The 539881-nt window shown below is 41.5% G+C and overlaps 2 protein-coding genes and 1 pseudogene across 3 annotated transcripts; all 3 read left to right on the top strand.

Annotated features, from left to right (window-relative positions):
- Positions 1 to 1748: 1748 nt before the first annotated feature.
- Positions 1749 to 71094, top strand: LOC308513884 (annotated as a pseudogene). Its single transcript has 3 exons — positions 1749 to 2086; positions 67524 to 68289; positions 71081 to 71094. The product of its transcript is annotated as an uncharacterized misc_RNA (transcript).
- A 61244-nt stretch (positions 71095 to 132338) lies between these two features.
- On the top strand, positions 132339 to 406866 carry PTPRR (protein tyrosine phosphatase receptor type R). The gene is made up of 13 exons (XM_081083294.1): positions 132339 to 132622; positions 274090 to 274203; positions 287461 to 287616; positions 294575 to 294685; positions 305726 to 305988; positions 360998 to 361184; positions 363632 to 363716; positions 372736 to 372815; positions 373243 to 373380; positions 384224 to 384334; positions 386208 to 386365; positions 390231 to 390344; positions 405675 to 406866. The coding sequence occupies exons 2-13, from the start codon at positions 274099 to 274101 to the stop codon at positions 405766 to 405768; spliced, it is 1602 nt and encodes a 533-aa protein (XP_080939420.1). The 5' UTR covers positions 132339 to 132622; positions 274090 to 274098; the 3' UTR covers positions 405769 to 406866.
- A 25292-nt stretch (positions 406867 to 432158) lies between these two features.
- PTPRB (protein tyrosine phosphatase receptor type B) lies at positions 432159 to 516308 on the top strand. Its single transcript, XM_081083295.1, has 32 exons — positions 432159 to 432471; positions 432851 to 433124; positions 444306 to 444581; positions 445449 to 445706; positions 447788 to 448051; positions 449735 to 450004; positions 452998 to 453258; positions 458371 to 458637; positions 460235 to 460498; positions 464993 to 465253; positions 465803 to 466066; positions 468217 to 468480; positions 472083 to 472352; positions 476811 to 477074; positions 478788 to 479051; positions 480056 to 480337; positions 484111 to 484389; positions 484848 to 484997; positions 487044 to 487287; positions 495085 to 495191; positions 498129 to 498228; positions 499094 to 499177; positions 499281 to 499298; positions 499410 to 499491; positions 500083 to 500173; positions 501066 to 501142; positions 502788 to 502922; positions 503949 to 504071; positions 504261 to 504424; positions 506374 to 506509; positions 513952 to 514072; positions 515947 to 516308. Exons 1-32 carry the CDS (start codon positions 432418 to 432420, stop codon positions 515967 to 515969), a joined length of 5991 nt encoding a protein of 1996 aa, XP_080939421.1. The 5' UTR covers positions 432159 to 432417; the 3' UTR covers positions 515970 to 516308.
- Positions 516309 to 539881: the final 23573 nt, after the last annotated feature.

Below are 539881 nucleotides of genomic sequence, written 5' to 3' on the forward strand. Positions count from 1 at the left end.
TGTTAGAAGCAAACAACATCACCAAACTGGCCAACTTTAGTTTTGCAAAAGAAGCGAAGGGCCAAAATCTGAGCACCTTCTGTGGCACCATAGACTGCATGGACCCCGATATATTCAAACAACAAGACTATGATGGCTGCAGAGAGGACGTTTGTAGTTTGGGAGTGACCTTGTACAAAACGGTGATGGGAAAGTTGCCATTCCGAGGGGCCAAAATTGTGAGGCAGAAGTAGAAGATCCTGGCGGGGAAGTTCGAAGTGCAGCACTTCCTCAGCAGGCAATGGCAAAGTTTTTTTAAAATATTACTTACTGCCAAAACCGGTTTGGCTCAGTGGATAGAGCGTCGGCCTGCGGACTGAAAGGTCCCAGGTTCGATTCTGGTCAAGGGCATGTACCTGGGTTGCGGGCACATCCCCAGTAGGAGATGTGCAGGAGGCAGCTGATCGATGTTTCTCTCTCATCAATGTTTCTGACTCTCTATCTCTCTCCCTTCCTCTCTGTAAAAAATCAATAAAATATATTTTAAAAAAAAAAGATTACTTACTGTGGACCCCAACCAGAGGCCGACCATGGAAGAGGTCATGGAGGACCCCTGCCTCAAAATGGGCCAGGAGGAGGAGCTGCTGCGGCCCTACATCGAGCCGCCCCAGGAGGACTTTGACCCCCGCGTCACAGCAATGATGCTGCACATGGGCTTCAGCAGGAAGAGATCCAGCATTCCTTGACGCCGTGGACATTTAATAAAGTAATGGGGACATAAAGGATCCTGAGAGTGACCCAGACCAAGAGGCTTGGCCGCCCCATCCGGGTAAGGCCCTACCCCTTCCAGGAGCATTTTCTCCAGGCAGGCGGTGAGTCATTTGATGGGAAGAGTGAACAACCTTCCAATCTCTTAGATGGCTCGGGGTCGAAGGTGACCACTCCCCCACCCAACCTGGTGGAAAACATATCCACCACTCCCCCAGCCGACCCCATTGAGTTCAGGACAGCTACCCCCAGCCCTGTTCCGAAGCGCAGCTCTGGGGTCTCCCCCGCCATGCACAACAGCCTCAGCAGCAGCACTATCAGCAGCCGGGGAGCCCCAGGGGGAGCTCCCCATGAACTGGGCCTCCACACTGGGCGGGCTGAGGAGGAGACCAAAGACCTAGACTGCCAGGGGTCGAAAGCGACCACTCCCCCACCCAGCCTTGTGGGAACCATATCCACCACTCCCCCAGCCGACCCCCTGGGGTCAGGACAGCTACCCCCAGCGCAGTCATGAAGAGCAGCCTGAGAACTCCCCCACCATGGGCAACAGTAGCCACAGGAGCACCTTCATCAGGGTTGGAGCACCAGGGGGAGCCGCACTGAATGCGGCCTCCACACTGGGCAGGCTGATGGGGGCAACACAGTCTCTCCCTCTGGCTCAGCCTGGGCCGGCCCGCGTGGGTTAGAATGGCTTTGAGATTCATCTTAAAATTCACATGCTGTGCGTCACCCACCAACAAGAAGGTTTTCATAAAGACGAATATCAAACCCATGTAATTTTTAAAAATTGTGGGCGGTCAATGCGGGGCCACAGTTAACTCCAAGGTCCTGTTGCAGAGCTCCAGGAAGGCGGGGCACTTGGTATGGGAGCTGAGCCAGAGGTTGGATGCAACCAGCTGCGGGGACAGCGGTGCCAGAAATAAACGCTGGGTATGCCAAGTGAGAGCACTTTGTGCAGCCAATGATGGAAGTGCGAAAATGGCTGAAAGGAAGTGCCCAAGATGATCATGAACTTGGCTCACTATCACCGCCAACTCCAGGCAGAAGGTTCGCTGAAGAATGCTGTCCATCAGGCCAATCCATGGAACTTCTCCGCTGCAGTGCAGGTGGCTGCACTCCAGGCGTCCTCCGACAAAGTTTGGGAGACCACGACCCAGCGATCACCCGACAGGGTCCAAGAGAAGGCGACCCAGCAGTGCCCCGACGCTGTTCAAGAGAAGACGACCCAGCGGTCCCCCAATGCTGTTCAAGAGAAGCCGACCCAGTGGTCCCCCGATGCTGACCAAGAGAAGACGACCCAGCGATCCCCCGATGCTGTCCAAGCGAATGCGACCCAGGGGTCCCCCGATGCAACAGAGACTATCATGTTTAAGAGCTGAGCATCACTGCAGTAAGATAAAAATGAACAAACTAAAGTGTTGCAGTGGGAGAAACTCAAAGGCTGATAATCCCTCTAAAGATTCCCTTTATACAAAGCTGAGACTTTAGGAGGGAAGTGTTAAAGGAAAATGATTACTAGAATAACATACATGTGATTAAAACACTCAAAGTATGGAAGTAAGGATTTTTCTTAGAAGATGAGTTTGAAATAGAATGTGCCAGAGGCTCCTCCAGTGTCCTCAAGCCTGCCTGCTCCCTCTCTGCCTCCATAAAGGGTAGAATTTGCCCCAACATATTAGCCCACCATTTGTACGCTGCAGACATCCTTTCATCCAGAGAAGTCTTTTGTGTCATCTGGAAATGGATATTCCCCCAGCCGACCCCCCTGAGTTCAGGACAGCTACCCCCAGCCAGGTCCTGAAGCGCAGCCCTGGGGGCTCCCCCACCATGTGCAATAGTAGCCGTAGCAGCAGCACTATTAGCAGTGGGGGAGCCCCAGGGGGAGCCGCCCATGAAACCGGCCTCCACACTTGGCAGGCTGAGGAGGAGACCGAAGACCTAGTCTGCCCGGGGTCGAACGTGACCACTCCCCCACCCAGGTTGGTGGAAACCATTTTTTTTTATTGTTTTATAATTTTGGAGTTGTCTTCTGACTTGGCAACTTCCTCATCTCACTTTTCAACCCTTCCCATGATCCAGGTGATCTCCATTGGTGATTATGTGCTTGGTCGAACCCTCGGCAAGGGAGCCTGGGCCACGGTGAGCTTGGCCCCTCCTGTGCCAACTGTTACCGAGGTGGTTATAAAACCATCAGTAGGAAGGGCTGTCCTGAGTTCCGTCAAGAAGCCCATTGTCTTCAGAGCTTAAACCACCCAAACATCACGAAAGTATTGGAGATGACTGCCACCAAGGACAAGTTTTACCTGGTGATGGAGCACGTGAGGGGAGGGGACCTAGGAGAGCACCTGGAGCCCTAAGGCCGCCTGACAGAGTGAAAAGCCCGTGCTGCATTCCAGCAGTTGGTGTCTGTGCTCCAGCACTGCCACCAGTATGGGCACTGCTCACCGAGGCCTCAAGCCCGCCAACATCCTGTTAGATGCCAACAGGAGCATCAAACTGGCCGACATTGGTTTCGGCACGGAAACGAAGGGCCCAAAACCTAGCACCTTCTGGGGCACCATCTACCGCATGGCTGATTGGAACTGAGTGAGACAGGCTGGACATGCCCTGGATCCCTCCTGTGGTCCCTCTCTAGCTGGCCAACGTCCCACATCCCTCCTTGGCCCCAATCGTGCACCGGTGAGGTCCCTCAGCCTGGCCTGCACCCTCTCCCATTCCGGGACCCCTCGGGGGGATGTCAGAGAACCAGTTTTGGCCCGATCCCACAGGCCAGGCCGAGGGACCCCACTGGTGCACAAATTCGTGCACTGGGCCTCTAGTAGATAATAATCAATAATCAGGGTTAGGAATTTTGGATCTATTCCTTAGTATATAGATATCTAATTACATACCTTCCTATACTTTATCTAATTGTTTAATCTCCTACAAATAAGAGCATTTATCTCATTTACATCCTGAAATAATAGTAGAAAATCATATAGGAATATCTCTCTGTCTAGGAGGAGTTCAACACACAATTCCACTACAACTAGCATTGCGCCCATGGAACACAAATTTATCTTAGAGACTATGTCCAAATGGAAGTTTTCTGTCCCATTCCCACTTCTTTGTAACCGGCAAATGTAAGTTGGATCAAAAGAGCAGCAGTAAAGTTAATTTTACTTTTTATAATCATGAAAATGAGATATAATCCCTTTATCAATTTAAAATAATCTACATATATAAAAGCTTAATATACAAAAGTGTCCCCTTGGGAGTTTGACCAACCAGGAGTTCGACACTCACTATGACGTGTGCTGACCACCAGAGGGGGGGTGTGGAATGAAGGAAGGCCCTGGCCGGCAGCTGGCAGCTGGGAAAGGGAGGCCCTGGCCAGCGGCTGGCAGCAGGGGGAGGGAGGCCCCTGCCGGCAGCCGGCAGCCACTAGAGACCCTACCCATGCACAATTTCGTGCACTGGACCTCTAGTTTATTATAATTTATTTTGCCAACTACATCTTGAATACATTTATTCATTCATTGAACATTTTTGGATGGTGGTCTAGGTAACAAGAATAATTCTAGGGAATGGGTATATGGAGATAAAAGCTACAATTCTGTTATTGCCTTCAAAATGTTTCAATATTCAGGTTAAACACATTAATAGAGGAATATGAAGGGCCCCAAAGGAAAAACCTAGGAAAGATACTTGAATGAGGTGGGTGTCAAAGGAAGGGTTCTTATAGTAGGCAATGCCTGGCCAAGATTTGAAATTGGAAAAAGAATTACCTTGAAAAAGAAGTAGAATATGGGTATTTAATATAGCTGGATCAGTATGTGACAAGGATGAGAGGCATGGCAAATCTAAAGAAATTTGATCTCAGATGATAATAGTGTGCAAAGGAGGGCATGATGACAAGAAATAAGATGGAGTTAGGGAAGATGTGATGGTGAAAGACTTTGCCATGAAAATGAGTTTGGGCATCATTCTATGAGAAAAGGAAATAGCTGTATTAAAAATTTTTACAAAGAGAGAATATGATATTAAAAAGTATGCTTTTTAGAGCTTCACCTCAGATATTATGATGAAGGATGGATTTCATAGTAGGTTATAGTAAGATACTATATGAGAAAAAAGGACCCATCCTAAGGCAGTAATGTGGGCATGAGAACGGATTAGACTTGATGAGAAGACTGGGTGATCTTTTGAATGAAAGGAGCAAAGGAAGAGTACAGAATTAGTTACTTTGGGGGATTCTGGTGTTACAATGATAGAAAACATGGAAATAAGAGCAATTGTGATGGGAAGTGCTGAGTATTAACAATTGGATATAAGATGCTTGTGGGATATTCCACGACTCCTGTGTAGCTGTAATTATAGAACTGGAGTTCAGGAGAATATCTCAGATGGAAATATAGTTTAGGAATCTTTGGTCTCTAGGTCTGAATGTAATTATCCAGGGAGACTGTATAGAGAAAAAAGAAGAAAATACCAAGGATTCGTAAATTCTAGCGTGCACTGACCATTAAATAATACTTTGAGGCGAGGCCCACCTAAAAGTAGGAACTGAGGAGTTGGGTGTGGCTAGTGAGTAATGCTGGAAATGCTAGGAAGCAGTGGCTATGCATGGAAATCAGAGAGGAGGATTTTCAAAACTCAGAAAGTGATCAAATTAGATAAATGCCATAAATATTTATTTGTAAGAAGAAGATAATAGCTGGTCATCTTACTTATGTTCAAAAGTTGGATGACAGGATAAAGACTAGAGTTGGTAAAGAACCAGATGAGAAACAAAGAAAAGATACTGATATGGATGATGCATCCCAAAGTTTTTATAAGATGCTTGTCAGAGTGTGACCTCCAACAGAATATGAAACTCCATTGTGCTAGGAATGTGTGATCTCCAATGTACAAATACCGTATGCCTTAAGTGCCAAAGACAGACATCTTTGCCCCAGGGCCTGCAATCCTCCTTGTCAGTTATCTACATGAATACTTTCATGTTGCTATAGACATTCCTATACTATAAGGCATTTTCCTGAGAAGTGAAAATGTAACCAACCAGCCAGGCATTTGGGCTGTGCATCTGGCAATCAGTTCGAAGGGCTTTGCCACTGAGTTGATGAGTATTTGTGGTCTCTTGCAAGTCCCTCCCTGTTGCCCTTGAGTTCACAATCACAGCAAAGTCTGTTGGAGATATTATGTCCCTGGGCATGCAAGGCTCCTGGGGAACAACTTGAGTTTGGGATAAATAAGTCACGTGGAAGTTCATTCTGGAAGTGGCTTAAGTGTCTTGCATAGGTGCCAAGAAGTATTTAAATGCAAAAAGAATAGACCAGAAATATCCCTGTGTTGTCTTTATGTATTCAATATATTTATTTAATCTTTAGTAGCTTTTACACTAGCTCTGCTACCAGATGGTAGCCTGGGCAGAATATGCAATACAGTAGTACATGAAATAGACAAATACCTGTGCCTTCAGGAGCTTATATTTTCATGGGTAGAAGGGGAACCACAATAACCAAAACAAATAAGTAAATATTGGGTGTTGTGGTTCCCCTTCTACCCATTAAAATATAAGCTCCTGAAGGCACAGGTATTTGTCTATTTCATGTACTACTGTATTGCATATTCTGGTGGTAAAAGACATCTGGGGGAAAAAGAAAAGTATGGAAGGGATTTTGGAATTTTGGGGAGGGGAGAGTGTGAAATTTTAAATAGGAGAGTCCGTGAGGGCCTCACTTTGAGTAAAGACTTAAATTGAAGGATTAAGCAAACAGAAAAAAACCTGGAGGAAAAGTGTTTCAGGCAAAGTAGAAGCAAAACATACGAAGTAGGCAACAAAAAAAATGCAGGAGAGTAACAAAAAAGAGGAGAGTAGTGAGAGATAATATCAGAGAGATAATGGGGAGAGAGAACACAGTAGGACCTGGGCCATTATAAGGAATATATTGAGTAATTTAGAACAGGAAAAGCTGATTCTGTAATTTTAAGGGACTCTTCATTGAGAAAAGACATCTTAATCTTAAAGAATAACATACAATTTTCCTATCAGTCCACCCGTTTTTTTGAAGGTGATGCTTCTACAAATGACCTCCCCAGTCTGCCTGGTTCCATCATAGAAACCGTCCTTCTCAAAGAAGAGAGAAACTGACTATGCATTTCTCTAAGAATGAAGGGGCATCTTCAGAAAATACACTGAAGGTCATCTTTGTGCCTTCCAGAAAGGCTGATATTGAGAACAATGTGGAAATTTGAAACAACTTTTTCTAGAACCAGAAGAGGAGTAAAATAATGAAATCAGTTCCGTAACTGTGGTGTTTTTTTTAAGTGAAATATTCACTAAACAAATAAATAAATAAAGCTTTCACATGGGAATTTTTAAGATATCACAAGACCTTAACTCCTTTGCAACTAAAATACTACCAAATAAATGTCTCCTGAAACAGAACATGGTTCTTTGGGCAAAGGCAGAGAACAAGCCCTGAAGAAAATAAGCTCCCTGTGGATCTAGTGTATTGGGGTAGCTTTAGTTGCCTTCTTGAATGCTCTTGAAGAGGCCTTTTCCGCTGGAGTTAATGTATCACTACGTTGGTTCACAGAAGGAGGAAAGAATGAGGAGAGTTAGGTACCAGTAATTTGTCTCCGGGAACTCACTGTCGGTCTCCCCTATCAGAACCAGTGTATGATGTTATAAGGACGCAGTCACAGCCCGTGACACCTGGGTTTTCATCCCCATCCTGCTGGCAAATAGCATTTTACTGTTTAAACTAAATACTGTCGACCACTGACTGGGTCTCAGTTTTCTCACCTGCATATTAAGCAGTTGGCAGGACAGTAGCTGCAACTTTTCTTGTTAAGGCCATCTGTGAAAACCAGGGCCATGGTAGGGTTGACTCCATGCTCCCAGTAATTTGTTAGGATCATCTTATCCGGAGATGATAACTCCACAGCATTGTAGTCAACATCCTCTTTCTGGGCCCTAAGACCAGCGGTTCTCAACCTGTGGGTCGCAACCCCTTTGGGGGGTCGAACGACCCTTTCACAGGGGTCGCCGAAGACCATCGGAAAACACATATGTGATAGTAATAAGTTTAGTTAGTATAAGATAGCATAATCAAATTTCATTTCTTTATTAGAGTGAATTTTAAACTTAGAAGTGGAACTTAATTTGTGTGTGTGTGTGTGTGTGAGAGACCCTGATAAGTAACTTGTAATGCCCTGCATGTTAACTCCTGACAAATAACTTGTAACTCCTGATCAACAACTCCCTGCATGTTAACTCCTGATAAGTACCTTGTAACCCCGCTGCGTAAGCTCAGAAGGCCAACGGAGCACAATGACATGAGACACTGAAGAAGCCTGTTATAAGTAATAAGTTTAGTTAGCATAAGTAGACTCCATTTTTGTATTAGCGTAAGTTAGCATAAGTACACCCCATTTTATTCTTAAACCAAAACTTGTAAACAACTCCAAAAGTAAGATGTGTGTGTGTGATTGATAAGCTTTGGACATGTACACAATTACCCCACCGGAGTGTATACCTAGATAGCAGGGCGGCACCCGGGTATGGCACCCGATAGGAGACACTGAAGACGCCCAGCTTCAAGGATTTAAGGAGAGCAAATCTGCTGCAGTTCAGAAGCCTGTCTGCACCTCCACAGCCAGAGGTTCTCCTCCCCTCTGGAAACTGCCAACTGCCATTCCTGCTCTGCCTTTGAGCCCAGACTGTTAGAGGCCTCTCTTCCAGTCAAGAGACCGAGCTCCTTGCCGCGGCGTATTGGACGACCTCCCTGTGTCTCTGTCAGTGAGTGTCTCTGGGTGGCCTGCCAAGGACTGAAACCCATCAGCTCTCTGGTAATTAAACCTGTGTGATTTCTTGCATTGTTTGTTTCCTATGTCTTCTCTCTTCTTAGTTTTTGGTTAAGATCGGCCATATTAATTAATAGTAAGTTCCCCTTGACGTCTGTATTGGTATATCCAAATGAGGCGCTTTGGGACACCTGTGCGTAAGTTCCGAAGAATTGGAACAACGTATATAATTACATATTGTTTTTGTGATTAATCACTATCCTTTAATTATGTTCAATTTGTAACAATGAAATTGGGGGTCACCACAACATGAGGAACTGTATTAAAGGGTCGCGGCATTAGGAAGGTTCTGAACCACTGCCTTAGACATTACAAACAGTCCCAATACTTAGCCCCATTGAGACAATCAGAACTCAGGGAGGGTCAGGATCTTTGTAAAAATTTATTTTTGCATAGTGACTGAGACAATCATGACATAATAGAGTTGGCGCTCAAGTTGAAAACAACTTGCAACCTTATCATTACGAGAAGGACTATATCAAAGTCAACAATTTCTGGTGTAGCTAAGAAGAGCATTTGCATCCTGTCAGCCAATTTCTCCCATCCCTAAAGCGTTCTAACATGTCATCAGTTCTGCCAACATGAAGTAGTTTCTGGTATCCTGGGCAGAACCAAAATGGATCCATTAGCTTTTCAGTTAAAGAGTCCTGAATACATAGCACTCATTTCCCTTCTAGAGAAAGCCCACTTGTATCCTGAGAAGAGAGCCTTCTGTAAAAGAAACAAACTCACACATTCAACAAATAGAGAAATCAGGGACTTCTTGATCTTTGAAGCTGCCACCCACTCACTTTCTTATGATCCACATACACAGGAGCTTAGATCAAGAAATCTGTGTCTGTTTGAGTTCTATGAAAAGTCCTAACAATGTTATTAGATAAATGTGATGAATTTTAATCTGGTGACAGCTTGTGACCCAAAAATTGCTGTTCAAAATTAAAATGCATTCAAAATGAATCTGGCAAGCCAACTACAATATTAAACTTGCCATCTGCTGTGAAAATCACCTATTGAAAGAACTATATGAAACATGAATATAATTAATTTCTATATAGCATCTTGCAACTGAAATATAAAAATAGCTCTTTAATTCATTACTTTTATTAAATTCAAATTGGTTGAATAATCTTTTTTGTTGCAAATTACGAAGTCAAAGTATAGATGGATTGGTTTGTCATTAGTAATACATCCCCTTTAGCTGAGCTCCAGGTGGTACAGAACCTAGTAGTATAGACTTCCAGATTACTCTTTTGATGAATAAAAGTCCTCTATTTACCTCATCCAGAATGTTTATCTATTATAAATGTAGAAATGTTTCCCACCTGCTTACTTTTAAGTTTATTTATTACTGTTATGGTATAAATTACCCAAAATATATTAAATGTGACCTTTAGAACTGTTTATACATTAGTTTTAAAAGTAACTACACTGATATTTTTGATAGATCAGCTAAATCATTTCTAAACTTGGTAAAAATTGAGGTGCTTTTTTATGGTAGAGAATGTTTGTATTACTGCTATCACTAAACATGAATACAATAGTAACAGCCCAATGTGTATATTTTCATCTCATATTTTAACATTAAAGAATTGTATGTGGTAATAAAAGGATTCATTACAGTTGTTTGCAAATAATTTAATGACCAAGTTGTAGCTATTTCTAGTTTCCAAAAGGTACCAAAGAACGATGTAGGTTTCCACAACATCACATCATAATTATAACAATTAACATGTGTACTTAATTATAGACTGAATGTTCCTATACATTCCTTGATCAAGAGATTCACAGTAGCTAGAAATAGGAAAGTACCATATTTCACCCTCATTAGTGTAAATATAGAAAAAGACTCACCCACTCTTTTTAAAAGACACCACAAGAGCTATCATTTCACAACCATTATCCATTACCCCTGGAACACAGTGCATACTCAATAAATGTCAGTTGAAGGAATGAATGAATATGCGTGATTGGATGACAAGCAAACTCAGGGACAACACCTAGTCTTTGGCTGCTACAGAACTACTGCAGGGAGCACTGCTGCCACAGTAGGGCTCCTAAAACCTCTAGTCTGACCATGATGCTGAAAGAGACAACAGGGTCCTGTTTCAAACCTTTCCTTCCTCTTATTGGTTTAGAAAATGAGAGTGACAAGGGCCAGGGCCAAAGGCGCCTGGGGCGGCATCCTTCCTGTGAACCATGTATTTCCATCTTTGGGGCTACACTGTGGTCCCTCAGGTTACAGCCAATGCATCCCTCTGAGCTCTCAGCTAAACCAAGAGACCTTAGGGATGTAACCGCTGCAGTAGAAAAGGTGACTCCTGCAGGATAGCTTGTCTGTCTCCTGAAACAATTGGCAGGCAAGTGCATAGCCTAGAAATAGGACCAGGAGGTCTAGATGGAGGGGAGGGAGGCAAACCTGTATTCAGAGGGCACAGGTTCCCTATTACTCGTACGGGGTAACGAAAAATCAAGGGCGGAGTTCACCTTCAGTTTTCGGCCCCGGCTTCCAACAGGTGCATGCCTCCCTCCCTCACCCCTTCCCCGCCAGCAGGGTCCCGCCTGGCCTTCCTAAGGCTTCCTTTGCCGGGCAGGCTGCTCCTAGAGTCCCTGAGCCTGTGCCTTTCCTCCCGCCTCCTCCCCAGCTCTGCCCGGCAGCCCCTCACCTGCAGCCTTGAGACCGAGGAGCAGGCACAGCGCCGGGACGCCCAGGGCTCTCCGCATGGCGTTTGCACGGAGAGGCGGAGGAGGAACTCCGCCAGGGCCCCTTCAGGAAAAAAGTGAGCAGCAAGGGCCCGCGCCAGAGCGGCTCCGGGCTCCGGCTTCACTCGCAGGTCCGGGCTGGGGATGGCAGAGCGGGTGAGGCGCCTGCAGACAGCCGCCCAGCAGCGCCGCCTTCCGCGCAGGCAGAGGACGGGGAGTGGGAGGCGGTTGCTGAGCGGGGCGGGGCGGGGCGGGGCCCGGTGCTCAGAGGCGGCTGGCGCTGGGCCTTCTGGAAGCCCCGCAGCCGTTGGCGGTGAGGGCGGGGGACTCCCGCGCCAGCCCCGAGCCCGCAACAAGGCCTTTGCGGCCCGAGCAGCAGGAGATGCTTCGGCTACTGAGCATGCCCGGCGCTGCCCTGGCCCGCGGTTTCCAAATGCAATTCCACCTCTCCGGGTCTTAGAGGCCAATGCAAGAGGGCAGGCGGGGCCGGGGGTGAAGGGGGAGGGGGGGGAAGGTTGTGCTTTTGGGAGCCCTGGGTAGGAAGGGTCTGTCCAAAGCCTGGGGGTGAGTTGGGGTGGGATGGGGTGAGTCTAGATGAGGGCATGATGACCTGGGGGACCAGAGGTAAGACCCCAAGACTGTCAACCCCAAGACCCACCCCACTCCTTCCCAATTCTCGGTTTACTCCTGCATTGTGCTCCCTGCAGGGAGTTGACCTTCCCTGATCCAGACTGACCAGCTTCTGGAGTTGCCTGCAGGAAAGGGGGGTAGGCGGCTCCCCTGCTGAGCACCCCAGGGCCTGCGGATTGGTAAAGGGGTATCCTGCGGTAGCCTTGTTCTGGCAGCTTTGCGTTTTTTGTTTCTATTTCCCTTCCAGGCAAATCCCTGGTATTTAAATTTGTCCCTGACTGGAGTCCAAAGTCCATGATTATAATAACAACAAAGTGAAGCCATACTTTTTGACTGGTAGGACTTGCCCATGCCATTGAAGAAAGGAAGGCGCCTTTCTGTTTTTGGAGATGTTACCTTTAGTCTCCATTTTCCTTCCTTAGGCGATAGGCAAGAGAATCACTTCTGTAACTGGGCTCCTCCAGTCCAGCTCTAGGTCTTGCTGCAACCATCTGTCTCACTGGGTGCCCACCCCCACGCCCCCATCTAAGACTGGAGTGTGGATATACTTAAATTAGTCTATTGGCTAATCGCTCTTCATCCTGAAGTCCCGGACAGACTTCTCTGCTTTAACTATCCCAGGAGCCTCCTTGTCTTCATGGAATGCTGTTGTCTCTTCTCCAATGGCCTCCACTGGCATTCTCACCACACTCAAGCTGACAAAGGTCTAACCTTGGCCTCACTTTTCCAGAAAGGTCAGGCATGGGTCCAGGGCACAGTGATATTTCCCTTTCACACGTGAGTCTGTACACAACATTGGTGCAGCATCACCTTACATGCTTGTACAGATATTCATGGGCCTGTGGTTTGTCTTCCAGCACAGCTGAAGGCTTCCTAAGAACTTCTGCATCTTGCTCTCACTTAAACTGAGTAAAGCTGTTCTAGGCAAATAAAAGGTACTAATAAGTGCTTATTGAACTGAACTGCATATCACACTCGAGGCTTTCTTCCTCCAGCCGCTGTGGATTGGGGCAGCTAATGGGAAATATACTGTCCCCAGGAGCTTAAATTAGGCAGGATCTTATAGGATCTGAAAGCCTGGACAGTATCTTTGTATAATTTATTTCACCTCCAACACTGAGAGAAGAGGCCGGGAATTGCCCTCCTATGTTGGCAGAAGGGGAGAATAAGATGTTTTTTTTTTCTTTTCGTTATTGATTAAGGTATTACATATGTATCCTTATTCCTCCGTTGCCCCCCCCCCTCATGCCCTCACTGCCCCCCCCCCTCGTGTTTGTGTGCATTGGTTAGACTTATATGCATGCATAGAAGTCCTTTGGTTGATCTCTCCCCCTTCCCCCACCCTCCCCTACCTTCGCTCTGAGGTTTGAAGGTCTGAGGTCAGATCGATGCTTCTCTGTCTCTGGAGAATAAGATGTATTTTTAATAACTAGACAGTTCTTCCATGCTGAAAACAGAGCTATAGAGCTTCACTCTCCCCACTCCTCCACCTCCCCTCATGGGCATGTCATGCACCATTTCTACAGCATTGCCATTTTACCCTAAACCATCCTAAACTGTACCCTCTTCCCCTACTCTGGACTCACTTTTTCTCAATCTCCTTTTCCCAAAAAACATATCACTTTCTAACATACCAAGATAACTACTTATTAAATTATCATATTGACCCGGCCGGCCTGGTTCAGTGGTTGAGTGCCGACCCATGAACCAGGAGGTCACGGTTTGATCCAGGGTCAGGGCACATGCCCAGGTTGCAGGCTGGATCCCCAGTGGGAGGCGAGCAGGAGGCCACTGATCCATGAGTCTCTCTCATCATTGATGTTTCTTTCCCTCCCTCTCCCTTCTTCTCTGAAATCAATAAGAATATTTTTAAGCAAATTTATCACATTGTCTGTTTCCCTGCCCTTCTCCCTCCCCATTCCTGCAGTGGAATCCCATTTTCAAGGGCAAAATCTGTAACAGTTATATTCACTGTGTATCCAACTAATTAGAACAGTGCCTCTCACAAAATAGATGCTCAAAAAAGTAAACAAAAGAAATTAGTGGGTAAAGTTGAATACTGACCATTAACTGACTGGTTCTTTGGAATTCCTACTAAAGAGATATTTGAGGTAATTTGTTTAGTTGTGCTTAAAGCTTACAGCAGAATTCCTTCTCATCTAATATCTGGTATTAGAATTCCTGCAGGGTTTGGATCTGAAGGGAAATAACCATAGTAATGGGTGTGCTTCCTTTATTTTCTTCCTTCTTAAAAATACACTAATTACCAAATTTCAAGAAGCAAATGCATGATAAGTAAAGAAATAATGCTGTAGCAGTTCCCTGCTTTCCTACAGATAATTCCAACATTTTTTTTTTTTGGGGGGGGGGGAGGGAGAAGCGGGTACATTTAAAGTTTCAAATAATATAATTGGCAGTGACTTTTCCAACAAGCAGTCGGCAAGCTATTTATTTTGCACAAGTGTGCAGGTAGCGGAATTATTAACTGTGCCTGAAAATCCCCTTAACCGCAACATTTTCTGATTTCCAATTTAACTAGAGGTACTGCTAAAATAGTTCAGCATGGTAAATATAACCTCAAGTGAGCTGTAATTTTGGTAACTGGACATTCATTTTTAACTTACATCAAAAAGATAAAGGACCAGGAAAAGTTCACATTCTTTGGAAAGGTCACATTCAATCTAATACACTTCCAATGGGTTTGATCCCATGACATGTGAAGTCAAAGGACAAAATATGAATTAGCCAATTAGTGAAAAGACAACCCCTTAAGGTTGGAGAAATATTCCCTCTGGGTCCATAGATGCTGTAGAGAAGCTTGGTTAAAACACTGCACCAAGGTTTAGAAGAGTTCAAACCCCGAGAAGCAAGGAAATCAATATGAGAGAGAGATGCAAATTGGTATTGGCCTACAGAGCTGTGTCTCAAAGGAAATTATTTACCTTCGAAAGATAAAGAGAAAATCCATATTATATGGACTTTTCCTCCCCAGCAGATGCATAATCTCTTTCTTATAAGGTGAGATTAAGGTAGAATATCTACAGGAGAGAAACCTTTTAGAGCCAGTTCTCAAACCAAATTTAATTAGAATGAAACAGGAATTTTGGGAGGTGAAAAAGGAAAATCGAGGAAATTAAGAGGACCATGGAGGAAGCACAGGATTGCAATGCAGGAGAAGATATATTTCCATAGAATAGGGAAGCTGAAAAGCTGCAGCAGGTACATGTCCATAGAATGAGGGAGCTGGGAATAGCAAAAGGTCTATATTTACAAAATAACGAGAAGGAAGCCCCTCATCCACGGGAAGAAAAAGAAATCCCAAAGGGAATAGGAAAACAATAAGGAAGGGGGGTTCCACCTCTGAGCACAGGAGTTACTATAGTATCCAATCTAAAGGAATAGTGACCAATCAGAGGGGATTGCAGCCTTTAGAAGCCATAGGGAAAGGGACTCAGTGGGACCCCTTTCCCCTCTCCATGTGGGAGTCCATTCTGTGAACTCTTTCCCTCTCCCCATGGAGGAGTTTGTACTTGTTCTTCAATAAATCTCCACCTTTGCTATACCACCCTCTGTCCGTGGATTTATTCTTTGACTCCAATGGATAAAGAATCTGGGTTCCAGTCCAGGGGAACACCGCGTGTTCCAGTCCAAAAATTCCCTATCAATAATAAAACTCCCCATTAACTTGTTTATAAATAGAGAAATGTCATTCATGTTGGCCAGCCTTCCTTAGGACACTTTAAATAAAGAAATTGGATCTATTGACTGTTAGAGTTTTCTGTTTGTTTTTATTATTATTTAAATACAATGAGAGCTAATAATGATAGAGTGCTTCCTATGTGCCAGGTTTTGCTCTAAGCACATGGATATCTAACTTAAACTTTATAATAGCCTTACAAGGAGGCTTAGATGATCTCATTTCAGAAATGAGACAATTGAGGCACAGAGAAACAACTTGCTCAAAATCAGGTAGTAAGTAATAATCAAAAGGCAAGTTGGTAAAGTTAGGGTGCACATTCAGGTATTTGACACCAAATCTTTATGGTATTCTGCTTCACATGTAGTAAACACACACATTGTTCATTGCAGCTGACGCCCTGGAATTAGATGAGGACCAGGACAGGAGAAGCTGACCCTCGATCTGGCAGTGAAGCTCTGTGGTGGGAAACATGCAGCGGAGATTGACTCCTAGAGGATGAGACCCTGCTTGTGGCAGTGGACGCTGGGATCTGGAATCTTGGGAACAAAGACAGCAGGTAAAGTCATGCTTGGAAGAATCATGTTAGTAGGATGCTTAAAATAAGTTTAGCAGAATAGAGGAAATGATCTCTTGAATAGAGTGTGGGGGTAGAGGTGGGGACGATAGCAGGCAAGAAGCTATTGGTGGAGAACAGTAAATGAGCTGAGTTAGCTGGGTAAGTAGCTTTGAACAGCGCTACAGGAAGAGAGAGGCCATGGGATGGTGTGAGCCAGTGGAAGAGACATGAAACAGTGAAATGGACTCAAGGAACTTCCAAACGTGTGCAGAAGCGACAGGTGACAGGGACCAACACCTTACTGAGATTTGTGTAGTGCTTACCCTGTGCCATCCTTCCTGGAGCCACTTTATCAATCACAAAGTTGGTTTCCTTTTATCGCAGCAATATTTATGTATTCAATATGCAGTCCTAGCCAAATACAAAATACCAAAGGGGAGGGGGAAGAGTAATAATATTTTACAAAGTGAAAAAAAATGAAGTGCATTAAGCCATTCAGAGTGGGATGCTTCAGAATAAAAAAGGAGTCAATTGCAAATTCATAGGTGAAGATATCATGTATAGGTGTGTGGATTTCCCATTACTTTTTTAGTATTTTCCCAGCCATAGCAATGAAGAACCATCTACTCTTACTTTGGTATGAGCGTAGAGGGAAGAACACAGCGAAATGACAAAGGATACTAAGAATGGAGAGGAAAAACACTAAACTTTCTAAAATATATATTATCACCTGAACCTTCACAAGAGCTCTGTGAAGTATTCTCCCTTTGTGATGGAGGAGGAGTGACAATGAGGCTAGTAATGTGCCATGGTCACGCAGCTGGAAAGTGGTGAAGCTAGCTCTCAAACAGCAGACAGCTGACTCCACTTAACCCTATGCTGTTAACAACTATGTTGTACTGCCTCTCTGCTCAGTGGAAGGACTTACTTCAAAGGCTTAAAAAGAAAATGTGTTTTTACCCCAAGAAATAGACCTCAAGATGGTTAATGATAATTACATTGTACAACTTAACGCAGCTCTACTTTTGTTAAGATATATTTATTTAAAGTATTTGATACATGCACACATACACAAATACAGAAATATGTATTCTTTTTAAATTTTTAATTAATTGATTGATTTTAGACAGAGAGAGAGTGAGAGTGGGTGGGAGAGAGAGAGAGAGAGAGAGAGAGAGAGAGAAGAGAGAAAAACATTGATTTGCTGTTCCACTTATTTATGCATTCATTGGTTGTTTCTTATATGTGCCCTGCCCAGATATTGAACCCACAACCTTGTGTTTCAGGATGATGGTCTAACCAACTGAGCTACCTAACCAGGGACAGCAATATGTGTTTGGAGAAAAAAAAATTGGGTACCCAAATAATATATATTTTTTCTATACATCTGTGAAATATGCAGTCCTAGCCAAATACAAAACATCAAAGACAGAAAAGCTATGTATGGATACTTAAAGATTCTGCTATTGGTTCATCATTAAAAATTTATTCAAACTGAAGTACAAACTTTCCTTGGAGCTATGTATTGTACTGTCATCTACACTGGCTCTGCAAAAGTCAGATTCATCCAAGATGTGGGTAATAGGTTTACAAACCGATGACTCTCCTGCATTAGCTCCCTGTCCATCCCAAGACACTAATCAGGCTGCACTTACACACCATCCGTCATCCTGAGCAGCACTCAGATGGGAGAGCCTTCTATTATGGCTTAGACTAGCTAGCTGGAGCCAGCCAAATACATGTTCTGCAATGCTGGGTCATTCTTTGAGATTTTCTTGAATGACAGCCACTTTGACACAACTCATTCACTCAGCCGCTTGAGATAGTAGGAATACCCTGTGAAGGATCTCTGGCTTGATTAGATCTTTTATTCTCACTCCATTTCTGTTGCATTAATTTCTCACATAAGTGTAAGATGCTGTAAAAGAACATCTTCAAATAGGGGCCTTCATGCCTCTCTGGTTTCTAACTTTTTGAAATAAAAAGTCATGACTGTGTTATAGTTCCTTCTTTCCCTCATTCTTGCAGCTATATATCTACAGTAGTGAGGGCATAACTTATCAGGCTATGTGTTGGAGTTGAGAAGCACGTTTAGGTTAAAATATTCCTTTGTAAAAACCTGTGTCTCTACAGCAAAGAAGGAAATCTTGCTAAAAATGACCACTGACTGTAATATGACCACTGATATATTCAGATGCCTAAGCAGTAACCTATCCATGACAGAATCCATGTGTGCTGGGGTAACGGTAGTGTCATTGTTCAGTGAATATATCAGGAAATATTATTTGAAGTCGAGTTACTGTAGCGTATGCTATATTACATAATTTCCTAAAACAATAAAATCATCTGTCATATCATTGAAATATCATTTTATTTTAAAAAATAATATATATACTAGAGGCCCGATGCATGAAAATTGTGCATGGGTAGGGTCCCTAGGCCTGGCCAGCAATCAGGACTGATCTGTGAGGTGACTGGTGGGGTGATCTTGGTGGGGGCCCACTGGAACCTACCTTGGCCCACCTGGCACCGCCTGCCCACTAGCCATGTCCCCCCACGGGGTGATTGGGGGGGCCTGCTAGCACTTACCGTGGCTGGCCTGGGGCCTGTGATTTGGGGGCAGCTCCTGTGTTGAGTGTCTGCCCCCTGTTGGTCAGTGCATGTCATAGTGACTGGCCATTCCAAGAGTCATTCTGCAATTTGGTTGATTTGCATAGTAGGCTTTTATTATATAGGACTGGAGCCCCGGTGCACAAAAATTTGTGCACTCGGGGTGGGGAGGGGTCCCTCAGCCCGGCCTGTGCCCTCTCGCAGTCTGGGACCCCTCGGGAGATAACGATCTGCTGGCGTAGGCCTGCTCCCGGGTGGCAGAGGGCAGGCCCAATCGCTAGGTGCAGCCCCTGGTTGGGCTCAGAGCAGGGCTGATTAGGGAGTTGGGGCGCCGCCACCTGTCATGCACAGAGCAGGGTGGATCGGGAGGTTGTGATGCCACCCTCAGTCACGCTAAGGGTAGGGCCGATTGGGGGGTTGGGGCCCCGCCTCTGTCACACTCAAGGTAGGGTCGATGGGGAGGTTGCGGCGCCACCCTCCGTCACGCACAGAGCAATGCCTATCAGGGGGTTGGGGCTGCGTACCCTGTCACGCACAGAGCAGGGTCGATCGGGGGTTGGGGAGCTCCCACCTGTCATGCACAGAGCAGGGTGGATCAGGGGGTTGGGGCGCCGCACCCTGTAACACTCAGGGCAGGGCCGATGGGGAGGTTATGGCTCTACCCCGTCACACACAGAGCAGGGCCCTTGGGGGGCGGTTGGGGCACCACTCTCTATCACCCACAGAGCAGGGTCGATCAAGGGGTTGAGGAGCTCCCCCCTGTCATGCACAGAGCAGGGCCAATCAGGGGGTTGGGGCGCTGCCCCCTGTAACTCACAGAGCAGGGCCCATAAGGGGGGTTGGGGCTCCATACCCTTTCACGCACAGAGCAGGGCCCATCAGGGGGTTGACGTGCTGCCCCCTGTCACTCACAGAACAGGGCCCATCAGGGGGGTTGGTGCTCCGTACCCTGTCATGCAAAGAGCAGGGCCGATCAGGTGGTTGAGGAGCTCCCCCCTGTCACTCACAGAGCAGGGCCCATCAGGGGGGTTGGGGCTCCGTACCCTGTCAAGCACAGAGCAGGGCCTATCAGGGGGTTGGGGCGCTGCCCCCTGTCATGCACAGAGCAGGGCCAATCAAGGGGTTGGGGCGCTGCCCCCTGTCACTCACAGAGCAGGGCCCATTAGGGGGGTTGGGGCTCCGTACCCTGTCACGCACAGAGCAGGGCCTATCAGGGGGTTGGGGTGCTGACCCCTGTCATGCACAGAGCAGGGCCCATCAGGGCGGTTGGGGCTCCGTACCCTGTCACACACAGAGCAGTGTCAATCAGGGGGTTGGGGAGCTCACCCCTGTCACGCACAGAGCAGGGCCGAACAGGGGTTTGAGGAGCTCCCCCCTATCACTCCCAGAGTAGGGCCTATAGGGGAGTTGGGACACTGCCCCCTGTCACACACAGAGCAGGGCGGATCAGTGGGTTGGGGCACCGCCCTCTATCACCCACTGAGCAGGGCCGATAAGGGGTTGGGGAACCGCACCCTGTCACACACAGAGCTGCAGAGCAATCAGGGGTTTGGGGAGCTCCCCCCTATCGGGCACAGAGCAGGGCTGATCAGGGGGTTGGGGTGCCTTCCCCTGTCACGAACAGAGCAGGGCGGATAGGGAGGTTGTGGCCCCGCCCCCTGTCAGACACAGAGCCACAGGGCGATCAGGGGGTTTGGGCGCTGCCCCCTGTCACGCTGATCCCAGTGCCACGAGGCTTCCCGGCTCCTCTAATCCTGGTGCTGGGAGGCATATTACCCTTTTACTATATAGGATAGAGGCCTGGTGCACGGGTGGGGACCAGCTCGTTTGCCCTGAAGGGTGTCCTGGATCAGGGTGGGGGTCCCCACTGGGGTGCCTGACCAGTCTGGGTGAGGGGCTGAGGGCTGTTTTCAGGCTGGCGGGTGACTGAAGCTCCCAACTACTCCTTTTTTTCTTTTTTCTTTTTTTATTCTGGGCCAGCTTTAGCTCTGCCTACAGCTCTGAGGGCTCTGCTGCTGAAAGCAGGTATCTGGTTTGTTTGGGTTCTATAATCGTAACTCTGTATCAACTCCAGCTCTGAGATCCCGGTGAGCTGAAAGCAGGTTTCTGGGGTTTTGTTTACCTTCTACATTGGTTACAATGTTTCAAACTGCAAGCTCAGAGGCCACAGCGGCAGGCAGGGAACGTTGGAGTCCTCCGTCACTGAAGCAAGCAAGCCTCATGTTACTTTCAATCTGCCTGGCTGCCGGCTGCCATCTTGGCTGACAGTTAATTTGCATATCTCGCTGATTAGCCAATGAAAAGGGTAGCGGTCGTACGCCAATTACCATGTTTCTCTTTTATTTGTGTAGATGTGCCAGGAAGCATTTTCAGTACTTGAGATTCATTATTGAACAAGTTAGACAAAGATTCTTGCTCTTAAGGTCTTGCATTCTAAGAGGAAGAAATATACATTTGACAGAAAATATAAGAAATAAGTAAATTATATAGTTTGGTAGAAGTTGATAACTGCTATGGGAATAGGAAAACATAGATGAAAATAAGGGAAATTAGGAGAATGACACTGGGGAGAAAATGTTGGTATAGGGAGTTTGCAGAATTAATTAAGGTCTCTAAGAAAAGCCATATGGAGAAGGTAAACATTGAGCAAAGACTTGAACCTGGTGAAGAAGTTATCAAAGCAGATACCTGGATGAAGAACTATCCAGAAAAAGGGAACAGCTACAGCACAGGCTCTCATGATTCCATAAGTATATTAACCAATCTGGGAAACTCCAGTCAAAAAAAAAAATCCAGCACACCTTTAAATAAACAAAATGTGTACAGAGAAATAGAGTTGAAAAAATGTCAAATTAGACTAACTGAATAATTCTTCACCAGACCTTTTTATTAACTCAAGTTGTACTGTTTTCAAGTCATAATAACACAACTGTGTGAATCACAGAGACTCAGAGATTGTAACTACCCATGTCCAAATGACATACTACTCAGAATTCCATATTTTTGGTGCATATTTTTGGTGTAAGATAAACACCTTATTTATATAGAAACATGGGTGCATAGTTTGACACTTTATTCATTTTTAGAAACTTAGAAAAAAACTCTGTGAACTGCCCTTCTATGAAAGTACCAAAAAAAGTCAATCCAATGTATAAGAGATGAGAAAGCTAAGCAGGAAATGAATGAGAAAAATACCATAGTAGCAAGCATATTTGTGTTCTCAGTCTCCTGCATGGCAAATGGCATCAAAATACTTGAGTTAAGTATTCCCCAAATGCTGAAGAATAAATATTTTACAAATTCCCTGTTTCTTAAGCAAATACTTTTGATTATTTGTTACTTGGGGACAGAGTGGTAGGTAAGTTCTCTTTATATTGTAATAAAATGTTTTCCTTTTTTAATTCCATGTGATTAGTACCCACAAAAATACTACTTTGTTGATATTACAAATAAAGTATAATCATTCCTCTTGCAAAGAAGTCATCTGGATCCTCTAATCTTAGAAATACTCTAGAAAATAAAAGAAGCACTCTAGCCTAGATTTTGACTGCAGAACTAAAACTGAAATAAAATTTTAGATTATGTTTGTACTAAAAGTGGTGATCACAAAGGCTGGAAAATGCATTCCTTTCAAAATCAAATTCAGTTATAAATTTGGAAATAAAATTAAATTGAACTATTTTTGAATCAGCCATAAACGTAATGAGATTGCACTTCAACTTTCCCTCACATTTTCTAGAAAGTGGGCACTTAAAAAAACTATTTCTGATGTTTTATTTTATCTAAATTAATTGCCTTCAGTCTGAAGCTGAACATTATAAATTACAAAAGTAAAAACATTTATTGCACAAAAGACAATACAGAAAGGAGAATAAAATGTTCCCATGGATTCCATTAACTGGTTATAAACACCATTAACATTTTGATAAACCTTGTTTTCTTCTACTCCTACCCTGGAGAAATAAGTGTCTATACATGCATGTACTTAAAATTATTGTTAACTTTAACATAATTTTATGTCACTGGGATGATCCTACGGATTTGAAAACTCTTTCTTTACCTAGTAGTATTTGGGAACATATTTCCATTTGGGAAAATAATTTCCATTATTTTCAATTGTTGCCTAGCATTGCACTGTAACATTCTATTTTTGACTGCTTGTTTTATAGAGCTCTTCCACAATTAATGTGAACTGCTTTAGAAGAGCAAGAAAAGGCATTCTAATGATGCTCACTTTTGCCCTAAAATGTTTGAAAACTTGCATGGGAGAATGAAAGTTATAACATCTCTAACATGGCAGTTCTAGCCTTGGTGAAGCCATTGTCCCATTAAAAGAAGAAATTTTAGGATTCTTTATGGTTTAATGACTTACATTTAATTATTTATCCATTTTGAGTTTATTTTAGTGTATGGTGTAAGGGGTGGGGAGTGGCAATGGGGACATCTGTAATAGTATCAACACCAAAAATAAAATTAAAGAATAAAATGAAATGAATTGTGATAATGGTTGCAAAAAATAAAATAAAATAAAATAATTTGTTTTTTTTAAAGATAGAGTGACATTTCAAACCTAGAAAATGTACCAAAACTCTTGCTCTCTCTTTTGGTAATTTGGGACATGCTTCACTGATGCCCTCCACTCCGAGTCTGCACTGGCCAGTTTGTTTCTTTCTGCTCTATCACCACAAACACATCACTTACCTAGGTCACCTTTTTAAAATATATATATATATTTTATTGATTTTTTACAGAGAGGAAGGGAGAGGTATAGAGAGTTAGAAACATTGATCAGTTGCCTCCTGCACACCCCCTGCTGGGGATGTGCCTGCAACCAAGGTACATGCCCTTGACTGGAATGGAACCTGGGACCCTTCAGTCCACAGGCCAATGCTCTAGCCACTGAGCCAAACACAGCAGGGCTCAGTCAGCCTTTTTATAAACATGTGTGCCATTTGTTCCTGGGGGGCCAAATAAGCAAGAAGACATAATTCAACAACAATGTGGCTTTACTCTCAGACAAGAAGAACTTTTCAAAGCAGTGTAATCCTCCTACATTGAATGTAGCATTAACGTTGCTCTCAAGGTTATGTACCTAACCAGTGGGAGCCACCGGCGATCTGAGTTTTGGTTAAATAATTTCTAAGTGAGCAAAAGGGCCATTTCCATTTTGATATTTAGATTAATGCTTTTTGGTTCAATTTCCAAAATCATTGAAACTGGAGATCCTCAATGCTTATTAATTTCATAGAAATTAAACTACTATTCTCACTGATTAGATGGAAGATGACCTAATGTCATATGATACTTTGATATTTTGTTATGTAAAATATTATTAACTTTTAGGGAACCAGAACCCAGTAAAAGTCTAACTGAGAAGTGGAAACACAATTGAATGTTGATAGTGTATCATTAATGTGTGCGGTGCTATCTTTCTCTTCTTATCCTATTCAAGTTATTGTCAGTGGGGGAGTATTGCTTTCTGAAACAATGGTAAATAAGAGAAATTGCAGCATAAATTTTCTCAGAAAGAAGTCAGTGTTTGCCAATAATGAATTGTTTATATTGCTTCAACTACTCTTTTAATATCGTGCATAATTTTCATAGATAAACTTCACTTATGAAACTTGACTGTGAATGAAAGGAAAGAACTAGTTAAAATAGCTAGAGCAACAAAAAATTTACGTTTTTTCCTTCTCTTTTAGATAAAGGAACGGAAATAAAAATATGTACTGTGATTTAATTACAATTATATTTTATCTATCCTAAGCGAGTTTTATTTTGTCTTGATGAGTCTACCATAGCCCATTTCACTTCAATGTCAAACTCCCTATCCTGCATGAAATCTTTGTCCACTTCTCAACTTAAACTCATTTCTACCTTCTCTGATTCTTTTGGCCTGAACTGGATGCTCCATCCATTGTGATAGTTCTGTGTGAGCTGCACAAGGAAAGGAGCACTCTCATTCATGTGTACTCCTGGTGCCCAGCACAGAGCCTGACACATAAAGCATTCATCACACTGCACTGTACATTTCTGGTTGCTCCTCAGTTCACTCCCAAACTAGACTGCAAACTCCTTGAGGGGAAGGATCATGTCTTACTAGTTTTCAAATACTCAGTGTCTATCATAATACCTGGTATACCATTGGTAATCTTAAGCATCTTTGAATGTATATACAATACTAATGCATACAAATTCATAAATTATGTATGTGTATTTATGAAACATGCAATATGTGTAATTAACTAATGACTATCAAATATTTTACATCCTGATTACACTTGTAAATTCCTTCAGATTGAGACATGTCTTATTCTCCTCCTTACCCTTACCCGGTAAGCCTCAGAAATGAATTAACCAAACACTTGTAAAATTATTAATAAGGTGCAATTATGAGAAACCTCAAAATTTAAGTCATGCCCCATGAAAGTAATGTTCACAACACCTCTCAATTTATATCAGGAAACACTTTCTAAGCACCTACTACATGTCAGGCACTAAACTAGACATTAGACATAAAAAAATAGAATAAGATAAAATAGAGACACTTAAATAGTGGCTAAGACTGACACATAATTTATTGTCATAAGTAGTAAGGACAATATGGTTATACATTTGCTATTTTGTGAGCATGGAGAAACATTTAGTCCAACATTAGGTTAATGTATGACTCTCAGAAGAAAACAACACCTTGAAGAATGAATAAGGGTTAGCCAAGAAAAGAAAGATGGGTGGGATCAAGGTGGAAGAAGGCACAAAATGCTAAAGGAATATTATTATAGTTACTAGAGGCCCGATGCACGAAATTTGTGCAAGAGTAGGCCTTCCTTCCCCTGGCTGCCAGCACCGGCTTCCTTCTGGTACCCAGGACCCGAGCTTCCCTCTGGCTGCCAGCAGGCACCCAGGTCTCGAGATTCCCTCACAGCCCCGGTTTCATTCGAAGGTCATCTGCAAGGACGCCTAGAAGGACGTCTGGTCTAATTAGCATATTACACTTTTATTATTATAGATTAGAGTATAAAATATGAGGTTGAGAGTGAAGAGAAGTTAGATGTAGAAGAAGAGATCTTACAGGGACCAAGGTGAATAAAGGCACAAAATGCTGAAGGAATATAATGTATATTTATTAGAGTAAAAGATGTGCCTGAGAATGAAGAGAAATTAGATATGAAGGAAGACTGTATCAGACAGAAAGGTATTTATATGCCACTCTAAGGAACTTAAACTTTATCCAGTAATCAATGGAAATTCTTTAAGTGTCTTAGGGACAACAGTGATCTGACCAAGTATACATTGTAGAGAGACACTAGTTGTGCAGAGAATTAGTTATGGAGTTGGAGCAAGACTGGAGTTAAAGAAAAAAAGTTGGGAAGCTACTGAAATTGCTTAGGCAAGAGATGGTGAGGGCCTCAGCTTGTTCAGAAGTAGGTATACAGAAGAACAGAGGGGAGTACATCCTGGAAACATTCTGAAGATATAATTGGCGTGGCTTGGTGATGGGTTGCATGAGGGGTATGTAGGGGAGAGAGGAGTCGAGTCACTTCCTTGTTCGTGGAGAAGATTGGACCATGAACTAGGAGAGTCACAGTAGAGAGTGCAGAGATAGTGAGTCCTGTATTTTTTTTTAATATACCAGTTTTGTCAAGTGAAGGTGTACAGCCTATATTGCGATTTATATGACCGAATCACAGGGTAAAAGCTAGAACTGAAGGCAAAAGCATATTTATGTAGGTGGAAGATAAAAACATCAAACTGAACCAGTATGTGAAGAGAAAAGGGCAATGGGGTGAGATAGTGAAGCCCAGTTACCTCAATATTAAAGAGAGGGGAGCAGAGGAGGGAGACTACCTGTCACAAAGGTAAGAGAAGTGTCAAGTCTTAGGTACCATCAAAAGGTTTGAGAGATCAACATTAGCCAACACCAACAGGCAGGCGTTTCTTTAATCTTCAATACTAGCGTTTTGGTCACGTTCCTCTGTGTTATACCTTGCCATCACACAGTACCTGTGTCTCTTAAATAGCTTTTTAAAAATGGCATGAGACTGTCCTTAAGTCACTACAGGTGCACTAAGTCATAATGCATCACGGAACGGAGACCAGGTAGGAGCATTTGTTCACAACTGTGACCTTCCCAGTCAGGCTTGGCAAGCAGAGAGCAGGCCTGTGGAGGTTCACTTACCAAAGGGCTTGTGCCAGCTCAGAGTTAATGGAAAGCCACAGATGGTGAGCTGTGTGTGTGGCAGGGGCACCCTCCCTGAGACACATTTTCAGCAAATGGATGCTCTTGTGGACAGATTTTTGGATTTAGCCCGGAGTACTCAAGTATGTGTTTTGATGTATATTTGATGTGGGGTTTTTTTTGTTTTTTTTTTTTAAACTTGGACAAAACTTTAATAAAGATAATGCAATAAAATGCCACCACAAATAATATATTTTATATTAGAAATTCCAAACACACACACACACACAATGTTTAAAAATACTACATTATTTATGAGGTTTCCAGAAGCCATAATTTACAGCCATGTTCTTATTCCATTTGACCCAATCATTTACTTTTTTATAGGAAAAATTATTATTGAATACTTTTTTTTAAATTTATTGCTTAAAGTATTCCAAAGGGTATTACATATGTGTCCATTTTATCCCCCCGCCCTAGACAGTCCCCTAGCCTCCCCTATCCCCCAATGTCTTATGTCCACTGGTTATGCTTATATGCATGCATACAAGTCCTTTGGTTGATCTCTTGACCCCCTACCTCCTGCCCCCCAACCCTCCCCGGCCTTCCCGCTGCAGTTTGACAATCTGTGTGAGGCAGCTCTGACTCTGTATCTATTATTGTTCAAAAGATTTATAATGGTCCCTATTATCCATGAATTAGTGAGATAATGTGGTATTTTTCGTTCATTGATTGGCTTATTTCACTTAGCATAATGCTCTCCAGTTCCATCCATGACGTTGCAAATGGTAAGAGTTCCTTCCTTTTTAGAGCAGCATAGTATTCCATCGTGTAGATGTACCACGGTTTTCTAATCCATTCATCTACTGATGGGCACTTAGGCTGTTTCCAGATCTTAGCTATGGTGAATTGTGCTGCTATGAACATAGGGGTGCATATATCCTTTCTGATTGGTGTTTCTGGTTTCTTGGGATATATTCCTAGGAGTGGGATCACAGGGTCAAATGGGAGTTCCATTTTCAGTTTTTTAAGGAAACTCCATACTGTCTTCCATAGTGGCTGCACCAGTCTGCATTCCCACCAGCAGTGCACAAGTGTTCCTTTTTCTCCACATCCTCTCCAGCACTTGTCGTTTGTTGATTTGTTGATGAAAGCCAGTCTGGCAGGTGTGAGATGGTACCTCATTGTTGTTTTGATTTGCATCTCTCGGATGATTAGTGACTTTGAGCATGTTTTCATATGTCTCTTGGCTTTCTGAATGTCCTCTTTTGAAAGGTGTCTATTTAGGTCCTTTGCCCATTCTTTGATTGGATTGTTTATCTTCCCTTTGTTGAGTTGTATGAGTTCCCTATAAATTTTGGAGATTAGGCCCTTATCAGATATGACATTGGCAAATATGTTTTCCCACACAGTGGGTTTTCTCGTTGTTTTGTTGATGGTTTCTTTTGCTGTGCAGAAGCTTTTTATTTTGATGTAGTCCCATTTGTTCATTTTCTCTTTAGTTTCAAGTGCCCTAGGAGCTGTATCAGTGAAGAAATTGCTTCAGCATATGTCTGAGATTTTGTTGCCTTTGAATTCTTCTAGAATTTTTATGGTTTCCTGTCGTACATTTAAGTCCTTTATCCATTTTGAGTTTATTTTTGTGTATGGTGTAAGTTGGTGTTCTAGTTTCATTTTCTTGCATATATCTGTCTAATTTTCCCAACACCATTTATTGAAGAGACTATCTTGGCTCCATTCTATGTTCTTGCCTCCTTTGTCAAACATTAATTGAGCATATTGGTTCGGGCTGATTTCTGGGCTCTCTACTCTATTCCATTGATCTATATGCCTATTCTTGTGCCAGTACCAGGCAGTTTTGAGAACAGTGGCTTTGTAATACAACTTGATATCTGGTATTGAGATCCCACCTACTTTGGTCTTTTCCAGGATTGCTGTAGATATTCGGAGTCTTTTTTTATTCCAGATGAATTTTTGGAGAGTTCGTTCTAGATCTCTGAAGTATGCCGTTGGTATTTTAATGGGAAGTGCGTTGAATTTATAGATTGCTTTGGGTAGTATGGACATTTTAATGATGTTGATTCTACCAATCCATGAACACGGTATGTTCTTCCATCTGTTTATGTCTTCCTCTATATCTTTTTTCAACATCCTGTAGTTTTCTGAGTAGAGGTCTTTTACCTCTTTAGTTAAGTTTATTCCTAGGTAGCTTAATTTTTTTGGTGCGATGGTAAACGGGATTGTTTTGATAATCTCTCTTTCTGAAAGTTCACTATTGGTGTATAGAAATGCCTCAGATTTCTTGGGGTTAATTTTGTATCCTGCTACATTGCCAAATTCATGTATTAAGTCTAGTAGCTTTTTGATGGAGTCTCTAGGGTTTTGTATGTATAATATCATGTCGTCTGCAAATAAGGACAGTTTTACTTCCTCTTTTCCATTTTGGATGCCTTTTATTTCTTCTTCTTGCCGAATTGCAATGGATAACACTTCCAGTACTATGTTGAACAGGAGTGGTGAGAGGGGGCATCCCTGTCTTGTTCCTGTTCTTAGGGGAAATGCTGTTAAGTTTTGTCCATTGAGTATGATGCTGGCTGTGGGCCTGTCATATATGGCTTTTATTATGTTGAGGTATGATCCTTCTACTCCCACCTTGCTGAGAGCTTTTATCAAAATTGGGTGTTGAATTTTGTCAAATGCTTTTTCTGCATCAATTGATATGACCATGTGGTTTTTTTCTTTCAATTTGGTTATGTGATGTATCACGTTTATTGATTTGCGGATATTGTACCATCCTTGCATCCCTGGGATAAATCCTACTTGGTCATGGTGTATGATCTTTCTGATGTACTGCTGGATCCGATTTGCTAAGATTTTGTTGAGGATTTTGGCATCTATGTTCATGAGGGATATTGGCCTGTAATTCTCTTTCATTGTGTTGTCTTTACCGGGTTTTGGTATTAGGGTGATACTGGCTTCATAGAATGAGCTTGGAAGTGTTCCTTCCTCTTGAATTTTTTGTAGTAGTCTGAGGAGGATATGTTTTAGTTCTTCCTTGAATGTTTGGTAAACCTCCCCTGTGAAGCCGTCTGGTCCTGGGCTTTGGTTTGCTGGAAGCTTTTTGATGACTGCTTCAATTTCTTCCATAGTTATTGGCCTGTTGAGATTTTTAGATTCTTCCTGATTGAGTTTTGGAATGTTGTATTTTTCTAGGAATTTGTCCATGTCCTCCAGGTTGTCTAGTTTGTTGGAGTAGAGCTGTCCATAGTATTTTTTAACAATCATTTGTATTTCTGTGGGGTCTGCTGTTATTTCGCCTCTATCGTTTCTGATTTTGTTTATTTGGGTCCTCTCTCTTTGCTTCTTGGTGAGTCTGGCTAGAGGTTTGTCAATCTTGTTTATCCTTTCAAAGAACCAGCTCTTGGTTTCATTGATTTTCTGTAGTGTTTTTTTGGTCTCTATGTCATTTATTTCTGCTCTAATTTTATTATCTCCTTCCTTCTGCTCACTCTGTGGTTTTCTTGTTGCTCTCTTTCTAATTCTTTGAGTTGTAGAGTTAGCTGATTTACTACCATTTTTTCTTGTTTTTTGAGATAGGTCTGTAGAGCTATAAACTTCCCTCTCAGGACTGCTTTCATTGTGTCCCATAGGTTTTGGATTTTTGTGTTTCCATTGTCATTAGTTTCCAGGATGTTTTTAATTTCTTCTTTGATTTCATTGGTAACCCAATCAATATTTAATAGCATGCTATTCAGCTTCCAGGTGTTTGAGTATTTTGGGTTGTTTTTATTGTAGTTTATTTCTAATATTATGCCATCATGATCTGCGAAGACGCTTTTTTATGATTTCAATCTTCTTGAATTTGTGGATACTTTGCTTGTGACCCAATATATGGTCTATTTTTGAATATGTCTTATGAGCATTTCAGTAGAATGTATATTCCCTGGCTTTGGGGTGAAGTGTTCTGAAGATGTCTATTAAGTCCATCTGATCTAGTGAGTCATTTAGGATTGCTGTATCTTTGCTGATGGTTTGTCTAGAGGGCTTATCCAGTGTTGTCAGTGGTGTATTAAAGTCCCCTACTATGATTGTATTGTTGTCGATCTCTCCTTTGATATCTTCCAGGAGTTTTTTTATGAATTTGGGTGCTCCTGCATTGGGTGCATATATGTTTACCAGAGTTATATCTTCTTGTTGTATTGATCCCTTTAGTATTATGAAGTGGCCTTCCTTATCTCTTGTTATGGCCTTCAGTTTGAGGTCTATTTTTTCCGATATAAGTATTGCTACCCCAGCTTTCTTTTCCTTTCCATTTGCCTGAAAGATATTTTTCCATCCTTTCACTTTCAGTCTGTGTGAGTCCCTTCTAATGAGGTGGGTTTCTTGTAGACAGCAGATGTATGGGTCATGTTTTTTTTTTTTATCCATTCAGCCACTCGATGTCTTTTGTTTGGAGCATTTAGTCCGTTTACGTTTAAAGTTATTATTGAAAGGTACTTGTTTGTAGCCATTTCTGTTTTTGTGTGGCTGTTTTCTTTCTGAGCTTTTTATTTCTTATTTTTATACCAGTCCCTTTAGCATTCCTTGCATTGCTGGCTTGGGGGTGATAAACTCCCTTAGCCTTTTTTTGTCTGTGAAGCTTCTTATTTCCCCTTCAAGTTTGAACGATAGCCTTGCTGGATAGAGTATTCTTGGATTCAGAACTTTGCTTTGCATCACTTTTTAAATTTCTGTCCATTCTTTTCTGGCCTGATGTGTTTTTGTTGAGAAATCATTTGACAATCTAATGGGAGATCCCTTGTATGTAACTTTCTGTCTTTCTCTTGCAGCCTGTTAGATTCTCTCTTTGTCCTGAACATTTGCCATGGTAATTATGATGTGTCTTGGTGTGGGTCTTTTTGGGTTCACCTTGTTTGGGACTCTCTGGGCTTGTGTGACTTTTTTCTTCCCCACCTCAGGGAAGTTTTCTGATATTATTTCTTCTAATAGGTTTTCTAATCCTTGTTCATCCTTCTGTTGTTCTGGTACCCCTATTATTCGTATGTTGTTTCGTTTCATGTTGTCCCAAAGCTCCCTTAGGCTCTCCTCCTGTCTTTTAATTTTTTTCTCCAATTGCAGTACAATTTGGGTGTGTTTTGCTTCCTTGTCTTCTAATTCACTAATTCGGTCGTCCGCTTCTCCTAGTCTACTGTTGATACTTTCAATGGAGTTTTTCATTGCAGCTATATCACTCTTCATTTCTTCTTGGGTCTTACTTAAGTTGTTGATTTTTTCATCTGTTTCTTCTAGCTTCTTGCAGAGGTTGTCGATTTTTCCTCCATCCGGTTTATGCACTCTAGGACCCTTATTCTGAATTCTTTTTCTGTCATGTTGCATGCCTCTGTATTACTTAGCTGCTTTTCTGGAGAGTCCTCCTTCTCTTTCCTTTGGTGGTTTCTTTGTCTACCTATGTTTGATCTCACTGACATATCTAGACGTTGAGTCGTTCAGTGGCTGCTCCCTGGGTGGCAGTGACTCCTTGGTCTGTGGTTGCTCTTCGGGCGGTTGCAGTAGCAGCTGCTGTTCAGTTGGCAGCAGCTCCTCTGGTGGGTGCTGTTCACAGCTGTGGTGGCTCTTCTGGCTGGTGGGGGGAGGTTTCATGTACAGCTGCTGTTCCTCAGCAGACGGTGTTGGTGCTCAGGAGGTTGCTGTTGCTTGGATCTGCTGCGTTGATTTAAAGGCACAAAATACAACACAACAAGGCACCACGTACCAGGCACTATACACAAATATATTCACGATATTAATAACCCCAAATAAAGGTGACCACCTGAATTAAGAGAATTAGGGGATAAGGAAGAAGGAAGAGAAAAAGATAAAAGAGAAAAAAGAAAAGAAAAGTAGGGACCAAAAAAAGGAGTTCAAAAATGAAATTGGGAAAAAGGAGGGGGGAAAATAAAAGAGAGAAAAGAAAAGAAAAGAAAAGAAAAGAAAAGAAAAAAAAAAAGTGCGAAAAGAGAGAATGAAGTGGAAGAGGGGAGGAGACTTATTTTATATGAGGAGAATACTCCTATAGAACAGCCATTAATCCCAACAAATTCCAGCAACAGCTCCCTGGAGATGAATGCAAACTAGAAACAACCAATAATATAACGATGAAAATAGAATGGAGAACACTAATCCCAAAATAAAATAAAGAGAAAATAAAATGGCACTTTAAAAAAAATGGTAAAATGGTAGCAGTAATAATACTGGTTAAAAATAAGAAGGTAGTAATTAAAAGGGTAAAATCAGGTGATGGAAAAAAGAAGAAAGAGAAAAAAAAAGAAAAAAAGAAAGAAAAAAAATTGGTTTCTTAGTTAAAAGGTGAAAAAAGAAAAAAAAATTGCAGTAGTGAAGGTCCTTCGGTTCTTCTATTCTTCAGTGTGGCTCGCCTTAGACCTGCCAGGTATTTAGGAGAGTGTTGAGTTTCCCTGCGATACACTGTTCCTCTGTGTTGTAAACCACAGTCCTTATTTTAAAGCAGGCCGCATTTGTTTCCCAGACTGCCTTATTTTGTGTTTAGCAAAGAGTCAGTTTGTGGGTCAGCCTCTGGGTGGCAGGGTTCTGGGGTTGGCCTCTGAGGCTATAGGGCCTCTCTGTCCAGTCGAGGTTCACTGCCCAGAGCTGGCTGCGTAATAGTTAGTTACCTGGGCTGTGTTGTTGCTGGGATTGAAAATCCCTCTATAGGCCAGACCCTGTTAACTCCCAGGGACTGATCAGGTTATTTTAATCCTTGATCTCCTACAGGGTGGAATCTGGGTGTGGCTGTGCTCGTTGCCTGGGGGCTGAGGGGAGGAGTCTCACTCTCTGGAGAGAATGTCTGCCCCAGACCTGGGCTCGGGGGTGTCTCAGCACTCAATTCGCTGCCACCTCTCTCGGCCCCCCTTCTCTCCTCAGTCTCTCCCCAGATTCCACTCCTCCGCACACTCTCCCTCTCTTCAGCACAGGTGAGTGTCTGTATCTGAAATGTCCCATGAACAGGATTCAGTAAAAACAAACAAACAAACGCTGGCCGCGGAAACAGGAAAGGCTTGGTTTCTGTAAGCTTCTTCTCTTACCGGGACTGCATGGTCTGGTCAGCTCTTCAGGCTGCCCCCTTTAGGCTCAGTCCTCTGTGATCACAGAACCCAGCTCTCAATTCCCCCGGCGGTGCCAGGAATCCCGCGGTTCTCCTTTCCACTGTCAGGGGCTGTGCCTGTCCCAAGGGACGCGGCTGTCTGCCATGTGGTCTCCCTCTGACTCTCTGGATTCAGAGGTCTGGCAAACTTTCCTGCCCAAATCCCTGGTTTTTTTTTTACCTTTCCAGGGGAGTTCTGCTCTTCCCGGCTGCAAACCGTCTCACCAGCTGAGCAATTTCGCCAATTCGGGGTGGATGTTACTAGTTTCAGCTGCTCACTCCATTTGCTCCAGGACACGACCTGGGACGCTTCTGCCTATACCGCCGCAATCTTGCTCCTCCTTCTGATGTGGGTTTTTAATGTATCTTAAACTCTCTGCACAGCTGTATTCTTTCCTATGCCCCAGAGGGATGTTATTTCTGAATCTTATTAAAAATTAACACGAATCTATTTCCCATACTCTGTCTGTCATAGATGAAGAATGGCGCATGTTGATAAGCACAAGCCATTCTTTAATTTCTAGACCCAGAGGCACTGGGAAGCATCACAAATCATGGGATGGGACTAGGAAAAACCCAATGATTTATCTAAATAATATTCAGAATTTCCATAAAGCTCCGTGGTGGCTATAAATCCAGAGAACTCTATTTCTCTTTGTACGGGGGAAATATATTATTCCACGTACTGGGTTTAAATGCATATGCTCCTGATTGCACCTGCTTTTCACCCAGGCCTTGTGTGTTAGAGCAAAGCCACTCAAGTCAGTACCCCACTGGTAATGGATATGGAACTTGAAAGAGGGCAGCTCCACTGAGACTTAAATGAGAAAACCTTGTTAATATTTCAGAGTCCTTATTGCAACAGACAGTTGTTAGAGGTAACCAAGTGCAATTTTTATCTTGCTACTTTGCAAAAATGAAAAGACCCACCCTCTCCACACCAAAACTAGAAACAAAATAACAGCTTTATAGGGCACAGTCTGAAAAGTTCTGGGTTAATCTTTTCCATCATACAAACATCACAAAGAGATTTAATTAGAATATCCTCCTCTGTCCACTTCAATACACATCCCAGAGAATACCTGAAACTCTGGGCAGGAGAAGCAGAAACTTCAAGAGACAAGTTATTTATCCTCTGTAACCTCAGTTTCCTCATCTGTAAAGTGGAAATAGAATTCTCTATTGTTAATGGAAGAACTATATCACATAATGAAAATAAATAAAACTCTAAACATGATGCTTAGTACATATAGAAAGTGGTTGTTATTATTATAATTATTACTATTTCCATTATGCGGTTTGCTACCTATAGAACTCATTAGCTACCTTGAAATTCATGTTGTCATCTAATAGCAGGTATCATAGAACAAATCAAAGACTGAAGAAAAATCACCAGAGGAAAACACAATTTGGATTAAATTATATTCATTACATTTATCTATAAACTAGAGGTCTGGTGCACGGATTCATGCACTGGTGGGGTCCCTCAGCCTGGCCTGTGCCCTCTCACAATCCAGGACCCCATGGGGGATGTCAAACTGCCAGTCTCAGCCCCATCCCTGCCTGGCCTGAGGGGATCTGCCAAGACTGGCAGTCTGACATCCCCCGAGGGACATATGCAGCAGGCAGCCAGGGAGGAGCCCGAGCCCAGGATGGGCCCATGCTGCAACCATTCAATACGGCCCCACTGTGCCTGCTCCCAAAGCTGCTTGGTAGCTGCAGAGGCGGGTGAGGCTGCAGCTGCACTCACTGGGCTCTGGTTTCTGGTACCTGTCAGTCAGCTAAGCAGCGCTCCCGCTGTGGGAGCCCTCTGACCACCAGGGGGCAACTCCTCTGTTGAGCGTCTGCAACTGGTCAACCAATGGAGCAGTCAGCCAATCATAATGATCACTTAGGCTTTTATGTATATAGATTAAAACAGACTGACATATTTTGGTGGGGGGTGGGGAGGGAGAGATTAGAGGAGATAAACCAAAGAATTGCCAGAATAATTGATATGGAATATTTCCATTCAATTTTTTCCATAACAAATAGAAATAAGAAATGAATGACTGCGATAATTATGTCTGGTTCACCAACTTGCTTCTTTTCCAAGGTATGTACATTTTGGTGTCATAATTGTTATATTGTGAGCATATAACGCAGCCATGTTTTCTGTAATTCAAATTGCTTCTCCTTTAAATGTGAGTTCAATACATCAGTATGGATTATTATTCCAGGTATTTTGGCAACCTGAACAAATGTGAGAAATCCCAAGCTAATGTATGAGGATGGCTAATTTCAGGAGTACACTGTACTCCAGCCATAGAGGATTATGCTGAGTCTGAGAACGCTGATGGAAGATATGGTGAAGTAAGTTGGTAGAAAGAAGCTATTGTTATAATAAAAGGGAAGTTAATCATGATTCAGGACTCGGGTACTTTGTAAGTACTTACAACACATAAAAATGTGTTGACTGAGTAAAGGCTGGTATCCCATCAGAAGAGACAAATGCCAAGACAAGTGTTTATAACAAAGAAACATCCCCAAGCACCATAGGGAAAACATTCAAATATTCACTGTCTATTCGGAATGAAAACCTGGAAAGGCAGGCAGCAGCAGAACACAATCCTATATAATAAAAGCCTAATATGCAAATTGACCAAATGGTGGAACAACCGGTCACTATGATGCACACTGACTACCAGGGGGCAGGCACTCAATGCAGGAGCTGCCCCCAGCCTGCATGCCTCAGGCCGGCCAAGGTGGGTGCCAGTGGGGGGCCCCCAATCACTCTGCCAGTTGCCCCACTGATCGGCCCTAATTTCCAGTCAGGCCTAAGGACCCTAACCGTGCATGAATTTTATTTACCGGCCTCTAGTGTAATTATACATGGAAAAGCTAAAACTATTTCTTAACTAACACTAACCCATGAACTGTTCCAAGAATGTGATGTTTTAGCAGCTATGGAGCCAGTGCTGTGAATGCATTTACATACCCAATCCTCACATAACAAAGCCTGTGCTTCATTCCAGACTCTATCCTGGCAGCAGGGATTCAGAGTTCAACAAGATGCTACCTAAGACTCTCTAGAACTTTGAGTATATTTGGAAAACAGATGAGAAAGTGAAACAATTATTAAACAGTGGATCAACTGATGCGAGGTCTCTGATAAGGATCCCTGCTCGTAGTGTGAGGAGGCCAGAATGCTCCCAAGAGGAAATGTCACTTGAGCTAATTTGAAGGACGTGTAGGAATCCCTGGAATGAAAAGAAAGTATAGAAATCCTTCCCTTCTATATAGAGGCTCAGAAGTTCAAGAGCACGTGAGGTATTTAAGGAATGACATGTCGTGTTTTCATTCGGGAACACATTGTGTTGAGTAGGAGAATGTCTGTAGGAAGGTGATGGAGATCCAGTCATGAAGGAAAGAACAAAAAGATGAGTCAAATATGACTGATGCCTAGCTTCTTCCAGAGGGTTGGTTCTGACCCTCTGTGTGTTTCTGATGCCACAGTGGGTACCACTAATGTCACTTATCCATGGCTCACAACACTTGGGTCTCACAGGCAAATACCCGAATCCTCTCTGAAAGGAAATGACCAGGAAATTTTGAGCTAGAAAATTTTGTCTGAAAGCAGCTAAGGATCTTGAGCCAAGCATTAGAAGCCAAGCTCTAATGCCAAATGGGAATCTGAGAACTAGACAAAGAGTCGGTGGACAGAACAGGTAAATTAGTACCAGTCTGAGTAAATTCTGGAAGCAGCTGAAAAACCCATGATGCAATATTTCAGCACTCTTGGGAGTTTGTTTATGTGGGTGGGTGGTCTGAGGATCTACAATGAGCACTCACCTGTCATACAGTAGGATCTCAACAGGATGTGTGGTTGTGTTATATGATTTGTCTACTTGCACATGTGTCCATGTAAATGATTAACCTTTGGGCCAAGAATCTCTCCAGTGCAGATCATCTTTCAGTAATACGTACTAGTGACAGGGGTATTTTCTCCTTTCAAAATATTACCTCCCTATTCATCACTGAACACCAAAGTCTATTGTGGTGCCCAGAGTAGATGTTATCTGAATTGAAATGAAATCAAAGAGCCCTCCAATGCAGCCCCCACCCCCATTGGAAACCAGATTGAAATTATGGCAGATTAGTGACTTCCACACCTTTCACCGTTTTAATTTTAAAATTGATAAATTGTTTAAAAGTGATAATAATACAAGCTTTACATAAAATTAAAAATAATTATATATAAAACGGTTAACTGAAATTTAAAATTATAAGAATATAAACATCAGACTTCATAACAAGATATTGTGAAATGCGTTACAAAGAATTATCTTAATGGCATTGAAAAAGAGAAAGCCATTTTTTATCATTAACAAATGAGAACAAATAACTTTTATGATTTAAAATGAATTTACAGGTTTACAGGTCATTTGTAGGTATATAACAAAACCATTGTCTTCTGAGAGCAAAAGGCAAAAAAAAAATCATTTGATTTAATGCCTTTCTATTATGGATAAATAGAGCCCCCAAAATGATTTACTCCAAAGGTTTTTTGTACAACTCCTTTTTCAATACTTAGGTGATACATTAATATCAGGTATATCAGAGTCTTTATTTTCCCCAGCTGTATGTTCTTAAGCACAGTATAGGCATTGTGCAAAGGTAAGTATCTTTGCATCTCCTTAATGCAACATGAAGCGAGGCATTTGATAAAAAGTCAATGAATATTTGTTGGAGGAACAAATGAATGAATGAATGAATGCTACTCTGCGTTCTCAGATTTTGTCTTTAGGGTTGTATATACCCAAGGTTATCTAGGTTTTGCTATACCCAAGGTTACCTAGGTTTTCTTCCAGGAGTTTTTTTAGTTTTGCACTTTACATTTAGGCCTGTGCTACATTTTGGGTTAATTTTTTTGAGAAGTGTAAAGTCTGTGTCTAGATTCATTTTTTCCCATGAGTAGTTGTGTCAGCACCATTTGGTGAAAAGACTATCTTCATTGTATTGCCTTTGCTACTTTAACAAATATCAGTAAACTATATTTATGTGGGCCAATTTCTGGGCTTTCTCTTCTTTTCCATTGATTTATTTGTCGTTTCTCTCACCAATACCACAATGTTTTGATGACTATTGCTCTATAGTAAGTCTTGAAGTCTTTTTTACCCATTAAGATAAAAAACAAGGAAAGGATGTTTCCTATCATCACCACTTTTCAACATTGTTCTGGAAATTTTAGCTAATGCAATAAGACAAGAAAAGGAAACAAAAGGTATACAAATTGGGAAGGAAGAAATAAAGCTGTCTTTGTTCAAAGATGACATTATAGTCTATGTAGAAAATGTGAAATTTCGACAGGTATGTCCTCCGTGCAAAAAAAAAAAATAACACTTTATTTTTGTTTCATTTTTAATTTTATTTAAAAAAATATTTTTATTGATTTCAGAGAGGGAGGGAGAGGGAGAGATAGAAAAATTAATGAGGAGAGAGAATCATAGATTGGCTGCCTCCTGCATGCCCACTACTGCGGATCGAGCCTGCAACCTGGGCATGTGCTCTGAACGGGAATTGAACCCTGACCTCCTGGTTCACAGATTGACACTCAACCACTGAGCCACACCGGCCAGGCTCATTTTCTTAAATTACAGTTTACATTCAATATTATTTTGTATTAGTTTTAGGTACACTGTTTATTGTTTTAAATAGCAAGATAATTCAGATGTTGTATGAAAAACAACTGGAAAATAAAACGCAGTTTACAGATGTATACTGTCAGTAATCTTGATAAGGTTTTACCTATTTTGAGAGCATCACCTCTAGCAGAGGTTTCTTAATGATCCTAAATTGGGACTTAAAGTCTGGTTCTTTGCTAAAATAGTAACTTCGCTGGACATCTAGTTGCCTGAGCCGGTGTGTATAGGACCTTTTCTTTTGGGCTGAAGAGAAGTGAAGAAGTTTAATGTTCCTCATTGGCTAAAGGTGAGATAGTATAGGAATGATGGAAAGAGAATGGCTGCTCTTCTAGGGGGTACTAGGATAGGGTGAGCCTACACATGGTTGGAGACAGAAACTAACCTCTTTCATGAAAGACTTTGGCACAAGCAGTACTGCTCTGGGGTCCTCAGTAGTGAGTGAAACATGCTCACTTCCACAGTACATTGTTGGTTCCCAGCGGATAGCAAGGAGGCAGTCCCAGCAGACTCATGCTGTGTGCAGTGTAGTAATGGCAGTGCCCAAGGACTTCCCTCAGACAGTCTGCAGGCAACCAACTATGAACATGTCAGAATGGAAGGCCATGACTGGCCTTCATGTGGGACATTTCTGGACCCAACTGGGGAAAAATTGGAGGTTGAAGAGAAGGGATTAAGCTTATCAGACAGTAGGTGGGGCCAGTAAACCAGAATTTTCATATTGGTTATTTTCCCTGCAGGCTGGCACTGCTAGGCAATCAGCTACTCCTCTTTTACAAAGGTTCATTTTTATTACAGGTAATGGAATCTGGGGATATGTTTCAGTCAATAACAAACTTTTCTGCTTGATCCTGAATTGTGATTTAAAGTCTGATACTTTATATAAGGGTGCTAATTATTTAATACCCACCATGTATAATAATACACAATTAAGCTGCCACGTATCTAATCAAATTATTTATTTTAGCAAGTTCAGGGTCAATATCGACTACTGCAGCCAAATATTTATATCAGAATCCATGTCAGCTATTGAGGCTGACCAAACAATTTGCCACCCTGGACATTTATTTTTGGAGTTCGGCTCTACCCAATATGTCTTGATCTGAAGAATGGACAATGGTTTATTTTGCTAAGATGACTCATGGGAGGGGTGTGATCACTTTGGATAGGCAGGGAAATGTACTGCTCCTTACCAGAGAATATTAATAAGGGGTAATATTAACTTGTGTTTGCCTAGGGAGATTTTCAAAGACATTTTTATTATTTCATATTATTCTCATGATCACTCTTTTATTTGGAGAGCGCAGTTATTTCTCTCTCCATTATGCGAATGATGAGACTAAACACACAGAAGTTACACTAAAAACAGCCAACAAGAAAGCGCACTTCCTTTACTCGGGACCCTAGCCCACTCCAGTGCCCAGAATGCTTTCCTTCAGCCCTTTGTGGGACTGCAGTTCTCTGAGGGCCATGGGGTCAGCAAGTGTACTATGGACTGTATCAAGGTGCATACAAAGATATTCACATTTTTGTTCTCTTTTTCTTCTTTAGGTACTTTACCTGACTTAGAGGGGAAATAATAAACCTCCAAAATTGGGCTTGAATTGCATGTAATGGGAAATGATTCCGTTGTTTCTAAGATATAATATGAAACGTCTACTAGAATGGTTGGTTACTACTAGCTATACAGCTCTTTTATCCTTTGTATTTTTACTCATCATTCAATGTGACTTAAGTATTTTCTTAACTAGATTATAAGCTCCTTTATGGAAGAAACTACAACTTATACTTTGTATTTTTAGCACCTATGCTTAAACATAGGTAGTCACAAAAATATGAACTCTTGTTGATGATATTTATGCAGAAAAGGGCTTACTATATGCCTCCAACAGTTTCCAAATGAATTAAAATTCCTGAATGAACAGCTTCTTTCAGGCGATTAAATGTACCATGCAACCTAGGCATGGCTCAACATCCGTTATATTTGGGCTTTTTATACTATATCACATTTAATATAGGAAATAACACTATAAGACTGACTTTATGATGTTTCCCCCCATCGCTGTAGAGCATATTTTAATCTATGTGAAGTTCATTCGTCCAAAAAATACTTTCTAATCTCCTTTTATATGCCAGACAGTAGATATGAGCTTGGAGCATAGGATATTCATAAAACTGGCCTCGACTTTAAGAAACTTCACATTTTGTAGTTAATTTAAAACATGTGCATTCCTCTATTTCTTCTATTTCCCCTATTGCTTCACTTCCCATGCCTCCTCAACATTTCTCAGGTTTGTTTATCTAGTCAGAAGCAGCTGGGTAATAGCAGGAAGGCTCCCATTTATTGAGTACTCACTGAATAGCTGTGCTCCTCACACACTGCCAGCTAACATTCATTTCCTCCTTTGAGCAAACCCACTAGGTGCCTTAATTACTTGTTATTAGTGTCACTCCCATTTTACAACTGAGAAGAGAAAGGTTTAAAGTGTTTGGCTGATTTGCATAGCACTGAAGGCTCATGTAGGGGAACCAGAATTGAACCCAGATTTCCTCCTTCTGATTTCACTGGCTTACCCACTACATTATTGCAGCCATTTAACGAAGGGGGAGGCCAGCCATTGACCTCATGAGAGACGTTTTGTGATAGGAATGCTTTTATTTTTCTAATAGAAAAGAACACAGGTAGAGAATAGGAAAGATATAAAGAGGGGGGCTTGAAATAATACCCAGAAAGTCTGAAGAAATGGAAAGTCTTTAATGGAAAAAGAAGATTCCGATGGAATATGACGTCACTCTGTCTCTAGGGCTGTCACGTGCAAAAGGAATTTTACTTGTTGAGTACTATTCCATGGATAGAGCTAAGAGAAAGTTACAAATTAGAAATAAGTTTGAGCTTCCAAGGGAGAAAGACTTTCTAGTGGAATTGTTGTAGAATAGAACTAATTCAGAGAGAGAGAATCCAGTTTGTGCAGAGGCTCAGACATGATAGTGCTGTGGAGGGGCCTCAGAGGGGTGGAGAGGAGGAAGCGATGGTGAATGTGGGCCTGCCTCTGGCTCTGAAGGCAGGAGAGTGAAGTAGGGATTATTCTACTGTTAGAACATCCCCCAGGATTAACCCCACTGAGCAGTAGATGTCACTGTTTCATAGAAAGAGGAGTAAAGAGGCACTTCTGATTCTAAGTAGGATACTTTAAAAGATGTATTCAGATCTATTCTAGATGGATATAAGTTTCTAAATATACTTAAGATTAAGGTTACATCTAAGTTACATACAATGACAAATCCTACGTTTTTACAGCTTTTGTTTTACTTAAGAACTCTGGCCTTATTTGTATTGTGTAGCCCAAAACTGTAATGGAAGATTATAGTTCCAAAGGGTCTCCATGCATAAGATAATACAGAATCTAATAAAAGCAAAAATTCCTGTTGCTGCTGGTATTGTGAGTGATATACATATATGTGTGAGCATACACATATTTTGAACCAATGCTTATTTTGTCCTCCCTTCTGGCCCTCTCTTCTTTCTGTGCTTAACTCAAGATTATCAAGAAGAAGGGCATGGCATGCACTTGATTAGCATTTTTATTTCTCAATTTGGTGGCTACTCAAGCTGAGATCACCATGAATTAAGTTCCAGGCAGAGGGAGCCATTCTTTTTTTTTTTTTTTTAATATATTTTATTGAGTTTTTACAGAGAGGAAAGGAGAGAGATAGTGAGTTAGAAACATCGATGAGAGAGAAACATCAACCAGCTGCCTCCTGCACACTCCCCACTGGGGATGTGCCCACAACCAAGGTACATGCCCTTGACCGGAATCGAACCTGGGACCTTTCAGTCTGCAGGTCGACGCTCTATCCACTGAGCCAAACCGGTTTTGGCGAGGGAGCCATTCTTGACAAAGTTGTAATCTGCAAATCCCGAAGTTTGGGGTTGAAGAGACTTCTCAGCCCCAGAGAAAGTTACAGGGTCATTGACACTGTTGAGCAATAAGAGACAGCAAAGCCCTTGGAACCACATTTCAGGAGTTCTCTTCCCTCTGTTTTGTCTCTTCCATTCCAGAGATTCTGAAGGACACAGGACCTGGTCCTCATTTGCCCTTTCTCCCTGGGGAACTTCTATCTGGGTAGAGGTTACTTTAACTTAAAAGAGAGTTCAAAGACATAGAGAGGGAAAAGAGCGGAGGGGGTCCTCTAGACCTGCCCTCTCTATTGGCTTCCTCAGATTCCATAAGGGTATGCACCTCTTGCTTGCAATTTTTTAAGGAGGTTATATTCTCAGAGGAGTGGTGAGATGTAGATAAATGATATAATAAAGAATAGAGACACATATGTTTTTTAAAAATATATATTTTTTTGATTTTTTTACAGAGAGGCAGGGAGAGGGGTAGAGAGTTAGAAACATCTATCAGCTGCCTCCTGCACACCCCCAACTGGGGATGTGCCCACAACCAAGGTACATGCCCTTGACCAGAATAGAACCTGGGACCTTTCAGTCCGCAGGCCAACGCTCTATCCACTGAGCCAAACCAGTTAGGGCAAGATACACATGTTTTAAAATGGGAAGGAATCTGGAATAGTCACAGAGGATATTCTGGAATATATGAAATTTTAATTAGGAGGCTGACGGATGGCAGCATGTTGGTACCTAATAAATGCAGGGCAATGGCATTCTAAAAACAGAAATGGTCATAGGATAGGTGCAAAGTTGGCATTGGAAGGGATTGGTTGAAATGTAGGGTTCACAAGGGGGAATATATCTAAACTAAATCATGATCATAATCTTGTTTGCATGTGAGGATAGACACTGAATGGACTTCAAGAGGGAAATGATAGTTGCAACAGGAATGCTCTAGTGAGATTATTACAATATTTATTATGTTGCAGTGGACTTTTCAATCCAGCGGTGATCTTCCTAGAGACAGGAAGCTAGGTCTTCTGTTGGGAGTTAGGAAGGTGGTTTGGCTCAGTGCATAGAGCATCAGTCTGCAGACTGAAGGGCCCTGGGTTCGATTCTGGTCAAGGGCACATGCCCAGGTTCAAGCTTGATCCCCAGTAGGGAGTGTGCCAATCAATGGTTCTCTCTCATCATTGATATTTCTATCTCTCTCTCTCCCTCTCTAAAATCAATAAAAAAATATTTTTTTAAAAAATGTAAGGAAATTTTGAGAAGCTGCTACTGGAATTTCCATTTGGCAGGAGAGAAATAAAGCACTGCAGTGAGGATCAAGCAGGCTGAGGTCAGAGAACACAGATTCTATAAATCAGTTCCTTCCAGCAAAATGTGTGATTAGCAGTGTTGGAGTGGGAACAGGGGAAGCAGATGGTGGCAGCCACTCAGTCCTCGGAATGTGTGAGTAGGACTGAGAGTGACGCGGGCTGGGGACTCTCAGGCACAGAGAGGGCAGGGCAAGCATGGAGGAATACCAGCTTCTGTTCCGGTGGAAGGTAAATGAAGCTTCTGTGTGTATCTACCATTCCAAGCAACCTGTGTGCAATGTGCTAAACAATGTTTGCAAACTACAAATTAGACTTTGATGTATTCACTTCATGGACAAGGAAATGGAGCGTTGTTAAGGGACTGGATTGATCGGTATGAGACAACATTTGGATTCTAACCCAGGCCTGTGTGAGTGAGGAGAAGCAAGCGGTTGGTGTTTCCTTGTGGACAGCAGGGCGAAGGTGATGGGAGAAGCTGTCTCTTTTGGAGAAGCTTGGATCACGCCATGTTAAGACAAGGCACGCCAGGTGGCTGTTAGGCTATAGGAAGAAGGCCAGGAGGAGCTCAACTATTGTTTTGATAAATATTTCATATCTTAGATGTTATGATCATGGGGTTCTCTAAAATGAATATAATGTGTTAAGATTGGCCCAGCAGTAGTAAAAATACCAATAATAATAATAAATCAGAGTGGCTTTCAGGCAGATCATGAGCTAATATCCCAGTGTATTGTTAGAATTTCTTGGATCCTGTGGAAGAAATACTAATCAGGCCAGCAGAAATACTAATCAGCCTGAAAACTAGGAGACTGAAGCACATGGACCAGGACTAAGGAGGGGCATCTGCCTGGTGACACTGCCTGCTGGGCCCATGCCAGCCAATAGAGAGACATTTCCAAGCAAGGGCTGAGGGGTTGGGAGAAGGAGGGCTGAGCCTTGAACCCTTCTCCATCCCCATGGTTGCCCTGCTGTACTAGTAAGTGCAGAACTGCTTATAACAGACACTTTAGTGTTGATGAGCATGTGAACAGTAACTGGTCCATTGCCTAAATTAATAAATGGTAGCTATGATGGGCTGAAAGCAGGTCACGGCAAAAAGAAAAGAAACTAACTAAAAATAAGTTTGCTTGAAGAATTAAGACTATTTTTTATAAAGCCACTAAATAGTACTCATGGTAGGATCTCATTTTTGTAAAAGAAAAGGAGAGTTCGGATAAAGTCGCAAACAGTGTGGGGGTGAGTTATTGATTGTTCTTTTTGCTTTTTTGTGTATATCTTTTGTAAGTAATGTGTTGCATTCATAATAAAAATAAAGTCTAGAAATTGGATTGAAGGGGTTTGTATTGAGAAAGCGAAAGCTTAGCTAAAAGAAACATTTTAGGTTTATGTTTCTCATTATTCTCTGTCTCAAATTTAAAATGCTCCAAAGTTTACAATATAATAATTTTTATATTGTTAGTGTTTTAACTACATTACAATCCCATACCTAATGATTTCAAAAGAGATACATTTGCTCATATATATTTTATGACTCTTAATCTATCTTACCCCCAAATTTCTTTAAACACAACTGTTTTTATTTCTTCGTTTCATTTCTTGTTCATATGTGTAAACTTATGCCACATATAGAAGTCATAGAGAATATGGAGATTTTATATGCCTTTTTCACTTAACAAGAATGTATTTTGCATTGCTACATTGTCTCCATATTTATGACTTTTCATGCTTGCTCAGTAATATTATATCAAACACTATGATTATTTTGCCCAGTCCTCTGAGGTTTAACATTTCAGATACTTTCACATTTTTACAAGCATGAACCAACCCCGCTGTCATAAACTTACTTGCAAAAATAAGCTTTTTCTTCTTGTGAACTGGTTCCTTAGGATAAAATTTTTTAGAGCAAGTTGGGTAATATTTTCTGGTTCTTAAAATTTCTAGTCAGATTGTTTTTCAAAATGATGCTACAGATATGATGCCATCTCCTGGCAACTTCTGCAGCTGTTTGCGATTCAGGCCCAATCTCACGGGATGCCTATTATATTTGAATTTACATTTTTCGGATTACTAGCCATTTTAAGCATTCTCACTTAGTGTTTACTTTTTATTTTTTCACACGAAGCTCTGATATTTCTGTAAATAAAATGTAATCTTTTGCAGTGTGGTCGGAGCAAATAAAGTCTCTCTGTTGTCTTTTGTCTACCTGTTTTAAATCCAACAAGAATTATTCATTCGACTTTGAAAGTGCCCCCAGAACTCCAAATGCCAGAACTAGAAATAAAATCTATAAACAATCTGTGATTGTTGTGCTTTTGTGCCATTCCCCACTCAGGAAATAAGCGGAGGACCGCAACATGTCCTTCCTCAACATTCTGAGGCCTGGTGGCATCAACGCAGTGACCTCCTGGTGGAATTAGTTTTGGGGACAGTCAGAACACTCATACTCTGAACCACAGATTGGATTACTGACCAGAATCAACCCTTAATGGGCCAGTCAGTTTGGTTGGTATAGCAACAAAACTGATTTGACGTCCAGTTATTTATCAGTGGCTCAGCAATTGACCTGCAAACAGTGCATCCTGTTGAGACAGAAGGCTGTCTTTTCCCCCTCGATAAACTCATGACAAGCCCATGCGAAAGATTTCAGAGCTTAATATTTCAAGTTTAAAATGTGTGCCCCAGTCCCCAGCCCCGTGGAAAGGGATCCAGCCCTCCCTCTGGATAGATGTGTCAACTTAAGTCAGGATCATACGGTGCACACGGTGGCACAGCTGGATAGAAGGCTTTGTCACTCATGACATCTGCAGCTGGGGAAACAGAGGCCTTTTGCTTTGCTTTACTCACTTTTAAAGGAAAATCAGAGAAGATGGCTACCTTGGAGGTTTGAGCAATTTCTCTTTTTTTGAAGCTTCCTGAGTTCTACCCTGTTTTCATTCATCATTCTGAATGTGACTTTTCCTCATGGCCCATTGAACTCAATGGGATCAATCACAACATTTTCAAAGTGCTGCGATTTCACACCTATTTCAACACAGATCTAAGAGTTTCCATATGCTTTCACCATTTGGGGTAAATGCTTCATAGACTGGTAACCCAATGTGCTTAGTAATCCCTTAGTAACTTCCTCAGGGAAGCGAAAGTGGCAGTTAACTGTAGCTCTAAAAGTAAAACTGTACCTGGATATCTGTTTTTCCACTTATAAGACGTTTTGCATTCCATCTTCAGTGAAATGTTACTTATTCAATTACACAAAAAAAGTACGACATTTTCTTCCAAAAACCTATTTTGAATTCAAATTAAAACTGTATATGTATGCATTTATGAAGTCTTAGAGTTAAGAAACGACTTTTAAGGGTGGGAGTGATGCTTAATTGAAGCCAACTTATGAGGCTCTACCACCAGTAGAAAAGCTATAAATGTTATCTTCGGTTGCTCATGTGGTAACATTAAAAAATGTGTTGAACTGAATCTGAGGTATCTTCCGGTGAGTTCTTCCACATGCTATGATACACATAATCTGGATTTATGTTTTATTTAAGAAAACAGTGATCTAGATTCATTTTTATATCCATTTATGAGATTTTTTGATAAGTCATTTTATTTTTGCTAATATTTGTACAAGACAATCCTACCAACCAGCCTTCAACCAGTGTGGATTATACGTCTTGAGGACATTTATATTTGCTTTTCCAGTAGTAGACAGGGATTTGACTTTTTACATATTATTCCTCTGTCTCCATCCGACGGTATACCAGGGGGAGATCATTAGTCAACTGAGAGCACAACGAAGCTATCTGACCCACAAACTGATGGAACCCACAAGGCTGTCCTGTTCAGCTTGCCAAGTCAGTTTTCTGTTACATGGCAGCCTTATCAGTAGAGAACATGGCAAGCTGGGGTTGTTATTCAACCTTATTACTTTACATCAAGGAAGATCAAAGAGCCTTTTGTAAGCTGTGTTGCTTCTTTCTATTTGTTTTGTTATGAACTATATGCCTGAACAATTTTCCAAACTTAATGCAGCAGTTTATGACAAGAGCATTATTTTAGCCTGAGAGGTTGTGTGATAGTTTGACTTTGTTTTAATAACGCCATTACATTATTAAACTCTCTGGCATGAACTTTATAGCTTGCTCCAGCCCAGAATACCTAACCATGAAAAATTCCTGGACAGAGAAGTTTTCTAAATATGTGTCCCTCTGTTTTGAAAGAACACATTACTTCTATTTTTATAAACTATTTTCAAACCAGAGTCACAGACAGTTTCAAGAGTCAAGGTCATCTGCTTTGGGATTTTAATTTGTGAGGTTGACAAACTCCATAGAATGATATTGATCTCTCTCTCTCTCCTCTTTCTTCTCTCTCTCTCTCTCTCTCTCTCTCTCTCTCTCTTTCTCTCTCTCTCCCTCTCTGTCTCTCTCTCTGTCTCTCTCTTCTTTTAAAATGTTTTTAATTTATGAGAAAGAGAGAGAGGAGAGAGACATCAATTCCACTTATTTATTCATTCATTGGTTCCACTTATTTATGCATTCATTGGTTGTTTCTTGTACGTGCCCTGACTGGGGATCAAACCCATAGCTTTGGCATAATGGAATAATGTGCTAACCAACTGAGAGCTATACAGCCAGAGCTCGCTCTCTCTCTCTCTCTCTCTCTCTCTCTCTCTCTCCCTCCCTCCCTCCCTCCCTCCCTTTCTCTCTCTCTGTTGTTAAAATTGCAGAGCTCACTCTCTCTCTTTCTCTCTCTGTCTCTCTTTCTCTTTCTCTCTCTCTGTTCTTGAAATTGTTTTCAGTATCAGATTTTTCTTTGGACATATTGGGAATGAAGTGAAGCTAACCCCATGCTGGCCTTAGGACTACCTATGGGGATTCACATAGGATTGGGCAAATGCCCCACCATGATGATTAAGCCCCTCTACCAGGATGGGTCTCCTGGGCACCCATCCTTTAAACTCCATCAAAGTACAAAATACTTTATTCTCTTCTAGAAGTTACCTGCTTCTGTCCATCTCTTTCTGCTCTGGGGTAGGGAGTAAAAATCTAATCTAATAAAAGAGAAACATGCCAATTGACCGCACCTCTGATATGCCCCTAGCCATGCCCACCAGCCAATAAGAGCGACTATATGCAAATTAACCCAACCAAGATGGCGGCTGGCAGCCACGGAGCTGGAGCAAGCAGGAGGCCAGGTTGCTCCGGCAATGGAGGAAGCCAAGCTTCCCACCTGGCCTGGCCAGCTGTGGCCTCCGCTAAAGGCAACAAAGTTTCAATTATAGAAGATAAATAAATCCCAGATACCTGCTTCCTGCCAGTCTCCACTGGGAGCGTGGGTGCCTGGGGGCGGTGGCCAACCTGCAAACAACCTTCAGGGAAAACCAGGCGGCACCCACCCATGCACCAGGCCTCTGTCCTATATAATAAAATGGTAATATGCAAACTGACCCTAACAGCAGAATGACTGGGAATGACTGGTCACTATGACACATACTGACCACCAGGAGGCAGACGTTCAATGCAGGAGCTGCCCCCAAGGTGGTCAGTGCGCTCCCACAGGGGGACCTCTGCTCAGCCACAAGCCAGGCTGACAGCTGCCAGTACAACGGTGGTGGTGGGAGCCTCTCCCACCTCCTCAGCAGGGCTAAGGATGACCGACTGCAGCTTAGGCCTGCCTCCCTGGCAAGTGGACATCCCCCGTGGGCTCCTGGGCTGCCAGAGGGATGTCTGACTGCCAGCTTAGGCCCAATCCCCCGGAGAGCTGTCCTATGCCAGCAGGTGGTCATCCCTCGAGGGGTCCCAGACTGCAAGAGGGCACAGGCTAGGCTGAGGGACCCCCCTGAGTGCACAAAATTTTGTGCACTGGGCCTCTGGTGTATTTATGTTTAAACAGTCTCATTCTTTTCATCCTCTATTCCAGTATATATAAAAGCCTAAGCAACTGTTACGACATAACAACCAGAATGACTGGAACAACAGGTCACTATGATGCACACTGACCACAAGGGGGCAGCTGGTCAACGCAGAGCTGCTCCCAGCCCACAGGTCCTGATCGCCAATGGGGCCTACTGGCCAGCCTTCTGGTCCCCCTGGCCAGCAAGCCCTGATTGTGGCTGGGTCCTGGGGCTCGGATGGGGAACCAGAGGATAGTGGCGGCAGATGCAGCCCCTTTCCCAGGGGGGCCGAGGGCCAGCTCCCTCCTTGGGGCTGGAAGCCAACCTCCTGGGTCCCTCCCCTTGTTCTTCCCCTGGCTGGCAGGCCCTGATCAGCCCACTGCCCACCCGCCTTGGTGGTGGTTGTCCCCTCCCCCAGGCTGCCAGGTCCCGATTGCCCGATCGGGGCCAAGCCTGGGCTGGGACAGGGAACAGGTGGCAGACGCTGGAAGGAGGAGGGGGAAGGTGGGGAACCATGAAGTGGTGACAAGGGAAGGAAGAGGCAGGGAGGCGGGGAACCTGATTGGCTCTGATCACAGGCCAGGCCTAGGGACCTCACCTGTGCACGAATTTCATACACTGGGCCTCTAGTTAAATATAATGTTAGCTGTGGATCTGTCATATATGACCTTTATTATGCTGAGGTTTGTTCCCTCTAAACCCTCTTTGTTGAGTTTTTCATAAATGTTGAATTTTGTCAAATGCTTTTTCTACACTTATTGATATGACATATGATTTTTATCCTTAATTTTGTTAATGTGGTATATAACATTGACTGATTTGCAGATGTTGAACCATGTTTGCAACTCTGTAATAAGTCCCACTTGATCATGGCGTAACATGTTTTTTATTATCCTCAGCTGAATATAAAGCTTTATTGATTTTTAGAGAGAGAGGAAGGGGGAGAGAGAGGAAGAGAGAGAGACAAGGAAACATCAATTGGTTGCCTGCTGTAAACTTCCTGACTTGGGATTGAACCCAAAACCTAGGTATGTGCCCTGACCAGGAAATGAACCTGCAACCTTGTGGTATATGGGACAATGCTCCAACCAACTGAACAACTGACCAGGGATGGTATAACATCCTTTTAATGTATTGTTGAATTTAGTTTGCTAATATTTTTTGTTGAGGATTTTTGCATCTATGTTCATCCGGGATAGTGACCTGTAATTTTCTTTTCTGGTGACATCCTTGTCTGGTTTTATATCAGGGTAATGCTGGCTTCATAAAGTGAGTTTAGAAGAATTCCCTACTCTTCTCTTTATTGTAAGAATTTGAAAAAGATTAGTATTAACTCTGTTTTTGAATGTTTGGTAGAATTCACCAAGGAAGCCATCTGGTCCTGGACTTTGTTTATTAGGAGGTTTTTGATTATTGATTCAATCTCCTTACTATGAATCAATCTGGTCAGACTTTCTATTTCTTCATAATTCACTTACGGTAAATTGTATGTTTCTAGGAATTTATCCGTTATTTATAGGTTGTCCAATTTGTTGACATATAATTGTTCCTACTAGTCTCTTATAATCCTTTATGTTTTTGTGGTATCAATTGTAATAGCTCCTTGCTTATTTTTTATCTTTTAATAATGCAGTTATAAATCTTTATGCATTTATTATATGTGTATAGTGCTTAATTCATAAACTGGATCATAGTAGGTTATCAATAACTGTTGGATGGCTGCAGCATCATTTTTTCTATAAATTTAGGCACACTTCTATGTATACACTTCTCTGATGGGGAGATTGGCTTACAAGTGTAAAGTACTCTCGTATAAGAACTTTTACAAGGGCTTTCTCCCAATTAGATCTAAAAGGAGAATGATACTGCTTCAAGATTTTATTATCTTCTTAGGAAACAATACATTTTCTATCCATAAAGTTGGTACAAAATAAGTGACTGGAAACTGGACCAAATGCTTAATGCTACAAGAATCAGAGGGAGCTGGGGAGGTCAGAAGAGGGCTAGTGCTTACAGTAGACATGGTGGACCCGACTGAAGCTCCAGAGTGCCCTGTGCCGTAGGATCTTCTCATGCTTCCATGGGGAAGGGATCATAGGGTTTGGTCATGTTAGAGCTGAAAATGGGCTGCGTGGGAAAATTTGCATTCCAGAAAAGGGCACACCACTCAAAAACTCTACCTGACTGCCCAAGTAAGAGATACGCTTTGCTTCTGGAGAGAGGGGGAAAGAATCCTGTTGGGAATCGGTAGAAAAGCTACTTCAAAAGCAACACTACCAGTGACACATTTTCTAATAAATAAAAACTATCTAATAGCTGAAGCCACTTTGGCTCAGGGGATAGAGCGCCAGCCTACAGATTGAAGAATCAGGGGTTCGATTCAGGCCAAGGGCACATGCCCAGGTTGCGAGCTTAATTCCCAGTGGGGGGGCATGCAGGAGGCAGCCGATCAATGATTCCCATTGATGTTTCCATCTCTCTCTTCCTCTCTTAAATAAATTATATATTTACATATGACACTATCTAATAGTACACAATGGTTTGCTATATTATTATCTGTATTTTTGTACTTGTCTATAGTCTAACGATGTTCCCAATAGCAACATAATTTAATACAGAAAATAAGATGAGCTCAACCCTGAAGGGTAAGTGGGATTTGGAAATGCAGTGATGAGAAAAACACTATGCTTTTAAGCATGCTTTATGCATCCACCTGGAAAACCCAAGAGATTAGAAAAATTCAGCCCACCTGGTAGCTCTGAGAAACAGAAGCTCCTTTTATCCAACAGCTGACTTTCAGCTCCGCAAGGTTGCAGAAGCTGCACTAGATCTGGGACATTGTACTTGAGACTGTTTACTCTCCTTCTTGTGCAAGGCAAAGAGGGTTACATGGAGTTCTCATTAAAATTAATAATAGTACTAAAAGAATGATTGACTTACTCATAAAATAGAAGCAACACCAGCTTAAAAAAGCTGTCTTTACAAATATAATTTGTTAACACAACTTCATAAAGAGTAATATTTTCACAGATGTCCTTTCATGATTCATAAACTTCTGCTTCATTTACTCGTTTTAGGCAATGGTGAGCAAATTATATTGAGAAGATCTGTGTAGAAGTCTTATTTTGTGAGATTTTAATTGACGTATAGTTATAGGAATTAGATATATGATGCAATGGTTAAAATGGCTTTGTATATTAATGGCAATGATGGGGCAATAATTGCTAATTACTTCCAAGATACTATTATACTTTTTGCAAATATCTGTTAGTTAATCATTTAGAAACAAGGCATATTAAAGCAATGGGATATTACAGTTCATGTTTTCCTATCTCTCTCAATATAAACATGATTTGCCAAACTCAGAGCAGGACAGCTTCTCATCTGAGGTCACACAGCTACTGGGATACCTGCATTTAGACCCAGGTTTTCAGATTTCCATACCAGGAATCCTTTCTCTTTGCTTGCAACATATATAATTAGTGTCTATATTTTGAAATACAGCTTTTCAGTATATGATTCTGTGAGATCATAATGAAGTACTACAACTGCTTTCAGCACAAAACAAAATTTCTTCCAATATGGTTTCTTAAAAATTCCTTATTTAAAAAAACATTAGGCCTGAAATTGCAATATGAATGTAACTTTTGGTCTACATATGTCAGAACGACCTACTTCAACTCATAAGAATGATTGCGTGTTTGGGTGAATTATCATGCAAAGACATTTGGTTTAAATTACATTTCTTCAGAGAGTAAAAGCCAAAATTAACAGCCCAAACTGTTAATTTTGTCTTCAAAACCAAAATTTAAAAGGGATATTATATCTTAGATTTTGAGGTGGGGTCATGCTTTTTTGTCACTGAAGCAATTGCTTCTGGCCAATGTGCCAAAGACAACCGTCATGTTGATTGCTGTCTCATCCTCAGAATTCCTACAGCACCTCCTTCTGGCTAGTCGAGTCCAACGGCCAACTCTGGGCATGGAGAGGTAGCACTTTCAGATCATAGAAATGAGAACAGCTGGGCAATAACTGCAGGAAGCACCCTTGGAGGGTGCCAGGTCAATAGCAAGTTCAAATGCCAGAGTTTGATACTAGATCTAAGTGGAAACACCAAGAAGCAATCAATTGAAGTAGACAGGGCCCAACGGGTACTCCACAAATACGTGAGGCTTGAAGTTTGTGGTAAGAAGATACTGGGAAGATTTCACTGGACCACTGGATAGGAACTTTCTATCCGGATCCTGTGGGCTCTAATGTGGAAGGCTGGGGTGATGCTAAGACAACACTCTCCATGAAGAAACAAATGAAGTCACGTAGAAGTGAAATCAGGAAAAGATCGTGTGTGCGTAAAGAGCGATTTGCTATTATTCTCAAACACCTATCAGAAGGCAGAGCAGTTTCTTCTTTCTACGTGCAAGCAGGTCATTTCCACATATTCGATAAGGAAACATTATCGCCTTGACAACCCCTCTAGAGAGCTATCTGCCGTCCCTCTTCCTCGCTGCTGCCAAACTGTGCGTGCGTGTGCGCACACTCATGTGCGTGCCAGGGGCTGGGGAAGAGGCGTGTAGCGTGTAAACTAGAAGGGGGCACTCACTCAGGGTTGAGTTAAAATGAAGTATTTGGCATTTGGGGGATTAGAAATGGGATTGGAAATGACATTAAAATCAGATAGTCTACTTGCATGGCCCTGAGAGTGAATGCCTCCTACATTTTGTGCCCTTGGCGTCTTTCTTGCCTCCCTCTAGTCTTGGTTGTGTGCGCACACACGTGTGTGTGTGGGGGGGGGGGAGGGGGGTTGGGCAGGTTGGACATGCATAACTATGGGCATTTCATTCTTGTTAAGCTCTTTATACTTAGGTTGGTTAGGGCTATTTGTTTTAGCATTTGAAGACCCCTGATCTAGTCACTTAACCTACCCATATTTGAGAGCAATATTGATATGAATATCCATACGGCTCTTTACAATTGCAGCAAGTTTGCCCAAGGCCACACAGGAAGTTAACAACAGAAATGGGATCAAAACCAGCCTGCTTCTTAGTACCCTGCTTCCACAATACCCCCCACTGCCGACACACCCAGGGACAGACTGTTGACAGCCTTGACGGATGTGTGAACCAGCTGGAAACACAGGCCTGTGCACTAGTGTTTGTAAAAGCTGAAGTTTCAAGATGATTGCTCTTTCAAAATGAAAACTCACTTTTTTGTTTTTCAGTCATTGTGAAATTTTTTTTAAAAAATATGAAGATTGTTCACCTTTTCATTAAAAGGTGACCAGCAATATTTTATGTATCTCTCTCCAGGCTTATTTTCTAACATACAAACAAGATGTTATATATTCTTTTTTTTATATATATATATATTTTATTGATTTTTTACAGAGAGGAAGAGAGAGAGATAGAGAGTTAGAAACATCGATGAGAGAGAAACATCGATCAGCTGCCTCCTGCACATCTCCCACTGGGGATATGCCCGCAACCCAGGTACATGCCCTTGACCGGAATCGAACCTGGGACCTTTCAGTCCGCAGGCCGACGCTCTATCCACTGAGCCAAACCGGTTTCGGCAATGTTATATATTCTTATTCTTATTATTTTTTAGAAGAAATAGGTTTATAACGCTGTACAATGTTATCCTTTTGTTTTCACTTAATGTATGATGCCATTTTCTCTGTTAAAATATGAGTTTATCTTATTATAATATAAATTTTTTATTATAATTTAATTAATCTTTATCATGGAGATTTACATTGTTTCCATTTTATCCTGTAACATTCTTTGTGTCACTTTCTTAGCATTTATGGAATTAGAATTATTGGGTCCAAATCCATGATTTTTCAAAGTACTTTTGATAATTTTGTCAAATTGCCCTCCAGGGAGGTTGTAAAATATGTGTTTCCACCCCAGTGTTGTGGAGCTGGCTGCCTTTTCATGGGATGAATGCTTTTCTGTTTGAGATGAGCCCACTCATTATAAATTTCTACTGCTGCCCTGTGTCATTGGTTGCTTTTATTTCTAGAGCCATGAAACACTGAAATCAATGATAAATAAATTCATTTATTTTTCAAGTATTTATTGTGCACATAGCAAGTTTTAAAGATGATAGCGGAAAACATGAGTGATACAGTCTTTGCCCTAAAAGATCTACATTTGACAAACAACATTAAGTAATCTGAGACACTGGCTTTAATTCTCACAACAAACCAAGGAGAATGGATACTTTGAATGTTCCCATTGTATAGATGAGGAAACTGAGGTGCATTACTTCAAGATCACATAACTTGTGGTGGAGTCGAGATTTAAATTCTGGGGGTCTGACTCCAGAACCTATGCTGTTAACCACTATGTTACAATGTCTAAAATATATACATAAATTTTCAAAAATTTGAAAAAAAAAATGTGGTAAGATTGTATCTGTAGATCTTGGTCAGAAATAAAAAATGGAATCCTATCTAATAATAGAGAAACATGGTAATTAACCGTAACTTCGCTACCCTTCCCATCGGCAAATCAGGGTGATATGCAAAATAACTGCCAACCAAGATGGCGGCCTGCAGCCAGGCAGCTGAAGCGAACAGGAGGCTTGCTTGCTCCAGTGACAGAGGAAGCCAAGGTTCCCCGCCTGCAGCTCTGAGCTGCAGTCTAAGAAACAATATTGCAATTATAGAAGCTAAATAAAGCCCAGAAACCTGCTTTCAGCCAGCTGGGCCTCAAAGCTGGAGTCGCAACAAAGTTTCAAATATAGAAGGTAAACAAAGTCCAGAAACCCGCTTTCAGCAGCCGAGGTCTCAGAGCTGGAGCCAAGCTTCAGAGCTAAAGCTGGCTCTCAGTTCCAGTGACAGCCATAGAAGGTAAATAAATCCCAGAATTAAAAAAAAAGAAAAAAAAGAAGAGGTTGGGAGCTTCAGTCACCCACCAGCCAGAAAACGGCCCTCAGCCCCTCATCCAGACTGGCCAGGCACCCCAGTGGGGACCCCCACCCTGAAGGGGGAGTGATCAGCTGCAAACAGCCATCATCCCCTCATCCAGGCTGGCCAGGCACACAAGCGGAACTCCCACCCTGATCCAGGACACCCTTCAGGGCAAACCAGCTGGCTCCCACCCATGTACCAGGCCTCTATCCTATATAGTCAAAGGGTAATATGCCTCCCAGCACTGAGTTCAGCGGAGCCGCAAGACCTCCCGAACCCGGGATCAGCAGAGCTGCAAGGCCTCCTGCCCCGGGATCAGCGGAACCTCCCAGCACCGGGATCAGCGAAGCAGCGAGGCCTCCCAGCAGCAGGATCAGCGGACCAGCGAGGCCTCCTGGCCCCTGGAGCAGTGTGATAGGGGTCAGCACACAAAATTCCTGATCGCCCTGCAGCTCTGTGTGTGACAGGGGTCGGTGCCCCAACTCCGCTATCAGCCCTGCTCTGTGCATGATAGGGGGAAGCTCCCCAACCCTCTGATCAGCCCTGCTCTGTGTGTGACAGGGTACGGAGCCCCATCCCCCCTGATGGGTCCTGCTCTGTGCGTGACAGGGGCTGGCGCCGCAACCTCCCCACCGACCCTGCCTTGACTGTGACAGGAGGCGGCGCCCCAATCCCCCAATCAGCCCTAACCTGAGCGTGACTGGGGGTGGCATCACAACCTCCTGATCCGCCCTGTTCTGTGCATGACAGGGGGCGGTGCCCCAACTCCCCAATCGGCCCTGCTCTGAGCCCAACCAGGGGCTGCACCTAGGGATTGGGCCTGCCCTCTGCCACCCAGGAACAGGCCTAAGCCAGCAGGTCGTTATCTCCCGAGGGGTCCCAGACTGTGAGAGGGCACAAGTGGGGCTGAGGGATACCCCCGACCCTGCCAGTGCACAAATTTGTGCACCAGGCCTCTAGTGTAATTTTACTGAAGCAAGAAATTCTTTACATGGTAATAGACAAACCCTGAATTGGCTATGTTGTCCATACTCTCGCCCAGTGTAGTCACTGAACCCGTGGCTGTGGCCTCCTCAGATTTGCTAAGATTTCATACCCCATGGCATGAGTTGACCACCAATTACTAAAATGACTTCATGAGGGACAAGAGAGAAATTGGGAACTATGTCCACTCACTTGCCTCCTAACCCTGTGTACATCCTGGCACTGCTTGAATGCTTGTTTGGGAGTCATCTGAGAAGAAAGACACCTAGAACTGAGACCGAGTCATTGGTCTTTCCAGGCTTTGAATCTGGAGTAGGAGTTTGCTTTGTCTCCATTCACCCTTCCCGACAACGGACAATCATAGTTAAAATACTATAATAATTCAAATTACTATAATAGTTCAAATGAGAGGTGAGGTGATCAGAGATGATTCCACTCCACCTCCATTGGGAAGGGCCTTGATGTACAGAACCTCAGTTTGGAAAGTATGAGGAGAACACTGCAGGAACCATAACAGGAGGCATTGTACATAAAAACTGTGTGTGTGTGTGTGTGTGTGTGTGTGTGTGTGTGTGTGTGTTGTGGGTGTGTGTATGATAAAAAAATCCAGTTTGGCCAAAGGTACTGAAATATATATGGGGGTCAGTGATATAAAAGGATGAACAAGCAATTCAGGCTAGGTGCATTTATATTTCTCCAGAGCCTCAATTGCCAGGCTATGGAGTTTGATTTTGATTCCAGTGGTTGGGAAACCATGGAAAGTTAAGCTATTTAGCACAGCAATAAAAGTCCTCAATAAATGAATCTTAAAATTCCTATGTAAGTTCTCAGCACACAGGTTCCCTACCAGCACATTTATACAATTCTCTGATATGTAAACATACCATACTACTATTTGCTCATTCTCCAACATGCCATGTCATTTTATACCCCCTTGTCTTTCCTTTGCTTATTATGTTCTAGATGGTTCTGTAGGCCCCAACTCGTCTATTAAATCTTGTTTATGCTTAAAATCCCAGCCTAAGTAACTACTTCCATAGTGTCCTTATCCCAAATCAGAAACTGCCCTTTTCCTCTCCCACAGCTGATTTGCTTCTGCCTTGCTTGGTTGATGTACGTGGAGCTATTATTGGGAAACTGACAACAGCAATTGCCAACTCCCTTTTTTCTTCCTTGCCCCTTCCCACACAGGGGTTAGAAAAACGAAGTACTCATTCCTGAAGCCTTCCTTCCAGGTAGGTGTGGTCACATGGTACAATTCCGACATGTATGTAGGGCATTTATAGGGAAGTTTATGCTTTCTTATCGAAGATACAGGCACCAGAGAGTAGCTGTCTGCCTCTTCCTTGTGAGAAATGCTCACCTGTCTGAATTCAAATAACGGACTCAGAGACAGAAGTATGGCGACAGTGAGACTTGTAATGTGGTCTTGCAAAAGCGGGTGTCCGGTTGGACAGGCTTACATGGAGCAGTGATCACAGGCTATTTATTCCTAGTGTGCAAGAATCCCTCCCCCGGTTCCTCATGGGCTGAGTACTATGGGGTTAACAGTTTCCCCATACCCTGCCCAGGTCTTATTTTCTCCGATTGGGTTGTTTTAAAAAATGGGAGGAGGCCTTTGCTAGTTGTCTTTCCCTCCCTTTGTCTAGTTGTGGTGGGTGGATCTTCCTGGAAAACCTGTTATTGGTCTTTGTTTTTATACCCTCTCCCCTCCTCCCTACATCCTCTTTGCCCTGGGCAAATTCAGTAACCAACTGGCCTCATACTGTCAGTTTTCTCTCAAACTTGTCTATGCTGAAGGTGGATCACAGAGGCCTCTTTCCTACATTTCTCATTTCTGCTCTGAACATGGACATGATGCTCAGAGATGTGGCAGCTACTTTGTAGCCGCAAGGTGGGAAGCACAAAGCCAGAAGGCACAAGCCAAGGGTGGCATAGCCAAGGGATGAAATGCTGTGAAATACTGCATCTGACTGAGATTGCTCATAGACAGACTTCTTCCATGTGAGAAGTTAAAATTATTTATTGCATGAGCCTCTGTTAATGGAATTTTCTGTTTCTTGCTGATGAAGGCATTCATAATGGATACAGCTTACTTGCTTATCTTTACCAGCAGATTATTAATGTTTGGTTCAACATACTTTAAATTCTTGGATGGAATATTTTAAATATCTTCATCTTCATATTTACTTTTTTTATTGCCTGAACTTTTAATAAATTCTGAATTGACTGAGTATGGTCTCATCCATCAGTGTGATCAACTAAGAGGGAGAACAACATGTAAGCACTACTCAATGCTGTATTTTCTTTAAAGATATTCTGTGAAACCTGTTTTTAGGTTTTAAACTTTTTCCTTGTTATAGTATCTAATCTGGACAAAGCCGAATGCAATGTTAGTGAGCCAATTTCCACATTACTTGGATGAACTTTGGAAGAGAAGGCGTATTAGTCATTTGTTTTTATAAGATATCACACAAGGAAGAGATAAACAACTGGCAGCAGTCAGGCAAATACAGCTGGACTTCTCATCATGTTTCATTATCACTCTTGCTTGGGCTGTTCCCCTGTAAATACAGCCAGATAAGCATCTGCTTAAAGATCCACCCTGAAGTTATTTTCAGTAGTTCTGTCCCAATAAAGACTTCATCTACAATCCTATCTAATAATAGACGAACACAGTAATTGACCGTACCTTTGACAAGCTTCCCATTGGCTAATCAGGGTGATATGCAAACTAACTGCCAACCAAGATGGCGGCCTGCAGCCAGGTAGCTGAAGCGAACAGGAGGCTTGCTTGCTCCAGTGCAGGAGAAAGCCAAGGTTCCCCACCTGCCACTGCTGGGGTCTGAGCTTGCACTCTAAGCAACTATGTTGCAATTATAGAAGCCAAACAAACCAAGGTCTCAGAGCTGGAGCCGAGCCTCAGAGCTAAAGCTGGCTCTCAGCTCCAGTGACAGCCATAGAAGGTAAATAAAATCCAAAATAAAAAAAAGAAAAAGAAAAATGGAGAGGTTGGGAGCTTCAGTCGCCCGCCAGCCTGAAAACGGCCCTCAGCCCCTCACCCAGGCTGGCCAGGCACCCCAGTGGGGACCTCCACCCTGAAGGGGGTGTGACCAGCTGCAAACAGCCATCATCCCCTCATCCAGGCTGGCCAGGCACCCAAGCAGGACCCCCACCCTAATCTAGGACACCCTTCAGGGCAAACCAGCCAGCCCCCACTCATGCACCAGGCCTCTATCCTAAATAGTAAAAGGGTAATATGCCTCCCAGCACCAGGATCAGCGGAGCTGCGAGGCCTCCCAACACCAGGATCAGCTGAGCAGTGTGGCTTCACTGCCCTTGTGTCAAGTGGAGCCTCGAGGCCTCCCAGCACTGGGATCAGCAGAGCCGCGAGGCCTCCAGGCGCAGTGCCCAAAACCCCTGATTGCACTGTGGCTCTGTGTGTGACAGGGGGCAGGGCCACAACCTCCCTATCTGCCCTGCTCTCTTCCTGACAAGGGAAGGCGCCCCAACCCCCTGATTGGCCCTGCTCTGTCTGTGACAGGGTGGAGTTGCAACCTCCCCATCAGCCCTGCCCTGAGTGTGACGGGGGGGAGTGCCCCAACCCCCTGATCGGCCCTGCTCTGTGTGTTGCAGGGTACAGAGCCCCAACCCCTTGATGGGCCCTGCTCTGTGCGTGACAGGGAGCAAAGCCCCAACCCCATGATCGGCCATGCTCGGTGTGTGACAGGGGGTGGTGCCACAATCTCCCATTCGACACTAACCTGAACATAACTGGTGGTGGCATCGCAACCTGGCGATCCGCCCTGCTCTGTACATGACAGGGGGCGGCGCCCCGACTCTACAATCGGCCCTGCTCTGAGCCCGACCAGGGGCTGCACCTAGGGATTGGGCCTGCCCTCTGCCACCCAGTAGTGGGCCTAAGCCAGCAGGTCGTTATCTCCCATGGGACCCACACTATGAGAGGGCACAAGTGGGGCTGAGGGACACCTCCCCTGCCAGTGCACAAATTTTTATGCACCAGGCCTCTAGTTAGTAAATAATTGCTTTGGCTGAATGGGAGGATTCAAAGCACTTACAGCCTCTGGAATTTATTTTGTAGAAGTCAGTGATCAAATATCAAATGGTGGAACTGTCCAATATATTTTCTAACTTTGAGTAGTAGTATTAAAAATAGCTAGTCTTGCCCGACCAATGCGCTCAGTGGTTGAGGATCGTCCCATGCACCAAAAGGTCATCTCAGTTCCTGGTCAGAGCACATGCCTGAGTTGTGGACTCGATCCCCAGTGGGGGGCATGCAGTAGGAAGCTGATCAATGTTTCTCGTTGCAGTTTCTATCTCTCCTTTTCTCGTCCTCTCTCAAAAATCAATAAAACATATGTTTGAAAATATACAGTCTTTAAGAATGTAGACATAACATTATTTCCACAGAGGTTTCCCCCTTTATTTTGTAGGTATATGCAAAAATCAATGGTATAAGGTCAGTCAGTATGCATTAATCTCCTTAGAAGGACCATCTAATTTTGTAACAATTCCTGAAGTATAGGATTTAAAGCAACACTTGCTTGAATATTGAATTAATGCAATGCTGCTTCTCTTATATATAATAAGTATAAAATCTATACCAAAAACTAATGTTGCCTAGAAATGTTTACTGAGAAAACATTTCTCTGATAAATGTGTTTGGAACTTAAGTAGTTTCTCAACTAGAATGAGAATGCCCTGGGGGGAATGTATCTAACATTTTTTTTCCAACTTTTTTTATTTTTAACACTTTATTTTATTTTTTAATATATTTTTTATTGATTAAGATATTACATATGTGTCCTTATCTCCACTTTACCCCCTACCGCCCCCCCCCATGGTCTCACCCCCCCCCCCCCGTTGTCCATGTCCATTGATTAGGCCTATATGCTTGCATATAAGTCCTTTGGTTGATCTTACCCCTTACCGCCACCCTCCCCTACCTTCCTGCCAAGGCCCGACAGTCCAATCAATGCCTCTCCATCTCTGGATCAGTCCTTGTTCATCAGTTTATGTTGTTCATTATATTCCACAAATGAGTGAGATCATGTGGTATTTATCCGCTCTCCAGTTCCATCCATGCTGTGGCAAATGGTAAGAGTTCCTTTTTCTTCTTCCTCTTCTTAAAGAATACCTGTCAGCATTTCATATAATGCTGGTTTGGTGGTGATGAACTCCTTTAGCTTTTTCTTATCTGTGAAGCTCTTTATCTGACCTTCTATTCTGAATGATAGCTTTGCTGGGTAAAGTAGTCTTGGTTGTAGGTTCTTGCTATTCATCACTTTGAATATTTCTTGCCACTCTCTTCTGGCTTGCATGGTTTCTGTTGAGAAATCAGCTGACAGTCGTATGGGTACTCCCTTGTAGGTAACTGACTGTCTTTCTCTTGATGCTTTTAAGATTCTCTCTTTGTCTTTTGCTCTTGGCATTTTAATTATGATGTGTCTTGGTGTGGTCCTCTGTGGATTCCTTTTGTTTGGGGTTCTCTGGCTTCCTGGACTTGTAAGTCTATTTCTTTCACCAGGTGGGTGAAGTTTTCTGTCATTATTTCTTCAAATAGGTTTTCAATATCTTGCCCTCTCTCTTCTTCTGGTACCCCTATAATTCTGATGTTGGTACGCTTGACATTGTCCCAGAGGCTCCTCACACTATCTTCATATTTTTGGAATCTTTTTTCTTTTTTCTTTTTCGGTTGGGTATTTTTTGTTTCCTTGTATTTCAAATCTTTGACTTGATTCTTGAGTTCCTCTGGTCTGCTGTTGGATCTCTGTATATTATTCTTTATTTCAGTCAGTGTATGCTTAATTTCTAGTTGGTCTTTTGTCCTATCCTCCAGGTCTCACTAAATTTATCGGCAGTTTCCATAAAATTCTTGAAAAACCTTAAAACCATGGTTTTGAACTCTATATCCATTCGTTTGCTTTCCTCCATTTCTGTCATTTGTGACCTGTTTCTTTGTCTCTGCATTTTTTATGCTTCCCTGTGTTGATAGAGTGTCTTTCTGTGCTAGGTGTCCTGTAGGGTCCAGTGGCTCAGCCTCCCCATTTACCTGAGGTGGACACTCTTGGTGCACCCCCTTGTGGGCTTTGTGCACAGTCTTGTTGTAGTTATGCCTTGATTGTTGTAGGATCACTGGGAGGAATTGACCTCCAGGACAATTGGCAGTGAGAATCAGCTGTGTCTGCAGTGGAAGAACTTCTGTGCTGAAGACACCCTTCTGGGGCAAGACTTGCTTCAGTGGGGCTTTGGTGCTCACTGAGCCTGCCCCCTGAGTGTGTCCTTATGGATCTGAGGAGTTGTAATCTGGATGGTCCCCCTCTGACAACTGGGTACACTGGCTCTTGGATCTAAGGAGGTGCTAATTTAGCCTCAGCCTGAGGTTACCCGGCAGGAGGTACGAAGAGAACTGCAGATTCCCCTTCCTTTTTTGGAGTTTGGAGGTGCCCTGATGAGGCCCAGCTATGAAGCAATGCAAGCTGCTGTGGGGCCTTGGGCCTTCTCTTGGAAGTTCTGGGTCTGTCTAGGCCAACTTCAGCTTTTTAGGTAATTTTCTGGTTGCAAAGGGGCTGGGCATTCATATGCAAAAGCCTCTGCCTCACCCTGGGTGGGGCGGGGTCTCAGGGAATCAAAGGGCGGAGCAAGCAGCTATGGCGGATTCTCTGCCCTGCCCTAAGGGGCTGTGTGTCTCAGTGTCCTGATAATTGCTGCAAGCGCCTCTGAGGGAAAGCCGCCCTCAAGTTCCGAGTTCTGCTTGCTGCCAGACAGTCGAGTTTCTCCCCGTATGAGTCGTGGGTCCCCAGAGACTTCCCGGAACCAGAGTTCAGAGCAGTTGGGAGCTTTTGACTCCCTCCCGATTCAAAAAGACAGCCGTGTCCTCAGGTGCCAGCCCCTTTCCTCGCAGGCTAACCTCCGTACCTCTGCACTTTACTTCCGCAGCTCCTCTGGCTCTCAGTGTGCTTTTCTTTCATTCTAGTTGTAGAATTTCCACTCAGCCAGCCTTCCTGTAGTTCTGGGTGATGTCCGTTTTGTCTTTTCGTTGTATTTTGAAGTTGTTGTGGGAGGCAGCAATTTCCTGGTATTTACCTATGCCGCCATCTTAGTTTCTCCATATCTAGCATTTTAAATGACAATGAAAATCTCAGTGCCAGGCATATTTCTCTTTGCTTAACAAATAGCATACTTATGTGTCTATCTTTCACAGGAAGACAAAAGCTCTCTGAGTCAATTAGCTTTAAGACCTCACAGGTAAGAAAATCAAACCTAATTGAATTGCATTGTGGCAATTCCATGACTGCTTCTCTTGTCAGCATTAACTAGGATCTAACTGCTTGTTCTTCTAAAGGGCAGTGCATATTCCTGAATATGCAATGAAGCATCTACTAAAAAATCAGTGTGTCCTTGGGCATCACTGCGATTTCTCAGTGACAGTGAGGACAGGAAGATGAAGATTCACTATAGTAACACTTCATAACAATAAAACACAGATGAAAAGGGTATCTTCAGCATTGATGTTAGATCCTTACATCTGATAGACACAACCAGTTTCTGAGCCAATACAATATTGACAAGAGGCTCTTCTGAAATAATATTTTTATGAGACATTATTATGAATTGATAGGTGCCTCCAAACTATGATACACTCATCTTCATTTTGTTTGGCTTTCATGTCAGAAGTTCAGTAACCATGTTCCAAAATGTGAAATTTTTCAGGTCAATGGGGGAAAAAAGGAGACATATGTACTACTAAAGGGTGTCCCAAAATTCACACAAGAAGTAATTTTTACAGAAAACACAGGTTTATAATTAAAAATTGTAAGTTTTTTATTTATTCCTAAAGTATACAGAGTAGGGTTATGTGTGGAATAGCATATCAGGTAAATGGCCTCCACGGCACAAAAAAACTGGATTATCATGTCGCAATAGCGAGCACCATTAACTGTTATTCCCTGAGCAGCCGCATTTTGGTCATGGCTAATTTCAACAAAAGAGTGCGTATGTGCCAGCAAAGCTGCGGAGGCCATTTACCTGATATGCTATTTCATACATAACCCTATACTGCACATTTTCTGAATCAATAAAAAATTTACAATTTTTAATTATAAACATGTGTTTTCTATCAAAAGTACTTCTTGTGTGAATTTTGGGACACCCTTTATTTGTAATACTTTAAACAATAAAATAAAATTTAAGAAAATAAAAAAAAGGGAAAATGAATATAGAGATTATATTCATAGTCTGAAAGATTAAGTTGAAGTATTCATTTTCTAATAAACTTCGGTGGTTTTGGGGGGAGGAAAACACCCCGCCTACAAAATTCTCAAAAATAAATGCTCCGAGTGGCCAAGAGTCAGCGATACCCCGACCAAGTCCAGGAGGCCGTGACCCAGTGGTCACCCGACGCTGTCCAAGAGAGGGGACCAAACTGTCCCCCTTACGCTGTTCAAGAGAAGGCGATCCAGAGGTCTCCCGACACTGTTCAAGAGAAGGCAATCCAGAGGTCTCCCGACACTGATCAAGAGAAGGCGATCCAGAGGTCCCCCGATGCTGTCCAAAGAAGAAGACCCAGTGGCCCCCGACGCTTTCCAAGAGAAGGCAATCCAGAGGTCCCCTGACGCTGTCTAAGAGAAGACCACCCAACAGCCCCCGAAGCTGTCCAAAGACAACCTAGCGGTCCCCAGATGCTGGCCAAGAGAAGGGCACCCAGAGGTCCCCCGACGCTGTCCAAGAAAAGGGGGCACAGTGGTCCCCTGATGCTGGCCAAGAGAAGGGCACCCAGAGGTCCCCCGACGCTGTCCAAGAAAAGGGGACCCAGCGGTCCCCCAGCGCTGTTCAACAGAAGGCGATCCAGATGTCCCCTGACGCTGTTCAACAGAAGGCGATCCAGAGGTCCCCCGACGCTGTTCAAGAGAAGACGATCCAGAGGTCCCCCGACGCTGTTCAAGAGAAGGCGATCCAGAGGTCCCCCGACGCTGTTCATGAGTTGGCGATCCAGAGGTCCCCGACGCTGTTCATGAGAAGGAGATCCAGAGGTGCCCCGACGCTGTTCATCAGAAGGAGATCCAGAGGTCCGCCGACGCTGTTCATGAGAAGGAGATCCAGAGGTCCCCCGACGCTGTTCATGAGAAGGAGATCCAGAGGTCCCCCGAAGCTGTTCATGCGAAGGCGATCCAGAGGTCCCCCGACGCTGTTCATGAGAAGGCGATCCAGAGGTCCCCTGACGCTGCCCAAGAGAAGGCGATCCGGAGGGCCCCGGACGCTGCCCAAGAGAAGGGGACCATGAGGTCCCCCGATGCTGTTCAAGAGAAAGCGATCCAGAGCTCCCCCAATGCTACCCAGAGCCCAGTTCCTAGGTAATGACTGCATTTCCGCACCTTGGAGTGCAAACCAGGCAAGTTTCAAATGAAAACCCCTCTCTAGAGCCCTATTCTAGGTCCTGCTTCTGCAGCAGAAGCTGGGGAAAGTAAAGGGTGGTGTGGGTGGTTAAATAAAAAAAAAAAAAAAGGGGGTATCCAGGTGGTGTCTTGGGAAGCATCATTTCAAGAATGGCTGCTGAGCTTGGAAGACTGCTTGGCGTCCCCTGGCGGTCAAGAGGAGAGGCTGCCCTCTCTGAGAGTCCACTTCTCAGCCCCCACTGAAACTTCAGAGACTGGACTTTTTCATGGGTCTCTTTCCTCCCCTGCTCCTTGGCTCCCACGTTTGTGGGGCTTCTTATTAAAGTATTTGGTTCTCCCAAACTTTCTAATAAACTTGATGATCCGGAAAAAAAAAAATTATCAATCTTCTTTTCAGAAACTGTTTCTCTACCTTAATGGATGTTAAACATTTGTGGTGTGGGACTTTCTGAAGTGCTGGGTGGGCTTCTACTAGAAAAAGAGTTGGGAGAGAGGAGGGTAAAGAAGGGGAAGAAACAGGGGGGGGAAGGAATGGGGGAAAGGAAGGGGTAGGAGAGAGAAATACCAGTGTTACCCACATCCTGGGTTACTACTGAGAAGAAAGATGAAATTTGGGTAACACCTTTCCTCAACTGTAATAGCGTGCTAATAGGGTGTGAAAGAGAAAGAGTGAGATGCAAAGGCACAGTGATAATGGAGAAGGTGAGAGGAGTGGGAAGGGGTGAACTCTCAACCCATTGCTTCACAATGGTGGCAACACTGATAAAAACGTGTTTATGAGCCCTGCTGTGTCATCTGCTCCTAACTCCTTTGGTAACTCCTTCAAATTCCTATTTAATAACACTTAAGAAACACCTCTAAATCAGACAGACCAAAGAATCCAGGCTTTTTATTCCCCATGACAAGATGAAGAAGGCTAAGCATAATCAGAGACAGGGTGAACATTCATCCTAGGTTTGCTCCAAACATTTCTGACTTGAGATATTCTGTCCTATTGATCCCATAAGCACACATAAGCCTTTTCAGTTCATGTGCCCAGACTGTTGGTTAGACAATAAACTGGTGATAGGAATGCTCACGGATATGAATGATTCCAAAAACTTTTAGTGCATTGGTCCTTTGCTCCAAATCATGTCAATCCTCTTCCTGGAACTTTCCAGGGAATTGCATTGGGTCCAGAAGAAAATCTAAAATCCTTGCCATACTCCTCAAGCCCCTATAGAATCCGATCCTTACCTCCTCTCCCCTTGATTCACCACCTTCCAGTCCCATTGGCCCGCTTTCTTTTCTGTGAACATGCTGAGTTTATTCCTGCATCAGAGCCTTGGCCTTTGTTCTTACCCTGTCGAGAATGTGTTTTACATCTAGTTTTCATGGGCTTCTTCTCCTGGTTCAGATCTTGACTAAAACTCCCATCTTCTCGGGATGTCACCCCTAACAATGCTGCCTAAACTAGCACTACGCCCAACCCCAATACGTTCTTGGGCATGGCCCTTTGAAATCACCTTCATGGCATTTACTATCCTATATAATAAAAGCCTAATATGCTAAGTGGCCGGTCATCCGGTAATTTGTTCTACCAATCAAAATGTAATGTGTTAGCCGAAACCGGTTTGGCTCAGTGGACAGAGCGTTGGCCTGTAGACTAAAAGGTCCCAGGTTCGATTCCAGTCAAGGGCATGTACCTGGGTTGCGGGCACATCCCCAGTGGGAGATGTGCAGGAGGCAGCTGATCGATGTTTCTCTCTCATCGATGTTTCTAACTATCTCTCTCCCTTCCTCTCTGTAAAATATCAATAAAATATATATTTTTTAAAAAAGTAATATGTTAATGATATGCTAAGGCCACTCAACCACTCACTATGACACGCACTGACCACCCAGGGGAGAAAGTTGACCTGTCAACTGGTCTCTATGACATGCACTGACCATCAGGGGGCAGATGCTCAGACCAGTAGGTGAACTTGCTGTGGGGGTCTGGCCGATTGGGACTGAGCGAGACAGGCCAGACATGCCCTGGAGTCCTCCTGCAGTCCCTCTCCAGCTGGTCAACCTCCCGTGTCCTCTCCAGCCCCAATCATGAATCGGTGGGGTCCCTTGGCCTAGCCTGCGCCCTCTTGCAATCCAGAACCCCTCAGGGGACGTTGAAGAGCTGGTTTTGGCCAGATCCCACAGGCATAAAAGGCTAATATGCAAATAGACTATGCAGTGGAACAACTGGTCATTATAATGTTCGCTGACTACCAGGGGGCAGACGCTCAACACAGGAGCTGCCCTGTGGTGGTCAGTGTGCTCCCACAGGGGGAGCGCCTCTCAGCCAAAAGCCGGGCTCACAGCTGGAGAGCGCAGCGGCAGTGGCTGGAGCCTCTCCCACCTCCACGGCAGCACTAAGGATTGCCAGCTTAGACACGCTCCCCATGGGTCCCTCTGCAGGCAGTTAGCCACCCCCCAAGAGCTCCTGGATTGCAAGAGGGCGCCGGCCAGGCTGAGGGACACCCCCCCCACACACAAGAGTGCACGACTTTTGTGCACCAGACCTCTAGCGATCTATAAGCATCTTATTTATGTATTTGATTATCTTTTTTCCCCATTAGAGTATAAGCTACAGGAGGCTGAGTCTGTCTCTGCCTCACTCCTACAAAAGCATCGAGCACAAATAGATTCCCAACAAGCAGTAGGTATCCAATAAACATTTACATGATAAATGACTAAATAAAGGTATGTCTCATCTCCTTTGTAGTTAAACACAGTGTACGGCACACCACAGGCCTTAGAAATGGGGAGGAGTACCAGTCACTGGACCCGGGAAGATCACTAGCAAGCCTGGCCGGCCCTGTCTCCACACCCTGACCCCTTCTCTTATCCTTTCAGCTCCCAACCTCTGAACTAAAGTGTCTTTGGGGAAAACATTTCTCACTCCACATATAGTTTACTATACAAACTGCTGCAAAATTCAACGATTAGGTCTAAGTGGCCCTTCTCTTGGAAATGGGATGAGTAGAAGAAAATGTCTTCAAAGGGAGAATTATATGCACTTTGGTTTCATCTTCTCTCTGCTCATTGCAGTTTCCCCTGTGAACACTTTCCTCTACACAACACATAGACTACAGGCTGTTCCTGAAGCAGACAGGTTGCCCACACAGCCACATTCCCACGCTCAGCCTTGACCATGTTGGGATTATTTCTTAGTATGCAGTGCTCCCTAACACATACTCTGTGCCAAGCACTTCCCAGCAGTTTTATATTAGCTGGAAGAACGCAGTTACTTTTCTGCACTTATTCAAACACTGATCATCTTTAAGTCTGTCTACAACTGCAGCGCAGCACCTATGTAAAGCCGCATTAGTCTGGTTATAAGTGTTCACAAAATGAATCAATTAATAGCTGTTGTCGGTAGTGAGGTGTGACTAATCCTTTCTTTTTCACATTTTTTTTTTTGGGGGGGGGACATTGAATATGAAAGCCAGCTCTTCTAATTCCTGGCATTTATTCATTTGAAAGAAACATTTATTGAACACCTTCTGTATTCCAGTCACCAAGCAAGGCACTGAGGATACAAAGTCTAATGGGATACGTTTCTTCAAATCTTCCCGGATCTTGTAGTCTCACCCTATGAATGTTGTACCCTGAGGCTAGGATGGAGATATGTGCAGGGACCTGTGAAAACACAGACCATCATGGAAGCTCCATGCGGGCAGTGACTTATCTATTCTGTATCACACTGTCTAGAACACATAATAGTCACTTGATAAAGGAATGAATGAATAAGTGAATACATCTAAATCAGACTGTGCTGCCAAGTAAGATTTCCTGGAAGGAAGACTGAGGAGGGTACTCGAGAAAGAATGACAGGGAAGGACATTCTAACTACCCCTGCCCTTATGTGGTTCTCAGACTTCCAGGGCTAGGGGAACCCTCAGGCTATTAGTAACCATTTTGTGTGATGATGAAGCATGTGTAAGAGCAATTTGGGATAAACACAGTTATTTCTGTGTTCTTTCCATTAGAACTCTGTGTGTATTGATGGTTGGGCCTAAGCTTTTGTCCCGGAGACACTAATATTATTTGGCATAAGAAAATGTGGCCATTGAAAAATAAAATAAAAATGTTGTCAAGTCTCTTCCTTCTGATTGGCACTTTGGTCAGAGAAGTGTTTCTCGAGTATAGATTACCAGATAAAGACCTTGACCTCCCCCTACACAAACCAACATGAGGAGCACTGAGTCTTGAGGTCATATCTATTAGTCAGAGCCAAGAGTTTCACAGGTTTAGGCTCAGCCTAAACTGCCTATGAGAGTTCTTAAGAACTCATATTTTCTACATTAGTATTAAACTTCATAAAGTGCACTTAAGAACAAAGTTGGGGTACATTGAGCAGATTTTATGATATTAGTCTTATTTTCGCAAACTAAATAAATAAATAAATAAATAAATAAATAAATAAATAAAATCAAGGCTCAGATTGATAAATTGATTTGATGAAGTTCACACAGTTAGATAGTGCGGGCGCGGGGGGCAGGGGGCCGGGTGGGGCGGGTGGCGGGGGGTGGGCAGGACCTTGATCTCAGGGTTTGGCTCCAGGTCTGTGCTCATTCTCCTGCTCTGCTTTCCTTTCCAAGGGACAGCAAGACTGGAAGCATCAATGGAACCACCAGAGACTAATTAAACAAACAAAAAATGTGGGGGTAGCATCATGTCCTGAGGTTGAAAGATGGATGCAGCAGGGTTTGCTGGCCATTGCAGCAACCAGACAAAGGGCCCCACACTCGCAGTGGCTTTAACAATCAAGAACTACTGTCACCCATGCACTCTGTGTGCAAAGCACGTCCTGCTCATTGCAGTCCCTCAGGGACCCAGGCTGCAGGGGGCTTCACCTTGACATGCTCCCATCACCTCGGAGGCAGGGAAAAGAGTTGACTGTATCCTGGCTTTTAAAGCTTCTGCCTAGAGGTGACAATGCCACCCTGCTCCCATTTTATTGATTGAAGCAAGTCACCTGGCCAAGTGTGCCATCAATACTCTCCCAGGGAAAGGCAATGCACCTCCACAGCCTGCCACTGCTGCTCAAGCAGCTTTTATCTTCTAAAGCTGTAACAGCTATGGCAGCGCCATTGTCAAAACAGCAGCTCTGAGCCTAAAGGGCAATCACTGATCTCTCACCTGATCAGACTGTCACACTTTGTGCTTCTGCCAGAGGATACCTTTGTGCAGGGATCTGATCTCTCAGCCACCGGGGACTCTAAGTTCTCTGTGTATCCAAATGCGCTGACTGGAACGGCTGGAATCCAAGTAGCTGTGAAATAGTTTACGTTTTCATCGCCAGCCACCAGTCTAAGCTCTGTGAAAGCTCTAGTTTGTTCAGTACCGTGCACAGTGTCTGACATACACAGTGTGACAATAACTCACACATGTGCTAGCGACTCTTTAACTCTTCACAACCCCAAGAAGAAGGTACTGTTACTATGCTCATTTCACAGATGAGAAAAATGTGGCACTGTGGTTCAAGGACTGTGGTAATTGGTGTACGTCCGCTACCCTTCCCATTGGCTAATCAGCGAGATATGCAAATTAACTGACAACCAAGATGGCGGCCGGCAGCCAGGCAGCTTGAAACTAACATGAGGCTTGCTTGCCTCAGTGACAGAGGAAACCAACGTTCCCCGCCTGCCACTGCAGACCTCCTAGCCTGCAGTTTAAGAAACTCTGTAACAAATACCGCCAGCCTTCAGCCAGCTGGATCGCAACATTGTATGCAAAGGCCAGAAACCTACTTTCAGCAGCGGAGGCCTAAGAGCTGGAGCCAAGCCTCAAGCTAAAGCTGGCCCAGAATTAAAAAAAAAAAAGGAAAAAGGAGCGATTGGGAGCTTCAGTCACCCCCAGCCTGAAAACAGCCCTCAGCCCCTCACCCAGACTGGCCCGGCACCCCAGTGGGGACCCCCACCCTGAAGGGTGTGTGACCAGCTGCAAACAGCCATCATTCCCTCACCCAGGCTGGCCAGGGATGCCAGTGGGGACCCCCACCATGATCCGGGACACCCTTCACGGAAAACCAGCCGGCACCCACCCTTGCACCAGGCCTATACCCTATATAGTAAAAGCATAATATGCCTCCCTCCACCGGGATCAGCCGAGCCGTGAGGTCTCCCAGCACCAGGATCAGCGTGAGGACTGTTTTCAGGCTGGGGGTGACTGAAGCTCCCAATTGCTCCTTTTTTTCTTTTTTCTTTTTTTTTATTCTGGGCCAGCTTTAGCTCAAGGCTTGGCTCCAGCTCATAGGCCTCCGCTGCTGAAAGTAGGTTTCTGGCCTTTGCTTACAATGTTGCAATCCAGCTGGCTGAAGTCCGGTGGTATTTGTTGCAGAGTTTCTTAAACTGCAGTCTAGGAGGTCTGCAGCGGCAGGCAGGGACCGTTGGTTTCCTCCATCACTGAAGCAAAAAAGCCTCATGTTAGTTTCAAGCTGCCTGGCTGCCGGCCGCCATCTTGGCTGACACTTAATTTGCACATCTGGCTGATTAGCCAATGAAAAGGGTAGCGGTCGTACGCCAATTACCATGTTTCTCTTTTATTAGTGTAGATCACTCACAATAACAGCAGCAACTGGAATTTTTGTCTTTTATCAGATCCTTTATTATCTTATGCATGGAGACCCTTTGGAACTATAATCTTCCATCACAGTTTTGGGATACACAATACAAATAAGGCCAGAGTTCTCAAGAAAAAAAAGCTCTAAAAACGTAGGATTTGTCATTGCATGTCTCTTAGATGTAACATTAATCTTAAGTATATTTAGAAACTTATATCCATCTAGAATAGATCTGAATACATCTTTTAAAGTATCCTACTTAGAATCAGAAGTGCCTCTTTACTCCTCTTTTTATGAAACAGTGACATCTACTGCTCAGTGGGGTTAATCCTGGGGGATGTTCTAACAGTAGAATAATCCCTACTTCACTCTCCGGCCTTCAGAGCCAGAGGCAGGCCCACAGTCACCATCGCTTCCCCCTCTCCACCCCTCTGAGGCCCCTCCACAGCACTATCATGTCTGAGCCTCTGCACAAACTGGATTCTCTCTCTCTGAATTAGTTCTATTCTACAACAATTCCACTAGAAAGTCTTTCTTCCTTGGAAGCTCAAACTTATTTCTAAATTGTAACTTTCTCTTAGCTCTATCCATGGAATAGTACTCAACAAGTAAAATTCCTTTTCCACGTGACAGCCCAGGAGACAGAGAGATGTCATGTTCCATCAGAATCTTCTTTTTCCATTAAAGACTTTCAATTTCTTCAGACTTTCTGGGTATTATTTCAAGCCCCTCTCTATATCTTTCCTATTCTCTACCTGTGTTCTTTTCTATTAGAAAAATAAAAGCATTCCTATCACAAAAGGTCTCTCATGAGGTCAATGGCTGGCCTCCCCCTTCGTTAAATGGCTGCAATAATGTAGTGGGTAAGCCAGTGAAATCAGAAGGAGGAAATCTGGGTTCAATTCTGGTTCCCCTACATGAGCCTTCAGTGCTATGCAAATCAGCCAAACCCTTTAAACCTTTCTCTTCTCACTTGTAAAATGAAAGTGACAATAATAACAAATAATTAAGACACCTAGTGGGTTTGCTCGAAGGAGGAAATGAATGTTAGCTGGGCAGTGTGTAAGGAGCACAGCTATTCAGTGAGTACTCAATAAATGGGAGCCTTCCTGCTATTACCCAGCTGCTTCTGGACTAGATAAACAAACCTGAGAAATGTTGAGGAGGCATGGGAAGTGAAGCAATAGGGGAAATAGAGGAATGCACATGTTTTAAATTAACTACAAAATGTGAAGTTTCTTAAAGTTGAGGCCAGTTTTATGAATATCCTATGCTCCAAACTCATATCTACTGTCTGGCATATAAAAGGAGATTAGAAAGTATTTTTTGGACGAATGCACTTCACATAGATCAAAATATGCTCTACAGCGATGGGGGGAAACATCATAAAGTCAGTATTAGAGTGCTATTTCCTATATGAAATGTGATATAGTATAAAAAGCCCAAATATAATGGATGTTGAGCCATGCCTAGGTTGCATGGTACATTTAATCGCCTGAAAGAAGCTGTTCATTCAGGAATTTTAATTCATTTGGAAACTGTTGGAGCCATATAGTAAGCCCTTTTCTGCATAAATATCATCAACAAGACTTCATTTTTTGTGACAACCTATGTTTAAGCATAGGTGCTAAAAATACAAAGTATAAGTTGTAGTTTCTTCCATAAAGGAGCTTATAATCTAGTTAAGAAAATACTTAAGTCACATTGAATGATGAGTAAAAATACAAAGGATAAAAGAGCTGTATAGCTAGTAGTAACCAACCATTCTAGTAGACATTTCATATTATATCTTAGAAACAACGGAATCATTTCCCATTACATGCGATTCAAGCCCAATTTTGGAGGTTTATTATTTCCCCTCTAAGTCAGGTAAAGTACCTAAAGAAGAAAAAGAGAACAAAAATGTGAATATCTCTGTATGCACCTTGACACAGTCCATAGTACACTTGCTGACCCCATGGCCCTCAGAGAACTGCAGTCCCACAAAGGGCTGAAGGAAAGCATTCTGGGCACTGGAGTGGGCTAGGGTCCCGAGTAAAGGAAGTCCGCTTTCTTGTTGGCTGTTTTCAGTGTAACTTCTGTGTGTTTAGTCTCATCATTCGCATAATGGAGAGAGAAATAACTGTGCTCTCCAAATAAAAGAGTGATCATGAGAATAATATGAAATAATAAAAATGTCTTTGAAAATCTCCCTAGGCAAACACAAGTTAATATTACCCCTTATTAATATTCTCTGGTAAGGAGCAGTACATTTCCCTGCCTATCCAAAGTGATCACACCCCTCCCATGAGCCATCTTAGCAAAATAAACCATTGTCCATTCTTCAGATCAAGACATATTGGGTAGAGCCGAACTCCAAAAATAAATGTCCAGGGTGGCAAATTGTTTGGTCAGCCTCAATAGCTGACATGGATTCTGATATAAATATTTGGCTGCAGTAGTCAATATTGACCCTGAACTTGCTAAAATAAATAATTTGGTTAGATACATGGCAACTTAATTGTGTATTATTATACACGGTGGATATTAAATAATTAGCACACTTATATAAAGAATCAGACTTTAAATCTCAATTTAGGATCAAGCAGAAAAGTTTGTTATTGACTGAAACATATCCCCAGATTCCATTACCTGTAATAAAAATGAACCTTTGTAAAAGAGGAGTAGCTGATTGCCTAGCAGTGCCAGCCTGCAGGGAAAATAACCAATATGAAAATTCTGGTTTACTGCCCCCACCTACTGTCTGATAAGCTTAATCCCTTCTCTTCAACCTCCAATTTTTCCCCAGGTGGGTCCAGAAATGTCCAACATGAAGGCCAATCATGGCCTTCCATTCTGACATGTTCATAGTTAGTTGACTGCAGACTGTCTGAGGGAAGTCCTTGGGCACTGCCATTACTACACTGCACGCAGCATGAATCTGCTGGGACTGCCTCCTTGCTATCCGCTGGGAACCAACAATGTACTGTGGAAGTGAGCATGTTTCACTCACTATTGAGGACCCCATAGCAGTACTGCTTGTGCCAAAGTCTTTCATGAAAGAGGTTAGTTTCTGTCTCCAACCATGTGTAGGCTCACCGTAGCCTAGTACACCCTAGAAGAGCAGCCATTCTCTTTCCATCATTCCTATACTATCTCACCTTTAGCCAATGAGGAACATTAAACTTCTTCACTTCTCTTCAGCCCAAAAGAAAAGGTCCTATACACACCGGCTCAGGCAACTAGATGTCCAGCGAAGTTACTATTTTAGCAAAGAACCAGACTTTAAATCCCAATTTGGGATCATTAAGAAACCTCTGCTAGAGGTGATGCTCTCAAAATAGGTAAAACCTTATCAAGATTACTGACAGTATACATCTGTAAACTGCGTTTTATTTTCCAGTTGTTTTTCATACAACATCTGAATTATCTTGCTATTTAAAACAATAAACAGTGTACCTAAAACTAATACAAAATAATATTGAATGTAAACTGTAATTTAAGAAAATGAGCCTGGCCGGTGTGGCTCAGTGGTTGAGTGTCAATCTGTGAACCAGGAGGTCAGGGTTCAATTCCCGTTCAGAGCACATGCCCAGGTTGCAGGCTCGATCCCCAGTAGAGGGCATGCAGGAGGCAGCCAATCTATGATTCTCTCTCCTCATTAATTTTTCTATCTCTCCCTCTCCCTCCCTCTCTGAAATCAATAAAAATATTTTTTTAAATAAAATTAAAAATGAAACAAAAATAAAGTGTTACATTTTTGTTTTTGCACGGAGGACATACCTGTGATTTCACATTTTCTACATAGACTATAATTTCATCTTTGAACAAAGACGGCTTTATTTCTTCCTTCCCAATTTGTATACCTTTTGTTTCCTTTTCTTGTCTTATTGCATTAGCTAAAATTTCCAGAACAATGTTGAAAAGTGGTGATGATAGGAAACATCCTTTCCTTGTTTTTTATCTTAATGGGTAAAAAAGACTTCAAGACTTACTATAGAGCAATAGTCATCAAAACATTGTGGTATTGGTGAGAGAAACGACAAATAAATCAATGGAAAAGAAGAGAAAGCCCAGAAATTGGCCCACATAAATATAGTTTACTGATATTTGTTAAAGTAGCAAAGGCAATACAATGAAGATAGTCTTTTCACCAAATGGTGCTGACACAACTACTCATAGGAAAAAATGAATCTAGACACAGACTTTACACTTCTCAAAAAAATTAACCCAAAATGTAGCACAGGCCTAAATGTAAAGTGCAAAACTAAAAAAACTCCTGGAAGATAACACAGGAGAAAACCAAGGTAACCTTGGGTATAGCAAAACCTAGATAACCTTGGGTATATACAACCCTAAAGACAAAATCTGAGAACGCAGAGTAGCATTCATTCATTCATTAATTTATTCCTCCAACAAATATTCATTGACTTTTTATCAAATGCCTCGCTTCATGTTGCATTAAGGAGATGCAAAGATACTTACCTTTGCACAATGCCTGTACTGTGTTTAAGAACATACAGTTGGGCAAAATAAAGACTCTGATATACCTGATTTTAGAGTATCACCTAAGTATTGAAAAAGGAGATGTACAAAAAGACCGTTGGAGTAAATTATTTTGGGGCTCTATTTATCCATAATAGAAAGGCATTAAATCAGATAATCTTTTTTTTTTCTTTTTGCTCTCAGAAGTCAACGGTTTTGTTATATACCTACAAATGACCTATAAAACTGTAAATTCATTTTAAATCATAGAAGTTATTTGTTCTCATTTGTTAATGATAAAAAATGGCTTTCTCTTTTTCAATGCCATTAAGATAATTCTTTGTAACGCATTTCACAATATCTTGTTATGAAGTCTGATGTTTATATTCTTATAATTTTAAATTTCAGTTAACTGTTTTATATATAATTATTTTCAATTTTATATAAAGCTTGCATTATTATCTCTTTTAAACTAATTTTTCAATTTTAAAATTAAAACGGTGAAAGGTGTGGAAGTCACTAATCTGCCATAATTTCAATCTGGTTTCCACTGGGGGTGGGGGCTGCATTGGAAGGCTCTTTGATTTCATTTCAATTCAGATAACATCTACTCTGGGCCCCACAATAGACTTTGGTGTTCAGTGATGAATAGGGAGGTAATATTTTGAAAGGATAAAATACCCCTGTCACTAGTAAGTATTATTGAAAGATGATCTGCACTGGAGAGATTCTTGGCCCCAAGGTTAATCATTTACATGGACACATTTATAAATAGACAAACTATATAACACAACCACACATCCTGTTGAGATCCTACTGTATGACAGATGAGTGCTCATTGTAGATCCTCAGAACACCCACCCACATAATCAAACTCCCAAGAAGTGCTGAAATATTGTATCATGGGTTTTTCAGCTGCTTCCAGAATTTACTCAGACTGGTACTAATTTACCTGTTCTGTCCACTGACTCTTTGTCTAGTTCTCAGATTCCCATTTGGCATTAGAGCTTGGCTTCTAATGCTTGGCTCAAGATCCCTAGCTGCTTTCAGACAACATTTTCTGGCTTAAAATTTCCTGGTCATTTCCTTTCAGAGAGGATTCTGGTATTTGCCTGTGAGACCCAAGTGTTGTGAGCCATGGATAAGTGACATTAGTGGTACCCACTGTGGCATCAGAAACACACAGAGGGTCAGAACCAACCCTCTGGAAGAAGCTAGGCATCAGTCATATTTGACTCATCTTTTTGTTCTTTCCTTCATGACTGGATCTCCATCACCTTCCTACAGACATTCTCCTACTCAACACAATGTGTTCCCGAATGAAAACACGACTTGTCATTCCCTAAATACCTCATGTGCTCTTGAACTTCTGAGCCTCTATATAGAAGGGAAGGATTTCTATACTTTCTTTCATTCCAGGGATTCCTACACGTCCTTCAAATTAGCTCAAGTGACATTTCCTCTTGGGAGCATTCTGGCCTCCTCACACTACGAGCAGGGATCCTTATCAGAGACCTCGCATCAGTTGATCCACTGTTTAATAATTGTTTCACTTTCTCATCTGTTTTCCAAATATACTCAAAGTTCTAGAGAGTCTTAGGTAGCGTCTTGTTGAACTCTGAATCCCTGGTGCCAGGACAGAGTCTGGAATGAAGCACAGGCCTTGTTACGTGAGGATTGGGTATGTAAATGCATTTACAGCAATGGCTCCTTAGCTGCTAAAACATCACATTCTTGGAACTGTTCATGGATTAGTGTCAGTTAAGAAATAGTTTTATCTTTTCCATGTATAGTTCAGAAATAGTTTTATCTTTTCATGTACACTAGAGGCCCGGTACATAAAATTCATGCACGATTAGGGTCCTTAGGCCAGGCTGGAAATTAGGGTCCACCTGTGGGACAACTGGCAGAGTGATTGGGGGCCGCCGCTGGCACCCACCTTGGCCGGACTGAGGCATGCAGGCTGGGGGCAGCTCCTGCATTGAGCGCCTGCCCCCTGGTAGTCAGTGTGCATCATAGTGACCGGTTGTTCCACCATTCGGTCAATTTGCATATTAGGCTTTTATTATATAGGATTGTGTTCTGCTGCTGCCTGCCTTTCCAGGTTTTCATTATGAATAGATAGTGAATATTTAAATGTTTTCCCTCTGGTGCTTGGGGATGTTTCTTTGTTATAAACACTTGTCTTGGCATTTGTCTCTTCTGATGGGATACCAGCCTTTACTCAGTCAACACATTTTTATGTGTTGTAAGTACTTACAAAGTACCCGAGTCCTACATCATGATTAACTTCCCATTTATTATAACAATAGCTTCTTTCTACCAACTTACTTCACCATATCTTCCATCAGCGTTCTCAGACTCAGCATAATCCTCTATGGCTGGAGTACAGTGTACTCCTGAAATTAGCCATTCTCATACATTAGCTTGGGATTTCTCACATTTGTTCAGGTTGCCAAAATGCCTGGAATAATAATCCATACTGATGTATTGAACTCACATTTAAAGGAGAAGCAATTTTAATTACAGAACACATGGCTGTGTTATATGCACACAATATAACAGTTATGACACTAAAATGTACATACCTTGGAAAAGAAGCAAATTGGTGAACCAGACATAATTATTGCAGTCATTCATTTCTTATTTCTATTTGTTATGGAAAAAACTGAATAGAAATATTCCATATCAATGATTCTGGCAATTCTTTGCTTTATCTCCTCTCATCTCTCCCTCCCCAACCCCCAACCAAAATATGTCAGTCTGTTCTAATCTATATATATAAAAGCCTAAGTGATCATTATGATTGTTTGACTGCTCCATTGGTTGACCAGTTGCAGACGCTCAACACAGGAGCTGGCTCCCACAGCGGGAGCGCTGCTTAGCTGACTGACAGGTACCAGAAACCAGAGCCCAGTGAGTGCAGCTGCAGCCTCTCCTGCCTCTGCAGCTACCAAGCAGCTTCGGGAGCAGGCACAGTGGGGCCGTATTGAACAGGAGCTGCACGCGCCCATCCTGGGCTCAGGCTCCTCCCTGGCTGCCTGCTGCTTATATCCCTCGGGGGATGTCAGACTGCCAGTTTTGGCAGATCCCCTCAGGCCAGGCAGGTATGGGGCTGAAACTGGCTGTTTGACATCCCCCATGGGGTTCTGCATTGTGAGAGGGCACAGACCAGGCTGAGGGACCCCACCAGTGCACGAATCCATGCACCAGACCTCTAGTTTATAGATAAATGTAATGAATATAATAATTTAATCCATATTGTGTTTTTCTCTGGTGATTTTTCTTCACTCTTTGATTTGTTCTATGATACCTGCTATTAGATGACAACATGAATTTCAAGGTAGCTAATGAGTTCTATAGGGAGCAAACCGCATAATGGAAATAGTAATAATTATAATAATAACAACCACTTTCTATATGTACTAAGCATCGTGTTAAGAGTTTTATTTATTTTCATTATGTGATATAGTTCTTCCATTAACAATAGAGAATTCTATTTCCACTTTACAGATGAGGAAACTGAGGTTACAGAGGATAAATAACTTGTCTCTTGAAGTTTCTGCTTCTCCTGCCCAGAGTTTCAGGTATTCTCTGGGATGTGTATTGAAGTGGACAGAGGAGGATATTCTAATTAAATCTCTTTGTGATGTTTGTATGATGGAAAAGATTAACCAAGAACTTTTCAGACTGTGCCCTATAAAGCTGTTATTTTGTTTCTAGTTTTGGTGTGGAGAGGGTGGGTCTTTTCATTTTTGCAAAGTAGCAAGATAAAAATTGCACTTGGTTACCTCTAACAACTGTCTGTTGCAATAAGGACTCTGAAATATTAGCAAGGTTTTCTCATTTAAGTCTCAGTGGAGCTGCCCTCTTTCAAGTTCCGTATCCATTACCAGTGGGGTACTGACTTGAGTGGTTTTGCTCTAACACACAAGGTAGGGGTGAAAAGCAGGTGCAATCAGGAGCATATGCATTTAAACCCAGTTCGTGGAATAAAATATTTCCCCCGTACAAAGAGAAATAGAGTTCCCTAGATTTATAGCCACCACGGAGCTTTATGGAAATTCTGAATATTATTTAGATAAATCATTGGGTTTTTCCTAGTCCCATCCCATGATTTGTGATGCTTTCCAGTGCCTCTGGGTCTAGAAATTAAAGAATGGCTTGTGCTTATCAACATGCGCCATTCTTCATCTATGACAGACAGAGTATGGGAAATAGATTCGTGTTAATTTTTAATAAGATTCAGAAATAACATCCCTCTGGGGCATGGGAAAGAATATAGCTGTGCAGAGAGTTTATGATACATTAAAAACCCACATCAAATATACATCAAAACACATACTTGAGTACTCCGGGCTAAATCCAAATAGCCGTCCACAAGAGCATCCATTTGCTGAAAATACCTGCCACCCACACAGCTCACCATCTGTGGCTTTCCATTACCTCTGAGCTGGCACAAGCCCTTTGGTAAGTGAACCTCCACAGGCCTGCTCTCTGCTTGCCCAGCATGACTGGGAAGGTCACACTTGTGAACAAATGCTCCTACCCGGTCTCCGTTCCGTGATGCATTATGACTTAGTGCACCTGTAGTGATTTAAGGACAGTCTCATGCCATTTTTAAAAAGCTATTTAAGAGACACAGGTACTGTGTGATGGCAAGGTATAACACAGAGGAACGTGACCAAAACGCTAGTATTGAAGATTAAAGAAACGCCTGCCTGTTGGTGTTGGCTAATGTTGATCTCTCAAGCCTTTTGATGGTACCTAAGACTTGACACTTCTCTTACCTTTGTGACAGGTAGTCTCCCTCCTCTGCTCCCCTCTCTTTAATATTGAGGTAACTGGGCTTCACTATCTCACCCCATTGCCCTTTTCTCTTCACATACTGGTTCAGTTTGATGTTTTTATCTTCCACCTACATAAATATGCTTTTGCCTTCAGTTCTGGCTTTTACCCTGTGATTCAGTCATATAAATCGCAATATAGGCTGTACACCTGCACTTGACAAAACTGCTATAATAAAAAAAAAAACAAAACAAAAACAGGACTCATTATCTCTGCACTCTCCACTGTGACTCTTCTAGTTCATGGTCCGATCTTCTCCACGAACAAGGAAGTCACTCGACTCCTCTCTCCCCTACATACCCCTCATGCAACCCATCACCAAGCCACACCAATTATATCTTCAAAATGTTTCCAGGATGCACTCCCCTCTGTTCTTCTGTATACCTACTTCTGAACAAGCTGAGGCCCTCACCATCTCTTGCCTAAACAATTTCAGTAGCTTCCCAACTTTTTTCTTTAACTCCAGTCTTGCTCCAACTCCATAACTAATTCTCTGCACAACTAGTATCTCTCTACAATGTATACTTGGTCAGATCACTGTTGTCCCTAAGACACTTAAAGAATTTCCATTGATTACTGGATAAAGTTTAAGTTCCTTAGAGTGGCATATAAATACCTTTCTGTCTGATACAGTCTTCCTTCATATCTAATTTCTCTTCATTCTCAGGCACATCTTTTACTCTAATAAATATACATTATATTCCTTCAGTATTTTGTGCCTTTATTCACCTTGGTCCCTGTAAGATCTCTTCTTCTACATCTAACTTCTCTTCACTCTCAACCTCATATTTTATACTCTAATCTATAATAATAAAAGTGTAATATGCTAATTAAACCAGACGTCCTTCTAGGAGTCCTTTCAGATGACCTTCCAAGGAAACTTGGGCTGTGAGGGAAGCCCGAGTCCTAGGTGCCTCCTGGCAGCAAGAGGGAAGCCCGGGTCCCGGGTGCCAGAAGGAAGCAGGTGCCGGCAGCCAGGGGAAGTAAGGCCTATTCTTTCACAAATTTCGTGCTTCGAGCCTCTAGTAAGTATAATAATATTCCTTTAGCATTTTGTGCCTTCTTCCACCTTGATCCCACCCATCTTTCTTTTCTTGGCTAACCCTTATTCCTTCTTCAAGGTGTTATTTTCTTCTGAGAGTCATACATTAACCTAATGTTGGACTAAATGTTTCTCCATGCTCACAAAATACCAAATGTATAACCATATTGCCCTTACTACTTATGACAATACATTATGTGTCAGTCTTAGCCACTATTTAAGTGTCTTTATTTTATCATATTCTATTTTTTTATGTTTAATGTCTAGTTTAGTGCCTGACATGTAGTAGGTGCTTAGAAAGTGTTTCCTGATATAAATTGAGAGGTGTTGTGAACATTACTTTCATGGGGCATGACTTAAATTTTGAGGCTTCTCATAATTACACCTTATTCATAATTTTACAAGTGTTTGGTGAATTCATTTCTGAGACTTACCGGGTAAGGTTAAGGAGCAGAATAAGATACGTCTCAATCTGAAGGAATTTACAAGTGTAATCAGGATGTAAAATATTTGATAGTCATTAGTTAATTACACATATTGCGTGTTTCATAAATATACATACTTAATTTATGAATTTGTATGCATTAGTATTGTATATACATTCAAAGATGCTTAAGATTACCAATAGTATACCAGGTATTATGATAGACACTGAGTATTTGAAAACTAGTAAGACATGATCCTTCCCCTCAAGGAGTTTGCAGTCTAGTTTGGGAGTGAACTGAGGAGCAACCAGAAATGTACAGTGCAGTGTGATGAATGCGTTATGTGTCAGGCTCTGTGCTGGGCACCAGGAGTACACATGAATGAGAGGGTGCTCCTTTCCTTGTGCAGCTCACACAGAACTATCACAATGGATGGAGCATCCAGTTCAGGCCAAAAGAATCAGAGAAGGTAGAAATGAGTTTAAGTTGAGAAGTGGACAAAGATTTCATGCAGGATATGGACTTTGACATTAAAGTGAAATGGGCTATGGTAGACTCATCAAGACCAAATAAAAATCGCTTAGGATAGATAAAATATAATTGTAATTAAATCACAGTACATATTTTTATTTCCGTTCCTTTATCTAAAAGAGAAGGAAAAAACGTAAATTTTTTGTTGCTCTAGCTATTTTAACTAGTTCTTTCCTTTCATTCACAGTCAAGTTTCATAAGTGAAGTTTATCTATGAAAATTATGCACGATATTAAAAGAGTAGTTGAAGCAATATAAACAATTCATTATTGGCAAACACTGACTTCTTTCTGAGAAAATTTATGCTGCAATTTCTCTTATTTACCATTGTTTCAGAAAGCAATTTCCTTTATGCTCCCCCACTGACAATAACTTGAATAGGATAAGAAGAGAAAGATAGCACTCCACACATTAATGATACACTGTCAACATTCAATTGTGTTTCCACTTCTCAGTTAGACTTTCACTGGGTTCTGGTTCCCTAAAAGTTAATAATATTTTACATAACAAAATATCAAAGTATCATATGACATTAGGTCATCTTCCATCTAATCAGTGAGAATAGTATTTTAATTTCTATGAAATTAATAAGCATTGAGGTTCTCCAGTTTCAATGATTTTGAAAATTGAATCAATAAGCATTAATCTAAATATCAAAATGTAAAATGGCCCTTTTGCTCACTTAGAAATTATTTAACCATAACTCAGATTGCCAGTGGCTCCCAATGGTTAGGTACATAACTTTGAGAGCAACGTTAATGCTACATTCAATGTAGGAGGATTACACTGCTTTGAAAAGTTCTTCTTTTCTGAGAGTAAAGCCACATTGTTGTTGAATTATGTCTTCTTGCTTATTTGGTCCCCCAGGAACAAATGGCACACATGTTTATAAAATGGCTGACTGAGCCCTGGTGTGTTTGGCTCAGTGGAAAGAGCGTTGGTCTGCGGACTGAAGGGTCCCAGGTTCCATTCCAGTCAAGGGCATGTACCTTGGTTGCAGGCACATCCCCAGCAGGGGGTGTGCAGGAGGCAGCTGATCAATGTTTCTCTTTCATCAGTGTTTCTAACTATCCCTCTCCCTTCCTCTCTGTAAAAAATCAATAAAATATATTTTTTTAAAAAAAAAAAAGCTGACCGAGGTAAGTGATGTGTTTGTGGTGATAGAGCAGAGAGAAACAAACTGGCCAGCACAGACTCTGAGTGGAGGGCATCAATGAAGAATGTCCCAATTTACCAAAAGAGAGAACAACACTTTTGGTACATTTTCTAGGTTTGAAATGTCACTCTATCTTAAAAAAAAATTATTTTATTTATTTTTTATTTTTTTCAAGCATTATCACAATTTATTTCATTTTATTTTTTAGTTTTATCTTTGGTGTTGACACTATTACAGATGTCCCCATTGCCACTCCCCACTCCTTCCCCTTCCCTCTGCCCCCCCTTTGCCCATCTCCACCCAGCCCCCACTCCCTTCCCTCTGGCCATCACCTCACTGTTGTCTGTGTCCATGGGCTATGCAAATATGTTCTGTGACTAATCCTTTCACCCTCTTTTATCCAATCCACCTCCCCCCTCCCTTCTGACAGCTGTCAGACTGTTCCATGTATCTATGCCTCTGTTTCTATTTTGTTCATCAGTTTATTTTGTTCATTAGATTCCACATATAAGTGTGATCATATCTTTTTTTAATAAAATAGAACGGTGAAATTATCAAGGAAATACAGTTTATTGTTGGCCTTCTCCATCTCGCAAAAACATTCACAGGTATTTGCTCTAGAAGATTTTGAAAAGGCTTGGGCCACTTTCAGCCTAGCAGACATACTATGATTGCAATTATGACTAATTTTAAGAAGCTATTTCAGACCTATTAAGCAAGCAGAAGGCAATGATTAACTGGCTTCACTTCCCTAGATCTGTTCAATAAATGTAAAGAGCTTCTGAGGACAATTCAAAAGGAAAACCATGCTCCGATTCAGCTTCTTAGTACTGAGTGAACTGTACCTGATTTCATGCTGGGACTTATGTAACAATGTCCTGCTGATCATATGAGCTAGCGGCAAACTACGGTATCTCACTGAGCTGCACCTTATACAGTGACATCTTATAAAACAGAATATCAACAGAGGAAAAGAAATCTTCCCAATTTTTGTGATTATAGGGATTTTTAAGTAAAAATCATAATCACCACCATCATTATTATTGCTTCTACCAAGTGAAAATCACTATTATAGCAAGTATATGTCATGCCACTGCTTCGGTGTACCAAAATGAAGAACAATATAATAAAGAGGCAACAATAGTGCTCCCATTCTGACAAATGGTGCACTAGCACAACATCTTCTTAAGCCTTCCATCGGAAAGTACCTAGAAGTGCCAAATAAATTATGACAAATTTTAGGTATAGCTAAGTTTTAAAATAAAAACAAGGAGTCTCCAGTGACAAAATCAATGGGGAAATGCAAGTCAGGACAACAAGCGCAACCTGACACTGAGACAGGGAGAAGAGGCTTAAAATAGTGGTGGACGTCGTGGTATAGAATAGGAGGAACTTAAAGAGGTTATCATAGTTCATAACAGCTAGTACACTGGGTTTGAATTCCCAATATAGATAAATCATAACCCAAGTAAGGCAGAGAGTTGTACAATGAGAGCCCTCTACATATACTTGGAATTAGTATGGGGCTGTCATAAACGAGGAGCATAACATTGATGAGTTCAGCTTCTGGTTTGGGAAAGATGGTACTGAAGCAGTGCTCTCACAGATACCTACCAACACGGAATGAGTCACACTAAAGAGGTGAACTTAGGGCATTGGAGAGAACATAAAAGTTGGTAGATTGTAGCCGAAACCGGTTTGGCTCAGTGGATAGAGCGTCGGCCTGCAGACTGAAGGGTCCCAGGTTCGATTCCAGTCAAGGGCATGTACCTGGGTTGCGGGCACATCCCCAGTGGGAGGTGTGCAGGAGGCAGCTAGTCGATGTTTCTCTCTCACCGATGTTTCTAACTCTCTATCTCTCTCCCTTCCTCTCTGTAAAAAATCAACAAAACATATTAAAAAAAAAAAAGTTGGTAGATTGTAGAGGAGAGGTGAAATTTTGGAGAGAATGATATCAAGTGAGTTACTTATTCTTGTAGTATTTAGTGGGGCAGCTAGAACACCATTAAAAAGCTTTCAGTTTTTCTGGGACAAAGAACTAAGGGATGAGTTTGGGGCAACTTCCTCTGCTGGAAAACCAGGAAAGAACCCCATAAGAGAGAGAACAAGAAAGAGGGAGCCCCAAATCTGTGTATAAATTCTGCTCCCAAATCTGGGTAACGTTCAAATCACAGATGGGTAGGAACAGACTCCAGCAAAGGAGAACGTTATGAACCTGCAAAAGGCTCAGGATGGCCCTTGAGGTGATACACATTGAACAGGCTAGAAAAAGCATAGCAACGCTGATCAGAACTGAACTAGAATTTAGACCCCACCCTCCCCGCCCAATCACAGACAATTCCTTGAGTAGCAAATACATGGGACAGATACCAAGCAGCTTAGCAATGACTTAAACAACCGAACTAACATTGGAACCACCACTAACACCAAAAGGCAAGGCAGTACTTGTAGTCGTAACTGAATCTAACATTAACCTTACATTGCCCAGAGCATTTTAACAGAACTCAGAAGCATAGCATTCAAAATGTCCAGGGTAAGATATGAAATTACTCAATCTATCAAGAGCCAGAAAAATGTCTGAGACTCAAATGTGGTGAAGCTATAGGAACATCTCTACGCGCGTATGTTTCTTTTGAGAATGCAAATTGTTATCAACACTGCATGGATTAATCTGGTGATTTGAGATTAAGGTTAAATATGGCTATAACCTATGAATGAGCAATTTAACTTTTATGTGTGTGCCTTGGAGAAACTAGAGGAAATGGGATTAGAAAGCATGTGCAAGTATGTATTAAAATAAAATAATTGTAATGGATGAAAAAGTGGAAACAATTTAGCTTCATGGGATATAATGACAGGGAATTTTAAAATACAAAATGACTGCATATTGTTAATGGTTACCTACAAAATAGTTTAAAGATGTGATTAGAAATGGTAAACTATAAATCATGATAGTAATTGCATTGAAGGAGGAGGGAATAGAGTAAGAGTATAACTGTTGCTAAAGTTTTTTGTTTGTTTGTTTGGTTGTTTTTAAATAAGTAGACCAGAAGCAAAGAAAAATTAATTTTTAAAAAGAAAAGAAATACCACAGTTTCTTATAACTCCTATTTAGACATTTTTATACTCCTTTTTACCCTGTGGTGTTTGTGGTAGTTAACTGAGTTATCTATGGATAATGAAACAAAGGGAACAAAAACTCTCTCACACATATCCCCTACTTTTAGCCATCATTCTTAGGCTAGGCTAGAACCTGATTGGAATGTATATACTTAGGTTCTTCCTAATTTTCTATGACTTGTTGTATGACTCAGAATCTCTGCTTTCCAGTTTCTGACACCTGATTTCAACACTAAGATTTCTCCTTATTTTTAAATGTTTATTGCTGAAAGTATTCCATATGCTCCCTATTCTTCCCTATTGACCCCTTCTTTCCCATCCCTGTACCCCACCCCAGGCCTCCACCATCCTACTGTCTGTGTCCATGGGTTATGCATATATGCATACAAGTTCTTTGGTTGATCTCTTCCCACCCACCTCAGTCTTCCCTCTGAGTTTCCACAGTCTCTGACTGGCTTATTTCCCTTAGCATAATACTCTCCAGGTCCCTTCATTCTGCCACAAAGGGTAAGAGATCTTTCTTTTTTATGGCTGTATAGTATTCCATGGTGTAAACATACCACAGCTTTTTTATCCACTCATCTACTGATGGGTTCTTGGGCTGTTTCCAGATTTTAGCTATTGTAAATTGAGCTGCTATGAAAATAGGGGTGCATACATTCTTCTGATTGGTGTTTTGGGTCTCCTAGGATATATTCCTAGAAGTGGGATCACTGGGTCAAATGGGAGTTCCATTTTTAATTTTTTGAGGAAACTCTGTACTACTGTCCATAGTGGCTACACCAGTCTACATCCACACCAGCAGTGTACTGGGATTCCCTTTTCTCCACATGCTCACCAACACTTGTCATTTGTTGATTTGTTGATGATAGTCATTCTGATAGGTGTGAAGTGGTACCTCATTGCCATTTTATTTTATTTTATTTTATTTTTTAATAATTAAATCTTTATTGTTCAGATTATTACATTAGTTCCTCCTTTTTCCCCCCCATAACTCCTCTCCTTCCAGTTCCCACCCCACCCAACGCCCTCACTCCCCACCCACTGTCCTCATCCATAGGTGCACGATTTTTGTACAGTCTCTTCCCGCATCTCCCACACCCCTTACCCCCCAAGAATAATCAGTCCATTCCCTTTCTATGCCCCTGATTCTATTATGATCACCAGTTCATTCTGTTCATCAGATTATTCATTCACTTGATTCTTAGATACACTTGTTGATAGATGCATATTTGTTTTTCATAATTTGTATCTTTACCTTTTTCTTCTTCTTCCTCTTCTTAAAGGATACCTTTCAGCATTTCATGTAATACTGGCTTGGTGGTGATGAACTACTTTAGCTTTTCCTTATCTGTGAAGCTCTTTATCTGACCTTCAATTCTGAATGATAGCTTTGCTGGATAAAGTAATCTTGGTTGTGAGGTGGAGAAGAAAAAGTCACACAAGCCCAGAGAGTCCAAAACAAGGTGAACCCGAAAAGACCCACACGAAGACACATCATAATTACCATGGCAAATGTTCAGGACAAAGAGAAAATCTTGCAGGCTGCAAGAGAGACACAGAAAGTAACATACAAGGGATCTCCCATTAGATTGTCAAATGATTTCTCAACAGAAACACATCAGGCCAGAAAAGAATGGACGGAAATTTACAAAGTGATGCAAAGCAAAGGACTTAATCCAAGAATACTCTATCCAGCAAGGCTATCATTCAAACTTGAAGGGGAAATAAGAAGCTTCCCAGACAAAAAAAGGCTAAGGGAGTTTATCACCACCAAGCCAGCAATGCAAGGAATGCTAAAGGGTCTGGTATAAAAAGAAGAAATAAAAAGCTCAGAAAGAAAACAGCCACACAAAAAAAGAAATGGCTACAAACAAGTACCTTTCAATAATAACTTTAAACGTAAACGGACTAAATGCTCCAAACAAAAGACATAGAGTGGCTGAATGGATAAAAAAACATGACCCATACATCTGCTGTCTACAAGAAACCCACCTCATTAGAAGGGACTCACACAGACTGAAAGTGAAAGGATGGAAAAATATCTTTCAGGCAAATGGAAAGGAAAAGAAAGCTGGGGTAGCAATACTTATATTGGACAAAATAGACCTCAAAGTGAAGGCCATAACAAGAGATAAGGAAGGCCACTTCATAATACTAAAGGGATCAATAAAACAAGAAGATATAACCCTGGTAAACATATATGCACCCAATGCAGGAGCACCCAAATTCATAAAAAACTCCTGGAAGATATCAAAGGAGAGATCGACAACAATACAATCATAGTAGGGGACTTTAATACACCACTGACAGCACTGGATAAGTCCTATAGACAAACAATCAGCAAAGATACAGCAATCCTAAATGACTTACTAGATCAGATGGACTTAATAGACATCTTCAGAACACTTCAGCCAAAGCCAGGGAATATATGTTCTTCTCAAGTGCTCATGGGACATCTTCAAAAATAGACCACATATTGGGTCACAAGCAAAGTATCCCCAAATTCAAGAAGATTGAAATCATAAAAAGCATCTTCAAAGACCACGATGGCATAATATTAGAAATAAACTACAATAAAAACAACCCAAAATACTCAAACACCTGGAAGCTGAATAGCATGCTATTAAATATTGATTGGGTTACCAATGAGGTCAAAGAAGAAATTAAAAACATCCTGGAAACTAATGACAATGAAAACACAACAATCCAAAACCTATGGGACACAATGAAAGCAGTCCTGAGAGGGAAGGTTATAGCTCTACAGGCCTATCTCAAAAAAACAAGAAAAAATGGTAGTAAACCATCTAAATCTACAGCTCAAAGAATTAGAAAGAGAGCAACAAGAAAAGCCCAGAGTGAGCAGAAGGAAGGAGATAATAAAGATTAGAGCAGAAATAAATGACATAGAAACCAAAAAAACAATACAGAAAATCAATGAAACCAAGAGCTGGTTCTTTGAAAGGATAAACAAGATTGACAAAACTCTAGCCAGACTCACCAAGAAGCAAAGAGAGAGGACCCAAATAAACAAAATCACAAACGATAGAGGCGAAATAACAGCAGACCCCACAGAAATACAAATGATTGTTAAAAAATACTATGGACAGCTCTACTCCAACAAACTAGACAACCTGGAGGAAATGGACAAATTCCTAGAAAAATACAACATTCCAAAACTCAATCAGGAAGAATCTAAAAATCTCAACAGGCCAATAACTATGGAAGAAATTGAAGCAGTCATCAAAAAGCTTCCATCAAACAAAAGCCCAGGACCAGATGGCTTCACAGGGGAGTTTTACCAAACATTCAAGGAAGAACTAAAACCTATCCTGCCGAAAGTGGTTTGGCTCAGTGGATAGAGCGTCGGCCTGCGGACTGAAAGGTCCCAGGTGCGATTCTGGTCGGGGGCAAGTACCTGGGTTGCGGGCACATCCCCAGTGGGAGATGTGCAGGAGGCAGCTGATCGATGTTTCTCTCTCATCGATATTTGTAACTATCTCTCTCCCTTTCTCTCTGTAAAAAATCAATAAAATATATTTTAAAAAAATAAATAAAACCTATCCTCCTCAGACTACTACAAAAAATTCAAGAGGAAAGAACACTTCCAAGCTCATTCTATGAAGCCAGCATCACCCTAATACCAAAACCAGGTAAAGACAACACAATGAAAGAGAATTACAGGCCAATATCCCTCATGAATATAGATGCCAAAATCCTCAACAAAATCTTAGCAAATCGGATCCAGCAGTACATCAGAAAGATCATACACCATGACCAAGTAGGATTTATCCCAGGTTAGCAAGGATAGTACAATATCCGCAAATCAATAAACGTGATACATCACATAACCAAATTGAAAGAAAAAAAACACATGGTCATATGAATTGATGCAGAAAAAGGATTTGACAAAATCCAACACCCATTTTTGATAAAAACTCTCAGTAAGGAGGGAGTAGAAGGATCATACCTCAACATAATAAAAGCCATTTATGTCAGGCCCACAGCCAGCATCATACTCAATGGACAAAAACTAACACCATTTCCCCTAAGAACAGGAACAAGACAGGGATGCCCCCTCTCACCACTCCTGTTCAACATAGTACTAGAAGTGTTAGCCATTGCAATTAGGCAAGAAGAAGAAATACAAGGCATCCAAATTGGAAAAGAGGAAGTAAAACTGTCCTTATTTGCAGACGACATGATATTATACATACAAAACCCTAGAGACTCCATCAAAAAGCTACTAGACTTAATACATGAATTTGGCAATGTAGCAGGATACAAAATTAACCCCAAGAAATATGAGGCATTTCTATACACCAATAGTGAACTTTCAGAAAAAGAGATTATAAAAACAATCCCATTCACCATCGCACCAAAAAAATTAAGCTACCTAGGAATAAACTTAACTAAAGAGGTAAAAGACCTCTACTCAGAAAACTACAGGATGTTGAAAAAAGATATAGAGGAAGACATAAACAGATGGAAGAACATACCGTGTTCATGGATTGGTAGAATCAACATCATTAAAATGTCCATACTACCCAAAGCAATCTATAAATTCACCGCACTTCCCATTAAAATACCAACAGCATACTTCATAGATCTAGAAAAAACTCTCCAAAAATTCAACTGCAATAAAAAAGACCCCGAATAGCTGCAGCAATCCTGAAAAAGAACAAAGTAGGTGGGATCTCAATACCAGATATCAAGATGTATTACAAAGCCACTGTTCTCAAAACTGCCTGGTACTGGCACAAGAATAGGAATATAGATCAATGGAATAGAATAGACAGCCCAGAAATCGGCCCGAACCTATATGCTCAATTAATGTTTGACAAAGGAGTCAAGAACATACAATGAAGCCAAGATAGTCTCTTCAATAAATGGTGTTGGGAAAATTGGACAGATATATGCAAGAAAATGAAACTAGACCACCAACTTACACCATACACAAAAATAAACTCAAAATGGATAAAGGACTTAAATGTACGACAGGAAACCATAAAAATTCTAGAAGAATCCAAAGGCAACAAAATCTCAGACATATGCCCAAGCAATTTCTTCACTGATACAGCTCCTAGGACACTTGAAACTAAAGAGAAAATGAACAAATGGGACTACATCAAAATAAAAAGCTTCTGCACAGCAAAAGAAACCATCAACAAAACAAGGAGAAAACCCACTGCGTGGGAAAACATATTTGCCAATGTCATATCTGATAAGGGCCTAAACTCCAAAATTTATAGGGAACTCATACAACTTAACAAAAGGAAGATAAACAATCCAATCAAAAAATGGGCAAAGGACCTAAATAGACACCTTTCAAAAGAGGACATTCAGAAAGCCAACAGACATATGAAAACATGCTCAAAGTCACTAATCATCCGAGAGATGCAAATCAAAACAACAATGAGGTACCATCTCACACCTGTCAGACTGGCTATCATCAACAAATCAACAAACGACAAGTGCTGGAGAGGATGTGGAGAAAAAGGAACACTTGTGCACTGCTGGTGGGAATGCAGACTGGTGCAGCCACTATGGAAGACAGTATGGAGTTTCCTCAAAAAACTGAAAATGGAACTCCCATTTGACCCTGTGATCCCACTTCTAGGAATATATCCCAAGAAACCAGAAACACCAATCAGAAAGGATATATGCGCCCATATGTTCATAGCAGCACAATTCACCATAGCTAAGATCTGGAAACAGCCTAAGTGCCCATCAGTAGATGAATGGATTAGAAAGCTGTGGTACATCTACACGATGGAATACTATGCTGCTCTAAAAAGGAAGGAACTCTTACCATTTGCAATGGCATGGATGGAACTGGAGAGCATTATGCTAAGTGAAATAAGCCAGTCAATGAAGGAAAAATACTACATGATCTCACTCATTCATGGATAATAGAGACCATTATAAACTTTTGAACAATAATAGATACAGAGTCAGAGCTGCCTCAAACAGATTGTCAAACTGCAGCGGGAAGGCCGGGGAGGGTTGGGGGGGCAGGAGGTAGGGGGTCAAGAGATCAACCAAAGGACTTGTATGCATGCATATAAGCATAACCAATGGAGATAAGACACTGGGGGATAGGGGAGGCTAGGGGACTGTCTAGGGCGGGGGGGAAAAATGGACACATATGTAATACCCTTTGTAATACTTTAAGCAATAAAAAAAAAGTAATCTTGGTTGTAGGTTCTTGGCATTCATCACTTTGAATATTTCTTGCCACTCCCTTCTGGCCTGCAAAGTTTCTGTTGAGAAATCCTCCGACAGACGTATGGGTATTCCCTTGTAGGTAACCGAGTTTCTTTCTCTTGCTGCTTTTAAGATTCTCTCTTTGTCTTTTGCTCTTGGCATTTTAATTATGATGTGTCTTGGTGTGGTCCTCTTTGAATTCCTTTTGTTTGGGGTTCTCTGCGCTTCCTGGACTTGGAAGTCTATTTCTTTCACCAGGTAGGGGAAGTTTTCTGTCATTATTTCTTCAAGTAGGTTTTCAATATCTTGCTCTCTCTCTCTTCTTCTGGCACCCCTATAATTCGGATGTTGGTACACTTGAAGCTGTCCCAGAGGCTCCTTACACTATCTTCGTATTTTCGGGTTCTGTTTTCATTTTGCTTTTCCGGTTGGGTGTTTTTTGCTTCTTCACAATTCAAATCTTTGACTTGATTCTTGTGCTCCTCTGGTCTGCTGTTGGGAGTCTGTATAATATTCTTTATTTCAGTCGGTGTATACTTAGTTTCTAGTTGGTTCTTTATCATAGCATCGAGGGTCTCATTAGATTTCTTGTAGATCTCATTAAGTTTATCGGCGGCTTCTAGACAGTTTTTGAGAGCCCTTAAAAGTGTGGTTCTGAACTCTATATCCTCCATGGACAATTTTGTCCTGTTTCTTTGTCTCCGCATCTTTTATGCTTTCTTGGCGCACCCCTTAGTGGTCTTTGTGCACAGTCTTGTTGTAGTTAAGCCTTGATTGTTGTAGTTGATACTGGGGGGATTTGACCTCCAGGCCAACTGGCTGTGAAAATCAGCTGTGTCTGCAGTGGGAAAACTTCTCTCATTGCTATTTTAATTTGCATCTCTGATGATCAGTGACTTCGAGCATTTTTTTCAAATGTCTCTTTACCATCTGTATGTACTCTTTGGAGAAGTGTTTATTTAGGTCCTTTCACCATTTTTTAATTGGATTGTTTGTCTTCCTTTTGTTAAGTTGTATGAGTTCTTTGTGTATTTTGGATAATAAACCTTTATCAGATGTATCATTGCCAAAAATATGCTCCCATACAATGGGCTTCCTTTTCATTTTGTTGATGGTTTTTTGCTCTGCAGAAGCTTTTTATTTTGATGTAGTCCCATTTGTGTATTTTGTCCTTAGTTTCCTTTGCCATAGGAGATGTATCCATAAACATATTGCTATGAGAGAGATGTCTGAGATTTTGTTGCCTGTTCAATATAATCCTTATTAAAATACACATGGCTTACTTCACAGATCGTGAACAAATACTCCAAAAATTTATATGGAACCAAAAAAGACCCCCATGAGCCCTAGCAATATTGAGAAAGAAAAACAAAGTTGGAGGGATCAAAATATCTGATATCAAGTTATATTACAAAGCCACTGTAATCAAAACAGCCTGGTACTGGCACAAGAACAAGCATATAGATCAATGGAACAGAAAAGAGACCCTAGAAATTGACCCAAGCAATTACACTCAGTTAATACTTAACAAAGGAGGCAAGAGCATACAATGGAGTCAAGACATTCTCTTCAATAAATGGTGATGGGAATATTGGACAGATACATGCCAAAAAAATGAAACTAGACCACCAACTTACACCATACACAAAAATAAACTCAAAATGGATACAATAATTAAATGTAAGTCATTAAACCATAAAAAATCCTAAAATTTCTTCTTTTAATGGGACAATGGCTTCACCAGGGCTAGAACTGCCATGTTAGAGATGTTATAACTTTCAATCTCCCATGCACGTTTTCAAACATTTTAGGGCAAAAGTGAGCATCATTAGAGTGCCTTTTCTTGCTCTTCTAAAGCAGTTCACGATAATTGTGGAAGAGCTCTATAAACTAAGTAGTCAAAAATAGAATGTTACAGTGCAATGCTAGGCAACAATTGAAAATAATGACATGGAAATATGTTCCCAAGTACTACTAGGTAAAGAAAGAGTTTTCAAATCTGTAGGATCATCCCAGTGACAGAAAATTATGTTAAAGTTAACAATAATTTTAAGTACATGCATGTATAGACACTTATTTCTCCAGGGTAGGAGTAGAAGAAAACTAGGTTTATCAAAAAGTTAACGGTGTTTATAACCAGTAAATGGAATCCATGGGCACATTTTTTTCTCCTTTCTGTATTGTCTGTTGTGCAATGGATGTTTTTACTTTTGTAATTTATAATGTTCAGCTTCAGACTGAAGGCAATTAATTTAGATAAAATAAAACATCAGAAATAGTTTTTTTAAGTGCCCACTTTCTAGAAAATGTGAGGGAAAGTTGAAGTGTAATCTCATTATGATTATGGCTGATTCAAAAATAGTTCAATTTAATTTTATTTCCAAATTTGTAACTGAATTTGATTTTGAAAGGAATGCATTTTCCAGCCTTTGTGATCATCACTTTTAGTACAAACATAATCTAAAATTTTATTTCAGTTTTAGTTCTGCAGTCAAAATCTAGGCTAGAGTGCTTCTTTTATTTTCTAGAGTATTTCTAAGAATAGAGGATCCAGATGACCTCTTTGCAAGAGAAATGATTATACTTTCCTCTATTTGTAATATCAACATAGTAGTATTTTTGTGAGTACTAACCACATGGAATTAAAAAAGGAAAACATTTTATTACAATATAAAGAGAACTTACCTACCACTCTGTCCCCAAGTAACAAATAATCAAAAGTATTTGCTTAAGAAACAGGGAATTTGTAAAATATTTATTCTTCAGCATTTGGGGAATACTTAACTCAAGTATTTTGATGCCATTTGCCATGCAGGAGACTGAGAACACAAATATGCTTGCTACTATGGTATTTTTCTCATTCATTTCCTGCTTAGCTTTCTCATCTCTTATACATTGGATTGACTTTTTTTGGTACTTTCATAGAAGGGCAGTTCACAGAGTTTTTTTCTAAGTTTCTAAAAATGAATAAAGTGTCAAACTATGCACCCATGTTTCTATATAAATAAGGTGTTTATCTTACACCAAAAATATGCACCAAAAATATGGAATTCTGAGTAGCATGTCATTTGGACATGGGTAGTTACAATCTCTGAGTCTCTGTGATTCACACAGTTGTGTTATTATGACTTGAAAACAGTACAACTTGAGTTAATAAAAAGGTCTGGTGAAGAATTATTCAGTTAGTCTATTTTGGCATTTTTTCAACTCTATTTCTCTATACACATTTTGTACATTTAAAGATGTGCTGGAATTTTTTTTCTGATTGCAGTTTCCCAGATTGGTTAAGATACTTATGGAATCATGAGAGCCTGTGCTGTAGCTGTTCCCTTTTTCTGGATAGTTCTACACCCAGGTATCTGCTTTGATAACTTCTTCACCAAGTTCAAGTCTTTGCTCAATGTTTACCTTCTCCATTTGGCTTTTCTTAAAGACCTTGATTAATTCTGCAATCTCCCTATACTAACATTTTCTCCCCATTCTCATTCTCCTAATTTCCCACATTTTCATCTATGTTTTCCTATTCCCATAGCAGTTATCAACTTCTACCAAACTATATAATTTACTTATTTCTTATATTTGCTGTCAAATGTATATTTCTTCCTCTTAGAATGCAAGATCCTTAAGGGCAAGAATCTTTGTGTAACTTGTTCAATAATGAATCTCAAGTACTGAAAATGCTTCCTGGCACATCTACACTAATAAAAGAGAAACATGGTAATTGGCGTACGACCGCTACCTTTTTCATTGGCTAATCAGCGAGATATGCAAATTAACTGTCAGCCAAGATGGCAGCCGGCAGCCAGGCAGCTTGAAACTTACATGAGGCTTGCTTGCCTCAGTGACGGAGGACTCCAACGTTTCCTGCCTGCTACTGACGGCCTTTGAGCCTGCAGTTTGAAACATTTTAACAAATACTGCCGGACTTCAGCCAGCAGATTCTCAACATTGTATGCAAAGGCCAGAAACCTACTTTTAGCAGCGGAGGCCTAAGAGCTGGAGCCAAGCCTCAAAGCTAAAGTTGGCCAAGAATAAAAATTAAAAAAAAAAAGAAAAAAAGGAGCAGTTGGGAGCTTCAGTCACCCCCAGCCTGAAAACAGCCCTCAGCCCCTCACCCAGACTGGCCAGGCACCCCAGTGGTGACCCCCACCCTGAATGGTGTGTGACCAGCCTGAAAACAGCTCTCAGCCCCTCACCCAGACTGGTCAGGCACCCCAGTGGGGACCCCTACCCTGAATGGTGTGTGACCAATTGCAAACAGCCATCATCCCCTCACCCAGGCTGGCCAGGCACCCCAGTGGGGACCCCTACCCTGAATGGTGTGTGACTAGCTGCAAACAGCCATCATCCCCTCACCCAGGCTGGCCAGGCATCCCAGTGGGGACCCCCACCCTGATCCAGGACACCCTTCAGGGCTAACCAGCCAGCCCCACCCATGCACCAGGCCTCTACCCTATATAGTAAAAGGGTAATATGCCTCCCAGCACCGGGATCAGTGGAGCCATGATACCTCCCGGCACTGGGATCAGCGTGACAGGGGGCAGCACCCAAACCCCGTGATCGCCCTGCGGCTCTGTGTGCGACAGGGGCGGGGCCACAACCTCCCTATCCAACCTGCTCTGTTCATGACAGGGGAAGGCGCCCCAACCCCCTGATCAGCCCTGCTCTGTGCCTGATAGGGGGGAGCTCCCCAACCCACCTCCCACCCCCCAAGGGCCCTGCCCTGTGTGTGACGGGGTAGAGCCATAACTTCCCCATTGGCCCTGCCCTGAGTGTGATAATGGCGTCGCCCCAACCCCCTGATGGGCCCTGCTCTGTGAGTGACAGGGGGCAGTGCCCCAACCCCCTGATTGGCCCTGCTCTGTCCATGACAGGGGGTGGCGCTGCAACCTCCCCATCGACCCTGCCTTGAGTGTGACAGGGGACGGTGCCCCAACCCCCTAATCGGCCCTACCCTGAGCATGACTGAGGGTGGCATCACAACCTCCCAATCTCCCTGCTCTGTGCATGACAGGGATCGGCGCCCCAACTCCCCAATCGGCCCTGCTCTGAGCCCAACCAGGGGCTGCACAGAGGGATTGGGCCTGCCCTCTGCCACCCGGGAGCAGGCCTAAGCCAGCAGGGCATTATCTCCCAAGGGGTCCCAGACTGCGAGATGGCACAGGCCGGGCTGAGGGACCCCCCTGCCCCCCGAGAGCACAAAAATTTGTGCACCGGGCCTCTAGTCTTATATAATAAAAGGCTACTATGCAAATCAACCAAATTGCAGAATGACTCTTAGAATGACCAGTCACTTTGACATGCACTGACCAACAGGGGGCAGACACTCAACACAGGAGCTGCCCCCAGACCACAGGCCCCAGGCCAGCCATGGTGGGTGCCAGCAGGCCCCCCCTAATCACACCGTGGGGGGACGGGACTAGTGGGCAGGTGGTGCCAGGTGGGCCAAGGTGGGTGCCAGTGGGCCCCCACCAAGATCGCCCCACCGGTCACCTCACAGATCAGCCCTGATTGCTGGACAGGCCTAGGGACCCTACCCATGTACGAATTTCATGCATCAGGCCTCTAGTATATATATTATTTTTTTAAATAAAATGATATTTCAATGAAATGTCAGATGATTTTATTGTTTTAGGAGATTATGTAATATAGCATACCCTACAGTAACTCACTTCAAATAATATTTCCTGATATATTCACTGAACAAGACACTACTGTTAATGATGAACCAATAGCAAAATCTATAAGTATCCATACATAGCTTTTCTGTCTTTGATGTTTTGTATTTGGCTAAGACTGCATATTTCACAGATGTATAGACAAAAATGTATATATTATTTGGGTACCCAATTTTTTTTTCTTCGAATACATATTGCTGTCCCCGGATAGGTAGCTCAGGTGGTTAGAGCATCATCCTGAAACACAAGGCTGTAGATTCAATATCTGGGCAGCACACATGGATTCTGTCATGGACAGGTTACTGCTTAGGCATCTGAATATATCAGTGGTCACATTACAGTCAATGGTCATTTTTAGCAAGATATCCTTCTACGCTGTAGAGACACAGGTCTTTTACAAAGGAATATTTTAACCTAAACATGATTCTCAACTCCAATACATAGCCTGATAAGTTATGCCCTCTCTACTGTAGATATATAGCTGCAAGAATGAGGGAAAGAAGGAACTATAACACAGTCATGACTTTTTATTTCAAAAAGTTAGAAACCAGAGAGGCATGAAGGCCCCTATTTGAAGATGTTCTTTTACAGCATCTTACACTTATGTGAGAAATTAATGCAACCGAAATGGAGTGAGATTAAAAGACCTAATCAAGCCAGAGATCCTTCACAGGGTATTCCTACTATCTCAAGCGGCTGAGTGAATGAGTTGTGCCAAAGTGGCCGTCATTCCAGAAAATCTCAAAGAATGACCCAGCATTGCAGAACATGTATTTGACTGGCCCCAACAAGCGAGTCTAAGCCATAATAGAAGGCTCTCCCATCTGAGTGCTGCTCAGGATGACGGATGGTGTGTAAGTGCAGCCTGATTAGTGTCTGGGGATGAACAAGGAGCTAATGCTGGAGAGCCAGCGGTTTGTAAACCTATTACCCACATCTTGGATGAATCTGACCTTTGCAGAGCCAGTATAGATGACAGTACAATACATAGCTCCAAGGAAAGTTTGTACTTCAGTTTGAATAAAATTTTAATGATGAACCAATAGCAGAATCTATAAGTATCCATACATAGCTTCTCTGTCTTTGATGTTTTGTATTTGGCTAGGACTGCATATTTTACAGATGTATAGAAAAAATATATATATTATTTGGGTACCCAATTTTTTTTTCTTTGAATACATATTGCTGTCCCTGGCTAGGTAGCTCAGATGGTTAGAGCATCATCCTGAAACACAAGGTTGTGGATTCAATATCTGGGCAGGGCACATATAAGAAACAACCAATGAATGCATAAATAAGTGGAACAGCAAATCAATGCTTCTCTCTCTTTTCTCTCTCTCTCTCTCTCTCTCATACACACACACACACACACACACACACATCAGTCAATTAAAAAATTTAAAAAGAATACATATTTCTGTATTTGTGTATGTGTGCATGTATCAAATACTTAAAATAAATAAATCTTAACAAAAGTAGAGCTGTGTTAAGTTGTACAATTTAATTATCATTAACCATCTTGAAGTCTATTTCTTGGGGTAAAAACACATTTTCTTTTTAAGCCTTTGAAGTTAAGTCCTTCCACTGAGCAGAGAGGCAGTGCAACATAGTTGTTAATAGCATAGTGTTAAGTGGAGTCAGCAGTCTGCTGATCTGAAGCTGCTTGACCACTTTTCAGCTGCGTGACCATGGCACATTACTAGCCTCATTGTCACTCCTCCTCCATCACAAAGGGAGAATACTTCACAAAGCTCTTGTGAAGGTTCAGGTGATAATATATATTTTAGAAAGTTTAGTGTTTTTCCTCCCCATTCTTAGTATCCTTTGTCATTTCGCTGTATTCTTCCCTCTACGCTCATACCAAAGTAAGAGTAGATGATTCTTCATTGCTATGGTTGGAAAAATACTAAAAAAGTAATGGTAAATCCACACACCTATACATGATATCTTCACCTATGAATTTGCAATTGACTCCTTTTATATTCTGAAGCATCCCACTCTGAAATGGCTTAATTCACTTCATTTTTTTTCACTTTGTAAAATATTATTACTCTTCCCCCTCCCCTTTGGTATTTTGTATTTGGCTAGGACTGCATATTGAATACATAAATATTGCTGCGATAAAAGGAAACCAACTTTGGAATTGATAAAGTGGCTCCAGGAAGGATGGCACAGGGTAAGCACTACACAAATCTCAGTAAGGTGTTGGTCCCTGTCACCTGTCGCTTCTGCACACGTTTGGAAGTTCCTTGAGTCCATTTCACTGTTTCATGTCTCTTCCACTGGCTCACACCATCCCATGGCCTCTCTCTTCCTGTAGCGCTGTTCAAAGCTACTTACCCAGCTAACTCAGCTCATTTACTGTTCTCCACCAATAGCTTCTTGCCTGCTATCGTCCCCACCTCTACCCCCACACTCTATTCAAGAGATCACTTCCTCTATTCTGCTAAACTTATTTTAAGCATCCTTCTAACATGATTCTTCCAAGCATGACGTTACCTGCTGTCTTTGTTCCCAAGATGCCAGATCCCAGCGTCCACTGCCACAAGCAGGGTCTCATCCTCTAGGAGTCAATCTCCGCTGCATGTTTCCCACCACAGAGCTTCACTGCCAGACCGAGGGTCAGCTTCTCCTGTCCTGGTCCTCATCTAATTCCAGGGAGTCAGCTGCAATGAACAATGTGTGTGTTTACTACATGTGAAGCAGAATACCATAAAGATTTGGTGTCAAATACCTGAATGTGCACCCTAACTTTACCAACTTGCCTTTTGATTATTACTTACTACCTGATTTTGAGCAAGTTGTTTCTCTGTGCCTCAATTGTCTCATGTCTGAAATGAGATCATCTTGTTACAGGAAAACCGGACAAGAACCGAACAGTGCTCAGAGAGTTTGGAGTTACACTTTATTCACCACGGCGGGCCTAGGGAAATGAATCCAAATTCTAAGCAAAACTATAAGCAGAACTTCCCTTCTTATAGAAGAGCCAGCCCTTTGTGTGCTTGCTGGCAGCAACCTTGAAAACTATACAGTTCTATCCAATTAAAAAATGCACGTCGCATGGCATTGGGTGTATCTAGTCTCTGGCCTACAAGGTCAGATAGCTAAATTTATCTCCCCCACTATTCAAGCAGGCTAGAAAGCAAAGTTACTTTTTCAGAATAAGAGGCCATCCAGAGAATAGCAGAGAATTCCAAACAGTAGTTTTACAGAATACGGGTTTTCCTTCACATCCCCCGCCCCCCTTGTCCCACAAGCTTTCCAGCCTTGTGGTACAACAACCACGGAATGTTAAGGTGAAAAGGGGTGTTGACCGATCTTTTACTACTTCCTGCTGAAAAAGGGAGATGTCCAAGGGGTTAACATCCCGTTTCTTCCTCTTGGAGAGGTTTGTAGGGAATTCTTCTGGCTTGTAAGACCATTTGAAGTTTAAAGGCATCTAGAAGGGATGGGATAAAGCGAGTTAACAGAATTAGAAGACATGGTCCTAGGATTATGGCCATGAGTAGCATTAACAGTGGTCCTGTCAATGGAAGGAGTTGTTTCCAGATCCCCCCCATGCAGCCCAGGTCTCAGATAACTCCTGTTTTATTCATCTTGTTTCCTTTTTTATGTAGGAAGCAGTAATTTTATGGTGCTTCTGTATTCCAGCAAGGGCAGAAGAGTTCTCCTCCTGGGACTAGCCTCAGGTTCCTGCGGCACTCATAAAAAGACAAAATGAGAATTACTAGAAAGATAAAAACAATGATTATCCAGAAATACCAGAGCATTTTGCCTTTAAGAGGAGATAAGAAACAAAGTGTAAGGAAGAATTCAGCAGGGTGTTCTCTGAATCCTTTGGAGCAGGTTGATTGGCCAGGTCCGTTGTCTTCTTTAGGGTGATCTTCAGCGGGTTTGTCTGGTCAGAGGTCACCTTCCAGTCAGGCTCCTTGCTGTCCTGGGCGCAGAAGGAGCTGGGCTTGTGACCTGGCAGAGACAAACTACAGCAAATGGTCCGGTGGAAGGGAAAGAAAACATTTCAGTTATAACAACCTCTATTAAAATAGGATTTTCTCCTTAAAACTCCTCTATGGTTATCAAAAAGCCAAATCAAGACTAATTTATCTACTGTATTCAATTTGGCCTGATGTTTGCATAAACACAACAAGAATGGTAACTGACTACCTTTGGCAGAACTTTATGATTGAATCTTAATGTGCCCCGTAGGGCCAGGAAGCTAAGCCATCCAGCTGGCTGCCTGCAGTATCTGCTGAGTTAGGTGAATCCCTCACCTATAGCAACTCCACCTGGGCCCACGCCCTAGGCTTTAAGGCCCATCTCAGTAGCCCTCCTACTTGTTGTGGCCCATAGTGAGTGGGGGTTCCGCAGGGACGCAGAGGCGTCCTTACTGCTACCCTTTACTCTGACCAACTGCCAGTGATGGTAGGGCATGGGCCTGACACTCCAGCGCCAGCCATCTTCAGGGCTCCCAAGAAGAATACCAGACTTTTCCCGTGGCACTCTTATTGGCTTCAAGTCTTCAGAGTCCAGACAGGTCTCTTTAAATCATGATACTCCAGTCAAAGTTTTCCATTAATAAAACCACTATTAGGAACCAGTCTTATTGAATCTATGCAAAGAAATGTATTACCATGATTTATTAAGCATTGCCAAATTTCAGAGGAATTATATAAGGAGAAAAACATACTGACCTGATCTGCTCCAAGATTTCCTGATTTTCCTTGCCAGTCCCTTTTCATGGACTCTTTAGAGTAATATAACTGTCTTCAAATGGAAAGAAGAAATTTACAATATATTTATATTTAAATAGACAGTTACAGCTGTCCCTGTAGTGAGGCTCCCCTTACTTGACTTGTTCTCTCAGAATGGACTAAAGGAGCTTTATTTCCTTACAGGGTCTCACCTGTCATAGGACCTCAAAGGATCTGTAATTCCTGTAACAGAGGGCTAGTATTTACCACTATACTACTTCCTTCTGTTCCAAACAGGCCTTCCCCAGTTTCCTACAGTTGAGGTTTGTACCACCCCTGACATGGGCATGTTCACACAGGCCTGCAAGACAGTATACAGGCTGCCAACTGTTAACTATCTCTTAATAGAGACCAAAACCTGATGGGTATTCTTCTTTGCCCAGTTGGGCACCTGCCCTCTCGGCAGCTACAGCTATATTCAAACCTGTAAGAGAATCAAAAGTTAATATAACATATTAATACTTAAGGAGGTGACTAAAGTCTACTCTTGACCTTCCTTTATAAGGAAAAATTGTCCTTGTCTCTTTGGAGCCATGTCCATGAAGATGCAGGCGTCACCTAAGTTTATTATACAATTTTCTGCAGGCCACTGTCAGAGCTGTGCATTGCGGCCAGTTCTTTCTTTTTAGCTATAAACACAGGCTATCCAATTTTTTTAAATGTATTCTGGCACAGGAGAAAGTTTTTTTGCTGTATACAGGTAGCTTAACCCCTATACAACTGGGCTTGGACCTTTGCCTAGCAAACTCCAGTCTATAAGTTCAATATATAGCCTCCGGTCCTCCTAACCCAACGCGGTTTCGGCCAGTCTCTGAGTCAGACTCCTCCCCTCTTGGAGAATTTCAAAGTCCTGATGGCTCCCAGGTCCAAGGATAGTGCTCTTTTCTTTGCCCTTTTGTTAATCCTGTTTATTAGTTACTAGGGCCCTGCTATCTTTCACTTCCCACCAGTCCCCTTTGTGGCAAAGCAACAACCAGGCCTCTTCTAAGGGAGTGCACTGGAAGGGGATATTAGCCCCTCCCCTTCCAGCAGCAACAGGTACTAAACCCTTTTAGTACATTTGCAAACAGGAAGCTTTCGCTAGCTCTATCCGCAGCTTTCCCTACTTCCCTCGCTGATGCTTCTTCTTTCAGGGCAGCTGGCAGCTCAGACATCCAGCCCCCCTTCTTTGACCTGGCTCTCAGGGGCTGAGTCTGCCTAGCAAACAGTTCTAAATCACCAGGGCAGCTGCAGACTTCAGCTCTGTTTCTACTCCGCTTTTCTCCTGGGAGTTTAGTTGTTTTTAACGTATTAGAATTCTTTTATTCCTAGAAATGTTAATCTTTTAATGATTACCATAAGTGAACAGTCAGCAATTTTAGATTAATATTTATGAACACATTTTAAAGTACTTTTACTTTTTATATCTAGACCTTGAAGTTAGTTGAAAATACACCTGCTAGCAGTCTGCAGCCAGTAACATAACTGCTAACACCCCCCAAAATTCCTGTTTCATTATAATTAAATTTGGTTTGAGAACTGGCTCTAAAAGGCTTCTCTCCTGTAGTAATTCTACCTGAATCTCACCTTATAAGAAAGAGATGATGCACCTGCTGGGGAGGAAAAGTCCATATGATATGGACTTTCTATTTATCTTTCAAAAGGTACATAATTTCTTGAGACACAGCTCTGTAGGCCAATACCAATTTGCATCTCCCTCTCATATTAATTTCCTTGCTTCTCGGGGTTTGAACTCTTCTAAACCTTGGTGCAGTGTTTTAACCAAGCTTCTCTACAACACAAATTGCCTTCACTGCTATTTGATCATAGAGTCAAGGAAAAGCAGCATCGATGGACCCAGAGGGAATATTTCTCCAACCTTAAGGGGTTGACTTTTCACTAATTGGCTAATTCATTTTTTGTCCTTTGACTTCACATGTCATGGGATCAAATCCATTGGAAGTATATTAGAGTGACTCACCAAAGAATGTGAACTTTTCTTGCTCCTTTATCTTTTTCATGTCAATTAAAAATGAATGTCCAGTTACCAAAATTACAGCTCACTCGAGGTTATTTTTACCATGCTGAACTATTTTAGCAGTACCTCTAGTTAAATTGGAAATTGGAAAATGTTGCTGTTAAGGGGATTTTCAGGCACAGTTAATAATTCAGCTACCTGCACACCTGGGCAAAATAATTAGCTTGCCGACTGCTTGTTGGAAAAGTCACTGCCGATTATATTATTTGAAACTTTAAATGTAGCCGTTCCCTCCCTCCCCCACCAAAATGTGGGAATTATCTGTAGGAAAGCAGGGAACTGCTACAGCATTATTTCATTACTTATCATGCATTTGCTTCTTAAAGTTTGGTAATTAGTGTATTTGTAAGAAGGAAGAAAATAAAGGAAGTACACCCATTACTATGGTTATTTCCCTTCAGTTCCAAACCCTGCAGGAATTCTAATACCAGGTATTAGATAAGAAGGAATTCTGCTCTAAGCTTTAAGCACAACTAAACAAATTACCTCAAATATCTCTTTAGTAGGAATTCCAAAGAACCAGGTTAATGGTCAGCATTGAAGTTTACCCACTAATTTCTTTTGTTTACTTTTTTGAGCACCTAGTTTGTGAGAGGCACTGTTCTAATCAGTTGGATACACAGTGAATATAACTGTTACAGATTTTGCCCTTGAAAATGGGATTCCACTGCAGGAATGGGCAGGGGAAGGGCAGGGAAACAGACAATGTGATAAATTTGCTTAAAAATATTTTTATTGATTTCAGAGAAGAAGGGAGAGGGAGGGAAAGAAACATCAATGATGAGAGAGATTCATGGATCAGCTGCCTCCTGCACGCCTCCCACTGGGGATCCAGCCTGCAACCTGGGCATGTGCCCTGACCCTGGATCAAACCGTGACCTCCTGGTTCATGGGTCGGCACTCAACCACTGAACCACGCCGGCCGGGTCAATATGATAAATTTAATAAGTAGTTATCTTGGTATGTTAGAAAGTGATATATTCTATGGGAAAAGGAGATTGAGAAAAAGTGAGTCCAGAGTAGGGGAAGAGGGTACAGTTTAGGATGGTTAGGGTGAAATGGCAATGCTGTAGAAATGGTGCATGACATGCCCACGAGGGGAGGTGGAGGAGTGGGGAGAGTGAAGCTATATAGCTCTGTTTTCAGCATGGAAGAACTGTCTAGTTATTAAAAATACATCTTATTCTCCAGAGACAGAGAAGCATCGATCAGACCGTCCTCAGAGGGAAGGTGGGGGAGGGTGGAGGAAGGGGGAGAGATCAACCAAAGGATTTGTATGCATGCATATAAGTCTAACCAATGGACACAAACACGGGGGGGGGGGCAGTGAGGGCATGAGTGGGGGGAGTGTGTGGGAGGCAATGGGGAAATAAGGACACATATATAATACCTTAATCAATAAAGAAAAAAAAAATCTTATTCTCCCCTTCTCCCAACATCCAAGGGCAATTCCCGGCCTCTTCTCTCAGTGTTGGAGGTGAAATAAATTATACAAAGATACTGTCCAGGCTTTCAGATCCTATAAGATCCTGCCTAATTTAAGCTCCTGGGGATAGTATATTTCCCATTAGCTGCCCCAATCCACAGCGGCTGGAGGAAGAAAGCATCGAGTGTGATATGCAGTTCAGTTCAATAAGCACTTATTAGTACCTTTTATTTGCCTAGAGCAGCTTTACTCAGTTTACGTGAGAGCAAGATGCAGAAGTTCTTAGGAAGCCTTCAGCTGTGCTGGAAGACAAACCACAGGCCCATGAATATCTGTACAAGCATGTAAGGTGATGCTGCACCAATGTTGTGTACAGACTCACGTGTGAAAGGGAAATATCACTGTGCCCTGGACCCATGCCTGACCTTTCTGGAAAAGTGAGGCCAAGGTTAGACCCTTGTAAGCTTGAGTGTGGTGAGAATGCCAGTGGAGGCCATTGGAGAAGAGACAACAGCATTCCATGAAGACAAGGAGGCTCCTGGGATAGTTAAAGCAGAGAAGTCTGTCCGGGACTTCAGGATGAAGAGCCATTAGCCAATAGACTAAGTTAAGGTTCTCCACACTCCAGTCTTAGATGGGGGCGTGGGAGTGGTGGGTGGGCACCCAGTAAGACAGATGGTTGCAGCAAGACCTAGAGCTGGACTGGAGGAGCCCAGTTACAGAAGTGATTCTCTTGCCTATCGCCTAAGGAAGGAAAATGGAGACTAAAGGTAACATCTCCAAAAACAGAAAGGCGCCTTCCTTTCTTCAATGGCATGGGCAGGTACTACCAGTCAAAAAGTATGGCTTCACTTTGTTGTTATTATAATCATGGACTTTAAATACCAGGGGTTCCTCTGGAAGGGAAATAGAAACAAAAAACGCAAGGCTGCCAGAACAAGACTACCACAGGATACCCCTTTACCAGTCCGCAGGCCCCGGGGTGCTCAGCAGGGGAGCCGCCTACCCCCCTTTCCTGCAGGCAACTCCAGAAGCTGGTCAGTCTGGATCAGGGAAGGTCAACTCCCTGCAGCGAGCACAATGCAGGAGTAAACCGAGAATTGGGGAAGGAGTGGGGTGGGTCTTGGGGTTGACAGTCTTGGGCTCTTTCCTCTGGTCCCCCAGGTCATCATGCCCTCATCTAGACTCACCCCATCCCACCCCAACTCACCCCCAGGCTTTGGACAGACCCTTCCTACCCAGGGCTCCCAAAAGCACAACCTTCCCCGCCCCCCCCCTTCACCCCTGGCCCCGCCTGCCCTCTTGCATTGGCCTCTAAGACCCGGAGAGGTGGAATTGCGTTTGGAAACCGCGGGCCAGGGCAGCGCCGGGCATGCTCAGTAGCCGAAGCATCTCCTGCTGCTCGGGCTGCAAAGGCCTTGCCGCGGGGTCGGGGCTGGCGCGGGAGTCCCCCGCCCTCACCGCCAACGGCTGCGGGGCTTCCAGAAGGCCCAGCGCCAACCGCCTCTGAGCACCGGGCCCCGCCCCGCCCCGCCCCGCTCAGCAACCGCCTCCCACTCCCCGTCCTCTGCCTGCGCGGAAGGCGGCGCTGCTGGGCGGCTGTCTGCAGGCGCCTCACCCGCTCTGCCATCCCCAGCCCGGACCTGCGAGTGAAGCCGGAGCCGGAGCCGCTCTGGCGCGGGCCCTTGCTGCTCACTTTTTTCCTGAAGGGGGCCCTGGCGGAGTTCCTCCTCCGCCTCTCCGTGCAAACGCCATGCGGAGAGCCCTGGGCGTCCCTGCGCTGTGCCTGCTCCTCGGTCTCAAGGCTGCAGGTGAGGGGCTGCCGGGCAGAGCTGGGGAGGAGGCGGGAGGAAAGGCACAGGCTCAGGGACTCTAGGAGCAGCCTGCCCGGCAAAGGAAGCCTTAGGAAGGCCAGGCGGGACCCTGCTGGCGGGGAAGGGGTGAGGGAGGGAGGCATGCACCTGTTGGAAGCCGGGGGCCGAAAACTGAAGGTGAACTCCGCCCTTGATTTTTCGTTACCCCGTACGAGTAATAGGGAACATGTGCCCTCTGAATACAGGTTTGCCTCCCTCCCCTCCATCTAGACCTCCTGGTCCTATTTCTAGGCTATGCACTTGCCTGCCAATTGTTTCAGGAGGCAGACAAGCCATCCTGCAGGAGTCACCTTTCCTTCTGCAGCGGTTACATCCCTAAGGTCTCTTGGTTTAGCTGAGAGCTCAGAGGGATGCATTGGCTGTAACCTGAGGGACCACAGTGTAGCCCCAAAGATGGAAATACATGGTTCACAGGAAGGATGCCGCCCCAGGCTCCTTTGGCCCTGGCCCTTGTCACTCGCATTTTCTAAACCAATAAGAGGAAGGAAAGGTTTGAAACAGGACCCTGTTGTCTCTTTCAGCATCATGGTCAGACTAGAGGTTTTAGGAGCCCTACTGCGGTGGCAGCGGTCCCTGCAGTAGTTCTGTAGCAGCCAAAGACTAGGTGTTGTCCCTGAGTTTGCTTGTCATCCAATCACGCATATTCATTCATTCCTTCAACTGACATTTATTGAGTATGCACTGTGTTCCAGGGGTAAGGGATAATGGTTGTGAAATGATAGCTCTTGTGGTGTCTTTTAAAAAGAGTGGGTGAGTCTTTTTCTATATTTACACTAATGAGGGTGAAATATGGTACTTTCCTATTTCTAGCCACTGTGAATCTCTTGATCAAGGAATGTATAGGAACATTCAGTCTATAATTAAGTACACATGTTAATTGTTATAATTATGATGTGGTGTTGTGGAAACTTACATCATTCTTGGGTACCTTTTGAAAACTACAAATAGCTACGACTTGGTCATTAAATTATTTGCAAACAATTGTAATGAATCTTTTTACTACCACATACAATTCTTTAATGTTAAAATATGAGATGAAAATATACACATTGGGCTGTTACTATTGTATTCATGTTTAGTGATAGCACTAATACAAACATTCTCTACCATAAAATAGCACCTCAATTTTTACCAAGTTTAGAAATGATTTAGCTGATCTATCAAAAATATCAGTGTGGTTACTTTTAAAACTAATGTATAAACAATTCTAAAGATCACATGTAATATATTTTGAGTAATTCATACCATAAAAGTTATAAATAAACTTAAAAGTAAGCAGGTGGGAAACATTTCTACATTTATTAGAGATGAACATTCTAGATGAGGTAAATAGAGGACTTTTATTCATCAAAAGAGTAATCTGGAAGTCTATACTACCTGATACTGTACCACCTGGAGCTCAGCTAAAGGGGATGTATTACTAATGACAAACCAATCCATCTATACTTTGACTTCGTAATTTGCAACAAAAAAAAGATTATTCAACCAATTTGAATTTAATAAAAGTAATGAATTAAAGAGCTATTTTTATATTTCTGTTGCAAGATGCTATATAGAAATTAATTATATTCATATTTAATGTAGTTCTTTCAACTGGTGTTTTTCACAGCAGATGGCAAGTTTAATATTGTAGTTGGCTTGCCAGATTCATTTTGAATGCATTTTAATTTTGAACAGCAATTTTTGGGTCACAAGCTGTCACCAGATTAACATTCATCACATTTATCTAATAACATTGTTAGGACTTTTCATAGAACTCAAACAGACACAGATTTCTTGATCTAAGCTCCTGTGTATGTGGATCATAAGAAAGTGAGTGGGTGGCAGCTTCACAGATCAAGAAGTCCCTGATTTCTCTATTTGTTGAATGTGTGAGTTTGTTTCTTTTACAGAAGGCTCTCTTCTCAGGATACAAGTGGGCTTTCTCTAGAAGGGAAATGAGTGCTATGTATTCAGGACTCTTTAACTGAAAAGCTAATGGATCCATTTTGGTTCTGCCCAGGATACCAGAAACTACTTCATGTTGGCAGAACTGATGACACGTTAGAACGCTTTAGGGATGAGAGAAACTGGCTGACAGGATGCAAATGCTCTTCTTAGCTACACCAGGAACTGTTGACTTTGATATAGTCCTTCTCCTAATGATAAGGTGGCAAGTTGTTTTCAACCTGAGCGCCAACTCTATTAGGTCATGATTGTCTGAGTCACTATGCAAAAATAAATTTTTACAAAGATCCTGACCCTCCCTGAGTTCTGATTGTCTCAATGGGGCTAAGTATTGGGACTGTTTGTAATGTCTAAGGCAGTGGTTCAGAACCTTCCTAATGCCGTGACCCTTTAATACAGTTCCTCATGTTGTGGTGACCCCCAATTTCATTGTTACAAATTGAACATAATTAAAGGATAGTGATTAATCACAAAACAATATGTAATTAGATATGTGTTTTCCGATGGTCTTCGGCGACCCCTGTGAAAGGGTCGTTCGACCCCGCAAAGGGGTTGCGACCCACAGGTTGAGAACCGCTGGTCTAAGGGCCCAGAAAGAGGATGTTGACTACAATGCTGTGGAGTTATCATCTCCGGATAAGATGATCCTAACAAATTACTGGGAGCATGGAGTCAACTCTACCCTGGCCCTGGTTTTCACAGATGGCCTTAACAAGAAAAGTTGCAGCTACTGTCCTGCCAACTGCTTAATATGCAGGTGAGAAAACTGAGACCCAGTCAGTGGCCGACAGTATTTAGTTTTAACAGTAAAATGCTATTTGCCAGCAGGATGAGGATGAAAACCCAGGTGTCACGGGCTGTGACTGCGTCCTTATAACATCATACACTGGTTCTGATAGGGGAGACCGACAGTGAGTTCCCGGAGACAAATTACTGGTACCTAACTCTCCTCATTCTTTCCTCCTTCTGTGAACCAACGTAGTGATACATTAACTCCAGCGGAAAAGGCCTCTTCAAGAGCATTCAAGAAGGCAACTAAAGCTACCCCAATACACTAGATCCACAGGGAGCTTATTTTCTTCAGGGCTTGTTCTCTGCCTTTGCCCAAAGAACCATGTTCTGTTTCAGGAGACATTTATTTGGTAGTATTTTAGTTGCAAAGGAGTTAAGGTCTTGCGATATCTTAAAAATTCCCATGTGAAAGCTTTATTTATTTAGTGAATATTTCACTTAAAAAAAACCACAGATACAGAACTGATTTCATTGTTTTACTCCTCTTCTGGTTCTAGAAAAGGTTGTTTCAAATTTCCACATTGTTCTCAATATCAGCCTTTCTGGAAGGCACAAAGATGACCTTCAGTGTATTTTCTGAAGATGCCCCTTCATTCTCAGAGAAATGCATAGTCAGTTTCTCTCTTCTTTGAGAAGGACGGTTTCTATGATGGAACCAGGCAGACTGGGGAGGTCATTTGTAGAAGCATCACCTTCAAAAGAAAGGGTGGAGTGATAGGAAAATTGTATGTTATTCTTTAAGATTAAGATGTCTTTTCTCAATGAAGAGTCCCTTAAAATTACAGAATCAGTTTTTCCTGTTCAAAATAACTCAATACAGTCCTTATAATGGCTCAGGTCCTACTGTGTTCTCTCTCCCCATTATCTCTCTGATATTATCTCTCACTACTCTCCTCTTTTTTGTTACTCTCCTGCATTTTTTTGTTGCCTACCTCATATGTTTTGCTTCTTCTTTGCTTGAAACACTTTTCCTCCAGGTTTTTTTCTGTTGGCTTAATCCTTCAATTTCAGTCTTTACTCAAAGTGAGACCCTCACTCACTCTCCTATTAATATTTCACATTTCCCCCTCCCCAAAATTCCAATATCCCTTCCATACTTTTCTTTTTCCCCCTGATGTCTTTCACCACCTACAACACCCAATATTTACTTATTTGTTTTTATTGTGGCTCCCGTTCTACCCATTAAAATATAAGCTCCTGAAGGCACAGGTATTTGTCTATTTCATGTACTACTGTATTGCATATTCTGCCCAGCCTACCATCTGGCAGCAGAGCTAGTGTAAAAGCTACCAAAGATTAAATAAATACATTGAATACATGAAGACAGCACAGGGATATTTCTGGTCTCTTCTTTTTGCATTTAAATACTTCTTGGCACCTATGCAAGACACTTAAGCCATTTCCAGAATGAATTTCCTCGTGACTTATTTATCCCAAACTCAAGTTGTTCCACAGGAGCCTTGCAAGCCCAGGGACATAATATCTCCAACAGACTTTGCTGTGATTGTGAACTGAAGGGCAACAGGGAGGGACTTGCAAGAGACCACAAATACTCATCAACTCAGTGGCAAAGCCCTTCGAACTGATTGCCCGATGCACAGCCCAAATGCCTGGCTGGTTGGTTACATTTTCACTTCTCAGGAAAATGCCTTATAGTATAGGAATGTCTATAGCAACATGAAAGTGTTCATGTAGCTAACTGACAAGGAGGATTTCAGGCACTAGGGCAGACATGTCTGTCTTTGGCACTTAAGGCATACGGTATTTGTACATTGGAGATCACACATTCCTAGCACAATGGAGTTGCATATTCTGTTGGAGGTCACACTCTGACAAGCATCTTATAAAAACTTTGGGATGCATCATCCATATCAGTATCTTTTCTTTGTTTCTCATCTGGTTCTTTACCAACTCTAGTCTTTATCCTGTCATCCAACTTTTGAACATAAGTAAGATGACCAGCTATTATCTTCTTCTTACAAATAAATACTTATGGCATTTATCTAATTTGATCACTTTCTGAGTTTTGAAAATCCTCCTCTCTGATTTCCATGCATAGCCACTGCTTCCTTGCATTTCCAGCATTACTCACTAGCCACACCCAACTCCTCAGTTCCGACTTTTAGGTCGGCCTCGCCTCAAAGCATTATTTAATGGTTAGTGCTCTCTAGAATTTATGTATCTTTGGTATTTTCTTCTTTTATCTCTATACAGTCTCCCTGGATAATTACATTCAGACCTACAGACCAAAGATTCCTAAACTATATTTCCATCTGAGATATTCTCCTGAACTCCAGTTCTATAATTACAGCTACACAGGAGTCGTGGAATATCCCACAAGCATCTTATATCCAATTGTTAATACTCAGCACTTCCCATCACAATTGCTCTTATTTCCATGTTTTCTATCATTGTAACACCAGAATCCCCCAAAGTAACTAATTCTGTACGCTTCCTTTGCTCCTTTCATTCAAAAGATCACCAAGTCTTCTCACCAAGTCTAATCCGTTCTCATGCCCACATTACTGCCTTAGGATGGGTCCTTTTTTCTCTTTTTTTTTTTTTTTTAAATATATTTTATTGATTTTTTACAGAGAGGAAGGGAGAGAGATAGAGAGTTAGAAACATCGATGAGAGAGAAACATCGATCAGCTGCCTCCTGCACATCTCCTACTGGGGATGTGCACGCAACCAAGGTACATGCCCTTGACCGGAATCGAACCTGGGACCTTTCAGTCTGCAGGCTGATGCTCTATCCACTGAGCCAAACCGGTTTCGGCCCTTTTTTCTCTTATAATATCTTACTATAACCTACTATGAAATCCATCCTTCCTCATAATATCTGAGGTGAAGCTCTAAAAAGCATACTTTTTAATATCATATTCTCTCTTTGTAAAAATTTTTAATACAGCTATTTCCTTTTCTCATAGAATGAATCCCAAACTCATTTTCATGGCAAAGTCTTTCACCATCACATCTTCCCTATCTCCATCCTTATTTCTTGTCATCATGTCCTCCTTTGCACACTGTTATCATCTGAGATCAAATTTCTTTAGATTTGCCATGCCTCTCATCCTTGTCACATACTGATCCATCTATATTAAATACCCATATTCCACTTCTTTTTCAAGGTAACTCTTTTTCCAATTTCAAATCTTGGCCAGGCATTGCCTACTATAAGAACCTTTCCTTTTTTTAAAAAAAAAATATATTTTATTGATTTTTTATAGAGAGGAAGGGAGAGGGATAGAGAGTCAGAAACATCGATGAGAGAGAAACATCGATCAGCCGCCTCCTGCACACCCCCTACTGGGGATGTGCCCGCAACCAAGGTACATGCCCTTGACCGGAATCAAACCCGGAACCCTTCAGTCCGCAGGCCGACGCTCTATCCACTGAGCCAAACCGGTTTCGGCAAGAACCCTTCCTTTGACACCCACCTCATGCAAGTATCTTTCCTAGGTTTTTTCTTTGGGGCCCTTCATATTCCTCTATTAATGTATTTAACCTGAATATTAAAACTTTTTGAAGGCAATAACAGAATTGTAGCTTTTATCTCCATATACCCATTCCCTAGAATTATTCTTGTTACCTAGAAAACCATCCAAAAATGTTCAATGAATGAATAAATGTATTCAAGATGTAGTTGGCAAAATAAATTATAATAAACTAGAGGTCCAGTGCACGAAATTGTGCATGGGTAGGGTCTCTAGTGGCTGCTGGCTGCCGGCAGGGGCCTCCCTTCCCCAGCTGCCAGCTACCAGCTGCCGGCCAGGGCCTTCCTTCATTCCACACCACCCCCTGGTGGTCAGCACACGTCATAGTGAGTGTCGAACTCCTGGTTGGTCAATCTCCCAAGGGGACACTTTTGTATATTAGGCTTTTATATATATAGGTTAATTTACATTGATAAAAGGATTATATCTCATTTTCATGATTATAAAAAGTAAAATTAACTTTACTGCTGCTCTTTCCATCCAACTTACATTTGCTGATTACAAAGACGTGTGAATGGGACAGAAAACTTCCATTTGGACATAATTTCTAAGATAAATTTGTGTTCCATGGGCACAATGCTAGTTGTAGTGGAGTTGTGTGTTGAACTTCTACTAGACAGAGCGATATTCTTATATGATTTTCTACTTTTATTTCAGGATGGAAATGAGGTAAATGCTCTTATTTTAAAGAGATTAAACAATCAGATAAAGTATAGGAAGGTATGTAATTCGATATCTATATACGAAGTAATAGATCCCAAAGTCCTAACCCTGATTATTGATTATTATCTACTAGAGGCCCAGTGCACGAATTTGTGCACCAGTGGGGTCCCTCGGCCTGGCCTGTGGGATTGGGCAAAAACTGGTTCTCTGACATTCCCCCCAAGGGGTCCCGGTTTGCGAGAGGGTGCAGGCCAGGCTGAGGGACCTCACTGGTGCACGACTGGGGCCGAGGAGGGATGCGGGAGGTTGGCCAATAAGAGAGGGAGCACAGGAGGGATCCAGGGCATGTCCAACCTGTCTCACTCAGTTCCAATCAGCCGGACCCCAGCAGCAAGCTAACCTACCAGTCAGAGCGTCTGTCCCCTGGTGGTCAATACACGTCATAGCAAGCAGTTGAGTGGCCTTAGCATATCATTAGCATATTACGCTTTGATTTGTTGAACGGACAACCAGATGCTTAGCATATTAGGCTTTTATTATATAGGATACGTTAATAACAAACATGAGCCCCTTACACATTCATAATCAGGTGGGGGTGTGAGATAGTGGGTTTAATAAATCAAGATGATAAAAATCTAACCCTGCCTTGCTCCCCCAAATTTATAGAAAATTTCTGAGTATTTGAATGGTTGTATAGTTTCTTTCTCTTTTTTATGTATAGACAAAGTTTTTATAGAACCATTAAGTTTTTGGATCCCACACATTTTTCTTATGGGAGACATGCTTATACCTGAAGAATGGAGACTGGTTTATGAATTATAAAAAGCCACTTTTATGAGATTATGGGATCACACATCAAAAGCCCATTTATTGCCATTGGTATTAATGATAACATGGGTGTTATGTTTTATGGTAAGTTTATTGCTAAACCTTTTAAAAGCTATTTGTAAAGTCAAAAGATAGAAAAACATTTTTTTTCCTTTAAAAGGGGATTTTGGCCTAGAAGTGCATTCCTCATCTTCAAAGAACTTACAAACGCTGACACACTTAGTGTAGAAGATTTTAATAGCTTTGAAGAAAACTATTTAATGGTAAAATATGATTTTATGATCAAGTTTCCTAATGTTTATTCACAAAATAATGTGACTATGAGTGTCATTATTGTAATAGTATTTGCCACAGAATGACAATTAGCAAATTTATAATGAATATTAGCACTTTCCATTTAAATCATTTTTACTCATAATGACTATTCTAGATTTTCCTCATAATCAAATCTCACTCCATTTCAATTCATTAAGATGTTTATGTCCAGTAAAATTGCAGCAGAATGGACCAACAACAAAGCAAAACTATCTTTTTACATGAAGCAACAGTCTAGACAATATTTTTTAATTGCACTGAAATAAATACCACATTCAGTGTTCCTCAAATCCTTTTCCCAATGCCTTAGTTAAAAGCTCCATTTAAACATGATGTTAATAGATCCAGAGACATGGAAGCATGGAACAGACTGTTGAATCTCAGAGGGAAAATGGGGAGGGTGAATGGGCAGGAAGAGATCAATCAAAGAACTTATATGCATTTATGCCTCACCCCTGGACAGAGACAATAGGGTGGTGAAGGCCTGGGTAGGGGGTGGAGTTGGCTAGGTGAAGTCAATGGGGGAAGCAGGGAGACATATGTAATATTTTCAACAATAAAGATTTTAAAAACAAACAAATAAACATGGTGTCTAGCATCTTATCTTTAGCAAATCCCTATTTAAATGAATGTGCAATACGATGTCTCCTGGTGTTTACCTGATGGTCAGTGAAAATGTGCACATAAGTACATTTACATAAATCTGAATGATCTAGTTCCTATGGTACTTTGTGGCTTAGCAAGTAGTCCAGACTTGTCTGAGGAACCACCTCCCTAATTAGTCTCTCTAGGGACCCACACAGTGTGAGCGGTTCCTGCATGTGGCGGGCCTGCAGTGCAGATGCCCAGGCCTCCTGTGGGCTCACCGCTCTGGCAGTGCTTCTCCTCTGCTGACCAGCTGACTTTCTCCTGCTCACTCTGTGCAGCCCATGGAGCTTCCGGACCACTGGGCTCCAGGTTCACCTGGGAGGCTGCATGTGGTTCTGTGAACACTGACGAACCAGGGCCGTTTGAATGTAAAGGGAGGGGCATGGAGACGGGAAGACCCTATATTGGGGATGGTCAAACACAGCTTCAACCTGTCCGTGCAACTACTAATCCCTCCCCAATATCCTGGCCAGCTACCCAGCTGCACCTGATTGGCCAAGACTCTTCTGGAATTCTGAGTTTATCTCAGGCGGCCTATGTAGGGCCCCAATCTGACTCTGGTGGAGACTCGAGTCCATCAGAAAACTCATAATTCAATTGTGGAAACTTTTCCATGCTGCTGCCCTCCTCTATGCAAATCCAAGTTCACAGTCAGGCAGCTCTTTCAGTGCCTCTAAATCGGTGGTTCTCAACCTGTGGGTCACGACCCCTTTGGGGGTCAAATGACCCTTTCACAGGGGTCACGTAAATACATCCTGCATATCATGTATTTACATTACGATCCATAACAGTAGCAAAATTGCAGTTATGAAGTAGCAACAAACATAATTTTATGGTTGGGGGTTACCGCAACATGAGGAACTGTATTAAAGGGTCACGGCATTAGGAAGGTTGAGAACCACTGCTCTAAATAGTCCCCAGCAGTTAAGAAGCTATGGAATTCTCAGGGCCATGGCTCTCCCTGGATACCTCCAGAGCATCAGGATTTCCCATCAGATGTCCACTGGTTAGTTCTGAGTGATTTGCTTCCACAAACGGGAAATGCCTGATATTTAGAGTGTTTAAATTATAAATATTACCATGCTGCTTGTTACTCTAAACCTGAGCACTAAATGAAGCTATGAAAATATAAGAACAGGATCTCCTTTCAAGATAAACATTGGATTTAGCATGGTGACAAATAGATTTCATTAAAGGAAATGAAGGGAAATATAAATGGGTATTTCCTAAATCCCTATGATGTTTTAAACTCTACCAGGTGCTTCTATAAGATAATCATTTCACAAGTTAGGATAGAAAGTATGTTTTGAAATGACATGCTTGTACTTTAGAAACAGCAAAAATATGCTCTCACTCATGTAGCATAGTAAAAAAACAATCAATCAAAAACAACAACAATGACAATTTAGGCTCTATAATCTGACTACCTGGGTTTGAATCCCAACTCTGCTATTTACTGCTTAAATTCTCCCTTTCCTTAACTTAAGAAGAAGTAACTTTAAAGCCTTCTTTTGTAAAGAGTTCCTGCTACTAAAATGAAATTGGCATGCGCTCATTTTTCACTAGTAGAACCTTCGCCTTATAAATTACAAATGTTCAGGCATAATTAGCAAGTTTTTGTTGGAGAGGATAAATTCTGTCTTCCAAACTGAGGTATATCCTTCCTATATAATAAAAGGGTAATATGCAAATCGACTGAATGGAGGAACGACCGGTTGCTATGATGTGTACTGACCACTAGGTGGCAGACGCTCAACACAGGAGTTGCCCGCTGGTGGTCAGTGCACTCCCAAAGGGGAAGCACCTCTCAGCCACAAGCCTGGCTGATGGCTGGTGAGCACAGCAGCCTGCCTCTGCGGCAGCAATAAGGATGTCCTACTACTGGCTTAGGCCCGCTCCCCGCCATCTGTTGGACATCCCTTGAGGGCTCCTGGACTGCAAAAGGGCACAGGCCAGGCTGAGGGGACTGCCCCCCCAAGTGTACAAATATAGTGCACTGGGCCTCTAGTAAGAGAATAAAATACTCTAACACTTAAGAGGCCCTGCAGTCATGCTCAGCCCTTCATCTCTCAGTCTCAGGGCTCAGGTAGGATTTGCTGTTTCAATATAATTCCTAATCTTATGAGAATTATTCATAAAGCCAACACTTCTTTTTCTTTGTCTTTCAACTAGAGCCCACTCTACAAACTATCTGAATTGACAGCATCCAATGGGCCACAATGTCCCACTTCGGATCCTGGATTCTCTCCATGTCCACAGACACCTTGAAAACAGTGTGTTGCTTGGTTTGTGGACTCCAGTGTGAAGACCATGCCCACATACCTTGTGTGTGTGTGTGTGTGTGTGTGTGTGTGTATGTGTGGCAGGGAGGGCTGTGCTTCATGAAATCAGGTGTGCATTCTGGGAATCAGGCATCCTGTGCTAGCTTCAGTTAAGTTCTGCTGAGTCAGCATAAATTCCCAATGGATGCAGGGTCCATGCCTCTAGTCTAGGCCTGTCCTGTGTGTACCTGAAGCAAAAGTGCCCCTGGTCCCCTATACTTCTCCCTGCAGCATCAGCTCCCCCTGCTGGAAGCCCCTCCCAACCCCCTCCCCCACCCCAGCCCGCCCTCCCAGACTCTGGTCTTAAAGGTTGCCCTCTGGAACTATGTGCTCAGGCTGATCCTCCATTTCCAACTTTCTCCTTCCTCTCCACCCCAGTGAAACAGTGTAGTTCTTGCTTCCCATTGCAGAGCAGTCTCTTTTCAACTGGCTACATTTTAGAAAAGATGTGATAAACTGATCTACTCCAGAGAAGTGGCTGCTAATTGCATGGTCCTTCCCTAGCAATGTTGTTCATTTTGCCAGAGAATTATGAGTGTAGAAGTGTTGACCTGAAGGGCCTACCAAGTACCCCTCCGGTTTCTCAATGCAGGCAAAGGAGAACAAGGCAGGGACCTCTTCAAGTGGCCTCTGGGACCGCCTTCCTCACCCTCCTCCTGCTCTGATATCTGGGAGTTTATGTTTCTGTAGTATCATTACTGTGGCAATATTTTCATTCTTTCTATGTTGTAATGTTCATTATGCTTTGTGTTAATATAATTCCTCATCTATTTATGAGAATTATTCGTAAAGCCAACACTTCTTTTTCTTTGTCTTGCCCAGCCACTATAAAAAAAAGAAATGATTTAAATCTCTATAGCTATTTGTAAATAATACCATCTCAGCTGTTTGCATAATAATAACTGATGTGTAGAAATTCAGTTGTACACATGTACAGCTTTACTACTCAGTAAGTGCACGGAGAACTCAATTCTATGATTTCTGCAGAGGTTAGCATTTCTCCGCTTTCTTGCCATAGGATCATTTTTCTCCACTTCCCCAGAGGGCATATCTTGATGGAGGTCTTCTATTAATGGCCGCGTAGAGTTTAGGAGACAGTAGCATTTACTCCTGTCAACTTCTCCTCGAGCATCCTTAGACTCAGTGCTTCAGGAACTGGGGGCAGCTGACAGCTTCAGTCTGCACCGACCTATCTCACTTCCTTCAGCAATCTGGGGCCACTGGTCTTAACCCCACTTCCTTTTCTTGGCTATGTCTAGTCACATTGTCCCACAGGATGCTGTCCTAACTGTATTATGTTCCATACTGGAACATATATCTACCAAATGAAAAATAACTCAATTAAAGCCGGGTAAAAATCAGGAAACGTGAAACACTTTCATTGTAATTTTACCCCAGCACAGAGCACACAGCGGAGTTTTCTTGTCAATTCTGTGACTCCCAGATAGTTTTCCACTGCACTGCTCAGCTTTCAATCGGTGGGATAAATAGGAAGGAATAAGGGATGCCTAGAGTAGCAGGCGTAGGAGCCACAGTTTCTAACGGAATATTTAGAAAATGGGGCCTATAAATATCAAAGAATATGCAGGAAATTTTACAAGATGCCTTAATTATAATCATTCTTTATTGCTGCAGGACTCAGGTCCTCGCCTAGATAGAGGAAAATGGAGCTAGTTCTATAAAAATAGACTAATGACTTTGGTGTTGATTTATCTTTATTGTAAATATACTAGACACATCACTGGCCAAACATGTGCAGCATTTAAATAGTACTAGAGAATGACACAGCACCTCCTCATGGGATTGTGTTTTCACATCTTGTGACCAGTGCATCAATTAGATTTTAGGAAAAACACTCCTCGAAGAAGCTGTTCTTTCAATACAAGCTTCTCCAAGTCTTTTGGGGGGAGGGCCATGATTACAATTTTTGTAAATTCAATCATTGTTATCTTGTAAAGACCCTCATTTTATTTTAATGTTTTTTAACTTCTTTATGACAATAAATGGTTTGAAGATGATTTTTTTGTGTGTCATATTGCTTGTTTGGTGTCAGGATATAAAACAAAACGAATGTGTGTACATACAAGTACAGACATATACGTTGGAACATAATTCAGGCACACAAACTGAATTTTATAAAACTGGTTTTTTATAGAGAGAATCATAATGGAATTTTTCCAAACACTGATGTGGGTTACTATTAAGATCAGTAGGAATGAGCAAGTTCTACCTGGGAGGTTATGCTAACAGACCTCATTTGCACATCTTAGGAAGGCTGGAGTGTTTATCTGGAAGATTCCCTGTAATTTCTGTGGGTACTTTTAACTGGAGATTAGTACTGATGACCTCTTAGGTTACTGATACCAAAAGATACAGAAAAACTGGAAGAATCTATACTAATAAAAGCCTAGGTGGCCCTCGGGCCCTTGCAGCCTTACACCATCACAAGATGGCTGGCAGGGAGGACAGTTGTGGGCTCTCAGGTTGGCAAGGGAGGGCAGTTGGGGGTGAACAGGCGAGCAGGGTAGGGCAGCTGGGAGCAAACAGGCTGGAAGGGGAGGACAGTTGGGTGTGATCAGGCAGGCAGGCAGGCAAGCGGTTAGAAGCCAGCAGTCCCGGATTGTGAGAGGGATGTCTGACTGCCAGTTTAGGCCCAATCCTGGTCCCAGATTGGAGAGGGTGCAGGCTGGGCTGAGGGACACCCTCTCCTTTCCCCGCCCCAGTGCATGAATTTCAAGCACCAGGTCTCTAGTAGTATTAATATTAGCCCCCTTACATCCAAGGATATCACTGCTGGAGATCCCTGCTCCTGGGAGTCCCCAAAGGGTCTTTCCTTGTACTTAAGGAAAAACTTACCTTTTCAGGAAAAAAATCAGCACCATGTGCAGCCTAAGTGAATCGGGGCTTCTTTTTTACTGAAGTGCATTTCTAATCTAGTGATATGTAAGAGTAACCTTCATTTTCTGATGAAAAAATAGCTAAGGCTCAACGATGAAGAAGAGAATTGCTCAAGTTCACCTCCACAAGAGAAGCATGGTGGGGAGGCAATTTAAATGATCTATGTCCCTTACCTCTTAATTCATTGCTTTTTTCAAAAGTATGTTTCTTTTGTTTGGCAATACTATTAATAAGCATGTTTTATATAAACTTTCACTGGTGCTTCTCCGTGTATGTTTAACTTTTCCTGAGAGGCATTTACAGATCAAATGAGAGTCTCATCATTTCTGATATAAAAATTTCCAAGGGTTATTACCCACTTATGTCTCCTTTCTAGAGAAGAAATTGTTGGTAATTTCATACACTTCTCTTTCCTTTGTTAAAGATCTCTTCAGAGATTATCAAGGTCATATCCAGATTGAAATTTCAGTTGTGGAATTTTCTGAGCACCCTAATGGATTATTCTTGTATGAACGTTGCTTCTATGATAAAAAGTACTTTTATTTTAAATGCAGATGAGTATATTTGACAAGCTACTTATTAAACATTTTGAGAGACACTTTATCCCCTCCAGGTGGAGAAAATTGTCATTGAGCTCTTAATGGAATTGACAAATTCTACTACACATCTTATATCAACTTTATCCCTCAATCTTTACAAAAACTGTTTCAATGTTTCTGTTCTCCTGACCCCACCCCCATCTTTCTTCCCTTGTCCTCACTCTCTTATGAAGTGACTTCATCCCCTCCTACCCAGAGAAAATAGAAAACATCAGAAGATAACTTGTTCAGCTTCTACCTTCAAAACCATTAACATCCCAGATCTCCTCCGTTCCCCATAGTGATGCGGGTGCTCCAGGGATCCCAGACCCCAAGGTCTGCAACTCACTGTTGGTCTGAGCTTCACGCAGGAAGTTAAGAATTTAAAGGAGAACCAGTGTAAACTTTAAAGTGAAAGTGCATTTATTAAGTGCGAAAAGTAGTCTAATTCACAGACCCACCTAATGGTATTTACTTCTTTCATTGAGGCTCTTTTAATCCAGGTGTAGGGCATTTAATCAGGGTGATGAATATCCAGGACTTTGCTAGTAGGGAGGAGAGGGGAGACTTCTCAGAAGAGCTGGTGCGCCCTTTTGTGGCCTTTTATGGACTTTCTGTCTCTATACTGAGACTAGGGGTCACAGTAAGGTGAAATTAGTTGCTTGTTGGATCTAGCTGGTCTCTGCAGGTTCTAAGCCATAAATTTGTTGGGTGTGATCTTACTATCTCCTTGTTACTCCCTGTAACCCTTATAGGTTACAGCCATTTCACCACATACCCTATCTGAATCTATAATAATAAAAGTGTAATGCTAATTAGACTGAACGTCCTTCCAGAGGACCTTCTGGACGACCTTCTGTATGACCTTCTGGACAAAGTTGGGGCTGCAAGGAAGCTGGGTCCCGGGTGCCTGCCAGTGGCCCGGAGGGAAGCCTGGGTCCTGCGTGCCAGAGGGATACTGGTGCCGGCAGCCGGGGGAAAGGAAGGCCTACCCTTGTATGAATTTCATGCATTGGGCTTTAGTATTATAATAGAAGAAATACCTCCCTTTAATTTCCCATTCAAAGCTCATCCTCCTGCCTGTACTCTGGATCCCACTCCTCTGATCTTCTGGGGGAACTCAGTCTAATGATTATTCCTCTTGCTTTCTCCGAAGTTTTCAACCACTCCTTCTCAGCTGGCTCCTTCCTTTCATTTATTAAATGTACTCAAATCTCTCCTATCTCAAAAAAAGAACCAAATCCCTTAACCCTACCTTCCCTTCCAGTTAACACACTGTCATCTCTTATCATAACCAACTTGTTGCAATGGTCATTCATATGTTTTCTCCTTTATCTCCCACTCACTCCTCAATCCAATTAATTCTAGCTTTCTTCCCGCCCCGCACTCCACACACACACTAAAACTATTTTCTGTAAGTTTATCAATAATTTTTAATGATTTATATTTACATTTAGTGATAACAGAGGATGCTTTGATACAGTTTTGAGTGAAAAAAAAAGTAGCTTACAAAATATGGTATATAGTATGCATAATATAGTATAATCTATTGACTTTTTTTGGTGTATAAGCCTATGAATTTTAGATTCATGTAAGTACTACCACAATACAGAAAAGTTTGATCACTAGAAAAAACTCATTCACACTATCTCCTAATCTCCCAACACTTAAGCTCTAATAACTATTGTCCTTCATCACGATAGGTGTTTTTTTTTTTTCTTTTTGAGAATGTTACATAGATGGAATCATATAGTATGTGACTTTTTGACTGTCTTCTTTCACTCAGCCTAGTGCCTTTGAGTTTCATCGAAGTTGTGTGGACCAATAGTTCATTCCTCTTTATTGATGAGTAATATTGTATTGTATAGATGTACCACAGTTTGTTTATCTATTCACTTACTGAAGAACACTTGAGTTGTTTCCTTTTGGGGGCAATTAGAGCAGCCATTGAAATTAGCTTATAGGTTTTTGTGTGAGCATAAGTTTTTTATTTCTCTAAGGTAAGTACACAGATATGAAATTGCTGGGTTATATGGTAAGTATACACTGAGTGGCCAGATTATTATGACCACCTGACGTTTGAAGGCAAATTAGCAATAATTTCATGCTGAAGTTGCTAGAGGGCCAGACCATTATAAATAGGGGCGCAGGTTGTTTACTACGACAGTAGAAGTGATTTTGGGATTTAACAGCCTCTGAATGTGGGAGATTATATATATATATATATATATATATATATATATATATATACACACACATATATATATATGATGTTTAACTTTATAAGGAACTGCCAAACTATTTTCCATAGTGCCTTTGCCATTTTGCATGCCCATCAGCAAGGTATAAAACTTTCTGTTGTTCTGAATCTTCTCCAGCACTGCATACTGTTAGTATTTTTTATTTTAGCGAACCCAAGAGGTGTATAGTAGTATCATATCACAATTTTAATATGCATTTCTTTACTGGATAATAGAATTGGGAAAATTTTATGTGATTATTTGCCATATATGTTTTATCTTTGATAGTGTTTGTTCAAATCTTAAGCCCATTTTAAAATTGTCTTGTTCTCTTCTTACTATTGAGTTTTGTGAGGTTCTTTATGTTTCCTGATTGCAAGTAATTTGGTAGGTAAGTGATTTGCAGTTATTTTCTCCCAATATGTAGCTTTCTTTTTATTTTTTAAAAATTGAATTTATTGGGGTGACATTGGTTAATAACATTATATAGGTTTCTGGTATGCAAGTCTATAATATATCATCTGTGTTCACTACCTCAAGTCAAGTCTTCTTCATCACCATTTACTACCCCCCTAACCACCCCCCCGCCCCCCGGCCCCCTTTACACATTTCTACCTCCTCCCACCCATATTTCCCTCCGGTAATCACCATAACATTATCTGTGTCTATTTGTTTTGTTTTCTTGCTCCATCTTGACACCGTTTTCACCCAGCCCCAAACACCCCAACCCTCTGACAGCTGCCAGTCAGTTCTTTGTATCTATGAGTCTGTTTCTGTTTTTTTTTTATTTTGTTCATTAGATTCCAGATATTAGTGAAATTCATATGATACTTGTCTGTCTCTGACTGGCTTATTTCATTCAGAATAATACTCTCCATATCCATCCATGCTGTCACAAAGGATACGATTTCCTTCTTTTTTACAACAAAGTAGTATTCCCTTGTGCAAATGTACCACAGCGGTTTTGTGTGTGTGTGTGTGTGTGTGTTTTTTACCCACTTAACTACTGATGGGCACTTAAGCTACTCCCAAATCTTGGCTATTGTAAGCAAAGCTGCAATGAACATAGGGGTGCATATATTCTTTCAAATTAGTGCTTTAGGTTTCCTCAGATATATTCCCAGAAGTGGGATCACTGGGTCACAATGTAGTTCCACTTTTAATTTTTTGAGGTTACTCCATACTGCTTTCCACAGTGGCTACACCAGTCTGCATTCCCACCAAGAGTGCACAAGGGTTCCCTTTTCTCCACATTCTCACCTACACTTGTTTGTTGATTTATTAATGAGAGCCATTCTGATAGGTTTGAGGTGCTATCTCATTATGGTTTTTATTTTCATTTCTCTGGTGATTAGTGATTCGGAACATCTTTTCATATGTCTATTGGCTATTTGTATGTCCTCTTCAAAGAAGTGCTTATTCAAGTCCTTTGCCATTTTTAAATAGGATTGCTTGTTTTCTTGGTGTTGAGTTTGCTAAGTTCTTTATAAATTTTGGATATTAACCATTTATCAGCTATATCATTGGCAAATATGTTCTTCCATTCAGTGGGTTCTCTTTACTTTTTGTTGATGGTTACTTTCCTTGCACAAACTTCTTACTTTAATGTAGTCCCTTGTATTTATTTTTTCTTTTGTTTCCCTGAACCATGGAGATATGTCAGAAAAAATATTGCTATGAAAGTGTTCGAGATTTTACTGCCTATATTTTCTTCTAGGATTTTTATGGTTTTGAGTCTAACATTTAAGTGTTTAATTTATTTTGAGTTTATTCTTGTGTATCTTATAAGAAGGTGGTCTAGTGTCATTTCTTTGCGTGTATCTGTCCAATTTTCCCAACACTAGTTTATAATAGACTTATCTTTAGCCCATTGTATGTTCTTGCCTCTCTTGTCACATATTAATTGACCATAAAGGCATGGCTTTATTTCTGGGCTCTTTATTCTGTTCTATCGATCTATACATGCACAAGGCCCTCTTACCAGTGCTGGGCTGGGAGGCAGGTCAGCAAAAGTATGAAGGCACTCTGAGATCCACCTCCATTTGCCTCTGCCAGCGGACTGCCTTTTAGGTGAAGTCACTGAAAGAGCCTCTGGTAGTACTTGAGTTGCATGACGTAGGTTCACAGTGGGTCACCAGGTAGGGGCAAGTGGTGTTCACCAGATTGATTCAGTTTCAGACTCGGTGCCAGTGCTGGGTCTGAGCCACTCAGCAAGTATCCCCAGGTATACCAGTCTAGCTGCCACCCACTGGCTGTTTGCACATTGTAGAGTTGAGACAGGGTCTCAGGAAGTCATGAGGGTGAGGCCAGAGAGCTTATCAGGCCAAACAGACCAATGTTTGACCTTGTGAAGAGAGGGCTGTGCTTCAGTCAGGCATGTGAGGTGAAGATGGTCCCTGCCCCGGAGCAATACAACTCAGTCCACCCCAGATTCTGCTGGGAGAGTAATTTTCTATGAACAATATTGGTACAACTTCGTGTTGCCATAAGCATATCTGAGGTATCTGTGTTTGCTAGGTACTATGTTCGGGGCATTAATATGTGGGATCTGCTCACCCTGGTTATTATTTTATGTAAAAGATCTAATTTTTTTCTAATTGATATTTGAATTAGTGATACTCTTTTGATTAACATGTATATGTTTTCTCTTTCCTTCTGTGACCAATGACAAGTAAAAGAAAGAATTATTCAATTTAATGAATACTTACCTAACAGAAGAAATAAGGGTGAATGTATTACTTGATCTGGATGGCCATATTGCTCAGTAAGAAGGAAAGGATGGGTATTGTTGCATAACTGGATGTTGCTACAACAATGAATGTACCCAGATACCTGCTTTCAGTGATTTTAAAATACCCTATAAATATTCATATATACTCATGAATATTAAAGAAGGAAAGCTTTAATATGAAACAAATTGTTGTCATTTGAGGAACAGGTAGGACAGACATCCTGGAATAGAAGTACAACAGGGTGTAGGAACTGTGGGTTTAAATAAAGGAGGAAATTCCTGCTTAAAAGAGGTATTAAAATATCTGATAAATTGGACTTTTTCAAACTACTCCCACTTCTGCCCACCCAGAGTTTCTGAGATGCCTCCATACCACCAAGTATGTTCTATTTGCTGGGAATAACAAAGCAGTGGAAAAAGGAGACTAATCTAAATCACAAGTCTTAAAGCTGCTTAGAACAAGCAACTCTGGATATCAGATCTTTCTACTGATCTTACTAAATAAGGTCTTTGAATTTTGTTTCTGTTTCTTCCCCCTTTCAGGGTGCCTTTCAGGAAACAATGATCACATTTTGGCAATTCATCATAAGAGGAGTGGGAAGCCAGCATTCCTTTATCACCATTCACAAGACATTGAGAAGAGCCTGGATATAGCTCCACAGAAGATATATAAACATTCTTCTTCTGAAACTCAAATAAACAAAAACCACCAAATTGTTAAGTCAGCATTTCTTAGGCCTGCGTATGATCCATCTCTCAATCTGTTGGCCGTGGCCGGTCAAGATCTTGAAGTTGAAAACCTTCCAATCCCTGCAGCAAATGTAATTGTGGTGGTAAGTATTGCACTCAACTGATGTTTATGCTGGTGCTTTTCTCTGTGGCTGATGCTGAAAAAAAAGAAGAAGAAAACTAATGATGAATAGTTTATCTTTGGATTGTATTGACTTTTTTTTTTTTTTTTTACCACAAGACTTCTCATTCTCTAATATTTCTTTTTTGTTACTTTATTGTTGTTTCTTGGCTTCCTCTTAAATATGATGAGCCCAATAGGAAGCTTTGTCTGCATCCTCTGTGCATTGCACAGTGCATAGTGCATAGTAGGTGCTTAATAAATATTTGAAATAAAAATTGCTCTAGGCAGGTCTTACAAGTATAGCAGATCACATCCTACACTGAGCCCCCTGCCTTCTGTGATAATCCCTTCTAAGCAGATATGCCTTAATCTCTCTATACAGGTAAGCAATTCTTATGGAAAGTCTCTGGTCACTTTACTCACATTGTAAAAAATGAAGAGTCCCCTGAAAGGGAAGAAGTATCATAGGTGGAGGGTGGTTTTCTGTCACTGGAATAAATAAGATGGTTTGGGGGTAGTTGATGGATAAAATTCCTAACATCACTGAACAAACATTGCTTTTTATTAGTCAAGATGGTGCAATGGTCCCATTGCTTATATTCTTAGGGTATGCAACCCAGGCCTGAGGTTCCCAATTTGTGGAGGTATCATGGCTTAAATAATACTGAGGTTGATACACTGTTTAGATGATAGTCCCTCTCAAGTTTAAAATTACTATAGGAGGCTCCACATTAAAACTACAGATCAGTAGCTAACTGATATTTCATATGTTGATATGCAATATAAGTATGTTGATTATATTTTGGAGCAGATAATTCAATGAAGCCATGTTTGCATTTTGGTAACCTCTCTCAGGACAAAATGTAATGAAACTTAACAAGCTTTTTTCCTTCTTAAAAATTTTTTATCTGCTATATACAGGACACTTTACTTAGCATTAAGAATAAAAGACCCATTTATTGATGTTTTCAAATAGCCTACATTGAATATTTAGTATATTCCAGTCTTTATTTGGGGTATCTAGAAATAGAGACAATTAATATGGAGCCTCTGATTTTATTTGAGAAATGCATGGAGAGAAATGCCAGTAATTCAATAAAAATCATAAATTGAGACGCAAGATGAGCTCTTGTTAAGAGAAAATCTGTGAGTCATTTGCCTCTTGAAGTACTTGAACAAATTTTCTGCATTTACATGAGTAACAGATGTTTTGAAGGTGCAATCCATGTATTTGGTAAAGGTAAATGATGTTAATGATGTCGCTGTATTTGCATATGCCTGTGATAATGCTAGAGCTCATGGGAAATAGTTTCTCTAGTAGCCATCATATACCCATAGTTGTGAACTCTTAAAGTCACTGTGAATTATAGTTCAAGAGGTTTGTTCTATCTTGTAATGTCATATACTGTCTAGTGAATTTAATATCATGCAGGATAAAAAGCATCAATGAGGAATTCTGGCATGTAATTTCACTTTTAGTTTATTTGTGGTTTGGAAAGTCATGAAAAAGATGTGCTTTTTTGGGGGGGCGGGGAGGAGTGATGAAAACAAAGATGCAATAGGCTATTTCACTGCATTATCCTTCCCTAACTACTCTTAAACTATTTCTAACCATTCTGTGGCTTTGATAGTTTACAACAATTGCTAGTGCCAATGTTTCCTATAATCCACTTACATTACTTGTGCACATAGTGATTCAGTAGAAAAACCTGGGAAGTGGAATTATTTTAAAATAAATCAATAATGTTCAGCTTACTAAAAAACAGAGGGTCAACATTCAATCAAGTATCGGTTGGTTTGAAGGTTCATCTATCCAGAAAATAACTTTAGGAATGGAGTGTAGATGATGAAAGGGAGATATTCTGGTGACTAAAATGACCTTGATGAAATAAATGATAAGACTTTGTGTGGCAAGGGTGTTCATATATTATATTTATACTAGAGGCCCGGTGCAAAAAAATTTGTGCACTTGGGGGTGGGGGTCCCTCAGTCAAGCCTGTGCCCTCTCACAGTCTGGGAACCCTTGGGGGATGTCCACCTGTTGGCTTAGGCCTGCTCCCCGGGGGATTGGGCCGAAGCTGGCAGTGATACATCCCTTGGGGGATGTCCACTTGCCAGTGGGCCTAAGCTGTAGTTGAACATCCTTAGCACTGCTGAGGAGGCAGGAGAGGCTCCCACCATCACCGCAGTGATGCCATCAGCCTGGCTTGTGGCTGAGCAGAGCTCCCCCTGTGGGAGTTCACTGACCACCAGGGGGCAGGTCCTGCTTTGAGCATCTGCCCCCCGGTGGTCAGTGTGTGTCATAGTGACTAGTCATTCCCAGTCGTTCTGCTGTTAGGGTCAATTTGCACATTACCCTTTTATTATATAGGATAGAAGCCTGGTGCACAGGTGGGGGCCGCTGGTTTGCCCTGAAGCGTGTCCTGGATCAGGATCCTGCCAGCGTGCCTGGCCAGCCTGGGTGAGGGGTTGAGGGCTGTTTTCAGGCTGGCCATGGCTGTGGGCTGGAAGCAGGTATCTGGGATTTATTTATCTTCTATAACTGAAACTTTGTAGCCTTGAGTGGAGCTCAGGACCTGGCAGGGCATGCGGGAAACTTGGCTTCCTCCATTGCCGGGAGCAACTCCAGCTCCATGGCCGCTGCTATCTTAGATGGGTTAATTTGCATATTTGCTCTTGATTGGTTGGTGGGCGTGGCTTGTGGGTATAGTAGAGTTACAGTCAATTTGCATGTTTCTATTTTTATTAGATTGCTAGTAGCTCGGTGAATGAAATTCATGCACTGGGTGGGGGGGGGGGGAAGGGGCCCCTCAGTCTGGTCTTCACCCTTTCCAATCTGAGACCCCTCAGGGAATGTCCAACTACCGGTTTATGCCCACACTTTTAACAGATAACAGCTCCATTGTTGTTTCTTTCTTATGCTTAAATCCATTGGAATTAGTAGTTATTCAAAGTGTGTATACATTTTGGGGAGACCCCCTATATATCTCTAGTCAGCGGTGAAAGAAACCAATAGCAGATTTGGAACCCCCAGACAGGGAACCTTGCTCTCTCCTCACATGTCTCCCCACTTCACTTTCCACCTTCATGGGCAGCAGGATAATCAATGTTTTCTCTCATCAATTCGGAAAAGCACGTCCTGTCACCTGCTGCCCGGCAGGAGTGCGCTAGGTCCCAAGCAAGCGAGGCTCAGTCAGGGAAGCCTTCGCTCATGGGTGCTGGCACCCAAAGTGCACATTCCTCCTCTACAGTCGCCCCGACTATCCCACTGTTTCACTGAGAGGACGGAATTCCTCTCCGCCTCTGGGTTCTTGATCTTGAATGCTGACAGAAGGCACCTCAGTGAGGTCCGCCTGTGGCCACCAGGTGTGTCTGTCTGCACCTGCTCCTGCCTCAGCACCTGCATTAACCCCCCCAGAGGTGATCTCGTAGCTGTACTGGCCTCTGTGGGAAAAGGGCATCACCACTCAGCCCTCTCACTGTCATCTCACAGGCGCCCACCCTCAGCACCCAGAACACCTAGACACTCTCCAAAGGACGTGAGCGCATCAGACGGGATGTGTGCACATCCTGTGGGGGGTTTAGGCATGCTGGGTTGATGGAAGTGCAGTGGAGAGGTGGGGGAAACTTGTGCACGCTGCGGTTTGCAACTGTTGTAGGCATGGGAGGGTGACAGTGTGCTGAGGGATGTTCGCACGCCGAGGGGGGGTGGGGATGTGCAACACCAGAGCCCTCTGGCTTTGCAGATCCACACACCCCCATGGCGCGGCCAAGAGGACGTCAGTCTGGCCCGCCACAGTGGTTATCCCTGCGATCCTGCACCTTCTGGGCCAGGAGGCGGATCTTGCGCAGCCACTCCTGGGTGCTGATGGCCTGCAGGCGCTACTTCAGCTCACCCTGCAGGCTCTGCTTGGCGTGCTCACAGCTGTCACCACCGCCGTGTGGGGAGCACAGGCCGCCCTCCGCCGGCCTGCCTCCCCTGTCCAGAGGCTCTCTGCACTGCTCACCTACCCAGAGTGACTGGGGCTGGGCGGAAGCCAGGCATCCTGCCTTGCCCAACCCCGGCCGATCTGTCCCTGTGTGAGCTGATGCCCTGCCGGAAGGGTCACGGATCTGGGTCCCAGGACCGTGGACAGCCTCAAACGCTGCCCGCCGCCTGGCAGGTCACAGATCCGGGTCCCGGGACCGCGGACAGCCTCAAGCACTGCCCCCCACCTGGCAGGGTCACAGATCCATGTTTTGGTCCTGTGGACAGCCTCCCTCGGTGCTCCCCGCCCACCAGGTCATGGATCTGGGTCCCATACTGCGGACAGCCTCAAGCACTGCCCCCCGCCTGGCAGGGTCACAGATCCGGGTCCCGGACCGCAGACAGCCTTGCTCACTATCGCCTACCTTGAGTATGCAAATTAGCCTCCATCTTGTTGCTTCAGGGTGGGGGTCCCCACTGGGGTGCCTGGCCAGCCTGGGTAAGGGGATGATGGCTGTTTGCAGCTGGTTGCACCCCCTTCAGGGTGGGAGTCCCCACTGGAGTGCCTGGCTATCCTGGGTGAGGGGCTGAGGGCTATTTTCAGACTGGCGGGGGACTGAAGCTCCCAACCTCTCCTTTTTTTCTTTATTTTTTATTCTGGGATTTATTTACCTTCTATGGCTGTCACTGGAACTGAGAGCCGGCTTTAGCTCTGAGACTCAGCTCCATCTTGAGGCCTCGGCTGCTGAAAGCAGGAATCTATTGTTTGTTTGGGTTCTATAATTGCAACATTGTTTCAGTCCTGCTCGCTTTAGGTCTGAGGGCTGAAAGCAGGTTTCTGCTTTTTGTTTAACTTCTATAATTGCAACAATGTTTCTTAATCTGCAGTTCAGAGGCCATCAAGGCAGGCGGGGAACCTTGGCTTCCTCCTTCAATGAAGTAAGCAAGCCTCCTGTTCGCTTCAGCTGCCTGGCTGCCAGCCACCATCTTGCTTGGCAGCTAATTTGCATACCGCCCTGATTAGCCAATGGGAAGCATGTTGGAGGTACAGTTAATTACCATGTTTGTCTATTATTAGATAGGATACACACACACACACACACACACACACACACACAGGCTATTTTGCTTGAGGAATATTGCAGTGGTACCAAAGAATTATTTATTGGGTTCATTTTATTCCAAATGAGCAGTGTTAATAGGTATCATTTTCGGAATTAGGTAAATTATTGGTGTGTTTTTTTCCTAGGTACAGTGAAAAGCCATTTCCTACCTCCAAAATGTGTATGTAATTTCTAAGTCTTCCTAGCTCGGAGGGAGAGATCACCTTTTTCCTCCTCCTATATTTCTTTCTCTCGATCACTTCTGACATCACTAAGTCAATGCGTTTAGAATGAGATATATAACCAGGAAGGAAAGATGCATGTGTCCCTCTTCCTTTCCTGATTCCTAATTGCTTTCTTGAAGCATTTCATAAGAACATTTGTCCACAAATGAAATTTTTTCTTCTTTGCTTTATAATAAATAAAATACATAGGTTGTTTACTCCAAAGAGAGGACAATACAATTAAAATGTTTATCGTAGAGAATGCTAATAATGTTCCAGAAGCTTAATTAAGAAACTATTCATGGGATTTTTTGTACAAATGCAATATAGAGGGAATGTGAATGTCTTTAAGGTCAGTGGTACCATAGAAATCAAAACAACAACAATGGATTTAACCAAATGTGTGCTGGAAATTCCATTCTTATCCCTGGATCCCCAAGATATTCATCAGGACACAAGGCACAACATCTGGAAGGAGGGAACCCAGGAATGTCAGTGAAAACGGTAGAGTGGAAGCAGCTATAGGTCTTTTCAGTTCAGCAAGTTCAGCATAGATTGCTAAATGAAGACTATTATATTCTGGGGGGAAATCTGAGAAAACTGGGATTAGGAAGACTTTGACATTTTAATAAAGGGTAGAATATAAATGGTTTGCTCCTCAGGATGGAATTGAGGAAAAGAATAAAGAAAAAGAAGAAGAAAGAGAAGGGATAAGAGGAAGAGGAGGAGGAAGAAAAGGGAATGGAATGGGAAAAGGAGGGAAGGGAATGGAGGAAGGAAGGAAGGTGTAAGAAAGGAATAAAGGAAGGAAGGAGGGAAGGAAGGAAAGGAAGGAAAGGAAGGAAGGAAGGAAGGAAGGAAGGAAGGAAGGAAGGAAGGAAGGAAGGTGGGAGGGAGGGAGGGAGGGAGGGAAGGAAGGAAGGAAGGAAGGAAGGAAGGAAGGACAGATGGAGGGAGGAAAAAAGGAAAAAGAAAGAAAGGGAGAAAGAAAGAAAGAAAGAAAAAAGAAAGAAAGAAAGAAAGAAAGAAAGAAAGAAAGAAAGAAAGAAAGAAAGAAAGGAAATTAGGATGTGAGGACTTACAACTTAGCCTCAGGAATTTGATTCTTGTACAAAATGAGTGACAAGTCATACTATAAATTCTCCCAGTAGTGGCGATAGGTGGAAAATTCATTCTGACATAGAAGAAAAGTAAGGTGCCTGCGTTTTGTCCTGTGACTAGACTACTTGCCAATGAGTAAGGCCATAAATTCATGCAATCTGTTGGACCCAGGATATTCTGTTGCTAGAACATCTCCAATTTGTGAACAATACTGTAGCTTGTATACTTCGTTATGGTGACTGCTTATATGATGGAGAATAACAAGTCTGTGTGGAGCTGCAGAGCAGCAGGTGCATAACTCACAGAAAGTGTGATTCAAATGTAGGCTTTGGGAAATTTTAAATTATTATGTGTCAAATGTATTTGGAGTCAAATAGTAAGTACTAAATCCAAAACCCTAAATGTATGTAAGACACAGTTTCCTGTAATGTTGGGTATGACTCAATTGTCTTTCAATAGAATCTGGGACACTTGTCCCAAGTTCCTAGAAGGAATGAGTATAAAAGTTTGAGAGTGCCCTGGCCAGTGGGCAAAATGGTTAGAGCATTGGACCATGCACTGAAGGGTCATGGGTTCAACTCCCCATCAAGGGCACATACCTACCTTGCAGGTTTGATCTCTGATCCCAATCAGGGCATGTTCAGGAGGAAGATAATCAATGTGTTTCACACCAATGTTTTTTTCTCTCTCTCACTCTCTCTTTTTCTCTCTCTCTCTCCCTCCTCCATTCCTCCCTTCCACTATCTCTAAAAATTAATGGGAAAAACGTCTTTGGGGGAGGATTAACACACAAAAAAAAAGCCTGAGAGAAATATCTCTGCCATGTCTTGATATGGTAGTCCATTTGTTAAAGCAAATTCTTTTCTTTGATTTTCAAGTAAATGTAGTAATAGTGTAAAAACTTCTTTTCTGACTTCCTTGAAAATGGCATTTTGTCTGTAGACCCTACCAACTTTGGATTTGGGATTTGTCTGTGTATTAGTTATCTATTGTTACATAACATATCCCCCCAACATTGAGCAGCTTAACACAAGCAGTGTTTATGATGTCACACAGTGCTAAAGGTCAGGAATCTGGGAGCAGGTTAGCTGTGTGGTTCTGCCTGAGAGGATACCAAAGTCAAGCTGTCAGCCAGGGCTGAGTGTCTGAGTGCCTGACTGAGCTGAAGGAAGGATTCAGTTCCAAGCTCACTCACAGGGCTGTGGGCTGGCAGCTTCAGTTCCGCAGCAACTGGATGTCTCCATAGGCTGCTCACAACACGGCTCCCCCAGAGCATGTGGAGGGGGAGAGAGACATACCAACCACATTGCCTTGTATGACCTGGTCTCCAAGTCACATCATTTACACTTTATTCTATTCATTAGAGGTGTCGCTAGCTCTAGCCCTCCTTTATGGGACGGGGCCTGCAGAGGGAATGAATACTAGAAGGCAGGGATCACTGGGGACTATCTTAGAGTTTGGGTACCATAATCTTCAAAGCAAAATTGGGGAATTATTGGATTGTGCCATTCTTTGTTATGTACTTCTACCTGTGAACTTCAGGAAAGGTAATTGTGTGCAGAACCTATATTACAGAAATCCATCATATAGTAATGGGGAAAGGAACTAGGTCAGTAAAGCTTGAACTTAAAACCTTTAAACTCGAAAGAAACTCATGATTGGTGCCAATTTACAGACCAGAAAATCAAGGCCCCAGATCAGGAACTTCCTCCAGGTGACGCTATTAGTAGTAAGTGCAACAGGCAGAATTAAAATCCTAATTTGTTTGGCTTCAAATCTCAAACACTTTAAATTTTACCATAAGTCATATAGTTTGCTTTGGGAAGGTATTATTATAAATTTTTTCAACAGAAACTTTAACTTTATGAATTACTCTTTGTTTAAGCTAAAGGTAATGTTGACTGTTATTCTCTGAAAATATAGTCATTGATAGTTAAGATGCTAATATTTGGGGCCAGAGGGTAAAAGGCAAAAGATCCATGATGGCCATGGATCTTTATTATAAACTAGAGGCCCTGTGCACAAAAATTTGTGCACTCGGGTGGGTCCCTCAGCCAGACCTGTGCCCTCTCTCAATGTGGGGCCCTTTGGGGGCCCCTTTCCCTGGCTGCTGGCACCAGTTTTTCTCCGGCACCCGGAACCCAGGCCTTCACTCTTCGCTGGGAGGGGCCTGTGCAGTGGGCGAGGGGCTTAGCTCTTTTAAAAATACTTCTGAATGTTTGGTAAATAACCCTGTAGGAATTTACTTTCTGAAACATGCTGGCTGTTAAGGGCTGATTTGGGTAATCAACAAAATGTATGTTAAAATCCTAATCCCCAGAACCTCAGAATGTATCTGTATGTGGAGATAAGATCTTTAAAGAGGGGATTACATTAAATTGAGGCAGTTCCAGTGGGACTCTTAGCCCATCTCACTGAAGTCCTTATAAGAAGAGGAATGTTGAGGTCCAGCCCCAGCAGGTCCAGAGGTTCCCAAAGGTGTGGACGGAGTTGGCGAAGAAGGCATGACACAGAGGCAGCGTTCAGGTGATCATCATAGCCAGGTTCTCTTTTTATTGTCCTGTTACATCCATATTTATGCTATTTGATCCTATAAGCATGCCTCTATAAGCTTTTTTTTTTTTATTGAGGAGAGCATGGGGTCCGTTTATTGGGGGGTCAGTCAAAGGGGGAGCTGGCTAGGGTGGGGTAGGGCAGCTACTTGTCTGGCCCCTGAGAAACCCAACTTGAGTCCAGAGCCTCGACCACTTTGTAGCCAAAGTCTTCCTCCACCTTTATCTGCATGGGGGCCAGATCCGGAGTCAGTGGGACTCCGGTCCGGCACCCTTCCCGTGGCACTTGCCGCCTCTTCCAACCACTGGGCCCCTCACCAGGGGCCAGGCTGCTGGCTTCTGCAGGCGCGAGTGTCCTCCTGGGCAGGGACAGCCCCTCTTTCTCTGGAGGCTCATTCTCAGCGTTGCCTGCGGTGGGGGGCCTGTGCCCTGGCTGCCCTCATCCTCCAGTAAGGTGGTGAACTGGCTGGCCCAGTAGTCGTCGCCATAGGAATCCAGCTCCTGCTGGAGTCTCCGTGTTATCCTCTATATCTGATGAAGTCTGTTCAGGACCAGCTGGATCTCCCTGCAGCGCTGACCCAGCGCCCGGTACTTCCTGCGATTGAGTTCCCTTTGGCACTGCTGCCGCTGGCTTTGGGCTGCCTCCTCCTCTTCATCTCGCTCCTGGAGGCTGGAGCTGCCCAGACCCCCAGACATGAACTCCACTTCGGTCTCAAGCTCGCTCTCCAGAATGTGATCACCGAACAGCGGAGGCAGTGCCAGCTCCAAGCAGGGAGGTGCTGAGAACACCTAAAAGCCCACAGCTGCCATGGACCCCTCTCTCTGCTCCAGCTCCATTTCTCCCTGGTTCAGGGCAGAACTTCCAACTTGCAAGCCTCTTAAAGTGCAAAATGACTCGCCCAATCTGATTTAGTGGCCAGGCACAGAGGCCCCATTCGCTAAGCCTCCTGGGAGTTGTAGTTCTCTATTTCTTGCTGGCTTTCCTCGCCCCACCACCACCCCAAGTCCCAGCTGAAAGGCCCTGCTTGCTGGTCTAAGGCCACTGGCCAGGCATCTGAGTCACCTCCATCTTTATTCCTGTCCTAACACCGCACAGTCTGACCACGGAGACTCTCCACTTGGGAGGCCCCTGGGTCTCCTTCTGGGGCTGGGGATGTGCCACTGTTCCAGCACCAGATCGTGAGCCCCAGCGGAGACACAGCCCTAGCCCCTGGATCTACTTCTGGGGCCTGGCTGCGTCGCCCCCGAGACCAGATGGCATGCCCCCGCTGTGACACAGTTCTGGTCCCTGGCTGCGCTGCCGCCCAGGCACCGGATTGCGTTCCCCGACCCCTGGGTCTCCTTCTGGGGCCCTGCTGTGTTGCCCCAGGATGGCGTCCCCATGCAGGGGTGCAGCCTGGCCTCTGGCCCCGCCTCTGGGTGTTCTCCAACTGGTGATCCCTGATCTGAGAAGCTGGCTGGGCAGGGAAGAGGCGGACATCCCCTCTTCCCTGCCCCACCCAGCTTCTCTGATTACTGGCCCAGGGCCAGCAAAGGTGGTCCGGCTTCTCCGATGACAATGGTGGCCCAGTTCTCCCACTCTTGGCTGCCTTTTCCGACACTGACAGACGGCTTCTTCCACCCTTCCCTTTTCGCCTCCCATCATTGTTCCTATGTATGCAAATTAACCGCCATCTTTGTTGGCAGTTAACTGCCATCTTTGTTGGCGGTTAACCGCCATCTTGGCTGGTGATTAATTTGCATAGCTCGCTGACTAGCCAATGGGAAGGGTAGTGGTTGTACAGCTAATTACCATGTTTCTCTTTTATTAGATAGGATAATAATAAAAATGAATTATTCTGTCAAATTCTATTTTAATTTTAAGAAAGTCTAGGAAAAAAATCTGTACTCAAATTTGGAAATTTGATTAAATTTTTGCTTTTATCTTAACTTACTCTAAATGCTTTATGTTAAACTGTAAGATCTTATATAATCACCTTTGTAAAAAATCCCCAAACATTTGCATTTTGGTAAGCTTTGTGCTTACATTTTTGAGATATTACTGTATCCCTGGAAAATAGTCTTGAAGTAGCAATTCCATTCTTGAGCTTAGCATCCTGACAGTCATACTGTCACCATCTGTTGCTTTTCTCCATTCCTAGCTACTAAAGCAGCAAGAAGGATGCTCAAACACATGCTGGAAATGTTAGAGGTCAAGTTTAGGCAATGTCTATATGAAGTTTCAATACTCGACCACTCAGCACCTCTGCTTGTTTTGGATCACTTGTACTCAACGCTAAAATGACTGAAGTCTTAAGAGAACTGATTTAATTGATTATCACACTAATTGGACATTGACTATCTTTATGTAAAGTGTTTTAGTAATATTTTTGTTCTGAGTCCGAATGCAATACTTGCATAGAATTTCAGAATAGTTAGCAATATAGAAAAAGAAAAAGAGGAAGTAAAAATAATTCTTAAGTGTTAGAGAATAATGTCATCTTAATATATGTATCTATATAAGCTTTTAAATATGTGGGTGTAGACTTTTTTAACAAAAATATGGAATCTGTACACATAAAGTTTTGTATTTTATTTACTTTGTTTATGTATTGGACACAGAAGTATAATTTTTAGAATTACAAGATCTACTAAATCAAGTCTATGCCATGCTGGATTATGAAAAATAACCAATTTAGAGGAAACAGTATATTTTTGGCAAATAACTAACATACATAAGTCATGGAGAAGAATAATAAGTAATATCTATAAGAAACCAATGTCATCAGATCCAAGGCAGGTCTGCCCTGGCACAGTCTGGAATGTGTGGGTTCTGGATTTCACAACATGAAATTGTGATTTTGAGAGTACTTTTATTGAAGCTGGTGACAGTGAAACCAAGAAAGGACTTGGATTATCAGACATGCAAACGTTTTTTAAATGGACACCTAATCCTTGCTTCTTAAAATACTCATTCATTCAAAAATAGTATTGAGTGCCTCCTCAATAAAGTAGACTCTGGGGATACAAGAGTGGGAAGATAAGCAAGGTTATTTCAGCCATATAATTTACATTTTAATAGAAGAAGAACAAAATTGAGCAAACAACTGGACATAATTGCAGATGGTGGTTAAGTGCAATGAAGAAAACAGTTACAAGGCAGGGAGAAAGTGGTGGAGATGACATTATATTGGATATTGAGGGATTCTGTTTGATAATCCGGGATACGTAGGGACTGAATCAAGATAGAGCTCCTACATGGAAACCATGTGATAAAAGAATAATTTTGGAACCAGCAGAACTGTGTTGGAATCCCAAATCACATACGTACTAATCGTGTTCCTGCAGTGATTTACTTAACATCTCTGTATCTCAGTTTCCTCATTTGTGGAAAAGTGATACCAAAAATATCCATCCTATAGAATTGTTTCTGAAATGGAATGAGATAAAACATTCAAGGAGCTTAGTATCATGCTTGACACATAGTAAGATCCTTGTAAAAATTGGAGGCTGTTATTATTATTATTATTATTATTATTACATGGAACAAGGGAAAATACATCTTTCTGGACTTACCACCAAGAATACTTGTATTTCTCCTGAGCCTCTGGTTGGCTTATAATTTTCTCTTTTCAGTGCTGTGAATCATGTTTCCCTTTTACTCTTGACTGCTAAAAAGCTGAGAGCTAAATTTGTGGTCTACCTCTAGCAAATGTAGAGAACTTTATTGAATGCTTTATTTATTTTGTGAACTGACTTGACTCTTGGCTGTATGTTTTCTTTTCTTGTTTTTCCTTTTAAATCAATTTCCTCAATTCCATACTTTATATTCAATTTTATTTTGTTTTCTATGTGATTTTTGTAAGCTACCATACATCTTTTCTCTAATATGTCCTAAACAAATAGTCATATAATAAAGTAGCAATCATTATGGACAACCTGAGTTTGAATGTTACACAGCAGGAAGTCCCCTTACTGGAAGAATTTTTTTACCCATCAGGTTTGCAGAAGTAAAATATAGTTCATATGAAAGAACTGCAATGTGTTATAATGATCTGTTTGGCTCACTGTTCAGTAGGCCCCAACCTCAGCCAATCCCAATGTCAGGGGATAATCCCTTGTGAGCAGTTTAACACAGTGAGAACAGAATGGTTTTATTTTATTTTATTTTATTATATTTTATTTTATTTTATTTTATTTTTTATTTTAATTGATTTGAGAGAGAGAGGAAAGGGAGGGAGAGAGAAGGAGAGAAACATTGATGTGAGAAAGAAACATTGATATGTGCCCCAACCAGGGACCAAATCCACAACCTAAGTATGTGCCCTAACCTGGAGTTGAATCCACAACCTTTTTGGTGTAAGGGATGATGCTCCTACCAACTGAGCCATGTGGTCGGAGCAAGAATGGTTTTAGGAGACATCCTAGGTTCACATGCCACTAGCATGTGTTCTGCCACTAGCTATCTTTGAGATCTTGGACAAGTCAACAAACATTCTGAGTCTTTGTTTCTTCATTATACTGGTAATTGTAATACCTGGCCATCTGCTGCTTTTCATTCTTTCTAGAATATGTGAATTTGTACTGTAAAGAATAGCACATTGTCATAATGTCAGCTGTCAAAATCATGTTGGTGGTGGATGATGATAATGTCAATTTTGTTGCTGATCTACTCTGATCTTGGGGTAAAATCCCAGTATTGTAATGGGCGTCTTGCATTGGACAAATCTAGAAGGTTTAAGCAAACAGCATTGCCCAGAGCCCATACAGCCACATGGGGTGGTCCTGACTAAAGCCCTGCTTATATTCCATTGCTAATTACATGGTTCTTGACATCACTTTACAAACTGCACTTGCCTGATCACCAGCGCAAGAGTCTGTTGACTCCCTTAGAGTGGACTTGGGGTGCACAGGTGGGAAAGAGGTAGATTTAATTAAAAATACAAGTTCCCACTGTACTTTGTGCCATCTCTCAGGTGTCCTGGAGCAGGGAAAAAGAAAAAGTTGCCAACTACCAACTCGGAATATAAAAACCAGAATTGAAAGCTTATTATATTTCTTTTATTACCTGAAAGTAAAATCTCTTACTATAACTAGTTAATATTTGGAAAATAATTCCAAAAAGACTGTAAATCGTCTATTATCAGGCACCATGACAACTGAGAGCAAGGGTTTTATCTCAAGAAAACCAGCTTGCCAGGAATTTGGGGCCAGTTTTGGCCTCCATAGGGCTTGTCCTGACTGCTTTACTTTACCTTATAGGGTGATGGCCATAATGTCAGTCACAGAATGAGGTCTGGGAACAATCTGATCGCAGAGGAAGGCAGCAGTGAATTGAAAATACAATTGGTGCGGCAGCCCCACATGCTCTGAATGTAACAGCCAGGGCTCTGTGGCTCCTGGATTCCATGTCTTGAAGATGCCATCCCTGGGATAGGCCAGGCCATAATGGCTCAAAGGAATGGTGTGTGAGCAGATAAAAATTGGAGGGAGGGGACAGTGGAATCAGATTTACGAATGCATAGACAGATGTCAATAGTGTAGGGGGAGAGGGCTATACAATGAGACATTCCAAAGAAGTAGCTGTTAGTATCTATGTAGTAAGTAGAATATTGGGAAGTATTTCCAATGAACTTATGAGATAAATTCAGAGTCGTGCCTCGCCAAACCAAAGACTCCTTCCATGAAATGCTGACCTGTTGATGTCTGCAATGACATGGCATAACACTGTAGGGAATGACAAAACATTGGGAAAATTCTCATCTCCACCAGAGCAGCCTCACCTGCAGGACCCTGCTGATGAGGCTCAGGCAAACCCAGGCAGTCAAGATGCTTACACATAGGAGGAATCTAGACTTAAAGTTGAAATTATAAATGATGTCTAATAGACTTTGGAGACAAGAATTTGGGTACCAGAGTAACTTTTCCAGGTCACTAAAATGACTCAGTGCCCTCACTCTGCCCGTAGACTCGTTTTATCTTTGAATTTGGATCTCACAGCCAGCACACACCTTACCTACTGGTAGCTCTTCATGTAGCCATAGGCCACACCCACTGCTACTCTTATCTACTGAAATACTAACCATCCTTTCCTTCAGGCAAAATGTGCTTTAGCACCTGCTCTGTGTGCCCCTCTTGTCTCCTGCTCCCAGATGCAGCTCTTTCTTTTCACCTAAAGTTTTCTCAAGTCAAAGAATTTTTGATTGCCTTTAGGATCTTAACATTAGCTGCATCTTGACATGTAGCTACTGCTAAAAGCAAACTTTTATTTTTTAAAGGTATTATTAATCCAAATGAGGAATAATCTATTGATAACCTAAAATTTATTAATAGTTTATTTCCAAATTAATAGGGAAGGATCAAATAATAAGGAGCCGATAAATACAAACTCTATAGGTAATTGAAGCTTACCTGTTTTTTTAATATATATTTTTTTATTAAATTCAGAGGGGAAGGAAGAGGGAGAGAGATAGAAACATCAATGATGAGAGAGATTCATTGATTGGCTGCCTCCTGTATGCCCCTGACTGGGGATCGAGCCTGCAACCCTGGTTTGTGCCCTTGACTGGAATCGAACCTGGGACCAGTCAGTCCACAGGCTGATACTCTATCCACCGAGCCAAACTGGCTAGGGCGAAGCTTACCTTTATAATTCTGTAGGGATGTGAATCTTTTTAATTTTTTTTTACACATTTCTCTATTCTAAATACATGTATGATTTTTTATTGTTGCTTTAAAAATTAAGCCATACTTACCTCGCAAGTTGCTTTTTGTACCTAATAAAAGAGAAACATGGTAATTAGCCATACATCCGCTACCCTTCCCATTGGCTAATGAGGGCGATATGCAAATGAACAGCCAGCCAAGATGGCAGCCGGCAGCCAGGCAGCTTGAAGTGAACATGAGGCTTGCTTGCTTCAGTGACGGAGGACTCCAACATTCCCCGCCTGTCTTGCCGGACTCTGAGCTTGCAGTTTGAAACATTGTTACAAATAAAGAAGCTAAGCAAAACCCCAGAAACCTGCTTTCAGCCAGCCAAGACCTCAGAGCTGGAGTTGAAACAGTGTTTCGATTATAGAACCCAAACAAATCAGGTACGTGCTTTCAGCAGCAGAGGCCTCAGAGCTGGAGCCAGAGCTAAAGCTGGCCCAGAATAAAAAATAAAAGAAAAAAAGGAGTGGATGGGAGCTTCAGTCACCTGCCAGCCTGAAAACAGCCCTCAGACCCTCACCCAGACTGGCAAGGCACCCCAGTGGGGACCCCCACATTGAATGATGTGTGACCAGCTGCAAAACAGCCATCATCCCCACATCCAAGCTGGCCAGGCACCGAAGCGGGAGCGCCACCCTGATCCAGGACACCCATCAGGGCAAACCAGCCGGCCCCACCCATGCACCAGGCCTCTATCCTATATAGTAATAGGGTAATATGCCTCCCAGCACCAGGATCAGCGGAGCCGCAAGGCCTGCCGGCACCGGGATCAGCATGACAGGGGGCAGCGCCCAAACCCCCTGATTGCCCTGTGGCTCTGTGTGTGACAGGGGGCGGGGCCACAACCTCCCTATCTGCCCTGCTCTGTTTGTGACAGGGGAAGGCGCCCCAACCCCCTGATCAGCCCTGCTCTGTGCCTGATAGAGGGGAGCTCCCCAGCGCCCTGATCGCCCTGCAGCTCTGTGTGTGACAGGGTACGGTGCCCCAACCCCTTGATCGGCCCTAATCTGTGTGTGATAGGGTAGAGCCATAACCTCCCCATCAACCCTGGCCTGAGTGTGAGAGTGGTGGTGCCCCAACCCCCTGATCAGCCCTGCTCTGTGGGTGATTGAGGGTGGCACCCCAACCACCCCCCCCCATGGGCCCTGCTCTGTGTGTGATGGGGTAGAGCCATAACCTCCCCATAGGCCCTGCCCTGAGTGTGACAGGGGCGGCGCCCCAACCCCCGGTTGGACCCTGCTCTGTGGGTGATAGAGGGCGGCACCCCAACCCCCTGATCCGCCCTGCTCTGTGTGTGACACAGGGCGGTGCCCCAACTCCCCTATCGGCCCTACTCTGTGAGTAACAGGGGGGAGCTCCCCAACCCCCTATCGGCCCTACTCTGTGCATGATAGTGTATGGAGCCGCAACCCCCCTGATGGGCCCTGTTCTGTGCGTGACGTGGGCAGCGCCCCAACCCCCTGATTGGCCCTGCTCTTTGCGTGACAGGGGGCGATGCCCCAACTCTCCAATCGGCCCTGCTCTGAGCCCAACCAGCGGCTGCACCTAGGGATTGGGCCTGCCCTCTGCCACCCGGAAGCAGGCCTAAGCCAGCAGGTCGTTATCTCCCAAGGGGTCCCAGACTGTGAGAGGGCACAGGCCAGGCTGAGGGACCTCCCCTCCCCCCCGAGTGCACAAATTATTGTGCACCGGGCCTCTAGTTCAATAATAATAGGCCATAGGTATACCACATATGTCTTTAGATATAAATTTGACTTATTTCTTCTAAAAGGCTGCATAATTTTCAAGTTTGTATATGTCAAACACTTTCTTAAACTAGTCCTCAGATTCAGTGTACATTCATATTGTTTGCAGTTTTCATTTCTTTGTGTGTGTGTTTTATATTTGCCACAGCAGAATTGCTGCAATGAACATCTTTGCTGCAATACACATTCTTGAAAAAAGATTGCATATATATATATATATATATATATATATATATATATACACACACACACACACACACACACATATATAATATACACTTAAACCTGTTGTTTGTTCACTTATATATACTTATATATTTTATATATATGAATAAGAGATTTTCAAAACAGATTATCTCTAGAGTATTTTCATTAGTATATTACCAAGTTAATGTTTTTGGACAGTGCACCCTCCCATTTAATGATAAAGGTGCCTGACTGATTCAAAGTTAGCAGCAGTTAGTGGTGGTTCTCTTTCATTTTTGTTGGCCAGGAGAGTGAAAATTGTATCTCACAATTGCTTCCATTTGCATTTCTGTGACTATGGAAAAGACTGAGCATCTCCAATGTGTATTGGTGGTTGGACTGTCTCTCGTGCAAATTGCTTATTCTCATCTTGTGTGTCAGGTTGATTACCTTTTTCATAACAATTTGTAGAAATTCTTTGTTTATTGGGAAATAATCCTGTTGCCCACCATATGGGTTATATATATTCTTTTCTTAAGCTTTCATTTCTCTTTTTTTATGGTGTCTTTTACCATACAAATTTTTACTTGATTCATGTTCAAATGTTTGAATTTTTCTGCTTTAAAAAAACAACCTTTTGGCTTCCTGTCAAGATGGTGGTATGGGTAAATATGGTACTATCATCCTCCCACATACACATTAAAATTACAATTAAACTACAGAGCAACCATCATTCAGGGCTGTGTCAAATCTAGCTGGACAGAAATCCTACAACTAAGGTTTAAGGAAGAAGGAATGCCCAGCCAGTGTGGCTCAGTGGTTGAGCGTTGAACTTTGAACCAGGAAGTCATGGTTTGATTCCTGGTCAAGGCCCATGCCCAGGTTGTGAGCTCAGACCTGTGGGGGGCATGCAGGAGGCAACCTATCAATGATTTTCTTTCATCATTGATATTTCTCTCTCTCTTCCTCTCTGAAATCAATAAAAAATATTTTTTTAAAAAAAGAAGGCACAAGATGGTAGGAGGGACAGAGATGTAGAGTGGGCTGGTCCCATACCCACGTGTGGTAGATAAAAATCAGGAGGGATATCTTGGCTGCAGAGGTCCGCCCTGAGGAGTGACAGGTCTCAGCCCCACATCAGGACCCAGCCCAGGGTTCCAGTGCCAGTAAGAAAAGTCCCCATAACTTCCAGCTGTAAAAACCAATGGGGATTGTGGCTGAGTGACACGGAGGGCTGCTGGAATCCCAGGCAGTTCTTCTTAAGGAGCCTGCACGTATGGACTTACTCAGACTCACTCCCTCTGAGCTCCAGCGCTGGGGCAGCAGCTTGAAGGGCAGTGGGCACGTACAGGGAGGAAATGAATTGTCTGGAATCAGGGCGAGAAATAGAGGGGGTAGCTTTCTCCCAGACAGAAGTGCTGACAGAGACCATTGCCCCTTTACTGAACCCTCCCCCAGAAGAGTTGGCAGGAGGGAGCCATATCTGGGCCTTCATCAACCTGGTTTACACTGCTTGCCCACCCTGGCGATTCCCTGAGATCCCACCCCACCAATTCATGGCTCCACCCATGCTCTTTCCAGTGGCTTTCGCATCTGAATGTCCTGTCTAGGCTCATGCTTCACACTTTCCAAAAATCTCTCAACAAGCTTTAGGCCTGATCACAGTGCTCTATTCCTTCAAAGACAGTGGGAGGACAAAAGCTTCTGACACTGTCGTTCTACCCATTGAGCTGAAAACTTACCAACGATATGTCAGAAGCTTACTCTTGTGACACTTTTGCATCTAGGGAATAAAGGGTAAACAACACAGGGATAACAAAAACAGTATTTTCCACCATTGATTGGGCTGCCACCATTCACTAGGTACCGTGGTAGAGGCTTTTCATCCTCAACCTCCTAACTCTATGGGGTATTATTATTCCCATTTTACGGATAGTGACATTGAGGCTCAGAGAGGTTGTCACACGCATCTATCTTACTTGATTTTTAAAACAGTAGTCTTTCCACCATGTGGCTCTGCATTGCCTCTCATTTGTGGGCTTTGGAATGGACTGGCCAGGACTGGGAATAATTGTCAACTATCCTCCTGATAATTGGAACAGAATTAATAACAGGAACAGAATTACTCATGTAGGGAAGTCAAGAGCCTTCTCATAGATAGGCTCCCTCAGGGCCAAGAAGCTCTGAAATTCATGGCCCAGCTCTGGTGACAAAGTTACCTTTCTGACGTTCCCACAACCTTCTCTCTGGACAGAGGAGCATGCTTGACTCTGGAAAGTCCTATGTTGCAATATTCATTTTCTGTGGCTGCTGCAACCAATTGCTAGAAACACAGTGGCTTAGAACAATGTGTATGTGTTCCCCCACATCCCGCGTGGTTCAGGGTTCAGGATCTGGAAGAGGAGCCGCACACAAATGAAAGAGAAGAGACAAGAGATAATTTGGAAATATTGGGGAGCCAGGCAGGCAAGTCCAACTCAAGGGGAGGGACTTCCACCAGTGCCCAGGCCTCGCCAGCGTTTTATTCCACTTGGTTAAACATAAAACCCTTAGTCAGGCAGGTAATTGCAGTAATAGACAATCTTAAAAGTCAGTAAATATTAGAAAGATTTACTCTGAGACTATTTAATCAGGAAATAGCTTGAGCCTCCATTGTCAGGACTAGACAATTGGTGCATAACTCAGGCCCTTGCCATGGGTTCAAGGTTCACCAGCGTTCCGGGATCCTTGTTTGCACTTGTCTGCTAGTGAAGACAATGGGTGGCCTCCTGCAGGACAACACATTTATTATCGCGTAATCCTGGGGAAGAGAAGTCCAAAAGCAGTCTCACTGGGCTAAAGTCAAGCTATCCACAGGGCTCTTTCCTTCTGGAGGCTCTAGGGGAGAAACTGTCCCCGCTTTTTCCAATTTCTAGAGCTCATCTGTGTTCCTGACTTACAGCCCCTTCCTAGCAATGACATTCTTCTGACCTACCCATCGATCATCACATCTCCTTCTCTCTCTGACTACGACCCCCCTACCTCCCTCTTAAAAGAACTCTTTTGATGACATTAGACTCACCTACAAAATCCTGGATAATTTCCCATATTAAAGTACTCAACCTGGTCATATCTGCAAACTACCTTTTGCTGTGCGACAGTCATAGGATTAAGATGTTGATGTTTTAGAAGTCTGTTATCCAGCCTTCGGGAGTCACTGACCCTGGCGATCGCTTCATCGGCAGTGAGAACCCACTGGCGGCAACTCAGGACCACCCTCGCATCTCCTGAGACATAGCACTCAGGGCTGGCCTCATGTGTGCCTCCCCAGGGCTCAAGTGTGAGCGGTGAGGTCAAGTTGTGCTCCTCGCTGTCAAACAGGGCTTGCAAATGAGTAGACCTCAAGATGGACTCAGCCCCCTGCTACGTTTTGTACAGACCTCGCAGTGAGTATTTTCTTAAGTCAGGAATTTTATACAAAAGTGTACATTTTAATTCTTTTAAACTGTAGGAAGACCAGGCACCACAGTGCCTCATTTTCAAATGGCTGCATAATGTCTTCCACCTTTCGACAAAGTATGCACTCTCTTCTTTACCTTAATTCCTGTCACCGTCTGACGCTGAATTACACATGGCCTGTTTCATTCATTTATTTTAATTGCTCGGGCCCTTCAGTTTAAATATTTGAGTTGACAATCATGATTCTAAAACCACAGTGTTAATATGTACATGAGAGAACATTTGTTCAGATAATTTGGGCAGGGGCAGTAACTTTCTCTATATCTGCTAGAAAACGCTGTGTTAATCCCTCGGTGTCTGTGCAAAGCAGAGAACCAGCCTTGTCATCCAGCCATCATCCTAACGTCTGCAGATTGATTGGATCTGCCCTTTGGAGATTTCTTTTTGCAGCCTGACTCCCGGCCTTAATCCATCAACACCTGAGCCTGCCATTCCTAATGATCATTTTAGTATTCCTTCCATTTCACCAGAGGAACAATTTTCTGTTTGTCATCCAGAAAGTGCCCATCCTGTCTCTCTTCCTAGTACTGTCTCATAAGTGCTATATCAGTCTATTAACATTCAGAATCTACTTTATTCCAAAAAACAAACAAACAAACAAACAAGAACCCTTTCATCTTTATGTCCAAAGTCTCAGAGAATGGCTGACATACAGTGGGTGTTTAATAAGTATTTGTTAAATGAATGAATAAATGATGATAATGACCATGATATTGGTAACAGTAGCTAACATTTATGAGAGTTTAGTTATGAATGAATGTTGCATCTTTCAATGAGGTAGCAATTGCAATCCTGATAGGGACAAGTTCACTGTGCCTTCCCTCCCACCCACCCTCAAAAGGCAATTCTGTTGATCATACCACCCTTTGCTCCTGGCCCCAGCTGATGGAACCACAGGAAGATTCCTAAGCCAAGGACAACCTATCCTTAGCTGATTATGATCCTGTGGCGTGGGCTGTCTGAAATGTTAGCTACTGTTACCAATAAACAAGCCCAGCCCCTTAGGGTTTTTCACTTTTGAGAACTCCAGCCAAGAGAAACCCTGTGTCTAAAGTTGGCAGTGGCTGCTTGAGCAAATAGGTCATGCTAGGGCAGTGGTTCTCAACCTTCCTAATGTGGAGACCCTTTAATAGAGTTCCTCATGTTGTGGTGACCCCCAATCTCATTGTTGCAAATTGGACATAATTAAAACATAGTGATTAATCACAAAAACAATATGTAATTATATGTGTTTTCTGGTGGTCTTAGGCGACCCCTGTGAAAGGGTCGTTCGACCCCCAAAGGGGTCGCGACCCACAGGTTGAGAACCGCTGTGCTAGGGGCTAGGGACAAGCTTCCAGTCTGACCACATGCAAGATAATTATGAGGAAATAATTCAGCAGCTGGAAGATGGAGGTGAATTTACATGAGGCTAGCCTATTTTTGAATGGCTATGAAATTGCCTTTTGTACTTTTTCTCCTCTGCCTTTAACTCAGAGAGGCTACCTGTTCCTTATAAATAATCTTGGCTGGTGCGTATAAGCCTAACCAGTGGGCACAGACAACAGGAGGGTGAGGGCATGAGTGGGAGGATTGGGAGGAATGGGGAGATAAGGACACATATGTAATACCTTAATCAATAAAATAAAATAAATAAATAAAACTTGCCTGGGACATGACTTTAACCCAGGATCCTAGCTTGACAGGGGAGTTTAGTGAAGGTGGGATTATGGAGGAGTAGTGTTACCAAATTGAAGGTCAAAGCAAACCAAGAATTCTGAGGGTTTGGGGTTCTACAAACCCCAGCAAGTCTTTCCCAATAGAATTTTCCAGCATGTTAAATTTCCCAAATCCTTTTATTCTAAATGGAAAAAAGTAAAGAAAATGCTTAGGAAATATTTCACCCTGTTGTGAAACACGAAGAAATGACAGTTACTGGTTCATTTGAATTATTGGACTGAAAACGGTGTCAATGAAACAAAAAGAAACAATTAGAATGCAATTGGGCATTTTAGGAATCAACCTGCTAAATTTGAAAAGATAGCATTCTTAGTTTTAGACTATGCTTCTTGGAATAGCGACCCTCAAAGTGGGCATAATCTTTATAAACTAGCCTTGCCATTAATTTTTCATGAATTCAAAAGCCTGCTAGAGGATTAAAGCAGAAAAATAGATGCAACATTACATAAAAGTAGGACGCTCATAAATCATTTATGACTTCCTTGCTCATCAGGACTTGGCTCTGGAATCTTAATTGAAAACTGGTTTGACTATATTGTTGAAAAAAGTAAATTGGTTATTCTGATAGCAGACAACTTTCATTAGGGAGTTAATTAATTTTAGGAGGCTGAGAGCCTGATGTGTTCAACATACACAGTCATGTTTAGTCATGGGACTTTATTTAATTTAGTCAACTCTGGTCTGTGCACATTGTTTAAATTTTATCTTCATTTGATTAATACTAGATAGATACAGTGTAAGTCATTGTGAGCTATGATTGTATATAAAGTAAAAATAGGGTTAGGCCTCAAGTAGAGGACAGGGCAATTGGCTGATGAAAAGACAGTCTACAGTAGCCGTGGGCAAACTACGGCCTGCGGGCCAGATCTGGCCCGTTTGAAATGAATAAAACTATTGAAAAAAAAGACCATACCCTTTTATGTAATGACGTTTACTTTGAATTTATATTAGTTCACACAAACACTCCATCCATGCTTTTGTTCCTGCCCTCCGGTCCAGTTTAAGAACCTATTGTGGCCCTCGAGTCAAAAAGTTTGCCCACCCCTGGTCTACAGCAACCTTGACCCAATCCTCACGCCATTCGATTTCTATCTTAATTTTATGTTTACTTATTTATCTATTGCTATGGTAAATGAACATTTTTTAGATCCCAAGTGAGATACTACTATAAAGGATAAACTAGTTGATTTTTTTTTTCTTTTTGATAATCTAAGCAATGGATGAGAAGCTAATATATTTTATTCGTTCTGAAATATTTCTTTAATTTTTATCCTTTGAATTTTCTAACCATATTGGTTCTCTTCTTTAATACAAATAATTAGCTCTACTAATTACTGAACACTTGACAACACTAGTTATAATACCTACAAGTCTGTGAAAGAGGCAGCACTGTCTTCATTTTACAAATGAGGAAACTGAGGCTCATATACTAGTATGTCACCCAGATGTAACTTATCCAGGCCTGCAAAACTAATCAGTGCTAAGGTAGGACCCAAAATTGTGGAGACATAGCTTTAAGGAGGCTTTGGAGAATTTTCCCAAGCTCTTGTAATGTTTTGTAATCCTACACAAGTCATAAACTTTGTCGTGGTGACTCTGCATTGGTGTGGGGAAGAAAGGTTGGACATGGGCAATTCTGATTATATTTGCTTTATGACCCCACCCTCTGGCCACATGTCATTCTGTTTAAAATTCCTCCTTAAATGGGCACGACAGTTTGAGGATCACTCCATTCTGAACGTAAGTTCACAACCAAATTGAAATCCAAATTTTATTTCATAAGAACAAGATTAGAAAGGCGGTAGCCAATTAAGGCCACCTGTTTATGTCCTTGGTGCTGTGTTTGGAAGAATCCTCACATTAAAAAGAGCTTTATGACCCTTTAACAAGATCATAACTCTACAGGTAGATGAGTGTAATTTGGGATGGGCATACATCTGCTTGTCCAACCCCAGGACTCAATAAAGGTCTCCAAGTGACCTGAATGAGTTCAATGTCACCCAGAACACAGCCCTGACTGTGATCAATCCCAGTCATCCCACAAGGCTTTGGGGAAGTTGCATCGATGCCATTGGAATTCAATGTGCATAAGGATATTTGGAACACAAAGTCCCAGCCATCAGAGGGTTTAAAGATTTCACAATCTGACTGATGGCCTCTATAAAAGCTTATCCTATTTTCCATTTGCCAGGCAGTTTCTCAAACTCAACTTTATAGCCACGGTACCAAAACATTTTGGAATCTGGAAATTAAATACTTATCAGTTCTAGGAATGGGAAAGACCATATGTGAAATGAATTTTACAAGAAAATTGTTTAACTATAACATTAAAATAATGTCCTCAGAGACTGTACTGTGACATCTCTCTTTATCCTTCTCCCTGGCTGGCATTTTCTCCTTATGTGGACATCTAACCTTTTCGCCTGGCTCTGCCCAAGTCCTTCATTTATTCAACAAATATTTTTGAGCATTTTTAAGGTACCTAACATTGCTTCCAATTCCGGAGATCCAAAATAAAAAGCTCTCTTTTTATTTTAGTGGAGAAAGACAGTACATGCATACTATTTCAAGCACTGTGAAATTCTAGAAGCAAATTATAATTGAGTAAGCAAATGGAGAGTTATGTGGAGACCTGGTTTATATAAAGTGGCCAGACAAGAGGTTTCAGTTTTCCATTCTGTATAGCACAAGCACAGCACATAGTAGAAACTCAATAAATATTCATTACACTAAATATTCTGTAAGTGCTTTTTGGCCAGATGCTTGTGTCTCATGTGCCTTAACTTCCCTGCCGAGGCTGCACTATATATTCCTTTGAAGAAAGACTGCTTCTAACAGCTATTTTTAAATTCCTGTAAAAACACTATATAGAGCTAAGCTTAGAAAGAAAACAGTAAGTATTGCTGGTTGGTAAATCCACATCTGATCATGAGGCTCTCAGAGATAAGTGTGAACACAGATAAATAAGTGTTGGTCAGAGACTACCCAGTAAAGGTGTATTTCACACTAATGTAGAAGTTTTCAGAACATGTAACGAACTATCCATGAAAGTGGATTTTCTGGCTACACATATAATGTCAGAAATGCATATCAACCTTTTGATTTATCTTCAATTGACAGGGACTCTGAACTCCTTAGGTTTTAGCTGTACTAACTTGGGTTTTAGTTGTACAAAACTATACAGGATCCCATTTAAGAAAACATTTCTTAAAGGCATCTATTTGTGTATGCTTGGCATTATGTTGAAAACTGAAAAACAATATTTTGCATCGGAAATGTGTACTTATATATACACTTGCTAAGTGTAACTCTTTTTTAAAAAAAAATATTTTTTATTGATTTTTTACAAAGAGGAAGGGAGAGAGATAGAGAGTTAGAAACATCGATGAGAGAGAAACATCGATCAGCTGCCTCCTGCGCATCTCCTACTGGGGATGTGCCCGCAACCCAGGTACATGCCCTTGACCGGAATCGAACCTGGGACCTTTCAGTCCGCAGGCCGACGCTCTATCCACTGAGCCAAACCGGTTTTGGCCTAAGTGTAACTCTTAATTCTGGTTTGCATTTTCTAAAACTGGCATTTGCCTGCACAAAATGGCATGCGGCCTTGTGGGGCTCAAGAGGTGCTTGCACAGCACTGAAAAGCTTCACCGTGTCCTTTTCCCAGAAACAACCCCAGTGTGCACTGTGTCTTTTCCCAGAAACTGTCCCAGTTTGGATTTTATGAAAGGCACGCTCTCTGAGAACTTTATGAAAGTGAGGAGTTTGAACATAAACCATGAAGTTTCAAAAAAATCAATGACTTGGACTGGTCAGTAATGTTTTCAGAATGAGGAAGAAAATAATGACCAGAATGATTATTACGATAGCTGGAAAGAAAAAAAAAATAAGTTGCGTTGAGATATGCCAGAATGTTTCTTGAGCACTTGCCTTATGGTTTTCCCTATAACAGGTGGTTGACGAAAGGCAGATACATAAAGAGTTCCTCTGTCGCTAAGAAGATGATAAATCATTTGGGAGAGAAGACTTGCATACAAGTCCATGCTCACCCACTGCCAAGATCTTGTTGTAATTTGTAGCCTCATTCTCGGCTCATAAACTTGTTTCCTATTTCTCAAGAAAAAAAAAATAGAGTCATCACAAAAGAATTTCCTATACTTCCTGCCTGCTCCTCATGTCTAAACATCTCTGGATCCATATATCTCCATCTTCTTTCCTCAGATCCCAGAAAAAAGATGATTTTTCTATCGGAGGTAAATGCTGTGCCCCAAACTAACACCTTTCCATTTTCAGGAACTTGGTCCATCAATTACCACCCTCCCCCAGAATCTTCAACCTCACTCGTCACTACTGTTTTACTCTCACTACATAAGCGTATGCTCACATCATAAAAGTAAAACAATGATAACACAACAAAAAAACTTTTCCCTTGGTCTTATGTCAGATGATGTTATCTTGAATCCCCTGGGATCTCTGAAAAGGAAAATACTGATAGTTCTGGTCCAACTCAGCTCAAGGGCAATAAAATCCTTAACCGTGGTCCAAGCATTGGTGTTTTTAAAAAATATTTTAATAAGTTTTTATTGATTTTAGAAAGAGATGAAGGGAGAGAGAGAGAGAGAGAGAGAGAGAGAGAGAGAGAGAGAGAGAGAGAGAGAAAGCCAGCAGACATCAATCAGCTTTCTCCCACACATGCTCTGACTGGTAATTGAACTGGTTGGCACACAGGACGAAGCTCAACCAACTGAGCCACATCAGCCAGGGACCAAGTGTTGATATTTTTAAAAACTACTTTGCTGATTTTAATGCATAAACAGAGTTTTAAAATGTTAATCTACATAATTATATTTCTCCTCTTCTCTTAACATTTAATCTTCTATAACTATGTCTATTATATTTCAAATCACTCACAAATATAATACCTACTAGGGGCCCAGTGCACAAATTGGTGCACTTTAAAAGGAACCATGTGCAAGGAGGCTGTGGTAGCCACAGGAGTGGGCCTCAGTCCATCCTCTGCACCCCCACCCAGCCCCTCCTGCCATGGCCCCCGTCCCCTGTCTGCCAGCAGCCCCCCTCCTGCCGCCACCACCCCCACGTGCTGATGGCATGGAGCAATTGTTGCAGGTGCCAGAAGCGGGTACGAGCAGCGGTTGCTGCCCAAATCGCCCCTCAGGAGCAGGGGGAGGTTGAGAAGCCCTCAGGGGTGATCGGGGCCGGCTACTGCCACTCACACCTACTGATGGTGCTGAGTGATTGGGACTGGTGCTGGGCACCAGCAGGGGGTGCAAGCGATGGCTCTGGTGCTGGCTGCAGGTGGGAGCAGAGCCAGCGCCAGCAGCAGGTGTGAGTGCTGGGTGGGACTGCAGTGCGCAGGAGCAAAAAAATTTCAGTAACCACCAGAGGCTCCTCCCAATGACAGCGACTGGCACCCCACCTTAGTCTGGCGCCCCTACTCACGGCCAGCTGCCATTGTCTGCACATGCCCCTTGGTGGCCAGTGCATGTCATAGCAACAGGTTGTATGGATTGTTCTGGTTGTTCGGTTTTACCAGCTGTTCCATCATTCAATTTGCATTTTAGCCTTTTTATTATATAGGATTGGAGCGTAAAGACATATTTAGATGATGGAATTAGCAGCAATTGGTAAAAGATTGGATACCCTGGTGTTAAAAACTGATGCCTAAGCCATTGGTACCATTTATTGAGATAAGAAATACTGGAATCTATAGATTACTTTGGGCAGTATGGACATTTTAATGATATTCATTCTTCCAATTCATGTACAGGGTATATTCTTTCATTGTTTGTATCCTCCTTCTCTAGTTCTTTGTTCAATGTCCTATAGTTTTCCGAGTACACATCTTTTACCTCCTTAGTTAGGTTTATTCCAAGGTAGGCTATTTTTTGTTGCAATGGTGACCGTAGGGCATGATAAAAAGTGGAATGTAAGGGCATTAGTACCTACCTGTAAATGCCCAATAGAGGAGTCTAGCTTTGAAGAAAAAAGGTTGGTAGCTACAGGAACATACACTCCCTAAAGGGCTGGTAGGGTCACTTTTAAGTTTGAAGAGGCTCAAATATGTTCTAATGCATAATGGAAAACAACCAAAGGAAGGAAGAGATTAAGATTGAATCTAGAGAGAGGGGCTAGAACAGTGTTCTTGAAAAGCCAGGGCTCTCAGGAGAGCAACTTTTTCCTCCATAGAAGAAAGGACCTCCCTTTAATTAGAAACACTGCAGAGTTCTAAGGAGAACCAGAAATAGATGCGACACCAACATGTCTGATCCTGGGATTCTAGTGGAGTCCTCTCTGCTTCATTTTCAGGAATGGGAAGAGGAATAGAAAATAGCTTTTTAAGAACAATAAAGAAGGTTGAAAATAGTCATTGTGGAAAATTGGAGTGAGAATTGACCAGGAATCTAAAGTATAAGAACATGGCAGTTTGTAGGACCATTCTTGTGAAATGAGAGAGGGAAATAAAGACGAATTGGCTAAGGAGAGCCTTAGCCATGCTGATGGGGAACCAAAGAGCAACGTTTGACTGAAGTTCCTCATTGGAAAGGAATGGCCTGGCTCTAGTGCCCCTACTGTGCGCAGTCGGTGGCTGGGGTGGTGAGATGACTATAACCTCCATATGAAACTGGTGGATCTGCAGCCGGAAACCATAGCAACAGGTTCCCTCTTTAGGGAGATCTGAGCAGCACACCTTCAAGGTTGCCACACCCCTAGATAAATGCCCCTAACTACTGGCTCTTACTGGTTTCACTTCTGTGCCCACAAGGCTGACTCTACATATTTCAGTCTATTGTCAAGAAACAATATACTTGAGTTATGTTCTTGCTGTCTAAGTTATACATAGATTCTTCCCCTGTCTCTCTGTGATAAATCTTGTCACCTCAATTAGGCTTTTATGTGTTCCCAAACTCCTATCCCATATTCATAGACAGTTTCACAAGTGGGGAATCATATTCATTGTTTATAGATTTCAAACGTTTAACCAATTTATTTTTGGAGCACTTTATTTTTCAATCAGTCAACATCTACTGTTGAGTGTGTTTCCTTCCACGACCCGCGTGGAGTAGGGTTCGGTACCTGAAAGAAGAGCCGCACAACAAATGAGAGAAAAGACACGAGATAATTTTGCAATATCGGAGGTCCAGGCGGGCAAGTCCAACTCAAGGAGAGGGACTTCCACCCATGCTCAGGCTGCTCCAATCTTTTATTGATCTTTTATTGATCGCCCTTAGGCAAGCGACCCCCCATTAACAGGCAGACTAGCCCATCAGCAAGGATTTACATAATAATAAATGGGGGAGTAGTTTCAACTACCACTGTCTGGACAAACAGAGGTGGCACCTAGCTCCAGGCTTTGCTAGGGCTTCAAAGGCACCCAGCCTTCCAGGGTTTCGGGAAGGGGGTTTCGGGAAGTGCTCTGTCTATGCTTATCAGATAGTGAAGGCAATAAACAGTTTCCCACATCTCCCCCTTATTTTTTCTTTAAAAAATAATCAAGTCCCAATTTCAATGTCCAAAAGTTCTGAGTCCATGTTTCAATGTCCAAAAGTTCATGTGTACACGCCAGCAATGAAATGTTGGTTCTGGATGGTGGAAAATGCAGGTCCGGTCCTTTCTGGTCTGGTCCTGGGCAACCTGCAGCGAAGCACAGCTGCTGACTGCTAGCATGGCAAGGCGTCTTCCACCATCTCCATCTCTGAACTGTCTCTCCTGTCTTTGTGGCTGGAGCAGTCCGGTCAGTTTCTCTCCGGGATCCCTTGTTGCAGGAATCCACATGGTCTTGGAGCTGTTCTCTGAAAATATACAAACATACTCTCGACCAAAGGTTAAAGGAAAAAAAACCTTACTTGGGGTCTTTTCTTTCACATGGTCTTTCCCTGGCTTACCCTGGCCTAATGTGTGGTTTTTCTGGGTGTCTCACTATTAGCATTATAAACGAAAAAATTTTTTCCTCTAAATGTAATTTAGTTACAGGATCTATTTCCTTACATGGTATTCTTCCACTATCCCCCCTTTTTTTAATTAGGAGACTTCTTGGAAATTTTATAATGCAGTCTAGATAGCTTTAAAGATTAATTTTTTGCATACAAAAAAATGAACCTGAAAATGCTTTAGGTTCATAGCATGTTTACTATGAACACTTTTGTTAATACTTTTTGAATAATTACTTATTTCAAGTTAGCCAAATTTAATTAATTTGAAAACTATTTTGCTGTCAAATTTAATATTTTAACAATAATCTTAATTTACACTGTAAATATTAATTGAAAGGATCACTTTACATCCTTGTGAAGGCTCTGAGCATTCCTGTTGTTAGGCTAGATTTAGACATAGGGTCTGTTAGCCAAGCCTCCGTTTATCTGGATTCTGATTTCAGCTGGACCAAATCTCTTCTATTTGGTTCCTGATCTGGGCTGGGCATGGGAAGCAAGAAGCAGCCATGGGGACAGGAGACCTTCCTCAGAAGGGCCGAGTGTTCAAGCCCGTGCACCGTTCAAGCCCGTGCACCATTGGGGGGGGGGGTGAGGATCTGTGCCCCACCTTTGTCGCACCCCAAGTTTTCTCCTACTGGCCCCCAGCTGTGCCTGTCTTAGGTCGTCCCAACCTTTGGGATCTTACCCGTCGTTGACTACCAGCTATCTCTGGGCCAAGTAGGGTGATGTGTGGTTCAGTTCTGTCTCCTTGATAGCCTATGTCCCTCTGGCCTCCATGCCCAGCAACTGCCTTTGGGTCCCCTCGCCTGCTGGCGGGGCCCTGGCATTGATCATAGGGAACCCAGGTTTCTTCTCCAGAGAGGGCCCAGCTTATGCCATTGGGCAAGAGACAGATCCATGGTACCAGCTTTTCATGATCCCAGCTTGAATGGAGAGCTCTGGTAACAGCTGTAGGCAATTGGATTCCTCTTGACAAAAAAAGTCAAGATAGGTCAATACAGAATGCTTAAGTGCCTTCCCCAGGAGGCCCTCCACACAGTGGAAAGGAATAAATCCCTTCATGTAAAGAATTAAACACATTATCTAGAGTCCTTGGGTAACCTATGTAAAACTTAGGCATGTTATCTGAATTACAGTTTTTACCTGAATTAATTGTTACCATATTTCACTTTACCGTGCCCCAGGTGGTCTCTGGGCTGTTGGTTGTCTGGTTTGTCTTCCTTCTGTTCCTCATCTTCAGTGGACTGCTTGGAGTCGCTGCTCTCTGTGGCTGAGGTAGTTGATTGTTTACAGCTACATGTTATGGCTCCAGGTGCAAGATCTTCAGTCTGGCTAGATTCCTGATGCAGTTTAATATTTCTAGCAGGAATCCATACGGGTTTGGAAAAATTCTCTGGGAATATACAAGCGTACCCTCTGCCAAAGGTTAATAATGGTTCAGGTCCCTTCCATAAACCAGATTCGGGATCCTTCCATTTAACTAGACCATTTTCTTTTGATTTATTCTGACACCAATGTAGCTCCATAGGTGTCTTTCCATCAGCATCACAAGTGAAAAAATTTAGAGTAATTAAGGCTTGATGCAGCCTACCCACAGGTGATTTCTCCATCATCCCCCCTTTTTGTTTTTCTAATTGAGATTTCAGTCTTTGGTGTTGCTGTTCAATAATGGCCTGTCCTTGGGAATTATATGGTATTCCCGTAATGTGCTGAATTTTCCACTTTTTACAAAATTCCTGGAATTGACAGCTTGTATAAGCAGGTCCATTATCAGTTTTAATAATCTTTGGAATTCCCATGACAGCAAAAGCAGCTAGGCAATGATTAATAACCTGTTTTGCTGTCTCTCCTGTAGATACAGTGGCCCATAGGACCTTTGAAAAAGTATCTACAGAGACATGTAACGCTCCAAGACGTCCAAAAGGAGTATAATGTGTTACATCCATTTGCCAGATATGGTCCCTTAGCAAACCTCTAGGGTTGACTTCTGTGTTAGGCCCTTGAGGTAGATGTAACATGCAAGTGGGACATTCCTTGATAAATGTTTGGACAACATTTTAGCAGGCTGATGTAAAAGCTGATGAGACTCTGAAGCCTCTTTTAATAAAGCAACCAATTGGTCAGCATGTGCATTTCCTTTAGTTAATGGGCCAGGTAATACACTGTGAGCCCTGATGTGAGTGATATAAAAAGGGTATTTTCTCTGCTGCACAATCTGCTGAACCTGCTTAAATAGTAAGAATAAACTTTGGTCACTAAGCCATTTCAGCCGGGCAGTTTCAATTCTACTTACTAGGCCCGAAGCATAAGAGGAATCAGAAATTATGTTAACAGGCTGTTGGAAATCTTGCAATGCAGCCTTAATAGCTTCTAATTCAATTCTTTGCACAGAAGTATGACTGGTCAGTATGACTCGGTCAGAATTCATAGTATGATAGGCAGCTTTCCCATTTGATGACCCATCAGTAAAAACAGTTAAAGCTCCAGGAATTGGTTCCTGCCTAGTATTTTTTGGTATAATGATGGAGGTCTTATTTAAAAATTGTAAAAGTTTATCTTTTAATAGGTGACAACTAAGTTCCCCTGAATATCCACTTAACCCAATTTGCCAATTTACGTCAGTTTGAAACAACATTTCTAATTGCTTTCCAGTGAGGGGGAGATAGATGCATTTAGGTTCTTCTCCTCTAAGCTGCCTGCAACACTTCCTAAGCTGATATATTAATTGAGCCATCAGTTCTATATAAGTAATAGCAGTTTTAGAGGACTGATGGCCTAGGTGGACCCATTCAATAATAGCGGGAGAGTCTTTATTTTGGAAGATGACTCCAGTGGGACTATTTGCAGTATGGTTAATCTGTCCCAGTAAAGGCAATTCAGGCTGTACCCGTGCTACTTGAGCTGAGGATATCGCCTGTTCAATTCTTAGCAACTCCTTTCTGGCATCATCTGTTAGTGTTCTGGGTGAGGAAAGGTCAGAGTCACCCCTAATTATATCAAATAAATTTGTCATTTCTCCCGTAGAGATTTTTAGGTAGGGTCTTAGCCAGTTAATGTCCCCTAATAATTTCTGAAAATCATTTAAAGTTTTGAGACAATCTTTTCTTAGTTCCACCTTTTGTGGCCTAATGCATTGGTTTTCAATAATGGTTCCCAGATATTTAAAAGGTGTTTGTTTTTGTACCTTTTCTGGAGCAATTTTTAAGCCCCATTTAGGGAGCTCCTTCTCTAATTGGAAAAATATTTCCAAAGTCTGCTCTTCCCGTGGACTTGCTAAGAGCAAGTCATCCATGTAATGGATAATGTAACATCGGGAATATCTGTCCCTTAAAGGTTGAACAGCTTGAGCCACATATTTTTGGCACAAGGTAGGGCTATTGGCCATTCCTTGAGGCAAAACTTTCCACTGATATCTTCTCATGGGTTCTATATTATTAATAGATAGCACTGAAAAGGCAAATCTTTCTTTATCTTGAGGTGCCAAGGGAATGGTGAAAAAACAATCCTTAAGATCTCCTACTATGAGAGACCAATTTAAAGGGATTTGTGAAGGCGCTGGGAGTCTAGGTTGCAAAGCTTCCATGGTATGCATAGTAGCATTAATTGCTCTGAGATCATGTATCAATCACCATTTCCCTGCCACCTTCTTAGGTATAATAAATATAGGCGTATTCCAAGGGCTATTGGAAGGCTCTATATGACCAGCTTCTATTTGTTCCTGTATTAATCCATGAATATGACCTAATTTCTCCTTGGTTAATGGCCACTGATCCACCCATATCGGTTTATCATCTTTCCATTGTATAGGATCAGCATGGGGGCGAGGAGACTGAGCAGTGACCACTCCTAAAAAGGTTGATATCCCTGCCTTCCTGGGTTTTTTACACTTTGATCACTCTGATGTCCCATCTGAGTTACAAGCTGCTGACCTTTGCCAGTAATAATACAAGCTTGTAAACCTTCTAAGACATCCCGGCCCCATAAATTGACTGTAATTCCAGAGACAATGTAGGGCTGAAACCATCCTGTCTGTCCTTCCTGATCTTGCCATTTTAAGACTGCAGCACTACGTTGTGTGTTATCAGGAACTCCCACCCCTCTAATTGAGTCCATAGCTTCTACCATGGACCAACTAGGAGGCCAGAATTCTTTGCTGATAACGCTGACATCGGCCCCAGTGTCTACTAGGCCTTTAAACATTTTTCCTTCTACTCTCAAATTAATCATAGGATGAGTTTTGCTAATTTCCTGTATCCAATAGATGTCTGAGCTTTCAAGTCCTTGCATTCCTCTTTTCCTATTTATAGCCTTGCCTTGTTGAGCATAAGGTAGAAGTAGTATTTGAGCAATTCTTTGTCCTGGAGTAATTTGCATAATATGATTGCATTCCAATATAACTTTAATCTCTCCCTCATAATTTGAATCTATGACTCCAGGCAAAACAGTTAATCCTTCCAGAGTGTTTCCACTTCTCCCTAAAATTAATCCTAAAGTTCCTGATGGCACAGGTCCCCAGATTCCTGTAGGAACAGCCTGCCGAGCCATATCAGTGGTCAAAGTGACCGCTATAGTACTGTTAAGATCTAGGCTTGCACTTCCTGGAGTGGCCCAAATTAGAGATTCCACTGTGGGCTTTGCAGGGCAGATCTCCCCTTTTATTGACGGGGCTGGGGGTTGCCCCATTGGCCATTTCCCTGCAGTTTATTTGGGCTTGCTTCTGGCATCTCTCCAAGAATTCTCCTTTCCATAGTAAATAATGTCCTCCATCCAGAGTTGCACGTGCTAGAGAATACCAATCATGAGGGATTAGGAAAGCTTCAGAAATACTATGCATAATTTCTCCTGTAAAAGGAGCTGTTGGACCATTTTGGACTACACTTTCACGTAAGGCTTTTATCATTTTAAAGTCAATTTTTACATACTGTCTGATTACCTGATTCGGTAGCTGTGGATCAGGTACCTCTATGATAGGGAAAGCAAGCCTTACTTCCGCCGGTATTTCCCTCAATCCTTCTCTGATGGATTTTTGCACAGGTGATTCAAATGACAGCGAATTAAGCATATCAGAATTAGGACGTGCATGCGGAGGTGGAGAGGACCGTGAAGGCCATTCCTCTAACGTCTCTTCCCACTCCTCACTAGGAGGAGCGGAGGGAACCAGTTGAGGAGACTCCTCCTCGGCCTCTGGAAAAGGCTTTGGCAAATGCGCCATTATGTTCCCCATGGAAAAAGTTTTTTGAGATGAGTTTTTTCTTGCTGCTAACCTTTTTTTCAAGTTCTAACTAACTTTTTTGGCAACCTTTTAAGATCTAATGTACCTTTTTCAAGAAAAGCAAAGGTTATGTTCTATAATAATAACATGCAAAAACCGTAAAAGATTACCTTCTAAAATTTTAACACTTTAAACATGCAAATCAAAAGCACATAATACAGTTTTTTAGTTTTTAAAAGCCAAATATACCTTTTTTTTTTTAAAGCCGAATCTACTTTCTTAAAGCCAAATCCTTCCCCGTTTGTTAGCCTGGTTAAGAAAACGTTCCCAGTTACTTACAGACCCGGGCTTCTGTAGTTGATCCTGGGCATTGCGTGCGGTAGAATCCCCCTCACCTTTTTTTGGTGAGTTTTCCACACCTTTTCGGTGAAAACTTCCTTTTCTCGCTCCAGCGAGACCTGCACTTCCAGATTCCCCGATGGGCGCCAGATGTTGAGTGTGTTTCCTTCCACGACCCGCGTGGAGTAGGGTTCGGTACCTGAAAGAAGAGCCGCACAACAAATGAGAGAAAAGACACGAGATAATTTTGCAATATCGGAGGTCCAGGCGGGCAAGTCCAACTCAAGGAGAGGGACTTCCACCCATGCTCAGGCTGCTCCAATCTTTTATTGATCTTTTATTGATCGCCCTTAGGCAAGCGACCCCCCATTAACAGGCAGACTAGCCCATCAGCAAGGATTTACATAATAATAAATGGGGGAGTAGTTTCAACTACCACTGTCTGGACAAACAGAGGTGGCACCTAGCTCCAGGCTTTGCTAGGGCTTCAAAGGCACCCAGCCTTCCAGGGTTTCGGGAAGGGGGTTTCGGGAAGTGCTCTGTCTATGCTTATCAGATAGTGAAGGCAATAAACAGTTTCCCACAATCTACTTCCAAAATATGTTTGCATTAGTATGCTTTATGCTTTCTTGCTTGTGTGCAAGCTGAAATAATTACTAAATAACTATATATTCCATTTTATAGTCTCAAAGTCAAGCATGTTAAAAGAATAATCCTCTCTCTCTCTCTCTCTCTCTCTCTCTCTCTCTCTCTCTCTCTCTCCCTCTGTTTCCATTAACACACCTCAGTATGGATCTATCTTCACCACTCCAATGAACAGTCTTATAATTGTCCCAATGACCTAATTGACCAATCAATAAGTGTTAACTTGTGTGACTAGAGATTTTGATATTCTTGACTATTCTCTTCTTCATGACACTCTTTTTCTTCTCTCTATTGTTTCTCGATCTATTTTTTATCAGCCTTCCAATCACCCTTTATTTTTTTAATATATTTTTTATTGATTAAGATATTACATATGTGTCCTTATCCCCATGTTAGCCCCTACTCCCCCCACCCCACCCCACCCCCCGCTCATTCCCTCATCCCCTGTTGTCCGTGTCCATTGGTTAGGCCTATATGCTTGCATATAAGTCCTTTGGTTGATCTTTCCCCCTTACCTCCACCCTCCCCTACCTTCCCTCCAAGGCCTGACAGTCCAATCAATGCCTCTCCATCTCTGGATCAATCCTTGTTCATCAGTTTATGTTGTTCATTATATTCCACAAATGAGTGAGATCATGTGGTATTTATCCTTCTCTGACTGGCTTATTTCATTTAGCATAATGCTCTCCAGTTCCATCCATGCTGTGGCAAATGGTAAGAGTTCCTTTTTCTTCTTTCTCTTCTTAAAGAATACCTTTCAGCATTTCATATAATGCTGGTTTGGTGGTGATGAACTCCTTTAGCTTTTCCTTATCTGTGAAGCTTTTTATCTGACCTTCAATTCTGAATGATAGCTTTGCTGGATAAAGTAATCTTGGTTGTAGGTTCTTGCTATTCATCACTTTGAATATTTCTTGCCACTCTCTTCTGGCCTGCATGGTTTCTGTTGAGAAATCAGCTGACAGTCGGATGGGTACTCCCTTGTAGGTAACTGACTGTCTTTCTCTTGCTGCTTTTAAGATTCTCTCTTTGTCTTTTGCTCTTGGCATTTTAATTATGATGTGTCTTGGTGTGGTCCTCTTTGGATTCCTTTTGTTTGGGGTTCTCTGCACTTCCTGGACTTGTAAGTCTATTTCTTTCACCAGGCAGGGGAAGTTTTCTGTCATTATTTCTTCAAATAGGTTTTCAATATCTTGCCCTCTCTCTTCTTCTGGCACCCCTATAATTCTGATGTTGGTACACTTGAAGTTGTCCCAGAGGCTCCTTACACTATCTTCATATTTTTGGATTCTTTTTTCTTTTTGTTTTTCCGGTTGGGTATTTTTTGCTTCTTCGTATTTCAAATCTTTGACTTGATTCTTGGGATCCTCTTGTCTGCTCTTGGATCTCTGTATATTATTCTTTATTTCAGTCAGTGTATGCTTAATTTCTAGTTGGTCTTTTTTCATATCCTCCAGGGTCTCACTAAATTTATCAACGGTTTCCATAAAATTCTTGAAAAACCTTATAAACATGGTTTTGAACTCTATATCCAGTCGTTTGCTTTCCTCCATTTCTGTCATTTGTGACCTGTTTCTTTGTCTCCGCATTTTTTATGCTTCCCTGTGTTGGTAGAGTGGTTTTGTGTGCTAGGTGTCCTGTAGGGCCCAGTGGCTCAGCCTCCCCAGTTACCTGAGGTGGACACTCTTGGTGCACCCCCTTGTGGGCTTTGTGCACAGTCTTGTTGTAGTTATGCCTTGATTGTTGTAGGTATCACTGGGAGGAATTGACCTCCAGGCCAATTGGCAGTGAGAATCAGCTGTGTCTGCAGTGGGAGAACTTCTGTGCTGAAGACACCCTTCTGGGGCAAGACTTGCTTCAGTGGGGCTTTGGTGCGCACTGAGTCTGCCCCCTGAGTGTGTCCCTTATGGATCTGAGGAGTTGTAATCTTGATGGTCCCACTCTGACCACTGGGTACACTGGCTCTTGGATCTAAGGAGGTGCTAATTTAATCTCTGCCTGAGGTTACCCAGCAGGAGGTACGAAAAGATCTGCAGATTCCCCTTCCATTTTGGAGTTTGGAGGTGCCCAGATGAGGCCCAGCTGTGAAGCAATGCAAGCTGCTGTGGGGCCTTGGGCCTTCTCTTGGAAGTTCTGGGTCTGTCTGGCCCAGCTGTAATTTGTTAGGTAATTTTCAGGTTGCAAAGGGCCAGGGAATTCATATGCAAAAGCCTCTGCTGCAGGATGGGTGGGGCGGGGTTTCAAGGAATCAACAGGGCAAAGCAAGCAGCTATGGCAGATCCTCAGCCCTGTCCTAAGGGGCCGCACGTCTCAGTGTCCTGGTAATTTAATTGCTGCAAGCACCTCTGAGGGAAAGCCGCCCTGGAGTTCCGAGTTCTGCCCGCTGCCAGACAGTCGAGTTTCTCCCCGTATGAGTCCTGGGTCCCCAGAGACTTCCCAGAACTGGAGTTCAGAGCAGTCGGGCGCTTGTGACTCCCTCCCGATTCAAAAAGACAGCCGCATCCTCAGGTACCAGCCCCTTTCCACGCACTCGAGCCTCGGTACCTTTGCACTTTACTTCTGCAGCTCCTGACTCTCAGTGTGCTTTTCTCTTTCCTTCTAGTTGTAGAATTTCCACTCAGCTAGCCTTCCTGTAGTTCTGGATGATGTTCGTTTTGTCTTTTTGTTGTATTTTTGAAGTTGTTGTAGGAGGCAGCAATTTCGGTGTTTACCTATGCCGCCATCTTGGTTTCTCCCCAATCACCCTTTAAATGCCTGTGCTCTCCAGTGGTCTATCCCAAGTCCTTTCTTTCTACTCTATTATTCTCTCTAGTCAATCTCATTCTAATTTGCTAATGACTCTCCAAATCTATGTCTCCAGAATAGACTCCTCTCTGGAGCTCCAGAACCAACCACCATTAACAGTTTTATCATTCGACCTCTTCATAGATATCTCCCTTGGGATGTTACATAGGTAACTCAAATGTAGCTATTTTAAAATCAGATTATACATAATTTTCTCTTCTTACCACGTGCTATTCCCTGTATTGGTAAATAAATTCATCCATTTGCCCAAAACATAACTACAGAGTGACACTAAGTTCTCTCTCTCTTTCTCTCTCTCCCATTCCTTCTCGCACCTCACTTATTGAGTTAAGTGAAAAAAACAATCCTAAATAATTATAATTTATACACTCTTGCTATCGCAACTGCAATTGCAATGATTAGGGACTTATACTTTCCTGCATTGTTTAGAGGGGCATTTCTGACTCCAGGTGAGATTTCTGTTGTCTCTCGTGTTATTCTCCCAGACAAATCAATTCATACTAATGGCCTGGTGCACAGATTTGTGCACAATGAAAGGAAATTAATTAGAATTCCTGGGGCAGTGCTACAGCTCACAGGGTGTCTGCGGAGTGAGGGATTGGGCAGGGGGAGGGAGAAAATGAAAGAAAACTCATGCTCGGGTCTTCCGGCTCATGGCGTTGTCTCCATTGCAGGGACTAATGCAGGCAGTCCTGGGTGGTGGCCAGTGGGGTGGGACTGGGCAAGATAGTCGGGACAAGTCCTGGAGCCAACCTCCCATGGTTCCTCCCCAGCAAGCCAAACCTGGGGTGGCACCTCAGCTAGAAGGGCTTCAGCAGAGTGAGTGGTGTCCCTCTGGCCAGTGGGGTCCCTCAGCCTGACCTGCAGGGATCGGGCCAATACAGGCTCTATAACACCCCCTGAAGAGTCCTGGAGTGCCAGAGGGCACTCTACAAAGTTGCTGTTGTACAGGGTTTGGAACACAAACACAAGTGTGCAGTAAACCAGATTCAGGGCCAACAGTGCCCCAGGAACAACATAACCCACGGCCAAAAGTGGAATTGTGCAGTCCTGTGAGGAATCAGGCTCTCTCCTCTCTGGTTCCAGGCTGCACCGGAGAACCGCTGCTGCCAAGTCACCACAGTTTGACAGCTCTTGTGTTGAGTGTCTGCCCCATGGTGGTCAGTGTGCATCACAGGTACTGGTTGGTCGGATAGTTGGGCATTCACTTAGGTATATATATATATATATATATATATATATATATATATATAACTCAAAAGTTTTCAATGGTTTACCATCAAGTACAGGTTACCATACCACACACAGCCCTTCACCATCTTGCCCGTGAAAATGTTATCTGTGGAAGTGGAGTCCTTGGGGGTTCCACAATGAAAAGAATTTCCTGAGGCCCCCATGGGAGGGTAGAGTTTCATTAAAAGCTTTATTGATGATGTAACATTCAGCAGGGCTTTCCTCCTAGGTCCTATCTCTGTCTGTCCCACATGGGAGAAGTCCAATCTTGTCTTCAGTAGCACCAGAATAAAAGCCAGTGTACAGAGTATCTGTTCCATATTAAAGTCCAGTCTAGCATCTGGCTAGCTCAACTTGTGTTTCCATCTGCAGTCCATTGGTGTGGGGTCCACATGCCATGAGCCATGCAGCTGCTTAAGGTCACATGGCAGGTTAGTGCACAGGTGAGTCACCCAGCAAGAGAGTGAGAGGAAACAAGGGGCACAAGCAAGGGAACTCTTTGGGGATTGTAACTTTCTAAGCTCATGCACTTGAAGTGCTCTGCCCCTAATCCAATGATCTTTTCCCCAGGTTAGACTGATGAGCAAGCACCTTCCCTTCATCACCCCAATGTCACTGTGCATGCACCTACCACCCCTTCTCCCCCAACAGTCCAGTACTGAAGGGGGGGTACGAGGGGTGCTAATCCCCTTGGAGGAACAATGCTGTGTGAAGCTGTAGCTTCCTGGGGAAGCTGCCCAGATGACCATACTTACCGGTATAATGACTGACCTCCCCTTTGCTCTCTTCCTATTAATATTAGCTAGATAATTATGATGATGACAAAAACATCCAATTCCATCCTTTCTAGTCTCACTTATGTTGTCTATGCTCTAGTTTAGCTAAACTACTCATGTGGGAGAATTCACAGTGTTCATTCTCATCTGCCCTGTGTATATGCAGCTGCAGGTGGAAAATGCCTACTCATTGCTCACATCCAAGATGGATTAGGTGCCCTTTCTCAATGCTCCTATTATTATTTCATGTAATTTCACTGTAGCCATTACCATTGTCCTGTAATTGTTGACATGTCTGCCCCCCCCCCAAATGACACTAATGAGACGAAGAAGTTATTTTTAATCAATATATTCCCAGATCCTGAACATTTATGTGCCTGACAACATTTGTATTAGAATAAGCACATAATAAGAAAGTGTTAAAAGAATTGAGTCTGGAAAATAAAATAAAAAATGTTAAGTTAGCATGTCCTCTCTGAAGTTCTTTCAAAGTAGCTGTCTGAAGAGATACAGGAGGAAAAAATATCGGGGAGTAAAAAGTGGTGTAGGCAATGAATGAAAACTTTGCTCTACTTACTGAAGTACACAGATTTCATTCTATTACAAGCAACTTCAGAAGATAGTCTCAAAATACCTGTAACAGTTTCAATTGTATCAGATATTCCCAGTATACTAGTAAGTAGGGCATGGGGAGTCTCAAAACATGTAATAAGAATTTTTTCTTTCATATGCAGTGCTTGTTGTTGTTTAAATGGAATTTGGCCTGAAAGCCTTTTGGGAAAAACATATGTATATTCATATTCATACAGTATGTAACAGTTACTTCTATTCAAAGTATCTCCATGATATAGTCAGGACAAAATGACTATCTTTTAATATCCAGGAGAGGCTCTGAGAGGCTATGAGACATTCCTTCTCTTCATTCTCGCTGCCTCCTTGATGGTTTCTATCCACAGAGCAGTAGAACTGTGTGGGTGGCTAGTCGGCCTCTAGCCCTGTTTGCATTCCTACATTGCTTTGCATGGCCTGAGGTTGCCTGTCAGGACCATGGAGTTGTAGCAGTTCCCTCATTTCCCAAGTGCTTTTCCTCCACCGCTTTCCCAGCTGCCCTAGATGAGGCTGGATCTGCCGGCTTTAGTTATTGACACCAACAAACTCTTTTCTGGACCCCACATAATGATTATTGCTCTTGGGTGTTTGCCTTAATCTCACTCACGAAGTTAGTGGTTTTATTGTGCCATCTTCCTGGAGATAAAACAACCATCACAATTAAATTTTTTTTTAAAAAATATGTTGTTACTGATTTTTAGAGAGAGGAAAGGAGAGGGATACAGTGATAGAAACATAGATGAAAGAGAAATATGGATTGGCTGCCTCCTGCACACCCCCTACTGGGGATCGAGCCCACAACCTGGGCATGTACCCTGACTGGGAATTGAACCATGACCTCCTGGTTCATGGGTCAATGCTCAACCACTGAACCACACCAGCCGGGCACAACATTATTTTTTTTAATGAAAAAAATAAACTGAAATTCTTTAATTCTGCAAAGAGAGCTAGAAGATTATTGTATCATTCATGTAAGTATTTTCTTAGCCCACATTTTTCTACACCAGGCTAAACTCAGCAGATTTGTTTGTTTGATTTCCCAGTGCTTTGAAGAGCACTTAGAATTTGGAAGATTTTGGGCATAGAGGATGCACTCTTCAATGTGTCCTAGGCCCTATGGTAAGTCATTGTTTTACATTTCAGGCCCCAGAAGAAATTTGAGTTTGCTTAGTACTTAAAAGTCTGTGTTTTGAAACCAAGTCTGGGTTCCTATTTTCCTTCTTTTTAGGTGTGTGACTTCCTGCATATTCATAACCAGAATGTGCAAGGGCTAGCACTGGGTCCCACAGCTGGATCACTTTGGTTTGAGTGCTGTTTCTCCACCACCAGCCATGTGACAGGACCAGGTTATTTAGTCATTGGATATTTCAGCTGCGAGCCTGGGAATCATAGCAGAACCTTCTTCAGAAGGTGGATGTGAGGACTCAGTGAGTTCACATATGAAGAGCCCTTGGCACAGTAATGGTGGACAGTGAGCACAAATAATCGTTACTATCATTAATAATCAATTTTAGCAGTCCTGTTCTCCTCCACAAAATGAAAGTCATAACACACACCTCAGAGGGGTATGGTAAGGAGTAAATGAGATCAAGTGTGAAGGCATCCTGGCCCTGAATGGTAGTTGTAACTATTATCTGGTGCATGGAGTAGAAATTTACCAAGATAATATTCCATGAGGACCCACGAAGACTTCTTTGGAAAAGCCCAAGATTGTACCCAGGAATCATCAAGCATGTATTTGAAGCCCAGCATCTGACAGCAGCTTGTTTTCCTGCCTCACTCATCATGTTGAACATAATATCAGAAAATTAAAGGATGGAAGGTGGAAGGAAATGTAAAGTCCTAAATTCAGAGTGTGCTTTGTATGAACAAGGGCACAGAAGCCCAGAATGATAAGGTAATTTGCACACTACAATGCAGCTAGTCTGTTACAAAGCTGGCTTTGAATTCAATTAATAACTATTCCACTACCTCACAGTAATGTTGCCTCATCTAAATTCTCACAATCTCTGGTGCAAATTCTGGGGCTGACTTCAGTCCCATAAAAGTGTTTAACTTAATTTCAGTACCAAATCAGCCTCTCCTGAGTAGATAGCAAATTTCTGTTTGATGAATACAGAGTACTTCTGGGCATGCCACGTTCAAACATACTTTTAACTCCAATTTTCTTTTATGTATTTTTCTTCCTATAATTGATGTCTTACTTTTATATATATATATATATATATTCTTTACATATTACATGTAGCACATTGAGTTCACATTGGTTAACTTTATATTTGTTGAATGAAAAACTGATTTGCCTTAAGTTTGGCAACTCATTTTGACACCTGATTCCAGCCCCTGGCATTTTTCTGATTCTCTTATTTGTCAAGTAGTTTTGAATATTGACTTATAAAATGTTTAAACTATCCATCCACACATTCTTCAGCTCTCTGCCCCTCACACACTCACAGTCATACACTTTTGCCTTTCTTTAAGACATCCTGTTTGTTTTTCCTGAGGAATAAGTACCACAATTACCCTTTAAATCTCAATGAGTAGTATTCTCAGAACAATGATAGCAAAAGGTGATGATCAGGCACAAAATATCTGAAACAACAGTGAGAAAGTGGAAAATAGAGTTGAAAAAATTGAAAATGTTAATGTACTCAAACATTTCATTCTCCTAAATGGCCTTTTTCTAAATGGTATCTAAATACTAAAATGGTATTTCATTAATTCCAAGACATACTTTTTATTTCACATGTCAGCATCTCTGACACCACAGGGCATCCCCACATTGATGGCGTTATGCATGGATAGTAGGCATTTTTTCCTACCAAGGCAATACAGAAAATAACAGATCACTCGGTGCTGGAGGGTGTTGTCAGTGCGATGAACTGTGGCCATGACAGTGTTAGGAAGCATTGTCTTAGTTGTCTTCTAAGTCGTTTACACATATTACCGTCTTTAGTCTTCTCAAATACTTAGACTGGGTTCTCTTATCCCTTTGTTTTCAGATTAAAGAAACAAGGGCAGATTAGCAATTAACTAGGTTGTACTGGTTCCCCTCTAGTAATAATGGACCTGAGATATGAACTCAGACTCCTGTGTTCTTAATCTCCACCCAATGTACTACTCTGGTTTCTCCATGTGGGTCTTTGGTTGCTCTTATTGTTTCCATTTCCTGGTTTGTCTGTACTTAAAATAGTTTTCCATCTTTTCATAAAAATCACTATAATACCCATTTTTATTTCACTACTAGAGACCCAGTGCACAAATTCGTGCATCAGTGGTGTTCCTCAGCCTGGCCTGTGGGATTGGGCCGCAACCAGCTCTCTGACATCTCCTGATGGGTTCTGGATTATGAAAGGGCTCAGGCCAGGCCAAGGGATCCCCCCAGTGCACGATTGGGGCTGGGGAGGGACATGGGAGTTGGCTAGCCAGGGAGGGACAGCAGGCGGGCTACAGGGCATGTCCAGCCTTCCTCTCTCCGTCCCAATCAGCCAGATCCTAGCAGCAAGCTCACCTACTGCCTGGAGCTTCTGCCCACTGGTGTTCAGTGCATGTCATAGCGACTGGTCAACTGGCTGACTGTGTGCCCCCTGGTGGTCAGTGCACGTCATAGCAAGCAATTGAGCAGCCTTAGCATATCATTAGCATATTACGCTTTGATTGTTTGAACAGATGGAGAACTGGACAACTAGACACTTAGCATACTATGCTTTTATTATATAGGATTACCGGTGTCCATGTATCTAGGTCTTTTACCAAAGGTTCATTCTGAGAGTCAGGATAAATGCAGTAGTTAAAAGAACCATTTCTGGAACCAGAAGCTACCTGGGATCAAATGCTGGCTTTGCCATTTACCAGCTCTCTTACCTTGGGTAAATTACCTAACTTTAGTTTTCTTGTTAGAAAGTTCAGTATTTTTTTTTTAAATCCTGCGTTATATGTTATTATGAAAATTAAATTACTCATGTATAAAGTATTGAGAACAATGCTTGAATTTAATGAATGTCGAACAAATGTTTGCTATTATTTATGATATTGCAGTATATGGGACTGAAGTAAAAGGGAAGAGAATGAAAAAAATATGTTAGGATGAAACACTCAAAAAAGTTAGCAACTTATTAATTTATTTAACAAAATACAAATTGAGGTTTTATTTTGTCCAAAAGAACAAAGGGGCAGTATCTTCCTCCTCACAGGGAAAGACCTAAAGAAGGAAGGCACCTTGCAAAATGCCTTTGTGTTCTGCACAGGGCCTGGCACTGAATGAATGAATGAATGAATGAACGAATGAATGAATGAATGAGGGAGGGGAAAGGGTACATAAATTCTTATTCCCTCAATTCCCAATTTCTTATATAGGACCAGACAGAGCTCTGGGTTCTCAAAGTGAGGTAAAATTACCCCCAGCCTAAGATTGATTAGAAGAGCTTCATTCACCAAATATTTAAGTGCCTAAAATGTATACTCTATTCTGGATACAGAATAGAGATAAATATCAGCCCTGCTCTCAAGAATGATGTTTCCCGCACTTATTTGTGATTTATATATAACTATTAATTATGGGAAAACGTCACTAATGAGTTAGTTATTTTAGTCAATAAAGTTAGATTCATCTTACTAATTTAGGCAAGCAGGTTCTAAATTACTGCTGTGTTGCTCTTTCTTGAAATGGGTACAGAATTACTTTTCCCCATAAGAAAATGTATTACCATATTAAAACATTTGAATTAATTTCAAGTTGATGAGAACAAAAACTGAAATGAATATTTTAGTAGAATTGAATAGAACAATTGCTTTATAGTTTAGGCAATTATTTCCTTTTTGTTTACTTGCTATTCTCCTGTTGAATGGTTAAGCTTAAGATCTTAATTGGTAGCTGAGAGGGGCACATGATTATGTTTTACAAGGCAAACGAATTCATCCTCAGAGAGCTTAATGTGACCTGATTAAAGAAAAATGACTTAAAAGGCATTTGTTAAACATACATTAAAGGACCAGATGCAACAATTATCTTACCCAAATCACCTGATCATGAATAACTACTGTACTTTGTCAACTATATATTTATGAAGCTAGATAGATTGATTTTTTTTTCTTCATGGACAAATCAATGAAAAAAAATTGTAAAAAACATTTAAATTTGAACAGGAAAACCCCTTTCCTTTTGCTTATTTTATCCAGTAGATGTCCCTCTTCTCAAACTTGCTGATGTGTTACTATACAAATAAGTGTCATGCTATGTTGAGAAAAACTGGTAGTTGAGTTGAATGAATTCTAAAGACATCCCCAAACACATTTTGGCAACTGCCAAAAGACAACACCTTAGCAGCTAAGTCTAAACTCTCTTTCTGGACTTAGATTCCTTCCACACAATCATTGCTGAGTGGCTCTCTGGCCCATTCTTAAGAACCTCCTTCAATGGGAAAGCTACTCCCATCTGAAGCAGACAGTCCTTCTCTGGGGAGCTAAGCCTGTTGGGAAATTCCTTCTTACTTTGATCAGAAATTTCCCTTTTATACCTTTGGAAATTATAAAAATCATACCTAATATGTTTTTTCCAAATAATTCAATAGTTCCATCTCTGTATTCTTTTTCCAGGCTAAGTATGTTGTTTACAAAGTTCATTGATGAGTCAACTGTTAGGAATAAGGGGAGTGTTTTCTTATAATCACAAACTGATAAATTGTAATTAGGGTTGTGGGCTAGATCACAAAGCTTTATATAACATAAACATGATGAAATTGTCAGAACTATTACCTGTATTAGATAAATATTTGTGAAATACCTAATTAAGAATTCACCCAAAATGTTATTTAATTTAATTATATTTTCTTGAATAAACACTACACAGAAATTTATTAGAAGTTCTTTTTTTCAGATTCAAATTATTCTCAGTGTTTATCACATATTCTGCCTCAGTGTTTGATGGTAGCTGTAGGTAATCTGAGTATATATTATTATTTTATATTGTTCAAAATCTAAGAGTAACCACAAAGCATTCAAAGTACATGTCTATTACTAAATTATTAGTTAAATCTATAATCTGATCATTATAATTTAATATCCATTAATCTGCATAAACACAGATGAGCATATTAAATATTCAGAGAGGACAATACTGAGAGAATCAAATTTGGTCACAGAACCGGGTAATTATTGCAAATGGAGATTACTCAGCCAGTACAACTGTCTACACACTAAATCATTATATTTTATTTTTAGAGTTGTTTGATGATGGGTTTAGGCCTATACTGAGTCAACATCTGAACTCTGTTAATTTTAGAGGCATTCGTCCCATTGAACGTAATATGAGTGGGTGGGCATTTCTTACAACTGATAACAACCCAGAGGACATATTTAGTTCTAGGTAGTACTAGCTTATGATCACGCCCATATGAAATAGTGTTCTTTTCAGAGTCTCAGAGAAAAGATGAAGGGAGTACTCTAAAATTAACTGAGTGCAAATTATTTTCACTGAAAATCATTATGTTTATGCAAATCAAGTAACACAAATTATATGTTACGACTATTTATAAGCTGTTCTTTGCAAACAATAGAACAAATCCTTCTTAAAATGAAAATCCAGCCAACTTCCCCACTTCTGCTGAGTCTTTCTGGAGTCTCTAGGTGTTCATTTGATACTTAACTCACAAGATTTTGAAATTCAAAAAGTCTCTATTGCTAGGCATTAGGGTTGTGGGAGGATTAAATCTAAAGCCTGTTATTAACAAACCCCCGTTAATTGGCATTTCATCCTTAGCGAAGCAGGAACAAGGAAGGATCCTTAAACTGGGTTAAAATGAAGGATGGAGGGGAAGGGTGTGTTTTGCCAGGTCCAGAATTTTACCTCACCAAGCAAACCGAAGGAGGTAGAGATTACATAATCACAGCCCAAGACTCATACTATAAAACATAAATTCATCAGCCTCCTGAATTATCAGTGCCAGACTGACCATATTCTAATCCACATCGACTTTTAGAGAGGACACGTTGGATCAAATGTTTTGATTATGCTTGTGATTTAAACGTAACTTTAATGCATTGAAAACAATGAGCTAACAATTATTGAGCAGTGACACAATACTCAAGCCAGGCACAATACTCAGCATGTTACATGTGCTGCATTTAATCTTCACAGCCCTCCCGTGATATAGGCGCACTGTGGTTATACCGGTTTCACAGCTGCGTAAACTGTGGCAGAGCAAGATCTCTGGCCAACGCTTTTGCTCTTAACTCCATCGTGTTTGTTTCCAGGAGCAGAAAAGTTAGTCTTCCACTTGTGAGGCTTTACAGTAAGCCAGGCCTGGGTGTGAGAGGCCTGGACACATCAACAGGGGTCCCTGTAGAAGGAGCTTATAGTCGAAGCGGAGGGTGGGAGACGACACATAAAAATATAGCTGCAATTCTGTGCTGAGGGACAAGCAGAGGGAATCATGGGAAGACTGAGGAGAGATAGATGCCCACGTATGCTTTCTTCTTCGCAACCAAAATAACCATTTCTTGAGGTAAATGAGTCTTAAGTGCTTACATATGACAGGCATCTGTGCTTGGGGCTCCATCCCTTCTCTAGCTGTGTCTGGTGAGATACCAGCCCCCTCTCTAAATGCTCCCAAGCCATTTGTTCACAGGCCTTTCCAAAAAAGTCCTACTAGCTTTCCTGGCAGATAAAGTCAGAAAGTAGTCTTCCAATCGACCTGGAAGTGCTTTTCTGGTCTCTAATGGTTGAAAAAAATATATTTTCTTTGCTCATTTCTTTCCATTTCACCTACCCATAACAATATGCCTCAAGCTAACTAATTTGTTTTCTACTCTATAATTTATATTCTTCAAATATGTGGAGATTGTCCAACTATGTCTTTTAGTTTTTTCTTAGTTGGGCTCCATATACTGTATTTCAATACCCATGCAAATTTATTTTTCATTATTAATCTATATTTATTTTATTTTGTTACTTTTAAGCATTGAAATTACTTTTCTTTTTTTCTTCATACCAAAACATTGTGATCCACGTTAACACTCTAAAACAACTGGGTCATAAAACCAAACTCAGGGCCCTTGGGTGAAGGAGGGCGGGTTCATGAGCCTATCCCAGACGATCACAGAAAAGCTCAATCACCAAGCAGTTCATCAGTGAAGGGGACTTCACACAGCAAGATGCAGGAATTGAGTGAATTGCTCTCCCTTCTTTCTAGACTCTCCATTTTTCTCTAAGCCTCCTAAGCCACATTGGTGTGGCCTTTTCTAGAAGTCCCGGGCACAGTGCCTAGCACTAGATTGATACCCTTTCTTGGGCATTTTAGCCACTGAAGATCTAGGACTATGATGTGGTTGAGTAACTTCTTAAAGGAAATAGTAGACTTTGTGGTTAATGGAAATGTGTGTATGGGGTGTGTGCGTGTGTGTGTGAGCGCGTGTGTGATAAAAATGATCAATTCAGGAAGAACACAGGAGTCATCCTAAGGCGATATAAAAAAAGCATTCTAAATGTCACTTCTATGAGCACATTGATTAATTCTTTCTAAACGTGTCCTACTGAGATTCTGACTTTGCAGTATCTTAAGTTGCTGTAAATATATATTGAGGTTCTGTTCAGTCCACTAATATGGTTCAGTGTTATTTTTTTCACTGTTTTTAAGTTTGTTTTTGTAACGAAAATAAGTTCCAACTATTTTTTCTTATTTTTAGTTGCAAACTTTGTGTTTTGGTGGAAATGTCCTATGCACATCTATCAGCTTCTAGTCCCTCTACTTTTGTTCCCTCAACTCTCGCTGAAGCCTTCCTAGAACATGTGGCACCCATCACAACCTGCTTTCATGGTGTTCAGGGCTAGCTTTCAGGAGAGCCTGAGCCAACTGCATTCGCTTCAGCAGTTCTCTTACTGCCCTCCATGCACTCTTCTCACTTTTACCTCTTTGCCTTTGCTTATGCAATTTCCCTCCAGCTATCTTCCCTAACTGCCCCATCTTCCATCTTCACTGTCTAACTCAGATGCAATTTCCTTTTTGAAACTTTGTCTGATTCCAATAGCCCATACAAATATCCCCTTTTATGTTCTTTTTATTGTACCTACAAAATCTATCTTAGATTTTTGTCCTCTATGTATTTATTGTTCTTTTTAATGTTGCCGTGATCTTACCCTCAACCAAATACTAATTTTTTGAGAGCATGAAACACAATTTGTAGTTCTCTGTGTTTCCCTACCATACCTAGTGCAATGCAAGGTATATGTTGCATATGCCTTGTACTGATTTATTTATTTTCTGTGAACATTTGTGCACTCGTCACTGTTTCCATTAGAAAACTATTCAAATTTATAAATTGTTAATCTTAAAATTGAACTAAAACTCTCACATAAATCAAGACCAAGAACAGTATTAACCTTCTTGCACAATGTAATCAATACTGATAATTGATTGAGTACTCTAATTCAGTTACAGTAGAGAATAATAAAAATGATACACCTTTGAGTCTTATTTTATTTAGCTTCAAATGCATAACTTTAGAAAATCTTTCGCATATGAATGCACTGATTAGAGTGCCCTCTTATCTTTCTTGAAAAAGCCACATTCAAATTTATCATATCTAGTTTCCACTTCTGGTTTCTATAAAATGACACACTGTGAGTACAGAATCCTTCTAGAATTTTATAATTTTTCCTAGTCTAGTACAATTGTCTAACCTAAACCGAATTCAACAGGAATTCTTTTTAGCATCATGTGCGTATTGAATCTTCCAAAGCTTTCAACTTTATTTTCACAGAAATAACAATGATCTGGTTTACCAAATCCAGATCATATTAATCATCCTACATTAACATAAGAGTTCTTGAGTTACATCCATGACAAAATGAATATAAATGGCATAAACAAGTTTGGAAACATCTGCAACTGGCTTTTAGTAAGCCAACAACAAGTTGGTGCAGAATCACACAGACCTACCAGCTTTCAGCAGGCCTGCAGCTTGGCTTCATATATTTTACAGAGCAACGGGGGAGTTCGTGGAAGAGCACTTAACTATGGGAAATACATCTGAGAGCTTGTGTGACCTGAGAATATTTATATTAAATATTAGATGTCCATGTTTACTTACAGAGAATCCTGGAACACAATAAACAGTCAATAAATATCAGCTATTTCCATGTTTCATGAGGAAGTTAAATATGTTTAATGTTTTAAATCTGTAAAGAGTTTTGCAGACTGGCTTGCTATGTACATTTCTGGGGTAAGAACCCTAACCAGACAGTATAATGACTAACAGCAGTGAAGCTGCAGAAATAGTCAGAGTCTACATAGTTCCTCCTATTCATCAATTCAATAAGCAACACTTAAAAAAAAAAATAACTCCTCTTTGCCAGCCTCCACTCTCAGTGTAAGTCAATTATATAAAGAGAGACAATTGTCATTTTCTTAGTACAAGTATTTCTTTGTTTTTTTTTCACTGTGGGTGATTTCTTTCAACTCCTGGAATAAAAGACTTTTTACCCAAGCTTGATGAGAACATGTTTCTTAAGATATTCAAGTAAGGGATATATGCACAAAATATTCTAGGATTATCTCTATTTCTTTTAATATAACGAGGGAACAATCCTATATAATAAAAGCCTAATATGCTAAATGTCTAGTCGACAGGTCAGCCATTCAACCAATCAAAGCATAATGTGCTAATGATATGCTAAGGCCACTCACCACTCACTATGTTATGCACTGACCACCAGGGGAAAGACACTCCAACCAGTAGGTGAGCTTTCTGCGGGGGTCGGGCCCATCAGGACTGAGTGAGATGGGCTGGACAAGCTCTGGAGTCCTCCCATGGTCCCTCCCTGGCTGACCAACCTCCCATGTCCCTCCGCGGCCCAAATCATGCACTGGTTGGTGGAGTCCCTCGGCCTGGCCTGTGCCTTCTCACAATCCAGACTGACGGACCCCCCGCCCCCTCCCTGAGTGCATGAATTTCACGCATTGGGCCTCTAGTAGAATTATAAGGCAGAAGAACTAGAAGATTTCAAATGAAATAGTTTTAAATGTCAAGTAATTGTCCTCCAAAAGATATTCACATCAAGTATCCAGAATCTGTGAATGTTACCTTATTTGGAAATAGGGTCTTTTCAGGTGTTTTAAGTTAAGCATCTTAATTCTAGGAGATAATTCTAGACTGTCCTGATGGGCCCTAAATCCAATGACAAGTGTTTTTGTAAGAGGTAAATGGAGAGAGATTTGAGACAGACAGAGTGGATAGAGAAGAGGTGGCAATGTGGCCATGAAGGCAAAGATTAGAGTGATACAGCCACCAGTCAAGGAATGCCAACAGCCCCCCGAAGCTGAAAGAAGCAAAGATCACATCCTTGAAGAGAGCTTTTGAGGGGCATATTGCCTGTCAACACCTTGAGTTCAGGTTTCTGGCCACCAAAACTGTGAGAACAAATTGTTATTGCTTTAAGCCACCAGTTTTGTGATAACTTGTTACAATAGCCACAGGAAACTAATATACTAGTATATGCCATAAATAAATCTAGTAAGTATCTGCCAGCTAATACTCTCCAAGTCCCTCCATGCTGTCTCAAAGGGGAACAACCCAAGATTAAACAGGTACTTAGGTCTTTATTAGACACAATTTTCCAAAAGAACAGGATTTAAGCAATTTAATAACTTTATAGATCTGACAGTACTCATTACAATCTGCTCTTGTATAGCTTATAGAGAATTATGGGAAAAGGGTAAAATATATTTATATACAAAAGCAAAATTCACAAATTATACATGAAAAGGATAGCAGTTGGTTACAAATAAAATATATTTTCATTTCCATAGGAATTGTTTTATTGGGCTTTATATGAGGAAATATTGTTCTAAACTCCTTCAGGGAAAATATTCACATTGTTATTTCCTTTAAAGAAACTTCTCAAAATTACATTTGAATATATGAGACCTCCTATTAGCTAAAGGAAATTGGCGATGCTGATAGAGTACCATGGGGACATTAACAGAAAAGCTTACCCACTAATATTAGTAAATTGTTTCATAAGTGCTGTGTCCATACACACACACTCATTACTAAAATGTTAATTTGATTTGTAGTGAAAACTAATGCCTGAGCAATTAAGTGAAATAAAGACTATTGTATTTGATATCAGAAATCTTTATTAAATTAGGGGGAAACTGTCTTTACTTTTATTAGCTTAAATAAAACATTTGGAACATGCTGAATATTTTGTTTTATTTAAAAGTTATCTTTAAAGTTGAAATATTACCGATGCACCCCCTTTTCCCCCAGTGATCTCCTCCATGCCACACCCAAACCTCCCCCCACAGGCCTTCACTGCATTACTGTTTGTGTCCATGGGTTATGACTATATACATATAAGTCATTTGGTTAATCTTTTCTGATCCCACTACCCTGCCTTCTCCCAACCCCCACCTTCCCTGTGAGACTTGACAGTCTGTTCCATGCTTCTATGCCTTTAAATCTATTTTGTTCATTATATTCCACATGTGAGTGAAATCATGTAACACTTGTCTTTCTCTGACTGGCTTCCAGGCTGTTTCAAAGGGTAAGAGACCCTTCTTTTTTACAGCAGCATAGGATTCCATGGTGTAAATGTACCACAGCTTTTTTATCCACTCATCTACTGATGGGCACTTGGGCTGTTTCCAGATCTTAGCTATTGTAAATTGTGCTGCTATGATCATAGGGGTGCATATATTCTTTCTGATTGATATTTAGGGTTTCTTAGGATATTTTCCTAGAAGTAGGATTGCTGGGTCAAATGGTAGTTCCATTTTAATTTTTTGAGAAAATGCCATACTATTTTCCATAGTGGCACCAGTCTGCATTCCCAGCAGCAGTGTACGAGGGTTCCCTTTTCTTCACATTCTTGCCAGTACTTGTCATTGGTTGATTTGTTGATGGTAGCCTTTCTGACAGGTGTAAGGTGATACCTTACCGTTCTTCTAATTTGCATCTCTCTAATGATCAGTGACATTGAACCTTTTTTCATAGGTCTCTTGGCCATCTGTATGTCCACTTTGTAGAAGTATCTATTTACGTTCTTTGCCCAGTTTTTAATTGGATTGTTTGTCTTCCTTTTGTTAAGTTGTATGAGTTCCTTCTATATTTTGGATATTAACTCCCTAACAGATGTATCATTGGCAAATATGATCTCCCATGCAGTGGGCTCCCTTTTATTTTGTTGATGGGTTCTTTTGCTGGGCAGAAGCTTTTTATTCTGATGTAGTCCCATTTGTTTATTTTCTCCTTAGTTTCCTTTGCCCTAGGAGATGTATTGGCAAACATATTGCTATGAGAGATGTCTGAGATTTTGCTGTCTATGGTTTCTTGTAGGAATTTTATGGTTTTATGACTTACATTTTTTATTCATTTAAAATACTACTTTATTGTGTGTAGTTGGAATTAATATACACTTTCAATTCTTACATTATTTGCAATAGGTAGTCAGTTCTTATGACAGAAGTTTTCTTACTTTACCCAACCTTAAGCAACATAATGTGCAATTGTGTCCTAGTTTTCAGCTATTTCTTAAGGACTCTGGTGCTTGGAATCAGGGAGTCACATTGTGAGATTTAAGTTCCAGCAATACAAATCATTTTTATTCTTTATTTATTAAGTTTTTAAATTTTTATTGTTGAATGTATTACCTAGGTCCCCTTTTCCAGCCCACTCTTCTCTTCCCCCACCCCAGGCCGTCACCACCCAATTGTCTGTATCCACAGGTTATGCATATATTGCATACAAGTTCATAGATTGATCTCTTCCCACCTACCCTGCCCTACCTTCCTTCTGAGGTTCAACAGTCTGTTTATGCTTCTATGATTCTGGGTCTATTTTTGATCATCAGTTTATTTGGTTCATTAGATTCCACATATGAGTGAGATCATGTGATAGTAATCTTTCTCGGACTGGCTTATTTCGCTCAGTATAATACTCTCCAGGTCCATCCATGCTGTTGCAAATGGTAAGAGTTCTTTCTTTTTTATTGCCACATATTATTCTAGTCATTTTTAGATGATCAATCGAGTCAGGGTTGAGAGAGCCAGCCAAGGAGTAGGGGATAGCCATCCTACTTTGTAATGCTAATGAAGATAAACAAGAAATATAGGAAACTATACAGTATCTCTATTAGAAATGGAATTACCCACACCATATTACATTTGAAATCGCACCTTCTTCTCATGTCGAATACTGTGTCAGACTCTGCTGCTGGTCACAGGTAGCTCAGGGAAGGGCCAGCTGCAGCTGTTAGTGCACTGTGGTATTTTGTTGGTTCAGGGGAGTCTGATTCCAAGAACAATTCAGCTAGAATGGAATTTCTACCAAAGAGCTCTTCTAAGGCAGAGAGAAGGCAGGAATTTCTCCAGTACCAACCAAAGAAGGCTTAGTTGCTGAGAGCACAAAAGAATTTGGTCCCAAGGCTCTCTTATCTCTGAGGTAAGCTCAGTTTAAGAAAACAAAGCTGGAAAATCTCAGAGGGGAAGATGGTCGGACCACATTGACCATAGTGCATTGAATGCACGGTGACTTCATAATATCTCTAGTGAGCCTGGCCCCTGTCCAGATGATTTTGGCTAGAGGAGATTATTCTGAGGTTTCCTTCATTTTAATCTCCTCCTATGCAGTGACAGGTGTTAATGTGCTCAAATGGAGAAAGACAACTCCTGCCCCTCTCCATAGGGACCCAGACCTTCTGAGAGGGTGAGGAATTTACAGGGACTACTTCCTGTGGGTTATAAGAGATGTCCCTGTTTAACCCTCCGATTACTTTCATTCCAATTGTTCAGTCACCTAATCTCTATCCTGTGTTGGAAAGAGTACAGTTACAGAAGCAGCTCAGCTATAATCAGTGATGCCAAAAAATTAATCAACTAAGTTCAGAAATGGTTGTTGTAGGCAGTGTAGGCAGGTGTAGGTGCCCCAAAGATGTCCATGTCCTAATTCCTGAAACCTGTGTATGTGTCCCTTTACATGGCAAAGGGAAATAAGGCTACAGGTAGATTAAGATTCCTAATCAGCTGACCCTGAGATGGAGAGATTATCCTGGGTTCCTGGGCTTGATGTAATCATAAAAGTTGAGGAGGGAGCCTGGCTGGTGTGGCTTAGTTGTTGAATGTTAACCTATGAACCAGGTTCAATTCCTGATCAAGGCACATGCCCGGGTTGCCAGCTCATTCCCCCGTAGGGGGTGTGCATGAGGCAGCTGATCAGTGATTCTCTCGCATCATTGAGGCTTCTATATTTCTCTTTCCCTCCCCCTCCTCTCTGAAGTCAATTTAAAAATATATCTTAAAAAAAAGTGGAGGAGGGAGGCAAGAGAGGAAGTCAGAGTGATACAGTGTGAGAAGGACTCAGCCTGCCATTGCTGGCTTTGAAGATGGAGAAAGGGAGCCACAAGACAAGGAACACAGCAGCCTTAGAAGCTGGAAGAAGCAAAGAAACAGATTCTTCCCAGCACCTCCAGAAAGGAATGTGGTCAGTAGATCTGGATTTCAGCCCAGTGACATCCATATCAGACTTCTAACCTACAGATAAATTTGTGTAAGTTATGGCAATATATTAGAGGTAAATTGTCATGTCCATGACAGTAAGGAAATATAATGATGTTCAGAAACAAACAAAATCAGTATCCAGTGACCTGTAGTTACTTAATTCATGTTTCAAAATCCAAAGACATGGTCACAGTGATGGGCAGCAGTGAAGTCCAGAAGAGGGCGCTGCTATTGCAGCACAGCATAGGCACTTTGGCGTTGAACTAGCAGGGTTTTTACCTGCTTCTAAGAAAGGATTTTGAGCACAAATAAGATTACCAACAAGCATCCCAGCTATACAGGTGGGGAGAAGCCAAGCTCTACTCCTGGTTCCCATATCAGCACAATCAGCAGTGAGCCTGGAACCACTAGTAACCAGGTTCTTTGTATATATCACTAAGTAGATAATCCAATAACAATTTCTTTTATTAATAATGTTAATTCAATTAATGATTTCTTTACTTGATAACTGTGTCAATGGGTAACAATTAAAAGAAAGGAGTTTCAGGCCTGGCCAGTGTGGCTCAGTTGGTTGGCGTGTCATCCCGTGCACCAAAGGGTTGTGGGTTTGATTGCAGGTCAGGGCACATACCCAGGTTGTGGGTTCAGTCCCCAGTCATGGAATATAAGGGAGGCAACTGATTGATGTTTCTCTCTCTCTCCCCCCTCTCTCCCTCTCTCCCTTCCTCTCTTTCAAAAAAGAAAGAAAGAAAGGAAAGGGGTTTCAGACCGTACAGATGTTGTCTCATGAAATGTTTTATCCTCCTAACTTAAATTCCCAAAACCGATATTGATTCAACTACATTGGATTATAATGATAGTTTTAAAATAGCCTCTATAACTTCAGATAAAACACATGTAACAGTTGCATATTTCCATGATTTTTCCCCCTTAATCTTAAATTATTTAAGTCATCTCACTTGTGGTAATCATGTTCACATTATCAATGATGCATCAGGTAACTTTAAGACACATATGCCCACATATGCACGTGGATGCACACGTAGAATAAAGAGGAATAAGAAAGACGGACTGAGTTAGGGTATTAGTTCAGTGGTATCGAGAGCCCTTTCCTGCAAAAAAAAAAATCTGACCTGGTTGCCAGACCACGTGGGCGAGATGGTTCTTATCCATGAGTTCATCAGAGACCAGGTTGTGTCTTTCTTGTTGCTCCACTCTGCTTTAGGAGATGAACCTCGTTCACGTGATTCAGCATCACATCATCCCCATTCTAGTCTGTAGGTGGGAAAAGAAGTGGAAGGCAAACAGCTTCTGTTGGAGGCTATGCAGAAAGGTGCACACATGACCTCTACAGACATCTCGTTAGCCAGAATTGAGTTATGAAGCCATCCCAAGCTGCAAGGCAGGCTGGGAAATGTGCTCTGTAGATAAGTGGCCACATGTTCAGCTAAAATTTGGAGGATTCTATTAAGGGAAAACGGAGATACTGGACATGGAGATTAAGGAAATAATTAGCAGTCTCTGTCTAGAGAGCTAGGCCGATCTCTACAGGCAAATCAGATTTGTCCCACGTCTTTGTGGTGTAACCTCACCTGACTCCTGCCATAATTTGCCTGATTTTGTTCCATTTCAGGCTGTCCATTTGCTGTATTTGTATTCCCTTCTGTGTCTGTGTTTACCCATGTGGCTTTATTTGCCTTTGCTAGCAATTTACAGTCTTTTTCTGTTTCACTATGTTTCTGTGGTATCACTTTTGGGTTCTGGTTGTCTGCCCCTGGTTCCTTCACCTTTGTAGCCAACCAAATAATCTAGAATACCAAGTAGTCAAGGTTCTTCTCTTTCACTCCCAAATAATCTCAACCAATAACTTGTGACACAAGTCATTTTTATGTTGCTAGCATCCAAGAACCAAAATGCATTAAGAAAGAATGACATCAGCAGGTTTAAACTTTTAGTGTTGTTGAGCTGCAGAATAGATAAAACTTGTGCTAAATAATTAGTGGCCCTACTTAAACAAATTAGATTGCTTTGAGACTCAAGCTATGTTAGGTAGTCAATATGCAACATCATTCGTGAAAACACTTCTCTCTAATGTTCAATTAGCAGTAATGTGGATGAGCCTCTGGAGACACCACCCTCGACGGACTATTTATTCTTGATAGATTCAAGAGGATTTGCTGACATTTTGAAAATTTTGTTTTATAAAGAATGCTGAGAAAATGAGATTCAGACTCCAGGATCAAAGTAAGGAAATGTTCCAGGTCAGGAGTTTTCTCTGAAATAATCAGAGATAGAAATGTGTAAATTGAGCTTGTAGTGAAAAAAATCATAATATTCTACCAGAATGGGAGGTGGTATTTGTTTTCTGTCAAACTGATTAGTGCTCATGAAAGCAGGAAAGGCCCCCTGCAGCATAAAACATAAGAAAAAGAATATTGAGAGTTTATATAGTCCAGCATCCCTCATTATTTTACTGATTGAAAGCCACGTCCAAGAAGTAGGGGGTTTTTTAGTTTAGAAAAAAAACCAAACTGGAACCAGGTGTGGATGCTCAGTGCAGAACACACTATCTCAGTTGCTAACTGACCTACACCACTTCTTGCTTTATAGCCACATTCTTGTTGATCTCTCCTTACCTTTTTTGTTGGTTTTTGTTTAGTAACATTTTTAATTTATAAAGTTGCTTTAGCCTGGCTGACATGGCCCAGTGGTTGAGCGTCTACCTATGAATCAGGAGATTACTATTCGATTCCCAGTCAGGGCACATGTCTGGGTTGTGGGCTTGATCCCTAGTAGGGGGTGTGAAGGAGGCAGCCAATCAGTGATTTTCTCTCATCATTGATGTTTCTGTCTCTCCCTATCCCGTCCTCTCTGAAATCAATAAAAATATATATTTTTAAAGCTTTAGTTGGAAAAAATGTTCAAGGAAATAAATTAATTAAATAGTCTGGTCATTTGGCTAACCAGTTTTACAAAGTCCACCGAGCAATGAGCATATAGCAAGTTGGAGGAAACAAAAGTACATGCATTTATACAAAAGTAGAAAGAGGATTATACAAATTTTATACCTTTCAGAAGTTCATGTACAGAAAGCCCTTTTAGAGTATGAATGTTTTTTTTTTCAAGGTCATAAAAAAAAGGAATTGCAAGTCTGTTTTATGAATCTGAGATAATACAGTATCATTGGCTTTTGTTCTTGCATTTATTAAACTTGCACCTGAGTTTTTAGAAGTTCTTAAGAATTTACTCTCTCTGCCTGAAAACGATATGATTTCCTAATTGAGTGAAGGAGAGCAGCAGAAGCTGGCATTCAGTGATCAGCAATCGCAGTGCGGGGCCACTTCACGCAAACAACACTGGCAGTGAGGGGCCTCCCCTGGAGCAAGAGCCCCAGTGCAGCTTCCCCCAGGGCCACTTCCCTGGGCTCCTGCTTGCTATCCGTCTCCAGATTCCCAGTGGGCAGAACTTGGCTTTCTGGCTTGTTTATTCTCCGCACCTCTCTTCAGCAGTCAGCAGGGTCCACAGGCTCTGTGACCCAGGGGTCTGCTGCCAGCTTCTCCAAGGTGCGAGCTGCTCAGGGACAGGCGTGTCTTTCACTGCAAGTCAATGCTCTATTCACTAAATCATTCCTGCCATGAACTGCAGACATGCTGCTTGTACCTTTAACTTTGAGCATCATTTGCCTCCAAAAGAGATGCTAAAAATATATTTTCTAGTCCGGAAGGCAAATAGTCAGGATGCCTTGTATCAAGTGGCAATTACTTCTTCCTAGAGCAACAATGCAACTCTTCTCCTTTCTGAGAGACTTACTCCTAAGGATCACCTGGGAATAACCTATCGTACTAACTAGTCAACAATTATATAAACTGAGGGCCTGCTATGTCCTAGGCAAGATTTTAGCCATGAAAGAAATAGCAATTAATAAAAAGAAAGGAAAACCCTGCCGGGATTGACCTTACATTACCCCCGTGCTGTGAGTAACTCGCGAAGTTTCTCTACTAAAGTAGTAGGGAAAGTGAACTAACTTTGCATTTTGCACTAACCAGGTGATTTTATCAGCCTGAAAAGGTTGAACAAGGGAGATCTTTATACATCAAAACTTCCAGCGAGGTGGTCCAAGAAATTTGGGGCCTTGCAACAGGTTGCTCAGAACCTTGTCATTCAATATTCAATGGGCTTGCTACACAGGCATATAAGCTTGTCACCATCAATATGGAGCAAAAGCCTACAGCTTAGTAACAAATTTAATAAATTTTAAAAATGGATTACATACGTATAAATGTATTTATCTTTTTAAAAATATATATATTTTATTGATTTTTTTTACAGAGGGGAAGGGAGAGGGATAGAGAGTTAGAAACATCGGTGAGAGAGAAACATAGATCAGCTGCCTCCTGCACACTCCCCACTGGGTATGTGCCCGCAACCAAGGTACATGCCCTTGACCGGAATCGAACCTGGGACCCTTGAGTCCACAGGCCGACGCCCTATCCACTGAGCCAAACCAGTTAGGGCAAAATATATTTATCTTTAAAAATGTTTCAAAAATGGTTACCATATTTCTTTTTCATCCTCACCTGAGGATATGTTCACTGTTTTTATTTTATATTTTTAGAGAGCAGGAGAGAGAAGGCAGAGAGAGAGAAGGTTGCCTCCTGTACTCACGCTGATCATGGATCAAACCTGCAATCTAGGTATGTACGCTGAGCAGGGATTGAGCCCGCAACCTTTTGCTATACTGGATGATGCTCCAACCGACTGAGCCACCTGCCCATGGCAGATGGCTACCATATTCTTAAGGCCCTGCAGTGCTATGGGGCACTGGAGTAGCACAGTAACTGAGGGTGTCTGGTGCCCAGTGCCCGGTGGTGTTTTACAGTTAATTTTAGCCCAAGCCCCATGATGCTGGTATCTGGGTTCTGTTCCCCACGATATGCCCGTGCAGATTCAAAAGCCGATAGCTGCCTGAATCTCTAGAAAGCCTGCTGATGGAGTCAAAGCCCAAGTCACGGTGCACCTTTTTCCGAGTGTGATAAAATGCCTAGCCATGGTTGCTTTTTGAATAGTTGCACGGGAGGGGGTGGGCAACCCCAGGACAGCTTCTTTATTGTATTCAATCTATGGAGGGAAGCATTGCTTTTGCCCCATGCCCCCATTGAGGCTCTTTGTGGGGTCAGGTCTCTTAGGGTACATGTGATGAAAGTGGTAGTACTTGCTCTTCATTCACCCCACAAGTCATCATCCTCTATTTTCACCCTAAATGTGGTTGTTCTCCAGCTCCTGTGCCCAGGCTGTTTCTTGTCTCACCCTCCACTCCCAAGACTTCAAGCACTGCCTTTGCATGGAGTCTCCCAAAAAATTGTCTCCAGCCCACCTGTATGTCTCACAGCACATCATACAAAACTCGTCAAACACTGAAGGCATCACCTCCGCCTTTCCCCCACTCACTAGCCCAGCTTGCCTGCTCCTGCCCCTATATTCCCAGCCCCTGTGAATGACAAGATTCATTCAGCACTCCCTTTGCCAAACTAGAAACCTGAGTGGCATCTTCTACTTCCTTTTTCCTCACTATCCATCCCCACATCCTGCTCACTCTCCTCCTCTGAGCTCTTAAGTCCATCTGCCCTCTGCATCCTGGTCCATGGTGGACCTCAGCAGGTTCCTCTGACTGGTGGCACCCTACTGAGTCCTGTCCCGATCCGTTTTTCCTCCTGGACTCATCCTCTTCACCACTCAAAGGTGAATCTGGCCATGTTATATGACTGCTACTCTCCTTAACCGGAATCTCATCGCCCACACACACAATCCAAGTGACTTCCCAGGCCCATTCCCCAGTACTCCCCGCTGCGTGCTGCACCCTAGCACATTCAATGATTTGAATCTCTGCAAATGTACCCATTCTCTCAAGTTTTCGCTGCATGGAGTGCCCTTTCTCGCTTATATTTTAAAATTTTAGATGACACTTAAAAATCAGAAGTTTTCACCTTTTAAAACATCTGAATTTTGAACTTCTCTTGAAAAATAAAAACACAAAAAAACCCCCAGATAGGCACCATGGAGCCCCTTTCCAGAGCTCCAGGCAGTGGCTCCTACAGACAGAGCCTGACTCTACGCCACACCACTCTCCAGCCCTGCTTGTTTTACTTATTCACATTACTTGGCTGGTCACTACTGGCATTTGATTCTGCAACCCCTGCCCTGCAGAAATGCAAAAGCTATGGAAGCGTTTATCAATGAATCATGGAGCTTCCAGCCTATGGGGACATTGGGATACTGTGACTTCAATGAAGAGTGTTGCTTCAGCGAGCAAGAAATTCTGCCCTGTGATTCTTCTCTAGGTTTGGGAACAACTAATTTGGCAAGACAAAGTTGTATTTCTTTAGCCTTGGAGGGAACACTAGAGCTGGCAAGGAGAGATTCTGTTTCAGAATGTAAACATGAAAACAAAACGTGGGAGCAAGAATCAGCAGCGCTGGGTTTTAACATAAATAGGGTGCTACTGTAAGGGCCTTCCAGCTCTAGTTTAAGTGGTCAGATCTAGGTTGGAAGACTTCCTGAGGTTAAGAAACGCTTTAACACGTTAAGCACCCAGCCTGTTTTGTCATCCGGACAGAAAGTATAGTGTCGGTCAGCGGTGACTGACACGCTTAAGCGATCTTTAAGAAGGAGCAGTGAGGTGTCAGAGGCTATAAATATGACTGGAGGTAGGAAATGCTTTCTTAGGAAGTAGAATGTTTCATGTGGCTACATGCCCATGAGCCAAAAGTCAGGCCTCTGATGACAGCCTGCCATCTGTCCTTCCTGAGCTAGCTCTTCTGAACAGCAGCCAAAACAAAAATGGTAACACTTGCGTGGGCTGCTCTATTTTATAGCATTTTAACAACAGAACACTTCACACCCCATGAGGCCAAAGCCTCCCACAGCTGATTGGATAGGTAGGAGCCCTGATTTCCTGGTCTTCATGTGCAGGCCCAAAGAATCACCTTTCACTTTTCTCAACAGCCTCGTTCCTTGTTTCTACAAAATGCTAAAATGTGTGTTTTTTAAAATATATTTTTAATGATTTCAGAGAGGAAGAGACAGGGAGAGAAAGAAAGAAACATCAATGATGAGAATAATTTATTGGCTGCCTCCTGCACGCCCCCCACTTGGGATCTAGCCTGCAACCCGGGCATGTACTCTTGATTGGAATTGAACCCGGGACCCTTCAGTCTGAGGGCCAATGCTCTGTCCACTGAGCCAAACAGGGTAGGGCCCAAAATGGGTTTTGAGAACATTTAATGTGGGCCTTTATCCTAGGCTATCAATTGATGATTATGACTAGTGGTATATTAATACTCTTGGTACACAATAGTGAAATAGTGCCTTCTAGTGAATTGCCAATTAAATGCTTTTAACCCCACTCCTACCCCCAAATTCACAAACTAAAATGAGTGATTCAGCAATATATTCAACATTTGTTGTTTCCAGTTTTACATAGTAAGCTTTAAAATGGGGACTCTCTTGATTCCATTTACTAATCATTAGCTAAGAGAACTCGAGTAAGTCCTTGAACCACAGTGCCACATTTTTCTCATCTGTGAAATGAGCATAGTAACAGTACCTTCTTCTTGGGGTTGTGAAGAGTTAAAGAGTCGCTAGCACATGTGTGAGTTGTTGTCACACTGTGTATGTCAGACACTGTGCACGGTACTGAACAAACTGGAGCTTTCACAGAGCTTAGACTGGTGGCTGGCGATGAAAGCGTAAACTATTTCACAGCTACTTGGATTCCAGCCGTTCCAGGCAGCGCATTTGGATACACAGAGAACTCAGAGCCCTGGTGACTGAGAGATCAGATCCCTGCACAAAGGTATCCTCTGGCAGAAGCACAAAGTCTGACAGTCTGATCAGGTGAGAGATCAGTGATTGTCCTTTAGGCTCAGAGCTGCTGTTTTGACAATGGCGCTGCCATAGCTGTTACAGCTTTAGAAGATAAAAGCTGCTTGAGCAGCAGTGGCAGGCTGTGGAGGTGCATTGCCCTTCCCTGGGAGAGTATTGATGGCACACTTGGCCAGGTGACTTGCTTCAATCAATAAAATGGGAGCAGGGTGGCATTGTCACCTCTAGGCAGAAGCTTTAAAAGCCAGGATACAGTCAACTCTTTTCCCTGCCTCCGAGGTGATGGGAGCATGTCAAGGTGAAGCCCCCTGCAGCCTGGGTCCCTGAGGGACTGCAATGAGCAGGACGTGCTTTGCACACAGAGTGCATGGGTGACAGTAGTTCTTGATTGTTAAAGCCACTGCGAGTGTGGGCCCTTTGTCTGGTTGCTGCAATGGCCAGCAAACCCTGCTGCATCCATCTTTCAACCTCAGGACATGATGCTACCCCCACATTTTTTGTTTGTTTAATTAGTCTCTAGTGGCTCCATTGATGCTTCCAGTCTTGCTGTCCCTTGGAAGGGAAAGCAGAGCAGGAGAATGAGCACAGACCTGGAGCCAAACTCTGAGATCAAGGTCCTGCCCTCCCCCTGCCCCCTGCCCCCCATGCCCGCACTATCTAACTGTGTGATCTTCATCAAATCAATTTATCAATCTGAGCCTTGATTTTATTTATTCATTTATTTATTTATTTATTTATTCATTTTTGCGAAAATAAGACTAATATCATAAAATCTGCTCAATGTACCCCAACTTTGTTCTTCAGTGCACTTTATGAAGTTTAATACTAATGTAGAAAATATGAGTTCTTAAGAACTCTCATAGGCAGTTTAGGCTGAGCCTAAACCTGTGAAACTCTTGGCTAAAACCACCCCCTGACTAATAGATATGACCTCAAGACTCAGTGCTCCTCATGTTGGTTTGTGTAGGGGGAAGTCAAGGTCTTTAGCTGGTAGTCTATACTCAAGAAACACTTCTCTGACCAAAGTGCCAATCAGAAGGAAGAGACTTGACAACATTTTTATTTTATTTTTCAATGGCCACATTTTCTTATGCCAAATAATATTAGTGTCTCCGGGACAAAAGCTTAGGCCCAACCATCAATACACACAGAGTTCTAATGGAAAGAACACAGAAATAACTGTGTTTATCCCAAATTGCTCTTACACATGCTTCATCATCACACAAAATGGTTACTAATAGCCTGAGGGTTCCCCTAGCCCTGGAAGACTGAGAACCACATAAGGGCAGGGGTAGTTAGAATGTCCTTCCCTGTCATTCTTTCTCGAGTACCCTCCTCAGTCTTCCTTCCAGGAAATCTTACTTGGCAGCACAGTCTGATTTAGATGTATTCACTTATTCATTCATTCCTTTATCAAGTGACTATTATGTGTTCTAGACAGTGTGATACAGAATAGATAAGTCACTGCCCGCATGGAGCTTCCATGATGGTCTGTGTTTTCACAGGTCCCTGCACATATCTCCATCCTAGCCTCAGGGTACAACATTCATAGGGTGAGACTACAAGATCCGGGAAGATTTGAAGAAACGTATCCCATTAGATTTTGTATTCTCAGTGCCTTGCTTGATGACTGGAATACAGAAGGTGTTCAATAAATGTTTCTTTCAAATGAATAAATGCCAGGAATTAGAAGAGCTGGCTTTCATATTCAATGCCCCCCCCCCCCAAAAAAAAATGTGAAAAAGAAAGGATTAGTCACACCTCACTACGGACAACAGCTATTAATTGATTCATTTTGTGAACACTTATAACCAGACTAATGCGGCTTTACATAGGTGCTGCGCTGCAGTTGTAGACAGACTTAAAGATGATCAGTGTTTGAATAAGTGCAGAAAAGTAACTGCGTTCTTCCAGCTAATATAAAACTGCTGGGAAGTGCTTGGCACAGAGTATGTGTTAGGGAGCACTGCATACTAAGAAATAATCCCAACATGGTCAAGGCTGAGCATGGGAATGTGGCCGTGTGGGCAACCTGTCTGCTTCAGGAACAGCCTGTAGTCTATGTGGTGTGTAGAGGAAAATGTTCAAAGGGGAAACTGCAATGAGCAGAGAGAAGATGAAACCAAAGTGCATATAATTCTCCCTTTGAAGACATTTTCTTCTACTCATCCCATTTCCAAGAGAAGGGCCACTTAGACCTAATCGTTGAATTTTGCAGCAGTTTGTATAGTAAACTATATGTGGAGTGAGAAATGTTTTCCCCAAAGACGCTGTTAGTTCAGAGGTTGGGAGCTGAAAGGATAAGAGAAGGGGTCAGGGTGTGGAGACAGGGCCGGCCAGGCTTGCTAGTGATCTTCCTGGGTTCAGTGACTGGTACTCCTCCCCATTTCTAAGGCCTGTGGTGTGCCGTACACTGTGTTTAACTACAAAGGAGATGAGACATACCTTTATTTAGTCATTTATCATGTAAATGTTTATTGGATAGCTACTGCTTGTTGGGAATCTATTTGTGCTCGATGCTTTTGTAGGAGTGAGGCAGAGACAGACTCAGCCTCCTGTAGCTTATACTCTAATGGGGAAAAAAGATAATCAAATACGTAAATAAGATGCTTATAGATCGCTAGAGGTCTGGTGCACAAAAGTCGTGCACTCTTGTGGGGGGGGTCCCTCAGCCTGGCCGGCGCCCTCGTGCAGTCTGGGAGCTCTTGGGGGGTGGCTAACTGCCTGCAGAGGGACCCATGGGGAGCGTGTCTAGGCTGGCAATCCTTAGTGCTGCCGTGGAGGTGGGAGAGGCTCCAGCCACTGCCGCTGCGCTCTCCAGCTGTGAGCCCGGCTTTTGGCTGAGAGGCGCTCCCCCTGTGGGAGCATACTGACCACCACAGGGCAGCTCCTGTGTTGAGCGTCTGCCCCCTGGTAGTCAGCGAGCATTATAATGACCAGTTGTTCCACTGCTCAGTCTATTTTCATATTAGCCTTTTATGCCTGTGGGATCTGGCCAAAACCAGCTCTTCAACGTCCCCTGAGGGGTTCTGGATTGCAAGAGGGCGCAGGCTAGGCCAAGGGACCCCACCGATTCATGATTGGGGCTGGAGAGGACACGGGAGGTTGACCAGCTGGAGAGGGACTGCAGGAGGACTCCAGGGCATGTCTGGCTTGTCTCGTTCAGTCCCAATCTGCCAGACCCCCGCAGCAAGTTCACCTACTGGTCTGAGCATCTACCCCCTGATGGTCAGTGCTTGTCATAGAGACCGGTTGACAGGTCAACTGTCTCCCCCTGGTGGTCAGTGCGTGTCATAGTGAGTGGTTGAGTGGCCTTAGCATATCATTAACATATTACTTTTTAAAAAAGTATATATTTTATTGATTTTTTACAGAGAGGAAGGGAGAGAGATAGTTAGAAACATCGATGAGAGAGAAACATCGATCAGCTGCCTCCTGCACATCTCCCACTGGGGATGTGCCCGCAACCCAGGTACATGCCCTTGACCGGAATCGAACCTGGGACCTTTTAGTCTACAGGCCAACGCTCTGTCCACTGAGCCAAACCGGTTTCGGCTAACACATTACATTTTGATTGGTAGAACAAATTACCGGATGACCGGCCACTTAGCATATTAGGCTTTTATTATATAGGATAGTAAATGCCATGAAGGTGATCTCATGAACAGCGCGGGGGGACCTCTGGATCGCCTTCTCTTGAACAGCGTCGGGGGACCTCTGGACCGCATTCTCTTGAACAGCGTCGGAGGACCTCTGGACCCCCTTCTCTTGAACAGCGTCGGGGGACCTCTGGACCCCCTTCTCATGAACAGCGTCGGGGGACCTCTGGATCGCCTTCTCATGAACAGCATCACGGGACCTCTGGATCGCCTTCTCATGAACAGCGTCAGGGGACCTCTGGAACGCCTTCTCATGAACAGCGTCGGGGGACGTCTGGATCGCCTTCTCATGAACAGCGTCAGGGGACCTCTGGATCTCCTTCTCATGAACAGCGTCGGGGAGACCTCTGCATCGCCTTCTGATGAACAGCGTCAGGGGGACCTCTGGATCTCCTTCTCATGAACAGCGTCAGAGGGACCTATGCACCGCCTTCTCATGAACAGCGTCGGGGAGACCTCTGCACCGCCTTCTCATGAACAGCGTCGGGGGACCTCTGGATCGCCTTCTCATGAACAGCGTCGGGGAGACCTCTGCACCGCCTTCTGATGAACAGTGTCAGGGAGACCTCTGGATCTCCTTCTCATGAACAGCGTCGGGGGACCTCTGCACCGCCTTCTCATGAACAGCCTCGGGGGACCTCTGGATCGCCTACTCATGAACAGCGTCCGGGGACCTCTGGATCGCCTTCTCATGAACAGCGTCGGGGGACCTCTGGATCGCCTTCTCTTGAACAGCCTCCGGGGACCTCTGGATCGCCTTTTCTTGAACAGCCTCAGGGGACCTCTGGATCGCCTTCTCATGAACAGCCTCAGGGGACCTGTGGATCGCCTTCTCTTGAACAGCGTCGGGGGACCGCTGTATCACTGCCTCCTGGACTTTGTCGGGGTAAACCTGGCTCTTGGCATCACTGGCTCTTGGCCACTTGGATTTTGTCGGGGGAGGCCTGGAGCGCAGCCAGCCAGATTGCCTCGGAGAAGTTCCGTGTCTCGGCCTGCTGGGCAGTGTTCTTCATTGGACTTTCGTCCTTCTAAAATGCTTCTTCTTTGTGGGTGACCCACAGCAAGTCCATTTTGCAATGAATAACCAGGCCCTCCTAACCCACCCGGGCCGGCCCTGACTGTGTCCAGAGGGAGAGACTGGGCTGCCCCCATCACCCTGCCCATTGTGGAGACCGCTTTCATGGGCAGCTCCTCCTTTGGCTCCACCCTTGATGATGGTGCTCAAGACTGGGCTGTGGCTATCTGTCTTGAACTCAGGGCATTTGATTGGGGGAGTGGTGGTTATAGCTTCCATGCTGGGTGGGGGAGTGGTTGCGTTCGACCCCGGGCAGTCTACGTCTTCGGTCTCCTCCTCAGCCTGCCCAGTGAGGAGGCCGCGTTCATGGGCGGCTCCCCCTTGGGCTCTACCCCTGCTGATTGTGCTCCTGTGGCTTTTGTTGCCCATGGTGGTGGATCCCACAGGGCCAAGATTTAGCACTGGGCTGGGGGTAGCTGTCCTGAACTCAGGGGGGTCGGCTGGGGGAGTGGTGGATATGGATTCCACCAGGCTGCTTGTGGGAGTGGTTGCGTTCGACCCCGGGCAGTCTACGTCTTCGGTCTCCTCCTCAGCCTGCCCAGTGTGGAGGCCGTGTTCATGGGCGGCTCTCCCTCTGGCTCTACCCCTGCTGATGGTCCTCCTGTGGCTTTTGTTGCGCACGGTGAGGGAGCCCCCAGGGCCGCGCTTCTGGACTGGGCTGGGGGTAGCTGTCCTGAACTCAGGGGGGTCGGCTGGGGGAGTGGTGGATATGGATTCCACCATGCTGCCTGGGGGAGTGTTCGCATTCGACCCCGGGCAGTCTAGGTGTTCGGTCTCCTCCTCAGCCTGCCCAGTGTGGAGGCCCAGTTCATCGGCAGCTCCCCCTGAGGCTCCCCAGTTGCTGATAGTGCTGCCGCTGCGGCTGTTGCGCCTGGCGGGGAAGCCCCCAGAGCCGCGCTTCAGGACTGGGTTGGGGGTAGCTGTCCTGAACTCAGGGGGGTCGGCTGGGGGAGTGGTGGATATGGTTTCCACCAGGTTGGGTGGGGGAGTGGTCACCTTAGACCCCGGGCAGTCTAGGGTATTGGAAGGTGGTTCGGTTTTCTCATAAAGTGACTCACCCACCTCCTGGCTGTACAAAATGCTCCTGGCCTCAAGGGAGGGGTAGGGCCTTACCCGGATGGTGCGGCCGGGCATCTTGCTCTGGGTCACTCTCAGTATTCTGTATGTCCCCATTACTTTATCGAATCCGCTCACCTTCACTGACTGCTGGATCTCTTCCTGGTTGAAACCTAGGTCCAGCATCATTGCTGTGATGCGGGGGTCCAAGTCCTCCTGGGGCGGCTCGGTGTAGGGCCGCAGCGGCTCCTCCTCCTGGCCCATGTTGAGCCAGGGGTCCTCCATGACCTCTTCCATGGTCGGCCTCTGGTTGGGGTCTACCGTAATTAATCTTTTCACAAAACTTTGGCCTTGCCTGCTCAGGAAGTACGGCACTTCAAACTTCCCCGCCAGGACCTTCTCCCTCTGCCTCACAATGTTGGCTCCCTTGAATGGCAACTTTCCCATCACCATTTTGTACAAGGTCACCCCCAAGCTCCAGACGTCGGCTTTGCAGCCGTCGTAGTCTTGTTTTTTGAAGATCTCGGGGGCCAGATAGTAGATGGTGCCGCAGAAGGTGCTCAGATTTTGGCCCTTCGTTTCTTTAGCAAAGCCGAAGTCGGCCAGTTTCATGAGGCCGTTAGCTTCTAATAAGATGTTGGCGGGCTTCAGGTCCCGGTGGGCGATGCCCCTGTGGTGGCAGTACTGGAGCGCAGACACCAGCTGCCGGAACGCAGCGCGCGCTTCTCGCTCCGTCATGCGGCCATAGGTCTCCAGGTGCTCTCGTAGGTCCCCTCCCCTCATGTGCTCCATCACCAGGTAAACCTTGTCCTGGGTGGCAATTACTTCAAATAATGAAATGATGTTAGGATGATTTAAGGTTTGGAGGCAATGGGCTTCTTGAGGGAACTCACGACAGTCCTTCCGACTAATAGCTTTTATAACCACCTCGGTGGCAGTTGGCACGTGCCGGGCCAAGCTCACCGTGGCCCCGGCTCCCTCGCTGATTGTTCGCTGGAGCACATAGTCACCAACGAAGCGCACCTGGTTGACGGGAGGGGTTGAAACCTCAGAAGAGGTGGTTGCCCAGTCAGACGACATGGCAGCTCTAAGGAGTCCAAGTCCAACAGGTCACCGCAAGCAGCTTCCTGGGCTATAACGGACGAAATCCTCGGCCCAGACAGGGCCTTATATAGGAGTGGTTTGCAATTCCATCACAATGGCGCCTTATGAGGTCAGAGCAACAAATGGACCAATCACGGATGGGGAGTGGTTAGCAATTACATCACAATGGTGCCTTATGAAGTCAGTGCAAGAAATGGACCAATCATGGCTGGGGATAAACTGTAGTGGTTTTCTCACTTTTTGGTCTCATGACCCTTATACTCTGGGAACAAACAAAGGACACACACTTTTGTTTGTGTGGGATATTAGATTGAAATTTTATTAAAAATGAAACGTGATAAGATGCGTGCGCAAGGAAAATCTGACTTATTCTCATGCTTCACTTCTTAGTTCAGATATCCCTGATCCATCCATTCCTACCTGCCTCACTCAGGCCATCACATTTGTCATCTTCATAGCACTGACCACAGTGGGGCTGAGCCTTGTTTACTGTCTGTCTTTCCCATGAAGGGAAGAGCATGACTATAGTGTTCCCTGAGTCTAGCACAGTGTGTGGTCACAAAATAAGTGTTTAATAAATGTTTGTTCACTGGATTAACAGAAGAGCTTGTGGCAACAGAGGAAAATATGGCCAACTGTTTAATCAAAGGGATTCATAAAAACGTTTTAAAAAACAGTTATGTTCGGTCCTCACTCAGCTTTGGGGGCAGATAACATGGGACAGAGGAGGGCTGAAGTCTGGGTTTCCAGGTGTGTGGTTGCTTTGTGAGACTGAGAAAAAGCCAGCTGGTAGGAGCCTCGCTGTAAAGATTAAAGAAGATGATTCATCCTCCCACTGGTACTTGCTAAGGATGCAATAAGGTTGGACCTGCTGTAAGGCTGCAAGGTGTTTTTACCTTTTGGATATGCATTTCCAGACGACACAAAAGACTTCTCTTGATGAAAGGATGTCTGCAGAGGTACAAAGGGTGGGGTAATATGTTGGGGCAAATTCTACCCTTTATGGAGGCGGAGAGGGAGCAGGCAGGCTTGAGGAAACCGGAGGAGCCTCTGGCACATTCTATTTCAAATTCATCTTCTAAGAAAAATCCTTACTTTCCGTACATTGAGTGTTTTAATCACATGTATGTTATTCAAGTAATCATTTCTTTTAACACTTCCCTCCTAAAGTCTCAGCTTTGTATAAAGGGAATCCTTAGAGGGACTATTAGCCTGTGATCTTCTCCCACTAGAACACTTTAGTTGTTCATTTTTACCTTATTGCAGTGATGCTCAGCTCTTAAACACGATAGTCTCTGTTGCATGATAGTCTCAGCTCTTAAACATGATAGTTTCTGAGCTGATTGGGACCTAAATGGGGGACGTTTCATCAATTCTAGACAGATGTTTACAAGTTACAGTCAGAGATTACAATAAGCTCGGGAAGGAAAAGAGAAAATTTCAAAGAAAGTTTCCAGTGTTGAGTTAATTATATTATTTATAAAGTTGTATTAATAGTTACTTAAATAATATCAACAGAATAGAATATTTTCTTAGCATAATGATCTCTTTCAGCAAGGTGAATACAGACTCAAAGATAAGACATTTAATGTAAAACTGTCAAGGGAAAAGTCAAGCTCAAAAAAAAAAGAGAAAGAAATGGGCAATCATTTCTTTCAATATGCTACATCAATTATAGGCTTCTGATTGTGCCCAAATGAGCATATAGCTTTTTTATGTTTTCACTTTTTATTTCTTTTTACTTTCTTTTGTTTGCTTGTGTTTTTTTCCCATTGACCCCCTCCTCCCCCCACCTCCCCTCCACAGCCTTCACCACACCATTGTCTGTGTCCATGGGCTATGCATATATGCATATAAGTTCTCCGGTTAAGCTCTCCCCTCCCAACCCCAACCCCCACCTTCCCTCTGAAATTCATCAGTCTGTTCCATGGTTCAATGTCTCTGGATCTATTTTGTTCATCAGATTATTTTGTTCATTAGTTTCCACATATGAGCGAGATAATGTGATACTTCTCTTTCTCAGACTGGCTTATTTTGCTTAGCATAATGCTCTCCAGGTCCATCCATGCTGTTGCAAAGGGTAATAGTTCCTTCTTTTCATAGCAGCATAGTATTCCATTGTGTAGATGGACCAGGGGTTTTTTATCCACTCATCTGCTGAAGGGCACTTGAGCTGTTTCTAGATCTTAGCTGTTATAAATTGTGCTGCTATGAACATAGGGGTGCATATAGTTTTTTCTGATTGGTGTTTCAGGTCTCTTAGGATATGTTCCTAGAAGTGGGATTGCTGGGTCAAATGGGATTTGGTCTCCAGACAGAGCCCAGCCCTCCACCAACTTGGCCACTTAGACAGTTGAACTACAGCCCATTCGCTGAATACCACAACCACGTCCTAAAAGACAGCAAGGGCAGCCCCTTTCTGACTAGTCCTGCCCTCCTTGGTCCTCTCCGAGCTTCTGGCCTTGCCTTCTGGCCTCTGAGACCTCTGTGTGGTCTCACCTCTCCCAGGCAGGACCTGGCCCTGCTCAGGCAGCCACCTCCTCCCAGAGCTGGGGTCAGGCACTGTTCTCTCCCGGGGAGTGCAGTCTTTGCTCCTGCTGCCTCCCATTGTGGGGCCTATAAGGAAGGAGATGAAGCTTCAAGGTTAGCAAAGAGAGTTAGGTGGGAAGTACAATGAGTGGGAGGTGTAAAATAGTAATACTAACATAAGATAAATACAGGGCTCTGTGGGAATACGGGGAAGGGAGCTGATAATGCTGCCACTGGGTCAGAGATAGGTCCAGGACAGTTTTTCTGCTAATCACTTTCTCTAGTTTCTAAGAGAAACAATGGTCAGTGAGGTCAGATACTATAACTTGAAAGAGTATTAACAGCAGTATCCAGGTTTTCAGGGAGTTGAGTTTTCTGCCCTGTTTGCAGGTCAGTTTTAGAATGTGCTACAGCAGCTCACCATCCACTTCTTTCATTGTTATAACTGCATGTAAGCAATTGCAGCAATACCTCTGCTGTGTCATTCTCTTTCTAGCTTAACAGACAGTCTTAAACCTCTGGATAATCCTACATTCCAGATACTTTGTTTTTTTAAATAAATAAGCCAAGCGTGTGTGTGTGTGTGTGTGTTCTTTGCATTGCAGGAGATAAGTCAAATGGAGAGAAAATAGGGGGAAAAGGAGGTGAACCCAGAATATTTTTACTTGATTTTTTAAAAAATCGGGCTTTAGGGGAAAGGTATTATGCCCAAGGATAAAACACGCACCCACAAAATTGATCTAAAGAAAGATCAAGCCCCATGTCCTTAATTTTATTGGCACTATGCTCTAATCAACCAATGAATTAAGAGATGAAAAGACATTTCGATCAATTGTGGTCACAATGAAGTCAATGCCTTTTTCCGCAGTGGCAGTTTTCTAAAGGCCAAAGAGCATTTTTAAATGATTTTGTTGAGATTACTTATTGGCAATTCTGCCTTGGTATCCGTAGAGGGAGTCATTTAATTCCCGTCCTCTGCGTTCATTCAGATGGTGTCTGGAAGGTAGGAGGAGCTATTTATACACACGTGCACTGGGAGGGAAGAGGCTCCACAACTCACCATCTAACTGCATGCAGAATCCTGGCATCGCTTGCTTTATCCTCCACCACGCATCTGGTACCAGGCACACGAAATTATGAATAAACGAACAGTTGGCTCAGCCTCCACAGTGCATGACAAATGTTTTTCATGAACATTCAATTCATTTTTTTCTAATTTGAGAGAAAATGAACCTCGTTTCTGGCATTAATTTCCACTTGTCTTCCTCCCGGCAGCATGGATTGTTTATTTCTCTGATGCAGAAAAGCATAACTCTCTTGTTTGTCTGTTTTGCAAACTCTGTACATTTCCTAGGGAAACCTTTGCTGTCTTTACCACTCACTTGTACAGATTCCAGTGGCTGATTCAAATCTGTTCAAGTTTCATGCGACTGTCTGTTTCTTGTTCTCCAGGTTCAGGTAAAGTATTACCTCTCCCAGGTGGCCTTTCCTTTGCATGTCCTGCAGTGCCTCAACACACCGAGCCTGGTATACAGTGGTGCTCACTGACTGCTTAGTGAATAATTGAGAGCTTCCTGGAATGTTAAGATTGATTTTTTTACCAGTATTTGAAATTTTATACAGTAACCACAGAAATAAGCCATGTGGACAAATATTTTCCTTAAATAAATATAGATTTTTTCCCCCCTTACCAAGTAAGGTCTCACTGCACTAGCCTCAATGCCAATCCTGAACTATGCCAAACTTGCTTTTTGTGTCAGGACCAATGCATTAAAAGAAATAATCACTTTCAACATATTTTGCATTTAAATGAACACTGTTGACAAATACTGAAATATCTCCTGAAAGATGGGCTATCTTTTTGGAGGGAAACAGGCCTGTTTGGACAGTGACCTGGTATTTTTCTTAATCAGTCCTTTTTGATCTGGTGTTTACTTTGGACTTGTTAAAGTAAAAACTTTTTTGACACTTGTTAACATGATAAGGAAGACTTTATTCAGGACTGCATTTCGATATAAGCAAGACTGTTGCAATGGAGTAGAAAGACCAGACTCAACTCCAAATATAGCCAAGACACCTGGGGATTTATAGCCAAAAAGCAGAATGAGGGGTCAGTGGGTGGAAATTAATAAGAGGAGACATCAAAGGTAGGGGATTCTTGCTAAACCTATTTAACAGGATTCTTGCTGAAGGCAGGCCAGGGACTAATATATCAAACACAGAAGATGAGATCATTGGTCACATATCAAGGAAGATCACATATCAAGGGTGAGGATTCTCTCTAAACTGATTTAAGATTCTTGCTCAAACTGGACTTGGCAGGCTGAGGACTGAACAAGGCCGAAGCCTAGTAGTAAACAGGGCTCAGAGGAACCTGTCTACAGTTTGGCCAATGAAAGAGTCTTTGTCTACAGTCCTTTTCTTGGCCTGTTGAGCACCACTGTGTACCAAACCGACAGAACAGAGTGGTGTCTAATGGTGGTTTCTGAGTAGGGCACTCATTATGGCTTAAATTGCAGCTGTCAAGCATTGTTGTGGATTTTGTATAAATGTATTCAACCCTCCCTACGTCCTGTGTGCAGCCAGTTTGCTTGCATAGAAGCTATTTTGTTTTTCTGATGCTATTTCAAGCTGTTGTTAATATTCTTTAATCCAACTGTAAATACACCTTTTGATTCTTTTTCATTTCTAGCTTAAAATTTCAAAAAAAATGATGCACTTGGTTCACATTTCACAAAATCAGATGGTCTCTTCTTGCGCGTAGTTTAGACTGGATGCAGAGACTATCTTCGAATAGTTCTACAACGGAGAAAGTGTACACATTTATATTATTGGAGTATTTAATTCTAAAGCCACTGTATAAACAAGTTTTACCAAAAGCAACATATGTAAAGGCAATGTATACTCTCAGCTATTCTCCCCTTTCTGATTCTCTGTATTCCTCTCATTCCAAGGCTGCCTCCAGTTCTTTCATTCCATGCCCGTAATTGACCTTCACTTTCATACTCAGCTCCCTTCTAGACTATCATAAAGAGAAAAGACCTGAAGGATTCCACCAGAAAGTGACTTAGAGGTCTACCTCTTTCAAGTCATGTGCATTCTAGAGTAGTTATCTCAGGCAATGTGGAATAAACTGAAGTGAAATATTTTTTGGGCAATTGGAGATTATCAGCAGCCCCTTAAATCATAGCTGATTGGCAAAACCTAGTTGTGATTATGACTCTACTTATGACCCTGACCATAAATATTTTTTAAAATATATTGGCCAGTGCCTAGTTTTTTCTATTTATTCTTCCTTTTCTTTAATTTTTTTATACCCCCCACTACCCCCCCCCCAAGACAGTCCCCTAGCCTCCCCTATCCCCCAGTGTCTTATGTCCATTGGTTATGCTTATATGCATGCATGCAAGACCTTTGGTTGATCTCTTACCCCCTAACTCCTGCCCCCCAACCCTCCCCGGCCTTCCCGCTGCAGTTTGACAATCTGTTTGAGGCAGCTCTGCCTCTGTATCTATTATTGTTCAAAAGTTTATAATGGTCTCTATTATCCATGAATGAGTGAGATCATGTGGTATTTTTCCTTCATTGACTGGCTTATTTCACTTAGCATAATGCTCTCCAGTTCCATCCATGCCGATGCAAATAGTAAGAGTTCCTTACTTTTTAGAGCAGCATAGTATTCCATCGTGTAGATGTACCACAGCTTTCTAATCCATTCATCTACTGATGGGCACTTAGGCTGTTTCCACATCTTAGCTATGGTGAATTGTGCTGCTATGAACATAGGGGTGCATATATCCTTTCTGATTGGTGTTTCTGGTTTCTTGGGATATATTCCTAGAAGTGGGATCACAGGGTCAAATGGGAGTTCCATTTTCAGTTTTTTGAGGAAACTCCATACTGTCTTCCATAGTGGCTGCACCAGTCTGCATTCCCACCAGCAGTGCACAAGTGTTCCTTTTTCTCCACATCCTCTCCAGCACTTGTCGTTTGTTGATTTGTTGATGATAGCCAGTCTGACAGGTGTGAGATGGTACCTCATTGTTGTTTTCATTTGCATTTCTCGGATGATTAGTGACTTTGAGCATGTTTTCATGTGTCTCTTGGCTTTCTGAATGTCCTCTTTTGAAAGGTGTCTATTTAGGTCCTTTGCCCACTTTTTGATTGGATTGTTTATCTTCCTTTTGTTAAGTTGTATGAGTTCCCTATAAATTTTGGAGATTAGGCCCTCATCAGATATGACAGTGGCAAATATATTTTCCCACACAGTGGGTTTTCTCATTGTTTTGTTGATGGTTTCTTTTGCTGTGCAGAAGCTTTTTATTTTGATGTAGTAACATTTGTTCATTTTCTCTTTAGTTTCAAGTGCCCAAGGAGCTGTATCAGTGAAGAAATTGCTTCGGCATATGTCTGAGATTTTGTTGCCTTTGGATTCTTCTAGAATTTTTATGGTTTCCTGTCGTACATTTAAGTTCTTTATCCATTTTGAGTTTATTTTTTTGTATGGTGTAAGTTGGTGTCTAGTTTCATTTTCTTGCATATATCTGTCCAATTTTTCCAACACCATTTATTGAAGAAACTATCTTGGCTCCATTGTATGTTCTTGCCTCCTTTGTCAAATATTAATTGAGCATATTGGTTCGGGCCGATTTCTGGGCTCTCTACTCTATTCCATTGATCTATATTCCTATTCTTGTGCCAGTACCAGGCAGTTTTGAGAACAGTGGCTTTGTAATACATCTTGATATCTGGTATTGAGATCCCACCTACTTTGTTCTTTTTCAGGATTGCTGCAGCTATTTGGGGTCTTTTTTTATTGCAGTTGAATTTTTGGAGAGTTCGTTCTAGATCTGTGAAGTATGCTGTTGGCATTTTAATGGGAAGTGCGTTGAATTTATAGATTGCTTTGGGTAGTATGGACATTTTAATGATGTTGATTCTACCAATCCATGAACACGGTATGTTCTTCCATCTGTTTATGTCTTCCTCTATATCTTTTTACAACGTCCTGTAGTTTTCTGAGTAGAGGTCTTTTACCTCTTTAGTTAAGTTTATTCCTAAGTAGCTTAATTTTTTTGGTGCGATGGTAAACGGGGTTGTTTTTATAATCTCTCTTTCTGAAAGTTCACTATTGGTGTATAGAAATGCCTCAGATTTCATGGGGTTAATTTTGTATCCTGCTACATTGCCAAATTCATGTCTTAAGTCTAGTAGCTTTTTGATGGAGTCTCTAGGGTTTTGTATGTATAATATCATGTCATCTGCAAATAAGGACAGTTTTACTTCCTCTTTTCCAATTTGGATGCCTTTTATTTCTTCTTCTTGCCTAATTGCGATGGCTAATACTTCCAGTACTATGTTGAACAGGAGTGGTGAGAGTGGACATCCCTGTCTTGTTCCTGTTCTTAGGGGAAATGGTGTTAGTTTTTGTCCATTGAGTATGATGCTGGCTGTGGGCCTGTCATATATGGCTTTTATTATGTTGAGGTATGATCCTTCAATTCCCACCTTGCTGAGAGTTTTTATCAAAAATGGGTGTTGGATTTTGTCAAATGCTTTTTCTGCATCAATTGATATGACCATGTGGTTTTTTTCTTTCAATTTGTTTATGTGATGTATCACGTTTATTGATTTGCAGATATTGTACCATCCTTCCATCCCTGGGATAAATCCTACTTGGTCATGGTGTATGATCTTTCTGATGTACTGCTGGATCCGATTTGCTAAGATTTTGTTGAGGATTTTGGCATCTATGTTCATGAGGGATATTGGCCTGTAATTCTCTTTCATTGTGTTGTCTTTACCTGGTTTTGGTATTCGGGTGATGCTGGCTTCATAGAATGAGCTAGGAAGTGTTCCTTCCTCTTGAATTTTTTGTAGTAGTCTGAGGAGAATAGGTTTTAGTTCTTTCTTGAATGTTTGGTAAAACTCCCCTGTGAAGCCGTCTGGTCCTGGGCTTTTGTTTGCTGGAAGCTTTTTGATGACTGCTTCAATTTCTTCCATAGTTATTGGCCTGTTGAGATTTTTAGATTCTTCCTGATTGAGTTTTGGAATGTTGTATTTTTCTAGGAATTTGTCCATTTCCTCCAGGTTGTCTAGTTTGTTGGAGTAGAGCTGTCCATAGTATTTTTTAACAATCATTTGTATTTCTGTGGGGTCTGTTGTTATTTCGCCTCTATCTTTTCTGATTTTGTTTATTTGGTTCCTCTCTCTCTGCTTCTTGGTGAGTCTGGCTAGAGATTTGTCAATCTTATTTATCCTTTCAAAGAACCAGCTCTTGGTTTCATTGATTTTCTGTAGTGTTTTTTTGGTGTCTATGTCATTTATTTCTGCTCTAATCTTTATTATCTCCTTCCTTCTGCTCACTCTGGGGTTTTCTTGTTGCTCTCTTTCTAATTCTTTGAGTTGTAGAGTTAGATGATTTACTACCATTTTTTCTTGTTTTTTGAGATAGGCCTGTAGAGCTATAAACTTCCCTCTCAGGACTGCTTTCATTGTGTCCCATAGGTTTTGGATTGTTGTGTTTTCATTGTCATTAGTTTCCAGGATGTTTTTAATTTCTTCTTCGATCTCATTGGTAACCCAATCCTTAATTAATAGCATGCTATTCAGCTTCCAGGTGTTTGAGCATTTGGGTTGTTTTTATTGTAGTTTATTTCTAATATTATGCCATCATGGTCTGCGAAGATGCTTTTTATGATTTCAATCTCCTTCAGTTTGGGGATACTTTGCCTGTGACCCAATATATGGGCTATTTTTGAATATGTCTTATGAGCATTTGAGTAGAATGTATATTACCTGGCTTCGGGGTGCAGTGTTCTGAAGATGTCTATTAAGTCCATCTGATCTAGTAAGTCATTTAGGATTGCTGTATCTTTGCTGATTGTTTGTCTATAGGACTTATCTAGTGCTGTCAGTGGTGTATTAAAGTCCCCTACTATGATTGTATTGTTGTTGATCTCTCCTTTGATATCTTCCAGGAGTTTTTTTATGAATTTGGGTGCTCCTGCATTGGGTGCATATATGTTTACCAGGGTTATATATTCTTGTTGTATTGATCCCTTTAGTATTGTGAAGTGGCCTTCCTTATCTCTTGTTATGGCCTTCACTTTGAGGTCTATTTTGTCCAATATAAGTATTGCTACCCCAGCTTTCTTTTCCTTTCCATTTGCCTGAAAGATATTTTTCCATCCTTTCACTTTCAGTCTGTGTGAGTCCCTTCTAATGAGGTGGGTTTCTTGTAGACAGCAGATCTATGGGTCATGTTTTTTTATCCATTCAGCCACTCGATGTGTTTTGGTTGGAGCATTTAGTCCGTTTACGTTTAAAGTTATTATTGAAAGGTACTTGCTTGTAGCCATTTCTTTTTTTGTGTGGCTGTTTTCTTTCTGAGCTTTTTATTTCTTCTTTTTATACCAGACCCTTTCGCATTCCTTGCATTGCTGGCTTGGTGGTGATAAACTCCCTTAGCCTTTTTTTGTCTGTGAAGCTTCTTATTTCCCCTTCAAGTTTGAATGATAGCCTTGCTGGATAGAGTATTCTTGGATTCAGTCCTTTGCTTTGCATCACTTTGTAAATTTCCATCCATTCTTTTCTGGCCTGATGTGTTTCTGTTGAGAAATCGTTTGATAATTTAATGGGAGATCCCTTGTATGTTATTTTCTGCCTCTCTCTTGCAGCCTGTAAGATTCTCTCTTTGTCCTGAACATTTGCCATGGTAATTATGATGTGTCTTGGTGTGGGTCTTTTCGGGTTCACCTTGTTTGGGACTCTCTGGGTTTGTGTGACTTTTTTCTTCCCCACCTCAGGGAAGTTTTCTGATATTATTTCTTCCAATAGGTTTTCTAATCCTTGTTCATCTTTCTGTTGTTCTGGTACCCCTATTATTCGTATGCTGTTTCGTTTCATGTTGTCCCAAAGCTCCCTTAGGCTCTCCTCCTGTCTTTTAATTTTTTTCTCCAATTGCAGTACATTTTGGGTGTGTTTTGCTTCCTTGTCTTCTAATTCACTAATTCGGTCCTCCGCTTCTCCTAGTCTACTGTTGATACTTTCAATGGAGTTTTTCATTGCAGCTATATCACTCTTCATTTCTTCTTGGGTCTTACTTAAGTTGTTGATTTTTTCATCTGTGTCTTCTAGCTTCTTCCATATGTTATTGATTTTTTCATCTGTTTCTTCTTGCTTCTTGCAGAGGTTGTCGATTTTTTCCCTCCGTCCGATTTATGCACTCTAGGACCCTTATTCTGAATTCTTTTTCTGTCATGTTGCATGCCTCTGTATTACTTAGCTGCTTTTCTGGAGAGTCCTCCTTCTCTTTCCTTTGGGGGTTTCTTTGTCTACCCATGTTTGATCTCACTGACATATCTAGACCTTGAGTCGTTCAGTGGCTGCTCCCTGGGTGGCAGTGACTCCTTGGTCTGTGGTTGCTCTTCGGGCGGTTGCAGTAGCAGCTGCTGTTCAGTTGGCAGCAGCTCCTCTGGTGGGTGCTGTTCACAGCTGTGGTAGCTCTTCTGGCTGGTGGGGGGAGGTTTCACGTACAGCTGCTGTTCCTCAGCAGAGGGTGTGGTGTGCTCAGGAAGCTGCTGTTGCTTGGATCTGCTGCATTGATTTAAAGGCACAAAATACAACACAACAAGGCACCACGTACCAGGCACTAAACACAAATATATTCACAATATTAATATACCCAAATAAAGGTGACCGCCCAAATTAAGAGAATTAGGGGATAAGGAAGAAGGAGGATAAAAAAGAAAAAAGAAAACAAAAGTAGGGACCAAAAAAAGGAGTGCAAAAATGAAATTGGGAAAAAGGAGGGGGGAAAATAAAAGCAAGAAAAGAAAAAAAAAAGAGTGAAAAGAGAGAATGAAGTGGAAGAGGGGAAGAGACTTTTTATATGAGGAGAATACTCCTATAGAACCGCCACTAATCCCAACAAATTCCAGCAACAGCTCCCTGGAGATGGATGCAAACTAGAAACAACCAATAATATAACGATGAAAATAGAATGGAGAACACTAATCCCAAAATAAAATAAAGAGAAAATAAAATGGCACTTTAAACAATGGTAAAATGATAGCAGTAATAATACTGGTTAAAAATAAGAAGGTAGTAATTAAAAGGGTAAAATCAGGTGATGGAAAAAGAAGAAGAAAGAAAGAAAAAAAAAGAAGAAAAAAAACGGAAAAAAAAAATTGGTTTCTTAGTTAAAAGGTGAAAAAAGAAAAAAAAAATTGCAGTAGTGAAGGTCCTTCGGTTCTTCTATTCTTCAGTCTGGCTCGCCTTTAGTCCTGTCAGGTATTCAGGAGAGTGTTGAGTTTCCCTGCGATACACTGTTCCTCTGTGTTGTAAACCACAGTCCTTATTTTAAAGCAGGCTGTATTTGTTTCCCAGACTGCCTTATTTTGTGTTTAGCAAAGAGTCAGTTTGTGGCTCAGCCTCTGAGTGGCAGTGTTCTGGGGTTGGCCTCTGAGGCTATACGGCATCTCTATCGCACTTAAAAGTGATTTGGAGAGGTCAACTATCCAGAGCTGGTTCCTTAATAGTTACCCGCTCTGTGTTGTTGCTGGGATTTATTCTTCCTTTTCTGTAGAAGACTATGAGCTCCTTAATGTCAGGGTTCATGATTCCTTACTTGTGTATTCACTACAGAGCTATCTTATTCAATTTGTTTGTTGAATTATAAGCTTCAATAAGGCCCTTAACATCTCTCTCATTCAAAAGTAAAAAAAGGACAAATTATCTAAAATTGTTTGCCATGATTTATTTTAGTATAGAGATCAGTAGGGTATTTTCATTATTATTATTATTTTCTTTTCTGAAAATATATTTAATATAAATACCTTAAAATTTATTTAATATTTGTTACCTTTCAGACAATTTGATATAGATTATCAATAGACTATTTATAAGGTAGAATGAAATAGGCCTCCAAGGCAACATGAGAGCTATGAACCAACTACAACTCAAATCACTGTATAAGCAGAGAAACTCCAAAATCTTAAACCATATCAGCCTTATTCTATATAGCTCCCTTCCAGATTATCGATTTCAATCTTCATTTGTAACTTTATTTACAAATAATGTCAGGCTACCTAAGAAGGACAAGAATAGTACTATCATATATCCTTCACCTAGTTTCCCCTGTTATTAATACTTAACATTGGCTTTGTCATCCTCTCTTCCCTCTCTCCCTCCTTCCTTTCCTCTCTCTTGCATTCTCTTTCCCTCTCCTTATCCCTTTCTGGATAGATGATAGATAAATAGCTATCGAGATAGTTTTGTGTGTCCCATCTCACAAATTCACATTCTCGTGGGTGATGAAGGATAATTAAATACATTAAACTAACAAGAAAAGATAATTCCAGACAGGTATAAATGATTTAGAGCAAATATATTGGGTGACACGTTAAGGTGTGTGTATGTCAAATATATCTCTTGTTGACAAATATATCTCTATCGATACACACGGCTCCTTTCTTAGTGGATGTGATACTGTATGAACAACAGCCCGGTGTGAACCAATCATTCTGAACTGGCATTTCCTTTGGAGGCACTCTCAATCTTTCTTCAACCTATTTAGCCTCACTGTGTACCTATACAATAGAATAGAGTAATGCTGATGGTTATTTCTTGAGAAGGTAATTCATCATCAAGTTTTAGAAGCCAACAAAATATATTAAAATTTTTGAGTCATTGAGAATAAATTGCAGACATGTTGACTCTTTACCCCTAAATAGTTCAGTGTATGGTCCTTAAAGAATATTCCCTTTCTCACTCATAGAATGATTATTAATATCATAAAAATACCATTGCTACTATTACCTAACATATAGACCTAATTCATGGACAAACAGCCTTATAATGTCCTTTACAGCAAAAGGAAGAAAGAAAGAAAGAAAGAAAGAAAGAAAGAAAGAAAGAAAGAAAGAGAGAGAGAGAGAGAGAGAGAGAGAGAGAGAGAGAGAGAGAGAAAGAAAGAAAGAAAGAAAGAAAGAAAGAAAGAAAGAAAGAAAGGAAACCTGCAGGCTAATGATTATTTTTGTTTTACTTGGAACGCTAGAACAGAAGGTCTACGAATATTTTATCTTTACATTGTTTTTCAGATACTTTTAACATATTAAATTATTTTTTAAAAATAAGTATATATGCTAAATTTTAACACATTGCACCCCACAAGCTCATAATATGTGCAGCCTGCTGGATTCATTTTCATGTGGAACTTAAGGTTTCTCCTGCTCCCTCTATTGAATTAAAAGTAACACATCCACTTAGCAGTACTAGTAGTAATGAGGAAGTACTATAGCACTGTTCTGGATAAGACAAGATGTTAATCAACTGTGATCATTCATAGTGACTTATCTATGAGTATTGCAAAATCCATAGAAATAAATCCAGGAGCTGAAACTAATGAAATACTTCCATTATCGGTGGAAGTGGAGTCCTTGGGGTGCCATGAGAAAAGGAATTTCCTGAGGCCCCCACAGGAGGATGGGGTTTCACGGAAAGCTTTACTGATGATGTAAAATTAAGGGTGTTCCACTCCCAGGTCCCATCTCTGTCCATCCCACCATGGAAGAAGTCCAATCTTGTCTTCAGCAGGGCCAGAATCAAAGCCACTGCTCATCGTTTCTGCCTCATATTAAAGTCCAGTCCAATCCAGCCTCTGGCTAGCTTAGCTTGTTCCCAGCCACAGTCCATTGTGTGTGGGGTTCGCACAGCCTTGGGCCATGAGGCTACTTAAGGCCACATTGCTATGGAGAGAGAGAGGGCCAGCGCACAGGCGAGTGTGGGTCACAGAACAAGGGCGAGCAAGAGTGAACAAGAGCCAGCGAGAGAGAAAGCTCCTTTGGCCATTTTAACCAAAGCTTTTGCACCCTTCTGAGGGGGTCCAACCCCTAGTCAGTCCATGTAACCCATGCTAGACTGACAGGCAAGCACCTCCCCTGCATCACTCTGACTTCTACTGCCATGTGCCTATTTCCCCTTTTGTTCTAGCCCTTCCCCCAGTGATCTGCAAGGAATGGGCCAGTGGTTCCCTGGGGAGCATAAAGCTGTAGCTTTCTGGTGAAGCTGCCCAGATGACCATGATTATAATGCTTGTCCTCATCTTTGCTCTCTTCCTATTATTAATATTAACTAACTAATTATAATGATAACACTGCACATATTCATAATCATGTATGCATCATACATTTCTTGATTGATTTTGTAAAACTCAGAGATTATAACTTGGAAATTGAAAAACAGTGTTTATGTCAAAAATAGTTTTTGTTTAAATTTTTAAAAATAAATATTACACTTACCTTTTAATTTTGGTGTCTTACATAAGTTTCTATGAAAAAGGGGTTCTGTTTAACATAACATTCTAAAACAACTTAACTATGTCTGTGCTCTCCAAATGTGTTCTGGTCATACACCCAAAGTTTAAAAAATTGTTGTATTCCCTAATGTGTATATGCTAGCTTACATATATAACAAATATCTACTAGTGTACTCATATTTTATATTCATTATGAAACTTATCCCTCCCCCCAAAAAAATGCCAAAAAATATCCTAAAGAATGATGTAAAAATAAATATAAATAAAAATTCTAACAATTTCTGTCTTGACTTCATTGGATCATCTTGTATACCCCCTTGAGGTTCTTGTCCCATGATTTTCAGTACGTCAAGTATGAGCTACTTTCTGCTTTGTTATCTGTTTGAGGTTATTGATTTATGGTGATGACTATTATACTATACAGAGACTTGTTTAAAGGTCTTTTTTTTGAGACATGCTCATTCATTTTCATATACACCTACACAAAGGTCATTTTCCTTGGGGAGTGCTCCTTCATTCCATATTTGTTTGTAAATATTTGTGCACCAGTGCATGACTGTTACATTTTTACTTGTCATAAAATTTTAGATAAGAAGCTTCAGGGAACATTTGTGTTAGTGATAAGGAATGATGAATCAAAGAGGTGACTGAACAGAAAACTATTTTTACCACAGGCATTACTACCCACCACCTGCTCTTAGAAAATGATTTCACACATTGAGAAGATAAAGAAAACTCCAGAAAGAGCATTTTTCTAAATTAGCTGTAATTTCACGTGATAAGGAAGTAAGAAAAACACAGCTAAAACCTACATATGTGTATATGTGTCTGTCAAACATTTGCAAAATTGTTTCAGCCCTAGCAATCATAAGGAAACTAAGTTATTAGATCTTGGAGGGCAGGGCTTGTGCTGTTCGTTCTTTTTTTATTTTTAATATATTTTATTGATTTTTTACAGAGAGGAAGGGAGAGGGATAGAGAGTCAGAAACATCAGTGAGAGAGAAACATCAATCAGCTGCCTCCTGCACACCTCCTACTGGGGATGTGCCCGCAACCAAGGTACATGCCCTTGACCAGAATCGAACCTGGAAGCCTTCGGTCCTCAGGCCGACACTCTATCCACTTAGCCAAACCGGTCTGGGCAGTGTTGTTCATTCTTATGTGTCCTAATGTGCTTTTTCAGAAACCGGAGCTCAACTGTTTGTTGAATGAATGTTAGTGCATTAATGAATGAATGAGAATTTATACCTTTTCCCCAGATTCAGTACAAGTAATTTTGGTTATGACTAGCAACCTGAATTGCTTAGTACATATAAACTACCAAAAGTTCTGTATGCTCTTGGAAGTCTCAGTTTTCATGGTGCTAAATCTTCACTCCATTATATATAGTTTCATATATTTGCACTTCCCTCAAACTCTATGTTAATAGAAACTCAATTATTACACTCTGACTTCTGACATTTTTAAACAGTTTTGTCCATGGGGTGCTGTATTATGGTTTTGTTCCCATTTTTCCTACATTATGTATATTGACCTTCCTGCATATGTGGTTATGATTTTCATTAAATTGGCAACATTTTCATATATTATTTCTTTAAATATTTTTTTCTCATTGCTCAACTTCTCCCCCCCTGAACGTCCCCCCCACCCCCCCGCACACACACACTTCAGAGAATCCAATTACATCCTATATAATAAAAGCCTAATATGCTAAGTGTCAGGTTGACTGGTTGGCTGTTCAAACAATCAAAGCGTAATATGCTAATGATGTTAAGGCCACTCAACTGCTTGCTATGACATACACTGACCACCAGGGGGCATACAGTCAACCAGTCATTATGACGTGCACTGAACACCAGGGGGAAGATGCTCTGACCAGTAGGTTAGTTTGATGCTGGGGTCCTGTCAATCAGGACTGAGCAAGAGGGGCTGGACACACCCTGGACCTCCTGCGGTCCCTCCCCGACTGGCCAACCTCACACATCCCTCCCTGGCCTCGATTGTGCACTGGTGGTGTGCCTCAGCCTGGCCTGCACCATCTCGCAATCTGGGACTCCTCGGGGGATGTTGGAGAGCCAGTTTCAGCCCGATCCCACAGGGGGAGTGCCACCCAGCCAGAAGCCAGGCTCACGGCTGGAGAGTGCAGAGGCAGTGGCAGGAGCCTCTCCTGCCTCCGTAGCAGCACTAAAAATGTCCAACTGACGGCTTAGGCAGTGGGCCTAAGCCATCAGTCAGACATCCCCCTATGGCTCCCAGACTGAAAGAGGGCTCAGGTCCAGCAGGGCTGAGGGACCTCTCAACTGAGGCTCTCTTCATTGTTTTCCTATCTTTTTTCTCCATGTGTTTTATTTGGGAAAGTTTCTATTGCTATGTCTTTAAACGCTCTAATCTACTCTTCTGTCTGATCTAATCTGCTGTCAATCCCATCCATTGTATTTTCTATCCTAGATAATATAATTTTTATCTCTAGTAGTGAAACTTGGGTCTTTTTTCATATCTTCACTATCTCTTCTTAAAATGCTCATACCTTATCTTCTTGAGCATATCATTGTAATAACTCCTTTAATTTCTTTATGTATTAAGTCTATATCTGTCATTTCTGTGTCTGTTTCTTTTTTAATTTTTCTCTGCAATATGGATTACAATTTCTGCCTCTTTGTATGCCTGGAAATTTTTTTATTGATAACAAAAAAATATTCATATACTTTGTCTGGTTTTTCATTTGTTCTGGACTTTGGGAACTTTAACTGTGTGGGTGCTGGGTATTTTTGTATTCCTTACATATTTTAAGCCTTAAGTTTCTTTGTTAAATTCCCAAGTAGTTAACTTACAAACAGGATGGTTCTCTAGAGACTTGTGTTCAAGACTTTGTCGATTCCTTCAAGACTTTATTAGGTGGCATCAGAGTAGTGTTTAATCTAAGTCAGAGGCCATCAAACTCTAGCCTGCAGGCCAAATCTGACCCACTGTGGTTTTTATGTTTTGAGGGCACCACTGGAGCACTGTGAGTCACAAAGACAAAACTGAGACGTCTTCCTCCACTCCCAGAGCCTGTCACCCCACTGTTCAGACCTAGCATGGGTTGCCACATACAGGTTAGAGACCTCACTGTTGGCAACTGCTGAGCTTCAAGCAGTAGAATCTTAGTCTATGAGTCAGCAACTTAACAAGTCAAAAAAATTGGAAGTACTTACATAACAAGGAAAAAACCTCCTTACCCTACTCACCACGTGACAGGGGGAGGGGCAGGGAGATAGGCTATCCATGTGGGCATGTTTTATGCCTAATTGCCACTTGCTGGAGACAGTCTTGATAGGAAAGCACTGGCTTCAGGAGTAAGGTCTGGCCAGCATGTGGAAAGGGGAGAGTAATGTTATGGATCAAGTGTTTGTGCCTCCCCGTCCTCCCAAAGTCTAACCTCCTTGGCCTTTCTGAATTCTAAACCCAGAGATTTCTCTGGGCTCCATTCAGGTTCTCCTCTCCCCAGTCAACAAGCTGAGATACTGGTGAGCCGCCCCCTACTGCAGCGGTTCTCAACCTGTGGGTCGCAACCCCTTTGGGGGTCGAACGACCCTTTCACAGGGGTCGCCTAAGACCATCAGAAAACACATATATAATTACATATTGGTTTTGTGATTAATCACTATGCTTTCATTATGTTCAATTTGTAACAATGAAAATACATCCTGAGTATCAGATATTTACATTACGATTCATAACAGTAGCAAAATGACAGTTATGAAATAGCAACGGAAATAATTTTATGGTTGGGGGTCACCACAACATGAGGAACTGTATTAAAGGGTCGCGGGATTAGGAAGGTTGAGAACCACTGCCCTACTGGATTCCTTCTCTCAGGGATCACTGCCCTATGCTACCTGTTGTCCAATGTCCGCAAACCATTGTTTCATAGATTTTGTCTGGTTTTTCATTTGTTTCAGGTAGGAGGGTGAATCCGTCCCATTTACTCCATGATGCTTGGAAGTGTAATTTTTTTACTTTTCAAATTTGAAGAAACAAAATATCCATGGGATTTAAAAGTTTGATAAGTTCAAAGGAGACAGGAGCTGAATTTTGACAGATTTCTAGTAGGTTTAAGTTCTGTTTTGACAAGAAAGTAAAATGTCTGCCTTGAGACAAGCAGAGTTTTCAGAAGATTTCCCAAAGACTTGTGCTGGGTCAATAGCAAAATTATCCTTTGTCCCCTAGAAGGCTTTGTCAAGAGGGTTTAGTTTTCATTTAATCCTAAGGGGGTTTTGTACATTGTGGAAGGACAATAGATCAAGAAGACGGCAGCTCATTAGCCAATGCCATGAACAGGATGATGGAATTGTGTGCTTAGGCAAAAAGATGAAGAGCTCGGTTCCTGCTGCATATATTAAACAGCTAGGGCATCACATATCATAGCAAAAGAAGTGTTGGCAAAAGCAGTGGTTCTCAACCATGATTCTGAGACAATCCAAAGTGCAACAAATGATCTCAAAAAATGTACCAAAATTCTCTCTCCCAGATGCTAAAACTTATAATTAATTTGCTACCCAAACATTGATTTTTCAGATAAAAAGATGGTCTAACCCGGGGTCAGCAAACTGCGGCTCGTGAGCCACATGTGGCTCTTTGGCCCCTTGAGTGTGGCACTTCCTAAGCCTTAGGAGTACCCTAATTAAGTTAATAACAATGTACCTACCTATATAGTTTAATTTTAAAAAATTTGGCTCTCAAACGACATTTCAATCGTTGTACTATTGATATTTGGCTCCGTTGACTAATGATTTTGCCGACCACTGGTCTAAACAATCAAGTAATTAAACTAGAGGTTGATTTTAAAGAACCAGAAAGGGAGAGGGTGTAATTTTCTTATTGCTGACTATTCAGTTAAATTTATTTTAAATATATATATACATATATGTGTGTGTGTGTGTGTATATATATATAATTGATTTTTTACAGAGAGGATGGGGATAGAGAGCTAGAAACACCGATAAGAGAAACATCGATTCAGCTGCCTCCTGCACAGCCCCTACTGGGGATGTGCCTGCAACCAAGGTACATGCCCTTGACCGGAATCTAACCTGGGACCCTTCTGTCCGCAGGCCGACGCTCTATCCACTAAGACAAACCGGTTAGGGCTATTCAGTTAAATTTTAAATCTGTCCATGATTTATGAAAATGGAAGCACATCAGCAATAATAATGCAAAACCCATTTAGTTTTATCTATAAGAAGAGCACTTTTCTGAAGGGCATGCTTCTCTTCCCCCTAAGATAATATCCTTCTGACAGAAAACACACAGAATTGATTCTCAAGCTACTGAGTTCATTGTGACAGATTGCCAAGGGAAAAGAAAGCTTATTTTCTTCTTGTCATTAATAGTTAATTGTTATTGCACTTTCTCAGATGGGAGATGTGGGTTAGGGAAATCATATCCAACCTTTCTAAAAGTGGTGCAATATTATTAAAGGTGATCACGCAGCAGCAAAATAAACCTATTCTTTGGGGGACTAAATGGAGTTGGCCGATAGATTTTTCTTTCTCCCCCTTTTTACAGCACCTTAGAGAATCACTCACTTTAATAAGGAGTCCACCTGGAGTAGTAAGTCAGTGTTAATGTTTCATGAAAGCTTTCCAGAAAGCTTACATTGATGTACCTGTAATGCTTGCCTTTGGAGGGTAATGTGGGTGCCCGTGGTGATGCTTTATGCATTACTGAAATGTTTCTTTCACCTGCTCTACTGCCTGGTCTCTTATACCATTGATTTTTGCATATACCTAGAAAATAAAGGGGGAAACCTCTGTGGAAATAATGTTATGTCTACATTCTTAAAGACTGTATATTTTCAAACCTATGTTTTATTGATTTTTGAGAGAGGATGAGAAAAGGAGAGATAGAAACTTCAATGAGAAACATTGATCAGCTGCCTCCTGCATGCCCCCCACTGGGGATCAAGTCCACAACACAAGCATGTGCTCTGACCAGGAACTGAGATGACTTTTTGGTGCATGGGACGATCCTCAACCACTGAGCACACTGGCCGGGCAAGACTAGCTATTTTGAATGCTACTACTCCAAGTTAGAAAATATATTGGACAGTTCCACCATTTGGTATTTGATCACTGACATCTACAAATAAATTCCAGAGACTGTAAGTGCTTTGAATCCTCCCATTCAGCCATAGCAATTATTTACTAACTAGAGGCCTAGTGCACAAAAATTTGTGCACTGGCAGTGGGGGTGTCCCTCAGCCCCACTTGTGCCCTCTCATAGTCTGGGTCCCCTGGGAGATAATGACCTGCTGGCTTAGGCCCGCTCCCAGGTGGCAGAGGGCAGGACCAATCCCTAGGTGCAGCCCCTGGTCGGGCTCAGAGCAGGGCCGATTGGGGAGTTGGGGCGCTGCCCCCTTTCATGCACAGAGCAGTGTGGATCAGGAGGTTGCGATGCCACCACCAGTTACATTCAGGTTAGGGTCGATTGGGAGATTGTGGCATCACCCCCTGTCACACACAGAGCAGGGCTGATCATGGGGTTGGGGCACTGCACCCTGTCACGCACAGAGCAGGGCCCTTCAGGGGGTTGGGGCTCCTTACCCTGTCACACACAGAGCAGGGCCAATCAGGGTGTTCGGGAGCACCCCCCATCACGAACAGAGTAGAGCCGATAGGGCAGTTGGGGTACCGCCCCCTGTCACACACAGAGCAGGGCTGATCATGGGGTTGGGGCACTCCCCCCCGTCACACTCAGGGAAGGGCTGATGGGGAGGTTGCGACTCCACCCTGTCACAAACAGAGCAGGGCCAATCAGGGGGTTGGGGCGCCTTCCCCTGTCAGGAACAGAGCAGGGCGGATAGGGAGGTTGTGGCCCCGCCCCCTGCCACACACAGAGCTGCAGGGCGATCAGTGGGTTTGGGCGCTGTACCTGGAGGCCTTGCAGCTCCACTGATCCCAGTGCTGGGAGGCCTCGAGGCTCCACTTGACACCGGGGCAGTGAGGCCTCACTGCTCAGCTGATCCCGGTGCTGGGAGGCATATTACCCTTTTACTATTTAGGATAGAGGCCTGGTGCATGAGTGGGGGCTGCCTGGTTTGACCTGAAGGGTGTCCTAGATTTGGGTGGGGGTCCCGCTTGTGTTCCTGGCCAGCCTGGATGAGGAGATGATGGCTGTTTGCAGCTGGTTACACCCCCTTCAGGGTGGGGGTCCCCACTGGGGTGCCTGGCCAGCCTGGGTGAGGGGCTGAGGGTCGTTTTCAGGCTGGCGGACGACTGAAGCTCCCAACCTCTCCATTTTTCTTTTTCTTTTTTTATTCTGGGTTTAATTTACCTTCTATGGCTGTCACTGGAGCTGAGAGCCAGCTTTAGCTCTGAGGCTTGGCTCCAGCTCTGAGACCTTGGTTTGTTTGGCTTCTATAATTGCAACATAGTTGCTTAGAGTGCAAGCTCAGACCCCAGCCGTGGCAGGCGGGGAACCTTGGCCTCCTCCTGCACTGGAGCAAGCAAGCCTCCTGTTCGCTTCCGCTGCCTGGCTGCAGGCCGCCATCTTGGTTGGCAGTTATTTTGCATATTGCCCTGATTAGCCAATGGGAATCATGTCAAAGGTACAGTAAATTACCATGTTTCTCTATTATTAGATAGGATTTTAGATGAAATCTTTATTGGGACAGAACTACTGAAAATAACTTCAGGGTGGATCTTTAAGCAGATGCTTACCTGGCTGTATTTACAGGGGAACAGCCCAAGCAAGAGTGATAGTGAAACATGATGAGAAGTCCAGCTGTATTTGCCTGACTGCTGCCAGTTGTTTATCTCTTCCTTGTGTGATATCTTACAAAAACAAATGACTAATATGCCTTCTCTTCCAAAGTTCATCCAAGTAATGTGGAAATTGGCTCACTAACATTGCATTCGGCTTTGTCCAGATTAGATACTATAACAAGGAAAAATGTTAAAACCTAAAAACGGGATTCACAGAATATCTTTAAAGAAAATACAGCATTGAGTAGTGCTTACATGTTGTTCTCCCTATTAGTTGATCACATTGATGGATGAGCCCATACTCAGTCAATTCAGAATTTATTAAAAGTCCAGGCAATAAAAAAAGTAAATACGAAGATGAAGATATTTAAAATATTCCATCCAAGAATTTAAAGTATGTTGAACCAAACATTAATAATCTGCTGGTAAAGATAAGCAAGTAAACTGTATCCATTATGAATGCCTTCATCAGCAAGAAACAGAAAATTCCATTAACAGAGGCTCATGCAATAAATAATTTTAACTTCCCACATGGAAGAAGTCTGTCTATGAGCAATCTCAGTCAGATGCAGTATTTCACAGCATTTCATCCCTTGGCAATGCCACCCTTGGCTTGTGCCTTCTGGCTTTGTGCTTGCCACCTCGCGGCTACAAAGTAGCTGCCACATCTCTGAGCATCATGTCCATGTTCAAAGCAGAAATGAGAAATGTAGGAAAGAGGCCTCTGTGATCCACCTTCAGCATAGTCAAGTTTGAGAGAAAACTGACAGCATGAGACCAGTTGGTTACTGAATTTGCCCAGGGCAAAGAGGATGTCGGGAGGAGGGGAGAGGGTATAAAAACAAAGAACCCTGTACATGACCAATAGCACGTTTTCCAGGAAGATCCACCCACCACAACTAGACAAAGGGAGGTAAAGACACCTAGCAAAGGCCTCCTCCCATTTTTAAAACAACCCAAGAGGAGAGAATAAGACCTGGGCAGGGTATGGGGGAACTGTTAACCCATAGAACTCAGCCCCTCAGGAACCGGGGGAGGGATTCTTGCACACTAGGAATAAATAGCCTGTGGTCACTGCTCCGTGTAAGCCTGTTCCACCAGACACCCACTTTTGCAAGACCACATTACAAGTCTCACTGTCGCCATACTTCTGTCTCTGAGTCCGTTATTGGAATTCAGACAGGTGAGCATTTCTCACAAGCAAGAGGCAGACAGCTACTCTCTGGTGCCTGTATCTTCGATAAGGAAGCATAAACTTCCCTATAAATGCCCTGCATGCATGTCGGAATTGTACCATGTGACCACACATACCTGGAAGGAAGGCTGCAGAAATGAGTACTTCGTTTTTCCAACCCCTGCGTGGGAAGTGGCAAAAAAGAAAAAAGGGAGTTGGGAATTGCTGTTGTCAGTCTCCCAATAATAGCTCCACGTACATCAACCAAGCAAGGCAGAAGCAAATCAGCTGTAGGAGAGGAAAAGGACAGTTTCTGATTTGGGATAAGGATACCATGGAAGTAGTACTTAGGCTGGAATTTTAAGCATAAACAAGATTTAATAGACGAGTTGGGGGCTACAGAACAATCCAGAACATAATAAGCAAAGGAAAGACAAGGGGATATAAAATGACATGGCATGTTGGAGAATGAGCAAATAGTAGTATGGTATGTTAAGATATCAGAGAATTGTATAAATGTGCTGGTAGGGAAGCTGTTTGCTGAAAACTTACATAGGAATTTTGAGATTCATTTATTGAGGACTTTTATTTCTGTGCTAAATAGCTCAACTTTCCATAGTTTCCCAACCACTGGAATTGGTTCGCAATTGAGGCTCTGGAGAAATGTAAATGCACCTAGCCTGAATTGCTTGTTCATCCTTTTCTATCACTATCCCCCATATATATGTCAGTATCTTTGGCCAAACTGGATTTTTTATCATACACACACACACACAAACACACACACATACAAAAACACACACCACACACCACCCTCTTTGTATGTACAATTCCTCCTGTTATGGTTCCTGCAGTGTTCTCCCCATACTTTCCAAACTGAGGTTCTGTCCATCAAGGCCCTTCCCAATGGAGGTGGAGTGGAATCATCTCTGATCACCTCACCTCTCTTTTGAACTATTATACTATTTTAAATATGATTGTCCTTTGTCAGGAAGGGTGAACGGAGACAAACAAAACTCCTACTCCAGATTCAAAGCCTGGAAAGACCAATGACTCGGTCTCAGTTCAAGGTGTCTTTCTTCTCAGATGACTCCCAAACAAACATTCAAGCAGTGCCAGGATGTACATAGGGTTAGGAGGCCAGTGAGTGGACATAGTTCCCAATGTCTCCCTTGTCCCTCATGAAGTCATATTAGTAATTGGTGGTCAACTCATGCCATGGGGGTATGAAATCTTAGCAAATCTGAGGAGGCCACAGCCACAGGTTCAGTGCCTACACTGGGCCAGGGGATGGACAACAGGCAATTCAGGGTTTGTCCATTACCATGTAAAGAATTTTTTGCTTCGGAGAAGAAAATGGCGGAGGTTTAGACAGACGTGTGGGTGCCTTGTCCCGGAGCAGATAAGGGCAGGCAGCTGAAACGGGTAGCATACAGCCCGAATAAGCAGAGGAGATTCAGCTGAGACAGTCTGCAGCCAGGAAAGACAGAGAAATCCTAGATAAAGGGAACGGTTAAAGGCTGAGGCTGAAACCTCTCCTGGTGCGCCGGCACAGCCGCGGAGATCGTGCCATCTTGGGTGACTGTCACCGGCATCCAGAGACCAGCTACTAACCCAGCAACAATGGCTCTCAAGCAGCGCGACTACGTGAACTCGGAGGAACTCTGCTTCTCCCCACAGAAAGGTTAGACTTTCCCCAAAGGTGCGGTTTGCAGTTTAGGTTGGAGAGTGGAACGCGCGCAGGGGGGTGGGGGCTCTGCGCCCCACAAAGACCGCGGCCGTTGGAGCCAGCGTGACCCACGAGTGTGGAAGGGCACCCCCAGGGCTGCTGGCAGAAGGGAACACTATAAATAAGCCCACAGTTGGACGGGACACAAACGGGCAGCCTCAGATTACGCCAGTTTGCCGGCTACTCGGTGCCAGGAGCCAGAGCGCGCGCAGAGACTTCGCGCAGATTTGGAAGGTGAAGCGTTGCGAGTTCGCACAACTTCCCAGGCTCTTAAATCTGTGCCTTTGATTGTTGAACCCAGTGCAAGGGACTACCCAGGTGGGGTCAGTCACAGAGCTTGTAAGGGAAGGCTGTTTTGGGGGAGCCTAGGAAACAGAGTGGGGAGTGACTACTGGAAAACCAGCTCTGGGCAGAGGACATTCCAAACCAGCTTCCTGTACAATAGAGAACACCTGGTCAGAGAGGTCCTATACCCTCAGAGGTCAATCCCGACGCACTGCCACCCAGAGGCAGAGCCACGAACTGACTCTTCTGTAAATACAGATAAGGGCTGTCTGGGAAACCGATGTAGCCTGCCTTAAAATCAGGACTGTGGCTTACAACACGGAGGAACAGTGTATCAGAGGGAAATTCAACATTCTCCTGAATACCTGGTGTGCCAAAAAGAGGAGCAGAAGATCTGAAGCACCTTCATTACAGCCCATTTTTTTTAAATTATTTTTTTAAATTATTGTTTCACCTTTTAACTAAGAAACCATTTATTTTCTTTTTTCATCACCTGATTTTATCCTTTTAATTACTACATTTTTATTTTTAACCAGTATTATTACTGCTGTCATTTTACCATTTTTTTTTAAAGTGTCATTTTATTTTCTCTTTATTTTATTTTGGGACTAAGGTTCTCCATTCTATTTTCATCGTTCCTTTAGCATCATTTTCCTCTACCTCAATTGTGCTGCCGTGCTAAAACTCTCTTCCCCACTTTTCCCCTTTTGCTGTCCTGTTTCTCTTACCCTATTCATGCTTTAGATTTTCCCTATTCTTCGTACGCCCTGTCTAAATTTCACCCTACTTATATATCCCTTTTCCAATCACCTGCTCTAAATCCTTATCCACCTCTCCCTTATCTTTCTTCACTATCCAAATTTTTTATTCTCTCCTTTTCTCTATTGTTCTGTTGTTGCTTGCTCGATTGTTGAGTATATTGGGTTTTTCTTTTCTTTTCTTTTCTTTAAGGATTGTATGTGAGGTTGTTCTGCTTTTTCTTTTTCTTTTTCTGTCTCCCATCCCCCCCCCCCCCGGCCAGTTATTTTTGTGCTTCTGTTTTCCCTTGCCTCACTTGATATTATTGGCTGTTTGTAGTTTGTATTCACTCCAGGGATCCATTGCTGGAATTTGTTGGGATTAGTGGCGGTTCTATCGGAGTTTTCTCCTCATATGAATAGTCTCCTCCCCTCTTCTACTTCATTCTATTTTTCTTTTCTTTTTTTCTTTTTCTTCTTCTTTTTTTTTTCTCTTTTTTCTGTTTTTCTCTCTATCTTTTTCTCTTCTTTCTTCCTTACCCCCCAACTCTCTTAGCTCGGGTGGCCATCTTTATTTGAGGTTATTAATACCGTAATTCATTTGTGTTCAGTGCCTGGTACGTTGTGCCTTGTTGTGTTGTATTTTGTGCCTTTAAATCAACACAGCAGATCCAAGCAACAGCGGGCTCCTGATCTCCACACGCTCTGTCTGAGGAACAGCTGCTGTGGGTGAAGCCTCCCTCCACCAGCCAGAAGAGCCACAACAGCTGTGAACAGCACCCATCAGAAGACCCGCTAACAATAGAGGAGCAGCTGCTACCACAACCGCCTAAGGAGCAACCACAGCCCGAGGAGCCACTACCACCTAGGGAGCAGCCACTGAACGACTCAATATCTATATACGTCAGTGAGATCAAACATGGGTAGACAAAGAAATCCCCAAAGGAAAGAAAAGGAGGACTCACCAGAAAAGCAGCTAAGTGATACAGAGGCATACAACATGACAGAAAAAGAATTCAGAATAAGGGTCCTAGAGTGCATACACCGGATGGAGGAAAAAATCGACAACTTATCCAAGAAGCAAGAAGAAACAGATGAAAAAATCAACAACTTAAGTAAGACCCAAGAAGAAATGAAGTGCGATATAGCTGCAATAAAGAACACCATTGAAAGTATCAATAGTAGACTAGGAGAAGCGGAGGACCGAATTAGTGAATTAGAAGACAGGGAAGCAAAACACACCCAAACTGTACTTCAGTTGGAGAAAAAAATTAAAAGACAGGAGGAGAGCCTAAGGGAGCTTTGGGACAACATGAAACGAAACAACATACGAATAATAGGGGTGCCAGAACAATAGAAAGAGGAACAAGGATTAGAAAACCTATTGGAAGAAATAATATCAGAAAACTTCCCTGAGGAGGGGAAGAAAAAAGTCACACAAGCCCAGAGAGTCCCAAGCAAGGTGAACCCGAAAAGACCCACACCAAGACACATCATAATTACCGTGGCAAATATTCAGGACAAAGAGAGAATCTTACAGGCTGCAAGAGAGAGACGGAAAGTTACATACAAGGGATCTCCCATTAGATTATCAAATGATTTCTCAACAGAAACACATCAGGCCAGAATAGAATGGACGGAAATTTACAAAGTGATGCAAAGCAAAGGACTGAATCCAAGAATACTCTATCCAGCAAGGCTATCATTCAAAATTGAAGGGGAAATAAGAAGCTTCACAGACAAAAAAAAGGCTAAGGGAGTTTATCACCACCAAGCCAGCAATGCAAGAAATGCTAAAGGGACTGGTGTAAAAAGAAGAAATAAAAATCCCAGAAAGAAAACAGCCACACAAAAAAAAGAAATGGCTACAAACAAGTACCTTTCAATAATAACTTTAAATGTAAACGGGCTAAATGCTCCAACCAAAAGATATCGAGTGGCTGAATGGATAAAAAATCATGACCAATACATTTGCTGTCTACAAGAGACCCACCTCATTAGAAAGGACTCACACAGACTGAAAGTGAAGGGATGGAAAAATATCTTTCAGGCTAATGGAAAAGAAAAGAAAGCTGGGGTAGCAATACTTATATCCGACAAAATAGACCTCAAAGTGAAGGCCATAACAAGAGATACGGAAGGTCACTTCATAATACTAAAAGGATCAATACAACAAGAAGATATAACCCTTATAAACATATATGCACCCAATGCAGGAGCACCCAAATACATAAAAAATCTTCTGGAAGATATCAAAGGAGAGATCGACAACAATACAATCATAGTAGGGGACTTTAATACACCACTGTCATCACTGGATAAGTCCTCTAGACAAACAATCAGCAAAGATACAGCAATACTAAATGACTCACTAGATCAGATGGACTTAATAGACATCTTCAGAACACTTCACCCCAGTGCCACGGAATATACATTCTACTCAAGTGCTCATGACACATATTCAAAAATAGACCATATATTGGTCACAAGCAAAGTATCCCCAAATTCAAGAAGATTGAAATCATAAAAAGCGTCTTCGCAGACCACGATGGCATAATATTAGAAATAAACTACAATAAAAACAACCCAAAATACTCAAACACCTGGAAGCTGAATAGCATGCTATTAAATATTGATTGGGTTACCAATGAAATCAAAGAAGAAATTAAAAACATCCTGGAAACTAATGACAATGAAAACACAACAATCCAAAACCTATGGGACACAATGAAAGCAGTCCTGAGAGGGAAGTTTATAGCTCTACAGGCCTATCTCAAAAAACAAGAAAAAATGGTAGTAAATCATCTAACTCTACAACTCAAAGAATTAGAAAGAGAGCAACAAGAAAACCCCAGAGTGAGCAGAAGGAAGGAGATAATAAAGATTAGAGCAGAAATAAATGACATAGAGACCAAAAAAACACTACAGAAAATCAATGAAACCAAGAGCTGGTTCTTTGAAAGGATAAATAAGATTGACAAACCTCTAGCCAGACTCACCAAGAAGCAGAGAGAGAGGAACCAAATAAACAAAATCAGAAAAGATAGAGGCGAAATAACAACAGACCCCACAGAAATACAAATGATTGTTAAAAAATACTATGGACAGCTCTACTCCAGCAAACTAGACAACCTGGAGGAAATGGACAAATTCCTAGAAAAATACAACATTCCAAAACTCAATCAGGAAGAATCTAAAAATCTCAACAGGCCAATAACTATGGAAGAAATTGAAGCAGTCATCAAAAAGCTTCCAGCAAACAAAAGCCCAGGACCAGACGGCTTCACAGGGGAGTTTTACCAAACATTCAAGGAAGAACTAAAACCTATTCTCCTCAGACTACTACAAAAAATTCAAGAGGAAGGAACACTTCCAAGCTCATTCTATGAAGCCAGCATCAACCTAATCCCAAAACCAGGTAAAGACAACACAATGAAAGAGAATTACAAGCCAATATCCCTCATGAACATAGATGCCAAAATCCTCAACAAAATCTTAGCAAATCGGATCCAGCAGTACATCAGAAAGATCATACACCATGACCAAGTAGGATTTATCCCAGGGATGCAAGGATGGTACAATATCCGCAAATCAATAAACGTGATACATCACATAAACAAATTGAAAGAAAAAAACCACATGGTCATATCAATTGATGCAGAAAAAGCATTTGACAAAATTCAACACCCATTTTTGATAAAAACTCTCAGCAAGGTGGGAGTAGAAGGATCATACCTCAACATAATAAAAGCCATATATGACAGGCCCACAGCCAACATCATACTCAATGGACAAAAACTAACACCATTTCCCCTAAGAACAGGAACAAGACAGGGATGCCCCCTCTCACCACTCCTGTTCAACATAGTACTGGAAGTGTTAGCCATTGCAATTCGGCAAGAAGAAGAAATAAAAGGCATCCAAATTGGAAAAGAGGGAGTAAAACTGTCCTTATTTGCAGATGACATGATATTATACATACAAAACCCTAGAGACTCCGTCAAAAAACTACTAGACTTAATACATGAATTTGGCAATGTAGCAGGATACAAAATTAACCCGAAGAAATCTGAGGCATTTCTATACACCAATAGTGAACTTTCAGAAAGAGAGATTATAAAAACAATCCCGTTTACCATCGCACCAAAAAAACTAAGCTACCTAGGAATAATCTTAACTAAAGAGGTAAAAGACCTCTACTCAGAAAACTACAGGACGTTGAAAAAAGATATAGAGGAAGACATAAACAGATGGAAGAACATACCGTGTTCATGGATTGGTAGAATCAACATCATTAAAATGTCCATACTACCCAAAGCAATCTATAAATTCAACGCACTTCCCATTAAAATACCAACGGCATACTTCAGAGATCTAGAACGAACTCTCCAAAAATTCATCTGGAATAAAAAAAGACCCCGAATAGCTGCAGCAATCCTGAAAAAGAACAAAGTAGGTGGGATCTCAATACCAGATATCAAGTTGTATTACAAAGCCACTGTTCTCAAAACTGCCTGGTACTGGCACAAGAATAGGCATATAGATCAATGGAATAGAATAGAGAGCCCAGAAATCGGCCCGAACCAATATGCTCAATTAATATTTGACAAAGGAGGCAAGAACATACAATGGAGCCAAGATAGTCTCTTCAATAGGAAAATTGTTTGGAAAATTGGACAGATATATGCAAGAAAATGAAACTAGACCACCAACTTACACCATACACAAAAATAAACTCAAGATGGATAAAGGACTTAAATGTACGACAGGAAACCATAAAAATTCTAGAAGAATCCAAAGGCAACAAAATCTCAGACATATGCCGAAGCAATTTTTTCACTGATACAGCTCCTAGGGCACTTGAAACTAAAGAGAAAATGAACAAATGGGACTACATCAAAATAAAAAGCTTCTGCACAGCAAAAGAAACCATCAACAAAACAATGAGAAAACCCACTGTGTGGGAAAATATATTTGCCAATGTCATATCTGATAAGGGCCTAATCTCCAAAATCTATAGGGAACTCATCCAACTTAACAAAAGGAAGATAAACAATCCAATCAAAAAATGGGCAAAGGACCTAAATAGACACCTTTCAAAAGAGGACATTCAGAAAGCCAAGAGACATATGAAAACATGCTCAAAGTCACTAATCATCCGAGAGATGCAAATCAAAACAACAATGAGGTACCATCTCACACCTGTCAGACTGGCTATCATCAACAAATCAACAAACGACAAGTGCTGGAGAGGATGTGGAGAAAAAGGAACACTTGTGCACTGCTGGTGGGAATGCAGACTGGTGCAGCCACTATGGAAGACAGTATGGAGTTTCCTTAAAAAACTGAAAATGGAACTCCCATTTGACCCTGTGATCCCACTTCTAGGAATATATCCCAAGAAACCAGAAACACCAATCAGAAAAGATATATGCACCCCTATGTTCATAGCAGCACAATTCACCATAGTTAAGATCTGGAAACAGCCTAAGTGTCCATCAGTAGATGAATGGATTAGAAAACTGTGGTACATCTACATGATGGAATACTATGCTGCTCTAAAAAGGAAGGAACTCTTACCATTTGCAACGGCATGGATGGAACTGGAGAGCATTATGCTAAGTGAAATAAGCCAGTCAATGAAGGAAACATACCACATGATCTCACTCATTCATGGATAATAGAGACCATTATAAACTTTTGAACAATAATAGATACAGAGGCAGAGCTGCCTCAAACAGATTGTCAAACTGCAGCGGGAAGGCCGGGGAGGGTTGGGGGGCAGGAGGTTGGGGGGTAAGAGATCAACTAAAGGACTTGTATGCATGCATATAAGCATAACCAATGGACATAAGACACTGGGGGATAGGGGAGGCTGGGGGACTGTTTAGGGCGGGGGGATAAAATGGACACATATGTAATACCCTTTGTAATACTTTAGCAATAAAAAAAAAAGAATTTTTTGCTTCAGTAAAATTACACTAGAGGCCTGGTGCACAAAAATTTGTGCACTGGCAGGGGGCGGGGGTATCCCTCAGCCCCACTTGTGCCCTCTCACAGTCTGGGACCGCTCGGGAGATAATGACCTGCTGGCTTAGGCCTGCTCCTCGGTGGCAGAAGGCAGGCCCAATCCCTAGGTGCAGCCCCTGGTCAGGCCGATTGGGGAGTTGGGGCACCGCCCCCTGTCATGCACAGAGCAGGGCGGATCGGGAGGTTGCAATGCTACCCCCAGTCATGCTCAGGTTAGGGCTGATTGGGGGGTTGGGGCGCCGCCTCCTGTCACACTCAAGGCAGGGTTGATGGGGAGGTTGCAGAGCCAGCCCCTGTCATGCACAGAGCAGGACCCATCAGGGGGGATGGGGCTCTGTACCCTGTCACACACAGAGTAGGGCTGATCAGAGGGTTGGGGAGCTCCCCCCGTCACACACAGAGCAGGACGGATCAGGGGGTTAGGGCGCCACCCCCTGTCACCCACAGAGCAGGACAGATTAGGGGGTTGGGGCATTCCACCCATCACACACAGAGCAGGGCCTATGGGGGGGTTGGGGCGCCACACCCTGTCACACACAGAGCAGGGCCGATCAGCAGGTTGCGGAGCTCCTCCCTATCAGGCACAGAGCAGGGCCGATTAAGGGGTTGAGGCACCTTCCCCTGTCACAAACACAGCAGGGCAGATAGGGAGGTTGTGGCCCCACCCCCTGTCACACACGGAGCTGCAGGGCGATCAGGAATTTTGTGCGCTGCCCCCTATCACACTGCTCCAGGGGCCAGGAGGCCTCGCTGCTCTGCTGATCCTGGTGCTGGGAGGCCTCGCTGTTCCACTGATCCCTGTGCTGGGAGGCTCCGCTGATCCCAGGGCAGGAGGCCTCGCGGCTCTGCTGATCCCGGGTTCGGGAGGCCTTGCGGCTCCGCTGATCTCATTGCTGGGAGGCATATTACCCTTTGACTATATAGGATAGAGGCCTGGTGCACAGGTGGGGGCCAGCTGGTTTGCCCTGAAGGGTGTCCCAGATCAGGGTGGGGGTCCCACTTGGGTGCCTGGCCAGCCTGGATGAGGGGATGATGGCTGTTTTCAGCTGGTCACACCCCCTTCAGGGTGGGGGTCCCCACTGGGGTGCCTGACCAGCCTGGGTGAGGGGATGATGGCTTTGTACAGCTGGTCACACCCCCTTCAGTGTGGGGGTACCCACTGGGGTGCCTGGCCAGTCTGGATGAGGGGCTGAGGGCCGTTTTCTGGCTGGTGGGTGACTGAAGCTCCCAACCTCTCCTTTTTTTCTTTTTTTCTTTTTTATTCTGGGATTTATTTACCTTCTATGGCTGTCACTGGAACTGAGAGCCAGCTTTAGCTCTGAGGCTCGGCTCCAGCTCTGAGACCTCGGCTGCTGAAAGCGGGTTTCTGGACTTTGTTTACCTTCTATATTTGAAACTTTGTTGCGACTCCAGCTCTGAGGCCTGGCTGGCTGAAAGCAGGTTTCTGGGCTTTATTTAGCTTCTATAATTGCAACATTGTTTCTTAGACTGCAGCTCAGAGCTGCAGGCGGGGAACCTTGGCTTCCTCTGTCACTGGAGCAAGCAAGCCTCCTGTTCGCTTCAGCTGCCTGGCTGCAGGCCGCCATCTTGGTTGGCAGTTATTTTGCATATCACCCTGATTAGCCAATGGGAAGGGTAGCAAAGTTACGGTTAATTACCATGTTTCTCTATTGTTAGATAGGATTCCATTTTCTATTTCTGACCAAGATCTACAGATACAATCTTACCACATTTTTTTTTCAAATTTTAGAAGATTTATGTATATATTTTAGACATTGTAACACAGTAGTTAACAGCATAGGTTCTGGAGTCAGACCCCCAGAATTTAAATCTCAACTCCACCACAAGTCATGTGATCTTGAAGTAATGCACCTCAGTTTCCTCATCTATACAATGGGAACATTCAAAGTATCCATTCTCCTTGGTTTGTTGTGAGAATTAAAGCCAATGTCTCAGATTACTTAATGTTGTTTGTCAAATTTAGATATTTTAGGGCAAAGACTTTATCATTCATGTCTTCCGCTATCATCTTTAAAACTTGCTATGTGCACAATAAATATTTGAAAAATAAATGAATTTATTTATAATTGATTTCAGTGTTTCATGGCTCTAGAAATAAAAGCAACCAATAACACAGGGCAGCAGTAGAAATTTATAATGAGTGGGCTCATCTCAAAGAGAAAAGCATTCATCCCATGAAAAGGCAGCCAGCTCCACAACACTGGGGTGGAAACACATCTTTTACAACCTCCCTGGAGGGCAATTTGAAAAAAATTATCAAAAGTACTTTGAAAAATCATGGATTTGGACCCATTCTAATTCCATAAATGCTAAGAAAGTGACACAAAGAATGTTACAGGATAAAATGGAAACAAAGTAAGTCTCCACTGATAAGGATTATTTAAATTATAATAAAATATTTATATTATAATAAGATAAACTCATACTTTAACAGAGAAAATGGCATCATACATTAAGTAAAAACAAAAGGATAACATTGTACAGCGTTATAAACCTATTTCTTCTAAAAAAATAATAAGTAGAATATATAGCATCTTGTTTGTATGTTAGAAAATAAGCCTGGAGAGAGATACATAAAATATTGCTGGTCACCTTTTAATGAAAAGGCGAACAATCTTCCTATTTTTTAAAAAAAGTTTCACGATGACTGAAAAACAAAAAAGTGAGCTTTCATGTTGAAAGAGCAATCATCTTGAAACTTCAGCTTTGACAAACACTAGTGCACAGGCCTGTGGTTCCAGCTTGTTCACACATTCGTCGAGGCTGTCAACAGTCTGTCCCTGGGTGTGTCGGCAGTGGGGGGTATTGTGGAAGCAGGCTACTAAGAAGCAGACTGGTTCTGATCCCATTTCTGTTGTTAACATCCTGTGTGGCCTTGGGCAAACTTGCTGCAATTATAAAGAGCCGTATGGATATTCATATCAATATTGCTCTCAAATATGGGTAGGTTAAGTGACTAGATCAGGGGTCTTCAAATGCTAAAACAAATAGCCCTAACCAACCTAAGTATAAAGAGCTTAACAAGAATGAAATGCCCATAGTTATGCGTGTCCAACCTGCCCAACACCCCCTCTCATACACACACACACACACACACACACACACACACACGTGTGTGCACACAGCCAAGACTAGAGGAAGGCAAGAAAGATGCCAAGGGCACAAAATGTAGGAGGCATTCACTCTCAGGGCCATGCAAGTAGACTATCTGATTTTAATGTCATTTCCAATCCCATTTCTAATCCCCCAAATGCCAAATACTTCATTTTAACTCAACCCTGAGTGAGTGCCCCCTTCTAGTTTACACGCTACACGCCTCTTACCCAGCCCCTGGCATGCACATGAGTGCGCACACGCATGCACAGTTTGGCAGCAGCGAGGAAGAGGGACGGCAGACAGCTCTCTAGAGGGGTTGTCAAGGCAATAATGTTTCCTTATTGAATATGTGGAAGTGACCTGCTTGCACGTAGAAAGAAGAAACTGCTCTGCCTTCTGATAGGTGTTTGAGAATAATAGAAAATCGCTCTTTACGCAGACACGATCTTTTCCTGATTTTACTTCTACGTGACTTCATTTGTTTCTTCATGGACATTGTTGTCTTAGCATCACCCCAGCCTTCCACATTAGAGTCCACAGGATCCGGATAGAAAGTTCCTATCCAGTGGTCCAGTGAAATCTTCCCAGTATCTTCTTACCACAAACTTCAAGCCTCACGTATTTGTGGAGTACCTGTTGGACCCTGTCTACTTCAATTGATTGCTTCTTGGTGTTTCCACTTAGATCTAGTATCAAACTCTGTCATTTGAACTTGCTATTGACCTGGCACCCTCCAAGGGTGCTTCCTGTAGTTATTGCCTAGCTGTTCTCATGTCTATGATCTGAAGGTGCTACCTCTCCATGCCCAGAGTTGGAAGTTGGACTCCACTAGCCAGAAGGAGGTGCTGTAGGAATTCTGAGGATGAGACAGCAATCAACATGACTGTTGTCTTTGGCACATTGAGCAGAAGCAATTGCTTCAGTGACAAAATAGCATGACCCCAACTGAAAATCTAAGATATAATATCCCTTTTAAATTTTGGTTTTGAAGACAAAATTAACAGTTTGGGCTGTTAATTTTGGCTTTTACTCTCTGAAGAAATGTAATTTAAACCAAATGTATTTGCATGATAATTCACCCACTCAATCATTCTTATGAGTTGAAGTAGGTCGTTCTGACATATGTAGACCAAAAGTTACATTCATATTGCAATTTCAGGCCTAATGTTTTTTTTAAATAAGGAATTTTCAAGACACCATATTGGAAGAAATTTTATTTTGTGCTGAAAGCAGTTGTAGTACTTCATTATTATCTCATAGAATCATATACTGAAATGCTGTATTTCAAAATATAGACACTAATTATAAATGTTGCAAGCAAAGAGAAAGGATTCCTGGCATGGAAATCTGAAAACCTGGGTCTAAACGCAGGTATCCCAGTAGCTGTGTGACCTCAGATGAGAAGCTGTCCTGCTCTGAGTTTGGCAAACCATGTTTATATTGAGAGAGATAGGAAAACATGAACTGTAATATCCCATTGCTTTAATATGCCTTGTTTCTAAATGAGTAACTAACAGATATTTGCAAAAAGTATAATAGTATCTTAGAAGTAATTAGCAATTATTGCCCCATCATTGCCATTAATATACAAAGCCATTTTAACCGTTGTATCATATATCTAATTCTCATAACTATACGTCAATTAAAATCCCACAAAATAAAACTTCTACACAGCTTTTCTCAATATAATTTGCTCACCATTGCCTAAAACAAGTAAATGAAGCAGAAGTTTATGAATCATGAAAGGACATCTGTGAAAATATTACTCTTTTTGAAGTTGTGTTAACAAATTTTGTTGGTAAAGACAGCTGTTTTAAGCTGGTGTTGCTTCTATTTTATGAGTAATTCAATCATTCTTTTAGTACTATTATTCATTTTAATGAGAACTCCATGTAATCTAATATTTTTTTTCTTACCTAACAAATAAGGGAACTAAAAGAGGGTAACAATTATTTGAGTTGCACAAGTATTGCATTCACCAATGTGGACAAAAGACAAACTGGCTCATGTATGTTTCCAATAAATATTCTCTCAATTTGGTAACCACTATTAAATCATCTACACCACACCATCTGTTTAAACTTTCTACAAGTACAAGGAAAATGTAGGAGAAGGAAGTATGCAATCATGATATATTTGAAAAAAACTGTACATATATATATATATATATATATATATATATATATATATATATATTATGAGAGAGAAAGATGATTTATTAAAAAGGATTGGCATACACAGTTATGGAGGTTAAGATGTTCTAAGATCTGCAGTTGGCAAGCTGGGGACCCAGAAGAACCAATGGTTCCAGTATGAGTCTAAAGGCCTGAGAACCAGAAGAGCCAATAGTGTAAATTCTAGCTCAAATCCTAAGGCTGACGAAGACCAATGTCTCAGTGTGTGGATAATTAAACAGAGAGAGCAAATTCTCTCTTACTCAGCCTGTCTATTCTATTCAAACATTCAAACAGAATAATGTTCAACTAAATATCTGGGCATCCTTGGCCCAATCAAACTGACAAATAAAATTAATGATCACAATGGTCCTTAAGACTATGGAATTTAACTCTATCCACTTAAAGCTAAGAAAGCTGTATGCAGAGATATATACTGACTGCCTAACCAGTGCAATTAGTGTGAGATCCAGGATCATAACCTAAATATTTATATTTTATGATGTTTCATTATTACATTATATTTTTATTAGATTCTGATTCTGTATGCCAGAGTAATTCTTTTTAAAAACTGCCATTAAAACTAGTTTAAACATGATCCTCTGCGTGTTGATGAATCCCACTTGTGCATGTGTGTCTTTGTGTGTGTATGTGTGTAGAGGTGGAGAATGTTCAGGACTAATAGACATGAATCTTGAGAAAGTCATTAATACTCTTGATCCACAGTTTCCTCTTTAGCAGATGAGGATAATAATTGCATCTATCCCATCAGTTTGTTGCAAAGATTAATTAGGTCAATGTGTTCAGGGTAAGCCCTTAGAGTGACTGGAACATAGCATGTGTTAACTCATTATTATTATTATTATTATTACTGATATAAAACCTTATAGGTTAAATTTCTCCTTATTCTTCACCCTTAACCTCATCCTCTAATGCCCTAATCATTGGCCTAGTGCAGTGATGGTGAACCTTTTGAGCTCGGCGTGCCAGCATTTTGAAAAACCCTAACTTAACTCTGGCGCCATGTCACATATAGAAATTTTTTTTATATTTGCAACTATAGTAAAATAAAGACTTATATTTTTGATATTTATTTTATATATTTAAATGCCATTTAACAAAGGAAAATGAGTTTGCATGTCACCTCTGACACTCGTGTCATAGGTTCGCCATCACTGGCCTAGTGTGTGAGTTGGTTCCTATCTCTCTTCAATACTGTATCTTGCCGGGGTCCAACCCCAGCAGGTCCAGGGGTTCCCAAAGGCGTAGACGGAGTCGGCGAAGAAGGAATGACACGGAGACAGCGTTCAGTTGATCAGCAGCCTAGCCAGGATCTCCAGCCAAGTTCTGGTCTGGATCTCCAGAGAGGTTCTGCTTAGGATCTCCAGCCAGGTTCTGTGTCCATGTTCTCTTGCTAGGTTCTCCAGATTCTCCAGCCAGGTTCTGTAGCCATGTTCCCTCGCTAGGTTCTCCAGCCAGGTTCTGTCCAGGTTCTCCAGCCAGGTTCAGTCACCAGGTTCTAGTCAGGTTCTCTTGCCAATTTCTGTAGTCAGGTTCAGTCCAGGATCTTTTGCCATGTTCTCTCCAGCGAAGTTCTTCTGTCTCTAGAGAACGTTCTGTGTAGGTTCTGTGCCTAGATTCTGTCTCTCTTCTGTCTGTCTCCTCTCTCTCTCTCTCTCTCTCTCTCTCTCTCTCTCTCTCTCTCTCTCCTAAGTTCTGTCTGCTGTTGTCTTGTTTCAACTGTATTTATACCAGTTGATTCCAATCCTATCAATCTCTATTACAAAGGTTAGGGCGTTTCTTATCTCCATTCCAGGGAGTAAAGATTATGTAGCTTAAGCATGATTATTCGTAGTTAAAGTGATTAATTACCCGCCTGGCACTTAGTTAAGGGATTTTATTCCCTCCCTAACTTCAGGGGAAAATCCCTACTTGGGGAAACAACCTTTCTCAGAGAGGTGACCTTGGTTAAAACACATAGTGCCAAGAAGGTGAGCAAACATATTAAGAACAGTATGCCATATATGCCAGGTCCCTTGAAACAGCAAGCATGGACCGGCTCCCGGCAGTATCTCACTCTGTAAGTCCGCAGAGATTTCACAGTCAAGCTTTACAGCTCAGCACAGAAAGGAGAACAGTGTGTCTGCAATGTAATGGGAAAGTGGTTTAGACAAACTGGAAGAAATAGGCAGAATCCAGGTTATACACCTCAGATACTTTATTATTACTATTCTTGTTAGGTTTGGGGGTTCTGCTTTAGCAAAACAGCCCAACCAATGTGTGCGTCCACATGCACTACAGTCTTACACTGTGCAATCCAGCAGCATATTTCAACATGGGTGTCATGTTTCCAGGTGCTCGCCGTACCTCCGGGTAGACAGGATGTTAGAGAGATCAGAATTCTTTACACTCTCTCATATCGTTGTGACTATTGGCTTCTCTGGAATCATCTGCTACACAGTTATTTACAAGGAGCTGCTGATTCAAACTCCTGGGGGCATGGCCCTGCGGCTCTCTCTCTGAGATTCTGCCCGATGCCCTGTGCCGCTGGGTGGCAAAGTGCTTGAGATGTGGATTATTCTGGGTGCGCGAGTTTACATACCAGGACTTGGACTGAGGTTATTTTATGAAAATCCACCTCTTCTTTGAAATGATTGCTACATCAAACATTTGAAGTCCTTTTTTATTTCTAGTCATTAAGGATATTTCCTGATATTTATTTCTCAGAAAGAATTGACTTTTTATTACCAAGCAAAACTTTGAAATACATATGAAACATAAACATATCCATTTGAACATATATGGCCATGGTGTGAGAAATCAGTACTATAACATCTCTAATGACAAAGACATAGAAATATCACACCTGGACATTATTTATTGTAAGAAGTACATATAAGTGTCCTTCATGGTTCTCAACCTCTTTGAAACATCATTTTGCAATATATAAAGGTATATATTTTAGAGGGAATAGACATGTGATACTTAGACCGCAATCAGAATCTTTAACTTGTGATAAGAAATTAAGAACAACGTACCCAAGCAGTTATAAAATAATGCATGGTGTGGTGTTATGTCTAGGTTTCAGTGCATTTTATTTAATACTAGAAGCCCAGTGCACAAAATTCATGGCAGGTAGGTCCCTAGGCCTGGCCTGCAATCAAGGCAATCTTCCCCAGCTGCCCACAGCTGGCCCCACCCTTGGCCAAAACCCACCCCTTGTTCCCCATTCACCATCAGGCGATTGGAGCCTGCCAGCCAGGGAAAGAGACCAAGAGGTGGTCAGTGCGCCTCATAGTGACTGGTCCAGCAGTCGTTCTGCTGTTAGGGTCAATTTGCATATTACCCTTTTATTATATAGGATAGGTGTATATAACATACATTTGACAATGTGTATATATATTTAAGGTAAGACACAGACTTACCCTACATGACTAAATGGTGCAGTTTTGTATGTAGGTACACTGGAGTGTTCTTTGAAGAAAAGAGTTATGTGCAAACAGTGGTCAGGTAAAAACCTGGGCCTTAGACTCCTCATCTCCTGATGGAAGGATCAGGTGCTCTTAAAAGGGCATTGGGATGACCATGCCTGAATAAAGCCTGGGACTGGATATCTATTTCCTAGAGAAAGAGTATAGATGGAAAATACACAGTCTCCAGGAAAGAACCCTAATGTAAGAAGGAACACATTCTCATTTCCTTTGGAGAAAAGCTAGGAGAATATAATACCACATAAGCTAAAAGGGGAATGTTTCAATGAGGAAAGAGTGGTTAACGGTGCCAAACAGCTGCTGAGAATTAGGTGAGTAGACACAGTGTCTATTGGACCTGGCAACACAGAGGCCATTGGCAATGACCTTTACAAGATTGGTTTTTCAGGTGTTGGGATCTGTGTCAGATGAGAGTGGTTGAAGAATGACATAGAGGTAAGGATGAGACAAAGACTATAGATAATTTGCATGAAAATATTTCTTGTGATGGAGCACAAAGAAATGGACATTCAATAGAGAAAGAAGTGGCCTCTATGAAGGCTTAATTTTCAAGATGGCTTATGCATATTGGAAGATTGTAGGAATAATCCGATGGTGAGGAAGGAACTGATGATGCAGAGGACAGAAGAGGAAGAAAATTTTTGAGACAAGGTCAGGGAATGGGAGCGTAAATGGAGGGACTTGCTTTTGATAAGAGCAGGAAAGAACTGTGGAGGCAGAGACAGTGCTTTAATAACCATTGCATGCCAAACATATACAGAGCTTGGTATATATTAGAAGCTCAATAAATATTTGTTGAGTGGCCCAAGTAAACATCCACTTCAAGCCGGTTAAACAAAACAAGCAGCAGGCCCAAAGAAAGAGTGAAGAGCAGGCAAGGGCAAAGAAAGGAACAGGAGTTATTCAGACTCCTTTCGAGTTATTGCTTTTTTTACTGGTACGTGTTCTTTATGATCCTGATCGGCTTAGTTAAATTCTTTTTTTATTCAAACTGGGATCTCTTAAATGTGAAGACACAGTCTATTTAGCATTTCGTTAATTTACTTGTTAGTTTACTTAGTGTCTATTGTGATTGCCCACCAATGTAAATTCTCAATTGGTAGAGAATTCTTCCGTTTGTGTTTTCTACCTTCTGTTCTATATTTGAATTTTCCACCATGGTAATTCATTTTCATATCAATGGCAGGAGTCTAATATATTTGTTTTCATTATAATTTTCAGCACTGAAAAAATTAATTATATTAAGCCAGAACACATAATTTACAAATCACATCTCTATTTTGCCTTAAAGGAGCAAATTGGCACTTGGTAAGACCTAATTCATAGAGTCAGTGTTTATTTATAAGCCTAGGAAAGCTTTAATGCAAAAAAAAAAAAGTCTGTATACTCTGGAGAGATTCATATAAACTCACTTTTATTGTGCCTATGTCCAGTTGTCCAGGTACCTTGGAAGACAGCTGATCTATTATTAAAAATCTACTAAATGCATTTTGAACCTATGGACACAATACAATATTTTGAAGATTTGTTATTTAGCAATTGCCTTCCTCAAAATACACAACAGCTGGCAGAACTCAAAAATTGAACCCCATAAAGAGATCACATCAAATAAGATATATTTGATAACCAAAAATATTTAAAATTTTTTTAAAATATATTTTTATTGATTTCAGAGAGAAAGGGAGAGGGAGAGAGAGATAGAAGCATGAATGATGAGAGAGAATCACTGATTGGCTGCCTCCTGCCTTCCCCCTATTGAGGATTGAGCCCACAACCAGGGCATGTGCCTTTGACTGGAATCGAGCCTGGGACTCTTCAGTCCCTAGGCAGACGCTCTATCCACTGAGCCAAACTAGGTAGGGCAAGATTTTTAGGGGGTTTTTTTATATATCAAGAATGATTCTACAGATGTTAATAAATCATGAAACTTTGCTTTTGGAGTACAGAAAAGAATAAATTTTGAGGCTCTCATATTTCTTTAGTTTAATGTAATACAAACAAATTATATATACACTATGATGAAGTATATGAATAATGAATGATGCTATTATATTTTTATCAAATGATAATACAAAATTGAAAAATAATATACTCAGAAGAATTCTGATGACTTAATAACAAATGTGAATTTATTCTTACATATCTGATGAATGTATCGTTTTATTCTAGAGTTATTGTGAAATTTTTATCATGGATTGTTGGGAAGACATCAAAGATTGATCTCATCTCCCTTTATTCTGTTCTGAAGCTATTTCAACATCCTGATTATTTGCTTTGAAATCCAAAATCACTTGAACATTCTTGAGACTCTGATACTTTATAATAGCCATCATATTTAGAAAGATTTTCAACCTCACGCATACGACATTTAATTTCATTTAATCCAGGAGATGTAACAAAAGAACCCTACCCCCACCCCCAAGGAAAGGTCATTTAATTAAAACTGAGGCCTGAATGGTGAGAAAAAGTGAGGCAACTGAAAAGTGATAAAGAGAAAAGCATGTTAGAGTATTTGGCAACCCCAAAGTCAAAAGAAACCAATATTGCTCTATCCATGCCAGCGTGGTGATAAGACTAGCATTGGAGTCAACATTTTTTTTAGTTTTGCAAAACATGCAGGAGAAAAGTCTCCAAGCTTCCTCCCTGGAGTTACCTGGCCTGGGGTAAGTTTGCCCGAAAATTGTCACAGCTGTTGGCGGGGTTGATGTCTGCCTGTGTCTGTATCGAGTTTTCCAGGTTTGATGTGAATGCCATTGATTCCTGAATGGAGGACACTGTTCTCTGACAGCCGTGGAGTCTCCTCTTTCAGCTCCCAAGTGTCCTGATTAGCCTGATCCCTCCATGGGAAGCTCCGCTCTGTATAGCACCAAAGGAAGAGGGTTCCTCTCATACCTTTCTCTGTCATCCTTGTAGGATCCTTGGTTATCTATTTGCCCAAAATTATATTTTAGTTTTATTTTTTAAATTTCAGGCTTGATTTCCCCAGGGTTCTGGTACAAGCCTAGGCCTGCATCCCTCTTTCCTCCTCTTCCATTTCAGTTGAGTCCATGGTAATCAAATCCCTCTTTTGAGACCCAACCTTCATTACTCTTAGCACAGGTTTCTTCCTAAGAAGCTCCATAGTCTCTCATGAAAATAGAAATATAGTTACTTCTAGCTGGGAGTTCTTCTAGTCATGCCAGATTTCCTGAATCCCCAGGTGGACACACCAATATTTCAAGCCATGGTCATTCTCATATCAGTTCTATATTTCTGGCAGCTGAGCTTCCCAACAAACATCTTTCACAAGAGATTTTTCAATAATGTGATTACATGTGGTTTTTTAAAAGGCCATGTTTGATTCCAGAACCTCCATCTGGTGCCTATAAGGTGAAATAGAGACAACATATCTGGCTGAACACTCATCTCCCTTATCCCCTCAAACAGTGTAAATAGTTCAGTAATAAGGAAATATAACTATCTTGTGGTGTATTATAGGAGTTAGTGTTAATTTCAGTGTTAATTTTTATCTAAATAAGATATATGATGGAAAACTTCGCCAAGAGACAAAGCATCATATTCTACACTAAGCCGAGTGGGTCTAGCCTGTGCTTGCCTCCAGCACAATAGCCGCATGACATAAGAGAGCATCATGAATTTACAGGAAGAAGGCCTGGTTATGAGCCCTGGTTCTGCCACTTATTGGTTGTCATTTTGAATTTCAGTTTCCTTATCTGTGAAGTAGATCCAAAAATATCTGCCCAGTTTCCTAATGACAACATAATGAATGGCAACATTTACTTACTGGATGCTAAGTCCCAGGCAACGTGCGAAACATCTTAGAAGCTTTATCTTAATCCCTTCAACAACCCTCCAAGGTAGGTACCAAACATTGACCTTGAACAAAAAAACCTCTGCAGCTTCATTTGTAATTGCGCAAATTTGAAAGTAACCAAGATATCCTTCAATGAGTGAAGGGCTATATAAATTTTGGTTCATCCAGACAATGGAATATGATTAAATGCTAAAAAGAAATGACCTATCAAGCCACAAAAGACATAGAAGAAACCTAAATTCATATTATTAAGCGAAAGAAGCCAATCTGGAAAAGCTACATTCTTCGTGATTCCAACTATACAACACCCTGAAAAGGCTAAAGTTTAGAGACATTCAAAAGGTCATTGAAGGATGAATAGATGGAGCACAGAGGATTTTTAGAGAAGTGACAATATTCTATATTATAATGATAGGCATATATCATTATATTTGTCCAAACCCATAGAATGTACTACCCCAAGAGTGAACAATAATGTAAATTATGGACTTTACGTGGTTATAATGTGTCAGTGTACATTCATTCATCAATTATAACAAATTTACCACTCTGGTGGGAGATATTGACAATGGGGGAAGCTCTGCATGTGTGGAGACAAGAGGTATGTGGGAAATCTCTGTACCTTCCACTCAATTTTTCTGTGAGCCTAAAGTTGTTCTAGAAAATACTGACCTTGATAGAGGTTAAGTAACTAACCCAAAGTCATATAGCTATTAAATGGAAGAGCTATACTTCAGACCCAGCCCATCTCACTCTGAATTGTTGCACTTAACTGGTGTACTATACTGAGTGGGAGCTAATGTTCAGATGTTCAGGAATGGTGTTAGCTCTGAAATCACTGCGGTTATTTTGCTCTGAGATAGGTGGCTGAAACCAGCTGCTTCTCAAGAACAGTAACTGCATTCTCTGTAACTGTCAACTGGTATCATTTCCCTGATATACACGGTTATTTTATATTTTAAAGATCTATAACATTTTCTTCAAAAGCCATTATTCACTATTATTTTAATGTCTTTGTACCACTTTATAGATCTGAACATATTTATATGGCTATAAAGTATACATTATTGCATTATGTATGCCAAGTAGACATCTTTGCATTATGTTTATTTCAAATAAGCACAGGGGACTTGAACAGGAGTGGCCCATGGGTGGAGAGCAAAACTAAGAAAGAATGGCAGCCTGCAAGCCAGGTGAGGAAAGACTATCAGGGAGAGGCATCCTTTTCAGTCACCTCCCCTGGATGTACCAGAATTTACTTCTCTTTCTACGCTGGTGTTCATTTAAGTTGCTTCTGATTTTAACTACAATGTTGTCAATAAAAGCTTTGCATCTATTTTTTTAATTCATGGCAATTGTTGCATTAAGATAAATTTCCAGGTGGGAATTACTGGGTCAAAGATCATGAACATTTTTAAGATTCTTGACAGTACTCCATTGCTTTAAAAAAAAACACACATTAATTTACCAGGCCAGTAGTAATGTATAAATGATTGAGTTATGCTGCTGCCTTGCTAGAGTTATGACATATATCTTGAGGCCATAGTTCATGAAATCTGGGAAGTATTTCCACTACTCTTATTCTAACAGACTACTAGCTCCTTAAAGACAGAGATCATATTTAATTACCTTCGTTCCCTCCTATTTTTTCAGAGCATATATTTTACTAGCTATAATAATTACAGCATCATTTATCTGAAATCCCTCTTTATTAAATCATCATGGTGTGCATATGCTATAGGGGGGTGGGTCATCAATTATGGAATCAAACAAACTTATATTTGAATCCCAGATTCATTCCTTGGACTTTGCTTAAAACACTTTCATTTCCCATCAGTAAAAAGATGAATCCTACCTCCGCTTTCTAAATCGTGGTGAGGGTTGAACTATCTGTCAAATCCCTAACACAGAGTAGGAACATTTTGGAGGAAATAGTAGAACTTTTATGACTTTATATCTATCATAAAATACCTTGTGGATATATAATTTTTTAAGACAGAAAGAAAAAAATCCATCATGAAACATACTTTATCTATAGCCCATGTAGTTCTTCTCATCTTACAGTTTTGCTAATTACCATGAAATACAATCCCCATGAATTTCAATTCTAGTAAACTGTTGAAACAGTAAGCACCTTGGGTATCTCTTGGGAACACATAGGCTGCTACAGTAGACCTGGGATCAGCAGTGTCTCTAGAAATAGTACCAGGCAGTCACCCCCAGGTGAGTAAATGAGGCTTCGTCTCAGCGCTCCAGCTTAGAAAGCTTTATGATTAGCCCGGTTTGCTATGGTGAGGAAATAATACAAAGGACAGTACAAATGGAAGTCAAACTCATCACAACATCCTGTCAATTTCCAAACAGGTAAGAGAAAATTTTTTATGATATAAACAGTGCGAGGTTATGAGACTGATGTCTGCGTCTGCTCATGTGCTATATAAAGTGAGTCAGCAGAGATTCATTGTGATATCTAGGGAAACAGCCTCAAAGTATGAAATTAAAAGAAAATGCCATGCAATTAATTCAAAATCTCTACACCGTAAAGAGCCTACCAGAAGTTTCTCGCAAAATTTATATCTATCCTAAAGAGAATAGAATTACAAATATATCCACTTGGACAGAACTGAAAATTTTCATAAAACATAGTGGTGGAGAAGTTGTCGTCTTTGTTTTGTTTGGTCTACTTCCCGTACTGACCTTGGGGGAAAGATGACCACTTGCATTTGTGATAACTAGGAAGGGAAAGGAGAGGTTACGGTGGACTAAGTCACTCAATCTAGACATTATTTTGATAACACATCTTGGGGACCCTGCCTTTGCATTCAGACTTCACTAAAAGACTAGTCAGTATCTTCCTTTGTAATCGGATGTGGGGGACCGTAAATGACAGTTGGTGACATGAGACATCCCTGAACTAATTCCCAGCCAGGGACTTCAGCTTTGTTGTTTTCCACCAGTAAACCAAGAACCTCCTTATTGAGGTTTGCTGTCCTCATAAGCATTGTGGCTCTCATTAAGAATTATGTATGAATTCATTAGTTAATTTGTATGGAAAGTGTTATCCTCGGGTGAAAACCCTCACAAAATGTTTACTTCACTTAAGTTTATTTCAAAAAAATATGTATTGGTTTCCCTCTGTGTTCTAGGCATTGTGTGAAGTCACGGGCATACAAAGATTAAAAAGAAGAAGTCAGTTTGTGTGTTAAAAATAATATCATGGTTCTGATGTTGGTACAAAGTTATAGGTAATTCTGATTTTATCTGTAGTCGGCGATGATGAATAACAATGTCAAAAAGAGTGCATCTGGTGTTTTCATCCATCTTAATAATAAAATTGGATTAACTTCCTGTCTGATTCAATATTGCAGAAAGCAGTAATCAAGATGGCTCAAATAAATCATTTGATTCAGGAAGTCAATCTCTATTTGCCATAAAATATAGGGCTGCCAGAAATTTTTTTTAGCATGTCTGTAGTGTGAAACATGAGAAAATAATAATCCCAAATGATACCTTGGCAGTAATTTCAAAGTGGGATTTTAGGATTTAACTCCAAAATTTTAGACTAAAGTGAAATAAAAGTTTTCAGTGATGTTATTTCATGTCCAGTGGGTATATCCTTTGCAATAGGAAGAATCTTAAGAAAGATGTGGTTTGTCAATTTTGTTCACCCAAATATCTTTCTGTACAGCTTCCAAAACCTTACATTTATTTATTTATTTATTTAAAGTGGGAGTGTGAATTACTAATTTGACAATTGATGCTGGATTATGTTGTATGAAATTAGCCATTTCTATAGTGAGCTGTAACAGGAGGAATTAGCTATATATAATCTCCTTTGTTTTTCTGATCAATCCATGTACTTCTATCTAAAATCTAATAATTAGATCAGAGATATAGCAATCCTAATATCATGGCACCAGTCATGCTCAAAGAAAAATAAGAGTATACTGGGAGGATTGGGAAGTAATAACAGGATGGAATTGGCACAGTCACGCTGTGCATTAAAGCTATGCTGCAGACAACATTACTCAAGAGTCTTTTCAGGAAATGAGATGGTTCTCAGGGCACTAATCACTAAAATAACACATTGTGGAAGATTGTGTGCTTATTATTCATCTCCTTCTGCAGATGAATAAAACCACAAGAACACTGACAAAGACTTAGTCCACATTCTGTATTTATTCCTTTTTAGTTAAGCAGAAAATTGTTAATTCCCACTATGATAGAAAAGTCAAGATTCCCAAGAATAAACATTGAGAGGACACTGAATCATAGAGTTTTTATTTTCACCTCAAAAACACATGCCAATAGACTCATTTCATTTTATCATGTTTCTTGGAGAACTGGGCAGTTCACCAGAAGAGTGGAACACAGAATCCTACTACAGCCATCGAAGTGAAACATAATCTACTTCATGGAGAGAATCAAAATAAACTAAATTTATAACTTCCTTCCATGGAGCGTTAGACTCCAAACCACCCTTGTGATGGACTGTTTCAGAGCCTGTGGTCTCCCTGCAGCCCCACAGCTCAGGTGTTTGCATGGAAAGAGTTGAAATTCCCAAAAGAATATATTCCTGTTGATCGAGTATAAGCACAAAAACATAAAGGGGAGCCATCTCCTTCTTTTATCCATATCTGGGGCCTGTGAGAATGGTTGATTTCTTCATTGTTTAAGTAGAATATATATATTGATGGCTTCGAACAATATCCGTTTCTGACCAGAGAAAGCTAAGTGCTTTGGTTATGACTTTACCCTTGGACATCTGTTTCCAGGCCTCCCTAAATGCCACTGAGTTTAGTTTGGTCGCAATTCTTAGTGGATAGGCAGATGTCTCCTCTCCTTTCGGGAAAGCTGCATGAGCGAAGTGGTTAGGGCTGTGATGATTAGAGCTTGTTGTCTTGATCAGGCTGGATGGAAAAACCTGAATTTGTCTGACCTCATTTTTCAGGCAGCATTCACCTAAGTGTTGGGCTTTGTCCATGCAGGGTTTCTGCCTGGCCCCAATTCCTGTCTTTTTTGACTCAGGCTTTGGGCTGCTGTGTTCTGCCTCCAGCATGAAAAATGCTGAAGAAAAGGAAGGGGGAGGAATAATTGATGGAGACTGACAGACAACAGAGGAATGAGAATAACAGGGAAGAAATAGCAGTACAAGGGAGAAAACATAATCAGGGGAGATGGATGTGGAAATTTCTGTTGGCTTGAACATATAATAAGGAGTCTTGAAAACGCTGTGAAAAGCAAGTAACTTGCTATTATATTTGTTTACTGTACCCAGGATAATATCTGTTTGTGGCTGAATCATGATTTTTTCCCCTCCTGTCTCTGAAAAACTTTGTATTAAACCTCTACTTTCTTCTACTTTATACATAGACATGTTTGTTTTATAAAACATGTTTTTACAGGTATAAACGGACACAAAGGCACAAAGCATAAGAATGGTAGCATCATAAAAGTATATAGAGTGTTATTTTATAACTTATGGAAACCCCATCACCTCCAATGATTTTGTACCCAGAAAAGTCAAGACCTTCACCATTTCATGATCCTAAGCCTGGGGGCTTAGTCCAAATTATATAGAATTTAGACTGTATAAAAGTTCTTCATTTAATCGCTAAATATTAGGAGTCTTAAAAGACAAAAGAGGCGGTGTCTTTCAAAAACCATTATTAGGGGATATGAAAGGGAATGCCAATTAAGAGGTAACATTAAAATAGAGATGAGAAATTGATGAAATGAAGAAAACTAGGTTTAACAAGTTTTTTAAATGAGTAGGATCTAAGCTAACTCAGTAAATTTACCTCTGTTTCAATCTTAATATTTAATTTGTAGTCATAGAGGGGAAAAGGTAAAAGACAATGAAATGCATTTAATTCAGCAACTAGAGAGCCCTCCGTAGTGTCTGAGATTTGGAGTCACCCAGCCATGGTGTGACGGGCACGGCAGGCAGGAAATGGCAGCAGAGGCTCTGAAATCAAAGAACATGCTTAAGCCGAAACCAGTTTGGCTCAGTGGATAGAGCGTCGGCCTGCGGACTGAGAGGTCCCGGGTTCGATTCCGGTCAAGGGCATGTACCTGGGTTGCGGGCACATCCCCGGTGGGGGATGTGCAGGAGGCAGCTGATCGATGTTTCTCTCTCATCGATGTTTCTAACTCTATCTCTATCCCTTCCTCTCTGAAAAATCAATAAAATATATTAAAAAAAAGAACATGCTTAAAATGTGTCATTTTGAGCTTAAACCTCAAATGTATATTTTCTCCAAGAAGTATACCACTTCAGCAAAACCAAATTGTTCTAGCCTTTGCTTTTTTCACGGACCTGGATTTCCTGATTGGTTTTGGGCTGGAACTCCTTGATAGGTGTACCAATCAGTGAGAGTAAACACTGGAGACTCAATCAGGCCACTCTTTAGTGTCTCGATGTTATTACTGTTCTCGCAAATAAGTAAAGGGCTTTCATTTAATCAACAAAGTAGCTACTCAGTCTCCCTTGGCACTGAACATGCAGAGAAGTAGGTCGTTTAATTCCTTGTTTTTGACATTGATATAGAGTAAATTCACATCTACAAGCAAAGGTTAGGGAGGACTTTTTATCTGCCAGTTTGAGCAGTGTTATGTCTAATAAGTCATGTGGTCCTCAGAAGGCCCATGAAAGCGCTGCAGTTATCATCCCCATTGGACAAATGAAGAAAACGAGGCTCAGAGAGAGTTAATCATTTGACCAAATCCACTCAGCCCAGGATTAAATCCAGGTCTTTCTTACTCACTAACCCAGGCTCTTAACTGTTCCATTACAGTATGGCAACGTTTTCTTACTTGGTATTTGTTTACCTACTTGCAGCTTCCAAACACAATTATTTTATGTTGTATTCGGTTTCCCTAGCACTTAGAAAACAGAGCTGGCAAAAACTTTTAAAGGAGTTAGTCCAAAAAATTTTTTTAAAAAATGTATAAGTTCATAACTAATGAAGCTCCTGAAAATCTATCTCCCCTATCCACAAGGTCATACCTTTCCAAACAAGAAATTTAGATAACTTTTCCTAATCACTACCAATATTCATTCAGCTTCCTTATGAATTATTTTAATTGATTGGCTGATCAATTGATTTAGAGGTTCATACCCACACAGAACAAGGATATGAAATAACTCATGAAGTTGCAATTATTTTCAAAATGTCTCCAAACCTTATTCTGACCAAAATTCTAATATTGTTATTGTATCTGTTAAAAGGGATAGCTTATCACAGTGAAGGAGTCTTAAGGAGAAAGATTGTCATCTGGAGTGCTACTGCTATAGTATAAAGGTCAAAGTTCTTACTCATTTTTCTCTCTATTTATAATCTTTTCTTCTTTCGCTCTCAATAAAAATTAGTCTTGGTGTTCTTCATTATGCACTCACTTCTTAACTCCCTAAAAGCCTCAATATACACAATAACATGCTAATTTTAGTTTATGAATATCAATTGTGCTAACCCTTACAAACTCATTAGGTAATCCATAGACAGTAAAAGAAAGTCTATGGAATTGTACATCATGGGCCCATATTGGTATCAAGTGAACTTGCACTTTCAAGCGAGGTCCGAGGACTCAGTCTCCCAATGGACTGAGGACCACATTTTGAGAATTACTACTCGAAGGCCACCAATTATTTCTCATTGACACATCCAATAGCCTTTTCTTGGTCTGCAGTTGGCTTAACCTTCAGCAGCATCTGGCAGTGTTGGCAAACCTCTTCTGACAACTCTACTCCTGACTTGCATACCACCACACATCTTGATTCCCCTCTGACCCTTCTACCTCTGTAGGTAGCCATGCCAAAATCAAGGCCAACTAACAAGAAAAGTTTTCAGCCTTTTTGCCTTTTGAGATGAAATGAGGGGAGTGTAATGTCTAGCTTTGTGGTGACGTGTGCTGGTGTTTGAGCAGGCCAAGAAGTAGCATCCCTCTCCTCCCTGCCTGGAACAACAGAGGAAGCAGACCTGTGGGGATAAAAGTGTCAGCTTCATTGCTGAGAGAGCTGCTGGAGATGTGACTTGGGAGCATTATAAATGACTCCCAGGACTGCCACTCCTTCAACAGATGGACCCACCAGTCACAGGAACACTGGTCACCTGTGAGCTCCCATGCAAGACAGATCATATGCTTCTCCCAGGAAGGCAGGTCCCAAAAGGAAGCACAGAGTTACTCCTGCCCGCGTTTGTCATTCCAAAAGCACCAGTTATACTAGTCACTTCTCCTGTCCTGGGGAGAGTGAGAAGGGGAAGAATCCAGGAATATTTCTGCATTGGAGCTGCCACCACACAGAATAAACAAATAGTTTTCTCCTAATATCATGGAAAGAGGAAAGCCATAGATATATGATCATGATCGCATCACATTAGAATGAATAATTATTGATATAAAGTATATATTTAATATATATGTGCGTGTGTACATTATATTACCTATGTATTAGAAAATAGCTAACACTATAACCTCCACAATGTTATCTGAGGGTGATGGGATAAACTATTATGGGTAATATTTATTTCTTTTTTCTAATTCTTTATATTTTCTAAATCTTTTATCATGAGCATATTTAATTTTTATAAAGATTAATTTTTAAACTCTCAAATTGGTTATAATATACAGACACTAATGCTGATTAAGTTTGAGTTCAATTTACAATTAATATAGCACACTACTGCCCTGGTTTTTCTCAGTGGTTAGAGCACTGGGCCACACACTGAAAGGTCTCTGGTTTGATTCTCCATCAAGAGCAAGTACCTGGCTTGCAGATTCGATCCCTAGTCCAATCAGGGGATTTGTGAGAGGCAACCAATTGATGTGTCTCTCACCTCTCTCTCTCTCTCTCTCTCTCTCTCTCTCTCTCTCTCTCTCCCCCCTCTCCCCCTACTTCCCTTTTACGTTCAATAAAAAATCAATGGGAAAAGTTTCCTCAAGTGAGGATTAACAACAAATATTGTGTATATATATATATATATATATATATATATATATACACACACTAGAGGCCCGGTGCACAAAAATTTGTGCACTCGGGGGGAAGGGGGCGGGGGGGGGGGGGGTCCCTCAGCCCGGCCTGTGCCCTCTCGCAGTCTGGGACCCCTCGGGAGATAACGACCTGCTGGCTTAGGCCTGCTCCCGGGTGGCAGAGGGCAGGCCCAATCCCTAGGCAGCCCCTGGTCGGGCTCAGAGCAGGGCTGATTGGGGAGTTGGGGCGCTGCCCCTGTCATGCACAAAGCAGGGTGGACTGGGAGGTTGCGATGCCACCCTCAGTCACACTCAGGGTAGGGCTGATTGGGGGGTTGGGCCACCGCCCCCTGTCACACTCAAGGCAGGGTCGATGGGCAGGTTACGGCGCCACCCCCTGTCATGCACAGAGCAGGGCCAATCAGGGGGTTGGGGTGCTGGCCCCTGTCACACACAGAGCCGCAGGGCAATCAGGGGGTTGGGGAGCTCCCCCCTATCAGGCACAGATCAGGGCGGATAGGGAGGTTGTGGCCCCGCCCCCTGTCATACACAGAGCCTCAGGGTGATCAGGGGGTTTGGGCGCTTCCCCCTGTCACGCTGATCTCGGTGCTGGGAGGCATATTACCCTCTTACTATATAGAATAGAGGCCTGGTGCACGGGTGGGGGCCGGCTGGATTGCCCTGAAGGGTGTCCTGGATCAGGGTTGGGGTCCCCACTGGGGTGCCTGGCCAGCCTGAATGAGGGGATGATGGCTGTTTGCAGTTTGTCACACACCCTTCAGGGTGGGGGTCCCCACTGGGGTGCCTGGCCAGTCTGGTTGAGGGGCTGAGGGCTGTTTTCAGGCTGGTGGGTGATTGAAGCTCCCAACCGCTCCTTTTTTTCTTTTCTTTTTTTTTTTTAATTCTGGGCCAGCTTTAGCTCTGAGGCTCCAGCTCTTAGGCCTCCACTGCTGAAAGCAAGTTTCTGGCCTTTGTTTACCTTCTGTATTTGAAAGAATGTTGCGATCCTGCTGGCTGAAGCCCGGCGACTAAAGCAGGTTTCTGGGGTTTTGTTTAGCTTCTATATTTGTAACCTAGTTGCTTAGAGTTGCAGCTCAGAGGCTGGCAGCGGCAGGCGGGGAACATTGGAGTCCTCCGTCACTGAAGCAAGCAAGCCTCATGTTCGCTTCCAGCTGCCTGGCTGCTGGCCGCCATCTTGGCTAGCAGTTAATTTGCATATCGCCCTGATTAGCCAATGGGAAGGGTAGAGGTCGTACACTAATTACCATGTTTCTCTTTTATTAGATAGGAGATATATATATATATATATATATATATATATATACATACATATGGCATACTACTCAGAAAACTTATATTGCTTTCACCAATTAGAAGCAGATTTCAAAACCCTAAGATAAAATGAATGGAATTTTTCCTCTCCTGAATGGTGTAGTAGAGTATCAGAGACATTAATTATAAATCAAACACTAATTATGTTAAATCAATGGTGTGTGTGTTTTTCTAATGGTTAGACCTTTCAGGTAACCATTTCATTTTCTCCTAGAGAGCAGAAGATAATGCTTTTTCTATGCCTACCATGGAATCATTCGTACTCTCCCACTTAGCAACTACACAGGGCTGATATGATGATACACGTATTCCTTCACTTCACTAAGATGTATTCAATCCCTACTACATGCCAGGTGCTGTTGCAGGCCCAGGGCTGCAGACCAACACACGGTCCCACATCGATGGGGCCACATTTTAGTAAAGGGGGATACGCAGCACACAAATCAATAAGAAACGGTCACATATTAATAAATGCTACAAGGAAAATCAAGATATACTAAGAGTAAGAGAAAATAACGACATAAAATAAAGTGTTGCCTGGCCGGTGTGCTCAGTGGATTGAGCGTTGTCCTCTGCACCGGGAGGTCATGGTTCGATTCCCGGGTTCCAGGCTCAATCTCCATTGTGGGGGGCATGCAGGAGGCAGCCGATTGATGTTTCTCTCTCTCTCCCTTTCACTTCCCCTCTCTCTAAAAAGCAACAAAAACATATTTTAAAAGATTAAGTGTTTAGAGAAAAAGACAAGGCATATGCAGTTACATAATTCGTATCCTTGAAGATGAAAAAAATAGTTAAAAAAATGATTTAAATGTCAAATAAAAAAATTTCTTTTTTAAAATATATTTTATTGATTTTTTACAGAGAGAAAGGGAGAGGGATAGAGAGTTAGAAACATTGATGAGAAAGAAACATCGATCAGCTGCCTCCTGCTCACCCCCTACTGGGGATGTGCCCACAACCAAGGTACATGCTCTTGACTGGAATCGAACCTGGGACCCTTGAGTCCGCAGGCTGACGTTCTATCCATTGAGCCAAACTGGATAGGGCAGGAAAAATATTTCTTAAAGAATCTGGACTCTGGCCCTAGCTGTGCTGTGCGGCTGCGGAGCCCGCAGTCCCAGCCCCTGCCTCCCTGGACCGGCAGCAGCCCGGCCCCCAGCAGTGGGGGAAGGATGGCTCTGAGGGGACCAAGAAGGAATTGAGTGACCTGCAGAGCGATCCTCCTGCCCAGTGGCCCGCAAGCCTGTGGGAATGATTGGTTCTGCCGGCAGGCCACCAGCACCGCCCGAATGACAGTCCTTACCAAGGAGGCATTTCTTCCTGAACATCCACTTTCCCGCAGACTATCCGTTCAAACCCCAAAGGTTGCTTTCGCGACCAAAATTTACCCCCCCAGCATCCATGCAAAGGCGGCCTCTGTCTCCGTCCTGCAGTCCCACTGGTCTCCATCACTGAAGAGCCTGGAGTGCTCTTACCCACCTGCTCCCTGCTCTGCGAGCCCAGCCCTGAGGACCCTCTGGTGCCAGAGGCAGTCACACCTCCAAGGCCAGCCGGAGAAGCACAACCAACTGGCGAGTGCACACAGACATACGCTGTGTGAGTGCCTCGGAGGCTGCACAGGGGACACTGCACAAGAGAAGCTGAGGCCCTGGCTGAGCCTCCCATCGGGCATCATCTCTTCCAGGAGCGAATGACAGTCCCACCCTCTCCTGCCGCAGCCTGTTGGCACCGCGTGGTCCGCGTGGCTTTGACAATGTCCCATCCTGACGCCAAAGCGGTAGTCTCCGTTACATTCACAGCTCCTCGCTGCACTGGACTCAGTCCCTCCAGCCGACTCACTGCTGGACTCGCGGAGGACAGTTTGCTGTGACCTCCGCTACCCCGCCTCACTCATGGTGGCATCACTGGCCTTGGCACCACACAGCCTGGCCCTCGCCCTCTGGGACTCAGTGCCAACCTGGGCGTCCAGGGCAGCGCGGGCAGGCTCTCCTCACGTCCTGCCCGCCATAAACCATTTCCCAAGGAGTCTCAGCTCATCCCAGGAGGCTCCAGGGAATTGGAGAGTGTCCCTCACACCGAGAGGCAGCAAACAATGTCGGGATGGAAAGCACGGAGCTCCCAGGAGATGAGTGTCTTTTCAGAAGCAGGACCTGGGAGACTGGGGTTTTGCCTCTCCGTGGGAAGAGGTTTTTCACCGCCTCCCTCCCCCCAGGGAGCCGGCACTAAGTCCAGTGCGTGCCACCCACAGACCAGAGCACCGGGGGCAGGGAGAGGTTTTTACATGTAAATAGAATATAATTCACGCATAACCCTAAAAAAAAAAGTGTCTGGAATCTGTAGACTTTAAGGCCATACCACGTGGCAGGAACTGTCAACCCAAAGAAATATCCCGGTGAAGTTTAACTTTAAAGTCAAATATTTCATTGAGATTACAGGCAAAAAAGAAAGTTATCTTCAAGTCAGGCTAGCCTCAGGCTAAAGTGTTTTTCATAGCAACTTTCAATGTCACAAGGCATCGGAATAATAGCAGCAGCATTCAAAGGTAAAAAATAAAAAATAACAATTGAATCAAGAATTCAATATCCGGCTAAGACGTTATTTATTGTCAAAGCCACCATAAATGCATTCTCAAACATAACACCTCAGAAAATATAGCACTCCTGAGCCCTACTTGAGAAAATACTTTTTGATAATGAAATTCAGCTAAATATTAAGAGACGTGTCACAATAAAAGGTTCAGTAATGGTGACAGCCTTCAAAAGAAGAAGAAAAGAAAGAAAAAAGACTGATCATGAGTACTGGATCATTTGGACATATAATGACACTATCAGACTTTAGAAATTATACTCAAAGAAATCAGTCATCAGTATAAATAATGCTAACACAACCCCAATGTCTTAGTGACTTAATTTAAGAAAAATTTACTTTTAACTCATGCCACTGTTTAATGAGGTGGTGGGCAGGGTCTCTCCTTTATGCAGTGATGCAGGGTCTAAGCACCTTCCTTTGTGTGGCTCTGTCATTTTTAACAGAGTCCTGGCATCACCTGGGAACCATCCAGCCCGCAGGCAGAGGAAAGAGAGAAAGAGGAGACCAGGCACCTTCTTTAACTGCCTCGGCTGAAAATGCCATTTTACTTTTACTTGCATTCATTGATGAGAAATATTAGAAAGCTCCACCTAGATATAAACAGGCTGAGTTTCCAGGAGGAGACAATATTTCGGTGAGTGGTCTTTGTTACACAGAATATAATGTGAATGTAAAACATAACAATAGAAAAAATAATATAATTATTAAAACTGGGAAGTGATGATGAGGATGGGTGGGAAGAAATGTACATTTTCTCATTATTCATAGTAGGTAAGAAGTTAAAAACTTTCTAAAGCTTTTAAATGAAGAAATAACCATTTTTATATATAATCATATGATATTTAATATTATAAATATAGACACTGGAAGAAAAAATGTAGAACAACAACAAGGACAAAAGACCATATAGCAAAAGATAGAAAACTAAAAGAGGAAAAAAACAAATAAAATAAGATAACAAATAAAATAAGATAACAGTACGATTTATATCACTTAAGGTAATAAGAGTGAATGGGATAAGCTAACCTATTAAAAGTAAGGCAGTCTGGCCAGTGTGGCTCAGTGGTTGAGAGTTGACTCAAGTAGTCACTGGTTCAATTCCCGGTCAGGGCACATGCCTGGTTTCAATACCCAGAAGAGGGTGCGCAGAAGGCAGAGAGAGATGTTTCTAATCTCTCTATCCCTTTTCCTTCCTCTCTCTAAAAATCAATCAAAGCATATATTTTTTAAAAAGCAAGGAATTATTAGATAAGAATCAAACATGATATTTGACAATAGCATATAAGTATAGAACTATAGCCCAGATCCTATATAATAAAAGGCTAATATGCTAATCAAATGGCAGAGTGACCGGTTGCTATGAGGCGCACTGACCACCAGGGGGCAGACGCTCAATGTAGGAGCTGCCCCCTTGTGGTCAGTGCGCTCCCACAGGGGTAGCGCTGCTCAGTCAGAAGCCGGGCTCATGGCTGGTGAGTGCAGGGGCAGTGGTGGGCAGGCCTGGCTGAGAGACACACACCCCCCCGCCCCCACCGCCAAGTGCACGATTTTCGTGCACTGGGCCTCTAGTATGTTAATAAGTGGGGAAGCAAGTTGTAGAACAATTTGTATAGTTTGATCCTATTGTATTTAATAGTAATGTACAAGATGTATAACATGCACATATTATTTGTATATAATTTATACACAGACAACATTTGGAAACATCCACAAGAAATAACTGTGCTATTTCTGGGGATTGGAATGAAGGGTGAGGAGAGGACAAGTATACTTTCACTTTTTAACTATATCTCTCTATCTTACATTTTTTGAAATAAGTATGAAGTTTCTGTTACAAAATTTAAACAAAGTTAACTGAAGTGTAATTCAGAGTACTATTGGAGAACTGAAAGATGCAAACACAGGAGGGGCCAAGAGGCCACGGTAGGCTGACAGTGTGGTCTTTGACCTGAACGAAGGAAGGTGCCCAGCCCATGACCTCCTGGTGCACTGACACCATGCTGAATACACCTTAGGAGCCAAAGTACAATGTACATGGTCGAAGGGCTGGAGGTAAGACTGGAAGGAACCAAGGAGTTAGAATCTTCCATTAGAAAATGAGATTTCCTCAAAGTATTTGAAGCAGAGGAGTGACTTGACTGGGCTAGCATTTTGCACAGATTACGATGATGTCCATTCGGGGAATGAGTTAAAGACCACAGTCCAGATAAACATGATGGCGGCCTAAGATGGTGGAAATATAGATGAAGGGAAGATGGATTCACATTCAAGAGATATTTAGGCAGAACTTGATAATTAATGGGATGTCATGATGGTGGGGTGACACAGAAGGAAAAGAGAGTCAAGTCAACATGACTTCCCAATATGGTACTTCAGGGGCAAAGTGGGGGGATATGGAGGATATCTGTAATACTGTCAACAGTAAAAATCATAGTAAAATAAAATATAGGAATTAGAAGTAAATTTGTGGATGAGGAGAGGGACAATGTAAGCTCAGTTTGGGTAATATTGGGTTTGCAGTATGGAATGTTCAGGTAGAGGGAAGCAGGTGTAAGACTCTGGAAAAGGTGGGTATGTGAAATATGGAAATAAAAATCACTAGTTTGTAAGTAATAGCAGAGGACAATGCATAGAATTATAAGAAGGGACTGAGTGATGGTATAAATGCCTCCCATGAGTCAGGGTTTTCTACAAGCTTCAAAGACATAAACAGAAACGTTTGCTTTTATTCCTGGAGATCACTTGCCAATGTAACTGCTTACCAAGAATGGTGTCAGAGCCCTGGCTGGTTTGGCTCAGTGGATAGAGCATCAGCCTGCAGACTCAAGAGTCCCAGATTCTGTTCCAGTCAAGGGCACATGCCCTGGTTGTGGGCTCGATCCCCAATAAGGGGTGTGCAGGAGGCAGCCAATCAATGATTGTCTCTCATCATTGATGTTTCTATCTCTCTCTCCATCTCCCTTCCACTCTGAAATCAATTAAAAAATATATATTTAAAAAAAAGAATGGAGTCAGAGATTCCAGATAGCAAAGAGGACACAATAAAGCAAGAGGTGGGTGGAATCCTCCCGACAGGCTTTGGTCCTGAAGGAACCTGAGTTATTTTTTGTCACTTGGGAATTGAGACTGGAATTCTCTCAGGGGCTTCGAGGCCATCTCTTTAGGAAGAGCGATGGCCATTTGACCTTCCTCCCCAAAACTGGGCCCCTGGGTGTGGCCTGACCCTTCCTCAGGATAACCAGTTGTCAGTCCAGGCTGTCCAATAACATCAAGAAGGAGATAACATTCAGAAACCTCCCCCACCCCCGGGCAAATTAATTCAGCCATCCTTTCAAAACAAATAGCTAAAAGCCAACCACATGTTTAGAATTTAAACATGCTGGTACCTAAATTCAAATGCTACATTTTAATCCGTTGCATCAGATTGATTTATATCTAAGACTCATAGGTTTCAACTACGTTAGTGGACAGACTGATGACCAAGAAAGTCTTATTGCAAAGTGGCACTTCCTTTGTTGTGAGGAGCAGTGATGAGGAGAAGGACAAAGGCCCCAGGTAGAAGAAATTGACTCAGGGACCTCATAACAAGGCAGATGCCCAAACAATTTAAATAGAAATGGAGTTTTATTTTTTTAAAATATATTTTATTGATTTTTTACAGAGAGCAATGGAGAGGGATAGAGAGCTAGAAACATTGATGAGAGAGAAACATCGATCAGCTGCCTCCTGCACACCCCCTACTGGGGATGTGCCTGCAACCAAGGTACATGCCTTGACCGGAATCGAACCTGGGACCCTTCAGTCCGCAGACTGATGCTCTATCCACTGAGCCAAACCAGTTAGGGCGAGATGGAGTTTTAAATCTTTATTATGTTGTTTAATTTTTTCCTGTATGTTCATATATTTGTAATACCAATAAAACACTCAATTGTTCTTGGATAGTAACTACATTATTTACTACTGTTAAGTGGCTTAGCATTTGCCTTGAGAAAGAGAATTTTAATCTCTTTGAAATTAAAAATTTTCATCACTGTATGTTAGGTGATAGAAATAACCCAATGTGTTGACTATTCAGACTACGTATCTTTCACTGTGGTTTGGTAACTTGAAAGTGGTAACACTGTTGATATTGTCATGGAACTTTATATTCTATCTCAGTCGTTACAACTTCACATCATTGGATGAGGAGAAGCTGCGAATTTCTAGTGTCTAGCCAGAAGCATATGTCCTGACTACAGCAAACCATATACTTTTATTTTCTCTGAAATAAAATTCTCTTTGTATAAAGTCCTTTCTCTCTCTCTCTCTCTTTTTTTAATAGCACTCATGTAAAATGTCTGGCACTTATTAGGCCCTCGAATATACACTTTCCTGTCTGTATTCTATTTTACCATCACTATTTTATGGGGAACAATCAGAAATACCTGCACTGTGGAGTCAATCCAGCTTTTCACAGGCAAACAGAGAAATGAGGCAAATTATTCAAATGTTTTGAGGCAATCAACCAGACGATTGCGGTTTAAACTAACTGCTTCACCTTGCTTATTCACTTTAGTTAGGTAATCTAAATTTCTGTTTCAAATAAACGGCTTTTATTTTTTTCACACAGTTTCTTTTCTTTTCCTTTGTAAATCTTGAGTTCCCATTTCACTTCTATTTACCCTGCACTCTGAGGAACGTAGACTTGAATGCTGTTTCCACAGTAACAAGCCTCCGGATGATCACGGCCCTGGGAATTGAGTTCTCAAGTGTGTACACAAGCCCTCGACTCTCAGGACCCAGCACAGACCATTGGCTCCAGATTTTGCCCGTGGGGATCAGGAACAGTCCCTGCCTGCTCACCCTGCCTGGCAAACACTGCTGGGGACAGAGGCCCATGGTTCCTCAGCCGGGTTTGTGTGACTGAGGAAACCCTCTTTGCCTTGCACAAGAAGGAGAGTAAACAGTCTCAAGTACAATGTTCCAGATCTATTGCAGCTTCTGCAGCCTTGCGGAGCTGAAAGTCAGCTGTTGGATGAAAGGAGCCTGTTTCTCAGAGCTACCAGGTGTACTGAATTTTTCTAACCTCTTGGGTTTTCCAGGTGGATGCATAAAGCATGCTTAAAAGCATAGTGTTTTTCTCATCACTGCATTTCCAAATCCTACTTACCCTTCAGGGTTGAGCTCATCTTATTTTCTGTATTAAGTTATGTTGCTATTGGGAACATCTTTAGACTATAGACAAGTACAAAAATACAGATAATAATATAGCAAACAATTGTGTACTATTAGATAGTGTCATATATATATATATATATAATTTATTTCAGAGAGGAAGAGAAAGATGGACACATCAATGATGAGAGAATCATTGATCGGCTGCCTCCTGCATGCCCCCACCACTGGGAATTAAGCTCGCAATCTGGGCATGTGCCCTTGACCTGAATCGAACCCCGGACTCTTCAATCTGTAGGCTGACGCTCTATCCCCTGAGCCAAAGTGGCTAGAGCTATTAGATAGTTTTTATTTATTAAAAAATGTGTCACTGGTAGTGTTGCTTTTGAAGTAGCTTTTCTACCAATTCCCAACAGGATTCTTTCCCCCTCTCTCCAGAAGCAAAGCGTATCTCTTACTTGGGCAGTCAGGTAGAGTTTTTGAATGGTGTGCCCTTTTCTGGAACGCAAATTTTCCCACGCAGCCCAGTTTCAGCTCTAGCATGACCAAACCCTATGACCCCTTCCCCATGGAAGCATGAGAAGATCCTACTGTACAGGGCACTCTGGAGCTTCAGTCGGGTCCACCATGTCTACTGTAACCACTAGCCCTCTTGTGACCTCCCAGCTCCCTCTGATTCTTGTAGCATGAAACATTTGGTCCAGTTTCCAGTCACTTATTTTGTACCAACTTTATGGATAGAAAATGTATTGTTTCCTAAGAAGATAATAAAATCTTGAAGCAGTATCATTCTCCTTTTAGATCTAATTGGGAGAAAGCCCTTGTAAAAGTTCTTATATGAGAGTAGTTTACACTGTAAGCCAATCTCCCCATCAGAGAAGTGTATACATAGAAGTGTGCCTAAATTTATAGAAAAAATGATGCTCCAGCCATCCAACAGTTATTGATAACCTACTATGATCCAGTTTATGAATTAAGCACTATAAATATGTAATAAATGCATAAAGATTTATAACTGCATTATTAAAAGATAAAAAATAAGCAAGGAGTATTACAACTGATACCACAAAAATATAAAGGGTTATAAGAGACTAGTAGGAATAATCATATGTCAACAAATTGGACAACCTATAAATAATGGATAAATTCCTAGAAACATACAATTTACTGTAAGTGAATTATGAAGAAATAGAATGTCTGACCAGATTGATTCATAGTAAGGAGATTGAATCAATAATCAAAAACTTCCTAATAAACAAAGTCCAGGTCCAGATGGCTTCCTTGGTGAATTCTACCAAACATTCAAAAACAGAGTTAATACTAATCTTTTTCAAATTCTAACAAAAAGGAGAAGAGTAGGGAACTCTTCTAAACTCACTTTATGAAGCCAGCATTACCCTGATATAAAAACCAGACAAGGATGTCACCAGAAAAGAAAATTACAGGTCACTATCCCTGATGAACATAGATGCAAAAATCCTCAACAAAAAATATTAGCAAACTAAATTCAACAATGCATTAAAAGGATGTTATACCATCCCTGGTCAGTTGTTCAGTTGGCTGGAGCATTGTCCCATATACCAAAAGGTTGCATGTTCAATTCCTGGTCAGAGCACATACCTAGGTTTTGGGTTCAATCCCAAGTCAGGAAGTTTACAGGAGGCAATCAATTGATGTTTCCTTCTCTCTCTCTCTTCCTCTCTCTCCCCCTTCCTCTCTCTCTAAAAATCAATGAAACTATATATTTAGCTGAGGATAATAAAAAATATGTTATACCATGATAAATTGGGATTTATTACAGAGTTGCAAAGATGGTTCAACATCTGCAAATCAGTCAATGTTATATACCACATTAACAAAATTAAGGATAAAAATCATATGTCATATCAATAAATGTAGAAAAAGCATTTGACAAAATTCAACATTTATGAAAAACTCAGCAAAGAGGGTTTAGAGGGAACAAACCTTAGCATAATAAAGGTCATATATGACAGATCCACAGCTAACATATTCAACTAGAGGCCCAGTGTATGAAATTCATGCACAGGTGAGGTCCCTAGGCCTGGCCTGTGATCGGAGCCAATCAGGTTCCCCGCCTCCCTGCCTCCTCCTTCCCTTGCCACCACCTCATGGTTCCCTACCTTCTCCCTCCTGCTTCCCGCGTCTGATGCTGGTTCCCTGTCCCAGCCCAGGCCTGGCCCCGATCGGGCAATCAGAACCTGCCAGTCTGGGGGAGGGAACAACCACCACCAAGGCGGGTGGGCAGTGGGCTGATCGGTGCCTGCTGGCCAGGGGAAGAACAAGGGGAGGGACCCAGGAGGTTGGCTGCTGGCCCCAAGGAGGTAACCGGCCCTCGGTCCCCCAGGAAAGGGGCTGTATCTGCTGCCACCAACCCCTGGTTCCCCGTCCCAGCCCCAGGGCCCAGCCACAATCAGGGCCTGCTGGCCAGGGGGACCAGAAGGCTGGCCAGTAGGCCCCATTGGTGATCAGGGCCTGTGGGCTGGGAGCAACTCTGTGTTGAGCATCTGTCCCCTGGTGGTCAGTGTGCATCATAGCGACCAGTTGTTCCAGTCATTCCGGTTGTTCCCATCATAACAGTCGCTTAAGCTTTTATATATACTGGAATAGATGATGAAAAACAGAGAAAGCTCTTCTAAGATCAGGAACAAGGTTAGGATGCTCACGATCACTACTTTTATTCAACATGATAATGGAAGTCCTAGCCAGATCAATTAGGCAAGAAAAAATAAAAAATAATGGGCATCTAAATTGGATAAAAAGTAAAACTGTCACTATTTACAGATTACATGATATTATATATAGAAAACCCTAAAGACTCTATAAAAAAAACTGTTAAAAATTAATAAATTAATTCAATAATGTTGTAGGTTATAAAATCAATACAAAAAGTCTGTTGCATTTTTATACACTAATAATGAACTATATGATAGTGAAATTAAGAAAAAACATTTTGTTTATAATTTCATTAAAATAATACCTGGGAATAAATTTAACCAAACAGGTACAGACATAGATGCTGAAAACTGCAAGATAGTAAGTAAAGAAATTTAAGAAGATGCACACAAAAAAATTGAAAGGTATTTTGTGCTCATGTGTTGGAAAAATTAACATTGTTAAAATTTCCATACTGCCAAAAGCAATCTACAGATTCAATGCAATCTTTATCAAACTTCCAATGTCATTTTTCACAGAAATAGAATAAAAACTCCAAAAAGTTATATGGAACCACAAAGGACACTGAATAGCCAAAGCAATGTTGATAAACAAGTTTAATCAGGGAGGTATCCTAACCTCTAATTTCATATTCTATTACAAAGCTATAGTAATTAAAACAGCATGGTTTTGGCATAAAAACAGACACATAACTCAATGGAAAAGAACTAAGAGTCCAGAAATAAACCCACATATAATTTATGGCAAAGAAGCCAAGAATATACAATGGGGAAAGGAAAGTCTCTTCAATAAATAGTGTTGGGAAAGCTGAACAGCCACATAGAAAAATATGAATTGGGATCATTATGTTATATCATATGCAAAAGTTAACTGAAAAATGGATTAAAGACTAGAAGATAATATCTGAAAGCATAAAACTCTTAGAAGACTACATGTGGTTAACTCTTTGAAGTAGGCCTTGGCAATTATATTTTTAATTTGACACCAAAACTTAAAAGTAAAAATAAACAAGTGGGACTACATCAAACTAAAAATATTCTGCACTGCAAAGCAAGCAGTTGACAAAATAAAAAGGCAACCTACTGAATGGGAGAAAATATTTGCAAATTATTTATCTGATAGGAGGTTAATATCCAAAATTCAAAGAACTCATAGAACTCAGTAACCAAAAAAAATCCAATTTAAAAATGGGCAGAAGATATGAACAGACATTTTTCCAAAGATGGACAACAGGTACATGAAAAGATGATCAACATTATTAACCATAAAAGAAATGCAAATCAAAATCACAATGGGATATCACCTAACACATGTTAGAATGGCTATTATAAAAAAAAAAGACAAGAAATCACAAGTGTTGGTGAAGGTGTGGAGAAAAGGGAACCCCTGAGCACTCTTGGTAGGAAGGTAAGTTGGGGTAGCCACTATGGAAAATAGTATGGAGATGCCTCAAAATTTTAAAAATAGAACTAGCATATGATCCAGCAATTCCACCTCTGGGTATTTATCTGACAAAAATGAAAAAACTAAATTGGAAAGATATGCATTCCATGTTCATTGCAGCATTGTTTACAGCTGCCAAGATATGGAAACAATCTAAGAGTGTTGATGGATGAATGTATAAAGAATTTGTGATTTCTATATCTATATCTACATCTACATATAAGAGAATAATATTCAGTCACACAAAAAATGAAACCTTGCCATTTGCTCCAATATGGATGGACCTCAAGGGCATTCATTATGCTAGGTGAAATAAGTCTAGACAGACAAAGGCAAATACTAAATGATCTCTCTTTTATGTGAAGTATAAAAAAAAAGCTCATTGAAAGAGGCAGAAACAGGGTAGAGGATGGAAGAAAGGTGAAGGGGGTAAAAAAAATCTTATCAAATATATATGTACTAAAGGCCAGATGCACGAAACTTGTGCAAGAGTGGGCCTTCCTTCCCTCGGCTGCTGGCACTGGCTTCCTGTGTCACCCAGGACCCACCTTCCCTCGCAGCCCTGGCTTCGTCCAGAAGGTCGTGTGGAAGGACATCTGGTCTAATTTGCATATTATGCTTTTATTATTATAGATTAAATGCATAAAAATTTGCTTTCCCCATCTTATGTGATATCTCAAATGATTATGATGCATTTTTAAAATAATAATTTATGGTTTAAGTGTATGAATGGCACCCATGACTTAAATAAAGGCTATATTATTAATTTTATAACTTGTTTGTATTTTAGGAATTTTTAAATGTTTAGTTATCTTTTTCCAAAACAACTTAAAAAGAGTGTTTGCCTAAACAGCTGAATAAGAATTGCCAAATCATCAGTACCATTGATTTCTTTACCAGAGTTTCTTTTTTTATTATTATTATTATTTTGTATTTATTTATTTATTTATTTATTTATTTTATTTTATTTTATTTTATTTTATTGCTTAAACCAGAGTTTCTAAATGCGTATTGCATCTCATTCTTTGCCTTGCATTGGCATCCAATCACTATATAGAGAAACTGCCAAGTTATGGGACTGACACAGCATCTTCTTGCCTGGGACTGTGTGTGAACACAAATTAAAGCTGTCCTTCAGCTTGGATTGCTGAAACACACCTGGCCCCATACTCCATTCTGTAATCTTGGATTGAAATCAGTCTAAACCAACATACATTTGAGTGAAACTCTTTATGAATTGATCATGGATATACCTTATTGATTGTAACTAGACAAATTGCATTATTATACAGTGGACCATCTTTTTAACTGACACCATTTACAATTTCACATAAAATATCCCTATAATGTTATCTCCATTAAAAACGCAACAAAGCACCATGAGTGTAAATTTATCAAAGTCACAGAAATTGTTCTACTCAGTAATCAGTCAGGAACTGAATATCCTGAACCAAACATTTAACTATAATTTGAATTTCTTTTTTTTCCCCAGACACTGCAAATGGATGTCAACAAGCTGAACATAACCTTGCTCCGAATATTCCGCCAGGGAGTGGCGGCTGCGTTAGGACTCTTACCCCAGCAAGTGCACATCAATCGCCTCATTGTAAGATGCCTTCATTTCACATTTCCAGAACAGGCTTTGATCCTTTTTGAAGGTCTCAATAATAAAGAACAATAATTTAAAACACCCATGCTATAGTTCTATGGCCCCTGAGCCAACTCTAGCATACCAGTGGTTTGGGTAAAGAAAGTTTTATTGCAATAAGCCACAGTCACTTGTTTACATATTGACTATGACTACTTTCATGTTACAGTGACAGAGCTGAGTCATTCTAACCAATTGTTTGGCTAAATCAAAGGTTAAAATACTTACTCTCTGGCCCTTGACAGAAAAAGTTTATCAACCCTTTCATAGTTCAAGGCTTGTACCCCGGTAGGTATGAATAGAGGGGCCCAACATACTAGTCTCACCAACCTGACATACACCCAAAACATTCTTCCTAAAAGTTAACCCTTCCTTTTTTTTTTCTTTAATGGTTTACTTTTATCAACACTATTCATTTTTTTAAATATTAAATTGTTTTTATTTTTCTATTTTTTTATGTTTGGTTACATTAAGCCTTTTTTTTTTTATTGCTTAAAGTATTACAAAGGGTATTACATATGTGTCCTTTTTTTTTCCCCCTGCCCTTGACAATCCCCTGGCCTCCCCTACCCCCCAGTGTCTTATGTCCATTGGTTATGCTTATATGCATGCATACAAGTCCTTCGGTTGATCTCTTACCCCACTCCCTCCTGCCCCCTAACCCTCCCCAGCCTTCCCGCTGCGGTTTGACAATCTGTTTGAGGCAGCTCTGCCTCTGTATCTATTATTGTTCAAAAGTTTATAATGGTCTCTATTATCCATGAATGAGTGAGATCATGTATTTTTCACTCACTGACTGGCTTATTTCACTTAGCATAATGCTTTCCAGTTCCATCCATGATGTTGCAAATGGTAAGAGTTCCTTCCTTTTTAGAGCAGCATAGTATTCCATCGTGTAGATGTACCACAGTTTTCTAATCCATTCATCTACTGATGGGCACTTAGGCTGTTTCCAGATCTTAGCTATGGTGAATTGTGCTGCTTTGAACATATGGGTGCATATATCCTTTCTGATTGGTGTTTCTGGTTTCTTGGGATATATTCCTAGAAGTGGGATCACAGGGTCAAATGGGAGTTCCATTTGTAGTTTTTTGAGGAAACTCCATACTGTCTTCCATAGTGGCTGCACCAGTCTGCATTCCCACCAGCAGTGCACAAGTGTTCCTTTTCCTCCACATCCTTTCTAGCACTTGTCGTTTGTTGATTTGTTGATGATAGCCATTCTGACAGGTGTGAGATGGTACCTCATTGTTGTTTTGATTTGCATCTCTCAGATGATTAGTGACTTTGAGCATGTTTTCATATGTCTCTTGTCTTTCTGAATGTCCTCTTTTGAAAGGTGTCTATTTTGGTCCTTTGCCCATATTTTGATTAGATTGGGGGGTTTTGGGGGTTTTTTTGTTTTTTGTTTTTTATTATTAGTTAAGGTATTACAAATGTGTCCTCATCCCCCCCATTAGCCCCCAACCTCCCCGCCCCCCCCCCCCCCCCCGCCCTGCACACTCATGCTCCCATCCCCTTGTTGTCCATGTCCATTGGTTTGGCTTATATACATGTATACAAGTCCTTCGGTTGATCTCTTCCCCTTACCCCCGCCCTCCCCTACTTTCCTTCTGGGGATTGATAGCCTGATTGCTGTTTCTCAGTCTTTGGGTCTGTCCCTTTCCATCAGTCTATGTTGTTCTCTATCATCCACAAATGAGTGAGATCATGTGGTATTTATCTTTCTCTGACTGGCTTATTTCACTTAGCATAATGCTCTCCAGTTCCATCCATGCTGTTGCAAATGGTAAGAGTTCCTTCTTTCTTACAGCAGCATAGTATTCCATTGTGTATATGTACCACAGTTTTCTAATCCACTCATCTGCTGATAGGCACTTAGGCTGTTTCCAAATCTTAGCTATGGTGAATTGTGCTGCTATGAACATAGGGGTGCATATATCCTTTCTGATTGGCGTTTCTGGTTTCTTGGGATATATTCCTAGTAGTGGGATCACTGGGTCAAATGGGAGTTCCATTTTTAGTTTTTTGAGGTAGCTCCATACTGTTCTCCACAGTGGCTGCACCAGTCTGCATTCCCACCAGCAGTGCAGAAGGGTTCCTTTTTCTCCACATCCTCTCCAACACTTGGTGTTTGTTGATTTGTTGATGATAGCCATTCTGACAGGTGTGAGATGATAACACATTGTCTTTTTGATTTGCATCTCTCTTATAATTAGTGACTTTGAGCATGTTTTCATATGTCTTTCGGCCTTCTGTATGTCCTCTTTCGAAAAGTGTCTATCTAGGTCCGTTGCCCATTTTTTTTATTGGATTGTTTATCTTCCTTTTGTTAAGTTTCATGAGATCCCTGTAAATGCTGGAAATTAAACCCTTATCGGTGGTATCATTGGCAAATATGTTCTCCCATGTAGTGGGTCTTCTTGTTGTTTTGTTGATGGTTTCCTTTGCTGTGCAAAAGCTTTTTATTTTGATGTAGTCCCATTTGTTTCTCTTTAGTTTCCATTGTCCTAGGAGCATTATCAGAGAAGGAATTCCTTCGGCATATGTTTGCGATTTCACTGCCTGTGGATTCCTCTAGTATTTTTATGGTTTCCCATCTTACGTTTAAGTCTTTTATCCATTTTGAGTTTATTTTTGTGTATGGTGTGAGTTGGTGGTCTAGTTTCATCTTTTTGCATGTATCTGTCCAATTTTCCCAACACCATTTATTGAAGAGACTGTCTTGACTCCATTGTATACTCTTGCCTCCTTTGTCGAATATTAATTGGGCATAGTGGTTTGGTTCGAATTCTGGGGTCTCTATTCTATTCCATTGATCTATATGTCTGTTCTTGTGCCAGTACCAAGCTGTTTTAAGAACAGTGACTTTGTAATACAGTTTGATATCTGGTATTGAGATCCCACCTACTTTGTTCTTTTTCAGGATTGCTGCAGCTATTCGGGGTCTTTTTTTATTCCAGATGAATTTTTGAAACGTTCGTCCTAGATTTGTGAAATATGCCATTGGTAATTTAATGGGGATTGCATTGAATCTATAAATTGCTTTGAGTAGTATGGACATTTTGATTATGTTGATTCTACCAATCCATGAACACGGTATATTCTTCCATCTGTTTATGTCTTCCTCTATCTCTTTTTTCAGCGTCCTGTAGTTTTTGGCATATAAGTCTTTTACCTCCTTAGTTAAGCTTATTCCTAGGTATTTTAATTTTTTTGGTGCAATGGTAAATGGGATTGCTTCTGTAGTTTCACTTTCTGTAAGTTCACTATTGGTGTAAAGAAATGCCATGGATTTCTTAGCATTAATTTTGTATCCTGCTACATTGCCGAATTCATTTATTAAGTCTAATAATTTTTTGATGGAGTCTTTAGGGTTCTGTATGTACAGTATCATGTCATCTGCAAATAAGGACAGTTTTACTTCTTCTTTTCCAATCTGGATGCCTTTTATTTCTTCTTCTTGTCTGATCGCATAGTCTTCCAGTACTATGTTGAACAGGAGTGGTGAGAGGGGACATCCCTGTCTTGTTCCTGTTTTTAGGGGGAATGGTTTTAGTTTTTGCCCATTGAGTATGATGTTGGCTGTGGGTTTGTCATATATGGCTTTTATTATGTTGAGGTATGATCCCTCAATTCCTATCTTGCTGAGAGTTTTTATCAAGAAAGGGTGTTGGATTTTGTCAAATGCTTTTTCCACATCAGTTGATGACTATGTGGTTTTTTTCTCTCAATTTGTTTATGTGATGTATCACATTTATTGATTTGCGGATATTGTACCATCCTTGCATCCCTGGGATAAATCCTACTTGGTCATGGTGTATGATCTTTTTGATGTACTGCTGGATCCAATTTGCTAGGATTTTGTTGAGGATTTTGGCATCTATGTTCATGAGGGATATTGGCCTATAATTCTCTTTCATTGTTTTGTCTTTATCTGGTTTTGGGATTAGGGTGATGTTGGCTTCATAGAATGAGCTGGGAAGTGTTCCTTCCTCTTGGATCTTTCGACATAGTCTGCGGAGGATAGGTTTTAGTTCTTCCTTGAATGTTTGGTAAAACTCCCCTGTGAAGCCATCTGGCCTCGGGCTTTTGTTTGCTGGAAGCTTTTTGATTACTGCTTCTATTTCCTCCATAGTTATTGGCCTATTGAGATTTTTAGATTCTTCCTGGTTAAGTTTTGGAAGGTTGTATTTTTCTAGGAATATGTCCATTTCCTCCAGGTTGTCTAGTGTGTTGGAGTAGAGTTGTTCATAGTATTTTCTAACAATCCTTTGTATTTCTATGGGGTCTGTTGTTATTTCTCCTCTTTCATTTCTGATTTTGTTTATTTGGGTCCTCTCTCTTTGTTTCTTGGTGATCCTGGCTAGGGGTGTATCAATCTTGTTTATCCTTTCAAAGAACCAGCTCTTGGTTTTGTTGATCTTTTGTATTGTTTTTTTGGTCTCTATGTCGTTTATCTCTGCTCTGATCTTTATTATTTCCTTCCTTCTGCTAACAGTGGGCTTTTTTTGTTGCTCTCTTTCTAACTCTTTGAGTTGTAGAGTTAGGTCATTTATTCTCATTGTTTCTTGTTTCTTGCAGTAGGCTTGTAGAGCTATGAACTTCCCTCTCAAGACTGCTTTTGCTGTGTCCCATAGGTTTTGGATTGTTGTGTTTTCATTGTCATTTGTTGCCATGATGTTTTTTATTTCTTCTTTGATCTCACTGGTAGCCCAGTCATTGTTTAATAGCATGCTATTTAGTATCCATGTGTTTGTTTTTTCTGGATTGTTTTTGTTGTAGTTGATTTCCAGTTTTATGCCTTTGTGGTCTGAGAAGATGCTTGATATGATTTCAATTTTCTTGAATTTGAAGAGACTTTGTCTGTGACCCAATATATGGTCTATCTTTGAAGATGACAAATGTGCACTTGAGGAGAATGTATATTCTGTGGCATTGGGGTGAAATGTTCTGAAGATGTCAATTAATTCCATCTGATCTAGTGAGTCATTTAGGATTGATGTGTCTTTGCTGAGTTTCTGTTTAGAGGATTTGTCCAGTGGTGATAATGGGGTATTAAGGTCCCCTACAATGATTGTATTGCTGTCAATCTCTCCCTTGATCTCCTCCAGAAGATTTCTTACATATTTGGGTGCTCCTATATTGGATGCATATATATTTACCAGAGTTATTTCTTCTTGTTGGATTGCTCCCTTTAGTATTATGAAGTGACCTTCTTTATCTCTTTTTATGTCCTTCACTTTGAGATCTAATTTGTCAGATATAAGTATTGCTACCCCAGCTTTTTTTTCACTTCCATTGGCCTGAAAAACCTTTTTCCATCCCTTCACAATCAGTCTGTGTGTGTCTTTTTTTCTGAGGTGGGTTTCCTGTAGACAGCAGATATATGGGTCATGTTTTCTTATCCACTCATTTACCCTATGCCTTTTGACTGGGGAATTTAATCCATTTACATTTAAAGTTATTATTGATAGAAACTTGTTAGTCACCATTTTTGTTCTTTACTGCTGCGATCCTTCTTTGTTTCCTATTTTTTCTATTTACAGCAGACCCTTTAGCATTTCTGGCATTGCTGGCTTGGTTGTAATAAACTCCCATAGACCGTTTTTGTCTGTGAAGCTCCTGATTTGATCCTCAATTTTGATTGATAGCCTCGCTGGGTACAGTATTCTTGGATTCAGACCCTTCCTTTGCATGACTTTGTATATTTCATTCCATTCCCTTCTTTTTTTATTATTTTTTAATTAAATCTTTATTGTTCAGTTTATTACATTTGTTCCTCTTTCCCCCCCCCCATAACTCCCCTCCTCCCAGTTCCCGCCCCACCCTCTGCCCTCATTCCCCACCCACTGTCCTCATCCATAGGTGCACGATTTTTGTCCAGTCTCTTCCCACATCTTCCACACCCCTTTCCCCCAACCCAAGAATAGTCAGTCCATTCCCTTTCTATGTCCCTGATTCTATTATGATCACCAGATTATTTATTCACTTGATTCTTAGATTCACTTGTTGATAGATGCATGTTTGTTGTTCATAATTTGTATCTTTACCTTTTTTCTTCTTCCTCTTCTTAAAGGATACCTTTCAGCATTTCATATAATACTGGCTTGGTGGTGATGAACTCCTTTAGCTTTTCCTTATCTGTGAAGCTCTTTATCTGACCTTCAGTTCTGAATGATAGCTTTGCTGGATAAAGTAATCTTGGTTGTAGGTTCTTGGTATTCATCACTTTGAATATTTCTTGCCATTCCCTTCTGGCCTGCAAAGTTTCTGTTGAGAAATCAGCTGACAGTCGTATGGGTATTCCCTTGTAGGTAACTGAGTTTCTTTCTCTTGCTGCTTTTAAGAGTCTCTCTTTGTCTTTTGCTCTTGGCATTTTAATTATGATGTGTCCTGGTGTGGTCCTCTTTGGATTCCTTTTGTTTGGGGTTCTCCGCGCTTCCTGGACCTGTAAGTCTATTTCTTTCACCAGGTGGGGGAAGTTTTCTGTCATTATTTCTTTAAATAGGTTTTCAATATCTTGCTCTCTCTCATCTTCTGGCACCCCTATAATTCTGATGTTGGTACGCTTGAAGCTGTCCCAGAGGCTCCTTACACTATCTTCGTATTTTCGGGTTCTTTTTTCATTTTGCTTTTCTGGTTGGGTGTTTTTTGCTTCTTCGCATTTCAAATCTTTGCCTTGATTCTTGCGCTCCTCTGGTCTGCTGTTGGGAGTCTGTATAGTATTCGTTATTTCAGTCCGTATATGCTTAATTTCTAGTTGGTTCTTTATCATAACATCGAGGGTCTCATTAGATTTCTTGAGGATCTCACTACATTTATCGGCGGCTTCTAGACAGTTCTTAAGAGCCCTTAAAAGTGTGGTTCTGAACTCAATATCCTCCATTGACAGTTTTGTCCTGTTTCTTTGTTTCTGCATTTTTATGCTTTCTTGGTGCACCCCCTAGTGGTCTTTGTGCGCAGTCTTGTTGTCGTTAAGCCTTGATTGTTGTCGGCAATACCGGGGGTGATTTGACCTCCAGGCTAACTGGCTATGAGAGTCCGCTGTGTCTGCAGTGGGAGAGCTTCTGTGCTGGATCTCTAGGGCGATGCTAATCTAGCGTTTGCCTGAGGCTATCCAGCAAATGGCTCTGTGCAGGGCTTGGGCGGGGCGGGTCCCCAGGGGATCTACAGGGCGGGCCGGAGCGAGCAGTTATGGCTGCTCTCAGTTCCGTCCCTAGGGGCTCTGCCTCACAGAGTCCCAGCAACCGCTGCAAACCTCAGAGAGGAAGCTGCCTGCGAATTCCGACCAAAGCCAGACAGTCCAGCTTCTCCCATTCGAGTCTGGGTCCCTAGAGACTCTCCCGGATCTGGAGCTCAGAGTCTGAAACTCCCTCCTGATTGAAAACAACAACCATGCCCTCCGCCGCCAGCCCGCTCAGCGTGCACTCCGCACCTTAGTATTTCACTTCAACACTGCGCCTCCTCTGAGTCTGGGTATGATATTCTCTTTCCTCCTAGTTGTAGAATTTCCACTCAGCCAGCCTTCCTGTGGTTCTGGATGATGTCCGTTCCGTCTTTTAGTTAGTTGTTTTTTGAAGTGGTTGTTCGAGGCAGCAATCTCCGGCTTTAACCTATGCCGCCATCTTGGTTTCTCTTCCATTCCCTTCTTGCCTGATGTGTTTCTGTTGAGAAATCGGTCGCTAGTCTGATGGGGGATCCTTTGTAGGTAACTTTCTGTCTCTCTCTGGCTGCTTTTAAGATTCTTGCTTTGTCATTGGTGTTTGCCAATTTAATTATTATGTGCCTTGGCGTCGGTCTTTTCGGGTTCATTTTGTTTGGGATTCTGTGAGCTTCTTGGATTTTTGTGAGTTTTTCTTCCCTATATCAGGGAAATTTTCTGTTACTATTTTTTCAAACAGGTTTTCTATTCCTTGCTCAGTTTCCTCTCCTTCTGGCACCCCTATTATTCGGATGTTGTTTTGTTTAGCGTTGTCCCAGAGTTCTCTTAGGCTCTCCTCCTGCTTTTTGATTTTTTTTTCTAGAAGCTGTTCTGTTTGGGTATTTTTTCCTACCTTGTCTTCTAGCTCGTTGATGCGGTCCTCTGCTTCTTCTAGTCTACTATTGATGCTTTCTATTGAGTTCTTTATATCAGTGATGTCATTTTTCATTTCTTCTTGGTTTCTCTTCATTTCCTCTTGGTTCTTCTTCATTTCCTCTTGGTTCCTACATATATTGTTGAATTTGTCTTCCATTCTTTTCATCCACCTTATGGCCATTTCTCTGAATTCTTTCTCTGACAGGTTGCTTGCCTCCATTGCCTCCATTTCATTTACTTCCTTTTCTGATGATGCCTGTTTTTCTTTCATATGTGGGTTGGTTCTTTGTTTCACCATGATCTCTCTTCTCCAGGTGTTTGGTTATGTAGTTCTCTCTCTGCTGCGTTGATTTAAAGGCACAAAATACAACACAACAAGGCACAACATACAAGGCACTGAACAAAATGTATTCACGATATTAATAACCCCAAATAAAGGTGAGCACCTGAGCGAAGAGAATTAGGGGATAAAGAAGAAAGAAGAGAAAAAGATTAAAGAGAAAAAGAAAAAACAAAAAGGAGTGCTGAAATGAGATTGGGAAAAGGGAGAGAAGAAAAAAACAAACAGACAAAAAAAAGTAAAAGAGAGAATGAAATAGAGGTGGGGAAGAGGGTATTTGTATGGGGAGAAAACTCTAAGAGAACCGCAACTAATCTCAATGAATTCCAGCAGCAGATCCCTAGAGATTAATGCAAACTACAAACAACCACTAATATCAAGCAAGGCAAGGGAAAACAGAAGCACAAAAATAACCAGAGAAAGAAAAAATAAGCAAAAGAGAAAAATTAAAATGAAAAACAAAACAATCTCCCAAACTAGCATAAAAAAACCTAATATACTCAAAATCAAGCAAACACTAGCAAAACGACAGGGAGAAAGAAAAAAAAAATTGGATAGTGAAGAAAGATAAGAGAGAGGTGTATATGGATTTAGAGCAAGGGATTGGAAATTAGATATAAAGTAAGGTGAAATTTAGACAGTGGGTAAAAAGAAGGAATAGGGAAAATCTAAAGCAGGAATAGGGTAAGAGAAACAGGACAACAAAAGGGGAAAAGTGAGGAAGAGAGTTTTGGCTTAAGGGTAAATGTGAGATAGAGAGAAATGATGCTAAAGGAAAATAGATGAAATAGAGTGTAGAACACTAATCCCAAAATAGATGAAATAGATGAAATAGAGGAAATAGATGAAAATAGAGTGTAGAACACTAATTCCAAAATAAAATAAAGAAAAATAAAAAAATAAAAAATAAAATGACACTTGAAAAAATGGTAAAATGATAGCAATAATACTGGTTAAAAAAATGTAGTAATTAAAAAGGTAAAATCAATTGATGAAAAAAAATAAAATAAAAATAATAAAATAGGTTCTTAATGAAATGGTGAAAAAAGAATTTTAAAAAAATATAAAAATATGCAGTAGTGAAGGTGCTTCAGATCTTCTACTCTTCTTTTTGGCACGCCTTAGTCCTGCCAGGCATTCAGAAGAGTGTTGAATTTCCCTGCGATACACTGTCCCTCCGTGCCGTAAACCACAGTCCTGATTTTAAGGCAGGTTGTATTTGTTTACCAGACTGGCTTTATTTGTGATCACAGAAAAGACAGTTCGTGGATCTGCCTCTGGGTGACAGTGTGTCTGGATTGACCTCCGAGGATATAAGTCCTCTCTATCAGTAGGGTTTTTTTTTCTCTATGGTACTTGAAACTGATTTGGGAAAGTCCACCGCCCAGAGCTGGTTCTTCAATCGTCACTGCCCGCTCTGTTTCCCAGAATCCCCAAAAAGAACCCTCCCCCACAGGCTCTGCGAATGACCCCAACTGGGGAATCCCATGCAATGGGTTTAATAATCAAATGCACGGATCTAAGGGGAACTGTAACAAGAGCCTGCTACGTGTGTGAATTCGCAAGCCTCCACCTTCCAGGTCTGCTCACAGTCTCCGCGCGCCCACTTGCCCCTGGCACCAAGCAGCCGGTACACCGGCAAAGTCCAGGCTGCTTTTTTACATCCAGTCCAGCTATGGGCCTATTTCCAGCGTTCCCTTCTGCCAGCAGCCCTGTGGTGCTCCTTCCCCACTTGCGGGTCATGCTGGTACCAATGACTGCGAACTCTGTGGGGCGCAGATTTCACCCCACACGGGCGCGAGCTCGGTCCTCTCTCCAACCCGAACTGCAAACTGCACCTTTAGGGGAAGTCTAAACTTTCCATGAGAAGAAGCAGTGCTCCTCTGAGTTCATGCAGTCACGCTGCTTGAGATCCCTTGTTTCCAGGTTAGTAGCTGATCTCTGGATGCCAGCAACAGCCACCCAAGATGGCGCAGTCTCCGCTGCTGAGCTGGCACACCACGAGAGGCTTCAGCCGCAGTCTCCAACAGTCCTTTTTTTCCTGGGGGTTCTCGGTCTTTCCCAGCTGCAGACAGTCTCTCAGCTGAAAATCCTCTGCCTATTTGGGCTGTATGTTACCCGTTTCAGCTGCTCACCCTTATCTGCTCCAGGACAAGGCACAGGACACGTCCGTTTATACCTCCGCCATTTTCTCCCCCTTGATTAGATTGTTTATCTTCCTTTTGTTAAGTTGTATGAGTTCCCTATAAATTTTGGAGATTAGGCCCTTATCAGATATGACATTGGCAAATATGTTTTCCCACGCAGTGGGTTTTCTCGTTGGTTTTCGATGGTTTCTCTAAAAGTTAAGCCTTCTGCATCAGTTAAAACATTGTCTCCGTGCGGCATCTATGAAAACCCCTTCAAGGATAGCAATAGGATGAAGATACTGAGTGCCCAGACAGGATTTTGGTTAAAAAGAAAGGAAAACCAATCCTTGAGGACAGCACTCCAAATGGAATGCAAGAATAGATGGTCCTGAAAAGCCTGGAGAAAACTTGGATGGGCATGTGGGATGGGAATGAGGCAAACCCAGAGGGATTGATGAATAGAGCCCACTTTAGACCCATCTACCAGCCAATCACCCACATCCTTCCTTCCCCGCTTATCTCAGGGTTTGGGAACCTTGATGTCATCCCACCACTTGTTCCCATCTGCACCTGAAGGCAGGCATGAGCAAAGGCAGAGAAAGGCAAATTCAAAACGGATGACTTTCTCTTTGTAAAAAGCTAATTATCCAAGGTTCCTGTGAAAAGGGACTTTAGGATCATCTTGCAGTTTACAATTGTTCTTAATTTCCACTGCAGTGGGAACTCAAGCCAGGGCCGCACAACGGTCCCCTTGCCTTACATTCTGATCTCCTGCTGGAGCTCAGCTTTCTACTGAATCAACATCCTCGTGTCCAGCTACGGAGACGAATTTGCTTTTTACTTTGGTTTAGGGATTTTGTTTCTTTTCATTGTTATGTGTGTGTGTGGAGGGGTGAGGGCTGTTTCATTCCCCATAATGACTTTATTCTCTAAATCATCTATTTTCTGGGATCAAGTACACTTAAAAACCAAAATTTTTAGCTCAGTACCATAGAAGAGAAAATACAATATTTTCTAGTGCCCTGAAAGAGGGAAATGGGTTTTATATCCAAAGTATCTTATTTTAATGAGAAGACATAGAGATGTAGGTACTATAGATGTCTTAGCTCTAGACTATATATATATATATATATATATATATATATATATATATATATACATATATATATATCTTTGCAGGGGTGAAAAGGCAGGAACACACATATCCCCAGAGAATGTTGGTGGCATTTATCACACCTGTTTCTAGGAGCAGTTATTATAATGGGTAGAGTTATGGTGATACCCAAGGCAGCAGAGCATGGTGATGAAGAGCATCTACTTTGGAGACATAACCATACCCCGTTTCCAGCTCGGCCATCTCCCAGCTGTATGACCGCAGGCAACCTACTTATGTGTCTTCAATTGCGAAATGGAGAGAACTATAACACCTTTGTCCTGGAGGGGTTTTGAGCATTAAATGAGATAACAGATTTAAGGTACATAAGAGTGTGTCTGGCAGAAAACAAGTGCTCTAGTCTCGCTACTGTTGTTATTAGGTCATAAACTATTTAAATTATTATAAACACGTTGGACATCAGTATTAAACTATACTTAGTCATTGTCTGTTGTTCCCTGCAAACACGGAAATGTGTTTTGTTTTCTGGATTGCTAGTAGTATTTTATACCTGGCTGAACTTCTGGTAAATGGCATTAAAGGAAAATTTTCTAACATGAGAGAACTCCATGTCAAAAAGAAAAGACTAGCAATAATTCCTTCCATAAGTACGTGATAGATATAACTTTTAAAGAGACTCTGATAGATTTCCATGGTGTGTTTATTTTTTATGTGTCCTATCTGCCATTTATGGTAGAAAAAAAATCCTCTTTCTGCATTTCAGCTAATGGGGCAATACTTGATAGGAAAGTATCCTGCATTTCTACCCAAGGGATAGACTTTAAAAGTGGGATGTTTGAGGTGAAGAACAGAATCAGGGAAGCAACGCCAAAGTTCATGTAACATCACCTTCCTTAGTGATTCCAGCCTTCCAGAAATACAAGTTATAAGAAAAAAATGGAGTAGCAATGTCTAATGACTGTACTATTGCATTAGGCTTTATTTCATTCATTTGATTTTATAATGCTTCTTTAAACACAATTACTCAGGGAACATCTGAACAGTATCTTTCAAAACAAAGGGACTAGAGAGACTCATAAATAGAGAGCAGTCTGACAGCTCTGGGGATGGGCATGGGGAGGCAGGGGGCATTGAGGGACTGAGCAACAGAGGAAAAACAGAAAGAAAGAACTCATGGACAATGGGGTGGTGAGTGTGGAGGGGAGAGGAAGGTGGGTGGAGGTGGAGGTGGAGGAGGGCTTAGGGGGCATAAATAGTGGTAGAGGAAAATATTTAATTACAATATGGAATGGAAATTAAACCAGCATCCAGTGAAATATAAAATTACAAATTTTGAGGTGTCAATTACTTGAAAGAAGGCCACTTGAAGACTTCGGGCTCTGGACTGGTAGTCTTAAGTGTACCCGAGAATAACTAATAAATGTAATCTCCATGATGCCTTTTAAGATTCTATAGTTCCAGCTTTCTGTGGTGTTTCTAGAGGAGGTAAAAGTACTTCCCAAAGATGTTTGAAAATGTCTATTAACATGTACAAATAACCTGCTTTTACTAGGGAAAAAAGAACAGTGTGGAACTCTTCGTGTCTCCCATAAACCGAAAAGGAGGCATCTCCGACGCCCTGCCATCTGAGGAAGTGCTGCGTTCACTTAATACCAATGTTTTGCATCAAAGTTTATCCCAATTTGGAATCACAGAAGTTTCTCCTGAGGTATGTTGTTGCATGGAAGAGTTCATCTAAAAATCTGCAGTCAGACCCTAGCTGGTTTGGCTCAGTGAGAGTGTCAGCCTGGAGACTGAAGGGTCCCAGGTTTGATTCTGGTCAAGTGCACATGCCCAAGTTGCAACCTTCATCCCCAGTAGGGGTGTACAGGAGGCAGCAGATCAATGATTCTATCATAGATGTTTCTATCTGTCCCTCTTCCTTCCTCTAATAAAAATATATTTAATAAATAAAAATATATTTTAAAAATCTAGACATCTTGATTATTAGTCTAATCCCACTTTTCAGTAAAGCTTATTGCCTCTCATTTCAGCAAATATCACGGGTGTGGAATAAAAGGCTTTGGTTTAAGCCCTGGCTGGTATGGCTCAGTTGGTTGAGCCTCCCATGCACCAAAAGTTCACTCCTTCAATTCCTTGTCAGGGCACATGCCCAGGTTGCAGGCTCAATTTTTAGTAAGGGGTGAGCAGGAGGCAGCCAATCTATGTTTCTCTCTCTCCCTCTCCCTTCTTCTCTCTCTAAAATAAAAATCAATAAAAACATATTTTTTAAAGGCTTTGATACCAGGATTGAAACCCAAAAACCACTTAAGATGTGTGTGTGTGACCCTGGGCAGGTGATCTAATTTCTGTGAGATTAAGTCTGTGTGGTGTCAGCCTCTTTGAGGCTCAGTTTCTTCATATCCAAAATGGGTATAGAAAAAAATGAGTATAGTCCTTATTTTATCAACTTGGAATATGAATTAATTTTTAAAACATTTGTAGAAATCCTCCTATACAGGAGACACTGAACAAATATTTGAATGCAGAATGAAAATGAATGTTCATCATTGAATTGGTCTTTCGGCATTTAGTGTCACCCTGATCCCTGCCCTACACACACACACACACACACACACACACACACACACACACACACACAGTGTGTTTTCTCTCTTGGCACCAGAGTAATCTTTCTAAAAATAAATCTGGCCATGCCCTCCTAATGTCATGGTTCTCTTTGGCCTCCTAAATATTACGGAATGAAGCATGCATTTCTCAATATGGTCTATGATCCTTTGTGTGCTAGGCTTTATAAACTGTTCAACAACACTCTCCTAGTTTTTGCTTTGGCAATTCCAAACTTAATCGGTACCATGATACCTCCATATTTCTCTTCCCTCCATGCTTTGCATACGTTGATCCTTCCACACACCTTTCATGTATCAAGATCAGTCTACTACAGAGCGAAGCCTTCCCTAGATGTGAATGCTCATTGGCTTGTGTTCTCCTTGAGCTTAGTATAAAAACTCCTTATCCTCTCTTGGTCTTCAAGTCCATCTCTACACTACAGGTTCATCAAGAGACATGCCACGTCATTTCATCTGTGTCCTTAGTGTCTTCATTCAGTGTCTGGTATTCAATGGGCATAGAAGTAGCCAAACACTGTGCTGCTGGTATCCAAAGTCAGAAAATAAATGAATAAACCCCAACCTATACGTCCAGGTCAGGGGTGGGCAAACTTTTTGACTCGAGGGCCACAATGGGTTCTTAAACTGGACCGGAGGGCCGGAACAAAAGCATGGATGGAGTGTTTGTGTGAACTAATATAAATTCAAAGTAAACATCATTACATAAAAGGGTATGGTCTTTTTTTTTTAGTTTTATTCATTTCAAACAGGCCGAATCCGGCCCGCGGGCCATAGTTTGCCCACGGCTGGTCCAGGTCCTTCACAGACTGACTTGCACACATTTTTCCCAGGACTGTTCTTTAGAATTTAAAAAGACCTTTGGATTACTTTATTCTGCTTCCTGTAAGCTTTCAGTGGCTTACATAAGCGTTCTTCCCTGTTGCTTTAATCTGAGTTTAAATACTATTCTTAATGCTTTAAGAATATGGCAGCTTAGTGAGTCATCCAGATTTGTGAACCAAGAGAAGCTCATCATTCAAAAATCTAGTTAATATCAAGTACACACTTGGGGGTCCTCCAACAGCCCCCAGCTCGGTGAAAGGTGAAGGGCACCTGACTCTCATCACAGTACTATTAGCCCACAAGACCACAGTCTGTACTTTAATAGTGAAAGTGTATTTGATGGTCAAAACTTAATATTTTCTGGTGAAACTGTGGGAATCTAGAAATCTAGGAAGGCTAGACCCTCAGAAATATTATGTTACAGGAGGCTGGAACGTATTTTAATCAGCTATCAGGAGCATTTCATCAAGGACAGATGAATTGATTGAGCCTTTTGCAGGTACTTTTAAAAGGGGCCCAGCATTACCCTCTGACCTGAAGCCATAAATGCAGAAATGGGAGCTAGTGCCCTCATGGGGGGCTTCAGACACGAACAGTCCAGAGGACCACTGCCAAAGCATTTGTGAATAGTTGTTCAAGCTATTCGCAATAAAGAGTTTCCCTGCTTCTTTATTCATCGCTGTGGTTAGTGTGTGATGACAGCTTATGCCTCAACCCATTCTTCCACATTTTATCCTAAAATTATAGCTCTGCTATGGGAGCATGTTTAGTAAGAGAAAAAAATGAATTTTTTTTTTTTTGGTTTTTCATCCTTTGCATGGGTCACAGAACATTGTGAATCATGTCTCAAAGCATCTATTCCTAAACTTATATGAGCTTCTTTCAGGGAAGGATGTGTTTTTTGTTGTTGCCATTTCTTTATTTGCTTGACTTTTTTTAATCAGAAAAAAACTCTTGGGACAGAAAGAAAAATACCAAGTAGAGAATTACTTTTGTTTATTGTCTGTTTTCATTTTGAATCTATGTTGGGTGTTTTGTTTGGGGGGGGGGGGGAAGGGGAGGCATTTTTAAAAAAATATTTTTATACAGTACCTAGAACATTGTAAGCACACAAATATTATTTTAAGATGCTCATAAAGATAAAACTAGATTTGGTACCTAATAAGTCAAATCTCAGAAAAATAAAATTAAATTCATTATTTTAGTTTCCATTTTTAAATGTTTTTATAAATATCCATTGAAACAATAAGTTTTGCATTCACACTGAAAATGATTTAGGATTTCGGTTGTTTTTGTTCGGTTGCAAATTACTCCAGATTTACAAGTCTTATATTGCAAAGGAGGAAGTTACCTTCATTAAATAACAGGCCAGTGTGTCAACTGATACTTCCATGGAATATTTACAAAGAGAAAAAAATCATATCAAATGAACATACGCCATAATCTGGGAGTTTGGTGATTGTTCCCTCGAACTAGGAACATTAGCCAACAGTCTAAAGCATTACAGTCCCAGCCATACAGTGCTGAGGAGGAAAACAGTGTTAACATATGTTAGACCATTCAGACCGAACTGCTCACCCTGGGTATTGCACAGTGGAAGTGTGTCCTGTACCACCACATTACTGTAGGCTGCATCTCATTTATCTGCCCAAGTCAATCAATTAACCAGGTAACTTATAATATTTCTACTCCGTTCTCATTCTATGCACTCATCTGTCCTAAATAGCCATGTCTCCTACGTAGGGGCTGGGAACATCCGGCCGGCCCTTGGCCTGTATAAGGCCTTCAAAATCATTTGTTCTGGCCCTGCCATGGCATTAGGGGTGGGTTAATGAAATGTTTGACCAAATATAGCAGGCTGATTGTGAAGTTGATAATTTTGTATGGCCCTTGAATGATGTTATAAATATCCAAATGACCCTTGGCAGAAAAAAGGTTCCCCACCCCTGTGACCTAAAGCCTCTATATCAGTGGTTCTCAACCTTCCTAATGCTGCGACCCTTTAATACAGTTCCTCATGTTGTGGTGATCCCCAATTCCATTGTTACAAATTGAACATAATTAAAGCATAGTGATTAATCACAAAAACAATATGTAATTATATATGTGTTTTCTGATGGTCTTAGGCGACCCCTGTGAAAGGGTTGTTCGACCCCCAAAGGGGTCGCGACCCACAGGTTGAGAACCGCTGCTCTGTATTATATCTCCTAGCATTTGGGAATCTCTTCCACCATCCGGAATTAGAATGGGTTTAAAAAACAAACAAACAAGAAAACTATAGTGCATCAACTTATTAAATGGGATATAGAAAAGCCATTCTCATTGATATAGTGATACAGGAACATGCCCAATTTTTAAATCATAAGACAAAACAAAACCCAACAACTTTCAATGCAACATAGTTAAAGGGGAAATATTATTAGAATATCTGAAATAAGTTGTAAAGGTGACACAACGGCATTGGCTTGACCTGGCCATGGAGTCTCTGAACTATTGAACCTCCAGTCTCCTGACAAAATATAAAAGGCATCATTTCAACCTCATGCAAAGGTTAGATGGGAGAGTCTTATGAATTATCTTCTTTTGATTGTGGAATGTTAACGACAAACTTTTCCACTTATTACCCTGCCCTTATCAAGTCTTTTAGATCTCTGTACAAATATAGTAGTGCTCAGCAGGAATAGCATGACTCAGAAGGAAATCTATTTACCAAGAAAGTGCAGTGACTAAGTTCTGGGAGTAGAAAACATGTGTCTTTCTAACTGGGGGTGGGAGAGTGGAGGAGGGAGGTTAATTCTCCCATCATTGCTGCTTTAGGTAAAAGAAAAACAAAACAGATATGTCTTACACGGAAAGGAACATGTTGTTATTCCAGGAGGTGTATAACTACAGCAGGAAGAGAAGAAATGAAGCAGATCAGGTTAGGAACACAAAATCTCTTACCACCCACCTAACCACCCCTTTTGATCCACATTTTACATTAACTAAAGCTCACATCCTGATACTTAAATTTGACAGGTCTATGCTGCCTACTTGAAGGCTTCCCTAGTTGGCTTTTATAGCAAGCAATAGGTGCTATTTAGTTGCCTGCACAAAAAAACAAACAAACAAAACAAAAAAACTCATTGACATACTTATACCTGATTTCTTCAGGAGTGGTGTTTTTTTTTTATTAGTTACCAGCTATGTTTATGAACACATTGGAATAAAATATATCTGGATGAGGTTCAAGAGTAAAAGATGAGTTGTCATCTGAACCCAAGATTTCCTGTCCAGAAAGATACTTGGTTTCCAATCATTTCATCAAATATTTTCAGATTCTCCATCCACTTACTATTTACATATTTTAAAAATGTATCTCAAAATCATTTCTTATATCCACAAATTTGCCTGTGCCTTAGAAAGTAAGCAAGATGGTATGGTGAGTACATCAATGTTTTACAAGCAAAGGAAATGGAAACTCAACTATTTCAAGCAATAAAAGACTCCTTCGAATTGTTTTTAATCACAATCTAACTAATTTAATTTAACAGACCCTCTCTGTTCTGTCTTATTCAACTCCCCACTCATTGAGTTCCAGAATAAAAGTTTTCATAAAATGTTTTTCAAGGCAAATGTTTCATTTTGTCTAATTTACAAATGGTGAAAGTATTCTTTCTTTCTTTTTTTTTTTAATCCCGCAATGGTAATTAGCAATGATTTCTAAGTTCAGACACAAGGGCAGGTTTTATTCAAGGCTTTCTTTTTTTGTGTGTGTGATGACTACTGTTTATTTCTCATGATTCTGTGGATGGACGAGGATCAGCTAGGTTGATCTGTTCCACTGGAGTCACCCCAGTGGTTACATTAAGCTGGGGATTCATTTGCCACTGAAATGTCCAAGATGACCTCTCACTTTCCAGGCCCTTTCTCCACATGGCTTTCCATCATTCAATATGTCCTTGTTCAAGACTTTCTTAATCATTGGAGACAATGTCCCGGGACAGACATACTCTCACAAAAGGGGGGAAAGGCAACCTTCAGCAAAGTGGAAACATTTTACTTGATTCAGCTGCCTTTGTTGAGTGTGTGTGTGTGTGTGTGTGTGTGTGTGTGTGTGTGTGTGTGTTTAACATAATGTATTGATTTTTTTACAGAGAGGAAGGGAGAAGGATAAAGAGTTAAAAAAAACATTGATCAGCTGCCTCCTGCACACCCCTTACTGAGGATGTGCCCACAACCAAGGTATATGCCCTTGACTGGAATCAAACCCGGGACCCTTCAGTCCCCGCTCTATCCACTGAGCCAAACCAGTTAGGGCTCAGCCACCTTTGTCTTTCCTAATTGAGGACCATTTGGTTTCAGGTTGAAGTTTAACTATAAATCTATAAATTTCACTGAATCATAAAACTAATTACATTGTAAAACTTGATTTAGTAGATATACTTTTTAAAAAAAGAGTAGGTGAAATAAAATTTCACTCATTCACATTTTATTCATGCTTTTCCACTCCCAAAGTAGTAAACAAAAAAAGTATAAATAAAAATAAAACTATTTAACAAGAGTTCATTGTACTTTATTTTATTACTAAATAATCCTGGACATTTTTTGGTGTTCCCTGATGCTTAAATAAAATGTAATATTCTAACAATTTAGGCAGTTGAGGTTGGTACTTTAATCAGATTTTGACAAATAAGACTGCATTTTTAAAAAATGAAAAGATTTGATAACAGAGGAGGAAAAAGGAGAAGGAAATGATTCTGACGTTGTTGCTCTGTTGGTTAATGCATTATGAGATTTTGTTTGCACCTGTTTCGCTTTTGTTGAAAAGTTAAGAGCTGTATTACAGCACGTAAACCAGGGTGGTGTTGTGGGAGGGGACTTCACACAGAGTCAAGAAAGCTTCAGAAACAATTTCCTCCACGCAGAACTGAACGGAACTCTCTTACCTAAGAACCAGGTCATTTCCAAGAGAGATGGGAGGGACCTTTACGAAGCTGGGACCGGGCCTGGCATGCAGGGCCTGTCTGCTCCTGGGCAGGAGATGAAATAATCTCTTTGAGGGGGCAGTGCCTTGTCTCGGAGCAGTCGGAGGAGCAGCGCTGGCAGCGCGGAATGTAGGTGTGTGCTACTACACTGAATGGGAGAAAGCTAAAAATATGTGTAGTGTCTGATAAGAACGCCGGTCTCCTCCAGCTCTCATCTAACGCCGGACTTTCTGTTTTGCTTTTAAAGAAAAATGTTCTGCAAGGGCAGCATGAAGCGGACAAAATCTGGAGCAAAGAAGGATTTTATGCCGTTGTCATATTTCTCAGCATCTTTGTTATGATAGTGACTTGCTTGATGGTAAGTGTGCTTCTTTATCTATTTTACCCTTTGCTGAGCCCACTGCTTAATATTATTGGTGACATTTGCCATTCAAATGAATGCTGAAAAGACCAGCAACAGAAGCAAGACGGCCACCCTGCAAAACTGGGGGATTTCATACCTGACAGCGGAGTGATAGCTAAAGGAAACCTACGCAATTGTGGATTCTGACCTGCAGAATGGAGCTGGGATTGCACTAGGCTTTTAGTAACTTGATCAATGCTGAAAATGAAGCTTTAGAAAGTGGCTCCCCGGGGTCACCAAAGCCCTCAAAGCCATTCAAGTCCCACGGGCGCACTTGGGGCTTACTTTACTTCTTCATTTATATCACTTTTATGGAACACTTTTTAAAAGAAATACATCTTAGAGGCAAGCTTACTCATTAAAAAGTGTTTGATTAACTAACTTCTTTTTAAAAGGGCCCTGAAAGCATTTTATGAAATTCCAGGCATGAAAAGATATTATAGACCCAAAGGCTGCACAATTTACCACCAACTAATGTTTTTAGGTGAATGAACACTATAAAAGTGTAACTGCAAATAGCTCTTTAAATTACAAATTATGAATGTCAAGCCTTTAAAGGTACATTTCTAATTTTAAAACCAATAGAACCCCAAGTAAATCTAAACTCATTAAGCTAGGCAATGCTCTTTGGTATTGAATGAGTTAACAGTTACCTTCAAATTGAAAAGGATTTTCTTATTCTTTCAAAATACTGTGATGTAACAAAATATTTGAAGTTTACAAATGGGTTTCAGTAACTTTTATCTGTGTGCTACATTCTTTTTAATCTTGCATATTTTTAAAAACATTCCTTTCTTACATTTCAAATACCCCCCAAAAGACATCCTGCTATTTATTCTTTCTGCAATCATCAGTGCTGCCAGTGTTCTATTGGATTTTGTTCCCTCATGTGTGCTCCCCCTGCTGGGAAAGGGTTTATGTTAGACAGATTAGGGCTGTTTGAATAGACAGAGGCTAAGTAGGCCCAAACTTGAGGGCTATAAAACAATTAAGGCCTTGACTAAGGTGATGATAAGCATATTTCCTTGAATCTAAATATAGGAAGTAGTAAAAACACCCTAAAGCTTCCATCCTAATAAATTCGGAGGGACTTCCTATGGGCCAGGCATTAAAAAAGATTTCTACAAATTGTGGCCCAATAAACAACAGAATTGTTTAAGAATTGAGTGAGGAAATTGATTTGTATCTATTGATGGTAGAGGTTAAGGGGAAAGCATTTTAACGAGAGAAGGTTGGAGGTTATGGAAATTGTGGCGGAGACCTCTCTCTGGGCGGTTCCCAGTGGTTTAGAAGGTATGGTTTCTGGTTAGAGTTCATTGTACTTTAAAACATCTGGCTCTTCATTTTCTTAGCACAGGACATCTCCAATGGCGTGCTCCCTCCTGTCAGTCCCATTAGTATGTGTTTCTCCTTCACTGATGTGAGGACAGAAGATAGAAGGGGTAAAGAGTGAGAAAAATAGAAATTGTTTAGGGGTAAATAGTAAGATTCAGAAGAGCAAAGGCAAGGTTAAAGGGAGGAAAGTGAGGCAGCAGATCCATGATCAGCCTGTGATTATGAGAGGATGAGGGAGCCAGAGCAGAGCTTGCCATTAATATGTAAGAGTCTGCATTTCTAACCCAAGGGGCACCCATGAGTCTAAAATGACTGGGAAAATCCCTCTGTGAGATATTGGTCTCAGGTGGCAAAAGGTCCCAGAGCAGTCACACCCTCAACCACGTGGGGCCGGGGAGCAACTTTTCTTTTCCTAATATCTGCGAAGCATCAGTGGAAAAGTCTGAAACCTGGATAAGTCTGCTCCAAGGCTACCAGAGCAATTCAAGAAAAGAGTATTTCAAAAGTGTAGGTGGTTGCACTTCATGGGGTTGGTGGGTAGATTCATCCATTCATTCAATCCACAAATTCCTACAGAGGATCCACTAAGGGTCTGTTGTTGGTACTGTGGGCAAAGGAAAGAACAAGACAGAGGCGGTCTCTGTTCTCATGAGGGATGTTTTTAAAAATAATATTTAAAAAATCAAATAGTGAACATATTGTATGATTCCAGGTATATGACATTCTGTAAGGCAAATCTCTAGAGACAATGTAAAGATCAGTGGATGCCAGAGGTTGGGTGGGGTAGAGTGAATAGGTGAAGCAAATTTTTAGGTCAGTGAAGCTATTCTGTATATGATAACAGTGAATACAGGGGTTGGCAAAAGTAGGCTTACAGTTTTGAGTACACAAAACACAGAGTTTATTCTTGTATTATTCTTTATTAATTACTGTATTCATTATTATTATTAGTAGTAGTAGTAGTAGTAGTTTACTTTTGCTCTCCCCCCCCCTCCGCCCCCATATATGACTATGGATTTGTCAAAATCCATAGAATGTACAACAGTATGAGTGACCTTAGTCTAGACTATAGACTTTGGTTAATTCTATCAATATTGGCTCAGCAATTGTAACAGATATACCACTCCAATGCAAGATGTTAGTGATAGGGGACATCGTTTAGGGAGGCAGGGGAGAAGTAAGGGGAACTCTATACTCTTTGTTCAATTTTTCTGTAAATCTAAAACTGTAAACCTAAAAATTAAGTTTATTAATTTAAAAAAAATCTCAAATCATGTTACGTGTCATGAAGAGATAACATAACAGTGAGCGGGGTGTGGGGGGGGGGGCACAGCAAACTGAGATGTGTGAGGCTGGAAGATGTGGGGAGAGGCCTCCGGGCTGAGGCCAGGTGGAAGCAGCTGCGGAGAGGTTAAGCTTGGCCTCTTTGAATTCAAGAAGCCGGAAGCTGAGTGCTCTAAGCTGAGCTTTGATGTGTGTGTTTAAAAGATCAGGTTCTCTGCGGGGCAGAGTGGTTGTGGACAGAGCCTGGGGTAGGGCTGGAGAGGAGGATTCTGGAGGCTATTGTATTAGCCTGATGAGAAAGGTGATGGTGGCCCTGAGTGGGGGGGGGGGGAGGGGGGGGGTGGAGGAGAGGGAGAGAGAGGAAGGATTGGGATTTATTTGTCCATGAAACTGACAGGACATTGCTGTGTACTGATTCTCGGGGAGAAGGAAAGGAAAAAGTTAAGGATGATTCCTGGCTTATTTGCCTGACTATCTGGGTGGTGATGCATCCATTTCCAGGCAGAGGCACACTTTGGAGGTGGAGAATAGTGAAAAAAGCAATACTTCTAAATGGTATTCTGATAATTCCTGAATTAATGAAAGAAAGTGGTAGAATGAACTAACAGGGGAACAAACCATCAGTACGTTAGAAAGGAGTTAATATTGATAGGAAAATAAATACTACCTAACAGACAGGCCTAAGATAAAGTTAAGTTTATATGATGCAACTTAATCACTGACAAGGCAACAGTTCACATTTAGGGGGATGTCAAATGTGATTCTCTAAAATAAGTTTATCTTTGTAAATGTACCAATGTTTTTGATAATGATCTTGATTTAAAGTTAGGTTTCTTCCAGAAACACCAATCAGAAAGGATATATGCACCCATATGTTCATAGCAGCACAATTCACCATAGCTAAGATCTGGAAACAGCCTAAGTGCCCATCAGTAGATGAATGGATTAGAAAACTGTGGTACATCTACACGATGGAATACTATGCTGCTCTAAAAAGGAAGGAACTCTTACCATTTGCAAAGGCATGGATGGAACTGGAGAGCATTATGCTAAGTGACATAAGCCAGTCAATGAAGGAAAAATACCACATGATCTCACTCATTCATGGATAATAGAGACCATTATAAACTTTTGAACAATAATAGATACAGAGGCAGAGCTGCCTCAAACAGATTGTCAAACTGCAGCGGAAAGGCCAGGGAGGGTTGGGGGGCAGGAGGTAGGGGGGTAAGAGATCAACTGAAGGACTTGTATGCATGCATATAAGCATAACCAATGGACATAAGACACTGGGGATAGGGGAGGCTAGGGGACTGTCTAGGGCTGGGGGGAAAAATGGACACATATGTAATACCCTTTGTAATACTTTAAGCAATAAAATAAAAAATAAAATAAAGTTAGGTTTCTTACTTAGATCTCTCAGTAATAGTTATACTATTGCTTTTGTGATTCTTAAATACATATATTCCAATTCTGTTTTCTCATAATTTTGTTGATTCCATGGAAAAACAAAAGATATAACCCAGATTTTTCTAGGGACATTAATTATATTTATGAAAGATCAAATACCATTATTTGCATCCAGCCTTCCTACATACCATAGAACTGAAAAGCATGTGATTTTATTATGAAATTATATAGGTAAACTGCTGTAATAGAGATTCCGTATGCTGTATAATTATCATAAGGCTTGGAAACATTTTTGAAATGCGGTATATTGTTTACTTTTCTCAAAAAAAATGTTGCCAGGCATAAAATTAGGCAAGCATGACATTTCAAATGTGTGACTTATTTAGTACCTCTCAAATGTGAATGTACAGTGGGTGGAGTGACAAGTAGACAAATACAATTTTCTAAGAAAAAAAATGTGTGGGCAACTTCCAATCCATTCAGAATTGGTTCTTAAACTTGAATAAATAATAGAAAGAATAGACTTTCAGATGTACTTAGAGAGTTAGTGACAAGTACAAAGGTATTCATGAAATATAGGTAGAGATATTTATAAGCCAGATGGCTTCTGGGAAGCCCAGAAAACACACAGAAACAGCTGTTTGGGTCAGTAAAAGCTCTGCCATGTTAGAGCCATTTCTATGTCATACAAAGAGTTTGTCTAGTCCTGGCCTTGTTAGGTGAGGCAGGAAGTCCTAAGTCAGACCACCTGCTTCAGCCTGAGCATCACTCAGTAAATACAAGTCATAGGTAGACATAAATAGCCACACTTTTCTAATTTGTTAAGTATAATCCCTAGAGATGGAAGGAAATGGGATTAGAGTCCTAGCTAGAATTATTTGGTTCAAACCATTTTCCAAAGTAAATATATTTCTTAAACAAATTTTCAATTTTTTTCTGTACTAATGTAAGTCATTTAGGTAAGAATACAATCCCCTTACTAAAAAGGAGAAGAAGATGAATATTTTTTTCTTCCATTTATTCTAATTACTCATGCTAAATTTACTGCCTGTTATTCAACATTCAGTGTATTTTTATACCACTATGCTGAGTTATGATTAACATGTAAAAAGCTGTACATGTTTAATGCATACAACTTGAGTCTAGGGATAAATATACACCCATGAAAACATCACCACAATCTGTGCCATAAACATATTCGTTACCTCCAATGTTTTCCTCTCTTTACTTAGTATTATTATTTTCTGTTGTTATAAGAACACAACATAAGATCTACCCTCTTAGAAAATCTTTAAATACATAAAATAGTGTTTTTAACTATTGGGTTTATGCATAAACACTTAATAGATATTCGTTTCCTAATTTTACTGATGAGGAAACCATGGTTCAGAGAAGATAAGTAACTTGACAAAGAGCAGACAATGCGTGGGTGTATGTATGGGGGTGTCTGAGGACAGGAATTGGGATTCAAGTCCAAGTCTATCTGGATTAAAAGTTTGAACTCTCTCACACCTGACCAGTGTGGCTCAGAAACCTATGAAGGGTTCAATTCCCAGTCAGGGCACACGTCCAGGTTGCAGGCTCAATCCCCAGTGGGGGGGCATGCAGAAGGCAGCCGATCAATGGTTCTCGCTCATCATTGATGTTTCTATCTCCCTGTCCCTCTCCTTTCCTCTCTGAAATCAATGCAAATTAAAAATAAAAAGTTTGAACTCTTTATCATGATTCCATGGGTAATGTTGTCAAATTGAGGTTCCATTTAATTCTGTAACTCTATCTTGTGAGCATCTATTTCTGGCCACAAAGAGGTCTAATAACAGGATGAGGATGCCTATATTAATCAGAGCCATTCAACACAGAACTCATAAATGTGTACCACACCATACCTACTGTGGACACACTCTATTTTTGTACTTAGTATCTTGTACTGGGCACATCTGTCTCTTCTGTGAATTTCCAGAGCATTAAGTGCCATCTCTGTATCCACAGTGTCTTGTTTCTGGAATAATGTAGTAATTCATGTTTATTCAATTAAATGAATGAGCTCTTTTAGAACTAACTGTAAAATACTGCCAAGAAAAAAATATATATGATATGGACTGTTGGCAGCATTTTAAAATTTGAACATATATTTTTCACACAGATGTTTTGTGTTACCTGCTTATGTAGTTTTCTAAATAAAAATTATGAGCTGCAAAAGAGCTTTATAGGATGCTTTTTAGCTTCCTCTCATTTCTGCGTCCCTCTGGCTTTCTTTTTCCTGCTATTGTTTTTTTTTTTCTTGCTATAGTTTAACTTTTATTCCCTTCTCTTTTCTTTTTTTCTTCGAGTGATCAAAACATTGCGTTGCATCCTAAGATTCAAACAAGCTCTAAAGGTAAAATCAAAAATATTGACTTGCCATTGCTATGGTAAGCTGTTAGGTGCATTCTCAAACAAAGTGCATTCTCACAGAGAAATGTGCATCAGCTGTATTCTGGATCTCCAGCCATGCAGAGGGAAATCCTGACACTTTCCCAGAGGCCTCAGGAAAGAGGTTGGGGGAAGGACGTGGGATTTACAAGAACAGGAGAGGGCAATGATCACAAGTCAGGAAAGCTGGGTCCTAGACTTCATTTCTAACTGTCCATAAATTATTAAACCAGTCTGGGTCTAAAAGTAAGATGAGGGGATCAGACCAGATGATTTTTTAAGACCTCTTATCCCAGATTTCTCCACAGCAGCACTGCTGACATTTTGGACTGGGTAGATAATTTGTTGTGGGGAAGGGTTCTGTTCTGTGTATTGTAGGGTATTTAGCAGCATTTCTACCATCTGCCCACTAGATGCCAGCAGTACCCCCCCACCCCCCCACCCCCCCCCCCACACACACTCCAGAATGACAATCAGAAACCATCGCAGACATTGCCACATGCCCCCGGAACAAAATCCCTGCTGGCTGAGAACCGCTGCCCTCGAGTTCCTTCATGGCCAAATGCCTTATTGTCAAGTTGCAAACTCCTCAGTTTTTCCACAATTTTTTTTTTTCAGACAGTTCCATCTCTCTCTTGAGTATTTTTTTTTTAAATATATTTTATTGACTTTTTTACAGAGAGGAAGGGAGAGAGATAGAGAGTTAGAAACATCGATGAGAGAGAAACATCGATCTGCTGCCTCCTGCACATCTCCTACTGGGGATGTGCCCGCAACCCAGGTACATGCCCTTGACCGGAATCGAACTTGGGACCTTTCAGTCCGCAAGCCGACGCTCTATCCACTGAGCCAAACCAGTTTCGGCTCTCTTGAGTATTTTTAAACAGTGATATACACTCTCCAAGTCTTTTTCCCTCATTACAGATGTAGCAACCAGTTTGCACAGGTACTGTATAGACACGTATTAGAAATTGACCTCTGACCAGAGATGAAGTAAGCAGGCGACTGTAAAATGCCTGGCAGAGGCTCATCAAGAACATGAGCTCGTGAGCAGTAAAGGGCATTGGACTAGAGCTTGTTTCCAGTCAATTTGAATAGAATCGGAAGCGTGACCTGCCAGTGATTGTAGTGAAGGCCAGCATTTCCTTGGCTTCCTCATTTCATTCTTGACTGTGCTTCTCCAAAACCCAGATGTAAACAGGCAAACAAATGTTCCGATATATTATATTTAGGTGGCAAGAGCTTGGAATATATAATATACACATTATCTTCTATTTATATTTTTCTGTGAATGTACAGATATATTTGTTTCAGTTCTCATTCAGGAAAATAACTTGCTTGCAATTAAAAAACAACAGCAACTACCCCACCTTAAATTCTATGACCTCATTCTTTAGTAGCTAAGTGTTTAGCTTGACGCATGTGTCATCTGATTGCATTGTTCTAGTAGGAGTTTTGGTTTTGCACAGTACTGTGGTGGCAAAGTGTCTTTTAAGGGTTATGGATACTGAAGAGAAGCAATATGTTCAAAACTTTCCCGTCCTTTGGCATTATTAACCTTTAGTATTTTCTATCCCATAGCTTGTGAGAATAATTATAATGACAGCAAGAAGACTAGTCACTGGCATGCGATGCTTTCTTTTTTTTTAGTAATATTTGTCATGGGAGATATAGCTTTACCTCCCAGAGTCCATGAATAGCACCTGTGTAAAAGGTTCCAGGTTATGAGGAAGTAAACTGACATAAAAGCCATTAAGGGTTCTCTTTAATTTCTGGCAGTTCACATTATAATATGTGTTTCTAGTTGTATCCCAGATGTGCATAGTCTTTTCCCTTGAGAAGATCTTTCCACTCCCCAAAGCTGGATTCTTAGATTTGGTAGCTTTCAGACTCAGTGGTGAGAGTCACATCTGCTGCAGGTGTGATTTCAGAGTCATCTTCAAGGAGGACAGTGTGGTGAAGAGCAGAGCCAGAGGTGGTGTGTGTGTGTTGGGCGGGAGGAAGGGGGGGCAGGGTGGGGAGAGCAGCACCTGCACAGGCCTGCAGGACAGCGCTGCGCTGGGGCCTGGCTCTGTCCCCACTAAATGTGGCTGTAGGCACGCCAGGTTATTTAGCTAGACTTCAACCTCTGTAATATACAGGTAGGTTCGAAGGACCTCCAGTGACTATCTTAACTCTGATTCCCTCCGTATCCCTAATTAAAAAGTCACTGAACATACATTCGCCTCTATTTTTTACTTCTCTGGCCTCCTCCAACCTTCTTTCTTGTTACTACAATTAGAGATGTAGGATTGTAGACAACGTCTGAAACATAAGTACATTTAGTTTTCATTCTGCATTTAAATAATTCCAAAGCTCTCTTTTACATCACAATTTCTAGTTTTTTTACTTCTTCATTTTGAATCATCCTTTCTCATGACTTTGAGGGGTTTTTTTTTTCCAGGACGGGTATACAGATAGCATATTTCCTGACACCTCGAGTATTTGAAAAATTCTACTGGCTTCATCTACATGCACATCTATGTAGCTAGTTGTGGAATTCATACATCCATTGTAACATGTATATTTTTTCTCAAAATCATGCAAATTTGCTCCATTTTATTCTCACACTTACTGTTCTTTCAAGTGACATATATTTTTTAAACTAAGAACTTTTTTCATTCTGTATCTGTAAATCCCACAGGAACAGGGTGCTGTACCTTTCACAATACATGACATACTGGGCACTGAAATAGCTTTTGACTTGCTTCTCTTTCATTCATTGATTCTGGTTTATCATTTACTGAGATTCTTCTTTGACTTCTATGTCCTGTCTTTCCTCTTGTCCTTATCTTAATCTCTTTATCCTTTTGCTCTACATCCCAGGTAGTCTCTTGGCTTTTCCATATAAACCTTTTATACCAGTGATTATATTTTAGTCATTGTCGGGTCTGTTCTTTGTTGCTTGCAAAGAGTTACATCCTACTACTGAGTTTTTAGTTCTTTGATTTATTTTCTTTTTAATCTCATTCTGGTACCTTTTCATTTTAGATTGTTGTGTTTTTATTTTATCCTGATTCTTTTTTAATAATTTTATCTTGTTGACTAGGCTTTTGTTTTACTAATATATTTAAAGAATACTAGACAAATATTTTCTAAACTATTTTCTGAAATAGGTTATCAAAGGGATTTATTTCCTCCACTATTTAAGGTGAATTCTTTCCTAACTTTCTTTCTGTTTGTTCATCCCTTAACAGGGAAAGCAATATATACTTAAACTTTATAACTTTGCAGTAGATTTAAAATATAGAGATTACTAGAATTTAAAGGAACTTTGAAAGAAAAGGAAAGAAAGAATTAGCCTCAGGACTAAAGTAAAGGTGATTGAAAAGTGCCAGAGAAGCCCATCCTCTAAAACAATGCTCCTTTAGGTACCGGATCCCAGGAACTAAGCAGGGGAGCTCAGTGGGATGTAGATGTCATCAGTGCTGTCATTGCAGGTGATGGGCTACGTCAGCTCTTCGTGTGAATTAACTAATCAAGTCACTTCCTTGAACAGACTTGAAAAAGCACAAGGACATCTAGTTTCAGCAGGAACTGGAGTGGAGGAGTCAGCATCAAGACAAGAGGAATAGTATCAAGTTGTTATTTTGTACACCTTAAACTTATACGATGTTGTATGTCAATTATAGCTCAGTAAAACGAAGAAAAGAATTTAATTTAAATAAAAATAAATAAGTAAATTTTTTAAAAAGAGAGAAAAAAGGACCTAGAAAAAGGGAAGCCTGAGGATAGGAAAGACAAACTTTGCTCACCTCACAATCTGGTCCATTGAAGTGTCTCAGCAAAATCAGCCCAGTTCTTCATAAGTTTAGGAGTAAAGATTCTGCCACTTCTGAATTCTATTAGCTGTTCCAGAAAGAGCTCCGAGGATGGAAGAATGGAATATTTTTTTCAACATACCTTAAAAATTAAATGGGGCAAAGGGTAAGAAAAAAATCTACTGGTTCTCCAAATTATTCTTTGATAGGGGCCCTAAATTTAATTATTTCAAGATCCTCAAGCTAACATATGACTGATGCAGATATTTACCAACGTAGGAAATTATGGATTATAGCATAGCTATACTTTCATTAATATTTTGCAAGACTTCCTTCTTACATGTTGTATTGGATGCAGATCTCTGTTTCTGTAAATGTCAAAAACCCATACTTCACGCTTATGCCTTCTATAAACCTTCCATTTTTAATTAAAAGCTTACCTATGATCAAACTGCTATCTGACACTTTAATACCATTAGCCAAATTTACTTTTAATACTATTTGGGGAATACAATCATGTGCAGATATATTTAACATGTTTGTGCACTATAACTAGAAATACCAAATATACTAGTATTCTTTTGAGAAAAATCTCAATACCAGAAAACTGAGAAACCGTCCTAGAAGTCCTTGCTTACTTGTATGACCATTAAACCTTTACTTTGGGTTGTCTTCTAGGTTGGGGTGAAAGAGATCATACTTGGTTGTTGAGTGTGAAAAATGTGACAGGAGCCCTTTATATCTCCTTCTCTAGATTCTTTACAGATTAAAAGAAAAGTTTCAGCTTTCTTTGAGACAAGATAAAGAGAAAAATCAGGAGATCCACCTATCACCCCTCGCTTTACAGCCAGCACAGTCTGAGGCAAAGACAGCCAACAGCATGGTCCAGCCTGAGCAGGCGCCGAAGGTCCTGAGTGTGGTCGTGGACCCTCAAGGTCGACACGCTCCTGAGATCAAAGCTACCACCTCTGTCTGCCCTTCTCCTTTCAAAATGAAACCCATCGGACTTCAAGAGAGGTAAGAGCTTTTTCTGTATCCTCCACATGTTGATTTTTTTAGAGTACTCACCAACTAAAAAGGATAGAACTAGAGATGATTGGCATATTAGGTACCATCTCTCATCACCAAATGGACACCAGGAAGACCAAAGGGTCCTGGCTTCTATTCCGGTTAAGGGCATGTACCTCAGTTGCAGGCTCCTCCCCAGACTGGGCCCTGGTCAGGGCTTGTGCAGGAGGCAACCAATCGATGTGTTTCTCACACATCAATATTTCTCTCTGTCTTTCCCTCTTCCACTTTCTCTAAAAAAAATCAATGGAAAAATATCCTCGAGTGAGGATTAAACACACACACGCACACACACACACCAAACAACCAACAATAAATTAATTGAAGCCCTAACCAGTTTGGCTCAGTGGATAGAGCATCAGCCTGCAGACTGAAGGGTCCCAGGTTCGATTCCGGTCAAGGGCATGTACCTTGGTTGCGGACACATCCCCGGTAGGGAGTGTGCAGGAGGCAGCTGATCGATGTTTCTAGCTCTTTGTCCCTCTCCCTTCCTCTCTGTAAAAAATCAATAAAATATATATTTTAAAAAATTTAATTGAAAAGAAAGAGATTGGTTACAGTGAGCTTCGAAGTTCTTAAAAGGCAAACACTTTGACTTCATAATGGAGGGAAAATGGAGAGCAATCAAGTCATTCTTTCTACTACCTCTCCCCAAATAATTGATGGATTCCTTATGCATCTGGGTACCATTCCTTGCTTGAATACCACTAACTTGCCATCTAGGTCGCAGTATGGAAAGACAGACAGGATGGGGCTTTTTCCTGAAGCTAACCAGGAGTCGAGAGAACTGGGGTTGGGACTCAGCTCTGCCATTTCTAGATGGAGTGGCTTCATGAGCCATTCACTTATCTGGGCCTCACTTTCTTCTTCTATAACATGAAGGGGTTAAACCTGACTTCTTCACTTCCTCATGTTCTTTCACGCTTGTTACCAAAGTTAACTTTAAGCATTTATGTGTTTGTTTTTTCCCAAAGAGAAACCTTGAAGCAGGCATCTGAGCATCAGTGGCGTACCAAGGGCAAGCGGGCAGAAAAGATCTGCTCAGATGCAGGCCATAAGGGGGTCATTTTCTAGAGATGATTTAAAGATGATTATAAAACTGACTAAAAGTCAGACTAATTTTTATTGTCATCATGTAGCACCAATTCTAAGCAAGGTCAGTGATTAAATGCTCTAGGGAGTACTTCTTCCCAGCATCCTGCCCTTTGTCAGCCACTGCTGGACATGTTGGGTTTTCAAGGAGCAGAAGTTTAAATACCAGTTTATTCATTTAAATGAAGTGAATGTTAAATAAAGGAGAGTACCAGCATGGTCTCTTACTCATCTCTGTGGTCTATGTAGGAGACTTAAGCAGAGCAAGTGTGTAGTCAGTAACTAAATGGATTTTCTGCCCCTGGTCTTCACACTCCCCTGCATCCCCACCCGTTGCCTCCCATTTCCTTCCCACCTCAAGCAGGAGAGAGCGAGTGCTTCTGTCTACAGAGGCTCTAGGTCATTCCCTCCCAATTGTCATAACTGACTCCATCAATTTCCTTCTCCATTTTCAACTGTACCCTCGCTGCTAAAGCTATCCCCCAGCATAGAAACAGGTTCTCTTTTGTATCAAAGGAGCTCCCTTAACCCAATTCCTCCTCTGGTTCTTATCTCCCCCCCTTCTTTAAATGGGTCTTAAATGAGCAGAGTGTATTTGTTGCCTTATTAGTCTCCAAACTTCCATGATCACTATTTCTCTCACAGGTTTGCCAAGTTTGCCAATAGACTAACCACAAAGCACATTTCATTTTCACACCTAGTGCTCATGCCTACTTCTGTTTTAAGCTGTTTCTTCCTTTGGCCTCCAAGACATTACTTTTTGGTACTTGGTTGGCTACCTTTAGGCTCCCCTGCAGACTCTTTACTCTCCACAACTTCAGAGTTTCATCAAAGAAGTAGATTGAGCTGGGGGTACTTCTTCAGGAAGCATTCATGTCAAAGGCAGTAAGAGAAGAAGTGGTTGTGGTTGGATTACCCAGTGAGGAGAGAAGAGGTGTAAAGGTGAGGCATGGAGTGAGGAATAGGAAAGGAAAATGCAGAGGGAAATTCAAGCATCACTTTCTAAAGCCATTCCAAGCTTCCTCTAGCTCCTTCCCATCTTTCTCTAGCCCACCTTACTGATACCAACTCAGCTCTCTCCTCTGTTCCCCTCTGCTCTAGTCCCATAGCCCTATGTGCATACAGTGTTTAAGGCTTCTCAGGTGTAGGTAAAGTTTTCATTTAGTAATGTCCTACTCCTTATACTCTAAGCTTCTTGAAGGCACATACATGATTTAACTGTCTCTTTGTCACTAATAAAAGAGAAAGATGCAAATTGACCATACCTTCATGACGCCCACCGGCCAATCAGGAGTGAGTATGCAAATTAACCCAACAAAGATGGTGGGCTAATTTGCATACACAGATGCTGAGCTGCCAGGGGCTGGTCGGGATGCTTGCATCATTGCCATGGCAACAACGCTGGAGTTCTGCACCACTCCAGCTGCTCCGGGCCTTGGGGCAGCATGGGAAGGCAGAAAGGTGGCTCCGGCTGGAGCAAAGATGGTGCCAGCAGCCAGAGGAAGTTAGGTTCGAGAGGAAGAACCATGGCACTCCTAGGAGGCCTGGCACTCAATTGTTACATTTTCATTAGCCATGGGCTTTTGTTGTTCCATGTTCTCTGAATTAAGATATAATTTAAAAGTAAAAACTTGACCTATACTGTCAATATAATTCAGCCTTTGTAACTGGGTAGACTTTTCTTAGAGCTTAGTTTTAATATAGTTGTAGGGTATTACTTGCTGGCTTCCTACCAGTGACACACTAGGAATGTTTACATGGTGATTCCAGCAGCCACAACCCCTGGAGCAGAGGCGAGGAAAGCTCATTCATTCATTTCTCTTGTGTAGGTTACAAAATGTACAGCTTGGGCCATCCAGTATGTATTATTCTATGGCCAGAGCATTTGGAATTGATGTAAAGTTTTAAAGAAAACAAGCAGTTTTAATTCCCTTTTGGAGTAAAATAATTTTTTTTCTCCCATGTTCTTGTTTAAAGTTTTTGTTCATAGTTTGTCTTTCTTCCACTCTAGTATAGAATATAATTCCTGAGGCCAGAGCTCCTGGAAGTAAATGCTTTAAGGAATGAATGAATGAATGACTGACTGAATGAATGAATGTTATAATGAATAATTCTCAGGTCACCTTTCACTTGTGGTAGGGAAACAATTTGCTTATTTTATCATCTCTTCCTCATCTACTCTCACCCTATTTTTCTACCATAATTCCCTGCCAAGATAGTGTAGTAATGAGTTTTAAGAATGATAAAATATGAAGGCTATACAGTGTTCTATGGAGACAGAAAACTTTTCTGAGAGTTTAAAGCCTTAAAAATTAATTTATGCTTATGAACCTTTAAAATGGCTTTGTGTTTTACAGTCCCCCATCTTCCTATCATGGAGTAAAATATTAATCCTCTGTTCTGGCTTCATTAAAATCATCCTGAGGCCATAAAGTTTACATTATGAGTCATTTGTCTCAAAATCTTTTGGGTCATGCCATATAAATCTCTCATCCCTGATGAGAAGAATCCATTATTCTAACATCCTATCTAATAATAGACAAACATGGTAATTAACCGTACCTCAGACACACTTCCCAATGACTAATCAGGGCGATATGCAAATTAACTGCCAAGCAAGATGGCGGCCGGCAGCCAGGCAGCTGAAGCAAACAGGAGGCTTGCTTGCTACAGTGATGGAGGAAGCCAAGGTTCCCCACCTGCCGCTGCTGGCCTCTGAGCTGCAGTCTAAGATACAATGTTGGAATTATAGAAGCTAAACAAAACCCAGAAACCTGCTTTCAGCCATCAGAGCTGGAGCGAGCAGGACAGAAACAATGTTGCAATTATAGAACCCAAACAAACCCTAGATTCCTGCTTTCAGCAGCCAAGGCCTCAAGCTGGAGCCGAGTCTCAGAGCTAAAGCCAGCTCTCAGCTCCAGTGACAGCCATGGAAGGTAAATAAATCCCAGAATAAAAGAAAAAAAGAAGAGATTGGGAGCTTCAGTCACCCGCCAGCCTGAAAACGGCCCTCAGCCCCTCACCCAGACTGGCCTGGCACCCCAGTGGGGACCCCTACCCTGAAGGGGGTGTGACCAGCTGCAAACAGCCATTATCCCCTCATCAAGGCTGGCCAGGCACCCCAGCGGGACCCCCACCCTGAAGGGGGTGTGACCAGCTGCAAACAGCCATTATACCCTCATCCACACTGGCCAGGCACCCCAGCGGGACCCCCACCCTGATCCAGGACACCCTTCAGGGCAAACCAGCTGGCCCCCACTCGTGCACCAGGCCTCTATCCTATACAGTAAAAGGGTAATATGCCTCCCAGCACCAGGATCAGCGGAGCTGCGAGGCCTACCAGCACTGGGATCAGCGGAGCCTCCCAGCACCAGGATCAGCGGAGCTGCGAGGCCTCCTGGCCCCTGGAGCAGTGTGACAGGGCCAGCGCCCAAACCCCCTGATTGCCCTGCGGCTATGTGTGTGACAGGGGGCAGCGCCACAATCTCCCTATCTTCCCTGCTCTGTTCGTGACAGGAGAAGGTGCCCCAAACCTCTGATCGGCCCTGCTCTGTGGGTGACAGGGGGTGGTGCCCCAACCCCCTGATTGGCCCTGCTCTGTGCATGACACGGGGGAGCTCCCAACCCCCTGATCGGCCCTGCTCTGTGTGTGACAGGGTACGGAGCCTCAATCCCCCTGATGGGCCCTGCTCTGTGCATGAAAGGGGGCAGCGCCCAAATGCCCTGATCAGCCCTACTCTGTGCGTGACAGGGGGTGGCGCCGCAACCTCCCCATGGACCCTGCCTTGAGTGTGACAGGAGGTGGCGCCCCAACCCCCCAATCAGCCCTACCCTGAGCAGGACTGGGGTGGCATCACAACCTCCCAATCCACCCTGCTCTGTGCATGACAGGGGGCAGCGCCCCAACTCCCCAATCATCCCTGCTCTGAGACTGACCAGGGGCTGCACCTAGGGATTGGGCCTGCCCTCTGCCAGCAGGTCGTTATCTCCCGAGGGGTCCCAGACTGTGAGAGGGCACAAGTGGGGCTGAGGGACACCCCTGCCCCCTGCCAGTGCACAAATTTTGTGCACCGGGCCTCTAGTCTATACATATAAAAGGTTAAGCGACCTTCCTACCGTCCAACTGGTAGCTATGATGCGCACTGACCACCCGGACAGACGCTCAACACAGGAGCTGCTGAGATGCAGTGACTTGGCAGCGGCAGTTCTCAGGTGATGCACCCCAGAACCAGAGAGAAGGGAGCCCAATTCCAGGGTGCATCACCTGAGAACTGCCCTCTCGCAATCCAGGACCCCTCAGGAGATGTTGGAGAGCTGGTTTCGGCCTTATCCCCACAGACCAGGCTGAGGGATCCCACTTGCTGGAGGGACCCTGCTCACTCTGCAGATGCCCTTTGAGCCATGGCGCTGCCCCAGGTGCAACCGGCTGGGAAGGGAACCATGGGAGGTTGCCCCCAGGGCATGTCTGGCCCATCTCACCCTGTCCTACCCCACTGGCCAGCTTCTAATTAATTTCTTTTCAATGTTCACGAATCCATGCACTGGGGCACTAGTTATTAATAATAAAATATAATTTTAAGTTAAAACATAAATTTTAAAATATATAAAGTCAAATGCCTATGCTTAACTAGTACAAAGTATATAACCTGAAAATTATGAAGATTAAAGAAGCATAAGGTGAGAGATGTAGTAGCTTCCTCTTTTTTCTCCCTAGTTCCAACTAGTCACCAAATCACATTGATCCTTGCTCCTCAGATGTTCTCCTTATTGTCTCTTTTTGTAACCATTACCCTGGACCAAGATCCCACTATTTCATATTTGAATCATTTTGCCTTATGATTGTAAAAATGATATCAGGATGAATATGTGTTTTATATTTCACATACATTATTTTCTTTTATCTCATCTGCCTGATCTAATTCTCTTCTCCCCCTGAGTTATCTTGCTATGACAGTACTTGCATTGTTACGTTGCTCTATAAAAAACCTCATAGCTTCCCTTGGCCTACAGGATAAGGCACAAACCACTTTGCTGGGCCTTCAAAGTCCTATACCATTTGGCCCTCATCATTCTCTCCAAACCTACTTGCCACTATCCCACCAAAATAAACCTCCCCTTCCATCTGCTCTCCTCCCCCCAGTGTGCTGTGTTCCTATAGAAAGTTGCAACTTTGTTCACCGGGTCCCTCTTCCTTCTCCTTCTATCTCTAGTCTCCAGATCCCAACATGAAACTTACCTTCAGCCATCACGACGCCTACTGTGCCCACAGCGATTTTAACACCTCTGTATCCTCACATATGCCACCCCTCCAGCAGTGGTTTTAGTTAAAGAATAATTCACAAAGGGACTGACACTGATTTTTGAATGGTGTGACCTGTCCCTTCACCAGCTTGTGAGAATCTCGAGATACTTGGGTGCCTCCCATGATTCCTGTAATCGTGGTACATAGCAAACACTTGAAAAACATTACAGAGCGGATTACTTAATTAATTAATGTTTCTTTACATCTTGGGATCTCATCTATTTCTAACGCAACTTCCACAAGCCCAGCCAGCATGGATCAATGGGTGAGTGTCCGCCTTTGAGGCAGGAGGTCACAGTTTGATTCCCAGTAAGGGCACATGCTCCATCCCCAGTAGGGGGCATGCAAGAGGCAGCCAATTGATGATCCTCTCTCATCATTGATGTTTCTATCTCTTTCTCCCTCTCACCTTCTCTCTGAAATCAATAAAAAAATAAATGTAAAGATCCTTCCACAAGAAAAAATAGCCTAATGATAAACTACAGAGCTGAGTCTCTGTGCTAATATAACTTCTGACGTTTACTAAATAAGTGACTCAACATGTTAATTGAGTCCTTTGCTAATTATCAAAATAAGTATGATAATATCTGTCTTACCTTTTTAAAAAGCATCCCATTAAACCAACACTCAAAAGAAAACGGAGTGGTGCCTTTCAGCAGGGAAGAGGAATCTAGTATTCTTTTTGGTTTTGTTCTCTGCTCCCATTCCTAGGCCAGGAATGCCTGGCACAGCTCTTGTGACAGTTAAGCCAGGCGACCACTGCCTAAGAAATAAATATGCTCTAGCTTCTTAAGCTGTACTGTAACATGGTTTATTTTGTTACCTGTCCACAAATTCTGTGCAAACGATATACGGCACTAAGGCATGTGGTGTTAAAGGTTTCCTTGAGGGTTACCACCTGGCTGAGCCTGGGAGATTCCTCTCAGAGCTAGAAAGATGTCTGCAGTGGTGGAAGCGACGAAACTCAGTCTCGGAGAAAATGTTGCGTATCCTACACCTAAACTCAAAGCCTTTGTTCACTAACATTTCCTCCGGGCCAGGTGGAATGTCCTGACTTCTGGCCCTGCTCTCCCTAGCAGAAAAGCATGTCAGTGTTCAAAAGGTTGAACTTAGAGGATACTGACCTCCCTTTAGAAGATTTAGAAAGGGAAAGGATATGGGTACGAAGTACGCAAAATTAATCAGAAATTACCATCTGTATTCGTGCAACAAACCCATCAGTGAAAATGGATCCAAGTCTCTCATTTTCTATCAAGTGAAGCTGAGACCCAGACGCTTCCCTCGTGGGCCTTAGGAGAGGTTCCCTGACAGCAGAGCCTGAGACCAGGATTCTCGTCCAAGTGATTGATGGAGAGGATGCTCTCAGGAGAAGCCCAAGGGAAAGTCGGGGAAGCAGACAGAGGAGCAGCCGAGTAAAGACGTGGTTTCCTCTGATGTCGGGCCCCACCCTGGTCACACAGGGAGCGTGGAGCATGAGTGGCGCCTCATGAACAGGTGTTCCACCTTAAGGCAAACAGACTGGGCCTCTGGACCCCATGCCAGTCAGCCGTTGGCTTCAGGCCATCCTGGGGAAGGCGGAGGCATAACTTCCTAGGGTCTCTGGACTAGGCCACTCCATCAGCGGAGGGTGGCTCTCCAGAGAGGTGGCCGCTGTGTGCCATTCACAGCCAGTGCTCCCAGCCTCAGGGGAGGGGACGGGTGGGCACCAGCCCGGGAAGGGTGACCTGGGCGAAGCACCAACAGCATCGCTGAACTTGCCGAAGGTTACAACACGAGTGACAGCAGACCTGAGTGTTGACTCCAGGTTTCCTCGGTCATTTTTTTTCAGATACAGTTTACATTCCAATATGGTTCGGTATTAGTGTCAGGTGTACGGCACAGTGGTTAGACATCATGTGCTTTACAAAGTGTTCCCCTGCTATTTCAAGTATCCACCCGGCCTCATACAGAGTTATTACAATGTCATTGACTCTATTCCCTATGCTGTATTTGATATCTCTGTGACTATTCTGTAGCTACCAATTTGCGCTTCTTAATCTCTTCACCTTTCCCCCAATCTTTCCAGCTGTTATACATGTGCCACATTGCCTCCTTTCGATAAATACTATTTATTCTAATGGAACCTATGACCCAGCACTACTGAACACAGTCTATCAACCATGACTCATTTTCTCTGCCTCGCCGTATGGGGTTAATATAGATAACAAAGAACCATTAAGGAGTCAATCCTAACTTAACTCCAAGGAACGTCACTAAAAATAACAATGAGATAAGATTGTTGACCCTTTACATGCATTATCCCATCTCACCCTCATATTATTATTATTCATTATTATCCCTTCCTTACAGAGAGGAAATTAATGCTCAGAGTTTAAGTCACTGCCCAAGTAACCTAATAATAAGTCACGGGAGGGTGTGAGAGTGACAAGTAGAATTTGAACCCAAGCAGCCTGGTTCCAGAGGCTGTGCTACTAGGCAAGCAATGTCTGGGGGTGAGGGGAGCACATATTCTGTGGGCAATCAGTACAGATGATGAATCAATGTCTTTAGCAAGTAGGGATATTATAGTGTCACAGTGTTATCTGTCTTAGCAAGTTTCATGCTTGTCTTTCAGGATGTTTTTCAGATTCTAAGTCAAGTAAAATTCAACTTGTGCAACAGATTCAAAACACTCAAGGTGGATAACCATTTCATTGCCAGTCTAGAAGCCCACCATCAGTCTTAGGTTTTCTTCCATGGGTGTGTTCCCATTCTAAAGGCCCAGTGGTAACCCAGCATAAGAGACCAAGGTGATGGCAAACATTGATATAGAAAAGAAGCCAAACTGAGAGGGAGACATGAGGCAATAATCCAGAAAAGTCAAGCCAAAAACTGTTCTCAAGGGATTTGGCGGGGGAGGGCTCTCTATTGTTCAAGCTGTCTCGGTAATGACTGAGCCCATTTCACTGTGTGTGTGGTGGACGTGGGAGGGCACATGTCTGTGCTCCTCCACCATGATGCTGCCCATGCAGTGGGAAGAGAAAGAAAAATATTAAAAGCTAACGTATTGACCAGTAACCTACCACCTGCCAACCACAGGGCTAATGCATTATCTCATACACTTTTCACAACACCCCTTGAGGCAAGTACTATTTTTACGTCCTTCTTGCAGGTTAGCTAACAGAGACATGGAGAGATTGAATAACACGTCTGGTGTCGCAAAGGAATAAAGATAGAGTTAGAGATTCAAATCTGGGCAGTCTGGCTACAAAATCTGGACATGACCACTATGTTCTACTTCTTCCTCAATGATACAGATGATAAAACTTTTAGGCTTCTCTTATTTTTATGATCATATCCTTATAAAACACTTTTAGAGGGATGTCCAAAGTTGGGGAGGCATGGAAAACATGCAGAAGCCCTTCATTAACGGTTTCTCTACAAGCTGTTTCTCTCTTGATTGGTAGCATAGACATAATTGCCTTTTTATGTAGGCAGTTTGGAGTTTTGAAAGGTTAGAAGAAAACTTTAAAGGGTTCCTTATTAAAAACAATAACACTGGGCCTGAACATGGTGACTCAGTGGTTGAGCATCGGCCTATGAACCAGGAGGTCACAGTTCGATTCCCGGTCAAGGCACATGCCCAGGTTGCAGGCTCATTCCCAAGTAGGGGTGTGCAGGAGGCAGCCCATCAATGATTCTCTCACGTCATTGATGTTCTATCTCTCTCTCCCTCCCTACCTCTCTGAAATTAATAAAAATATATTTACAAAACAAAACAATTACACTGGGATTAAGGAAATGGAGGCAAAAGTTTTGAAATCTGCCTAAAAATTCATGAGAAGGCATGAGACAAAAGGTAATAGTGGTTAATGAAAGAAATGACAGTAGGTATAACCCAAGAAATGTAGAACAGATGCCAAATATATATATTTTAAGGAATTGAGAATAGTAGAGTTCTTCCTAAAAAAGTGAAAAGTGACCATCACCTCTTGCCAAGCACTGACCTGGCTTCTCTCCAAGCTGAAATCTTGGGCCTTGTGGCTAAGTCCCAACAGGGTGCACTTGGAGGTGGATCTAGCAGTAACCTCCTAACTTTCTTTTTCTCCACTCATGACCCTTAGCAGGATAAATAGGAGTCAGTCCCACTGGGTTCTCTTACTGCAGTGTCTCCCACCAAACCCGTCCCACAGGCTGCCTCATCCTGAGATACAAACAGAAAGGACTTCTCAGCGTGCCCATCCTTCAACATTCATTAGCTTGAACCTGATCCTGAACACTGGCCTCCAGATTTACAGCACAGTGGTCTTCATTTCCACTCACACTGTGGGGTGGAGGGGCCAAACCCAATGACACTCTTGAACTCTTACAGCTATTCTGTAGGGTTGGTGTTTCTATAAAGTTCTCCTTGTCCTGACCCTAAACAAGAGGTTGTTGTGGTATAATTTTAGAGGTTCACATTTGCCCATTCCTCTACCCATGTTCAAATTAGAGCTTCGCCATGAAGAGGACTAAATGCTATCTATGTTTTCTAAACTGAGATTTCAAGTCTTACTGAGGGGACCAAGTTCCAGGTCTTGATGTACAAGTTGACAGAATTAGGTGAAATGGCCTTTTTTGTAGAAGCATTTTAATCAGGGCAGGCGCGGACAATTCCCAGAGTACACTTTGCTTCTTTTTTGAGAGAGAGCAGCTCCGAATCTGAGCTACTGTGTCAGGAGACTTTACCTTGCAGGCAGAGACGTTCACCTTTGTAGTTATTTGAAATGTGTCATCAAATTACAGCTCAGGGACCCACTATGATTTTATGGGCTCCTTGAACATGGTTTTTCCATGACATGAGGCATCACTCTGCTCTCATCAGATTTTCCCAGCTATTAATACTTGACCTCTATAGCAAAACGGAGAAAAATCACAGCTCCCCCATGGCAGGTGACTTTAGCAAAATTGTTATTTTTGAACTGATGGGTTTGTTTGTTGTTGTGGAGTTGTTGTTGTTGTCCACCTATAAGTCTATTATCAATGCTAAGGTATCATTTCCATTTAGCAATGATAAATGATTTGGGGAGGCAGGGAAGGCTCTGTTCTCTGATATGATCTGAGCCAACCTGGATGAATCTGATGGTGTACTATGTGGAAATAGTGCCCTCTAGTGGACAACTGCATGTTGAAGCAGTTCGTAGCTAGTTTCATCTAGGCTAGGGAAAAGGAAAATGGAAGCAGGATCTTGTTTTTTTTAAAGAAATCTATAATAACCTCAGTGTCCCCTCAGGCATGTGAAGTATAATCTATTTTGGCAAATACTTTAGAAAAAGCTCTCTGGGTAGTGATGAAAGAGCTTTAACTTAAGATATAACAAATAGGAGTGAACACTTTCAAATATAATGTGCTTTCTTGCCGAAACCGGTTTGGCTCAGTGGATGGAGCGTCGGCCTGCGGACTGAGAGGTCCCAGGTTCGATTCCGATCAAGGGCATGTACCTGGGTTGCGGGCACATCCCCGGTGGGGGATGTGCAAGAGGCGGCTGGTCGATGTTTCTCTCTCATCGATGTTTCTGACTCTCTATCTCTCTCCCTTCCTCTCTGTAAAAAATCAATAAAATATATTTTTTTAAAAAAAAGATATAACAAATAGGTGTGAACACTTTCAAATATAATGTGCTTTCTTAACAATGCTTAGCATCCAGTCATTTCATTTTTCATTTCATCCACAAGTAATTTTAAGGACAATGTGTCAAATGAAATTATTATTGCCTAATATGTCTTATAATATATAAATCCTTTTATTTAGGAGTCTTTTTTTTTTTTTCTAAACCGGATTTAAATACGAGCCTCAATAATTCTTCCTTTCCAGGCCCAGCCTTGCTGGTTTTTTTATTTCCTCCTTTCCTTCTTGATTCTTCTTTCCAGACATTGTGGTGTCTATAGCACAATGCCTGACACATGCTATATGTTCCATTAATATTTATTAAATCTCAATATAAAAAAAGGAACAAGTCCTTCAAGTTAGGTTAATTTTACGGAAATAAATACCTTAAACACACACACATCACCTCCCCAATTGCCCCACAGACAGAAGTCTCCATTGCCTGTCCCCTTAGGCTTTGGGAGAGCCTTTGAGCCCTCTCATTGCATGTCCTAGTCTTACCTAAATCCTCGTTCCCCTGCTCTGAGTATGATCTCATTGATTCATTTTACTCTGGTTATATTTCATTTCCTGCTGAATTTTGGCTCCAAAGTTAGTATCTCTATATATAAAAGGCTAATATGCTAAGTGTCCCTCTGACTGTTCGACCAGTGCTATGATGTGCACTGACCACCAGGAGGCATATGCTCAATGCAGGAGCTGCCGTGACATGCACTGGCCATTTACAAAGAAATGGCACTGCAGACCTGGCGCAGACAAAGCAACATTCAGCTTCCCCCAAGTGGGACACAGGCCCCAGCCACCACCCTGGAGCGACAGCCCACCAATGCTGCCAAGACCCCATGGTGCAAAATGCGCCCACAGCCCAGCCTGGAAATAGTCACTGTGGGCGCCAGGTAATGACGTCATGTAGCAACACCGGCTTCCTCTCCCTAGCGACTAGCCTCCTTGGAGTTTCTTCAGCCCAGGAACACCACTTGCTTTATAGCCAGGTGCAAACATTTTACAGTTTAACCCAATGTTTGTGAAGAATTTTCATGTGTTTCAACTCATTTGATCCTCACAGAAGTCCTGGAGTAGGTAGATAGGAGACTCAGTAGAGTCCTATTTTCTTTTCATTAGCCTGAAAATGGAGATTTAGAAAGCTTAGAAACTTGACCCGACTGAAAAGAAGTAAGAAATGTTGTAACTTGAAAATGATTTCATGTTTTCTCACTGTGCAGAATATAGTCAAACACTGCTACCGTTAAATATTTCACCCTTTGTTCTCCCTGCATGATCTACAATAATAATCTGCTTTATGTTGATATTTACTGCTGTGTTGCTGACAATTATGTGAAAGAGAAATTAGGGTGCTTCACTGGGCTGGAAAAAGTTTAGCTAAATCATAAAGCAGGTCTAATTAAGCATATGTATATATTAAGCATATATATATATATATATATATACACACACACACACACACACACACACACATATATATAATCTTGCTGGCGCCAATTGCACATGTGTGTGTCAATCTGTCATTGTTGATCGTGACTTTGGTTGACACTTCTATTATAGAGAAAGGGTGAATAATTATATTAAAATATTTCTTCTAATTAATTTCTTTTCAATGTGCACGAATCCATGCACCGGGACACTACTTTGTTAAAAAATTCCCATCCTTCTGATGGAATCCTTAGTCTACATAAGGAGTCCGAGAAACAAATTGGAATTTGAAGCTTACTTAATTTTTAATTTTTTTAATTTTTATTGAATTTATTGGGGTGACACTGGTTATTAAAATTATACAAGTTTCAGGTGCACAGGTCTACAACACATCTGTACACTGTATTATGTGTTTGCCACCCCAAGTCAAGTCTCCATCCATCACCATTTGTCCTCTCTATACCCTCCTCCACTTCCCCCATCCCAATCTCCTTCCAGCAATCACTACACTGTTGTGTCCATTAGTTCTTTCTCTTTTATTTTTTCTTTTCTGCTCAATTCATCTTCCTATCCCTCCCTTGACAGCTATAAGCCTGCTTTCTATTTACAAGTCTGTCTCTATTTTACTTGTTAGTTTATTTTTTTTCATTAGATTCCACTTATCAGTGAAATCATATGATACTTGTCTTTCTCTTTCTGGCTTTATTCACTTAGCATAATGCTCTCCAGGTCCATCCATGATGTAGCAAAGGATAAAATTTCCTTCTTTTTTATAGCTGAGCAGTATTCCATTGTGTAAATGTATCAGAGGTTTTTTTATCCACTCATCTACTTGATGGGCACTTGGGCTGCTTCCAGATCTTGACTATTGTAAATAATGCTGCAATCAATATACTCCTATATTCATATATTCTACTTTAATCAGTAATGTGAGTAAAAATGATTAAGTGATAAATGACCTATGAGAGTGAATACATTAAAACTATGGCAAAAACCTGTTATAGTCTGAAGGTATGAATACACCTTAATCGTGAATTCTTAGCCATGTAAGTCTCTGATAGACACTCCACACTGAGAAAACAATCTGTTGCTTTTTCCATTCAGCTATTTCTCTCTTTTCCCAAATCTGAACTGCTCTCTTTAATTTCTTTCCCCCATCCTATCCATAGAGCACATCCTATCCATAGAACAAAGACCTTCACTCTCTCTTTCCCTTCTCTAACCCTATAAGTACTTTCTCTCACCTCTCTCTCTCTCTCTCTCTCTCTCTCTCTCTCTCTCTCTCTCTCACACACACACACACACACACACACACACACACACACACGCACACACGCACGCACACACACAGAATCGCCTAAGAGCTCATCTGTTTCCTTGCTTCCTAGTTCCACACATGTAGTGGTGGTTCTTTAACTATTAGCTAAATAATGCAGAGTAAACCTTACTCCTCAGTGTTAATCTCTCATCTATTTCAACTCTAAAATTTCCATTTAGTTCTAGAAAGCCCAAGACAGGGAAAACTTCTCACTTGCCATTTCATTCCTAGATACTGAATTTCTTCAGCTTATTTAAGTGACCAATGAGTTATTTTAGTCTATGGCCTGTCTGCTCCTGTTCAAGTGTAAGTCTTGTAAAATTAAAGAGATTCTGTCCTAAACCTGTTATTGCAGAGCAAATATGCATCAAGACAATTCATGCAGCTGAACGACTCCATATTTGTTAAATAATGGTTTATACATCTAGACAGAGGTCTCAAATAACGAGATCGCAAATTTCTCCAGGAGAGGCAAGATTTCCTCATCTTTGACCATTCTGTGGAGCTTCCTGTAGGATGACTATCCTTATCCTGTTTTCACTTTCCTATTGCACTTTTTAAAAATTTAACCTTTTTAAAAATCATATTTTTATTGATTTTAGAAAGGAAGGAAAAGAGAGATAGAAACATCAACAATGAGAGAGAATCATTGTTTATCTGCCTCCTGCAGGCCCCACACTGGGGATCAAGCCTGCAACCTTGGCATATGCCCTGACCGGGAATTCAAATGTGATCTTCTGGTTCATATGTTGATGCTCAACCACTGAGCTGCACCAGCTGGGCAAAAGTTAACCTTTAAAAAAATTATCATGAAAGTTCTGCAGAGTGAAGGGACAGAACGGAACTTGAAAGAACTAAGCAGAACTAAGCAGAAATGCACCCTCCTCCCTCTTCAAGGACGAGGCAGAGACATGCTCTTCTCCCTCTCCTCTATCTTGTCTTGCAAGGCTGTGCCCTCAGCCCAAGCCGCCCCCCACCCCCCGAGACTGACCACAAGAATGCTGGCATTGTCCTAACTCTCCGAACCACCCACCTGAGTGGACCAATGAAGCTCCAGAAATGTAGCTAAGGTCCTAATAAGGCTATAGTGGAGGACGGCTCCAACCTTCAGAATGTGATGGTCACTTCCTGACCCTTATGCTGTAAAACCCTGACCAATCTCTGTAACTCACGCACCCCTAAAGCCCACCCCAAATAGCTAGCCCTATATAACCTTTGTTCTCCTGGGACACACTCTCTCACCTCACCGCTGTGCCGGATAGAGGCTGGGAGCCAATTCTAGAATTGATCAATAAAGACTCGTTGCTTTTGCATCGGAGGAGGCTCCCTGGTGGTGGATTATTGGGGACCCCGAGCTCTGGGCATAACATTTTGGGGGTGCATCCGGGATCCCCAAGAAAAACCCACGAGGGACCCCACTCCGAGAGTCTGCTGTCCGCGGTAAGTGTCTATGTGTTATCTGTTCTGTCTTATGTGAGCTCGCTTCTGTAATCTGGCCTAATAAAGATCTAAGTGGACGCACAGGCGGGTCTCAGGCAGGAGGAGGCAAGGGACGCCTTGCACCTCCATCTGGCGGGGTGTAAAAGCCCCCATCTGGCTTTTTTGTCAGTTTTTCTTCCGCGGGGTCGGAAGGCTGTTTTTAGGTGTCTTTGTTTGTTTGGTGTCTGTGTTCTTTTGTTTGATTTTGTGGACTCACTGGACGGACGCTATGGGACAGACTCAAACTACTCCTTTAAGCATTATGGTCGTTTTAAAGTCAAGGGCTGGGCCAAACCTGCTTGCCAGCCTCAGGTGTGGTTTTCCAGAACTGCTGAGAACTTGGGACCTTGAAGCTTACTGAATTCAAATGATAAAAAACTTATGTCTTGCATTTTTGAAGGTTATTCTTAAAAATGTTACTGATTGAGAAAAACTGTGTGTTGTGGTAGCTAAATGCCTTTGCTGAATGAATGTCTGGTGAAAGTGAGCGAGTGTGGAGGGAGGGGGCCTGCCCTCTCCTCTCCTTTGTGTGGCTCCACAACTTTGGTCAGGCGGGTACCTGAGTGAAGATCTGTGAAAACAGGTCACCCCTCCCTTGTCTGTCTCTCGTCACCGATCATCATGAGGTCGGGACAAAGTAAACCTGCTGTTCTTAATTACATGTTAAAAAGAATTTTTTTTAAAGGAATACAATAGAGATTGTAAAATTAAAATGAATGCTAAAACACTGAGGAAGCATGAGTGAACTGAGTGAACAGCTGTTTGTTTGTGTGGAACTAGCCAATTTGCTACCAAGAGGGGGGAACTGGACGCAGTCTTAACTCCTCCGGTAGGTTCTCACCAAAACGTTGGTCAAGAATTCTGTTCTGGGACATGGGTGCCAGGAGTGCCCCCACGCCCGTCTGGGGAGTTGGGCATTGTTTTGTTTATCTGCTCAGCTCCAGTCTGGGCTAGTCTACTGAGAGTGTGAATACGAGTGTTTATCTATTTTGGCTGCTCATTACTAGTCTGTGTAAAGTGAAAGTTACTTTGATTTATTTTGCATTTCTGTTAATTCATCTGGCTGAACGTTTGGACTGGACCCGCGGTGGGCTGCAAGAATCTCTGGCATTTCTCAGAGTCTTTTGCTCGCCACTACAGAAGGAATCAGCCCACTTAGTTAATATAAATTTCTGTCTATCAGTTGCTCTTACCTGGGTTGTATATCGCTGTAATTCCAAGATTGCTTAGTTCTGAGATTGCTTATAAAAGAGTAAAAGAAAAAATCTGTGAGGAAAAGCAGCCTGGGCTGAGAGAAGTGGGAGGGTTGGCAGTTATGCTGCTGGCTGCAAACCTAACAGGTCTTATCAATGAACTTCAAGGTTACAAAAAATAACTGTAAGCACAGTCTTTCTCTGCCCTGGTTTGTTCTTTTAACCCCTCCAATGCTGAATCAGACCGATACCTGTTCTTAGTTTTATCACAAAAGGTCTAGATATATCTTAAGAGTAAAAGTACATTTAAAATATGTTCATAAATATTAATCTAAAATTGCTGAATGTTCACCTTTGATAATCATTAAAGGATTAAGGTTTCTAAGAATAATAAAACAACAACTGAACTCCCGCTAGAAAAGCTGAGGAGGAACAAAGCTAGAATCTGCAGCCCCCCCTGCTGATTTAGAACTGTTTGCCAGGCAGACTCAGCCCCTGAGAGCCAGGTCAAAGAAGTGGGGGCTGAATGCCTGAGCTGCCTGCAAAGCCCGGAAGCCCCTGGTGGAGAAGAGGCGTGCGCGCAGTCAAGGAGAGCCTACAGGAGCTGCAGCAGCTGCTGGCTGGCACCGAGGTGCAGGCTAAGCTGGAGAATGCCTAGGTGCTGGAGCTGATGGTGTGGCGCGTGCTGCGTGCTGCAGGGCAGAGCTCGCGGGCGCGAGCAGCTGCAGGCAGAAGCCAGTGAGCGCTTCACTGCCGGCTACATCCAGTGAACCCCTGCTTGAGTCCATACCACTGCAAAAGGGCAGCGGCTTCCGGGATTTGCTGGGGGACGCTCTGGCTGGGCCCCTGGGAGACCCTAGGCTGGAAGAGGAGGGGTTAATATCTCCTTCCAGTGCACTCCCTTGAAAGAGGCCTGGTTGCTGCTCTGCCACAAAGGGAACTGATAAAAAGGCAAAAAGCAGGGCCCTAAGGGTTAACAAAAAAGCACTCTCCCTGGACCTGGGAGCCATCAGGACTTTGAAATTCTCCAAGAGAGGAGGAGTCTGACTCAGACTGGACAAAACCTCGTTGGGTTAGAAAAACCGGAGGCTGCATATTGAACTTATAGACTGCAGTTTGCTGGGCAGAGGTCCAAGCCCGGTTATATAGAGGTTAAGCTACCTTGTACAGCAAAACAACTTTCTCCTGTGCCAGAATACATTTTAAGAAAATTGAATGCATGATAAACCAGTAAGCTGGAACAAGTAAAATAGGGAAACTGAGCAGAAATCCTATCTTTCCTAAACCAATGACACTTGGGAGTAAATGCTTTGCATTTGCCTCCCTAAAACAAAGGTTAAATTGTTTATGTCAATCTGATTAGTGTCATTTGTTGTCCACACCCAGGGACAAATGAAGTTAGAAAATAAGCCTTATTTTGATGAGTTCCTTTATTCAGGAGGAGCCAACCCGGTCCCTCCCTGCAACATAAATGATAAAATGTATGTTAAGGAATTTTAAAATTGCTCAAACCTCGCTGCCTTGGGTCCAGTTCTGCATGTGTAAGAAGGGACAGAGTAAAGGCCAGAAAAAGCTGGCAAGGCCATCCAAACCACCCAGCCGCTATTGGCCAGAGCCGCCTGAGGCGGACCTCCTCGGACTGGCAACAGCTGACTCTGACTAGGACAGATTGGGCTTTTTCCAACTGGGCCCCCATGAGCCGATGGTCAAAATGAAGATCTGGGGCCAGACTGGGAACTTTATAATTGATGCAGCAGCAGAGCACTCGGTAGTTACTCAGAAGGTAGCTCCCCTCTCAGGACAGGAAGTCACCAATATTGGAGCTACCGGTACAGTGCCACAGCTGCAGACTGTTCTGCCACCCCCACTGATGTCAGTTAGGCGGCCATCAGGTGGTTCATGAATTCCTATATTTACCAGTTGACCTGGTCCCTCTAATGGGCAGAGACCTTTTAGCCAAAATGGAAGCAGAAACCACTTTTACCCCAGATGGCTCAGCACAGCCTTGCCTAGGTGAAGAGACCTCGCCAGTGGTCCTGTCCTTAGCAGTGCCGAGAGAGAAAGAATGAAGACTTTATACCCCCCAGCCAAAGGACCCCACATCTGTTCTTGTCAGGCCGCCATCAGGGGACTTGGGCAGTGTTTCTGTTATCTGCCAAAATTCCCAAGACTGTAAAAGTACTTGTTCACAGAAAAGGTATAAATGTAAATGTTTATTTAATATTTATATATCTACTTAGGTATAAATATTTGTAAAATAAATAAAACCCCCGGTTAGTTTCCTGGTGTATTCTGGAGCAGCCTATTCAGTCTTGACAGAGCCAATGGGACCAGTAACATCTAAAAAGACACCAGTTCTAAAAGCCACCAGACAAACTGCCTTTTTCCTTGGACATCAAAGAGGACTGTGGACCTCAGAAAGAACATGGTAACTCATTCGTTTCTAGTCATGCCAGAATGCCTATACCCCTTACTTGGACGTGATCTCTTACAGAAATGACAAGCCACCCATAAGCTTGTTCGAGATGCCCTGCCAGTGCCACCTCGGACTCTCTACATCCTTTCCAGCCTGAGGACTCGATATGGGTAAAAAAGTTCACGACCCCAGGACTCACCCCAACTTGAAAAGGACTATACCTGCAGAAAATTGTATAATAGACTCAGATGATGCCTGCATCTTCATAAACATGGCTTCAGAAAGACAAGGACAATTTTACCTTATATAGAAAGGTCAAAGAGTGGACTTTAGTCACCTCTCTAAAATGTTTGTATAGCCCTGCCATATCTCATGTTTAGTAGCGGAGGATTTGACTGCCTGAAGAGGCCATGATGCCAATATTATATTTCATTGTATTAATATGTTGTATTAACCTTCAATTCTCTTACAGGTTTAAATGTAGCTGTAACTGGCAAATGTCCAGTCTCCCACACTGAGGAACATTGCTATAGCTATGTGTTAGCTGTCCTGGAAGGGGACTATGTGGGGTGAACTCCAAAAGTAAAGGGTGTCTAGCTGCCAAGAGGGCAGGTGCCCAACTGGGCAAAGGAGAATACCCATCAGGTTTTAGTCTCTATCGAGAGACAGTTGACAGTTGGCAGCCTGTATACTATCTTGTAGGCCTGTGTGACCATGCCCATGTCAGAGGTGGCACAAAACCTCTACTGTAGAAAACTGGAAAAAGCCTGTTTGGAATAGAAGGTCTGAGGCATGGTTATGCATTTCTAAAGAACATAGAAATAAGGTTTAAAGGCTGGTTTGAAAGTATAAAATTTATAAAAGTTGTATACATGATTTAAAAAAAAAGGGAAATGTTAAAAGAAAATGAATCAAATGGTACAGGCCAGTAAGTCAGAAAGAGTAAATAACTTACATACTGCCTCACTAAACAGAGGGTAAATAGTTATGCCAAAGTACTTAGAAAGAACTGATAAAAGAAATCCAGCAGTTACTGTTTTGTTATAACTCTGAAGAGTCCATGAGAAAGAACTAACAAGAAAAATCAGAAGATCTTAGAGCAGATCAGTATGTTTTTCTCCTTATATAATTCCTCTGAAATTTGGCAATGCTAAGTAAGTCATGGCAATACATTTCTTTGCATGAAATCAATAAGACCGGTTTTCAGTAGTGATTTTATTAACCGGAAACTTTGACTGGAGTATCATGTGTTAAAGAAACCTGTCTGAGCTCTGAAGACTTGAAGCCAAAAAAAGTGCCACAGGAAAAGCCTGATATCCTGCTTGGGAGCCCTGAAGATGGCTGGCGCTGGAGCGTCAGGCCCATGCCCTACCATCACTGGCGGTTGGTCAGAGTAGAAGGGGAGCAATAAGGATGCCTCTGCATCCCTGCGAAACCCCCACACACTCTGGGCCGCAACGAGTAGGAGGGCTACTGAGATGGGCCTTAAAGCCTAGAGCGTGGGCTCAGGTGGAGTTGCTACAGGTGAGGGATTCACCTAACGCAGCAGATACAGCAGGCAGGCCTGATGGCAGCTGGATGGCTTGGCTTCCTGGCCCTACGGGGCACATTAAGATTCAATCATGAAATTCCAGCAAAGGTAGTCAGTTACCATTCTTGTTGTGTTTATGCAAACATCAGGCCAAATTGAATACAGTAGATAAATTGGTCTTGATTTGGCTTTTTGATAGCCATAGAGGAATTTTAAGAAGAAAAATCCTATTTCAATAGAAGTTATTAAAGCTTCTTTCCCTTCCACCAAGCCAGTTGTTATAGTTTGTCTCTGCCAGGTCACAAGCCCAGCTCCTTCTGTGCCCAGGACAGCAGGGAGCCTGACTGGAAGGTGACCTCTGACTAGACACACCCACTGCAGATCACCCTCAAGAAGACAGCGAACCTCGGCGGACCCCTTGTAACCCTCCTGATGCTGTTGACTTTCGGCCCTTGCATTATCAACAGACTAGTCCAATTTGTCAAGGAATGTATAAAAGTAATTCAGTTAATAGTTCAGTCCGTCTCATGATTGAGCCGGAAGTTCCAAGACAAGGGGGGAATGAAGGGACAGAACGGAACTTGAAAGAACTAAGCAGAACTAAGCAGAAATGCACCCTCCTCCCTCTTCAAGGACGAGGCAGAGACATGCTCTTCTCCCTCTCCTCTATCTTGTCTTGCAAGGCTGTGCCCTCAGTCCAAGCCGCCCCCCACCCCCCGAGACTGACCACAAGAATGCTGGTATTGTCCTAACTCTCCGAACCACCCACCTGAGTGGACCAATGAAGCTCCAGAAATGTAGCTAAGGTCCTAATAAGGCTATAGTGGAGGACGGCTCCAACCTTCAGAATGTGATGGTCACTTCCTGACCCTTATGCTGTAAAACCCTGACCAATCTCTGTAACTCACGCCACCCCTAAAGCCCACCCCAAATAGCTAGCCCTATATAACCTTTGTTCTCCTGGGACACACTCTCTCGCCTCACCGCTGTGCCGGATAGAGGCTGGGAGCCAATTCTAGAATTGATCAATAAAGACTCGTTGCTTTTGCATCGGAGGAGGCTCCCTGGTGGTGGATTATTGGGGACCCCGAGCTCTGGGCAGAACACAGAGGAAGGAGTCTTCCAACCAACGTCTTGATCCAGGTGATCTGTATAATCTTGGCTGTGGTGACAATGGCTTGATTTGCCATCACTGTTTTGTGGAAGACAGTTTACTCCACTTTTTAAACCAGACTTTAAAGTAAATCTCAACTTCAAAAGGGTTTTAGTTTCATTCCATCCACAGAATTCATGGGTTGTTAAGTGTTTTAAGGGCAGATAGTGATAGAAAAATTAATAGAAACAATTCCTGTTCTGCCCAAAAGCTATATAAGGGGGGGGCTCAGATATTGGAGCAGTTCAGAGTATTGTGAGTGCATTTCCAGTTGAATGGGTGAGAACCAAAGAATGCAGAGATAAAACATTGCATATACTAGGCATGGGGGTGGGAGGGGTCCTCATGTATTTTGTTATGTGGGCAGATTGAGTCCAAGGGCTTGGTTGATAGAGATGTTGGAAGCATGTACAGAGGGATATTATTATAGTCATTAGCTACCCTATCTACACTAATAAAACAGAAAGATGCAAATTGACTGTACCTTCGCTATGCCCACCAACAAAGATGGTGGGTTAACTTGCATACACAGGCACCCAGCGGTTGGGTGTGGGGCAGGATGCTTGCATCATCACCATGGCGACAATGCAGACATTCCACACCACCCCAGCAGCTCCAGGCCTCTGGGCAGTATGGGAAGGTGAAAAGGCAGCTCAGGCCAGAACGAAGGTGGAAAACGAAGGCGGTGCCAGCAGCCAGGGGAAGGAAGGCCCATTCTTGCATGAATTTTCATGCATCAGGCCTCTAGTTAAATGTAAAATCCTTGTGAGCAATGAAGGCTATGTTCTGCAAATGGAAGTAAGTGGTGACCCGAAGATTTCTAATTTCTAGCCTAAGTACATCCTACCACATATGGCCTGTAGAGGGTGCTTGGAAACAGCAGGATGCCCTGCGACAGAGGTCCCCAAGCTTGGCTTTATAGCCTCTACAGCTACACCAGTGACACCCTTCCCTCACTGCCCCTCGCTGGCAGCAGTGGTCCTGGTGGGCATGGTGAAGTCTCAAAGTAGGTGGTGCCATATTAGAACTAGGGGGTCCTGAAGAAGTCACACATGCAGCATTTTAAAGTTGAGAGGAACCTCAGAGCAGTGGGTCCACAGCCTGATTTCACATCATACTCCTCTAGGGAAACTTTGTAACATTTCTAGATATTCTGCTAGATAGGAACTTTTTAGATAGAAATTTTTTTTCCTATCTAGATAGAATTTGTAGACAGAAAACGTTTTAGAGTCAAACCCAAAATGCTAGCCTCAGAAGCTCTGGGCAGAGTTGAGGAGATAGATATAGCTATAGATCTATACATATGATAGCTATATATCGAAATATACACACATATTTTAAAACATCTACACGTAAATGCACATATTTAAATATGTGTATCTAAATGCCTGGTATATTCAAATATACTTCCATTTCTATGTATTCCTATTACTGTATTTAAATTACTCCTGTTGACGAAGCACCGCCTTAGTGGTCTTGGCCCCGGTCCCAGCGACGTTCCTGGAACCAGCCAGCTAGTGGCAGAGCCTCTGATGAAAGCAGTGTCGTTCCCCTTAGTGGAAGCAGAGCTCTGAAACTGAAACAAGCCATCGATGGCAAGGCTGGAAACTTATCCCCTGATTGTCTAAATCTAGTTTCACTTTGCGCCTCACGCTATGCCCACAGCTCTTAGCTTCTCACGCGACACTGGGCTCCTGGAACTGCATTTATTACTAAAGTTGTTAGGACCACAAGACGTGGGTGCCGGAAGATGCTCTCCTTCGTGTTTTACTAAAGCAGGAACTGAGGCAAACTTAGCTGATTCATTCACAAAGACCTGTAAATCTTATGGGAGCCAGCTGCCAGCACCGGGTTATTCCCTGCTGAAATCATAGCTAGTTTCGTGGCTAGCCATGGAGCAGCGGTTCTCAACCTGTGGGTCGCGACCTCCATATAGCATATCAGGTATTTACATTACGATTCATAACAGTAGCAAAATTACACTGATGAAGAAGCAACGAAAATAATTTTTTGGTTGGGGGTCACCACAACATGAGGAACTGTATTAAAGGGTCGCGGCATGGGGAAGGTTGAGATGCACTGCTATGGAGGATCCCACATGTTCTAATCTAAATTCCTGGTTTTCAACTCTGCCCCCTGGGCCTTGGAGGAGAGATGGGCTGGTGGGTCCTGGGTCCTTCTCAGCCTCCTCAGTGAGCCCAGCTCTGCGTACACTTGTTCTGCTTGTTGGCCTTGCAGGCACGGGTTTCTTTTCTTTCTTACCCAAGAGCCACCGTTCTGAAGAGTTTGAAGACCATCCATGTAATTGCTTCCTGGGACAGGCTGTTCGGGATAAACCTCTCTGGGTGAAACCAGAGACCTGAGGCAGATGCAGGTCGCGTTATGTCCTGGTACCTGCGTCTTTCTCCCGCTGCGGCCGTTCTGTGCAAGTCATGTCCGTTGCCCGTTTGGAAGCATTTTTACGAGCCTCTTACGGTCTGATTCATCTGTTATTGGTTCAGTGACATGGCCGGGGCATATTCTCCCACCTAAAGTTGCCCTCAGTATATCTGAGACATCTGTAGTATGCCGCGGGGCTGTTTATACTGAATATAAATCGAAAAATAATTCCTGAAAAAGCTGTTGCTTACTCTGATACATTTCTCATTGGCCACTTGGAAGACCTGATCACAGTACAGGAGGGATAACTTCTCTTAGAAACTTGTTTATAAATTTTTATTTTATAATTCTTTACAGATTAACTCTGATACTTATGTATCATTTATGCCTAGAAGTTAATTATTCTAGTTTTTTATCCTTTTAATTATTTTAATTATTATTATTATTATTATTTTTTTTTTTTTACTTTTAGGGAGAGAGAAATATCCATTTGTTGGTCAACACTGATGCATCGATGTTGGTTGATTCTTGTATATGCCCTGACTGAGCATCAAACCCATAACCTTGATGTATTGGGACAATGCTTTAGCCAACTGAGCTACCTGGCCAGGGCTCTTGTAACCCATTCCAGAGTTGTATTTTAGCTTACTGCTACAACTAAAGTCTTTCCAATTTGAAAGTAATATAATGTTTTAATGTTCCCAGAGAAAGCAGTAGTTGTTCAACTACTACTGGCTAGGAGGACCTTAGAATCAGAACATTTTTATTTTCTTAGAGGCAGTCAAAGTTAGTACCCAGAGCTTAGTTTCATCCTTCTAAGACAACCTGGGTATTTCAAAGTTTATGAAATTACTTCAAGATTTCATCTTCCACCCTAACCGGTTTGGCTCAGTGGATAGAGCATCTGCCTGCGGACTGAAAGGTCCCAGGTTCGATTCGGTCAAGGGCAGGTATCTTGGTTGTGGGCACATCCCCAGTGAGAGGTGTGCAGGAGGCAGCTGATCTATGTTTCTCTCTCATCTATGTTCTATGTTTCTAACTCTCTATCCCACTCCCCTCCTCTCTGTAAAAAAAATAATAATAAAATATTTTTTTAAAGATTTCATCTTCCACTATCCTGCAGTCTGAGAGTCATATATGATCAAGTTTATATGTGACATCAGTTAATATGTGACATTTTTAATACTTGGTAGGAACTTTAACATATTCTTTCCACCAAAAGCTCACTCCACCCTCCTCTATTTCTTCTCCAACCTCTTCCCTGTTATTTCAAAATCTTGAAAAGAATAGAAAGGGGGGTAATGAAAATAAGTAGGAAGGAATGTATTTTTATAATGCAGACTATCCCATGACAATAATAACAGTTAACACTTATCAAACACTTACTGCATTCCAGGCACTGTCCCAAACGCTTTACATGTGTAGCTCAAAACATTCCTACTAGTATCATCACAGTTTTACAAAAGAGAAAACCATGGGCCCAAGAGGTTATGTCACTTGCTCAAGGTCACCTGGCTGGCTGTGGGCGCCGTGAAAGAAGTGTAGGTGTTCTGGCTCCAGACCCCAAGGTGTCAGCCACTCACTGCACATACATTTCCAGAGCATGAAATTGCTACCCAAGTTTGAAGCTGGTTTTTGCCTTAAAATGTCCTCTTTACAGTAGGCACGTGTTAGGTATTAGTTGCATTGAATTGGATTTTTTATGAAATTTTCTTGAATTAAGTTGGCTAAAATATAAGCAAAAAGACTAAGCAGACTTCTAAAAAAGAAGAAGGGGCATCAGTTCTTTCTTACTGGGCTTGGGTCTCCTGAGCAGTCTTCTACACGGTTATGTTGAAAAACACCTGGCATCATGATCATGTCTGATGCGAGTCTGCATGAGAAGCAATACTATTTTTTAATATTTTTTATCTTTATTGTTGAAAGTATTACAGATGCCCCTTCCCCTCCCCTTGACCCTTTCTAGCTTGCACCTGCCCCCTGCCCCAGGCCTTCACCACACTATTGTCTGTGTCCATGGGTTATGCATATATGTATACAAGTTCTTTGGTTGATCTCTTCCCACCCACCCATCCATCTCTGCCTTCTCTCTGAGATTCAACAGTCTGTTCTATAGGGAAGCAATGCTATTTGACTATGATTTTCCTGTATGAGCTTAGAAAGGCACTAAAGCCCTAACTGGCTTTCTCAGTGGTTAGAGCATTACCCTGCAGACTGAAGTGTCCTGGGTTTGATTATGATCAAGGGCACGTGCTAGGTTGCAGGCTCCATCCCTGGTCCTGGTCAGGGCACGTGAGGGAGGCAACCAATCAATGTGTTTCTCTCACATCGATGTTTCTCTCACTCTGTCACTCCCCCTCCCTTCCACTCTCTAAAAATCAATGGAAAAATATTTTCAGATGAGGATTAACAAAAAAAGAAAGAAAGAAGAAGAAGGGCACTAGAAAAGCCCTCCCTTAGCAGAGAGACAAACTCATTGAATTTACCTCCAGCCAGGGTTTTACTGGAGCTCTTAAAGGATGAATCCATGCATTCTGGAACTTAACAAATAGTTTAGAAATAAAGTCATAATTTCACTCATCTGTCTCATAGAGTTAGATATTTAACCCTTTAAAACATTTAAGGTTTCAAAACAGTTGGTAAGGGGAACAATAAATAGATTAAGGGCGGTTTGTCACTATTCTGAAAAAAAAATAATCACCTTATTCTGAATGCTTTTCATTCTTTTTCCCCCATTTTCTGTGTTCTGTTCAAAACAGGACATCGTCAGTGCATGTAAACTCTCTAAGGGCTCCTGGTACTTTCCCCCCAGTACTCGGCCCCCTAATCAGTAACTGGGGAATTTGAATTTTTTCCACATTCTGCATTTTTGATGACAGAAGCACAAGGATATAATACATTGGGAAAAAGGCCTTAGATTTCCGGACTAAAATGTAGCTGCTTTTCCTAGATTTGGTGGATAATTTTACTCCATTGTGCTTCATTTATTCTTAGTAGAACTTGCGGGGATTGTTTTCAGGATAATGTCAGGGTAATTGTTCAAAACTGAGCTATGGGCCAACCCAAGGGCATTCTCCTGGGAACAGTGCAGCTAAAATATACACAGAATCTCTCCTCTTATCAAAAATATTTGTTCTTAAACATAAAGATAAATGAGGAACGTTTGACATGGGGTAAAAATAACAACAAAATAAATCTTTGACTAAATGCTTTATGTGATCTTAGTGCATACATAGTCAGATGGCAAATAAATCGTGTCTCTGAGCCCTGTCTCTTCATACTTTTAATAGGATGATATATAAGAAGCCTTCTGTACACTGGGAAGGGGCCCCCTCTACACCCTTCCTTTCTCAGGAAGATAGCATTGGCCGCAAGGCAATACAAAACATGGGTTGATAGGAGATCGCAATGTTTTTTCAGCCCTTATTAAACTTTTTTAAATTTTAGTGGACGACACAAATACTACATTCTTATTGCAGACATTTTGAAAGTATATTTAAGCCAAAGGTAAAACATAGAAATTATTTTGTAGCCAGTCCCACCACCATCCGCAGGTTGCATTTAATCCCTCCAGACTATGTACTCTCACCTACACACACTCACACTCACACCCAGAGGGACTGCTGATGACGGTGGCAGCAGTGGTGGCCACAGCAGCAGGCCCAGGCACCCACAGGGGTTCCAGCAGTAGCATAACCATGGGAACTGCTGACCATCCGTCAGACACAGCAATAACAAGAGCATTCAGAACCACAACAGACGGCACTGCAGAACAAGCTGCAGGCCTTGCAGCAGCTGGATCGCAAGCGTCTTGACAGCAACAACAGCAGCAGGAGCAGTGATAGGACTCACATGCCAGTTATGCAGCATGTGTTGTGTGTGCTGAGGACTGTTTTAAGTGCTTTACATGTATGATCTCAACCCTCACAATCCTATCTAATAAAAGCCTAATATGCAAATCGACCAAACAGTGGAATAACTGTCTGCTGGGATGCACACTGACCACCAGTGGGCAGATGCTCAATGCAGGAGCTGCCCCCTGGTGGTCAGTGTGCTCCCACAGGGGGAAGCACTGCTCAGCCAGAAGCTGGGTTCATGGCTGGCGAGTGTAGCGGCAGCTGGAGCCTCTCCTGCCTCTGCGTCAGTGCTAAGGAGCAGTGAGCAGGCAGGCGGTAAGGAGCCAGGGGTCCTGGACTGGGAGAGGGCACAGGCTGGGCTGAGGCCTCCAACCCCCTCCCCCAGTGCACGAATGTCATGCACCGGGCTTCAAGCGATCTAATAAAGTAAGCATCCTAGTTGTACCCCCGTTTTACAGAGGAGAAAACTGATGGACATTCAGGTTAAGTAACTTGCCCAAGATCACGCAGACTTAAGGAGCAGAACCTGAGTTTGAACCTCAGGCTGTCTGGCTCCTTAATCCATGCTTAACCACTCTGCAGGGAGGAATGGCTCCTCACACAGTATGAGAAGTGTTTTGCAATTTATATATACTTATATAGTGAATGAGTGAATTGTGAGAGTGATTCTGAAATTGGAAGAATGGAATAAGAGGATATGAAATAACTTTTTTTAAACATCTCATAAATAAAACGGTCATTTACAATTTTCAACTTAAGTGTCTTTCAAAGGTAGTATATTTTGCAAATGTTTTGGCTCTTCTATTTTATTATTGCTCTCAATAGTATGCTTGTCTAACCTCTTAGGATCTCTGTGAATTCTTACAAAATAAAAGGGAAATTAACTATGCTACTTAATTTGTCATAATCTTCACTTGATAAATGCGCCTCCACATATTACTGTGCTTCATAAGTATTTCTGACTGAATGAAGCAATAAGAAATAAACTTTCGGAGAAACTAAGATGGCGGCATAGATAAACACCGGGAAATAGTCGCGTCCCACAACAATTGAAAATTAGCCCAAAGGACGGAGCAAACATTGTCCAAAACAACAGGAAGGCTGGCTGAGTGTAATTTCTACAACTAGAAGAAAAGAAAAGCACGCTGAGAGCCAGAGGAGCTGCGGAGGCTGAGTGCAGAGGTACGCGGCGGCTCGCGCGCGCGTGCGGAAAGGGGGTGGCACCTGAGGACGCGGCTGTCTTTTTGAATCACAAGCTCCCGACTGCTCTGATCTCCGGTTCCGGGAAGTCTCTGGGGACCCAGGACTCATACGGGGAGAGGCTGCTCTCTCAGGCGGCAGCGGGCGAACTTGGGGGGCAGATTTCCCTCGGAGGTGCTTGCAGCCGTTACCGGGACACTGAGACGCGCGACTCCGGGCGCGGAGAATCAGCCATTGCTTCTTTCTCCGGCCTTTTGCCTCCCTGAGACCCCGCCCCACCCGGGCTGCAGCAGAGGCTTTTGCATGTGAATGCCCCAGAACTTTGCAACCTGATAATTACCTAACTGCAGCCGGGCCAGCCAGACCCGGAACTTCCAAGAGAAGGCCCAAGGCCCCGCAGCGGCTTGCATTGCTTCACAGCTGAGCCTCTTCGTAGTTCCTGCTGTGTGGCCTCAGGCAGGGGCTGAATTAGCACCTCCTTAGATCCAGGAGCCACTGTACCCAGTGGTCAGAGGGGGTCCATTCTCCCACTTCAGACACAGCTGCTTCCCACAGCCAATTGGCCTGGAGGTCAATTCCTCCCAGTGATCCTACAACAATCGAGGCACCAAGAGTGCACCAAGAGTGTCCACCCCAGGTAACTGGGGAGGCTGAGCCACTGGGCCCTACAGGACACCTGGCACGCAGGCCACTCTATCAACACAGGGAAGCAGCCAAAATGCGGAGACAAAGAAACAGGTCACAATTGGCAGAAACGGAGGAGGCCAGACGACTGGATATAGAGTTCAAGGCCACGTTTATAAGGTTTGTCAAGAATTTTATGGAAACCGCCGATAAATTTAATGAATCCCTCAAGGAGTATGGTGAGACCATGGAGGTCATGAAAAAGGACCAATTAGAAATTATGCATACACTGACTGAAATAAAGAATACTTTACAGAGCTCCAACAGCAGACAAGAGGATCCCAAGAATCAAGTCAAAGATTTGAAATGCAAAGAAACAAAAAATACCCAACCGAAAAAGAAAAAAGAAAAGAGATTCAAAAAATATGAAGATAGTGTAAGGAACCTCTGGGACAACTTCAAGCGTACCAACATCAGAATTATAGGGGTACCAGAAGGAGAGAGGGGGCAAGATATTGAAAACCTTTTTGAAGAAATAATGACAGAAAACTTCCCCCACCTGGTGAAAGAAATGGACTTACAAGTCCAGGAAGCGCAGAGAACCCCAAACAAAAGGAATCCAAAGAGGACCACACCAAGACACATCATAATTAAAATGCCAAGAGCAAAAGATAAAGAGAGAATCTTAAAAGCAGCAAGAGAAAGACAGTCAGTTACCTACAAGGGAGTACCCATCCGACTGTCAGCTGATTTCTCAACAGAAACCATGCAGGCCAGAAGAGAGTGGCAAGAAATATTCAAAGAGATGAATAGCAAGAACCTGCAACCAAGATTACTTTATCCAGCAAAGCTATCATTCAGAATGGAAGGTCAGATAAAGAGCTTCACGGATAAGAAAAAGCTAAAGGAGTTCATCACCACCAAACCAGCATTATATGAAATGCTGAAAGGTATTCTTTAAGAAGAGGAAGAAGAAAAAGGAACTCTTACCATTTGCCACAGCATGGATGGAACTGGAGAGCGGATAAATACCACAAGATCTCACTCATTTGTGGAATATAATGAACAACATAAACTGATGAACAAGGACTGATCCAGAGACGGAGAGGCATTGATTGGACTGTCGGGCCTTGGAGGGAAGGTAGGGGAGGGTGGGGGCAAGGGGGAAAGATCAACCAAAGGACTTATATGCAAGCATATAGGCCTAACCAATGGACACGGACAACGGGGGGGTGAGGGGGTGAGCGGGGAGAGGGGGGGTAGAGGGTACACATATGTAATATCTTAATCAATAAAAAATATTAAAAAAAAAAAATAGAAAAAGAAATAAACTTTCAGGCCGGCTAGCGTGGCTCAGTGGTTGAGCGTTGACCTATGAACCAGGAGGTCACGGTTTGATTCCAGTCAAGGGCACATGCTTGGGTTGCAGGCTCAATCCCCAATGCGGAGCGTGCAGGAAGCAGCTGATCAATGATTCTCTCTCATCGTTGATGTTTCTCTCTCTCCCTCTCCCTTCCTCTCTGAAATCAATAAAAATATTTTAAAAAAAGGAAAACAATTTCAGAACCGACACCGAAAGCAGAGTCATATTGCCCCAAACCCGTTTCACTACACTAAGAATGCCATTTAATGCTGCTGGCAACAGCAGCTAAGGGGATAAGAAAAAAATAAAACACTTTAAAATAATCAATAACAACAAAAATGGTAAATGTTGCTGATGCTTTGGTTCTATTTTGGTTCTGTTTTGTCTTCTGTAATTCCATATTTTGATAGTTTAGGTTACAGCGTGTATCTGTCACATTTAATCTGCATGCATGCTGGAACTCCCTTGTACAAAAGATTCCCTCTGCCCCTGGAAAGCTATAATTCAAGATAATGTAAACACTGGAACAAAAAATCACTGCAGTGCATTAGTAAAATGTTATCTTTTGAATGACAAAAACATATTAAATCTTAGGCAAAAGATATGACCCTTTATGTAAGTTTAAGTTCTTGTGTCCTTCTCAATGATTTTAGATTGCCAGAAATGGTAGCATGAGAAGTAAAGCTACCTTAAATATATAATAACTTAAAAGGGAAAAGGAATGCCCTCAAAAGTTATCTTAGGATGTTTCTGCTCAGGGTTTCAAGCTGAAGTTTTGGTGATATGATTTGATTTAATTTCCAAGTCTCTTATCTGGAGTTTATTCTTGTTACTGCAGTTGCTACTGGTTTTAACTTGTACACAGGAAACCAGCGCCAATCAATTTTGTTCCCAAGGTGACAGGAAACCCTGGTTGGTCAGATGTTGATTGTGCTTGCTGTTCATGCTCCACCCATCATATTTTCTTCCCTTTTGGCTGAACTTAAGACAAATTAATCAGTAGTCGACATCTGGCAGACAGTTTTGGTGTCTTCTCGGTGGTTTGTCGACCTGCGCAGTTAAAAAGTAAAACTCCAGGGCATCAAACTTCTGGGCACCAAACAGAAACACTGCCCAGAATTCTTTGTCAGGACTTGCCTGGGAGGCCCACCTTTGGGCTTTGAAATCGAACGTGTGAATTTTCTCGAGTCATGAAACATCTGTTGATTAAATAGTTCACCTTTCTCATGATGGTGAGTGGCTTACCTCACCCTATTGTAAATTCCAGATATGAAACGTGTAACAGGGGCCAAGCGTTCAGGGAATGTTAAGCTTTTTAACAGGTCTCTGCTGTGTGCGATTAAACTTTAGCCACCTGCAAATTTTCTTCGTAGTGAGTCCTACTCTACATAAATATATCCCTTATCACTGAACGCTCTGAAAGCAGTGCTGGTTCCCAGGACATGACCGATAAGATAACTCGCGTCAGAGAAGCCAAGCTTCTTTGGAGCCTCCTCTCTCAACTCTATTATGAAAAGAAAAATTATAAACCACCCACTAGCCCTGGGAACTGTTTTCAGAAATCGTTAGTTTTAAGGACTGTGGGACTAAAATGTATGTCTGATTTGTATCAGGTGTAGTGACAGCAGAGCTCATGAGAAATATACAAATTAATGTTGTGTGTGTTTCTGCATCGCAAGACGAAGAAAGGTAACAATACAGAAAGGTGAGGTTCAGATAAACCTAAAAAGGGCAGGTATGTTGGACCGGATAGGCTTTTCCTGTTCCTAAAATGTCTCGTGTTCTGACACAGGAAAAGCATTCCTATTCCCCGCGGCACTGGCAAGTCCTAGGCACAGGACCTGGAAGTACCCTGGGTTTTTAGTGGTAAGAAGGCAGGAAAGAAGTGGGTGGAGAGGAAGCGCCATGGTGGGTCCATAACTAGGGCAAATTTCCTGAAGGGCAGAAAGTGTTTAGCCATTTATTCATCCACGTCACCTTTATTTTGAGAACAAACTCTGATAGCTTGTCCTTGTTAAATGTTTTCCATGCCAAAATGTGGATACATTTAAAACTGGGGTGGACTCGAGCCACAGAGTCACCGTAGGATTCCTAAGAGAGCTCGTCGGGGTTGCTGCTCTGGCTGATCCTATCAGTTCCCGAATCATCCAACTGCCCTCCCACAGACTTCATGGAGCAGCAGGGTGATTTGGACCCACTTGTTTTATGTTTTCACTGAAGTGCCTTCATGGAGGGGCTAGGTCTGTGAAATAAGGATTACATGCTACAAAAAGTTTGTAGTGTTTTGAATCCGAACCATTATGCAGAGCCATAATCCTAGGCTTCCCAATAGGCAGGGAGCAGAAAAGCCCAATATGCTAAGTAGTATTTTTAAGCCATTAGGGCAGTGGTTCTCAACCTGTGGGTCACGACCTCTTTGGGAGTCGAACGACCCTTTCACAGGGGTCGCCTAAGACCATCGGAAAACACATATATAATTACATATTGTTTTTGTGATGAATCACTATGCTTTAATTATGTTCAATTTGTAACAATGCAAATACATCCTGCATATGAGATATTTACGTTACGACTCATAACAGTAGCAAAATTACAGTTATGAAGTAGCAACGAAAATAATTTTATGGTTGGGGGTCACCACAACCTGAGGAACTGTATTAAAGGGCCGTGGCATTAGGAAGGTTGAGAGCCAATGCATTAGGGAAACTTGGCATTCGCCAGGGACCTGTAAGAAACCTGGTAGTTAACCCAAAGAGCCTCCTGTGGCAAACCTAAAATACATCTGAAAGGCATTTAATATCCTTCCTCTCCTCTCCGCCCCCCCCCCATCATTTTAGTTTCCCTTTTGATTTGCACAACCATCTATTTGGACAGGAGCAATCCTCTGTGTGCCTGCTCTTCTTTCCACCTGCGGCCCCATCGGCAGTGTGGGTGTGTGCCCAAGGCAGGTGGCTGCCAACTGTTATTACAGTAGCAGTGAGTGCCCTTGTGCGGTGCTGGCCAGGAGAGGTGAGGGTCTATCCATGTGCAATGTTGACCGAATGACTGTAATCAAAACTGTTCCTTCGGTTCTTTAGCATCATTCCTAACCTACTGAGCTGAGAGCTTTAGGATGTGTGGCGGCAGCATATGCATGAGCGTCTGTAGAGCCTCTACTAATAGGCGTAGAGATAGCAATGGGTAACTCTGCAAAGCATTTCTTTCAGGAACATATGGCAAGTATGTTTTCTGGATGATCTTGTTTGTGTAACCCATGCATTTTACATAACTAAACCTCTCTTGGAGTGCTTAGAACAGAAAGCATTGCTGTTGAGGAGTCCACCTCTGTCTATACCAGCGGTTCTCAACCTGTGGGTCGCGATCCCTGGGGTCAAACGACCCTTTCACAGGGGTCGCCTAAGACCATTGGAAAACACATATATAATTACATATTGTTTTTGTGATTAATCACTGTGCTTTAATTACGTTCAATTTGTAACAATGTAAATACATCCTGCATATCAGATATTTACATTACGATTCATAACAGTAGCAAAATGACAGTTATGAAGTAGCAACGAAAATAATGTTATGGTTGGCCATCACCACAACATGAGGAAGTGTACTAAAGGGTCGTGGCATTAGAAAGTTTGAGAACCACTGGTCTATACAAACCCTATCCAGGGAAGAGCCAAATCGGAGCTTTAATCTGAACTGAGTAGAAAAACTCATTGGGGCAATGATTAAGGGATGGGAGAGGTAAGATTATTTATTGGCATATTTAAATATTGGCTTTAAGGTCTAGTGGTAGAACCAATAAGAAAAATGTCCCGGAATAACCATTTCTCCATACGGAAAGGAAGGAGTTAGACAAGACTTGCTGTATCTCTGTGAATGCTTAACGTTTGTTGAGCAGTGCTATGTGCCAGATGTTGAACAAGATGCATTACAACCATAATCTCATTTCCTCCTCATAACCACCCCCAGGGAGTCAGATTTTAACATCTCAACTTCAATGATGAGAGAATTGAGGCATAGACATTTAAGTAAATGTCACTGAGCCAGCAGGCTGCAGAGATGAGCTCAGGCCTGTGCCACCAAATCGCATTCTCTTTCCTATTTCCTGCCTCTCCTGATGCCCAAGGCACCCCATTATCCTTCTGTTGTAGCCTTTTCTATATTCACAGTCCGACTGGACTCAATCTTTTCAGTGGAGAAATACAACCATTCTAAAATGAAGAAGTTTGTTCAGCCTAACCCTCAAAAACCCTTCCCACTCGGAGAAGAGCGGTGATGCCGCTTTCCACCCCTAGGGGGCACCTGTGCGCCACTAACAGACGAAGAAAACTCAGGGTCATCAGAAGGTTGGGCTTTGTGTTGATACTCGGAAGGACATTGAAGCAATTCATTCCCATGTTCTCAAAAATCCTGCTGGAGATATCTGTTGCCATTTTAAAATCTAAAGGCAAATCAGACAAACAGGGAAAAGGCCAGGTAAGGATCTTAGAACCAACAGGGAGTTGCAGAAGCCTCCCTTGAGAGGCACCTTCTCATCTCCCAAGGGCAGTCCCCACAGGACGCTCGGATTTGTTCCCACAAAAATGCACTCAACACTGTTCCCCAGAGAGGGTGCCCATGGCTCTTTGGAAGATTCTCACTTGATATCAGTCAGAAGGACTTTTATTTCTTCTTTGGTAGCAATTATAAAAATGTATGTTTTAGCCCTAGCCGGTTTGGCTCAGTGGATAGAGCGTTGGCCTTCGGACTGAAGGGTCCAGGTTCAGTTCTGGTCAAGGGCACATGCCAGGTTGCAGGCTTGATCCCCAGTAGGGGGGCGTGCAAGAGGCAGCCGATCAATGATTCTCTCTCATCATTAATGTTTCTCTCTCTCTCTCCCCCCCCCCTTTCCTCTCTGAAATCAATTAAAAAATATTTAAAAATAAATAAATAAAGGTTTATGTTTTTATGGAACCAATTCAAATTGGGTTCTTAAGCCTTTGCAATTTTCATTATTTTTTTTAAAAAAAAAAAAGGATTTGTTGTCCTAACAAAACCATAATGCAACTTAATCAGAAAGTTTTATAACATTCATTGGGACTTGCATTAAAAAAAAAAAAAATTCTGTGATCAAGCACAATTTCACTGCAGAAATGACCTGCAGGAAAAGATGGGGGTGGGGAGCCTGGCAACGTTTGCGTTCATGAACCCTGAGTTCCCGTAACGCTCCAGGCCTTATCGAGGGCAGCCCAGGAGCGAATTGGCAGGACATTAGAAAGCGTGATTATAAGAGGGAAAGCTGAAATGGCCCTCATGTCAGCTGTTTTCCTCCACAGGATACTGGGTGATTCCTGTCCTAAGCAGATACTGATTACTTAAAGCTTAGCCCAAGAGTTCTTGTCAAAACGATTTCCGTAGTATATTTTGACTTGCTGAGGTCTGAAGAACTTTTGGAATTTGTTAGGTGTGGACCTGACCTTCAAGAACCAGTCAGAGTATTCGGTTAATGAACTCAGTATGCTTGAGCAAATGTCTTAAGCACTTCATTTTTAGCTCATCCACAGTTGTCTGAATGTCCTCATCTGACATGGAGAATTTTTAATGGAAAATGTATGTGCTGATAATTCAGTCAAATGAAGGTAAAACAAAGTTCCAAGGACTTACATTTTCAAATCAAAGTAACAGAGTTTCTAAAACTCATTTTATACTGAATTGGGTAATTTGAGAGACATTTCGGTATTATGGTATGGATTCCTATGCATACCAGAAATCAGTAAGCATTATTATAGGAAAATCAAGCTTTATACTATCAGGTTTTTGTTTTATCAATATGTTTTTATTGATTTTTAAAGAGAGAGGAAAGGAGAGGGAGAGAGAGAGAAACATTGATGTAAGAGAGAAACATTGATCAGTTGCCTCCCACACATACCCCTTCAGGAGATGGGGATCTAGCCTGCAATCTGGACATGTGCCCTGAGAGAAAACTGAACCTGTGACTTTTCGGTGCACTGGACGACAATCAATTGAGCCACCCTGGCCAGGGCATCAGGTTTTATATTATAGTTATCAGGTTTTGCATTATAATTGTTTGGTATATAGTGAAAGCAAATGCTAATTTTATTTTTTTATTTGGAATCAATTAAAAATATAATAAACAGAAGAAATAATTCATTTTTAGTCAGCCTTGAAAATCTCTGGGTACTTAATTCTTCTTTTCCTTCCACATCTACAAATCTCTGCCATGAATAGAAGACACGCACAGATGCATAGAAGGAACTGAAATTAGGTCAATGATGTTCCACGACCTTGATTGCAGACTTTCTGTGTATACAGGACTGTTCTGTACTTAATGCTTTTGTCCTGCATTCTGTATTGACTTTGTCAGGACACCCTAAATGTCCTGTGTCCAGATTTTTTCATTGAATTCTAAAACTTTGGCAGTTAGAGCTTTTTTTCAAATCTAAGTGGGCATCCTGTGTTTTTATTTGCTAAATCTGGTGACCCTATGCCTGTAATCCCTTTTAAAGTCTTTTAGTAGATAGACTCATTGTATATTTCTTAAGTCCACTCATCATCAGAAATAGTCATTTTAAGAATTAAGAGTCCCTAGGGTAGCTTAGGACCAGTTAACTTGCTCAGAAGACAGAATCAGCTGGCATTTAAGTCTCATTCCAGTCTCACATTCTTTGTTTATCTTAAAGGTGATAAATATGCATTTTTCTTTGTTCACAGAAATATGTTGTCCTGGAGATCTAAAGAAAATGTCATTATTGAATATCTCAGAGATTAAAAATTATCTAGAGAAATATTAGGATGACTATGTTCAGGCCTTTGGTGAAAATAAATAATTCATTTATAAAACAATACCAAAAGAGAATTCTATATAATAAAGCCTAATATGCTAAGTGCCCAACTGTTTATTTGACCATTGGACCCGTCGCTATGATGTGCACTGACCACCAGGGGACAGACATTCCAACCAATAGGTTAGCTTGCTGCTGGGGTCCCACCGATAGAGACTGGGCAAGATGGGCTGGACATGCCCTGGAGCCCTCCTACGGTCCTTCCCCGGCTGGCCGGATGGCTCCGATCGTGAGACGGGGTGGACACATGCTGGATGAATCTGTGCACCAGTCCTCGAGTAGTTTATAAGAGAAACAGAGAATATTCTTATAGCTGCTTTTCAAAACTGTGTTTTTACATATTCTCCACTGCCATCTGCCTTGGAGAAGGGCTGTTGAATATATTAAGTTTAGAACATTTTAATTTTGTCTTTACAGTTATAGATGTCATTTGGATGGCAAATCCCTATAGTGAAAACTTAATGATTATCAGTTGCATATCTAGAAGGCAGATTGAAGTGGGTTTGGTGATAAACAAAAAGTGTTATTTTACATCATCTTTCATGAACAGTGATTGTAGCGGACATGGTAGGGATTCTGTTGCAGGGGCTCAGGTGCTTACCATCACGTATATCTAAAGTGGTTGGAAAAGCCACCAGGTACATTTGTAAATGTAGATAGTTGAGGCACTGGTCTCAAAGTGGGCGTGCGCAGTGCAAATAATGTGTAGAATGGTCCGTGGGGGTGTAAAAAAATATTAGGAAAATCATTTATTTTTATCTTGCCCTTTCCTATTTAAAATCTTGTAAATGTTTTATACTTTGTGTATGTAAATACAGCAGTATATGTGTAAAATTTATAAATAAGCATATGTCAGTGGGGTGTGCTTACTTTTTTTATTTATAAGGGTAAACAAGAGGAAAAAATTGAAAATAACTAATAAGTCTACCTGAAATGGGAGATAAAGTTAGAGGGCAGATATAGTCAAATCAATCCAAGTATTTCCTAGCATACATGTATGTGGTGACGGGAGAAGATCAGACTTGGATGGTGGGCACACAATGCAACATACAGATAATGTATCATAGCCCTGGCCGGCGTTTCACAGTGGTTAGAGCGTTGACCTGCACAACAAAAGGATTGCAAGTTCCATTCCCAGTCAAGGATACACACCTGGGTTGCAGGTCCATCCCTAGCCCCCCATTGGGATGAGGCTCACCCCCATTATGGAGAGCAATCTGCTTACTCAGTCTACTGATTTAAATGGTAGCCTCACTCCAAAACACTCAGAATGTTTGACCAAATATCTCAGGACTCATGGCCTAGTCAAGTTGACATATAAAATTAACCATCACAGATACTATCAAGGAAGTGAAAAGATAATCTACAGTATTAGGAAAAAATATTTGCGAGTCATCCTATATAATAAAAGCGTAATATGCAAATCGACCAAACGGCCAAACAGCGGAACGACCATCTGGACCAACCATCAGGGACCACGCTATGACACCCACTGGTACCAGGCCAGCCAAGGCAGGTGTGATGTGATTGGTCAGGGCCCGGCCATCACCCCATGATCACCCCGCAGAGGGAGGCCCAGGCCACCCACAGGCAGGCTGTGGTGGGTGGGCGGGGCCTCCCTCCGCAAGGGAAGCCCGGGTTCCCAGTGCCGGCGGCCAGGGTAAGGAAGGCCTACTTTTGCACTAATTTCAGCATCAGGCCTCTACTATATATGATAAAAGTTTGGTATCCAAAATATATAAATAAGTTTCTAACTCAAAAATAAAAAGACAAATAGCCTAATTTAAAAATGGGCAAAGGATTTGAATAAACTTTTCTCTGTAGAAGAAGTACAAATGGCCAGAAAGCATGTGAGATGCTCAACATCATTAATCATCAAGGAAATGCAATTGAAACCACAATGAGGTGCCACTTCACTCCAACTAGGATGGCTTTAATGAAAATTATGGACAGTAACAAATATTGGCAAGAGAATAGAGAAATTGGAACCTTCATACATTGCTGGTGGGAATGTAAGATGGTGCGGTCACTCTGGAAAAACATTTGGCAGTTTCTCATGAAGTTAAACCTAAAGTTACAATATGATCAAGCAATGCCACTCTGAGGTATATAACTAAAAGAAATGGAACCATGTACATAGGAAAACTTGTGCACAAATGTTCTTAGCAGGATTATTCATAATAACCAAAAGTAGAAACAATCCAAATCTCCATCAGCTAATAAATTAACAAACAAATGTAATATATCCATATGATAGAATATACTATGCCATTAAAAGGAATGAGATATTGATGGATATTATAATATGGATGAACCTTGAAAATATTATGCTAAGTAAAAGTCAGACACTGACAGCCATATGTTGTATGATTTCATTTACATGAAATGTCTAAAGTAGGCAAATTCATAGACACAGAAAGTAAATTAGTAGAGGGAGGAATGGTGAGTAGGGTGAGGAAAATGTTAGAAAATTGATTATTGTGATGACTATGCAACTCTGTGACTATGGTACCAGTGAATTGTACAATTTTAAAAGGTGAATTTTCTGGTATGTAAATTAAATCTCAATAATAAAGAGGAAAAGTATATTTATAACTTTAATTTTAATCAATAGGTTGCCTGTTTCTAGAAAATTAGGGAGACAGTGCTTTTGGCATTATTTTCATTTGATTTGGTTGAAACATGCAAATTTAGAACATGTTTATTTATAGAAAAGCAAATGGATATATTTCCTACAGCAAGTATAAAAATGTCCTTTACATGACAGGAAATTTCAGTTCACTCTTAAAAATGTGTATGGCATTTTACTTCCCAAAAATATTTATTTTTTACCATCCATCTGCTCCTCGGACATAAGATAGATAATAAAACACAGTATCCAAAGAAAGAATGTTTTCCTTTGCCTGGTGTGCCTGCTATCTGTACTTGGGTGAATGGCTATGCAATTTTCAGGGCTGTCTTGCAACTATTTCATCTGACCGTGGATGAGAGTAGACCCAGACATAAAAATGAATTACTGTGAATGGCATCAAATCAGCATATTCCAGTTACTTGAGGGGAAAAGCTTATTTTAACTATTGGCAACAATGCCCAGTCATTTATATTTAAACATCTACCTTTGCCCTAAGCATCACTGATAACTGATTGTGTATTTACATTGGCAACAATGTGATTGTAGCGATAAAGTCAAGTGCCACTCTCTTCATTTATCACTAATACAGCTCTTCCAGGTAATGGAGGCCTTCCTTCCACCTGAGAAGCGATGGTACTTTAAATACAATCCGTGGCCACAGGATAACCCAGCAAAGTCATTGAGTCCTCACTGGCCAAAGGAAGCAACTCCCTGCTCTGAAATTCCAAGGGGAAAGGCCAGTGACTTTCGAGGGCAGCAGGCATCCTGGTTCATTCCTAACGCATTCCAACTGACCAGCGCTCACGACTGCATTGCTGGGTGGTGCACTTTTAAGTGAATGCTGAACAAACACAGGGATGTATACTTAACTAAATTGCTGTTCTTAGATAAACATTGGTGCAAACTCTGGAGGCAGTAGATTTTCATAATTTTGACTGAGTTCGTTTTAGGTAAAGGTAGACTTTGATGTGCCTGGTTAATCACTTAAGGTAAATGTTCTTACATCAAATGACTGAGAAGTATTTCTAGAAGCGTTCAGAGGGATATTAAATTTCATTCCTTTTTTATTTTTAAAATCTTTACCATTGAAAGTATTACATATGTTCCCTTTTTTCCACATTGACCCCTTCTAGCCAGCCCCCACCCTAGGCCTTCACCACCCTATTGTCTGTGTCCATGGGTTGTGCATATATACATACAAGTTCTTTGGTTGATCTCTTCCCATCCACTTACCCACCCTCACCTTCCTTTTGAGATTCTCTAGTCTGTTCCATGCTTCTATGTCTCTGGATCTATTTTGTTCATCAGTTCATTTTGTTCATTAGATTCCACCTATGAGTGAGATCATGTGATACTTATCTTTCTCTGACTGGCTTATTTCACTTAGCATAATACTCTCCAGGTCCCTCCCTGCTGTCTCAAAGGGTAAGAGATCCTTCTTTGTACCACTGCATGGCTATCCCATAACAGGCTACAAAATATTTGAATCGTCTATATAGGTCTCTTTCCTCAAAGTATATAAAGTCCTCAACATCAGAGGTCATGTTTTTTTTTTTAACTCTGACATCCACAATACCCCTGTCCTGAGCCTAGCGTGGTTTGTAGAAAATAGTGGGCACTCAATGTTTGTTGTTGAACTAAGTTCATCACAGCTTTGTGGTTAAGAATAAAATCTCAGGATTCACACTACCTTCCTATATGACTTTTGGTAAGTTACTTAACATCTTTAGCTTCCCCATATATAAAATCAGGAAATTCATAACACCTCCTCAAAAATTGTTTTAAGAATTAAATGAGATAATAAAAGTAAACCAATTTTGCAAACTTAGCTTAATTTATGTTAGCTGTCATCATCATCAACATTAATAACACTTATTGCATACACTAATTACATTCAACGTTGCATTATTACAACTGTATTAGCCACACAGCCACCTTGGGATTTGGACACTTATCCAGGGACCAGCTAGTCATTGCTCTGGGAATTTAATGGAAAACTAAACCAGGTCTCCTGCTTGACTCTGGTTAGAGGGAAGACAGACTCAGTGAAAATAAATACTTTGTCTTTTCATGACACCTCCCCCACCCTTTTCCCAAAGAAGGCAGAAATGAGGAAATTTGCACTCTGACTGCAAACATATAATAAGCAGAGGTTCCAAATAAACTCTGGGAAGAGAAGATACCCTTAGAAGATGTCTGGGGGATGTGTGTGTGTGTGTGTGTGTGTGTGTGTGTGTGTGTATACTGATTTGTATAATATCTACCTGAAAGAGAATTAAGACCATACCTGGAAGATAAAAGCAGTGCAGGCCATCACAACAACCCAGAGATGTATTCAGAACATTTGTTACCACGGTTACACTGACTAGGAAATGTGCTGCCTATTGCTTGATACAGATATATGGAATCCTGAGCTGTGTGATAAAATGGTTTTGTATTTTCATTCATGAAGCCCATAATGGGAATTGACTCTTACTAATATATATTGTTCTTCTTTTATATTATCTTATTCTCTAAAATGTCTGTTGTGTTATGCAAACACATATACTACATGTTGACTACAAAATTTTCCATTGACGTCATACCAGCTAAAACTAATCAGAGCTGCCACTGTCCATGGGTCTATACATACATTGCAGTGAAACTTACACTCTTGTCATCTAAAAACAGTCTCTGTGGAGCCCTGGCCAGTGTAGTTCAGTTGGTTGAGCATTATCCCATGCACCAAGAGGTCATCGGTTCGATTCCCGGTCAGGGTACATGCCCAATTGCAGGCTCGATCCTCAGTAGGGGGCATACAGGAGGCAAGCAATTGATGTTTCTCTCTCTCTCCCCCTCTCCCTTTCTCTTTCTCTCCACCTCCCTTCCTCTCTCTCTAAAATCAATAAAAACATATTTTTTTAAAAAAAGTCTCTCTTTCTGGGAAATGTTTTCAAGTGCTCCAGCCCATTCTTTTTCTTTATCTCTTTCATTCATTTGTTGTTTCTATCAACAAAACTTTTAATAGGTAGACATTTCTACCATCAAAATGATGCCATAAAATTATAACAAAGAACATCATAGCTTTAAAAAATTATAACAAAGATTGATTATAAGATCTTGACAATTTTTCACTACTCTCTAATTTTAGAATATTTTCATTATTCCAAAAAGAAACCATACCCATTAGCATTTATTCCCCAGTTTCTTACTCCTCAACCTCTGGCAACTACCCATCTACTTTCTATCACTGTGGATTTGCCTATGCTGGATGCTAGACATTTTATATAAATGGAATCATAAAATATGTGATCTTTTGTGTTTGCTTATTTTACTTAACATATTTTCCTTAAGATTTATTAATGTTGCAACATGAATGTTGTGTCAGTACCTCATTCCTTTTTGTGGCTGAATAATATTATATGGGTATATCACATTTTACATAGGAATTTGGTTGATGGACATTTCTATTGTTTTCACTTTGGGCTATCTATACTAATAAAAGGGTAATATGCAAATTGGTCAGGACACCCTCACGGGAAGAGCAAACAGCAGGCCGCGTGGGGCGACCAGGCCAGCAGAGGGGGCAGTTAGGGGCGACCAGGCTGGAAGGGGTGCAGTGAGGAGCAACCAGGCTGGCAGGGGGAGTCAGTTAGGGGTGACCAGGTTGGCAGGGGGGGCAGTTAGGGTCAATCAGGCTGTCAGGCAGAGGTGGTTAGGAGTGATCAGACAGGCAGGCAGAGGTGATTAGGGGTGATCAAGCTGGCAGGGGGGGCAGTTAGGGGCAATCAGACAGGCAGGCAGAGGTCATTAGGGGCAATCAGGCAGGCAGGCAGGCAGGTGAGCAGTTAGGAACCAGAGGTCCCGGATTGTGAGAGGGATGTCTGCCGGTTTAGGCCTGATCCCAGCAGTAGGACATCACTCGAGGGATCTCAGATTGGTGAGGGTGCAGGCTGGGCTGAGGAGTACCCCCCCATGCACAAATGTCATGCACTGGCCCTCTAGTCTATATATATAAAAGCCTAAGTGACCGGCCAACTGTTTGACCAGCCGACCAGTAGCTTTGATGCAAACGGACCACCAGGGGGCAGATACTCAACACAGGAGCTGCCGAGCTGTGGTGACTTGGCAGCTACAGTTCTTGGGTGACACACCTGGAACCAGAAATGAGGGAGCCCGATTCTGGGGTGCGTCACCTGAGAACAGCTCTCTCACAATCTGGGACCCCTCAGGGGATGTCAGAGAGCTGGTTTTGGCCTGATCCCCACAGGCCAAGCCGAAGGATCCCACTGGTGCACAAATCGATGCACCAGGCCTCTAGTTATGAATAATTTGCTATAAACATTCAGGTCAAGTTTTTGTGTGGACAAGTGTTTGCACTTCTCTTGGATATATACCAAGGAGTGGAACTGCTGGTCATATGGTAACTATAGATTTAACTTTGTGAGGAGCTGCCAAACTGTGTTTCCAAAGCGGCTACACTATTTTACACTCTCACCAGCAATGTATGCAGGTTCTAGTTGTTCCATATCCTCACCAACACTTGTCATTAGCTGTCTTTTTTATTATTGTCATCCTAAGAAGTGTGAAGTGGTATCTTCTTTTGGTTTTGATTTCATGATGCCTAATGAGGTGGAATGTCTTTTTCTTAGTTTATTAAATTTATTGGTATGACATTGGTTAATAAAATTATATAGGTTTTAAGTGTATAATTCTATAACTCATCATCTGTATATTGCATTGTGAGGTCACCACCCAAAGTCAAGTTTGCTTTCATCACCATATGTTTGACCCCCCTTTTACCCTCTTCTACCTCCCTCCATTCCTCTTCCCCTTTTGTAACCACCATATTGCTGTATGTGTCAATAAGTTTTTTGTTTGTTTGTCTTATTTGTTTGTTTGCTACTTTCAGTTTTATATCGCACTTATAAGTGAAATCATATGATTCTAGACTTTTTCCATTTGACTTATTTTTTTTATGATATGTATTCTCAAGATCCATCCATATTGTCACAAATGGCAGTATGTCATCTTTTCTTATGGCTGAGTAATATTCCATTGTCTATATATACCATATTTTCTTTATCCAGTCACTGGAGGACACTTCAGTATTTAAACATCTTTTTTTTATTTACCTCCAGATTCTCAACTATATTCTATCTGTCAATATGCTTATTCTTATGTTAATGCCACACTGCTTTGGTTAGTGTGGCTTTGTAGTAAGTTTTGAAATCAGGAATTGTGAAACTTATGCCTTTGTTCTTTTTCAAGATCATTTTGGCTATTCTGAATTCTTTACATTTCCATATGAATTTTAAGATCAGATTGTGAATTTCTGCAAAGAAAGCCAGTAGGAATTTTGATAGGGATTGTGTTGACTCTAGAGGTCAATATTAGTATTGCCATCTTAACAATATTAAGTCTTCCAATACATAAACATGATATATCATTCCACTTATTTAGGTCCTCTTTAATCTTTTTCAACAATTATTTGTAATTCTCAGTGTACAACTCTGGCACTTTTTGCAAAGTTTATTCCTAAGCATTTTATTCCTTTTGATGATGTGGTAAATGGAATTGTTTTTCTTAATTTCATTTTCAGATTATTCATTGCTAATGTATAGAAATACAATTGATTTCTAATTTTGATTTTATATCATGAAACCTTGTGGAACTCAAATATTACTTTTAATTTTTTGTTAATTCCTTGGGGTTTCCTATACTTGAGATCATGACATCTGCAAATAGAGATTTCTCTGTAGATTGCAGAATTCAGTTTTAACAACTTGGTCTGCACAAGCAGATATTGTAAAAACAAAACAAAACTGAAGAAGCTGAGAAGTTGTATATTTTTTGATGATTTTCACATTTTTGCTCAGTTCTATGGGTTATTGTAATCATATGTCATTTCTGGCCGTCAAAGTAAAGAAGTGTACTTAATTTAGTTGAAATGTTCAGTGATAAAATGTTTTTTTGGTAATTGATTGATTAAAGAGACAGGAAGTTATCATTGTATTGTGTTACTTAGAAAATGTTTTGCATGTGTATATAACAGCTAAAATTCAAAGAACAATTTCTCATTTCAGAAAGAATGGTTTATTCATTGAAATTTATCAATATTTCTTCAATGCCATTTTTTTCTTAACTAATTATATGAACTTGGAAAAACTAAATTTTGGAACTAAAATAATAGCAACCATCATTTTGTTCTTTTGTTGAAAGGGATACAGCCTCCTCACCATGAGTGATAGTCAAAACAATACCAAATGCCAAAAAAAGAGTCAAAATTAATCATACATGGTTACAAGACAAAGCACTAATTTTTTTTCTTTTTCTTGGAGCCAAGATTTTTTTCTTTTTTAGAACAAAATTACCAGGGTTCTTTAGGGTGTTAATGCTCAGACTTCACTGATATTTACATAAGACTCAAACTACATATCAACTATTACATTTTCTGTATTTAGTTAAGCTTGGTTTCTCCATTCTAAATATTCAATCTCCTGTTTCACATGACCAGAAGGATTGGAAAAGCCATCACAGTACAGTAATTACACATAGCATTACCCTAACCAATTTATTTGCACCTTTCATTCATACAAACAAAGAGTTGTTTTTCATGTGTTCAGGACTGGATACAAAGGGAAGATTAAAGTAAAAGTCTTTGCACACAAGGCGTTCATACTTTAGGGTAAGTCATTTCTAGTGAATAAGATATATTGGAGATTCCAAAATGGCAGTGAAATAAGTGAAAGCTACACTGACATGCTCCCAGAACCTAACTGTACATACAACTAAAATACAGAAAAAACACCCTGAAAAATCAACTGAAGACACCATGAAACCTAACAATATTCACATCATAGGAGTAACAGAAAAAGAAGAAGAAAGTGAGCAAGAGATAGAGAATGTGTTTGAAGAAATAATGGTAGAAAACTTCCCTAACCTGGTGAAGGAAAAAGTCACACAAATTCAGAGAGTCCTAAGCAAGAAGAATCCAAACAGGCCAAGAGTCATCTTCATGCCTCTTCTACACTCTATGTGTCCATTAACTGCTCCAAACTTAGAGATAACAGTGGAATGACCGGTCGCTATTACACACACTGACCACCAGGGGCAGACACTCAACACAGGAGCTGCCCCTTGGTGGTCAGTGCACTCCCACAGGGGGAGCTCTGCTCAGCCAGAAGCTGGGCTCATGGCTGGAAAGCTCAGTGGCAGTGGCAGGAGCCTCTCCCGCCTCCAGGGTAACACTAAGGATAGCCGTCAGTTGGACATCCCCTAAGGGTTCCCAGACTGTGAGAGGTGCAGGTCGGGCTGGGGGAAGCCCCCCCCCCGCCCCAAGTTCACAAATTTTGTGCACTGGGCATCATATATATATATTTGAAGGACATACACACAAAATGTTATTAGCTGCTATGCTAAGTGTTGATATAATAGGATTTTTTTCTTTCCTTTTTTATCTGTATTTATAGTTTTTCTATAGTGAACATGTATTATTTTTGAACCTGAAAAAAAGTTTCTTATTTTCAGGATATGAAGTAAGAAAGGCTTGAGGTATGAAAAATGGTTACAACTTAGATGACCGCTGACTTTGCATATATAACACTGCTACTAATTCTCCACTAACCAACTTTCCCAACCTTTCCTTCTTCAAATATTTATCAGTGTATATGTCATAATAGCTCCCACATAGCTAGCCATGTGTGCATAGAGTGAAGTAGGAATTGCCATGTGATCATTATTAATTATTGTAATCATTCAGATATGTATGTTACATGCCAGATACTGGGCTGGAAATGTTTACAACTTTCTGCTTCTTTAACTTTTATAATGTAAATCAATCCTATGAGCTTAATTATTATCCCTATTCGCAGAATAAGGAGTTTGAGCCTGAAAGAACCTAAATGAAGCATTGATTTAAACTCAGATCCCAAAATAAATAAATAAACTCAGATTCCAAGGTCAATGAACAATGCAACAATTTCAATGTGTTTTTAAATAATTGTTTTTATTTTTTAAATAATAAAAAGATGTAGCAAATTTGGTTGCTTTATGCATACATGAAAGGTTAGATATCATCATATTAATTCGAAAGTTGTTTATGTAATCACTCAAAAGGGAGAGCAACAGTCCACCTAATGATGTAGGTGCTTCCAAGCAGGGAAATCAATCACTTCCCCCACCAAAAATGTTCTCCGTTTTAAAATTTTCTTTCTGCTTCAAAGTGAAATTCATTAATCATCTCCCTGGGCCTGGGCCTGGTACCTTTGCACTTACTGCATTTCTTCCCTACAGGATTTCCTTTGAGAAGTTTTACTATGGATGCTCACAATACCTCGTCATTCCTTTCAGCTTCTAGAAATTAGTAATACTGCAGTGATGTCACATTTCACTTTCCAAGAGCTTTGAATTTAAGTCACAATTTAACTCTCCCTAGCACTCCATATCATTTTCTTTTACCCTCTCATCTGTCAAGTGATCCAGGAATGGGGTTAGCACTCTATAGAATTTATCTGAAGATAAAGACATGAAGAGAAACAGCAAACTGTTTCTTAAATACCATCACCCTTGGAGTTTTAAAGTAATAGAATCTGGAGTTTCAAAGAACTGTGGAAGCCAGTCCATTTACCACGGTTTTCTCCTATATTGTGCAAATGAACAAAAATATTTTTTTTTATTTTTAATTGGAAGCCCCTTAGAAAACTAAATTTGTGGACAAACTGAATGAGCAAAATTGAATCAGAAAAATCAAGTTGGGGCGATGAGGTTAAGCTCACCTTTATGATTAAGCCAAGGGTGTCGAATTTGTGACCATTATGATTATAACACACCAGGAGGGAAGGTTGGACCAAAGGTCTCAGACTCACAGCATTTCAGATCTGGAGAGGATGTCCATCTTAAACTTAAACTTCCAACTTCTCACCGTGGCGGTTGTATATTAATAAAGACAGCTCTGAACAAACTATTCTTTACAGAACAACAAAAAGAATTATGATTGGAAAAGCTCTCAAAGATCAAATCTGCTTACACTTGCCCTAAATTATTAATTCTTCTTATAATCTTTTGATGCATATTTTTCTGTTCTGGTTTCAAGTACTTCAAGATAAGCAGCTGCCACCGTTTCCCACTGGAACTCAATTTCATAATGTAATAGTTTCCAAAGTACATCTTCCTGGATGACAGGCAAAACGGTCATTGTTTCACTTTATTTTCTGACTCCCATTTCCATTCCTTATTGGGTACTAAATGAGGTGCCAGGCTTGAAGTCTTACTGCTGTTGATGGCCAAGATACTGCTAAAGGATCAGCCAGATATGAGAATTGGGGCCACAGGCTGGGAAGCCTATCCCTCCTGCTAAAATCCAGCTTCTAAAATCCAGCACACAGTCCCAACTACCAGGAAAATAAATGCCTAGTTTTGAGTTATTCCAACACTCAACTGTAGTGTCTTGTAGTGTCTCGTTTGTTTGTTTGTTTGTTTGTTTTTTGGCTGTGTTTTTCCTCTCACCTTTCGGTCGTTAGGAGCACTGATGCAGGATTCAACAGTTTCAACAGAGAATTGTTTATATTCTCTTGCTGAAATTAATGTGTGGCCCTGGTCCATAATATTTATTTATACATGCATTCCTTTTTACTTGTCATTAACATGCTGTTTATTGCATTCCTTTTACCTTTCCTTAAGAATTTGCTTTTTCCTTCAATTGTTTGCATTGATATCTTTTGAATTTCCTCCCTCTTATTTATTTTTTGGCATAAATAATAATTGGTGCTACAGTGGGAACTTGATAAAGCTTTTTATTATGTTTCCTTTTGTCCAACAGCAGCCTGAGGCATAAAAAAGTTTGAACAGTTCGTCCAGAGTCACACAGCAGTAACAGAAACAAAGTTTTACTAGGAGTTGGTGCTCTTAGTTTTCTGCGTTTTGTTTTTATTAAAGGTTCAGGTGTCCTAATATTTCTGTTGGTTTTTTTTTCCTCTAAATCCTTTCCATTTTTTTTCCTGTATCTTTATTTGAATTTTCTCTTAAATTATTATATTTGTTTTATTTTTTAAATGTCTTTTTGATTCTGTCCTCACTTCTTATCACTTTGGTTTATGAGTACTGTAGAACAAATTCACACTCTCTTACTTCAGTAAAGAGTAATTTTCTTCTCCAGATCATTAGTCAGTATTGCTAGTTAAGAACTTAATATCTAAAAATATGTGAAGATCTTCTCCAGATTGTTCAGTAAATGTATTAAAATTTTTGATAATTTATTTGGGGGAAAACCCAGGTGATTCTCACCTTTACCATATCCCAAAATAAATTACAAGTAGGTTAAAAGATTAACTTTTTAAAAATCTTAACTTCCAAGAAAAGTTGAATGATGTAAGAAGCCACATAAAAAAAGATTAATATGTTTAACTGAATATAAATATAACTGTTTAAAAATCCTTAGTATTTTAAGGCAACAGTAAACTGTACATTTATAACAGATATGTTTAAAAAATAACTACTACTTATCTATCATAGTAATCAATAATAAGTACATTAATGTCATAATGTTAACATTAAGAAAGAGCATGAACAGACAATTCTCAAAGATAAGGATTAATAAATGAAGTTATCTGAACATGTATTTCTCTCTAACCAAAGAAAGAAAAAGTAAAAAAATAAACCATTACTACCTATAAAATAGCAAAATTTAAAAAATCCGTTTAAATGCTAGTGAAGTTTGTGTGACGAGTGATTTTAACTCCTCTTTAAAAACTTCTGAATTATACAAATTTGCTACAATAAACATGTTTTTGTAACAAAAAACTAACATTTTAAAATCTGTATGGATGTGTAGTTAATCCTTTCAAGCACAAGACATGACTAAGTTTTCAAACTTTAAGTTGATTTTACTGACACAATTTCCTAATTCCACCACATTTCAGTAAAACTAAATATTGTTTGCTCCTAAATATAAGAATTAACAAAAGCAGAGATTTCTCCAAGGTAAGGGCATCCAATGGTAATATTTCACAGCCAGGATAGGAAAGGCCTTACCAGGCCAAGGGCTGCTTTGTGGAAATGTACTCTGTAAGGGCAACAGCCTGTGCGAGCTTAACTTCCTAATCGAACTCTGAGACATTGTGTGAGGTTTTAGGGTGAAGTGCTCTGGAATTGTTTAGGGTTCAGAGGAAATGGACTTGCCATAATAAAGGAAAATTTTAAGGTAAATAGGTAATCAAGGAAGACGTATTTTTTATTTTACTTTTTTAGTGACAAAGGTGTAGATTCTATCCATTGACTTTTAAATATTAAAGTTAATCTCAGTGTAAACAATTTTCAAGTTTTTGTGAAGAGCTCTTAAAATAGATCCCTTAGAGAAGCAGAAGGTGGGAGTTCAGTAGGACTTTATTCATTATTACTTAAATTTAATGATAGGCATAGCTTTTTATAAGCCATTTACTTACACTATCTGTTTACCCCCGGTAATAATCCTCTGAAGTAAGTACACTTAACTATGTGTTTTACAAAAGAGAGGAGCCCGACTGGATTGGCTCAGTTGGTTGAGCGTCATCCTATGCACTGAAAGGTTGCCGGTTCAGTTCCAGTCAGGGCACATACCTGGGTTACAGGTTCCATCCCAGGTCAGGATGCATAAGGAGGGCAACCTCTCTCTCTCTCTCTCTCTCCCTCTCTCTCTCTCTCTCTCTCTCCCTCTCTCTCTTTCTCTCCCCCTCCATGTCCTCGAGTGAGGATAAAAATAAAAGAGGAGGAAATTGAGATGCAACGAGGCTACATAGCCTGACCAAAGGTGCACCACAGCACCATGGGAGAGGCAGGGTTTGGGCCCAGATGAATATGACTGCAAACATTGAGTTCTTAGCCCTGAATACTGTATTGCCTCCACATTATACCACAGTCAATCTTGACCTTCATCCCAATAATAGACTTCAACTCTATGGAGGGAACTGTATAGTCTAACATGACCTGCCCACCCTACCCTTGCTTTTGGGGGACAAAGCAGACAGAGCTGGGGTTTTAAATTCTAAGTTGGGTTGAACCTTTGCTTCACTATTGCGTTCCTAAATTAGTCCTTTCTTCACCTGTGAAATGGGTGCAAGTAATCCCACAGAGAGCTACTGTGAAGATTCAGATACATGTGCAAAAGTGCTTAGAGCAGGTGCTTGGCAAATAATGGGTGTTTAGTAAATATTCGTTTCCTTTCTTTTCTTGCCAGACAAAAGTCATTCTTCCTTTAGTAAGTTAGTTTGCATGGAAATGCTTTCATGGCTCTGTTTATCACAGAAGCCTTAGAAAATTTACTCACTAGGTCTATCTATTTTTCCCTGCATGAGATTATTTTATTAAAAATATCAAAGGAGGCAGAGTGTGGAGCACTGTTTGTCCACCCAGAGGCATGGCCCTGCACGCACACATTCTCCCATGTGGTCACGTGACCCCTCACACCTGGGTTTGCTCAGATGCCGGCTGTGGCTCCATCAGAAAAGGCAACACTCAGGCCAGGAGCTGGAGGGGGAGCCTGGCATCTCAGAGGCTTCTCGTCCCAGGTTTGGGCCGGGATGCTGTGGGAAGCCAAAACAGAAGTTGATATTCGCTGATGTTCTGAACGCTCTCTTTTCTGGGCTTGAGCCGGCTTTTTCTAGTCTTACAGTTTCTATGATTCTTGCCTCTCTCATCTCTCCTACATAACTGTGTCCCCCAATTCCAAAAACTGCTTATATGCTATTTCTCAAAGATAGCTTATCACTTCCTGTTCCCACACTTTTTCTATTGTCAGGCTCTCTATCTGAAATAACCCTCGACCCCAAATGAACCCATTGAACTTTTACTTTCAAGGCCCAACTGTCATGCCTCTTTCTTCATGCACGTGCTCTGAGCACTCTGAATGGATAGTCCTTACTTACCTGCTACCACACCGCTGGGGCACTCGGTGTCATTCAGGGGACAGATTGCAGATACCTTTGTCTTTTAGAACTGAAAATTGACTGAGTAGAATAATGGTTTAAAATGGTGTGTGCTTAGCAATCCCTTACTATAGTACCTATGAAACCAGCAGAAGCCGAATTCTCACAAGTACACTAAAAACTATTATCAGAATCACAAAGGAATTTCTGCCAATTTCAAGGCCAGAAGAACTGGATTGAGAAAATGTCAAAACTGCTTTCCCACTAAAAATAGATTAAAATTCTCAACCTTTAAGCAGAACCATTCTTGGCTCCTCTCCATCTGTTGACCTTTTACCCAGATATACAGGAGCCATGTCGCTCACCACCAACATGCACACAAACAAAACAAGTGAAGGGGCAAACGTCTCTCGTGATGTTTTGGGGTATCCAGAATGCTGTCCCATAATCCTAGTGCAATGATCCAAAGGAGTTAAAAATAATTATAGTTGCTGTACTCAACTATGGTATCATAAGAGAAAAAGATATTTGGATATATATCAGTAAAGGTGCTTACCGAATTGTGTGTATGTCCAAAAAGACAATATTATGCTACCAAAATAATTAATGTGGTGTTTAATCCTAATAACATTCTTCTCCAATGCAGAAGAGGGTCCAACGTATCTCTTACATTGGACATGAGCAGCTTAGGGAATGTTGAACCCTTCGTGGCTGTTCCAACCCCACGGGAGAAGGTAGCAATGGAGTATCTACAGTCAGCCAGCCGAATTCTCACAAGATCACAACTGAGGGACGTCGTGGCAAGTTCACATTTACTCCAAAGTGAATTCATGGTGAGCCTGTTATTATTTGCCCTTCGTTAGGTATTATGATAAACGAGCCACTAGAGGCACATACTAAGATGGCACCACCCTGCACGGAACAATAAAAATGGTTACAGGTAAAAGGTTAAGTGCAAGGTTTTAGATCTACCCTGTAGCTCATCAACTATTGATGTGTTCAAACTAGAATGTGATAACTCCATTGAGGCAGACTATGGAGGAGATGGCCAGGCAAAGGATTGGCAAGAGGAGCAGGCAGAGAAGAGCATTCCAGAAAGAGGGAACAGCTTTGCTGTCTTTGAAGAGCAAGTCAGAGGCGATACCCTGGTTTTGTTACTTGAGCAACCAGGTGCTCTCTAATGAACTATGGAACACACGAGAAGATCAAATGTGGTAAAAAAGTGATGGTGAGTTTCACCTAAAAATTATGGTGACTTAGTGTTGCCGTGATAACTAGATTCATGATAACACATTTCTACTCGGAGACATGTATACAGATTAGGTCTTCTTTGGCCTAATTGTTACCCAAGGGGAATGTCCATGTTATACTAGTAGATCACTCTGCATCTTACGTCAGTTGTGCATCTTAAGCTATAACTATTGAGAGTAATAAATTGATCATTCTCAGGTCATTTCAGATATTTCCATTACCCTAATGGTGAAAGATCCAGCAATGGATTAGATCTACTATTAGCCTCATCAATGATTATTAAGTGTTTAAAGTAAAACACAAACATGCAGTTTTTTTTAAGTAGACTTTGTAGTGTAGACTTAGTGAAATAAAGCAACTAGTCAATGATCCCACAACTAGCCAAAGGTACACCCATTATTCTTTTCTAGAATCACAGAGAGTCTTTGTTCTTTAAGATGAGCCCTGCCCTAACCAGTTTGGCTCAGTGGATAGAGCATTGGCCTGTGGACTCAAGAGTCCCAGGTTCGATTCTGGTCAAGGGCATGTACCTTGGTTGTGGGCACATCCCCAGTGAGGAGTGTGCAGGAGGCAGCTGATCGATGTTTCTCTCTCATTGATGTTTCAAACTCTCTATCCCTCTCCCTTCCTCTCTGTAATAAATCAATAAAATATATTTTTTAAAAAAAGATGAGCCCTTAACATAGCCTGCTTTCCTTAAAGGAAAGATGGGGCAACAAGGCAGCTGAGAAGAGAGATAATGCTGGAAGATGACAAATTAGTGTGAGTCAGAAAGCAGGAAGGAGCACAGGAGGAATAAAGATATCACCGACTCCGTGGCTTTGCCAAAACAGACTGACCTCTTTGAAATTGCCAAACATGAATGTGTGGTTTCTACTGACTGTTCAACAATTTTGCTTATTTTGATAACTTGGACTGAGAATTTTAACCTTTAGTTAGAGAGTAGGGATTAATATTATAACTATCTAGAATAATGCAAGTTTAGGAAATATTTTAAAAATATGTTACTCCTCTTTGTAGAGCAAGTCTCAAATTCATAGTATAGTCAGGCTTTTCTCAAAATTTTGGCTCGACTGAAAACTAGGACAATTTGAACTAATTTATTGATAATTTCTTTTATTTCAATGACTACTAGGCTTTTGAGTATAGTTTTCAGGAGAGAAGTTTAAATAACAAAAAATATTGCTTTATATAATATAGAAATAACAGTTATTTTATTTCACATTAACCTTATCTTTGTGGAATTTTAAGTTAGAGAATTATTACATAGTATTTTGTATAACCAAATGCTTGCATATTTGTTTCCACCCTTTTGAACACAGGCTTATTGGTGTTTTTGCCAAGTAGCTACAGATGCTCACCTTTTGGGTCTAATTCATTTCCACAGAGCTAATTCTGCTGTCATTATTCTGACTCCAATTATCTAAGACATATGAAATATATTCTTACTGAATAGAATATGCTTAAGTGGGAGAAAACAGTGCCTGGATGCCCTTCACTAAAAATATTGCATTTGAAGCCACAATAGGAACAGAACAATTACAGACCATTCTTTAATACAAAAAAAAAAAATCACATTGTCATCACTTGAATCAACACAAAAGCCCTTTATATTTGCCATTCAGAGAGGGAGGTTTTAATAGTCTTAAAAGAGTCACAATTAATGTCAAAAGAGAATTCATCAGGAAGAAATTTTGGGTCCTGAAAAGAAAGATTTGAAGAAATTTGAATATATATTTTCAGCAACTATACAGGACAGGATTCTTAAAATCTAACCAAATTTTTATGTTTTTCAAATAATTACATATAAAATAGAGCTTTCTAACGCAGAGAACTGTTTCTCAGAGTCAGCTTGCCAGGGTGCCGCTGATATGTTTATGGAAGGAAGGGTGTTGGTCCGCCAGAGGTGGTAGGCTGTTGTTTATAAATGACTTTGAAGTCCAGAGAGCTTTAGATCAGATGCCCCCCTGTGAAGATTTTCTTTGTGGAAGCATTAGATGTACTAATTTGATATCATTCATTTTTGCAGGAAATACCGATGAACTTTGTGGATCCCAAAGAAATTGACATTCCACGTCATGGAACTAAAAATCGTTATAAGACCATTTTGCCAAGTAAGTTCCTTGAATTACATAGTTTGCACTTACCCGTACCTTACCATTTCCCATTGTCACGACTTCCACATACACACCAAATTTGGAATTGCAAACACGATCAAGTCTAGTTATCTTTAAAATGGTCTAAGGTTAATAACTTTATCTTGTATTACTTTATTATAGTGGGCAGTTCACAGTTCTAGTACGTACATGGTTCTAAAATTGTATTGTGCCACACATTATAGTTGATTTTCATTGATGGTGTCTTTCAATTCAATGGGGGAATGAATAGTCTTTTTAACAAATGGTGTTCAGACAACAGGATAGTCACATGCAAAAAAAATAAATAAAATTGGACCCTGCCTCACCATATACAAATTAACTCAAAATGGATGAGAGACCTGAAGGTAAAAGATAAAACTCTTAGTATAAAACAGCTGTAAATATTCAGGGCCTCAATGATTTCTTATATATGACATCAAAAGTACAAACAACAAAAGAAAATATACATAACTTGGCCATCAAAATTAAAGCTTTTGTGCTTCAAAGGACACCATCAAAAATAGAACGATGAGTTAGAATTTGGGGAAAAAAATTTGTAAACTACACATTCTATTTGAAATGTATAAGAACTCTTGCAATTCAATTATAAAAAAATAATAACCCAATTTTAAGAATGGGCAAAGGACCTGCGTAGACATTCCTCCATAGAAGATATAACTGGCCAATAAGCACATGAAGAGATGCTTAACATCATTAGCTATCAGGGAAATCAAAACCACAGTGAGATGCCACTTCACATCCACATGATTATGATTAAAAAAGATAGACAATAGACAGTGTTGGCAAGGATGTAGAGAAATTGGAAACTTCCTACATTCCTGGTAGGGTTGTAGAAAAGTGCAACTACATATGAAACAGTCTGCTAGTTTCTCAAAAAGTGAAACCAAGAGCTACTATATAACTCAGACATCCAAATCCTAAGTATATACCCAAAAAAAATGAAAATGTGCCCACACAAAAGCTGTACACACATTTTTAAAAGCATTATATTCATAATAGCCCCAATGTGGAAACAACCAAAATGACCATCAACTGATGAATGGATAAATAAGATGCAGTGTATCCACACAATGGAATATTATTCAGCAATAAAAGGAATCAGGTACTGATACATGCTACAACATGGATGAACCTTGAAAACATTATGCTGGGTGAGCTAAGTCATTACAAAAGACCTTCTATTGTATAATTTCACTTAAATGAGGTGTCCAGATAGACAAATCTATAGAGGCAAAAACTACATTAATGATTGCCTAGCGTTGGAAGACATGGGAATGACTGCTAAAAGGTATGGAGTTGATTTTTGAATAAAGAAAATGTTTTAACTCAAGGACATGGACAACAGTGTGGTGAATGCCAGGGAGATGGAGGTAGCGGGGAGTTGGAGAAGGAGATGGGGGGATAAATGGTGATGAAAGGAGACTTGACTTAGGGGTGAACACACAATACAGTGTACAGGTGATGTGTTGTGGAATTGTGCACCCGAAACCTGTATAATTTTATTAACAAGGTTAGCCAGTGTCACCCCAATAAATTCAATAAAAATGAAAAAAAAGAAAATGTAAAATTGATTGGTGTGATGGTTTCAAATTCTCTGAATAAAAATAAACTCTGTGAAGGCACACTGTATACAGGTGAATTGTAGGGTATGTGAATTATACCCCAATTAAACTATACCAAAAAACTTCATTTTGCATAACAATTACCTAGAGTCCTAATTAAAAATCTAGAGTCCTGTGCCCCACTCTGGGGATTCTGTGTAAGTAGGTCTGCTATTGAGCCCAGGAATCTGTACTTCTCATAAGCACTCAGGTGATTCTCATTCAGATGATAACAGCACCACACTTTGAGTAATATTGCTATAGACCAGCGGTTCTCAACCTGTGGGTCGCGACCCCTTTGGCAGTCGAACGACCCTTTTACAGAGGTCGCCTAAGACCATCCTGCATATCAGATAATTACATTATGATTCATAACAGTAGCAACATTAAGGTTATGAAGTAGCAACGAAAATAATTTTATGGTTGGGTCACAACATGAGGAACTGTATTTAAAGGGCCAGAAGGTTGAGAACCGCTGCTATAGACTCTATTAAAACTAAATTTGGCTCCATGAAATGTATAGATGTTAAGATATGAGCTGCTGCCGAAACCGGTTTGGCTCAGTGGATAGAGCGTCGGCTTGCGGACTGAAAGGTCCCGGGTTCGATTCCGGTCAAGGGCATGTACCTGGGTTGCGGGCACATCCCCAGTAGGAGATGTGCAGGAGGCGGCTGATCGATGTTCCTCTCTCATCGATGTTTCTAACTCTCTATCTCTCTTCCTTTCTCTCTGTGAAAAATCAATAAAATATATTTAAAAAAAAAAAAAGATATGAGCTGGAAGCCTGGAGCTAGCAAGGAATAAGGAGCAGTTTGTAAGATAAAGGAGATCATGGACTAGAGAGGAGAGACATATAAATGAGTAATTACATTCAATGTAATATGAGCCAAGATTGACACTTAGCTCAAGTGATGTAGGACTGTAGAGAGAACTGAGTAGTTAATTTTGGTTAGCGTGGTAAAATACTTTGGAGAGGGAGTAGCATTTTGAATCACTAAAGAAACAGATATCATTGGGGTTTTGGCAAAATCCATAAACATCTCATGACAATAGCTCTGGAACGATAGAACCACAAAGATTTTTTAAAAATACTTTTTTATTGGTTTCAGAGAGGAAGGGAGAGAGAGAGAGAGAGAGAGAGAGAGAGAGAGAGAGAGAGAGAGGGAGAGAGAGAGAGAGAGAATGATGATGAAAGAGAATCATTTATTGGCTGCCTCCTGCACACTCCTCACTGGGTATCAAGCCTGTAACCCCAGCATGTGCCCTGACCGGGAATTGAACCACGACCTCCTGATTCATAGGTTAACGCTCAACCACTGAGCCACGCTGGCTGGGCAAGATTTTTTAAGGTATTGACATTGAAATAGTGGAGTCTTCATAATTCAGTCCATTAATTCACTCATAAGACAACAAATTTTCTGTATCTATAGTAATAGCAAGAAATATGGTGTCTTTGGGATTCCCCTACTGGTGAACTTGGAAAAGCACTGTTAAAGTCACTCTACTAGAGCATATTTTCAATTGTTCCATATACTGGTTGAATCTATTTACTAAGGTATAATCACTGTGAAAGATGTTTTATAACTGTAACTAGCTGAATGGGATAAAACTAATTTGTGTTAGGATTGCTGTCTCTTCCTCTGTTAAGACTTTTTTTATTTAAAATTTACCAAACTAGGTAACTAGGGAACATGCCTCAATTGCAGTTATTATATTTACCCATCTAATCTCAGAAGGATTTGGAAATTATTAGGGTTGCTTCTAAGTTCAGCCTTCTCCATTTCCTGCCCAGATTATATCAGACAACTGCTTCATAGACCTGTGTCAGCTTTTCCATTCCCAGAACTGGGTGGGTCACTTGAGCCAGGGCACCTGTGCTGACAACTGAAGTTCCAAATGATGGATTTTCTGTTGAAAATGTTTCTAGCCTGAATACCACCCCACCCTCTGTTGCACAAAATACAATTTAGTCCATATGGCTGGACAAGGCACACCAGAACTAGACTAGGACAAATAGGCAAAGTTGTTCTTTATGGCTTATTTTAGGCTGTAATATGTTTAAAATATTACATAAAAATAATTAGCAACTGATTATATTTTAAATGTTATGACTGTTTTCATTGTTTTGACCTACAATAAGCTTTTTTAAACATTCAATATTATTTTGTATTCATTTCAGGTGCACAGCATAATGGTTAAACAAGCAATACTTTGCAAAATGCCCCCCCCCACCGATATTTCCAGTACCCAACTGGCCACATACATAGATATTACAATATTATTGACTATACTTCCTTTAGTCATCCCCATGGCTGTTTTACAACTACTAGTCTGTACTTCGCAATCCCTCTGCCTTTTCACCTGATCCCCTAACCCCTGTTTCCTGTGGCAACCTGTTTCTCTGTTTCGACTTTGTTTGTCCATTTATATACAATAAACTTTTAATTTTAAAAGTTTGTCAGCTTATAAATAATGGTAAGGTTAAATAACTTTGAGAATGTTTGCAACAGAAATATGGATGGCCAAGAACAAATTAAATTGTAGCTGCTTCTCTAAGGACAGCGTCAGCCCAGCTCACTCTTAAATGGTTGTTTAAAGTGTCAAGGTCAAATTTATATCAAATTATTTTGCAATATAAGCAAGCATTAGTGATGAAAATATATCTACATCCTAAATTGCAAAGGCATTGAGGGAAAACTGACCATATATTAATATTAAATGATTTGTAAAACAATGCATTATAATAATAATAAATTTTATGTGTATTTCTTTCATACAGTCAACTTATGTATGCTAATATAAAACAATATAGATAAAATTAAAGAATTCTATTTGTTCTACCATAATTTCATATTTAAAAATTTAATATCTGGTAAAGTGTCTTACTTAAATTATTTTTCCTATTTTATTATATTAAGTACATTAAACAGAATAGATATGCAAGTAAGTTAACTACTTATTAAGACAAGTTATGTGGCTATAGCAAAATATTGGAGTTGGACTTGAAATCCTACCCAGGTAAAACATTTACAATTTAAGGCAGGCTACTTAATATTCCTGTGCCATCCTTTCTTTATTTCTAAAAATAGTAATAATAATACTATCCTCTATGACTACTGGGAGAATTAAATGATAATATGTGTAAAATCCCTAGGAAAGTTTCAACTAATAGGAAGCCCTCAGCTAATGTTAATTTCTGCTTTCCCTCTTTAACAAATAAGATAGATCCATCATTAATCCCAGAACCAATTCCAGGAAGTAGGGACACTATCTATATAGAGAAAAACTTACAGTTGCAAAAGAAACATATTCAAGAGCCCTGTTTTCTTTTATAATTTTCACATGGGTCTTTAAAAATGAGTTTCTGTGTAATCACCATCTTTATTGCCAAGATCAGCACTGTCCACTAACGCTCTCTGCAATGATGGGAACGTTTCATGTCTCCATGGGGATAACCACTGGGCACATGTGGCAATTGAGTGCTTGAAGTATAGCAAGTGAACCCAAGAATCCGATTTTTAAATTTCATTTTATTTTGACTAAAATTTAATTAGCTCCATGTGGCTAATGGCTGCCATATTGGACAGTCTTCTCTCTCTCCTGCAGCAAATTTGAAGATGACTCCCAATCACCTTGAAGGTTTGGCCAGTCCCTGCCTTTCCTCCCATTTCCCATTTATCTTGGATTCATTTGTGAAAGCAATCCTATTCCTCTCATCCCCCCTGCCTTTGCCCACCACTAGCAGTCATACACTTGTTCCTTATCTAACCGTTTCTTCTCTTTACTTCAAACTTCAAACACATTTCTTCTTGGAGAGGAAATCTTAAGTACAGAATAGTCTTTGATAAAATCTTATATGTTGCCAATCAAAATGCCAGGCTCCAGGTATCGTTTCTGCCTGTTAAATAGGAGACTTAAGATTGCCAGAAAGTATTTTAAAGAGACCAGGGTGAGGAAAGTTCACATGTTCCATTTTCCAAATCTGTATGTGTTGAATAATTTGTTGAGAGGAAAAAAAGAAACAGGAATGAGTGAAGAAGGGAGGAGAGGAAGTGAAGAAGAATGAAGGGAGGGAGGGAGGGAGGGAGGGAAATAAATAAGAAAAAAGATCTAGAAGAGAGAAGGAAGAAAATGAAAAGGAGCAGAAAAGAGGAAGGAAATTGACCAGTGTTCAAATAATATTTGTAATTGTTACTGATACTGCCCAGAAGTATCACAAATGATATGCTAAATATTGAACACATAACCTAGAAATCTCAGTTCTGATAAAGATTATTATAGTGAATTTGACTAATATGTAGACGTAAATGCATAACATGAAAATTTATAACAGTGGTGATGAAAATAATCACATTAAAATGTTGATGATGATAAAATAAATTTTTAATCTTTGGCTGCTAGTCCAAGATAACATTAAAAAGGCTTTGGTTGGAACCCTACATTTTCTACTATTGAGTCATATGTTGTATTCTTGTTTTTAAAAATATGTATTTGGAAACCTTTAAATACTTTTAAATACTATAAATTAACAATTTTCAACATAAACTTAACTTAGCTTGACAGGGAACCTGCTTCTAAGAAGTTTAAAGCACTGAGTAAATCATATACATTGCAGACATTATAAAAGTTGAAGGAAATAGGCGTTTTCAATTCTGAGTGGTGTAGGGTGTCTGTGGAAACTTCTAATAATCAGTGGATACTGAAAAGAAATGAGAGTTTTCCCGTTCCCTTTGCTCAGAAAATATATATATAGAAAGCCATAACAGTGTTTTACTCTTTCTAATAACAATAAATTCTGATATTAAACATTCTATGAACCATGTTCCAAATAGAAATCACAAAAGAGACAAAAGTTAATTAAATATAGCTCTTGCACTCATGGGGCTCACCGAAATCCATTGAGGGAAGGCAGAAATGTAAGTATCTGAACTATCAGATGGTAAATACTAAAAGAGGAGAGAGCCTGCACAAAGACAGGAATGCCTGATTCTGTCTGGGAATTTCAGGGAAGGCTTCAGAAAGAATGTATTTCTTATATTGAACCTTAGAGAATGAGGAAGACTTTACCATTATCACAGAGAGTTCTATTGGGTAATGCTGCTCTAGGCTGTCTGGATTGTCAATAAGGATTCATAATAAAATGAGATCAATGGATAAATAAATTTATATGTAATAGTTCCGGAAATTCACAAGGTACAGTAGCATAATAAAGATCGTGAAGAGACCTGCAGTAAAAGGGATGAGGTTCTACTTTAAGTCCAGTGTTTCCTATATTGATTTGATTAGTGAAACTTCTTTTTTAAAAATTATCTCATTCATAAATTATGTGACCTAATTCTACATGTTACAGAAAAAATGATTTATAGATAACCGTTTGGGAAATACTGCTGTGGCAATTAGGATCCAGGGATGGCTTTAGGCAGGATGATGTGATCAAACCACCTTGGCAGCAATAAGGTTGAAAGCAATACGAAAAGATGGCATGCTCAAGTCCTAGTCTAAGAAGACAGCCATGGGAAGAGAGAAGAAAAATAGACCCCAGAGCATGTTAGGAGATAGAACAGAGAGAATATGAGTAATTGGGTGTGGAGGGTCAAGCCCAGGAGGTCAACTAGTTTTCCAACATGGGCTCTGGAGCTGTGGGAGCACATCCAACAAAGAATACAGAAAGCTAACAGGAACACATGGCACATGTGGAATTTCACAAGCCTGTGGTATATCCAGAAGAAATAAATGGAAAAACATGGCCTATAACTGAGGAGAGTAGTTTAGTCTAAGACAAACATTTTGGAGTCTTCAGGATATAGCTAATAGTTAAAGTTATGGGAATGAATCAATTACCTAACAAAACAGTGTCAAATGAGCACAGAAGGGGGCCAAGTTAAATCCTAGATTTAGGGGAGGGAGGCAGATGAAATAAGCAGGAGATTGAAAACAGACCTTCAAAGAGTCATCAGGAAAATCAGAACATTGTGACCCAGAATCCAAAGGAAGAGAGAACTTAAAAAAATATATATGGTCAATATTCTTTCAATGCCACAGAGAGGACATGAAAAAAACTCACATTGAGCTCATTTGGTTTAGTAACAAAATGGTCCGGGTGGCATGAGCAAGAGCAGCGTCTGCATACCTAACATGGCCATTATCAGATAGATTGGAGTGTACACGAGACTTGAATGGTAGGTGAGGAGGTAGGAACAGTGGGTATAAAAAGCTCTCAGAATTTGCCTGTCTGAAGAACAATAGAACAACTGCTAGAGAGGAAAACATAAAACTAGCTTTAGGAAATGGAAGGAACAATTTAAATCAATACATAGACATTTATTGAGTGTCAGCTATAGTATACACCACATTCAAAGGCTGTTAAATCGAGTTGTTTACCCATATCTTCAGAAAAAAATCACTTCTACTGTCGTGGTAAACAACCTTCTTCCCTATTTATAATGGCCTGGCCCTCTAGCAACTTCAGCGTGAAATTATAGCTAATTTGCTTACAAACGTCAGGCGGTCATAATAATCTGGCCACCCGGTGTATATTTAAGCACTGTGCTAGACACTGAGTATTAGAGAGAGAGTAAAAATTCTCCATCTTGCCTTCAAGAAGCGCAGCATGAACTACCAGGTTAAAGAAATCATAAAGGCATGATTTGATCTTAATTCATTTATGTAAATGTTGGTAAAAAATAACTATCATATTTTCCATAGCACCATGGTCCATAAAGAATTAGCTCATTTATAAATTATATGACCTAATTCTACATGTTACAGAAGAAATGATTTACAGATAGCAGTTTGGGAAATACTTAGAATCTTTCAACTTTTTGATGGAAAGTGGTGTTAGAATTTAAGACATTATAATAATCTATTCAGTATCAGATATTTGAGCTGTCAGTGAACAAACACATGGTAACTGAAGACAGCTTCTTCCACGTAGTGAGAGGGATTTGAGTCAGACCAATCGTTTGTCGTTGGGCAGGACAGAAGAGAGACAAATGTAGGAAGAGCGGGTGCAAATTCTAAACCCAAAGAACAAGAGAAGGAGCACACATGAGAAATGGGGTCTAGAATCACAAACCCACAAATAAATAACATGAAGTATAAACGCACCATCTCAGGCTTGTGGGTGAGATTTATGTCAGGAACAGGCATCAAGATGGGCCCAAATGTCCCTCCAGAAACACAGATGCATCAAGACACAGACACGCAAACACGACAACAAACACTGGCACACGTCAGCCAGTCAATATGTAAGTTAACCGGTGTTCTATGTACTGGTTGTTGATGTTCTAAGAAACTTTGAAAAGAGTAATGTGTTTAATGTAGACACATTAAATATATCGGTTTAACATACTCTTTCTTGTTTTCTTCATTAGATCCCCTCAGCAGAGTGTGTTTAAGACCAAAAAATGTAACTGATTCATTGAGCACCTACATTAATGCTAATTATATCAGGGTAAGTAAATAAATATCGTTTCTTTCTGATGAGCATGTCCACTTACTATTTAGACTTTGAGGTTATATTTTTTTCCTCAGAATAAGTTACTTTTAACTTAACTTGGTTAAAGCAAGTTCTTTGTTGTTGTTTGCTTAGTCATAACCAGCATTGGTAGCGGGTATTTTACAGTGAGTCCTCCTTTCCTGTGCGTGTGTGGCTGGGGTGCTCTGGTGAGGACGAAGCATTTTGACAGGCAACACCGTGCGCCATGCTTGGCTTGCTGGGAGAACAGCCATGTGGGTTGTGCTGCTGGGATCAATTAAGCCACAGAAATCTGTGTTGCTTTTGGACGAGCAGAGCCATTTTGTTCTGAGATATTTTACCTAAATTGTCAGTGCACGGCATGCACTTCAGAGCCCATCTTTTGTATCTTTACTCACACTAGGGCTACAGCGGCACAGAGAAAGCGTTCATCGCCACGCAGGGCCCCATGATCAACACCGTGAATGATTTCTGGCAGATGGTTTGGCAGGAAGATAGCCCTGTGATTGTTATGATCACAAAACTCAAAGAAAAAAATGAGGTATGACCTTTACCCAAGTACTAAATGTTATATATTTTCTGTTGCTATAGAAGACATATTATATAAGAAAAATTGTCATGTACTTAATAATGGATTTAAGATGGACACTTAAAGACATTTAAATAATAGGTCACTTTATGCTTCCCAGATAAATCAATATATATTGGATACACAATTCTCCTATGTATCCACACGTCTCAGTAAGGAAAAGATAGACCAGGAATTATCACCCTGATTTATAGGCAATGAAATAAAAAAATTATCCATTTGTATAGCAAGTAATTTTTGCACCTACTATGTGGCAAATACTATTTTAGTTGTTGGAAATACATTAGTAAGCAAAACACACAAAGATTTATGTTCTTGGTAGATTTTAACTCTCTTGGAATTGGCGGAGAAGACCGACAAAAACAATAAATGTAATATGTTTATTAAAATATTAGAAGGGCCTGGCCGGTGTGGCTGAGTGGATAGAGCTTCATCCTGCAGACTGAAGGGTCCCAGGTTCAATTCTGGTCAAGGGCACATGCCTGGGTTGCAGGCTCAATCCCCAGTGTGGGGTGTGCAGGATGCAGCCAATCGATTCTCTCTCATCATTGATATTTCTATCTCTCCCTCTCCCTTCCTCTCTGAAATCAATAAAAAATAAAAAATATATATTAGAAGGGATAAATACTATAGAAAAAGGTAGCATGGGTGTGCTGGGCTATAGGGAGGGACTGGGAAGGAAGGATAAGCTGCAGTGTTATATAGTGGATGAGCCTCACTAAGAAAGTGAGATTTGAAGGAAGTTATAAAATCCAAGCAACTACTCAAGATGTTTATAAAAAGAAGTCCAAAATTAGATTCTGTTTCCATACTAGTCATCTTTTCTAAGGATCTAACTTATGGACAAGAATACTCATTCTGTACTTTGCATCATAAAAATAAAATTGTGTTTCTCTCTCCTTGTCCCCCACCCCCACATGGAGGTATGTCACATAGACAACAGGGTGGTGGAGACCTAAGGGTGGGGGTACGGGTTGGGCAGAGAAGGGTAAAGGGGGAGAAATGGGAGACATCTGTAATACTATCAACAATCTGTAATAATAAAAGTGTAATATGCTAATTAGACCAGACATCCTTCCAGGATGAAGCCAGGGCTGCAGCCACTGCAGTTGTGAGGGAGGGATCCAGGCAGCTGCCTGTGGTTTCGAGGGAGTATCAAGGTAGCTGCAGCTGCAAAGGCCTACTCTTGCACGAATTTCATGCATCGGGCCTCTAATAATAATAATAAAGTAAAATTGTGTAATTCCCAAAAGGTGCTGACCTAGGCACTACTTACATTTTAGGGCATTTTGTCATCCTGTTGGCATGGTTTACAGTCTGATTTTAGTCAGCTTTTGTTTTTGTTTTCTTGTCAAAATTACTACAACAGGGCTTCCCCAGGATAATAAGAATTTAAGAATACTGAATTTCCCCTTATACCCCTTTGATAACTTGCAACCCTGAGTATAATATAATCCAATTGCTAATCAAGAAAATCCAGGCTCACAACACCAATTTATAAGTTTTTTAAAGTTTGTTGTTTTTTTTCCATTTTTGCTACAATAGAAGGATTTTTTTCTGAAATTTATTTTGGAAAAAATATATATATTTGGCCAGGAGATGAAGGTATATACTTAATTAACTATATGGTTTACTAAATAAATGCGTTTCTATGAATTTTATATGAAAGCCTGAGGTGGCATAATAAAAATGACCCATAACATTCTCAGCAGTTTCACCCACTCTCAATCTATCAAACATATTAAGCCACTAACAATTCCTGCACGGTTGTTTAATATTCATGGCATTTTGCCTTCATGATAGGAAAATATTCTTAAAAGTTAAAAGTGTATATACATCCATGGAACTTAGATAATATGGCAGACGCGATAACCTGAAAAACCTTCCATTACAAAACCAGTTATACTGGGTAAAATATGAAATAACAGGTACAGCAGAGCTTGAAAAAATAATGAGAAGGAAATCCCAGCAATTAAAAACAGAAGAAAAGGCATAAAACCAGAGAATTACAGTTTACTTGTGTTTTAATGACAACACAAGAAATGGAGACCACGCCTGTGGCTCACAGAAGCCAGGCGTTAGAACTAAGACTTTCCATAAAGGGAGCACCTGCAAGGGCTGGGCCTTTAGTGAAAAGGTGAACCAAGAAAATAAACCCGCCTACCAAAATAGGACTATAGCAGGAAATTAATCTATCTTAGTCCAGGCTTCTCTTGGGATAAATTAAAAGGTTCTCTTGAGTATTCAGAATTCAAAGCCAGGAAATGCCAAGTGGAGTAATTTATATAAAAAGTAATACTGGGTTGGTAAGGCTCTGTGGCACTTAACAGAAACAAAGGCAAAACCTTTTTGGGTGCATACACTCTCAGCATCTAGTTCACAGGATTTCCACAGAAAAAGCCCAACCAAACAAACTCATAAGTCAACACTGTGAGACACACAAGTAAAATAATATAAGGAAAATCAGAAGAAGCAACAAGTAATAGAAATAGACCCACCAAAAAATTGAATAATAGAAGCTATACAGCATAAGCTATATTTTTGTAATTAAGCACACAGATTATAAAATAATAAACTCAAATGAAAAGAGAAAGTTACAATTTAAAAAGACTAGGGAGAATTTTAAACCAAAGAATCCTAGACATAATTACTATATAGACACTATTATGAAAAAGAAAAATCTCATTGAACAGGTTTAATAGTAGGCTAGACACAGCTGAACAATTACTGGATTAAAAAAGAGAGAGCTAAGGAAATTATCTAGAAACTTGAAATGACCAAAAATATGAAAGAGAGTTTATTTTACAGAGAGGGTGATATTTAAATGGCCAACATGTGTCTTATAGAGAAGAAATGGGAGAATATAAAACAAGAAGTAATATTTGAAGAAATAATGGTCATGGATTTTCTAAAACTGATGAAAGACATGAGCTCTCACATTTGAAAAGCACAATAAACCCCAGGCTGGATAACTCAAAATAAATCTGCAACTAGACCCCTGAATGGAGATGATATTAACAACCGGAGTAACTGCCAAATGGCTTCTCAATAGCAACAATAGAAACCAAAAATCAGTTGAATGATACCTACAGAGGGATGAAAGCAAATAATATGGAACTTTTAGCAACATTTCCTAGATCTGAGTAGAATGCATTACCCCTGCCCACTTAGTTTTGGAATATAATTTTCTCAATACTTTGTTTGCTCAAAGCACATTCATACCGTTACTAATTCTATATCCTCTTTGATTAAAAACAAAACCATATAGTATGAACACTGGGAAAAGCACTGAACATTTCAATCCTCAAATCCTATGATGTATTTGTTCACTTGCATAGAAAGGGTAAGAAATGTCTTTAGTGCTTTAACTTCTTCTTGAACCAGGATTTCTTTCATCAGGATAGAAGCAGCTAAGATTGTTGGTTAGTCAGAAAGCATTCCCTAGAAGCTAACATGTGACATATTTTAAAGGTGTCTAGTAAGGATGAGACTTGGAGAATATGCCAACGCTCCAATTCTTCTCCCCAAGACCAAGGTTGGCATTCTAACAGAAGGGCTGCATGAGCTAAATCTGCATTTCAATGTGATGCTGAGTTGGTTCACTGGTGATGCCCAGGACTTTCCATTCTGTGCCTGGAAAGGAAGAGAACATCTCTTGTTCTTTATTGTTCAACCTTCTCACAGTTGGAGCTACCCCTCGGTACCACTCTCAGAATTCACGTTCTTCGTAGGGAAAGCGAAGTGGATCTGTTGAAAGCTAGGTTTTAAAAATAATAGTAATGATCACACTAAAGGGTGATTGAGGTTTTTATTTTTCTCTTTGACTAAATTTAGAAATTGGAAAAGATTATTTTTTTTTCTTACCATTTTTAGCCTCTTCTCTTTTTAAATGTCTGGGATATATCTTCTGGAAATATCGAAGTTAAATATATCATGTTTTCTATGTGTGATTTTCTATGTGGATTGCCCCTCTGCCAGTCATAATCCCAAATATTGCAGCAAAAATTCTTTTTCATTGTTGGTTATTCATTAAATTGAAGTAAAATTCATTTCCATCCAGACTCTCTGAAGATGTAAATACATTACGAGAGAGGAAACGCTTGATGCTTTACAGATAAAATGATACTGAGAAGTCTGGCTCGGAAGGAAAATGCAGCAGACTTTACACTCCCAGGAAAGTGCTGTTTACAGAAAATGTGCCAACTTTCAATTGTGTTAAGCGTCATTGTTTAGAATAGACAAAAATCATTTCCTCCCCAAAAAATGAAGGTGGAGTTATCTTTAGAAATTCCCAGGCTTTATGTTTTCATGAACCTTTATACTTTTTAAATAAATAAATGAAGAATTTCCAGCTCTTATTTAATAATACCAATATTCTTATAGTTTTTTAATAAAATGGATATAAACAAAAACTTCCAAAATAAAGCTGAAAAATCAGTTATATTTCATGAAAGAGAAGAGATTGTACGGCTGGTAAATTACAGTTCCTTCCTTTAGATAAATTGCAAGAAGAAGGGAATTCCTCCTGCAAGAAAGAGAACATTAAAAACACAGTGTTCAAACTCTTTTAAACGTGAGTTATTACAAAGCTGGAATTGATTCAGTCCAAAAATGCAAATAGCATTTGCACATTTCTAGAATCTTTAGACCATCTCTGATGCCCCTCTCATCCCTTCCTAAGAAAGATAGGAAGTAGCTGTAAATTATATTACATAGACTGTGGAAGATATTTTCTACTGACTACCATTTATTAAAAGTATGTGCTAAGTACAGTTCATACATTAATCTAATTATTTTCACTCTTAACTCTACAAAGTCGGTTTTGTTAGCCCTCTATTATGGATGAGAAACGAGACGCTCAGAGAGGGTAAGCCATTTGCCTAAAGCCTCAAAGTTAGTGAGTGATGGAGGCCAAATTTTAATCCAGGTTTATTTGATTCCAAAGCTCATGCACTTAATTATTGCCCCAGCATAACAGGGCAAACACTGATGCAAGACAATAGAGAGCAAGCAACCCACGGTTGGCCTCAGAGAGCAGTAAAGTACCACATTTCTCTCTCATAAAGTGAGGGAATTACTTGGTGATTTGGCCTAACATAATTCTTCTCTCAAGTGTATACAGCTGTATTCTTTCTCTATAGTATTTACATGCGTCTTTCACGTGAGCTGTGTGACTTGACTTATAAATTTCATTTATCCCATTGATTAACCTCGTCAGCACTCTGCAAAGTTTAATCTCAAAAAGTCACATAAAAATCATATTCTGTTTTCCCTTCTTTCACTCCCTTCCTTTGTCTCCCTGCTAAAATTATAGAAAAGATGAATTTTCATTACACTTCTTTGTCCAAATAGTTCATACAAAGCCTTACAGCTTTTTAATAGAGCCCTGATGAGTGAGTAGGTGCCCACAGGAAACAATGCAGGCAGTGCACTGGCACGCAAAGACAGACAGGGGGCCACACAGCTGCCTGGGTCCAGCGGTTTGGTGGGCTTGAGCGTAGCATAGTAGGGCATGAAGGGAGATGAGACTGGAATGCTAAGTTGTGCCAGAAAATATAGAACTATAATAAAAACAAAACAAAACTTTTGGCTTCATTATATAGGCAGCAGGGAGCCACTAAAGATGCTTCGAAATGGAGTGACATGATGTAATTTGTATATTAGGAATATAATTGGTGGCAGGATACAGGACTGGGATTTGAGAAAAGCAAGAGGAAGCAGGAAAATAGGTTAGAAGTTGTAGTAACAGTCCAGGTAACAGGTAATGAGGTGCAGAATTAAGGCAATGAAAGAGTGTACTGAGAAAAGGGGACAGATTTGAAAGTTGTTTCAGCGATAGAAGACACAGTATTTAGTTTCTGATAGAATAGGAGGGAATAAGAGAGAGTTTGACTCAGGATGTCTGGCTGGGAGACCAACTAGAGGAAGATGTCATGAACCTAGATGGGCAGCAAGGGAAGAGTTGTGAGAGAAGAAAGTGAGTTCCATCTTTCATCTAAGTTTGAAGACTCCCAGAGACCTTTGGATGTTTAAGTCTACTAAGTGTCTAGAAATAACTGTCTAGAGCAGTGATGGCGAACCTTTTGAGCTCGGCATGTCAGCATTTTGAAAAACCCTAACTTAACTCTGGTGCCGTGTCACATATAGAAATTTTTTGATATTTGCAACCATAGTGAAACAAAGACTTATATTTTTGATATTTATTTTATATATTTAAATGCCATTTAACAAAGAAAATCAACCAAAAAAATGAGTTCGCATGTCACCTCTGACACATGTGTCATAGGTTCGCCATCACTGGCCTAGAGCTTGAGACAAATGTGCAGGTAAGAGATAGAGATTGGACAAGTTGAATTTATAAAGTAATATTTGCTCAGAGGGTCCTAGCCCCCAAGGGAATTTTCCCAAAGACCCCCTAACAAAACATCTGGGTTTCAGTTTCCTCTGTTGTAAAAAGATATCCTATATAATAAAAAGCTAATATGCAAATGATTGCCACACCCTCATGCCATCATGCTGTAAGGGCTCAGAAACTCAACACTGGGGAGAGTGGAATGGGGACCAGACAGGCACAAATGAGCTCGCAAGAGAGGAATGGGGACCAGTCAGGCACAAATGAGCTCATGAGAGAGGAATGGGGACCAGCCAGACTGCGGCCCAAGAGAGGGACAAGCCACCGCCCCACAGTTCTGGGCACCAACAGCTGCACCTGCGCCTGCAGCTGCAGCCCAGTAGAGGGACAAGTTGCCCGCCTTGTGGTCCCAAGCACCAGTGCCTGCGGCTGTGGCCCAGGGGAAGCTGCCCGCCCAAGGTTACCTGCGGCTGCGGCCAGCCCGGGTGAAGCCGGCCTGGGTCCTGGGTGCCTGCAGCTCGCCAGAGGGAGGGAAACCCGGGTCCTGGGTGCCAGCAACCAGCTGTAGGAGGTAATCCTGGGTCCCGGGTGCAGGGCAATGCAGGGTGAGGCAGGGGCAGTTAGGGGCGATCAGGCAAGCAGGCAGGCGAGTGGTTAGGAGCCAGGGGTCCCCGATTGTGAGAGACTGTCGGACATCCCCTGAGGGGTCCTGGATTGGAGAGGGTACAGGCCAGGTTAAGGGACAACCCCACCCCCCCCCGCATAAATTTCATGCACCAGGCCTCTAGTAATAATAATAGTAATAATAATAATACTTGCTACTTGCTCTACCTAACTCAAATGATTCTGAAAGGGATTGAATGATCTCTTAGTGAAAGTACTTTTAATATTAAATTGCTATACTATGTTAGTAATATTCATTTGGAAAACAAAGAATAAGACTAACTACAGTGTAATAACAGTAGACAATCTGACCCATTCTTTCCCTCTCATACGCAAATGTACTCAAATGAAACAGCCCATCTTCTTTTTATTTAATTAGAGCCACTCTCTATGTGATGATACAGGACTTTAGCTCATAGAGCAAAATCTCTTTGCTTTTTAAATGCATAGAATTTAAAAAGAAAGTAAATTTTAAAAAATATTTTTCCCAGGCAACTAAACAACTAGCTGGACTTTCTTCTTTATACCCAAATAGCTCTACTGTGGTGGGGGCAAGAGGGAAGGTCAAAGAAAGAAAAGATCATAAAATTATGAGTTTGCATTGCATCCTGCTTTGGCTATGAAGGACTGGTTGATGTCCAGAATCTTTATAGTCAGGGTTTGCTAATTACTTATTTGCACAAGGGACACACGATCCTCTGAAAACCTTTTTTCCCCCCTCCAAATCACGAATTCTTGGAATTAATAGATAATTTTACTGAAAGGATCAGACCAGTTAGCAGAAGAATAGTGGTGATTTGGAGTTATATTCTGCAAGGTAGCATGCTATTTTGAATCACCTACATTTACTGTAGCTTCACAATAGTAGCTGTAAGAGAGCATTTTCCTTCCTTACATTTTCTGCATCTATCATACCATTGTTAGCAGCACAATGAAGAAAGCCTAAAAAGCTGTTCATGAAAATAATTTAAACATGAACTTGTGCTCTTCGATACAACTACACTTGCAGAGCTCCCCCACCTCATATTCAAAAGCACCCACACTTATCTGGTCTCTTTTTCTACATTCTCCTAAAAGCGGGGGAAATGTATTCAGTGTGTAAAAATAAGCTATTGTATCTCAGAAAGGAGATGGGATGCTAATTAAGGGTTCTTTGAATGAACAAGTCACATTGCATTGTCTTCTGGGAGCTGGCTGCCAATTGCATTTTTGGTAAAGAGTCAAGAAAAACATCCAAGAGGGCCCCGGCAAGCTTTGGAGAGAAGCAAGTAGTACTTCCATTTATCAAGTAGGTGCACAAGCCTGTTCAAGTATTGTTGAGAGGCAGGGTGCAGCCTGGGAGCTCCTGCCTCGAAGCTTTTCCTGCCGGTTTTGAGAACCACCTTCCCGAAGAGGGGCCGGCCGCTCAGATCTGTTGGTGGACAGTGCGGCATGTAAGCCGTACTGCGGGACCCCTGAACGCCTCTTTCTTTTTCAAGACTTTTTTTCCCAAGATTCTTTGTCTCTTCTTGGATTCATCCAGGAGGCAGGGGTTTTAAGATATACAATAGGAATGGGTCTTGCAGCGAAATAATTGATGCTCCGTTGAAAGACACCAGGCAAATCGGTTAGTATGATTATCTTTAACAAGCTGGGGAAATTTTACGCATTTGACAACTCATAAATGAGGAGGGAAATAAATTGCTCTATTTTTGAAAGGGTTTTTTTTACCCCCCTTAATGTTAATGTGATGTCAGCGAGAGTGAGCCTTTAGCCTGATTGCCTGACAGCTGTGGGTGTGGGGCAGCCTGTAAACAGGGGTGAAGTGATTTACTTGGTTTGGAAAGGGACCAGAATATAGAGGATGCAAATGTGTTTTTATTGTAACGGATCAGAAATACAGTGAGTCAACCAGGTAACGTGCCTTTCTTCGTGACCCTATCTTTGGAATAATTAGTACTTAGCATGATAGGATCCAGGAGGTGTGTTTCTGATACTCGGCATGTCTTTTCCTTTAGTTCTGTAATTATGTGCTTCTTTTACTGCCCTATTGAATTATAAGTTCTTAAGTTTTTCAAGTGTGATCATATTCCTTTGGCCTATATGTGAAGGAACAAGTGTCTTGAACACTGAAAGGTCCGATGCCAGGCAACAGGTGAAGGATTTTCCCTATAAATGTGCATGTGTGTTTGGAAGAAGATAAGTGCTATCTAAACAATACTTCTCAAGTTAACCCTGCCTCCCTGACAACTGCAATAAACTTCAACTGTCACCCTTTACTTTTTTAATCACTAAAATATGTGCTAAAAATTTTAATAGGTCTTTTGCAGTTGGTTAAAAGACAAAATAATAAATGATACATGTGCCTAAATCTAATTTCATAGTTTTCTTTTAATAATATAGCTTGGACATAATAATATAAAATTTAATGCCGGATATAATTCATAATTAATGATCACTTTCTATGGAAGCTATAAAGCCCAGTAATTATAAAATAGAACACTAGTAATAATAATCCTATATAATAAAAGGCTAATATGCAAATAGATTGAATGGTGGAACCATTGGTCACTATGACTCGCACTGACTACCAGGGGGCAGACGCTCAATGCAGGAACTTCCCTCTGGTGGTCAGTGTGCTCCCACAGGGGAAGCACCACTCAGCCAGAAGCCAGGCTCTCAGCTGGTGAGCGCAGCAGCAGTGGCAGGAGCCTCTCTCGCCTCCGTGGCAGAGCTAAGGATGTCCGACTAATGGCTTAGGCCCACTCTCTGTGTAGAGCAGGTGTCAGCTGTCAGTCAGACATCCCCTGAGGGTTCCCGGAATGTGAGAGGGCGCAGGCTGAGCTGAGGGACTCCCCCTAGTGCATGAATTTCATGCACTGGGCCTCTAGTAAATAATAATAATAATAACAGCAACATGTTTTGAGTGCTTTTTATTTGCCTGGCTTGGTTCTAAGTGCTTTCCACAGAGTAAATCATGAAGTAACTGAGGCCAGAGAGATTGAGTATCTTGCTGATGGATTCACAGCAAATAATAAGTAGACCCAAAAGGCCAACCCAGGCTCTCTGGCCCAAAGCCTACACCTTAACCACAATATTATATTGCCTTGTTTGTAATATGATTATTATTATGGTTATTAAACCTTTCAAGGAGCATCCATTATAAAAATATTTTAAAGTAATTTTGTTATACATCCATTGTAATGGACCCCATAGGTGAAATGACCATTGCTCCTGAAATATATACTCCCATAGAGGCATTAATTGTCATTACCTCTGCCTCCCATATGAGAGGAACTTCACCCTGTGGTGTCTAACACATTGCAGATGCTCAGTAGACACTTCCACTCAATGAAGCAGGAAAATGTGACTTGCCTCAGTCATCACGAGAAAACATTTCTTTTATTTCTAGTCATTACATGATCAACTCAAATGTGTGGATATTAATTTCTCAATTCCTGATTAAGTTTTTAGTTCATTCTTAATTTTTCTGTGGAGTTTTGGGAAATTCTACCTTTAGTTTTTGGTATGGGATTAGTAGCAATAGTGTTTGCCAAGAACATGCAACACTTGATACTTCATTTTAAAAAAAACCCTTTTGAGATGTAATTTACATGCTGCAAAAATCACGTTTAATGTGTACCATTCAGTGGTTTAAGACATTCACAGAATTGTAAAAATTGATACCTGATTTTTAAAAAACTAACTAAATAAGAAACTCTTGAGATGCTTGAATGAGAAGTACTCCAAGGCCAATGAATGTCATTAATACTTGCTGTGTTCTTCTTTCTCCTTCATCAGAAATGTGTGCTGTACTGGCCTGAAAAGAGAGGAATTTATGGAAAAGTCGAGGTTCTGGTTATCAATGTAAATGAATGTGATAACTATACTGTTCGAAACCTCGTCTTAAAGGTAAGATTACATGGCTATAGCTATCTACAAAGTAGATGATACTAGAGCAGTGGTCAGCAAACTCATTAGTCAAGAGAGCCAAATATCAACAGTACAACGATTGAAATTTCTTTCGAGAGCCAAATTTTTTAAACTTAAACTATATAGGTAGGTACATTGTTATTAACTTATTTAGGGTACTCCTAAGGCTTAAGAAGAGCCACACTCAAGGGGCCAAAGAGCCGCATGTGGCTCGAAAGCCGCAGTTTGCCGACCAGGGGAGAGGGATAACATTTATACTTTGAAATGATTATCCTAATAAATGCTACGGATTTAATTTAAACCAATTAAATACTGTCAAGACGAAAGAGAAATTAAAATCCTCCCCTTGTGTATTTCTTTGTTGTCAGCTACAATTAAATATGGAATAATTAAATAAGTGTATATGAAGGAAATTTACTAAGTAGGATGTTGTTATGTAATTTGCATAAATAAGAGATCTCTTGATTTAACCTTTTGAATGCCTTTAGCTAAAGGCTTGTTCTAGAGACTTTGCCATGATGTTTTTTAGTGTCACTTCAGCTTATGCAGCTCTAAGTAAGACCTGGAGACTCTGAGAGAGAAAATCTGTGCTTGTGGGTGGCTGTGGGAGGCAAGACGAGCTTAAAGTGTCGATGAGATCTTCCACACTTGGAGTTACAGTAATTTATAGGGACTTTCCCCAGACCAGATTACATCAGAGGAAAATTATCTATTTCACTTACGGGCAGCAGATGCTGAGGAATGTTGCCATGGTATTGTTTCTGATTCCAGAGAACAATCCTCTCAAAGGTTTCAGCTCCACCTAGAGCCTCACAGTCATCACAGAGAGACCAGGGGCAGGGCTGCTCTGGTGGTTTTTAATGAGAAGCTGGGGGTAGGAAGGCACCTACCAAACCCTGTTTTTAAACCTATGTCCTAAGTGCCTTGTTCATGCCAGGACCCCACATGGACCCTCCCTCAAAGCAATTCTAATCTGGTGACCCCTGTAGCCTCTTTATTACTGGAATTTCTCACTGCTGTTAAAAAACGGAATTTGGGATGAGTGTAGAAGTATTACAGTGATTGCATGTAAAAGTGTGCTTTTAGATTGGTTAATGTTTCCAGTAACATGTCAGGAAAGTTCAAAGAGCAGGAAGCACACTATCTCCCAGTTCTTTCTTGGCTACCTTTTCATCTACCATTGAGTTCATTATAGTAAATTACAAACATAGATTTAGCTTATGTTACATATCACTTTCTATACTAAATATATATTTTCATTTCTTTTTCTGCTTTATTTTCTTTTTTAAAATTTTTAATTAAATTTATTGGGGTGACGTGGGTTAATAAAATTATATAGGTTTCACACGTACATCATATATGTATCATTGTGTATCACTTAATAGAGGCAAGACTGTCAAACTTTGATATCAGGATATTTACAGTAAAGTTTTCTCAAGGTGAAGGATTGTTCTTCAAAAATCACCTAGAGCCCTGGCTGGTGTTGCTTACAGGTTACAACACCAGCCTGAACATGGAAGGGTCTCAGGTTCGATACCTGGCCTAGTTGGGGTGCATGCAGAAGCAACCAATCGATGTGTCTCTCTCATATTGATGTTTCTCTCTCTTTCTCACTCTCTCTCTCTTTCTCCCTCCCTTCTTCCCTTCCATTCTCTTTAAAAATCAATGGAAAAAATATCCTCGGGTGAGGATTAACACACACACACACACACACACACACACACACACAATTTACCACCTAGAAATAAGTTGACGGCAAGATGGGAATGAGAGAAGGCATGCAGTATTGTGGTTTGGATGACTTTTAGTTACAAAAGTAAATGAGGCACTTGGTGGCTGTTGCTATTTTCAGCAAGGAAGTCACACCCAACATGTGAAGCATTACTGGTACACATCATGGCCTGATCACAAGACTCCAGACAGTGCTCAGCCCCTTCTACAACTCATGCTGGATGTAGAAGAAGACAGACTTGCTTCTGCAGGCCGAGGGCCTGTGGTTGTCCACTGCAGGTAAGGCACGAACTTTCCTTTCCGCCTAAGCAAACAGGCCATCCTTTGTAAAGTCATAGAGTAGTTAGAAGTTGGGTTTTCCTTCTTAGTTGTGACTTTGTCAGTAAGTTAAGTATTTATTGAAATGGGTTGACTTCCTCATATTTGAGTCTTGATCAAGATGATGTTTACAGTGACAATATAAGGGCATTTTTCAGCAAGCAATTATACAGTGGAAGAAATATCACTTCTGAATAAATGGCTCAGGAAATTGGCCAATTCAGTCCTCTACCTTGAAACTTATTTTGATTCATTTCATTTCATCAGTATAATATACACTAGGAATTAACTATTAGTGGCTTTTTGTTGTTGTTTCAAAATGGCACCTGAACTATACTTGAATTTTTATCTTGGTAACATGTATTATTATTTCACATTTAGTCAGTCAACTATTTTAAAAGTTAGTTCATGAAAAACAGATGGAAATAAATTATTAAATGGTACATGGTAGGTCAAGTGGTAGCTCCCCAAAAGGAAAACAAGCCCAGCTGCTGTGGCTCAGAAGTTGAGCAATGACCTATGAACCAGAGGTTCCCTGGTTCAATTCCCCTTCAGGGCATATGCCCGAAATCTCCAGTAGGGGGCATGCAGGAGGCAGCCAATCAATGATTCTCTCTCTCTCTCTCTCTCTCTCTCTCTCTCTCTCTATCTCTCTCTATCTCTCTCCCTTCTTATCTGAAATCAATAAAAAAAAAAAACTAAAGAAAAAAAGAAAACAAAGTGCTGTTACTGAAACATGGGCCACTGGAGGTTCAGCCGACAAAAGCGACAGATGCCCTTGTGGTCCTCTTCCCTCAAAGCTTGCCTCTCACAACGGATACCTCATCCTCCTTGTTTTCCTTCTAATGTGCCCCCCAAAAAGCAGCTATTTTTAAAGATATTTCAATAACTAGCCACTTATTCTTAATACTTTCTCAAAACACTGTAATTTTTGTTGCTTCATGTAATGCCATGAGTCTTGTAGGATAGCTTTTGATGATATCTTTAATAAACAAAATACATTATTTTAGATCAGAGGTGGGCAGCCTTTTTTCTGCCAAGGGCCATTTGGATATTTATAACATCATTCTTGGGCTGCACAAAATTATCAACTTAAAAATTAGCCTGCTATATTTGGTCAAACATTTCATTAACTCGCCCCTAATGCCATGGCAGGGCGAGACCAAATGATTTCGATGACCTTATACTCTCCCATGGCCCGGATGTTCCCCATCTCTGTTTTAGATGATAATTTTAGCCTCCTTCTTTTTTGAACTTTTGTGGTTTAATTAAGAGTAAAATTTACTATATGTCTACTTATTCAAAAGCATCATTATCCAACCTTTAGCATTAAGCTTTATCCTAAACTTAGCTTGGGGCTGAGAAAAAATAACCTAATTGGCCATCCTTTAGGCTGGAACTGTGCCCCACCCAAAATCATAAAACATTGGAGATATATAAAATGAACTAGTTACTTCTCCTGCAAAATCAGCTCCCCTTCTGATTAGTATTTCTAAGAGCGAGACCATCTTTCTTCCAGGCATTCAACCTCTAACATTGACAGTTATCTTTGGCCTTTCTCTTAATTCCAGCCTCAGTATCTAATCAGTCACTAGATTGGCTTTTCCTTCAAAGCTCCCATAATCTTCACTTCCTGTCCAAACACCCAAGTTCAGGCCCTTATGATCTCATTCGTATATTTTAGAAGTAGTCGGCTAATTGCACACACACCCCATTTCCCCAGGCCCATCCCACTATGGCCTCCCCAATGCACTTCTCTGCAATGATGCTCCTGAAACCCTCTTCCATCGCATGGATTCCCTGCTCAGAACTTCTCAATGGCTTCCCATTGCCTAGAACAAAAGTTCATAACCTTGGGTCTATGCTTGAGCTACAGGAGTCAGAGAACGCCTTGAAATTACTTAAACAAATTTGAGTATTTAATGTTATGTGAGTTTTATTGAAAAGTGAAATGTCCTAGTTTTCATCAAATTCTAAAATATAAAAAAGTTTTAGAAGATAAAGTCCAAACCTCTTGGCTTTCCATGTGAGACCCTTAATGGGTCTCAGTGTACCTTCCCAGCCTTCTTTCCCACTATTTCTCTCAAACAATTCTCTCTTCAAGCCAAACTTAACCTACTCATTGTTGCCTTAAACCCTTCCCATGCCTGAAATTTTTTCTCTCATTTGTGATAACCAAAATGCCTGCCGTTCATACGGTACAGTTCAAATCCTCTATCTTTAATGAAACAAACTCTTGATAGACACTTTAACTAAAGGGGGCCCATTCTATTTCAGAATTCCTTTGCACTCACATTCACAGAAACAAGCTCTAAGTAGGAGGACGTAAATGCTATTTGAGTGCCGAGGGGGGAGTTATTAATTCAAACTAGGAAGTTTAAAGAAAACCTTTAAACATTGGAATAATGTTGAACAGGATCTTTAAAAATGACCAATGTTTGTGGTTTTAAAAGATGTCAGGGAGGGCATTTTTTTCACTGAAGAAATATCATCAACACAGAAAGGAAAATTGGAAAACGAAAGGCATTTTTTTTTTTTTGCAATGATTCATGTAAATGAAAAAAAATGGCACAAAGGGTACAAGGACTACAATAAAAAGACATTAAGCTTGAAAATCCGTCACATTCATGAATACCATAGTAGGGAGCTTCGATGTTGCGCTATAACTATTGGGAGCCATCTACAGTTGTGAGTAGCAAGTAATATGATCAGGTCCCTAGCAGCCGAGTATATTGTGAATTGGTCCAGGAAAAGACCAGAGACTTGGAACCCATAATGAGATCATTGCTAATCATGAAGTAAGATGTCAAAAACGTGAGCACAGTCTATAGAAAGGAAAGAAGGGGGGACCACAAAGCTCAGTGAAGGTGGAGAATAACAGAATTGGTAACAGGCTGAATGTGGGAGGGGAGAGGGGGAGATGTTGAAAATGTCTCCAAGATTTTGCAGCTGGAAAGCCTGGGGCTGACTGGTAATGCCATTGAGGGAAAATACAGCCAACTCTGTTTAGATGCACTGAGATGAAGCAAGTGCAAAATAGTAACATCCACAGACTGAACTAGGAGATGGAATGCCAATCTAGAGTTTAGGAGAAACTTAGGGAATTTAAGTGTAAATTTAAAAGAAATTTACATGAAGACTATTAGTGGTTGAAATTGCTGAGAGAGGGGGGCGGGGGGGGGGGCTTGTTAGGTTGATGACATACTGTCTAATGCAGAAAAACTTGTAAACTCCCTGGACAGTAGTGTTTCTATCCAACTATAAATAACTTAGAACTATGTACCTCTAGTACTTCCTCTCTCCTAAATTGAACTGAATTTTCAGTTATTCACGAGAATCTTCACCATCAGTATATCCAAGACCAAACTCAAGTCAGCCCTCATCCCAGAATTCCACCTTTGTCTCATGGGGACTACCATTCTTCTAGTCCTGGTCATCTTTGACTTTTTCCTTTTCTGACTGTTCAACTCCAGTCCTTCAGACTCACATTTGTGATGTCTCTTCCCTCCTTTTTTAGTGCCCATACCTTACCTAAATTCAGACCCTAATTATTCTTTGTAGACAGTTACAATACACTTTTCACTTTTCTCTTCACCCAACACCTCCCTCCACTCTACTCATCTTACTGCATATAACTAAAAGAGAGAATGTGTGTAAGCACTTAGCACAGAGCCCCGGTTGTAACACTCAGTATATGAGAGCTGTTGGTGTTGCTATTGTTATTCATCCCAGCTGTTGTTTCAAATTTAAAGGTACCTTTTAAAAACATATATTTTATCTTTGCTGTTTTCCTTCCACCTTTTTATTCTTTGTCCTTTCTTTTTAGTGCAGGGATAGGTAGAACGGGGTGTTTTATTGCTACATCCATTGGCTGTCGACAGTTGAAAGAAGAAGGAGTTGTGGATCCACTAAGCATTGTCTGCCAGCTTCGTGTAGACAGGTGAGCGTCTGTGGGATCGGGTCATAGAGATCAGCGCATCGTTATCTGTCACGACCTGCTCTGACCAGCCTGACTTTGCAAACATCACAGGCTCCAAAGTCCTAAATCTCTGTAGTGATTTGTGTAAAGTGCTTGAGACTATACATTATATTCAAAAGCCAACAAAGAAAGTGTTGTTTGCAATACTGACCATCAGGAGTCCAAAACCAGCCTGGCCAGGGTGGCTTGGTTGGTTGAGTGTCATCCTGTGCACTGAGAGGATGCCGATTTGATTCCTGGTCATGGAATATACCTGGGTTTTGGTTTCAATCCACGCACATATGGAAGGCAACCAATTAATGTCTCTCTCTCTCTCTCTCTCTCTCTCTCTCTCTCTCTCTCTCTCTCCTCTAAGCATGCCCTTGGAGAGAGAGAGAGAGAGAGAGAGAGAGAGAGAGAGAGAGAGAACAAGACCAAAAGCTTATGCTTAATCCTTCTTTGCCTCCGATGCAGGTTGTTTGTGGTGGTAACTGTTCCTTCTTAGTCTACAGCCCTATTCCTTACATACTCTGTATTTTCATTTGACTTAACTGAATCAACCACTTTTGACTCCAAAGTCCTCATCTTGATCCTTTAAAATGAGGTATATGTCATACTACCAAGAGCGCCCCCTTTTTAATTGTGAAAAATACGCATAAAATTTACCGTCTGATAAATTTGGGGTGACATCTTAATGGGTATAAGGTGAAACAGTCATTTTTATACATAGATCATTTGATCACTTTTGTGATGATCCCTGCTTATGTGTTGAAAAGAGAACAAAAAAGAACTTTTCTTCCTTTCACCCCAACAAAGCCTACCTGGGTACGTGAATAGGTGAGCCAGTGACGGGGAAAGTGCGCAGGTGCTCCTTGAGAACAGACACAGACAGAAGGCTGTTGTACCAGCATATGAGCAGCCGACCTCCGCTCTGTACTTCAATGTGCTGTAGCGGAAGAAGAGCTGCTCTGAAAGGCTGAAATACTGGGCTCTCTTCTTTCATTCATACAGCGACTACTGATTACTCACCTCCTGCCCAAGGCATTGTTCCAGATGCTGCCAGTGCATGTTCTGATCATGTGGCCCTGGGCAAGTTATAGGACTTCTCCATGCCTTGGTTTTCTCACTTGTAAATTAGAACTAATAATATCTACTTTCTATTTTTGTTGAAGGATTAAGACAGAATTTTCAAAGTGCCTTTTACACAGTAAGTGTGCAGCCAAGTTTAGCCACAGCTATTATCAGTATCTATAGCAAGAAACCCGAGCATGTATCTGTAAACAGGAACTAATAATCTATATCCCACAGGGTTGCAGTGGCATTAAGATGGATTACACCTGTGAGGCACTTTGTAGAACACTTCGCCTATGTTTCCTTCCCTCTCTCTACCTTCCCCTCATCCACCTTTCCATACCCCACAAGTAACTGCTTCCAAAAATGCTTTCTCTTTTTTTCACTTTTATTGATTGATTTTAAAGAGAGAAATATCAATTTGTTGTTCCACTTATTTATGCATACATTGCATAAATTGATTCTTGTATGTGCTCTGGCCAGGCCAGAACTTGCAACTGAGCTACCCCACCAGGGCTCATGTTTTCCTTTTGTACCTGAGAAGATCAATTCCAATGATCTCTCCCTCTCCTCTTATAATCCTTCTCTTAGTCCCCCCAGCTCCCCTTGCCTTCCATCAGTACTGTCCACCCTGGCTCCAATAGAATCTGGTGGCTTCACGTCAGGCTCGGGACCTACCTTCACCCAGAAGAGGGGCCCTCATCAGAAAGCAAGGGGCAGCACCCCATCAGCTGGAGCTGCTCCCACAATGACCTTGATCTCTCCTGCTTTGTGCTTCTGTAAACAAGACTCCTGCGTGGGAACCAAAATCCCCCAGGTACTCTAGTTGATATCCCTGTGCCCTGCTCTCCTACTGGCTATTGCTAGAATTCCATGAACACCAGATCTAAACTGACTCCGAACCAAGTTGGCCTCCAACACCTGCTCTGAGTCTATTTGGAACAACATCCTAAAAAGCACTGGGCATGGTTTATGCATTTTTTGGCCCCCGTTACTCTTAATCCTGCCTATTCGCCCTCCCATCAACCACCTCCCCCAACTGCTTTTGTAGCCTGACCTCCACCTTGGTTTCCACTTCCCAGTCCCAATTTGTCAAGCCTACCAAACTGTCCTCTAACTTTGAATGGAATCATAAATACATTTTTTTTAAAATCATATCACAATGCTTCCTCTATCTGCTCCTTCCTTCCTAAAGCAAATGGTCAGAAAACTTAGCCTTGGCCTTCCATCCCTACCAAGGTTTTCCCACAAGGCTTGTCCTTTCTCTTCTGATAGGATCTTCAAAACATAGCCAACTTCTCTGCTGACCTGAAGCCATGGACTCCCGCCCCCCGGGTTTGAACTACTGCCAGTATGTGTCTCGAAATCATTCTGACTTATTCGTCAACATCCCTTCTACATAAAATTCTTTCTGAGCAGCTGTTGTTTATCAAACAGATCCTCTCCTTTAAACTTTCCTTGAAAGCTTTTTCTTTTTCCTTCCTTCCTTCCTTCACAGGATCAGCATCCATTTTCCTTTGTTGTCCCTTCTGTCTGTAGTGCACTCCTGTAGTCACTGTGAAAAGGGATACAGAAAACCTTCCTCCTTTCCTTCCCCCCATCCAACCTCTTGTTCCCCCATCCTTCTTGCTTCTTGCATTCCACTTTTTCCCGTCATATCTCATTTTAAAAATATCCGTGTCTGGCTGGCTGCTGCCACTGACCATGTCCTTAATACCTGATGGGAAAGGCAGAGATGGTCCCTGTTCTGCTCTTGCAGCTTTTCGTCCTTTATCAGTTCTTCAAACCTCATCCCCACCCTAGACTCTGCAGTTGTCCGTCCTTGCCCTCAGCTCTGGATCTGCCTTCAGATGTTCCAGAAAGCACTCTTCATACTCAGAAGTGTATTTAATCTTTGCCTTTTTTCATGGACTTCAAAGCACATCTCCTTTAACTCCCAAAGTGAACCCACCAGTAGGAAAATAGGTATTCTTTGGCTTCTTTAAAAAACAAACAAACAAACAAACAAACAAACAACAAAAAGAAACAACGAGGAAAGAAAGAATTCATGGTATCAAATAACTTGCCCAAGGTCATGGTGCTTAGAAAATGGCAACATAGACTTCTTTGGAATTCAGGACTTGTGATTTCTGACTCAAAGGTATGTGTTGTAGAGAAAGTAATCAGGCTTTTGGAATATGTTTATTGTAAAGCTGCTTGAAAAAACACATATCTCTTTGGTAATGCTTTGCCAGTTTTAAAAAATGCAATGACACCATAATTTTTAAAACAATGCAATGACACCATAATTTTTAAAACAATTTTTAATATGAATGAGAGCTGTTTCACAAATAGAGTGATGATATCAGCAGTTGCTGTAAGAGTATAATTTTTTTATCTTTTCATATGGACATTCATATGTCTTCTTTCTTTCCCTGCTTCCAATATTTATTTATTTATTTATTTATTTATTTATTTATTTTGCTTACAGTTGATGCTTAATAGTATATTAATTGCAGGTGTACAGCATATAGTGATTAGACGTTTATATAACTTACAAAGTGATCCCCCGGTAGGTTTAGTACCCACCTGACATCATGCATAGTTATTACAATATTATTGACTATATGCCTTATGTTGTAATTTACATCCCCATGACTATTTTGTAACTACCAATTTGTGCTTAATACTCTGGTTTCTCTTCTGAACATATAAATCTTTCATCTTAAGTGTATAATTTGAGGGATATAAGAAAGTTGCCTCATCTCAAAATATCTACATAGGGAGGATGCCAAAAATACCTGTGTAAGGTCAACATCTATATTACTGCTAATTAGAGAGCCAATCCTTGGCTAAAAGGATCATTGCTCTTTAAAGTCCATTTAACCTAGAGATGGGAGTTGAGGGTGACACTTTATACCTTCTCAGCTATTAACACTTGAATGTAAACGAAATAATCTATTCTTTCCAGTACGACAGCTAGAGAGAGTATAGCTGCCTGCATTGTCAATACATTCAGAACATGGGTTTCCGTGAAGGAGAATTGAAGAGAAGGCTCCAGAAGCTGAATATACCCGAGGCCCTGCAGTCGAGGAGACTGCAGACAACACCTGGTCACTGGGAGCAGGAGGGGCACAGGAAGGGAGCAGAAGAGCTCTAGCAAGGGACACCTTGCAAAGAGCAACTACCTCATTTGGGAGACCCAGTACCATAAAAAGTATTAAATATTTTTAGAAGGTGACAGCAGAGCATTAACTTACCTGCAGGGTCCTTCTCAGCACAAGGGGTGGAGCCTATGTGAGGGCACAGGTCTCAAGCCCATGAAGCCAGGCCCACCTTGGGTGTTTTTAGGTCCGGTGTTTGTAGATGGGCCTGAATCCTGTGTCCAGTGTCCTGCAGAACAGACACCCAAGGGCTTTGCTCTGAGTGCTGCCCCTGCATCCTGTGTTTGTTCATTCATTCAGACATTTACTGAACACCTCCTACTGAATGTACATTGGGCACCCAGGTGTAGGAAGATAGATTCCTCAACAGACTTTCCCAGACTGTGTTTCTCAGAGCCACAGTTTCATTATCAATTAAATGATGAGAGCCTGCTACGTGCCAAACGCTCTTAGACTGTATTCAGGGACAAAAATTCTCAATTACGTTAGAGAAAAAGCTATATACTATATTTCTTAGAACCCTCTCCACTTGGAGATTTACAAAAAGTATTGATGCATTAAAGGATCTGAAAAGTTCCCCAACCTGGAAACCCATGGAACTTCCTTTTAAGCATTCTTCCACATTGGCCCCCTTTCCTCAACGACTGCCTAAATGGAGAGAAAGAAGTTGTAAAATAATGAATACAAACTGTTCTTTCGGAAGCCCCGTGGTGCAGAGAAGACTGGAGGTGGCATAGGGATGTGAGCCTGGGTGGGACCATCCAAAAGGGGAGAGGAAAGGGAGTGACTGGCTGATTGGAGGCATCCAGCTTCCAATGGAACAAGACAGACAAATGACAGAGAGCTGATACTTCCTACTCTGCAGTGTACCAGCCTTCTCCTATCCTCTCAGACCCGCTTTAACAATGACCTCTGGTCTAAGAGGTCCAGGCTGCGTACTGTCCAGCGTTTTTTACAATTTGCCCCCCCCACGTATAGCTGCCTCCACTGAGAAGCCCAGGACATGGCTAACAGCAGAGAAAAGGACAAGGCAGTGACTTCGATACTTAACATGGGGCTTGCTTCATGACCAAGTCAAGAGTTCGAGCATTCGGAAGAATCAAAATCCCGAAGCCACCCCCCAAACCCCCCCCCCTAAAAAAAATGACAGTCCCTGATTATTGTGATCCAACATGACAAAAACAGGCCATTTGAATCCAGATCATAAATCCGCATTTTAGAATTCAAATGGTTTAGAGATGAGTCTGTTATGTTAAATGGATATTTCCAGTGTGACAACAATGACAAAGCCATTTGGTAGATTCCTCATTCTCTGGCACGACATTATTTTTATTGGCTTTAAAGCAACTTCTATTAATAGATGCTACAGTTCTCACTGCAGATTCGTGAGTCTGTGATTCTCCTTTTAATAATGCTTTTGAGCATATTTTGGACTAAAATAGGATCTCTTTTTTCCCAAGTAGAAGGTCAAACTCAGTGCAAGGCACCCACAGGGTTTCATTTAGAGGTACATCGATGGATTATTCCATTAATTCTTATAACATTTGTTCATTAAACAGTGAAGTGGGTAACAGTCATTTGGGACTGAGCACTGCTAGTGGGACACGTAAGCAGGCAGCCACTACAGCATGAGGTGGACCAGATGTCCAGGAGCCCAGTGCTGATCCTGGCTCTGCCCCTAATTTCTTGTGTGACCACTTGTTCATTCTAGGCCTCTAGGTCTTATTTGTAAAAAGAGAGGTGGGACATATCAGTGGTCCCTTAGTCTTCTGGTATGAGGAGACCTTTTATAAAAGTAAAATAGCCCTAACCGGTTTGGCTCAGTGGATGGAGCATTGGCCTGCGGACTGAAAGGTCCCGGGTTCGATTCCAGTCAAGGGCATGTACCTTGGTTGTGGGCACATTCCCAGTGGGAGGTGTGTAGGAAGCAGCTGATCGATGTTTCTTTCTCATCGATGTTTCTAACTCTCTATCCCTCTATCTTCCTCTCTGTAAAAAAATCAATAAAATATGTTTTTTAAAGAAAGTAAAATATTTCCTGGACTTCAACCTGACAGTTGAATTTTGAAATCCATAATGCTTATAAATTAATTTTCATTCTAAGACTCACAACGATTAGTGATGCATATGTATGCATGTTTACTTGGCCATCTGATGATGCAGAGAGAACAAGTGGATTCAAAGACCCCTCCAATAAGATGCCTTTTCTATCCTGGGATTCAGTGATGGGGAAGTGATTGGCTGGCTCCCCAAAATTTCTCTCAGCTATTGCATTCTTTGAGTCTATGAGCCTTTGTTTTTGTAGAGAACAATGGAATTGCAATAACAGACAGTCATAACATTTGCCAAACATCTACTAGGAAAGAGATGGTTTAAAAAAAATCTGGCCTTAAGAACATTGTACAAATCTTCATGTCAGGAGGAATCCAAGACCTAAAAAAGAATGAATAATATATCCAAAATCACATAACAAATTTTGACCTTTTTTTAACAATCTGAATTGAACTTCCAATTTTGCTCAAATGAAATTGGCTAAATTTAGGATTTTTTTTCCCAAAAGGCTATTGTTTTCTGGGGTGGGAAACCTAAGTGGGTTAAGCACAAGTTTAAGAGAGAGAGGAAGTTCACATTCTAATCCTGCTTTTGACAGTGACCCTGAACTAATCCTGTATAATAAAACCCTAATATGCAAATTGATCGAATGGCTGAATGACCCGTCACTATGACATGCACTGACCAATCCAGGGGGCAGACGCTCAATGCAGTAGCTGCTCCCTGGTGGTCAGTGTGTTCCCACAGGGGGAGTGCGGGGAGCGCAGCTCAGCCAGAAGCTGGGCTCACAGCTGGTGAGCACAGCGGCGGTGGCGGGAGCCTCTCCCACCTCCGCAGCAGAGCCCTAGCTGCACTAAGCTGGCAAGCAGACATCCCCAGAGGGGTCCTGGACTGCAAGAGGGTGCAGGCTGGGCTGAGGGTCACCCCCCCCCCCCCAGTGCATGAATGTCATGCACCGGGCCTCTAGTTGCTATATAAACCAGGAAAATTGTTTATCTCAAATGGTTTCAGTTTAGATTACTTATTATTAAAATATGGAAATAAGTACTATGACTTTCTTTTTTCTGTAAAAAGGGATAGTTTGCTCAATCATGTTTTCCTGTTGCCGTACATATATAAGTCAACAATTTTCAAAAATGATGGTAAAAAGAAAGGACCCAGTACATTAGTACTAAATTGGATACATTATAAGCATGGTTTATGACTTAGAAAGCCTTTCCATATCCTGCTTAAATCTTCTCATCTTAAATAGTACTAAATTAGTTGTGACTGTAGCACCTAATTAAGAATTCCAGTTGCTTCCATGGTGTCTAGCTCCTGCAACAAGACATTCATTTAGGCTTGTGTATGCCAGCATTTCACAGAAGTGACAGAATGTCATTTACACATTGAGCACGAGAGATGCACCTGTCCCTTTAAAAGGTAATAGTAATGATTGATAATAATAAGATGGCCTAGGAAACTCAGAAAATGCTCACATGCACATCCATGTTACAGGAGAATGACTAAAGAGCAATAGCGTGACCATCAGAAGGCAGGAAGGGAAGGGCCATATTCCATTGCAGGTTGACGACTTCAACTTTTTTGTCATCCTATTTCTTTTAATCCTATTTGGTACCTCTAGACAATGGAAGAACTTGAGAACAGAATTTTGGAAGTGAGACACAGAAAATAATATGCGATCCCAAGGGCTTTTTCTTTTCTCTCCCCCACCCCCACCCGAAACAGGAAACAGTCTGTCTTACTCTCCCATTTAAGAGTCAGCGGCGAGATCTGCAGTTGTCTTTGCACATCCTTACCTTGGAGGCCCGAAGCTGGAATGACATCCAGAGACCTTGCTTGTAGCTTCCCAGACAGGATAGAAAAATGCTTCCAGTGTGCGTCATATCATTGTTTACATGTTTTGATTAATCACTGTAGTTTGATGGTTTTGTCTTTTTTTAACTACAATTATCTAAGAGGAGGAATATGTGTGCCATCAGCTTCCTACATTGATGTGTCCCAAAAATATTCTCTGATTCCAAAACTTGTTTAAAATAATTTTAAAGTGCAAATTTCCACCTGTTGGTATAGTTTTTATCAACCTAGCTTTTACATTTATCCATATCCCTCTGCATTCCCAGCTAACCACAGAGATCCCTTAATTTGTGAATTTTGAAGATCTCATTTGAAGAACAGGAATTAAACATTTTGATTTACTTATTTTTAAGGACAATTAAAGCCCTAGAGATCGGTATGGATTTACTTGACATCACAGTTCCTGAGACCATAACGAGAAGTCCTCTGGTAAAACAGATTATGCCAACTGACTCTCTCTCAAGTGGTTGCCAAGACAACCTTTTCCTTCTTCTCGGCTAGGAGTTAATTGACTGTTAACCTGGGTGTTCAGAAGAAAACGGGCTAATTTTCAAGGGGGTGGAAATGGAACTCAAGATATACTAATCCACTGAATTTCCATTGAATTGTCACTTGATGTGTGTTGGCTTTTATGCCCTACAAATACTTTGGACCACAGCCATTCCAGAGAAAGTGTTTATGTTTAAAATTCTAGGTCAGAATCAGTCAGAACATTTATGTGTAAGTTCTCCCTCCTTGCCATGCCATGACTTGGGGAACGCTTGGTCCGAGGTACCCCGAGTTACAGCAGCAGACATTAGCCTTGCTTGACTCCTGCCCAAGCTCTCAGAGATTTTACCCAAGAGGCACATTAACGTCCACACTTTTTGTTCTAAATTTACTGTGCCAAACTTTACCGAAGGAATTCCAGATTTGAAAATAATAAATAATAAAAAGCCAAGGAGCGTTGAGTCCCATTGTTAGCCCAGAAGTGAGTCACCGCTGCAGAATTTCTTCTGTCTACTGATTAGACCGGATGCTGCTGGGTGGTACGGCCGGAAAGGCTGCTGCTCTCTGTATGTGTGAGTTAATAGTCACAAAAGGTCACAGTTTTAACATGTTAAAAACCAAATCTCCCTCCTGAGCAGCTGGAGGGGTTTTGGTTTTTCTTGTGTGTGTGTGGATGTGTGTGTGTGTGTTTCCCCAAAGCATTCTCCTAGGAGCAAAGGGAAAAAACTAGATATTTTTCCTCTTCTAACCTGAGTTTACCCCCAGCTGACACAGCTACGTGCTTCTCCGCATGCAGACTGAGACGACGCTGATTTTCAGGGTTGTTGGGGTGAATGTGGTGTGAGATAGCTGCCATTTCTGGAGGGGCAGTGGCCCCGGGTCCTCTCTGGCCTGGCCAAACATAGTGTTCTATTCTGTGGCCACAGAGCCACCAGGCCACTTAACCGCACCACTTTTGCAATAAATGGAATGGTTTTCTTTCATGTGGAATGGGGCATAATTAGGGCGAACAAATAATTTATCATCCGAACCAAGCCACTTCTGAGAAGGAAAGGTGGCCCTATTAATAATTACACAGGACAGCAGGAGTGAGCCAGAATGGTGCCAGACAAACCAGATGTATCATCACCCTGGGCATAGGGCGAGCTAAGCGTTTACCAAAAGGATAAGAAAAAGAATATGCAGCATTGATTTAGTACTCACTGAATGACAACCGCTGCGCTTAGCATTTTATGGAGTACCACCTTTAACCCTTGCCAAACTTGAAAACTTACTAGGTAAATAATTGCTATTTGCCAGGTCAGTGGTTTTCAAAATGTTTTTGTGAACAATGAATGGGAAGACACAATCTCCCACAAAACATCACTATGGAAAGCCAATAAAAAGCTGAACTGCCCTGGTCACAGCTGGCATTGGGAGCGAGTCCTAAAGACACCACCTCCTCCTCCACCAGCCTCGGCCCCTCAGACACCGCTGCAGAAACCGGGGTTCCTGGGATTTCTGGGGTAGCCTGCAGGTGGACATCGATATGCTCTGACTCATTGAATCCTCACAATCTGATGAGCTTTATTATTAATGTCACCTTATAAGTGAAGAAACCCCAGCCGGGAAGGAGTAAATGATGTATCCAAAATTGTGAAGCTAGTAGGTTCAAAGGCAAGGATTCACACTTGAATCTGTCAGACTCTAAACTAGCCATGGGCAAACTACGGCCTGCGGACCGGATCCGGCCCGTTTGAAATGAATAAAACTAAAAAAAAAAAAAGACCGTACCCTTTTATGTAATGATGTTTACTTTGAATTTATATTAGTTCACACAAACACTCCATCCATGCTTTTGTTCCGGCCCTCCGGTCCAGTTTAAGAACCCATTGTGGCCCTCGAGTCAAAAAGTTTGCCCACCCCTGCTCTCAACCTACTTCTTTCCGCATCACCTGCCTCCACCATAGCAGACATCATGGCTAATATTTAGACACATGTTTGGCTCTTTCTGCCGAGGCTTGCCTGACTTAGACGGTATTGTGTCCTCTGCTAGGCGTGTTCTCAGCTCTCCAAGGCCATCAGAGGCTCATCCCAGGGCCTTGCAGCCAGCTCTGTTGGACCAAATAGCACCAAAGAGTAACAGTGAAAATAGCTAGCAATGTGGTGTCTTTATGTGCTCAGCTGTGTGCTAAACACTTTAAGTGGATTCTCCCACTTATGTCTCACAGCAGTGCTGTGAGGTAGGCACTATTATTCTAGTACCTCATCATTTTGAAGATGAGAAAACTGCAAAGATTACAAAATAAGGCAAAGCAGCTCATAAGTGGTAGAGACAGGATTTGTCTTGACTACAGTGTGTGGTGGTGTCTTTTTCCTCTTAATGTCCCCTACTGGTAATGAACCTGACACCTTAGCATCCCAAACCCAAACCTCTCCGAACTCACGACCATGCTCGTAGTGAACTGGGTCTTTCCCCCCCGTTTTTACACGACCTTACTCTTTTTTGATAAACTAATTCCTGCTGGGCAGTAGGTATTGTAGCTTAATGTGTTTTACCTCCTGGGGAAACAGATTTGTGTTTCAAGAGGAATCTCCAAAGAGGGACCGTCTTTACCCACAATGTACTGAGTAATGGTGGTGACATCAGGCACTACCCAAATGATCATGGTCTAGCTATTTTGGGCCCCATAAACCTTCTTCACTGAAGCATCATTTTGATCAACAGGGATGTATGTTAAACTTGGTTAACCTTGGTTGAGTTTAAACCATGACCTATTGGAAGTCAAGGATTATTTTAATGCCTGATCTTTAAAAGGGAGTTAGAAGATGCCTTTTAGAGTTCATTTAAAACACACACACACACACACACACACACACACACACACGCATTCTTGCTTCTTACCTTTGAGGACCAGCTTGCATTAGGAATTTTATACCAGTAATAAAGATCCAGACTTCAGCAAGTCCATGGAGCCTTGTCTGATCTGAAAGACACCTATGGGCCAAGTCAGAACCTTCCTGGAAGATGAATTATTTCAGGGCTCTCCTGAGAGTTTCATAATTAATCTAGCACTATTCATTTATTCCATAAATATGTTTTGTACACAGGCACTATATTAGGTTCTTGAGTATATTTTTGACTATTGCCACCCTATAAAAAGACTGTATTTATCTCATAATGAGTGACGTCTCCCAAATAATCTCAGATTTTAAGTTCTTACAAAGGTCCGCAGAGTGTTCTGTATACCAATATATTCAATTAGACAATTATTCCATATTTTCAAAGATGATAGTGATGAGGTCCTGAATTTGAATCAGTCTCCAGTGACTGTATGGTGTGAAGCCCTTTGCCCTCTTTCAGCTGGGAGTTTATCTGTTGTCATGTGACATGAAAATGGTGTGGCCTATGTAACCTGGGTGTCCTACTTCTTTATAAATGATAAATGAACATGCTTGTTAAATATCTGGAAGACACAAAGCTGGGAATGGTAAATAGAAGCCTAATGAACTGAATGAATAGTGATGATGTCAGTAAATAAGAACACTGTGCTAACACCAACATGTTGAACTTAATAGGAATAAATAGAAAGTCCTGCATTTAATTTTTAAAATTCAATAATGTAGGTTCAGGGTAGGAGAGAGCTCTAATTTTCATATTTAAAAAAAAACAACCCAACCTGCATACTTTTTCATTAACCTAACACTCCAATTGCTGAGTACTGGCCACCAGGTGGACACTGTGGGATCTGACCACCAGATGCATCTGCAAATGCAAGTTAATTAGCCGATAATGTGCAACTCAAGGGAGAAAATGTTCCCACTGACTTGATCTCATTGAGAATAGACACAACACTCTAAGAAGGTCATAGTTGATAAAATAGCCTATAGAAGAGGGAGACTAGACTGGTGAGTGACAGGGAAACCAGGCTGGATGGAAATATTGAATGACCACAGGATGTTTAGTCTAGAGAAGAAAAGAGTATGGGACTTTGATGGTTGTTTTCTAGCATTTAGGGAGCTATTGTGTGACTACAGGAGGAGCCTTAAGCCTTTTTTGGGTTATTTTGGTTCATCCAATGGGGTGACAGTTAGAAAGGGATGGATTCATTTTGATGTCTTCATGTTTTCCTGCCAACTTTGAGGAAGGCTGCCCCTGAGGAGCCTCACCCCACAAGGATTCCAGCAGAAACCGGCTAACCATCTGCCACGGAGACTGCTCTCTCTGCAAGGCTAGCTTGTGTGGGCGATTGACATGAGTGATCTCTGAGGATCTCTTCTATGTTAATTCTTCCATTTTTATTTTTCAAGTTAAGGGGGAAGTAACATAACTTTTCATGTTCCTTCCTTATGCCTTCAGACACCCAAGGATTTTGCTAGCCTACTACTAAGTCCACTTCCTCATCTTCCCCACCTTCACTGGCTGAGACAACCTTGACTTAGTTAACGGAACATCATAGAAAATACACTCCGAATGTTAAAATATTCTGCTGACCCATTTGTAATAGTTATGAAGACCTAGACTGTGTCTCATTCATTCACCAGTTGAACATGTAAATACCAGTGATCATCAGAATAGACAGGAAGGAGGAAAGCTTGCCTCAATTGAGGTGAATAGAGAGAGGAAATTCACAAGACCAGAGCCCATGAGATCCATTAGCACATTCAAGGCTGCATATATCTGCAGTTCAAGGGGGAGGACTAATGGTGCCCTGAGCTGTGTGAGTGCTGGAGGGAGGGAGGCAGGTACCTCTCAGTCCCTGCAGCTGCCCTGAAATTTACTGTGGCTGTGTCGCTCGAGCTTCCCTGTCAATCTTCCAGACACCTGCTGTGTTCTAGGTGTGCCCAGAGGTCACCATCCAGCTAAGAGGAAGATTTACCACAGCTTCAGCTGCCCATTTCTGTTGCCAACTTATGACCAAGGAACACTTGGCCAGAAAGTTGCCTTCAGTACAACAAAATGTACCGTTCTAGGGGGAAAGACTGATGAAACACTTCTGCCAAAAGTGGATGTCACTGGAAACTGCATATTTACCTCTTTATCTTTTACCAAATATATCACTTTGGCATCATGTAGATCTGTTTAGTTTGGAAGGGTGAGTCTTACTATCTGAATTTCTTGTATGCTTACATTTATAGAGGTTGACAAGTAAACATAGATACAAGCCCAGTTTTAGTTATTACCATTAACCAAAAATCATGTTACAGTGAGGCAACATACCTTTTTTTTTAAGTTGAAGTGCTTATATGATCTTATATAATAAAAGGCTAATATGCAAATTGGCCAAACAGCGGAACGACCAGTTGCTATGATGTGCATTGACCACCCAGTGGCAGATGTTCAATGCAGGAGCTTCCCCCAGGTGGTCATGTGCTCCCACAGGGGGAGCACTGCCCAGCCAGAAGCCCTGAGCAGGGCTCATGGCTGTCGAGTGGCAGCAGTGGTGCCAGGAACCTCTCCCACCTCCGTTGTAGTGCTAAGGATGTCCGACTGCCGAGGGGACCAGGCCTAAGCCATCAGTCAGACATCCCCCGAGGGCTCCTGGACTGTGAGAGGGCATAGGCTGGGCTGAGCGACACTCCCCTCTCCCTGGAGTGCATGAATTTCATGCACTGGGACTCTAGTCTAAAAATAATTATTTAGAATGGTAACAACAGCTAAAACATTTCAAAATTAGTTGTATGATTTCAGAGTTAGGGAAACTTTATAGAACTAAAAATAGTTACTAACTGTGATGCAGTTATTCAGTAAGCAGGAAAAATAAGTAGGGTTTTATATTACTATTTGGTAGCTCTGCCAAGTATAAGAACCTTTTATTATTATAGAGAGCAAAATATGAGATAGCTGTTTTATATATAAAAGTATAATAAGAAACATCATTATTTCTCACAAAGGCTGCTACCTTCTACTAATTCAATAACAACAGGTGTGCTGAGTAACTAGTGATGATAATGTTGATAACAGAGGGGAAACAGCAAGAACCAATCCCCTTTTTCCAATTCAGTTAAAGGCCCACCCACTATTGTATTTAGACATCAGTATGCTCCACCCAGAGACTGAGGTTGTTTCCATATAACACACTCAGACCATTTCAAGGTAGTTGTTCTTTGTAGTTGTAGAAGGAGCAACATTTCATAGTTGAGTTTTGTTTAGTAAACCAACTTTCATCAATTTTAATCCAAGTATATGAACCATTTTAACATGAGATGAATGACAAGACACCTGAGAAGTAATACTAACATTCCAGATGTTCATTTCACTCAATCATTGAAATAATTTAACCTTCACAAGAACCCTATGAAATAGGTGCTATAGTTATCCCACTTTAAAAAGAAAGAAACCAACGCACAACAGGTTTTAAGAAACTTGTTCATGATCCCACAACTAAGAATTGGCAGAAGAGAGACTTGAACTCAGATAGCCTGGCTGGTTTCCAAGTCCAAGTACTTAACCAAAAGGATGCACTGTCTCCCCAGTAATGGTAGGTCAGTGAAAGTAATCAAGTGTCTAGCGTGTACCAGGCACTGTGTTAATCCCTTTGTATACGTTAGCAGATTAAGTTCACCAGCTGGGTCATTCGGACACAGGTAAGAGGGATAACAAAAGATTCACCAAGTCTCCTGTTGATTGGCGTAACACCCTAGCTTGGATGTGGTTTCTGTTACTTAAGATTGCAGGCTATTAGCAGTAAGAAATTACTGTACTATCCTTCCCTTGCAGAGGCGGGATGGTCCAAACCAGTGAGCAGTATGAATTTGTGCATCATGCTCTGTGCCTGTACGAGAGCAGACTTTCGGCAGAAACCGTCCAGTGATTCTCTGAAGATGTACCAGGCCATCAATCTCTAGGGGTGACTAATCAATTACCCACTTGACGCTTCTAGAAGAAGCTTCCTGCAATGAAAGAGAAGCCCTGAAGTCAAGCTGTGGCATGGACAGCGGAAGATGGCAACACAGGAAAGATTGCCAGCCCCTTGTGTATGTGAATGCATTTGTGAGCAGCTCCTAAGTTATTCTGAAGGTCCTATGCTGATGGAGGAATGATAGACTTCTCCCACAGCTAAGCAGGATTTTGTTTTGTCTGTATTGATTACCTGCCACCCGGAATGTATGTATGAAACACCCAGTGATACATGTCATCAGATGATGACTGGAAGAGCTGCTGAAGAAATTATTATTGTGTGTTTAGATGCTTTAATGTTTGCAAAATCTGTCTTGTGAATGGACTGTCAGCTGTTAAACTGTTCCTTTTTAAGTGCTATTATCTTTCTCAGTTACCAGAATCTTGCCACTAAAGTTGCAAGGGATTGATAAAGGATTTTTAACAAATGAGTCCTTGTTTTTGAAAAAAAAATCAAAAGCAGTAACTATTTTATATGGAAATGTGTCTTGATAATATTACCGACTAAATGTGTATTTATCAGTACCTCCTATCAATCAATTACAGAGCACAATGATTGTCATTGGGTATCTATGTATTTATTCTCTATTATTGGGCATAGAGGTGGTTGCTTCTCCAGAACTCTATTCACTGTATTTCTACATTGTGAGTCACTTTACTGTAAAAGGGAAAAACAAATTTGTAGCAACTCTGACGTATCAAGAACTTTAGATACTTGTCTCTCTTTTACTAAGAGTTTTTGAGTATGCTATCTACCTGGAGTCTCTTGCCCAATAAAAGGCAGTTGCTTTGGGCATGATCACCTGTCACTTTTCCAGAGGTTCTTCTAAAGGCTGCTCCCATGGGTATCCTTACATTTCAGAAAGGTTTTAATCCTCAAGAGACAAATAAAGCTAAAAACAACAACAGAAAAACTACACTCAGCAAACACTAGATGTTCTGCTCAAATATGAATTTCTAATGCAGCTATGTTGACTTCGTTTCATACTGCCAATAAACTACTCTTAATACTAAATGTTGAGTTAAGCAGGTACTTTTTTCCTCTTTGGAGAGCGGCTGTTATCTTTTGGGGGGAGTCTGCAGTAAATGATGTGAAGGGTTTAATTTTAGTCTCTGCCTCTCCCCAGGAGAGATGACTATCTCAACTGTAATACCCATTGTCATCACTTGAGGGATAATGACCTTGAAGCGCCATCATTATGTGGTTTTCCTTGATAGACTCCCAGCACATCATTATAGGAGCAGTACATGTTTATGTCTTTCCAGCACTTGTCCTAGACCCTCAGAAATCACAGGGTGTGGGTTTATTCAGTAGAAACCCATCACCTGAAGAGATGTAATGTTGGGGGAGCATTTAATTATCTGAGATTGCAATTCTTTTCTTCCCTCTTGAGGTTAAGAGGTGCCAAAGGGATGGACTGGGGAGAAAACTTAGGAGTTTTATTCCACTCCTGGAGGCTGGAAATTTTTTTCTACATAAAAAAGAGAGGTAATCATAATCCCTTCTTTCTAAGGAAACAGACAAAAGGACACTGGTGTAAAACTTCCCCAAACAATTCAATAGGAGGAAGTGCTCGTCACTGACTTTCCCCCCCATGAAGGCACATTTCCTTCCCTGGTCTTTGCTTCTCTTATCTGGGAGAATTTTTCCCCCCAAAGCGAAGCATGAACAGTTGTTTAGTGGAAAATGGAGGCTGAATTTTACATGGCGCTTCTTCCCTGCTTGATCTTCTGGAACCCAGGTGAGTGGGCCTGCCTCAGGGTCCTGACCCGTTTCTCTGGCAGCTGGCAGACGAGATTCTGTCCTTTGAAAAGTGCCTGAAATGAGGCGGAAATGGAGCCAGGTCTCCATGGCAGTTTAGCCGAAGATGAGGAGGAGGGGGGATAAAAGGAGCCAGGTCTGCCCACACTTGAAATTTCTCTCCAAACGAAAAGAAAAGGCCTCCTCACGGCCTGCAAATGCCTCGGGCAGCTCCTGAAATGGCACCTTCACAGCAGAGAGGACTCCTGAGGAGATATTTTTATTATATAACAGTCTGGGCCATTCTCCATGCTTTTGTCCAATTAGGTTATGATTTTGTGTTGTTTTGTGTGTGAGTTAAAGAAAGAAAATGTAAGCAATGTAATTGAAGGGGATGAAGAAGTGTGGTGTGTTTAATTTGGAAGTTGCTATTTGGCAGGAAGGTCTGAATATTTTCATGGGAGCGCTGGGCAAATGAAGTGTAAGCACTTTAAAAATGGTTTCTGAGCCCAAATGTCTCACTTTTTAATACTGATGTTTAACAACTGGATATTTAATTTCTTATATTAAGAAATGCTGATAGTTTAATATGTTGATATTAAAGGGAAAAATTGCAGATATTGTTACAAAATAGAGAAATGATTCTCTCTAAGACTATACGAAATTTAGTTTGTGACAATCAATTCTTTCATTGATTACTGTTTGCTAGGAAGGTGTGCTTAGAAGGATGTGAAAATTTCTTTTATTCTGGGGTAAATGCATCCAATTTTTAAATTTTAATTGAAACTGTGTAATTTATATACAAATATTTATTGCAATAATAAGTTAAGGATTGCAAAAAAAAGGGTGCCCTTTAAAGTTGGGGGTCGAGGTGGGGTGGAAAGAATAAAATGTTTAAAAGGGAGCTGAGCTTTTCACAATTTCAGCATATTTAATTGGACTAAAACCTCACACCATCGTCTTTGAATATTTTTGTTTCTTTTCTAAGCTTCCTGTCAGTATTTCAATGGGGGTGGGGGTGGGGGGGGCGGGGGGATTCTTCCCTAAACCATGTGAAAGTAAAGGAAAGGGAGCTAAGGGAGACATTTTGACACTGTCAGCCTTGTGGTTTTAAGTTCCATGTGTTGAGTCTGGGAATATTCACTTGAAATGATTGCAATAGCAAAAGATACGTGAGCCTCCCATTTTCACGGGGCTGATGTGTGGGCGGTTGCTTGTTTTCTGATGGGCCCTGTGATCTGTTACCTGGTGCTAGATGAGCTTTTCATCTTCCAGAGGGGTTTCAGATCGTCCATGTCCAGAAACAACAGTGCCTTTTCGAAAATAAGATCGTGTCCATGGGCTCGTGCAATGGGACCGAGCAGAACCAGCAGTGGATGTGGACTGAGGACGCAAAACTCCTTCACCTGAAGTCTGCACTGTGCCTGGGCGTCTCCAACTCCTCTGGTGGCCCTTCCCGATCAGCCATCTTTGTCCACTGCTCCCAGGCCCCCCGATGGACTTGCTATGAGAAGGCAGGGTTCCTTGAGGTGAAAAATGCCTCTCTCTTTCTCAAGAAACAAGGCACCAAGGCAGTGGTCAAAAAGGGCAGGAAATACCTCCATAGCTGGATGAAAAGAGATGTCAACAAGGAGGGAAAACCAGTCAATGAAAGCCTCTGCTTAAAAAAAGGTGAGCTAGTCCTTTCAGAATCAATGCTGAAAGTTCTGCTAACTGTCCTGTTTTGTCACATTCAAGGGAAGTCTACGTGCCCCAACACAATTGCTATGGAAGATTGATAAGCTAATGGAAATGGATCATGTGGTGCCCACCAACATGGAAAACTTCTTTATCCTCATTAAAATAAACCCAACTCTCTCTCTCTCTCTCTCTCTCTCTCTCTCTCTCTCTCTCTCTCTCTCTCCCTTCTTTTATTTCTTCCTTTATTAATTCAGTAAATATTTCTTGAGTTTCTTTTTTGTGCCAGACACTAGGCACTGTAGTTAAGCACTGTAAAGTATGGGAATGCAGATCTAGGCATAGATAAGCATACATGTGTAATGTAAAGCCAATGATCAGGAAATTAAAAATTTTGCTGATGTAGACACTTCTGTTCTCTGCTTATGAAGAACTATTAGAACATCAAAACGGTGCTTGAGAAGACTGGGAGGATAACAAATTGTGCTTGTGCTTGCGCCTGCTACCTTATAATTGTGCTAAAGCCAATGTTATACCTATATACATTCAAAATAGTTGTGGGTGTGGTTTTTGTTTTTTTTGTGCCACAATTGTGCAAATTTTACCTCTGGTTTTTTTAGAAGTCCACCCCCCTCCCAACATACATTACCAGGTATGTTTATTCAGTGGTTAACTGTAAATGGTTTGATTCTATCCACTTTACTCTTGAAGTCCATCATTGGACATGTTTTTATGAACGTCAAAGGAGATGGTTTTTCCATGAATTACCTTCCATCTTGAATTCTCCACTGAATCTGTATGTACTTTTTGGCATCTAAATAAACGCAGTAGACTCTTTTATGATAGAAGTTGAGTGTTGTAGTCCCTATTCTTATAAAACTTGTGACTATGAGAATAAAATAAAAATATAAAAGTCAGTTAGAAAAGTCAACTTTATCAGAGAATACAAAGCTGCATAGTATTCCATTGTGTAAATGTACAACAATTTTCCTACTGCTCTACTGATGGGCACTTGGGCTGTTTCCAGATCTCAGCTATTGTAAACAACACTGCTATGAACACAGGAGTGCATATATTCTCTCTGATGGGTGTTTCTGGCTTCTTAGGATATATCCCGAGAAGTGAGATCACTGGGTCAAATGGCAGTTACATTTTTAATCTTTTGAGGAAACTCCACACTGTTTTCCATAGTGGTCGTACCAGTCTGCATTCAAACCAGCAGTGCACTAGGGTTCCCTTTTCTCTACATCCTAGCCAGCACTTGTTGTTTGTTGATTTATTGATGATAGCCATTCTCCAAGGTATGAGGAGTTACCTCATTGTTGTTTTAATTTGCATCTCTCTGATAATTAGTGACACTAAGCATTTTTTAATATGTCTCTTGGTCATCTGTATGTCCTTTTTGGAGAAGTGTCTATTCAGGTCCTCTGCCCATTTTTTAATTGGGTTGTTTGTCTTCCTTTTGTTGATTTGTATGAGTACTTTATGTATTTTGGAAATTAACCCTTTATCAGATATATCATTGGCAAATATGTTCTCCCATACAGTGGGTTCCCTTTTCATTTTGATCCTGGTTTTTTTGCTGTGCAGAAGCTTTTTATTCTCACATAGCAGAATTTTCACTGATACAACTCCTAGGGCAAGAGAAACAAAGGAAAAAATAAACAAGTGGAGCTAAACCAAATGCCTTTTTTAAAAGAGTTGATAAGTAAATGTTATAATCTAAAGCACAAATATGAATGTTGTTCATCCATAAGATGTGGATTGAATTCTTCAGTAAAGGACACTTTCTGAAATTTTAATTATTCCTTTTACTATTTCCAATAGTTATTTATGCTATTATAATCTCCTTCCCTTTCACTTCACCTTTATTCTAGCCCAATCTTGTTTAATATGTTTAATTTATTTATATAAATATATATACATATAAACATAAAGCATTCTTTGTCTAAGTCATCATCTGTTTTGTTTATCTCTTTTCCATATTATTTTCCCACTTTTAAAAGGCACATTATATTTGGCATCTTCCTAGAGATAGAAAGTACCAACATAGTTAAAAATTCCTACCACTAAAATGAGTTTTATTCAAGTTATTATGTTTTCAACATGATTGAAAATTAAAGGAGGGAAACTAGCAAATTGTGTATAGTCTTTATAATAATTATACAAAATTCCATTTCTATTATTGATTATATTTGAGCCAATCACTGATTTTTTAAAATATATTCAAAATATGATCTTAATATGGTGCAGTGATTGCAAATCACCTTATAGGTAAGCTATTTGCAACTTAAATGCAAAACTTTTTAGACTGGACAAGGATAATTCACCTTTTCTGGAATCGTGTTCTAAGAGGAATTGTGTATAATGTGAAAACAATGTAGCAGCAATGGTACAATAAAGCTTTTTAAAAATAGCTTCAACATATTGTTCCATTGTGTGACAGCTTTTCCTTGCATTTGTCAAAACACATCTTGCTCTTTCATGAACTGTAAAATGTATATACCTTTTAAAGCACATCAGAATTTATAGGTATCAAAACAGCCAAAAATCTACTATTTTTATAATTTCATAGCACCCATTTCAACAAAGAGTTTAGGAGATGGAAAAATGAACTTCTTTTAATCACTTTACATCTTTCTATAATGGATTTTCTTTCCTTCCATCTATTTTATAATCTTTTCATACCCACAAAAGGACCCTAGCTGGTGTAACTCAGTGGTTAGAGCACTGGTCTGTGCACCAAAGTGTTTCAGGGTTGACTCCGGATCAAGGGCACATATCTGGGTTGCAGGTTTGATCCCTAGTTGGGGCGTGTGTGAGAGGCAACCAATTGATAGGTCTCTCTCACATTGATGTTTCTCTCTCTCTCTCTCTCTCTCTCTCTCTGTCTCTCTGTCTCTCTCTCTCTCTCTCTCTCTCTCTCTCTCTTTCTCTCTCTCTCCCTCCATCCTTTACTCCCTTCCACTCTCTCTAAAAATCAATGGGAAAAATATTTTCCAGTGAGGATTAACCAAATAAAAATAAAAATACCCACATCAGGAATAATTAAATTTCAGTTTTTGCTTGTGGTGTGTATGTGAATAAAATCATATACTTAGATGTATATTAGAATCACCTGAGAATGTTGTTAGAAATGCAGGTGGTGGGTCCCACACCAAATCTACTGAATCACAATTTCTAGGGGAAGGGCCACGCTCCAAAGGTGATTCTGATGCCTACCAAAGGCTGTGAACCACAGCTTTAAATTTCACAAAATTTGGAAACAATGTTAAACTAAAACTTCTTTCCTGCTTCTGAAATAGCACAAGTTAAAAACACAGGAGCCAAATGAAGGGGTACTTAACTTGGATATTCTGTAGATTCTTTCTTTGGAAAAAGGTGGTGGCCTCAAATGGAAATGAACTTGTTTGGTTAGGGGTGTTTTATAAATAAATGTAGAAGGTTAATTAAAGACAATTACAGAAGACTAGAAATTTTTCTGCAAGATATTTCAAAACCAAATGCAATGGTAGTAAGCTGTTATTCACAGAGGACATTTCAAGAATGTTTTGATCATTTATCTAATTTTGGGAGAGTCTTGTTTCATCCATTGAGTTAATTATGAAAGTTGACAAATTTTTCTAAAAGTTCTTAGGGTGAGCACTTAGCAAGTGCTCCTTAGCAAGAAAGGGTAAACATAGGCCTACATGCTAAGACATGTAATTACATGCTAGGTATTTGAAAGCTGTTTTTGTCTTAACCCATCATTAAATCTTTTTTTTTTTCTAAGTTCTAAGAGCTAAAATTGCCACAGGTTGTAATCAACTCAGAGGATCAGCATTGGCCAAAGTTCAAAATGACCAAAATACTAATCTCTACATACAGAAATTTTTATATCCCAGCAAAAGAAATATCTACTTAACACATTGTATGCGGGAAACGTGTTTACACATTTTACATATTTATACGTTCTACCAGTGTAGTAGAGCGCGGGACACGTATTAATATGTTTTTTATAGACTAGCGGTAGAATGCGGGTAACGTATAAATACGTAAACTAAAGTTATCGTAATTTTACTGAACGTTGCCATTTGCGCAAAAAATTAGCAAAAATGGCCTGCGCCACCTGTTAGCGCGCGATAAAAACTACCCACAAACAATGTGTTAAAGGGACATTCAATTACCTAACTCAATTAAGGCAAGTTTTAAGACTGTTTCGTGGAGTTGGAAGTCTCCCTAACATTATAGTTGGGTTTGTCGTGTTCAGCTGGGTTTAACACTCCAGGGATAAATAAATCCCCTGGTCTGTGTTCAGAGTGGCTCCCCCGAGCACATGGCAGTGATAGTGGCACTGGATTCTGAAAGATAAAAACAAACAGAAATTAAGGGGGGAAATCTATCAAAGCCTAGATCTAGTAGAAGTGCTGTAGGGTTGACATAATCACACAACACCCAGTTATATTTAAACTAGAGGCTGGGTGCATGAAATTTGTGCACAGGGGGATCCCCACAGCCCAGCCTGCACCTTCTCCAATCTGGGATCTCTTTCACAATCTTGGACCACTGACTCCTAATCACTCACCTGCCTGCCTGCCTGGTCTCCCCTAACTGCCCCCCCACTGCCGACCAGGTTACACCCAACTGCCCCCCACCAGCCTAGTTGCCCCTAACTGCCTCCCCCCCACTGGCCTGGTCACCTCTTACTGCCCCCTCCTGCTGGCCTGGTCACCTCCAACTGCCCACCTGGTCACCCTCAACTGCCCCGCTCCAGCCTAGTCACCCCTCATGGCCCCCCAGCCGGCCTGGTCACCCCACGTAGCCTGCTTGTTCAGTCATTTGGTCGTCCCTCAATAACCCCCCTGCCAACCTGGTCATAGGCAGCCACCTTGTGAGGGTGTGACAGTCAATTTGCATATTACCTCTTTATTATATAGGATTTCAGATAAATGACAAATAATTTTAGTATATTTATAATATACAATATAATATAACCTTTGTAACATTATGTATTTGAGATATATTAAATATGCTGAACTATTGGTTGTTTAACACTGTAATTTAACTGGGCATCATGTGTTTTTATTTGCTAACTCTAGCACCTTATGTACAGGTTACTTTACATAACCCTCCACATCCCATGGAAAGAATGCTTAGTAGCTGTAATCATTTTATTAACTTTTAAGAGCACTGCTATTTACATCTTGCTAAATTTTAAAAATACCTTTTCCATTTTTATTCTCTTTTTATACCAGATCCCCCTCTTTTTTATATAAATTATCATATGAAATGTTAGTTTAAATTGGAATAGAAATGAATGAGGTCCAAAAAAGGGGTCAGTAAGGTAGACCAGAACTGGGAAAATGTGATGACTAGTAGCATCTTCAAGACACCTCCACCTGACACATAGTGATTGCTTAATAAATAGCTGTTTGAATGAACCAGTAAAGGATCAGTAAAAAAGATAAATTTTCTTCTGCCCGTCTCTAACCAGAAACTTTCAAAGTTATGATTATCTAATTGGGCAAGACTTTGTGGGTTTTTATATCCCAGAAAACTGTGGATCTGATGGAGCATCTAAACATACCCCCTGGGCCCATAATGTACAGGCCTTTCAATACTACCATTCTCTAGAGCAGTGGTTCTCAACCTTGGCTGCACATTAGAATCACCTGGGAATCTTTTTAAAATCCTGATTTCTAGGCCTCATCCTCCAGAAATTCTGTTTCTTTGTTATGGGGTGGGGCCACAACATTAGTAACAAAGAAATAGAATTTCTGGAGGATGAGGCCCAGAAATCAGGATTTTAAAAAGATTCCCAGGTGATTCTAATGTGCAGCCAAGGTTGAGAACCACTGCTCTAGAGTATTGCTTCACAAAGAGTGGTCCAAAGGCCATCAGCACCACATCACCAGGAACTTGTTAGAAGAGCTGAATCTGACATTATCTGTTGAATCAGAATGTGCATGTTAGCAGGATCCCCATGAGATAGAAGCACATTTTAAAATTATAGCTAGGAAAACAATTCACAAACCAATTTTTTTAAAGTATAGTTAATTCTGCCTTTCAGAGCAAAGCTGTAAATTAATTAATCCTACCAGCTGTTAAACCAATTAACTGTTCTTCCAAAGAGAAGGAGTTCAGAAAGTAGAACTGTCCCATGATTTGGTCTCACATAGTCAGGATCAGAAACAGTTTGCACTATGGTTAAAGAAATGCCGTTAATTTCTCAAGGAATCAGCAATCTTCATGGCAAAGTTCAGCAAGTCATTAACAGTGATTCTCAATCTGCTACTTTGTTTAATGACAGAAATTGTGGAAGTCCCCCACAGAAGAAAAGTACATATGTTCATATATGCAGAATTTTGCATGAGGCTTTTAGAGATTCATTGAACCCCTGAAACCAAGTCAGCGAACCCTACTGTTCATAGAGTGAATTTAATTCTTTCTCCTACACAGAGCTGGGATGTTGTTGCTAGATAAAGATGGGTGAACTGAACAGGGCAAATGAGCATGGTGATACTCAATGTATCTCTGATTTTTCATATAACTAAAGCTTATCCACACATCCGTCATTAAAGAGTCTTCTTTTTCTACGTAAAATTGCTTTTGTGTGAAGAATCCATAAAACATGAGGGTAATTTTAGCAACTGTCCTTTCTTTACCTCAGCTGGCCTGGGAGCAGAATTTTCAGTAAGGAGCATTAGAAACACGTCTCCTCCCCAAATCCCCACTGCGTTTAATGCTGCTCCGTACAGCCCGGAACAGCTCATTAGCAATACCACAGAGGCCTTCACCAGAACTACTCCCGAAAACTCCAGCCGAAACAGCAGCCAGGGGCAGCCCCCCAGTCTGCAGATGACTGGAAGTACAGACACATCGTCGGTTCCCTGGACTCCTCGGCCCTTCTCCAGCACCACTGAGGAGGTAAGAGGACAAGGAGTGTGGGGTGTGGTGTGAAGGGCTCAGAAAGCCCATCACTTGGAAGGCCTTGCTTTGTGGGGAATGCCCCTGCTCAAGCAGACGATCAGGCGCTCGTTGTCCCAGCTGTGAATTGTATGTGAATGCATTTTTTTTGTAATGAGAAAAATCTTTAAAGTTGAATGAAAAATTCTACATCTTTCCAGCATGGACATAATTAGGCCGCCACGGCCACCTTTCTGAACCGAAGTCAGGGTTCATAGTCGTATGCATAACCTAAAAGCAGGAAAGAGAACCTTAAATCAGTACCCTGTAGGTCCCCCTGCGTTTATGTCACAATCACGTGTGCTCATAAATTAGGAAGGAGAAATAGTCACAAAGCAATGGAAGGTTTGGGGGTCACTCTCATTGATTTGCGAGCATGGTCAAGGGAAGCTAAGTCTCATACCAACTGCACAGCAGCGTCCACAGAAGGGCAGATGGATCAAATGGCAGAGGGGCCGAGGTGACAGGGCAGAGCGACTGCTGGCATACTGTTTCTGTTACCGGCGTCGTCTCTTCGGTTTTGCTTTCCACTCGGGGTTTTAGGCTCCCATTTTAGGCAATACAGAATAATTAAGGTGAATCAAACAAGCTAAGGTTTCATTGCTTATTAGGATAATCAATCCAAATAATTTAAAGAAGACAAAAGCCCCACGCTATGCATATGACTTGTTCATTTTAGTGCTCTTTCTTCTGCTTTGTGCAGAATTTAATATTGCAGATGGTTTCCAGATAGTGAGCCGATACTTCATTATTAATCACAAAACAAAGATAGCCAGTCCTTTGAACAATTATTGGGACTTTATTTTTATCTCCACTTTTCCTTTGCTCCAAACCAGCGGTTCTCAACCTGTGGGTTGAGACCCCTTTGGGGGTTGAACGACCCTTTCACAGGGGTCACCTAAGACCATCGGAAAATACATATATAATGACATATTGTTTCTGTGATTAATCACTACGCTTTAATTATGTTCAATTTGTGACAATGAAATTGGGGGTCACCACAACATGAGGAACTGTATTAAAGGGTCGCGGCATTAGGAAGGTTGAGAACCACTGCTCTAAACCTTCCCTGTGATCTGGCTCTTCCCTGGCTTCTGGATACTCTCTACATCTTTAAAACTCAAAATTCACTCTCAGTCCATTTACAAAAATACCCATGTCAGGATAACCCAAACTCTAAATTCAATTTAAATGTTCGCTTCTCCTCTCTCATCATCTACTATCAGTTTGAACTTGAAGTAGAAAAAGGAAGCATGTCCAAATTCTCTCACTCTCCAGCTAGCTTTTTACCCACCTCTTCTCATGTGATCACTATGGTTTATGTTCTGTCTGTGCTTAGAAAGTGGGAAGGAAGACAGGAAATGGAAAGAGAGCTGGTACTTATGAATGCCGTTATGAACTGGCACTGTGCTGTCCCTCATCTTCCAAATCCTGAGCCCTCACCACTTCCTTTTGAAATGAAATGCTTCTTGGTGGAGTACTTTCTCATTTTGGCTGACTGTGCCTTAGCCAAAACTGCATTCTAACATCAGTTTAGAAGAGTATTCACTTACATATGAGCTTAAGTATTTATATTATTTTTTCTGTGCTAATGTATATATTTTTATATAATATTTATATTCAAGAGGCCCAGTGCACAAATTCATGCACGGGTGGGGTCTGGCCAGCCCACCCCAATGGGGGCCCATCAGGCTGGGGGGAGGAGGGACCGTGGGTGGTTGGCCAGCTGGCTCTGCCCCCGATTGGGGTGTTGGGAGCCAATTGGGGGCAGACCGCCAGGCAGGGGTGAGGGTGGGGGGCAATTGGGGCCTGAATCAGGCTGGTTGGCTGCCACAGTGCATGTCATAGCCACCAGTCATTCTGGTTGTTCTGGTCATTCCACCGTTCTAGTCACTGGGCTTTTATATGTACAGATAATTAGGTGCATCAAGTAAGAGGCATGCTGAATAAAAACTACAATGGAAACATACATGCCTGAACACCAAAGAGTTGTCTTTTAGAAAAAAAAATGTTTTTCCCTATTTTGTCCAGGTTTGACCTTGTAAAACAAACATATGGAGAGCCCAGAGGTGGCCGGGCTCCGCTGGGATGAGTGCAGGACACCCAGCTAGAGTTCAGATGCAGGCGTGCCAGCCTTGGGCCCACCCAGCACTGGGTTACAGAGCTCAGGTGAGCCAGCTGCCACAGCTGGGTTGGCAAGTTCAGGTCATGGCAAATACACTGTGGGATTTTTTGTTTGTTTGTTTGTTTAGCCCTTTTCTAAAGTGAAATCCACTGTAACATCCATGACCTTTCCTGTGGGGCACCAGAATGACTATGCAACTGACTATCTCATGTTCCCGTTTTCCTTGAGCTCAGGCAAAATCTTAACTCTGTCCTGGGAAGTTGAGTGTGTAGAAGCCGTGCTCTTTCCAAAGGCAGGCCTAGAACTGCAGTTTTCCAGGACCCTCAGACTTCAGTCAAGGCTGCCATGCCCGGTCATTATTTGATTTAGCGGAAGAATTTGCTTTATAACAGTCAACTAGGAACAGCTGTAGTTAGACACTTTAAAAAGTAAGTGAGTCACTTGTGAGGTAAAATGCCTGTCCTTCTGAAGTAATTTTGTTTTTGTTTTACTCTTGATAGGATTATTTATTTATTTATTTTCTATTTCATTTTTTTTATTGGGGTGACTGGTTAATAAAATTACATAGGTTTCGGGTGTACAATTCTATATACATCATCTGTATATTGTATTGTGTGTTCACCACCCAAGTCAAGTCTCCTCCCACTTATCCTCCCTATTCCATCTTCTACTTCCCCCACTTCCCTTACCCTCTGGTAATGGAAAGTAACTTTGAAAGGTATTCTACCTCAACACCCAGAAGGGTATAAGAGAGAAATAAAATCATTTGACTTAATTGCTGGGAACTGTGTAAAAAGAAAATCTCTGTGTGCCAGTTGTTTTCTTTATCAGATAGCACCTGGTGTGTGAGGATGTGGGATTGTCTTCACAGAGCTGGGCCATGAGGAAGGTAGGAACTCCACCTCTTGATGGAGAGAGCTGCAAAGCCACATGGCAAGGGCCATAGATATTGGGTGGAAGCCATCTGTGAGCATTGAACAACCCACCATTGTGGTAGTATTAGTGGTATTGGTATTATTAGTATTTCACAGATAAGATGCATTAAACTTAAAGAGGTTACGAACTTGTCCCAAGTTGGATGATTAGAGAATAGCAGAGCAATAAGAGTACACACACACACACACACACACACACACTCACACACACACACCTGCACACTCAGTCACAGTCTCTGACATAAAGCTCCTGTTAATGAAGGTAAATGCCAAGGAGAACACAATTTGGAACCCAGCAATCACTCATTAATGCTACTGCAAAGTTTTCCTAAGTTGGCTCTTTTTATAGCAGAATTTTTCCTACTTTTCTCCTTTAACCTCTTTCCTCACATCTTTACCTGCAGTGTTAGGGATCTATCTTTGGAAGGTTGTAGATTTGGGCCAATACGTGGCTTCAAAAATCTCTCTCCTTTCTCTTTCACCCTCTCATTCTCTCACCCTCCACATGAACTAACACAGAGCAGGTGCCTGGAAAATAGGGTTTAATTACTGTAGCTACCGTTCTTGTTGTTACCATGGTAAGAGTACAATGTGGCTGTGTATGTCTTTACATGGACAAAGTTGGTGGAGCAAGGAGCTCGTCTGTAGTATGAGTGAAGAAGCATATAGATCAGTGGTTCTCAAAGCATGAACCCGACCCGGAACTTGTTAAAAATGCAACCTTTGGGCTCCACCTTAGACCTACTGAATCAGAAATGCTGTGGATAGAGCGCAGCAACCGTGTTGTAACAAGCCCTCCAAGTCACACCGATGCACTTTTAAATTTGAGAGCCACTGATCTAGATAAATTTGGTCCCAGACCCACAGTATCTCCTCCATGGACTTCTAATGGCTTAGTTACCTACCATTGAGGGTACTTTTTGTGTTATTAGATTATGAAAGGATAAGGAGGGTAATGCTATAAAATTTAAATCATCAAATATCGGAAATTCATGTATCTAATTACAGTCTCCTGCAATTACTTTCTAGAGTATACATTCTTTAAGGAATGGGGCTCAGGTTGAGTAAGTGGAGCCTAGGAAGATAGGGAACTGTTGCTAGGTCTTTGTGTTACTTAGAAAAAGAACTGTTTTTAGGCACACAGTTCCACCATGAATGCACAGGACTTGGTAGTAGAACATGGGTTGATTTCAGCACCCAGTCAGCCAGCATCCTTATCTGCCACCCACGTAAAAGTATACCATGTCCTTGTGCACAGACCCTGTTGCAGATCAGGCCAGAGGTAGGTGTCAGAACATGCCCTGCATAGACCAGCCATTCCCTATGGGCCAGGTGAGACAGGCCAGGAAGTTCATCTGCTGGAGCACGTGAGTGATGGTGTAGGACAGTGGTCGGCAAACTCATTAGTCAACAGAGCCAAATATCAACAGTACAAGAATTGAAATTTCTTTTGAGAGCCAAATTTTTTAAACTTAAACTATATAGGTAGGTACATTGTTATTAACTTAATTAGGGTACTCCTAAGGCTTAAGAAGAGCCACACTCAAGGGCCCAAAGAGTCGCATGTGGCTCGCGAGCTGCAGTTTGCCAACCACGGGTGTAGGAGGAAGAATTAAAGGTGGAGAAGTGGCCTCCAAAGAGGGGGAGGATGGGCCCTGTACCTCACTTCAGCTTCAAAACCCAATGAGCCTCCAATCTAGGTGCCCTCTCAGCCAAGTGACCACGGAGAAGGTGGTAAAGAGCTAGGGTTCTGGTGTCAGAGAAACCTGGTTCAAATCCTAGTGGTGTCATCTCCTAGTTCAGAGGTGGGGAACATCGGGCCCGAGGGCAGTATAAGGCCTGAGAAATCATTTGGTCTGGCCCTGCCAAACAAGGCATTACGGGTGAGTTAATTAAATGTTTGACTAAATATAGCAGGCTAATTTTTAAGTTGATAAATTTATATGGCCCTCGAATGAAATTACAAAAAGCCAAATGGCCCTTGGCAGAAAAAAAGACTAGTTACTCAGCTCAAGTCATCCTTGCTTCCTCTTTAAAATAAGGATGATTAAGGGTGCTCTATCTGCCTCATGAAATGGTTGTGAGGATTAAAATCTGATTAAGCAAGATGCTCAGTACATTGGCTATATAAGACAAGTATTCAATAATGTTACCAGTTAATACTAACTTCTCTTTTTGCTCCATCGTCTCTACCCTGCTGACTCCATGGGGTGGTTGTGAGAACCACATTATTATGTGAAAGTGCTTTCAGAAGGATAAAATGTTGAACAAGCATTTAAAATGTTCCTGGCTGGCTCTAATTCTGCTCAACATCCCTAAATCTTGTTTGGAGGCACACCTCTTTCTTCCCCTCCCCACCCTGCCCCGGCCCTGGCCTGGGAGAGGGATTGCATTTCCTCAGTTTATGAATAGCCATTGTGGTGCTGGTCTGGGTTTCACGGTTCTGTGCTTCCTTCCATTTGGCCTTCAAAGGAAGGCCCATGGGAGCCTCCAAAAAAGTGATAAGGCAAATGCAGATAATCCTCCCTTGCCCCACTCCTCAAGTCTGGGGTAACCTCCTTTACTGTGTTACTGAAAGTATACAGGAGAGCCTGCCCATCGCACCACTGTCCTGTGGCCAGAACTGAAGGTGAGACAATATTCGTGATTATGGAGGCAAACACAGGGAAGGAGAAAGTGCAAAGATGTAGCCGAAAACAATAATAATAATAATAATAATAATAATAATAATAATAATAATAATATTTAAAAATAAAATCCCCTAATCATTCCTCATGTGCAAGGACTCTTAGATTGTCTAGTGTGAATGGAATAAAATGTAAGTGATTCTGAGACTGCTGACCGTGCGAAAAGGCCATGCGAGGGAGTAATATACTATGGGAAGGATGTGCTGCTGAAGACTCTAACTTATAATTAGCATCATTCAAGCCTAATTTGGGCAAAGGATTGTAGTTTTCTTGGTTTGCCTAGGTGGGTTACCATGTCCCAATAGCATATTGGTTTACAATTCACTTGACCCTCTCCAGCTTTAAAATTTCAAGGACTTTTATTTTCTTTCATTTTATTTTAATTATGAGTGATTTGCACTAATTTCCATTTTATGCACAAAAAAGACTGTGTTCCCAGGGTGTCATAGTATAAATCACATGCACATAAAATGCAGCCACGAAACAGAATGTGTGCATTGAAGTGGGCTCCTTAACCCACCACTAGCTCTCTGGCACACGGGGTTCCCTGGGCAGATAAAGGTTGATGCGCTGGGCAGAAAGAATGGCAAAGGAAAGGGAAGAGATCAAAGGGAAGAGAAGGCAGGATATGCTAATTGAGACAGGAAGTCTATGGCTCTCTGCCCTGGCCTTACACACACATCAGAATCATCTGGGAAGCTTTTTAAAGATACAGTTTCTAACATTCTACCTCCTACCTCCTGAATCAGAATTTATTGAGGTAGGACCTCAACACCAGAGTGTAAAAATCTCCCCATTGATTCTAATGTCCAATTAGCTTAGAGAATAACTGAATAACCAGCTTGTTAGGGAAAACATTGAATGCAAGAGAAGAAGTCAAGTCCTGCTGGAGATGTGTAAACTGGATGTAATCACAGGGAAATGGTGGACACGTGAACTTGGAGGAGGAAACTATTGAAATAAGCAACCTGTGTCATTCACAAAGATCACTGTCATAAGGATCACTTCAAAAGGCTGAGGAATTGTTCCTGATTCAAGAAGATTAAGAGATCTGATGACTAAATGCAATACAGGACCCTGAGTTGGGTTCTTATTAGAGAAAATAAAATGCAGACAGGACATTATTGAAATGATTGACAAAACTGAAATACCAATTGTTGATTACAGCATCAATTTTGCATTGCCTGAATTTGATTAACTTTACTAAGATTACACATTTAATTCAGCAGCCTACTCTGAAATGGTGCAGGTAAACATAGTATATATGGGGAGAAAGAGAGTGATAAATATGACAAAATATTTTTTAAAAAACTAATGGGTCTGGATAAGGGTATGTGGAAGCACTCTGCACATTTCTTTAACTTATCTGTAAGTTTGAAATTATTTAAAAAGAAAAGAAAAATTCAAATAAAAAGAGTAGTTTGCTGAAGGGCTTTAAGAGGGTGGGATTCAAAGGATGTTACTGAATTAGGGACAGTCCAGTGGCTCAGCCTGAGTAAGACCAGTCTGTCTTCTTCAAGGACCAGGGGAGAGAGGGTGGGGTGGGAGGAAAATGAACAGGGAGAGAGAAATGATTAATTTGCAAGAAAAAGAAGTAAAGGCAAGGATCAGCACTGGCGGAGGAGGCAGCTGATGAGTATGAAGATAAGATAAGGAAACTGCCTCTGGAAGAGTCGGCCAGGTCCTTTCCATCTTGGTCACTTAGCCCAGCTACTTCTCCGTTGCACACGCATCTCCCACGCACAGAACAACAGCTTTGAAACCCAGTTATTGTGGAATATGGTGAAAAGTAACTGAAAGGGGAAATGCTATGAATTCCAGGAGCGTCTTTGAAGTAAAAATCTTTTCCATTCTTCCTGCACTTTGGGGGATCTGGCAACAGAATGTTACCATGGCTAAGTCCAGATGAGGTGCCCACTGGAGAATGTTCTGTTTGGAGGTACACGGGAGGCACTTGTTTGTTTATCAGAATTCTCTGATTTGAATCTCTGATAGAGGGTGAGCACACCCTCTGTGTGTAGTTTTTCTGGGGGCCTGCCCTTCATCTGTGTGTCTGTGACCATTTATGTTTGCTCACGGCCCAGAACAACAGGTCTGTGGAGAAGGTACCAAGAGTGTGCTTTGCTGAGTTTTGACCTTAGTGGCCCTACCCAGGTGACATCCGGATTATTGGAGAAGGATTAGCTCTTCTGTGGAGGCACGATCCATCCATTTGGAGCAGGGGCTGCTTGGGCACTAGTTTCTCCCAAGGCTTAGATGCTAGCTATCCTTGCATTCTGTGATGCTAAGGGTTCCAGGTCTGCATGGGAGCAGCTGAAGAACACAATTTTGTTTCAGATTTACAAGTACTTAGCTATGCCCTTGTTTAGTGGTGGGGGGTGTGAATGTTTACTCTGTCCGTGCATCAGTAGACATGGAGTCTCGAGAACCTGAGGATGGGGGGGAGATAATGAAGAGATAGGACTCCTTCCTTTAAGAGGTTTATAATCTATCTGAGGTTTTTTATCATCACATTTTTGAAAAACATGATAAGATTCTTTGATCCTCCACTTTGATCGAGGGACTTTGAGATGCCCATTGTCTGCCTCTTTTGCAGGGAAGGTGGGTAGGAGCTGTGTGAATGAGGCAGGCAGAATGTGGACCCAACAAGACTCCAGCTTTTGATTTTTTTTTTTTAAGGCAAAATCCAGATGTTTTTACACGTAAAAATCTATTTTCTCAACAATACTTACTTATTCTAATTTTTAAAAACAATGTTAAGATTACACCATAAACGCAAGAAGAGGCACCTGTACTGGCCAAAGAGTGAGTCCTGCTTGCGACCTCCAGAGAATTCATGGGAAGTGAGGTTCTAGCAAACACGATACACTGAACAAAGAAGACAAACGAGTTTTTACTCTCCAATCATTACTTTTTAAGGAGGATGAAGGGATGATTATTTTTGTTTGTTTGTTTCTGTTTTCCTTTTTCTTAAAGCCAGGATTAGCCATGTTTTATTTACCTACTATCTTAGGGTTTGACTATTCATGAAAATCATGACCTGGCTCCTGAAACCTTAATGTATAACAGCCTTGCCCTGCAGACAGCCCCACCGGAAGCATCAATGCCTTGACTTGGTGCATTTGCAAGCAGACTCATTTCCCAGGGTGGAGCAGCAGGGATTGCCATGTAGGAATGAAGGTGGAACAGAGGTGCTTGAGATTGAAAAGGTAGGTAGTCTGGTTTTAAGACACATCTGGTTTTAAGTAATTTGTCAGGATATGATTAAAAAGCTATAACAGAAGCTCTGCAAGGCCCGTTTCCTCCCGATTTAAAAAAAAAATTGGTAGAGGGGAAGAGGGTGAGAAATTGGTGTAGAAAAAAATATCAGGAAATCTTAGAGATGTGCCTGGGAGAGGGTGGAGCCTGCTGTTAGAGACATATCCGGTACTCTCAGCCCCTCCCTTCCAGGATTTAAAACAAATCTTGGCAAAGGCCAAAAGTCAGAGCAGCCATTAAATGCCAAATGTGGTTTGTGCTGATCTACTGAAAAGATTCTCTTGAGTACGAGATTGAAAGCAATGATAATTTATCACTTGGATCTTCTCAGAAAGACATTCTCCTCTGTGGACTTTGTCATTCTCTGGCATTAATGGGTGCTCAGCATCATATACTATTATTATTACTAGAAATCATAGTGTCTTACATTTGTTGAGTCCTTTAGCCAAAAACTGTTATACATATAATATGCACCTTCTCTTTTAATCTTTGCAACTACCCCCTTAAATGCCTTCATTATTTCCATTTTTCTGGAGACCTATGACCTAGGAAAGTTATGACCTAGGAAGCTAGAAAGAGTGCTTCAAATATAAGTTTCCCAAAATGGCATCTCTAAGCAGAAGAAGATAGTTACGGGTATTTTTAAAAAATATTTATCAAAATTATCTTACCTCAAATTTTGATACACCTCTTTTAAAACACATGACCCCTGCTGCAGGTTAAATTTCTATTCACTTTTGCTGTAATTTACTGTTGAGCCAGTTCAAATTAAAACTTAGAAACAAATTTGCCAGATTGTAATGGTTTTTAGTTGACACAATCCCTGATTGCTTGGCTTTCTTCTTTTAAGAAAATATCTGGGGAAACACACGTGAAAGTTGCATCACAAGAGTACTTCCTCTTCCTCAGCGGAAAAGGCATCAGAATTGGCCTCTCATCTAACATTTATTAAGTTTGCTGTGTGCTGATCCTTTTTCCTTTAGCATCTGTGGTTTATTTTTATTGAGGAGTTATAAATATCAAAATGTGCATATTATATTATAAATATATATTATGTGCATAATATATGTTATATAACATGAATAAGGATTATATAAGTTTATATATGTACATATATATCTTGTGTTATATAAAATACTACATTTTATGTCACCAATTTACTTATTTGACACATTCTAAAATTGTTCAAGATCTTCTAATTCACTGACATAGCTTCTTATATCCAGAGAGATCTCAGTGAAATTTAAAAGAACAAGAACAATAAACTATCATTACTCTCTTTAATATAAAATGAATAGAGGCCCGGTGCATGAATTCGTGCATGGGTGCAATCCCTTGGCCTGGCCGATGATTGAGGCCTATGGGGGAGAGGGGGTATGGGAGGTTGGCTGTGGGAGCTCACTGGCCACCAGGGGGCAGCTCCTGCATTGAACATCTGCCCCCTGGTTGTCAGTGCGCATCATAGCAACTGGTTGACCGGTTGTTCCCGTCATTTGATCATAATAGTCACTTAGGCTTTTATATATATAGAGTCTGGTGCAAGGTTTTGGATAGAGGGATTGACAACCTAAGACTTTCGTTTGGAACTTGTGTAGTTCTTTCTCACCAGCTAGAGCAGGAAGGCTTAAGACAAACAAACAGAAAACAGATTATTTGGCCACCTCAGCATTCCTGATTCCTCAGGGCTGGCAGAGCCTTAGAGTTTATACTTCTAGCAGGTGCTCAGATGATGCTGATGCCACTCTTTGGGAACAATTGTCCTAAATTGTCCCTCTCTCCTTTTCCCCTTCTCCTCCTTTAATCTTCCCTCCCACTCAGATCATTTCCCATCTCTTTCTCTTTCTCTTCAAAAATCAACCTCGTGATGTTTTTCTTCCTTTGCCCTTCCCTCTTTTTTTTCTTCTCTTCTCTTTCCCATCTTCCCTTCCAAGATGATATCTGAGGCATCCAGATGGAATATGCTTAGAAGGACTTGTTCAGAGTATTTATTCACATAACAATATTTACTGAGCAACTTACAAAGATTCAGTTATTCATTTATCCATTCATTCCACAAATATTTGTTGAAACTATACTTTTATGCCAAGCTTTGTGCAAAAAGAACAAGACAAAAAAGACTCTGTCCTAAGGGAATTCCTCATATGCCCTGGGAAGGCAGATAGTGTCATCATGTTCTGAATGAAACAAATGGGTTACTGAAATGAAGACCGATAAAAGGACACTTTTTCCTTGTGAGGTCAGAAGGGGTCTGGCCCCTTACAGGTGTGTTTAAGCTGGGACCTAAAGGTGGAAAGGAAGATAGCCAAGCAGAGCACCTGGGGAAGAGTGGTCCAAGAAGATGAAATAGCAGGCACAAAGGCCTGGGGGCAGGAGAAAGTTGGCTCCATGGGGGTGTCTCCAAAACCGGAACTAGAGTCTGACAGCTAATGCTCAGTCAGTATTTGCTGAATAAACAGTGAATTATCAGACCTAGGCTACTGAAGCGTAAAGAGCAAGTAGGAGGGAGGTAAGAGATGGGCAGAGGCCAAGTCACAAAGAAAATTTCAGGTCATGGGTGAGGTGTCTGAATTAACCAATCAATGTTACCAATCTGCTCTGCTCTTCTCTCATCTCCACAGCTTTCCCATCCTAGCCCAAACCCTGAAATGAATGAAGTAGCTGTTCTCAAAGTGTGGCCCCTAGACTATCATATTTGACATCTATATTATTAATGTGACAAGAGCCATGCTTTCATCCATGAATTCATTATTAATGAATGTGTAAATTATAACAATTATTCATTAACTAGAGGCCCAGTGCATGAAAATTCATGCACCGGAGGGGGCGTCCCTCAGCCCGGCCTGCCCCCTCTCACAATCTGGGAGCCCTCAAGGATGGGAGGCGACCCAGCGATCAGGGGAAGTTGACACCCCATCACACCTCTGCTGCTGCCACTGCTGGCAGCGCAAGCCTCAGCCGGCCCTGGTTACCTGAGTCTCGGGCAGCCCTGGGCAGCTGGGCAGCCAGGCAGCCACAATCCGAGGCTAGCCTGCACCTTGGACTGGCCCTAGGTGGCTGGGAGGCCGAGGGCGGGTTCGGCTGCACCATGCGCCTGCTCCCCTCCCCCCCAGCAGGGTTGAGGGGACTCGGCACTGCCATCTTGTGGCTATGTGTGCTGCCATCGTTTGTGATGGTGTGATGGTCAATTTGCATATTCCCCTTTATTAGATAGGATTGCTATGACAACTTGTTTAAAAGGCAGCTGCTTGTTCAGTCATATCTAATCAAAAGCAGCCCCACCTTTCCCATGCAGTCTGGGAAAGGCTTCCTAGTGGCAAAGAGAAGAGGTTGTCCCCTGAAAAGTTACAGGATGGCTGATCCCAAATTTCTGGAGTGCAGTAACTTCTAAAGCAAACACAGTGTCATTATTCAGGATAAATAGGTTCAAAAGAAGTTGAGGAATTCCAAACAAAGATGAGAGCAAAGGAAAAAAGGAATCGATTTATTTACACTTTGTACAGTAGTTTCAAATAAACTTGTAGAAAAGATGGTATCTGGCAGCCCCATGTTGCCTTGAATCCCTTATAATTCTAATTTTTAATATTAGTATAAATACTTTTAAAAGGAAAAATGTAATAATAATATCCTGAATTTAAACTTTCCCTCATCATTTTATATATTACTTTTTATGAGTTATTTAGGACTCACTAACTTTTGGAGCACTCTGTGTATTAAAATCCACCCCTCCCCCACCCTAAAAAGAAAGAAAGAAAGAAAGAAAGAAAGAAAGAAAGAAAGAAAGAAAGAAAGAAGAACTGGCACACTAGTAGTTACATAACTTTGGAAAAGAAATGTCTGTGACTACTGGTCCTTTCCTTCATGCATTGCTATGATTCTTCATATAATTGACATTAAAATAGATAAAGGACAGCACATGATTCTAAATATATGTGTGTCTCAAAAATCAAATAAGTGCATATAAAGAAGGCATTCCTTCTTTTCCAATTTCCTATTCCCAAGGCATTATTAGCAGCTCACTGTTAGTAATACAGAACGTGGAAGCATCTAAACTGTTGCGAGGAACCTTTGCCATTACTTGCTTTGTTAGTCCTCTTCAAATGTTGCCTTTTTGGTGTATTTGCCTGCCCAAAAGTAAGGATTATAAGAAAGGATTGTTACACAGTCTACTGGAAATGAAAGTAACTTAAAAATTAACTTATAAGGTTGCTGGCATGTGGTGTTTTTTTTTTTTAAAAAAAGATGCTTGGTTTTTTTGACCCAGTGATCCCACTTCTAGGAATATATCCCAAGAAACTAGAAACACCAATCAGAAAGGACGTATGCACCCCTATGACATAGCAGCACAATTTACAATAGCTATGATTTGAAAACAGCCTAAGTGCCCATCAGCAGATGAGTGGATTAGAAAACAGTGGTACATCTACACAATGGAATACTATGCTGCTGTAAAAAAGAAGGAGTTCTTACCATTTGCAACAGCATGGATAGAACTGGAGAGCATTATGCTAAGTGAAATAAGCCAGTCAGAAAAAGATAAGTATCACATGATCTCACTCATTTGTGGAATATAATGAACAACATAAACTGATGAACTAAAACAGATCCAGAGACATAGACATAGAAGCATCAAACAGACTATCCAACCTGAGGGGGAAGATGGGGGTGGGGGGAGGAGGGTGAGAGATCAGTCATAGCACTTGTATGCATGAATATAAGCATAAGCCATGGACACAGTCAGTAGGGTGGGGTGAGGGCATGTGTGGGGAGGTGGAAACAAGCGGGGAGAGGTCAGTGGGGGAAAAGGGATTCATATGTAATACTTTAAACAATAAAGAATTTTTAAAAATTTAGTAAAATAAAGATAACAGGAACAACAACAAAGATGCTTGGGAAAATTTGTAGCATACAGGATCTACTTGGTGAGAAGATTCCAAATAGGAGGAACAATTTATGAGAAAATTTTATAAACCTCAGTGGAAAAGACATGGATGAGCAGTAGAAGTTAGGAAAGCACAACCTATGTGAAGAGTAAATTTTCAAAAGAGCAAAAAAGCTGATCTGGGTGCAATCTCTAACTAGGCAGCCTGACACTTGTACAGCACATTAGAGTTTGCAAAGGTGCTTTAACATATGTGATCTATTTATTCTTCGTCATAGCTCTGGGAAATATTTAGAATAGGTACTATTCCAGTTTTACAGATGAGGAAAGCACATTGTCCTCTGAATACAGCACAAAAAGAAAAAGATGTTGAAAAGCAAGAAAGCTGAAAAAAAAGGCCCTTGTGAAGGCTGGAGGCAGCCAGGAGGCTTACAGTATCTGAGCAAGGGAGGAGAGTGCGATTTCTGGTCGTGCAGAAAGGCATGCCAGGCTGTGAAAGCCCTTGAACTTGGGGGCAAAATATGGAGAGCAAAGGCACTTTTCTAAGACAAATGACCTGAACAGTGAAATAGCAAAGATTCAGTTTTTCCAAAAAATACACACATGCTTTGAGTTTGACCTTTGAGTGTTTATTAACTCAAAAGAGATTTGAAATCTTTGGTCTGACTGCAGAGGAAAGCCCATAGAATCTCTGAATGAGTAAAAATTTCACGTTTTCATTGAGATTAAACACACACACACACACACACACACACACACACGTTTCCTAAAATAATTTAAATAATTTTTACTTTTTTCTGTGTTTCTTCAAAGTAGTTAGCAGTCGATAGAGTAGCCTATATAATATAGCTTTCTGTGTATATAATCTATTTGAAAAAGAAGGGAATATGTCATCTTTTTCATTGATTTAGCTCTAGAGTATTCTGATTTGAAAAATTAAAATGCGAAATCTCATCTCTTTTGACAGCTATTATGGATGGCACCCACCAAAAAGCATTCAAACACTATAAAAGCTATTGCAATATTACGTTATTATCACCTGTTAACTAACTGTACAATTAAACATTTTTGCTCTTTGGTTATTGGGAACTGTTGTAAAATCCATTTTCAGATACACAATCATTCAGATACTGAGGCAGTTGCTAAAAAGCATCTAGTCAGTCCTGAAAAGTGAATAAATGGCTTTCTTTTTTTGTTGTTATATGTGGGGGAGCTGAGCCATCAATAGTGTCTTCCACAAGCAAGAGTTTATATTTCTTTCTTATATTCCTTGGACATTTATGGATGAATTGGCTTTCACTGCTGGATGATCGGTGGTGAAACTGCTTTGCCTGTGGGTTGAACAATTGGCAGTGATTTTGTTCTTGGTTAGCACCAGTTGCATAACATTTAGGAAGGACACCGACCTCTACATAAGAAGAAGGGGAAAGTGAATGGCAGAAAAAAATAAAGGTCAAGTTGACAATGGACAAGATCCTTCGGGGGTCTTTTTCTCTTGCTGGTGTCAGAAGGATGCGCATTGGGACAAAGGAATGCTTTGAGGGGAGAAGGGCAAAAGCACTCTAATAAAGCCTTCAGGAGAGTGTAAATGACCCCGGGAATTCTGCCGCGGTTAAGTTTAATCCTGGGCAAAAGGGGCCCTGGAGAAAGCAGACGAGGAAGATAGGAAGGAAGACAGGGAGGGGGAGGCACTGGGCGTGGAGGGAGGAAGGGGCAGGGGTCGGGGGCTGGAAAGTGAGAGGGCGCAAGTGCTGATTGTGGCCAAGGCGGCGGGGTTGGGGACCACAGAGTGGGGAAAAGTGAAAGTCGAGGGGAGGGGAAGAAGGAGGAGGAAGCAGCGCTCCTGGGATCCAGACAGGACCCCTAGCCGGGGAGAGGGCGGCGCGGGGCAGCGGGGGGCAGCTTGGCCCGCCTTGAGCGCCCTTGGCAGCCGCAGGCGTTGGCTCCTCTGGGCTCCCTCCCTCGCCGGCGCATTGTTCCTTTGCCGGGAGACGAGGAAATTGCCTTTTGATTGCGGAAGTCCGCGGACGGGGCGCGGGGCGAGGCAGAGCGGGTCAGAATGGCAGCGTGGGAAGGGCGGCGCGCTGCCGGCCCCCGCCGCCTCCCGCGTCCGCAGCCCGCCCGGGGCGGCAGCCACAGCAGCAGCAGCGGCGGCCGCTGCAGCCCTCGCACGTCGCCAGCCCCGAGGGAAGCGCCCCGCGCCCGCCGGGCGCCCTGAGCGCGCGCAACACGTGGCCCCCAGCGCGGCCGTCGGGGCCACCGGGCACCGCAGCCCCTCGGCGGAGCCAGGGAGGGAAGCCCCGGCCGCCGAGCGCGATGCTGAGCCAGGGAGCCGGGCTGGCCCTGTGCACCGCGCTGAGCCTGCTGCAGGTGAGTGGACGGGGAGGTCGCGGCCGACGCGCGCCATGCCCGCCCCGCAGGGCCCAACTCCCACGCACCCCACTTTCGGGTCTCCTCGCTTACGTTTTGGGGAGGGAGGTGGCTGGATTTCTTTATCTCCCCTGCGAAGAAAGATCCTCCTCTGAGCCTCCAGCCAGACTGTCCGAGGCAAAAAAGCCACTTTTTTCTCCTGCTGCTCTGGGGAAGGAGCCGCTGGGAGGCCGTTGCCACCCACCTCCCCCCGGGGTGCGCCCCGGGATGCGCTGAGGCTGGGGGGAGGGCTGAGTGGCGTCGCGGGGAGCGCGCGGTGGAGCTGCCCCTGGGCAGCCCAGGCTGCGGGCTTCAGCTGCTGTCTCTGGTTCCTCTGCAGACCGGACTGGGGGAGCCGGCGAGGTGTAACTTCACCGTGACCGAGTCCAGGGTCTCCAGCCGGGCCGCGTCTCTCCAGTGGAGGACTCTGGGGCCGCCCTGTAACTTCAGCCGCATCTACAGCAATGACACATCGGGGTTCACGAGGTGCCACCCCGTGAGGATAGACAACACCACCTATGAATGTAACCCCAAGGATTTACAAGCGGGAACCGTCTATCACTTCAGGATTGTGGCTCTGGATGGAGAAGAGAGAACCGTGGTCTTGCAAACAGGTAAAGGGGTGACAGGTGCTTGTTGGATGGCCAGCCCTGCCTCATCCAGCTGGTGCTGCATTTGAGTCCCAGGCATACAAAAAATAAAGGTAAAAATGCCTGTGGAGAGAAATGTCCTCAGGTCTGGCCAGAAGCAGCGCGGTTGGCTTTCAGAGAGTTCCTTAGTGCTGAAAACAGCGGACTCTTCGCTTCTAGGTTACAGCAAAGCGACACTGTGGAGGGAGTCTGTTAACGTGATGTGGTTTGAGCTTCCAATCCATTAAATTGTCAAGCCCGGGAATAATTTTAAGTAAATGTTTTTAGAATAAATAATGGAAGTGCAATGATTAGTGATATGCCTTTCCTCAACTTAGTTTTATTTTTGGAACCAGGATATAAAATCTTCAGGAGTAGAATAGAGCCATTCATAAGAGACTATTAGACAAGTCCTTTGAAACAAGGGTACGAAAATAATTTTGTATTACGGAACTAAAACTGTGTAGTATCAGAGAACGTCCTTTGGTTACTCTGCACTGCAAGTCAGTTATTTTCCTTACACTTTTGGTAAATCCTTCCATGCATATATGCATGCTAAGTTTGTCTTTCCTGCCTCCGTTTGCTTATCTGAATAATAAGAGTGGTAGACTTGGTCATTTAGCTCCAAGTTCTTACGGAGTGCCAGCCCCTTAGGTAGGGACTCGCATGCACCTGACCTCACTAATCCCCATGCCACCCCCAGATGTGTTCTAACTTCTCAGATGACTTTGATGTCTTATGACTTCATTCGTCTTCCTTTTAACATTATCTTTATTTATTGCAATAGTGAAGACGTACTTTTATCTAGAAAGTCACATTTAACTGAAGAATTCCAGAAGTTAAATTTAGAAATGTGTCGTCCTTACTATTCTTTCACATGCAGCCTGAACAAAGATCACTTCTTCAGCTAGAGTTCTTCAAAGAGGTGTGAGAACTTTCCATTCTCAGGATCAGGAAATGGGTTCATGAAATTAGTCAAGAAAATATTAATTCTCTTATGTTTTCAAAGTAAAGTTAAGAATGCCCAGTTACATCACTTGACTTACTTCACATGAAACTTTTAAATAATTTCTGAGATTTGCAAAAACTTAAATTGAAAAGAAATACCACTTGTTAAACACTTAGTTGTATTTTCATATAGAATCAGAAAGAATGGAATCAACCATGCAATTAGAATATTTTATAGAAGTTTAAGCAACTTGGGTTTTAGTCGTAAAGTTGTTGGTTTCTTGGTATGTGAGGATAGTTTTGTGAACATTCAGATTGGTAATGCTGTGAAATTTATGACAGAACTTCCAGATGTAGTCATTACATTTGATAAGATGTCTGTGTTGAGTGGACCAGATGATTTTAAAAACTAGGTGAGCCTTCAGAAGCTTATGGGAGAAAGGATGGAGACATTCATAAGCCAGAATACAGTCACTTGACCCATAGGTTCTACTTTTTGGAAACAAACGCTGATGGAAAAGGACATAGTGTGGAGGTGACTAGTTAGAATGCCCTTTCAATTTATTATACATGTAGGTGTTTCAAGTCCAGAGACATTTGTTAAATGTAGTAAATATTTCAATTTTATTAACTATGTCGAGTTTTAAAAAAAGACTTCATCAGCATCCAATGTGTTAGCATTCAGGTTCTCATCATTTTTCCTAAGGAGTTACTTTTACAGTACCACAGGTACACTTCACACCACAAATTTTATGATGAATATGAAGAATGAAACTTGCAGGTGATGTTTGTATAATGATAATTTTTCACACTTCTTTGTATGATGGTATAACTCTTCTTAGGATTCTCCACACTTAACAAATAATTATATTTAAGTAAACATTTTTTTTGAAACTTAAGATTTAAAATCAGGTTTCAAGGAGGATATTTTTTTTTATTGCTTAAAGTATTACAAAGGGTATTACATATGTGTCCATTTTTCCCCCCGCCCTAGACAGTCCCCTAGCCTCCCTTATCCCCCAGTGTCTTATGTCCATTGGTTATGCTTATATGCATGCATACAAGTCCTTTGGTTGATCTCATACTCCCCTACCTCCTGCCCCCCAACCCTCCCCGGCCTTCCTGCTGCAGTTTGACAATCTGTTTGAGGCAGCTCTGCCCCTGTATCTATTATTGTTCAAAAGTTTATAATGGTCTCTATTATCCATGAATGAGTGAGATCATGTGGTATTTTTCCTTCATTGACTGGCTTATTTCACTTAGCATAATGCTCTCCAGTTCCATCCATGATGTTGCAAATGGTAAGAGTTCCTTCCTTTTTAGAGCAGCATAGTATTCCATCCTGTAGATGTACCACAGTTTTCTAATCCATTCATCTACTGATGGGCACTTAGGCTGTTTCCAGATCTTAGCTATGGTGAATTGTGCTGCTATGAACATAGGGATGCATATATCCTTTCTGATTGGTGTTTCTGGTTTCTTGGGATATATTCCTAGGAGTGGGATCACAGGGTCAAATGGGAGTTCCATTTTCAGTTTTTTGAGGCAACTCCCTACTGTCTTCCATAGTGGCTGCACCAGTCTGCTTTCCCACCAGCAGTGCACAAGTGTTCCTTTTTCTTCAAGGAGGATATTTTTTGGTTGGTTGTTTATTTTTTGTTAATAGTGCCATCTATATTTTAAGGATATGTGTGAATTTTTCATTTGTTTAAAAGAAAGGACCAGTACTCCTCTATATTAATTGCTAAACTACAGAGATGAGATCTACAAATTATACTTTAGTGTAATAAAACAGGACCAACTAGTGGTATATAATACAAACTCTGAGATATAACTTCAAAGAGAAAAGTCATTCAAAGTGTGATGTGCTATCTTTATGCCAGTTTGCCTGTCTTGTTGGGCTGCAATAAATCAGAGTGAGAGCAAGGCATGACCTGGCTAGAAAGGCAGCAGTTGCTTGGATTATCTCTGTATCATCCCAAGTGTGATTTGTCTGATTGTTTTTCCTAATAATTTTCTAAAAGAACTAGTTATTTTGGTGTCATGTAGCCATGACCTTAAAGATCAAAATGTTAACTAAATGAGAACTATTTCAGCAACAACCAATTTTCACTCCAGCTTTTAAATCGGAACAGCAAAAGGTGTGCATTCATATTCAGTTCAGCAAACGTTTACTGAGCATGGATACTGCAGTGACTAACACCAGGTAGTGATTGGTGAGCTTATAAAGACGATACATGGTGCCCTTGCAGGGCTGTGCAGAGGTGAGAGAAGGTTATGATGAAGGTGGTGTCAGACCTTGGCCGCTTCTTTCCTGGGTGAAGACCTTGCCCTGCCTCCTGAATGTACGTCATGCTTTCATGACCACGGAGAAGACATTGGGAAGGTCTCAGGTTTCTTCAGCCACTAAAACATCTGTGCAACAACCATAATAAGTTGAAAGCCAAATCACTTAGTTGTGATTTCATCAGAAATCAGATATGAAGATAGCTGATATTGGAGAACCCCGCACTTTTGCAACACTGTGTCCTCAGTTTTGAGCAGAAGCTGAGAACTGATAGCCCCTAGGGATGTGTAGGTGTCTTCATAATAGCTGTTTTATTTGGTTCACGTAGTGTTTGTGAAGAGTTCAATTTGCTTCACCAGCATTAAAAAATGGAAAATTTACATAAAAAAACAGATGTATGGATTCTCTTAAAATATTGGAAAATTTGGCAAAACTGGGCCATCAAATTCCTAGAACTCTCTAGAGCTGAATTGTGGCTTCTCTTTTCAGATACTAATTCACTTGACCATTTCATATGTCCTTACCTGAATGCATCCTAAGGACATTTGAGTTTGTTTAAATGAAATTTTCTGGTTTTCATTTAGAACTTTTGGGGGCTTTTATCTTCCCATCAATAAGAAGTAGTTTTTTAGCAACTAAAATGACATCTAGTACATGGTACACGTTCAATAAATATTGATTAAATGGATGGATGGGTAGATGAATGAATGAATGAGTTAATGAATAGATTAATAGTTGGATCTATGCATGAATAGATGATAGATAGATAGATAGATAGATAGATAGATAGATAGATAGACAAGTAAATATGAATGAAAGAAATGAATATTTTAGTAGGAAAATATACATATACTAAAAATACGGCCTACTCTCATTGCTTTTTGGGGAAGTTAAGGAGCCCAGGGAAGTAGACTAGTGGTAGGGAACTTCACCCATAGGAGGAATGCCCTCTTGTTAGTTAGTTTCACCTACTTATTCATGAGAGGAAAAAATCAGCACTTTTAATATGGTTAACTCCTTTTTCTTTAATAAAAAGCATTTTAGAAGCTGTAATTACCAAATCATCATATCAGTTATTATTTCCATTTCAAAATGCTGTTTATTGTACTAACCTACTAGGGCTTCCACTGCAAAATACTACAGACTGAATGGTCTAAATAACAGAAATTTATTTTCTTTCAATTCTGGGGTCTAAAAGTCCCAGATCAAGGTGTCAGCAAGTTTCTTCTGAGGCTTCTCTGATTCGCTTGCAGGTGGCCACTTTCTCACTACGTCCATACGTGGTGTCCCTCTGTCTGTGCTGTCTGTGCCTAATCTCCTCTTCTTATGAGGACCCCAGCCATACTGGAATGGGTTTCCCCTAACAATCTTTTTAACTTTATTACCTCCTTAGAGGCTTTATCTCCAAACACAGTCACATTCTGAAGTATTGGGGGTTAGAGCTTCAACATAGGAATTTTAGAGGAACACAATTCAGCCCATAACACTTACGTAGCTTTAAACACAGGCCATGATTTCTGTAAGCTATTTGCATCGAAATCTCTTGCAGAGCTTGTTATGAAGGCATATTTTTGGCTTCTGCCCAGCCTGTAATGAATTTAGAAAGAGTGGAGCCTAGGGTATTTGATTTTAAACAAATATCGAAGTGAATCAGTGCACACTGGAGTTCAAGAGCTATTGACATAGTTTTTCTATTTTTCATTGGCATCAAAATGTTGGTACCATTCTTCTTTATGCATGGTCAAATCTGAATAGATAAAATAAATATTACACTGACCACATATTGTTTAATTTTATCCTCATGACAGTCCTGTGGAGGGAGTATTATGAAGGCCCGGGTTGCAGAGTAGTTAAGAGTTGAGTTCTGAAAGCTGCTGCCTCCATCACTTACTTGACAAATTGCCTTGGGCAAGTTACTAACCTCCCCAAGCCTATTCTATAAAGTGGGGATGATAATAAAAATATCGCCTACTTCATAGGGTCTTTAAGTGGTTCATATAAATTCTAGAATGGTTTTTATCACATACTAAGTGTGTAGTAAGTTTGCTATTATTACTTTCAGGTTGGAGCTAAGATTGATATTCCTAAGAATTAACAGATCACGAATCCACACAGCTAATAGAGGATAGGCGTAGAACTTGAACCCCAATTCACTGCATCCAACTCCAATTCTTTCCACTATTCTGCAAAAACGGACATAGTTCTTAAGCTGGTATTAGTTCTTTCAAATTACTACATGACACTTTGTTATTACTTTCCAAGTTGACTTTTTAAGGAAAAAATATACTAAAAAATGAGTCTGTGTGTGTGTGTGTGTGTGTGTGTGTGTGTGTGTGTGTGTGTGTGTAGCCTACACAAAGGTGGAATAATGATTAAATGTGTTAGAGTGTGAAGAAATTATAAATTATTAGCAGTGATTGATTTTCAATTGCTTCGAATTCTTGGTGATGGATGCCATTATTTAGCAATCAGCTACTTGCAGTCTATTTCAGGAGTTCTAAAGTCAAGCTGAGCTGCATATAGGGAACGAACCAACTTACTGCTCTGAACTTGATCTTCTTTTGCGTACTTGGGAAGCGTCCTCCATTAGTCTGATTTCTGTTGGTGGGCATAGCATTCTACAGGTTAGCAAGAAATAAATAAAATCTAATTTGTCCAGACAGAATGATAGGAGAACACAGAAAAATTGCTTCACTTTCCATTCCCAGACACCAATTTGCTGGAATCCCCCAGGGAGATAAAGAATAATTCTGACATCTTTCTGACCTTGTCAGAGAAGTCAACTGCCATTTTCTGGGAGCCCAACACGTGTGAGGGCTGCACTTCCTTCTTTACCTCCATTACCTCTTAGCACTTAAACTCTGCAACGTACTGTGGGTCCCATTGTAGATAGGAAACTGAGCATCAGCAAAGGTAAGCCCCTTGCCTAAAGTCACCTTTGTAACGGACAGTGTTGAGATTTGAACCCAGGTTTTGTTTAATATCTAAGTTAGTTGTTAATTGCCTGAGTAGACTGTAAACTCTCACATGGTAGACCACCTACTAATTACATATGTAGAGCCAAATATGATGACCTAGAATATAAGGGGGCATCCTGCACTTAATGATGATGCAAATAATGGTCAAAACCACTTTAATTTCCCTTTCAAGGTTGTTAAAACTTTGAAAGTTCCTTCTTGCCTGAACTTCATTTCTAGTCTATTAAGGTGATAAATCAAATGCATGTTAACCTGATGTGTTGGCATAATATAGAATATCATCTTAAAAGACATCAGAAAGCTGACTAGTATAGTCAAACAGCAACAATCACAAAGTAAAAGAGATGTGTTTAATTAACTGGAGACTGTGAGCCATCGTTTTTTCACTTTGTTCGTTAGGGCAAAAGCCACAAACCATCCGTTGGTGCAGGTTTTCAAAACTGAGAAAATCTATTGTAAACTCTCAGATCTTACAGATAGACTGTGGTGCTATTATGACTTCAAGAAGAGCGTTTGGTATTAACCCATGGGTTGCCTGCACTCTTGTGATAAGGTTGATTTTATTTCCAAAATGAATACTATCATTTTGAACTCTAAACACTCTGGAAATTCCTATATCAAAAGGTATTTTAATAGCCATGCAAAAGAATTTTTAAGAAAATACTGCTTTCATTATATGTATATATGAGTCTCTCCCTCTTCCTGTAACATTAAAGAAAATGAAAAAACAAGGAAGAATTCATTATGGTTCAGGAATTTAGCTACACTTCATCTTTTCCTCTGAGAACAGAAAAGTTGGATTGACATCAAGCCAGTTTATGGTATTCTAGGACTTCCAAGTACTGGTAGAGTCACTGAAATCTGGCAGATGAATATGGCAGCACTTTGCATTGGGCATTTCAGGTCTATCTGAAACGCAGAAGCACAAAGATGTCTTAAATGTATGGCTAATGATAAATTTTGATGTATTGCTTGAAATTAAATTATTGATTTATGGTTTTCAACAATTCGTATAGTTTACTAAAGGCCCGGTACAGGAAATTCGTGCACGGGGTTGGGGGTGGGGGGTCTCCTCAGCCTGGCCTGTGCCCTCTCACAGTCCGGGACCCCTCGCTCCTTACCGCCAGCCTGCTCGCTGCTCCTTAGCACCGAAGCGGAGGCAGGAGAGGCTCCCGCCACAGCTCCTGCGTTGAGCGTCTGCCCCCTGGTGGTCAGTGTGCATCATAGCGACTGGTTGTTCTGGTCGTTCCTCCCTAATGATCCCTTAGGCTTTTATTATTTATATAGATAATACTTCACTGGTTATCGTGTATGAGAGTGTTGGATGGAAAACAAGAAAGGCTGTACTGCACACCTATGTGCATTGATACCTCTAGCCATCAGCATAAATTACATAAATTACGTGGGGTTTTCTAATTACATACAACTTATAAATCCAGAAGATTACTGACATATAACTAAATTTCCAAATAGCATTTTAAAAATCTCCCTATTTACATACATTATATATGAAATTAGCATCCTGGATGGAAGTATCTAATTTGTTTCAAATAAAATATTGAAAACTTTTTTTTTAATACAGCAGAGTTTTCATTGGGCTTAGCGTGAGATGTCTGGAAACTGACTTTGCCGCGCGCACAGCAGTAGTGGGCAGCTGCCAGCAAAGGGCTTTATCACAGCGTAAATGGGGTTGTAAGTGCTTGTTTCCAGTGCAGGTTCTCGCAGCCCAGGCACTTCCAGTCTCATTGTTCCTTTGTTCTAGCGGATGCACAAAGGATTGACTGTTTTGTTTTCTGGCTCAGAGAGATTAGATAAAGTCTGCATTTTTGAACTTCACCCTCTAGGCACGGAACCTTAAAATTCATTTTCTGGAGCTCCTATTTTGCAGATTATATATGTTTAGATTATACTGAACATAACATCATTTTCTTTGGCCTTTATCTGGCTCAGTTGTAGACATTGATGACGGTACAGTATTAATCTCATTGGAACTATCACTGGAAAGGAGCTGTCCCTCTCATCCTTGTCCCTAAAATGCCTCTTCAGCAAAAATGTGTCATCTCGGTTGGCTATGACAAGGCTGTTCTTGAGTTTTGTTGGCTATTAGAATCTTATGGTTGTGAAATACCATCCTTGCCAGATAATAAGAAAACTTTCTGTGAGGGATAATTATGTTCTTTGCTTTTATTATGATGTCCTTAATTATAGACCATTATCTAAGATAGAAATAATATTGCCAGGAATAAAAAACAAAAAACTGTTTTTCCCCCAGAGCTTTTAAATGTGAACCACCTTGGGAATTTTTTATTTTATCTTAAGGGTTAGAGAGTTATTTCATGGGAATAAATTGGTAAGATTTTTCTCAAGGTTAGTTTTTATGAAGAGAGCAACTAAAGCTTTTATCACTTTGGTTTAAAAAAATTGTATTCCACTTTTGCCTTCATTTTATCAGTTATTCAGAGGAATTTTTTTTTAAGAAGTGCTCACATTTGTTCTTATTTATTTACTAGGGGCCCAGTGCACGAATTCGTGCACCTTGAAAGGAACTGTGGGCCGCGAGGCTGCGGTGGGCACAGGGGCAGGTCTCGGCCCATTCTCTGTGCCCCTGCCCAGCCCCTTCCGCCACAGCCCTCGGTCCCCTGTCTACCGGCGGCCCTGCTCCCATGTCATAGTGACCAGTTGTTTGGTTCAGTTGTTCTGCCGTTTGGTCTATTTGCATATTAGGGTTTTATAGAGAGAGATTTTTTGTTAATCCTCACCTGAGGATAGTTTTCCATTGATTCTTAAAGCGAGTGGGAGGGAGAGAGAGAGAGAAAGAGAGAGACAGAAACATTGATTCTGTCATGAGAGAAACACATTGATTGGTTGCCTTTGTACATGCTCCAACCAGGGCCGGAGCCTGCAACTGAGGTACATGCCCTTGTCTGGAATCAAACCTGGGGCCCTTCAGCCCGCAGGCTGACACTCTTTCTACTGAGCCAAAACCACTAGGGCCAGAGGAATTTTTTATGACCAAGTACACAGAGTAAATTTATATCACTGAGTGCCCATTGTATGCCAGGTAAAATCTTCTCTGTATTTTGTTACTACTGAAAACCCCAAGAATGCAGGTACTATAATTATATTCCCCAGACAGATGGGAGAAGGGAGGCTTAGACAAACGAAGTTACTTGCCCAAAGTCTTATGACCGATACACGATGAAACTGAGATTTGAACTGAGTTCCTTCTGACTCCAAAGCCCATGCCCTCTGCTACTACAACCTCCTGCTTCTATGACAAGATCTTCTCCTGATTATAGAAGTAATAATAATACTAACTAACACTGAACACTTACTATGTACAGGTACAGTTTTTAGTGCTCCAGATAAAATACTCAATTTAATCTTCATAGCAATTCTACTGAAATGATAGTAGTATCATCGGCATTGCATAGATGAGACAGCTGAGGCACAGGGAGGTTCAGGAATTGCCCGGAGTACACAGCTACAGAGCAGGGGAGCCGGGGGCAAGCCCAGGTCAGCAGTTTCTAGAGCCTACACGCTCAGGTGAACCTGTGCTGGGATGGGGTGTAAACTACACAATCTTGTCCTCCAAGCTCACCCTTGCTTTTCTGGCTCTTAAAGTTACTGCTGCCTCAGCTAACATGTATATTATTGTTAATTGATGAAGTTATAAAATCTTGTGTGGTTTATTTAATTTTTGCAGTATGATGTGCTCATATAAATCATAGCCAAAAACATAAACACATTATATAGATGACAGGCTAAATTTAGTCAATGTATGGTGTCTCTAGGTTACCCATAGATAGTCTTATGAACTCTCTGATCATGAATGCCTTTTGAATACAGAGTAAGATTAGCTTGGTCCTGTTTGTATGAATATTAGTGTCACAAACAAGCACCATTTAAAAATATATACTGTTCTAAGAACATTGTAGAATTCCTGTAGTCATTTTGTGGGAAAACTATAATTTGCCAAGAGATAGATAAGAACTGAGATCTCTGTAGCCATGCCACTAAAATATCTGACCTGACTATTGAAATCTCGTTTTCCCTATCTTAATCCCACTTTCTAGACCAAGAAGCATGTGGAATTTCTGAAAATTACTCATATGTGAATGTCTCTCAATGTTTCTACTCCCAGCATTCAGAGCAGGGAGAGTCTCATTTCTCAAATGGTCTCTCTGCTCACTAAACACTGTTGACTTAGTTGCTAACCTGGAGACATGCTGTTCATCCTATTTTGAGTTCCATAACGAAGATTCGATACATGGGAAATGGGACTTTGCAAACTGACCCAGGCTTTGAGAGTTGAAGCTAAGTGAACAGCTGGGTGCAGAATAACCCATTTCCACCTCCTTTAGGGGCCTCAGTAGCTCCAATATGTCCCAGAACTCAAATTTTGAAAATTTAGTGACATCGGAAATCCCGGCTGTTGAGAGAATTCATTTTGGTGAGCAAACCTAGCCTAGGCTCATAATCAGACCTATATCTTTTGTGGGTTTCTGATATCTAAAACAACCAGAAGTTAGCTATACTTAGCCATGAAAACCCACAACCTTAAAAAGAAAAATTTGAGTACAGCTTTCAAAATTATTTCTAAATGTCTGTATTTTCTGTTGATTTTCATAATTTATCCAGGCATAGCCTGGATGTTTGTCAATGTTTGAAAAGTGCTGAACTTGCAAGCCAAAGACAATATCACCTTACTTGGAATTCCAAACTCAGAATTGTCTCAACCAAAAAGTTTTATTAGAAAAAGGAGTTTATATGACTAGTAGCTGAGTGGGTTTCTTTTTTTAAATTAAATGGTAAGTTCGGAAGTGGAGTAAAATGCTGGTTTGTTCATGGGCAGCAGATGTTTTAAGAACAATGAATCTGGATTATAGCAAGGTAAGCATGTTTTGCAGGAGTCTTCATGCCACCTTCTCTTTCTTGGTTTTTGCCTTGCAGACCCTTTGCCTCCTGCTAGATTTGAGATCAGTAAAGAGAAGACTACTTCAACCAGCCTGCACGTTGGGTGGACTCCTTCTTCCGGAAGAGTCACCTGGTATGAGGTGCAGTTACTTGATGGTCACCAAAAGATGCAGGAGGCCCAAATTCAGGAGAGTACTTCATGGAATGAATATGCATTTTCTAACCTTACTGCTGGTAGTAAATACAATATTGCCATCACAGCTGTTTCTGGAAATAAACGGTCCTCTACAATTCATATCAATGGATCAACAGGTAAGATTACAGGTAGTTGGGTAATTAATAGTCTATTCTCCTTTCACATTGTATTAAGTTCAAGAAATGGAAGTAAGAATGCTCCCACATCAAAGATATGTACACAATACATACATACATACATACAACATGCAACAATGCTGTGTGATAGAATGGAAAGACTAGACTGAAAATAAGGAGGTGTGGCTGTGCTGCTAGCTTGCTGGGTTATTTTGAACACATCATGGCATTTCTCTGGGTCTAGAGTTTTCTCCAAAATAACAAAGTGTTTCCTAATGGCCCTTCTAACTCAAATCTTAGACAACAACATCTTCTGAATTTGTGCCATAATACTAATTTGTTAACTGTTTTCCTCCTTTGTATATTCTTCTCATCACATCAAGTCATGATGTTTTCTAAAGATCCCCATGCTTGGAACAAGTCTTTGCTGGCACCCAGACACCCTAAGATCAATGCTATCTCACCATCTCCTTCCACAAGGGGCTGTCTTTCTTATCACTCACTCTCGCCTCGTTTTCTCTCCTGCTTTATTGCTCTCTTTCCATTTTTCCTCTCCTTTAGTTCTTTACTTTTTCTTTTTCCCTTTACTGCGATGCCACATCATACTTCATGGGCAAAACTACAGAATCACTATATTAAGTTGGAGAGACAAACAGATAAACTATGATGTAGCTTTAGGCTGTGGACTTTGAAAAGAGCATGAATCTAGGTTCTGGTGAAATCTCAAAAGTGCTGTTTTCATTACTTATCACACAAGTTAGATGTACAGAGAAACATACATGAATGTGCAATTTTGAATGAAATGTGTCTATGTCTTCTACAAGGAAGTTATGAATGACACTTTGCAAATGCGTTTTATCCCATTAGTGCCATCCCCGGTGAAAGATATTGGTATTTCAGCAAAAACGAATTCTCTCCTGATTTCCTGGTCCCATGGCTCTGGGAATGTGGAAAGATACCAGCTGATACTAATGGATAAAGGGATCCTAGTTCATAACGTTGTTGTGGACAAATATGCTACTTCCTACACTTTTCATGGACTGACATCTGGCCACCTCTACAACCTCACCATTGTAACTGAGGCTTCAGGGCTGCAAAACCGAAAGTGGAAACTGGCCAGGACGAGTAAGTGCCCCAGCTAGCTGAACAAGAATGATGGGCAAATCAAGGAAATGTTTAATAAACAAGGATTATGATTGACTAGAATAATGATAATATAGGACAAATTGAAATTCATATGTCATAGAAGGCCCTTAATATGTATCCACTTTTCCGATTAGAAAAAGAGGAGTTCCCTTTATTTTAAAGTATAGACTAGCCCAGCCGTGGGCAAACTACGGCCCGCGGGCCGGATCCGGCCCGTTAGGCTGTTCTATCCGGCCCGCGGAGCCGAAAGAGCGGAGGGTTCTCTTGCTCTCCCCTCCGCTCCTTCACCAGCAGCAGTGTTAACATGTATTAGTTCACACAAACACTCCATCCATGCTTTTGTTCCGGCCCTCTGGTCCAGTTTAAGAACCCATTGTGGCCCTCGAGTCAAAAAGTTTGCCCACCCCTGGACTAGCCCTTGGCAGCATTCTGAAGTAGCAGGTTAATTACTGATAGAGTCCCAGCTTCTCATTTCAGTATGCCAATCTCCCTTCTCTTAAACAGGATGCCACTGCCTTTGTGACTTCACTCACCGTCAACCAGGGTACTTTTCTCAGCACTACGTGAAGACCCACTCCTGTGAAACAGCCATTTCCCCAAAGCTCTGCCAAACAAAGCATGCCCTGAGACCCAGAACCCCAGGACCTGTCTCACAGCCTAATATAGCCCGATAAACTGATGTGCGCTGTTTTAATGAATAATTCACACACACACACACACACACACACACACACACACACACACACTAATTCATTCATTCAATATTGTTTGGGTGTGAACTGTATGTTAGGCGTTGAGAATATAACAACACCCAAAAGAGACAGAGCCTTTGCCCTCATGGAACTTACATTTTAGTAGATTCTAATCTTCTAATGAGTTCATAAATACAATCTCTTGGGAAAGTATCTAATTTTAACATAAACTCAGATATGTAGTGCCTTAAAAATGATTCTAATGATGAGAGTTTCTGGAACTTTCAGAGGCCTGTGGGAATGTACTTGGATACCATACATTTACATATACCTTTCATATCACATCTCAAAGATGTATAGACATTCCCAACAAAGATATACCGTATACCTTAAGAATTGTTTATGTATATCAAGAGCAAATTACGCTTCTAACTGATTTTTCAAAATCATTCTTTTAATGAAGTGTTGTTAATTTATATTACGCCATTAACGAAGCCCCAAAATACAGCATGAGCAAGAGGTAGAAAACTTATTCACCAAAATATCTCTCCTTTGTGATCATTTTCCATTGATGAAATAATGACAAAACTTTTTTTATTTTTTTTGAGGAGGAGGAGTAGAAGGAGAACAAGATATAATTTTAATTTCGGGATCAGTGAGTCATTGACACGACTCTTAAGCTTTAATTTTATCATCCTTTAAAATGAAAAATAAAGTATTTTTAGCACACAAAATTTTGTTTTAGCCAATCAGTTGACCAATCTATTATGTACTTGCTATTATTAGATACATAAAGAAGGGGAGAAATTAGGCAGATGACGACCTCTTTGAGAATTTTGACCAAGTGCTCATTTACCAATAGGACCCCCCTAGGCTCAGTGAGATGGGCAGAGCTGCCCAGGGCCGCACAGCCAACTCAACTCAGTCGGAGCCAGAATTCAAACTCCTACTGCCACATTGGTGCTCTTTCCACCAGCCAGATAGCTTTTCTTTGGTTTTGCAGTATTATGTTTGCCTCATGAAGATGTCATTTTCTTCTGTGCAGGGAGTGTGGCTTGTCAAGATTAAAATTCAGGTCAGCCCTAGCTGGTTTGGCTCAGTGGATAGAGTGTCGGCCTGCGGACCAAAGGGTCCCAGGTTCAATTCCTGTCAAAGGCACATGCCCGGGGTTGCAGGCTCGATCCCCAGTAGGAGGCATGCAGAAGGCAGTCAATTAATGATTCTCATCATTGATGTTTCTATCTCTTTCTCCCTCTCCTTTCTTCTCTGAAATCAATAAAAATATATTTAAAAAAATAAAAATAAAATTCGGGTCAAAATTTGGTAAGCTATCTTAGTTAAAGTCACTTATCCTTTCTTCCTAATTAGCCCCCACAGAAGTCTCAAATCTGAAGGTGACAAATGATGGCACTTTGACCTCCCTAAAAGTCAAGTGGCAGAGACCTCCTGGAAATGTGGATTCCTACAACATCACGCTGTCTCACCAAGGGACCATCACAGACTCCAGAACATTAGCACCCCAGGTTACAGAAACCCAATTTAAAGGCTTAACCCCTGGACGACTTTATCAAGTTACCATCAGCTGTGTCTCGGGCGAACTGTCTGCTCAGAAGATGGCAGTGGGCAGAACAGGTGAGGCTGGCCCCAGAATATCTCTTGGTTGCTCAAATCAGTCTCTGATCCATCTTAGAAGAGGAGAAGGAAAACTCCTTCCCTAACCTGGGGAAGTATATTATGTAGACCAATTATGTAGACTCTCCATAATTGAGGGTGTCTGTGGTCAGGCCCCACATACAGAGTAAAGCAGGGGGTTAATTGCATTTATCTGAGTTATTTAAGCGAATGTGTTTGGATCGATTCCTGCCTGATTTACATAACTGGCTCTGCCCTGTGCTATTTCACATCACACCACTTAAGTAGCAAAAATGCATTCGCATTGATACTAATAAATGAAATATTTCTAATCAGCATTTATAGTAAGGGCCAGTTAGCACTTAACCATATTTTTACTAAATTATTTTATTAATTTAAGTCACCAAACGTTTACCCAGTGCCTTCTATGTGTAAATTATTGTAGCATGAGCTTTGGGATTTGTTAAAATGGCAGGGTTCAGCAAACTATATCCTTCTGCCAAATAGAGCCTATAACCTGTTTTTGTATAGCCCCACGCTGGGTGATTATTACATTTTTAAGGGTTTACAAAAAACACAGAAAGAAAAATACGAGACAAAGACCATAATGGTCCACAAAGCCTGAAATATTTACTTGCTGACCCCCTTGTTCTTAAGGAAGTTATGTTCTAATCACGCAAATGTAGAACATACCCACACAAAATAAAAATACTGCAGTACATTTTAATCATGGTAATTGTGTTGCTATTTCCATGTGTCAGGCACTGACTTTACGCCATTATTTCATTTAGTTCTCACAAGAAAGGTCCTATTATTATCACAGTTTTACAGATTACTTGTCCATAATCATCAGCCAGTAATAGTGTGGCTGGAGTTGAAATCAGGCTGTCTGATTCCAGAGTCCATTCTCTGTGTTGTTAGAGACCCCAAGTAAGAACCATATGTCCAGAGAGACAAGAGAACAAACATTAGCAGTAAAGACTTCCTGAAGAGAAATAAGGGAAGGGGATTTGAGGTGGGAGGGATGACATAAGCAAACGCAGAAGAGTCCAGGAGACTTACACATCTGCAGAGCAAGCTCCTGGAGGCCAGCATTGGAGAGGGTGGGGCAGGAGGGAGAGGCTGCGGGAGGAGTCAGGAGACTGGAAGGATATGGAGGCGTATTGTGGTAGAGAACTGCAAATGCCACACCCAGGACTTGGTTTGTTCTGCAGTTAATGGAGAGACCGTGAATGTTTTTGAGCAAAGGAATAAAATCAGAGCTTATTGCAAGATTAGTGTTTTTCAACTGAAAGAGGAATATTTTATGACCACAACATGCAGTCTTTTCAAAAAAATGCCATATCCATCAATGTCACGGTCATTAGATGTAACATCAATATTGTCTCTAGAACTGGTGTGCAAACAGTGTTCATATTAGTAGGTTATTAATTAACAGTATTGCAGAAGATCCCATTACTGATATACTACTAAAGTGAGTCGGGCATACATTTCTGGAGTGTCAACTGTCTTCATAGTGAGGAAAGAAAACACTCATTTGCAATCCACGAACACCAGGTGGGGATAGAAATGGTATGAGTTGCAGATATTAGGTCTCATATCTCCTGTTGCCCATGAAGAGTGAATAAGTATCCTTATTTCTGGTTTTTAGTGTCCCCTTTTTGACATCATTTCACCATTTAGTTCCAGAGAAAGTTGGGCACCTGGAGGCAAACAGCAATGGTTCGGTGAGGTCCCTCGTAGTGAGCTGGTCGCCCCCTGCTGGAGACTGGGAGCAGTACCGTATCCTGCTCTTCAATGATTCCTTGGTGTTGCTCAACATCACCGTGGGAAAGGAAGAAACACATTATGTCATAGATGACATAGGGCTCATACCGGGAAGACAGTATGAGATAGAAGTCACTGTTGAGAGTGGAAATCTGAAGAACTCTAAGCGTTGCCAAGGCAGGACAGGTAAGCAAGTATCAAGGTGCTAATGACTGATGGAATTTTAATTTGGTCCCTTTACCAAGTAACCCAGGTAGCTGTCAATGTCATTTTCTGAGTTTTAGATGTTACATATTTTCAGACTGAAATAGGGTTACTAATGTTTAATTTTGTCAAATGAGAACATTAGAAATCCCTTCCACTAGTAACACTATTATTTTATACAGTCATGAGCCGCATAACAACATTTCGGTCAGTGACGAACAGCATATACAACAGTGGTCTCAGAAGACTATAATGAAGCTAAAAAGTCCTATGACCTAGTGGTGTCATAAACTTTGTGACATCACAGCTCAATGCATTACTCACATGTTTGCAGTAATGTTGGTGTAACAAACCTGCTCTGCTAGTCATGTAAAAGCATAGCATATACCATTATGTGCAGTACATGCTACTTGATAATAAAAGACTGTATTACTGATGTATATATTTACTACTATGTTACTGACTTGTATGTTGACTATACTGTTACCGATTTGTATATTTGTATATCATTACATAATGTGAACATTATTTTAGAGTGCACTCTTTCTACTTATTAAAAAAAAAAGGTTGCTGTCAAACAGTATGTCATGTTACAGCAGAAGCAGCCTCAAACATCTCATGTTTACTGCATTATTTGTTCTGTGCTTAATTTAATCTTGTGTTGTTTTGTTCATCATGCCTCCTAAGTGTATAAAATCCACTGCTAATGTTGCCAGTAAGAGGCCACATAGAGGGATTGACCTGGAAATGAAATTGAAGTGATTAAGGACTGCGAAGGTGGAAAATCAGTGATGGTTATTGCTTATCAGTCGGGCATGTCCCATTCCACCATAGCTATCATCCTGAAGAACAAGAATAAGGTGATGGAAGCTGTTAAAGGATCTGTTCCATTGAAAGAGGCAAGACTTACAAAAATTTGAGAAGGGCCTATATCAGACATGGAGAAACTTCTAATGACCTGAATGGAAGACCAGACACAGAAGCATATCTCTTTTAGCACCATGACAATCATGGCCAAAGGAAAATGTCTGTTTGCGACGTTGGAAGAAAAGGCTGGACCCGACTATGATGTTGAATTTCCTGCTAGCTCTGTGTGATTTAAACGATTCAAGAATCATTATTCATTACATAATGTGAATGTAACTGGTGAGTCTTCGAGTGCCAATGTGAAGGTAGAAGCATGTTTGGAAACTCTAGATAAGCTGATTGTGGAGGAAATTACTTTCCAAACCAAATATTCAATAAAAATGAAACCTCCCTATTCTGGAAACAGATATCTAAAAGGACTTTTATCCATAAGGAGGCCAAGTCAGTGCCAGGTTTCAAGGCTTTTCAGGACTATTATTCTTCCATGGGAACAATGTTGCAGGCTACAAATTGAAAACCCTTTGTGATCTGGCACAGCGAGAGTCACGGGACCTTCAAGCATACCAATAGGCACACACTGCCAGTGTGCATCTTCTTCCAGAATGCCTTCCTGAATTGCTATGTTTGGAGAATAACATACCTTTCAAGATTTTGCTTATTGTTGGTAATGCTTCTGGATATCTTCCTTTTATTGGTGATCTTCTTCCCATATCAACACCACCTCTTTGATCCAATGAATAGACCAAGGAGTCATAGGAGCTTTGAAGGGCCTGGGGAGGACTCCCCCACCCCCGCCCCGGCTACTGCTGTAGCTGAGGAAGACACTGAGAAAACACCGATGCAATTCTTGAAGGACTCAACATCTATGTCTTCATCAAGAACCTTGCTTCGGCTTGGGGTGATATCACCAAGGAGTGTATGAATGGCATCTGAAAGAAGAAATTCAAGAGGTTTGTCCATGACTTCAAAGGATTTGCCAAGGGTGAGGAGGTTGTAAAAATCAACAAAGCTGTGTTTGAGGTGGCAATCAACTTTAACCTGGGCGTGGATGAGGATGCCGTTGAGCTCCCAGAGGTGCTTCCTGAGGAAGTGACTAATGAGTTATTGGAACTGGAGCAGGAACACATAGATGAAGGAGTAAGAAAAAAGGAAACCAGGAGAAGAAAGAGAACCCCCAAGTAAATTCACAGCGAATGGTTTAACAGAAGCCTTGCCAACTTCAACAAGCTCTTACAAAGTTTGAAAGCATGGACCCCAACATCGAAAAGTTCTCATTAATAGAGAGGAATGTTTGTGGTACGTTGTCTGCTTACAAGCAAATCTGTGATGAAAAAAAGAAACAAATCAAGCAAATTACCATGTACATATTTCTGAATGGAGGGACACTTCTTCAAGTAGAGACTCAGGCTGGTCCTTCAAGAGGGATTCTAGAAGAAGGCATTGTTATCACAGGAGATGACAGAAAATGTCTTTGGTGGACAGAAAATTTACAATATAATTTTGCACACTTGATTCTGTTTTATGGATTAGCACTTTACTCTTCACAATGTCTCCTAGAAGTTTTAATAATAAAAAGTGGAAGAAATTTCAGTTATTTGGATATTTGGAGTCTTTAATCAAATATTATTATTATTATTATTATTAGTTACCAGCTTTATTATTATTACTCTCCTTTTCATGAACACATCAGTGTTCCTACCTTCGAAATGAAGGGGAAAATCACTTTGTCTTTCCAAGCTAGGGAGGCAACAGACACTCCTAATCCTCCCAAAGTACTCAAACATGGATCTCCCTCTGTGGTTTTGTGGATGACAAGATCCAATGAAATATTTTCATATCATAGCATACATATGAAGACATAAGCACTCCTAAAGTATTATGTGGCCAAAAATGAGAGACCCCATATTTTCCAATAGTATTATTTTAAATCCTTTATTTCTGTTTGTTATATAAAGAAATATCTTGTAATGAGTTTTCATTTTTTCATAAGCATTCAGAAAAGAAATGCTGAATTGGAATACTTCTGTGGATGGGAGAAAACAGCTCTAAAGAATATGTGAGTGTTTCTGAGTCAGTCAGTGACCCAGATCTCCATTGCTTTTCCTCAGTCCCCATGGCTGTTCTCCAGCTTCGTGTCAAACATGCCAATGAAACCTCACTGGGCATCATGTGGCAGACCCCTGTTGCAGAATGGGAAAAATACATCATTTCACTAGCGGACAGAAACCTCTTGCTCATCCACAAGTCACTCCCCAAAGAAGCCAAAGAATTCACTTTTACTGACCTGGTGCCTGGACGAAAATACATAGCTACTGTCACCAGTATTAGTGGAGACTTAAAAAATTCATCTTCAACGAAAGGAAGAACAGGTAATATTCTTTATAAACTTTAGGCTTTAGAAGTATCCTGTCTGCTGAATTGTTTAACACTCAACTTATAAATGTTCACTAAATGCCTTTTATGTACTGGGAATTGATTTATGGATCCTTTCTGGTTTTTTGTTTTTTTATTTTTACTAATTTCAGCTCTTGTCTTTAATAGTTCCTGTTTTGTTTTACTTTGAGCTTATTTTGCTAAAATTAAAACAGAGCAGAGAACAACATTTCAAGGAGTTTTGCTGCAAAGGAAAGCAGAGAAATAGGGCAGCATCTGAAAGAGAAAGTATGTTTGGAAGGAGGATTATTTTTTAATGATAGAATAAAGGACAACATATTTTAGAAGAAAGAGGAATGGTGAGGCTATACAGAGAGAGGGAAGAATTGTTGCAATTATTCTATGAATAAGCAAGAAGTATTGGGATCTATAGCATCAGTGAAAGAATAGGCTTTGGAAATGACATGAGTAGTAAAACTTGAGAGTCAAATGGGAGAAGGAGAGTATATGGGTGCAGATACAGTAAATAGATGTAGTGTTAGCAGTTATCTTTTTTTAAAATATATTTTATTGATTTTTTACAGAGAGGAAGAGAGAGAGAGATAGAGAGTTAGAAACATCGATGAGAGAGAAACATCGATCAGCTGCCTCCTGCACATCCCCGACTGGGGAAGTGCCCACAACCCAGGTACATGCCCTTGACCGGAATCGAACCCGGGACCTTTCAGTCCGCAGGCCAACGCTTTATCCACTGAGCCAAACCGGTTTCGGCAGCAGTAATCTTTTGATAACTCTCATTTTCTAAGTGAAATAGGAAGCAAGGTCATCATCAAAGACATCCCTTTCCAATTTATATACTATTGCTGTCCTGTATTTTATTTCTCTCTTCTTTTTTAACCCCACAAAAAAATGTAATTATTGTATCCTTGGATTGACCCACCAATTTACCAAATTTTTCTTCATCTTTTCCTCCTGTATCTCAAATTCCATCTTGTATTACGTTTCTTCATCTTAGAGAACATTCTTCAAATTTCTTTACTGAGATGTTTACTGACAAACTCTCTACACTTTTGTTTTTCTGGGTATGTCTTTATATAGTTCTCAACTTTGAAAAATATTTTCCCTGGGTTATAATTTTGCTGAAAGTTATTTTTCTTTCAGTACATTAAAGATATTATTTGAGTCTTTCTGAAATTTATTGTTGACATTAAAAAGTTAGCTGTCAATCTAATTTTTATTTCTCTATGTGTAATCTGTTTTCTATGATTGCTTTTAAGATCTGCTCTTGGCCTTTGGTGTTCTGCTGTTCACAGTAATGATCTAAGTGCAGACTTTTTGTTTATGCTTGCTTAAGATTATTGGGATTTCTGTATTTGCAGATTAGTATCTTTCATCAATCCTGGAAATTCTCATCTATTAACTCTCTAATATTGCTTTTTCCTCTTCTCCATTCCTCCTCTGTGTCTCCTACTAGTATTCTAGAATAATATATATATATATATATATATATATATATATATATATATATGCTGGTATTTTAGAATATTATTTTTTTTTCATGTACTTGCTTTCTGGGCTGTAATCTGGTTAATTTCCTCAGCTCTTCGTTTTAGTTCATTAATTCTTTCTGTGTTTCTTTCTAAACTATTTTTAAGTCAATCCATTAAGTTTTAATAATTGGTATGTTTTTCACTTTTAAACATTTTCTTTGATTCTCTTTAGTCATATTTCCATTCTCTTCCTTTATTGCTACAAGCTTATTAACACTTTTTATTTTACATTTTATATCTGATAATTATTTGAAATCTTCAGAAGTGCACTTCTGTTGCCTATTGGGTTTGTTGCCTTTTGCTCATGGCACTTTACTTCCTTAAATATTTGTGACTTTTTTACTGTAAACTCACATACCTTAGGATTTTATTCTGTGGGAACTCTTTGATGCCTTGTTTGAAAATGGGTTTCAAAAAGAACTTTCTTTTCATTTGATTCTTTCAGGTACACAGGACTACTATCAACCCAGACCTATTTTAATCTAAATTGTTACCTTGAGATTTTTTGATCATCCAGGTCTTATGAATTTAAGTTGCAAGTTTACTGACGCTGTCTTGAGGTTATGAATTCTCAGAGGAAAATTTTTCTTTTCCATCCACTGTTAAGGAGGTTGGGGTGATGTGGAGAGTAAAAAGGGAATATTTATTTTATTTACACTTAGAATGCAATATTTCAGGATTCTAATGTTACTTACAAAGTTCCTCAGCCTGGGAAAGTCCTACACTTTGTCTCCTATTTTGTAGATCCTACAAAGCTATAAAGTCAAAGCTTAAATGTATGTTTAAAAAATGACTTCAGGATGAAAGTCTACTTCAGTTAGCCAGTTACCTCTTTATAACTTACTTTTAGGTCTCTGAGAATTCCTTACATTCTTGACAACTCATTTATGCATTTACATCTTTGTGTTTTATTAACTACATGTAGTTGTGTTGATTGCGGCGGGGGGGGGGGGGGGGTGTCGGGGGTCATCATCCTGTCAGAAATGGAAGTCCAAGACATTGTTTTAGACTTAGAATCATTTTAATTAAAACTTCCACTGCCCTAGCTGGCTTGGCTCAGTGGATAGAGCGTCAGCCTGTGGACTGAAGGGTCCCAGGTTCGATTCTGGCCAAGAACACATGCCTGGGTTGTGGGCTCGATCCCCAGTAGGGGTGTGCAGGAGGCAGCCAATCAGTGATTGTCTCTCATCATTGATGTTTCTATCTCTCGCTCCTTCTCCCTTCCTCTCTGAAATCAATAAGGAAATATATTTTAAAAATAAATAAATAAATAAACTTACCACTTATAGTGCAGGATCATATGGTAAGTATATGTTTAACTTTGTAAGCAACTGTTTTCCAATGTGGTTGTAAAATTTTACAGACCCACTAACAATGTATGAGATTTCCAGTTCCTCCTTATCCTCAGCAGATGTTTTTTTAAAAATGTTAACCATTCTAATAAGTATGTAGTGATATCTCATGTTTTCAATTTGCCTTTCCCTGATAACTAATGGTTTTGAGCATCTTTTCATATGCTTATTTACCATCCATTTATCTTCTTTGGGGAAGAAGATATCTTCAAATATTTTGTCCATATTTATTTCTTATAATTGAGTTTTGAGAATTCTTTATTCCAGATATAAGCCCATGATCAGAAATATGCATTGAAATGTTCTCCCCCAGTCTGTGGTTTGTCTTTTCATTAATTTATTAGTGTATTTTACAGAATATACATTTTTTATTTTCATGTCTAATTTATAAGGTTTTTTTCATAGATCATGCTTTTGATATCATATCTAAGAAATTTTTTCTTTGCTTAAGATAAAGTCACAAAGATTTTCTCCTAAAAGTTTTTATAGTTTTAGGTTTTAAATTTAGATATGTAATTTCTTTTGAGTTAAATTTTATATGTGTGTGAGATACAGGTCAATGTTTAATTTTTTGCATATGAACATCTAATAATTTCAGCCCTATTTATTAAAAGACTGTCTTTTTTCTACTTAATTGCCCTTGAATCTCTGTAAAAAATCAATTGACTATACATGTGTTGTTCTATTTCTGGACTCTCAATTCTGTTCTATTGATCTATGTGTCTGTCCTTTTGCCAGTATCACACTGTCTTCATTGCTGTTGCTTTCTAGTAAGTTTTGACATTAGATGATGTTAGTCCTCCATTCTTGCTCTTCTTTTTCAAAATTGTTTTGACATATTAATTCCTTTGCTTTACACATGAAATTTGGAATTAAAATGGGATTTTGTGATCATGTATATTAATGTTTTTTCCAGCTTTATTGAAAAATAATCGGTATACATTACTAAGTTTATGGCATATAGTGTGATGGATTGATTTACATATATTATGAAGTGTTTACCACAATAAGTTCAGCTAACATCCATCTTCTTCTGTAGATACAATACAAAGGAAAAATATATTCTCCTTGTGATGAGAACTCATAGAATTTACTCTCATCAAACTTCCTATATATTATATAGCAGTGTTAGCTATCGCATTCATATTGTACTTTCCTAGTATTTGTTTATCTTGTAACTGGAAATTTGTACCTTTTGACCATCTTTGTCCAAAATAATATTGTTTAATAAATATGTTTGTATCTGAATCCAAAAGTCAAAGAATCCTGAGAAGAGTTGTGCCAGGGTCAATTGCTTTGATTATCATAATTCAGGGAAGAGGCACAGAGAAGATGTATGTTGATTAAGTGCCAACTTCAAGATTTGTGTGAAAGATTTGTCAGTGGATAGACTAGAAATCACAGTAGGTACCAATTAGGAAAAGAGCTCAGGTTCACAGGTTAGACAGATCAGGTTTTGAACCCCAAATTATTTGCTAACACTGTAATATAGACTAAATTACTTACATTTTATGATCTTTGATTTCCTCCTCAGTAAAGGGAATAATAAAATGAACTTAATAGAGTTTTGAGTATCACACAATATAATCTCAATAAAGCCTAGAGCCCATAACTGGCACACAGCAGACACTCAGTAGGTATTATTATTATTATATGAGAGTATAATTTATATTATTGTAACATTTTCATGTATACTAATAAAATTTCTCTTGAGAATGTGCCAGTAAAGAATTAACCAGTTTTCTAAACTACAACCTAATCATCAGGTTGAAGGGATTTCCCAATACCAGCCATAACAACCTTCAGCTCAGGGAGATGATGTGTCTTTCAGTTTTAATGGGATAGGGCAGATAAATATCACATTCAGTAAGCAATCTTCAAAAGCAGCAGCCTTTCATTATTGAAAGTTTTAAATCAAAACTGTTTAATAGGCATGATGTCATCTCATCTTTGGATCCAAAATAATTTTGATTTCCCACATAGGCAGCTTTTCCGTAATAGTAGAGTCTCTGTGGGGGAGTAGTTTGCCATATGCCACAGGAAATAGAGCTGAGAGCCTATAACAAATATATATATATATATATATATATATATATATATATATATATCTTCAAAACTGTCTCCATATTTTACTTATTTTTATTACACTTCCTTAGGGTGACTAAGTGTCATCTGTTTTTTTCTTTCTCTATCTACTGTGTTTTAGTGCCTGCCCAAGTGACTGGCTTGCATGTGGCCAACCAAGGGACAACCAGCAGCCTATTTACTAACTGGACCCAGGCAGCAGGAGACATAGAGTTCTACCAAGTCTTACTCATCCATGAAAATGTGGTCATCAAAAATGAAAGTGTCTCCAGTGAGACTAGCACATACAGCTTCCACTCCCTCAAATCAGGCAGTCTCTACTCCGTGGTGGTAACAACAGTAAGCGGAGGGATCTCTTCCCGACAAGTGGTGGTGGAAGGAAGGACAGGTAAGAAGAGCACATGGACCTCCAGAGTTCCATTTTTAAAACATTCTATAGACAGGTTAATTTCTGATCTTCCTAAAAGCCAAGTCTTGGTACCATCCAGAAGGTAGATGTTGCTCTTCCAGGAATGAAAATGGAGGGCGGGGGGAATGAGGGTAGGAGACAGCAAATTCTCAATTTTCTAAAAATCTCCAATAAGTGACAGAACTCAGAAAAACCTTTGTGATGACATGATAGTCATTTGATGCCAAATCTCATCCATTATACATGATGAATTGATATTGACAGTTATATGAAAACTAGAGGCCTGGTGCATGAATTTGTGCACAGGTGGGTGCCTCGGCCTGGCTGGCAATTGGGGCTGTCTCGCCCAGTCCCAATCAGGGCCAATCGGGCCTAGCTGGCAGGGGGAGGTGCTGCAGGAGGTTGGCTGGCCATGGGAGGTTAGCTGTGGGAGCACACTGATCACCAGAGGGTAGCTCCTGCATTGAGCATCTGCCCCCTGGTGGTTAGTGCATGTCATAGTGACCAGTCAACCAGTCGTTCGGTTGACTAGTCTTAACGGTCACTTAGGCTTTTATATATATAGATATTTAGCTGAAGTTAATCAACTGATGATGAAAACAGTCATGCAATTTGTATATACTATAGGACTTTATTATGATAGCCATCAAGGGCAATACTATTTACTATGCACTAATTTCTGACACAATACCACAGTTATTAATTTGCAAACTACTTCTAGCCAGGGAACTTCTGAAGGGTATCCACATCTTTTCCATTTTGTACACTTGGAAGATCGTAAGCTCTCAGTGAATGTCTGTGGCACTCAGCCCAATTAAAATAAGCCAACGATTATGGTTGACATCAGAAAGGCTGTTCTCACCACAATAGCTCTTTCTGACCACAGCTGGTCCAATCGCCAGACTTGTTGATTCCAAGAGAGGATTCTAGGTTTGTTTGTTTTTGCCACTAGAGGGCAGGAAATGCTTTGCAAAGAGAGAAAAAGAAAACCCACCTCTGGTTGTGTTAGTTATTAGACTTCCCAGGAATAAATAAATTCATTGCAATGAGATCAAAGCTATGCTCAAGTCTAAGCTTTCTAGAAAAGCTATTGCATTCTTTACCATTTCACTCAGTCATCATTATTGATGAGTTTGATTCAAACACTTTTATTTGGATTGTTAGGATGTTTGTTCCCGTTTCTACATAGGGGACATCCTGACACATTTACATCAAAATGCCTCCACTTAAAATACTTTATGAACAGCTACACCATAAAAAATGCAGTAGGGCCAAACCAGCCGGCCTGTGCGGCTCAGTGGTTGAGTGTTGACCTATGAACCAAGAGGTCATGGTTAAATTCCTGGTCAGGGCACATGCCAGGGTTGCAGGCTTACTAGCATCCGAAAGGCCTCCTTGCATTTTCATTTTGATTTGCCTTCTGATATGAGAGCACTCATAGCATGTCTTGACCTCTTTCTTATAATCAGATTTGATCTCCTGAGTTCACACTGTTTTTTGTGACCATGATAAATGACTCAAACTTTTTTGATGGTGCTTTTCTTTTAAAACTATTCTCCCCCTTTTACAATCCTAGTCCCTTCCAGTGTGAGTGGAGTAACGGTAAACAATTCTGGTCGCAATGACTACCTGAGCATATCCTGGCTGCCAGCCCCTGGAGATGTGGATAACTACGTAGTGACTCTGTCTCATGGTGGCAAGGTGGTTCAGTCCCTCATTATCGCCAAGTCCGTCAGCGAATGCTCCTTCAGCTCCCTCACCCCTGGGCGCCTCTACGATGTGACCATAACCACAAGGAGTGGAAAGTATGAAAATCATTCCTTCAGCCAAGATCGGACCGGTAAGTCTATGAGAAGGTACAGGTTCTAAAAGAGCCAGCTTACCATGTGGCTCAAACATCTTAGATTTGCAGTATTTTTGTAATCCTAGGAGAAAAGGCCACTGAGGTCACAGAATTGTTACAGAGTCATCATATTTTGACCCAAGAAACCCCTATGTGAGGAGAAATTACCATCAGAGTAAGATGAACAATACTTTATGGCTAGAATTCATATTATATTCAAGCACAATAACAAGTTTTTCTGTTTAGAGAGTATTTTTTAGTTGCTAGAGACACTGGCTTTATATTTGTTAACTACCTTAACCCTTAAAAATTCGTTATTGAGGTAATAGTTGTTATTATTACTCCCATTTTATTTATTTTTTATTTTGTTGTTGTTAAGCCTCACCCGAGGGTATTTTTCCCCACTGATTTTTCGAGAGAGTGGAAGGGAGGGGGAGAGACAGAGAGAGAGAAACATCAATGTGAGAGAGCCACATGGATTGGTTGCCTCTTGCACACACCAGGGATGGAGCTGCAACCAAGGTACATGCCCTTGACCGGAACCAGACCTGCGACCATTCAGTCCAAGGGCTGAAGCTCTAACCTCTAAGCCAAACCAGATAGGGCTATTACTCTCATTTTAGAAATCAGGAAACCAAAATTAAGGTTAAGTAACTTGACTACTGTTTAACTTGTTGACTAGCCAGTGCATTTAAAATCCTAGATTTAAACCCAGTTCTGAATAACTCCAGAGCCTACTAACTTCTTTTTTTAAAAAATTTAGATTCTTTATTATTCAAAGTATCATTTATGTCTTTTTTCCCCCATTGATCCCTCCCTGGCCGCTCCCACCCCCCAGCACATGCCCTCAACCCCTACTGTCTGTGTCCATTGCTTATGCTTATATGCATGCATACAAGTCCATTGGTTGATCTCTTACGCCCCCCCACCCCCACCCCGCAACTCCCACCCTCCCCTGCCTTCCCTCTGAGGTTTGAAGGTCTGTTCGATACTTCTATATCTCTGAATCTATTTTGTTCATCAGTTTATGTTGTTCATTATATTCCACAAATGAGTGAGATCATGTGATATTTATCTTTTTCTATTACGTTTTTCATCCTGAAATCCTTCCTGAAATGTCTGTTGGTCAAGACTACTGTTCATCTTTTTTTACACAGGATAAAAATGTGAACCTTCATAGTTCTGGGACCAGGAACAAAATCTTAGCAAAGGCAATGAATGCCAGGTCTCTGGTGTGCTGGAAAGAACTAAATTTAGACAGCTAGCATTTCCCCAATATTCTTTTTTTTTTTTTTTTTTTTTTTTTGGAGAATAGTTTGTTGATTTTTAGAGAGGAAGGGAGAGGGAGAGAGAGAGAGAGAGAGAGAAACATCGATGTGAGAACATAGCATCAATTGGCTGCCTCCTGCAGGCCCCCTACTGGGAATTGAACCTGCAACCCAGGCATGTGCCCTGACCGGAAATCCAACCAGCAACATTTTGGTGCAGGGGCCGATGCCAACCAACTGAGCCACATGGGCTAGGGCCACAATATGATTTTGCTTCCTGGGGTTTACATCTGCGATTTCTGTTTAAGGTTGACATTAATATTTGTCAAATCTTTCCTGCTGAGCTAGATATTTTCATTTTAAAATGTCAGATTTTCTATGCGGATCTGGAACAATTAACAACATCCTATGACTTCACACGTGGTCTGAATCTAGTAGGCACTCAAATGTCTGATGGATCAGAATTCACTTAGATCAGGGATTTTCACCTAGTGCTCCATGGATAGACTTTAGTAATGCAGTAATCCCAGAAATTGTCCCTGAAGTTGTTGGGGATAGGGAAGGTATGTACATTTGGGGGGAGTGCATGGTTTCTTTCAGATTCTCATAGTTTCTGTGACCTCAAAAAGGATCAAGAACCACTGATTTACATTGTTACATCATGCTAGCTTTGAAAGTGTTCGTAGAACAATCTAATCCCGTCTCCATTGGAAATAAAGTCCTAGGGAGAAACTGGCTTCTCCATAGTCACATGGTTGACCAGTAGTCAAGTTCAACCTGCCTCCAGCACTATTTCCATTACATCTTGTGGTCCCTGAAAGCACTAGTCAGGGATATAGAGATATTCCCTACCCTCAAATGATTTAAAATCTAAATATACTGATAATCCCAATAATGTCGTAAATCTGTAAAAGCAGATTTCCATTTACAAAACAGCCTGATATCAGTGTCTTATGTTAATCAACTTGGAGCCTAAAAAATCACCAAAAATTAAAGGGTATGCCAACCAACTACAGTACTAACTCTTTGCTTCCCCTCAGCATCAACTCATGAATGTTTCCTGTGCATCTGATCTTTACATTGCAAGGCCTTTTGCTAAGATTGTTTTTAAACACAAGAAAAGTGATTCTTTTTTCAAAGCACCCTCTTGATAAAAGAGGGTGCTCCACCAGCATGACCTTGGATTTGGTGCACGACTAATCGAGGCAAACCATTAACCCTGACAAATCAGTTCAACTGGAGAGTCATGTCTGAGCTTCTGTCTTGTTAATTTGGGCTGATGATCTCAATGTTCTTTTCCTTTTCTGATGTTCTTCTACATTTCGGATGAAAATATCAATATTTCTAATTCTGTATCACATCACCTCACCGTGCAGCAAGGCGAGTCTGACACATTACCTCCAGTTCCACCTGGAGAGCCCCTTATTGCCTTAGCATGGTATTCAGCTTGGTGTTTCTTTCGATAATAGTTGCTTTGCCTTCAATAAATTGCTTGGATCATTGACCTTTCTTAACTCATGCATTCAACATCACTTCAGAATTTCTCCTCCTTAACTCTGTCATATCTAAATTCTAGCAACACTGTCATTGGTTCCAGGTAAATATCTTGAAAAAAGCATGCCTGTCCTTGCTCCATATCTGTGGCGAGATTTATGCCAATACAAACACTAACCAGTACACATAAGCCAACAAAGGATAGTAGTGCAACTTGTAGGTGTGAGAAACATCATGAAAAATGTAGCTTAGATGCCAAAATACTGACATTTAATACCTCTCTCACACACACAAGTGGAAGAGAAGACTTGGACATAGGCTGGGCGTGTGGCCAGAGCAGAAATCCCGGATTTACCAAACACAGACAGAGGCCACACAGACCTAAAAGACATGCTAGTGTTGGGATACAAGTTCAGTACTCTGGATCCACGTTCATACCTGTTTCCAGTGCTTCTTCTCATATAGTGATAATATCCAATTATAGCCACATAGTAATGACCCACTGTTGAATTAAAATACAGTCCCCAAGGATAAATTAGAATATTCTTAACATTATGCTCTAATTACAGATTTTAAAGTGTTCCTGTTAACAAGTATTTATTGATTGATCAATTGAGAAAAAAACACACAGGTACACGGAATTGTATTTTTGTTTATATATTTATGGGGGCAGGGAGGAAATCTCAGGTGCACAAAATTGGATTAATCATAATTCTTGGTTCTTATTTTTAGGCATTTAACTTAATTTAGATAGAAATCTTAATAAGTTAATATGTACCTGAGAAACCACGATCCAAAATAAAAACTAGGAACCTGACACTAATCTATGTCAGATAAGGTGGTTCCCACTTCACTAGTCCATCCCAAGGTAACCAACAACTTGACTCCAATTTTCATCTCTTTCTTGCTTCCTACCTTGCATATTTTATTATTTGTTGTCCTAAAATTATAGGTTTTAAAATTTTCAGTTGTTTTAACATAAAAATGTATATTTTATGAAGTATATAATCTTTTGGGACTTAGGTCTTTTTAAGTTAATAGTATATTGATAAGAGTCATTCAGATTTTGTGTTTTAATGTTAAGATCAAGAAACCTATATTTTTGTGTTTTGAGTTAAGAATAAACTAATTATGACCACCATATACTAGTTCATTCAGCTAATCTCCTGTGGATGGGCATTCTCTTTCACATTTGGTTTTATCAGGCTTTTTAATTTTACCGATCAAATCTAAGATATATTTTTCCATGGCCCGGACTTATATTTCCTTGATCACCAATGATGTTGAACATATATCTTCATGTATTAATTAATCATATGTGTTTCCTCTTTCACTTTCCTTTTGGATTGTTTATATTCTTCTTGGTGACTTTTTATCATGTCTTGAATCACTAAGGTATGTTGGAATTACTAATACCATCACCATCATTCATATTAATAATCAGTTATCATGTTTAATGTTCTATTTTGTACATGACATTTTCTGTAGGCTAAAAACAGGATTAGGATTAATTCATCAGATTCTTTTTTTAAAAATCCATTTAATCATTCCAACGATTATAACAGTCTTTTCCTTTCAGAAATGTGTGGTTTAAAGGTCTAAGACTTTTATTTAAAATGCACACAATAAAAAATCTCCTCACTTTTTCATGTTGTCCCAGGTTGTCATCTGTGATCAATTGCTCACTAAGAATCAGTAAATCTTGAGCAGTTCTCTGTTCTGTTTTCAGTGCCTGACAAGGTCCAAGGAGTCAGTATTAGCAACTCGGCCAGGAGTGACTACTTAAAGGTATCCTGGGTGCATGCCACTGGAGACTTGGATCACTATGAAGTCACCATTAAAAACAAAAACTTCATTCAAACGAAAAGCATCCCCAAGTCTGAAAATGAGTGTGTATTTGTTAAGCTAGTTCCTGGACGGTTGTACAGTGTCACTGTTAGTACAAAAAGTGGGCAATATGAAGCCAGCGAACAAGGGAATGGGAGAACAAGTAAGTGGAAAGATTGCAAAATTGGATGGTCGGTTGGGTCTTGAAGGTTACTGAGTAAATAATTTATCTGAACCTTGAATTTTCTCTACTTAGTTATCAGTAAATTACATTCCCAGTAAGTCTCACTCAGAACTAACATCATTTAGCCCAGCCATGGCCTACAATTATAGGATATTTATTGGGAGATAAAAGCAAATATACTTGGCAAGCAAGAAGGCCAAATGCCCCATTTTTCTTCTCTGTCCTCTTGCATTGTGCATTGTGACATTTAAAGTTCTGGACGTTTTGTTTTATCTTATGATTGAGATCATAACTCATTTTACAATTAGATTCCACCAACATTTAGCATATAAGATTTATATCAGGAAAATAACTACAATTTTAGCAGTTGATTTTCAATTTTTCTTGTTTAATTATGCATGAAGTAATTTAAGTGACTTATGGGGGAAGAGAGATGTTTGCCAGTTCCTTGAATGTGATTCGTAAATTATTGTGTAGGTAAACTTTGATCAGTCACTTTCCTAAGTGTCTTCTAATACTCCTCCCTAGTCCCAGAGCCTGTTAAGGATCTAACATTGCGGAATAGGAGCACTGACGACCTTCTCGTGACTTGGTCACGAGCTGATGGGGATGTCGACCAGTATGAGATTCAGCTGCTCTTCAATGACATGAAATTACTTCCTTCTTTTCACCTTGGAAATACCGCCACCGAGTATCGCTTCACCTCCCTGATACCTGGGCGCCGGTATAAAATTCTCGTGTTGACGATCAGTGGAGATGTACAGCAGTCAGCCTTCATCGAGGGCTTCACAGGTAATTGGAAATGTGGATCTTGAACCTGACCAGTTATAGCAGTGTACAGTTGGCCCTTGAACAACATAGTTTTGAACTATGTGGATCCGTTTATATGCATATTTTTTCAATAAATGTGTTGGAAATTTTTTTTATTTTCTTACTACCATGAAGCAGTGATATCTGTTATTCTAGGCTACCATAAAACCATCCTATTTCTGCTTCTTCATTATCAGTGAATGAATCATTACACCTGTAAATAATATTATTTTTTTCACATTATTTTCTCATTTCTGATGTCTATTCTTAGTAGTATGTATAACATTTACAGTGTATTGTGTCACATAAGACAGTATTGATGTAGGTACTGACAAATAGACAATTCATCTTGTAAACAGATGGCATAAACTTACGGTATCAATACATACAGTAAGTACTATAAATGCATTTAATTTTCCTTACAACTTTCTTAATATTTTTCTCTAGCTTACTGTATTATAATAATCCTATCTAATAAAAGAGAAACATGGTAATTAGTGTCACTCCGCTACCCTTCCCATTGGCTAATCAGGGCGATAATGCAAATTAACTGCCAGCCAAGATGGCGGTTAACCGCCAACAAAGATGGCGGCTAATTTGCATACTGCAGGCAGGATGGGACAGCACCATTCTGCCTGCCCCACCACCATCCGGGCCTGCTATCTGTGACCTGGATGGCGGGCGACCCCTGTGCGACCCGACCCAGGGCTGGCAGGCGTGACCCTGGTGGTCCACCAGCTGTCACACCCCCAACCGGCCCTCCCGCCAGGAGATCCGGGCTGGCGGGGCGACTGCTGCCTGTCAGCCATCAGTCACGCCTCCCGACAGGAGATCCGGACTGGCGGGGCGACTGCTGCCTGTCAGCCATCAGTCACGCCTCCCGACAGGAGATCCGGACTGGCGGGGCGACTGCTGCCCGTCAGCCATCAGTCACGCCCCCAACCAGCCCTTCCGCCGGGAGATCACAAGGACAAACTCTAGACAGAGTAGGAATATTCGTACCTGAACCCGTTTTCACACATGGTCAGTTATATGTTGCTTTATGTTGAGTTCAAAGAGCATGTGATGTTAAAGTTAAAATTGTAAATACTTTATCCCAAGGGAAATTAGTCAAGCACTCTGAAAGTGTTTTTACTCTTAATGTGGTATACAGAGAGATATTAGAATAAGTTTAATCACTTTATCAGTCATTATTTGCATCAGTGTTGTTTTTACATCATGAGTTTTTTGTTATATCATTTTATTATTGTTTATTTATTAATAAAATTATGTATTATTTTCATATACATTGTACTCATTTCCTTTTATCTCTCACACTTTTATTATAGAAAAAGGGCAAATAGCAACATTAAAATATTTCCTCTAATTAATTCCCTTTCAATGTGCACGAATTTCATGCACCGGGCCACTAGTATAGTATATAATACATATGACATACAAAATATGAGCTAATCAACTGTTTATGTTATTGGTAAGACTTCCAATGAATAACAGGCTACTAGCAGTTAAGTTTTGGGGAAATGAAAAGTTATATGCACACTTTCAGCTGCATAAGAAAGAGGAAGTGTCAGTGCCCCTAACCCCTACCTTGTTCAAGGGCAGCTGTACTAGTAAGTGTAAATATCTCTGTTGCTTGGATATCACTTCTTTGGAACTTTATTAGTAGTGTTGCTATAATAGTTAATGTTTATTAACAGTTTATCATAAACCAGACCCACAGCAAAACACTTTACACATACATTCTGTTTAATCCTCACCACATTATGGGATGGTTGCTATTATTATCATTACCATTTTTCTGATGAGGAAACAAGCTTACAGAGGTTAAGCAATTTGCCTGTAGTCCCACAGCTGGCAAATGGGAAAACCAAGACTTGGACCAAGGCAGTCTAGCCCCTTGCTCTATGACTGAGACCATTCACTTCTCCTCACTGGCTGAGATGCCACTCTAAACTTCACTCATTAACTTCAGTTCAGGCAGAAGAGTCAGAGAAAGTTGATAAACTGATACCAGTTTTTTCTATGTGTATCCTTTCAGTAAATGCCAGAACATAAGAAGGACAAAAACTTTGGTTGAAATTCCCACAGTTCATTCTCTAAGTGATGACTTTTTAATTTATTTTCTTTTTCAGTTCCTAGCACTGTTAAAAATATCCACGTCTCTCCCAACGGGGCGACAGATAGCCTGACAGTGAACTGGACTCCTGGTGAGGGCGATGTTGATTCCTACACAGTGTCCGCATTTAGGCAGAACCAAAAGGTTGAATCTCAGACTATCCCCAAGCACATCTCTGAGCACACGTTCCACAGACTGGAGGCTGGGGAGCAGTACCAGATTGTGGTTGCCTCGGTCAGCGGGTCCCTGAGGAACCAGATAGATGCGCTCGGCCGGACAGGTAAGCATCCACCTGGAGAAGGGCCAACTTGGTCTCCATAATGGGACAATGGATGTGCTTAGTTACTCACAAATCAAAAATACCCAAATTTAAAACCACATAAATTTGTACAGTTCAATATGGTTTTAAGAGCGTTTCTCATATTTCTGTGCATTTTTCTTTCTTAATGGAGACTTTCAAAACAAATGAAAGGTAATTAGGAACCAAATCATTTGAATAAATTTTTTAACTTGTTAAAGGCTTTAAAATTTTAACAAGCAGACTTCTATAATTATGCATTTTTCAAAATATTATCACTTTCTCAAAATTCTTTTTTAAGAAAATAAATGTTCCTATGCCATCTACTTCACTTGTGATAGCTAAAGAACAAGTAATAAATCAATGAATAATGTATATGTTTACTTATATTACTATCACTATTAATATATTACTTTCAAAACAAAAATCATCTGCAAGCACCTGCTACATGCCAGACATCCTATCTAATAAAAGAGAAACATGGTAATTAGCCGTACATCTGCCACCCTTCCCATTGGCTAATCAGGGTGATATGCAGATTAACTGCCAGCCAAGATGGCGGCCGGCAGCCAGGCAGCTTGAAGTTAACATGAGGCTTGCTTGCTTCAGTGACGGAGGACTCCAACGTTCCCCACCTACCTTGCCGGCCTCTGAGCTTGCAGTTTGAAACATTCTTACAAATATAGAAGCTAACAAAACCCCAGAAACCTGCTTTCAGCCAGCCGCGATCTCAGAGCTGGAGTTGATACAGTGTTTCGATTATAGAACCCAAACAAACCAGATACCTGCTTTCAGCAGCCGAGGCCTCAGAGCTGGAGCCAGAGCTAAAGCTGGCCCAGAATAAAAAAGAAAAGAAAAAAAGGAGCGGTTGGGAGCTTTAGTCACCCGCCAGCCTGAAAACAGCCCTCAGCCCCTCACCCAGATTGGCCAGGCACCCCAGTGGAGACCCCCACCCTGAAGGGTGTGTGACCAGCTGCAAACAGCCATCATCCCTTCACCCAGGCTGGCCAGACACCCCAGTGGGTGTCCCCACCCTGATCCAGGACAACCTTCAGGGCAAACCAGTCGGCCCCCACCTGTGCACCAGGCCTCTATCCTATATAGTAAAAGAGTAATATGCCTCCCAGCACTGGGATCAGCAGAGCCACGAGGCCTCCTGGCACCAGGATCAGTGTGACAGGGGGCAGCACCCAAACCCCTGATCGTTCTGTGGCTCTGTGTGTGACAGGGGGCAGGGCCACAACCTCCCTATCCACCCTGCTCTGTTTGTGACAGGGGAAGGTGCCCCAACCCCCTGATTGGCCCTGCTCTGTGCATGACAGGGTGTGTCGTCGCAACCTCCCCATCGACCCTGCCTTGAGTGTGACAGGGGGCGTGCCCCAACCCCCCTGATGGGCCCTGCTCTGTGCGTGACAGGGGGCAGCACCCCAACCCCCTGATCTGCCCTGCTCTGTGCATGACAGGGGGCGGTGCCCCAACTCCCCAATCAGTCCTGCTCTGAGCCCGACCAGGGGCTGCACCTAGGGATTGGGCCTGCCCTCTGCCACCCGGGAGCAGGCCTAAGGTAGCCGGTCGTTGTCTCCTGCGGGGTCCCAGACTGTGAAAGGGCACAGGCCGGGCTGAGGGACCCCCCATCCCCCCCCCCGAGTGCACAAATTTTTGTGCACCGGGCCTCTAGTATATATATAAAAGCCTAAGCGACTGTTACAACTGAACAACCAGAACGACTGGTCAGTCAGTCACTATGATGCGCACTGACCACCCTGGTTGTCAGTGCACTCCCACAGCCAACCTCCTGTGGCCCCTCCCTCCCAGCCAGCCAACCTTTTATAGCCCCTCCCCCTGGACCCCAATCAAGGGGCCGGCTGGCCAACCTCCCACGGTCTCTACCCCCTGCCAGTTGGCTTCCCCGATAGGCCCTGATTGGGGGGCTGGCCATCCAACCTCCCGGGGTCCCTCCCCCAGCTGGCCGACCCCCTGATAGGCCTCGATCACCGGCCAGGCCAAGGGACCCTACCCATGCACAAATTCGTGCACCAGGCCTCTAGTTTAAAATTATCTCTAGTCACACTACCTGGTAGAGGATCATCATCTCTACTTTAACAATAAGGAAAATAAGGCTAGAAAGTTTATGAAACATTATCTAGATACATGTAATAAGGTCTGGAGCTACTAGTATATTTCAAATCTAGATCTGTCTGTCTCCAAACTTCATGTTCTCTCTACTGTGACACGATACTTCTTAGGTGTCTTCCTTTCTCATAACCATTTATTTAGTTGTGGGGCTTGAGCCTTACTATGTCTCCAATTGACATATTTCCCACCATGTGTCAATCACTGTGCTAGAAAATGAGAATTCAGTAGCAAGATAATGCTTCTGACCTCAAGAAACTTATAATCTATTGAAGGAGACCAAGAAGTAAAAAGGCAATGACAGTATACCATGGTAAGTGCTAAAATAAAAATGAATATGGGGTACTATAGGAGCAAACAGAAAGAGTCAGGGAGGAAGTAATAGTTAAACAGATACTAAGAAGTCATCCTGATGAAGCAGAAACCTTGGCACATTGGGGATCCTTACACTGTTTAGTATGCTAGAATAAAGAATGTGAGCCATGTGGCCAAGGAAGTAGACAAATCAAATTGTAAAGAGCCTTGTATGCCTTATGAAGGTGTTTAGAATTATGGAGAGCCATTGAAGTGTCATCAGCATGGATGTACTATGAGAATATGCCCGATACACATGTAGTTTGAAACTGAGAGGTAAGGAATCAAAGGGACTGGTCAAGTAACTTGTAATAATGTATGAGAGAGATGATATTGTCTTAGGGTAGTGGTAACAGACAAGGTGAGAGATAAGAGAGATCCAAGAGAAATAAGATTTAGGAGACAGAAATTATAAGATTAATGATTAATTATATGTAGAAGGGTAAGAGTTTCTGATTTAGATCAAGAGATAGAATCAAAGGACAGTAAGGAAATTATGGGAGGGAGATGAAGAGTCCAATTTGGGCATCTTGAGAGTTGGACATTTGTGGAACATCTAGAGAGAGATGTCATTTGCAAAAATAGAAGACAGGTCTGAAATATAGCCTAGGACAAAAAATATTATTAACAAATAACACTATTTTGCCTTTCACATCAAAAGCCGTAGTACAAACACTATTATATACTATTGCTTAAGTCAAGGCTTGAAGCTTTGACTTGAGTTAATCTTGCGAATAAAAGTCCAAACAAGCAACTACATATTCCAAACCATATTCATTGAATGTAAATTTGTTCAGCATTCTTGCACTCTCTAGAAAAATACATATACATCATGCTGAATATTTATCAGTGTCACTTCTATGAATTATTCTACTTGTTTGACTTCAAGAACCTGTCTAAATTCAGAGAAAAAAATGAAAAATCAAAGAAATCCTACAGATAATTCAGGACAAGAAATATTTTCTTCTAAGGGCACATGGAAAGTGTCAATGCAATAATGAGGCATCACCTTCCATCTGCAGTTGCTTTAGGAGACACTTTCTCAACTGATTACTTTATCCTAAATGATGAAACCTGCTTCTTTTCTTCCTTTGCAGTCCCAGCATCTGTCCAGGGAATAATTGCAGACAATGTATACAGCAGTCATTCCTTAATAGTAAGTTGGCAAAAAGCCGTTGGCATGGCAGAAAGATATGATATCCTACTTCTAAATGAAAATGGGATTCTTCTGAGTAACACATCAAAACCAGCCACCACGAAGCAGCACAAATTTGAAGACCTGACACCAGGAAAGAAATACAAGATACAGATCCTCACTGTCAGCGGAGGCCTCTTTAGCAAGGAAGCCCAGACGGAAGGCCGAACAGGTAATTCACACAGCCTGCTGTTTTGTGTGAGATATCTCCTTGTCTGCTATCCCTTGGGAACAGTAGCCTCAGAGGGATGAAGCAACATGGGGAGATCACATATATTTCTTGACACCGTAAGAATGGAGACATGATTGTCCATGTCCACGTCAGCTGGCCTGTGGACACAACTTTCAGCCTGCCATACTCCAATTTAGATTTTTCATGAAAACTGTCTCTATTAGTTCCCTATGGCTGCTAGGGTAAATTACCACAAATTTCGCATCTTAAAACAACATCAACTTACTATATTATAGCTCTGGCGGTCGGAATCTGAAGATGGGTCTTATGGGGCTGAAATCAAGGTGTTAGCAGGGTAGTGTTTCTTCTATAGACTTTAGGGGAGAATCTATTCCTGCCCTTATCTCTTCTAGAGGTCACTCAGGTTCCTTGGCTCCTGGCTCCCTTCCAGCAGTGGTAATACCCCAACCTCTGTGCCTGTCACCAGATCTCCTTCTTTACTCTTCTGCCTCCCTCTTCCACATTTGACTCTTGGGATTACATTGGTCACTACCCAGATAACCCAGGATAAGCTCTCCATCTCAAGAACCTTAATTTAATCACATTCACAAAGCCCCTTTGGCCTGTCAGAGGAAAAAGAGGTCAGTATAGCTGGAGAAGCGTGAGTGAGAACACAGTGAGGCATGTAGTCAGAAAAGTAATTGGGGTCAAGAAATGATCACAGTTGTAGAAATCCTAAGGGTTGAAAGCTAAACTAATGCAAGGAGTCTGATGAAGAACAGTAGATATAGTCAAGAAATATTTCTAAATGAGGTAAGATGGTACTTGGTGGCTAAGTGGAGTGCAGATGGAGGAACAGGAGATTCTGGAGTTCCTACCTGGCGTGTTTGGTAGAATATAGGCCATGAATTTAGACGAGAGACGCAGAAAGAGGGAGTTTCAAGGAGGAATATACAGGATTTCGTTTTGGACTGAGTTTGAGATGTCTGAATGACTTTCATAGGGAGGTGATTATTGGTAATTGAAAATATGGGTCCCAGCTCAGAAAAGTGAGAGATAGAGATTTGGATAAAAATTCTAATTAAATCCATATCTTAGTCTGTTCAAGCTGCTATAACAAAAATACCATAATCTGAGTGGCTTAAACAACAGATACTTCTTTCTCACAGTTCTGGAGGCTGGAAGTCTGAGATCAAGGCACCAGTAGATTGGGTATCTGGTGAGGACTCGCTTTCTGGTTTATAGATGGCACTTCTCATTGTGTCCTCACATGATGAAAAGAAGAGAGAGCTCTCTGGGGCCTCTTTTTAGGGCACTAATCCTGTTCATGTGGGCATCACCCTCATGACCTCATCATCTCCCAATGGCTCTACCTCTTTTTTTTTTTTTTAATATTTTTTATTGATTAAGATATTACATATGTGTACCCTCTACCCCCCCTCTCCCCGCTCACCCCCTCACCCCCCCGTTGTCCGTGTCCATTGGTTAGGCCTATATGCTTGCATATAAGTCCTTTGGTTGATCTTTCCCCCTTGCCCCCACCCTCCCCTACCTTCCCTCCAAGGCCCGACAGTCCAATCAATGCCTCTCCGTCTCTGGATCAGTCCTTGTTCATCAGTTTATGTTGTTCATTATATTCCACAAATAAGTGAGATCTTGTGGTATTTATCCGCTCTCCAGTTCCATCCATGCTGTGGCAAATGGTAAGAGTTCCTTTTTCTTCTTCCTCTTCTTAAAGAATACCTTTCAGCATTTCATATAATGCTGGTTTGGTGGTGATGAACTCCTTTAGCTTTTTCTTATCCGTGAAGCTCTTTATCTGACCTTCCATTCTGAATGATAGCTTTGCTGGATAAAGTAATCTTGGTTGCAGGTTCTTGCTATTCAACTCTTTGAATATTTCTTGCCACTCTCTTCTGGCCTGCATGGTTTCTGTTGAGAAATCAGCTGACAGTCGGATGGGTACTCCCTTGTAGGTAACTGACTGTCTTTCTCTTGCTGCTTTTAAGATTCTCTCTTTATCTTTTGCTCTTGGCATTTTAATTATGATGTGTCTTGGTGTGGTCCTCTTTGGATTCCTTTTGTTTGGGGTTCTCTGCGCTTCCTGGACTTGTAAGTCCATTTCTTTCACCAGGTGGGGGAAGTTTTCTGTCATTATTTCTTCAAAAAGGTTTTCAATATCTTGCCCTCTCTCTCCTTCTGGTACCCCTATAATTCTGATGTTGGTACGCTTGAAGTTGTCCCAGAGGTTCCTTACACTATCTTCATATTTTTGGAATCTCTTTTCTTTTTTCTTTTTCGGTTGGGTATTTTTTGTTTCTTTGCATTTCAAATCTTTGACTTGATTCTTGGGATCCTCTTGTCTGCTGTTGGAGCTCTGTAAAGTATTCTTTATTTCAGTCAGTGTATGCATAATTTCTAATTGGTCCTTTTTCATGACCTCCATGGTCTCACCATACTCCTTGAGGGATTCATTAAATTTATCGGCGGTTTCCATAAAATTCTTGACAAACCTTATAAACGTGGCCTTGAACTCTATATCCAGTCATCTGGCCTCCTCCGTTTCTGCCAATTGTGACCTGTTTCTTTGTCTCCGCATTTTGGCTGCTTCCCTGTGTTGATAGAGTGGCCTGCGCGCCAGGTGTCCTGTAGGGCCCAGTGGCTCAGCCTCCCCAGTTACCTGGGGTGGACACTCTTGGTGCACTCTTGGTGCCTCGCTTGTTGTAGGATCACTGGGAGGAATTGACCTCCAGGCCAATTGGCTGTGGGAAGCAGCTGTGTCTGAAGTGGGAGAATGGTCCCCCTCTGACCACTGGGTACAGTGGCTCCTGGATCTAAGGAGGTGCTAATTCAGCCCCTGCCTGAGGCCACAGAGCAGGAACCACGAAGAGGCTCAGCTGTGAAGCAATGCAAGCCGCTGCGGGGCCTTGGGCCTTCTCTTGGAAGTTCCGGGTCTGGCTGGCCCGGCTGCAGTTAGGTAATTATCAGGTTGCAAAGTTCTGGGGCATTCACATGCAAAAGCCTCTGCCGCAGCCCGGGTGGGGCGGGGGTCTCAGGGAGTCAAAGGGCGGAGAAAGAAGCAATGGCTGATTCTCCGCGCCCGGAGTCGCGCGTCTCAGTGTCCCGGCAATGGCTGCAAGCACCTCCGAGGGAAATCTGCCCCCAAGTTCGCCCGCTGCCGCCTGAGAGAGCAGCCTCTCCCCGTATGAGACCTGGGTCCCCAGAGACTTCCCGGAGCCGGAGATCAGAGCAGTCGGGAGCTTGTGATTCAAAAAGACAGCCGCGTCCTCAGGTGCCACCCCCTTTCCGCGCGCGCGAGCCGCTGCGTACCTCTGCACTCAGCCTCCGCAGCTCCTCTGGCTCTCAGCGTGCTTTTCTTTTCTTCTAGTTGTAGAAATTACACTCAGCCAGCCTTCCTGTTGTTTTGGACGATGTTTGCTCCGTCCTTTGGGCTAATTTTCAATTGTTGTGGGAGGCGACTATTTCCCGGTGTTTATCTATGCCGCCATCTTAGTTTCTCTGTTTCGGCTCTACCTCTTAATACCATCACCTTGGGGGTTAGGTTTCAACATATGACTTTGGGGGAACACAAACATTCAGACCATAGTAATTCATAAAGTGAATGAGAATGATTGCTTAGCTATTGTTATAAGATATGAAGGGGAGAGAGGATAGAACCATGGACAGCACCAACTTTTAAGTGCCTGACATAAGGAGAAGAAGGAAGCAAAAGAGCCTGAGAAGGTGTTTTCAGTGGAGGGAAAAGAACTCAAGAGACACCGAGACAAATGCCCTGGTCTGTTTCCACCTGCATCTGGAGACTTCTGTGGAATCAGGAAGCATCTGCACCAACAGTGTCAAAGCTGGTGATTTCAGTTGGCATTTGATTGCTTTCACCAACAGGTAGCACTAAATGGGATTGCAAAATCCTAATGTAAACTTTTTAAAAAAATAGTTTGGACTTTCCTCTTGCTTCTCTTTCCTCTTGCTTCTCTTGCCTTTCCCTTTCTTTCCCACCAGTCTTTCCTCCCCACAATCCTTCCCTCTCATGGTCATTTCCTAGCTCCCAGAAGGCATTCAGAGACAGTTTTTGTTTTGTTTTGTTTTGTTTTGTTTTTATCTCTGATATAGCTCTTAAAATTAGAAAGACATTTAGTCACACAGGTCAGATTAACATTTATTATATACCCCCCCCCTCAAAAAATATATTTGAAGATACTTTCCCATTACTGATTTTCCTTGTTCTTTTGTGGTTTTGTTTTTAAAATGAACAGTTTCAGCATCAATAATTAGATGTATGTATTTACTTTAATGTCTCCATGAAGTCACTATTTGTTAAAGGCAGGAACCATGTGTTTTGAACTATTTGCTTGAGTGAACCCATCCAGGTGCCACGCTAGGCTGTGTCATGGACATGCCAAAACTCAATCTCACTCTCTTGCTCCTCAACTTTTCCAGTGCCAGCAGCTGTCACCAACCTGAGGATCACAGAGAACTCCACCAGACACCTGTCCTTCACCTGGACCACCTCAGAGGGAGAGCTCAACTGGTACAACATCTTTCTGTACAACCCAGATCGAACTCTTCAGGACAGAGCTCAAGTTGACCCACAAGTCCAGAGCTTTTCTTTCCAGAACTTACTGCAAGGTCGAATGTACAAAATGGTGATAGTAACTCACAGTGGGGAGCTGTCTAATGAGTCCTTCATATTCGGAAGGACAGGTAAGACCGGGGCCCACGCACTGAGAAAATTATCACAATAGTTGCTATTCTACCCAGGATGTAGCTTTACATGAAATTTGTGACCGTCAGGCTTTCTGACCCTAAGTCAGACCTTTGATTATAGTTTTTGCACTGCCTTCTGCTCGGTTGCCTCCACTTGTTTACCTCATAGGTTGATGAAAAAATGAATCTCGTTCCTCTACTTCCAAGAGGGTTATTTATAATCCAAGCTGTGCCCTTAATGTTTCTACAAGACATAGATGGAGTAGAGGACAGGTCCCGAGAAGGACAACTACAAATGGGACCAATAAGCAAAGACTGCTGGGAATCAAAACCACAACGCTGGATGAAGTGAACAACAAGAGTTCCAGGAAAACGAGAGGGAGAAACATCTCTCTGGGATGCAAATAGGAATCTGGACCTTCTCTTGTTCCATAATTTGAGCCTATTCTCTCATTTTTCTATTCAAAATTATTTTTCATTTGACATTAGTTTTTTTGTTGTGTCCAAAGCACTGGGCTCAAATCTGGAACATGACAGTGAATAAGAGAGATGACACCCCTGACCTCATTGAGCTCTACATTAGTGGATGGAGAGGGGCAGGGGACAGCAGATTTTAAAGGAAGATGATTTTGGAACACCTGAAATTCTATGAAGGGGATAAACAGTATGACGTTGTGACAGAGAACTACTTGGCAGGACAAGAAACTAGACAGAGCAGGCATTTCAGCTGAAACCTGAGGGCAGCCATGTGAAGAGCACATTCCAGGCGCCCAACAGAAGTCCTACGTTTGTCTTTTGAAGGGAATGAAACGGAGCAGCAGATAAGCCTAAACCGTGAATAGACTTGCCTACGTGTTACCATTTCCAGAGCAGTTTATGCTCTGCACGTTAATGCTTCCAGTTCCTCTAACTAGAGACAACAGTCTTCATTCTTCAAAGGATGATGATGCTCAAATACCCTTGGGACAGGTGCCAGCATAACCAATTTATATAAAGGTAGAAGCAACTGTTAACACATTGTTTGCAGGTAGTTTTTATCGCGCGCTAACAGGAGGCGCGGGCCATTTTTGCTAATTTTTTGCAAAAATGGCAACGTTCAGTAAAATTACGATAACTTTAGTTTACGTGTTTATACGTTACCCGCATTCTACCACTAGTCTATAAAAAACATATTAATACGTGTCCCGCGCTCTACTACACTGGTAGAACGTATAAATACATAAAACGTATAAATACGTTTCCTGCATACAATGTGTTAATAAAGATATTGGTGAGAAAGAGCATAGGAGTACTGAGAACCTAAAAGCTGGAGAGGAAGTGGCGACTCAGAGAGGGACGTTATGGTACGGCGGCCACGGTGACATGGGCCTGACAGCAAGGGCTGGGACCTTCTGTGAACACTTTTAGGGCCTTTTATGAGTTCAGGTATAAGCTGCTTGACCAGTTTTAATTAATCATTTCTGAAGATTTCATTTTATATGTCCATTGAGGTTCATGTGGCACGCATACAAAGGTCACCACCTGTTGTGTTTTGTTCTATTTAAATTTGTACCACATTCTCCTAAACCTGAGTGAGCTGAGATGTAGGCAAGGTCTGAGTCTACAATAGGAGCTATTCACCCATATGCCCAATGCAGCTCATATTTTCACCTGTGGGCCAAAATGCCTGTTTCTGTTTTGTTTTTGGTAAGGGCTCTCCCTCTGTTTCAGTCCCAGCCTCTGTGAGTAACCTCAAGGGATCCAATCGGAACATGACAGACAGTCTCTGGTTCAGCTGGAGTCCAGCCCCTGGGGACTTCGACTTCTATGAGCTGATTCTCTATAATCCCAATGGCACGAAGAAGGAAAACTGGAAAGAAAAGGACCTGACGGAGTGGCGTTTTCATGGCCTTGTTCCTGGAAGGAAGTACACCCTGTGTGTGGTAACTCACAGTGGGGAGCTCAGCAACAAGGTCACAGGGCAGAGCAGAACAGGTAAGAAGCCCAATTGCCAATGGCCAAGTATTGGTGGGAGGTAGCTTCCAAAGACGTGTTTTGTTTTGTTTTGTTTTGTTTTGTTGTTTTGTTTTGTTGTTGCTGCTGCTTTTAAATATATTTTTATTGATTTTAGAGAGAGAGGAAGGGGGACAGAGAGAGAGAGAGAGAAACATTGATGAGATCCATCGGCTGCCTCCTGCACACCCTACTGGGGATGGAGTCTGCAGCCTGGGCATATGCCCTGACTGGGAATCAAACCAGTGACCTCTTGGTACATAGGATGAAGCTCAACCCACTAAGCCGTACCAGCCAGGGCCAAAGACATGTTTTAATTATGGCTTTAATAAGAAGAAACATAAGTAATAAGGATGTGCCATGTGCTAACCCCTGAACTGGGGGGAGAAGCACAATGGTACAGTGGATAAAGGAAACAGAATTTGGTTAAAATGATCTAGGTCCTTAGCTTAACATTGCCACTGACTTAAGTGAAACTGGGCAGGTCACTGAGCATCTCTAAGCCTCAATTTTTCTTGTCTGTAAAATGGGGATAATCACATACATCATCATTGTGTGGCTATGAGCAGTGCTTCCTAATTTTTTTTTTTAATTTCTTAGGCACACATAGACAATATAAATATACCTGTGTGCCAATCTGGGGTCAATGGACAGAGCCATCTGAAATTGGACATAATCTTGGACTTTAGTCCTCACAACTCAAAATATGATAGTATTAATACCTTTGCACACTTGTAACCCATTCAGGGCACACCCATTTAGGGCAGCACTCTGGTAAGGAGGCTCTGGTTATGAAAATGAAAAAAAAAATGTACATAAAACACTTGAGGACAGTGTCTTCCACATAGTACATCTCCTATTATTATATTATATTATTTCCTCCTACAAAGTACATTTAAGTATGTCTGATGTCGCTCAGCTATCTTATTGGCATATGTTATGGCACAGAAGTGATTACATGATTTTTCATGTTCTTCTACATACAGCCCCAAGTCCTCCCAGTCTTATGTCATTTGCTGATGTTGCAAACACATCCCTGGCCATCACGTGGAAGGGGCCACCAGACTGGACAGACTACGACGACTTTGAGGTGCAGTGGCTACCCAGAGATGCAATCACGGTCTTCAACCCCTACAGCAACAGAAAATCAGAGGGACGCATCGTGTATGGTCTTCGTCCAGGGAGATCCTATCAGTTCAGTGTCAAGACTGTCAGCGGAGACTCCTGGAAAACCTACAGCAGACCAGTTTCTGGATCTGTGAGGACAAGTATGACATGTTTTCTTATTCTCGGTTCTCAAATGGAATGAGAAGGAAGTATGTGTTACAACATGTAATTCTAACCGGGCTTGGTTTAAATCCACATTTTTACTTGGAATTGGTTAGATTGAATTCAGGCAGAATTATCTATAGATTTGTTCGTTTATTCATATACTAGCAACAATGAACAATAAAGAAAAATCTCAGAGAGCTTACAGTTGAGTGGGAGGTACCATCTTTAAAAGCAATTTCATTTGGGTGTGATGAAGGAAGCATTTGGCACTGTAGAAACCCATGTAGTGGCACTGACCCAATGCAAGGGAGCTTCCAGGAAGAAGAAACATCCAAATCAAAACCTAAGGAAAGAGTAAGATCCACCAGGTGGAGACGAGGAAAGAAGTGGAAAATATTCCAGGTAGAGAGACTAAAATATTCCAAGACCAGGGAGGAGAGAGGAATGGAAAGGAGTTTCGTTGGCAAGAGCATAAAAGGTGCAATTAGGAGAATCAGGTCATCAAATGTCTTGTGAGCCATTGTAATGACTTTGAACTTTATCCTCAATCAATCAGAGCCACTGAAGAATTTTTGGCCACAATGTCATAATCAGATTTGTACTTTAGAAAGCCACTCTGGGTACAGTGTAAGGAATAGGTTAACTGTGGTACATCTACACGATGGAATACTATGCTGCTCTAAAAAAGAAGGATCTCTTACCATTTGCAACGGCATGGATGGAACTGGAGAGCATTATGCTAAGTGAAATAAGCCAGTCAATGAAGGAAAAATACCACATGATCTCACTCATTCAGGGATAATAAAGACCATTATAAACTTATGAACAATAATAGATACAGAGGCAGAGCTGCCTCAAACTGATTGTCAAACTGCAGCAGGAAGGCCAGGGAGGATTGGGGGGCAGGAGGGAGGGGGGTAAGAGATCAACCGAAGGACTTGTATGCATGCATATAAGCATAGCCAATGGACATAAGACACTGGTGGGTAGGGGAGGCCAGGGGATTGTCAAGATCAGGGAAAAAAGAGGACACATATGTAATACCCTTTGTAATGCTTTAAGCAATAAAACAATAAAAAATAAAATAAAATATAGGCATAAAAAAAGAATAGGTTAAAAGAGGCAAACTAGAAGCAGAGGGATCGGTTAGGACATACTGTTACAAAACCTGAAGAGAAAAATATTTTTAACAGTGAAATATGTATCAGTTTCTTCTCAAAGGCATTTTGGGATCAATGAACTAACCTGAAAGAAACAAAGGTGTTTCAGAATAGGAACCTCAATTCAAGTATTTATTTTTCAATAATACCTAGTAAATGTAGCTTCTCAGATCAGATAGTGGTTATTGAGAAAATACCTGCTGGAAATTAGAAATTTATGCAAGTACTTGTTTTGTTTATTCAACAAACTTGAGAGCTATAACAATTATCATTTGTGCTCCATATTGTATCCAAAGACCAGATTCAAGAGAAATATGTGAAGAAAAACTAACAGGTTTTGCTTATAGCAAGCTCGGGGTGGGTTTTCAGTGGTTTGCTGTGGCTGTGTGATTGAATGACAGGTGCGCAGTTAAGAGCTCAGTAGAGGCTGGGTCCGATCATATCTGGAGTATTGTGTTCTGTCCCGGATGCTAGAGTTTAAGAGTGGCATCTACCAACTGGGGCATGCCCACGAGGAGAGCAACCAGCATGCAGAGGGATCTGGCGCTGAATTTTATGAGGAATGGCTGATGGAACTTTGAGGATTTCATTAGTTAGGGTTGGGTTTGGCTATGGGTAACAGAAACCCCAAAATAAGAGGATTAAGCAAAATAGAAGCTTATCATCATTCTTCTATAAATCACTCCAGTAGGCAGTTACTCACAAATAAGCTCCAGCCATGATGAATAACTGGTCATTCAGGGTCAACCACCTTCCCACGCCTCCCAGCCCCACCCTCAGCAGCTGGGTGCATGGTTTCTCTGTCTAAAATGCCCTTCCCGATATCTGGGCAAGTTGTCATCTTTGCCCGAGGCCTTTGCTATCTCCTGCCCACCACTAGCGCCAGCAGCAAAAAGGTGTCTGTCACCACACAGCATCTTCTTTTTCCATTTCTTCTGGGACAATCTCCTTTCTACCTTGTATTATGGCTATTTTGGAGTCCTCTCCCTTCCTAGAGGTTAAGGCTAATGTCGTATTCATCTCTCTATTGTTCATAGACCCTAGAAGAGCACCTTGCACATAGTAGGCACTCATTTCTTAGTGAATGGGAGCGGGACCTGAGTCTTGGAAGGCAGGTGGGACTTACAGGTGAAAAGGAGGAGAGAGAAGGAACTGAGGGAAGAGGTGGAAGCCAGTTTCCATATTATCCTTTGTGCAAATTATCAGAGTTATGGGTTAGGCAGGATGTCTTTAGGTCTCAGCTCTGATTTGGTTTGAAAGGAGTTCCAAAGTTTAACAAGCAGTTAATGTTTGAAAAGACACAATTATTGCTTGTCTCAAATGCCAGTTCTTTTGTGAGCCTTTTGATGGGTTGATGCCATTGATTACTGCCATCTGGGGATTGTTACTATATTGTGTGCTGTGGTCAATAGGACAATGGGACAGGCTTTTCACTTTTAATCTTTATGAAGGTTTTAACTCCTGGAATGAAATAAGGTGGTCTAGACCTAGGTTTCAAGTTCTATTCCAGAGCCTGAAGGCTCCTTGGAAATGTCTGGGGGATGCAAGGGAGGTCGTAGAGAGAGCACCCCAGTGTAGCACCCCTGAGCCCAATGCACACTTCAAACACAGACCAGAACTCCTCTGATTCTACAGACCAGGGAACTGAGAACTATTCTTTTTTAAATGGCTCCACTGCTAAAATTACAATTCGAAAATTACTTATCTAAATCATACAATTTCACTTTATAGATATATAAATAATTAGAAATGGTAGGCATGCAACTGATTGGGGCAGCCTACAGAGTTTCTTATTAACCTCGACAGTCACTTAAGTGCATTTCTTCCCGACTGAATCTTTTACTCATTGTTTTGTCATTCACAATAAGTAAGACCAGCTTCTCTTCACTGAGTCCCTACTGGGTCAGGCACTCTGTTAGGCAGAAGAAACCGAATGACCATAGCATAGGGGCCTGGGACAGAATGGTCTCCGTGCAGAACACAAGCAGTTTCGGTTCCATGGCATGTGAGCAGGGAAGGGCAGGTAGAAAATGGAAGAGGGGACAGAAGCCAGAGCCCAGAGGGTAACAGGCCAGCAATGCCATTTCTTAATTTCCTCATTTATTGAGCAATTTCTATACCAGCCACTATTCTAGGAGGCTGTGCATGTTTCAACTCATTGAATCATCACAGTAATCATGTTATCTTAACTTCCCCACTTTACAGAGGGGCTCAGATGTGTTAAGGAACTTGCCCAAGAACGCACAGCTGGTAAATAGAATCTGAATTCAGGCAGGCTGATCTGCACTTCTGACCTCTCCTTTACTCTGCCTGACCCTCTATCTGACTTCTGCCACTTGATTTCACTGCCCATGTGCACATTTGTGTTTCCAGTCACATTGGCATCTGGTGATTTTTTTAAAGGAACAGCACTTTAAATTTTAATGTTTCTCAAAATTGGGTGTGGCAGGTAGACATTCCCTTGGAGGTCTATGAGAATATTTTTTTCCTTGAAAAACAATCCAAATTAAGTTGGGGAATTATTTGTTTAGATCTCTGAGCTAGTTGGACCCCTAAAAAAACATGTCTCACAGAGTTATGAAAAGTGTCCCTTCCTCTCTCTCCTTTAGAGCCAGACAAAATCCAAAACCTGCATTGCCGGCCTCAGAATTCCACGGCCATTGCCTGCTCTTGGATCCCTCCTGATTCTGACTTTGACGGGTATAGCATTGAATGCCGGAAAATGGACACTCAAGAAGTTGAGTTTTCCAGAAAGCTGGAGAAGGAAAAATCTCTGCTCAGTATTATGATGCTCGTGCCCCATAAGAGGTACCTGGTGTCCATCAAGGTGCAGTCAGCTGGCGTGACCAGTGAGGTGGTGGAAGACAGCACCATCACAATGATAGACCGTGAGTGTCCCCGGAGGTGTGCGTGGTCCGCTGTCCTGTTCGTCATTGCTGTCCACTTGCATACAGTTCACTTCCACATTAGCGTGTCTTGTCACTTAGAGGACCTAAAAGGCCGGGGAAATGGAAGCATTTCTCTGTGTAAGGTACCCTGCAGCAAACAAGCTAAAAGATCTTAAGGTCCCTAAATGAGTTAGCATTTACCGATACAGTTAGAGCGCTCGTGGAGCTGCCTCTTTCATTATGTTTAATGTCACTTCAGGGCTGTTCCCATTGGAAGAGGAGGGGTTTTCTTGATTACATACAGGCACACAAGTGTGTGCGCACATAGAGAGAGAGAGAAAGTGAGAGAGAGAGAGAGAGAGAGAGAGAGAGAGAGAGAGAGAGAATGTATCAACACCTCACATATTGTTTCTATGTAGAAGCAGAGTTGTGACCCTTCTTGCTTCTTCCTTCCTCAGGCCCTCCTCCCCCACCTCCGCATATCCGTGTGAATAAAAAGGACGTGCTCATTAGCAAATCTTCCATCAACTTTACTTTCAACTGCAGCTGGTTCAGCGACACCAATGGAGCTGTGAAGTACTTCACGGTGGTAGTGAGAGAGGCTGATGGTAAGCGAATTCCCTCAACTCCAAGATGCAGCATTGCTTTCTCAAAAGCCACTATGGAGATGCAGGGAGATGTAACAAAAAAAAAACTGTTCAAAGGCTCTTTCAACAATAAAGAGCTGGGTGTAATTATTCAATGGGTGAATGATAATAACAGCAACCACAACTGTAATAACTGTAACCATCAGTTACTGAGCCCATACTATGTGTCAGGCACTGTTGGAAGTGCATTGCATGTGCATACTCATTCAATCTTCTTCACTACTCATTCAGTCCTATTCACTGCTCTTTTGGTCTGCCATTAAGCAGCAATATGCTATAACTGTCTTCCCCCGTCTCTGTCTGAAATACCCCCACCAATCACATGTCCCAAACCACCCACCAATTCACAAAAATACTCAAAAGCTTGAGGGAGGAAAAAGATGATCATAAAAAGCATTCCTCCTTTCTCTACTGCATTTTATTCAATGTATGTTTTATTCTCTAGTTCTTTCATCCTCAAATTATTCTGTGTCTTCTTAATTCCTGTGGACTAGGCAAATACTAGGTAATTGTTGAAACAACATTCCATACAACCACCGAGTATGATCCTCAGAGATTACTACATACATCAGCATTTATCAAAATACAGGAGCATTGTACATTGGTGTCCACATGCCTGTAAATGTATTTGCCATTGAGGTCTTGTGTGTTATTTCTCCAAAACAGATGTTTGTGTCTGGAACGGCATTGATATATTTTGCATGTTTTATGTCTTTCAAAATTCTTTAAGGTCTGCACATGAGTTTCTTAAGCATCTTTGACAATTGTAACCCATTTGTGGGCAATGGGAAACTTTAAAGCTGACAAATGTTGGAGCTAAATTGTATTTTAGATAGCTAACCATCCATGCGCTTTTACATCTTGTTTAATTGTATTAAATCTGGGTATGCATAATTAATTAAATAATTTCAAGGGTCAGTGGTGCATCCCAGGTTTCTTTACACCTCATAACTGGAGATAAATTGAACTGTGCAGCAACTTTAGATTTAAGTGGGCTGCAGTGAAGGTGATGTTTTACTATGTGAATATAAGGCAGTGAAGAAGTCAGACCCCAGAGAGCAGCCGTGTGTTCTTCGGCAGGTGGGTTTCAGATATTGATGCCCATGGAGAGCGGCGGTGCTCCCCTGGTGATCTAAGATAACAATCCTGCTCACATAAGTGGCATTTATCTCGTATGCATGCATCCTAAAGGCCACTTTCCTTTTCAACTACTGCCAACAAGATAATATTTCCAAGATCCACTCATTTTGAGCAAATTTTATGAAACAAGAGTCCAGGATGCCATGAACCCCTACCATACCACTTCTTGAAATTCATTGTAAATAGTATGCGATCTCCATAATATTTATCTTCCTAATTATGCTTTCCTCCAGCCAACATCAAAACTGGTTTGCAGAGCCAAAACACACAGCAGGCTGGGTGGACAGGGGAAGAGTTCTGGGAAGTGATCGGCATGAGGGGCCAAATTTGAGCCAGGATTAAACTGTACTCAAGATAACAGTCCTGTACCCTGAGCAGTTATCAGCAGGGCGTGGCTCCTGGAACGTGCTGGTGGGGCGACTGCTCTGGCCTTGAATTTGATTTCTCTTATCTTTTTCCTATTTCCCAAGTCATAGGGATTTCCTTATTAGCTTAGCTACAATGATTATTGGCAAGCTTATTGCGTGGGTTGACTCTCACAGTGGGGAGTGTTTAACTTTCTGGAGTTGTGGGCATGTTATCATTTGGTTTAATGAGATATCCTCTCACCCACACATTTTATTTGCAAGAAAAATGATGGCATATATATGTATGTATATATATATATGTATATCTTTGTTTATACACTATCATTCATTTTAGAAAAAATGAATTAAAATTATTTTCATTGGGAGAATTTCATAGCATCCTTCGAGATCACAGATGCTGGGAATGACCAGAGAGGGTGAGGAGTCAGCCTTAGAATCCTCCGTAGAAACCACTGAGGCCACAAGAAAGTCAGTCTTCACTGTGGGTTTTGTCCTCCAGGCAGTGACGAGCTGAAGCCGGAACAGCAGCACCCTCTGCCCTCCTACCTGGAGTACAGGCACAACGCCTCCATTCGCGTGTATCAGACCAATTATTTTGCCAGCAAATGTGCCGAAAGTCCTGACAGCAACTCCAAGAGTTTTAACATTAAGCTGGGAGCAGAGATGGAGAGCCTGGGTGGAAAATGTGATCCCAATCAGCTAAAATTCTGTGACGGACCGCTGAAGCCGCGCACTGCCTACAGGTTAGATGTATTGCCGTCCTCTTGCTGGGAGGGATATGCTACATTACTAGGCGCTCGGCTGGCTGGGCCGCTGATGCACACAAGCTCCTGCAGATTAATCACCTACGTTACAAGAGTGCTCTATGTTTTACTGGGTAATTTATAAAAGTTGTGTTCCTGCTTCCATTCCCAGGGAATGTGTAAAAAGGACCTTGAGCATTGTGCAAAAGCTCTCATTCATTATGTGAAGAATTGAAGGTTCATAACAGATTGTTCTTTCTCCTAAAACTTCCTTAGTACAAGCCAAATCAATTCCCAGGTTAAGGATTGTGACAATGTCCAACTAGAAAGATGGAGTGTAGGGAGACACAAGGAGTATGAGCTTTTAGCTTCCACTTTTAATGAGGACTCAGATTACACCGATTCATTTACCCTCTAAAAGGTAAAAGGCATAAAAAGATGAAAGTGCTCTCTGGTCCAGACAGAACTCTTGAAGGCGGAGGCCCCTGAATGATTGGGAATATCCCCTCCTCACCCTAAGAAGGCAGATTAAAGAGGATGCTGCTTGGCCCCAGGAAGCACTACTGCAGCCAGCAGCCCCTCCCAGCTGCAGGAACTGGCAGAAGTGCACAGCATCCCAAACCAGGGCCCTCAAGAGCAAGAGAACCTATAGATACAGGCATCCAAGATTGGCTCATCTGCAAGGGATGTGCCTTCTCTGTTGTGTGTTCCCAGAGCTGATACTAACCAATAGGCCGCCAATCAGGTCCTCCATGGGCAGTGTCTATTCTTGTTGGTCAGTGCCCTGGTATGTTGACTCGTATTTTGAGTATCGCCCCTGAGTCAGCTTCAAAAGGAGACAGTGACCTGACATCACACCTGAGAGCACTCTTTTTTTTTTTTTTAAATCCTCACCTGAGGATATTTTTTCCATAGATTTTCAGAAAGAGTGGAAGGGAGGGAGGGGGGAGAGAGAGAGAGAGAAACATCAATATGTGAGAGACACATATACTGGTTGCCTCCCACACTCGCCCTGACTGGGAGGATGGGTAGCGAACCCACACCTCAGGGATGTGCCCTTGACCCGGAATCGAACCTGAGACCCTCTGGTGTGCAGGCCAATGCTCCAGCCACTGAGCAACATCAGTCAGGGCCTGAGAGCCCTCTTAGCGCCTTCCTCGCATCAACTAAGGAAGGTCAGTGGTTTTCTTCCTAAAACAGAGCGCTCATTTTGGGCAGGAACTCTGTGGAGTTACCTCTGCCCAGGACTCACCACTAAGATGATATTGCCACCCTAGTCAAGATTTGCACCTCCAGACCAAACTTACTAGTGATGTTTACTTCAGGAAGAGACCATTATAAGTTTATCGAAAGGAAGTGAGATCTCGGACAGAGCAAAGGAGAAATACGAGAGATCAGAATGCTGGCATCCTTCAGGTCCTATAACAGTGATGACGAATCTTCTGAGCTCGGTGTGTCAGCATTTGAAAAACCCTAACTTAACTCTGGTGCCGTGTCACACAAAGAAATTTTTTGATATTTGCAACCATAGTAAAACAAAGACTTATATTTTTGATATTTATTTTATATATTTAAATGCCACTTAACAAAGAAAAATCAACCCAAAAAATGAGTTCGCGTGTCACCTCTGACACGCGTGTCATAGGTTCGCCATCACTGTCCTATAAAAATCAAGAGTGTCTGAGCTCCTTAGACACTTGGGCTCAAGGACACAGCAAAAGTCTCCCAGGGGCCATTTTCTCTTTGTGAGGAGGAAAGGTGAGGCTGTTTTTGTTTGTTTGCTTGTTTGCTTTTTGAGAGAGGAGAGAAAATGGAGAGAGAACAAGAAGCTATAGACAGTTTGCATCTAGACCAGAGCCTGCCAGGCTCCCGGCACATTCCTTCCTGCCCATAGCAGCTGCCACAGGGCTGCCATTTTTTGGTCATTAGCTTTATAAACAGTGTTTCAGTTCTTTAATCCTCATGTTTTCATCGCAGAACATTGCAGAGTTGTCCTGGGGAACAGATCAAACCTAGTCACGTGCCTTCTAGATTAAGGTCTTCCGGTGATGCCCGTTCACCCCACAGCCTTCCAGAGCAGGGCACACAAAGTCTTCGCCTTCTCCCCTCCCACCTTCCTGGTCAACGTTGTCTCCCACCATTTTCCCAAGTATCCCCTGCCCTTTTCTACTCCTCACTCCTGAGAGTTCTCTTGAACATGACATGGCTCTCTTTGACCTGAGGCTTTGCACATTCTTTTCACTCTATCGAGGATGCTGCCAGTCCCTTCTTTGGCGGCTGAATTCCTTCAGACAGTCCAAAAGCCAGCTCAACCTTCAGCCAACCCCACGCCCCCCCCCCCTTGTCAATGCACTGCTGGGCAGTTGTACCCTCAGCTCCATTTCCACAGCACCCAGTCCTGACATTCTTCTAATCAACCCTCTGGTTACCAGTGACTTCCAACCCTTTGTTTAATCACCTACCCTCTTTACTACATTGAGAGAGCTCACAGTCTAATGGAGGAGACAGATGTGATGTTGGTGATGAAACAATATGACAAGTACCAGGCACAAAAAAAGCATTTATTAAATGTTTGGGAGTCAAGATATACTCCTAAAAAGTTACGCCTTCTTAATCTAGTGCAATCAACTCATGCTGTAGATATTTGTTTGCTAGGACATACCTCTCCTCTATTTCTCCAATGTGCACTTGGTTCAGTCCTGTGGAAAGCATGCCACAGTAGTGCTTGATGAGAGGAGGCCTAGCCTTTCAGAATGCATGGGAGAACCATATGCTAAGTGCCCTCCTGCGAGGGGCGGCTGAGCCCTAGCCCCCGGGAGTCAGCGTTCTGCCTTCTCAAGATGATAGTCACCACGGTGACTTTCAATGCTGTCAGGCACCTTTTTCCCAAAAAGAATAGGTGGACAGGAAGAGACATGGAAAAAGAAACATTATGATTGAAAAGAAATTGGAAAACACTCGGTTTAGCTGACACACAAGCTTATTATGTCAGTACATGTAATGTGTTCCCATTCCTTTGGGTTCCTATTATTCGGTTGTATAATTAGCACGGTTCCATGTGGGAAGAGAAAGGGCAGAGCATGATGGGTGAGAGGTAGTTTGGAGGTTCGGAAAGTGCTGATCTGGTTTTGTTTCTATTCTAAATAGAATAGCAATGTGACCACAATCGGGTAGTCAGCTTCTCTTGACCTCAATTTTCTCAAATGAAGGAAACTAAACCACATGATCTTTAACTTTGTGCTGTGGAATTTTCTGATTCTGGACACAGTTAAACTTGAAATAATTACTATCAGATATCTATTCATTAAAATAATCTTACTCTATTATTAAATTGATCCTGCTGATCATATATTCACTACAGGGTGCCTCCTCTCTGAAAATCCCTGGGCCAGATGTGGTAGGAAAAATATGGAAATAGGGACAGAGGATTAAGGCGGAGGGAACAGAGTGAGTCAAAGTGCAGAAGCAAAAACACAGATTGTTTAGAGAAGAGCAAGTAGTCCAGGTTCAAGCAGGGGTGGGGGCATGAGTTAGAAGGAGGGGACAGAGGGTCAGAACAATGTTTCCTGGCCTGTTACTACTTCAGCATTATTACAGGATGTGCCCAGATACTTTGGGGTTCAACAAATCTAGCCTTTTTAAAAAGGAAAAAATGAATCCTCCATTCATTTTCATAGGGTTTAAATTAACACTAGAAAAGGTTTTTCTATAGCAACCAAGCCTTATACTTAATTTATTTACTAGAGGCCTGGTGCACGAAATTCATGCACTGGAGGGGGGGAGGGGTGTCCCTCAGCCCGGCCTGTGCCCTCTCACAGTCCGGTAGCCCTCAGGGGATGTCCAACTGACGTGGAGGTGCTCCCCCTGTGGTAGTGTACTGACTGGGGGGGGGGGGCAGCTCCTGTGTTGAGCGGGACTGGGCCAAAACCAGCTCTCAGACATCCCCCAAGGGGTCCCGGATTGTGAGAGGGCACAGGCCAGGCCAAGGGACCCCACCGGTGCACAATGGGGGATGGGGAGGGACGCGGGAGCTTGGCCAGCTGGGGAGGGACCATGGGAGGGCTCTAGGGCATATCCGGCCCATCTAGCTCAATCTCAATCAGCCAGACCCCAGCAGCAAGCTAACCTACTGGTTGGAGCATCTGCTTCCTGGTGGTCAGTGCACGTCATAGTGACTGGCCAACTGGTGGACTGTCTGCCCCCTGGTGGTCAGTGCACGTCATAATGAGCAGTTGAGCAGCCTTAGAATATCATTAGCATATTACGTTTTGATTGGTTGAATGGATGACTGGATGACCAGACACTTAGCATATTAGGTTTTTATTATATAAGATTTATTTTAAATTTAAATTTTTTATTGTTTAAAGTATTACATAAGTCTTTTTTTCCCCCTAGTGACCTCTCCCCAGCTGCCCCCATCCCCCAGCACATGCCTCACCACCCACCCACCCCCCATGTCTGTGTCCATGGGTTACGCTCATATGCATGCATACAAGTGCTTTGGTTGATCTCTTACCCCCTCAGCCCCTGCCTTCCCTCATAGGTTCGATAGTCTGTTTGATGCTTCTATGCCTCTGGTTCTATTTTTGTTTATCAGTTTATGTTGTTCATTATATTCCACAAATGAGTGAGATCATGTGATATTTATCTTTCTCTGACTTGCTTATCTTGCTTAGCATAATGCTCTCCAGTTCCATCCATGCTGTTGCAAATGGTAAGAATTCTTTCTTTTTTACAGCAGCATAGTAATCCATTGTGTAGATGTACCACAGTTTTCTAATCCACTCATCTGCTGATGGGCACTTAGGCTGTTTCCAAATCTTAGCTATGGCAAATTGTGCTGCTATGAATATAGGGGTGAAAATATCCTTTCTGATTCATGTTTCTGTTTTCTTAAGCCTGATACTTTATCAGTAAACCTATAGTCTGAGAATCTCAAGATAGAAAGAACTCAAGAGCTGGACCAGGCCAATCTTTAACTTAGTGCAGCAGACCTGTCCCGTAGCTTTCCTGGAAGCTGGTTTTCCTCCAGCCTCCGCTGAGAGCCCTTCAATAATGTAAAGCCCTTCACTACCTATGTGGCTCCTACTCTAGATGCTGGAACGTGACTTCATGACTACAACTCTGTGACTCCAGCCTACTTAGCTCAGTCCTGTCTTTAAGGAGGAAAATAAGGATGTCTGTTTCCTCTTCTACTTGCAGTCTTCCCTAAATATGAAGTCAGCTATCATGTTCCTCTAAGCCTTCTCTGTATCATCCTGGTCAATCACCCCAATGATTTCTATGCTTCCTAAATTATGACCCCCAAAATTGAGTATGACTGGTCCTGACTCACCCAGAGGACATGAGATTTAGGTCCTGTGATAGGTACAGTAGGCCTTTCATCCAGGTTGGGGTTCTAATTCAGTGTTTTAGGAGCTGCACCTTGCTTGCTTATTGAATTTAGGGCCAGCTGATCTCCAGGCACCATCCCACATGGGCACATGGACAGCTACCTCAGCAGCTCTCTAGCCCAGGTGACTGGAATAACTCCAAATGCCAGATGGAGAGCTCTAAATGAGTTCACTGTCATTCTAACCCCAATATGCCAAGCAAAGCTCATCCTCTTTCCCTAGTCTAGCTCCCATTTCTATCAGTGAGGCCGTTTTTCTTCCCAATGACCTGAGCTAAAATCTTAGAACAGTTGTTTTTTTTTTAATAATCCTAACCTGAGGATATTTTTCCATTGATTTTTCAGAGAGAGTGGGCGGGAGAGAGGAGGGGGAGAGAGAGAGAGAAACATGGATGTGAGAGAGACACATCAACTGGTCTCCCTGGGGCCAGGGATCTAACCTGCAACCTAGGTATGTACCCTTAATCAGGAATCAAACTGGTGACCCTTTAGTGTACAGACCAATGCTCTAACCACTTAGCAACACCGGCTACGCCTAGAACCATCTTGATTTCCCCCTTTTCCTCTTCAGACTAGGTCTTGTCTGGCACCTCCTCTCAGTGCCTTTCAGTCTCCTTTCTGTTCTCGTTGCCACTGCCCGAGACCAAGGCCCCATGTCCTTGGCCTGGGCTATCACACTAGTCTCTATATGGGCCACTCTTCTCCCAGGTGGTCCTTTGCCGGCTCTTCCACTTGATTTCATACTGTTCCCCCATTTGGAATCCTGTGCTCCAGGCCACCCCATCTCCTTATGCCCAAACATAGTTTCCTCCAAATTGCAGTATTCCTCATTTGCATTTAATATGTGCTTTCTTCTTTTACTATTGGCCTTATTTCTTTATATTGTTTTTCTAGTTTTGAAGAGTAGTGAGCATGTATCTCTTTGTAACTTCAGCAATTAGATATAAAGAAGGGCCGAAACCGGTTTGGCTCAGTGGATAGAGCGTCGGCCTGCGGACTGAAAGGTCCCAGGTTCGATTCCGGTCAAGGGCATGTACCTGGGTTGCGGGCACATCCCCAGTAGGAGATGTGCAGGAGGCAGCTGATCGATGTTTCTCTCTCATCGATGTTTCTAACTCTCTATCTCTCTCCCTTCCTCTCTGTAAAAAATCAATAAAATATATTTTAAAAAAATATATAAAGAAGGCATTAAGTATATTTTATGACAATGACATTAAAATATTTTTAGATAAAAGGCTCTCTAGAAAATAACTAGTGCCCAAAAGACGGGAAGATACATAATTTTATTTGTAATGTAATGTTCAGTGTAAAATGTTATTTGTATATGTAGTTATTTTAGTAAAATATCAACAATTACAGGAATACTGATAATATTGACATTTGACTCATCGGACTACTCTAACAGGCACCCAGAGTTACTGCCCCCGCAAATGAACTCTGTACTTCCCGAACCCCTCAACATTCTCCACGGACTTCCTTGATGTTAGTAAATGGCACCTCCATTCCCCCAGTTGCTCGTCAGCCAGATCATATGGAGTCATCCTTGCCTCCACCCTTTCATACTGCACGTCCACCAGCAAATCGTTCAGCTCTTTCTTTGAAATATCCAATACTTCTTACTATAAATATGACTACGTTTTGGTCCAAGCCAGCATCTCCCACCTGGACTTGAGCAATTCCCTGCTGACTAGTTTGTGCTCTTTTACTGCTGCTCCCAGGCTGCAGCAGCCAGAGTGATCCTGATAGCACCCCCTAGTGGCTTCCTAGGTCTCTCAGAACAAAAGCCAAAATCCTCACCAGACCTTCGGGGTCTTCCATGGTCCCATCTAACTCTCTGCCCTCATCTCCTATTTCTCCGTCATTCATATATTGTGCTCAGCCATGCTGGCCTCCTTGCACCCGGGCATGTTCCTGCCTCAGAGCCTTGCACCTGTCTGAAATGCAGCCACGGTTCCCTCCTTTCCTTTCCTCAGGTTTCTGTGCACATATCCTTTTATCAGAGACATTCGTTGACCATGATGAATAAAGCAGTCCCATTGCTTTCCATCTCCCTTACTCTGCTGCTGTCTTTTTAATGGTTCATGCCACTATTTGGCATATTATATTTGTATATGTATTATCTGATATCTTCCATGAAAATGTAACCTCTGGGATGGTAGGGACTTTTACTTTCTTCCTTGCAGTATCTCCAGCCCCTGGAACATAATGTCTGACACAGAATAGGGGACTCCATAAATATTTGATGGATGAATGAATGAACCCAAGACTGTCTGATTCCATGACTCACATCTGGCCCTACATACATATTGACAGGTCCCCACCCTGTTTCTCCTTGAACACGTTCTTCAGCCAGCCCTACTGTGGTCAGCCACTAATTTGTACCTAAATAAATGTTTCTTTTTCAGAATCAGTATTCGGGCTTTTACACAGCTGTTTGATGAGGACCTAAAGGAATTCACAAAGCCACTCTATTCAGACACGTTTTTCTCTTTGCCGATCACCACCGAGTCAGGTAAGGCTAACCTTTCCATTCCCACATATTCTCCCAGCCACCGTCACCCACAAGGACCTCTTGTGGGGAGGTCTACAACTTGGCTGATGGTGGGGGGAACATTTATTTTCACTTGGAAGTTAATCTGTATGTGACTGTGGATTGATGCGGGTTCAAGGAATTCACAACTTCTGTAGGAGAACGGGTCCAAGGAGAATTAATCTAGAAAAGGGAGAAGCACCAGATTTTTTTTTAAGAGGTACCAGATCTTTATTGAAGATAAATTTTTTAATAAATTCATTTAAATAAAGAGTTTGCACAGGTCAAAATATAAGTAGATACAAAAGGCTTTCGAATGCATACGTGCATATACATAGATATATATTTTAAAAACTAGAAGAAAAAATAGCAACGTATTAACAAGGAATATCTCAAAGTAGTGGGATTATAGGCAGCTTTTTTCCTTTTGCTTGTTATATATTGTTTTCACACTATAAAAAATGTTAACTTAAAAGGCTTTCCATAAATTTATGAAAGAGACTTCTCATGTATGTTAGAGGGAAAGCCTGAGTAATAGTGGCAGCTAGTACTTACGAGGTTGCCTACTCTGTGGAGGTAGGTTTAAGCATTGTGCATAGAATGACTTACCCAAGCCTAACTTCAGCCTTCTGGGTGGATACTGTTATCACCCCCATTTTAAAGGTGATGGCTGAGGCACCAAGAGTTAAAGGAACTCAGATTTCTGGGCTTATCAAGGACACTTTCACTGACCATGCTGAATAAAGCCTAATAGAGCTGGGGAAGATAGTAGAGCTGATGTTCTGGCCCTTTCTGCCTGCATCCTTAACCTGTACACCGCACTGCCTTGGAATATTTCAGTAAGGCTGAGAATAGCATCATTGTTCAGCAGGTTTTTCCTCGTTACCATGATCTGCCCCAGTCTTTCCCTGAAGCCCATGTTCCATGGTCCTTGGTCTCAGGAAGTTCTTCTTTACAGCTAAAACAGTCTGTCATGCTGCAGGACAAAAATGACTCAGCCTCACAAACACCCCCATCTACTTATGCCAAGTATAGGCATAATCTCCCACTTTTCAAGCCAAAAAGAGATCAGAACACAATTAAGACATGTTTGCTTATAATTTAATGTTAAGTAAAGGCTTTATAAACACAAGTCTTTCCTCTTTGAAATATTGTTATACAGTAAAAAATATGTAGACTTCAGTAAAGGAAGATAGTAAGTATATATTTTTAAAAAGAATATTAACCACCTTAAACAAAAGATGATTGTGTTGATTTGATGAGTCTTGAAAAGCAACATTGGATAAAAAATTCAAGGGCACAAAATGAAACTTCAAAAATGGGCTAATTCCTAGACTTAAATATAAGGGCCGAGACAATAAAATTTTTAAAAGAAAACAAAGGAGTACATTTTTGTGACCTTGAGTTAGAAAATGGTTTCTTAGGTATGACACCAAAAGCACAAGCAATAAAAGAACAAATAGGTAAATGGGACTTAATCTAAATTAAAAACTTTTGTACTTCAAAGGAGACCATGAAGAAAGTGAAACCACAGAATAGGAGAGACTATTGGCCAATCTTATATCTGATAAGGTGCTAGTATCCAGAATATGTAAAGAACTCTTAACTTACAACTCAATAATAAAAAGACAAATAACAAAAGATATGAATAGACATCTCTCCAAAAAAGATAACAAATGTCCAATACACACATGGAAAGATGCTCAACATCATAAGTCATTAGGGAAATGTAAATTAAAGCCACTGTAAGAAACCACTTCACACCCAGTAGAATGACTATAATCCAGAAGACAGTAGCAAGTGTTAGCAAGGATATGGAGAAATTGGAACCTCATGCATTGCTTGTGAGAATGAATAATGGTGTAGCTGCTTTGGAAAACAGTTTTCCAGTTACTCAAAATGTTAACCAAGCAATTCCACTCCTGAGTGTATACTCAAGAGGAATGAAAATGTATGTCCACACAAAACCCTGTAAACACATGTTTATAGCAGCTTTATTCATGATAACCCAAATATTCATTAATGGATGATTGAATAACAAAATGTGAGATATCCATAGAATGAAATATTATTGAGCCATAAAAAAGGAATGAAATATTGATCAATGCTACAATATGACGGAGCCTTGAAAGATTATGCTAATGAAAGAAGCCAATTACAGAAAAATACATATTTATGATTCAGTTTATGTAAAATGTCCAGAATAGGTGAATCTATGAAGACAGAAAGATTAGTGGTTGCCAGGGCTAGGAAGAGGAGAGAATAGAGAATGACAGCTAAGAGCATGGGGTTTCTTGATTGGGGGGGAGAGAGATGATGAAAATGTTACAGAATTGTATGTGGTGATATTTGTAGAATGCTGTGACTATACTGTGACTATACTGTGACTATACAAATCATTGAATTATACAATTAAACTGGTGAATTGTATGATACATTAATTATATTTCAATAAAACTATTTAAGAAATGGGTTACTCTTACCTGCTCTTAAACTCCCAGTGGCAGTATTATACCAGAAAATAAAAATAAAATTTTGTTAAAATAACTCACAGCCATGAACTGGATTGGCTAAAGTCCCAGATGCTGTAACTTGTTTTATACAAATGAAATAACATTTTTATTTTGGTGGCAAACTGCTGGCATTTATTTTAAGGGCCCCAAGCTTTATATACAAGCACAAACAAGTCCAAAATCTCTTTAAAAGCTAAATAACATTAACTTCAAAAATATAATGACCCACCAGCGTTTCATCTTCTCGGCTGCGTACTCCCATACTTCAGATAGGAACTGACTCAGTGTGGGCATCGTTTGAATTCTTCTTTAATAATGTTCCCGGGAAGGTAGAGCTTCTAGCTCCCTGGTTTGTTAGCACTAATGTGCCCACCTGGGTTTGTTGTTTCCATCTGTATTGCTGTAGAGCCGTTTTTTGGAGTTATTGAAGGCGTGAGTGCTGGTCTGTTCCTAATTGGCATGCTGGTGGCCGTTGTTGCCTTATTCATCTGCAGGCGGAGAACTAGGTGAGTACAAAGGTCCCTTTAGTGATTGGGCCCCGAACCTTAAACATGCAACTGAAAATGCCCTTTAGCCTGAACAGTAAGAAGGAAAAATAATTTAATTTCTCTTAGTTAAATCACCTTTGCTTCTCAAGAAAAACAAAAGTCAAACCCTAAAACCGGGACTCACTTTTGTCTGCCTCTCTACACACCATTGATGAATTCTGCCCTCTCCAAATGACTAGGGGGTTGTGTGAAGCTTTATTTGAGTGTGAAACACCTTTTGCACAGGAAAAAAAAAAAAAAAAAAACGTTGTGTGTGGTTCCATCTCCTCATGAAGACAGAGATGTGTGCAAATTGTGTAATATGCTGAAATATACTGAAAAGTGTGGCTGACATCACCCTTTTATGGCTCGTATCTGCTGTGCTAATTTAAGGAGAGACCAAAAAGAACCAAAGCATGTGGTCCCAATGCCACACTCTCTCCTCTTGGGGAATTTCTTTTATTTGGCACACTGTGTTCTCTCTTGATGTCATGTCTTGCATCTAAGGTTTACTGGGGCTTTTTTAAGGAAAGTTTTATTGAGAGTGTGGGAAGTGATTGTGACCTGTAGCCAAAAACCAGAAGACAAATCTTCAGCTATTGCAGAGATCCGTTTCTGAGTGGGAAAAGTCTATTTCTTTATGTTCTTCCTCTCTTCCCCTCCTATCCCTTTCTCTCCCCCCCTTCCCCCACAAAGAGACAGCGCTGGGTGTCAATCTACGTGAATACTGAAAAATCCATATATGCACAAGCATGCACAGCCTTACCATAAATGGAAAATGTGTTGAAGTTCTAATGTAATATGTCTCATAACTAGAATGTAAGTCCTCTCCCTTATGTTACAGCCATGGTCGAGAAAGGCCCTCTGCCCAGCTGAGCATCCGCCGGGATCGGCCATTGTCTGTCCACTTGAACCTGGGCCAGAAAGGGTGAGCACCACATCTTCCTTCACACCATTTGCTGAAAGATGAGTTGATTGTATTATGTGAGGTTTACTAATGAGGTCTTTCTTCTCTTGGCTTCCTTTCACAGTAACCGGAAAACTTCTTGGTAAGAGAGAAAACTCATTAATTACTATCGTATCTGCTTTTGAAATGGAGCTCTAACTGGTTATGGCATGTTTCCTTCAGTAATTTTCCTTCGGTTCTATTTTCATTCTAGCCCAATAAAAGTAAATCAGTTTGAAGGGCACTTCATGAAGCTGCAGGCCGACTCCAACTACCTTCTGTCCAAGGAGTACGAGGTACGACTCAGATGCAGTTATGCTTTGGCACCTAGTCCTCGGCAGAAGTTTCCTCCCAAGCTTTCCTGTAGAATCACAGGCTGACGGGGCTCAGGAGTTAGGAGGACACATAGGATCTCAGCTGAGTGCTCTTTTATGCCCGAATCTCTTCCCCGCACAACACACCACCTAATCTCACACGCCATTTCATCTCCAGATTTGCGCAGCAAACCCTGAATCCGATGATAAGAAAGAATGAACAAATTGCAAATGCAAACCTAAGGCTCTCAGTTACCCTGGCCATTTGTTTGACTGGGAAATAATGGGCTTTGGCGAAAAGTGCCCAGATTTTGGGTTCTGTTCCCAGCTTTGCCACCTATGTGACCTGGGGCAAGTTAGTTATCCTGTCGGAGCCTTCTCTGTAAAATGGAGATGAGAATGCCTCCTGTGGAACTGCCGTGGGGACCAGAGCTAATGCCTACAGAATAGCAGGCATTCCATGAACAGTAGCTAGTGTACGTATTCTCATATTGTAATCCACCTCAAGGATTGTATGATTTGTCTTCTTCTATTTCATATTCTCTACTTGCAAATTTATTTTTGACCTCATAGGACTTAAAAGACGTGGGTCGAAATCAGCCATGTGATATTGCACTCTTGCCGGAGAACAGAGGGAAAAATCGATACAACAATATATTGCCCTGTGAGTTTCGTGTTGATGTTTGTAATACTGTCTTCCTCTAGCCTTTCCTCCTTTTTTTTTCCCAGGAATAAAATGGGCTAAAGAAATACAGTATGGGTGGATTTGGGAGATCTGAGGCTCTGAATGCCTTTAAAAAGGGATGACGTGGATGTTGTTGCCCCTCCCTCCACATGGGTAACAACAAGCTTCAATTCTGGTCCCGAGAGGCCTCTTCTGCTGTTGACATTTCACCTTGGAGGCCTCCTAGCAGTAACAGGGCCAACAGCAAAGGCCAACTGAAGTTTTATCTAACCAAGTCTCCAGTTAGCAACTGTTATTAAATAATTATTACATATTTTAATTATCCTTATCCTATTAGCTCAGTGGTTCTCAACCTTCTGGCCCTTTAAATACAGTTCCTCATGTTGTGACCCAACCATAAAATTATTTTCGTTGCTACTTCATAACTGTAATGTTGCTACTGTTATGAACGTAATGTAAATATCTGATATGCAGGATGATCTTAGGCGACCCCTGTGAAAGGGTCGTTCGACCGCCAAAGGGGTCGCGACCCACAGGTTGAGAACTGCTGTATTAGCTGAAGCAACAGTTTTTTTGCATTGTATTCATTCCAGCAGTGTGAGGGAGCTGGCCACTCCTTGGGCGAACATCATAGTGTTACAAGTAGTGTTACAAAGGAAAGCGCAGAGGGGACTGCAGAAGGCATTTGGTCGTTTGTGTGTTTATGAACCACCTATGCAACCTGGGGCAAGTTATCCTGTCTGAGCTTCGTCTGCAAAGCGGAGATGAGGAGTCTTCCTTGTGGGGCCCTTGTGGGATCAGCATTCCATAAACCGTAGGAAAATCACCTTAAGACTCAGTGGCAAATCTGTCTCAATAAACTTCCTTCCAGATGATACCTCTCGAGTGAAGCTGTCCAATGTCGATGACGACCCATGCTCCGACTACATCAATGCCAGCTACATCCCTGTGAGTGCACCACTAGACTGTCATGTCCAATGAAGCTTTGATGGGTGACCACACGGGAGATACCTCTCCTCCTACATGCTATCACTGCTCTCAGGTTTTAGAAGGCAAGACTGTGTCTGATTGCCATAAAACACAGGGTGTCCATTTAATCACTGCGAAGGCCCATTTACACAATGGCTATAGTCACAAGAGATTTTAATGAGCCCAGGATGCATTCTCATGGGTCATTTTCTCGCTGCAGCCCTTGGCCAAGACTAGAGCTCCCTAAAGACATTAGACTTCCCCTGCTAAGGCTGACTAGGTAGGGACGCTGATTCGAAGTTACTTGGATTGTTGAAAACCACAGACACAGCTCCAAGGATATGTCAAACCCTTGGGCTCAGATTCTGGCTGTCAACTTGCTAACTTCCTGTAGCACCCTACAGTGGAAGAAGCTTTGAGATTAGACAGATCCAGGTTTCAGTCCCATCTCTGCCCTTTACTGGACTCTGTAACCTTGGACAAGTTATGTCACTTCCATTTTCTTTTCTAAACAATGAGGATAAATAATATGGATCTCAAATAATTATTCTTTCACTCAGTGAGCACTACTTGCTAAGTGCTGGCTATAAGTCAAATACTGAGAGATGCACAGGAATCTGGTAAGATAGAATCTGACCCTCAAAGAACTCCCAGGAGAGTTGGGGCATCAGGACATGACCAGGCCATGCCCTGAGGAACACACCTCCACGTCATTGTTAAAATGCAGATTCTGATCCAGCAGGTGGGGGCGGGACCTGGGATTCTGCATTTCTCACAAGCTGTTAGGTGAGCCCAGGCTGCTGGTCTAAGGACCACTGTCTGAGTAGCAAGAGGTTCGACGTTGCCACAGCAGGGGAACATCACTCAGCAGACAGGAAGATAGAGGAAAGCTCAGCAGAGCAGGCAACGTGCTGAGACTTGGAGGGTAAATAAGGAATAGCCAGCTGAGAGGCAGTGTCTGGGTGGGCGAGGCGTGGGAGTGGCAGAGGTGACAGAATGTAGAGGCCCTGAGGAGAGGGAAGGAGAGAAAGCTTCCACGAGGTTCTGCCAGGAATTCTGTATTGCTGGGGTGCAGAATGAGTGGGTGAAAATATCCTAGCTCAGAGAGTTGTGATTAAGATTAATTAAGATCTAGGAAAGTCCTGGCTCACAGCATGTTATCAGATAGGTTTTCAATAGACAGTGATTTATATTTCCTTAAGTTTCCCTTGCATGACCTCTCTTACCAACATTCCACTGTCAGTTCTCTCAAATGACTACAAGCTTCTCCATTAAATAGGGAAAGAGCCTGATTAAAATCTGCCCCTCAGACACACCTACACGCGGGCGCGCTCACTCACACACAATGGTGGATTAAGTGTTTTCTAGATTATCACCTGAGTCCTCCCTCCTTTGCCTTTTAGAATAGACCCAGCCTAATAAAAAGGAACTTGGCTCTTAACAATAGTTCAACATTCCAGCCTTTGTCCTTCCCGCTCCCAAGCCTTGACACTTGTGTTAGTATCTTTTTCTCGTCAGGGGCCTGGCCAAGACCTACATATCATCGCATCTGCAGCTCCCTCTTTGTTTATGGTTCTGAAGAGGCCTATTGTTTCTGACTGCCCATATTGTAAATTCATCGCAGGGCAACAACTTCAGAAGAGAATACATCGCTACTCAGGGACCTCTTCCTGGCACGAAGGACGACTTCTGGAAAATGGCGTGGGAACAGAATGTTCACAACATTGTCATGGTGACCCAGTGTGTGGAGAAGGGCCGAGTGAGTAAACACTCTTCCTGACTTCCAGCTTTGCTTTCCGCCATCTGGAGGGAGCTCTACCCCGCCATCCAAAGTTAACTCCTGCAAAGCTAAGGGTCATAGGAGAGAGAACACTGTTAGTGAATTACACCACCCAGTTCAGCAAGGCTCTGTGAGGTGAGGCCCGATTTGGACCCTGGGCCTGAACTTTCAGTCCAAGGTGTCTTCATTTGAGGACTGGGAACACCAGAAGTGCCCTGACACAGAAGGATGAACTGGCCAGCCGTCGCTCCATCCTCCAGTGTTTGGTGAGAGGAGACGCCTTGTCAGGCTCATTGGCTCTGCCCCTACTTTTAGGAAAAAAGGAGATGTGAACTATAGGCTGTGTCTACAGATACAAAGGAAAATAGTTAACTGGACAAATGAAGTAAACCTCTTGTAACGCACTTATACTCCTCTACTTTATATGGTTACTTGGGGGGTTGAAAGAGAGATTACCTGTAAGTGCCCAATACCTGTGGTCAATAATATATGTTCATAATCCTCTTTCTCCTGTCTTTCTCCATGTAATTTTGAGCATAGATAAATGTTCAGAATTTTCAAAGATCATTTGGCACATGGCACTGGGCCCAGGTTAGGACAGTGATATCAAATTATAAACAAAACAGGGCCTGGAAGACAGAGCCTCCCTCTGCCCAGCTAGATCTTTCTTCAAAAGGAACGTTGTAAGATGGTCCTACCTGCTAGTGGAACTGAAATGCTAAGGAAGTTAGAGAGAAACCTCAACCATGACCCCTCTGTGCCCGAAAGGTAAATGAGCCAGAGGTTGGGGTTCGCTCCTCGCGCCGGGAGTGTCTCCCCTTCACTGGCAGCGGCAGCTGGGCTTCAGCGCTGGCTATGAGCAGGTTAATGCAGAGCAGATGCCAAATGGCTTTAGCAGCTGATCCTGGATTCACACTCAGGAAGGCCTTTCCAGGAGCGAAAGTTCAGGTTCACGGAGGAGTCACGTTTCCGGACTCACTTTTTTTTCTGTCTGTTTTCCTCTAGGTGAAGTGTGACCATTACTGGCCAGCGGACCAGGACTCCCTCTACTACGGGGACCTCATCCTGCAGATGCTGTCAGAGTCGGTGCTGCCCGAGTGGACCATCCGGGAGTTTAGGATATGCAGTGTGCGTTGGTTTGTCTGATTTCATTTAATGACCCAGCTTGGAAAGAGGAAGGTCACCTGGGAATTGCCTATCTGCTGGTTCCTCTCCTGTCCTTGCAGCCCATAGGTGTTCCTGGTTGGGCACAGCTGTCAAGCTGGAAGCTTTGCCTTATCCTTATCTTTCTTCTTTTTTTCCTCTCTGCTCTCACAGGAGGAGCAGCTCGACACACACAGGCTCATCCGCCACTTCCACTATACGGTGTGGCCGGACCACGGAGTCCCGGAGACCACCCAGTCCCTGATCCAGTTTGTGAGGACTGTCAGGGACTACATCAACAGGACGCCCGGGGCCGGGCCCACCGTGGTGCACTGCAGGTACTCAGGCACACGGAGCCAATGACATGACACCTGGGAGACTGGAAAAGGCAGCAGGCAGGGGATCTGGTGGGAGGAGGATGAGTCTGGGCTCAGATGTTGTTAGCTCCCTTCTCCTTCTCTCCAACCTCATTCCTTTTCACTGACTTCTCTCTCCTGTTCTGCTTTCTTCACATACCTCCTCTCTCTCACCCTCCTCTCTCTCACCCTCTTCTCTCTCACCCTCACTCTTCATCCTTCTCTTTCCCTCAGAGATTATTTGGCGCATGGCACTGGGCCCAGCGATATCAAACTATAAATAAAACAGGGCCTGGAAGACAGTGCCTCCCTCTGCCCAGCTAGATCTTTCTTCACAAACAACCATTGTTCTCTTGCTCTTTTTCCTTTTGTACAAAAATGCAGAGTCCTCATGCGACTTCCAGGCTCTCCATCCCCCATCCAAGTTCCCAGAACCCGCTCCCACTCTAGCCAGAATGGAGACGGCATACGTTTACTTTCGCTTCTTACTGCTTGCAATGGCCTTCTCTCTCTCCTCCATCTATAATAACCCTAACTGTCCTTTAAGATCCTGCTCTAGCCCTCTCTCCCAGTTGAGTAGCACCTGCCATCTGTAGCACCCAACTTTGCTCTTAAATTTATGTTCCCTCTTGAATTCTCTTGGCTTCAGACTACTGTGTGCCCATAAAATCAACCTAGCAATCTCTCTCTCTCTCTCTCTGTCTCTCTCTCTCTCTCTCTCTCTCTCTCTCTCTCTCTCTCTCCTCTCTCCTAGTGTTTACCTAATTAATGTTTGCAGCAACACTTTGATAGTCCTAACTGAATGGCACTAATAAATACGGAGCAGGGAATTGCTACAGTGAGAAATGTCAAAGGCACTCACTGTCTCCCAATGAGCCCAGCACCCTAGGAGCCCTGCTTCTATATGTCAGTGGAACCCTGATGCTTTAATAGGAGTGTGCGGTACAGAGCTTCCTGCCTCCTGAGGGATGGCAGGCATGTTCACCCGGGGCCACTGGAGAACTGTTTTATTTTTCTTAGAAGTACGTGCAGCAAAAATCCCCAGGTCATGCAATCACTCTGGGGAGCAACTGTCAGTCCCTAGTGAAGTTGAAGGGGTTCACACCCTATGATACGCAGTTCTACCTCTACTTATCAGCCCTAGCAAGTGCCCGCCTGTGTGCCAGTGGTTCTCACAGCAACATGGTCTTCAGCAGAATGTGAGTGCCTTTAACCGTAGGGAATGGACTAGTGGTGGATGGACTAGCAGTGGTTTATGAACGCTATAGAGCTGTTAAGAGAAAGTATATATGTGTGGGTAACGACATGGATAAGGCTCAAAACACAATACTGAGTGGAAAAGTTGGCAGAAGACTACATGAAACATGTTATCATCTTAGTAAATTTTTGAAACACATAAAATGATTATATTGTTCATGGATGCAGGAGAAGTATAAAAACATGGCTGGAAATGATACACACCAAGTGCAGAGCAGTACCTACCCCTGGGGGAGTAGGAAAGGTGAGGGAAAGAGGTAGTAGCTGGGGCTCTAGGTTGCACTTCTTTGAGAGAGCATGTGGAGAGGAAGACATGTTCCTATAACCTCCCATAACTTGGAAGGGAAAAGAAAGATTTGCTGGTCTCTGGATGCCCTCTTGAAAGGCCAATGTAGCCCTGACCGGTTTGGTTCAGTGGATGTTGTGTTAGTCTGCGGACTGAAGGGTCCCGGGTTCGATTCTGGTAAAGGGCATGTACCTTGGTTGCGGGCACATCCCCAGTGGGAGGTGTGCAGGAGGCAGCTGATCGATGTTTCTCTCTCATCGATGTTTCTAGCTCTCTATCCCTCTCCTCTCCTCTCTGTGGAAAATCAATAAAATATATTTTTTTTAAAAAAAAGAAAGAAAGGCCAATGTAATAAACAGGCTTGGCCCTTCTTCCCCATCTCTTCCAGTGCCGGTGTGGGCAGAACTGGAACCTTCATCGCGTTGGACCGAATCCTCCAGCAGTTAGACTCCAAAGACTCTGTGGACATCTATGGAGCAGTGCATGACCTACGGCTTCACAGGGTTCACATGGTGCAGACGGAGGTAAGAGTCACAGGCGGAAGGACACAGACCGCTCTCCCTGCCTCCCTCCCAAAGCCCCCAAATGCCCGAGGCCCTAATCTGAGAAGGGGAAACAACTGACTCATTGGGAAGAGAAAGAGCACGGAGGACATAATTTGTCTAGGACTTGTCATTTTAAATCTCAGGGACCTTCAGGATGGTGTGTACCTTATCTTCACTGAGCTGGTTGCCCATCTTCTGCCGGTGGGTGGGTAGGAAGACAGATTATTGTGATCAATGCATGATACCTGGGAGAAAGGCCAGGCCATCTTGAAGATCATTTTCAGATTGGCTGGTGGGTGAGCACAAGAACTTCAGTTAGTAAAGAGGAAACAGATTCTAATCTCTTCTCTCCTCCAGCCCCCCGCCTAGCTGCACCCCCCCCCCCAACTCTGGAGACACCAAAGAAGTGTACATTGATTGGGAAGGATAAGTGCATCCATTGGTGGCCCTTTGGCATTTGCAGGGCATTTTTGAACAGGTTAACTCATTAGATTCTCACCACAGCCTGATAAGAGAGTTACTATTTCCCATTTCCAGGCTAGAAAATTGAGGCTCAGAGGCTTCGGGCTATCACCAGCCGTGAAATGGCCAGACTGGCACTTGAACCTGCTCTGGAGAACCCAGGGCCCTAAGCAGCAAGTCCACTGCCACAGCCTCTGCGCCAGGCCATGTCCCCACACAGACCAAGCCTGTCATTTCCCAGTTAATTGCCTTCCAAAGCCCAAGTTCTCTTACCTTTCTGTTTCCTAGGTAACTCTGCAAAATCCTCTATTTACCTTTTTTTGAAGACTCCTTTATTTTTCAATTACATTCCATATTATGTAAGTTTCAATTGTACAGCAGATGGTTAGACATTTATATAACTTTTGAAATGACCTCCCTGTAAGTCTAATACCTATCTGACACCACACATAGTTATTACTAACTAGAAGCCCGGGGCACAAAATTTGTGCACGGAGGCAGGGGGCGGGGGTGTCTCTCAGCCTGGCCTGCACCCTCTCCAATCTAGGATCCCTCTAGCAATCCAGAAACACTGGCTCCTAACTGCTCACCTGCCTGCCTGCCTGCCTGATGCCCTTAACTGCTCCCCTGCTAGCCTGATAGCCCAACTGCTCTCCCCTCCTGGCCTGATCCCCCTAACTGCCTATCTGCTCTCCCCTCCTGGCCTGATCGCCCTAACTGCCTATCTGTTCTCCCTTCCTCTCCGCGCCATGTGGACCCCTGGCGCAGGCATGCTGAGAGCTCTCTGCTGTGGCCCCGCCCCATCCTGATTGGTCTTTACATGACGGCGTCCCGTACAATTTGCATAGTCCTCTATTATTAGTATAGATGTTATTGGCTCTATCCCCTGTGCTGTCAGTTACTGATATACATCCCCATGACTATTTGTAACTACCATTTTATACTTCTCAATCCCTTCTTTTTTACCCAATCCCGCTCCCCTCTAGCAACCATCAGCCCAGCACCCTAGTTCTCTGTATCTATGAGTCTGTTTCTGTTTTGTTTTTCACTTACTTTGCTCTTTATTTCACATAAAAGTGAAATCATATGGTATTTGTCTTTCTTTGTCTGATTTTTTTTCACTTAGCACAATACTCTACAGGTCAATCCGTGTTGTTGCAAATGTAAGGTTCCATTCTTTTTTATGGCCAAGGATTGTGTATATATGTACCACATCTTCTTTATCCAGTTGTCTATCAGTAGACACTTAGGCTGCTTCCATATCTTGACTATTGCAAATAATGCTGCAATTAACATAGTGATGCATCAAAATCCTCTATTTAAAAAAAAAATAATTCCTGTCCAGCCAGTCTGGCTCAGTGGTTGACCATTGATCTATGAACCAGGAGGTCACATTCGATTCCTGGTCAGGGCACATGGTTGTGGGCTCAGTCCCCAGTAGGGGACATGTAAGAGGCAGCTGATCAATGATCCTCATCATTGATGTTTCTATCTCTCTCTCCCTCTCCTTTCCTCTCTCTGAAATCATTTTTTTTAAAGTAATTTAAAAAATAATTCCCATGGTTAAAGAAGTGGAACGTTCTACATGCTCCTGTCTGTGATTACAGCACACCTGGAAACCGCGCAGCAGCTGTACTGCAGCAGAGCTCCCCCGAGCTTTTTTAAACGCACTATCCCAAAACCTCCTTGACCCTGAATGCTTTTCTTGTGCAGCACCTGGTAATCTCATGCAGAGCTCATACTCCGTGACACATTGGGAAAACACTGGTGTCATTTTTCCTACTGGCAGTGCCCACACCAGGGATCCTCTCCCACCACCACTGCCCTGGCCCAGGAGTGCTTTCATTAGAGCAATTATTTTATTCTGGAATTTTTAAAAAAATACATAAAACTAGGAAAGATGATATCATGAAATTCCATCTACCCAAACTCAAGCTTCTGCAATTATCGGTATTCTGTGTTCTTTTCTCATCTACATCCCACATATCTGGTTCACATGCCTTCATTAGACTATTTTAAAGAAAATTCTACTTATCACATCATTTCGTCTTTAAATACTGTGTGTGAGTGAATGTGCAAATTAAAAATATGGACTCTTTTAAAAAGTACAATCACAGTATCATTATCAGACCTAACAAATCTAATCATAGTTCCTTAATATCATATAATATTCAGTCAATGTTTAAATATCCCTAATTATGTCAAAAATGACTTTCCATACCTGGTTTGCATTAGAATACAATGTGCACACATTGCATTTGGTTGAGGTCTCTTTTAAATCTCTTTTAATCTATAATGATCCTCCCTCTAATTTGTTTTTCATGCCATATATTTATTAAAGAGACCAGTTCATTTGTTCTGTAGATTTTCCTACATTCTGGATGTGGCCGACTGCGTTTTCCTGGTGGTAATGTGTCATCTGTTCCCCATAGTCTTTGTCTGCCAGTGTGAGGCTCCCTTAAATTCAGGTCCCTTTTTACCACCACAGTGTTTCACAGATGGATGGTGATGAGTACTTCCTGTTGTATCAGGTCAGGAAGGACTTCCTGTCTGTGTGAGTCTCTGTCAGTGCCGATGGAATTGGCAGTGACATCCACTCTCATGCTCCCCATCAGCTTTTCACTTAGGGTTGGGGCAGCCACTGAGGACCACTGTCTAGCTCTGTTATTTCAGGAAGGGTGGCAGAATTACATCACAGTTTCATACCAGTTATCCATAAGACTGCGAGTTCCTAGCGGACAGAAACGTGTTTTTCTTCTCTCTCTCGCCTCTCTCTCTCTCTCTCTCTCTCTCTCTCTCTCTATATATATATATATATATATATATATATATATATATTTGTCTATTAAATGAATGAACAAATATTTCACAATTACATTGCTAAAATGTCAGTGCCAATGTTTCATTATTAGTTTGTCACTTCTGCAAACTCAAACCAATACTTACTTTGTAATCTTAAGAAAAGGAGATTATCACCTTTGAGGTAGTCTCAAGGTGTGTGTGTGTGTGTGTGTGTGTGTATGTGTGTGTTTTCAGACTCCCTGGTTATTGTTAGAGGCCTCTGGGGTCATGTGTCCCTTCCACACACCTATCCAGAGCTCTGAGCACTCCCTATCGTAAATATCACTGGGTGACTTCCAGGGCAGGGGTACCATGATGTGCAAAGCTCGCCCTCCTTCTCTTGGACATAGCTCCTTTTCCCAGTCTGTTCTGCCTCTCTGAGGATTTTGTGGCTCTCGTTCCTCAGGGTACCTCTTCACGGCTTGATTTCCCTGAGGTTCTGTCCTCAAAGCGCTGCCCTTCTGCCTCTACCTTTATTCTTTGTGATGGCCCTCACTCCCGTACACGCCCATGTTTCCCAAATCTCATTCTCCTTTCCCAGCATTCCCCTAAGCACCTGGCTGCCAGACCGTTCCTCCTGGAAGCCTTCCAGTCATCTTGACTCAAACAACTCGTCACCTGTCTTTCAAACACCAACTGCAGTGATAACAACGAAAGCACTGCTGCTCTCGCTCCCTTCGGTTTCAGGTGACAGTGCTTCCGTCCCCCTTGCCCTCCATCTGATTGCCTAAGCCCGGGGTCTGACTCCTTTTCCCACAGTTCTCGCCTTCAGACAGCCACCGAGGCCTGTCAATTCCGCCAGCACCTTTCTCTCTGTCCTGGTCTCTCACCCACTGCCCCTGCCCTTGCCCAGCCGTTCCCAACCCTCACTGGGCATATTGCAGTGGCTTCCCAGTGAGTCTGCTGTCTCCAGCGTCTCTCCAGACAACCCCTCATCACCACTGCCACCAACCAAGTTCTCTAGCTAACTCACTCTTGTAACTCCTGGCACAGAAATCTTAGAAAGCTCTCCATCACTTGTAAAATGAAGTTCAAACTCTCATCCGTGTGTCCAAGCCTCTTTGTAACCTGGCCCCAGCTTACTTCTCCATGTTCCTGTCATAACACCACCTACCCCCATGGTTTTAGGCTCATTCCCCTCCCTGGGCCAGGATGAACTTTGATTCCTCTGTTCATGATGAAATCGGCATTGCAGGAAGTGGGGATTTTTCTCTCTCCCTTAATTTTCCCCCAATAGCAAATGAAATCCCAAACAAATCCAGATATTATCTGCCTGGCTTTAGGACTCTGCTGAGGTGGGCTGCTCCTACAGCCTCGGAGCCCGGGCCCAGCCTGGCAGGCTGGCTTGGCTCTAGCAGTGAGTGCGGTATGTGTACCTTCATACTGTTTACATCATTTGGAATGTCCTACTTCTTTGCTCAAAATCTTAACAGATGTCTCCTTTTCTCTCTAGCTTGATACTTGCCATCCCCCAGAAGTGAATCTGATCACTTCTTCTTATGTATAAAGCTTTACATACAATCCTGACTTATGTTTATCACCTTATAGGTATTTGTTCACATATCTCAGGGGACTTCATAATGTAGGTCTGGTATAATCATTAGGACAATTCAAAGACACAAAACCAGATAATATCTGGAGATGTTTGGGATTTCATTTGCTATGGGGGGAAAAAAGAGAGAGAGAAAATTCCCACTTCCTGCAATGCTTATTTGCCCCTCTGCTCAACTCTGCAATCATGGACCATGAAAGGGCCTTATGTATAATTCTATAAAAATTACCCAATATTACAACTTTTGGCAAAATGGAGTGGATCTGAGGCTTTACCCGTTAGCTAAACAGAGCAAAAAATTATCTTTTGATTGAGGTTCATGTATTAGACTGTCTACTTTTTGTGAATGAAGCACATTAACAACCTGAAGGTTTCACTCGTAACCATTTTTCAAGGACATCTATTGGGAAAAGAATTTATATTTAAGACAAGGCAAATTAATGAATATTAACTGGTTTCAAAGCCCATGGTGGATCATTGTTGAAGAATTTATTAATAAGGCATCACATAGAGGTATTAGAGCTCATTCACCACTGAATGCTCAGGTCCCAAAGTAATTTAATATCTGAGGAGAATTAAAATGTGAATCATGCTCTGGATGGGAGGAAGCAGACAGGTGCCTGTCGTAATTTGGTGGGTTGTTTTCAAGACGGTCAGAAAGAGACTGCCTATGCTAACAACTGTTTTCAGGGTAGTGCCCTCCTGGAATTTTCAAGATCAAGCTGGAATAAAACCCTCATTACAAGTGAGCAAGGTTTGTGAGCAGAAAGGCAGAGAGTAGTTAATGTTAATGCAGGCCTCATTTATGATTGTTTTGTGTCTTTGAATTGTCCTAATGATTATACCAGACCTACATTATGAAGGCCCCTGAGTAGCTGACCAAGCTAGCTTCCAATCAGGAGCAGTGCCTAGTGCCAACCCATAAAAATAAATACTTGTTCACCTTTAAAGATAGTTGGTGAGGGAAGATCTCAGAGTTTTACTTGGTGTCTCAACCTATGAAATACTCTAAGGCTGACCACTTCAATCATGGGGTCCATCTAGTTGACAGCAACACAAAGTCGTGTCCCCTGAAGTGGGGTATTACCATTTGTATGCCATAAGCGTCTATCGTGGCGTATGGGATGGTTTGCGTTCTGGACACGTGGTAGTTAACTGGATAATAGTAAAGGAAGTTAGCTGTAGAGGAGACCTTTGCCTCCTTGTTTGACAGATGGAGAAACTGAGATCCCGAGAAGCCTCACGATTTAGCCTCGGCCAGCTGCATGCAGACTAGGAGCCCAGCATCCCTGGCGTGGTGCTGTGCTCTCTTCCTGACCTCCTCTTTCCCTGGAGCCGTTGCTATGTCATTAAGGGAGCCCAAGGCCAAGTGCTAAGTTTACATGGACATACATTCCCTTATTAGAAAGCTCAGTTGGTGGTAAGGAATGGGGCCCATTGCACAAGTTTAGCTGCCTGTGACTGATCTCCTCTGACAGTGATGGCAAACCTTTTGAGCTCGGCGTGTCAGCATTTTGAAAAACCCTAACTTAACTCTGGTGCCGTGTCACATATAGAAATTTTTGATATTTTCAACCATAGTAAAACAAAGATTTATATTTTTGATATTTATTTTATATATTTAAATGCCATTTAACAAAAAAATGAGTTCATGTGTCAGAGGTTCACCCTCACTGTCCTATGAGGTCTTCATGGTGTCTTTATAGTCACCAAACACTGACTCATCTATATTTGTTTCTGTTTTTGAAGTAGTTAGCTCTCAGATAGTTGACAGGTGCGGCTATCCCTACTGTAACCCTTTGTAGTTCTCTGCCGTCAGCCAACGTCTTTGAGATTCTTCCATGAGCTTGACTCAAATGCTGAGAGAATCAAGACAGATAAGACACTAAACTTGCCCTCAAAGAACTGATAGTCCCATTGGTGTCTATTGTATACCTTTCCTTTTTCTCACTATACTTCCAAAAGAAATAAAACAGCAGAATACACAGTGACATGCTTTTGTCATTCGATAATATAATGAAACTAGGATTCATCTAAGAAAACTGGTATAGTGAAAAGAACATGAAGTTTGAGGCCAATTCAGGATCAAATCCTAGGGTTCCATTTCTTAGCTTTGTGACCTTGGAGAAGTTACTTAACTTCTCTGAGTCTTCATTCATATGGATGATTATATCTACTTCACAAGGTTGTCAAAATATGAAATAATACATGTAAAATGTATAGCACGGTGTTTGGCATTAATTCATCTATTTAATAAATATTTGTGGAGAATATACCATGTGCCAGAGATAGTAGTTGGCCTCCATAAAACATACTCTATAAATATGTATTGTATGCACTTAAGAAAAAGGAATGAACACCACCTCTCTGCCCATTATCATCATTCTCATCTTAGTGGTAATAGAATGCTGTCACTCTTCTATGTAGTAGAGACCACTAGTGAAGTGTTGATCAAGAAACTTGCTAATCTTACTGGATCTCAGTACTGTTCTTGTTTTGTGATAATCTCTCATCTTTTTGGTACTGAGGACTTGCCTTTCTCTGACGTGTTTTCTGCTTTTCACAGTGTCAGTATGTCTACCTACATCAGTGTGTAAGAGATGTCCTCAGAGCAAGGAAGCTACGGAGCGAACAGGAAAACCCCTTGTTTCCAATCTACGAAAATGTGAATCCAGAGTATCACAGAGGTAGGATCTTACTCCATTAACTTACAGGTTCATTTATCAAGATATAATTGATCCGGAAACCATTGAAGACTTAAACCTCTTCCAACATGCACCAACTATGTCTTCCTCTACCCAAAGGCCGGAGAAGGCCCTCCCAGAGGGCAGCAGGGGAGAGAGGCAGAGTGCGGAGGGGACTCCCACAGGTAACACTGATGCCACTGGTCGCTCTTCCTACCTGGCCTGGGGTGCCCTCCATTAAAGACTCTGCTTAACATTTCTAAGTGCTAAGGATCACTGCTGGGGAGGATGCTTTGAAATCACAACTGGGAGTTCAAATTGTAAAATCCCTTTGGAGAAAAACTTGCCCATATGTATCAAAGTTCTTAATATGTTCTTATCTTGTCAGCTGGTATCTCTACTTCCATCCTAAGTACTGACAGATTTATGCATGAAGCTTTTCATAGTTAAAGTTTGAGTAAAAAAACTAAATGTTTAATAATGGAGGACTAAGTATACCATGGTACATTCACTGAACAGAATACAATTCAGTCTTTAAAAACTATATTTTTGAAGATATAATAACATGGATATTTTTATAACTAAGAAAAGCAGAATTTAAAAGAAATGTAAACAACACATAGTGGGGAGAGGGGAGACTGGAAGGAAATATACCATGATAGTAAAATAAATTTATCTGACCAATAAAATAATATATGGTTTTCTTTCACTTTATGGTTTTTTAAACTTTCTAGAACAAGCATGTAACTTTTTTTTCAATAAAAAATTCAGTAGGAAAAATATATAAACTTTATAAGGCACTGCTTTGGTCAGACAATACTTACTTGACAAATGAAGGGTCTCTATGCCTCTTCCCACTGCAGACCATCATTCAAGCTTCATTCAGTACACGGAATCATTGCATTCGTGATTTGCTGCCACCTAACGAATTAGCCCAAACATTTATTATCTCACAGTTTCTGTAGGTCAGGAATTTGGGAGGGGCTGAACAAAGTGGTTCTGGCCCAGGGGCTCTCATGAGGTTGCAGTCAAGACATTGGCCATGTCTACCAGCCTCTGGAGGGTGGGGGTTGGGGGGAAGGGAGGGGGCTGGAGGCTCACTCACAGAGCTGGTGGCAGAGGTCTCAGGCCCTTGCCACAGGGACAGCCGTCTACACATCAGACCTTTTTTTAAAAAAACAAAAACAAAAAACATTATTTCAGAGCTATTTTATCTCCATTTCTAAATGATCTTCAATTTTGTTTTGTTCTCTGCACTCTCTGTACCCACCCATTAGCCAGTATGTGAAATCGTTGGTTGGTAAACTGTAAAGCACAAATACATGAGAGAACTGCTATTTAAAGGAGTCCTTTGTAACCAGATAATCCTTTTGTATTGTAAATAATTACCCCCTAATTTATCTGTATAGTAAATTAAGGTTTTTGCATGTCAGGTTCTTTAAGAAGCTCCAGGAAGGAGGGAGCTGGGAGGTCCCTTTGTCTTGTTTTGACTTGCTCAAGAGTCTTTTTTTAGAGTAATCCTGGGTGCTCTGAAGGAAGCTAAGGATGCTACAGTTACCAGGCATCTGAATTAGGATTCAGGTCCTAGCTCTAGGATAAATAACATTAACAAGCTGTGTTACCCTCAGCTATTCTTCCTCTCTAGGCCTGTGGGCTCATCTGTGAAACCACAGGGCTTGGCCCAGAATCACTAGTCCTTTCCAATTCGAGATGGTTCTGAATGGAATGACCAGGCCCCCACAGGGCTTGTCTCACCTTAAACTATATTGAATTTTAGTCACTTTCACTGGTCTTTCCCATTTGTAATTTTCAGAAGCAGAGCAAGCAACTGTGACGTGCCCTGCTACCAACTCTAATTACAGTGTCCTTCCTTTCAGATGCGGGCTATCCTAGGCACTGAGGATGCACCCGAAGCTATCCTGGAGAAAAGCTATTCACTGTGTGATTTTTTTTTTAACTCGCTTCATGCCCTACAGAGGTGCCAACTATTTCTATTGATACTATGTATAATTTATTAATCTGGAGAATTTTAAAGAATTTATGTAATTTAAAAGTAACAGATATTATTGTACATAGCTGTATTTTGTAGTTTCTTCTGTAAATATGTATTTTTTCATAATGTTTAATATTAAGCTTTATATAATACTATTTTCCACACCAAAGTGTCCATGGGTTGTTCTACATAAACTAATCCAACCTGTATGACAGGACTGCTGTAAACGGGTGTGGATGTGGCTGCAGAAGCGATCCCCTGGGCCCTGGTTTTTGGCAGTTTTGATATTTACTGAACAGGAGAAAGGACGGGCTGCGGAGAGCATATAGCCTGCTGGCTTTGCTGCATTGCTGTCCTATGAATCTTGGGATCCAAAGATGATCCAAATGCTATTTGGACAAATAGGACAGTCAAAAAAAGGACTGGGCAGGGGGGAAGGGATTAAGTAGCACGGAAGCTGAAGGCGATGGCTGTGCCTAAAGTGGATTCTCTCGCCCCTTTCTCCTGCCAGAGGTTCAAGCCAAAGTAGTCAGCTCAGGGGCTGCAGTGCAAGGCCGGGCTGCAGTGTGGAGGGCTGTGGTAGAGAAGGGTGTGAAGAGAAGTGATGAATTCTTACATCAAGAGGAATGCCACCTGGATGCCTGCCTGTAAACGTAATCAAACTGAGACCACCATCCATAGTGATAGGGGGTTGTTCACTGCGCCACAGTGTGGAGCGTGGACACGCATGCCCTTACCGTCACGGATGTGTTGGTCGACCTGCACACACTGGTCTTTGTCTGCATTCCTGGAAAAGTCAAAATTATGCCGGTCATACTTGGTTTTCCCATCAAAAGAAGATTGTAGTGTCAGATTATACTCCTCATCAAAGGACCTAATGCCAATATTTTTACGGAAATGCCCATAAATATCACATACCGTTAATTTTTGTAAAAAGACTCAGTAGTGCTTAGTATAAAATTTTCCAAAAGGCTCTTAGTAAGTCATTGAGGTCCAAATATTACACAGTCACCTTAAGTTGTTTTTCATATAAAAGACACTACCTACTCTCCCAAGTGGATCTTCCGTATCTGTGCCTGTTTTGACTCCGCTAGATTTCAGAGAGTCGGAAGGCGGGCCTGGCCCTCTCCCATGTGCAGCCGAGGGGCCTCCTGGGAGAACCGGGAAGCGCCTGTGTCGGATCCTCAGGGCTGCCTGAGGACGGGCCAGGAGTGCTGGCCTTTTCCTCACTGCAGATCTCTTTGGAATAAACTGAAGAATTAGAGAGCAAGCTTGTTGATCTCACGGCTTCATTTGCAAAGAGAACACCTCTTTTCAAAGTGTGTATTTTTGCTACCTACCATGAAGTTCCATCATAAGTACTCAAATGGGTGCAACTGGTACAGTAATTGAAAATCATTACATGTATCCAAAATAGTTACTTATAGCTAGGCAAGTCCACACCCAAGCCAGAGAAGTTTCCAGGGCTATATGAGATGCATGAAAACAGGGGGAAACTTTGTGAGAATGAAGATGATAATAGGAGGGTTCCACGTTTCCACAGTTTCCTTGTGCTCAGCACCTTCATGAATGACAGTGTGAGGCTTTGATTCTGTTTCAGGGAACTGGCTGGATTTTCTAAAAGTGAAAAGGAACAACATATATGTAAGTGTGGCAGGGAGGAAATGGAAGTCAGAGATTTGGGAGATGTAGTGTCAGAATAACTTTCCCTGCATTGAAAGGTAAACGCAACAAAAATAATCCGCAGCATTTTAGACTAATGTTGCTCAGCACAAAGCACACCAATACAGGGAAAGACAAATTCCTCTTGGCTTTTCATTCATCTAGGAAACTTCTAGTAAGTACCTGCAGCCTGCTAGGCAGTGTCCTAGAAACTACACGTTTCTACTGACATAAGGAATGCAGCACAGTAACAAAGTTAGGCTGCTGTTACCATTTTCAGTGAAGCTCGAAAGAGGGCCTCCAGGAGGCAGCGAGGTGGCCACGCCGGCCCACAGCAGTGGGCAGCCTTCCCCAGGCCACACTGGCCAGTGCTGATGCTGCGTCCATAGCAAACACCGGATCTAGAAAAGGGAGCAATTAACTGCACAGACCAAAAATTGAAACCACAAAAAACTACACATCTGTAGCAGCCAATCACACCCACATACCTGGTGTGTCTGGGGTGGAATTAGAGTCGTGGAAATGGACACGACAAGGGAAAACTGTATGTTCTTTTGGTCTAATCTAGGAAATATTTATTCTTACCCTCCACCCATCTAATTTTAAATCTCCTTAGCAACAATTATTTCCCTAACTTCCCTCCCACCGCCACCAAAGACTAAATACGTAATCTAGTTGGTCTAGTTATTAAATTTAGGAGGGAGAAAAAAAAAAGGTTTCCTTGACATTCAGCTCAATTGGATGTATTTTAATTCAATCCCTTCCCGTGTTCTGCCTTGGTAAACACTCCGTTTCCTGTCCTGGTGGGCATCCTGTCTGTGCACCTGTGTGGCACACTTTAATCATTATCTTCAAAGTGTTCTGACTTATCCAACCTTGGGAGAGGCCCGTCTTGCATCTTAATCATTATTTACCCAAGTTCTTTATAATTAACTCCTTTAATCTCTACTCATTAAGTCAATTTCGTATCATCATTCTGTTGTTCTCTGGATAGCAGCCAGTTTTCAGCTCTTGAATCTTATTTTTCAAAGGCACATTTCCCTGTCTGGGCCTACACACATTGGTCCTTCGTGATTTGCCATCCCTGAACGATTATGGGGTCCTCTTTTTCACTCACCACCTGCCTGCCCACTTCTCCTTTAGAATACCTTTGCTTTCCCAGTCGAATGTGATTTTATTTTCTGTTCATTTTATCTCCTTACACTCATGAGCATTTTGTAGTCTTCTCAGGCTCCATCTCATAGAAGAGACAACCATGACTACACTTTTCAATACTAAAATGACCACAGCACACAGACATTTTGGAGACAGTTTTGTTTGGGAGAATCTTTAGTTAATTTTATTATGTCTTGGAAGAAAACCCAAAAGGAAGTGTGAAAATAATGTAAAACTACTAAGCAGTTGTCCAGCAATACAGAAACAGACCTCACATGTTACACTTCACAGTCTGATTTTCTTGCCTTAGTGTCTCAGGAAGCAGTTTCTTATATTAAACATTCCTCTTACCTCTTAGTTAAGAAAATGACCGGCCATCTATTAACTTTGCATTCAGTTGGCTTTCTGGGCCTTTGAGGTCAGAATCCTGAACCATAACCTGCCAGATGTGTCTGACAGCAAGTAGTAGGATCCAAGCCCCAACTCTGGAATCCTCCAGACTGAAGTTCACACACATGAGCCAGACCAATTGACCTGGTGAACAACAGATAATAAGCTGCTTGTTCGAGGCAGCAGTTCAAGGACTTCCCAGGTTCCTTTTCATTGAGGAAAGAAAGTAATTGGTCAGAGTGACAAGAAGGAATGGTTGCTCCTCCTCCAGGTGGCTGTGAGCAAGCCCTCAGCCCTACCTCAGTTCTGAAGAGTGGAACCGACTGCAGCCCAAATGTCCTAAGTTTCTGAGTATTTTAACAGAAAATCTGTAAATGATGGCTGCTGAAAGCAAATGAAAGCTGCAAGGAAAGGGAAATATTAGGAAAGGAGATCTAACCAGACATCATCAGGAAGGGAAAATGGCAGCCCTTCCGTGCATCCAGACTGTTCTTTAGAAATGTCATGTTTCCATTAGCACCTATTATCCTTTGGGGAATTAAGTCACTTTGATGACGTTGGCCAGATGATTCAACTCAGCAATTTTCAACCGTTTTCATCTCAAGGCACACATAAACTAATTACTAAAATTCTGTGGCACACCAAAAAATATTTTTTGCCAATCTGACAAAAAAAAAAGTATAATTTTGATTCATTCACATTGGATGGCTACTGTGTTGGCTGCTGTCATTTTATAATCTAAGGGATACAAGAGTAGGTATCGTGTGTTTTAAAAATTTGGTGGCATATCAGTGCACCTCTGCACTCCAGTTGAAAATCACTGATTTAGCTGATGAAGCAATTGAACCTATTTCTTTGGTTTTGTAATTTGACCAGGTGTTTGACTAAATTGACTGATTTTGGAATTCTGAACATAGATTCTTGTAGTGGATGAGGCCTTTGAAAATGGCCGTTTTAGGCAAAATGCAGGGTATCATTTGATGCAGCCATGATAATACAAAAACCTGTTCTGTTCTAAAAATGTTTCTAGCAATGGAAAGATATCTGACTAAAAGAATACTCTTTACTTGTAGGGGAGCTCCCTTGAAATAAATGTATGCAATATAATAAAGCATTTTGTTTTTTTAAAGAGGTTGTCTATATAGATACATTCATAAAATAAGGGAATTGTTGGTGAATGTTCCTAAATTAGAAGTTTAGGGAGTGGAAATAAATCTATTAACAAATTTACCAAAGATTATTTTTATAACCTATATTGCCTCTGTACATGATCTTATATTTGACACCTAAAGATGTTGTGCAAAACTGTGAATAATGTCTGACAAATGTAATGTGTCCTTTCTAGAATATGCACGAGAAAGGTTAGTTATGGCTGTTTTCTGCCTTAAGTAATTTCTTTTAAGAAATACTATTTTTACCCTAAGCGTTAGCTTTCTGTTATGTTTGAGATGTATTTTAATAGCAGAATAAGTAGGTAAGCATCCCAGTAAGAAAGGAACATAGGCAATTGTGGCTTTAGGCGTTTGTCATAGAGTTGAACAGTATTCCAGTTGCAAGTGGGGGAGTCTGCATGGCCTTGGTGAGATTTCCTAGTCTCAGCTACACTGACAGCCAGGTGCACAATGTTCTTATCTGAAGAGTTCTTGATCTCGGCTCTCCCAGTGGGACTTACCAGGCTTACAAATTGTACAAGGACAAAGTCTTTAACCTCTTCTCTCCTCCCATCTTGTAGAAATTAGTGAACGGCTTAGAGATATTCAACATACACTTTTTGAGTGGAAATTGCTCCTGGCCCAAGACTTTGGATGTGAAGTAGTCAGTGCCTAATAACACTATTGTCCATGGAGGTTCATCTGACTGTTCCTCGACTTGTGTGAAGCTTCAGCAAATAATGTAAATAAATCCAGCAACTGAGCTTATGTTCTATAATAGAGCACTTTTGTATTTTTAATATCCTGTATTCTTTCTCTGCAAATCTGGTTATTTAAAATGGCAATAGATGGATTCTATTTTTTCATACTATAGTACCTCCTTTACAGTGTTGTGTTTCTAACCAACTCTGTTTGAGCGAAGAACTTCATTACCCTTTCTATTTAAATTATGTATTTGCTTAATATATTTTCATATTTGTAACCATGGTCAAAAATTCTATATGGTATTTTACACACCTTCTCAGTAGCACAGGAATAAAACTGCTGTTTGTTCAAGGAAAGTGTCCTGTCTTCTATTCACCTATTTCTCATTTATCAGTTTCTGTCATCCTTCTGCTCAGGAGAAAGGTCAGAAGTGACTGCTTTTACATGGGAAAATTTTTCTAAGCCGTTGTCATAAAGAGCATGGCTGTCTTGACCTTAATTCCCGAGTGCTGAGTTGGTTACCCAGGGTATTATGTGCATAGGAGAGACTCTCAAGTTAACTGTCTCCAGCTAAATTCTTGTGTTTAGGTCCTTAGTTTGTTAGCAACCAAAGTGTCACCTATTACCCACAGTGTTGGTGTATTCCCAGAGGCGCTGCCCCAGCTGGATCCCCGTGCGCCCTTCACTGACACTCCATGCGTTCGTGGGCAGTGTGATATTCAGGGAGGCGCTGCTGTGTCTATTTCCAGAATTATTATTTTGCCCTTTTGCCTTTCTCATATTTCGGTTGAAAGAACAATGTCTTTCACAACTTCAGTATTTCATTTTTCTACAACTTACAGAAATCTTCATTTTTAAAAAATGTAAAATAATAGAATTACATGTTAAATCAAAGCAATCCTATTCAACACAGTTTCTGAATTCAAAGAATTAGGTTAACAAAAGAATTTGACTTATATGGCTAGACTTTTTCTACCCAAAGTAACTGTTTATTTCATTAATTTTCCTCTTAAAGAAAAAGAGAATATTGCAATTTGAAGTAATCACTTAGTAATTTTGCTGATACATCCATCACAATCATAAAATGTTAGAGCTGGAAGGGCCACTGTGGGGATGAACAATGAAGAAAACCAAAACCCAAGTTTTAAAGTGATATAACAAAATAGGACAGTGATAGAATTTAAGTGGGTCTTCCTATTACTTATAGGAAGGACCTGTCTACAGAATACAGACAAATAGGAAAGCTGTTCAGAAGCCAATGAGTGCAATAGCCATCTCCAACACTGAGACACAACCTTCAGCAGAACTTTCAACAGCGTGTGTGATTATGCCCCTTAGTTTTGTATCTCGTATGTCTGGAGACATCCATTAAGTAAACAAGTATCAGACTGTATTTTAGAGTCATATCTTAGCAGAAGTCATCACAAATGTTCAAGCTGAAATATTATTGAATAGAAAAGGAGAGAACATGACTTTCTAACATAATACTGTTATAAAATATTATTAAAGTTAATTAAACCTAAAATCCAGAAGAGGTTCTACAACTAGAATATGAAAAAATTCACAAGGGACTTGATGTTGAAAAAAAAAAAAAGGATCATTCATAATAGAAGGGTAAACTTAACTGGTAAAATTCAAGCTTGAGTAAAAGAAAAACATACAGAGATGGTTCTGTGTAGGAGTTAATAAACATTTACCTCCTCTCCAAAAACCCAAAGGTCAGCTTGCTAAAATACCTCCCTAGCCCAGTCTCTCCCAAGGAAAATGTTACTGTTATGGGAGAGAGTGATTGATTGAGTAGAGCTTTATTATTATTATTGTTATTATTATTATTTCCTGGGGTTTATTGTAATGATTCAAGAACCTCTATGTAAATGATCTTAACTTAAATTACATTTCTCTTCTCCTGGAGTTCTTGACCCCAGAAAGAAACTCTGCATTATTTCAGTCTTTAAGAAAGAGCTAGCAATGAACTATGTTTCCTGTCTGCCACCCTGCTGCAAGCTTTTGGTGGCCAAGAAGTTTCTATGACCGAGGGCTTGCCAAGAAGCTAAGGCAAAAAAACAACAATAACAAAAATCAAGAACAAAAGACCGATGGTACAACTACAGAAACAAAGGGCATCAAGAGTGGAAAAGTTCAAAAGCCAGGGAACATTCCTAAATTTAACCTCAGTAGAAAATACCATTTGTAATGTACATAAATAAAATTTTAGCCATATATCATTCCTAAAGAACGTTCCAATGACCCCTGATCCTGTCTTCACCCAAGTAATAGATGTTCCTTCCTCACTCATGACTGATGGCTAGGAAAGGAGACCACTTCTACCTGAAAAGAACAACGCTTCAGCAATAAATAAAGGTGGACTGTGACAGAAGAGAAATAAAATGAAAGATCCTGCTTTGATGGAAGACTGTGAAGAGAAGACAACGGGGGAATAAAAATTAAAAGTGAGAGCTAGAATCTGTAGGAGCTATTGGGAGGGTCAGATCCCTTGTAGTAGCCAAGGATGTTCAAATTTAACCCAGAAAGAAGACATTCTAAGTCCTGCTTACAATGCTGCAGAAGGGTACTGCATGTTTCATCTCTAAGATGGACACTGAAAGTTGTAACATGTAGACAGTGTTTTTGACTTTTAAAAAGCATTCAAGGCTAGTGTCTCTTTGAGTACCTTCAGCTGCTGTATAATACAGATTAGTGAATGTCTCCATTTTATAGATAAAGAAGTAGAGGCATGGAGAAGACCAAGGTAGTGCTTAAAACTTAGCTGAAGAATGACAACAGTAGCTAGTGCATATTAAGTGCTGTGTTCTAAAAGTTTTCTATACATCATCTAATTTAGTTCTTCACACACCTTAGTTATTAGACTTCTATGGAGATAAGGAAACCGAAGCTCAAAGAGACAATTAATTTGCCAAAGACCATAAAGTGTCAAAACTCAGCTTCCACTCTGAATCCTTCTGACTTCAAAATGTGATTGCATGACTTCTATGCCAGACATTTTTTTAAATTTAAAGTTTACTCTTTATTATACTAGAAGCCTCAAAAAAATAATAGCAGTGATCTCCCTTGACCTCTGAGACTGCTGCTGAGCGAGTCCCTTACTTGTCTCCTCAAACTCCCTTCCTCCCCATCATTGCTTCTGTACCTGTAGGGACACTTCTCATTGCCATGGCATATTACATTGACATTATTGGTATTGCTTTCCTTACTAGACTGTGAGCTGCTTGAGAACAAGGTTTTTCAGGGTACCAAGCAAACAAACTGGAGACTGATTGTAGAAATTATGATAATAACAATACAGTAATATGTAATACTAACAGACAAAGTGCCTGGCATTCATTGCAGTCTAACGTATTTTAATTGACTCAATTCTCTCCAAAACACAATCCCCATCTCAAAAACTGTGAGCTAAGAAACTGATACCTAAGAGGTCACAGCCAATAAATGACAGAGCCCAGATTCCACCCCAGGCAATCGGATTTCAAACCAGGTGTGCTCAAGCACTCACTCCATCAGGGTCCTCAGCGCTAGTGTGTGTGAGAACTGCCTGGAGGGCTTACTATTAAAACACACAGTACTGAGCCCCATCCATCTAACTCAGTAGGTTTGTACTATGCTCAGGTGTTATAAAATATAATGAAGCAAAATTTTAAAGGTTTTTTTCCATCTAATTCTTTGATGGTGATTTAATCAAATTAAATAGCCATATTTCAGAAAATAAGTTTGCACCTTTTTTATTTTATTACTAGAGGCCTGGTGCATGAAATTTGTGCATGGGAAGGGGAGTCCCTCCGCCCAACCTGCACCCTCTCCAATCCGGGAGCCCTCAGGGGATATCCTACTGATGGCTTAGGCCCACTCCCCGTGGTTCTCTGCTCTCTGCGGGGCCTGCCTGCTCCACACCATGGTGATGAGCAAGCAGGCCCTGCTGGGTGCTGTCTGCAGGCATGCTTGTCTGCTCTCGGGTATCTGTGGCAACAGCCAAGCAGGCCCTTCTGGGTGCTGCCTGCAGGCTGTGCTTGCCTGGTAGGCTCACATTGCCAGGGCAATGCCACCAGCATCCTGCCTTGGCCACTATGGGCACCGTCATGGGTGCTGCCATCTTTGTCACAGAGTGATGGTTAATTTGCATATCACTCTTTTATTAGATAGAATTATTTTTTAATCTTCATCCAGGGATATGCTGAGAGAGGGAGAGAAAGAGAGAGAGAGAGAGAGAGAGAGAGAGAGAGAGAGAGAGAGAGAGAGATTGATCAGTTGCCTCCCATAAGCTCCCCAACTGGGAATCAAACCCACAACCTAGGTATGTGCTCTGACTGGGAATCAAACCACCAACCTTTTGGTGTATGAGACAATGTTCAAATCAATTGAGCCACCTGACCAGGGCAGTTTGCACCTTTCTTAAAGGAACCAACTTTAAAGAGAACTTTGTAAAGACCTGAGTTTTTATTTGTAATTGGTCTTTTCTCTGGAAGATCAGAGACTGACAGATCTGGGTTCAGAAGCCTCCTGTGATAAGCTCTGAATTTGCACCTACTTTACAATGAGGAAAGGGGTCCTGGGAAATAAATTACCTGCTGGAATATCTGAGTCAGCATACAGCCCCTCCAGAACATCTCTCCTAAGAATAGGCTGAGCTCAGGGCAAAGCATTCCCTGATCAGCTGATGACACCATCGCCAGCTCAGCCCATTTCCCCACACCCAGTTCGCTCAGGCCTGTTAATTCCTCTCTGTAAGAGAGCAGCCCTTTCAGCCTCATCTTTGAGATGCTTGCAGATCTCAAGGTTGGAGCATTCTCCCCTTGCGATGGTCCCTTTCCCCCTATTACAGTCTTCCCCCAGCACCACCCTGTTTGCAATAGTCCTTTCAAATAATGTCTCTCCGTACCTAAATCTGGGTTTATCCTGTATTTTCTACAGTTGGGGTTTGCCTAGAAATGCATGTGATTTGTCACCTACACGGAACCCTAGATATACACTTAGGCATAATCAAAACCAGCACCTTCAAACAATAACGGACGCCCCTGAAATTGTAATTAACAGGAACTTTGAAGTGCTTACTTCTACAACGTGTGTGTTACTGGAATGTGGCTGCATCACGGTGTGCAGTGAAAACCAGTGTAAATTTTCCCAAGAAAGCGACAGATCCCCACAGAGAGAGCTCCTCTGGGGGTGCACTTTAGACACGCCGGTTTGCAGCACTGGGTGCTCATAAATCTCCACAAAGTGATGCAGCTTTCTGAAGCTGATTATGCAGCAAGCCTATCTGGGTTAAGAGGGCATTTTACAACTGGTCTTTTCCAAGCAGGTTTAGGTGCTTGAATCTGCTCTGCACCATCCTTGTCCTCACCAAGTAATTGATGAGATATTGGGAACAGCTTCCCACCCCACATTCACTTCCTTTTGCTGATACATTCCCTGCCTACACCTTCCACCCATTGATCCACTCATAATGTCCCCCAGACTGTGACCTTACTTGGGAATAGGGATGTTGCCGATGAAATTAGCTTAGAAGACGTCCCCTACCATCCTGGAAAACATGGCAGGCCAGCTAAACATCGCTAGTGGCTCCAACACCACCTTTGTGCATTTCCATATGTCTTTGGCCAACGTGGGATTTATAACTCATAAAACTGAAGCAGTACGTTTTGAGTTTTTAATAAAATGATGTGATGGTTTTCTTATATTAACAAATTGGCTGTTCCTACAAAATGAGTCATTTGAATTGGAACGTTCATTTAATTGATTGACCTGGTCCACATCACTCTGGGAAAAGTGCCATTGCTCTGTCCCTACACAGATCATCTCAAAATAAGTCCCGACACTTGGCAATAGTAGTAATAGCATAGGCTTCCTTGTTGCCTCCCCACCCCACCTCTCAGATCCTGGAGGAAGCAATGCCCGTTCGGAAGGGTGTTCAATATGAGAGCCCACCGGCCACCTTATCCCACCCACCCAGAGAGAGGAACTTTGCCTGAAACTGAGATTCAGTGGGACCACATATTAGCGATGAGGTCTTTGTCAGAAAAAGTGGGTGGGAGGTTGCATATTCAGGTTTGAAATAACCCACATGGCCAACTGCATGTGCATCATGACAGGAAAGCACTGAGAGAGGAACGCACTCCAGTGCTGTTAGCACTGCCCACGAGACCAAATGTTCACTTTTCTGAACTTGTTGTTAGACACAGCCATTATTAAAAAGCGAAACAGATAAACTTATAACTTCATAAATTATATTAGAAACACAGGTACTCAAAACTCACCACTTCTTAATTATTTTATCACATTCTACTATTGTCTCTGCTCTTAAGGGTTTTTTTTTTGGTCTACTGTATCTGCATGGTTGAAATACCATCTAATGGCGTGCTGTTGTGCACGCTCCCCAACTCAGTGATGTCTCATTGATAGCTTGCAATCGGCCACAGGGAGCAGATTTACACCATGGAAATCAGCAAATTCTATGAATGAGGGAGCCTGGCTGGGTGCTGAACATTTACCAGCACACAACTTCCGGGTTCAGTAAAGGTTTCTGCCTTATACCCCAAACATACACAAACACTGCACCCCACTCACCCCATCAAGGAGTGAAGTCACCAGGCTCAGCATTTCACCCAATCGTTATAAAGGGCACAGTAAACATCTTTGTAGGGTTTCTTTGCTCTCAAGCATTTTTTTTTTTTTTTCGCCTTGGAAGATTTTATTCACACATTTTTATTTCATCTGTTTCCTCTTTAAATTTCAGGATAGATTTGAATTTTATAATAACATAGAGTTGGCATTTAAGATGTGCTGTCTCAGAAAGGAGAATTTTAGGAACTAATGCAGATACTGCAGTGTTTTTGGTGTCTCTTGGTCTCTGAGGTATGAGATATTTTTAAAAACCTCTCCGGGCACCCCCCCTTCCTAAATTATGTTTTATGCCCATGGTACTGGAGCTCTGTAATTACACCACGGTTTCCTCTAGACTCTCAATTTCATCAACCTTATAGCTTAAGACTCCCCTCTTCAGCCAAGACCCCATCCAAAATGCTTTTAAGAGGTTGTTAGGTTTGTTCATTTGTTTGGGGAAAGTGGCAGAAAAGGAAATCTCAATTATAAGGGGCAAGTATTTTTCACTGTTTGTTATTAAAATCAAATGTCACTGAACAGAGGCCCTCCACTCAGACAGTTCTCCCCAAGAGAAAGTCACCTTAACAGGGTTAAGGAGGACAAATGTAAAGGATTGAATTCCTCAGCTTGCTGGTGAGACTAAAGGGGAACCGAGTGAAAACACTGGATGGGAGGAAGAGGAGCAGATGGTCCCTGCCCATCGCTCCAGGTGAGAAACCAGTGACGACCTATGAATTGGAACTCTGAATTCAGAGACAATTAACCTACAGTTTGCAGGCTGCTCGGGGTCCAGGTAAGGAAGAACAGGGGAGTCAGCGGATTATAATATAGCTCACATTCATTGAACACCTATATTATGCCAGGAACTCTATTAAGCATTTTGCATGTATTATCTTTCCACACATTATCTTACCAATTATCGTAACTAAAAGGCCCAGGAGAGTAGCTACTCTTCTCAAAGTCTCTACACACTTCCAAGAAAGAGATTTAGACAATCTGCTTAATAATAGTAAATAAGCTTTAAAGAAACCAAATACTGCTTCATGGCTCCAACAAGATGAATTTTGTTGGCGATCCCAGAAAAAGCTGTTGGGCAAATAAAGCTGAGCTTATTAAATTTATGACATCAAAGGAGACTATCTTGACAAAGTCTTGGTAGTCTCTCAAAAAGAGAAATTTACTAGGAAAGAGTACTTGTAGGATTTGGGGGTTTGAACTCAAGTGTTTTACAGCTATTCTCTTAAGGTGCAGAATTTATTGGGACTGAGCCAAATTCAGAAGATAATGGTTGAGAAGTAGTGAAGCGATGAAGTGAGGGTCATGAGATAAATTCTGATTAACTGTTGTCCTTAATAAATGAGCTTCCCCACTCCCAAAAGCACATCAAGACTGGTAGGAGGGGTGGAGGCAGGGAATGGGCTGGTCCGACACCAACGTGTGGCTTAAAAAGGGGGGGGGGGGGCGGGCGGGTGGAATATCTCCACTGCAGAGGCCTCCTGTGAGGAGTAAGGGGTCCTAGCTGCACACCAGGCCCCCAGCCCAGGGTTTCAGTTCTGGGAAGAGAGGCCCCCGTAACTTCAAGCTGTAAAAATCAGTGAGGACTGTGGCTGAGTGACAAGGAGGCTACTGGAGACCCAGGCAGTTTCTCTTAAAGGGCTGGTGCATGGACTTACATGACTTGATCCCCCAGGGCTCCAGCACTGGGCAGCAGTGAAAGGGGAATCCAGAAATGTAATTGGAGGAACTGGATTGTCTGGCATTTAGACCGGAACTTGTGGGTGGCTTTCTCCCAGATAGGGGTGCTCTCAGGGATCATTGTTCCTGTGGTGACTGGCAGCCATATTTGAGTTTCCATCAGCCTGGCTCACACTGTTCATTCTGCCCTGGTGATTCCCTAAAACCTCCCCTCATCCAATTTATAGCCCCACCCAAGCTGTTTGCTGTGACTTTTCCATATGAATGACCTTTCCTGGGTCAGGCTTCAGACTTTCCTAAAATCTCTCAAACTGGCAGTAGCTGGTGTCAGCATGCTCCATACCTGCCAATAAGAGGCCCAAGACCTGGCATTAACACCAGCATGCCTTGCTTCACAGCTTGGCCTCGCCTGGGCATTTCCAAGCCCAATACAAGTAGTAGTCATCTGCAGATTGCTCTGTAGCTGCTGCTGGGTGGCCCCAGGCAGTGGCTGACTTTGCGCCTCTGGGATGCCCTAGAGCCAGTGCACCCAGTGGACAGCTTCAGACTATACCAGATTATAACTCTACACATCCACAATTGACACACTCAAGGGGCAGACTCAGTGAGCACCAAAGCCCCACTGAAGCAAGTCCTACACAGCAGCTCTCCCATTGTAGCCACAGCTGGTCATCATAGCCAATTGGCCTGGAGGTCAATTCTTCCCAGAGACACCAACAACAATCAAGTCTCAACTACAGTAAGACTGTGCACACAGCCCACACAAGGACTCACCTAAAGGGCCCAGCTAAGGTGACTGGGGAGGCTGAGCCACTGTGCCCTCTAGGACATCTACTACATAAAGCCACTCTACAAATTCCAGGAGACATTGCAGGTCTATCTAATACATAGTAACACACACAAGGAAGCAGTCAAAATGCAGAGACAGCCCTAACAGGTTTGGCTCAGTGGATAGAGCATCGGTCTGAGGACTGAAGGGTCCCAGGTTCGATTCTGGTCAAGGGCATGTACCTTGGTTGCAGGCACATCCCCAGTAGGGGGTGTGCAAGAGGCAGCTGATTGATGTTTCTCTCTCATCAATGTTTCTAACTCTCTATCCCTCTCCCTATCTCTCTGTAAAAAATCAATAAAATGTATATTTTTTTTAAAATGCAGAGACAAAGAAACATGTCACAAATGAAAGAACAGAAGAAATCTCCAGAAAAAAAAAATAAATAAATGAAATGGCAGTAAACAAACTACTAGATACAAAGTTCAAAAGAATGGTTATAAGGTTGCTCAAGGATCTTAATGAGAGCTTCAAGGGACTTACTGAGAATTTCAAGGACCTTAGTGAGAACATTAAAGACATGGGAAAGGACCAGTCAGAAATTAAGCATACGCTAACTGAAATAAAGAATAATTTACAGGGATTTAACAGCAGAGTAGAAGATTCTAAGAATAAAATCAATGATTTGTAATATGAGGAAGCAAAAAACACCCAAGCAGAAGAGCAAAAAGCAAAAAGAATACAAAAATTTGAAGATAGTGTAAGGAGCCTCTGAGACAATTTCAAGCGTATCAACATTCGCATTATAGGGGTGACAGAAGGAGAAGAGAGAGAGAGCAAGATATTGAAAACCTATTTGAAGAAATAATGACAGAAAACTTCCCCTACCTGGTTCCTACCACATCTCAGGCCTTAACCTCCTCATTGTCTGTGCCCATAGGTAAAGCATATATGCATATAAATTCTTTGGTTAATCTGTACTCCTCCTCCTCTTCTGAGATTCATCAGTCTGTTTCATGTTTCCATGCCTCTGGTTCTATTTCATGTATCAGTTTATTTTGTTCATTAGATTCCATGTTCATCTATTTTGATTTTTAGATTCAATTGTTGATAGATATGTATTTACTGCTATTTTATTGTTCATATTTCTCCTCCTCCTCCTCATTCTCCTCCTCCTCCTTCTTCCTATTCTTGAAGAATGCCCTTCAACATTTAATGTAATACTGGTTTGGTGATGATAAACTCCTTTAGCTTTTTCTTGTCTATGAAGCTCTTTATCTGATCTTTAATTTTAAATGATAGCCTTGCTGGGTAGAGTAATCTTGGTTGTAGGATCTTGCTATTCATCACTTTGAATATTTTTTGACATTCCCTTCTTGCCTGCAAAGTTTCTGTTGAGAAATCAGCTGACAGTTGTATGAGTGCTCCCTTGACTGCTTTTCTCTTGCTACTTTTAAGATTCTTTCTTTGTCTTTAACCCTTGGCATTTTAATTATGATGTGTCTTGGTGTGGGCCTCTTTGGGTTCCTCTTGTTTTGGACTCTCTGTGCTTCCTGAACATGTAAGTTTATTTCTTTAACCAGGAGGAGGGTAATGGAGAGGGGGGAGGAGAGGGGGCATCTGTAATACTCTCAACATTAAACTTTTTTTTAAATAGAAATACATTAAAAAAGAATATAGATGAAATTGAAAGAGCTCAACTCACTTTTAGAAACCAAATGCTGGGTAAGACTAGAATTTCAGGGAAACTTCAGGTCTATAATTTCAGGAACTGGTGATAAAAAAAGTAGACAGACACTTCATTGGTATTGTAGTGCCCACTATTGAAGCATAATTGTTAAGACATATTGTTGGCTTTCTCAGGATGGCACAAGCAGCATTAACTACCTCAATCTGACCTAGGAACCGCTAAAGAAAGCATAGCACAGATGTGAGTTTAGAACATGTAACCACATGATGAAATTATATTTAGGTTTAGTATCAAAGGGAAGTACAGATGGCTATTATTTTTTAATCCTCACACAAGAATTTTTTAAATTTGATTTTAGAGAGAGAGGAAGGGAGAGATAGAGAGAGAGAAACATTGATGTGAGATAGAAACATCATTGGTTGCCTCCCCTACAAGCCCTGACCAGAAATTGAACCCTCAACCTTTTTGGTGTATGGGACTATGCTCCATCCAACTGAGCCACTGATCAGGGCCAGATGGCTATTTTATTTATGACCCTGAGATCCTGAACAAATCTACATCCTCACCCATTGTGTTTCTTAACTAGAAAGACAGGAATACAAGCACTGGTATAGTTATGATGGGTCTTTTTTTTTATTAGGCTTTGAATTTCTGGTTTTAGACCTTTATCTACTATTTTTAGAAGTTAATGGGCAAGCTTGGATAGGGTTTGAATGTGTCAGCATGAACCTTGATATATTCAGCCCTAAAAATTCACCAATTTAGGTAGAATTTTCAGGCATAAGGAGTCTCATACACCATAGCAGGTATAGTGTCACAAAGGGTGAAAGAATGTTCCTTGGTTAAAGTCCAAGGATGAAAGTTACGGACTGGGATATGGAAAGTGCTTCAGGATTAGTAGAACTGCCCACCACAGAAATAGTTCGTTGACCCTGAGGGAAAGGTGATAAAATAGTGCCACATTTAAGGTTGGTATTGTAGTGCCCACTACCCAAAAACCTTTGCAAAGCTGTCATTTAATTATTATTTCTTTTTAAAATATATTTTTAAAAAATATTTTTTTATTGATTTCAGAGAGGAAGAGAGAGAGAGATAGAAACATTATGATGAGAGAGAATCATTGATCAACTGCCTCCTGCAGCCCTTCCTGGGGATCAGGCCCACAACCCAGAAATCAAACTCTGATCTTCTGGTTCATAGGTCAACACTCAACCAACTTAGCCACACTGTCTGGGTTGTCATTTAATATTTAAAGAAATTTCAACTTGTGAATTTAAGAGTAAATGGCTAAGTACTTGGTTCCCACTCAGAGCAACTTTATTGTCCACTTACTGGGTTTTTTCCCCCTTTAGTTTGTGAACTAGCACAATTGTTTTCCAGTATCTTATCTGCTAACAACATCTACATGCATCTTTATCCAGTGGTTTCCCTCCTCTGTTGCTTCTAACAGTTTTATTGTAAGGGCATTGGTTTAATTTAAGTTTTACATCTCTAGGCCTCTTTCAAAAGTTTCCCTGAGGTGTGAAAGATCTGGAAATGTGGCTATTTCCAATTTTAGTCTTTGTTTGCTTGTTAAATCCCTCATTTCCAATTTAAGGTTATTCACAAAAAGTGAGGAAAGAGCAAGAGTCCCCTATGCTTCAGTATCTACTCTTGAAAGTTATCTAAAGGTATTTTAAAGTCTACTCCTGAAGTTTCCAGTGACTTCTTTTGGAAGACTTTTCATGCCACTCAAAAAATGCAGACAATTGGCTTCAGTCACTTTTTGTTCTAAGATGCCCATCAAATGAACAATTGTGTTCTTATCAAAAATTTCCCATTGTAATTCTGCTAGACTCCTGCTTCTTATGCATATTCCACTGTTACCATAACCCATGCACTTACTTAAGAGGCAAAATTTCACCAAGAATAATTTAGAATTACAGCTAAGCCATTTCCTGATTTCTGACTTTCAGAAATTATATGAGATAATACATGTTTGCTGTTTTAAGTTGCTAAATTAGGGAGTAATTTGATAATAATAGAGTGACTTTTCCACTATACATTTGTTTAAACAATAGCCTATGATATTTAATTATAAAAACATTAGCCTATCTTTAGTATAAATTTTCATTTTCAGGCCAAAATTGCAATATGTATTTGTTTATTCATTAATTTAGAGTTTTTCCAGGGTTAAGTATGCTTTGGATATATGATAAAAGTTTTAGATGCACATGGAAGGCACTTAATAAGAGATGGTTGGGGTTATTATTATTATATTTTGTCATGTACAAAAAGATCAACAAGCCTGAGTCAGTTTGGCTCAGTGGATAAAACATCAGCCTGAGGTCCCAGGTTCAATTCCAGTCAAGGGCACGTACCTCGATTACAGGCTCAATCCCCAGCCCTGGTTGAGAAGGAAACCAATCGATGTGTCTCTCTCAGATTGATCTTTCTCTCTCTCTGTCTTTCCCCCTCCCTTTTACTCTCTCTAAAAAAAAAATTAATGGAAAAATATCCTCAGATGAGGACTAACAACAACAAAAATCAATAAGGTATGTTTGTTTTAAATGTTTTTTTTTTATTATTGATTTTAGAGATAGAGGAAGGGAAAGGGAGAAAGAAAGAGAAACATTGATGAGAGAGAGAAACATGGATGGCTGCCTCGAGCCCAAAATCCAGGCATGTGCCCTGACTAGGAATCTAACCAGCAAACTTTTGGTACATGGGACAATCAATGCTCAATCAACTGAGCCACACTGGCCAGGGAAAGGTATGTTTCTTGTCTCATAAGGTGAGGAGGAATAAAGAATCAGTGGGTTAACAACCATAAGACAAATGATAAAATCTTACAATGCATGCTACATTCTTAAGATGATAGAGGTATGTGCAAATTGCTGTGAGAGCACAAAGGAAGAAATGATTCATTTAGCAGGTAGAATGGAGGGAGGAACTCGTGCCTTGAAGGTAAGGTAAACTTTCCCAAGATAAGAAAGGATATAGGAAAACCTCACATACAGAGGACATAATGGATCTGGGAGCATTCATTCATTTATCCATTCAATAAATATTTAGCACCTTAGTGTCTGGCACTGTGCCAGTGGTGAAAAAATGTTTCACCAACACTGTTCTACCATCATAAATCATATCATCTAAGAGGAGAGATAAATAGATGTATTTGAGAGATAAATAGATGTATTTATGGACAAGTAAACAAACAAATATGTAAATATAAGCAACAATAGGTACTACAAATGAAGAAAGTAGGGTAAAGAAGAAAATTACAGGAGAAATCTACTTACATAGGATGGTTTGGAAAGACTTCAGAGTATTTAAGCTCAGACCTAATGGATGAGCAAAAATAGATCTGCATACATGGTGAGAAGAGTGGCCCATGCCACAGACAGGACCCACATGCCCAGGCCCCAAGAAGAGCACAGTGCATCTGGACTATATGATATGTGATGGGAATGTTGATCTATTCCCAAAAGGTTGTCAAATTGTTTGATATAGCTCAGTAATTTTTCAGAACAAACTATCTGAGCCAGGTAAACGGTTCCCCACCCATGCTGTCAGATAATATTCTGACCCATTATTTTTCCTGTCACTGCACTGTCTGCCCATCACTAAGCTTGAGACAGAGACGAAGAGTGCATCAGAGCTGTGCAATATGCAATCAGAGCATGGAACAGGTGAGGACAGATCCCAGATTTAGGAGTCATCAGCTGAGCCCCTTCAGAAAGAGACAATGTAAAGAATATCCCTATCATAGCACAAATCTAAACTATGGGGCTTTGGCATTGTAGCCAGGCAGCCAGCAGTGAGGAAACAGATATCACAGGATGGAAAATTTAGAGACCCTTGTTATGCTTGGCTAACCATTAGGTACACTGTCACTAGCCACAACCTGGAGGGCAGACCTGTAGCACTGAGGGAAGTAGGTAGAAGAAAACCAGAGTTAGGACGCGCATTAGCTGCTTTTTGCTGTTTCTTTTGAAAGGGCTATGAAAAACTGTTGAGGTGAGACAGCTAATTTACAATGTGTCCTGCAGCTCAACTGCTTCTGTCCTCCAAATAGCAGATTATTATTCCATCTTTCTCAAGAGTCTCCATTAAGTATTATCGCGAGACAATGGGAGCCAGCTCAGCAGAAAAGATAAGATAAAGGGTGTTGTATTCCCACTTAAATGTATTGTTACAGAAGGTTCAAGGTGGCTGCCATTAAATTGAGGGATGGGGGTACGAGCCAAACACAGACTAATAAGTAAGATGCTGCTGGTTTAAGAACTATAGGCATAGCCCTTCGGCTGTGGTTACTTTTATATGAACTGAAAGCAAATAGAGCAGAAACCTGATTTTGATGAAATTTTATCACCAATGTTGTGGGCACTCCTCAGATCAACTCCCTAACCCCGAATTTGGTTTGGTTGCTGAGACCAATAACCACACACACACACACACACACACACACACACACACACACCAAGAGGGTATGAAAAAGTTTATTATTCACATAATGAGGCTTTCTGGGGAGAGCAGGGCATGTTCCCAGGCAGATCCAAAATTGGCTTGCCTGGCTGGGCTTTTGTGTTCTTAGGGTGTGAAGCTGTGGGGAGGGTTCCTGCGTTCAGGGCAGAGTTTGTGTGATTTGAACTTCCCACCTGGACCAAAGAAGAAGACACCCCAGCTTGCTAATCAGTTTGCCCAGGTGAGATTAGCAGGAAAGGAGAGGGACACGAAGAGGCTTGAAAGCTATCAGCAAACATCAAAAATGGAATTGGCCTCTTTATCACAGTCAAATGAACTATAATCCTGGCCTATACAAGCCTATGTTTGTTCAAGTCTAAGGAAATCGACCTACGCCTACAAATCTGCACCAGTAGGCAGGGGCCTGCAAAGCTGTACTGTTCACCCCTCTCCAGGATTCAGATGTATCTGTAAGTCTGATGAGCAAGCATTTCTTAGAAGTCAAACTATGGCCAGAGAACAATGGACAAGAGAGTTTCTCCCAGACAGCAGATTCAAGGTTTAACCAAGTACCCTTTCTCTTACCATGGCAAAGGATCTTCCTTAGCCCTGCTCAGCTTTTCATCGTGGCCTAGAGCCGTGGTCGGCAAACTGCGGCTCGTGAGCCACATGTGGCTCTTTGGCCCCTTCAGTGTGGCTCTTCCACAAAATACCACGTGTGGGCGTGCACGTACAGTGAGATTGAAACTTCGTGGCCCATGCGCAGAAATTGGTATTTTGTGGAAGAGCCACACTCAAGGGGCCAAAGAGCCGCATGTGGCTCGCAAGCCGCAGTTTGCTGAGCCGCAGTTTGCCAACCACTGGCCTAGACCAGTGGTTGGCAAACTCATTAGTCAACAGAGCCAAATATCAACAGTACGATTGAAATTTCTTTTGAGAGCCAAATTTTTTAAACTTAAACTATATAGGTAGGTACATTGTTATTAACTTAATGAGGGTACTCCTAAACTGGCCTTTGCTAAAAACATCCTCAGTCTGATTGAGGTACATTCGCTGAGGTCGACCCCTTCCAACTCTCCCATCCACACTCGTCTTGTATACTTGTTTCGTCTATCTCCTTTCGTTCATCCTCTCTATATGCCCAAACCACCTCAACATACCTTTTCTTTTTTTTTAAATGTATTTTTATTGATTTCAGAGAGGAAGGGAGAGGGAGAGAGAGATAGAAACATCAATGATGAGAGAGAGAATCATTGATCGGCTGCCTCCTGCACACCCCCCACTGGGGATCAAGCCCGAAACCAGGCATATGCCCTGACCAGGAATCGAACCGGTGACCTCTTGGTTCCTGGGTCAACTCTCAACCGCTGAGCCACACCCGGCTGGGCTCAACATACCATTCTTAATCCTCGACACTACATCTTCTTTCACTCCACAACGTTCCCTAAAATTAACTTAATAAACTTTAAAGTTTTAAGTCAACTTTGCACTCTACTTGAGTGCCCGCACGTGGTATTTTGTGGAAGAGCCACACTCAAGGGGCCAAAGAACCGCATGTGGCTCGCGAGTTGTGGTTTGCCGACCACTGGCCTAGACCGTTGAGGGCTATACATCATTCTTTACCTTTAGCATTCATTCTCCCCTTTTTCCTTTTAATCATAGAACTGTTTCCCTGATGTTTTCGTTTTAATAGGACATATGTCCATCCAGCTGGACATATCTCAGCCTTCCTTGAAGCTAGGTATAGCTATGTAGTAAGTCATTATGGACTGAGCAGAAGTGATGGCTAAAACTTCCTTTAAAGGAAATAGCTTGCTCCCAACTTCCTCTTTTGATAGGCCGCACAGTGGAAGTGCTTCTTTGAGCCAGCTTTGACCATTACCCTTGGCAATGAGAGAACAGGTGGATGCATCCTGGGTCCCTTAATTACCTTGTGAAACAGATCAGCCCTACTACTTCTCAACTACCTCTGGATGTTATGTGAGGAAGAAATAAACCGTCTTATGTGAGCGATCATATTTTGAGGCCTTAAATCCTTTTCTCACTTATACAAAAAAAGATAATTAAAATAACTTTCCTCACTTATACAAAAGAGAAATTAAAATATTAGTTTCTTTACCTCTTATCTTTAAAATGCCCTGTCTTTATTCCTTCAGGTTTTATCTTTAATGACAAGTATAAGTAGTCTCAAATTTAACTGGCTGTAAGCAAGTAAGACCCTAAAACTACATGTGACCTCACGAATTCAGTGTGCTTTTCCTCTTTTCCAAAACTCAACCTATGGCATACAGTCGTGTGTACTCTTTGGGCCTAAATATAGGCATTTAGTTAATATGTGTGAGTCCCAAACTGATAGATGAAAACTCAGATGGATATATATCAATTTCCCTTTTTTCCAACACTTAACATATGTCCATGTGCTATTTTTGTCTACTCTCTGTAATCAATTAATCATAGATTATTGTATTAAGATAAAAATGAATAAAGGAGACTTCCTCTCCCACAAAATGATGCAAAGATGATGATTTTCTGAGTCCCATTTTTGTGTGGCTGCTTCAGAATGGTCTGCTGTGTTGCTAAGACAACAGGGATCCTGCCACAGAAAACTGGGATTGAAGTCAGGGCACTGGAGCTGCCTCAAGGGATGTCACAAAGAGTGCGTTCAAGGCCTTTTTCACAGTGCAACCTGTGAATTAGGAAGAAATTATCAGACTCATCCAGCACCCTTCCACTGAAGACTATGGCTCTCCCAATTACTTGCATTCTAAAATTAAGAAAACTGTGGTATGTGGATTAAAAGTCAGGAAAGCATCATTCCACTAACATGCATCTTTCTTAGAACCCTGAGCAAATAGTTGAGGGGAGTTTGTCCTTAACTTCTAATCTGCCTTTATTTTACTAGGAGCATGTCTAGAGTATCAGAAGAAAGCAAAAAGGAATTATATTGTCAGGTGTTCCTCCACTAAAAATGTAACATTTCATCTAAACAAAGGTTTGGTTCTACCTGGTAAATAAATAGGGTAGGTTTGATATTCACTGAGACGTGGGATTGACATTTGGAATTTGAACTTAGGAACAGATTCAAAGAGGTCTGGTCTCCTCAATGAACTTTTGATAAAGGCACAGAAAGCTCAGCCGTGATATTGAGCTGGGCTGCATCTCCAGGTTTGTCCAAGCAAACTGAACATCAGCAATATTCTTGTTTTAATACTGGTAAAACATCAAGGCAAGGACAAAGAAAATCAAAACAAAATGTTTGGATGGATCTTGAATAATTTTTCTGACTTAAAAAAAATGAAAACAGCATTTGACTAAGCTGAAAGGTGTCTTTCATATCATGTACATTCTATTGCACAAGGATAAAATCCATCCAAAATAAACATGAGCAAGATGAATAGAGGAGTGCAGTGCTCTAAGAGCTAGTATGGGCCTTGTTCAGAATTATACTCTTCTCTTTAAAAAAAAAATCTGCTCAAAAATAATGGATAGGCAAAGGCAAGTGTTAGAGGACATCTTTTTCCAATCTTTAAGCGTTCCTGGTTGA

The sequence above is a fragment of the Myotis nattereri genome, assembly GCF_964212035.1.
Source record: "Myotis nattereri genome assembly, chromosome: 2".
NCBI classification, from domain to species: domain Eukaryota; kingdom Metazoa; phylum Chordata; class Mammalia; order Chiroptera; family Vespertilionidae; genus Myotis; species Myotis nattereri.

Coding starts and splice junctions, on each gene's coding strand:
- PTPRB (XM_081083295.1), top strand. CDS start 432,418: ATGCTGAGCCAGGGAGCCGGGCTGGCCCTGTGCACCGCGCTGAGCCTG. Junction 460,499..464,992: donor CTTCAGCCAAGATCGGACCG/GTAAGTCTATGA, acceptor TTCTGTTTTCAG/TGCCTGACAAGGTCCAAGGA. Junction 504,425..506,373: donor CCCACCGTGGTGCACTGCAG/GTACTCAGGCAC, acceptor CATCTCTTCCAG/TGCCGGTGTGGGCAGAACTG.
- PTPRR (XM_081083294.1), top strand. CDS start 274,099: ATGGATGTCAACAAGCTGAACATAACCTTGCTCCGAATATTCCGCCAG. Junction 373,381..384,223: donor AACTCAAAGAAAAAAATGAG/GTATGACCTTTA, acceptor CTCCTTCATCAG/AAATGTGTGCTGTACTGGCC. Junction 390,345..405,674: donor TGCCAGCTTCGTGTAGACAG/GTGAGCGTCTGT, acceptor CTTCCCTTGCAG/AGGCGGGATGGTCCAAACCA.